The following is a 498184-nucleotide window of genomic DNA, read 5'->3' on the forward strand; positions in this document are numbered from 1 at the left end:
TTCCATCTTAATGTAGGGTTTCCAACAGGATTCTCCAACTTGGATGGGCACTTGGCCTCATCTTTTACCTCCTTTGCTCCATGAGCCATTATATCAAAGTGTAAGATATTGGATACTTTCAGATCAAAACTACCCTTTTTCCTCTCCAATATTCGCTAGTCCCTGGGTTGAGAATTTCTCCTAAGCTTTGGCCTTGCAACTCATCTTCTGACACCTTCTGTATTTTTATTTAAGTATTTATCATTTGACAGACAGAGAGAGAGAAAACAAGCAGGGGGAGCAGCAGAGGGAGAGGGAGAAGCAGGCTCCCAGCTGAGCAGGGAGCCCGATGTGGGGCTGGATCCCAGGACCCTGGGATCATGACCTGAGCCAAAAGCAGATGCTTAACTGACTGAGCCACCCAGGTGTCCCACCTTCTGTATTTTTAGATGTGTATTACAGATACACACACACAAACATGTGATCTTTAAAGATCCATCATCAACGAAGTGATAAAAGGTAGAATATTTTTCAATTTATGAGGAAAAAGCCCTTTACTTAGCATTAAAAATTTTTCAACAGGAAGGTTAATTACAATAGTGTGTTATTCCTAGGAACAGGAAATTTCTGAATTCTTAATGTATTAATGCTAAATATACTTTTTCCTATTGAATTTATCCTTTTTTCATTCTCCAGTGAAATAATTAAAAAAAAACCAGTGTGCTAATAGCACAATGTTAGACCTGGAACTAGTCTGACTCTGAGCTTTTATGCAAGTGACTTCATTCATGTTACAATTCAAATGTCTTTGCTTGTCAAATGGAGGTAATACTAAATTATCCTCACAGCCATTTTAGCTCTAATTTCTCAATGTACAGATACTTCCACACTTCATTTTGAACACTTATAATAGACCTTATTAAACAATAATAGCCCTCTTCCCATTGGCACAATCTTTCCATAATAACAACCCAGAGCCGCTCACTATCAACTGACTGGAGATGGCACAAACCCTATTTGTCATCCCTAACCCTGTATATATAAATGACATCTTTTGAAATATGGTTAAACAACTTTTCTACTGTGTTATATCCTTAGTTGCTTTTCTAATAGTTGTAATAGGCTAAGAATTAGAAAAGATCATTCTCATTTTTCAGGATTATAGAGAATTAAAGTGCAGAATTCAAATTTTTCCTTGAAAAAAAAAAGTGGAAATCATCAGATAAAACAAACAAAAGTATTCTCAGCTCATTGTAAAAGCATTCTATTAAGAATAGGGAAAATAAGTAAAAGACAACTGATAGTGTACTGCAGGTAGAGAATAAAAATTTAATAGTAATATAAAATAAACAAACATATAAAAATCAAGTATTTCGTTTTGGATGTTAGAAATAATTTACATAATAAAGTTAGAATAGTACTGATAGTGCTGCAAGATAAGATTTTACTGTTCAAATTATAGATTATGCCAATCACACTATGAACTCTGGGTTTCAAAAATTATGCTTTTATTACTAAAAGCATCTGGACTTTAGATATCACTAATGAAAGCATGTAATACCTGGCATATTGCAATTGAAGCTGTGTAACCATCATTTTAATGACCATAATGGAAATAAAAGATGCAAACATCTCCTATCTTTGGAATGCTAGTTACCCAAACTGTTACAGTGTCAAAATAAGAACAATCCCTTTTTCTGTATTGCCTTGGAAGCATATACATGAGAGAAAATGGGGGGGGAAAAAAGGGGGCAACTTTATGATATATGCAATGCCAATTTTAAAACTCATAAACTAATTTCTCAATATAATATTCCTGATTCTGGTCCTTAAGAAATAATTAAAGAACTTTTTAAATACCAGGAAATACGATTTTGCCATTTTTCCATAATCAAATTTTTCAATGATCTCTAAGACTGACTTTTACAGCTTGTTCCACTGAGCTAGTTCAAGGAGACACAATTGTTGAAGAAGAATGGAGAATATAAACTTTAAGGCTAAAAATTCCATCTTCAAAATGTAAAGATTGAAATAGAGCCCTTAATAAGGTTATTTAATACCAAATTGAAAACATGTAGACAGAAAAAAAAGGTCATGCTTAATTAAATGAAAAACCATAGGCAAGCTTTTTATAACTTAAGTAATTCTCTCAACTTAAAGACATTTGCTCAAAGTTACCTTACTGCATTGGTAAATCTTTTTCAGAACCATTAAGTCCAGTTCTGGATCAATGTCTCTTATGCCTTGCCTGCATAATTTAATAAAGTATATATCCTGTAGGCGGTTACTATAGAACTCCATGAACAGGGGCGCCTGGGTGGCTCAGTGGGTTAAGCCGCTGCCTTCGGCTCAGGTCATGATCTCAGGGTTCTGGGATCGAGTCCCGCATCAGGCTCTCTGCTGAGCATGGAGCCTGCTTCCCTTCCTCTTTCTCTGCCTGCCTCTCTGCCTACTTGTGATCTCTCTCTGTCAAATAAATAAATAAAATATTTTAAAAAAAAAAAAAAAAAAAAAAAAAAAAAAAAAAAAAAAAAAAAAAAAAAGAACTCCATGAACAAGATAAAATACTAGAATCTTAATTGAAAAATGGCATATTTCTCTTTTTCATGCAATCAGCATGCCAATCTTAAATCTGATATTTGTAGAAAATTGCTACATTTCCCACTGCAGCTTGCTTTGCTGATGAGCCAAATATAAATGCTTTCATACAGTTGAGAATTAAGAAATGGTCTGATGATTATTCATCATTATCTGTAAAAAAGAAAAAACAATTAATTCACTTCATTGCAAATCGAACTGTCTCTACTTAGTAAAAAACTTATTTTTTTATGCTAAAGGAAAAGAGCTTTAATGTAGTTTTAAGTGTAGTTTATATTGAATATCACTTAGTATTATTTACTATCACATACTCAATGTAAAATATTCAAACAGTACAATGAAGAATAAAGTGGGAAATAAAAAGCCTATAAGCCAAAGACAATGTTAATAATTCTATGCAATTAACAAATTTCCAAAATCTAACTTTTTAAATTGTGTATTTCCTCCTTAAAGCACATAATGAATATGGAAGAATAGATAAATAAGTGATAAAGCAAGATTATAAAATGTTAGTGGCAGAATCTAGGTGTTGAGTACATGGGTGATAAATGTGAAATTCTTTGAACTTTTACATATGATGAAAATTTTACAATATGATGAGAAAGAATAAACCATGGATATACTCCATGTCCATTTCAGTGGCTGCATAACATTTTTTAAATAGATAAGGCATATAATTAAATTAACCATTTCTACTTATAAACACATTGGTTGCTTCCAATTTTTCTTTATTAAAAAAAAATAATTGAATAAGCAGACTGCTTGGTTTAATCCTATATAGCAATCACTATCTTCCACACTGGAGCAAAAGTGATCTTTCATTAAAATTCAAGTGTCAACTCAAGTCATTGCACTACCGAAAACTCTCCTCTACATCTCCCCAATAGCTCAGAATAGAACTCATGTTCCTTATGTGGACTGCAAATCCCTTCATGATTTGACCTAAATATTTCTAGTCTTAGCTACTTTCATTACCCATCTTCTCCAACTGTCCCTAGAATATATGCTTTAGTAACATTGACTTGGCTATAGATCCCCTAATATATTTTGCATGTTTCTATGTTTAAGTGAACATACTGATCTTAAGATAAACTCCCATTCATCTTTCAAAACCTAACTCCGATGTCCTCTCCTCTACAAAGAATTACTTTAAATCTTTTATTTCTTCCAATATTGCTGAATCACTACTTGATGGAACACATAATTTATTGCTTCCAATGTTATATCCAATGTTATCACTCTGTACTATAATTTACTTATTTTTTACAATTTCAAAATGTTTCAAATAGAAAGAATATTCATGTACCTAATACTTAGAATTAATAAAAGTGAATTTGGGGTCATATTGATTTGGGATATTAAGAAAACCACATTATGGATTGAAAGAACCCTTTTCCAATCTTATTGTCCTTTCTTCTTGCCCAAGGGTATTATCAATACCCTAAACTGATGTGTCTTTTCTTCTCAAGGTTTTTTACTTTTATTGCATATATGCACACCCAAATAATATTGCCTTTAAACATTATATAAATGGTACTCTACCCTACTTATTCTAGCATCATATTTGTGGGGCTTATCCATACTGACAGATGAAAATTTAGTTCATTTGTTTTAACTACTATAGAGAACTCTATTACGTAAGTAGAGCACAATAGTTTATCTAAAATAAATGTGGAAGGAAGGTCTACAGGTGTGGACTGCCAAGATTGATATTCTATATGAGGACTTGGTGGCCTTTGCCATTCTACTGCCGACCACAGTTATAATCCTTTCCCTTGAGAAGAATTTTTTAAGACTAATGTGAAATAACTTACACATTTTGCTTGTTCTACTTGACTTCTGACTCTGGATAATACTTAGCTATGGACTAAATGGCATTAATTTTACTAATAGCTGTGGTTATAGATGCTTACCAAACCCATATTCTAACAGTATCAGGCAGCTAAAGAGAGGAGGCCATCTTTTGAGGACTCATTATTTTCAGTTACACAGAAATGTATTTTAGATAATATTCTTTTTAACTGATTTCTTAATGACACTGACACCACTTTTGCGTGAACTGGATATAATTTACCTATCCTTTCCCTTCATTAATCTCACCCTCCTCTAAAACAGAATATCAAAGTGTGTAAGTACCATATGCAGATCACATGGTTTAATTATTATCCCTTAATGTGGCCTAAAAGAACGATCTGTAAGACAACTAGATCTAGGGTCTAAGTATTTTCAATAAGAATGACTTTGAAATAGTTATTCTAAACCTAATCACTGTCCAACATTTAACTGTTTTAAGATTAATGATACAAAACAGCAATTTATTCGAACAGTTCCATATTCATTTTACAACCAGTTTAGCGAGATTATATATTAGTATATATAATTTTTACATATGAGTAAGTTGCAATATTTTAGGGGCCTCAGTAAGATATTTAAAAAAAGGTTTCTGGGGCACCTGGGTGGCTCAGTGGGTTAAAGCCCCTGCCTTCGGCTTGGGTCATGATCCCAGGGTCCTGGGATCAAGCCCCGCATCAAGCTCTCTGCTTGGCAGGGAGCCTGCTTCCTCCTCTCTCTCTGCCTGCCTCTTGGCCTACTTGTAATCTCTGCCTGTCAAATAAATAAATAAAATCTTTAAAAAAAAATAAAAGGTTTCTAAGGTAAGCATTTGACTGCTTTGTACTTTTTCTAGGCTAAAGGAAATACTGATAGGCTTTATGATACAGAACTTCAGGATCTTCATTCCCTTTTCATTTGTGTGATATGAATTTGTATGAAATTTTGATATTGCTTCTTTTTCTTTTTTCTTTGATTGAAGACTAACAGACACAGAGTATTATATTAGTATCAAGTGTACAACATTCTGATTTGATATTTATATATACTACAAAATGGTCACCACAAGGTCTAGTTACCGTCTGTCACTGTATAAAGCTGTTACAATATTATTAACTGTATTCCCTATGCTGTATATTATATCCTTTGTCTTCTTTTATAACTGAAGACTGTACCTCTTAATCTCTTCATTTATTCCATCCACCCCCCCCATCATCCCTCCTTGCTGGCAACCACTAGTTTGTTCTCTGTATCTATAAATTAGTTTCTGTTTCTGTTCTGTTTCATTTGTTTTTTTGGTAAAGTAAAAACTTTACTTTAAGTAAAATCATATGACATTTGAATTTCTCTGATTTATTTCATATAGCATAATACCCTCTAGGTCTATACATGTTGTTGCAAATGGCAAGAATTCACTCTTTCTGTTGGCTAAGTAGTATTCCACTGTATATATTTGCCACATCCATATCCATTTATCTATCTATGGACATTTAGGTTACTTCCATATTTTGGCTACTGTAAATATTACTGCAATGAAAATATGAGTACCTATGTCTTTTTGAATTAGTGGGGTTTTATTTTTATTTTTTATTTTTAAGTAATCTCTACACCCAATATGGAGTTTGAACCCATAACCCAGAGATCAATAATCACATGCTCTACCAACTGAGCCAGCCAGCTCCACTGATTTAGTATTTCCATTTTCTTTGGATAAATACCTAGAAATGGAATTGCTGGATTATATGGCAGTTCAATTTTTAATATTTTGAGGAACCTCCATACTGTTTTCCATAATGGCTGTACCAATTTACATTTCCACCAAAAGTTCCCTTTTCTCTACCTGCTTGTCACTTGCTACTTCCTGTCTCTTTCATAATAGCCATTCTGACAGGTTTAAGGTGGTATCTCTTCGTGGTTTTGACTTTCCCTGATGGTGAGTGATGTGGAGCATCTTTACATGTGCCTGTTGGCTCTCTTATGTCTTCTGTGGAAAAGTGGCTATTCAGGTCCTCAGCTTTTTAAAATCAATTGTTTGGGGTTTTTTTAGTATGGTTTTATGAGTTCTTTAAATATTTCAGATGTTAATCCCTTATTGAATATGTCTTTTTAAAAATCTTCTCCCATTCAGGAGGTTGCCTTTTCATTTTGTTGATGAGTTTCCTTTTCTGTGCAAAAGCTTTTTAGTTTGATGTGGTATCCCTTGTATATTTTTGCTTTTCTTGTCCTTGCCAGAGGAGATAGATCCAAAAAACTATTGCTAAGACCAGTGTCAAAGAACTTACTGCCTATGTTTTATTCTCAAAGTTTTATGGCTTCAGATATGATTTTAAGTCTTTAATCCATTTTAAGTATATTTTTATGTATGGTGTAAGAAAATGGTCCAGTCTCATTCCTTTACATGTAGCTCTCCAGTTTTCCCAATACCACTTAGTTAAAAAGACTGTCTTTCCCCTGCAATTTCTTTCTTCCTTTGTTGTAGGTTAATTGAACATATAAGCATATAAGCATGGGTTTATTTCTGGGCTCTCTATTCTGTTCCATTGATAATATGTTTCTGTTTTTGTGCTAGTTTTGATTACTACAGCTCTTCAGGATAGTTTAAAATCAGGGAGTAAAAGAGATACCTCTTTTCTTCTTTCCCAAGACTGCTTTGGCTATTCAAGGTCTTTTGTGATTGTATATAAAGTTTTTGATAGGGATTGCACTGAATCTGTAGTTTCTTTTGGTAATACTGATATTTTAGCCTATTAATTCTTCCAACTGATTTTGAACAATGTCTCTTTCCATTTATTTGTGTCATCTTCAATTTTTTCCATCAATGTCTTATTTTTTTCCAAGTATAGGTCTTTCACCTCCTTGGTTAAATTTATTCCTAGGTATTATACTCATTTTGATGCAATTATAAATGGGATTGTTTTCTTAATTTCTTTCTGAAAGTTTGTTATTAATGCACAGAAATATAACATCTCAATTTCTTTCATAAGTGTTTTATATATAAGTTTTCAGAGTACAGATCTTCTACCTCTTTGGCTAGGTTTATTCCTAGGTATCTTGTATTTTTTTCATGCAATTGTAACTGGGACTGATTCCTTGATTTCTCTCTCTGCTGCTTCATTAGTGGTATATAGAAATGCAACAGATTTCTGTAATTTGATTTTGTATCCTGAGATTTTATTGAATTCATGTTTCAGTTCCAACAATTTTTTGGTGGGACCTTTTGGATTTTTCTATATAGAGTATCATGTCATTTGCAAATAGTGGAAGTTTGACTTCTTGCCAGTTTGGATGTCTTTTGATATCTTTTTGTTGTCTGACTGCTGAGACTAGGACTTCCAGTAATATTACTCAGCCATTAAAAAAAAAAACAAAAACCAAAACTGAAATCTTGGCATTTGCAACAACGTGGATGGAGCTAGAGTATATTATGCTAAGTGAAATAAGTCAGAGAAAGACAAATACCATAAGATTTTACTCATCTGAGGAATTCAAGAAATGAAACAGATGAACATAGTGGGAGAAGAAGAGCCAAACCATAAAACAGACTCTTAACTACAGAGAACAAAGTGAGGGTTGCTGGAGGGGAGGTAGGTGGCTGCATGGATTAAATGGGTGATAAGTATTAAGGAACACATTTGTGATGAGCTCTCCATGTTATATGTAAGTGATGAATCACTAAATTCTACTCCTGAAACTAATATTACACTATACATTCTAACTAGAATTTAAATAAAAACTTGAAACTAAAAGAGAGAAACAACAGATTTCTGTATATTGATTTTGTATTGTGCAACTTTCCTGAATCCATTTATTATTTCTAATAGTTTTGAGGCAGAGGCTTTAAAGTTCTCCCTATATAGTATCCTTTCATCTGGGAAAAGTAAAAATTTTACTTCTTTCCAATTTGGATCCTTTTATTTCCTTTTCTTGTCCAACTGCTGTGGCTAGGACTTCCAATACTATCTTGAATAAAAAAGCTAAAAGTGGGCATCCTTGTTTTGTTCCTCATCTTAGAGAAAAAGCTTTTAACTTTTTCCCACTAAGTATGATGATGCTTACTGTGGGTTTATCATTTACAGCCTTTATTATATTGGGGTACCTTCCCTCTATATCCATTTTCTTGTGAGTTTATATTATAAATGGATACTGAACTTTATCAAATGTTTTTATTGCATCTACTGAGATGATCATGCCTTCTATACTGTGTTTTGTTAATGTGGTGTATCACACTGATTGGCTTGTGAATACTGTACTATCCATCCATCCCCAGAATAAATCCCACTTGATCATGGTGTATGATCCTTTTAATGTATTGTTGAATTACTTTGCTAATATATTGTTAAGGATTCACATCTATGTTCACTAGGGATACTGGCCATAACTTTCTTTCTTTTGGTAGTGTCTTTTTCTGATTTTGGTCTCAGGGTAATGCTGGCCTCATAAAAAGAGCTTGGAAGCATTCTTTTCTCTTCAATAATCTGCAATAGCTTAAGAACGATAGATACTAACTTTTAAAAAATGTTTGGTAGAATTACCTGTGAATCTGTCTGGTCCTGGACTTTTATTTATTGGGAGGTTTTGTTTTGTTTTGTTTTGTTGTTTTTACTCTTCAATTTCATTGCTTGTGACCAGTCTGTTCAAATTTTCTATTTCTTCCCAATTTAGTATTAGAAGACTATTTGTTCTAGGAACCTATCCATTTCTTCTACGTTCTCTATTTGTTGGTGTATAGCTGTTTGCAGTAGTCTTTTATGATCCTTTGTATTTCTATGTTATTAGTTATAATTTCTCTTTCATTTCTGATTTTATTTGGGCCCTATCTCTTTTTTTCTTGATGAATTTTGCTAAAGATTTACCAATTTTATCTTTTCAAATAGCCAACTTTGAGTTTCATTAATCGATTCCACTGTTTGTTTAGTCTCCATTTTATTTCCTCTGTGATCTTTATTATTTCTTTCCTCTACTAACTTTGGGCTTTGGTTCTTTTTCTAATTCCTTGAGTTGTAAGTTTAGACTGTTTATTTAAGCTTTTTATTGTTTCTTAAAATGGGCATGTATTGCTATGACCTTCCTTCTTATAATTGCTTTTGCTGCATCCCATAGATTTTGGAGCATTGTGTTTTCATTTTCATTTGTCTCAAGGTATTTTCTGATTTCCTCTATCATTTGATCCATTGGTTGTTTAGTAGCATGCTGGAGTCTCCACATGTTTGTGTTTTTTTCCAGTTTCCTTCCTGTAGTTGATTTCTAGTTTCATACCATTGTGGTCAGAAAAGATGTTTGATATGAGTTCAGTCTTAAATGTATTGAGACTTTTTTTGTGGTCTAACATAGGATCTATTCTGAAGAATGATTCATGTGCATTTGAAAAGAATGTTCTGTTCTTGGATGGAATGTTCTGTACATATCTATCAAGTCCATCTGGTCTAGTATGTTGTTCAACCGCCAATATTTCCTTATTAATTTCCTGTCTGGATGATCTACCCATTGATTTAAGAGGGGTGTTAAAGCCCCTATATTATTGTATTACTGCCAATTTCTTCTTTTGCATGTTAATATTTGCTTCCTGTATTTATGTGCTACTATGCTAGGTGCATAAATATTTACAAGTGTTACATCATCTTGTTGGACACCTTTAACATTATGTAGGGCCCTTCTTTGTCTCTTCTTATAGTCTTTGTTTCAAAGTCTATTTAATTTCTTAAGTTCTGCTCCTCCAAATTTCTCATCATTTCGTTTGCATGTAATTTTTTCTATCCCTTCACTTTCGGTCTGTGTGTGTCTTAAGATCTGATGTCAGTCTCTGGTAGACAGCATACAGATGGGACTTTTTTTTTTTTTTTAATATACACTTAATCACCTTCTATCTTTTGAGTGAAGCATTTAGTCTACTTACATTTAAAGCAATCATATACAGGTATATATCTGTCATTTTGTTTTCTTGTTGTTTCTGTAGTTTTTCTCTGATCCTTTATCCTCTTGCTCTCTTATGATTTAATAATTTTTCTTAGAGTTAAATTTCATCTCCTTTCCCTTTGTGTGTGTGTGTGTGTGTGTGTGTGTGTGTGTGTGTATTACAGGTTTTTGGTTTGTGTTTACTGTGAAGTTAATATATAACAACTTACATATATGCCACTTTATTTTAAAACTGGTGGTTTTTTTTTTTTTTTTTTTTTTTTTTAGATTTTGATTTATTTATTTGACCGAGAGATCACAAGTAGGCAGAGAGGCAGGCAGAGAGAGAGGAGGAAGCAGGCTCCCCGCTGAGCAGAGAGCCTGATGCAGGGCTCGATCCCAGGACCGTGGGATCATGACCTGAGCTGAAGGCAGAGGATTTAACCCACTGAGCCACCCCAAAACTGGTGGATATTTACTTTTGAATGCATTATAAAAGTACTACATTTTTACTCCCTCCCACATTATGTTTAAGTTTTTGATGTCATACTTTATTTAGTGTATCCCATAAGTAATTATTGTAAATTTATTTGATTTTATTACTTTTGTCTTTAAACCTCATGCTAGCTCTATAAATCATTGATTCACTACCTGTCCTATATGTTTGCCTCTACTGGTATGATATTTTTTCTTTTATATAATTTCCTATTCCCAGTTAAGGCCTACCTTTTCTTTTCTGCTTAAAAAAGACCCTTTGATATTTCCTTGTAAAGCTGATTTAGTAGTGATGAATTCTTATAACTTTTGCTTGTCTGGGAAACCGTGTATCTTCCCTTCAATTCTGAATATTAACCTTGTCTGGGAGAATATTCTTGGTTGTTAGTTTTTTTCCTTTTAGAACTTTGAATATATCATGCAACTTTCTTCTGGCCTGCAGAATTTCTGATGAAAAATCATCTGATAGTCTATGGGGATTCCTTTACATGTAACTGTTTTTCTCTTGCTGCTTTAAAGATTTTCTCTTTATCTTTCATTTTTGACATTTTACTTATTATGTGTCTTAGCGTGGATTTCTTTGGGATCATCTTATTTGGTACTCTCTGTGCTTCCTGGATCTAGATGTGTTTCCTTTCCCCAGGCTAGGGATGTTTTCAGCTAGTCTTCCTTCCTTTCTTTTTTTAAAAGATTTTATTTTTTCATTTGTCAGAGAGAGAGTTTGAGTGCACAAGCAGGGGGAGTGGCTGAGAGAGGGAGAAACAAACTCCCTGCTGAGCAAAGAGCCTGGTGCGGAACTTGAATCCAGGACCCCGAGATCATGACCTGAGCCAAAGGCAGATGTTAACCAACTGAGACACCCAGGCATCTCAGCAATTATTTCTTCAAATAAATTTTCTGACCCTTTCTCTATTATCCTTCTAAGTTCCTGTAATGCAAATGCTTGTTGTTGTTGCATAGGTCTCTTAAACTACCCTAATTTTCTTTTTCTTTCTGCTATTCAGTTTGGATGATTTCTAATATTCCTGTCTTACAGTTCACTGATGTGTTCTGAGTATCATCTAATCTGCTATTTATTCTCTCAAGTTTTTCATTTCTGTGAATGTGTTCTTCCTCTCTGATTGCTTTCTTTTATTTTCTCTTTTTTGAAATTCTTATTGTGTTTAACCATTCTTCCCCTGAGTTCAGTCAGCATTTTTATGACTATTATGCTGTACTCTTTATCAGATAGACTGCTTATCTTCATTTTCTTCAGTTCTTTTTTTCTAAGATTTTTGTCTTATTCTTTAATTGGGACATATTCCTCCATCTCCTATTTTGCCTAACTCTTCTATCTGTTTCTATGTATGAGGTTTCTATGTAAGAGAGACAGCCTCCTACATAGGCATGTATCCTTTTGAAGCCACTCAACTATCCAAAAAACATATCAATTCTACCCTGTGCCTCAGCCAACTGTTCTCAGCTTAAGGAGGAATACCAAATAAAGGTTTTCCAAATATTTGTCAAGCAAAGTTGAATCCCAAGCACATTGCTGATTATTCACAGAAAGCACTATTGAAGCAATACTTACAGGGAACTGCCCGAAGGATAAACAGTCTGAATATGAATATTAACTAGACTGGTATTCTTCTCAGATTAATTTAACTGGAGTCATTATCTGACTTCATGCCATTAAATTATACTATGTCATATTATGAGAAAGAGGCCCATGAAATCCAAATACTGTAAAAATTACTGAAGATAATTTTTAGTTCACTATATAGCATTGTTTTATAAAACAGGATCCAAGACCTCGATAAAATCAGAAATATTAAAGTTCCAGATAATGTTTACATTTTATGTATTAATTTTGAAAACAAAAATAATATTTCAATATTTAAAGGAAAACCATCTGTTTTACAGTAGTAGTTCTCAACTGACAGATATTTTGAAAGACTAAGACTTGAGTTTTTCACTAAGGTCTATGGACTTAGATTCTTGAAGTCTAAAACATATCCTCTTTAAAGGAATCCACAAGTTATTAAAATTTGAGGAATACTATATGATTGTACCCTCTTTTTAAGAATCATGGGGAAATTATTCTTTTGTTTCAATACTAAAAATAGCTAACTTCTGAGTGATATGTTTTGTCTCAAGAATAGTGACTTATATAATTAATTAGGTTTCCTGCTTTGCTAGAAAGATAAGCACCAAATTTATGACCTATTCTCACAAAATGTAGAGACCCTTTGAACATTAACTTTGTATTCTCACCTCATTCTTGGCTTAATAATCATTGCTTATGCTCATTTGCCTGAAATGCTGACTTTCCCAAGCCCTTGTACTCTATATATTTTTAACTGCAACATTAAATTTTTTGACAAGATAGAATATAAATAAACTTTATAAAAATTTATATTGCTAAAATTAAGCAACATTTTAAAAATCTCAAATCCTCAAATCACTTTAGCATACTAATTGTATCTTTAAAGTAATTTTGACAGATATTCTAGAACAGAATTCTTGTTCAAAATATTCAATCAGTTTTCAAATCACTTTAAAAAATTAAGCTCATTACTTCACGGTGAGATACCTAAAAACTCTAAGACCACAAATATATCTTGATTCCCACTTCATTCACTAAGCTTGACTTCAAGAAACTTTAAAACACTGTCCAAAAAAAAAATCCTAAATGTGCCCAGAATAAAGACTCATACAAAAAAAGACTATCAAAAGAACCTGGTATATAAGCTATCAGTGAAATTCCAAAAGTTCCAGGATATTTTGTGTAATGGAGAATCTTTTTTTTTTTTTTTTCCTTTTTATTTTATTTTATTTATTTTTTTTTTTAATTTTTTATTTTTTATAAACATATATTTTTATCCCCAGGGGTACAGGTCTGTGAATAACCAGGTTTACACACTTCACAGCACTCAACAAATCACATACCCTCCCCAATGTCCATAATCCCACGTGTAATGGAGAATCTTAATTAAACTTATATCTCTACTTTAAAGAAACTACTATTTATTTGCATATTAAGTTCTGACATTTTCCCCCCAAAGTGATGTTACAGTTCTTCAACACTTCTTTAAAGGAAAACAGCTCCCTTAAGGATCAACAGATTAGTGGATATGGAAGAACAAATCAGTAATCTAGAGGACAGGGAAATGGAAAGCACCCAAGCTGAATGACAAAAAGAGAAAAAATTTTTTAAAAATGAGGATAGGTTTAGACATCTCTTAGACAACATCAAGCAAACAAACATTTACATTATAGGGGTCCCAGAAGAAGAAGAGGAGGAAGGGGACAGAAAACTTACTTGAGGAAATAATAGCTAAAAATTTCCCTAACGTGGGAAAGGAAACAGACATTCAAGTCCAAGCACAGGGAGTTCCAAGGAGGTCCATACCGAGACACATAATAATTAAAATGTCAGAGGTTAAGGATGAAGAAAGACTTTTAATGGCAGCAAGAGAGAAACAAAAAAAACCTATGAGGAAAACCAATAAAACTCTCAGCTAATTTATCAGTAGAAATTTTGCAAGCCAGAAGAAAGTAGAATATATTCAAGATGCTGAAAGGATAAAACCTAAAACAAAGAATACTCTACCTGGCAAATTATCCTTCACATTTGATGGAAAGATAGAGTTTCCTAGACAAAAAAAGATAAAGGAATTTATTACTACTAAATCAGCCTTATAAGAAATGTTGAAGGGAATTCTTTAAATTGAAAAGAAATAGCTAAAATTAGACATAAGAAAATGATGAAAAGGATGTACAATGTGACAACACATACATTAAATGTGGAGGAGGGAGAAAAAAAGTTTTTAAAGAATGTGTTTGAACTTAAATTACCATCAAATTAATATAGACTGCTGTATACTTAGGATGTTATATATGATCCTCATGGTAACTACAAACTCAAAACCTGTAATAGATACACAAATAAATAAAATAAAAAGTCAAACATAATATTAAAGAAATTCATCAATCACAAAGAAAGATAGCCGAGAAGAAGGGAACAGACATCTACAATAATCACAGAAAACAACAGAATGACAATAAGTACATACATATCAATTACTTTAAACGTAAATGGCTTAAATGGTCCAATCAGAAGATACAGCTTGGTGAGATGGATTAAAAAAAAGAAAAAAAAAAAAAACCACACACCCAACCCATCTATATGCTGCCTACAAAAGAGTCACCTCAGATCTCAAGACACATATAAACTGAAAGTGAAGGGATGGAAAAATATTTACTGAGCAAATGGAAGCAAGGAAAAAAAAAAAGCCATGGCAGCAATGTTTTATATTAGACAAAATAGACTTTAAAACAAAGACTGCAAGGGCTCCTGGGTGGCTCAGTCAGTTAAGTGTCTGCCTTTGGGTCAAGTCATGATCTCAGGGTCCTGGGATTGAGCCCTTTAACAGGCTCTCTGCTCAGCAGGGAGCCTGCTTCTCCTTCTTCTCCCCGCTCATCCTCTCTCTTGTTATCTCTCTCTCTCTCTCCAATTAAAAAAAAAAAAAAAAAAAAAAAAACTTTAAAAAAATAAAAAATAAAATAAAACAAAGACTGCAACAAGAGACAAAAAGCATTACATAATGATAAAGGGGTCAATCCAACAAGAGGATCTAACAATAGTAAACTTCTATGCACCCAAAACTGGAGCACCTTAAATACATAAAGCAAATATTAACGGACATAAAGAAACTGATGGTATTATAATAATAGTAGGGGACATTAACACTCCACTTACATCAATGGCTAGATCATCCAGGCAGGAAATCAAAAGGAAAGAGTATCTTTGAGGGCACATTAAACCAGAAGGACATCATAGATAAACAGAACATTCCATACCAAAACAACAGAATACATATTCTTTTCAAGTGCACATAAAACATTCTCCAGAATAGATCATGCTTGGCCACAAAACTAACCCTTAGTAAATTTAAGAAAAATGAAATCATACCATGGATTTTCTTCTGACCACAACAGTGTGAAACTAGAAATAAATCACAAGATAAAAATGGAAAAAAAAACAAACACATGGAGACTAAACACCATGATACTAAACAACCAATGGGTTAACGAAACAAAGAAGAAACCAAAAAATACATGGAAACAAATGAAAATGAAAGCACAATGCTTCAAAATCTCTGGGACACAGCAAAAGCAGTTCTAAGACGGAAATAAAGTGACAGAGGCCTATGTCAAGAAACAAGAAAAAGCTTAAATAAACAATCTAACCTTACACCTAAAGCAACCAAAAAAAGAACAAAGCCCAAGCTGAGTTAAAGGAAGGAATATAATAAATTCAGAGCAGGAAAAAATAAGACAGAGACTGAAAAAGCAATAGAAAAAAAAAATCAATGAAACCTAGAGCTGGTTCTTTCAAAAGATAAACAAAATTGATAAATCCTTAGCCAGACTCATCAAGAAAAAAGAGAAAGGACCCAAATTAATAAAATCAAATGAGAGAGAAGTAATAACTGACAACACAGAAATACAAAGGATTATAAGAGAATGCTATGAAAAATCACATGCTAACAAATTGGACAACTAGGAGAAAAGGATCTATTCCTAGAAACATACAATCTTCCAAAACTGAGTAAGGAAGAAATAGATAATCTGAACAGATTACTGGTAAATAAATTGAATTTATACTTAAAAAATAAAAGTCCAGGGCTGCCTGAGTGGCTCAGTCCTTAAGCATCTGCCTTTGGCTCAGGTCGTGATCTCATCATCCTGGGATCAAGCCCCGCATCTGGCTCCCTGCTCAGCGGTATGCCTGCTTCACCTTCTCCCACTCCCCCTGCTTGTGTTCCCTCTCTCGCTGTGTCTCTCTCTGTGAAATAAATGAATAAAATCTTAAAAAAAAAAAAAAAAAAAGCCCAGAACCAGCTAGAGTCACAGGCAAATTCTACCAAACATTTAAAGAATTAAATACCTATTCTCTTCAAACTATTCCAAAAACAGAAGAAGAAGGAAAGGTTCCAAATACATCCTGTGAGGCTAGCATTTCCCTCACACCAAAACTAGACAAAGATACCATAAAAAGAAAGAAAACTACAGGCCAATATCCCTAATGAACATGCAAAAATTCCCAGCCAACTGCATTCAACAATACATTCAAAGGATCATCTATCATGATATTCCAAGGATGCAAGGACAGTTCAATATTCACAAAACAATCAATGTGACATACTGCATTAACAAAATAAAGGATAAAAATCACATGATCATCAACAGATGCAGAAAAACCATTTTATAGAATTCAACATCCCTTCATGATAAAAACGCTCCACAAAATAGGTTTAGAAGGAACATACCTCAACACAATAAAGCTCCATAGCTAACATTGTACTCAATGGTGAAAAACTGAGAGCTTTTCCTTTAACATCAGGAACAAGACAAGTAATGCCCACTCTTTCCACTATTACTCAACAGAACAGGAAGTTCTAGCCACAACAATCAGATGATGAAAAGAAATAAGAGGCATCCAAATTGGTAAAAAAGTTAAACTGTCACTATTTGCAGATGATGTGATAGTATACAAAGAAAATCCTGAAGGCTCTACCAAAAAGTACTAAACAAAAAAAATAATTCAGTAAAGTCTCAGGATATAAAATTTATATCCAGAAATTGGTAGCATTTCTATACACTAATAATGGTGTAGAAGAAAGAGAATTGAAGAAAACTATCCCATTTACAACTGTACTAAAAAGAATAAAATACCTAGGAATAAACCAAAGTGGTGAGAGACCTGTTCTCTGAAAACTATAAAACACTGATGAAAGAAACTGAAGATGACACAAACAAATAGAAAGACAGTTCATGTTCATGAAGTAGAAGAATTAATATTGCCAAAATGTATTACCCAAAGCAATCTACAAATTCAATGTAATCCCTGACACAATACCAAGAGTATTTTTCACAAAACTAAAATACTCGTATTTGTATCAACTACAAAAGAACCCAAATAGCCAAAGCAATCTTAAGAAAAACAAAGCTGAAGGTATCATTATTCCAGATTTCAAGATATACTACAAACCTGTAGTAATCAAAAACTGTATGGTACTAGCATCAAAAGAGACCTATAAATCAATGGAAGAAAATAAAGAGCCCAGAAATAAACCTTTAATCATCTGGCCAATTAATCTATGACAATGGAGGCAAGAATATATAATGGAGAAAGACAGTCTCTTCAATAAATGCTGGTGGAAAAATTAGCTACATGTAGAAGAATGAAACTGGACAATGTCCTAACACTATACACAAAAATAAACTAAAGACCCTAATGTGAGACTGGAAACCATAAAAATCCTAGAAGAAAATAGGAATTTCTCTGACATCAGCCAGAGAAACATTCTTCTAGATATATCCCTTCAGGGAAGGGAAACAAAAGCAAAAGCAAACCATTGGGATTCCATCAAAATAGAAAGCTTCTGCACAGTAAAGGACACCATCAACAAAAGAAAAAGGCAACTTATTTAATGGGAGAGGATATTTGCTAATGATATATCTGGTAGGGGGTAAATACCCAAAATATACAAACAACTTATACAACCCCACACCAAAAAAACCAAAAACCCAAATAATGTGATTTAAGAATGGGCAGAGAATATAAATAGACATTTTTCCAAAGACATATAGATAGCTGACAAGCACATGATAAGATGTTCAATATCACTAATCATTGGAGAAATGCAAATCCATAAGTGAGAATGGCTAATATCAAAAAGACAAGAAATAACAAGTACTGGTGAGGATATAGAGAAAAAGGAACCCTCACACACTGCTGGTAAAAAGTAAACTGGCACAGCCATTGTGGAAAACAGTAATGGAAGCTCTTTAAACATTTACACACAATTTCACTACTGGGTATTTACCCAAAAAAAAAATGAAGACACAAATTCGAAAAGATATATGCATCCCTATGTTTATTGCAGCATTAACAATTGCCAAGATATGGAAGCAACCTAAGTGTTCATCAATATACGAATGGATATGATGTTGTATGCGTGTGGAATATACACAGCCATAAAAAAGGGATGAGAGTGGGTCCTTTGTGACAACATAAATGGAACTGGAGGTATTTTGCTAAGTAAACTAAGTCAGACTGAGAAAGAGGAATATCATATTCCACTCATGTGTAGAATCTAAAAATAAATAAAGAGAATAAAGAAACAAAAAGCAGAATCAGACTTACAAATACAGAAAACAAACTAATGGTTGCCAGAGACAAGGTTGAGAGGACAGGCAAAATGGGTGAAGAGGAGTTGGGGATACAGGCTACCAGTTATGTAATTACCAAATCATGGGAGGAAAAGGCAAAGTATAAGGAATATAATTAATGATGTAATAGTATTGTTTGGTGACAGATGGTAGCTATATTTGTGGTGAGCATAGCATAAAGTATAAATTTGTCAAGTCAGTATGCTATACACCTGAAACTAATATAAAATTGTGTGTCAACTTAAGTCAAATAAAAAAATTAAAAAGAAAAGAAAGGAGCTCCTTTAAGTTTCTTTTGCTAGGTTTTATAGCACTACCATACATATGAAAGATTATTCTGTTTTTGCCTATTTGTGATCATCTTAATTATTAAATGGGCTAAAGAAAATCACAATTAATAACATGTGCAGTACTAATTACTGGCGTATATTAAATCCATTACTTGTTGCTAATGACCCCAACATTTTCTTGATAGTTATTTTGTTAAGGTAAGAATACTAATGAAGATGCAGTGGTTTTTGAATCTATAAGGTAAAAGTACTCACTGTACCTGATGATATTCTGGTTTTGACTTAATAATAACTATTAGAGTTTTTAGAAGATTTTTACTTACATTTAACCAACTCAAGAAACATTTTTTTTTTTTTTTTTTTTTTTTTGGCTGAGCTTTATGGTCAATATAAATTAAGTATATAACCTAACTAAGTAAAGTTGCTCCTAAAATAAAAGACATTCTTGAATTTGATTTTAGGAAACCTGATTTTTCATGAGTCAATATATCAAATACTTTTATTGAAAGCCTGGCTCGAAATACCTGAACTGAGTATTAATGCTCCACTTGTATGAACACTAAATCCAGGTATTCACCATCTTGTGCCCAAAAGGCATCTACAGCTTCAAAACAGATCTTATTTGCAATTTCAGTACCCTCCAAGTTATCCAGAATACTACTATGAGACTGAACTTTATAAAATGTCTCCTTCATTCTGTCAGTTCTTTCACTTCACGAATCTTCAATGATTTCCTCTATGTATGTATTTTAAACACTTTACAGATCTAATCACAAAGACTAACTTTCTAATTTAAATTCCAGTTAGGTAACATACATGTAATATTAGTTTCAGGTGCACAATGCAGTGATTCAACATTTCCATACAATGAAGACTATTTTCAATAAGAAGCTTCCAATATTAACTCTAATATACATTAATTTTCACTGTTTTGTGACAAGTTATGGCTCTAGATTTCTTTCCATTTTTTACAATCCAAGCTTCTCTTGTCTAATTCCTACTGCACTGAAAAATATTTTAGAATATGCATTTTATACATAGTTCTACACTTTCATATACTTAGATCTCATCTTCCAAATTCAACATGTAAACAAAGACTACATCTTTTAATGTCCATAGTAATAAAGTACTAGGCTACAAAAGCACTTGATAAGTACTTTCAAAACAATTCATAGTATATTGAAATAGTGATCATCCTTTTATAGCAGTGGAAACGGAAACTTAAACCACTTAATGTCACATTACTAGCTTGTCACAGAGTCAGGACTATACCACTGGTCTGGTACCATGTTTAGTGCTCTTGACTAAATTTAAGGGGAAACACCATTTTTAACTTTAATAATTTTCAGTAAAGTTCTAATATTTTTAAAGTGATTCTATAGGTAAATATTTTCCAAATATAAGATGGTTTACTTCCAAATCATAAATGAATTCCATTTACTGTGAATGGAAGAGATTATATTTGGTATTACTTAGAAGAAATTGTACATATTGCTGAAGCATGTATGTTTAAAAGTTTACTTCTACATCATTGATAAGAAAGTATTCTAATTTCTAGAGCTGTCCAATAAGGAGTCATTAAAAAAAAAACTCATTCAAATGTTACTTATAAATTAAGTAAAATAAGAACTTAAAGGACTTAAGTCAATAAAAATGATAGAATCAGTTAATGTATATGACATGATTAATTTTATAATTGCTCATAAGTATTGGGATATGATTCCAATATAGATTTCACCAAAATGCAGGTGATAAAAAAGCTCAGCAATTTACATTTGTCATCCTGTTTTTTGCACATTTACTTAAGATACAAAGACAGGAAATCTTACCTTCTTGATAGGCTCCATCTGCCATGACTAAATGAAGAATCTTGGCATAAAGATGTTCATGTTCATTTCCTAAAATATCCTGAACTATTGTTGAACAAATCTCAATATTTTCATCTTCATCTTCATGAATAGCCTATACCAAATTTCCAAATATAAATATATGATTATTAACATTCTCTAGAGACTTTATTATTTATAATAAATCCAACGACCTATAAAAATCACTGATATTTTACTAGTAATTCAAAAAGAGCATATTTCAAAATTAATTTTTTTTTTTAAAAGTAGGCTTTACATCCAAGGTGGGGCTTGGACTCATGGCCTTCGAGATCACGAACTGGATGCCCCAAACTTAAAACGTTTTTTAATTGACATTTTACTTACTTTTATTTTCTCATAAACCTCAAAGAATTTTTCAAAGCCTATTTCCTGCTCCAGGTGAAGTCTCAGTTCCTCTAAATGGTTAAAGACACTATCGTATTCACATTCACTAGTAATTTCACCATCACTGTTATCTAAAAAACATAAATTAAAAGAAGATATTTTATGACTAAAAAGAATAAATAAAATCTTTAAAAAATAAAAAAAGAATGAATAAAATAATTCTTACCCTAACAGACTAAAATTCTTTTTGATGAGTGACGTCACTGAAAGACTACTTGTACTTACAATATATAAGGTTTTGTCATTACAATTATTGTCTTTTATGGAGGAAATCAATGTATATACAAATGTCTTAACAATACTGTTACTTTGGGAATCTTTTCTTTTATAGACATAAACAGTAAACCAAATTAAAAACATTCTAACAAAGTAAAAAATGAAAAAAGCATGCCCATATGTTCTGTGCTGCAGCAAACCAACCATAACTGTGTTTAAAAATTTGACATTAAACATGAGCTAAAACATGAAAAAGCATGCAGGAGGCAGATAACTTATGCTACCTATTATAAAACTTCAGTAAAACATTTATAAAGTATTATAAATGCTATATATGTTTTATGTCATGTACATGTTCAAGCACTTTATGTTATCTTTAGTACTAGAAAAATAAGTCAAGAAAGATAAGAAAACAATAAAAATGTTTCAAAAGCATTTCCAAAATTTGATGGGAAAGAAATGGAACAAATGTATATGGGCATTTGTGTGAAAAGAAAAAGAATGAATAAAAGTCAGAGACACAGAAGGATACTTCAGTTTTATTTATATTAGAGAACTTCCTATCAGGTACCAGAAAAATACTCTGATTGAAATATGTGTATACACTGAAAAAAAAAAAGCCCCACGATCATTACTATGTACCTGAGTGCCATGCTTCATTTAGGGCACTTTCACTGCTGGGATTGTCATCCTCATCTGCCAGATCTGTCCCATTTGCAGTCTGCTCTATGTCACTGTTCTTTAAGACTGATTCTTCCTCCTCACTGTATTCTTCACCAGGTTGTTCCCTAAGTAACTGTTCCATAGAGGCCTGAAGCTCTTGTAAATCTGTGTCAGTTTCTTCAAAAACACTGAAATTTTAAAAAGTTAAACTAAACATTACCAAAATGTCACCTTATTTTGAAATTTTACTTCAATATACATGTACTCCTTTCTGCTTAAAAGTACTAATAGTAGATAAAAAGAAATCTGAAAAAACCTACATAGTGGTTTTTAACAAAGTAAATGAAGATTAATACAATTATAAATATAGCACATGACACATTCTAAAATACATAAGCTGGAAGATGAACTTGTTTAAAATGATCCTGATCTGCTAAAAGAGATTAACGGAACTATCAATATTATACATTGCTTAAATTTTGAAAGACTGTTTCAGTATTTTTTTTTTAAAGATTTCATTTATTTATTTGACAGACAGAGATCACAAGTAGGCAGAGAGGCAGGCAGAGAGAGAGGAGGAAGCAGGCTCCCTGTTGAACAGACAACCCGATGCTGCGGGGCTGGATCCCAGGACCCTGGGATCATGACTGGAGCCGAAGGCAGAGGCTTTAACCCACTGGGGCTAGACTAAAGAGATTTTTTTACATGCTTTCTAAAAAAAATACTGAATATTCAAATATTTTTCTTCTATGTAATTTTGAACATTTAGTAAAATCTTCATGTAGATGTATAATAGTAGTATACTATATGAAAGGCTTTCCATATAAACACTCATTAGATATTTGAACTTTCAGAAATGGAAATACTTATGGAATTATATGTTCAGGTGAATAGTATGACCTAGTAAATAAAAGTCATCAGAAATCTTATCTTTCGATGCTTATTCTTGAAAACATTTCTAAAATACATAACAAATGGACTTTACTGAGTAATTAGAATATACTAACCATAATAATCTTCACTGGATTATCTTGTTTCCAAGGCACTGTTTAGGATATTAATTTTACTTTCAAGGGATTACAGATGCTGGAATTAATTAATTTATGTAAATACTACCCTTGATTTATATAGTACTTTAGTTTATTAAGCAGTTTTAGCCTATTACTAAAATTTTATCTACACATAACTCATAATTCATTTTAGAGATACGGACACAGAATTAAAGTGTTTAAATTATTTGCTCAAGGTTATACAGTCAATAAATAGCAAATAAAGATTGAAATCTAGGTCTTCTTATCACTTCTACAATACCCCAAGAATGTACTCATCAACTTTATTTATCTTAATTTGCCTCTTTCTACTAAAGTGGCATGCAAAGGGAAAAGTCTGTAGAATAAGAGTTCATTGAAATTTTAGATAAGTGAAGTCTTCTGAAAGAGATTATGTACGATGTTGAGGATTTCATCCACCAGAAAAGCGATGCTGAATAGAACATAAAAGTTGATTAAAGCCTTCAAGTTTAGATTCCAGTCAAACAAGTATTTACTGAAAACTAATATAGAAATGGTATTATACAAGATCTTAAATAAAACTTCCATTAATGGAAAAGAAAATACTCTTTTAAAGTAGAAATATCTCTATTTAGTATTTATGTGTACAAACTTCTACACTCCGACTTTGTAGCAGGTATAGAAAAGCAAAGCATCTAATTAGAATGAGAGAATATGTCTAATCTTATGGATCACCCTATTAGTAACATTGAACTTTATATTTAATTACATAATATGCACATCTGCTATGTACCATTACAACAATGACAAATAATCTGTTGACAAAATCTTACTATGGCCAACCCAGCAGAATTAGTGCCCAGCACAGATGGTATTAAAGTAAATGGGGCTGCCAAGTCTGCCATTATAAGAAAAGTATAAGACTAACATCTTTTTTAAAAGATCCATTTTAGGGGCGCCTGGGTGGCTCAGTGGGTTAAAGCCTCTGCCTTCAGCTCAGGTCATGATCCCAGGGTCCTGGGATCGAGCCCCACGTCGGGCTCTCTGCTCTGCAGGGAGCCTGCTTCCTCCTCTCTCTCTGCCTGCCTCTCTGCCTACTTGTGATTTCTCTCTCTCTCTGTCAAATAAATAAAATCTTAAAAAAAAAAAAAAAGATCCATTTTAAAATCTGGCCTTGAATTCACATTTTAGAAGATTTTTTTTTTTTTTTTTTTTTTATTTTTTTTTTTTAAAGATTTTATTTATTTATTAATTTGACAGAGAGAAATCACAAGTAGATGGAGAGGCAGCCAGAGAGAGAGAGAGGGAAGCAGGCTCTCTGCCGAGCAGAGAGCCCGATGCGGGACTCGATCCCAGGACTCCGAGATCATGACCCGAGCCGAAGGCAGCGGCCCAACCCACTGAGCCACCCAGGCGCCCACATTTTAGAAGATTTTATTGTAGGACCTTGAGTGAAGTTTGGACACCCCGCCCCCCCCCCAAAAAAAAGAAAGAAAAGAAAAAGAAAAAAATCCCAAGGAAAATTTTGTGGTATGGACTAATTTACTTTAAAAAATAACTCGGTTTTTAAAATTTTAAGTTAATATTAAAAGCTTCTAAACTTCAATTTTAAAATAAAATTCTGCCATCAACTAGTAATTAAAAGAACACAAGCCACAAACAAATTGCTGTGCAGTCAGATAAAAACTGATGACTTTATAAACACCTAGAGGAAAAACTGTACCTAGCACTCTGTCAACCACAAAGGTGCTGATATGTTGTCATGTTCCCCAAGAGGCTCAATAAAAACACATGAAGTGCTGATGACTACCCCTAAGCAGAAGAAAACAAGGATAAAAGGGTAACTTCCTGTAAAATCTGAGGACACTAGCAAAAATATAAAGAACAGTATGAGACATGAAAAAAAGGGTGAAAAAACCTTTAATAGAAACAGTTTGGTTAAAAATTTAAGAAACAAGAGGCACGACTTAAGAAAAACAAACAAACATAATACCAGAAAATAGTGCTAGATACAGTGGCTCTGGCTCAACTATTGCAGGGGGGCAGGAAATCAAGAGACTGACAGTTTTTTTCTATTAAAAGATGTAAAATATAGAAACTTAAGCTCAAAAATATCAGAAAATAAATCATAAAAGTCCCAATATTTTATGCCATATTTTCCTGGTGATCTGGATACACTATACCTTCTCGAACACTTTATTTTCCCCCCATATTGGGTAACATTTGTCTGAGGGGGTGAGAGGGCTTACTTGTCCTGTCCAAGGGGCTATCACTTCCTATAGTTCTCAGAAGGGTTGGTTAAATTTGCCTCGTAGATTCTAAATTCCCCATGAATCATGAAGAAAGGAATTTTGCGAAAGCAATTAAATTACATGCAGAACACACATGTGCCCACACACATGCAAACAAAACAACTAAACTACCTGCTAAGTTCCCACTGTCATGGTTTCGAAATCATATATAGCAGGAGAGAGATGTAGAGGCTTTCTGGTCTTTTCCCTGGGGAACTGTAGAATAGTTCATATCTCACAATTTTCCATTGCAATTCCTGTATCATGTGGTGTTAAACTGTTAAACAGTCATTATTCTGCTAATATTCCTTCATTTAAACAATATTTATTAAACATGTACCATGGACAAGTCAATGTGCTAGATGCTCAGTGCTGAATATGACAGAAAGCACACTCATATTCCCCAAGTGAGGGTCAGTCATTATATTACTTAGAGGCTAATATACATATCAAAACTTGTATGACTGTACTTTAAATATGTTGTAAAAAGATAAAGGAGTGGTGAATTAACAGCTACAGATAATTTTTTAAAATTGTTTAGGTGAGTTACATCTCCAAAGTTCACATAAACTCAGAAATTCTGTTAGTGCTAGTATTTATTAATGACATCATGCTCACATGTCTTCAGAATCAGAAGGTCCTTCTTTAATATGCTCATCTTCAATTTCACCTATTTCAAGATTGTCTTGACATACATCTCCTACAGTGGGAACATCCATCAATGTTCTGAACAATTTTGAGAGATCTGGAAGTGAACATGTCCTCAACATCTAAAAAAGTCAACAGACTTCTTAGTAGGAGTAAGATTATTAGAAAATGAAAATGAAATTAAAAAATTAGAAAGTTAGAGCTAATACTAATTTTTTATCTTATATCATATATTTAGAGTTAGAAGTTTCAGAAGTGACTCATCTAAGATTAGAACTTAATTTTCTTGAATTTTAGCTCTGTAATTTTTCAGTGAGGAAAACTAAACAAGTGAGTTATGCTTAGGTTTCAAAATTCAAGGTATAGGGATTCACTTTATTCACCATTTAAAGGCAAGGAGAGGTGTTTAGTCAGAGTATACCCAGGGAATGGAATTAGAAATCTGTCAGAAATTGGCAGTGCCAGAAACTGCCAATTTGCTCCTTCTCACTCAAGACCCATACTGTCCCTCTTTCCTTGTATCTCTTTCTCTCACTGGCCAATTTTCCCCATATATTTTTCCCAAATCCTGAACTGAGTTTGTCTGAAGATTTGCAAAGCATATCACATATAATTGGTGGCCCTTTGTATCATTCATCCTAGGAGCTGCTGGGTAGCCAACAACAGTTAAATAAAAAAACTTCATATTAGTGAAAAAAAAAAAAAAAAGTCTAACATCACTTCCGTAAACAATGGACTGTAATTGCAGCCTTTCCCAAAAGAGGGTAAGGGTGGAAAGACAGGCACTTTGATGTTTGTATGGAGAATCATTTATAGCAGCAGGTAAAAAGGAACTGACTTGAGAAAAAAAACAATGTACAGTTGAGGTGTCTAAAATTTGAATTTGTTTGGGAAAGACCAGGGATAGAAGAAAGTGCCCCTGTCCACCAACCTATCAGCAATTAGAATGTGATAGATAGGCAGGATGATCAAACAAATGTCTATATACATAAGTCTCAGAATTTGGTTAATAAACCTAAAGGAACCTGTTGAGATTTGAAATGTAACTCCTAAGGCCCTGGTAAGAATCCTATACCAGATTGGAGACTGTGAAGAAAACATAATGTTTAGCATATTAATGAAAATTTATATACTTTGCCAAATTAATTGGTACAATCTGTTTTTGAAAATAAAGGAGGACAGATTTCCAATATTTGAACATAATTTACATATTATAGCACAAGAAAAAGATGGTTATGAACTACAAGATGGGTAGATAGGTTGCTTGTTAAAACACTTAATGATGGTACTGAAAGTATATCTTTTACTGAATCTCCCACTGTCAGCAGAATTTATGCTTGACTTGTTTATTATTTGAATCATGTATATTATAAACCAATAGTGTGCAAAATACGCATATGGTAACAGTTTCTCCAGATAAATGCTAATCAATAAAAATATAGAGCATATATGCATTATACACTTAAATTCAAGAGGACTCTATATAAAAGATGCAACCTTTGTTAGGCTGAGATAAATTTTCATCCTGGCTAAAAAGAAATCTCAATTTTAGTTTATTCATTTCACTAATTATAATAGCTTTCCTAACCTAAGGTAAAATAACACAGTAGAAAGAAATTTCAAGAGGTATGGAATTTGGCAATTTTCCTCTAGGCATGGAAATGGGTATATGCACCCATCAGTCCAACAGCTATCTGTCCTATATTCAAAATGTTTCATGTGCAGTATTCTTTGGTAAGTATTTTAGGTGTTTTTGTTTTGGGTTAAGTTCTACTTTTTCTAAAAATGAAGAGAACCACACGTTGGTAGACAAAGGCTATTTCTGTTATTCCTGATAATGTTTAAAGCAAAAACAATAACAATTTATTGTGGTGTGTGTAACATGTGGATATAAAATATAAGAGAACAATGCCAAAACTATAGACAAGAGGGTGGAAATTCACTGTGAAAAGGTTCTTATGTCATATGTGAAGTGATATGATATTATTTGAAGACTGTAAAAAGCTAAAATTGCATCTTGAGAGCTAAAATTTACAACTAAGTTTTTGAAAATATCTATACTGGCAAATAATAGAGATAAAACAAAATGTTAAAAATACTCAATCCAAAAGAAGGGAGAATAAAAGTAAAATAAGAATAGAAAAAGTGATGAGACAAATAGAAAACAAATAACAAAATGGTAGGTTTAAATTTAATCATACCAATAATATATCGAAAATTACATGAAAAGTAAATGGCCAAAAAAAAAAGTAAATGGCCTAATCACTTTAAATAAAAGAGGTTGTCAGACTGACTAAAAAGCAAGACCTGACAATGTGACAGCTACAAAAAAAAAATCTACTTTACATGAAAGTCAGTGCAATTACAAGTTAATGTTTGTGTGTGTGTGTGTGTGTGTGTGTGTGTGTGTAAAATAATGTAAAATAATGTGTATGTATCCTTAACAAATAATAATCATCAGAAAGCTAGAATGGCTATATTACAACCAGAAAAAATAGATTTTAGAACAGGTGATATGACCAAGAATAAGGAGAGTCATTTCATAATGATAAAGAAAGCAATTATCAAGAAGATATAAAGATTATTAATTTGTATTCAATTGACTAGAAATTTCAATACTCCTTTTCCAGTAACTGATAAGCAGAGAGATAATTAGTAAGACACAGAAGATGAACACTATCAAACAAAAAGTGACCTTTCATAATAATAAACCTATCAATTCATCCAGAAGGTATAGTAATACTAAATTTTTATTCACTCAGTAACAAAGTTTCAAAATACACGGAACAAAATTTGACACAAATGAAAAGATAGATAATTAGTTTTTTCTCAAAAAATAATATAACTAGATAGATAAAAAAGTAGTAAAGATAAAGAAGACTTGAATAGCACTATCAACCAATTTGACTTAATCCTTGACATTTACAGGATATTTTACATGATGGTCACATATTCTCAAATTCTGAAGATCATAAATTTGTTTTCACAGTTCATTATCTTTGAAAACTTGACTGCTATTAGACAAGTGGGAGAATTTAGCAATCTCTACATTTAAAATAAGCATAAGAAAACACTCCAAAAAATAAAACAGATCCAATTTGAAAATTAAATTGAAAATCAAAATGACATATTTAAAAAGGATAAAAGAATTCAGGTAATTCATTCCCATTTAGGCTTACATACATGAAAAATGTTCAACCTCACTGGTAAACATAGAAACACAATTTTTTAAAAAAAATATAATTACTCACTCACTAAATATAAAATTTTTAATTGAATGATAACTGTTGGTGCTTTTTAGAATACAGACTCTTACATACTACTGAGGCATTATAAGCTATTTCTTAAAGGCAAATCAGGCAATATCCAATATAACTTTTGAACTCCACTTACAGAAATTTACTTTATGAAAATAATTGTGGCTATTGTCAAAGATACAGGTGTAGGTGGTTACTATAACAAAAACTGAAAGCTAAAGGCCCAACAATAAAAACAGATTAGTTAAAAAAATTATATATAGCATAGCAGCTTAATGGAATTTGTGATTCTAGATAATATGAGATTATTTGATGATATGACAAAATGCTATTTTGGTAATAATTTATAATATTAACATTTGTAATAATTTTATAGTACATATTAACAGAAAAGCAGGTTATAAAAATATGCATAATATTCTATTTTAACAAAAAGTTTTATATATGTAATACTTACATATATAAAATCTAACAAAATAAGTGATTTTTTTATATTTTAAAATTTTCTATAGAGATAATATTGTAATTTCTTAATAAAAAATTGGTTACATATTTTCAAAAATACCAAGTGAAAAAAGACGTTTGAAAATTTTTTGCCAGAACGTGCATATGAATATCTATTACCCTTTCTATATCAAATTAGGCAAACACATTTCTGTCTCCTTAACATATATTGCTTAAGTTTAGTCTTATATGAAAAACTGAAGTTGGATTGAGTAGTGAGGAAGGGAAATGGTGTAAGAGGGATTTTACTTAAATAAAAGTAGACCCTATAAAAAGAATCCTGAACAAGGAGCCAATGAAATAGTTTTTATCCTAATGGTACTCTCAGTGTACTCAATTTTACTCTCAATGGCAACTTCTTTTCAGAATCCCAGAGAAGATGGAAGTTTTTTCTTTTTGTTTATGTGTGTGTGTAAGAGTTTAAAACTCAGTATTATGGCTTATTAAAGAAAAACAATAAATAAGAAATGTTACTAAAACAGATATTTTCCATTGGAGGTGTATACTTGCCTTTGGGTTGTTTGCATCAAATAGACCAGTTGAAAGTCCAATCAGCAAGGAACTCTGGTTTTTATTTTTTGGTGGTGAATCAGAGCGAGAGCGAAGCGGAAAGGATTCTTCTGGTGAACACAGAACTGACTGAATTTGAGAGACTACGTTCAAGTGTTTTGAAAGAACCACTCTATGGAAAAATGGCTCTGGTTGCACAGGTTTATCTATATCACATTTAGGGTGCTGAGAATCACTTATTTCAGGTCCTGTGATATAAAGGAAAGATTTTGTGATAAGTCTATACAGTACTTAAGCTCTATGTGATACTGAAAAAAGCACAGTATTTAACATGAGGCTTACTTATATCGACTTCACTAAGGTGGTCCACATTCCTTGGGATTTCATCTTCAGAAACTTCATTTTGCTGAGCAGTGATCCTATCTTCCATCCTGCACAGAAGGATACATCAGTAGAAATGCAATTTACTAGAAATAAAAGCACTCCCAAATTAAAAAAAAAAAAGGAGTACAAGTTCACTAGCATGCTGTGGTCCCTCTTCCAAATATTTTCCTCATTTATGTATGTGGATATATATATATTTTTTTCTCTCTCATAAGTACATTGTATTTTTTACCCTGTTAAAACCTTCAATCATAATCCCTAATCAGTCACAAAAACCAGACTCACCGTTTCTTATAACTATGGTTCCCAAAATGTGTTCCCTAGACATTAGGAACACACAGAAACTTGTTCAAAATGCAAATTGCTCAGGGCCTACCCCAGACCTATCAATCGAAGCTTTGGGGGATAAAGTCCAGCAATTTATTTTAATAAATATCAAAGTAATTCTAATCTTTGCTAATATTTGAGAACCACTACTTTAAGCAATCAAAATGCCCCTTAACAGCAGAAAATATAAAACTGTACCATACTAATACTATAAAATATTATGCAGCTGTTAAGAAAATGAAACAGAAATCTATGTGAAATACTGTGGAATGACAGTCTATAAATAAATTAAATGTAAATAAATATATCTAATATATATAAGTAAAATAATATACTTAAGTAAACAAAGTAGAAACATAAATATTTATATATTTATTTAATATATATTACAACTTATTTATAATATAAATAATATATTTTATAAGTAAAAGAAATAAAATAAATTAATAAAATAAATTGATAAATTTATAAATAAAATATTTTATTAAGTAAGCAAAGTAATCTACAGATCGATTTGCATTAAATAATGTTAGGTTTCAAAAAATGGTATGTAGGGGCGCCTGGGTGGCTCAGTGGGTTAAAGCCTCTGCCTTTGGCTTGGGTCATGATCCCAGGGCCCTGGGATCAAGCCCCGCATCGCGCTCTCTGCTCAGCAGGGAGCCTGCTTTGTCCTCTCTCTCTCTGCCTACTTGTGATCTCTGGCTGTCAAATAAATAAATAAAATCTTTTTAAAAAAATAGTATGTAGCACAGTATAAAATATAGAATGATATGCACCAAAAAGTTTTAACACTAAAAGAAAGTGAATTAATTGAGGAAAAAAGGTAAAGAAGAACTGACAGGTTTTATCTCAATAAAGCTGGAATTAAATTCATGTATTATATATATTTTTTTAACAAAAATTTAAAGACTGGAAGAATACAGTCCAAAGGTTTCAAACAAACACAGAAAAAGATGCTCATCATCACTAATCAAATTATTTGCATTTGATTTGAAATGCACATCAAAACCAAGTAAGATATCATCTCATATCTGTTAGAATGCTATCACTAAAAAGACAAGAGGTAAGTGTTGATGAGACTGTGAAAAAAAGGGAATCCTTGGGAGGCCTGGGTGGTTCAGTTGGCTGAGTGTCTGTCTGCCTTTCACTCAGGTCATGATACCAGGGTCCTGGAATGGAGCCCAACATTGGGCTCCTTGCTCAGCAGGGAGTCTGCTTCTCCTTCTCCCTGATACTCTCCCTGCTTGTGCTCTCTCTCTTTCCCAGACAAATAAATAAATCTTAAAAAGAGAGAGAAAAAAAAAAAGAATCCTTATGCATTGCTGGTGAGGATGTAAATGGTGTGGCTACTACAAAAAACAGTACAGTTTCCTCTAGAAATTAAAAATAGAAATACCATACAATCCAGTAATTCCATTACTGGGTATTTATCCAGAGAAAACATTAATTTGAAAAGATCTCTGTATCCCTATGTTTATTACAGCATTATTAACAATAGCCAAGATTTGAAAGCAACCCAAGTGTCCACTGACAGATGAATACACACACACACACACACGGAATATTATATAGCCATAACAAGGAATGAGATCTGGCCATCTGCAACAACACAAGTGGACACAGAGGGTATCATGCTCAGAGAAATAAGTCAAAGAGAGAAATATAAGAACCATGTGATTTCACATATTATATGTGGGATCTAAAAACCAAATGAACAAACAAATGAAGCAAACAAAAGCAGAAACAGAGACATTAATACAGAGAAATAACTGGTAGTTACCAGAAGGAAGGGGGAGTGAGAAGATGGGCATAGGGGTAGGGGTTAGTTAGTAAGAGGTCCGTGGTTTCAGTTATGGAATGAGTAAGTCATGAGGATAAAGGGAACACAGACATAGGGAATATAGTCAAGGGTATTGTAACAGTGTTGTATGGTGATAAATGATAGCTACACTGGTGATAACACAGTATAAAGTACAGAGCTGTCAGAAACTAGTGTAACATTTTGTGTCAACTATATTGCAATAAAAACAACAACAAAAAAACAAACAACAACAGTACCAGTAACTTATCTCTGCAAGTTTGGCTTATAAGCAGTTTTTGTTTTCCTAATTCTTTTTAATGCTTCTCAAATTTAAATAATTTTTTACTTTTTCAGGTTTAAATTTTGAAAATTTTTCTATTTTTGATTTTCAAAGTTTTCATTTCTAATCATACAAGTAACACTTTTCTTCACTGAAAATGTAATGTTCCTTGCTTCCTCAGAAAGTTGAACACAGAATTACCAGATGCTGCAGCAATTCTACTCCCAGCTATACACTCAAAAGAATATGGGTCTGCAAATAAAAGCTTGTACACAAATATTCATACAAACATTTTCAACAGCCAAAAGGTAGAAACAATCCTGGAAATGACCCACTGTCATATGCTGAATGCCCATCAACTCTTAGTTGCCCACCCTGCCATCAGCTTGGTATATATCTTCCCATATTTTTCCTTGAATTTTAGAGAAATTGTGTTATTTTAACATATAGAAATGCCTTTTTATTCAGTACTATCATATTAATCATTTGATAATTGGGGCATATTTCCATACTGATACATGAAGCTACATTTTATTCTTTAAAGTGCTATCTACTGTCCACAGTGCAGTATACAGAAACTTCTTTATTTTTAGCAGCTTCCTTATTAATGATTACACTCTTTCAAATTATTTGTTATGATTCTCCTACAATAAACATTCTTGCATATGCCTCTTTGTGCTCATTGTAAGTAATCTTAGAGTAGATACCAAAAAATAAAAGATGTATTATTACAGGATATATATTATTATTATTTTTAAAAAGATTTTATTTCTTTATTTGACAGAGCAAGAGGGACCACACGCAGGAGGAGTGTGAGAGGGAGAATCAGGAAGGAAGAAGCTCCTCAGCAGGGAGCCCCATGTGGAGCTCATCCCCAGGAGGACCGGGGGATCATGACCTGAGCCAAAGGCAGACACTTAACCACTTGACCTTCTCAGCACCCAGGAGCCCTAGATATGCACATTTTAAAGTAACAAAATCGGCAAATGGATTTCAAAACTGGCTCTCCCAATTCTTATGTGTGCTTGCAATGTATCAACGGGCCCTAGGGCCCAACCTCACACCAGTATTTGATGTTATTATTTGCCTTCCTCCTGGCTTCCTGTTATTTTTGTGAAGAAACTTTCACTAGGAAAACATCTGGACTCTTGGCCCACCTCTTATTTACTCCTCTTCTTTGAGGAAGAACAAGTATCTGACATTCATGCATTCATAGTTCTCCCCTGAGTAAAGTTAGTCAAAGAACTTAGGAATTTGATGTCTTTTTTCTCACTGTATTGTATTTACTAGCCATATATGTGTTTTCCTCCCTTGTAAACAGCTATATTCATATTTTTCCCCATTTTTCTCTTGGGCTTTGATCTTTTATTTCTTAATTTGCCAAGTTCTTTATGAATTGTGGATATTAATTACTAGGGTGCATCCTTTCTATTTGTTGACCTTTACGTCTTTAATAAATCAGATATTGTTTTGTTGAATGGCTTTAGAAATGGAACTTTTATTTTCAAATTGTGTTTAAGTGCTAGATATGCTATGTAGTATAGAGAAACACAATATTTTTAGCTATTTCCTTATTAGTGATTATTTAGACTATTTCAAATTATTTGCTGTAAGCATTTTTTATAACAAGCATTTTGGCATTTTTTGTGTGTACTCATGTCCAAGTCCAGCCCGCTTCCTATTTTTATAGATAAAGTTGTATCAAAACAGTCACACTTATTTGTCTATGTAACACCAATGGCTGCTTCTGCACTACTCAGGCAGAGTTGAGTAGCTGTATCACAAACCAAATAGTCTACCCGACACTGAAATTTTTACTACTTGGCTCTTACAGAAAAGGATTGATGGTCCCTGTTACAGACAATGGCAATGGAAGAAACTTCCAATTATTTTTTATAAAGGAACCATAATGATGACAAAATCCAACAATAATTTCCCACAACCAAAAGGAACTGCAAATGACTCTTGCAAGTATCAATATAAAAATTCTAAAATATGTAATTACCTTAAAATAGTATGTCATGAATAAAAAGAAACTACTTAAGGTATGCAGGATGGTTTATGTTAAGTAATCCATTAATGTAATTAATTATACAGTTGACCCTTGAACAGTGTGGAGGGATGGGGTGCTGGCTGAATCCCTTATGCAGTCAAAAATGTGTGTGTAAATTTTGACTCCCCCAAAACTTAACTACTAATAGACTACTGTTGACCACAGCCTTCATGATAACACAGTTGATAAACATTTATTTTGCATGTTATATGTATTATATGCTGTATTCTTCTTCTTTTTTTTTTTTTTTAGAGATTTTATTCATTTATTTGGCACAGAGAGAGAGAGCCTGACACGGGGCCCAATCCCAGGACCCTGAGATCATGACCTGAGCCAAGGGCAGCAGCTTTAACCCACTAAGCCACCCAGGTGCCCCCGTCTACTGTAGTCTTAAAATCCCGAACTTTTATTTTTGTCCGTATTCCAAGCTACACAGTTCCCCTGCCAGTTTTTTTTTTCCCCAAATTGCCACAAACCTCCAAAAAATTTTCCAATATATTTATTGGAAAAAAAAATCCATGTGTAGAACGAGCTGCCATGCAGCTCAAAACTGTGTCATTCAAAAGTTAGCTATACTAATAAAGAAAGGAAAACATATATATAAGCAGTTCCATAGAGAATAAAAACTATTTGGCAAAATTCATTCCTAACTTAAAAAAAAATCAAAGTATCAATAGAAACTATCTTAGTTAAAAGGTATAGTCATGCCTAATGATGGTTAAGAAGAGAAGCATCTTCACTAAAGTCAAGAACAACACAAAGGTACTCCCTATTTCCAATATTTGACATTGTATAAAAGAAACTAATGAAGGCAATTACAGAGAAAAAAAATCAGTGTTAAAAAAATTGGAAAGACATAAAATCAGCACTGTTTTCATATGATATAATTGTATATCTGAAAAAAGCAAAGGATTCAACTGAAAATCTATCCTGAACAATAGTAGGTATCAATAAGATAGTGCAGTACAAAATCTATATAAAGAAATCTAAGCTTTCATACACACAACCTTCTAGTTATAAGATCTCATGGAAGAGGGACCATTTATAACACCAAACAAAAGAATATTTCTATGAATAGGGCTTACCAATAAAAGTGTAAAGCCTAGATGAAGGAAACTATAAAAATACTCAAAACTTACTCAAAAGAAAGGCCTATCAGGTTCTTCATGGACAGGAAGAAAACATCATGCTGATTTTCCCTATGTTAATCTATGAATTTAATATCTCAATAAAATACCAATTGATTTTTTTCCTGGGGAAGTTAGGCAAAATTTAGTAAATTCTAAATTCAAAGGAAATATTACACAAGCAAAAGTAGCCAAGAAAACTGAAAAAGAACAAAATTAAGAAAATTCAGTATGTATTAAAAGTGGCATTTTTTAATGTATGCAGGAAAGATGAACTTTTTAATAAACACAAGTAGGAAACAGGATAGCCATCTGAAGAAAAACTAAACCCCTACTCCAGAATAAATTCCAAATAGATTAAAGATTTAAATGTAAAAAGTACCCACATTGAAAGTACTAGAAAAAAGATTGAAAAATTCTTTGAGAATCTTAGAAAGAACCAAATATCTCTGAATGATTATTAAAATCCAGGTAAATATGACAATTAAAAAAAAACTTCTGCATGTCAAGTATCTCTAATATTTAAAAAGTTCTTACTAATTTTTAAAATGGATCAAATATATACATACAGAGAACTCACATAAGAAATACACATGAAACTTAAACATTTTGAAAAAAATGTGCTCACTTTACCAATAATAAGAGATGGATAAAGTAAGAACCCAAACCAAGATACTATTTTTTAACCAATCAGAGTGGCAAAAATAAAAAACTTTGACATAAGTTTGGCAGGGCTGGGGGAAATTAGATATTTCATACATTATTTCTGAGAATTTAAATTAGTACAAACCCTGTAAAGAACAGTAACTGAATTACAAATGCAATTTATAAGAATGCAATTGACAAAGGAAGTTAACGTCTATGCATTTAAGCATTTATCCTACAGATATATGTATATACATGCAAAATAATCTTATGTAAAAGGTTGTTATTCATTGAAACATCATTTGAAATATCAATTAATGTAGGATATCAATTAATGTAAAAGACTTGCTGAGTTGTGGTGTATCCATACAGTAGAATACTAAGTAGCCATAAAATAAGAAAAAAAAAAATACAAAAAAATTCCTGGGTTACTGACTAAAAATAAAAAGGTGAAAATACCATATGTGTTATACTAATAACTTCATTTAAAAGGGAAGGAGACGGGGCGCCTGGGTGGCTCAGTGGGTTAAGCCGCTGCCTTCGGCTCAGGTCATGATCTCAGGGTCCTGGGATCGAGTCCCACATCGGGCTCTCTGCTCAGCAGGGCGCCTGCTTCCTCCTCTCTCTCTCTGCCTGCCTCTCCATCTACTTGTGATCTCTGTCTGTCAAATAAATAAATAAAATCTTTTAAAAAAAAAAGGGGAAGGAGACATTTTTGCTTTGTGTACATTAAAAATATCTGGAAGGAGAAGAAAATGGGAATCTGCTGAATGAGGACAGAGTTGGGAAAGACATGTTTTACTCTATATCTTTACATACTTGATTTCTGAACCACATGAATGTAATATCTTTCCAAAAATTAAATTATTTTATAAGGCATTATAATAATAGGATATAGTACACTATTAGGTTATTACAGTATTTTTTAAAAAAGAATTACAAAAAGGGAGGCAGGTTTTGAAATGAAAGGAAAAAGAGGTAACATACTCAGTTTCCTTCGTTTCTTTTATCTCACTAATCCACACATCAATAATCGTGCATGGCAAGCTACCATCTTTATTTGCTCCACCTGGCTCTTGTAGAACTTCTGTTTCTAAGCTATCAGCTTCTGAAAATCAAGAACATAACAATAAACATGTCAGCAAAATCCATCCATAGATATCTGAATAAATATTCTATAAATTATCATTACCTAGTTTTAAGCTAATGTACTATTTATTACAAAAAATTAAATATTTTACCTGTAGATCTTTAATCTTATTAATTCTTTGGTTACTTTCTGAAAGTAAATACTAATGAGAAAGGTTCTGTCTTCATTTGCTGACTTCTCTTCTACCTCTTCAATTCAGATTATCGGTGCTTTGTTTTTTTAAACATTTATTTACTTATGTAATTGAAAGAACATGCATGCATGTTTAAGCATGGGCGGGCAGGAGCAGGAGGAGAGTCTTAAGCAGACTCCCCACTGAGCAAGGCCTGACCTTAAGTCACCCAGATCATGATCTGAGCCACAACCAAGAGTCAGACACCTACCCCACTGCACCATCCAGGTGCCTCACAATGTTCTTGTTTAAGCCACCATCACTCCCTCCTTTTTCCTGGAATCCATACAATCTTTCATTCTCTATTTTTAAAATTTCAAATTAGCTTGTCCTATTTAGAAAGAGAATTGATATTATACCAGTCCTTAAAGTTTTTATGTTACTTAAATAATTTCTTTTATTCACCTGTATAAAGAAAGCACTTGGAAGAAAAAAAATATTTTAGTTATTATTTTTTAAAGACTTTATTTATTTGACAGAGAGAGAGAGATCACAAGTAGGCAGAGAGGCAGACAGAGAGAGAGGTGGAAGCAGGCTCCCTGCTGAGCAGAGAGCCTGAAGCAGGGCTTGATCCCAGAACCCTGAGATCATGACCTGAGCCGATGGCAAAGGTTTATTAACCCACTGAGCCACCCAGGTGCCCTCTTTCAGTTATTTTTTAGTGAATAATTGTTCATTAGCACCTTAAGCCATACCAATATGACTTACTCTACAAACTAGATTTTTTTACTGTATTGCTCTCAAAATCTAAAATATTTACTATCTGGCTCTTTGTTAGGAGATATTTGCTGACTTGTACTAGGCTGTATAGTCTCTACTATACGCCTAACAGGGTTCTGCTTTGTTTTTCTTTAAAGAAAAGGCGTAAGGTACCTATTAACTATAATTCTAATAAGTAAGACTATTTAAATTATCATGGTGTATTAAAGATGGTCACACATACAGCAAGGTCTCTGACATTTCTCTCATGTAGAGGGGGCCTCTACATCCCCTCTCCTCGAATTAGGGCTGGCATTGTGATTGTCTTAACTGAGTACAGTTCAAGATTATGCCAGTTCCAACTCTAGTCTTCAAGAAAATTGGCAGCTTCTACATTAGAATATGGAAGCCTAAACCACCGTGGAAGTTTATTCTGGAACAACCACATGGCAAGTCCTGAGACTAAATAAGGAGTAGGAACCAGCTAAACAGGCTCTATTGAGACACCATGCATGGAATGACATCATTTTGCCCCTTCCAGAATAAGCCCAGTTGACGTGAATATCAATGAGTGGTACTGATGTCTCATGGAGGAGAACCTTCCCAATTCCTAACCCACTAAAATGTGAGATAAAACAAGTTATTTTAAGCCACTAAGTTTTGGGAATAATTTGTTTTGCAGCAATAGATATTGAAACAGAATTTCCTATATGAAAATAGGTGCTGACATAACAAAAGCTTAAAACGTGTGCACTTGTTTTGGGACACAGCAGTCGGAAGAAGTTAAAAGTGCTTCAAGGAGACTGCTGATGAGAGATTAGTAGTGAAAAAAGGAGATTCTTGTTCTACAGTGCCAGAAAATATGGTGCCTGGAATAACAATGATGATAGAAAACATACCTAAGAGACTCAATGATCTAGCTAAGATGCTATCTAAGCAGAATGTTAAAAGTTCCAGCTAGCTTCTTTAGTAGGCTTTGATAAAGTTGGAGAGAGATTAATTGAAGAAAGAACTATATAGTTTATGAGGACAATTTAGAAGAGAAAGTCCAAGTTAATGCCTTCCAGGCAGTTTTCTTAAGGGAAAACATGGCCTTAAAACAAACACTGAACTCAGGACAGATTTTACTGGTCAAAGATGAAGTCAAGGAAGGGAAGGAATGAAGAAATAAAGAAAAAAAGAAGAGTGGTTAAATGTAGTGAATGTCAAAAACATTCATACAAAGCCCACAAAATTAAGAAAATTCAACTTGCAGAAACTCCCATCAGCTTGGATTGCAGAGGAAAGAAAGATGCAGTTTAGAAAGGCCGCAAGGGCACTATCTTTGGTGCAAAGGGAGCAAGCTGACATTGCAATACCTCACTGGCGTTGCAGAATTTCTATGGACCAGTGATTGATATGTGTTCCCTATTTTCCTTGTTTTTGTGAAGAAGTCTCTATTCCTGTTTCACTACTGTATGTTAGATATATAAAAGGCAAGGGACTTATCTTTTTCACTTATAGGTCTTGTGATTAAGAGTAATTTTACTTAAAGAACTGTACCCCCAAAAATTCACCTCTACATAGGCCTGACTTGGATAACAGCTTTAGGCATTCAGCCTTTTTAGTAAGAAGAGGCTTTGCGGTGCTTGGGTGGCTCATCAGTTAAGTGCCCGACTCTTGATTTTGACTCAAGTCATGTGCCCAGCTCCGTGCTGTGTGTGAAGCCTGCTTGGGATTCTCTTTCTCTCTTCCTTTGCCTGGCCCCACGCTCATGCATGGCTCTCTCTCTTTCTCAAGATGAGGCTTTAAGAAGGGGTAAGTGCATTTTACACATGGAAGAAAATGTAAATATTTTTTTATTCAGTGGCAGACTATGGCAGATTACCAATGGCTACAAATTCCTTAACACTCTTAACTTGGATAGGTGGGATCTGTTTTGCCTCCTTTGAATTTAGGCTGGTTTTGACTGCTCTGACCAAGGAAATATGGCAGAAGTGATACTGTGCAAGTTGACACTAGCTTTAAAAGTATAAGTAGCTTTTGCCTAGGATCTGTGAGCCCTGGCCACCATATAAGAAGTCAGTCTACCTTGCTGGAAAGAGTTATGGAAAGGTGTAGAGACTACATGAATAGGGAGAGGGGGCCAGTTGAACACATACTTCAACCTGCATCTGAAAAGACACCAGTGAAATCGTCTTGAACCCATCAGACCAGGTTGCTAGCTGAATATTACCAGTGATCCCAGAGACAAAAGCACATGAATTATAATAGTTACATTAGTCAAGCCTTGACTTAATTCCTAAAACACAAAATCAGGAGATATAATGAAAGTATTGTTTGTTTTAACACTAAATTTTGGGGCGATTTATTATGCAGCATTAAAAAATCCAGACCAGCTCTTAAACATAGAAAAACAATGAACCTAATTTGAGATGAATCACCCAAACATTTACACATATTCTGATGATCTGCTTATAAAGGCCTGTTTATATAGAAGAAATTAAAGTATTATCAAGTTAAATAGAGCTCATTTTGAGTTATTAAAATACCATCCACATTTCCTTCTGGCTTCAATGACGTCTGTGAAGATGCTTCATTAAACTCTGGACTGTTCGTTTCAACAGAAGAATTAACAGTAGCTGATGGATTCATTTCAAGTGAAGTATATTTTACTTTTTCTTCTTCAGTAATTAAAGGTTTGTAACTCTCTCTTTCAGGAGAAGTCTCTGAAACAACAACAAAAAAAAGAATGATCATGCTACATTCTCAAAAATAACTTGAATTTTACCTATAATGGTGTTTCCAGCAAAATTAGAAATTGCATTCTTAAAACAGGCAGTTTCTGAATAAGCTCTGTTATAAGTTGATAAATGATTAAGATATATGACAGCTAAACTTCATTTTATTATTTTTTAAAAATATTTTATTTATTTTTTTGTCAGAGAGAAAGAGAGCACAAGCAGAGGGAACAGCAGGCAGAGGGAGAGGCAGGATCTCCACTGAGCAAGGAACCCAATGCAGGACTTGATTCCAGGACCCTGGGATCATGACCCAAGACGAAGGCAGAGACTGAACTGACTGAGCCATCAAGGCATCCCCTAAATTTCATTTTAACTATACATAATGATATTTAGGATGATTAACATATGATTTACTTTCTTCTCCCTTTTATTGAAACTACCACACATGTGTCATAATATTTTTTTAAATCATTAACTAACTGTTTTGTTTCTGGAATTGCTAGTTATTTCTAATTGCTCAGAAACTTCCCATACTTTTTTTAAAAAAGGATTTATTTATTTTAGAAGGGAGGGAAGGGCAGAGGGAAAGGGAGACTGAGAGAATCTCCAGCAGATTCCCTGCTGAACACAGAGCCCAATCTTATGATCCTGAGATCATGACCTGAGTTGAAATCAAGAGCTGGATGCTCAACCGAGCTACCCAGTTCCCCTAAACTCCCTATACTTTTAACCTATGCCGCGAGAGAATGGATTTACCTCAGAACAATTCATTGCAGTTATCTGTAAGATACATAGGCTATTCCCATTCATTCCTTGAAGACATTACTTTCTAACTCCCAGTCAGGAGATCTGCCCAGCACTAATTCTGTCTTAACTAATTTAGTTGATTGCCAGATCTCCATTAATAATCCTTCCAGTCTCTGGGCCTCTCAATTCCTCTCCAATGATTTTTATCTTCACCCTACCTCAATCACTCCAGTGATCATATATCTTAGAGAGCTTGTCACTAACTAGAGCTCCTCAAAATTTTCAAAGCTAAATATTCCACCTTCTAATTTCTAACATCTTTTTTTCCACTTCTCTCCCTCTACTATCCCAACTTTAAGAAATATGACCCTACCAGAACTTATAATGCCCTGATCCTACTATGTTTTCTCTCCACCATCATCCTCATTAAAATCCATCTAAAGTTCATCATTAAAAATCACTTTTTCGGGATGCCTGGGTGGCTCAGTCAGTTAAGCATTTGCCTTCACCTCAGGTCATGATCTCAGGGTACTGGGACTGAGCCCAGCATTGGGCTCCTTGCTCAGAGGGGAGTCTGCTTCTCCCTCTCCCTGCTGATTCCCCTGCTTGTGTGCTTGCTCTCTTTCTCTGACAAATAAATAAGTAAAATCTTTAAAAAAATCACTTTCTCAGATACATCTTTAACTCACGCTACCCACATGGAGAAATTCTAATACCTTTTAATTCAATTTTCTGTGTATTATATCTGCACACAGGTGGCTGAAATGGTTGGGGAAAGGCAGAGTCTTCCTTACTGATATCAATTTCAAATCATTATCACTGAAGCTAAGTGGGTGCTTTGTGCTGCTTGCAATCCTATCAAAACAGTAGGATACCAGGAACCGTACCTAGTTCAGTAAACTTCCTTAGGAAAACAAGTTGTGTACAGGTATTTTTGAGTTCTATTACCTCTTACTTCTTCCTAATCAATCAAGAACAAAACTATAGTGTTGCTCATGTTTTGAATATCTTCCCTACACCAAGCTTCATCAACAAATTGTGACAGAGGTCCCATCTGTGTTTTTGCTCATTCAGCCTAAGTGTTCAGCTATAAAATCATGTGTATTAAAATCAGGAACAAGGATGCCAGTTAGCACCATTATTAAAGATTGCTTTAGAACAAGTTATGAATGTAGTAAGAAGAAAAAGAACTAATCAGAATAAATACTGGACCAAAAAAAAAAACACTAGTTTTTAATCACTGATGATATAACCCTCACATCTGGAAGATCTAAGATCTCGGGGGGAAAACTATATATTTAAAAAAATACTTCAGTGAGGTATCTGCATATAAAATTTTACAGAGACACATAGAAAGAAAGAATAGCTTTATTTTAACCGGAAATAATAATTTAGAAGGGAAACAGGAAAAATATGTCATCCATTATAAAGACAAAAATACATGCATTGTGTAAGAATCAATTTACCAGTTTTCCATTTTGGCAGAGGACTAGGAGACCTTAGTTTTGTCTGGTCCCAGGAATTCAGCTAGATAGCTATCAAAGCATTCTGAACACCTGTGAACTCAACAGAGATGTAAGGAAAGAATTGCTGCAATTCTACAAATAGAAAAGCAGCCCCTTTCTGCAAGGTGGATGGGAGGTGCGGAGAAGTGAACTTAGGCAATATATGGGAAGTTAAAGCATGGGGGTAGACAGCCTCCGTAAGCTGGCTACTAGGAAGTGATTTATTTTAATTTTGTTATTTAATTTCATGTTTTAAAATTTTATTTACTTATTTGACAGAGAGATAGAAAGCACAAGTAGGCAGAGCAACAGGCAGAGGGACAGGGAAAAGCAGCCTCCCCATCGAGCAGGAAGCACACTGTGGGGCTCCATCTCAGGACTCTGAGATCATGACCTGAGCTGAAGGCGGCCACTTAACTCACTGAGCCACCCGGTACCCCCAGAAAGTGATTTGGCAGCAAAGCTCAAAATCAGAATTTTTAGAAGTCTGTTCTAGTGAGGGACATCCTGACTGAAAAATGCTCAGGTGGTGAAGTGGCCAGAATCTTAGGTGGGACAGTGTGACTTCAGGACCTCCAGGGTCACAGAAAGAACAGGGGTACCTGAGTGCGGAAGGGTTCCCAGGTATCTGAATGGGAAAGCCGGCTGCAATTAGTGAGCCCCAGAATGAGCTTTCAGCTTGGGACTGCCATAAACTACGAACTGCAGGGGCCCAGGAAGCTGCAGAACTATGGTGAGACACGCCCTCCACCCCTGCTTCTACCAGGAGGAGAAGCATGGCTGTGCACTACAGGAGTCTACAGGGATTGGAGACTCAAAATAGGATCCCATGCCTGAGATAGAAATGCTTGGTAATGGGGCACCTGGGTAGCCAGTCTATTAAGCATCTGCCTTAGGCTCAAGTTGGGATCAAGTCCTACATGCGGCTCCTTGCTCAGCAGGGAGTCTGCCTCTCCCTCTGCCTGCCATCCCCCTTCTTGTGCTCTCTCTCTCTGACAAATAAATAAAATATTTAAAAAAAAATTTTTTTTAAAAGAAAGAAATGCACAGTCACAAGCTGGGTGAGCATGCAATATGGATGGAAACCAGGGAGACAAGAGTAATGGACTGCTTTCCCCAAGGGCACACTGAGGAGTTGAGGGCGATAGCTTTGGGCCCTGGGGCTGGAGACTAGGAGGCTGCCATTTTCACTCTCATCTTCTAAAGTTGGGGGGTGGAGAGCCCTCAGGGAACAAAAGCCACATAGAGCAACCAGCACAGCTTACTTGGCCTGGCCCCCTAGCATGGGTGGTGCAACTCTGCCTAGGACAAAGAAACCTGAAAATCAGTACAACAGGCCCCTCCCCCAGAAGATCAGCAAGAACATCCAGCCAAGACCAAATTTACTGATCACATTGAACTGCAAAATTCCAGTGCAGGGTGAAATAATATATAGAAATCATGGTGTTTTTCTCACGATTCCTTCTTATAAGTCTTCCAATTTTAATTTTTTTTCTCTTTTGTTTTCAACCAATTTTCTTATTTTATCAACTCATTTTTTAAATCTTAAAAAACTTCATGTTTACAGTTACATTCTATCCTTTTATTGTATTTAATTTTATTTTTGTGTGTATATATATATATATATTTTCCTTTCTTTACAATTTTGAGAAGCAGTCTCTTCTGACAAACAGATCAAAGCACACCCAAGATATAGTGTATTGCTCTGTTCTGGCTATCTGTTTATATTTGTTCCTTTTTTTTGTCTTTTAATTTTGATTTTTATTGTTACATTCTATCCTTTCAGTGTATTTTATTTTTGTACCTATATAAGTTCCTCTTTCTTTACAATTTTGGGATTTAGTTTTCTAACAAACAGACCAAAATATAAACAGCAGTGTATTACTTTGTTCTGTTCACCTGTCTGATTATATTCTTTCTCTCTTTTTTGGTTATAGGTCTCTTCTGATTTGTTTGGCGTATATTCCTCTGGGGTTGTTGTTGCCATTTTAGTATTTGGTTCATCTATGCACAGAAGGACAAGATGGTAAAACTCACCTCAAAAAGGAAAACAAGAGGCAGTACTGATTGCCGGTGACCTAAATCAGTATAGATGTAAGTAAGATGTCAGAACTAAGGTTCAGAATAATGACTATAAAGATATTAGCTGGGCTTGAAGAAAGCAGAGAAGACACTATAGAATCCCATTCTGGAGGTAGAAAAGAACTAAGATCTAATCAGATCAAAATAAAAGAGGCTATTAATGAGATACAATCAAGAATGGAGTATCTGTTAGGACAAATGAGGCAGAAGAGAGAATTAAGTGATATAGAAGACCAAATGATTGAAAATAAAAAAATTGAGAAAAAAGAGAGATAAAAAACCACTGGATCACGATGGGGAGAATTTGAGAGATAAGTGACACCATAAAGCAAAACAATATTAGAATAACTAGAATCCCAGGAGAAGAGGAAAAATAGAGAAGGGAGCAGAAGGTATATTAGAGCAAATTATAGCAGAAAACTCCCCTAATCTGGGGAAGGAAACAAGCATTCAAGTTCACAAGGCACAGAGAACACTCCTCAAAATCAATAAAAATAGGTCAATGCCTTTATACACAATAGTGAAGCTTGAAAAGCTCAGAAACAAAGAGAAAATGCTGAAAGCAGCTTGGAATCAGAGGCCCATAACCTACAAGGGTAGAAACATTAGATTGGTGGAAGACCTATCCACAGGGACTTGGAAAGTCAGAGAGGATTGGCATGATATATTCACGGTGCTACATGGGAAAAATATGCCGTCAAGAACACTACCCAGCAAGGATGTCTTTCAAAATAGATGAAGATAAAAAGCTTCCAGGACAAACAAAAACTAAAAAAATCTGTAGTCACTAAGCCAGCTCTGCGAGAAATATGAAAAGGGATCCTTTAAGCAAAGAGAGAGCCCAAAAGTAACAGAGACCAGAAAGGAACAGAGACGATATACAGAAACAGTGACTTTATAGGTATTAAAATTCATAGGTACTAAATTATTATCTTTGAATAGTTACTCTGAATGTAAAGGGGCTAAATGTCCCAGTCAAAAAACACAGGATATCATATCAGATAAAAAAAAAAGCAAGAACATCAATATACTGTCTTCAAAAGACTCATTTTAGACCCAAAGACACCTCCAGATAGAGAGTGAGGGGGCAGAAAACTATCATGCTAATGAGCAGCAAAAGAAATCTTTATACCAGAAAAATTAGATTTTAAAGCAAAGACTATAATAAGAGATAAGGAAGGACACGGTATCATAATTAAAGGAAATCCAACAAGAAATTCTAGCAGTTGTAAACATTCATGCCCTAATATTGAAGCAGCCAATTACATAACCGAAGTAATAGCTAAATTAAAGAAACACATTAAATGATACAATAATAGTAAGGGACTTTAACACCCCACTTACTGCAATAGAGAGATCATCTAAGAGGAAGATCAACAAGGAACCAAGGACTTTGAATGACACACTGGACCAGATGTACTTCACAGATATTCCAGACTTCACAGAGCATTCCATCCCAAAGAAACAGAATACACATTCTTCTCGAGTGTATATGGAACATTCTCCAGAATAGATCAGATACTGGGTCACCTAACAGGTCTCAACTGGTACCAAAAGACTGGGATCATTCCCTGCATATTTTCAGACCACATTGATTTGAAACTTGAACTCAATCTCAAGAGAAAATTTGGAAAGAACTCAAATTTATGGATGTTAAAGACCATCCTAGGAATGAATCTGTCTGGCAGGAAATTAAAGAAATTTGAAAAACTCATGGAAATAAATGAAAATGAAAACACAGCTGGTCAAAACCTTTGGGATGCCGCAAAGGCCATCTGAAGAGGAAAGTATATAGCAATACAAGCCTTTCTCAGGAAACAAGAAAGGTCTGAAATACACAACCTAACCACACCTAAAGGACCTGGAGAAAGAATACCAAATGAAGCCTAGACACAGCAAGAGAAGAGAATTAATAAAGATGAGAGCAGAAATAAACAAAATAGAAACCAAAAGACCAGTAGACAGATCAATGAAACTAGGAGCCAGTTATCTGAAAGAATAAGATTGATAACCCCCTGGCCAGATTAGTAAAAAAGAAAAGAGAAATGGCCCCAATAAATAAAATCATGAATGAAAAAGGAGATATCACAACCAACACTGAAAAAATATAATTTATAAGAACATATATTTTTTAAAAATTTTAAAAGGTTTTATTTAGTTAGTTAATATAGTGAAAGAGAGAGATGACAAGTAGGCAGAGAGGCAGGCAGGGAGAGAGGGGGAAGCAGACTCCCCACTGAGCAGAGAGCCTGATGTGGGGCTTGATCCCAGGACCCTGGGATCATGACCTGAGCTGAAGGCAGAGGCAGTGACTTAACCTGAGCCACCAGGTGCCCCAAGAACATTTTTTTTTTTGAAGATTTTATTTATTTGAATATTTGAGAGAGAGAGAGAGAGAGAGAGAGAGAGAGAGTGCACAAGCAGGCAGAGTGGCAGGCAGAGGCAAAGAGAGAAGCAGGCTCGCTGATGAGCAAGGAGCCCGATGTGGGACTCGATCCCAGGATGCTGGGATCATGACCTGAACCGAAGGCAATGCCTTAACCAACTGAGCCACCCAGGCGTCCCTATTATAAGAACATATTATGAGCCAACTACATGCCAACAAACTAGGCAGTGTGGAAGAAATGGATGCATTCCTAGAAATGTATAAACTACCAAGACAGAAACAGAAAGAAATAGAAAACTTGAACAGACTGATCAATAACAAGCAAGGAAACTGAAGCAGTAATAAAAAAAAATCTCCCAACAGACAAGAGTCCAGGGCTGGATGGCTTCCTAGGGGAATTCTACCAAACATTTAAAAAAACATATTTTTCTGAAGCTGTTACAAAAATCAGAAATGGAAGGAAAACCTCCAAACTCTTTCTATGAGGCCAGCCTCACCTTGATCCCAAAACCAAAGACCCCACCAAAAAGGAGAATTACAGACCAGTATCTCTGATGAACATGGATGAAAAACTTGTTACCAAAATACTAGAGAACAGTATCCAACAGCATATTAGAAGCATTGTTCACCATGACCAACTAACATTTATTCCTGGGATACCCCATTCACAAATCAATCAACATGATAGATCACATTTATAAAAGACAAGAACCATATGATCCTCTCCATTGATGCAAAAAAAAAAGCATTTGATAAAATATAGCATCCTTTCTTGACTAAAACTCTTCAAAGTGTATCAATAGAGGGAACATATCTCACTATCATAAAAGCCATATATAAAAAGCCCAGTGATTTATAATTTGTCATTATCAGTGGGGGAAAACTGAGAGCTTTTCCCTTAAAGTCAGGAACACAACAGGGATGCCCACTCTCACCACTATTGTTCAAGATAGACTGGAAGTCCTAGCCTGAGCAATCAGATAATAAAAAGAAATAAAAGGCATCTGAATCAGCAAAGTAAGAAGCCAAACTCTCACTCTTTGCAGAAAACATGATACTCTACATGGAAAACCCAAAAGACTCCAGCTCAAAATTTCTAGAACTCGTATAGTAATTCAGCAAAGTGGCAAGATATAAAAATCAGTGCACAGAAATCACTTGCATTTCTATTCAATAACAATGAGAGAGAAGCAAGAGACATTAAGGAATTGATCCCATTTATAACTCACCAAAAACCTTAGCATACTTTGGAATAAACCTAGCCAAAGAGGTAAAAGATCTCTACTCTGAAAACTACAGAACACTCATGAAAGAAATTGAGGAAGACACAAAGAAATGGAAATGTTCTATGCTCATTGATAAGAAGAACAAATACTGTTAAACTACCTAGAGCAATCTATACATTTAATGCAATTCTTATCAATATACCATCAACTTTTTTCACAGAGCTGGAAAAAAACAATCCTAAAATTTGTATGGAACCAGAGAAGACTTCAAATAGTGAAAGGAATGTTGAAAAAGAAAAGTAAAGCTGGGGACATCACAATGCCACACTTCAAGCTCTACTACAAAGACAATATGAAACTGGCACAAAAAAAGATACATATTCAATGGAACAGAACAGAGAGGCCAGAAATAGATTCTCAACTCTACAGTCAACTAATCTTTGACAATGCAGGAAAGGATATCTAATGAAAAAACGATAGTCCCTTCAACAATGCTGCTGGGAAAATTGGACACCCACATACAGAAGCATGAAACTGGATCACTTTCTTACACCATATACAAAAATGAACTCAACATGGATGAAAGACCGCAATGTGAGACAGGAATCCATCAAAATCCTTGAGGAGAACACAGGCAGCAACCTCTTTGACCTCAGTCAGAGCAACTTCTTCCTAGAAACACTGCCAAAGGCAAGGGGAGCAAGGGAAAAAATGAACTATTGGGACTTCAAAATAAAAAGCTTTTGCACAGTCAAGGAAACAGTCAACAAGAGACAACGAAAGAATAGGAAAAGATATTTGAAAATTTCTTATCAGATAAAGGGCCAGTATCTAAAAATCTACAAAGAAATTATCAAACTCAACACCCAAAGAACGAATAAGCCAATCAAGAAATGGACAGAAGAGATGAACAGATATTTCTCTAAAGGCAACATGCAAATGATCAACAGATAGATGAAAAATGCTCAACATCACTCAGCATTAGGAAAATACAAATCAAAACCACAATGAGATGCCACCTCACACACATCAGAATGGTTTCAATTAGTAAGTTAGGAAATGAGATGTTGGCAATGATGCGGAGAAAGAGGAACCCTCCTACACTACTGGTGGGAATGCAAGATGGTGCAGCCACTCTGGAAAACAGTATTGAAATTCCTCAGAAAGTTGAAAATAGAGTTACCCTACAACCAGCAATCACACTACTAGGTATTTACCACAAAGATGCAAATGTAGTGATCCAAAAGGGCACCTGCACACCAATGTTTATAGCAGCGATATCCACAATAGTCAAACTATGGAAAGAGTTCAGATGTCTGTAGACAGATGAATGTTTAAAGAAGATGTGGTATATATACACAATGGAATATTACTCAGCCATCAAAAAATGAAATCTTTAAAAAAAAAATGAAATCTTGCCACTTGCAACGATATGGATGGAACAGCAGAGTATTATGCTAAGTGAAATAAGTCAATCAGAGAAAGACAATTATTATGAGATCTCACTCACAGGTGGAATTTAAGAAACAATACAGACAGAGCACTAAACGAGAAAAACCTGCAGCCAAGAATACTATATCCAGCTAGGCTATCATTGAAAATAGAAGGAGAGATAAAAAGCTACCAGGACAAACAAAAACTGAAAGAATTTGCAAACACCAAACCAGCTCTACAGGAAATATTGAAAGGGGTCCTCTAAGTAAAGAGAGATCCTAAAAGTAGTAGATCAGAAAGGAACAGAGACAATATACAGTAACAGTCACCTTACAGGGAATACAATGGCACTAAATTCATAACTCTCAACAGTTACCCTGAATGTTAATGGGCTAAATACCCCAATCAAAAGACACAGGGTATCAGAATGGATAAAAAAAACAAAATCCATCTCTATGTTGCCTACAAGAAACTCGTTTTAGACTTGAAGACAACTCCAGATTCAAAGTGAGGGGGTGGAAACAATTTACCATGCTAATGACATCAGAAGAAAGCAGGGGTGGCAATCTTTATATCAGATCAATTAGATTTTAAGCCAAAGACTATAATAAGAGATGAGGAAGGACACTATGTCATACTCAAAGGATCTGTCCAACAAGAAGATCTAACAATTTTAAATATCTATGCCCCTAACGTGGGAGCAGCCAACTATATAAACCAATTAATAACAAAATCAAAGAAACACATCAACAATAATACAATAATAATAGGGGACTTTAACACTCCCCTCACTGAAATGGACAGATCATTCAAGCAAAAGATCAACAAGGAAATAAAGGCCTTAAAAGACACACTGGACCAGATGGACATCCCAGATATATTCAGAACATTTCATCCCAAAGCAACAGAATACACATTGTTCTCTAGTGCACATGGAACATTCTGCAGAATAGATCACATCCTTGGCCCTAAATCAGGTCTCAACCGGTATCAAAAGATTGGGATCATTCCCTGCATATTTTCAGACCACAATGCTCTGAAGCTAGAACTCAATCACAAGAGGAAATCTGAAAAGAACCCAAATACATGGGACTAAACAGCATCCTTTTAAAGAATGAATGGGTCAACCAGGAAATTAAAGAAGAATTGAAAAAATTCATGGAAACAAATGATAATGAAAACACAATGGTTCAAAATCTGTGGGACACAACAGAGGCAGTCCTGAGAGGAAAATATATAGTGGTACAGGCCCCTTTCTCAAGAAACAAAGGTCTCAAGTACACAACCTAAACCTACACCTAAAGGAGCTGGAGAAAGAACAAGAAAGGAAACCCTAAGCCCAGCAGGAGAAGAGAAATCATAAAGATCAGAGCAGAAATCAATGAAATAGAAACCAAAAAAACAGGGTCGCCTGGGTGGCTCAGTGGGTTAAAGCCTCTGCCTTCAGCTCAGGTCATGATCTCCGGGTCCTGGGATCGAGCCCCACATCGTGCTCTCTGCTCAGCAGGGAGCCCGCTTCCTTCTCTCTCTCAAATAAAAGAATAAATAAAATCTAAAAAAAAAAAAAAAAAAAAGAAACCAAAAATACAATAGAACAAATCAACGAAACTAGGAGCTGGTTCTTTGAAAGAATTAATAAGATTGATAAACCCCTGGGCAGACTTATCAAAAAGAAAAGAGAAAGGACCCAAATAAATAAAATCATGAATGAAAGAGGAGAGATCACAACAAACACCAAAGAAATACAAATAATTATAAGAACATACTATGAGCAACTCTACGCCAACAAATTTGACAATCTGGAAGAAATGGATGCATTCCATATAAACTACCACAACTGAAACAGAAAGAAACAGAAAATCTGAACAGACCCATAACCAGTAAGGAGATTGAAACAGTCATTAAAAATCTCCAAACAAACAAAAGCCCAGGGCCAGACGGCTTTCCAGGGGAATTCTACCAAACATTTAAAGAAGAACTAATTCCTATTCTCCTGAAACTGTTCCAAAAAATACCAATGGAAGGAAAACTTCCAAACTCATTTTATGAGGCCAGCATCACCTTGATCCCAAAATCAGACAAGGATCCCATCAAAAAAGAGAACTACAGACGAATATCCTTGATGAACACAGATGCGAAAATTCTCACCAAATACTAGCCAATAGGATTCAACAGTACATTAAAAGAATTATTCACCACAACCAAGTGGGATTTATTCCAGGGCTGCAAGGTTGGTTCAACATCCACAAATCAATCAATGTGATACAACACATTAATAAAAGAAAGAACAAGAACCATATGATACTCTCAATAGATGCTGAAAAAGCATCTGACAAAGTACAGCATCCCTTCCTGATCAAAACTCTTCAAAGTGTAGGGATAGAGGGCACATACCTCAATATTATCAAAGCCATCTATGAAATACCCACTGCAAATATCATTCCCAATGGAGAAAAACTGAAAGGTTTTCCGCTAAGGTCAGGAACATGGCAGGGATGTCCATTATCACCACTGCTATTCAACATAATACTAAAAGTGCTAGCCTCAGCAATCAGACAACAAAGGAAATTAAAGGCATCCAAATTGGCAAAGAAGAAGTCAAACTATCACTTTTCGCAGATGATATGATACTATATGTGGAAAACCCAAAAGACTCCACTCCAAAACTGCTAGAACTTGTACAGGAATTCAGTAAGTGTCAAGATATAAAATCAATGCACAGACATCAGTTGCATTTCTCTACACCAGCAACAAGACAGAAAAAAGAGAAATTAAGGAGTCAATTCCATTTACAATTACACCCCAAACTATAAGATACCTAGGAATAAACCTAACCAAAGAGGCCAAGAATCTATACCCAGAAAACTATAAAGTATTCATGAAAGAAACTGAGGAAGACACAAAGAAATGGAAAAATGTTCCATGCTCCTGGATTGGAAGAATAAATATTGTGAAAATGTCTATGCTACCTAAAGCAATCTACACATTTAATGCAATTCCTATCAAAATACCATCCATTTTTTTTCAAAGAAATTGAACAAATAATCTTGAAATTTATATGGAACTAGAGAAGACCTCGAATAGCCAAAAGAATATTGAAAAAGAAAGCGAAAGTTGGTGGCATCACAATTCCAGATTTCAAGCTCTATTACAAAGCTGTCATCATCAAGACAGCATGGTACTGGCACAAAAACAGACACAAAGATCAATGGAACAGAATAGAGAGCCCAGAAATAGACCCTCAACTCTATGGTCAACTAATCTTCGACAAAGCAGCAAAGAATGTCCAATGGAAAAGAGATAGCCTTTTCAACAAATGGTGTTGGGAGAATTGGACAGCCACATGCATAAAAATGAAATTGGACCATTTCCTTATACCACACATGAAAATAGACTCAAAATGGATGAAGGACCTCAATGTGAGAAAGGAATCCATCACAATCCTTGAGGAGAACACAGGCAGCAACCACTTCGACCTCAGCCGCAGCAACATCTTCTTAGGAACATCACCAAAGGCAAGGGAAGCAAGGGCAAAAATGAATTATTGGTATTTCATCAAGATCATCAGTTAACAAAACCAAAAGACAACTGACAGAATGGGAGAAGATATTTGCAAATGACATATCAGATAAAGGGCTAATTTCCAAAATCTAAGGAACTAAGCAAACTCAACACCAAAGAACAAATAATCCAATCAAGAAATGGGCAGAGGACATGAACAGACATTTCTGCAAAGAAGACATCCAGATGGCCAACAGACACATGAAAAAGTGCTCCAAATCACTCGGCATGAGGGAAATACAAATCAAAACCACAATGAGATATCACCTCACACCAGTCAGAATGGCTAAAATTAACAAGTCAGGAAATGACAGATGCTGGCGAGGATGTGGAGAAAGGGGAACCCTCCTACATTGTTGGTGGGAATGCAAGCTGGTGCAGTCACTCTGGAAAACAGCATGGAGGTTCCTCAAAATGTTGAAAATAGAGCTACCCTATGACCCAGCAACTGCACTACTGGGTATTTACCCTAAAGATACAAACATAGTGATCCGAAGGGGCACTCGCACCCGAATGTTTATAGCAGCAATGTCTACAATAGCCAAACTATGGAAAGAATCTAGATGTCCATCAACAGATGAATGGATAAAGAAGATGTAGTATATATACACAATGGAATACTATGCAGCCATCAAAAGAAATGAAATCTTGCCATTTGCAATGATGTGGATGGAACTAGAGGGTATGATGCTTAGCGAAGTAAGTCAATTGGAGAAAAAAAACTATCATATGATCTCCCTGATATGAGGAAGTGGAGATGCAACATGGGGGGTTAAGGGGGTAGGAGAAGAATCAATGAAACAAGATGGGATTGGGAGGGAGACAAACCATAAGTGACCCGTAAACTCACAGAACAAACTGAGGGTTGCTAGAGGGGAGGGGGGTTCAGAAAGTGGGTGGGGTTATGGACACTGGGGAGGGTATGTGCTGGGGTGAGTGCTGTGAAGTGTGTAAACCTGGCGATTCACAGACCTGTACCCCTGGGGATAAAAATATATGTTTATAAAAATAAATAAGTAAATTTAAAAAAATTGTTATTTCTAAGAAAAAATTATTTTTTCTGATTTTACTTCTCTCAGATTAAATGCCTTTGTAGGGTATCTGTAAAATAATAAAATGACCATTTTGAATGTTTTTAATCCCTAATAAACAGTACTTTAAAAGTTAAAAAAAAAAAGAATACAGAGGATCATAGGGGAAGGAAGGAAAAATAGAACAAGTCGAAATCAGAGAAGGATACAAACCCTAAGAGACATTAATCACAGAAAACAAACTGAGGGGTACTGGGGGAACAGGGTAACTGGGTGGTAGACATTAAGGAGGGCATCTGATGTAAAGAGCACTGGGTATTATATAAGACTAATGAATCACTGAGCTCAAACTAATAGATAATATGTTAATTTACTGAATTCAAATGGAAATAAATAAATAAATGGATGGTTTAAAAAAGGCAACATTTTACAAAAAAGAGCCTTTAAGAACTTAAATGAATAAAACAAAATATTACTGATAAACACAATATAAGATTAGTGCAAAGATAAACAAACTCCTGAATTTAGTAGCATAAAAATTATTCTAAAAATCAATATATAAATTTAATACAATTCTAATCAAAATACCCAGTTATATAAAATGAGCTTAAAATTTGTTTGAAATAATTATCAAACAATAATCCAGAAAATTGTTAGATTTCCAATTAGATTAAATGTCTTACACATGTGTGCATGCCCATTCACACTCACATACACGCATATGTTGTCTATCAACCTGATTTAAAAATTTGGGAAAACTTTTACCCACTAAAGAAAATTGAAAATATATAAACAAAAAGATATACTTGCATGGAAATTTTTTTAAAAATATGCATGACCTAAAAAAAGCATCATAAGTGAATTCGGAGCATGTGGAAAAAGGCTATGATGATATACTTGATAAAAGTAATCTACAACAGATAAAAATTCACATGAAAAATACAGGCAATGCAACATAAAACAGCAAAGAATATAAATAGAATTTATAAAGAAGGAAATCTAAATGGCCAAAAGAATATGACAATGGAATTCACTTACAATCAGAAAATCACAAACGAAATCCTTAACTTATAAGGCATGTAACAATAAAAAAAGTGAAAATGCTGATAAACTTGTTTAAAATCAATCATTGGTATTTGCAACAATAATATAATGAAGAAAAATCATACAATCATCTTAATTGGTTAAGAAAAAGAGTGATACATTTCATTACTCTTCATAAAACAAGACTAGAAAAGAATACCTTATTCTGATAATGGATATTTTCAAAAAAGACTTGAGTTAAGAACATGGCACTTCTATAATCAAGATTCTATTGGAAGACTTAGCATAAGAATCAGAAAACATAAAACTGTTTTAACACAGTATCATGTATTTACAAAATATCAACAGAAACTACAGATACTTTACTAGAATTAATGAATGAACTTAGCATAGCTGCTGAATATAAAGTCAATATACAAAAGTGAATTATATTTCTACTTTTATACATGAGCCACAATTATAAAATAAAATTTCAAGAGATGAACAAAACAGTGGCATCAAAACGTATAAAATTTTTAGAATTAACTAACAAGTTTTTAAAATACTTCTATACAGAAAACTATAACCTGCTGTTGAGAAGAAATAAAAGATCTAGAAAAATGTGAGGATATAAATATTCACGGACTAGAAGAGTGAATATTCAATTTAATCCTAAAGAAGTAAACAACATATTTTGAGAAGCCTACTCTAACATTTATATGGAAATGAAAAGGGGTAAAAACTAGCCAGATCTCTCTTGAATTTGCAAGATGGGAAAACTTGATCTACTGGGTATCAAGACTTAAAAACTTACAGTTAAGAAGTACCATAATAGTAAAAACATAGAAATCAATGGAATAATTTAAGTGTTCTGAAATACATATATAGATAGTCATTTTGCAATAAAAATAGCATAACAGAGCTGTGGGAAAGGACGGTTTTTTAAATAAATGAGGAAGGGTCAACTAGATACCAAATCAGAAAACATAAAATGATTCCTCTTCATGCCATACAGAAACATCTTTATGAGATAAGCTGCAGGTCTAAATTTGAAAATTAAACAATAAAGCTTTTAGAAATTAACAAAAGAAGAAAATTATCATGACCTTAGGATTTTTTTTTAAACAGGATACAAAAAACACTATAAATTAAACTATATAGAAAAGGACTAAATAAATTGGACTGTAATAAAACTGACAACTTCCATTCTTCCCAAAAAATGCCATTTAGTGAAAGGACAAACCAGTGAAAGACGAGATAAATTAACAACACACATTACTAACAAAGGGCTTGTATCTAGAACATACAAAGAACTTCTAGAAACCAAAACAGTAACAATGGAGGAAAGGGCAAAACACCTGAATGACCTCATCATAAAAGAGCATATACATCACAACAAGGAATTTTTGAATATGACACCAAAAGCATAAGAGACAAAATCAAAACTAAATGAGTGGAACTCTATCAAACCAAACCACTTCTGTACAGCAAAGGAAACAATAAACAACATGAAATGGAAGTTTACGGAATGATAGAAAATACTTGCAAACCATATACCTGATAAGGGGTTAATATTCAAAATATATAAGGAATTCATAAAACTTTATTGCAAAAAAGGGCAAATTAATTTTCTATTAATTAATAATACCAATTAAAAATGAGGAAAGGGACTGAAAAGACATTTCTCAAAATAACACATACCAATGGTAAGCAGGTATGTGAAAAGGTGCTCAATATCACTAATCATCAGGGAAAATCCAAGTCAAAACCACAATGAGATAACATCTACTCCTGTTAATACAACTATTATAAAACAGTTAAGACATAACACATTCTGGTAAAAGCATGTAGAAAAAGGGAACCCTTGTATACTATAAGTAGGACTGGAAATTCGTCTTGCCATTATGGAAAACAGTACAGAGGTTCCTAAAAAGTTAAAAATAGAACTACCATATGATCCAGCAACTCCTCTTCTGGGTTTACATCCAAATGAAATGAAATGAGTATCTTGAAGAGATAGTTGTATTCCATGTTCACTACAGCATTATTCATAGTAGCCAAGACATGAAAACAAAGTGTCCATCAGTACATGAGTAAAGAAAATGTGGCATATATATTGGAATATTATCCGCCTTAAGAAATAGGGAAATCCTACCATTTGCGACAGTGTGGTGAACCTGGAGGACATTATCCTCTGCCTCAGTAAAATAAGCCAGACACGGAAAGTCAAACACTGTATGCATCATGTACATGTGGAATCTAAAAAGGCTGAACTCCAAGAAACAGATAGTATAATGGAGGTTGCCAGGGGCTGGTGTGGGGGGGAAATGGGAAGACATTGGTAAAACGTACAAACCTTCAGTTATAACATGAATAAGTTCTACAGATCTATAGCATGGTTAATTATAGTCAATAATCTACAGTATACTTGAAATTTGCTAGGAAATTAAACATTCTCATATACACAAACACACTGTTAAGTATGTGAGCTGAATTGTATGTCAATCAGAATTCAATTAAGGAAGAAAAAAGTAAAAAACCACATGAATATTTATTTTACTTTGGATTTAACTTGTTCAATTCGCATGGCCACCTCCAGCTGCAAAACAGAAGCTGGGAAATGTAGTTTCCCAGTAGACTGCCATGTGCCAACCCAAACCAATGGTGGGCATGCGGAGAGTCTATTACTAAAAAAGAGGAAGGGAAAATTGGATGCTGAAGGACAATAGCAATTTTCTACCACATATGGTCTCTTTCTCACTCTCTCTTACACACCACCCCTCCACACACACACACACACACACCTCACAAATGCCAGTAAAATGTGGGAATATATAAAGAAAAACAAAGCAGTAAGAGATCTAACATTAGGTAGGACAAGTTAAGCGAGAGGCCAGGATGACATCTTTACAGGAGTCCAAAGAAAAAATTTGTCTAATTTGGAGGTCAGAGGGATTCCAAAGAAATGCTTCCAAGATTATACCAATATAATACCTAATGTATTGGGATGCTCCAAGAAGAGATAAACATATCTCGGGGATAATATGCAGCAAACTAGAAACAACTATATGAAAAACAAAGCAAAAAGTAATTACTCACTAAAGAGCAAATGAAATACTATGCAAAAAAGAAAAGTAGTTATGGTACAATATATCTTAGTCATAACAATACCAATACTGTATGTTGATTTAACCAAAAATCTAACTATATTTGAGGATGTTAAGAATGGTATGTGTAGGGGCACCTGGGTGGCCCAGTGGGTTAAAGACTCTGCCTTCGGCTCAGGTCATGATCCCAGCATCCTAGGATCGAGCCCCACATCAGGCTCTCTGCTTGCGGGGAGGCTGCTTCCCCTTCTCTCTCTGCCTGCCTCTGTCTAGCTGTGATCTCTGTCAAATAAATTAAAAAAAAAAAAAAAAAAAGAATGGTATGTGTAGATGTATATGATGAGATCAAGAGGGAAAAGAACAGATGAGAGGCAGCTAAATCCTCATCTTCCAAAATAAGTCCATATGTAATACCTAAAACTGGGGGATTTTTTTTTTTTAATCAAGAAGTAATAGTAGAGGTATTTGCTTTATACTTATGTGGAGAAATAAAAAAAAAAAGAGCTGAAAGTGGGTGACTCTGGGAAGCAGAATATAAGGCAAGGAATGAGGTCTAGGGACTGCTGTTTTTGCTAAAAACAACAACAACAAAAAAACTTTCAGAGCTACTTGGCATTTTAAATTATGTGCACAGATAACTTTATAACAACTAAAATTTAAAATTAAAAAAATTATGTGATTAATGAAAACATATCTGGGTAGAAGTGTTATGGGTAATTTTAATTTCCTAAAGTATGTTTTTTTGGTATTTTCAACATGTTTTACAACACTGAAAATATAATATTATAGTCAAGAAAAAAAAAACAGTTGAAGAAAAGTAGATGGACATTTGTTCCTGGCCATGATAATAAAACTCATACTGGATTAATCTCCCACTAAAAATAAGTAGAAATGATAGACAAAAAATATTGAAAACCTGTATGGAGTCACTGGAGAATAACTGATGTAGGCAAGGACTAATGGACTTCAACTGAGAGATGGTAAACATATGAGATGAGCTCAACTTCATCCCAGCTTTTCTCTGAGGGCATTTTCTAAATATCAGCGCAGGTAAATAGATTATAAGTAGAAAGCAACAGTCTTACCATGTTAGAAGTGACTCAGACTTGAATGACAAAATCATGGAAAAGAATAAGTCACCAATAAGTAACTCTTAAATCTATGCAAAAGTCCTCTAACAAGGATAAAACAACAAAAATTCCCCTCTGGCTCTTAATCTCAAAAACAAACTGAGGGTTGCTGGGGGGAGGGAGAAGGTGGTGGAGTTATGGACATTGGGGAGGGTATGTGCTATGGTGAGTGCTGTTAAGTGTGTAAAACTGGTGATTCACAGACCTGTACCTCTGGGGCTAATTAATACATTAAATGTTTATTAAAAAAAAATAAAAAAATATTTTAAAAAATCCCCTCTGTTTTTGGCTAACTCCTAAACTATGCATGCAAAAAGCAGTACTCCAAGAAATTCAGCAGGTGTAATAGCAGTTAGGAGAATAAAATGCTGAGGAAAGATTTGACTAGTTGGGTGGTATTTGGGAGAGAGACTGGAGATCAAGCCCCATCGTAAGGGCTACATGTTGAAATAAGTTAAAAACTACAAAAACAAGCAAACAGAGCATAACAGAAGTCTAATACAAACCTCAATAGTTTCAAGGTAATCTGCTGGTATTATTTAGTTTTAAGATAACACTATCCGGGGCGCCTGGGTGGCTCAGTGGGTTAAAGCCTCTGCCTTCAGCTCAGGTCATGATCCCAGGGTCCTAGGATCGAGCCCCACATCAGGCTCTCTGCTCAGCGGGGAGCCTGCTTCCCTTCCTCTCTCTGCCTGCTTCTCTGCCTACTTGTGATCTCTGTCCATCGAATAAATAAATAAAACCTTAAAAAAAATTAAAAAAAAAAAGATAACACTATCCAGAGGCTATTAAACTTTTCAACCACAATGTCTGGCATACAATCAAATATTATAAAAAACAAGTACAACAATTATAACCTGTGTCCTGGTTTGTATAATCTATGGGTTAAAAACAGTTTTTACATTTTTTAAGTGCTGTAGAAAAAACTTTTTTTTTTAAGATTTTATTTATTTATCTTAGAGAGAGAGCACGCTCTGGTGAGCACAGGGAGGAGCAGAGGGGAGGATGAGAATCTGAAGCAAACTCTGCACTGAGCACAGAGAGCAAAGCAGGGCTTGATGGCTTGACCCACAAGATCATGACCTGAGCTAAAACCAAGAGTCAGACACTTAACTGACTGAGCCACCCAGGTGTCCCTGTAGAAAAATTTTAAAAGAAGAGGAATATGGATCATATGGACTCATAAATCCTAGAATGCCTAAAATCTCACAATTTACTGACTTCGGTCATAAATCATGGTTTAAAAAAATAGAAAATGACTGAAAAACAAGAAAAACAGAAACAGATAATAATAGAAACATAAACAGATACCTCAGGTATTAAATTTATGACATAGGTACTTTAAAATAATTTTGAACAGTATGTTCAAGAAAAAAGAGGAAGAGATGGGCCAAAGGGATAAATCTATGGGCATTTTCAAGAGAGAAGTGAAATCTATAAAAGAAGATAAATGGACATTCTAGCATAGAAAAATGCAATATCTGATATTATGAACTCACTGGACTCATTTGGAGACCTCAGAAGGTTAGAGACCACAGAAGACAGAGTTAGTGAAATGACAGATCGATACAAATGTAGGCGTACCTTGTTTCACCGCATTTTATAGATAATTGTGTTTTTTTTACAAATGTAAGGTTGACGGCAACCTTGCATTAAGCAAGTCTATTGGTGCCACTTTTCTAACAGCGTTTGCTCACTCTGTGTCTCTGTTGCATTTTGCTAATAGCGGTATTTCACCTTTTCATTATTAAATTTGTTATTTAATAACACATTTGATATGGCCATCTGCGATTAGTGATGATGACTTGCTTAAAGCTCAGATGATCGTTAGTATTTTTTTAGCGATAAGTACTTTTATTTTTATTTTTATTATTTTTTAAAGATTTTATTTATTTATTTGACAGAGAGAAACCACAAGTAGATGGAGAGGCAGGCAGAGAGAGAGAGGGAAGCAGGCTCCCTGCAGAGCAGAGAGCCCGATGCAGGACTCGATCCCAGGACCCTGAGATCATGACCTGAGCCGAAGGCAGCGGCTTAACCCACTGAGCCACCCAGGCGCCCCAGCGATAAGTACTTTTAAATTAAAATGTGTACACTGCCTTCTTAGAATGTTATTATACACCTAACAGACTATAGTGTAATAAATAAAACTTCTCTATGCACTGGGAAACCAAAAAATTCATTTGCTCGCTTTATTGTGATATTTGCTTCACTGCAGTGGTCTGAAACTGAACCCACCATATCTCAGAGGTATGCCTGTATTCATACTGAAGCAAAAATGAAGAAAATATTTAAAAAGCATTAAAGACCAAAACAAACATGATAAATTCAAAAGGTCTAATATATGTGTAAATAGAGTCCAAAGAGAAAAAGAGAAATAACTGGGCAGAATATAGAAAGATCTAATGAATACAATCTTCCTCAAATTGAAAGAAGATATATCAACCTTTAGGTTTAAGAAGCTGAAAAAACAACAGCAGGTTAAAGACAAAGGAAACTACATCTACTCATATCACAGTAAAACTTGAAAAACAAAGAAATACTACTAAAAAAGCTCAGAAAAAACATATTGCTTTCAAAGGAACAAAAATAAGACACATAAATGACATATAATTATGGATGCTGGAAGAAAATGTACAAAGAACAAAATGAAATAAAGCAAAAACAACCCCCTCCTTAAGAAACCCTAACTACTTAGCATTTAGTACACTGAGAATATTACTTAAAGCTGGAAGTGAAATAAAGATCTTTTCAGACAAACAAAAGCTGAGAGGATTTATACAGGGCAGATCTGCACTGCAGGAAATACCAAAGGCAATTTAAAAGAAAAAAATATCAAATGGAAATATGTAATCTCAGGAAGGAATAAAGAACATTGTAAAGAATAAACTGTGGGTAAATGTAAATGAATACTGATTACTGCTTAGCATAATAATGCCTTATGAGCTACATAAGATATATGTTAGTAAAGTATGTACTAAGCAAAAGGATTAGAAGGGATAGTGTAATATTGTTAAAAGGCTCATATGCGGTTTGAGAAGCAATATGAATACTAAATTAAGGTAGATCTGAATGAGCATTACGGTAGAATTAAGCATACAATTTGTAATCTCTACAATCAAAACAAAAGAGTAAATTAAAAATGTATAATTAAAACAAATAGAAGAGAAAAATGAAATGCTTGATCAGTTCAAAGAGGGAAAAAATCGTACAAGAATAAGGAAACAAAGTACAGATGGAATACATAAAAACACATAGCAAGACTGTGCACAGAGTAAAGAGCAAACCATATCAGTAATTATATTAATGCATGAACAAACTAAACACTCAGATGAAAAGACAAAGAAAGTCAGGTTGGATCTGAGATGAGAGAAACATATAAATCTAAGAAATCAGAGAAATTAAAGATACAGAAAAAGTATAACAAGCAAACATTAACAAAAAAATGCTATACCTACATAACATAAGATAAAGTAGACTTTAAAGAAGTAATGTTACTAGAGATAAATTTAATATGTCATAATAATAAAAATGGTCAATACAACAGGAAGATGTACAAAAAGGTTAATGCAACCACTTAAACAATATAATGCAACAACCTAAACAATCAGTACACAATTTAAATTGTCATACAATTTAATAATTTATTTCAAATAGCAAAATACTATAGAATTAAAAGGAGAAAATGAAGGGCACCTGGATGGCTTAGTGGGTCAAAGCCTCTGCCTTTAGCTCGGGTCCCGACCCCAGGGTCCTGGGATCGAGACTCACATCAGGCTCTCTGCTCTGCAGGGAGCCTGTTTCCTCCTCTCTCTCTTTCTCTGCCTACCTCTCTGACTACTTGTGATCTCTGTCTGTCAAATAAATTTAAAAAAAAAAAGGAGAAAATGACACAAATCTATTTGGGAGATCTTAACACTCTTCTCTCAATAATTGATAAAACAACCAGATGAAAATAGTAAAAATACAGACTTGAATATAATGATTAAACAACTTGACACAGAACATACATACACTACCCAATAACTTTCCAAGTACATACGAAACATTTACCAATATAGACTGTAAGTTGGGCAATGAAGCAAGTTTCCAAATTTCAAGATTAAAATCATACACAGTATGATGTTCTGTGACCACAATACAATGAATCTAGAAAGCAGTAACAAAAAGACAACTAGGAAGACTAAAAAATGTTAACAAATTAATTGCCACATACCGGTAAATAATCTAAATATCCACAAGAAATTATAACATAAAGTGAATCCATAACTGAAATCTTCTTACAGAGATAACTCCAAGTCCCTGTGGCTTCATAGTTGAATTCTTCCAAATCAAGGAAAAATTACTAATTTTTTACAAAGTTTTCCAGAAAATAGGAAAAAAAGGAATATTCCCCAGTTTGTTTTATAATGTCAGCAAAATCTTGATACCCAAAGCACATTACAAAAAAATGGAAAATCATAAGTGAACATCTTCCATGAGTTATTTTCTCTGACAGTGGTTGGGAGTGTTACATATTTAGAAGGAAAGAACAGTCAAATGTGAGAAAAAGTTTTACAGCAACATACATCAATCAAATATTTAAAGAGAAAGAAATTCTGAGAAGTTAGCAAAGAATGCTGTTTTTAAAAGATTTTATTTATTTGACAGAGATCACAAGTAGGCAGAGAGGCAGGCAGAGAGAGAGAGGTGGAAGTAGGCTCCCTGCTAAGCAGAGAGCCTGATGTGGGGCTCGATCCCAGGTCCCCGGGATCATGACCTGAGCAAAAGGAAGGGGCCTTAACCCACTGAGCCACCCAGGTGCCCCAAGAATGCTATTTTAAAAAAGTTTCCCTGAATCCCTGCACAAAACAGAAAAAAAAAAAGAAAAAAAAAAAAAACCCAACAGGATAGCAGAATCATATAGCCATGAATAACATCTAAACCAAATCCAGGTGACAAGGTATCCTCACAAACTCCCAATTATGTGTGAATGGGGACAAATCACTAACACCTTCAAACTCATGTAGTAAAAGCATCTGCACAAAAGAGGGAAATAGAAGGGCACCTGACAGAACCTAAATCAGAAGAAACTCCAAAATAGCCAGCAGGTATTCACAAGAAAGCATAATGGGTCAGTTTAAGAAAAGCAGCTGAGGGACGCCTGGGTGGCTCAGTTGGTTAAGCAGCTGCCTTCGGCTCAGGTCATGATCCCAGCGTCCCGGGATCGAGTCCCACATCGGGCTCCTTGCTCAGCAGGGAGCCTGCTTCTCCCTCTGCCTCTGCCTGCCATTCTGTCTGCCTGTGTTCGCTCTCTCCCCCTCTCTCTCTCTGATAAATAAATAAAATCTTAAAAAAAAAAAAAAAAAAAAAAAAAAAAAAAAAAAAAAAAAAAAAAAAAAAAAAAAAAAGCAGCTGAAATGGGAATAGTTTTTATACATTTTAATTTGCAAGTAAATGGAAGGGGTAAATGGAGAAGTCAGAAAGCGTTGGGGAAATGTGGGTCTGAGATTCTCAAAACTAACCAGTTGAAACCCCCTTCTAGAACCAAGCCTCCCACTCAGGAAAAATTACTGGTAGGAGAATCCAAATTGATCTTTGCAGGGATAATAGAAAACAAAGGAAAGAGAAAGTAGGGGAGAGGAGCAGAGACAGAAGAGCTCAGAAACTACAAGGTTATAATTTTAAAATACTTAATGAAAATAAAAGAAAAGGAAGCCCTAAGTGATGAAGTGAGAAAAGCCTCTACTCTCCTAAAAGTTTAGTAAAACTAATTTCACGTGAAAATAAGTAACCGAGGATTATTGTTGACTTCTGTCCAAGTTGTAAGAACAAAACAGAGTAAGAAGTAATGTCCCCAAAGACAGGTGTTCCCTAACTTTGGCACTACTAGATTAGATAATTAATTGTTTTGGAGAACACTTGTTATAGTACACATTGTAGAAGATTTACCAGCTTCTTTGGCCTATACCTACTAGATACCTATAGTACCCCTCCCAGTTGATAACCAAAAATGTTTCCCAAAAATGCCAATTGTCCTCTGTGAGTAGAATCACCCTCAGTTGAGAAGCACTGTCACATATAACTGAAACCCACAAAAACCTAAAACTATAACCTATTTAAATATTTGTTAGTAAAATTAAGAATATGATACATTAGAGAATATAAATTACAATGAGAAAATAATCAGAAATGAGGGAGTTGATAGTTAAAAACCAGAAAAAAATCTTATAAATATCCTATAATAAACACAAGATCATCTACACAAAACATAAAATGTCTTAAGAGCTATAAAAGGTGAACAGGAGAAAAAAATTTAATTAAAAAGTGAGAGGGACTCGGGAGTAGTTTAGTCAGTTAAGTGTCTGCCGTTGGCTCAGGTCATGATCCCAGGGTCCTGGGACTGAGTCCTGCATTGGGTTCCTTGATCAGCGGGGAGCCTGTTCCTCCTTCTGCCTGCCTGTCTCTCTCTTTCTGACAAATAAACTCTTTTTTAAAAAGTGAGAAAAAGGATTTAAGAGAAAGTGAGAGATATTAAAGATGAAAAATATAAAAAATACAAATAGTAGAAGTTCCTGAAAAAGATTTAAAGAACAGAAAACTAGGAAAACTACAATTCAATAACACTTTCCTAAGATTGTGGGGGAAGACTGGAGACCGTGTATTAAAAAGATACACTATGATAAGAAAAACGTAAACTCTAAAAAAAAAAAAATAATGAAGAATTAGGTAAAGAGATATTCCATGTTCGTGGATAGGAAGACACAATACTGTCAAGATGTCAGTCCTTTCCACTCTGATCTACGGATTCAGTGCAATCTCAGTCAAAATCCCAGCAAGTTATTTTGTAGATATCAACAAACTGATTCTAAAAGTTTTTATGAAGAGACAAAAGACCCAGAGAAGCCAACACAATATTGAAGGAGAACACAGTTAAAGGAATGACACTACCCAACTCCAAGACTTAGTATAAAGCTACGGAAATCAAGACAGCATGGTATTTGTTCTTTGTTAAAGAACTAATAGATCAATGAAACAGAACATAGGTCAGAAACAGACCTATATAAATATGGTCAACTGATCTTTAACAAAAAAGCAAAGGCAATTCAATAGTACTGGATATCCCAGCCCCTTTTCCCCAAACACATTATCTAGACACAGACCTTATACCATTCTCAAAAATGAACTCAAAATCGAACAAAGACGTAGATGTAAAACACAAAATTATAACATTAGAGAAGAAAATCCAGATGACCTTGAATTTGGCAATGACTTTTTAGATATACCACCAAAGGCATGATCCACCAAAGACAGAATTAATAAGCTGGACTTCACTAAAATTTAAAATTTCTGCTCTATGAAAGACACTATCAAGAAAATGAGAAGATAAGCCACAGACTAGAAGAAAATATCTGCAAAAGGCAAAGACTTAAAACACTGTTAACCAAAATATACAAAAAACTCTTACAGCTCCACAATTAAAAAAACCTGAACAATCCAATTTAAAAATGGACTAAAGGGGCACCTGGGTGGCTCAGTGGGTTAAAGCCTCTGCCTTCGTCTCAGGTCCCGATCCCAGGGTTTTAGGATCAAGCTCCACATCGGGCTCTCTGCTAAGCGGGGAGCCCCCTTCCTCCTTTCTCTCTCTGTCAAATAATAAGTAAAATCTTTAAAAAAACAAACAAACAAAACAAATTGTGGTATATCTCTACAATGTAATATTATTTAGCATTAAAAATAAATGAAGTATCATATGATGAAAAGACATGGAGAAAAGGTAAAATGTATATTACTAACCAAAGAAGCCAGTCTGAAAAGACTACATATTGTATGATTCCAACCACAACATTCTAGAAAAGGCAAAACTAATGAGATAGTATAAAGATTGGTGGTTGCTAGGAGTTCTAAAGGAGGGAGGAATAAATAGGTAGAACACAGGGATTTTTTAGGGCAGTAAACTGTTTTGTATGATATTATAATAGTGGATATGTATCACTATATATTGTCAAAATCCATGAAAAATATAACATCAAGAGTGTACTTTAATGTCTACCATGGATTTGGGGTGATCATAATGTGTCAATGTTGGTTCACCAATTGTAACCACTTTGGAGAAGGGATACTGATGGCTGGGAGGCTGAGCATACATTAGAGGAAGGGATGTACAATTCTTAGAGGAAGGGATGTCCAATTCTTGATTTGGGCTCTGGTCATGATCTCAGGGTCATGAGACTGAGCCCTGCATTTGGGGTAGTTAGTGCTCAGTGGAAAGGCTGCTTGAGATTCTCTCTCTCCCCATTGCACACTTTCAAATAATAAATACATAAATCTTAAAAAAAAAAAAAAAAGGAAGAAAGTCTCAAGAGATACTGCTTTTAACATGCAAAATCTCTGGTCATATTGTTCACAGGAGCCCTTCTATTACAAAAAGAACTTAAGATAATCAAATTGATGAGAAACTGGCATAAAGACTGGAAGACTAGAGAACCACTGCAGGTCCTTTATGTTCCTCATTAAATCCACAAAACAACCCTTAATAACAGTGTTTCTATTCTACACATGGCGAAGCTGAATGTCAAAGTCAGTGGAACTTGTCCATGGGCAAATGTCACTGGGCAAGTGACTGAACCAGAATTGGACCAGAGCCCATTCTCCTTCCACAGCATGAAGTTGCTCCCACATACATATTAAATAAACCCTTTTTCTCTTTGCATATACGGGGACTGTGTATTCCCTGGAACTTCATTCTCTTCCTTATTTACCCATTGAGCTCTTTTTCTATTTTTGTCCTAGCTCAAATCACTTGTTCTCTCTGTGGCTTTCTCTGATCCAAAGGGCCTTATCATCCTTAACAAAATTATACAGTACTGACAACGTAAAGCCTCCTAATCTGTGGTTCCATACCATTACACATACAACACTTCCAACAGAGATTTTGTCACATATGATTTCTAGGTGATAAGAAACTGTGACTTGTGTTAAAATCCCAGCACAGAGCATATTCTAAGTAAATATAATTAGGGGAAAAATTAAAGAGGACAGATGACAACTCTAAGAAGTCTTTAAGTATCCAAGATAAAGTTAAACATCTCTACTCTACCTCTTAACTTTGTGCATACTTTTATCCCTGACTTTTTCATGCAATATTACCACTTATTTGTTTTCATTTGTATCTGTCCTCTGAGAGCAAGGATGATCATTTTACTCTTTGTAGCTTTACTGCTAACACATGGGAGCAGGAATAGCTAATTAGTGTTCTATAAATATTCGATAAATTGAAGTTTAAAAAAAGTTAAGACAAATCATAAATTACTTCTCAGTTCCAATTCTCTGAAGATGGATTATTTAAAAATGAAGAAGACCTGCCTTCCCACTGCCTAGGTATTATTATATACCAAATTACATACATTAAGCAATAATGGTTTTACATAAAAGAAATCAGTATCTAATGTTTTTAAAGTAATAGTTCTAATGAGGATAAACATATAAAGAACTTTCAGATTACAAAATAATCTCAATTTTTTATCATTATTTTTGAAAATGTTTTAGCCCAGAGGCATCTTTGTCCTGAATAAAGCCTTGGGCATTTTGACAATAGGATCAGACTAAGATATAAGAATATTGTTACTAGTATTTTTGTTTTTGATCAGTGTCTAGCATACAACTGCACAATTTCCAAACACAAGACTGTGAACAATTACGAATACACATATTTTGTGTACTTACCCTTATTTCAAACATGTAATTTTATATACAATTTCTTTTCAAATTGCTTTTTTCTAAAGAAAGTGTTAGAATGATCAAAAAAAAAAAGTAAAAAAAAATAAGTCTACTTTTTACACTTTAATAACACATGTTCAGGTTTATCTCACTGGCATATTGGTACCTGGCTAATTTATTTAAATACACTGTGAATAACCTTACCTCCTATGTTATTTTTTTTTGTCAGTTCCAATGTGAGCATCACTCTAATTCAGAGAATTCTCTATATTCAATATTCTCCATATTTAAATAATCCATCTTCAGAGAACTAGAACTGAGAAGTAATTTATTACTTGTCTTTTTTTAACTTCAATTTACCAACTATTTATGGAACACTAATTAGCTGTTCCTACTACTATGTGTTAAGCAGTAAAGCTATAAAGAGTAAAGAGATCATCCTTGCTCTCAGAGGACAGGTACAAATGAAAACAAATAAGTGGTAATATTGCATGAAAAAGGCAAGGGGGGCGCCTGGGTGGCTCAGTGGGTTAAGCCGCTGCCTTCGGCTCAGGTCATGATCTCAGGGTCCTGGGATCGAGTCCCACATCGGGCTCTCTGCTCAGCAGGGAGCCTGCTTCCCTCTCTCTCTCTCTCTGCCTACTTGTGATCTCTCTCTGTCAAATAAATAAATAAAATTTAAAAGAAAGAAAGAAAGAAAGAAAAAGGCAAGGATAAAAGTATGCACAAAGTTGACAGAGACAGTTAAGAGGAAAAAAAGAGACTGAGAGAACACAGGAGTGACACACTTTCATGTCTAGACACAAATTCTGAAAAAAGAAAAACCATATTCAGCCCCTCATTTGAATAAGGTTTAAAGTCTGAAAACACCTGTTTTATATATGGACAATCTTCATATGCATAGCTGTAATACCAAGACCCATAATACTTATGGAATACAAATGTTTTCCTCCTGCTTCACAATTCAACCTTCCCAGTCTTCAGTTGTCAGTCATAGCTACTACAGATATCTTTATTCAACCTAATTCCAGAATCTACATGCATTGCTCCTGTATCTTTCTTCATGTAAAATGATGTTTTGACTGTTCTGCTTTTCTGTCTCACCCTAAACAGATTTCCATTTCCTTTTAAGATCCCATCCAGGTTATGTCAGGTCAAAATTCAAGACTACAATTTTGAAACAACTCCTCAGAAATACAACTATTTTCCACCTAACTAGAAAATTATTATGACAAAAATGTCATCACTTAAAGTAATCATATCTTAAAAATACAATTTGAAATTTTTTAAAAAGATTTTATTTAATTATTTGACAGAGAGAAAGCACAAGCAGGGAGAATAGAGGGAGAAGCAGGGAGCCTGATGCGGGGCTCCATCCCAGGACCCTGGGATAATGACCTGAGCCAAAGGCAGATGCTTAACTGACTGAGCTACTCAAGTGCCCCTATAATTTAAATTTTAATAACATTACTTCTATTATAGAAAAACAACTTGTTTCTGCTTACCACTTCTAATGGTTGTGTTTTCCAATAGTTCTGTCTGAAGTTGTAGTTCAGCTTCTCCAAGTATCTTTAGAACTGAATCTGTAGGGCTTCTCCCCCATACTTTTCTTGGAGATCCACCAGGATCTAATTTAATAACTTCTCCCACTGTATGTTCTATAATAAAAGACACAAAAACAAATTTCACTGATAGAATATAATACTATCACTGTATTATAAAGCAGATTTAAACATATGCTGCTGATTTTTTTTTTTTTTTGAGATTTGATTTATTTGAGAAAGAGAGACAGAGAGAGCATGAGAGGGGAGAAGGTCAGAGGAAGAAGCAGACTCCCCGCAGAGGGAGCCCGACGTGGGACTTGGTCCTAGACACCAGGATCATGAACTGAGACGAAGGCATTTGCTTAACCAACTGAGCCAACCAGGCGCCCCTATGCTGATGATGTTTTAAAATACTTTCAGGGGCACGTGGTGGCTCAGTTGGTTAAGCATCTCTCTCTCTCTCGTTTTTTTTTTTTTTTTTTTTTTTGGTTGTATATAAGATTTTTTTTTCCCTATTAACATATAATGTATTATTTGTTTCAGGGGTACTGATCTGTGAATCATTCATCAGTCTTACACAATTCACAGTACTCACCACAGCACATACCCTCGCCAATGTCAACCACCTAGCCATCCCAACCTGCCCATCCCCCTTCCCTCCAGCAACCCTCAGTTTGTTTCCCATGATTAAGAGTCTCTTATACTACATGGAGCCCTGGGTGTGGTGCATAAACAATGATTCTTGAAACACTGAAAAAATTTAAAAAATTTTTAAAGAGTCTCTTATAGTTTGTCTCCCTCTCTGGTTTTCATTTTTCCCTCCCTTCCCTTATGATCCTCAGTCTTGTTTCTCAAATTCCTCATATCAGTGAGATCTTATGATAACTGTCTTTCTCTGATTGACTTTTTTCGCTTAGCGTCATAGCCCAATTAGGCTGCATAATATTCCATTGTCTATACCATTGTCTATACACCACATCTTCTTTATCCATTCATCTGTTGATGGACATCTAGGCTCTTTCATAGTTTTGTTATTGTGGACATTGCTGCTATAAACATTGAGGTGCACATGCCCCTTCAGATCACTACATTTGTATCTTTAGGGTAAATACCCCATAAACAATTGCTGGGTCATAGGGTAGGTCTATTTTCATATTTTTGAGGAACCTCTATACTGTTTTCCAGAGTGGCTACACAAGCTTGCATTCCCACCAACAGTATAGGAGGGTTCCCCTTTCTCTGCAACCTCGCCAACACCTCTTGGTTCCTGACTGGTTAATTTTAGCCACTCTGACTGGTGTGAGGTGGTATCTCACTGTGGTTTTGATTTGTATTTTCCTGATGCTGAGTGATGTTGAGCACTTTTTCATGTGTCTGTTGGCCATTTGGGTGTCTTCTTTGCAGAAGTATCTGTTCACATACACTTGTGCCCATTTCTTGATTGGATTATTTGTTCTTTGGGTGTTGAGTTTGGTAAGTTCTTTATGGATTTTGGATACTAGCCCTTTATTTGATATGTCATTTGCAAATATCTTCTCCCATTCTCTCAGTTGCTTTTTGGTTTTGTTGAGTGTTTCCTTTGCTGTACAAAAGGTTTTTATCTTGATAAAAACCCCAGTGGTTCATTTTTGCCATTGCTTCCCTTGCCTTAGGAGATGTTTCTAGGAAGACGTAAGCATCTGACTCTTGATTTTGGCTCAGGTCATGATCTTGAGGTCATGAGACGGAGCCCAGGTCAGGCTTTGCGCCCAGTGGGGAGTTTGCGTCTCTCCCTCTTGCCCTCCCCTTGCTTGCTCTCTCTTTTTCACTCAAATAATCTTTAAAAAATTTTTTTAAAAATAAAAGACTTTCAGAAAATGATAGAATGAATGATGAATGATATTACTAATATTAGTAGTAAAAATATGGACAAATGCCTTCTAAAATACTTATGGGGGGCTCAGTTGGTTAAGCATCTGACTCTGGATTTCAGCTCAGGGCCATGAAATCAAGCCCTTTGTTAGCTCTGGGCTCAGAGACGAGTCTGTTTGGGTTTCTCTCCTTCTCCCTCTGTACCCGCCCTCAAATAAATGAATAAAATCTTTTAAAAATATCGTGGGAGGGCAGAATCAATATGGCAGAGTAGGAAGATCAAGAACCCAAGACTTCTTAAAAAAAAAAAAGATTTTATTTATTTATTTTAGAGAGACAGAGATAGCACAAGGAGGGAGGAGAAGAGAAACAAGCAGACTCCCCTCTGAGCAGGGAGCCCAATGCTGGGCTTGGTACCAGGACCATGACTTCTGAAGGCAGATGCCTAGCTGACTGAGCCACCCAGGCACCCTAAAAACCCAACTCCTGTTGTGGATACACCAGAATATACACCTATATATAGAACATCTACCTCTGAGAATGAAATAAAGACTAGCAGAACAGATCATGTAGAAAAAAAAATATGAAGAAAAAGCCACATTGAGATTATTAGAGAGTGGAGACACAATTTAGTCAGGGCCCACATCCCTGGCACAGTGACCCACAAGTGAGTGATATCACAACTACAGAGGCCCTTCCTGAGGACTGAGGGGTCTGAGCCCCACATGAGGTTCCACAGCCCAGGGGACCTGCATCAGAAAGACAAGAACCTATAACATTTGCTTTGAAGACCAAGGATGCTTGCTTATATTTGGGAGAGCCAGAGAACAGAAGGAAACAGAAACTCTACTCTTAAAGAGCATATGCACAATGTCACTGACTCCAACACAGTGTAGCAGTTTGAAAACTATCTGGGCTACAAGTGAAGGAAATCCACTGACTAACTGTCAGAGGGGCAGGGATCTATTGGAAAAGTTCACCATGGATGCAAGTGCTAATGTGTACAGTTTTTCATATCTCCCTTCTAACTAGCTGACTCAGCATTGGTGGGTGCCATTTATTTATTTATTTGTTTGTTTGTTTTTATTTATTTATTTCTATCTTCCTTCCTTTCTTTTCTTTCCTTCTTTCTTTAAGATAGTTATTATTTAATTCATTCATTCATTTAGAGAGTGCAAGCAGGGGAGGTGCAGAGGGAGAAAGAGTATCCCAAACAGACTCAGCAGACTCAGCCCTGAGTGCACAGCCCAATGTAGGGCTTGACTCTACTACTCAGGATCATAACCTGAGCCAGAAACAAGAGTTGGACACTCAGTCTACTGAGTCACTAAGGTTCCTGTGATAATTGCCATTTCTGACACTCTCCACTTACAGTGCTAGCACCACCAGCTCTATCCTGGCATTCCCCTGTGGATTTGCCCCAAACAACCTATCCACCCAGGCCCAGAGTCCCTTCCCTAACACGCCTTTAAGTTGGTCAGGAGCCCCTCCCAAGCAATTCCTTCTCCAATTACTCCCGAAGGGCACCATCAGGCAGAACCTCAGGCTCACCTCCTAAGTGAGCCCAATCTGGGGAGTCGGTCCTTAATATTAGAACACTTAGAAAGTTGCAGCCAGATCTCACAACAATTCACACTGAGGGCCAGCCCCACTTAGCAGTATACACGCAGCAGTGAAAGACCTCACAGACAGCTGCCTAAACCAGTGAGTCTGCAATAATCTTGACCAAGCTACAACAGAAGGGTACAAGCAGCCCCACCCACCATAAGGAACACTCCTGGGAACCTGGCTCAGGTGACCATGGGAGTTTGTGCTACTAGGCCCCTTCTGCATAAAGCCATTCCTTCAAAATCTGGAGGTATAACTAATCTACCTAACACAGAAACACAGAGAGGCAAAATAAGGAAACAGAGAAATATGTTCCAAATGAAAGAACAAAACAAACCCTTAGAAAAAGAACTAAACGAAATGGAGACAAGCAATCTACCAGATAAAGAATTCAAAGTAATGGTCATAAAGATGTTTACTGAACTCAGAAGAAAAGAACAGGGTGAGAACTTCAACAAAGAGATTGAAAATATAAAAAGAACCAATCAGAGCTAAAGAATACAATAACTGAAATAAAAAGTAAACTAGAGGGGACCTGGGTGGCTCAGTGGGTTAAAGCCTCTGCCTTCAGCTCGGGTCATGATCCCAGGGTCCTGGGATCGAGCCACACATTGGGCTCTCTGCTCTGCAGGGAGCCTGCTTCCTCCTCTCTCTGCCTGCCTCTCTGCCTACTTGTGATCTCTCTCTGTCAAATAAATAAATAAAATCTTTTAAAAAAAATAAATAAAACTAGAGGGAATCAATAGCAGATTAGATGATATAGAAGAAAGGATCAATAATCTGGAAAGCAGTGTAGTGGCAATTACCCAATCAGAACGGCAATAAGAAAAAAGAATTTTTAAAAATGAGAAGTTTGGAGCATCAGTGGGTTAAAGCCTCTGACTTCAGCTCACATTGTAGTCTTGGGGTCCTGCAATCGAGCCCCACATCAGGCTCTCTGCTTGGCGGGGAGCCTGCCTCCCCCTCTCCCTCTCTGCCTGCCTCTCTGCCTATTTGTGATCTCTGTCTGTCAAATAAGTAAATAAAATCTTCAAAAAAAAATTTTTTTTAAATAAGAATAGTTTAAGGGATCCTTGGAACAACATCAAGTGCATTATAGGGTCCCAGAAGGAAAAGAGAGAAAGGAACAGAACACCTATCTGAAGAAATAATCGCTAAAAACTTCCCTAACCCGGCCAACGTAAAATACATCAAAGTCCAGTAAGGAGAGTTCAAACAAAACAAACCCCAAAAAACCTACACCAAAACATATTACAATGCACTGACAATTAAAAACAAAGAGAGAATCTTATAAGCAGCAAGAGAAAAACAACTAATTTCTCAGCAGAAACTGTACAGGTCAGAAGAAAGTGGCATGATATACTCAAAGTCCTGAAAGGAAAACCACTTATAAACAAGAATACTCTCCCTGACAAAGTTATCATTCAGAGCTGAAGGAAGATATAGTTTCCCAGACAAGCAAAAGTTAAAAGGAGTTCATCAATGCCAAACTGGCTCTCCAAAATATGTTGAAAGGATTTCATTAAACAAAAAAGAAAAGACTATAACTAGAAATGAGAAAATTATGAAAGAACAAATTTTACTGGTAAAAGGTAAATGTAAAACAAAGGTCATATGGATCAACCACCCTCATATCTAATGTGAAGTTTAAAAGATAAAAAGCATTTGACAAAGTACAGCATCCCTTCCTGATCAAAACTCTTCAAAGTGTAGGGATAGAGGGCACATACCTCAATATCATCAAAGCCATCTATGAAAAACCCACTGCAAATATCATTCTCAATGGGGAAAAACTGAAAGCTTTTCCACTAAGGTCAGGAACACGGCAGGGATGTCCATTATCACCACTGCTATTCAACATAGTACTAGAGGTCCTAGCCTCAGCAATCAGACAACAAAAGGAAATTAAAGGCATCCAAATCGGCAAAGAAGAAGTCAAATTATCACTCTTCACAGATGATATGATACTATATATGGAAAACCCAAAAGACTCCACTCCAAAACTGCTAGAACTTATACAGGAATTCAGTAAAGTGTCAGGATATAAAATCAATGCACAGAAATCAGTTGCATTTCTCTACACCAACAGCAAGACAGAAGAAAGAGAAATTAAGGAGTCAATTCCATTTACAATTGCACCCAAAACCATAAGATACCTAGGAATAAACCTAACCAAAGAGGCACAGAATCTATACTCAGAAAACTATAAAGTACTCATGAAAGAAATTGAGGAAGACACAAAGAAATGGAAAAATGTTCCATGCTCCTGGATTGGAAGAATAAATATTCTGAAAATGTCTATGCTACCTAAAGCAATCTACACATTTAATGCAATTCCTATCAAAGTACCATCCATCTTTTTCAAAGAAATGTAACAAATAATGCTAAAATTTATATGGAACCAGAAAAGACCTCGAATAGCCAAAGGGATATTGAAAAAGAAAGCCAACGTTGGTGGCATCACAATTCCGGACTTCAAGCTCTATTACAAAGCTGTCATCATCAAGACAGCATGGTACTGGCACAAAACAGACACACAGATCAATGGAACAGAATAGAGAGCCCAGAAATAGACCCTTAACTCTATGGTCAACTAATCTTCGACAAAGCAGGAAAGAATGTCCAATGGAAAAAAGACAGCCTCTTCAATAAATGGTGCTGGGAAAATTGGACAGCCACATGCAGAAAAATGAAATTGGACCATTTCCTTACACCACCCACAAAAATAGACTCAAAATGGATGAAGGACCTCAATGTGCGAAAGGAATCAATCAAAATCCTTGAGTAGAACACAGGCAGCAACCACTTCGACCTCAGCCGCAGCAACATCTTCCTAGGAACAATGTCAAAGGCAAGGGAAGCAAGGGCAAAAATGAACTATTGGGATTTCATCAAGATCAAAAGCTTTTGCACAGCAAAGGAAACAGTTAACAAAATCAAAAGACAACTGACAGAATGGGAGAAGATATTTGCAAACGACATATCAGATAAAGGACTACTGTCCAGAATCTATAAAGAACTTAGCAAACTCAACACCCAAAGAACAAATAATCCAATCAAGAAATGGGCAGAGGACATGAACAGACATTTCTGCAAAGAAGACATCCAGATGGCCAACAGACACATGAAAAAGTGCTCCATATCACTTGGCATCAGGGAAATACAAATCAAAACCACAATGAGATATCACCTCACACCAGTCAGAATGGCTAAAATCAACAAGTCAGGAAATGACAGATGCTGGCGAGGATGCGGAGAAAGGGGAACCCTCCTACACTGTTGGTGGGAATGCAAGCTGGTGCAACCACTCTGGAAAACAGCATGGAGGTTCCTCAAAATGTTGAAAATAGAAATGCCCTATGACCCAGCAATTGCACTACTGGGTATTTACCCTAAAGATACAAACGTAGTGATCCAAAGGGGCACATGCACCCGAATGTTTATAGCAGCAATGTCCACAATAGCCAAACTATGGAAAGAACCTAGATGTCCATCAACAGATGAATGGATCAAGAAGATGTGGTATATATACACAATGGAATACTATGCAGCCATCAAAAGAAATGAAATCTTGCCATTTGCGACAACATGGATGGAACTAGAGTGTATCATGCTTAGTGAAATAAGTCAAGCAGAGAAAGACGACTATCATATGATCTCCCTGATATGAGGAAGTGGTGATGCAACATGGGGGCTTAAGTGGGTAGGAGAAGAATCAATGAAACAAGATGGGATTGGGAGGGAGACAAACCATAAGTGACTCTTAATCTCACAAAACAAACTGAGGGTTGCTGGGAGGAGGGGGTTTGGGAGAAGGGGGTGGGATTATGGACACTGGGGAGGTTATGTGCTTTGGTGAGTGCTGTGAAGTGTGTAAACCTGGTGATTCACAGACCTGTACCCCTGGGGATAAAAATATATGTTTATAAAAAATAAAAAGTTAAAAAAAAAAAGATAAGAATATTACAATCATGTTGTTGGGGAAGGGGATAAAAATGCAGTGCTTTGAGAATGTGCTTGAACCTTCAACTTAAAATAGACTTCTAGATATATAGGATGTTATAACATGAACCTCATGGTACCCATAAACCAAATACCTATACAGAAAAAAATAAAGAGAAAGGAATACAAACATAATACTAAGGGAAGTCACCAAAGCATAAGGGAAAGGAGCGAAAGAAGAAAACAATAACACAGAAGAACTACAAACTACAGAAAACAATAAAGTAAATGGCAATAAGTACATACCTATCAGTAACTATTTTTAATGTAAATAACCTAAACACTTCAAACAAAAGACATAGGATGGTTGAATGGATAAAAAACAAGGTCCATTTATATGCTGCCTACAAGAAATTCACTTAAGACCTAAAGACACACACAGAAAAGTAAAGTGAAGAGATGGAAAAAGATATTCCATGCAAATGAAAAACATAAAGAAAGCCTAGGTGGCAATATTTATAGTAGGAAAAAAACCAAACAGATTTAAAAGAAAGACTGGGGGCACCTGGGTAGCTCAGTGGGTTAAAGCCGATGCCTTCGGCTCAGGTCATGATCTCAGGGTCCTGGGATGGAGTCCAGCACTGGGCTCTCTGCTCAGCAGGGAGCCTGCTTCCCTGTCTCTCTCTGCCTGCCTCTCTGCCTACTTGCATTCTCTCTCTATCAAACGAATAAATAAAATCTTAAAAAAAAAAAAAGAAAGACTGTAACAAGTGACAATGAAGGTATTACATAATGATTATATACATCGAAGAAGAGGATAAACCAGGATGAATCCAAACTAGGAGCACGTAAATACATAAAGCAAATACTAACAAACATAAAGAGAGAAAGTGATAGTAATACAGTAACGGCAGGGGACTTTAATATTCTACTTTCATCAATGAATAGATCATCTAGATAGAAAATCAATAGGGAAACATTGGCCTTAAAAAACATATTAGACCAGGTGGACTTAATAGATATATACAAAACATTCCATCCCAAACCAGCAGAATACATATCCTTCCCAAGGGCGCATGAAACATTCTCCAGGATGGATTATACAAAAGCCACAAAACGAATCTCAATTTAAGAAAACTGAAATCATGGGATGCCTGGGTTGCTCAGGTCATGATCCCAGGTCCTGAAACTGAGCCCTGCATCAGGCTTCCTGCTCAGCAGGAAGCTTGCTTCTTCCTCTCCCTCTGCTTGTATTCCCTCTTTTGCTGTCTCTCTCTCTGTCTGTCAAATAAATAAATAAATCTTTTTTTAAAAAGGAAAGAAAACTGAAATCATATCAAGCAAGCACCTTTTCCAAACACAACAGTATGAAACTAAAAATCAAGCAAAAGAAAGTTGTTTTGTTTCATTTTGTTGAAGCATAAGAAAACTAAAAAACACAAATATGTGAAGGCTAAACAAAAGTATTATATTAATGCATGTTAACTATGCTTCAATAAAAAATAATAAAATATTTATGAATTAGTTTCAAGGAATATAAAAATAGAAAAACTATACTTCTGTAAAATTTTGATTGGAGCAAATTTTTGAAAACTAAGACAAACAATAATTTGGAGTGTACAAAGAGAAGAAATATAAATTAATAATTGTTTCTATAAATTTACTTAAAGAAAATAGGAAAAAAGTTGTAAAATAAATGTCCATACGGTTTAAAGGTAGAGAAGAATATTTCTTAAAAAATTTGTTTTAGTTTAGCTTACATATCATAAGTAGGCAACTGACATTGCCCTTTTTTGGCAATAATAATTCTGGGGAACTTTTAAAATAAAATTTAGCAGAGCAAAAAACGGGAAATTATCTATTGTAATTCGAGTCTTTAGAACCTTTTGGAATAATACACAAAACATCTAAGTACTTAGCAGTATAGACAAGGTGCAATCTCACATATTACAGCACAAATAAGTCATATACAAATTTTTGTGGTGAGGAAAGCGATAGAAGTTTATTAAGTGAAGATACAGAAAAAGCTCTCAAGAGTGAGAGGGAGGGGTGCCTGCGTGGCTCAGTAGGTTAAAGTCTGCCTCCGGCAAGGGTCATGGTCCCAGGGTCCTGGGATCATGCCCCACATTGGGCTCTCTGCTCAGCAGGGAGCCTGCTTCCTCCTCTCCCTCTCTCAGCCTGCCTCTCTGCCTACTTGTGATCTCTATCTGTCAAATAAATACATAAATAAGATCTTAAAAAAAAAAAAAAAAAGAGTGAGAGGGGCCCCAATCAGGCTGCCCTATAAGTCATATAAAATTTTAATGGTAACTAAATACAAAATGTTGATTCAAATCTACATATACTAGTTATTTGAAAGTAAGTATCTGCAAATTAGCAGGTGATATTCAGTTTCATAAAGGAAAAATGATTCCTAGTAGGGAATCAACCTTTAAAAGGATAGTTAAAAAGTAGAAAACCCAGAAACAGACCCATAACTTACAGACATGTGATATTTGACAGAGGTGTCAAAACAATATAGTGGGGAATGGGATGTCTCTTTAACAAATACAACTGGAGAAACTAAATATCCTTATGAAATGATATCAACTTAGTTCCCTTTGATACAGGGAGGGAAAACCAGGTAGAGCCGATGGTCTCTCTGAGTGGAGGTGACAGAAATTGGAAGTCTAGGAGGCAAAAGTGGCTAATGTTAGCAGAACAGAATACGGAAGAGTAGAAAGCTATACAAATAGAACTCAGAGTCTTCTTGGAGTCTTAAGCTAAATACTGATCATCACACACATGGGAAATTACTATAATCTAGGTAACAGACCCAAAGGGAGTAGAGGGAATAATACCTGGAGTTCAAGCAAGGTAGGTCAAAAATAGTCCCTCTTCCCACCAGCCAGAAAAAAAATGTCCTCTGATTCACCAGTCATTAGGTAGATTACTCAGAGAGGTTTTAGATTCAGTGAAAGGGGACAGATTAGCCAGGGGTCCCATCTAATAAAGCCTCTTTTATTTTTTTTTTTTAAGATTTTTTAAGATTTTAAGAGAGAGAGAGACAACAGCATGAGCAGGAGGGGCAGAAAGAGAAAGAGAGAGAATCTCAAGCAGACTACCCACTAAGCATGGAGCCCAACATGAGGCTCGATGCCAGGACCCTGAGATCATGACCTGAGCTGAAACCTAGAGTTGGATGCTTAACCGACTCCACCACCCAACCTAAAAAGCTTAAAAGCAAGACCTAAAAGTGTGAAGCTTTTTAAAAGTAACTGAACTGTGTCCCAAAACAAAAATCAAGAACATTTATAGGAATACAAAAACATATAGCCACCCATTTACATAAAATTCATGGTATGGCTTCCAAAGAATGATCAAGCATGCACAGAAGCAAAAGAATTCAACTTTTAATAAAGAGGGGAAAAGTCAATTAATATTATCCTAAAAATGACAGACTGATTTAATTAGTAGACAAGGCATTTGTAACAGTCATTATAAGTGAATTCTATATGTTCAATAAGCTAGAGAAAGAACTGATGATAATTAGAGAAAAGAAAAACATTAACAAGATACATATAAACTTCTAGAAAAGAAGACAAAAAAAGCTGGAAAAAATAGCAAAAATTTATCCAAATTTGCTGAAAACTACCCACAATTTCAAGAAGCCCAACAAAACCCAAGCAAAAGAAACATGAAGAAAATGTCACCAAGGTGCATCATAATGAAATTTACTAGCTTAGGGGAAAAGTCTAAAATTATCCAGAAGAAATAAGACACATTACATACAGAAGAATAATAAGGATGACAAAAGATTCTTGTCACAATAAATGCAAACTAGAAGACAATGGTACAATATCAATAAAGTTATAAAAGAAAAAAATATTCAGAAAAAATACCTGTGCAAAAGTAAGGCAAAATGAACATTTTTACAGACATACAAAAGCTTAAAGATCTCCTCGCCAGCAGGACTACATTACAAGAAATGGTCAAGAAAGTCCTTCAGGCAGAAGAAAAATGGTACCACATGGAAATGTGATTCACACAAATATCATGAAGACCACTGGAAACAGTAACTACATGGATAGATACAAAAGGCTTTTTCTCTTACTATTTAAAGCTCCTTCAAGGAGAAATGATCATAATGTATTGTGGGGTTTATAGCATAAGTTAGGAAAAAACCCCAAAAGCAATGGCACAATGACTGGAAGGGAATAAATCTTAAGTATACAATTTTAAGGGTCTTATACTACATGTGAAGTGTAATCAATTGCTGGAAGATAGACTGTGTCATAAGTTAAAAGATGTGTGCTATGAACTCTAAACACAAAAATAACAGAACAATAAACTGCAGTTAATAAGCCAATAACAGACAAAATAGAATCATAAAGATAATCCCAAAGAAAGTAAAACAAAAGGGGAAAGGAAACAAAGAATGGATAAGACAAACAAATAATAAACAGCAAAATGACATTTTTAGATCTGACCATATTAACAATCACATTAAATACAAATGGTCTCAACAACCAAGTTAAAGAGTGGATTAAGAAAAACAAACCCAACATATGCTGCCTATAAGAAACCTATTTTAAATATATAGACACAAACAGATTAAAAGGAGGGGGGAGTGGATAAAGATATATCAACTAACACTAAGCAAAAAAAATAAGTAAATAAAATACAAGTGACTATCAGTAACAGAGTAAATTTTAAATAATGTTTTAAAAGGAACAAACTTGATAATCACAATGCAGATGAATCTCAAAAATCATTATGATAAGTTATTAAACAATAACTTTGTGTAATAACAATTACACAAAAAAGTAAAAAATTGTTAGTCTGTTTAAATGAAATTCCAAAACAGAGAAAGTTAATCTAAGATAGAAAAAATTTGGAGAAAAGTCCCCTCTGGGGGACTAGAAGCAGAAACTGACTGGGAAGAGGAATGAAACTTTTTGTTTGGGAAGATGGTGATGTTCTGTATCTTGAAAGGAGTGTGGGTTATGTAGGTGTAGGCATGTGTTAAAACTCAACAAATGGGGGCACTGAGGTGGTTCAGTTAGCTAAGCGTCTGACTCTTGATTTCGGCTTAGGTCCTCATGTCAGGATCAGGAGATCAAGCCCTGTGTCAGGCTCTGTGCTGTCAAGCAACCTGCTTAAGTTTCTCTCTCTCTCCCTCTCTCTCTGCTCTTCCTCACTACTCATGTATGAATGTACTCTCTCTTTAAAAACAAATAAATAAATAACTCAGCAAATGTACTTTTAAAATATCTGTATTTCATTATATGTAAATTTAATATTAAAAAAATAAACTTCTAAACAAATATCGAACTCTATTTAATGATATGTATACTACGAAGTACTTAGAACAAAGTATATCAATATCTGCAATGAACTTTAAACTGCATGAAAAAATAAGATACACTAATTGTTGGATATTAAGGTAGACAGATACGTGATCATATAAAGCACAGTAAAATATTAATCACATACTCTCAATGGAGAGTACATGGTGTGCACTGTGAAATTATTTCAGGTTTGCTATGTTTGAAATTTTTCATAATAAAATGTAGAAAAACAGCCATGAGAAAGGATGAATATCTACCATTTGCACTGACATGGATGGAACTGGAGGGTATTATGCTAAGTGAAATAAGTTAAGCAGAGAAAGACAATTATATGGTTTCACTCATTGGTGGAACATAAGGAATAGGGCAGAGGACCACAGGGGAAGGGAAGGAAAACTGAACGGGTAGAAATCAGAGAGGGAGACAAACCATGAGAGACTCTGGACTCCAGGAGACAAACTGAGGGTTGAGGAGGGGAGGGGGGTGAAGGGATTGGGTAACAGGGTGATTGGTATTAAGGAGGGCACATGTTGGGATGAGCACTGAGTGTTATACACAACTAATGAATCTAATGAATTGAACACCATTTCAAAAACTAATGATGTGGGCTAACTGAACATAATAAAAAAAAAATGTTGCGAATAGTAAATCATGTAGATCATACAATGGACTATTAAATAGCTATAAAGAAGATATAGGAAATTTTTTAATGTAGAGATATGAAAAGATTTCTAAAAGATATTTACATGTAAAATAAATACAACAGATGATACATAACATAAATGCAACATGAAGGTATAAGATATGTGTCTTTATTCAGATACACACACACACAAAGGAGCTCAGAGGGATAAACAATGAACTACCTCAGTGGTTACCTGGTAACAAGGATGGAAATGGAATATAGGTGAAGTGGAGAGAAATTTTATACATTGTTTATACTATGTAAAAACATCACATAAATATATTGCATATTTAGGTTAAACACGATTTTTGAACTCATGAAAGGAAGTATTGTTCATATAACAGTATTAGTCTCATGCTAACTTTCCACATAAAAGTGCTTTTAATAAGGTAATGAGGTGTCTCAAATGTCCTCATCTTATTTGTCTGAGATAGGCCTATCTAATCATTCAAAATTACCAATTCTTGTGTTTCTCATCTGCATATAACCTTTCCTCCTAGTTTTTAAGAAAATATGGCAGGAAAAAAATATGGCAGGAATTTTTTCATCTTATATAAAACTTATTTGCATCTCTCTACCTTTGCCTTTATCCCAACCTGTCACACTGGTGTGAGTTTATTGTCTCAGAGGTGCTGTAAATCATTTACAACCCCATCACCTGAGAGATCTCACAACATCAGTTGTGTTTATCATCATGTTTATGTAATTAATGACCACTTTTATGCATAAAATATGTGCTACATGATAGGGAACACAAAACATGCAGCACAACTCCCATGAGAGAAGACAGAGGATTATCTCATGGGAGATGGCTACTGATTAATAATCAACACAAATATAACACAGATAATGGAATTATCTAACAAAGATTTTTAAAGTTATTATAAAAATTTTCCAGGAAACAATCATGAATGCTCTTTATAGCAATGAAAAACAGTCTGAAAAAAGAAATAGAAGACATTAAAGAAAATTTTAAGAAATTCAAATTTCAATACCCCTAAATAAAATTTTACTGGAAACACAGCCATGCTAATACATTTGCATATTGTCTATTGTTACTTTTACACTATATTAGAGAAATTCCAACAAGAGTTCTTATGGCCTGCGAAACCTAAAATTACTATCTGGTATTCACAGATAACATTTTCTAACCCTTGTTTCAAAGACTGCACTCTGCACTCAGAGTAAATTCATACTGTTTCAGAGAGCCAGTGTATAGTACCCTTCATGATCTGGCCCTGCTTATCTCCTTGAAGGCTTTTTACTTGCCATTCTTTGTCTTAACTTCTGAATTTTAGTCATCCATTCTGAATTATACCAAGTTCCCTGAATTTTACACACTCTCTCACGTTGGTCCTGGTTATTCTATGCCTAAAACACTTGGCTTGGATTTTGGTTTAGTTAACTACTTATTCCTCGGCTAATCCCTTTTTCCAGAAAGCATTTCCTTGGCTTCCCTAAGACTGATACATGTCCTAATACATATTCTTACAGAGGCTATGATAATTTCTAGTATATTCCTTATCAATTACAATTGCCTCTATCTTGTCTCTCATTCAACCAGAACCTAAGCTCCTTAAGGGGAGGGATTATGTCTTAACCATTATTGTATCTTCATTGCTGAGGAATGTGTGGCATTTAATGGGACTAAAAAGAACTGCTGAATAAGTAAATAAAAGAAAAGACACCACAGGTTAGAGTCTTTGAGCTTTTCTCAAATGCAAGAAAGAATTCTATGAAAACAGTCCTTTAAAAATTACTTAAAACTGTATTTAGTTGGTTGACAATCAGACTTGCCCTTTCAGAATGTAAGCTCCAAAAAGCACATGCTTGCATTTATTATTGTATCTCTCTCTGTGGCTTGGACAATGCATGAAAACTGTTGCTCAATAATTATTGCTGAATAAATAAATCATTAAGTGAGATCTTTTCCATACCCCTGGCTACATACCGAAGAGACCTGAGATTCTGTTAAAGTTTGCTACTTTCATTCTCAAACAGATTAAAGTAATACAATTGGTAGAAAGAGTTAAAGTAATATAATTTAAATATTTATCATTAGTTCCCACTCTCATACCACATACTAGTGTAATAAAAAATCCTTGCTATTCTTAAGGCTGGATAGTTTTCTCCACTTTTCTTATACAAAGAAATTTTGCCAGCCTCTCTCAATCCTTCTAAGTGTTCTTTCTTTCCAAGCATCCAGTCTACAAGTTTACATGTGTTCTAGACCATCATAGAATATCAACATTTTATACATACTTTCAGTAGCAGAGAAGGATGTGTCCAGTGTTAACTCATCCAAAGGAATGACAAGTTGACCTCCTGCCTCCCATTTCTTGCGATCAGATGAAACCGATTTTTCTTTTTCATGCTCTTTGGCATCCACATTAACAACTATCTCACACATATCAGAGTGACATTGTTTTTCTTTTTCATCTTCTTGAGCTTTAAGATTTTGATTTAATCTACGTAGTATTTCTCGCTTACTCTGAAACAGTTAAAGTGTTATATTTTAATATCTATACAATTAAGTAAAATGAAAATTTGAAAACTGTACTTACTGAAATAGCATTGTTAGTCTTCTGCATGTCTTCTGAGGTTTCCTGGGTATCAGTTAAACTTCTGTCCTATAAATATAGATAGTTACAGAGTAAGGAATGTTATTTTAAATGTCTACCTTAAAAACTTACATATTTTTATTACTTTTTGTTTTTCATTAGTTGCTCCTTGTCAATTTTTTTTTATCCCTGTAAATTGTTAACATAGCTTCCTTCATTATCAGAAATGAGAAATAGTTACATATAATCAGGTAATAGATTTAATAGAAGGAGGACCAATTCTCAATTATTGATCTTATTTTTAGACTACTGATCACATACATATTTATCTACATCTTCTTCCTTTTTGACATCTTTTTTTTTGGTAATTTGGTAATTTTATTTCAATGGTAGAAATAAAAAGAAAATTAACTGCCCCGTCTTTTTTTTTTTTTTTTAAGTGAGAGACTGTGCTCTCACTTTTTTTTAAGTGTGAGACTCAAGGGAGGGGAAGGGGAAGAAGGGGAGAGAAAATCTTAAGCAGGTTCCACATACAGTGCACAGCCCAATGCAGGGCTTAATCTCACCATCCTGAGATCATGACCTAAGCTGAAATCAAGAGTCAGATGCCTAAGCAACTGATTACTCATATACTCTTTTAATCAAAGCTAGGGAGTTTTGGTGGATAAAGTAAGTCAGGCTAAGCTGTGTTATTTTGAAGCTGCCTTTATGTTTCATGTATATATATTCCTATAAAGCCATACTACCAAACATAATTGAGAATTGGCTTCTCTCCATAAGCAAAGAGAATAATAAAAATAAGTTCTGAGTCCTTTATACCAACAATTATATAAAGTCTGTCTTTTGATTAGTATAATCATACTGATCTAGACCAATGAGAATTTTTAAACACATGAAAAGAAGTAGTTATGAAAGCAAAAGTATCTGAAAGATGCAAAGAAAGAACATTTTTCGAAGTTTTAAATAAGCAGTATTTACCAAGACAACACATAAAGAAAAACCATTTCATTATACAGATTACTTCAAATTTTATAATATTTGAGGAAAATACAAAAGAGTAGAGTAGTCAGTTTTAAAGTAATACATGTAAATGAGACAAAGAGCATTTTACCCAATAAAGTAGTCAGGAATTAGCAGTCGCTACAACCAGAGAGATGAACAGCTAGTTGAGATGTGAGACTGGGTACCAGGAAGGAAAACACACAGTGGTATCTAAAGTTGAAGTGAACAATGCAGCACACGCAAAACTGTTATCAGAAAGAAAAAGAGACTAAACCTACTGGAAGAACAATAGTTTGTATATGAAGTTCTTGAGAGTGACCAAGAAACTTGAATTTTCCTACTCAATCTTATTTTCAAGAAAAACACAAAGGCCATAAAAAAAAAAATTGTTGTATCAGTAACATCAGTGTTGTCTGCAAAAACTTAATGAAACTCAGCAATTAAAAGGCAAAGACAATAAAAAAGAAAAGAGAAAATCAAGTTAATGTGTTATATAATTCAGTAGACTTTTCCTCTCCGTTGTGTTAAATTCTAGGCTGAAATTCCCTATGAAGAGCCCATTTCCTTTAATCTCAGCACAGAGTTTTCTTTTCTTTTTTTTTTTTTTTTTTAAAGATTTTTATTTATTTATTTGACAGAGAGAAAGATCACAAGTAGGCAGAGAGGCAGGCGGAGGGTAGGGGGGGTAGCAGGGGGGGTAGCAGGCTCCCTGCCAAGTGAGAGCCCAATGTGGGGCTCGATCCCAGGACCCTGAGATCATGACCTGAGCTGAAGGCAGAGGCTTAACCCATTGAGCCACCCAGGCGCCCCAAGTATTCACGTTTTAAATGAACACCTGACACATACTTCTAAGTTTAAACTTTTTACTTGCCCCAAATTCTTTGTTTCCGTATTCATATAGCATGATAGTTATTTGTAGAAGGTAAAAGAAAAAATTTATGGATTAAGTGTAATTATATTAAATCTTCCAATATCTGTTGTGCCAAAAATTAAAAAATAAATATAAACATGTCTTGGACTTTATTCCTAAAGTTAATTAATTAAAGTACCAAAGAGACATTATTTAAATAAAAAATGAACATTTGTTTAAAAAAAAAAGGAATCTTTGTTAATTGTGAGAGCTGGGGTATAAAAATGTTTGTTGCATTATATTCTGTACATTTCTATATATATTCTATTTGTTAAATATTCTTTTAAAGTAAAAATGAGAGACAATCAGATAAATCTATTTTTATGTACTAGATGGTCCTATATATAAACCTATGAGCAGTGAGGCTCCAACACTCACAGTAAACCATACAAAAAAATCTTAAGCTATTTTATTTTCCCTAGAAAAATTCAATACATTATGAATTAATGTAACTTCATTAAATTTAATCCTTCTAATAAACTTTCACTTTGAGGAGTTCTAAATTTAAGAAACTTACCAAACCCACTTCTTTCAAAGCTGAAGTCACAGAAATAACAGATCTCATCTGTTGCTTTGATGGAGAACCACCTGTTTCATGTTGTCCCAAAGGTGGAGACATATCAGAATTCTTTACTCCTTTAGCCACCAACTATAATAAAGAATTTAAATACAATTGCAAATGTATAGTTGTATAAAGAGATAAAAATGTAAAAAAGTAAAAATATAAGATCACTGTTTATCCACTCTCTCTAAAAGTACAGCTTTTTTCATTTCTCAATTGTTTTTAAAAAGATTTTATTTATTTATTTGACAGAGAGAGATCACAAGTAGGCAGAGAAGCAGGCAGAGAGAGGGAGAGGAAGGGAAGCAGGCTCCCCGCCTGGGATCATGACCTGAGCTGAAGACAGAGGCTTTAAACCACTGAGCCACCCAGGCGCCCCTCATTTCTCAATTTTTATTGTAAAAAACAATGTGCTAAGTCTGAGGAAAGATCAGAAGAGAAAGAAACATCTCTGGCCTCAGATGTAAAATAATAAATCTCATGTAGTACTACATAACTCCTTTCCATTGCATTAACAGTGTTTAATAAAAATAACCTTTAAAAAAATCCTGACTTGTAAAAGACATTAAATTTTAATTCACTACAACACTTGATGGGAAAAGTATTTTACTTATTAATCTCACACTTCAAAGAGAAATTCTTGTGCAAATTCTAAAAGTTCAGTACAATCTTCTTGAAGTTTGAAGATCACCCGACATAAGAATCCTCATTATAGGAATGTCAACATATTGGAAGAATGGAAGAAATGAAAGGTGCAAGTAACAAGATTTTAACTTCACCAAAAACAGCACTTATTATAAACATATAAGATATAATTCATTTTTATCTTACCATTTAGACTCTAAACAATATGAATGAACTAAGATACTGAACCATCAATAATATAAGGAAATGGCATTCACAGATATGCTCACAGTAACATGGCAGCAAGTCTGCTCACTACTTCATTCTCTCCTTCAAACCAGTAAACAAAAATTTCTACACATTTCAAATGCAACATTTACTGAACATCTTGTATTTATAAGTTAGCAAGACAATTATAATATCTAGTCTTCAGGACTCTCATTTTTTTTTTAAAGATTTTATTCATTTATTTGACAGACAGAGATCACAAGTAGGCAGAGAGGCCAGCAGAGAGAAAGAGGAGGAAGCAGGCTCCCTGCGGAGCAGAGAGCCCGATGTGGGGCTCGATCCCAGGACCCTGAGATCATGACCTGAGCTGAAGGCAGAGGCTTTAACCCACTGAGCCACCCAGGTGCCCCAGGACTCTCATTTTATACTAATATCCATGTTGTTCAAAAGAAGATGGTGGTAACGAACACAATAGTGAAGAACAAAGTTCAAGGATTTCTATGCAACTTCTTCAAGTCTTACTATAAAGCTACAGTAATCAAGGCAGTGTGGCACTGGTGAATAACAGACAAATAAACCAACAGAACAGAATATAGCTCAGAAACAGACTCACACAAATACAGTCAAATGATCTTTATCAAAGGAGCAAAGGCAACTCAATCGAGAAAGAATAATCTTTACAACAAATGGTGATCAAACACCTAGACATCCCAGGCCAAAAAAAGGGGTGGGAGATCTAAACAGAGACTTTACACCTTTCACAAAAATTAACTCAAAATTCATTATAGACCTAAACATAAAATGCAAAACTATAAAAGTCCCAGAAGGTAACAAAGGAGAAAACCCAGATGATTTTGGATTTGGCAAGACTTTTTAGATACAACATCAAAGGTACAATCATGAGGGGCACGTGGGTGGCTCAGTGGGTTAAAGCCTCTGCCTTTAGCTCAGGTCATGATCCCAGGGTCCTGGGATCGAGCCCCTCATCGGGCTCTCTGCTCTGCAGGGAGCCTGCTTCCTCCTCTCTCTCTCTGCCTACTTGTGATCTCTGTCTGTCAAATAAATAAATAAAATATTAAAAAAAAAAAAGGTACAATCATGAAAGACAGAATTAATAAGCTGGACTTCACCAAAATTCAAAACTTTTCCTCTGTGAAAGACACTGGTGAGAGAATAAGACAAGACACAGTCTGGGGGGTGCCTGGGTGGCTCAGTGGGTTAGAGCCTCTGCTTTCAGCTCAGGTCATGATCCCAGGGTCCTGGGATTGAGCCCTGAATCAGGCTCTCTGTTCAGGAGGGAGCCTGCCTCCCCCTCTTTCTCTTCCTGCCTCTCTGCCTACTTGTGATCTCTTTCTCTGTCAAATAAGTAAATAAAATCTTAAAAAAAAAAAAAAAAAAAGACAGTCTGGGAGAAAATGTTTGCAAAACACATAAAGACTTAAAGTACCGTTAACCAATACATACAAAGAGCTCTTAAAACTCAACCATAAAAAAAACAAACCACCCAATTAACAAAACGTACTAAAGAACTGAACAGACACCTTACCAAAGACATATGCGAACAGCAAATAGGCATATGAAAAAATGCTCCACATCATATGTCATTTGAGAACTGCAAATAAAAATAATGTGATACTACCACATCTACTACAATGACTAAAATCCAAACCACTGATGCACCAAATGCTGCTGAGGATGTGGAGCAACCAGAATTCTCATTCATATCTGATGGTAAGTCAAATGGTATAGTGGTTTGGAAAACAATTTGGCAGTTTCTTACAAAGTTACACAAATGTAAACCATGTAACCCAGCAATCACACTCCTTGGTATCTACCCAAAGAAGCTGAAAACTTATGTTCACACAAAAGCCTGTACACAGATATTTATAGCAATTTTATTCACAATTACCAAAATTTAGAAGCAACCAAGATGTCCTTCAGTAACTAAATAGATTTTTTAAAAACTGGTACATACATGGAATATTATTCAGTGCTAAAAAGAAAGGAGCTATCAAGTCATGCAATGTCATAGAGGAATCTTAAATGCATATTACTAAACAAAAGAAGTCAATCTGAAAAGGCTATCTACTGCGTAAGGGCCTGGTTGGCCAGAGGGAGTCATTTTGTGTTTATGCGGTAAACTTAGATTGACCCTATGCAGATTGACCCTGCCCCTCCCAGAGGAACTTACTTGCAAAGCCTAGATACAAGGGCAGGTCAGGCTAGGTGAAGACATCCAATCAGTGGGGCGCACATATATCTACTAGGGTAAATTGAAATTCAATTGGCCACCTGTGTGTTACCTAGCAGTTTTTTTCTGTGTGTGGCAGACCTAGCATGACTGTGCAGTTTTCTCTGTGTATTGCAATCTCATTGGCCACCTGTGTATAGCCCGGCTAAACTACCTCTATAAAATTACCTCTGTGAGGCTGGGAGGGGTCGCCTCTTTGCAAGAGATGGCCCTGACTGGATTCTGGATGCTTGGCACGAAATAAAGCTTTGCTTGACCTTCGCTTTGTATCAGTCTTGCTCCTTTGATTACGGACCCTAACAACTGTATGATTCCAACCATATGACATTCCAGAATAGGCAAAAATGTGGACACAATAAAAAGATCAGTGGGGGCACATGAGTGGCTCAGTTGGTTAACTGTCTAACTTCGGCTCATGTCATGATCTCAGAATCCTGGGATTAAGCCCCAATGTTGGGCTCCATGCTCAGTGAGAGGTCTGTTTCTCACTCCCTCTGCCCCTACCCAGGCTCATGCACGTGTTCTCGCTTTCTCTCTCTTTCAAATAATAAATAAAATCTTTTAAGAAAAAAACAGTAAAAAGATCAGTTGTTGCCAGAGGTTGGCAGAGGAGTGGTAGGAGGAATGAACAGGCAAAGCCCAGAGAATTTTAGGAGAGTGAAAATACTCCATATGATATCATAATGATGGGTACATGTCATCATACATTTGTCCAAGCCTACAGAATGTACAGGGCCAAGAGTGAGCTTTAAAATAAACTACAGATTTTGAAAAATGATATGTAAACATAGGTTCATCAATTGTAACAATGTACAACTCTGGTGAAGGATGCTGATTAATGGGGGAGGCTATATATATGTCGGGGCAGGGGATGTATAAGAAGTCTCTATCTTCCTCTCAATTGTGATGTGAACCAAAAACTACTCTAAAAAAATCCTTTATATATTAAAAAAGACAGAAACACTGCAGAAACATTGCTCTAATCCATAGTTTAGCACTGCTGAAAAAATATACTATTATTTAAGATGTTTTATAACTTAAGAAATCTAAAGCTAACACAAGTATTATCTCCTTAAAAGAGATAAGAGTATTCTGAAACTTTAAGATGGTCTTATTTCATACAGGATATTCAAAAAAGGTACCATAAATTCTAAGAAAATAAAGGCAAGTTCCACTTGGTTCTGAAAAAATAGCAGCATTCTTAGAAAAGTATGTTATTTCTCTAGATTAGATGATTATTTTGAAGGGAACAGATTAATTTGGATGTACAAACTCATCATTTTATTTAAGCCAATAAATACTTCTCTAACCACATATCCTATTTATCCACAGTATAGTCAAGTGAATGTTTAAATTCACTTAAAGAAATGATTTCTATTTTTTTTTTTTTTTTTTTTTTGAGAGAGAGAGAAAGAGTGAGTTTGCATGTGTTCAAGCATAAAGGTAGGGACAGAGAGATAATCTTAATAGAGAGATAATCTTAAGAAGACCACGCCCAGTGTGGAAACTGACACAGGGCTCCATTTTATAACCCTGAGATCATGACCTGAGCTGAAATTAAGAGTTAGTCACTTAACTGACTGAGCCACCCAGGCACCCTGATTTCTGCTATTTCAAAATTCACATCAGATTTATTTATCAAAATAGCAGAAATCAGAAATCTGATGTGATTTTTTGAGAGAAAAATATTCAATATTTGATAAAAATTAACCAACATATTCAAAGATGTTTTAAGTGCCGAGTACAGTGCCATATAATGGACATCCAAATTGAAATGATACATGGCAACTATGTGACATGACAGATGTATTAACTAGACTTACTGTGGTAACCGTTTCAGAATATATACATATATCAAATCATCATGTTATGTACCTTATACTTACACAATATTGTTTGACAACTATATCTCAGTAAAATTAGGGGGAAAAAACTAATATACTGCAGACCAGAACTAACTGCAATAATTTTCTAACAAACAAAAGACAAAAACAAAATGGATCATATAATGCTTTCTTTCTAAGGACTATAAATTATAAGAGAAAGGGAAACATAAATGGATCAGTATGTTACAGAGAAATAAAAGTAGATAGATGTGTGTTAAATAATCTGGAAGAAAAATAAACAAAAAAAGAGAGAGGGAGAGAGAGAGAGAGAGAGAGAGGGAAAAAACTGTATAAAGCCAATAAGAGAGATGATAAGAGTGGCCTTTGCAGGGCAGCCAGTTTGAACAGACATTCATTGTTTAAGGAGGTCATAAAATATAGTTCTAGTGGGACAGTTCTACACTTAAATCACCAAACTCTCATTTACTAGTCCTGTGATTTTTCATGGTTTCTTATCCTCCTTGAACTTCAAACTTTTTCTCTTTAAATTGGGAATGTTACACTCATTATCTCCTTACTGTAGGGATTAAATGTGATAATTTATGTAAAGTGACAGTTGTGTTCCTAATAAACAGTAGTAATTACACTTCAGTAAAGATTTATTTAGTTTCTATTAAATAAGATTATTTGGCTTAAGTACTAAAAGTCTGATTTTAGACCCTGACAAAATAAAAAAAAAACTGGCTTTGTTCAAATGGCTAATAACTGGCATATAGTCTATTATCTAAGACAACCTGACAATCAGACAATCTGAATCAGGCAATCTAATTCAATGTGTAAGACAGAGTTAATGTTACCTTGATAATAATGACCTTCAGCAGCTTTCAATTAATGCTTGTAACAAACATATACTAGTCTCTCCTGTGGGTCAACTAAACTAAACAGATCCTAACACCCGAAATAATAAACACACAGAAAAAGTCAGACATAATAAAATCTAAACCAAAGAACAGACTGCCCTACAAAGTATTCCAATTACTTAATAACAAAACTATGTCAGTTAACAAAAATATAAAGGTAATTCAGAGTAACTACTGAGATGTTGAAACATCATTATAAGCCCAGGTAACACACACCACTACCTGATTAGTACAACAGGAGCTGGGCGTTCTATATAAACATAATGGATATATTATTCATAATCTGAATGTTAAGGCTATTCAATGTTAACCAGATCTTGAGACAGAATAACTTATTTTTAATTTGTCAAAAGAGAAAACACTAGACTGAGTTCTTAATTCAGGAAGTTCATCCAGCGACAGAAAACACAAAAATGAAACTAAGAAAACAAAACCAAGTTTCACAGACGATAAAGACATTAAAGCCTCAAAAAAAATTTTTTTTGGTTAAAATTTATTACCTAGTTACATCTAGTTAAGCACAGTTTTTCAAAATCCAAAGTAGGAAAAAAAATGCAACAAAAATAAAACAATGACTTGAAAGTTTCATTAGGCAAGTTAAAAAAAATAAACTGCTTTAGGGGCTATTTTCCTCAGCCATTTTCTCACTAAGTTCCTAAATTCAAGACTTTTCTACTTACATCACCACAAAAAGTTTTTAATTATCACTGTAAAATTGCTTATATTTTATCTGTCAATTGTATCTGTTTCAATTTCCTGAAAAATTAATCAGCAGTGCCACCAAATGACAAAAGGCAAAATTTCACCAAACAGTGAGTCCAGGTTTATAAACACATGAAACTATCGGTTTACCTATTCTTGAAGCATAAATATAAATACTACTTCACCTCTAAATTCTGAATGACTTAAAGATTTTATGTTGGGAAAATTTTAAATTGGCCTGATTCTATATTTTGAATATAGAGCAATTTCACACATAATTTTATATAACTTAAATAAACTACACAGTTAAATTTTATTAAATTCACATTTAACCTCTTAAAACCTCATCATTGAAGAACTAAAAATACAGAAGTATTTTTTCTGATGAACTGGTAATGCTATAATGTATTTATAAGAATGTCCATGAATAAGAACAAGGTGGCCAGCAGAGTATTTCTCTACCCTGGAAGGAAGCCTTATAGAACTTTATGGCAGATCCAAAGAATAGGACAAAGACAGAAACAAAAATGAAACAGACAAGAAAAGAGATAAATGCAGTGTAAAAGGAATTCTTCATACTCAAAAACAATATCTCACCAAATCAATATATATTTTCCCTGATTGTTTTTAATTTCATTTTAATTATTAAATGAATTGCTACTCTTTTTTAAAAACTATTTATTTATTTATTTATTTGACAGAAAGAGAGAATGAGAGAGGGATCACAAGCAGGGGGAGTACGAGAGGGAGAAGCAGGCTTCCCACTAAGCAGGGACCTGATGGGGCTGGATCCCAGAACCCTGAGATCATGAACCCAAGCTGAAGGCAGACACTTAAATGACTGAGCCACCCAGGAGCCCCTAAATGCATTGCTACTCTTAAAAAGCTTTCTTCCTGGGGTGCCTGGGTGGCTCAGTGGGTTAAGCCTCTGTCTTTGGCTCACGTCATGATCTCAGGGTCCTGGGATGGAGCCCCGCATTGGGCTCTCTGCTCAGCAGGCAGCCTGCTTCCTCCTCTCTCTCTCTCTGCCTGCCTCTCAGCCTACTTGTGTGTCTGTCAAATAAATAAATAAAATCTTTAAAAAAAAAAAAAAAAAGCTTTCTTCCTTACGTTTCACTCAGAATATGAGCATATATGCCAACTGAGAAAAGCAATACTATATTATTTGGGGGAAAAAACTATCACAACACATGAACACCTGAAAATTTTTCATTTTAAAATCCTATGTTGTACTATAATTTTTATACTGAAATATGTCAAAGAGAAAATTCCATAAAATGGGTCTTACATGCCAAAAAATCAGAATAATTAAGGCAATGATTTCTACAATTGTTAGATCAATGATATTTTTGATAATCCATTGAAAGATATGTGGTCCTTAAAGGGATAGTATCCAAGATCTATAAAGAACTTATCAAACTCAACCCCCAAGAAACAAATAATCCAGTCAACAAATGGGCAGAAGACATGAAGAGACACTTCTTCAAAAAAGACATACAAACGGCTAATAGACACATGAAAAAATTTTCAACATTACCAGCCATCAGGGAAATACAAATCAAAACCACATTGAGATACCACCTTATACCAATCAGAATGGCTAAAATTAACAATACAGGAAACAACAAATATTAGTGAGGATGTGGAGAAAGGAGACCCCTCTTACGCTGTTGGTGGGAATGCAAGCTGGTGCAGCCACTTTGGAAAACAGTATGGAGGTTTCTCAAGATGTTAAAAATAGAGCTACCCTATGACTCAGCAATTGCACTACTAGGTATTTACCCCAAAGATGCAGATGTACTGAAAAGAAGGAGCATTGCACCCCAGTGTTCATAGCAGCAATGTCCACAATAGTGAAACTGTAGAAGGAGCCGAGATGTCCTTCAATAGATGAATGGATAAAGTTTTAAGTACTTAAATTATGAAGACTATTTTTCTAAATAACTTATACAGAATAATATTAGAGACCAAGCCTTTCATTTAGGAGATAAGGAAATAAAGGCCCACAAACATTAAGTCAGTTTTCCAAACAGGCAAATTAACTAGCAGAGCTGAGACTAAAGAGCAAGTATTCTGATTCGTAGACTCATTTTTTTTCTCATGACACAAGAATGAATTCAGTAAACCAATGTTTGAGCACTCCTCTATATATAACTCTGAAATGTCATGAGCCATAGAATTCCCAATGAATTTGTGTTACTATTCACCAGATGCCAGGATAAGCATTTTACAAGGTAAATCAGGGTCCTTTGGTTGAAAAAAAAAATAGAAACTAATTCTGGAGGAAAGGAGGGGAGGAAGGGTAAAGAAGAAGAGAGAAAAGAACTGTAAGATTATAAAAGCAAAGGGAAGCCCTCCAAATAGAAGAGTAGCTGCATGGATGAACCTAAGTAGCGAAAACTTATTCTTTGTTTCATCATGTTCTTTTACTGGATTCAATAAACTTCAAATCTTTTGCTATTATGCTCCAGCTTTAAGCCCTGGGAAATGATTCATTTGGTCTACTTTAGATGACATGCCTATCTTTTAGCTAGGAGAAGCCAGAATACCTTGTTTGACAGTCTTACCCAAAAAGCACACAATAATCCCCCCAAATGAAAATGGGTTGCTTGCCTGTTGGACCTGACAAGTCAGGCACACTGCCATGATCTAAAGCTGCCACCATACAAATACTTCTAAAAGAACTTGAGGAAATATAAAGTTGTCCCATACTAGGAACTAGTATTCTCTATCAATAATAAAATCATAAAAGCTTTCATTTGTGCACACTTTAGAACTATCCAAGACAGATACACTATTAACAGAGAAAACGCATACAGAGAAAAAACTTTAAACTGGTTTAAAAGGCTTAGAAAGCAAAGACTTTGGCGGGGGGGGTGGGCGGTGTTCCTGGACTATATTTTAACTATATGGATGCTCTTGAAAATGCATTGGTTGGATGGGTGAGGTCTACCTAGTGCATCCTCTGGAAGGAGAAGCCAAGCTCCAATTGACTATCTGAGGAAACAGAACTGTGCTAATATACAGCTGCCTAGTAATAAAAGTATTATATGAGAATGTATAGTACCTGCTCAGAGCGGAATCAATGTTGGACATAATTTATAAAATGTACTTGTTGACATATAAAACCTAACACACTTCCAGAGGTGCTCCCCTGTTCCTCTCCCTCTGCCTACTCTACCATTACCACAACCACCTGTGAAACTTCTGCTGCTGCTGCTTAGGGAAAGTTAACTAAATGCATCAAAGGAGCAGCAGTGAAATAGGGTTCCTCAGCCTTAGTGGAATCCTGATTCTCTGATGTTCTTGAAAATTTTCATGTCAAAAAAACTTATCTTGCAGACCTCTCTGAAAACACTGTTAATGTCCAGTGACACTTGGAACGGGGAGCATAATTCAAATTGATCTCATGATGTGTCTGCTTAAATGGATGAGATTATGTGGCTGAAAGGGCCTACTTAGCCAGAGGGAGTCATTTTGTGTTTACGCAGTGAACTAAGATTGATCCTGCCCCTCCCAGAGGAACTTACTAGCAAAGCCTAGATACAAAGGCGGATCAGGCCAGGGGAAGACATCCAATCAGTGGGGGTGCATATATCTACTAGGATAAATTGAAATTCAACTGGCCACTCATGTGTAACCTAGCATGACTGCAGTTTTCTCTGTGTATTGCAATCTCATTGGCCACCTATGTATAGCCAGGCTCAACTACTTCTATAATAGTTAGTCTGTGAGGCTGAGAGGGGTTGCCTCTTTGTAAGAGATACCCCCGACTGGTCAGTTTGATTCTTGATGTTTGGCGCGAAATAAAGCTTTGCTTGACTTTTGCTTTGTATCAGTCTCGCTCCTTCGATTACGGACCCTAACACTGGGGGCTCGTCCAGGATCAAACGACGAGCACTGAGCCAGCATTAGAATTTCTGGGAAAAATCTCCGGAGGTGAGATCTCAGGATCCTGTCTGTCTGGTTGTAGAGCTCCAGGGTATAGCCCACCAGGGATAAGCTGGACGCAGCCATGCTCCCCAGGGCTGGAGTGGATGCAGGGATGCCCCATCTCCACTGGTAATCAACAAGGGGTTCAAGTCCCCCTAGGCAGTCGGGGGGTTCCAGTCCCCCTGGGCGGACAGGGGGTTCGAGTCCCCCAAGCAATCAAAAGATCATGAAAGTCCCCACCGGTGGCAGGTTCTGGGTAAGGACCACTGGGCCTGCGGTTGTCTTTGTTTTGTCCTTCTGTTGTCTGTCGTGCTGTTTGTTGTGTTTGCGGGGAACTGAGAAAGTCCCCACCAGCAGCAGACTCTAGACAAGGATCACTGGGCCTGCAGTTGTCTTTGTCTTGTCTTTTTGTTGTCTGTTGTGTTGTTTATTGTGTTTGGAGAAATGAGGCAAGTGGGGAGTAAAGGACCTGTGACACCCCTAAGTCTTGGTCTCCGGCATTTCAAGGATTTTCAAGGTAAAGCCACCCAGTCAGGTGACAAGGTTTACCCGGGAAAACTAAAAACACTCTGCCCACTTTCTCCCCAGGGTGGCCGCCGGAGGGAACATTTGCTTTGGCTCAGATCTACTCTACCCATAGTGAGGTCTTCGGTCTCCATTGAGACCAAATACCATACATCATGGCCTGGCGATGTATGATAGAAGAGCCACCGTCATGGCTCAAGTCTCACCTTCCCCCTGCTAACGAAACCATCTCTTTCCCTCTAAGGCAGGTAAGACTAGCAAAACCAGAACGGAAAGATGAGGGGGAACCAGGGAAGAAGACCATCCTACCTCCGTCGGATGTGGAGGTTGTGGAATTCCGCCCCCCTTATCTGTCCCCTAAACCTGACTCTCGATCCCAAGACGCCCTTAACAGTTCCACCTCATACGCGGTCGGGGTCCACCTATGGGACCACCAAGCAGAAAGACCTCCCTGATCCTTCCCCTTTCCTCTATCCCCCTCTGCCTCCCTTTACCTCGCCAATGCTGCCTCTCCATGAGGTTGTTCTACCAGACAGGAGAGGGTGCCCCCATCTAACCTATATCCCTTTCTCCTCTTCTGACATCTGTAACTGGAAGGCCCAACACAAATCCTTTTCTGTCCACCCTCAGGATTTAATTAGGCTCTTGGAGACTTTCTTACCCACCAGCCCACCTAGGTGGATATTCAACAGCTCCTTATGGCTCTCTTTAACGCGGAAGAGAGGGATCGCATCATTTGACAAACCCATAAGGTGATAAGTGAGAGACTTGGCAGGGACCTCAATCCCCAGCGGATGGAGGACTACTGCCCAAGGGAACCCCCAGACTGGGAGCCAAACTCCAATGAAGGTAAGGAGAGCTTACGCTTCTACTGCCAGACCCTAGGAGGAGGCCTCTGCGCAGCTGAAAGGAGACCCATAAATTTATCTAAAATTAGTATGGTGACTCAAGGTAAAAATGAGTCTCCAGGAACTTTCCTAGAAAGGCTTATTAAAGCCTATAAAATGTATAGCCAGATAGACCCTGAGGCATCTGAAAATCAGAGGGCAGTGAATCTTGCTTTTGCCAGTCAGTCAGCCCCAGATATAGGGAGAAAACTTCAGAAAATTGAAGGATTTGAAGGGAAGAATCTGACTGAGTTAGAGAGAATAGCAGAAAAGGTATTTAACAACAGGGATGCACAGGAGGAAGTTTTTGGCATTACATGAGCAGGGAAGGGATGGTAAATGGAAGGAAAAGCCTAAGCACAGAGAAGACAGGCGGGAAGATTTAGATTAAATCAGTGTGCTTACTTTAAGGAAAAAGGACATTGGGCCAGGGAGTGCCCCAAAAGGAAGACAGCTATACTGGCCTCCAGAGACTGAAGGGGCCATGGTTCGGAGCCCCTCCCTGAACCTCAGGTAAAAATTGAAGTAGAGGGGAAATCAACTGAAACCTACGGGAAAACTATCTGGAGAGGAAGTCTGGGTACAAGGGGCAAATGGCATAAAAAGACATAAATGGACAATTGTGCATATGTTTGTGGCAGCAATAAATGAATACCTTCTTTATGAGCCAGTCTCAAAACCAGAGGAGACAAAGCTGGGGGGAGCCTTCTCCAAACCCTACAGGTCGAGTTTCCCAAAGTCTGGGCAGAAGGGAAACCCCCTGGCTTGGCCAAGGGACAGCCTCCAGTGGTGGTACAATTAAAAGCGATGGCTATGGCTGTTCACGTCTGGCAGTACTCCCTACCGTGAGAAGCAAAGGAAGGGATCAGAAAGCACATTAACCACCTCTGAGGAGATGGGATCCTAGTTCCTTGCATATCTCCATGGAACACACCTTTGCTGCCCATCAAAAAGGATAAGACTGAGGAGTACCGACCCGTTCAGGACTTGCGGGAAGTTAATAAACGGGTTGAAGATATCCACCCAACGGTTCCTAACCCCTGTACCCTACTCTCCCTCCTGGGTCCCCAAAGAACTGTGTATACCATCTTAGATCTCAAGGATGCACTTTTCTGTATATCTTTAGGAAGGGAATCTCAGCCCTTTTTTGCTTTTGAGTAATCCAGCCCACAGGAAGGATTCCAAGGCCAGCTCACCAGGACAAGACTTCCCCAAGGATTCAAGAATTCACCTATTATCTTCGATGAGGCCCTACATGAGGATTTCCGTGAGTACAGAACCTCCAATCTGGGAGTCACTGTGACAGTATGTTGATGACTTCCTAACAGCCACTGGGGACTATGAGTCATGTTTGTGGGGGACAAGAGCTCTCTTACAGACCCTGCAGGAAAAAGGGTATCGGGTGTCAGCAGAGAAAGCACAGGTCTGTCAGAGCCATGCCACTTATCTAGGCTTTGATCTCCACGAGGAAGTGCGTTCACTGCCTGAGTCCAGGAAACAGGTGATCACCCAATACCCCCACCCCACCACATCCCAACAAGTGAGGGAGTTTCTTGGGATGGTGGGCTACTGTAGGCTGTGGATACCACTGTTTGCGGAGATTGCCCGACCTCTCTACGAACTGGCAAAAGGGGGGCTCACTATGATAGACTGGACAGCTGAAGCAGAAGGAACATTTTGGGAATTACAAACAGCCTTACTGAGTGCCCCAGCATTGGCCATCCCAGATGTTACCAAGCCCTTCCACTTGTATGTGGATGAAAAAGCAAAGTGGCCAAAGGAGTTTTGACTTAGACTCTGAGGCCTTGGCAAAGGCCAGTAGCCTATCTTAGCAAGACCCAGTAGCGGCTGGGCTCCCCCCTTGCCTCCGCATAATTGCTGCCAAGGCCCTCCTGGTCAAGGATGCAAGTAAATTGACTTTGGGTCAAAATCTCATCTTGACCACCACCCACGCTATCGAGGGCCTTCTCCAGACTCCACCAGACTGATGGATTATGAACGCCCAAGTGACGGGGTATCAGGCCCTCCTCAACGAACCAAGAGTGACCTTCTAGCCCCCGGCAGTGCTAAATCCAGCCACGCTGCTGCCACGCTGGCTGACCACCCACACGACTGTAGGGAAGTCCTAACCCAAGTCACAGGAGTAAGGTCAGACCTCAGAGACATTCTCCTTCCGTATGCGGAGATGATTCTATTCACAGACGGGAGTAGCTACATGGTCAATGGAAAGAGGTATGCAGGGGCTGCGGTGGTTTCCCCTGAGTAGGAACTGAACAGCAGCCCTGCCACACAGAACATCGGTGCAAAAAGTGGAGCTGATTGCACTCACCAAGGCACTGCAGATGGCCAAAGGTAAAACCGCCAACATCTATACGGACAACAGGTACGCCATTGCTATTCTCCATATACATGGGGCTATTTATAAAGAAAGGGGCCTATTAGCAGCAGAGGGAAAAGGAATTAAAAACAGAGGAGAAATACTGGCTCTCCTCCAGGTGAGGTGGCAGGACACCAAAAGGGGACTGATCTGATTTCAAAAGGAAACCAGTTAGAAGATCAAGGTGCAAAGCAAGCAGCCCAAAAAACAGTTCAAGAGCTGGTTACACTCCCAGCTCCAGCTCTACCAGAAAAACCAAACTATTCAGAAGAAGATTTAAAGTATTTACAAAAATAGGCTAAATTAGACTATGAAGGGGATTTGGCTAAGACTAAAACAGGAAAGTTAATTCTTCCTTGGAGACTAGATAAGAAGTTAGTAGACCAGATACATCAGGGTACTCATTTGGGGACACGCAAACTCAAGGAACTTATAGGCAAGCAGTTCCAGGTTTCTAAATAAGGGCGTATGGTTCAGGATGTAGTTGATAGATGTGCTCAATGCCAGGCAGTTGATGTGGCAGGCATTAGAATGGGAAGAGGGAAAAGATAAAGAGGTAAGGAACCAGGAATTTATTGGGAAATAGATTTTACAGAAATGAAACCCAGAAAATATGGGCACAAGTATATGTTAGTTTTTGTAGATACCTTTTAAGGCTGGGTAGAGGGTTTTTCCGCCAAACATGAGACGGCAGGAGTGGTAGCCAAAAAGCTATTAGAAGAAATAATTCCTAGGTTTGGGCTGCCTCTCATGACAACATGCCTCTCTGCTTGTGACAACTCCCTCTCGTGCCTCTCAGACAACGGCCCTGCATTTGTGAGTTCAGTTTCACAGGCATTGGCCAAGGCTGTGGGCACTAACTGGAAACTACATTGTGCCTAGAGAGAGAATGAACTGAACTCTTAAAAAGACTTTGACAAGGCTAATTCTGGAGACTGGCAGTAGATGGGTGGATCTCGTTCCTTTCGTCCTCCTCAGGGTGCAATGTACACCCTACTTAAACAAGGTGACCCCATTTGAAATAATGTTCGGGAGAACCCCCACCCGCCCCGATCTGCCCTTGGCTACAAAAGGTTGCTCTAGCAGAAATGACTGATCAGTCTGTACTCCCGTCACTGCAGGCATTACAGTCTGTCTTAAAAAGAGCTCATGCAGGGATCCGAACTGCCCACACTGAGACGGAGACGGAGGTGGAACCACATCCTTACCAACCCAGGGACTTGGTTTGGATACACTGCCATCAAGTGGGAAACTTGGAGCCTCGCCGGAAGGGACCGTTTACTGTCATCCTGACCGCCCCCACAGCAGTAAAAGTAGAAGGCATCAGGGCCTGGATTCAGGCAGGTCACGTGAAATGAGCTAAGGACGAGGACACTCCCCCGGAGGTGGAAGCCACAGCCGATGGACCCCACTGACCATGGACTAAAGCTAAGACTCAAAAGACTATGAGTTCATTGTTGCTCCTATTGTTACCTGTTTGTGTAAGAGCTTCTGAGTCACCTCATAAAACAAAAAAAGTATAGGTGGAAAATTAGACGAACGGAATTAGGAAAATGGAAAAGGTTATACAAAGCGGTGAATGGCTAACTCATCAGCCGACTGTGCACTAATGTTACTTTTTGGTCCCTGCATTATAAACGCCCTAAAGTCATTTGTACAAAACAAAATTAGAGTAATAAAAATGTTAGTCTTACATGCTCAATATAACCCCTTACAACAGGAGAACATAGAACTATCTGAAAAGTCAAGGATTTGACTAATCTCCAAAGAAAAGGGGGGAGTGTAAGGGTCTACTTAGCAGAGGGAGTCATTTTGTGTTTATGCAATGAACTTAGATTGACCCTGCCCTTCCCAGGGGAACTTACTTGCAAAGCCTAGATATAAGGGCAGGTCAGGCCATGTGAAGACATCCAATCAGTGGGGGCGCATATATCTACTAGGGTAAATTGAAATTCAATTGGCCACCTGCGTGTACCTTAGCATGACTATGCAGTTTTCTCTGTGTGTTGCAGACCTAGCATGATTGTGCAGTTTTCTCTGTGTATTGCAATCTCATTGGCCACCTGTGTATAGCCAGGCTCAACTACCTTTATAAAAGTTAGTCTGTGAGGCTGGGAAGGGTTGCCTCTTTTATCTAAGAGACGGCCCCGACCAGTCAGTTTGATTCTTGATGCTTGGCGCGAAATAAAGCTTTGCTTGACCTTCACTTTGTATCAGTCTCGCTCCTTTGATTATGCACCCTAACAGTGGCAAGACCAAGGAAAAGAACAATCTGAAGTAGTCAAAGATGGGGAGTAGGTCCACCAGAAGCCTTACAGGCCTATATGGCAGGTCCAAAGAATGAGACAATGATAGAAATAAGATACACAACAAAGAGTGAAGGAACACAGCATATTCAAAATATAGTCTCTGACCTAACCAAAGAATAGATTTTCACAGATATGTTTCCTGAATTGATACTAAGAAATATGCAGATTGGGTACCCCACTATGATAATTTAGATTAAAAATACAGTAAACAGCTCCATTTAGAACTGTAGAACTGTAACTGGAGGATGTCAATGGAAGTGTCAAGCACCAATGAGAATAAGAAGACAAAAAAGGGGCGCCTGTGTGGCTCAGTTGGTTAAGCAACTGTCTTCAGCTCAGGTCGTGATCTTGGAGTCCTGGGACTGAACCCCAAGTTGACTCCCTGCTCAGTGGGGAGTCTACTTCTCCTCCCTTTCCCTCTGTCCCCTCACTCATGCTCAAGTGTTCTTTCTCTCAAATAAATAAATAAAAATCTTTTTTAAAAAAGGAAAAGAAATAAATGAAACAGTCAACTGAATCTATAGATATACTGATACTGAATGATCAAGCATATATTTACACTGAGTCCTGGACAGTGGTCATGATCTTGTTGAATGGGTAGGACAATGGGAAATAAGCTATAAAAAGAAAGCCTTTTTGGGGAACTGTGTTTTCGAAAGCTGTTATACAAGATGTACTTAAGACCACATTTAGAGGTGTTTGTGGGCTACAAACACCTCTAGAGGTGTTTTGCCCTCAAAAAGCAGATTTCAGGAAAGAAACATAATTACACAGCTCCGCTTTGTGTTCCCTGAGCTATATTAACTTGGGCTTTGGAAGCCTAAGATTCTGAATCACTAAAATGAGCAGTTCCTACATGACGGAGAAAAGGAAACATTTCCCATTGATAAATGTGCTACTCCAGTATCCCATGTGCCAATCACAACATGAACCAAGACACAGCCATTCCCTTTTACTCTGGGGAAATCACAAGGTATATACATAGCTGGCACAGACTTGCAGTTGGCTATATAAGCCTGCTGCTGAGAGGCCTATGCATGCATGCATACTAATAGCAGAGGATATGGAGTAGCTGTTCCATCTCTAAGACTAAAGGGTATCACATAATCAAAGCCATGCAGATTGCTATTATCAAAATTGTGGATGCCCCATCTAATTTTGAATAGATCATATTTAAAAAATAAGGCTGATTTATAGTAAGCATAAGTGTATCATATTTAATGGATATATTACTATCCCAATCATCTTCATGTGGTATATGAACTGCTAGAATGCATTATTAAAGACTAAACTAAAAACTGCAAGGGCAGGGACGCCTGGGTGGCTCAGTGGGTTAAGCCGCTGCCTTCGGCTCAGGTCATGATCTCAGGGTCCTGGGATCGAGTCCCGCATCGGGCTCTCTGCTCAGCCAGGAGCCTGCTTCCCTCTCTCTCTGCCTGCCTCTCCGACTGCTTGTGATTTCTCTCTGTCAAATAAATAAATAAAAAAAAAAAAAAAAAAATCTTAAAAAAAAAAAAAAATAAAAAAAAAAAAAAATAAAAACTGCAAGGGCAATTAATGGTCCGTAAAATTTGCAACTGCAATATTATTGCTGAACACAAGGATGATAGCAGCAGGCTTATCATGAAGAAAGCTGATTGAAAAAAAATACACAGGGAGGTTCATACGGATTCATCTTGATATAATCTCTACCCCACTGTGCAAATGAGCACAAGATGAAATGTCCCTGTTTCCTGTGTTGAAGACATAAAACCAAGAGAAAAAAGCAGATTGTTCTTGTTATATATATAGATCGAGAGATCAATCGATATATATATATATATATATATATATATATATATAAAACCACCAAAAGTAGGCTCATACTATTTTCCAGATTAAGGTAATCCTGAAGGGACTTGGGTAATAAAATCATTGGTTCTGACTATAAAGATGAATTAGTTCTACTTCTGAAAAATTTGGTTGTTGAAACTTTCTCTTGAGGAATAGCTGATGAGTTAGCACTGTAATTATCTCATACTCTTGCCCTATTCATGTTACTCCATCTGAAGTAAGGGGGAGGAAAAGGGAATTAAGGAACACTAGGTTTAAAATATTTAAAAAGTATAGCAATCTAAAGATAGGTAAATTTTGGACAATGGGCCAGGAGATAATTACTAGACACTCTTGGGGAAGATGAAATATATTATCACAGTTAGTTTCACATTCAAACTTGTCCATGTTATATCAGGAAAGAAAAAGGGGGAATGAGATGAGATTTCTCTACTGCTAGTCTTTTAAAACTTAGGAGAAAAATGTAACTAACAAGATGAACAAATCAGAACAGCTATTAAATGAAATTACTTTGAACAGAAAACAAAAAGGAATTATCAAACAATCCTTAAATTTACTCTAACTTCTGGAATTGTCTCTTTCATACATTCTCTTATAGCTAAGTGGTTCTTTTTCATCAGGAAGCTGGTAAGAAGAGAATCTCCCTATATGTTACTCAAGCGGTGAATTAAGAAGAGACACACAAGACATGTGATCAAACTCCAAAACACACCGCTGATAAAAACTATTAAATCCTAGAGATACAACTATACTCCTTATCATTTTACCATATATAACAGAAAAATGACAAAAGTATTTCCATTAAAAATAGGAACAAAGGACGCCTGGGTGGCTCAGTCAGTTAAGCCACTGCCCTCAGCTCAGGCCAAGAGCCCAGGGTCCTGGGATCCCAGAGTCCCGCATCGGGCTCCTTGCCCCCCAGAGAGCCTGCTTCTCTCTCTGCCTCTGCCTGCCACTCTGCCTGCTTATGTGTGCGCTCGCTCTCTCTCTCTCTCTCTCTGACAAATAAATAAATAAAATCTTAAAAAAAAAAAAGGGAACAAAATACTATCCCTATTATTGTTTAATGTTGTCCTAGAAGTTCTGGCCAATGTAATAAAAGTAAAACAGTAAGACAAGATACAGCTTAAAGAAAACAAGGGAAATTAGGGTTAGTGCATAAGAATAAAGACTTCGGGTGCCTGCGTGGCTCAATTGGTTGGGCAACTGCCTTTGGCTCAGGTCATGATCCTTGAGTCCCGGGATCAAGTCTCACATGGGGCTCCCAGCTGCATGGGGGGTCTGCTTCTCCATCTGACCTTCCCCCGTCTCATGCTCTCTTTCACTCTCTTTCTCTCAAATAAATAAAGTCTTAAAAAAAAAAAAAAAAAAGAATAAAGACTTCAACACTGGGCAGGCCTAGGTTCAAATCACTATTCTGTACTAACTGGAATTTTGACTTCACCTAATTGTTTTATCCTTCTATCTATTTTATAAAGTTGTAAAGATTAAACAAAGCCCAATATGTGCAGTGGTTATAATGTGCCTACAAAAAGCTATAGGAATTATTGTTATGATATATATCATGACTACTTGCCATTGATATAGCTGTACTCTAAAAATCCAAAAATTAAACACTGTATAAGCTAAAACCCAACAATTTCTCCACATATTAGCAATATTCTGGCAGGGGGAAAAACAACCTTTTAAAACAGAAATAGAATTAGGTAGTGTTTAACAAATAACCTTTACAAGAAATATAACAAGTATGACCTTAAAATGATCAAAATTGTGCAAGAGATATAAAAGAAATAATGAATAAAATGTAGATACTTAACATGCTCCTGAATAAATTAATTTGTGGATTTAAGGTAATACTGACAAAAATTCCAACAGAATTTCTTTTAAAGATTTATTTATTGATTTGAGAGACAGAAAGGGAGAGAGTGAGGGGGGACAAGGAGAGAAAGAGAGAGAAGCAGACTCCCCACTGAGTGAGGAGCCCAAGGAAGGGCTTGAGCTTACGACTCTGGGACCAGGATCTAAGTGGAAATCCAGAGTCAGTCAGATGCTTAAATGAATGAATCACCCAGGTGCCCCCCCAAGAGAATTTAAAAAGAAAAAAAAAAAAAGAGAGAGAGAGAAAGAGACAAAAATTAACCAGGAATGTATCTGGTAAAGAAAAAGAAAGCAAGCAACTAAGGAAAACAAAGAAGAGTAAAAAGGAAATGAGGGGAAAACTCTAACAGAAATTTAAAAATAAGGAGGAAGGACAAGAAGGCAGAAAAGTAGGAGACACTGTTTCAACCAGTCCCTTGAAGTGAGCTAAATATCTACCAGAACACTCTGAACACCCAGGAAATCAGCCTGAGCTGTAAGATTATACACTTCTGGAATTGTACAGTGGCAGAAGACATCAGTGGAGAGGATGCACCTTGCCTGGATGGTGGCTGATATATTCAGCTATACATCCCCCAATGAGCTGTCACCAAAATGAGTAGGAGGAGGAACACCTCACAAAAGACAAAATCAGAGACTGTGCCTTCTCCCACAGGACTGCTGGATATGGACATAAACAGTATGTTGGAAAGGGAATTCATGGTAACAATTATCCAGGCAATGGCAAGGTTGGAGAAAACCATTTGTGACAACAAAGAATCTCTACGGGCAGAAGTGAGAGCCAACCTGACAGAAGTTAAAAATGCTATCAGTGAGATCCAATCTAACCTAAAAACTCTAACAGCTAGGGTAACCGAAGTAGAAGATAGAATTAGTGACCTAGAGGACAAAATGATAGAGAAAAAGGATCAGGAGAAGACCTGGAACAAACAGCTTAGAAGCCATGAAAACAGAATTAGGGAAATAAATAGCACCATGAAACGTTCTGACGTCAGAATTTTGGAGATCCCTGAGGGGGTGGAGAAAGAGAGAAGACTAAAAGATATAGTTGAACAAATTCTGGATGAAAATTTCCCCGACCTGGGGAATGGAACAAATGATCATGTCCTAGAGGCACCAAGATCAACGAATATAGAAAGGCCTCCAGACACTTGATTGCATAATTCATGAATCATAATTTTAGACAAGAGGTCCTAAGGGCAGCTAGAGGGAAGAGATTCCTTACATACAGAGGAAGGTCCATCAGAGTAACATCAAACCTGTCCACAGAAACCTGGCAAGCCAAAAAGGGCTGGAAAGATATATTTAGGGCTCTAAATGAGAAGAACATGCAGCCAAGAATACTTTATCCAACAAGGTTGACATTCAAAATGGATGGAGAGATTAAAAGCTTCCAAGACTGGTGAGGTTAAAAACAGTATGTGACCATCAAGCTGGCTCCACAAGAAATATTAAGGGGCAGGTTCTATAGAAGAAGAAAGAACCCAACAGTGTCATAGAACAAAAATTTATGAGACAGGGGTGCCTGGGTGGCTCAGTGGGTTAAGCCGCTGCCTTCGGCTCAGGTCATGATCTCAGGGTCCTGGGATCAAGTCCCGCATCGGGCTCTCTGCTCAGCAGGGAGCCTGCTTCCCTTCCTCTCTCTCTGCCTACTTGTGATCTCTCTCTGTCAAATAAATAAATAAAATCTTTAAAAAAAAATTTACGAGACAATCTATAGAAATAAGGACTTCACAGACAACATGATGTCTATTAAATCTCAACGTGAATGGACTAAATGCTCCCACAAAACAGCACAGGGTTGCAGATTGGATAAAACGACAGGGCCTGTCCACAGGTTGTCTACAAGAGACCCATTTTGAACTTAAGGATACATCCAGACTGAAAGTGAAGGGAAGGAGAAGCATCTTTCATGCAATAGGCCTCAAAAGAGAGCTGAGGTAGCAATTCTCATATCAGATAAATTAGATGTTAAACTAAACACTGTAATCAGAGATAAAGAAGGACACTACATCATTCTTAAAGAGTCTATCCACCAAGAAGATCTAACAATTGTAAATATTTATGCCCCCAATATGGGAGCAGCCAACTACATAAGCCAACTGTTAATCAAAATAAAGAGTCATATTGATATGAATACGTTAATTGTAGGGATCTTAACAAGCCACTCTCAGTAATAAACAGATCATCCAAGCAGAAAATCAATAAAGAAACAAGAACTTTGAATGACACATTGGACCAGATGGACCTCATAGATATATAAAGAACATTCCACCCTAAAACAACAGAATACTCATTCTTCTTGAGAACTTTCTCCAGAGTAGACCACATATTGGGTCACAAATCAGGGATCAACCAATACCAAAAGATTAAGATTACTCCCTGCATATTCTCAGACAAAAATGCTTTGAAACTGGAACTCAACCACAAGAAAGAGTTTGGAAGGAATTCAAACACTGGGAAGCTAAAGACCAAGCTGCTCAAGAATGTTTGGATCAACCAGGAAATCAAAGAAGAACTTAAACAATTCATGGAAACCAATGAGAATGAAGACACATCAGTCCAAAACCTATGGGATACAGCAAAGGTGGTCCTAAGGGGGTAATACATAGCCATCCAAGCCTCACTCAAAAAAATTGAAAAATCCCGAATATACCAGCTCTCTTTACACCTTAAAGAACTGGAAAACCAAAAACAAATTAAGCCAAACCTATGCACAAGAAGGGAAATAATCAAGATTAGAGCAGAGATCAGTGAGATAGAAACTAGAGATACAGTAGAATATATCAACGAAACTAGAAGCTGGTTCTTTGAAAGAATTAATGAGATCTATAAACCACAGGCCAAATGAATCCAAAAGAAAAGAGAGAGGACCCAAATTAATAAAATTATGAATGAAAGGGGAGAGATCACAACTAACACCAAAGAAACAGAAACAATCATCAGAAATTATTATCAACAGTTATATGCCAATAAGCTAAGCAACCTAGAAGAAATGGATGCATTCCTAGAAACCTATAAACTTACAAGACTGAAACAGGAAGAAATTGACAACCTGCATAGACCATTATCTAGTAAGGAGATTGAAGCAGTGATCAAAAACTTCCCAAAAAACAAGAGCCCAGGACCTGGCAGATTCCCTGGGTAATTCTACAAAATTCAAAGAAGAAATAATACCTATTCTCCTGAAACTGTTTCAAAAAATAGAAACAGAAGGAAAACTTCCAGACTCTTTCCATGAAGCCAGCATACCCTGATCCCCAAACCAGGCAAAGACCCCATCAAAAAGGAGAATTTCAGACCAATATCTGATGAATATGGATGCCAAATTTCTCAACAAGATCCTAGCTAACAGGATCCAACAGTACATTAAGAAAGTACATTAAGAAGATTTTCCACCATGACCAGGTGGGATTTATCCCTGAGATGCAAGGATGGTTCAACATTTGCAAATCAATCAATTTGATAGAACAAATCAATAAGCAAAGAGAGAAGAACCACATGGTCTACTCAACTGATACAGAAAAAGCATTTGACAAGATACAGCATCCGTTCCTCATTAAAACTCTTCACAGTATAGGGATGGAGGGAACATTCCTCAACTTCATAAAATCTATCTATGAGAAACCCACAGCAAATAGTACTCTCAATGGGGAAAGCTGACAACCTTCCCTTTGAGATCAGAAACACAACAAGGATGCCCACTCTAACCACTGTTGTTCAACATAGTACTAGAAGTCCTAGCAACAGCAATTAGACAACAAAAAAACGTATTCAAATTGGCAAAGAAGAAGTCAAACTCTCTCTTCACAGATGACATGATACCCAAAAGACTCTACCCCCAAACTACCAGAACTCATACAGCAATTCAGTAATGTGGCAGGATACAAAATCAGTGCACAGAAATCAGCTGCTTTCTTATACACCAACAATGAAAATATAGAAAGGAAAATTAGAGAATCGATTCCATTTACTATAGCACCAAGAATCATAACCAAAGAGGTAAAGGATCTGTACTCGAGGAACTACAGAACATTCATGAAAGAAATTGAAGACACAAAAAGATGGAAAAACATTCCTGCCCATGGATCAGAAGAATAAACATTGTTAAAATGTTTATTGTTAATGTAAAATTAAATTTTAAAAATTTTAAATATATTCTAAATCTACAATTACGAACACAGTGAGGTGGTGGCAGAACAGATAGAGTATGGAGCAGAAGAGAGCTTGATGCATGTGTACTATAGATTCATTCTCTAGCTTGTATAAGAGTTTAATATATGTATTTATATTACTATTTATGTCAATAATGTATATTAATTCATATTAATTATATAGTATAATGTATAAAGGTAGATTAATATACTATAAATTTAAATATTTTTATAATTATCTTACATAATTATAATATAAATTATAAATCTATATGTTATATATAAAATATATTTATAAATCAGTGGCAGAAGGAAAGCACAGCCATTAAGTGATGCCAGGACTTTGATTAGGAACTTGGCAATAATAAAAACTTATTTTAGAACTTATTCACTTAGAATAAGTAAGTTAGGTTTTCACCCCAAATCAAACCCCAAAATAACTTTCATATTGATCATCCTTAAATGGGAAAGACAGAAAGGGAGAGCCAGGTGAGGATGAGAACGGGAAATGAATGAGAATAAAAAATGGGAAAGAATTACAAAATTATAATGGTGACATATTAGCCAGTAAGAGATACAGGAACATCAACATGATCACAATCAAGAATATGAGCTAAATCTTACATGCTCTTCCCATACTTTCTTTTCTCTCTCATACGCTTCCTTTCTCTTTCGTTCTAATTGTTCTTTTAGTACAGCAGCACGTGCACTTGCTTGGGCCTGAAAATAAAAACAATCAACAAAATTAGTTACCAAAAAGAAGGGCATAGGTTGTTTTTTCATTTTGTTTTGTTTGAGGTCTCTAAAACGATCTACTTATTTTGCCAAAAAAGAAGAGTTCTCGGGGTGGGGGAGAATTTCTTGAGTAAAAATAGAAGCTCACTCTATATCCCTAGCACTAAAACCAGAGCTCAACACACAGCAGCTGCTCAGTAAGTATTTGCTGAATAAAAATAAATACAGGCATATATTTTTTTATTTATTTATTTTTTAAATTAAACTTATTTTTTTTCAGTGTTCCAAAATTCATTATTTATGCACCATACCCACTGCTCCATGCAACTCGTGCCCTCCTTAATACCCACCACCAGGCTCACCGCACCCTCCACCCCCAAAAAACCCTCAGTTTGTCTCTCAGAGTCCACAGTCATTCATGACTTGTCTCCCCCTCCAATTTCGCCCAACTCACTTCTCTCCATCTCTCATTCTAATGGAATATCAAATGTAAAACTTTTAAACTATGGTTATATACAGATATCATTTGTGAGGTGAACATGATAACCACTCACATGGAAACTACAGATATCATTTGTCTTCAGAGAAACAGACAATAATATTTTTCATGTTTAAGGTTACCATTTTTTCTTTTTAAGATTGTGTAATAGTTTCATATTCTTCTGTCATTTTATCAAATTACTCTCCATAAATACAGGATACGAAGAGAGAGGAAGACCCTGTTTTTCAGAAACCAAACAGTGAAGGATAAAGGGAAATGAAAAATTAAGACAGAGAATAACTATGTAAGACTTAATACAATTTTCTTTTACCTTTTTAAGATTTTATTTGTTTATTTGACAGACAGAGATCACAAGTAGACAGAGAGGCAGGCAGAGAGAGAGGAGGAAGCAGGTTTCCTGCTGAGCAGAGAGCCTGATGCGGGGTTCAATTCCAGTACCCTGAGATCATGACCTGAGCTGAAGGCAGAGGCTTAACCCACTGAACCACCCAGGTGCCCCAAGACTTAACACAATTTTCTACCTTAAGTCCCAATCTTCTCCAAGAAAACTGTGTATTTCTAGTTTATACCTTAAATGCTTCAACTTTTTTACGCCGCATGTCAGCCTCCTCACTTCCTTCTTGTCCTTCAGAATAATCAGCTTCTTTCTACAAAGTAAGTACATAAGCAAACCTCTTAGGACAGAGCCTTGAATTCAGTGCAGAGCTCTGTGGAAGATAATACAAATAAACTAACACCTAAAAATATAAAATGGTATATTGTTCAACACTACTAATTTTCTCCCAAGTACTGTAAGTGAATTATCCACAACTACCAACTCTTACAGACAATAAATGGAAAAAAAGACAAAAATAGAATGATATAAAATGGCCATGGGTAGTACTTTAATTTTCCTCTCAAAATTCCTCTGGAAAAATGGTCTTATCAATTTTAAATCCCACAACTAAAATGTATTTTATTCCTATGTATAGTTTTCTGATCTTTGACTCTAACTCCATCAGATTTTTATGTTAATGGCACAGCATTTTTAATTTTTTTTTAAAGATTTTATTCATTTATTTCAGAGTGAGAGAAAGAGAGGAGAGAGAGAGAGAGAGGGCATGTACAAGTTGGAGGTGGGGAGAAGAGAGAGAGGGAGAAGCAGACTCCGCACTGAGCAGGGAGCCTGATGTGGGGCTCTAACCCAGGACTGTGGGATCATGACCTGAGCCGAGGGCAGATGCTTAACCAACTGAGCCACCAGGCGCCCCAGTGGCATAACATTTTTAATCTTAATCTATTATAATGTCATTCAATTACTTTTTTTTTTTTTAAGATTTTATTTATTAATTTGACAGAGAGAAATCACAAGTAGACGGAGAGGCAGCCAGAGAGAGAGAGAGAGAGGGAAGCAGGCTCTCTGCTGAGCAGAGAGCCCGATGCGGGACTCGATCCCAGGACTCTGAGATCATGACCTGAGCCGAAGGCAGCGGCTTAACCCACTGAGCCACCCAGGTGCCCCTGTCATTCAATTACTTTTTTAAAATTATTATTCAACCTGCCTTTTCACCACGAAGTTTGGCTCTAATCTGTTGGCGCTCATTGAAATTCTGCAGTCTTATTTGCCTCAGTCTTGCCAGATAAACCTACAAGGAGAGAAAAAAAACACACAGCAGTTTAATTTAAAGAAAAAACTACCAATATTTTTACTGCTAAAATTTTTTTAATTTAAAGAAAAGTGTTAATCTGAATACAAGAAATAAAAGTTTCAAAATCTGGTTAATGGAAACGTAATATTAGCTTTCAAGTGTTTAATTTAGATCAACTTATTTCTGAAAAGAAACACATAATTATAAATTTTTATTTTTATCAAAAGAAAAGAAATCAACTCAGAATACTGAATATCAGTTATGGGGCAAAATTATGACACAGCATGTCAGTCAAATTATATTAACAGGTCCCTGTAGACTTACAAAATCCTTAAATAATTGTTAAGAATTTAAACCATGCAAGAAAGGAAGGCAATAAACTCAAAAATGTCTATGTGACGGAGGTAGCGGAACATGCGGGAAGCATACCTCTTCCTCTTTGTTTCTTGGCTTCCCTCCTCTTGAAGAGCTGGACCTGCCTCCATACATAGCTGCCAGGTTTTGCAGGATTCCCTGTTCATCATTTAATGTACTAAGTTTAAAGAATGACTAAGGCTACATTAGCATCTTACCTAGGAATATCCAGTTGCCACTTTATTTCATTTGGCAAACACTGATCATTTCTAGTGGATAAACTTAGATAAACCCTGGCATTTTCCTACATCAGTATAACCAATACATTCATTGAGAACAGAAAGAAGCAATTAAACCCCATATATAATTATTCAAATGAGAGACCAGCTATGTTTTTATTAGTCATGTAAGTAATCAGTTTTTTTAAAACTGCTTTGGAGGTTAGCTAAACCCAAATACAAGTTCTGTTCTGTAAAGGGCCGGTCATTTCTACACATTTGTTTACATATTAAATACACAGACACAATATTAAATATTTGAACTCAAACTCTACACTTGGGCATATCCTATTACTATACTGCAAATGATCACATTCAATCATAAACTGGTATCATTTTTAAACACAGCTTATCATAAACATGGAATTATGTCCTTATTAGAAATTATTAATATCCTTCCAAAAAGTTAGGAGATTGTCAAACTATCCATTTTCTCTGCCTTCAGCACACAACTATGCTGTAAGATTTTCTCCTTAAAAAAATCATCGGGGTCTAACTTTCCTATCTAATGTCTTTTTATCAGCTTGTTGAAAGCATACTTCTTTATATTCATGACCTCCATTTTCCTGCTTCCTATTTACATTTTTTCCCCTATTTACTTTCTAAACTAACACAATCTGGTTTCTGATCCCACTGTGAAAATTTTCAAGGTTACCACTGACTTCCTAGTTCAAAATTCAAATGGACACTTTTGAGTAAATTTTTAATTAATATTTCCACTGGAGATGAGTTTGAATCCATACAAGTATTTTTTTCCTCTCATAAAAGCATATGTTCACTGCAGAAAGCTTATAAATCATTCACGATTCGACAACCCAAAGCACCTAAAGTCTAAAGTTAATTTACTTCCAAATTTCTTTTTCCTCATATGTATAAATACATACACATTTTATCTTTACAAAACTGGAATTTTACTATAGTTATTCTGATTTTACCTTAATATTAATCAGCATATCAATTAATTGTAATATTCCAAGTCTCTCCTCACATTCAATATCCTTAAAAACAGTATTATTAACTGACTATATAGTATTCATAATATTCCACCAAATAGTGTTCTATAATTCACACATTAAAAACAAATCTCTCTTCTCTTTCATATTTATAACAGCACTCTCTCCTGGGTTCTTCCAATCAATCCTCACTATTTTCCCCTGGCTTTTCTCTTCCTTGGCTCATCACTAATGTCAATATTTTGTCAAGGTTCATTCTCTGGTCCTCCTTCTCTTCTTATTCCTAGGCTTTAACATATGTTGCTGATTCCCAAATCTCAATCAGCCTTGTAGTCCTTTTTCTTGAATGTCTGTGTATATTCAACTAGCATCTGGACAACTCTACTCACTATGCAGCAAAGCTACTTCAAACAATTTATAAACCTGACTTCATCATCCTTTTTACTATATGATTTTTTTCCTACTTCAGTTATTGATCACAATCTGACACCCAAGGCAGCAAGCTGGGAGTTTTCTTTGCCTCTTTCTCTACCCTGCCAAAAACAAAGGACCATCAAATTACTAAGCCACCTCCTCCTGTCTAACTACCCCTTCAGTTTCTGCCTTAGTTCATACTCTCTTCTCTTGACTTCTGACTTTCCAAGAGTTTCCTAATCTATCATTACATCTCTTAGTCTATTTAACTCCCGTCTATTCTCTACAATGCAGAATAGCCCTTTTAACAGTTTCTTTCACATCAAAGCCCACATAAACCTTCCAATGGTTTCCATTATCTTCATAATATTTGAATATAGATTATTCATATACATTCTATTCCACTGCATGGCAGATAAGGCCATTTGTGATCTAGCTGCATCTATCCTCATCTCTGCCAATGCCTACATTCTAGCCATGATGACTACATGTGGTTTATAGACTATGTCATGATTTCACTCATCTTCTTAAAATGGCTAATTCTACTCATCTTCCAAAATGCAAATCAAACATTTCTCCCATGGAGAAAGCCTTGCTCATACCTCCTCCAGTCAGTTAAGTGTGACATGCCCTACCATTTTTATATATACCATCTGCAGTAGTGCACATCAGTGTATCATAATGGTGGACAGACGGTATTTATGATGGTTAAGAACATGGACTATGAAAAACTCCAAATTCTGTCAGTTCACACATTTGTCAATGTCACCTAACCATTGCTGACCTTCAGCAAAATTACTGAAACTTGCTGTTAAGTTTGGACATAATAATACCACCTACTTTGTGGGTATATCAGAACAAAAAATATTATTATATGAATGTGCTCTGCCTGTCTTTTCTTGGAGCCTGACCAAAGGCTACTGCCCACTCAGTTTCTTCCCCTCTTCAAAGGGGTCTTGGCATTAGCTTATCAGTTCCTTGAGCTTTTAAAATATGAGTTAGAGAGTAGGAAGGTGAAGGAAAACAAGAAATAGGCAAGACTGGGCAAAGATGTGAGGTGAACTATGAAAAGATGATGGAAGTATCTACAGTTACAGAAGAGTGGGTGGAGGAGAACTGAGTATCACTATAGACTGTATATTTCTTTCACGGTATTTGAGAACTTTAAGTAGAAAATCTGAGTTACTTTGAAGCAATTTTTTAAAAAAGATTTTATTTATTTATTTGGCAGACAGATCACAAGTAGGCAAAGAGGCAGTCAGAGAGAGAGGAAGAAGCAGGCTCTCCGAGGAGCAGAGAGCCCATTGCGGGGCTCGATCCCAGGACCCTACGATCATGACCTGAGCCGAAGGCAGAGGCTTTAACCCACTGAGCCACAAGGGGTCCCCGTGAAGTAATTTTTTTTAACATTTCATTTTGAAATATTATAGATTCACAGAAAGGTAAAATGTGCAAGGAGTTTTCATGGACCCTGCATCCATCCTCTCACAAGTTTATCATCTTGCATAACTATAGTATGCTATCACAGCCAGGAAACTGATTCTAGCAATTATACATGACATATAGTGTATCTGTATTAATGCAATTTGTCACACATATAACCTTATGTAACCATCACCATAATCAAGATACTCAATTGTACCATTACTATACACTTCACAGCCATATTCACTACTCCCTACCTAACACTCATCAACTACTTATATGTTCTTCATCTTTACATTTCACAAAATTTACATATTGGAATCAAACAGTACATATCTATTTGAGATGGACTGTTTTTAACTTCATATTATTCCTTGCAGTCCATTCAAGGTATTGGATGCATAAATAAATAGCTTGTTCTGTTTCACTGCTAATATCCCATGGTATGGATATACCATAATTTGCTCATTCATCACTTACAGCAGGACATTGGGCAGTTTCAACTTTTTGGCTATGAAGAGTTAGAAGTTGCTAAGAACATTTGTATACATTTCTGAGTGAAAATACATTTTATTTTCTTTGGGACATAGGTGCAAGAGTAGAATTACCTTTGGTAGATCCATTTTTAGTTTTAAAAGGGACTGTCAAATTATTTTGCATAATGGCTGTGTCACTTTACATTCTTACCAACAATGGATAATTCAGTTTCTTCACATCATCACCAGCATCTAGTTTTTAATCACTTGTTTTTTTTTTTTTTTTTTTTGTTTTGTTTTGTTTAAAGATACTCCAATCCGGGGCACCACTTAATACTTCAAAACAGTTCTGGCTGTTTTAAGACCTTTCCCTTTCCATATACATTTTAGAATAAGTTTGTCTGTATCTATAAAAAATGTTCCTGAGATTTTACCAGGAATTGCACTAAACAAAGGTCAAGTTAGGACAACCTACCATTTTTACTACATTGAGTCTTCCAATTCATGAACATGGTATGGACATGGTATGATTCTTTAAGTATTTAGATCTTCTTTGATTTCATCAACATTTTGTCATTTTAATTGCATAAATACTGCATGTTTTACTAATTTTTTTTTTCATTTTTGGAAATAAAAGGTATTGTATTTTTATATACTTGTTTATTGTCAATGTATGGAAATTCAGTTGATTTTTCTGTGTTGAATCTTGTATCCTGCTAACTATAATGAACTTATTTTTTAGTTCCAGAGAGTTTTCAGAGAGTTCTTGGGATTTTCTAAACAAATAATCATGTCAACTGGAAATAGCAATTATTTCATTACTTCCTTCTTTTCAACTCTGTATGCCTTTTCTCTTTCCTGCCTTACTGCAGTAACTAGAACTAGTAACTAGAACTAGAACTTCCAGTATAATATTGTGATTCCAGTGGTGAGAGCAAACATCCTTCTTTTTTTCCCTACTGTAGAGGGAGAGCATTTAGTCTTCTATGTATACGAAGTTAGATTTAAGGTTTTTGGGTTTTTTGTAGATGCCTATTATGAAGTTGAGGGTGTTTCCCTTTATTTCTAGTTTACTGACAGTTTAAGTCATCAACTTTATCAAAAGATTTTCTGCATCAATTGATTTGATATGATTTTTCTTCTTCAGCCTCCTGATACAGTGGATTACACTGATTTTCTAATATTGAAACATGATTTGCATTTCCAGACTAAATGCTACTTGGTCATGTTAGATTAGAATAACTAAAATTTTATTACAGATTTTTGCACCTGGGTTCATGAGATACATTAGTCTGTACTTTTCTTTTTTGTGCTTTGTCAAGCTTGGGAAGGGTAATACAGGCCTCAGAATGAGTTCGGAAATATTCCTTCTGTTTCTATTTCCTAAGAGACTGTATCATTGTATCAAACTGGTGTTAATTCTTTGACTGTTTGGCAAAATTCTCCAGTGAAACCAGGTAGGGCTGAAGATTTCTTTTCTTTTTTTTTTTTTAATACCTTTTAAATCACAAATTCAATTTTTAAATGTTACAGGGCTGGCATGCCTGGGTGGCTCAGTCGGTTAAGCAGCTGCCTTCGGCTTGGGTCATGATCCCAGTGTCTTGTGATCCAGTCCCACATCGGGCTCCTTGCTCGGCAGGGAGCCTGCTTCTCCCTCTGCCTCTGCCTGCCTGTGCTCACTTTCTCGCTCTCTGACAATAAATAAAATCTAAAAAAAAAAAAACCCCACAAAACCAAAAAAACTAAGTTACAGGGCTACTTAAGTTATCTATTCCAATTTGGTAGTCTGTAGTTTTCAAAGACTTGATCTAGTTCTTTTAAGTTGTTGAATTTATGAGTGTCAAGGTGCTTGTTATTACCCTGTTACTCACTACAAAATCTGTAGTAATATCCCTTGTTTTATTCTTGATATTGGTGATTTATGTCATCTTTGTTTTTATTGTCAATCTAGAGATTATCAATTTCATTCAATTTTTTTCTAAGAACCAGTTTTCTGTTTCATTAAATTTCTTAATAATTTTCCCATTTTCAATTTCATTGATTTCTACTTATAATGATTTCCTCCATTCTGTTTGCTTTGGGTCTATTTTGCTCTTCTTTTTCCAGCATCTTGAGATAGGAATTTAAGACTGATTTGAAGCCTTTCTTCTTTTCCAATATAAGCATCTAGTGTTATAAATTTCCTTCAGAGCAGGGCTCTAGCTGTATCTCACAAATTTTAATATGTTGTGTGTCTATTTTCATTCAGTTCTATGTATTTTTAAGTTTCTTTCTAGATTTCCTATTTGACCCCATCTTAGTTAAAAGTGTTTTAATTTTCAATTGTTTGTACATTTTCCTGTCATCTTTCTAGTATAGATTTCTAGTTTGGTTCCATGATGTTCAAAGATTATACTCTGTGAAATTTTGATTCTTCTGAATTCCTTGAGATTTTATGATCCAGCATATAGTCTGTCTTGGTGATGTCTCTTTGCATGCTAACTTATTTCCACTTGAAAAAAAAAGTATGTTGTGCTATTGTTGGGTTGAATGCTCTACAAGTATAAAATAGAACTTGGTAGCTTGTGATGGTGCTCAGCTATTCTATATCATTGCTAATTTCTGTTTAGCAGTTCTATCAATCACTGAGAAGTAGGGTACTGAAGTCCCAAACTATACTTGTGGATTTGATTTATCCTTTCAGCTCTGTTTCCACTTTATATATTTTGAAACTCCATTGTTGGCATATACCCACTTACGACTGCAGTAACTCCTTACAGGAGTGATTCTATTGTTATTACATAATGTCTTTGTCTCTTTGTCCTTAGCAATTTTATTTGCTCTGCTAACAACAGATTCTTTTAGCTTACTTTGCGTGAGAATGTCTTTATTTCCCCCTTGAAGGACAGTTTAATTAGATAAAGGATTCAGGATTGACAGTTCTTTTCCTTTAGCACTTGAAAAATCCTGTCATTTTCTTCCGTACTCCATGGTTTCAGATGAGGGATCTGATATCATTCAAATTGGTGCTGCTTTATAGGTAATATGTCATTTCTCTCTCAATAAAGAATTGTTTTGTCTTTTACTTTCAGAAATTTAATAATATTGCTTGGGAAAGATTTGTTTATTCTAGTTGGGGATTTGCTCAGCTTCTTCCATCTGTAGGTTTATGTCCCTTGCCAAATATATAAAGTTTTCAGCTATTATTTCTTCAAATAATTTTCTCACTCCCACATTCTTTCTCTTATCCTTTGGGCTCCAATGATACAAATGTTAAATCTCTTCTTATTGTTCCACAGATCCCTAAGACAGAAAAATTTTCTTCTGTCATCTCCACTCTACCACTGAATCTACCCAGTGAATTTAAAATTTTTGTTATTATAGTATTTTCCAATTACATAATTTTCATTTGGTTATATTTTATAACTTCTATTTCTTCACTGAGATTTTCCTTTTTTAATTCATTCAAAAGAGTTTTAATTGCTTGCTAAAGCATTTGTTTGAAGCAGCTTTAAAATCTTTCTCAGATAATTCCATTATGTAATTCATCTTGATAACAGTGGCAGTGCTGTGGCCTTACTCACTCAGGTTGTGATTTTCCTGGTTCCTGGTTATGACAGATTTTTTTTTATTATATCCTGAATATTTTAATTATTTAAAAACTCTTAATAGCTTCAATTTTAGTAGGCAATAGCTCCATTTAGGATTGGCATTTAGGTTCTGGCCTACTTTTGTGGGCTTTATATCTAATGACAGTTTGCTTTCCTGAACCCTTGTAATATTATTCCAATATGCTTCATTGTTCTGGTGTTGATGGTACTCCTGCTCAGTCTCTCCTGGCGCTATCTTATGATAATGAAAGTTGCCTCCCTAAGCCACCTGATATTACTGGAAGATCTCCTGAGAGTAGGTGACAGATGACACTTGTCTGGGTGTATGTTTCTAGGGGGAGGGCACAGAGATACAAAGGCCTTGTGGCTGCTACTCTGTTGGGGATAGATCGAATCACCTGCTAGTGCCCTAGTTGTTGAGTGGAACTGGGACTGTCCAAGGCTTTTTTGCCACTGATGGGTCAAACTGCCCTCCAAGTCACCTGCCCATGCTCTAGTTGTAGAATGAGGTTGGGGCAGCCTGAGGCTTCATTGTTGCCCACAGTTTACAACAGGATCCTACTGTAGCAGATCCTGAGATTCCTCTTTCCCAGTAATGTGGGGAGTGAGAGCAGCCTTTTGGTTTTTTGTTTTAGCTTTTTTTTTTTTTTTTTGTCTATGGTGGATCTGGGAGGCAAGCATGGCCAACACCCAGCCCACAATATATGGGAGATAAAAAGAAACCCCAGGAAACCACATTGCTACTTCTTAAGTCCTGAGGTCTCTAGTTAGCTCCTCTTCTTCTTTCCAGGATACAGAATCCTTACCACCGTTGTAAACTAACTAGTTTCCAGAGTATTTAATTCTATCTAGAAGGGAGGAGCAGACAAAGGAGGGTTTATGCTATTTTACTCTGGAACTGTGCCTAAGTCACTTTTTAGTAGCTAGGGTTTTTGTAATACAGTATACACTATGACAGAACCAGTATCATTAAGGTTCAACAGCTACATGGGACTGCTGTAAAGTCTAAAAGAGACTATTATGGGTTGAACTGTGTTCTTCTGAAATCCGTATGTTGAAGTCCTAACCCCTAGTACCCTAGAATTTGAACTTATTTAGAAATAGATTCTTAATCAAGTTAAAAGGATATCATTAGAGTGGGTTCGAATACAATACAACTGATGTCCTTACAAAAAGGGGAAATTTGAAGCAGGTTCACATACAGGGAGAACACTATGTGAAATGCAGGCAGACATCAGGATAATGATTCTAAAGTCAAGGAATGCTAAAGATTGCAACCACCAGAAGATAGGCACAAATGATTCTATCTTGCAGCCCTCAGAAGGAATCTACCCTACAGACATGTTGATCTTGGACTTTTACCCTCCAGAACTGTGAGATAACAAGTTTCTATTGTTTAAGCCACTTGGTTTATGGTATTTTGTTATAGCATCCCTAGAAAACTAATTTTTAACAGAGATAATGTATATAAAATATTTAACATCATGCCTGGCACACTAAGATTTCAGTAAACAGCCACTGCTGTTGTTTGTTGGTATAACTATTGCTTATCTTACATTCTCTTGCTGGCACAAAACCAATATACTACGGTCAATAAATGTTTGTGTAATATTACATAAATGAATGAAAGAATGAATGAAAAGTGTAACACTTAACTGCACATTTTTAAGGCATTTTTCCATTAGTATAAGTAAATTCCAAATGACTTAATATGAGTTAATAAGAAAGTAAAATTTTCAAAGGAAATAATCCAGCAGATTTTTTAAGTTACTCAACAGAGGAAAACTGATAACCAAGAAAAATTCTTGCACATGTGCACCAAGAAACATGTAAAAGAATGTTCAAAGCAGAACTCAAACCCAACTAAATAAATACCTATTGTCAGGAGAATTAATAATTGTGATAATATGCACACAACAGGATACTGTACAACTACATTCAACTACATGAATGAATTTCAGGAAAAAAATGTTAAATGAAAAAAAAACAAGTCCCAGTCTATATACAGTATAATTTTTATAAGCTCAAAAATAAAACAGGATACGACATTGTGTAGATGTATATACATAAGTGGAGAAAAGCATTTTTAAAAATCCACAGTAGGGGCGCCTGGGTGGCTCAGTGGGTTAAAGCCTCTGCCGTTGGCTCAGGTCATGATCCCAGGGTCCTGGGATCGAGCCCTGCATCGGGCTCTCTGCTCAGAGCCTGCTTCTCTCTCTCTCTGCCTGCCTCTCTGCCTACTTGTGTTCTCTGTCTGTCAAATAAATAAATAAAATCTTAAAAAAAATAAAAAATAAAATAAAATAAAAATCCACAGTAATGATAAATTCAAAATTCAGGATAATGGTCACCTCTGGGAGAAGGCAGAAAAAAAGGTTAGGACAGGATTGCAAACTACAGATCACAGGCTAAATCCAGTCTGCCAACTATTTTTGCATGGTCCATAAGCTAAGAATGGTTTTTCACATTTTTAAATGGTGGGAAAAAATGAAGAGAATATTTCACGACCACATGTGGTTTATAAGAAATTCAAATTTCAGTGTTCATAAATAAAGTCTTATTGGAACTCAGCTACACTCATTCATTTACACAATGTCTATATTTAGTTTTGTGCCATAATTCAGTTTGCAGTTATGACAGAGACCTTATGGCTAATAAAGCCTAAAATATTTACTATCTGGCCCTTTACAGAAAAACATTTGCCAATCCCTAGATTAGAGAGCAGTATATACACCTAACTTATCAGTGCTCTGACCTCCTGAGTATATTGTTTTGCTTCATAATTTACATATATTCATTTCTTTGTACCAAACATGTTATTTTAGAAGGATAAGAGAATACTTTAGAAGGATAAGAGAACTGAAATATTTTTTTAAATAAACAATTTAGTATTAAATAACTAACTTGCTATTATGATACTTTTTAACAAGAATTAGCAAACTGTAATACTCAGGTCACATCTAGATTGCTGCCTGTTTTTGTAAACACAGTTTTTCTAGAACACAGCCACATCCATTGAGACAATATGGACTGCAAAGTCTGAAATATTTACTACTTGCTCCTTTACAGAAAAAGTCTGTCTATACCTGCTCTACAAAATTATGTCTACAAGTTTTACCTAAATGAAAGCAAATACTAATATGAGATTTATAAAGGAGCAAAGAGCATAGTAAAACACCTAAAAGCATAATCTCCAAAGCCACACATCTGGGCTTACATCCTATCTCTACATTCTATGTGATCTTATGCAGAGTACTAAAGACTCTGAGCTGGTTTCAAAAGCTGTAACTTTGGAATAATAATTCCAACCTAAAGAATTATTGTCAGGATTAGACTCTTACTTTTTATTCATACTGTTTAGAAGAAAGCAAACCATTTATCTGGAGTCTTCCTTTTTAGTTTCCCTGACTTTTGAAGATTTCATTTTTCATTTTTTGAAAATTCCAGTGACCCAGAGAACATTTTGAATTCATATGCAAGCATATATAATTACTTTGAAATCCACATTTTCTGTAAAATTTCAATTCAACCTAGAAATTATGTTCCAAATGCTTAAAGCCAGGGACTTCAATTTCATTTTGCCACAGAAACAATGTTATAATTCATTATGATTTCCCAAAGCATTTAATAAAACATACTGAGCAAATAATTTATAGCAGTTTTCCAATTCCAAAGGATTAATTTTTAAGACTCAGAACCTAATCTTACCTATTTAGGTTTATTTATATTGTGATTTGTAAAAGTATTAGAAAACACATATTGCTGCATGTGTCACAACCTCTTTAAACTGCTTCTCTTCATCAGCAAAATGGAGATTCTGTGAGTGGTTATAAGGATAAACCACAGGATAAATGTATATACATTTTCAAACTGTACAAATGATGACTATTAATATTTATCAATAGATAATGCTGCCTTAAATTACTGATTTCAATTTTTTTCTTGAAGAGTCAGAGTTATTACAAATATTCATTATTGTATTATGCTCTAGGTACAGTTATATAAAGATTTAGCTACTTATAATGTTGAACTGAGAAGTAAAGAGAGTCACAGCCCAAATGACTACTATAAAATTAGTTCCCAGGTATTATTCCGTCCCCACTTAACACCAGTTTCTATTCACATTCATCACATCAAGGTCTTTGTTGGTCAATCTCTCCCTGACTGTTGGATGTTATACAAAATGAATGGCAAAAGAAATTGCAAATCTTGCCAAAGATGAAGGATGTCATAAAGATGTTGACAGTGATATTGTAAATTGTTCAAATCAGATGCAAAATCATCTCTACATATGACAGGACAAAGAAAATGAATAAAAGAAAACTGCAAAGAATTATAATGTTGATTCCTCAAAATATTTTATTAAAAAATTAAGAAATGATCTTTAGAAAACTGCCAAAGTCTCAGCCATTTTTAAAAATTGGTTCTCTTTTATATTATATAGAAGTATATGTAAAATCATGAAGTGAAGGGTGCACCATCTTTCATCAATTCTAATATGAATAATTTTTTTTAAAGATTTTATTTATTTTTGACAGAGAGAGATCACAAGGAGGCAGAGAGGCAGGCAGAGAGAGAGGAAGGGAAGCAGGCTCCCTGCTGAGCAGAAAGCCCAACTCGGGACTCGATCCCAGGACCTTGAGATCATGACCTGAGCCGAAGGCAGTGGCCCAACCCACTGAGCCACCCAGGCGCCCGAACAATTTTTTAACATTTTAACATCTCTGAAGTGAGGTACATCTTATAGTCAATGTCATCTTATACTCTTATAATCTCACCAACTGTTGGCCAGATATCAATTATAACATAAATGTTATGCTTGAGTGATATCCAGATTTTGTTAGTTTATCTTTCTTGGTGTCAAAACTGGACAACTGGGGACACCTGGGTGGCTCAGTTGGTTAAGCAGCTGCCTTCAGCTCAGGTCATGATCCCAGCGTCCTGGGATCGAGTCCCACATCGGGCTCCTTGCTCAGCAGGGAGCCTGGCTTCTCCCTCTGCCTCTGCCTGCCATTCTGTCTGCCTGTGCTCGCTCTCTCTCCCTCTCTCTCTTTGACAAATAAATAAAATCTTAAAAAAAAAAAAAACTGGACAATTGTAACCTCTTAAAGTTTTGATATAATAAATTACTTATGGGCTTATTCAAAAGGAAACATGACCCCTGCTAGTCGTTGAAAACTTTCCACTGATTCCTTTTAAGAACAAGAAAATGCTAACAATAAAACGTGCAGACTGGTGTTAACTCCTTGAAAGAAAATGCAAGGGACAAAACTGGAGTACTCTTTTTTTTTTTTCTTAAAGATTTTATTTACTTGAGAGACAGAGAGTGAGTACAAGCAGGGAGAGCAGCAGGCAGAGGGAGAGGGAGAAACAGGCTCCCTGATGAGCAGGGAGCCCATGTGGAGCTCGACCCCAGGACCCTGGGATCATGACCTACGCCGAAGGCAGCCAGCTTAACCAACTAAGCCACCCAGGCACCCCAACACTGGAGTACTCTTCAGAAATTTTGAAATCTCATGGAGCACTGGGTGTTGTGCATAAACAATGAATCTTGGAACACTGCACCAAAAACTGATGATATATCTTATGGTGACTAACATAATACAATTTTTAAAAAAAGGAAAGGAAGTGTTGAAATATCAATGCACTTGGTGCCATAGAGGATAATATTATTTGAGAAAACATGAACATTAATTACCCTAATTTCAAAAAGAAATGGTGGGATGCCTGAGTGGCTCAGTTGGTCAAGTGTCTGCCTTCAGCTCAGGTTATGATCCCAGGGTCCTGGGATGGAGTCCTGCATTGGGCTCCTTGCTCTGCAGGGAGCCTGCTTCTCCCTCTGCCTGCTGCTCCCCCTGCTTGTGGTCTCTCTCTCTCTTTCACAAATGAATAAGTAAAATCTTTAAATCAGTAACTAGAAAGTCAAATTATAAGTGTGAAGTAGATTTAGGAATGAATACTTTTATCAATCTATTTCATTCATATTTTCCTTTTTATGGATTTATAAGAATGATATAATTAAAAAAGATAAATCTAAAAGTTATTTCAGCAAGTATAAAAGTTAAGTCATAAAAAGTATTATATCAGTTAAACTGGCAACACTTTTTTTCTGTTAGTCATATATAAAACAACAATATGCCTTACAATTATATCTTGGATTTGATAAAACACATACAGTATTCATTATATAATTCTATCAGAAAAATTACAATCCTCCCTAAATTAATTACTTTCAAATTAGCGTAGAATTAAATATAACAAAATTATGATGAATATGATAAAATAATTTTTATTTTTATAGAAAAATAAATTTTTATTATATCTCAAGATGGAATAGATAAAACAACAAAAGGCATGTGATTAAACATCGCATAGATGTAAGAGTATTTCTTCACATGCTTCTTCAATGTATTTCAAGGCTCTATGTATTGTTTTGTTTCAAGTTTTTATTTAAATTCTAGTTAGTGAACATATAATACTGGTTTCAGAAGCAGAATTTAGTGATTCTTCATTTACATATAATACTCAAAATAATTTTTAAATTGTATTTTTCAAGGTAAAATCCCAACCAAACCCTTTTTTCACTCTTTACTCCCAATGTGGATCACTATTCTAGTTAGACTTACTTTAGGTGATCTTTTTCCAATTTCAACAATACTGGGCTAAGTAGTCTTCCTACATGACACAAGGTTGAGTGACAGCACATAACACTATGGATGAGTATTCCCACAGATTTCTGATTGTGTTTTCTAGGCAGACTCTTAAGTACTCCTTGAGATGTCTACCATACTCCTCTCCTACTCTCTCCTCCCTAAGCTTCTCTAATTATTGGAGCTGATACTCTTTCTTATGGTGAGAATACAATGTCTAAACTCTGAAGTTCCTATGAAGATAAATGAAGGGCAAAATAATCAGGAAGCTTTTTGTAAGCTTCATAACACACTGTACATTAACAATGGTAATTATTTCTATAGTTAATCATCTTCCCCCTCACAGCAGGAAACCAATTTATTATTTCCCATTGAACCTCCCCCACATCCTCTGCAATAGTCCCCAGGACAACAAGGCAATAGAAAGGTACCATGAACTCTCTCTCCAAGAAGATAAGGGAGATGAGATTTCTGGTAAAAAAAATTTCTTTGATATGGCTGAAATTTAAGAGGTGAAGAAAGTAAGAAAGGAAACTCAAGAGCAGCAGTAAGAAAGCCAAAGGCTGAAAGTTTTCAGCTAAGCTAAAAAGGTTTTAATTTACCCTCTGGGCAATACAGAATCACTAAATAACTTTAAGAAAATGAGCAATGCATTCAGTTTTGCTTTGGAAAGATCACTGTGGTAGCTTAGGTAAAGGATGAATTAGAAAGATCCAAGATTAGGATACCTGGTGGCTCTGTCAATTGCAAGTCTGACTTTGGCTCAGGTCATGATATCAGGGTCTGGGGATCAAGCCCTATATTGGACTCCCTGCTTGGTGGGGAGTCTGCCTGTCCCTCTCTCTCTGCAGCTCCTTCTATTCATGTGCCTCTCTCTTTCTCTCTCTCCCTCTCAAATAAATAAAATCAAGAGAAAAAGAAAGAAAGAGATAAAGAAAGAGGGAGGGAGGGAGGGAAGGAGGAAGGAGAGAAAGGGAGGAGATGGGGGGGGAGGGGAGGGGGAAAGGGGAGGGGAGAGACAACCAAATGAGTCACCCAAGTGCCCCCAGACTACAGAAATTTAAACACTTATTCTATCATTTAGTATCTTGTAAAGCTTGACCCGTTAAATTTTTTATGCCTCCATAGGATATAAAATGGGAATGTAACAGGATCTACCTCCGGGAGCTGTTGTGAGATTAGAATATAAGAATTTAGAACAACTAACATTATAGTAAGTACCCAATAAATGAGATGTTAACAATTGTTAGTAATATAACTATCAAATAGGGTGGAATGCAAGAAATTACTTTTGAATAGAGGAAGTCCTATTCTTCTCTGAGACCAGAGAAAACAAAAATTTGGTGCCATTATAAATATACAAGTTCAGGGGCAGAAAATGTGAGGAAATGTGGGGCTTGTAGGCCCAATTTTCTCTGTGAAATAATGATGAAATAATGATTATCTTCACAGAGAGATAAGGGGAAAATTATTGAAGAAAATTTCCACTGTGGAAAATGAGAGAGGCTACTGACCACAAAGATATAAAAGGATTGCTAGCAGGACTGACAGCATCCCTCTTTTGGAAACTACAACAAATGTCGATTAACCGAGGAATAAATAAACTGTGATATATCCATACAATGGAATATGACTTAATATGGAATAAAAAAGAACAAACTACTGATATACATCAACCTCAAAAAACTATATATTGTATATAATTGATAAATAAATATAAAATCTTTACTTTCTAAAAATTTTTATTTATTTGAGTAACCTCTGCAACCAACCAGTTTATTGGTTGGTTTAGTCAAACTCATGATCCCCAGATCAAGAGTCACATGCTCTTCCCACTGAGCCATCCAGATGCCCCCTACTCGTAAGATTTTTAAAAAGACAAAACCGGGGTGCCTGGGTGGCTCAGTCGGTTGAGTGTCTGCCTTCAGCTCAGGTCATGATCTCCAGGTCCTGGGATCAACTCTCATGTCAGGCTTCCTGCTCAGCAGTGAGTCTGCTTCTCTCTCTCTCTCAATCTCTCTTCCCCCCTGCCCCTCCTCTCCCCACTGCTCATTCTCTCTCTCTCAAATAAATAAATTAAAATCTTTAATTTAAAAAAAAAGACAAAACTATACTGACAGGAAGCACATCAGTGGTTTCTGATAGTTAGCAGACTGACTGCAAAGGAACACCAAACACCCCTCTCAGTTTTAATGAGATATAAATACCACATAACACTGTACTAATTTAAGTTGTACAACATAATGACTTGATATACGTATATATGAAAAAATAATGATCACAAGAAGTTTGTTTAACATGAATCATCATATGTAGTTACAAATTTTGTTTTCTTATTGTGAGATGAAAAAACTTAAGTGATGATGGGATGGTGCTATACCACGATTATGGCAGTGGTTACATGACTACTTTGTCCATACTCATTGTGATATACACGTAAGACTTACAACTTTCATTGTATTTAAATTGCATCTATTAGTAAAACCAATTTTTAAGAAAGTTCTTATTTGAAGACCTGGGTAGAATGTTGTCCTATCAAGCATGCTGATAAAGCCAGTACTAAAAAGGAGCTCCTTCACATACCCTAGTCTACTGTCCCCAGAAATAGTCTCTAAAATTACAGGCAAAGGGGGTGTGATAGGCAGAATTTTAAAAATTCCAAGGCTTCTTGTTACCTTTACTGCTCCACCAGACTTATAAATGCTACATAATTCCCAGCACTTTGTATATGATGGATTTTATCTACGCAATTAGGTGATGTTAAAGGGGATGACGGACATTATAATAGAGACATTATCCACTGGGCCTGACCAATCATAAGAACCATTTATTCATTTGTTTACATATTTATTCATTGACAGGAGATATTTGTGAGCTATTTCTTTTTTCTTTAAACTGAAGTGTAGTTGACATACAATATTATATTAGTTTCAGGTGTACAATATAGTGATTCAGCATCTATTTACATTACAAAATGATCCTATAGTTAAGTCTAGTTACCATCTGTCACTATACATACTTACTACAACATAACTGACTATAAATCCTATGCCATAGTTTACATCCCCATCACTTATTTATTTTGTAACTGTAAGTTTGTACTACTTAATCCCCTTCACCCATTTTGTCCATCCTCTCACTCTTAGCCCCTCTGGCAACCACCAATTCGTTCTCTGTATTTATGAATCTATTTCTTACTTTGATTTTGATTCCATATATAAATGAGGTCATACAGTTTATTAGTTTATTGTCTTTCCCTGACTTATTTCACTTAGCATAACATTTTTTAGGTCTAACTATGTTGTCATGTATGTTAAGATTTCATTCTTTTTCATGGCTGAGTAGTATTCCTGTGTGTGTGTGTGTGTGTGTGTGTGTGTGCGCGCGCGCGCATGCGCGTGTGCACGTTCATGCGTGTGTGTACAATCTCTTCTTTATTCATTCATCTATGAGTGGACACTTATGTGGTTTCCATATCTTGGCTTTTGTAAATAATGCTGCAATAACCACAGAGGTGCATATATCTTTTTGAATTAGTACCTTTGTTTATTTTGGGTAAATAACCAAAAATGGAATTGCTGAGTCCGCTGATATTTCTATTTTTAATTTTCTGAGAACCTTCCATACTATTTTCCACAGTAGCCGTACCACTTTACATTACTACTCACAGCACAAGGGGTCTCTCCATCATGTCCTCATCAACACTTGTTATTTCTTATTTGATACTACCCATTTTGACAGGTATGATGTGATATCACATGAGCTCTTTAAAATCAGAGTTTTTTCCAGCTGGATGTAGAAGTAGCAGTCAGGAACTTGAAGTATGGGAGGGGTCTGATGCACAAGAAATTATCTGTTGTGGACATGAAGGGGGCCACATGGCAAAGACCTGACAGTGGTCTTTTAGAACTGAGACTGACTCCTGGTCAAAAGCTAGTCAGACAATGAAGACCTCAATCCTATTACAGCAAGAAAAAGAACCCTGCCAATACCCTAAGCAGTGAAGATCTTATCCTACTTGAGCATCAGATAAGGACACAGCTGGCTGAACCATGATTTCAGCTTTATGAGACCATGAGCAGAGGATCCAGTTAAAACAGGTCAAATTGCTGACACACAGAAACTATAATAAACTTGTATTGCTTTAAGCCACTAAGTTTATGGTCATTTGTTACACAGCAATAGAAAACTAATACAGAAAGGCAAATTTTAAATAGTATCTCTATCTCATCATAAAAAAGTTCTAATTTCAAACTTAAAATCTGTAGGCCTTCTGTAGGTTTAAAGTGAATATATATTAGGACTCAAAAACAAACAAAAGTCTTGGTAGTTCCAAGTACAGAAGGAATCCAGAGATAAAGAAAAGAACACAAAATCAGTTTTAAGTGAGAAACTTTATTAGCAAAAGCATGTCAGATAGAATACTATCACAGAAGGTATGAGCAACATGAAGCATGCTCTCAGAATTCTTGGAAGCTAAAAACACGAGAAGGTCTAGAAGCAGATAACAGTGGTTGCAGTAAGAGGGTTACCTCTATTGCATTACTCATCTCCACAAGCCAGAAAATAGTCAGTCACCTTCAGATAGGAGTGATCAGAGAGCGCATAGTGGTAAAAGACAGGCTAATCCTCTGAATGACTGGTTATAATGAAGAAGAATGACAGTCTCCTTAGCCCAGAAAATAAATTTGCCTGGCAGATTATCAATACATGTCCCATCCATTCCCTACTCTCACTAAAAACTATGTAGGAGACAGGTCAGTAGCATTCTCCCATCTCACCAGGAGACCAAATAAAGGTAATGAGCAAAAAATAGCTACTCCAAATATGAATATTGTCAAGAACACCAAGAATTTCATGAACGCCAACACTGTGAAACAGAGAACTCAAAAACAGAGAAAACTAATGACAGCAAACTAAAAACAAGATTTTGTAGTAACTGTAGTATTAACAGAGAAATGAGAATATGATTAAGGAGATTTAGGGGAAAACTAATTACAGTTCATGGACATGAAAACACAAGTTTCTAAATGAAAAGAAAAAACTCATTAGGTGGGCTGAAGTATAGAGTAGATAATACTTAAGAATATATTAGTGAGCTAAAAACCAGATCTAGGAATATTTCTAGTAGTAAGAGAAAAAGGGATAAAAAGGATGAGAAAGGGACAAAAGGTGAAACAGAAGTACAGAGAAAAGCACATTTGATGAAAGTTCCAATCTATCCATCTAATAGGAATTCTCTTACGAGAAAAAGGAGAAGCAGTATTTGAAGCAATGGGGCCAAATTAGTTCTAGACTTAAGGCTGTTCTGGATCTGCCCAGCAGATCTTAGAAGCAAACTTTGAAAGACTCAAAAAACTATTTCCTAGTAATTTAACTGCATCCCTGAATAAAGCCCCATCATATTTAAATATGAAAAAATCCAAGATTTTTACACACACACACACACACACACACACACAATGCCTTGGCATCCAGCAAATTACCAGGTATGTGAAGAAGCAGGAAAAGACCCCAATGAGGAGAAAAACCAATTAGAAATGACAAAGATAACAAAATTATTACAGAAGGTCATTAAAACAGCTATTATATTCAAATTCAAGAATGTAGAGAAAAGCATAAACATTATAAAAAGAGAAATGGAAAATATAAAAATGACCCAAATAAACTTTAAGAAATAAAAAATGTTAAGATGAAAAAGTTTTCTGAGATTAAAAGAAACCACAATGTCTGCATGGGATTTATAGATTAAACAAAGCAGAAGACAAGATTAATGAACCTAAAGATACTGAAATAAAAGCTATTTAAAATGAAAGATATAATAAAGAGTGGGAAAAAAATGAACAGACCTTCAATGAGCTGTTGAGAGAGCATCACATGGTCCAGTGGATGGGTACTGAGAGTCTCAGAATCAAAAACAGAGAATGAAAAAATATTTTTGAATAAATAATAAATGTAATTTTTTCAAACTTGATGAAAATTATAAATCCACAGATCCAAGACACTCAATGAATTCCAACAAAATAAACATGAAGAAAACTACACCAGGCTACACTGTAACCAAATTGTGTCCATTGATATGTTCAAAGTCAGTCGAGAAGAAAGACATATTACATATACAGGAGAAAGATAAGAATGACAGTGAACTTGTCAGAAACAGACATGCCAAAAGATAACTGGAGAAACATCTTTAAAGTACTGAAGAAAAAAAATCTCAACATATAATATTACACTCACCAAGAATGTTTCTCAAAAAAGGCAAAATAATTTTTCAGACATACAAATGCTAAACATATTCACCAACTGACCACCACTACAACTTATCATTTAAGCATGAGGACAAAATAAAGAAGATTCCCAACATATCTTGGGAAGTTTCTGTCCAAAAGAATTGCCAGAGAATATTCTCCATCATAAAGAAAAATAAAGTGAGGGCAGAACAGAATGTAATGATGAGGAAAGAAATATATAAATCCTGACAAGTCTAATAATTGTTTTAAAATATTTTAAATTAAAATCTGTAACTAAAATTCCAAATGCTATTAACTTTGGAGATATGGAGTAAGAGAAAACACAGGAGGTTCTCTTGTACCATCTACAGGAAGGATACAAATAGAGATTAATTCCAAGATTAGAAAAACAAATTCAGGTGTTAAAATACAAAGCATAACCATTAAAAAAAACTAAGCAATCTTTCAATGATATTATTTCAAAAAAAATATCCTAAATTGAAATAATTACATTAACTCACAAAGATACCACTTATGAATTTACAGCAGTTATAAATGTAATCAAAACATAGTATCATATTATTGACCTATTTTCTATGTTAGTAGGATTCTTCTCGGAGTGGTGAGCTGATAGAAACAATCATCAATTGTTCTGTAGACAAAAGGTCAAAAGGCACTTTGTGTACCTCTACAAGTCAAACTATTAAGTTTTAACTACTAAAATGATCTAAAAACTGTTAATATTTTCTTGGGTACATGACTTAATTAAGTTAGCTGGCATAATGGGGGTTTTAATATACTTTTGCTTCTAATGTGCACTTGAGAAGATAATACAGTTATACACATTTATCAAACTGTTTCCCAGTTTTCTTTCAAAATTCTTTGCTACTTAAAAGTATTTAAAACCAAAAGCATGTCTGAAAAAAAAATCTAGCAATGTAAAAACTCACTTGTTTTAATACAAATATCTAGGTTGCTAAATCTACTTCTCTTTTTAAAGGAAGAATACAGCTATGAACTTACTCCTAATTAACCAAAACATCCACAGAATTTCGCCTTGGTATAAAGAATATGGCAGAAGACATATGGTTAAGATATATCACAAGTTTATAAAGTTTAGAGTAAATTTTTGTAAAGATTTAGAATTCATTTATACCTACCTTGTTCCAGACCTTCACTTTGAATATTAATATGCTCAAAATCTCAAAAAAAAAAAAAAATCATACCATATGTCCTTCGGCTCGAGCTTTATTTTGCCGTGCTTCCCGCTTTCGCTGTAGGAACTCCTCCACTTGTTTAGCTCTTTCCACAGCTAGCTGCCCCTTTTGCCTGTGTAATTTGGACAAATAGCAAAAGTCAGAAATTCTGAACATTAAGTATTTCAAAAAGTTAAAAATTAGCCTTATTCTAAATGTTTTCTTTGTTGCAGAACAAGAAATAAAACCTTCCCCTGTAATGAAATAGCTATATATTTTATTATCTACTACCTAAATCATAGTCTTCGCTTTTTTTTTTTTAATGATTTATTTACTTGACAGAGAGAGAGGGGGCAGGGAGAGAGGGAATACAAGCAAGGGGAGTGGGAAAAGGAGAAGCAGGCTCCCTGCTGAGCAGGGAGCCCAATGTGGGGCTCAATCCCAGGACCCTGGGATCATGACCTGAGCCGAAGGCAGATGCCCAACTGAGCCACACAGGCACCCCTCTTCACTATTTTAAATAGAAGTAAAATCTATACTACTATTCCAAATCTTACCAAGAAGGTTTCTCTCACATTTACTGACGCTATTCAACTTATAAACACATAAAATTGTTTTGGACTATATTTAATTATAGAAGAATCTCCATAGTGTCCAAGTAGTGAAACTCATTGCAGAACTCTGTACCAAATATATCTAAGAACCTTCTTTAAACAGCACTGAACTAAAATTAAAGCAGTATAGTAGCAATTTCAAAAATGAAATACAAATTCAAAAATGAATAAAATGTTTGTGTGAGTTTTCAAAACACAGTAAAAACCAATGTCTAAATTCCTGGAGTATCATAACTATTAAAAAGTAAAATGTAAAGGTTATATTTCTGTATCTTTCACTCATAATTATAAAAGAATGTAAACATGTTGAGCTTAGACTACAAATGAAAAATACAAGGATGACTAACTGGTTCTGTCAGTTAAGCATCAACTCTTGATTTCAGCTCAGGTCATGTTCTCAGGGTTGTGAAAGCGAGGCCTGAGTTGGGCTCTGCACTAAGTCTGGAGCCTGCTGGGGCACCTGGGTGTCTCAGTGGGTTTAAAGCCTCTGCCTTCAGCTCAGGTCATAATCCCAGGGTCCTGGGATCGAGCCCCACATTGGACTCTCTGCTCTGCAGGGAGCCTGCTTCCTCCTCTCTCTCTCTCTGTCTCCCTCTCTGCCTACTTGTGATCTCTGTCAAATAAATAAATAAAATCTTATAAAAAAAAAAGATTCTCTCTGCCCCCCCACCCCTGCTTGCATGTGCTCCCTCTCTCTAAAATAATTTTTAATTTTTAAAAATTTAAGTTTTAATTTAAAAAATATATATAAACAGCTAGATGCAGCTTTAGGAGGAGTCAAGATGGCGGAGAAGTAGCAAGCTGAGACTGCTTCAGCTAGCCGGAGATCAGCTAGATAGCTTATCTAAAGATTGCAAACACCTGAAAATCCATCGGCAGATCGAAGAGAAGAAGAACAGCAATTCTGGAAACAGAAAAACAACCACTTTCTGAAAGGTAGGACCGGCGGAGAAGTGAATCCAAAGCGACGGGAAGATAGACCCCGGGGGGAGGGGCCGGCTCCCGGCAAGCGGCGGAGCAACCGCGCACAAAATCAGGACTTTTAAAAGTCTGTTCCGCGGAGGGACATCGCTCCAGAGGCTAAACCGGGGCGAAGCCCACGCGGGGTCAGCGTGGCCTCAGGTCCCGCAGGGTCACAGAAGGATCGGGGGTGTCTGAGTGTCGCAGAGCTTGCGGGTATTGGAACGGGAAAGCCGGCTACAGAGACAGAGCCGACAGTAAGCTCGCAGCTCCGTGTTACCTTGAACCGGTCGCAGGCTCGGTGAGCTCGGAGCGCGGCCGGAGGTCAGGCAGACGGGAGTAACTGGGCGCTGTTCTCTGAGGGCGCACTGAGGAGTGGGGCCCTGGGCTCTCGGCTCCTCCGGGCCGGAGACCAGGAGGCCGCCATTTGTATTCCCGTCCTCTGGAACTCTACGGAAAGCGCTCAGGGAACAAAAGCTCCTGAAAGCAAACCCGAGCGGATTACTCACCCCGGCCCCGGGTAAGGGCGGTGTAATTCCGCCTGGGGCAAAGACACTTGAGAATCACTACAACAGGCCCCTCCCCCAGAAGATCAACAAGAAATCCAGCCGAGACCAAGTTCACCTACCAAGGAGTGCGGTTTCAATACCAAGGAGAGCAGCAGAATTCCAGAGGAGGAGAAAGCCAAGCACGGAACTCATGGCTTTTTTCCTGTGATTTTTTTTAGTCTTGCAGTTAATTTAATTTTTTCTTTTTCATTTTTTTTTTTTTTCTCGCCTTCGGGTAAAATTTTTTTTTTTTTTAACTGTTACCTTTTTCTTTTTTAACGATTTTTTACTAGTTTATCTAATATATATATATATTTTTTTACATTTTTCTTAGGTGTTTTCTTTTTTAAAAAAAAATTCTTTTCTTTTTTTTTTTTTTTCTTTTTTCTTTCTTCCTTTTTGAACCTCTTTTTATCCCCTTTCTCCCCACTCACGATTTTGGATCTCTTCTAATTTGGCTAAAGCATATTTTCCTGGGGTTGTTGCCACCCTTTTAGTATTTTACTTGCCCCTTCATTTACTCTTATCTGGACAAAATGACAAGACGTAAAAATTCACCACAAAAAAAAGAACAAGAGGCAGTACCGAAGGCTAGGGACCTAATCAATACAGACATCGGTAATATGTCAGATCTAGAGTTCAGAATGACAATTCTCAAGGTTCTAGCCGGGCTCGAAAAAGGCATGGAAGATATTAGAGAAACCCTCTCGAGAGATATAAAAGCCCTTTCTGGAGAAATAAAAGAACTAAAATCTAACCAAGTTGAAATCAAAAAAGCTATTAATGAGGTGCAATCAAAAATGGAGGCTCTCACTGCTAGGATAAATGAGGCAGAAGAAAGAATTAGTGATATAGAAGACCAAATGACAGAGAATAAAGAAGCTGATCAAAAGAGGGACAAACAGCTACTGGACCATGAGGGGAGAATTCGAGAAATAAGTGACACCATAAGACGAAACAACATTAGAATAATTGGGATTCCAGAAGAAGAAGAAAGTGAGAGGGGAGCAGAAGGTATACTGGAGAGAATTATTGGGGAGAATTTCCCCAATATGGCAAAGGGAACAAGCATCAAAATTCAGGAGGTTCAGAGAATGCCCCTCAAAATAAATAAGAATAGGCCCACACCCCGTCACATAATAGTAAAATTTACAAGTCTCAATGACAAAGAGAAAATCCTGAAAGCAGCCCGGGAAAAGAAGTCTGTAACATACAATGGTAAAAATATTAGATTGGCAGCTGACTTATCCACAGAGACCTGGCAGGCCAGAAAGAGCTGGCATGATATTTTCAGAGCACTAAACGAGAAAAACATGCAGCCAAGAATACTATATCCAGCTAGGCTATCATTGAAAATAGAAGGAGAGATTAAAAGCTTCCAGGACAAACAACAACTGAAAGAATTTGCAAATACCAAACCAGCTCTACAGGAAATATTGAAAGGGGTCCTCTAAGCAAAGAGAGAGCCTACAAGTGGTAGATCAGAAAGGAACAGAGACCATATACAGTAACAGTCACCTTACAGGCAATACAATGGCACTAAATTCATATCTCTCAATAGTTACCCTGAATGTGAATGGGCTAAATGCCCCTGTCAAAAGACACAGGGTATCAGAATGGATAAAAAAACAAAACCCATCTATATGTTGCCTCCAAGAAACACATTTTAAGCCCGAAGACACCTCCAGATTTAAAGTGAGGGGGTGGAAAAGAATTTACCATGCTAATGGACATCAGAAGAAAGCAGGAGTGGCAATCCTTATATCAGATCAATTAGATTTTAAGCCAAAGACTGTAATAAGAGATGAGGAAGGACACTATATCATACTCAAAGGGTCTGTCCAACAAGAAGATTTAACAATTTTAAATATCTATGCCCCCAACGTGGGAGCAGCCAACTATATAAACCAATTAATAACAAAATCAAAGAAACACATAAACAACAATACAATAATAGTAGGGGACTTTAATATTCCCCTCACTGAAATGGACAGGTCATCCAAGCAAAAGATCAGCAAGGAAATAAAGGCCTTAAATGACACACTGGACCAGATGGACATCACAGATATATTCAGAATATTTCATCCCAAAGCAACAGAATACACATTCTTCTCTAGTGCACATGGAACATTCTCCAGAATAGATCACATCCTCGGTCCTAAATCAGGACTCAACCGGTATCAAAAGATTGGGATCATTCCCTGCATATTTTCAGACCACAATGCTCTAAAGCTAGAACTCAACCACAAAAGGAAGTTTGGAAAGAACCCAAATACATGGAGACTAAACAGTATCCTTCTAAAGAATGAATGGGTCAACCGGGAAATTAAAGAAGAATTGAAAAAAATCATGGAAACAAATGATAATGAAAATACAACGGTTCAAAATCTGTGGGACACAACAAAGGCAGTCCTGAGAGGAAAATATATAGCGGTACAAGCCTTTCTCAAGAAACAAGAAAGGTCTCAGGTACACAACCTAACCCTACACCTAAAGGAGCTGGAGAAAGAACAAGAAAGAAACCCTAAGCCCAGCAGGAGAAGAGAAATCATAAAGATCAGAGCAGAAATCAATGAAATAGAAACCAAAAAAACAATAGAACAAATCAACGAAACTAGGAGCTGGTTCTTTGAAAGAATTAATAAAATTGATAAACCCCTGGCCCAACTTATCAAAAAGAAAAGAGAAAGGACCCAAATAAATAAAATCATGAATGAAAGAGGAGAGATCACAACTAACACCAAGGAAATACAAACTATTATAAGAACATACTATGAGCAACTCTACGGCAATAAATTTGACAATCTGGAAGAAATGGATGCATTCCTAGAAACATATAAACTACCACAACTGAACCATGAAGAAATAGAAAGCCTGAACAGACCCATAACCAGTAAGGAGATTGAAACAGTCATTAAAAATCTCCAAACAAACAAAAGCCCAGGGCCAGACGGCTTCCCGGGGGAATTCTACCAAACATTTAAAGAAGAACTAATTCCTATTCTCCTGAAACTGTTCCAAAAAATAGAAATGGAAGGAAAACTTCCAAACTCATTTTATGAGGCCAGCATCACCTTGATCCCAAAACCAGACAAGGATCCCACCAAAAAAGAGAGCTATAGACCGATATCCTTGATGAACACAGATGCGAAAATACTCAACAAAATACTAGCCAATCGGATTCAACAGTACATTAAAAAGATTATTCACCACGACCAAGTGGGATTTATTCCAGGGCTGCAAGGTTGGTTCAACATCCGCAAATCAGTCAATGTGATACAACACATCAATAAAAGTAAGAACAAGAACCATATGATACTCTCAATAGATGCTGAAAAAGCATTTGACAAAGTACAACATCCCTTCCTGATCAAAACTCTTCAAAGTGTAGGGATAGAGGGCACATACCTCAATATCATCAAAGCCATCTATGAAAAACCCACCGCAAATATCATTCTCAATGGAGAAAAACTGAAAGCTTTTCCGCTAAGGTCAGGAACACGGCAGGGATGTCCATTATCACCACTGCTATTCAACATCGTACTAGAGGTCCTAGCCTCAGCAATCAGACAACAAAAGGAAATTAAAGGCATCCAAATCGGCAAAGAAGAAGTCAAATTATCACTCTTCGCAGATGATATGATACTATATGTGGAAAACCCAAAAGACTCCACTCCAAAACTGCTAGAACTTATACAGGAATTCAGTAAAGTGTCAGGATATAAAATCAATGCACAGAAATCAGTTGCATTTCTCTACACCAACAGCAAGACAGAAGAAAGAGATATTAAGGAGTCAATTCCATTTACAATTGCATCCAAAACCATAAGATACCTAGGAATAAACCTAACCAAAGAGACACAGAATCTATACTCAGAAAACTATAAAGTACTCATGAAAGAAATTGAGGAAGACACAAAGAAATGGAAAAATGTTCCATGCTCCTGGATTGGAAGAATAAATATTGTGAAAATGTCTATGCTACCTAAAGCAATCTACACATTTAATGCAATTCCTATCAAAGTACCATCCATCTTTTTCAAAGAAATGGAACAAATAATTCTAAAATTTATATGGAACCAGAAAAGACCTCGAATAGCCAAAGGGATATTGAAAAAGAAAGCCAACGTTGGTGGCATCACAATTCCGGACTTCAAGCTCTATTACAAAGCTGTCATCATCAAGACAGCATGGTACTGGCACAAAAACAGACACATAGATCAATGGAACAGAATAGAGAGCCCAGAAATAGACCCTCAACTCTATGGTCAACTAATCTTCGACAAAGCAGGAAAGAATGTCCAATGGAAAAAAGACAGCCTTTTCAATAAATGGTGCTGGGAAAATTGGACAGCCACATGCAGAAAAATGAAATTGGACCATTTCCTTACACCACACACAAAAATAGACTCAAAATGGATGAAGGACCTCAATGTACGAAAGGAATCCATCAAAATCCTTGAGGAGAACACGGGCAGCAACCTCTTCGACCTCTGCCGCAGCAACATCTTCCTAGGAACAACGCAAAAGGCAAGGGAAGCAAGGGAAAAAATGAACTACTGGGATTTCATCAAGATCAAAAGCTTTTGCACAGCAAAGGAAACAGTTAACAAAATCAAAAGACAACTGACAGAATGGGAGAAGATATTTGCAAACGACATATCAGATAAAGGACTAGTGTCCAGAATCTATAAAGAACTTAGCAAACTCAACACCCAAAGAACAAATAATCCAATCAAGAAATGGGCAGAAGACATGAACAGACATTTCTGCAAAGAAGACATCCAGATGGCGAACAGACACATGAAAAAGTGCTCCATATCACTCGGCATCAGGGAAATACAAATCAAAACCACAATGAGATATCACCTCACACCAGTCAGAATGGCTAAAATCAACAAGTCAGGAAATGACAGATGCTGGCGAGGATGCGGGGAAAGGGGAACCCTCCTACACTGTTGGTGGGAATGCAAGCTGGTGCAGCCACTCTGGAAAACAGCATGGAGGTTCCTCAAAATGTTGAAAATAGAACTGCCCTATGACCCAGCAATTGCACTATTGGGTATTTACCCTAAAGATACAAATGTAGTGATCCAAAGGGACACGTGCACCCGAATGTTTATAGCAGCAATGTCCACAATAGCCAAACTATGGAAAGAACCTAGATGTCCATCAACAGATGAATGGATCAAGAAGATGTGGTATATATACACAATGGAATACTATGCAGCCATCAAAAGAAATGAAATCTTGCCATTTGCAACAACATGGATGGAACTAGAGCGTATCATGCTTAGCGAAATAAGTCAAGCAGAGAAAGACAACTATCATATGATCTCCCTGATATGAGGAAGTGGTGATGCAACATGGAGGCTTAAGTGGGTAGAAGAATAAATGAAACAAGATGGGATTGGGAGGGAGACAAACCATAAGTGACTCTTAATCTCACAAAACAAACTGAGGGTTGCCGGGGGGAGGGGGTTGGGGAGAAGGGGGTGGGATTATGGACATTGGGGAGGGTATGTGATTTGGTGAGTGCTGTGAAGTGTGTAAACCTGGTGATTCACAGACCTGGGGATAAAAATATATGTATATAAAAAATATATGTTTATAAAAAATAAAAAATAAAAAAAATATATATATATATATAAACAACATTTACTGAACATCTAATATATATTGTACCTGTTCTACTGTACCTAATATATATTTTGCCTTTTATATATTATGCCTGTTATATATTTTGAAAGATACAAAAATAAATAAAACGTAGCCCCAATAATCAGAGAACTCATAATATCAACTGCAGTTAATTCTGGAGGTAGTTAAAAAGATGAACAAGTGATTGACTGTGCTTCTACTGATATTTTGGCTACTAAGGCACACAAACTACCTACAGCTTCTCTTTAAGACCATAACTAAGATAATGAATTTAAAAAATTAAAAAATAAAAAATAAAAGACCTTAACTAAGTTATGTTCTGAATAATACATGAAGTAATATCTTTTCTGTCTTCCAATAGTTTTAAACACTTCCTGATTTTCATCACTGGCATCTTCTAGGGTTAGGTAATCTCTATAGCTGGTTAAAAGCCTTTTATTATGACTATCAGGTATATGTAGGTAGTTAACTCTTAATCTAGTTCCACATTACCAAATTCAGGAATGTACTTCACATAACCCACAGAGGTTTGAATAGATTAAGAATAATGAATGAGAATTTGGTTATGCCTCTGTAGTGCACATGTGCTATCCTCTAGTAGTCATATTATGTACCACATAATTATGGGATTAATATCTAGTCTGGATGCAACTTATCTCCCTGGATATATCTAGAAAAGGCTGCGTCCTAGTCAGGTATAGTCCCTTTATATATGGCGTGGCCTGAAGAGGGCCCATAATCTTTAAGAACACTCACACACTCAGACACTGAAGCTGCACTTCTACTGGTTAAGGTTCTTTTGTGGGGTCCTGGAAGTTTACAGCATCACTTACAATTAAATAAAATTGCTGATCCCTTTGCTTTGTATTCTGAATGCATCTCTAACCTTAATAAAAGTAAAACATGTTTCATTTCCCATCCTGATACCACGTCCAATGTTTGTCACTCTAAATCTCCAACTGACACATTAATACAATAGTTGCATGGAATTATTTTAGTAAAACATGGTCATATGTATAATGGTTTTGATTTATAGATTTTCATACCATTCAAATCTATAAAGTATTCCCATTCTATTTATTTATGTGATTTATAGGTTTAGAGTCACTGAAAAATCTTTTCCTAAGCTAGTTTAAATAAGTAGGTTACATAACTCATTGTTTTCAATCACAAACTTAAATCCTGTAGTGATTTTTGCTTAACATTTTTTATTTTCCCCTCCCTTTTATTAAACAAATATTGAGTGTCAACTATTTACCAATATTTTATCTGTCTTTGAAGATGTAAAGATGTATAAACAGAGTTCCAAAAATTCAAGTTTGATTTAATATATACAAAAATGAGAACAATGAACCTTATTAAAAGAATAAAAGGACAAAATCTTTAATTGATTCTATGACACCTGACAACACTTAAAAACCTATAAATATACTGTCTTTATTTCTCACATTTGTTACTACTTTGTATGTACCAAAATAAGAACTCATACTACTCATATTCTTATTCCTCTCTAAAACTATAAAACTGCTAGACTATTAGCACAAACTATCCATGCTACATTCACAGAGAGAAACCAGAAATAGTCAATTTACTCAATGGTCATTTTCTTCATTACACATTAGGAACTCATAGGCACATACTATTTTAGACAAATTAAACATTCTGTCTTCTCCATCTTTTGAGTTCCAAAATTATTCCACTTAAAATCAATAAAACAGTAGTCTAAATTAATAATAAAGTAATGGTAACACAAACACTATACAAACCACAATTATAAAGTAAGAAATTAGGAATTTGGAAAGTAAAATATAGAGACATTAAAATGCATTAAATAGAAGGAATTATCTTTGGTGGGGCAGGGAGAAGTAAGTTCTTCCCTTTCCTTTTCTTATTACAAAGGCATGAATAAGGACCAACATCTGGGTAGGTTACTTCACATCCATGGCTCAAATCTTTTACGTGTAAGGGATATTTAAAAATTTTGAGGGATGATTTTGAGTGATTAAGGGGTAAAAACAACACAAAAGTAAGTAGCAATACACATAGAAGAAATAATCTGAGAAATAAAAAAATGAGTCAGTATGGTTTAAGGTAAAAGAGCTGGAGTGGCACAGAGTTAATGAGATGAGAAAAGAATGTAGGCGGTTTATTCATTAAGCTTCCTCCTCTGTTTAACTGGCATAATGCTGATCTGATGGAATGGAACTGCTATCAACTTTAAACAAATTAAATGATGCACTAGAGAAAAAGACTTGGAAAAGTAAAACACAAGTGTTAAGAGGTAGTCAATAGTTTTATAAAATGGTCTTACATGACTGAGGCTCTAATAATAAAAAACTAACTGAATTTAAGATCATCAGCTACAACAGTGTACCACTCTGATCCAAGATGCTCATGGGGGGAAGGCTATGTAAATGTGGGGACAGGGATAATAGATGGGAAATCTCTGTACATTCTCCCTCAGTTTTGCTGTAAACCTAAAACTGCTCAAAAAAAAGTCTTAAAGAGAAAGCTAATTGAAGCGGTGTGTTAAGAGACATACACGTGAAGTCAGACTGGCCAGAGTTATTGATAATAAGGGAAGAGGAAAAATAGGTAAAGCCATAAGGAGGGGAGCAGGCAAATAGGGATGATCCAAAAATATAAGGAAAAGAGAATCTGAAAGAGTGAGTTGACCATAAATATCAATTTGCTGATTCAATTTGAATTAGGGAAAAGAACTGACCAGCAAAAACAATGACATACATATAACAATAAAACCAGTTGCATTACAGTGTGAGGAAAATGTTCTTTAATGCTAATGGCCACTAAAAAGTACAAGACAAAAGAATCATAATATTTAAATTGGAGGAAACTTTAAGTATTAACTAGTCTAACTTCTTGCTGAATAAAGCATTCCTCTATTCCCATCTGGATTTCCTGACACATGGTCATTCAAATCTCTAGATTAATAGTTTCAGTTTGAGGATATTCATTAAATCCTATGATAGGCTGGCCATTGAACAGCCCTAATACTGGGCTAAAATCAGTTCCTTGACTTCTCCAAGTCATAGTAATTCTACATGGCGGAAATATAAGTAAGTCTAATTTCTCTTTTACATGAAAAGCTATCCAATTTTTTTAGGCTTGCTCCTTTAAGCATGCTTTCTTTAATGGTGGCTAAATTCTCCCAGCTTCTTTAATTTTCCTAATAAATTGTTTTAATCCTCACTAAATTCAATATTGCACAAGTGAAGTGAGTGAACTTTGGAAACAAACTGTCCAATTTCAACTCCTGGTTTTACTAACAGTTATGTGGACTTCAACAAATCATTTGTTTATGCAGTGCCTCAATTTCTTAATCTGTAAAACGGAGAATTATAATACCTGCCCCATGGCATTGGTGACAAATAAATGAGTTAATACTATGGTCAATTGCCATTATTCACGGTAGTTATGTTCTGTAAGGTCACCATGAACAATGAATTAGCCAATCTAAACTACCAGCCATAGGAAAAAATACACAGTTATGTTCCTACTGGCCTCTTGTTACAACATCTTCCACAATGGACTGATATATATAACATTGTTTTATGTATGTTTCTATTTAAAGACACCTTATTTAATGTATACACCCTGAACTCTCAGCCACTAAACTCTATCTCACACTGGAGCAAAGCTTATTTGACACAATATTTTCTCCATGAGGTACATCACAGCATTCCTGCACTTAGAAACATCCGACAGTACTTCAGTGCTGTTTGAGGGCCATTTTAAACAGTGAAATCACCAAGATGATACACAAAAATGCAAACTTTGGTAATAAATACACCACGAAAACTACATTTGTTTGCAAGTGCTGAAACAAGAAAGTATTGCCTTTTCAGATTGGAATATGTGCACTGGACAACCATAATTTTTTTGCTGCTCTGTACAAATCCATGAATGACTGGGGAATACTGGGAATACTGATTCTGGGGTTACATATAAATTTTTTTCTTAACATATAAATTATAGCAAGTAGTCAAATTCATACACACACACTCCACAAATAATGAGAATTGACTATATTTGTAAATTACTTCAAACTCGTATTGGCAGAAAGTGCCCAACTGAATATTAACTCCATTTTTATTACTGTCATCATCATCCTCATAAATCGCTATTCTTAGAAGTACCTAGTTTATCAATATCCTTTTACGTAACCAGTATAGAATATAGGGAAAACTTCATCTCCTCTACTACTTTAATTTCAAACTTTGTATTTTTAAAAAAACTTCTTTAGCTCCTAAGAAGCTACTGGTACTGGCCAGCATGTAATAAAATGGGCACTATCATATACTGTTAGATTGAACATAAATTGGTTCAACTTTCCCAAACAGAAATTCAGTACTATTTAGTTAATAAATACATTTAGTTAAATAAGTTTAATTAATATATTAATACTTCTTTCTAGAATCTTCACCAAGAACATAACTGACCAACTTCTTTAATCTAATAGTTGCCCTTCTAAGATTTTATTATACAGAAATAACAAAAAATAAAATTTGGCAAAAAAAATTTCAAACAAATAAAAAATTACAAACAGGGGCACATGGGTGGCTCAGTGGGTTAAGCCTCTGCCTTCAGCTCAGGTCATGATCTCAGTCCCGCATCTGGCTCTCTGCTTGGCAGGGAGCCTACTTCTTCCTCTCCCTTTGCCTGCCTCTCTGCCTACTTGTGATCTCTCTCTGTCAAATAAATAAATAAAATCTTTTTAAAAAATTACAATTACAGTAGGAGATTGGTTACATAAAATATGATAACTCAGACCCTGGAATCCTACAGAGACATCAAAATTCCCTTGGAAACAATTTAGCATGGGAAAATATTATAGTAAAAATGTTAAATAAAAATAGATTTTAAAAAAAGATATAAATGTGTACATATGATTTTATCTCCACTAACTAAGGAAATAAATGCAAAGAAAATAGACCAAAGTCTTCACAGGAACTATCTCTGTAGAGATAAGTAGTGATTTCCATTCCTGCTAACACCCTCCTTATGCTTCATACTTTTTCTGAAACTAACCTGTATCACTTTGGCAAACAGAAAAACAAGACAGAAAACCCACTGGTGACTTTCCTTCGGGTTTCACCTTTCCATGAACAAAAGGGAGAGAAAAGATATATGAATGTTTGGTTAAGAATCCTATGTGAGGGGCACCTGGATAGCTCAGTTGGTTAAGTATCTGCCTCCTGCTCAGATCATAATCTTGGCATCTTGGCATTGAGTGAGCCCCATGTCGGGCTCCCTGTTCAGTGGGGAGTCTGCTTCTTCCTCTCCCTCTACCCACCCGCTACATGTTCTTCCTCTTTCTCTCATATAAATAAATAAAATCTTTTTAAAAAACCCAACTCAAGAATCCTGTGTGAGGGGTGCCTGGTTGGCTCAGTTGGTTAACTGTCTGCCTTCAGCTCAGGTCATGATCCCAGGGTCCTGGGATATAGCCTACTTCTCCCTCTCCCTTTGCCGCTCCCCTGCTTGTGTTCTCCCTGAAATAAAACAAAATCTTAAAAAAAAAAAAAAAAAAGAATCCTATAGGTATTTATATTCTTATAGCACAATATAATTATACTAGGTTCCAGGCTTTTCTATTTTATATAAATATACATATTATATATATAACAGGGTTTATTTATTTACTTATTTATTTATATACATAGATAAATAAATACCCTTATCTTTTATAACTAGTAATCATTGGTAAGGAAACAATTTTACTGCTGTTTGTATGATATTCTCCTAACCCCATGCTTCATAATCCTCTTTGTCTCATATTTACATATATGCTATAATCCTTTTCCACTGTCATGGATCAACAACTTTTATAACTCCCTCAAACTTAAGCTATTAACTTTGCTCCTCAGTGTTTTGCTTTACTCAAAAACATTTAGTTTTTAAAATATTTAAATATTTATTTAATTATATATTTAATTTATTAAATATATTTAAATAAATATTTAAACATTTTAAATATTTAGTTTTTAAAATATTTTAAAATATTAAAAGGGAACAAGAAGTTCCCTTTTAATATTGTTTCCATTGCTGAGTTCAAGATTGCTTACATATTTCCTATTTTTAAAAATACTGGAAGCTAAGTACCTTGTCATCTCCCTTTCACATAGGATTCTTTTTTTTTTTCTTTATATTATTGACAACTATAGAAAACTTAGTGATAGAATACCACTGGTCCGAGAATGAATACTGGCTAGTCACTACCGCTGTTCTAAGCCTGAATTAGTTGGTCTTATGAAATGCTGTCATAACAGGACACATGCTTCTTTATAGTAGAAATGAGCCTGTTTGAAGAGGCCTTAAGGATGAATTGAGCATTCCTTCCTTGGTTGTTGCTTGGATAGCTAAAGGGGAGCTTTTGGGGCACCCTTCATCTCTCTCACCATTACCTTTGCATTTACTATCATCCTCATAAGTTAATTTTTTTATTTGTACATGTTAATGGGATCAGGTCTCAACAAAAACCTTGTCTTTGTCAACAAGCCACTCCATCTCATTAGGTTTACAGCTTATTTATTCTTTTTTAGTGTGTTGATTTTATAATTTAATGCTGAGCAGTCAAGTTTATTTCTCTTAAGTTCAGATCCTGGTGGAGAATATATTCACATATTCACAATAGGTTAAATTAAGGAAAAAGAAGCAAGTTGGGGGCCCCTGGGTGGCTTAGTTAAGTGGCTGCTTTTGGCTCAGGTCATGATCCCAGGGTCCTGGAATGGAGCCCCGCATCACATCTGGCTGCCTGCTCAGCGAGGAGTCTGCTTCTCCCTCTCCCACCTTCCTTTGCTTTTGTTCCCTCTCTCACTGTCTCTCTCTCTCTCTGTCAAATAAATAAATAAAATCTTAAAAAAAAAAAAAAAAGCAAGTTTAAATCATGTATCAAAGATCTGCTTCTCTCCTGCAAACTCCTTATAAATGCAGAGAAAAACAATAGAAAAGACTGGAACCCTGAATCGGGTTCTCTGCTCAGCAGGGAGCCTGATTCCCCCTCTCTCTGCCTGCCCCTCTGCCTACTTGTGACCTCTCTCTGTCAAATAAATAAAATCTTTAAAAAAATAATAAAATAAAATGTCCACTCCTTTGGAGCTCCTAGGTGGCCCAGTCACTTAAGTGTCTGAGTCTTTTTTAAAATATTTTTTATTTGAGACAAAGACAGAGAAAGAGTGAATGCAGCAGGGAGAGCCAGAGGGAGAGGGAGAATCTGGAGCAGATTCCTTGTTGAGTGCTGATCCCAACACAGGGCTTGATCTCACAACCCTGAGATCATGACCAGAGCCAAAATCAAGAGTCAGATGCTTAACCAACTAAGCCACCCAGGCGCCCCAGCCTCCAACTTCTAGTCAGGTCTCCATCTCAGGGGCCATGAGCTCAAGCGGGCTCCATGCTGAATGTGGAGGCTACTTAAAAAAACAAAAGGGAAAATGTCCATTCTTTTGTCAAAGGATGGAATTAGGGCTGATAACTTCTTTTTTATTGGACTTACCTGGCAAAATTAAAAGCCAGAATTCCTCAAGCAGGTCCTCAATTTTATTTTATAGAGCTAATAAATAACTGTTAACATAAACCAAGGCCAGAATAATGAACAGGCATTAGCCAGGCAAAGTGGGCAGAGGCAAAAGTATGTTACGCAGAGGAAGCAGCAGATGCAAAGGAATAAGATGGGGGAAAAATGTCTTTTATCTCTTCACTCCTAGAAGTATAGAAAGCAGAAGCACCAAGATAAGAAAGAGTAGAGAGGCCTCTATGAGACATTGTAGGCCATTTAGGGGCTATAATTTGATCCATGAGAAAAGGAAGGATGTTTATTTTTTTTTAATGCGTGCTATTTATAAACCTTTTTCAACTATGTATTTTGGGGGGAAGATAATTCTTCAGACTCAAAAGTACATCAAATTTATTCCTGTTAAATTCTATCCAATTCAAGTTCATTGTAGCTATGGTCTACAGAGATTTCTTTGTGTCCTAATCAATCTTACCTTACCTAATCTATTTACTATTTCTTTCCATTTAGTATCTTCTGTATGAAATACGATGACTGCATCCTTTAAATGTTTTTTCTAGGCCCACCTTAAAAAGTAAGATTAGTTTGATGACAGGCCTCTAAAATTTTTTTATTTGGATGACATAAAAATATTAATTAGCATCCTATGAATACAAATAATATACTGCTGAGGTTTATCTACTCTACTAGGTATCTAATTAATTTTTTCATACTGCCTCTAGGCCAACAGAAATACCTAGCAATTTCATTTATTAGTTAGGTCCAAACTGTTTAAGAGTAGTTATCTGTGCTTTGTCCAAAAGATATAGTTGTGCTTTCTTCAAAATTATAAAATATCCAAGGCACTATGATGCTCTAGGTTGCTTCACCATACAGTTTGAGAACTCAACTTCTAGCCTATAACCCTAAAAACAACATACAAAAAAATGTATTTGACATACTCTATTCTGTGTGAATTTATACGTTGTCAGAGTGATTACTGCTTCCTCCTAAGATACTTGCAGACATTGCTTTTAATCTTGCCAGGGATCGAAATGAAGAAAACTGGTCTAGTTTATAGAATATGCTTTTTGAAAATTATATGACATATAATGATCTTTAGTTTTCTGCCAGTTTTTCTATTTTCCATGTCCTCAAATAAAATCAAAATAAATTCAGTGAGTATATACGAAAGTTCATGCAGTTACTGATACCACGTTAAATGTTTAAAGTACCCAATATTTTAAAACTTTATAACCAACTAAAGTAATAACTTTTTAGCTTGTTCACTAGTAATATCTCAAGAAGCTGACAGATCTTCATAAAAGAGTGTTTAAGGGGCACCTGGGTGGCTCAAACATCTGCCTTTGGCTCAGGTCAGGTTCTAGGATCCTGGGATTGAGTTCGACATTATGCTCCCTGCTCAGTGGGGAGCCTACTTCTCGATCTCCTCCCCACTTATGCTCTACCTCTATTGCTACTCTGTCTCTCTCAAATAAATAAAATTTTTTTAAAAATAGAGAGAGAGCGTGTTTAAGGAAAACTCTACAGTCAGATGGACTTGGTTTAAATCTGAGCTCTACCACTTACTAGCTAACTGACCTTTCATAAATTTTAAATCTCTATAAATCCTAATTTGCTCATCTTTATTAAAAGAATAATACCTAATTAAAAGGGTTGCTGTGATGAATAAATCCAACTTGGTATATAATAAGCATTCAAAAATACCTACTATCATTAATAATAAGAACAATAATTTCGGGGCGCCTGGGTGGCTCAGTGGGTTAAGCCGCTGCCTTCGGCTCGGGTCATGATCTCAGAGTCCTGGGATCGAGTCCCGCATACGGCTCTCTGCTCGGCGGAGAGCCTGCTTCCCTCTCTCTCTCTCTGGCTGCCTCTCTGTCTACTTGTGATTTCTCTCTGTCAAATTAATAAATAAAATCTTTAAAAAAAAAAAAAAAAGAACAATAATTTCATGCAAAATAAGAAAATGTATACTATATGTCTGAGTACTGCTAAGCCCACAGAGTTGATATAAATGAAATAAATATGATCATAACCACAAATGATTCAAAAACTGAAAATCAAAATAGTGAAACTACATCTAATGCAAAACAAAGATTGAATGGAAGGTGTGGTATAATGGAAGAGGTAGCCATTTAAGAGAATTTGAAACTCAAAACATATGCAAACATTTCAAGGTTATAATAGAAGTTTGATAAAAAATGGTCCAATGGTCTACATTGGACCATTTTTTATCATTCAATGAAATGTTCAACTAGAAGATGAACAGTGTGAAGAAGCATAACATAACTATCTCTATTTTCTTTATACTATACTTATTTATTTTATATCAATATAAAGCAAAATAAAGCCAAATTAAACACTAGAATATCCATAACACCACAGCATAAAAGCCACACACAAATTTGCTTTCCCATTGCATTAAAAAAAAAAATGCAGGGACGCCTGGGTGGCTCAGTTGGTTAAGCAGCTGCCTTCAGCTCAGGTCATGATCCCAGCATCCTGGGATCGAGTCCCACATCGGGCTCCTTGCTCCGCAGGGAGCCTGCTTCTCCCTCTGACTCTGCCTTCCACTCTATCTGCCTATGCTTGCTCTCGCTCGCTCTCTCTCTGACAAATTAAAAAAAAAAAAAAAAAAAAAATCTTAAAAAAAAAAAATGCATATTGTGAATTGGTAGCCTTCCTTTCTCAAAAAGACTCTACAATTAGCTTAATTAATACTTTAGGCTACTGTATATAATTCATAATGTTAATTTATATTCACCTCATTTATCTAACTCTGCTCACCTACATTTTAATCATCTTTTGTATGTGACAGGGATCATAAAGATTTTTATTACATTTGAAAGTATTCTCCTTAAAATGACATGAAAAAGACAATGTAACTAAATTTTCACAAAATGCTATCTGCTTTTTTTCAAACAGATGTTTTATAGAAAAAAATGGGAATATCTAGGAAAACATGTATGCATACTTAAGAAAAAAGGAACCATGAAAATTAAGACTACTGATTAGTATCATATTAAATTAATTCAGTGAAAGAAAAGGAAATATCTGATGAACAAGGTCATAGTCATCAATCAGAGACACATGTAAGAAAACAAGCCAAAACAACAAAAAGTAGGATTCTAAGAGAGAAAGAAAAAGGCATGCTTTGAAATTTTGCATAAAGTGTGATTCCATTTTAATATATTTTGATTCATTTAAAGCAAGTGGGTGAAATTATTATGATCATATGGTGGTTTGAAGTGATATTATCACATCTTCCTTTAAGTAAGTATATTCAGACTATAACATATAAATAAGCTACAAAAATTAGGCTAAATTGAAGAGCTACACACTTGTCAAATATAATCAAAGACCAAATTTGCATCTGAGAAAATTACTGCATCCAAAGGCAAAAAAAATATTCTTTGTAATCAATAGAGAAAACATATACAAAGCATAGATACTAAGCTATATAGGACATAAGACAAAATTACACACAAGAATGAATTTATGGATCATCACAGCTCAACCTGTTTACATTGGTTAATTTAGACATGATCTTCAATCTTTTCAAAGATGTTCTAAGAGAATCAGCATTTGGGAAGTGGTGAGGACCTATAGCCCCTTAGGAAATCCTGGGATGTATTTCAGGTGAAATTCCTCTGCAGGTAAACATGCAAAATGACTTTTGTTATTTTCTCTGAAGCAAAGCAGAAGCAACTTCTGCAGAACACAGCCATACCTTTCTGGATGTCTTCGGCCATATATTTCTCCTTTCCATTTAGTTTCATTATTTTCTGCTCTTTGTTGCTGCATTTGATCAAAAATAGCATGATAATGTTCATACTGTCCTCGAGAAGAAAAAGATGATGGAGCCACAGCCCCTCCACTGCCAAAAAAGGGAGCCTAGGAATTAAACAAAGAGCTCTCACATATTTATCTCATAAGGCCCAAAAGGCCTGTAGTACCCTCAAAAGAAAGGTTTTCTTTTCAACACATGACTTTTAAAAAGCAATTAGCTAATTTGAACACATTAATAAACAGCCTAAAGCAAAATGTTTTCCTACTATAACCATTAACATTCAAAAAGTAGTATACTTTGTTACTAAGAATAAAGCATAACTTAACAAACAAAAATATAAAAAGATTAAAATTGTAAATATTGAAAAGTCTGGTCTTAAGTTTTGAAACAAGTTTCTCATACACATTTTATGATACCATTTTATTAAGTTTAAACATGTACAGTTTATAAGTAAAAGCAGAGCCTATTTTAGTAACATTTGAAATTATATTTAACAAAAACATTTACATATGGCATTTAATATACCTCAAATCCTGCAACTCCACAAATGGTAAAGACACAGTAAGTACTGAGACTGAGCAACTTTGATAAAAATAGAAAAAAACTTACCAGAAATAAAAATTCCTCAAAAGAAAAAAAAAGGCACTGGAGAAAGATACTGTTCAACCCAGCCTCGAAAGCAAAGTAACAAAGATAGACTGAATGATTAAATATGAGCCAGGGTATTAAAGTAAAAATAAGCAATGTATGTGTAATATTTGGGTGTTGACAGCAGGAGGAGGAAAAGAGTATGCAAACAAATATGAAAAGAAGGCAGACATTGGTCAAAAAGGCTAGAATCTCTAACTGCTATAGATATATAATATGTAATATATAATAATATAATAAAGGACATATAATAAAGGACAACAGAAAGCATTTATAAACTTTCTGAAATGTATAGCAAAGCAAAACAGTTTTTAAGAAGGTGAGTCAAAGGATGCATGATAAGCAGTAATAAGAGAGAGAAAAAGGTAGAGGAACTAATTGGAAGGCTTACTGCCCTGATGCCTACTCACAAGCCTAGAAGTAAAGAAAGGCAATCAATGAAAAAGGGAAGGGAACTGTGGAGTCTCTCTCTGAATAACAAAGAATAAAGGCAGACATAATGCTACAACTACTGAAACATAAGAACTCAACTGTGTGGAAAACTCATAGTTAGAAAACAGATGTCAGACAAGGATAAGAGTTTTAAAAGTAAGTGTGCAATGCTGCACAAGTCAAGGTGAAAGAATTTCACAATCAAGAGGAAATTAATAATCTCAAATGCAGAGGTCAACAACACTAAAAAGAAACTGTTATGACTGAAGTTGAGTGGTATCATTTCAAAACCCATTTTTGTGGGGGAAGTGATAAGAACAGAAGCCAGAATACTGACAAGTAAAAGATCTTCCAAGTGATCACATCTTAAGGAAGAAATCTGGCAAAGAAAAGAGGCAAAGAAAAATACCAGAATCAGGTAAATTTCAGTGTACCCAGTGAGATAAAATCTTGACATAGTAAGCTGCAGACAATATTATAAGAAAGCATGAGTTAAAAAAAAAAAAACTGGAAATGAATACAGATAACTGATTGAAGATGTCTGAGAAGAGATGAAAGCTGTTAGAAACAGGGAAGGTAACTAAATAGGCAGGAAACCCCATTAAAGGAATCCTCACACACATCTTCAAAATGTGCCTCTCAAGGCAAGATTCAGAATCAGACTTGTGATGAAAAGCAGTTGCATCTCTTTTGAGATTGGTTACTCTCTGAATATAGTCTGGTGCTAATATCACCTGACTTGAATCTGAGTCTAATGTTGTAGACTTGAATTGTCTAATGTTTCCCTTTAGCAAAATGAAGGCTGAAAATACTGGAAAGTAATGTTGAAAGTAATGCTGAAAATACTGGACTAGAACACTGAAGCAATATATTTCAAAATATCAAGCAATATGATATTTCAAAAATCACCTTCTTCGCCAATTAGAAGCACAGGTGGATAAGTTTTGACAAATATATAGACTTGTGTAGCTACTACCACAATCAAAAGCATATCCATCACCCCAAAAAGCTGCCTCATTACTCTGCAGTCAACGTTCCCTCATCCCAGCCACTCAACCACTGATCTGCTCTCTGTCATGGATTGGACTGCCTTTTCCATAATTTCATGTATCTGAAATCATACAATATGTACTCTTATGTCTGGCTTCCTTAACTCAGTATGTTTTTGACTGGTCCATGTTGCTGCATGTATTAACAGCTTATTGCTTTTTATTGCTGAGTAGTATTTGAATATATTTTCAAACAACAGGTAAGCTTCTCACATATTATGATCACCGTATGATCCAACTATGTATGCGCAACATTACATAATTTTTAAAAAAACACATTCATAAGAGATACATCAGAAATAAAGCAGTAAGTCCCAGATTTTGCAGATATTAAATAACCAAAGACATTTGATAATTTATACTCTGAATAATGCCTTATTAGAGGTTTATAATAATGGTATTAATTTTGAAATCTTTCCCTTAATGTCTAGTTTCTGTTTTATCTTTAGTTAGGGGATTTCCTTAATTTGATCAACATTATACTGAGGCTCTAGGTCCCTATCAACTGTTGAGAAATCAAACAATCTAAGAGGCTTAGAGAAATCAAACAACCTAAGAGGTTAACTATTTCAAACTCCATGGGAAAGAAGTACAGAAACTAACATAAGAATTTGCTTTCAGTCGATTAAGCGGCTGCCTTCAGCTCAGGTCATGATCCCAGGGTCCTGTAATCGAGCCCCATATCAGGGTCCCTGCTCAGTGGAGAGCCTGCCTTCTCCCTCTCCTCCTCCCTCTGCCACTCTGCCTACTTGTGCTCTCTCTCCCTCTGTCAAATAAATAAATAAAATCTTTAAAAAAATTAAAAGAAAAAAGAATTTGCTTTAAGTCATGAGAAATAGTTTTCTTAATCCTCAATAAAAGCATTATAAAAGTTTATAAAATGAAGCAGAAATCTATTAAGCACATACGATGGAATTCTGTTGAAAAACTGTCCTAATCAGTTACCAAACAACATTGATTAAACTGGACTTCAGGATTAAGTATAGCTTTAGACATCATAGAAGAAAACACATCTTATTGCATAGAGGATATATGCAAAAGGAGAAGAAAAAATAATCAAATTCTCAACACTAACCATGTAACTGATATAAAATGCTTGACAAAATCAAAGGGCCTACATTTTAATTGTTAAGTTTTATTTTATAATCAGTTAAGATATGGAATTAGTTATTTTAGAATGGGCAAAACTTAGTCATTCTTGTCATTCAGGAGGTAGCAAGCTGTACTTCCAAGTACAGTAGATAGTACAGCACAAAAATGCTAAAGTATAATAAAGATAAAAGTATATTACTAAAAACAGTATAATATATTAACACAGAATTAGAAAAAGTGACTTACTGAATTATTAATACGTAATATAAAAAATATGAAAGCCAGCACAGAACACACATATCTACATAAAATGAACTTTTATTCAAATCATAACTTTTGGGGAAAAGAAGTAAAAATGGTAACAAGTCAATCTGACAAATCTATTTAGAACCTAAATACTAATGAGCTTGGGTCAGGAAATGAATTCACAATTTGAAGACATGTGGTGCATAAACAATGAATCCTGGAACACTGAAAAAATAAAATTAAAAAAATAAAGACATGTTGACTAAAAGTTGATTGGATGACATGCATTAAAATTATAATACAGAGGAATAAAAGTATATTCATTTTTTTATTGCTGTGTAACAAATTACCACAAACTTAGTAGCTTAAGACAATACCCATTGTCTCACTGTTTTCTTGGCTCAGCAGTCTGGATGCAGTTAGCCAAGTTTCCTGTTCAGGATCTCACTAGAGAGCAATGAAGGTGTCAGCCAGAACTGCAATTCTCATCTGAGGATCAGGATCCTCTTTCAAGTTCACTAGATATTGTAAGAATTCATTTCCTTGTGGCCATAATTCTAAGGTCACCACCTTCTTGCTAATTGTTAGTCAAAGAGGACTATCTACTCCTAAAGGCTACCTATACTTTCTTGCAACATTTTTTGCTTTTTTAGAGGCCAGCAGAAGCTTGTCTCTCAGACTTTATTCTCCCCTTCCCGTCTGTTATGAGGGAATCTCGTTAAATGTCAACAGTAATCACAGGAGTGACTATCCCATTACCACTTCACCATGTAACAAAATCTAACCAAGAGAACTGTGACACCACCTTACCCATAAGGTTCCACCAAGGGGAGGGAATACAAGGTATCCACACCAGAATCATAACTTTGAGAGACCATCTTAGAATTCAGCCTACTGTAGATACCTAAGGATACTACAAGAGCAAGAGGAAATTTTAGATTCAGACAAACAGAACAAAAAAGAAACAGGGAGTCAAACCTATGAGTCCTTACTAGCCACACTCCAGGCATTGTTTTCGAAATTTTTTTTTCTTTTCTTTTCCTTTTTTTTTAATGAAGAAGTTAAGGCTTAGAAAAGTTAAGTAACTTGCCCAAGGTTATAGAGTCTGGATCTACCCAAAAGGAGTGTCTGAATTAATATATCTAGTTAAATGGTTAGCTAGGTAATCTGCTATCTAGATAAATGTTTGGTTGTGGGATTGACAGTGAAGAGGGAGGGAGGGGTGCTCTCAAGTAAGGAGAAACACTGTGCAAAAAGACAAAGAGATTAGACAGGTTACACACAATAAGAAAACTTCAAAACAAGTATGATCTTTAGTTCAGCCTCACTTGAGCACATAGCCTGTGGTAGGGAATGGATGGAGATGAGCTTAGAGAGATAGGCAGGTACCAGTCTAACAAGAATCTTATGAAAACTTATTCCTTAAGGACAGATGAAGCAATGAAAGAATTTTAGGCAGAAGTGTGAAAAATTTTATTGAAATTTAAAAAAGATTCTTCTAGAAAAATGATATATCATGGCCTTCACACTGAACTTTTTAAACAATTTACCAGATATTAGTTATCAATACAAATTATGTATCAAATACATGTAGGAAAACTAAGAATTTGTAATAGATGAAGAATTCCAGGTAAAAAGTTAATACCTCCCCTCCTCCTAAAGTCAGTTATATACATTTCAAAGAGCAAGGTGAAACTGGAGAAAATAACCACAGCAGTGTAACCATATGGGTATCAAATGCCTACCTTTACTTCACCACTTCCACCAGTACTTAGCACGTTTCTCCATCCTTGTTCCCTGGCCCTATTTATTCTCTCCAACTTTTGGGGAAAAGAAACAAACAAAACAAAATTTCAAGTATTTAATATAAAATACATGAAATATATTTACTTACACAATGGAAATCAGTGTATTCCTTTAGGGAAAAAAAAGTATATGTGTGGGGAGGGGGTAGAATGCACCATGGAAAAATGGATTATCCTCTTACCCTTTCCTTTTCCTGTCTTTTCATCTGCTCGGCCTTCATTAAACTAATCTGTAACAATTTTAAAGACAAACTTCTTAGAACTCTTTAAACTATTATCGTCCACAACTTGGCAAGGAAGAAAAAAGCAAAAAAACTACCTGATCCTTTTGTTTCTTTTCTTTTTCAATAAATTCCAACTTTCGCTTTCTTGCTGCTTCCTTAAATAAAAAAAGAACAGTTTTATCAATAGTAATTCCTACTTTTTCTAGTTTCATAAGGAAAGTTAGTATACTAATGGTAAACATATGCCCAGGGAGATTAGGAAGGGAAAAAAAGGATTAAGTTGAAGGTTAATTTGTTTGAAAGAAATAAGGAGGAAAGGTTTGGAGGTTTTATAAGATTTTGTTTCTTAGAATTGTTTTTGCAAAGCTTTAAAATAAGCAGACAGATGTCTTTATACCTCAAACATTTTCCTCCTTTCTTCTCCGGGATTCACTTTCTTCACTGGAATGTGATGGGCCTGGACAAAAAGTAAAACTACAAATTAGATAAGGATTTTGAGGTACCTATTTAAAAAATTCAAATTTGTGGAAACTTAAAATAAGAAAAAGGTAAAGCCAAATACTGCCATGACTCTGTTTCAAAACATATTATCCCCACAGTAACACAATAATAGGAAGAAACTCTTAACACTTACTTACATCAATGGATAGATAGATCATTCAGACAGAAAATCAACAAGGAAACAGCAGCTTTGAAAATCACATTAGACCAGATATACCTAACAGATACATATACAACACTCCACCCCAAAACCTCAGAATACACATTCTTTTCCAATGCACATGTAACATTCTCCAGAATGTTAGGCCACAAAACAAGGTTCAATAAACTTAAAAAGATTAAAACCATATCATGCATCCTTTCCAACCACAATGGTACGGTTTTAGAAATCAATCACAAGAAAAACTGTGGAAAGAATACAAACACATGGAGCTAAATAACAAGCTACTAAACAATGAATGGATCAACCAAGAATTCAAAGAGAAATAAAAAAAAGAAATACATGTAAACAAATGAAAATGAAAACACAACCATCCAAAATCTTTGGAATAAAGCAAAAGCTGTTCTAAAAGGGAAGTTTAGGGGCGCCTGTGTGGCTCAGAGGATTAAAGCCTCTGCCTTTGACTCAGGTCATGATTCTGGGGTCCTGGGATCGAGCCCCACATCAGGCTCTCTGCTTGGCAGCAAGCCTGCTTCCCTTCCATTCTCTGCCTGCCTCTCTGCCTACTTGTGATCTCTGTCAAATAAATAATAAATAAAATCTTTAAAAAAAATAAAAGGGAAGTTTATAGCAATATAGGCCTACCTCAAGAAACAAGAAAAATCTCAAATACAAAACCTAACCGTATACCTAAAGGAGCTAGAAAAAGAACAAGGTCCAAAGCCAGAAAATAATAAAGATTAGAGCAGGAAACAAACAAACAAAATACAAACATATATATGTATGTTATATATATATATCTCTAAAAATTTCTCTAAAAAGTATATATATACATATTCCTAAAAATAAAAGAATGACTCTAGTGTTTGGTATGGTGTTTCTTAAGCAAAAAGAAACCTCAGATTCAAAGAAACTATGAAAAAGGGTTCTTCTACAATTACTGAGTTCTGTCCTCAGATACAGATGTTAATTTTCAAAGTTCTCTAATATGAAAATAAAATGTCATTTAGAAAGCCCAATATTGAAGAGATAAATTTTTTAAAAAGTAGTTATACAATATATGTTCACTATTAAATAAAATTTAAACAATAGTAAGAAGTTAGTCTACTTCACTCTCTACTTGTAGAGGTAACCACTGTCAGTATTTTCATGAGTAACCTTCCAATACACACTTAAGTATATATATAACTATATACATACAAAGAATTTTAGCTTTTTATGCTTCTTACATAAACGTAATAACAATGTGTTATTAGATGAAAAAATGCTTTTTACTGTTAACAATGCTCCTTGACATTTTCACACTGTAGTAAGCAAATTAACAATGGCAATATTCCATACAATGGATATAATTAATTTATTTTAGCATTCCTCTAGGGATGGATAACTGGGTTGGTTCTACTTTTTCCTACTCCATATGCTTGTAAGGCACTTCCCTATCCACTAATCTTTGTGCCATATGCAAGCTTTCAGAAGGGCAATTTTTCTAGACATGGAAGTACATGTCTAACACAACTTAGATGTTGAGAAAAACTGCCCTCCCAAGAGTATACACCAAATTATACTCCCACCAAAACACTCATTTACTCACAGTCTCACGAATATTGAGTATTATCAATCTATCTTGATTTTCTGCTTTTAAAAAGGTTAACAATAACTCCCAGTATAGAGATACTAACATTTCTCTTTTTATGTACCAATTGTTCATCTAATTGTGGCATTGTTCAATTACAGGAGCTCTTTGCATACTGCAGAAAATAAGATTATTACAGATGTTACAAATATTTTCCCCATTCTATTAGTTGCTGTTTGTTGTATCTTTCACCATACAGAAGTTTATAATTTACATACAGTTAAATCTGCCAATCTTTTCCTTTATGAGATCTGCATATATTGTTTTACTAAGAAGACATTTTAACCTCGATACTATGTTTTGTTTCTGCCACTTAGTTTCATTTTTATATTTGGATCTTTAATTTATATTTAGATTTTTAAACATTTATAGTTAGATTTTTATTTGTAGACCTACCTAAAATAAATTTTTATTCATGATATGAGTTGGGAATCTACATTTTTCTAGGATTTCTAGGAAATTCAATTATCTCATAACAATTTATAAGCTGATACATTTCCCCCCCCACTGGTTTAAAATGCCTCATGTATCATATAATAAATTCACACAAATATTTGGGTCAGTTTCTCAAATTCTCTAATCTATTCCACATAATCATCTCCTCTTTTTTCTTTCTTTTTTTTTTTTTTTTTTTTAACTGGGATACAAAGTCACCTATAGGAAAGTAGATAAAAGATCTACACAGAGGTTAGCAAAAATAAATAACCATATAGCTACAACTCAAGTCAAACCAATACCCAGAATCCCTCCAAGTATCCTTTCACAAATTCTACCTCTACTACAGAGGTAAAGTCCTGACTTTTTAACTACCACCTTGCTTTTCTTTATTGTTTTGCAACTTACATATGCCTTCCTAAACAATATATTTTATTATTTTTCTGATTCTGAATTTCTAATGAATGGAATTATATAATATGTATTCTTTTGTATCTTGTTTCTGTTGCTTAATACTGTTTTGGGGATTTATCTACATTATCGTTTCTATCTACAAGCTGCTTCTTTGAGATCACACAGGTATCTTCAACTGTATCTACACAGAAGAGAAAATATGGTAACATAAAACATCACATTAAGAGAAATGTTTTATTTTGCATTTCCTTTTAAAAATCAGAACTAAACCTATTCATAGAACTCCCTCTGGTGGCATAAGAACAGAATCCTTAAAAAAATAACATTACAGGCACTGAAACAAGTTTCTGACATGCAAATATTTTTATCATATGCTAAATAGTAATACTATGTTATTAGCCTAAATTTTTCCAGTTAAAAAGTGACAAGATAATATTATTAAGTGGTTGTAGTTTTCTTATAAACTTCTCATTTTCAAGCTTTCACCACCTCCATGAACACACTAACTTTACACCTATTTATGGGAGCAATTTCTCCTAGTGAACTACAGGCTGATTTAACAACTTCTACACAACTAAATAAAGAACAAGAGAAACAAAGACATGTTTTGTTTTGTTTTTTTAAAGGGAGGGGGGGGCTCCCATCCCCAATGTTGAGAACTACAGTGCTGAGGGACTGGAAACAAAGTGGTCTGCCCTGGGACACAGAAAATAAGCTGTTTAAAAGAACAATTAGTATATAAAAGATCTGGCCCTAGAACTCCATCAAACAGAGGAGCAACTATAACTCCATCTAGGTACAAGTGGCTGGGAGTACCATGGTTTACACTACCTCCTCCGCCATGAAAGCACAGACCAGATTAAGGTACAAGACACCAAAGCTGGCCTACCCACTTCATCATGCTCTGTGTCCCTAGCCCACAGCAGCCCCAGGAGTTCTGGAGCTTTAAAAGAGAACCAGCATACAAAAGAGCAAGTCTTAAAAATCCACCAAGGGGCAGGGAGAGCTGATAGAACTCTTTCTGGGCCAAGTCAGAAGGGCTAGTGAGTAACACAGTTTACACTCCCCTCTACCTTAGTAAAGGGAGCAGGGTCCTGGTACCCTATCTGGCCTGCCACTTCAATGGGCCCCAGGCCTCTAACCCACACCAGATCCAGCCATCAAGGTAGCCAGAGGGCAGTGCACACAAATCCCCTGGTCAGCACTTACTACAGCTCCACCTTTTGTGCCAAAATGACACAGGCCCAGACCACCATGGCTTTGGACAGTTTATAAGGGTAGCTCTGGTGCATGGTGCTATAGGACCACCCAGGTGATACCTGCTTCAGCTCCAGCTGCCATGCCAGGGTGCCCCAGGTATGAAGGCCCCCAAAACACCCCACCTGTACTGGCCTCAGCTCCAGTCACTTTGTCAGAGCACTCTCTATGCAGAGAGTCCTAGAACACCCCGAAATATATCTAGTTCAGTTTCACCAGACCAATGTGCCCTGTATAGAACCATGGGACCCTCTGTGTTACACAGTGCTTCAGCTCTCCTGACAGGCTGTCCTCTGCATTTAGGGGCCCCAGACACTCCCTCCCAGGCCTGTAACCAGTTTAGTTTTAGCTATCCTGCCAGGGTGCCCACTGCATTGAGAATCCCAGAATCCCTTGCTTGGATCTGTTTCAGTTTCAGCTCCTCCTAGGGCACCCTCTGAACATATAGCAACAGGACCACTCTGGCCACACCATCCCAACAAGGCAACCGGGCACAGAATGCCCTATGACCTCCAGGCCACAACAGTCACAGTTCCACCCAGCCACCACAAGTCATCAAGCACACACAGTCTACATAAGGAACAACCATATTTAGGACCACTCCTCCCAAGTTAAGGAAAAGCAGCTGTTCCACATATACCATAGAGACAAACACAGAAAGGCAAGCAAAATAGGTAGAAAGAAGAGTATGTTCCAAAAGAAGGCCACTCCTTCAGGACTGGGAGAGATACTCTTTCACCCAATACAGAGAAACAAATAGAGAAAGCCAAATGAGGAAACAGATATATGTTCCAAACAAAAGAATAAGACAAAAGTCTCAGAAAAAGACCTAATAATATGAAGATAAGTAACATACCTGATAAATAATTCAAAGTAATGGTCATAAATATCTTCACTGAACTCAGATCAAGAATGGGTGAACACAGAGAAAACTTTGACAAATAGAAAGGAAACACAAGAAAGTACCAAACAAAAGTCAGAGCTGAAGAATACGAAAATTGAACTGAAAAACACACTAGAGGGGTTCAACAGCAGACAAGATGAAGTACAAATACAGATTAGTGAGCTGGAAGATAAAGTCATGAAACTCACCCAGACAGAGCATCAAAAAGAAAAAAAATTTTTAAAAATGAAAATAAGGGACCTCTGGGACAGTATCACATGGAATAATATTTGCATTATATGGGTCCTAGAAGAAGAGAAAAAAAAGAGGTCAGAAAACTTAACTGAAAAAATAATGACTGAAAACTTCCCAAACCTAGGGAAGAAAGTGAAATCCAGGTCCAGGGAGTACAGAGAATTCCAAATAAAATGAACCAAAAGAAAGCTATACCAACACACACTATAATTAAAATATCAAAAGTAAAGAGAGAATTTTTTTAAAACACCAAGAGAAAAGCAAATTGTCACATACAAAAGAAACCCCAGAAAGCTGTCAGATTTCTCAGCAGAAACTTTGCAAGCCAGAATGTAATGTCATAACATAAATAGTGTTAAAAGGGAAAAGCTTACAAAGTAGAAGACTTTACCTGGCAAGATTATCATTCAGATTTAAAGAAAAGATAAAGAGTTTACTGGACAAACAAGATAAAGGACGTTATCACCATTAGACCAGCCTTATAAGAAATATTAAGGGACTTCTTTAAGTTGAAATGGCAATAATTAATAAAAAGAAAACATACAGAAGTAAAAAGCTTGCTGGAAATGGTAAAAACTGGATTAATCACTTATAAAGATACACACAAATTTAAAGAAATAAGTAGTAAAGGGGCGCCTGGGTGGCTCAGTGGGTTAAAGCCTCTGCCTTCGGCTCAGGTCATGATCTCAGGGTCCTGGAATTGAGCCCCGCATCAGGCTCTCTGTTCCGCAGGGAACCTGCTTTCTCCTCTCTCTCTGCCTGCCTCTCTGCCTACTTGTGATCTGTCAAATAAATAAATAAAATCTTAAAAAAAAAAAAAAGTAGTAAAATTAACTAAATCTACAAAAATTAGTTAAGGAATACATAAAACAAAAAGATATAAAGAGTGACATCAAAAATATAACATGTGGAAGGATTGGAAATATAGTGTCTTAAAATATGTTCAAATATAAGTTGCTATCCACCAAACCAGCCCTACAAGAAATAATGAAAGAGGTCCTCTAAGCAAAGAGAGAGTCCAAAAGAAACATAGACCAAAAAGGAACAGAGAAAATATACAGTAATAATCACCTTACAGGAAATACAATAGCACTAAACTCGTATCTTTCATAGTGACTCTGCATGTAAATGGGCTAAATGCCCTAATCAAAAGACACAGGGTATCAGAATGGATAAAAAAGCAAGACCATCAATATACTGTCTGCAAGAGACTCATTTTAGACCCAAAGTCACCTCCAGATAGAGAATGAGGGGGTGGAAAACCATTTATCATGCTAATGGGCAGCAAAAGAAATCCTTATATCAGACAAATTAGATTTTAAAGCAAAGACTGTAATAAAAGATGAGGAAGGACACTATATCACACTTAAAGGGTCTATCCAACAAGATCCAACAATTCTAAATATTTACGCCCCTAACACGGGAACAGCAAATTATACAAGCCAATTAATAAGCAAATCATAGAAACACATCAACAATAACACAGTAATAGTAGGGGACTTTACCACACTCTTCACTGAAATGGACAGATCATCTAATCAAAAGATCAACAGGAAATAAGGGCTTTAAATGACACATTGGACCAAACAGACTACACAGATATATTGAGAACATTCCATCCCAAAGCAAAAAAAATTAAAAATAAAAAAATAAATACACTTTCTTCTCCAATGCATATGGAACATTCTCCAGAATACATCACATCCTGGGTCACAAATCAGGTCTCAACTGGTACCAAAAGATTGGGATCATTCCCTGCATATTTTTAGACCACAATGCTTTGAAACTAGAACTCAACCACAAGAGGAAAGTTGGAAAGAACTCAAATGCATGGAGGCTAAAGAGCATCCTACTAAAGAATGAATGGGTCAAAAAGCAAATTAAAGAAGAACTTTAAAAATTCATGGAAACAGGGATGCCTGGGTGGCTCAGTGGGTTGAAGCCTCTGCCTTACACTCAGGTCATGATCCCAGGGTTCTGGGATCGAGCCCCACATCAGGCTCTCTGCTCAGCGGGAAGCCTGCTTCCTCCTCTCTCTCTGCCTGCTTCTCTGCCTACTTGTGATCTCCGTCTGTCAAATAAATAAAATCTTAAAAAAAAAAAATTCATGGAAACAAATGAAAATGAAAGCATAACTGTTCAAAATTTTTGGGATGCAGCAAAGGCAGTCTGAAAAGGAAGTATATAGCAATAAAAGCCTTCTCAAGAAACAAAATAGTCTGAAATACACAATCTAACCTTAACTCATAAAGGAGCTGAAGGAAGAACAGCAAATAAAGCCTAAACCCAGCAGGAGAAGAGAGATAATAAAGATCAGAGCAGAGATCAATGAAATAAAACCAAAAGAACAGTAGAACAGATCAACAAAACTAGGAGCTGGTTCTTCAAAAGAATTAATAAGATTGATAAACCCCTGGCTAGATTTATCAAAAAGAAAAGAGAAAGGACCCAAATATATAAAATCATGAATGAAAGAGGAGAGATCACAACCAATATGAGCAATTATAAGAACATATAATGAGCAACTATCTGCCAACAAATTAGATAATCTGGATGAAAGGGACGCCCTCTTGGAGGCTTATAAACTGCCAAACCAAAATATGAAGAAATAGAAAACCTGAACAGACCAATAACCAGCAATGAAATTAAAGTAGTAATCAAAAATTTCCCAACAAACAGAGCCCAGGGCCAGATGGCTTCCCAGGAGAATTCTGTCAAACGTTTAAAGAAGAATACCTATTCTTCTGAAACTGTCCCCAAAAAATTAGAAATGAAAGGAAAACTTCCAAACCCATTTTATGAGGTTAACATTACCCTGATCCCAAAACCAAAGGCTCCACCACAAACAGGAAAATTACAGATTGATAACCTTGATGAACATGGATGCAAAGTCATATGGCATTGAGAGACTAGCTAATGAAGGAAAAGTCTGGAGGTCCAGGACTTCTGGTGATTAAAGAAGAGGAACAAAAGATATGATGGAATTGGTACATTAGGCCTAGATAAATGTTATATGGAAGAACTGAAGGAAGGAAGGGAGGAAGGCAGGGAGGGAAAACTCATGTGCCAGTTATCATATTGCCTCTCAGCTGCAAATTCACCCTTCTTCTTTTTAGAAGCCAGCCAATATAAACACTTTTTTGCTTGATAGCATGATGTTAAGCTTTGTCCGCAGATGATGTTGGAGGGACAGTGCAGAAGGCAATGGCTTCTGTTCCTAAGTAGCAGGCTTTCTTTCTTCTTGTTCCTCCTGCATGTGGGACACATAGTAACATTCACCCCTGTGGGCAACTTCCAAGAGTTCTGCTAGTATCCCTGTCAACTCCCCTGTGACCTTGGACAGCAACCCCAAGGCCAGTTTCCCACCACATTCCACTGGAGACCCAACTGGCAGCCCAGCCTACTTGTAAAGAGTTCAGCAACACCTGGCAACTTCCACCAGCACTCCAGCAGATTCAATCCCAGTAGATTCAATGATTCAAAGAATCACCAGGCAGCTTCCCAGTACATTTCACTGGCAGGCTGGGCAGGTTCTCAGGAGCTTCATCAGCTCTACTGTGGACAGTTTCATTTTTGCCAGCCTTAGCCTACGGCACACCTCAGTGAACTCACCATCCAGTAAATTATAACCATACCACACCCAATAAGGTTTGAATCTCAGCATTAAGGGTGGGGTTGTAGCAATCTTCCAAAATCTATTTCTTCTTTGGTACTATGTCTCAGAGCTAGGTGTAGAGGCTGCTTCCTTTGTCTGCTCTTCTTATATTCTCTAAAGGTCTTTATTCCTTAAAGTTAATTCTCTAAACATAGTTACTAATTCTTTAAACTTTCCTTGATCAAATTAGTATGTATTTTTTTCTCCTGACTGGAGGCTGAATTATACAACTTATTTGAAGACTAATTCACGGTAATCATTTGAACTATGTTATGATGGGCTTTAACTTAGATTTCTCTTACAGCAGTGTGTTCAATGTTCATATGTATCTAAATACATGTGTAATGTGTATGCACATATGTATGCATGTGCACATGTAGCCCAAAACAAAACCGGTTTCATATACTAAAGTATGCAGCTATTGACATGAAGAAAAATGTCAGATCCCCACAACTAATACTGTGTGTTCTTGGACATTTCACCTAAATACTATAGGTGTTAATATTTTCATCTGAAATATTATAGACTATATAATAACATTCCTTCCAGTTCTATGTTTTTGTTGAATTTATCTGATTATGAATTCTCAAATACAAAATTTTCCCACATTTTCATCAAGTATATCACATTTACTTGTTTTATACACAAAAACAAATGGCTCTGCTTAGGTTGTTCAAAAGTGATTTCACTGATGACATCACTTTCTTTTTACTGCACCAACTACTTAATTTATCTACTTATGTTTCTTTGTGACTTCTGTAAGTCTTCTTAGTTTTAGAAGACTGGTGAAGCAGAGAATAGCAATGTTCTTTAGTAACTTAACAAAAACAATCCTATGAATATCAAGATAACTCAATTGAACTGCAATAAAAAAAGATCAAACTGAATTTGCTACTAACACACAGTCTGTAATATGATCATACCTGTTTATATTTTGGAAGTGGTTTCTTTTCATGTAATTTTTTATCTCCAAATTTCTTATATGTTAAAGGTACTCCATACTTGGCGGCAGGCTTTGTAATTTTCTGAGCAGACACAACAGAAGCCAAGCTTTGTCCTGAAGCTGGTCTTTTAGCTATAAGAAAAGATATAGAGAGTTTTCTTCCTAGAGTTTTTTATATTAAATCTTTAATTTCAAAATTCTTCAAGACAGCACTTTTTCATTTTCATAATCATTGACAGCATTTGAGACTTTTCATTAAAAACCTTGTTTACTCCTTAGTACATGTCAATCAATGCCTTTAGATGATGACTGTATTTATGAATATACTAAAAATTAGTGAATTTAAGTGTTGACTTTAAGTGGTATAAAACTGTAACTCAATAAAGCTGTTAAAAATATTTTTTAAAGAGGACTACTGTTTTAGAAATTACTTTCAAAATTATCACATAAACTTCAAGAGCAAGTGTTTAACACTAACACCATCATTGTAGCAACTTTAATACTTTCATCATCTATAGTCTAAATGATGTCTATACCTAGACTTAGGGATGAACAAACACTTTAAAATAATCACAGCTCAGGGTCCCATGAAATGGGTACCTTTACACACTATTGGTGGGAACATAAAATGGTCAAACTTTCTAGAGGACAATCTGTATCAAGAACAATGTATACGGATTGCTTTTAAAGAAATAATCAGAGATACATAAAAATTTATATACATATAAGCATAAGCCCTACAGCAATGATGTATCCAATTCTTATTGAGGCCTTGAATTCACAATGATGAATTCAATAAAGACAGTTAAATTGAAGAAATTTAAAGGAAATCTATTATTTGTATCAAAGATATTAACTAGGAACTAGGAAAAGTGGAAGAAAAAAATTTCCCTCTGAGAGTTCAACTGTAAGATCAAATCAGAACACAAATATATAACATCACAACATTGTAACTTGGCTAAATGTATTAAAATGACCAAAGAAATATCATGTATACCAGTACACATACTGGCACACATACTGAAGAAGAAGCTAACGTCACAAAAGTTTTATAAAAATGAAGATTCACTGGGTGTGGTGCATAAACAATGAATCTTAGAACACTGAAAAAAAATAAAATGACAAAAAAAATTAAAATAAAATTAAAAATAAAAATGAATATTCCCAGGTGAAAAAATATTAAATAGTTCCCATTCACTTCCAGAAAGGGAGATTTACTTATCTGCTTTGGGAGGGTTTCTCAGGCTCAGTGATGGGCCACCAGTAGTATAAAGCTTAATATAGGGAGTTGGAGTCTACAAAGTATCTACAGACCCATCAGTAATACAATTCCTATTTCAGCCTCATGCTATTAAACATTTCATTCATCCAACTCCTGTTAGAGCAAAATAACTTTCTAATGCCTATGTAGGCTTATCTACATGGAAAGAATGTGATGACATGGAATATTTCTGGTCTTTGTGACAATGAGGCTTTTAAGATTTGACTTCTCATGAGGTTTGACCACCAGGAGAGACATGCTGATTCAGCTGTGTGTCAGTTTCTTGTGAGTTCTGCTTAAGAGTGAATTGATTTCCGAGGAACTGAGAGTCTCTGCATACTGACAGGATGAATCTAAGGGTCTTTACAAAGAGCTAAATATAGCTGGCCTTCCTAAGAACACGCTGCCATATACCACTTCAGCTTACATGGACTTCCAGCATTACACAGTATTTATTTTTATTAATTTACTCAAACTCAAAATGGAGAACCTGGAAAGCATTGTTTGAAAAACAATATAATCCTCAAATTTTATATAACTTCCACTGATTTTAGAAATCCATTCTGAAATCATTCTATGGAGAACAAATGTAATTTCCTTCTCACACAGATATATGTATATACATACACATAGTATATAACCATATCTACAATCCTACAAATATTCTACTGCTGCTGGCCACATTTTTTTTTTTAAGATTTTATTTATTTATCAGAGAGAGAGGGAGAGAGAGCGAGTACAGGCAGACAGAATGGCAGGCAGAGGCAGAGGGAGAAGCAGGCTCCCTGCCAAGCAAGGAGCCCGATGCGGGACTCGATCCCAGGACGCTGGGATCATGACCTGAGCCGAAGGCAGCTGCTCAACCAACTGAGCCACCCAGGTGTCCCTGCTGGCCACATTTAAAACAAAATTATCCTTGGTAAGGTACCTGACTTTCCATTAATTCACTTTTTAAAAATTTTAGAGTATGAAGTACTTCTTACAGAAAAATATATAAACACTTAACTAAGACATTTTAGAACATTCTACGACAATCTGCTCAGAATATCAGCTAAGCAACTGATAAAGATGGAAGACTTCAAGACAGATTTAATTCAAATAAGGCAGACAAGAAGTTTTGGAAATTTTGTTATTAATTCATCACAAAGTGTTATATACTGTCATATATCAAAAATAATTTAAAGATGCATTTCCTCTGGATTAAATTTATCTACATTTACCCCAACTTACTATATCTCCATGCATCTCTAGTATAATTAGAAAGTATTACTAATTAGTATTAATATATTGACTACTGCAAACAGATGAAAGGACTCATATTAAATTTCATTTACCTGGTACAGGCTGCACTCCAAACTTGGAAAATGTTTTTAGACAAAATTCTTCTGCAATAAGCTGAGATTGAAAAAGGACAAAAAAAAGTTAGAAAAGACATCAAATTTCCAAAATAAAAATTCTACCCATTATTCAGATCACATTTTTCCCTTTCCAGTCACATATATGCTATCGGATAAACTGTACTTATTCAACCTAAGTAATCCCAAATTCCTCATACTAATTCTCTTCCACTCTTACAGATTTATTTTATTACTTTCCTACATAACCCTTCTTCCCATATTAACCTAATGAACCACAAAGGACCCCATAAACTGCCTTCCTGTTCTATGTCTCAGCAATTTAACATAATTACCTCCTTATCTGGAATAGTCTCCATATTTTATATACAGCCAAATCCCTCATTTACCTCAATAATAATCACTCATTAACTTCTCAGTTATTTCAATTTTACTCTGAATCTTCTCAGCCTCTTCAATGAGTTTTCACTTTAAACAATATGTAGTTATAAACATACTACAGGATAAATATTTGAATATTTATATAATTTAGATAATAAAAATTTAGATAATTTAGATAATCCAATAAGTGTCTCTTTTTACTATTAATAAAACACTCCAGGACCTATTCTCCAGCATTCATGAACAAGTTTTGAGAAGCAAAAATCATTAGTATTTCCCACAAGTCATTTTTTTCCCTATTTACTAAATTTTCTTTTCCCCCTCATTAAGTACAAAATATGATGCCAACAAAGATATAACTCAATTTAAGCCTGCTTTTTTCTTACTGGCTGGAGAATGGGAAAACAAGTGAATGTTCTCTTCTTTTTTTTAAGAGAAATGAGGCCTGCTGAAGAGAATATTTACACAGCAGCAGTGGAACAGATGCTCCAATAGTCAAAAAACCATGACTGAGATGGTCTTCTGTCCCATTAAGGATCCCCTAATAGCAGCTTTCAAGTCTCATACTGGCAGAATCAGCATCACCAGGGACATATTAAATGTGGAAATTCTCAGGCTCCCACCTCAGAAACACTAAAATAGAAATGATAGTGATGGGACCCAGCAATGTCCTCCAAGTGATTTTTTAAAAGTATGGTAAAGCTTAAAAACCACTGCACCAAAAGATAAATTAAGTGAAGACCTGGTTCACAGATAGTTCAGAGCAACTGTGTAAATGAATTTTCTCTTCTGAACATTTGCTTTTTTTCCCTTTCTTTTGCATGGAAGACAATGGGTGGTTTATGCACTCCAAACTGCCCCAGACTGGATACTCTCTTTCACTGCTTGAAGGTGAGTCTTTTTGGTGTGAATACAAATATGAACTAAGAGGTGGGGCATGAAGAATCCAAGATTTTTCAATCTCTATGCCATGTTGTCCAATATAGTTGTCACCCATAAGTAGCTATTTGAATTAAAATTTTAAATAAATATAATTTAAAATTCAGCCACTTGGTCATACTTAAGTATTCAACAACTTATGAATACTTAAATATTCAACAACCACATGTGGCTAGTGGCAACAATGCTGGACAATGCAGATATAAAACACATCATTCTTGACGCATTACTGAAAGTACTATTGGACAACACCCATATTGCTAAGGAATCAGAGCTTAACCATGATTTGTCAAGCTTCCTCCAGCATGTGTAAGATTGAGAATTAAGCCATATTAAACCTTGGGTGACAGCAGTTAGAGAAGTAATTTTTTAAAAACTCTACAGAATATTATAGTAATTCATACATTATACAGTTAAGCTTACAAACTGTTTCAAAGTTAAAGCCTTAAAAAATATATTACAAACTTTCTCACAAGAATACTAAGTGATATATAGCAGAAAATAAACAAAGAGATTTTCACAAAAATGAAATCTAAGTGATGTCTAAATATTAACAAGGAGCTATTCATAACTAAACATATACTATCAAATATTCCACTTCTTAATAATCATAATCTGTCCTTTTTTATTTCCATATTATAAATTTTGATAAATCAGGCTTGCACATTTTCCTTCATTGCTGGCTACCTGAATTCCAGTGCTTCAGCCTTGAGACTGTTATGTCCAAACCACTGGTTTTGGGACTGGGGGAACCTCAGCAAGATTCAATGAAGTTATTCTTTCTTTGCCAAAAAACAATAGTATATTGCCTCATAAATGTTCTTGAAATTGTTACTTATAACAAAGGAGTTTTATAAGAAACCTATGTTTCAGAGATTCTTGCTATATCCTATAAAAGTAACCTTCAATCTATACATTTTAATTGGCTTTTTGGTGACTAATGTGTTCTCCTGGTAGTAATAATTAAATCCACACTTCTGTTTTCTGAAAATTATTTGTTCACAGATGTTCTGTTAACCCAGAGAATATATGACACTTCCCTCTTATCCCATGAGCATATAAAAGTAAAAAAAACTATGAAGATACTAATATGTTTATATTTGTATAATAAAATGACACATTGATAATATTTTGTATTGAATGTATTGAGCACTTATTGCATGCTAGACATTAAGAACTTTATGTACATTATCACTTTTTTTTAATTCTCACAACCACTTCATGATGTAAATATATTTATAATCTCATTGTTTATAGGTCATTGAGGCACAGAAACATTTAATAATTTTACAATTAGAGATGGTTACCAGAGGGGAGGTGGGTAGGGGGATAGGTGACATGGGTGAAAGGGATTAAGAGTACACTTATCTTGATGAGCACTACTGTGCAGAATCATTGAATCACTATATTGTACATGTACAACTAATATAACCCTGTATATGTTAACTATACTGGATTAAAAAAATTTTCAATAATAATTTTACAGTTAGAAACCTAAGAAGACAAAGTAGAGAGGTGACTGCCAGAAGCTGTGATAGAAAGGAATGGGGAGTTACTGATTAATGGGAAGGAGTTTGTTTTATAAGATGAGGAGTTGTGAAGATGAATGGTGGTATTAACTGCAGAGCATTGAAAATCTATTTAATACCACTGAATTGGACACTCAAAAATGGTTAGGAAGATGCATTTTAGTTGTGCACATTTTACCACAATAAAAAAAAAAATTGGAAAATAAAACAACAGAAACCCAAGACAAAGGAATGATTCTGTGATATTGTGATTTATCTTAAGAAATACATATCTTGTGTCTAGTTCCTGGCATACAGCTCCTAAAACCCTTAAAGAGAATAAAGGTGTCTTTTATTATTCCTAACAAGCCACTTTCAACCACACCTGAATTTATGTTAATGAGGTGACACCTGGAAGGCCCCTAAGGATGGAAGCTGATTGCCAGGAAAATCTACCATGTGATTAGAGGGTGAAACTTTTAGTCTCACTCCCCTTCCTGAGAGGAAAGGGACTGAGGTTGATTCAAACACTAAAAGCCAATGATTTAGTCAATCATGTCTACATAATAAAGCCTCCATAAAAAGCTGAAGGACAGGATCTGTACAGCTTCTGTGTTGGTAAACATACCAGCAGGGTGAGGCATTCTAACTTCACTGCAACAGAAGCTCCAGCACTCAGCACCCTTGCCCTTCGTATCCCTTCAGCAGGCTGTGGGATCTGATGATCTGTTATCACCATGTAGTCCCAGAATTGAACTAAACTGGACACCCAGCTGTGTTGCAGAAGTGCTTGGTGTGGGAAAGACTACCACACATTCGGTGATTGGAAGGGTGAGAAGTTCAGTATTAAGTGTTAAGAGGAAACACAGGAAGAATGTTTTCCCTCCTACAGATTCACAACTAGGAAACAAATCCAAAGAGGAAGGATATGAGAGCAGAAAGAAAGGTGACTCCAATGTCATCTGAAAAAAGCATTTCATTCTCCCAGAACTATGATGTGCTCTCCTCAAAACATAGGTCATGTCCTAATTAAGCACCAAAACCTTATTAATTTAAAGTAAAAAAAAAAACATACCTGAGGTGAGAGAAACTTTTCAATGCGTTTGGCTATAAAACCTTTCTCCAATATGGAGTTGACTGATGGTCTATCCCTAGGATTTCTTTTAAATAACTGAGAGAGTAAATTGCGGAGATCATAAGAATAATGTAAAGATACAGGTGGAAAAGATCCAGATATTATCTTCAGTACCAGGTTTTTCATATTGCCAGCTTCAAACTAAAATCCAGAAAATAAATTAACATATATGAAACATACATAAATTGAAAATAGGAATAAACACTGAGAAAGTTATTTTCCTATAGAACAGAAATACAGTCCTCTTACAAATATTCTAATCACCATCTGTTCTTTTTTTTTTAGCATATGTTCTTTAGAACAAAGTTAACTTGGTTATTTATAAACACATTTAAGAGAATATTAGTCCTCATAAAAAGTTTAATATTAATTTTTGCTTACTCAAAATACTAAAAGATGGAATAAAGGTATTAAAAGATTTTATAAAAACAATAATAAAGACAAAAACAAACCTGTAGTCTTCATTCAAGACCTGCCTACCTGTGGCCCTGTTGCAGTAAGTGGAACAAGAAATTAACTCTAAAACAGTACTGGGAAAAAACATAATAAATGAAAGTACTGGGGCGCCTAGGTAATTCAGTCAGTAAAGGGTCTGACTCTTGATTTCAGCTCAGGTCATGATCTCATGGGCCATGAGATCGAGTCCTGCATCCAACTCAGGGAGTCTGCTTGAAATTCTCTTCCTCTGCCCCTTGCCCAACTCGTGTGCATATGCCCTTTCTCTCTCTCAAATAAATAAATCTTTAAAAATAATACTAATTACTTTCCTTTAAACACTGATTATTATTATTGGTAAGTGTGTGATGCTCCCAAAAGCCATGTAGTAAGAAACATGGCAAGTACTCCAAAGGGGAATATAAGCCGTATCAGAATAGTATATATTTAAAGAGTAAACACAATATAAATTCTAACTGAAGTTAAAAAACCAACAGCAGTGGGGCAGTTTAAAATCTAAAGATTTAATTTTGAAAGTAAATAAAATTAAGCTTTTGACATCTCTGCTAAAATAGAACAGAACAGTTATGCACTATGTTCTTAACATACCCATCAACAAAACAAAACACGCTATAAATTAGGTATTGGTGATTATATGAAGTATAAAAAAGTTTTGCTAAATCTTGAGTTCTCTCAGACATTTAAAATATGATATTCAGTATACTAAAATTTGAGCACAATTCAGTAGTCTAGAAATAGCTATGTACCTAAGGAGGAATTCTAAATGCAGGATAGATTATTCCTTCACTACAGTGAATTTTCAGTCCCTCAACTGACAAACTTTTCATAAATTAGTTAATTTCATGTGTCTACTTAAGAGTATGTAATTCCAAAATATAGAAGCAATGGTGACAGAATATAGGTGAAAAAATTAAAGAAAACACACTGATTTATACCTAAAATGGCTGTGTGTCGAGAAACTGACCAATTCCTTCAAATATAGATCCGATAAACTACCATTCCATATCACTTTGGCAGTCTATGCTTTTATAAGGTAATACAGTCTTAAAATTAAGAGTATGCAACCATGAAAAACATAACAAAGAAAAAATATCCCCCAAATAATATCAAGCAATAAAAACAGGCTCTAAAACTGTTTGTACAATATAATTAAACTGCAGAAAGGAAAAAAAAAACTTCTTTTATAAATTAATCTAGAAAAAAGTCTGGAAGGAAACAAAGTATTACAAATACTCATTACCAATTGGAAGAATTGCTTTTGATATTCATTCAGTTCTTCACATTTTTATTTATTTTCTTAAGTTTTTGTTAATGAAAATACATTATTGCTTAATGGAGGAAACTTTTTTTTGTGAGAGCGAGCATGCCCATATAGGGTTGAGGGGAGGAATAGAGGGAGGAGCAGAGGGAAAGCAAAAGAGAAAATCTCAACCAGGCTCCATGCCCAGAAAGAAGCCCAACACTGGGCTCTATCTCACTACCCTGAGATCATGACCTGAGCAGAAATCAGGAGTTGGGGATGCTTAACTGACGGGGCCACCCAAGCACCCCCAGGGGATCATTTTTAAAAAGCAAAATTTTGAAATGGAAAGTGATTAAAATTCAACCTATTTAAGAAAAAACTCCCCCTTTGGGGCATATTATGCCCATCTCAACAAAGTCTCAAAAATTAAAAAACAATTTTTTAAAGATTTATTTATTTGAGAAAGAGAGAGACAGAGAGAATGAGTGGGGGGGGAGGGTGTGCGTGCGCGCGCGTGCACACAAGCAGGGGAAGGGGCAGAGGAGAAGCAAAGCAGACTTCCCTGCTGACCCTGGAGCCCAATGCCTAGCTCACTCTCACCCCAGTCACAACCCTGAGATTATGATCTGAGCTGAAATCAAGAGTTAGACACTTAACCAACTAAGCCACCCAGGTGCCCCCAAAATAAATTTTTAATTAAAGGGCATCTGAGTTGATAAAATCCTTTGATGAACAGGTCAAAAAATGTCCTTTAATTTCAATTCCAAACTCAAATACAATTCAATTCCAAATACTTCGGGTGTTTTAAAAGAAATTGCTAAGATGAAACAAAAATCATTAAGCTAAAACACCATATTCACATATAAATAGAACACTAAAAAGATAGCAAGTTTATTTTTGTCATTAGAAATAATTTCCTGGTGGAGGGGTGTGTGAATGGCTCAGTTGGTTAAGCATCTGACTCTTGGTCATGATCTCAGGGTTGTGGGATCAAACCCTAGTCCAGCTCCCCAATCAGCAGGGAATCTGCTGGAGATTCTTTCACTCTATCTCATTCCAAAATAAGTAACTAAATCTTAAAAAAAAAAAAAAAAATTTCCTGGAAAAAAGTATGACATATGTATTGTAATAACAAATATATAACATATGTATATAATATATGCATATATATTAAGGGAAAATCTATCTAAATTCATACTTGAGAAAAAATGAGAAATTTAAAAACTGACAGAGAACTTCTAGTAAAAGAGAGTGACCTGAAAGGTGGCATATGATTAAAAATATACACACACACACTTATTTATTTATTTATACATATATATTTACAGGTACTTTAGAACACAATTTTTAAAATATTTCAGAAACCTCTACTTACCGCATGTTTAAGCGTACACATCTCATACAGGACACACCCCAGAGCCCAAATGTCACTAGAAAAGGGAAAAATGAGAAATTTTCTCTAAGTATCAGAATTTAATTTTTTTCATTTAAAGGAAATAAAAGCACAATGAAAATGTTCTCCAAAAATATCTGTTCCATAAAACATATCCTTTAAAGCTCAAAATCTCAAACAATCAACTTCGCCAATCAGCCTTATGGCAATTGTTTGGGTTTTTTTTTGTTGTTGTTGTTAGAGAGAAAGAACGCAAGAGCACAGGCAGACAAAGGGGTAGGCAGAGGCAGAGGGAGAAGCAGGCTCCCCGCCGAGCAAGGAGCCCGATGTGGGACTCGATCCCAGGACGCTGGGATCATGACCTGAGCCGAAGGCAGCCGCTTAACCAACTGTCACCCAGGCGTCCCAAAACTCAAAATTTCAACCATAACTAGATGATAAGAGTAGCTATCCCAGATTAGAAAGATGCCAGTTGCCTAAGCAATTACTTTATTAATTCCCTCACTTTATTTTTTAACATTTTTAAATTTAAATTCCATTAATTAACATGTAATCTATTATTGGTTTCAGAGATAGAGCTCAGTGATTCATTAGTTGTATATAACACCCACTGCTCATTATATCACATATCCTCTATCACCCATTTACCCCATCCCTTTACTTTACTTCCCCCAGCAACCCTCAGTTTGTTTCCTATGATTTAGAGTCTCTTACGGTCTCCCTCTCTGATTACATCTTGTTATATTTTTTCCTCTCTTCCCCTATGATCCTCTGTTTTGTTTCTCAAATTCCACACATCAGTAAGATCATATGGTAATTATCATTCTCTGACTTATTTTGCATAGCATAATACCCTCTAGTCCCATCCACATTGTTGCAAATGGCAAGTTTTCATTTTTTTGATGGCTGAGTAGTATTCCATTGTGTGCGTGTGTGTGTGTGTGTATGTGTGTGTGTGTATAAGCTCTCCTCAAAACATAGGTCATGTCCTATATATATATATATATATGTCATGTCATATATATATATATATATATATATATATATATATATCACATCTTCTTTATCTATTCATAGGTCAATGGACATCTGGGCTCTTTCCATAGTTTCGCTATTGTGGACATTGCCCAAACAATTAAAGTTTTATTAAAGAAATGTAATATTTAAAAGAACAAAGTCAGTAAATTCCATGAATACAGAATTTTTTTTTAAGATTTTTATTTATTTATTTATTTTAAAAAAGATTTTATTTATTTATTTGACAGACAGAGGTCACAAGTAGGCAGAGAGGCAGGCAGAGAGAGAGGAAGGGAAGCGACACAGGGCCTAATCCCAGGACTCTGGGATCATGACCTGAGGCAAAGGCAAAGGCTTTAACCCACTGAGCCATCCAGGCACCCCAAAGATTTTTATTTATTGACAGACAGAGATCACAAGTAGGCAGAGAGAGGGGGTAAGCAGGCTCCCCGCTGAGTGGAAAGCCCGATGCGGGGCTCAATCCCAGGACCCTGAGATCATGACCTGAGCTGAAGACAGAAACTTAACCCACTGAGCCACCCAGGCACCCCTGGAATTTTTTATTTTATTAAATTTTTAAAATTTATTTTATTTTATTAAATTACTTACAAAACACCATGATTTTAAAAATTATTTTCAAAGCAAAATACTGTTTTAATGATGAAAAAGAACATATTAATTTACAAAAATTAAATCTGAAATAAATCTATGACAGCCTACTAAAATATAAGGTAAATATATTAATTATTTAATATTATTTTAAGGACATATACTATGTTCTTTATAGTTTCTTCCTTTCTTTTATCTTAAATGTATTTTTATAATTTAAAAAATTCTATTTCCATTTTTAAAAAGAAAAAATAAAAGACTTATAGTTCAGAGCTACAGCGATCCTTAGTAGTCAACAAAAACTGCTCCTCAGGGGCACCTGGGTGGCTCAGTGGGTTAAAGCCTCTGCCTTCGGCTCAGGTCATGATCCCGGCGTCCTGGGATCCAGCTCTGCACTGGGCTCTCTCTGCTCAGCAGGAGGCCTGCTTCCCCTTCTCTCCCTGCCTGCCTCCCTGCCTACCTGTGATCTCTGTCTGTCAAATAAATAAATAAAATCTTTTAATTTAAATAAAAATTAAAATTAAAAAACTAAAAAAAAAAAAAAAAACTGCTCATCAAAGTTAAACTTAACAGAAAAGAATAAAATCCAATGTTGAAATCCCAAGGTTATCCTGAACCAAACTCATGAAAAAGCTACAAATATAGACCTTTAACTCCAAAAATCTACTTAATTTCAAGATTCAACTTATAAAAAAATTTAAGTGTAATTAAACTTATTATTACTTGTTAGTTATGTAGTACTTGTACATGTTAATATATGACCTATGTATAAACAAACTCATTAAACTAATGATCCTATTAATAAAATATTTCAAAACATATTTAGAAAAAATATGAATTTTTGAAGTATATTGATGATGCTTATCCATGACATTTTTAAACTATTTTTCCCACAAAATTAATTTTACATGAAATTCTCCAAAGGATGATTAAATCCATTCCTTATTTATTTATCTTTTTAAAGGATTTTACGTGTTTATTTGACAGGAGAAAGCAATCACAAGTAGGCACAGCAGCAGGCAAAGAGAAAGGGAGAAACTGGCTCTCAGCTGAGCAAAGAGCATGGTATGGGGCTTGATCCCAGGACCCTGATATCATGACCTGAGAGGAAGGCAGAGGCTTAACCCACTGACCCACCCAGGCACCCCCATTCCTAATTTAAATACTGATTTTTTTTTCACAATTGACTTACCCATAAGATACAGCAATAGCATTAAAATGAAAAATTAATTTGGTTTAAAGAAAATCCTACTATCCTTAAGAATATCCACTAAAAACACATTCCATGAACTAGACTGATCATTGTAATTTATTTATTTATTTATTTATTTATTTATTTATTTTTAAAGATTTTATTTATTTGTCAGAGAGAGTGAGCGAGAGCGAGCACAGGCAGACAGAGTGGAAGGCAGAGTCAGACGGAGAAGCAGGCTCCCTGCGGAGCAAGGAGCCCGATATGGGACTCGATCCCAGGACGCTGGGATCATGACCTGAGCCGAAGGCAGCTGCTTAACCAACTGAGCCACCCAGGCGTCCCTGATCATTGTAATTTAAAATCATTTAAAAAAAATTGCTGGGAGAGTGCCTGGGTGGCTCAGCAGGTGCGTCAACTATTGGTTTCGGCTCAGGTCATGATCTCTGCTTCCTGGGATGGAGTCCTGAGTTGGAGTTGGGACTCCATGCTCAGCAGGGAGTCTATTTGGGATTCTCTCTGTCCCTCTTCCTTTGCTACTCCCCCTGCTCATACTGTTTCACTCTGTCTCTTAAATAAATTAATTAATAAAAAAAAAAAAAAAAAGCACATTGCTAGGATGATGTTCTCTGCCTCGACTGCTCAGGTTTTAAATACAGCTTCCTTTCCACTCTCAAAAAAAGGAACTATCACTTTCTTCCTTTTAGGTTCTGTGGGTGCTTTCAAATTTAAGACCAATGTTTCTTGGTTAGGATATTTCAATTAGAAAGAGAGAAAATAAAGGGTAAATGGAGTTCGGTGACAGAATTCCTCATCTCACGCACATATTACACAATCAGTTAGCCATAGTACAACTAACGGTTAGGGATTTGGGCTTGGGAGCCAGATGCCTGAAGCTTTCAAGTTGCTTTACCTCTCTCTCTTTATTTGGCTTCCTTATAGGCAAAGGAAGATTAATGAATACCTACAATTCACAAGGCTATTGTGAAGATTAAAGAAGTGAATACATAGAAAGCATTCAAAATAAGGCCTAGCATTTAGTAAGTGTTCAATAACTATTACAATCTAATAGGAAATGACTATTACAAAGACCAAAAAATTATTTCTATTTCCAATTACAACTTATAATAATAAAGTGAAACTTTTGGAGTGCCTGGCTAGCTCAGTCAGAAGATCATGCAACTCTTGATCTTGATCTTGGGGTCATGAATTCAAGTCCAACATAGGGTACAAAGTTTACTTAAATAAATAAACAAATAAATAAAAAATAAAGTGACACTTTCTATATGTCCTTTAATAAGACATGAAATAGCTTCTTTGCAATCCCCCTCACTGTATAGTAAAAAAGAATAGGTGTATATACATACATACATATCTATCTATATCTATATATATATTTATATGCATATTAATGATTTTAGAATACTATTCTGAAGGTTAGTAAATAAAATGTAACAGAAAGATTTAAAGGGAATATATGTAATGAACATCATTTTAAATACCTTTTATTGTTGTAAGGTTTGTTTTCACAAATTTCAGGTGACAAGTAGTAGGGGGTCCCTATACAAGTTCGAGCCAGCTCCACAGTACTAGAACAAAAAGAATTATTAGAAAAACTTAAGATACTAAAGGATATTAAAAATTATCACATACATATAACCATGGACATTATGTCAAAACAAAGTTTAAAATCGATGTTACCTATTAAGTACTCGAGCAATTCCAAAATCTCCGAGTTGTATTGTCCCATCTTTGGTTAAAAATATATTCTGTGAAAAAGATGTAAAAAAAAAAAATCAGAAATACTGTTACATCCAGTTCTGAGCTGACAACTCTTTTCATATAAATGAATCTAGTTAGGGGTGCCTGGGTGGCTTAGTCATTAAGCTTCTGCCTTCAGCTCAAATCATGGTCCCAGGGTCCTGAGATTGAGCCCCGCAACGCGCTCCCTGCTGAGCAGGGAGCCTGCTTGTCCCTCACCCACTCCCCCTACTTATGTTCCCTCTCTCTGTCTCTCTCTGTCAAATAAATAAATAAAAATCTTAAAAAAAAATGAATCTAGTTTTAAAAAATGTAAGAATAGCTGGATATCCACATATAAAAGAATGAATATAGATCCCTATCTCATAACATAGACAAAAACTAATTCAAAATGGATTCTTAAATATAAGAACTAAAACTACAAAACTCCTAGAGGAATACATATGAATATATTTTCATGTCATTGGGCTGGGCAATGGTTTCTTAAATGTGACACGAAAAATACCAGCAAAAAAAGAAAATATAAAGTGGACTTCTCAAAAATAAAAACTTCTGTTCAAAGAAGACCATCAAAAGTGAACAGACATGCGATAACTAGGTGATGGACATTAAGGAGGGTATGTGATATAATGAGCACTGGTATTAAATAAGATTGATGAATCACTGACCTCAACCTCTGAAACCAGTAACATATTACATGTTAAATTAACTGAATTAAAATAAAAATTTAAAAATGATTAATTTTTTTAAAAAAAGTGAATAGACAACCCACAGAACTGGAGAAAATACTTGCAAATTATGTATCTGACAAGGAATTTGTATCCAGAAAAAAAGAACTCTTACAATTCATTAGCAACAAAAGATACACTATTTAAAATATACAAAGTCACATATTATATGATTCCATTTACATAAAATGTCCAGAATAGGCAAATCCATTGAGAAAGAAACTAGATTAGTTGTTTCCAGAGTCTAGGTAGAGAGGAAATGGAGAGTGATTGGTAACAGTACAAGATTTCTTTTTGGAATGATTAAAAAAAAATGTTCTAGAATTAGAGAGTGGTGATGGTTTCACAACTCTGAATATACGAAAAATCATTGAACTGTAAATTTTCAGTGGGTGAATGTCATCATATCTGACATATATCTCAACATAGCTTTAAAAAAATAAACTCAGACCTTCCCCTCCATTAAAAAAAAAAAGCCTGCCTAAAAATTCTAATTACCCTAAATGTAACAAATTAACCTTAAAATTTTCCAAAATTGGAAAAGTGTTCCAATAAAATTTGCAATAAAAAACTAGCCAGTTAATTTGCATACATAAATACTTAACTCCAGTGTTCTACCAAACAGTAAAGGCAAGAGTTTGTGGAACATTAATTAAACTCCATATCATTCACGAGACTTAAATTGACACATGTTCACAGTCCAAGATGACACAAAATGGGGATGAGAGGGACAGAGTAAAATGGAATGAAATGGAATTAGGTAGCAGAGAGGTGGGGAACTGGAAGGATGGGGTATAAAGCTCCCATCACAGTTTCTCCTCTTCTTACTACTCACCCTGAGGCTACCAGGCTATATAAGAAGCTGCAGGAGTAAGAAGGTAAGACAGATACATAGCCTTGACACCAGGAAACAAATCCCCTCTGTGCTACCAGGTCTGGGAGTGAGTGAGCCCTAGTGGGGCATCCACGAAAGAAACCTGTACGCAAAGATGAGTGAGCTGTGGGGACAAAACATTTCTCACAAAGAGTGGCCAAAAAATAAAGTCCAATACGCATGAAGAAACCTGATGCAAAAAAAAAAAAAAAAAAGCTAATAAAATAATCAGCACAAGAACTCACTCTAGACAGAATTGATTTTGTGAAACAATCCAACCATAACTTTAAAGTAAATGTTTAGGAAATTGCAGATAGAGAGGCACCTGGCTAGTTCCATCAACAGACCATGGGATTCCTGGTCTCATAGTGGGTGTAGAGAGCCCCACACTGGGTGTAGAGATTAGTTAAAAATAAAATCTTAGGGCGCCTGGGTGGCTCAGTGGGTTGGGCCGCTGCCTTCGGCTCAGGTCGTGATCTCAGGGTCCTGGGATCGAGTCCCGCATCGGGCTCTCTGCTCGGCAGGGAGTCTGCTTCCTCCTCTCTCTCTCTCTGCCTGCCTCTCTGCCTACTTGTGATCTCTCTCTGTCAAATGAATAAATAAAAAAAATCTTAAAAAAAAAAAAAAATAAATAAATAAAATAAAATAAAATCTTAAAAAAATTTTTTTAAAAAGAAAATTGCAAAGAGATAAAGGAAGTCTACTTAAGAAGAACAAGACATTATGAAACAAAAACCAATCACAGTGGGGCACCTGGATGCTCAGTCGTTCAGTCAGATACTGTTTAGTGTCTGACTCTTGGTTTTGGCTCAGGTCATGATCTCTCAGTCATGAGATCGAGCCCCGAGTCAGGCTCTGTGCTAAATGTGCAGTCTGCTTCAGATTCTCTCTCCCTCTCCCTCCCACTCTCTCTCAAATAAATAAAATCTTAAAAAAAAAAAAAAAAGCCATTAGAGTAAGAACAAATGTATATGAAAAACCATTTAAAAATCCTGGAGAGAAAAAAAGTTTTTTTTTTTTAAAGTAAGTAGATAAGTATCAGTTTACACAAATTTAAAAAGCACTTAGTTAACTGGAAAGTAGGTTGAAAAATTCACCTAGGATGCAACTCAGAGACAGAGATAAAACGTGAAAGAACAAATAAGGTACTTGGAAGGGTTAGATTAAGAAGCTCCAACAGGGGCAGTTAAGCGCTTGCCTTTGGCTCAGGTCATGATCTCAGGGGCCTGGGATCAAGACCCACATCAGGCTGCCTGCTCAGCAGGGAGTCTGCTTCTCCCTCTCTCTCTCCCTCTGCCATCCCCCTGACCCCCCACCCTGCTAGCTTTCTCTCAAATAAATAAAATCTTTAAAAAAAAAAAAAAAAGAAAGAAAGAAAGAAAGAAAGAAAGAAATCATTGGCTTTAAATTCCTAAACAGCAACACTAGAAGCCAAAAAACAAATAAATAATAACTTCAAAATTCTGTAGGAAAACAAATTTCTCACCTAGAAGTTTATATTCAAATTATCATTAAAGCTAGAGAGGTGAATAAGGTCATCTTCAGACATACAATACAACCAGATATAGACCTTCCACATATCTATTTTCTGTTTTTTTCCATCATTATGAGAGTAAATCCACAAAGAGGAGGATATAGGAAAAAGGCAGAAGATCTAACACATGATACATATAAAGAGGATTTCTAGAATTATAATGAAGGGGAAAGAGAGAACAGATAATCTGATGCAGAATGATTTGGGTTCAAAAATTTTAGCCACAAAACAAAGCTGACTCAATGTTCATATCCATGTAGAAGTTATTAGTGACAGAATAAACATACCTGGGACTTTATGTCTCGATGAAGAATTTTTCGATCATGTACATGTTTCAAGGCCAAACATATCTGCACAAACCAGTCCAAAATCTAGGGGGGGAAATCAAATTTGTCATTTCTTCTAAAATTTATATTGTATAGTAAGTAGTCTTTCCTTAACAATGAAAGCACTCATAGAATATTTGGGGTTGAGCAGAACTAAGTCCTTAAAAAACAAATTTAGGTTATAATTTTTAAATTTCACTATAATTAATGTTTTTAACATTAAGGAGATAATCAAGCCAACTGACACATTATGTGCAGGGTATGCACTAACTTTCAAATGTAAGAGACTGCTACTGAGCATCGCTTAGAAATCAGAAAACAGAAATTTCCAGAGAAGACTGAAAAGTAGAAATACTTTATATTTTATGATACTGTGATGGTGAATCACTTTATTTTTAAATACATATTTTTTCTACATAAATAAAAGTCATAAAGGAAAAAAATCAGGCTCAAAATTTGGAAGTCATCACTGATTATTCATCTCTTTCCACACTCACCATATATAAACACTCTCTGAAACTGGCTACTTGAAAGTAAAAGAATTTAATTTCTACCCCATTCCTAACACCAAAAGAATTCTAAGTAAATGGCATTTTTAAACAGGAAAAAATTAGACTATAAAACAATCAAAGAAAACACAGGTTAATTTCCTATAATCTTTTATTGAAGGACTTTTAATCCTTCACAAAACCTCTAAATCACAAGAAAAAAGACTGACAATGTTGCATATATAAAATTTAAAACATCTGCATGGCAGAATACATAATCAAGCATAATTAATTATTTAAGAAAATAATTAAAATAAATAAAACAATAACTAGAACAATAGTAACTTGAGAAAAATAAAATAATACACAAGATTGGCCAGAATGTGAGGAAGTAAGTCTTTGCATACCTTGTTTGTGAAAAAGTTAATCATAGTCATTTGGCAAAGTATGTAAAAATTTTAAATTCATATACCATTTGAAAGAGCAACTGGAATTTCAAATTTGTCTTACAGATACAACATCACAAATACAAAAAGGATGTGTTAAAGGATATTCATCCCAGCAATGTTCAGCAGAGCAAAACATGTATAAACATATGAAGAGGCCTAGTTAAATACACTGTGACATCACTGTACTAGAAATACCAAGAAGCCACAGAAAATAATTAAGTACTTCCATGTATACTGTTAAGTGAAAAAAAGAAAGTTCTAGAATGGGTATGCATAGCATACTCCTAGCATTTTTAAAAGAAATCTTTGTGTATTTTACATACCTAAGCTCCATATAATTATATATGAGGTATGGTGTTTCTAAGAATGAAAGAAGAAATAAAGGAAGCACAGAAAAATAGCTACCAATTAACAGTGTTTACACCTCAGAGGACTTTCATTAGATAAAATGAAAGCAACAAACTAATTTTTACTCTTTGCAGTATTTTTTAAAAAGAATAATCCATTTAAAAAATAACTTTTAATTAATTTTCTTTAAAAACAAACTAATCTCCCAGTGCAAATATATGTATATATACTTACTGAGGGCTACACAATTTTTAAGTTTCTTTCTATATTCACATCAGGCACTATAAGCAGAGAATTGAAATACTGTTCTGACTTTGAGTTCACATGGTGGTTGAAATATATTTATAAATAAATATATCTATAATAAAATGCTCAAGTTTTATAACAGTGATACATACATTAAGAGGGCAATTAGTTCAACAAGGCTTAGGAAAAAGTACCAAAAGATAAAAGAAATAAGCTCAGTGGAGTCTTATTTTTATATGGTCTACCTGTACAACTAGAACACATTTTAGAAACCATGCATGTCTCTTTTACAGATAGGGTTTTTCACTACCATATTTCCCATACCTATATTCCTTTATAATTTGACAAAAATGTATTCAGCACCAATGATATGCCAACAGCTGTAGGAACTGGCAAAAAGGTAATAAAAGAGCTCACAGACCAAATTTATTCTGTAAAGGGCCAGAAAGTAAATCTTTCGGGCTTTGCAGGCCATATTGTCTCTGTTTCAACTCAACTTTGCCACTGTAGGATAAAAGCAGCTATAGATTACTATATGCAAACAAACAAAACTGTGGTTTTAATAAAACTTTGCTTACAAACAGACAGTGGTACGAGGTTGGCCCTTGTTTGTTGGCCCCTATCAAAGACTACTGAGGGAGGGGAGTAAACCCAAAGTAGTAATAAAGAAGCACAAAGAAGGACAGCCAATTCAGCCTAGAGGTGATAAAATAAAACTGGACAAAGAGATGATTCCACAGCTAAATTTTGATGGGGAGGTATACACAAAGCTGAGAAGGACACATATCAGTATAAAGGCAACATTTCCATTACCTATGTCTATCCAGTCAAGACTCTTTTTAGGGTTTGATTACTTACAGTTGAGGTTGAATAAGAGGAAAGGCCCTCAAATTGTAATGTGCTTCTAAGCTCCCCTTTTTACTTCCTTGTACATATTAATTCATATTAATATTTGTAAAATACTGCTAGGATAATGGCACTTTTTGCTCAAAAGGCTTTCAAATTCTTTTTTTTTTTTTTTAAGATTTTATTTATTTATTTGACAGAGAGAAATCACAAGTAGACGGAGAGGCAGGCAGAGAGAGAGAGAGGGAAGCAGGCTCCCCGCTGAGCAGAGAGCCCAATGCGGGTCTCGATCCCAGGACCCCGAGATCACGACCCGAGCCGAAGGCAGTGGCCCAACCCACTGAGCCACCCAGGCGCCCCCAAGGCTTTCAAATTCTTGTTACAAAATGTAATCCAGCCAATCAAACACTATATATGGTCACTATATAATGACCATAAACTTGTCTGAATTACAATTTTATGTATATAGCATTATTTTTACTACTATAGATTATGTTAGATCACTAAAACAATACTACATACCACCTTCTCTAATTCAAAACTCAAGTTTCTTTGTGTAATGAGATATTAAAATTTTACTAAAGTATGCTAAGTTCTGACAAATTTTTTACTAAAAAAAGTTTGAAAAACTTACAGTGCTAAATATATTAACAGAAAAGTAAAACATGGCTTTCTATTAGAACAGTAAATTGATTTTAGAATAAGAACTTACTCTTTACCTTTCTGCATAATGTGCCCAGAAAGCAGATATTCCAAGCCTACCAGAATAATCTTCTCTGATTTGTGCTGACTTTATCATTTGATTTTTTTTTTTTGAACAAATGTTCCTCATCTATGAAAAAGCTAAGGATCCTTATAATTGCACTGCCTTTATGTATCTTGTTTTCAATTTTTAAATTTTTAAAAAAATTTTATTTATTTATTTGACTGAGAAAGACACAACGAGAGAGGGAACATAAGCAGGGGGAATGGGAGAGGGAGAAGCAGACTCCCTGCTGAGCAGGGAGCCTGAGGTGAGGCTCAATCCCAGGACCCTGGGATCATGACCTGAGCCAAAGGCAGATGCTTGATGACTGAACCCCAAATTTTTTAAATTGTAGTAAAACACAAATAATACAAAATCCATCATCTTAACCATTTTTGAGTATATACTTCAGTGGTATTAGGTACATTCATACCGTGGTACAACCATCACCACCCATCCAACTCCAGAACTCTTTTCATCTTGCAAAGATGAAACTCTATAACCATTAAATAATAACCTTAATAATAAATAATAACCCATTCCTTTCTCCCCCTAGTCCCCAGAAAACACTATTCTACCTTCTGGCTCTACAATTTTGGGTACTCTAAGTGCCTCATAAAGTGGAATCATATGGTACTCATTTTTTTGTACCTGGGTTATTTGACTTAGCATAATGCAGGTTTATCCATGTTATAGTGTATTTCTAAATTTCTTTCCTTTTTAAGGCTGACTGATAAGGAGGTACTTCTATCATTTTGTTATTGGTCTTTTATATGCCTCATAGCTATTCTGTCCCTCATTTACATTAGTTTTCTTTTGTGCTTAGGTTTCTATAGTGAAACATTTAAATTCATCTCTCATTCCCTACGTACATATTCTATATCTATTTTCTTTGTAGTCACCATTGGGGATTATATTTAACATCCTAAGGTCACAATACTCTAATCTGGATTTGTACGAGCTTAACTTCAGTAACATACAAAATCTCTACTCCTTAACATCTCTCTGTCCTACTCCTTTCAGTTGCCAATGTAAGAGAATTACATCTTCATACAATTATAATTTTGTTCATGTGTCCAAAAACATAAACTGGTGATGTTTAAAAGTGCATTGCTTTCTTAAATTTTATAAAAAAAACAAAATGTGGAATTATAAACCAATTACAGTAATACCAGGTTTTAGACTAATAATTGTATTTTTTAAAATGTGTTTGTCTTTAAATCTGTAGAAAACAAAAATGGGCACTAGAAATCATTATTACATTATCAGCTTTTGTAATTACCCATATATTTACCTTTACTGAGATCTTCATTTCTACATATGACTTCAAGTCCCTGTCTATTGTTCTTTTACTTCCATCTGTAAGGCTCCCTATTAACATTTTCTTCAGTGCAGGTCTAGAAGTCACAAATAACCTCAGCTTTTGTTTACCTGAGAATGCCCCTCATTTTTGAAGGGTGATATTGCCAAATACAGGATTCTCGATTCACAGTTTTTTCTTTTAGCACTTGAAAATATCAGCCCAGTGCTTTCTGGCCTCCAAAGGTTCTAGTGAGAAATCTCCTGAAAATTTTGGTGAGGGTCCTCTCACATGTGATGACTCACTTTATTATGCTGCTTTTAAGATTCTTTGTCTTTGACCTTCAACAGTTTGAATCTAATGTGTCTGGCACAGATCTCATTCAGTTCATCCTATTTGGGAGTTTGCTGAGCTTCTTGGATGTTTACATTCATGTCTTTCATCAAATTCAGGGAGTTTTCAGCTATTAGTTCTTCAAATATTTGCTCTGTCCCTTTCTCTATGTTTTTTCTGGGACTCCTACAAAGCATAAGTTGGTCAACTTGATGATGTCCCACAGGTCCCTTAAGCTCTGTTCATGTTTCTTCAATCTTTTTTTTTTTTTTTTTCTGTTCCTCAGACCCAATAATTTCCATTGTCCAAGATTCAAGTTCACTCTTTCTCCTTCCCATTCAAATCTGTTTCTAAATCACTCTAATGATTTTTCATTTCAGTTATTGTATTTTCAGCTCCAGAATTGTTTTGGTTTTTTAAATCTTTATTGATATTTTCAATGTGTTTATACATTGTTTTCTTGATTTTCTCCATTTAGTACTTTAGTACTTTGAGCAGCTGAAAGTTGCTTTAAAGTCTTTGTCTAGTAGATCCACCATCAGGTCCTTTTCAGACAGTTTCTGCTGATTATTTCCCTTTCAATGGGCCATACTTTCCTGTTTCTTCATATGCCTTGTGATTTTTGTTGAAAAGCAGACACTTGAATCTAATAATGTGGTGATGCTAGAAATCAGATTCTTCTTGATCCCCAGGGCTTCTTGTCTTATTTTTGCTAATTATTGTATGGTGTCTCCATGCCAAGGTTCAGCTTGAGGCTTAAAGGCAAACTTAAATTTTCAGGTCTTTTCCAAGCCTTCATCTTTCTCCGGGTATACATGGTGACTTTCTAATTTCACTTGTGTATGTGGCTGCTTTCAAATACCTTCGTTTTTAATGTCTGTCTCCACAAAGAGAAAAAGAGAAAAGAAGGGGAATAAAGAGGGCAGTGGCCCTTTAAATCCCCTGGAAATCACATCAGCAAGAAGGGTGGGTCTTACAACAATGGGGGAAGGTACAACAACAATGGCTGCCCACATCCTTGTTTGTACCTCCAAGATAAAAAATGACAACATTCAGAACACAGATCCCTGACATTTGGAGGACATGGACCTTTTTGCCCACCCTGGTTCCCACAAGGTGCATTCAAATTCCTTCTGGAAAGCCTGCAGGGCTGATTGCCTGGGTCCTGGGAGGTAGGGAATGGGTAGGAGCCACCGTTACCTAGCTAAGAGCTGAAATTGACTGAAAATAACCACAATTTATTATTCAGGCTTTCACTTAGAAATTATACGCTTGCAATAGACTCCAGAGATACAAAATAGTTTCATCGGGTAGATTCTACCACAATTCTGTAATTGTGTTGGTAGGAGAGAGAGTCCTGCTTCCTATTCTACCACCTTCCCAGATTCCTCTCCAACTATATTTATTTTAAAATATTTTGTCACTTTGATTAAACAGGTAACCAAATATTATTTTTAAGGTATATACAGTATTAATAGAAAATATATTAATATATTAATTAGCTCAAAACTGTTAAGACTAGCATGGTAAGACTTGGCTAATCAACAAAAAAGTTCAGCCTCTCAGGTTAAGTTTATGTAGGAAATTACTATTAATATAAATATTGCAGAAAATGCATGCTTTATGGGAAGGTTTTAGACATACGTCAATGGTTTTGCTACCTATATTTACCCTTAAGCAAAATATTCACCTTTATCAAATGTCCCACAGAAAACTTCTATTTTATTATTACTATAAGAAATTAACCACAGACTTTGCCTCATTATCAAACAGGCTTTTGCTTCTACTGACCAGAGGCTCGTGGAAAGGACCGTACTAAGAACACTGAACTACTGATACTTCAAAAAATAGACTCTTAAGTACAGGCTTCAATGGACTGAGTCAAGATTTCTAGACTTTTTTATAGTCCACAAGCTGACATACATGATGAAAAAAAGTGCCTCAACACCCGGACAGTTAAGAATTACTAGAACTGAGGGCTGCCTGGGTGGCTCAGTGGGATGGGCCTCTGCCTTTGGCTCAGGTCATGATCTCAGGGTCCTGGGATCAAGTCCCGCATCGGGCTCTCTGCTAGGCAGGGAGCCTGCTCCTTCCTCTCTCTCTCTACTTGTGATCTCTCTCTGTCAAATAAATAAAATCTTTAAAAAAATAAAAATAAAAATAAAGAATTACTAGAACTGAATCAACTGAATTAAAGGAAATTAAATTATGGGTACTTATTTGGAATATGATTGGTATTATTCTTTTTTAAAAATTTTATTTATTTACTTGAGAGAGAGAAAGGAGGGGGGCAGAGAGGCAGAAGGAGAAACAGACTCCCTTTTGAGCAGGGAACCTGTTGTAGGACTCAGTCCCAGTGACCTAAGCCAAGGTGCCCCAATACCTAATAGGTATTTGTCTTAATGTCCTATTTTATATCTTATATTTATTTTATATTTAATAAACACATGAAGTCTATTTTTGTTCTTAAGAACCATCTCTAGCCTTCAACTCAGCAGATTATGCTTTTGTAAATTGAATTATCACATATTATTTGATTATCTGATTCTCACTGACCCACTCAGAAATCAGAAACAGTTTTACTTTTCAGGACAATATTGTAATTTTCATCAGTTCAATAAAAATCTATACTCCTTGGGGCACCCGGGTGGCACAGTCAATTTATGGGGTCATGATTTCGAGCCCCCCACCAGGCTCACTTCCTCTCCCTTTGACCCTCCCCCAACACACGTATATGCATGTGTACACACACTCTCTCCCACTCTCAAATAAGTAAAATAAATCAAAAAGAAAAAAGATTTTTTTTTAAAGTAAAAAAAAAATTATACTTTTTCCCAATAATAACTAATCAATTATGCAACAAAGCCATACCTTAATTAAAAATTATTTTCATTCAGTTATGACAAGCCCACACTAATAAATATATATGGAACCAATTCCTTTATCACACTGCCCTAGTACCTAACTTAGAAGGTCTTGGCAAAGTCATTTCCTAATAGCCAAAAACCATGGATGAACTGGAAACCTTCAGGAATAAAGAAAATCACCCAAATCTATAGGTACCACAGGTGAAATCCGCTGGAGAATGTATTGGCCTTAGGACAAAAAAGAAAACAATAATTTGTATATTTTTAAAAAATCTAATTCAAGGTCTTATGAAAACATCTGGACAGAAATCAATTTTGCAGCCTTAGGAGAGCCCGATACTGCAGGTCTCTAGATTATCAGAAAAAACTCAAGGTACTTATATGCTTCATTAATACTCCCACTGAACCTAAATATTAGGGAAAACCCATACTTTTTCCTTTGGGAAGAGTATACATTTGGAAATTATATATGATCAAAAGAAAGTAGACTACCAGGAAATGTATCCAGAACTTAGAAATAAGGTAAAAATAGTGGGAAATCGTTTAAATATTTATGTGGGCAAAGGCCATCCAAGGATTATTTAGTTCATTTCATTGCTTACTACTGATTAAAAGGCACAGATTTTAAGTTGCTTCCTAACTATAACTTAATTTCCTAACTTCCAACTATAGAGCTTTGTCCAACAAAGATGCAAACAAGGAAGTATCACTGAAGAGAACAACTTGAGTAGTTGGAGAATCATCTTGTTTCAGAGGTCTTGCTCTTCCCACTTCTATTCTAGAAATGGACAAAACCCATCTCAGACTCATGCTACCTGGCAGTCTAAAACAAAAAATAGCCTCTGGCCTTCACATTTTTGTGCTGGAAAGAAGTAGGATGTAGTAGTAGTAGGATGTTTCTCTTTAAATAATTCCCATTTCAAATAAGCTAAAATACAAAGGAAACAGTCAACAAAACAAAGAGGCAACCTACAGAACGGGAGAAGTTATTCGCAATTGACATTACAGACAAATGGCTGATATCCAAGATCTATAAAGAACTCCTCAAACTCAACACTCAAACAACAGATAATCACATCAAACAATGGGCATAAGACATGAACAGACACTTCTCCAAAGAAAACATACAAATGGCTAACAGACACATGAAAAAAATGTTCATCATCATTAGCCATCAGGGAGATTAAAATAAAACCACAATGAGATACCACTGTATACCAGTTAGAATGGCCAAAATTAATAAGAAAGGAAACAATAAGTGCTGGAGAGGATGTGGAGAAAAGGGGAACCCTCTTACACTGTAGGTAGGAATGCAAGTTGGTGCAGCCACTTTGGAAAACAGTGTGGAGATTCCTTAAAAAATTAAAAAGAAAAAAAGGAAAAAGAAATTAAAATAGTGCTACCCCATGACCCTGCAATTGCACTACTGGGTATTTACCACAAAGATACAGATGTAGTAAAAAGAAGGGCCATCTGTACCCCAATGTTCATAGCAGCAATGGCCACAACTGTCAAACTGTAGAAAGAGCCAAGATGCCCTTCAACAGACAAATGGATAAAGAAGATATGGTCCATATACACAATGGAATATTATGCCTCCATCAGAAAGGATGAATACCTAAAAAATAAAAAAAAATTAAAAATAGTAAAATAATAAAATAAAAAGAAAGAAAGAAAGGATGAATACCCAACTTTGGTATCAACATGGACGGGACTGGAGGAGATTATGCTGAGTGAAATAAGTCAAGCAGAGTCAATTATCATATGGTTTCACTTACTTGTGGAGCATAAGGAATAACATGGAGGATATTGGGAGGAGGAGAGGAAAAGGGAGTTGGGGGAAATCGGAGGGGGAGATGAACCATGAGAGACTGTGGACTCTGAGAAACAAACTGAGGGTTTTGGAAGGGAGGTGGGTAAGGGTTGAGTGAGCCTGGTGGTGGGTATTAAGGAGAGCACATATTGCATGGAGCACTGGGTGTGATACATAAACAATGAATCTTGGAACACTGAAAAAATAAAGTTAAAAAAAAAAAAAAGCTAAAATAAATAATGTTATCTGTGTTAACAAATCATCTTTCTGAAGGGTAGAAAAAATATTATTAACTTAAAAGAAAGACTTGCCAAATTCTCATTGTTTATTATGGAATAATCTCAGAGATGGACAAAAATATATAGAATAGAATAGATCTCCATACTAATTTCTAGGATAACAAGATACATATAGGGGCACCTGGGTGGCTCAATTGGTTAAGTTTCTGCCTTTGGCTCAGGTCATGATCCTGGAGTCCTGGGATCAAGCCCCACATCGGGCTCCCTGCTCAGCGGGAAGTCTGCTTCTTCCTCTCCCTCTGCTGCTCCCCCTGAGCTCCTTCTATTTCCTCTCTCTCACTCACTTTCTGTCAAATAAATAAAATCTTAACAAAAAAACCCACAAGATACATATATATTCATACATATACATCATTATGTACCAAAAACATTTATCCAACTGCAGAACCAAATGCACAGACTATCAATGTACTTTACAGAGAATGTTATGAAATCTAATAGTAAGCATTTTTTTAAAGTCCACTAAAACACAAAGAATAAATGTAAGCACAAGCAATGGAAGGTATTAGATAAAATTCTAATAAAAAACAGCACTCTGTACACTAGCATAGATTATTTGACTTCACCACAATAGTGAAGTTGGCTATGTGGTATGAGCATCCCTATTAAAGAATGAGAAAATAGTCTCAAAATAGTTAAAAGTCATTTGGTAACATAACTATTACCAAGTTGAAAAGCAGAAAAATGATTCAAACACAAGTTCTGAAGTTCTGTGCTCTGTCTAGTAGGCTTAGTTGTGGAAACAGGATAAGTAAAGTGAAAAGTATGACATTACCCTATTTAATAGTACTTAACTAAAATAGAACTCAAGATTTCAGAACCTTACCATATTATCAAGTTACTGGCAAGAAGCTAAAAGTCTCCATCAACACAGTATTATCAAATGATTAGTTGTGCCAATTAATTTATGGACACAGCTTTCCTAAGTATCCAAAGAGGACATCAGTGAAAATTGTAATCTCTGCTCCACAGTAAATTACAACCTTGTTGGGGAAACAATTATAATGTGAAATTATTCAGCATACATTAAGGGTGCATGATGCAGTAAATTAAGTGTAGACTTGGATGAATATCAATGGAGCATTATACAGCAGAAGCAACAAATGCACAGAAAGCAAAACAAATGATCAGAAACTGTACTAAGGGGAGAAATAAAACTGAGTAAGATGTAAAACAACAGTTGCGCATTTAAAAATACAAGACAGTGGGGCGCTTGGGTGGCTCAGTGGGTTAAGCCGCTGCCTTCAGCTCAGGTCATGATCTCAGCCTGGGATCGATTCCTACATCAGGCTCTCTGCTCAGCAGGGAGCCTGTTTCCTCCTCTCTCTCTCTGCCTGCCTCTCTGCCTACTTGTGATCTCTCTCTGTCAAATAAATAAATAAAATCTTAAAAAAAAAAAAAAAAAAAAACAAGACAGTGACAGCCATTTTGGAAAAATACGTAGATATTAATTAAAGATTAAAATAGCAGCCTATGGATGGGAATGAAATGAAAATAGAATATGAACAAATAAAAAAGCACAGGCCTTGCTACAAAGGGATATAATGTAGCTATTAAAACTAATAAAACTGATCTACACAGAGGAACATGTAACAATAATCAAGATAATTTTTTAAATGAAAGCTGCATTTTTTTCCATATTATAAATAACATTTTCGTTACTTTCTAAATTATTTTGAGAATAGCTGATACACAGTGTTACATTAGTTTCAGATGTACAACATAGTGATTTAGCAAGTTTGTACATTATGCTATGTTCACACTTGTAGCTACCATATGTCTCCGTACACTGCTGTTACAATATCACAGACTATATTCCTTATGCTGTGCCTTTTATTTCGATGACATATTCATCCTAAAATGGAAGCCTGTATCCCTCATGCATCTACACCCATTTTGCCCTACCCCTCCTTCTCGCTCCCCCCTCATAACCATCAGTTTGTTCTATTTATAGGTTGGGATAATCAAGATAATTTTTAAGTGACAAAAGTAAGACAGAGTACACTATGTATAATATCCCCTTTCTGAATATGTGTGCCTTGATGTATATATTTCCATGTACAAGTATGAAGAAGAAAGCCTAGAAGAATGTACCAAACTAAAAACAGTGGTAATCTTCAGAGACAGAACAGTAGGCAAAGAATTATTTCCATTTCTGAACCTTTTAATAATTGTACAATTTAAGTTTGTAAACAAATATTAAATAGATTTTGGAGTTAGACAGAAGTAGGTTCAAACACTGACTATATGATTTGGGCCAAGCTACTTAACCTCTGTTAGACTTCTTACTTATTAAATAAAGAAAACTACACTAATTCATGGGGGATTATAAAATTTAAGAGAAACAAATACAACACTCTTAGTACAATGTTTCCCCCATTTCCTTATGTAAAAACACACAAGTTAAGAATGGGTGATAATGAGAAATGCAATAGAAATTTAGAGAAGGAAAAGATCACAGAAGATTAGAGTGGTTAAGGAAAATCAAAGAAAAGGCTGGGACTTGAGCTGAGCTGTAAAAAAAGAAAAAAGAAAAAAAGGTAGAATATTAGTAAGAGAGTTGGCAGGGAAGCGTTACTAAAATAAAAGAAATAATAGAATAACTACACAGGAAGAAGAATGAGATATATGAGCATGTGTTCCCAACACAAATAGTGCCTAACAAAATGAATGCTCAATAAATATTTGTTAAATAAATGAAAAGGGGTACACATTAAGTAATACTAGGAAAAAAAATAAGACTGCCTCAGTAGGATAAGGTCATATTTTAAAGATCCTTGAGGTCAAAACAGAGATTAGATTTAATGCAGTTGTCAATGCAAGGCTTCCAGAGCTGGAATTACCTAGGAAAGCCACATTTTAGGAAAATGTGGTCTATTAGCAGAAAGCCAGACAGAATACAGAATACTTAACTAGTTATAATGAATAATTAGGTTATATACATAAATATAAGTGTTTATTCATACACAAAGGATATAACATACATTTAAATATTATAATATTACTATAGACAGGAAGTGAGACAGAGAAATGACTAAGGTAGGAGCTAATTAGAACAGGAATATGACTGAGGTATTAGAATATGATATCAAACTGTCCTAGTAATTAAATTAAGAATTTTATAGTTACAAGTAAACACATATATAAATTTTGAATTGCTTCTGAATAATAAGGATTAAGAATCAATCTCCTACATGCTAACTCACCTGATCCTCTTGAAACAAAATGCCTTTCTGAGCATTAATTCGTTTAAACAGATCGCCCCCTTCACAGTAATCCATCACTATGTAGAGAGAGCCATTTTCTACAAAATATAAACAAGACATTTCATTTTTTTTAAATCTTTTTAAGTTTTTTGTGTGTGTTCTAAGATTCATTCTTTATGCATCACACCCAGTGCTCCATGTCCTCCTCAATACCCACCACCAGGCTCACCCAACCCTTACCCATCTCCCCTCCAAAACCCTTAGTTTCTCAGAGTCCACAGTCTCTCATGGTTCGTCCCCCACTCCAATTTGCCCCAACTCCCATCTCTTCTCCTTCTCCCAATGTCCTCCATGTTATTTATACTCCACAAGTGAAACCATATGATAATGTAAGTCAAAAGCACAGCTAAATTAAAGGTACTTAAGGGTTTACTAAAACATAGTGATTAATTATGTTCCACTAAAAACAGAACCACCTTCAAAAGAATTAGACTACAAAATTAAGGTATACTGCTTATACAGATTGTATGATAACCTGGTTTAACAAGAAGCTCTATCATCAATGATTTTCTACTAAGAATACAGCATCTTATTGAATAGCATATCCACAATGATCTAAACATCTCTGGAATACAGACAAAATGCAGATAAATATACTTGGTTTCATTTAATAGATTTCCTTAAACATCATCTATAAAAAATGTTTTTCTACCAATTTATCAAAGATGGGTTATAATTTGGTTTTCAATTTACCATTACTTTTCAGCTTTGTTTCATCCACTTAATCAATTACTTACTAAACAAATAACAGATATTGCAATGAACTCTAGGGATTCAACGGTGAATAAGAATGTACAACTGCTGGAGCTTTATTTGATTTTACTTCTATTTTTAAAAATTAGATATAATCTGTGAGCAACATGAAAATAGGGCAATACTTTATTTCCCTTTATGTCTCAGTCCACAGAAAGAAAGGTTTCTATCACTCTTCCCCTGGGTAGACAGGACTAGAAGAACCCTTCTCATCCCTCCCTCCACCTTTATTCTTAGATTAACACTATGCTTATTCTGCACAAATTAGGGAGTAGCTGATATAACTTCTAACATTACTAAACCACTACTTACCAGTGAGACTACTCCAACTCAAAGAACAGTTTTCACTTCCCTTACTTCTCTGTGCTTCTAGCCTAATTCCATCAGTACTTGTACCCTGCACCCTGTGTAGTGTTTCTGTTACCCATAGTTCTTATACCTCCTTTTTTATAAACTGCTCCTAATGTGCCATGGACTGGGAATCTATATGACTGACTAATTAAGATTCTGTATAATTTGTGGGCACTTCTACGGAAGATGGTGGAGTAAGAGGATCCTGGCCTCACCTCCTCTCATGGATAAAATCATATAACAATCACATCAATGTAAATAAACCAGAAAACGACTGGAAGACTGGGACTCTCCACAGCTAAATGTAGGGAAGAGGCCAGATGGAAGAGCATAGGAAGGGTAGAGATGTGGTCAGGAGCTAAACAGGTCCATGGGATTGTCTTCAGGAGGAAAGAAGGGAGAGACACCCATGGTGTGGAGAGAAGAAGGAAACAGACACTAAGCCCAGGCACCCCAGGTACTGCAGGCACCCCAGGCACAGGGAACCTGCGAGAGAAGATGAATGCCCACATTTGGCTGTAAAAACCATTATGTGGGGCATAATTTCATGAGTTCTTATAATCAGCAGGGCTTAACATCTAGAACATTAAAAATCAGCATGCTCAGCTTTAGGAAAGTGAAAGAGCAACAGGAAACTGTCCCCACTCTTAGAGACAACACAACAAATGGCCCAGCAGAGATGCAGCACTAAGAAAAATGCCCGGGATATAAGGGAGGGGGAGTAATTTACTAATCTGCATGTGCAGGAGGGGCAGGGATGTAGGGAGACTTCTACAGGAGCAGAAGAACTGGTAGGCTCCATAAAACTCCCCCATCCCCCAGCCTAGATACATGGACACCTTCGAGAACTAGTGCAGTGCCAACACTCTCCACCTAGCTTGCTAACATCACATCCTGCAGGTACAGTCCCTCCAGCCAGGTCCTTCTTCCACGTTTCCTCCAACAGCAGACCCACACAAACTTTGCTAACACCCTACACCCTGTACCCACATTTTCCTACAGACCTGACCCTTTCAATATGCCCCTGGCCAGAGCCTATCCAAAACAGTGCCACAAGCCTGGCAGGCTGAAATCAGCCCCAACAGGGGCTATCAGCCCTCCAAAGTGACTCAGGTCTGAGAGACAGGGAAAGATAACCACACACCAGACCAACTGTGCCCCAAGCATGGGCTGGAGGCAGACGCCTGGCCTGAATGCAGGCCCCACCCGCCAATGAAAGTTTCTGAGGGGAAAAACAAACGGGAAAGTGCATTGCATTTTCGAGTGCATTGCATTTTCATGCTACTGCACCTCTAGTTAATTCCTGTTCTAACTCAACTCAAACCCAAGGCAACCCCAGACCAGCCTACCAACAACACAGGGACCAAACAATGCCTACAACAGGTAAAGTGAACCAGTGCAGACAAGCTAATTAAAAACAACCGCAGCTCAGCCACAACAGTGCCGTATACGTATCACACACAGGAGACACCCTGAAACGCCAGGTTCTGATGAAGAGAGGTCATTGCACTGCATGGCACTATAGGATCTCTTCTTCATAAGGCCACTACTTTCAAGAGCCAAAATGTAGGAAGAATTTCCTAACGTTACAGAAACAGACACGGAGTGTTAGAAAATATGAAGACAGAGGAATACATCCCAAGTGTATTAAATAGGACAAAAACTGCCATATTATAAGAGACCCAAACAAACAGAGATAAATAATATGCCTGACAGAGAATTTAAAGTAATGATCGTAAAAATATTCACTGGACTTGAGAAAAGAGTGAAGGACCTCAGTGAGACTCTTAATACAGAGATAGAAATAAAAAAGAATGAATCAGAGATAAAGAAATCAGTAACTTAAATTGAAAATTATAGTAGAGGGGCGCCTGGGTGGCTCAGTGGGTTAAGCCGCTGCCTTCGGCTCAGGTCATGATCTCAGGGTCCTGGGATCGAGTCCCACATCGGGCTCTCTGCTCAGCGGGGAGCCCGCTTCCCTCTCTCTCTCTCTGCCTGCCTCTCCGTCTACTTGTGATTTCTCTCTGTCAAATAAATAAAATCTTTAAAAAAAAAAAGAAAAGAAAATTATAGTAGATATGGTGGATCAGTCATCTGAGCCTCCAGCGCTTGGTTTCAGCTGAGGTCATGATCTCATGGATGGTGAGATTGAGCCCCATGTCAGGCTCTGTGCTCAGTGGGGAGTCTGCTTGAAGATTCCCTCCCTCTGCCCTTCCCAACTCATGCTCACACGTAAATACATACAAATATACATACATACATACATCTATCTTTGGAAAAAATAAAAATAAAAATACACTAGATGTAATAAATAGCAGACTAAAGAAAGTAGAGGAATGGATCAGCAACCAGGAGTAATAGAAAGCAATCAAATAGGAGAGAGAAAAAAAAATAAAAGATGGACTTGGGAACTCAGGGACACCATCAAGGATAATTAATAAATCACATTATAAGGATCCTAGATAGAGAAGAGAAAAGGGGGCAGAAAATGTATTTGAAGATAAAATATCTACAAATTTCCCTAACCTGGCAAAGGAAACAGAAGTCCAGATTCAGTGGATATAAAGAGCCCCCAACAAGGTCAATGTAAGAAGGTCTACACCAAGACACATGGTTCGAATGGCAAAAAGTGGTGATAACGAGAGAAGCTGCAAAACAGCAAGAGATGGGGCTCCTTGGGTGGCTCAGTTGGTTGAGTGCCTGACTCTTGGTTTCAACTCAGGTTGTGATCTTACAGGTGAGATACAACCCTCCCTCAGATAAAATAAAATCTTTAAAAATCTTTTAAATCTTAAAAAAAAAAAACCTCCTACTAGAGTATTTGTTGACATACATTAAAAGCTTTTTATTTTAAATACTAAAATTTTGGTGATGGAAGAGAAAAGAAACTGAAAGAGATCTGAGGAGAAAGATAAAGGAATCTAAGCTCATGGGAAGAAGATAGTTAACACTGTACTCCTGTACACGTAAACGTGCATAAATGATAATTTCACTACCATCATAAAATACAGTACACCTTATGACATAATGTGTTAATTTATCAATATTTTTTTAAAGCATGTTCTACTTTAGTATGTACCCAGTTAATCTGGGAATGAGTATACTTCTGCTCTAAATCAGACTGTATTAGAGCAGTCATTTGAACTATCTACTACTTTCAATCTAAATTATTGTTAAGAGTCACCATACTGGGGCACCTTGGGTGGCTCAGTTGGTTGGGTGACTGCCTTCGGCTCAGGTCATGAACCTGGAATCCTGGGATCGAGTCCCACATCAGGCTCTCTGCTAGACAGGGAGTCTGCTTCTCCCGCTGACCTCTCTCCTCGCATGCTATCTTTCTCTCTCTTTCTCTCAAGTAATAAATAAATAAAATCTTAAAAAAAAAAAAAGAGTCACCATTCTGTCTGGAGTGCTTAATTGTGATTATCAAGAGAAAATTGTGTTGCTGCAACACAATCAAGTCAAGGAGGACTATTACTGGAACTCCATGGATTCACTGAGGTTCCTCTTTTACTCGCTTGCAAAATAGCCATAATTAATGAAAAACTGCAACAAATATAGTACTCACAAAGACTCAGATCCTCCAGTGATAAAGGTTTGTGTTATTCCACTAGGTAAAACAGAACACACTCAGCCAAGATGTTGCAGAGGGCAAAGGAGAACAAGGAATTTGTTGTAGAAGGAGAAAAAACATGATTATAAACTTGGGACTCATAAGTAGCTAGAAACTCAGGACCCGAAGAAGCTATTCTTTGTTTCCTTTTTCCTTCTCACCACCACTGCCTTAAATAAACTGTTAATGTTGTCAAATTAAATATATATACATATATATACACACATACATATACACACACAGTATAAAAATACACATAGTATATATACACATATGGTACATAAATATACACATACAGTATATATATACGTATACTATACACATGTATTTATACACACATATACTATATATGTATACGTACATGCATATACTACATATATGTATACATACATATGTTTTTTACTTTTTTAAAGATTTTATTTATTTGACAGAGAGAGAGATCACAAGTAGGCAGAGAGGCAGGCAGAGAGAAAGGGGAAAGCAGGCTCCTCGCTCCGATGCAGGGCTCGATCCCAGAGACCATGACCCGAGCTGAAGGCAGAGGCTTTACCCACTGAGCCACCCAGATGCCCCAACATACTTTGTTTTGTAATGTGTAGGGATTTATGATAATGGGCATGAATTCAAAGGACTTCAACCAACCATCTTGACCTGTCTTTAGAGAAGCTTTGTTCTATCTTAGTTCCTACATTACCAAATATAATAGTATATATTTCCAAAACAACATATAACATTTTAAGCTATGACATTTTTAAGAACCTGAGGCCACTTTCAATATACCTCACTACTATGATAATGAGGTAAATAAGAGAACACAAATAAGAAGGATCCCTTTCTAAAAATCAGAACATGGGACGCCTGGGTGGCTCAGTTGGTTAAGCAGCTGCCTTCGGCTCAGGTCATGATCCCAGCGTCCTGGGATCGAGTCCCACATCGGGCTCCTTGCTCCACAGGGAGTCTGCTTCTCCCTCTGACTCTTCCTTCCACTCTGTCTACCTGTGCTCGCTCTCACTCACTCTCTCTCTGACAAATAAATAAATAAAATCTTTAAAAAAAAATAAAAAAATAAAAATAAAAATAAAAATCAGAACATTTTCTTAGTGGCAGTAGTGGTAGCACTTTAAAAGAAGTTTAATTTAAAATGATATAAATTACTGTCCTTGCTTTGTACAAATTTTTACACTTAACCACATGGCTTCTTTTTAAGCAATCAGAGTAACAGTGAGTCAATATAAAATTACACATGGACAGTATGGTGTAGTGTTGGGTAGAAGCTAGACCTGAGCAGTGGAAGGAATGCCCCAAGGCAGAGTCCCAGTTCTTTTTTTTTTCTTTTTTTTTTAAGATTTTATTTATTTATTTGACAGAGATCACAAGTAGGCAGAGGCAGGCAGAGAGAGAGAGGAGGAAGCAGGCTCCCTGCAGAGCAGAGAGCCTGATGTGGAGCTTGATACCAGGACCCTGGGATCATGACCTGAGCAGAAGGCAAAGGCTCTAACCCATTGAGCCACCCAGGTGCCCCCAGAGTCCCAATTCTTGAAGGGGCATTCCCTTCCAGCCCTTAGCTGTGCAATCGATAAGGGTTGGAGGCAAGGACAGTGATAAATAAGCTATACATTAAAAGCCTGGGGCACAATATCTGATCTTGTGGCTTCCAAGACCTGGGGCTAACAAACTAAAGAGCCATAGGCGCAAACCAAGCACTCTCCTCAGCCACATCTGCCCCAGTGTAACCTTAGCCCTAGACTCATAATGCATTTGAATTGTGGGTACAGCCCCACCAGATGGAGAAAGGATGCCCAGACCTTTCTGTACAAACCTTGTAAGGCTAAAAACTCTCCCTCCCAATTCATGGGAGGAGTCTCCCAAATGACTAAAAACAGATCCACAGGGCACGTGGGTGGCTCAGTTGGTTGGGCAACTGCCTTCAGCTCAGGTTATGAACCCGGAGTTCTGGGACCTAGTCCTGCATCGGGGCTCCCAGCTCAGCAGGGATTCTGCTTCTCCCTCTGACCTTCTACCCTCTCATACTCTGTCTTACTTGCTCTCTCTCAAATAAATAAAATCTTTAAAAAATTAAATAAAATAAAAACAGACCCACAATACATCACAGTTCTTTCCAGCCCATAGAGATGCAACAAATATCTAATAACAAAAAAATGTCCCCACTCTCCCATGTTGACGGTGTACATTCACTTTTTTTTTTTTTACGATTTTATTTATTTGACAGAGAAAGAGGGAAAGAGTGAGCAAGCAAGAATGAGCACAAGCAGAAGAAGCAGCAGAGGGAGAGGGAGAAGCAGACTTCCCACCGAGTAGGAAGCCTAATGCGGGACTCAGTCCCAAGACCCTGAGATCATGACCCAAGCAGAAGGCAGATGCTTAACCGACTGAGCGACCCATACACCCCTGTACATTCACTTTAATAAACTGCTTTTTGTTTGCTACTCTCCTTCTGGCTGTCTTTATTAGAGCACAGATAACCACATAAATCTTCTCATGGGCAATACAAGAACTGAGACCTCCATTCATACAGACTGCCCACCAGTAAATTTGTATTACCCTAGAATCAAGTTGATAAGAATATGCATATATACTGAGGCAAAAACAATGTACTTTTCTTCCTGAAAATACTTTATAAGTAAAATATCCGAAAGTTGTCATATGGCTTAGTTCCTTTGAACTCTCTTGCAAAATTTATCTGACCTTCAAATGATTCTCTATACTGGACAATATTTGGATGCTTCATGTTTGCCAATACTGCAACTTCTCTCCTTGATTCTTCCCTTTCTTTATTGGACATCTTAAATGGGAGAGAAAAAGAAAATATTAAATTAGACCATCAGTAAACCATCTAAATGTCCATCAATAAGAGAGTGGTTAAAAAACAATATAAAGCATAGTCAAAACAACAAAATAGGGCGCCTGGGTGGCTCAGTGGGTTAAGCCGCTGCCTTCGGCTCAGGTCATGATCTCAAGGTCCTGGGATGGAGTCCCACGTCGGGCTCTCTGCTCAGCGGGGAGCCTGCTTCCTTCTCTCTCTCTCTCTCTCTCTCTCTCTCTCTGCCTACTTGTGATCTCTCTGTCAAATAAATGAATAAAATCTTAAAAAAATAAATAAACAAAATAAAGCAGAAAAGAAAAGTTGAAACCACAAGTAAAAACATTTTAAGATGTTCAAATCAGATTAAGTTACAGAACAGTAAGTATATATTTTTTTAATATTTTATTTATTTATTTGACAGACAGAGATCACAAGTAGGCAGAGAGGCAGGCAGAGAGAGGGAAGAGGAAGCAGGCTCCCTGCTGAGCAGAGAGCCCGATGCTGCGGAGCTCCATCCCAGAATCCTGGGATCATGACCTGAGCCAAAGGCAGAGGCTTAACCCACTGAGCCACCCAGGCGCCCCAGTAAGTGTATTTTTTAAAACACTTAAATACATAAACATAAGCTCACAGCATAGAAAAAAACTGCAAGGATATACAGACTATTCTAAAATTAGTGGTTCTCTCTGGGATTATGGTAGCCTTTCACTTTATGTTATACCATGCCATATATTTTTTTTTTAATTCTCTAACAATGAACCCATTGAAATCAGAGTATTCATTGAATTAACCAAACAAAAAATATACTTACTCTTGAGATGTTAATTTCCTTGATAACATATTGCTTGCCATCTTCTGTAGATTTAACAAGAATGGCTTTTCCAAATGAACCTTCTCCAATCTTCTGTAGTCTAGCATACTTCTCCATGATTCTTTTTCTAAGGCATCTTAACAGATATACTAGACATTTAAAAAAGTTAACAGTTAACATATCTTCCATAACCATTAATAATATTTAATTCAATTGTAATTCCTTAGTGATTTGCTTACTTAAAAACCAGATATTTAAAATCTTTACTCAAAGTTAAATTAACTTTATCTGAGTTTTACTCATGTGACATAGTTATAACTAAAAAGAGAAAAACAATGACATTTCAATTTTATAAAAATGATTTGGAAAGTCGAATACTAAATTTACTTAATGTATATGGAGAAACAGACAAACTTTTCCCTATGTGAATTATTTGGCAGCATTACTTTATTATCTCCAATGTGTGTCTGAAAGTTATTTAACTAATCCTCTTATTAGACATTAAAATTGTTTACACTGTTTGCTATTACAGAAGAACTTTAGATAAAATTTCGGTACATACATTGTTATGTACCCTATTATAAGGATATAAGGATATCCCTAGGATAAATTACTCGTCCAAAGAATATGCACATGTTAAAATTCTGGTCACTATTTGTTGCTGTTGTTACTTCTACATTTGACAGAAAAATGGTGCCTCATTTTTAATTTCTTTTGCTTATCAGTTAATTTGAAAAATTCCTCCACATATATTGAACATTTGTAATCTCTTTTGAACTGTTCATTCATGTTCTTTCTTCATTTTCTATTTGAATAGTCTTTTTAGTAATTTCTAAAATTCCCCTCTTCAATGAGTATGTTAGCCCTCCTCTGTCAAAAATATTTTTTCTTTCTATACTATCTGCCTTTCAATTGTATTTAAATATAAAAATTTATTGGACTTTATATTTGTTATAAAATGTTATTAGTCTTTATATTTATCCTTTTGGTATCATAATTAGATCCTTACCAGACTAAGATATTGACAAAGGACATTAGCAACTTTAGCAATAGTTAATTTCAGGAGAGTGATCTGTGGGGACAAAGTCAGAGTCTAAAAGCTAGTTAGTGAAAGCTTAAAAAAGTCAAAGGGAAGGGGCGCCTGGGTGGCTCAGTGGTTAGGCCGCTGCCTTCGGCTCAGGTCATGATCTCAGGGTCCTGGGATCGAGTCCCGCATCGGGCTCTCTGCTCAGCAGGGAGCCTGCTTCCTCCTCTCTCTCTCTCTGCCTGCCTCTCTGCCTACTTGTGATTTCTCTCTGTCAAATAAATAAATAAATAAATCTTTAAAAAAAAAAAAAAAAAAAGTCAAAGGGAAGGAGGAGGGAAAGAGAATGATATGGTCACAAGACAATCATGAGCATTACCTATTGGCAAGACTACTCTTATTGTGGAGATACCTGAATTCACTATATCAATTTAAAACTAATGAATATTTAATTTACCTAACTTGCCCTCTTCTATTTCCATTTACATCAAGCAGCTTTCTATGTATGATTCCCTTCTAGGAGAAAATGGGCTTGTTACAAAGGCCATAATAAAATTTCTGTGACAGTTTATATATTTCTCATTGTAAATTAACAAATCCATGTTCTCATTTTATCCATCAATACTAAATTTGCTTAATTTTACTCTGCCTCTAAAATATGATCCAATCTCCTTAAATGACAAAATTTATATTCAGGGCTTATAAAACCAAAGTCCAGAACCCAGCCTCTGATAAAATCAATTGGATAACTATACCTTAGGAAATTTTGTAGGAAAGAACCTTCTTCTACCTTAGAAAACATTATAACCATATTGCATTTAAAATAGGACAAGACTTTTGGCAACTTGGAGAGAAATAAGAAATTAATGATTACAATAGCAATACAGCACCATCAGTGAGTTAAAGTCATTCCAAACATATATACTCTCCTCTCAAGTCCACGCTTGGTCAGCTGGCATAATATAATGATTACCTGGGCACCAGCCAGAATTTTATGATTTCTCCAGGACATGAGTATATTACATTACCATGCTATTTAGAAAAAAAAAATCAAGATAAATTCATCTTAGAAAACTGAATTTCATAAGTCAAATTACATTAAATAATAACCATATTTCATTATTCTGTGACTGCTGCCAAAAAAAAGAAACAAAATTTGTCAGCTTGGCTCTGCCTCAAAATTTAGTTGCCAATTCCTTTCCAGGGACCACACTAACGAAATGGAAGCTCCAAGAGTCCCTAGCTAGTATTGTACAGTACTGCCTATCACTTTACTGATCATTGTGTTTCTGACAACTCAGTATAGGAGATCTACTACCCCTGGTAGTGAAGAAGGATGACTCTAATTGCCATCAAATGATTCAAAGCAGAAAGTTTTCTGAATAAAAACTATGCTGTAAATGAGTTTCAGAGAAACTCACAACTCCTCCTTGCCTGCAGAATCCACATGAGACTACTGTGGTAACTGGAGGGAAATGAAGGGGGAAACATGAGGAGATAGAGTGCTTTCAGTGTCTTACAACATATTTAACCAAGCTATTTATTTCCTAGTCATGAGACTTCCCAGCTGAATTACAATCCTAAAAGATTTTTCAAACTGAATGAGAAACGTACTATAGGTTTATGCATCCACAATCATCATAACGTATAACTGAAGGAACACAGTAATCCTGTCCCAATTTCATATTTGTAATAAACTGAAAATAGGAGTGTTTGTCCTTTCTATGCTTCAGTTTCCAGCATCAAATGAAAATTATATACAAACTTGACAGTATTCTTAAGGTCTCCAACTATTTTATCAACTTTATATTTATAATATTAAAGACATTTCAAAGCATAAAACCAAAGACATTTTTGACATTTGAACTTTCCAAAGAGTTATGTGATAAAACAAGCAAAGCAATGGATTTGGAAGAGAAAAGATTTATGACCAAAAAGCAAACCACTTGACCTCTGCACCTTGTTGGTTCCTTCACCTGAAAACACTAACAATTTAAACATAGTGCTATCTTAAGGGCCCTACGAACTCTAATAATCTATGATGCAAAGAGATGAAAATAAAAGAGTTGAGTAGATCAGAAAATAGGAAACTTCAACATTGTTTAAAATTGTACCATTAGCCACAAAAAGTAGGAATGACAGATATGGCCAAAGCCTTTCCTTCAGAGAAATCAAAAGAAGACACAAGAGTAATATTTTTTAAAGATTTTATTTATTTATTTGACAGAGAGAGATCACAAGTACTTGGTGGGGGGGGCAGGGTCCCCGCTGAGCAGATAGCCCAATGCGGGGCTCAATCCCAGGACTCTGGGATCATGATCTGAGCCAAAGACAGAGGCTTAACCCACTGAGCCACCCAGGTGCCCCAACACAAGAATAATTTCTTCAGCCTGTATCTTTAAAAAGTAAAAAAATAAAGTGCAATTTAGAATTAAACATATTAAACTGAACCTCTCTTTCTACCTCTACTTCTTACCTAAACCAAATACAACTTGAAAGAGATCAAAAAGGCAAAAATGGAAAGTAAGCAATACAACAAATTTCTGGAAGCTAACAAACATAAGAATAAGCAGCAACTGACTCGGGAGACTAGAGAAAGCTGCATTGTAACCCAGCAGTGGCAAATAAGTCAATTTCCACTATAGACTAGCTCAATAATTAGAATAAGGTGCTCTGAGAGTAAGGATATCAGAACTAAAATAGAATTGGCTGAAAGACTATGTAATAAGCAGTTAGACAGTTTGCCTCCTCCACCCCTCAGTCAGGTGACCATACCTTTCTTGTGTTGGCAAAAGACTAGAGATGTCTCTAGACTGGTGATACCAACACAGTTGAGAACGGTACCATATCTGATATGGGCGATTAAGTGAAGGCTGACATCATAAATGGTTCTAATCATGATGCTGTAGCTCATTATCAGACCATCCCACTTCCCAAAACAATCAAAAACTCTGAGTAAAATGAATAATTGACCAACAGGAATTGAGGGGCTATAATCCTTGAGAGGTAGGAAAACATTAGTCAGTTTCACATCCATCCCAGCCTTCTCCCTGAAGACATTTTCCAAATTGCGGCAAAGCATGATGGAACTTAAGTAGAAAGCAGCAATCTTACTGAGCTAAGGAGAGAGAAGTTAGAGTTTAAGGCTGCCAAAGTCCTAGAGAAAGGAAAAAGAACAGGAGAAGCCCCAAATTCTCCATATAAATTTTTCTCCTGTCAGTTAGCCCATTCCTAAATTGTGCATACAAAGGGCAAGTCTAAACAGACTAGTCCTAGGAGAGCCTAACACCATTCCTTGACAGGATCAAGGAAGGTAATCTACTGATACTCCCATCAACCTTCCAGAATAAAACATAAAAATTTTTTGGAAGATACATATTCCAGAGCCTCTATGACTTTATTTACAACATCCAGTAAAAAGTTATGAGGTGTGTAGAAGAAGAAGAAAAACCAAATAGCCCAAGACCAAAAGAAACAATAGAAATAGAATTCAAATAATTCAAATGCGGATTTTAAATAACCATAAGAAATATGTTCAAGAAAATAAGAAGATGAACAAAAGTGATTTTTCTTAAAGATGGAGAACTTCAACAAAGAACTGACATTTATTTTTGAAAATTTAATGAACATTCTAGAACTGAAATACAAGATATATGAAATTAAGAAGGCACTGCAAGGGTTTTATAGCACTCAGGATACAGTAGAAGTCAGGACTATTAATCTGGAAAATGAACCAACAGAAAATATTCAAGAAAGAACAAAAACACGCCAAAAAAAAAAAAAAAGGTGGAAAGATCTAATATCAAAAAGATTTTAATTCTTAGTCTCTACATTTATTCTGACCTATCAAAAACACAATCTTTGTGGGTGACAGTGATAAGACAAGCTGATTTGAAGTTAGTATGAGAAAAAAAGAGTAAATACTGAAAAAAGAAGAAAAAGACTAATGAAGGCTTTTCTATTCAATATCAAAACACAATATAATGCTACAATAATTATGAAATTGACAAGCAAATAATTGAACGTCCAGAAACATATAAAAACATTTTTGGGGGGACACCTGGGTGGCTCAATCAGTTAAGATTTTGATTCTTTATTTTGGCTCAGGTCATGATCTCAGGGTCATGAGATTAAGCCCTGCATCTGGCTCCATGCTGGTTGTGAAGGCTGCTCTCTGCAACTCCTCCCCTGCCTTTCTCTCCTTCTCTTTCAAAACAAACAAAAACAAAACATCATATTTTTAACTTGGTGGATGACCAAAATTGGTGGGGAAAAGTTAGATTCTTGAAATAAACAGTATTTAGACAACTAGGTAGTAATATGGAAGAGAAAAACTTAAACCCATTTTCTTCACTTTACATCAATATAAATTCTAGATAATAAACTACTTAAATGTAAAGGAAAAAAAACAAAAATAGCAATAAAACATGGGAGGATGACTTGTATAATCTTAGAGTAGAGCAGCTTAGTATGACACAAACCCAAAATGCCTTAAGGTATTAATACAATTACATAAAAAACATGTATACAAGGGGTGCCTGGGTGGCTCAGTCAGTTAAGTGTCCAAATCTTGATCTTGGCTCCGGTCTCAATCCCAGGGTCATAAATTCAAGTCCCACGTTGGGCGTGGAGCCCACTTAAAAAAGAAAAAAATATGGGGCACCTCGGTGGCTCAGTTGTTGAGAGTCTGCCTTCGGCTCAGAAAATGACCCCAGGGTCCTGGGATCGAGCCCCACATCGGGCTCCCTGCTCGGTGGGAAACCTGCTTCTCCCTCTCCCACTTCCCCTGCTTGTGTTCCCTCTTGCTCGCTGTGTCTCTCTCTGTCGAATAAATAAAATATTTTTAAAACATCATGATGGGTTCCTGGGTGGCTCAGTGGGTTAAGCCTCTTGCTTCAGCTCAGGTCATGATCTCCTGGGATAGAGCCCCACATCAGGCTTTCTGCGCAGCGGGGAGCCTGCTTCCCCACCTCTCTCTCTGCCTGCCTCTCTGCCTACTTGTGATCTCTGTCAAATAAATAAATAATCTTTTAAAAAATGTATAAGAAAAGCTAGTATAAGTCAAAATTCAAATGACAGAAAAATGATATATATGCATATTAGTTCATATCACCAAGGGCTCATTTTTCTAATAAATAAAACATTCTCATATTCATAGAACCAAAAAGCTAATCTAACAGAAAAATAAAGGATTGAAGTTACAAGTTAACAACAAAAAGGAATGTAATTAATGTTAAAATTTGCAAAAGTATCCAATCTCTTATAAAGAGAAATATAATTTCTCTTATAAAGAGAAATATAATTTCTCTTTATAAGAAATCCTGTACTTTATAAGTACAGGATAAATTTTGTTATGTGTATTTTACCTTGATTAAAAAAAAGTACAAGTGATGCATTTTTCATCCATCAGAATGGCAAAATTCATAAAGTTTGTTACTATACTATGTTAGAAGGGAATATAAGGAAGCAGAATATGATGAGAATACAAACTGATACAAATACCAGGGAAAATAAAATTCCATAATATCTACCAAAATTATCAGTGTTCACTATGATCCAGCAATTCCATTCTTAGGACTCAACCTTATAAATATTTCCAAATGCGTGAAAATGATACATTTACAAAGTTTTCCTCTGCAGTACTGTCTGAAATGGTAAAATGTAAATATCCATAAAAAAATCAAAAGGAAGAAACATTTATATTGATATGAATTAATTTCTAAGTACCAGAATTATAAACATGGCATACTATCATTTGTGTATTAAAAGGAAATATATATGGGGGCGCCTGGGTGGCACAGTGGGTTGAGCCTCTGCCTTCGGCTCATGTCGTGGTCTCGGGGTCCTAGAATCAAGCCCCGAGTCAGGCTCTCTGCTCGGTGGGGAGACTGCTTACTCCTCTCTCTGCCTGCCTCTCTGCCTACTTGTGATCTTTCTTTCTCTGTCAAATAAATAAATTTTTTTTTTAAAAAACCACTTTAGGGACGCCTGCGTGGCTCAGTTGGTTAAGCAGCTGCCTTCGGCTCAGGTCATGATCCCAGTGTCCTGGGATCGAGTCCCACATCGGGCTCCTTGCTTGGCAGGGAGCCTGCTTCTCCCTCTGCCTCTGCCTCTGCCTGCCTCTCTGTCTGCCTATGCTCGCTCGCTCTCTCTCCCTCTATCCCCGACAAATAAATAAAATCTTTAAAAAAAAATTTTTAAAAACAAAAAAAAAAAACTACTTTAAAAGGAAATATATATAGGTTTATGCTTACACTTATTTACTTACACATGTGAGTATATGCAAATATATAAAATCTCTACATGTGTACAGACTCACCTAATTGCTTGTATACGTAACACCTCTGAAGGGATAAACCATAAACTGGTACACTATTGGCTGCCTTCAGGGAAGAGAACTGAGTAATTAAGAGGAAGATTTTTTAAATCTTTTGTGCCTTCTGAATTTTAAGCCATATGAATATATTATTTATTCAAAACAGTAAAATTTAAAAAATAATAAATGCTGACAAAAAGAAGAAGAATGCTAGCTAAATCAATTTCTCCAGTTAAAATCTTTCAACAGTTCCCCATTTTCAAACTTCTAACACTGGCATTCAAAGTTTTCCTATACAGCATACTTCTTTTCAACTATGTCAACTATGCTCCACAAAACTATCTTGGCCTCTAGTCAAATTAGACAACTTTCCTTGCATTTAACTAAAAAAATTTTAAGCTACAATAAGCAATGTTTGATATAATAAAATTTCTGTACCAAATATGAAAAATGCCAGAGAATATGAGCAAAAACTATATCCCCTTCAATCTAGAACTTTAAGTTTCTTCAGTTGTTTTAGCTATTTGATGAACAAATTTTCCTGAAGGGAAACACTAGTAGAGGAACATCAACAGATTTCAAGAAGTCCCTATGGTACTGCCTGCAGCTACAATCCATATACATGGTTTTCCAAACATTAAGTAACGTCTGGATGGTGGGAGGGGGACAATTTACCATCTCAGTGAGTCAAGTCCCTGACTTATTATCCAAAAAAGCAGAAAGCAAAAATGGGATTCCTATTAGACTTTCTTCAAAACATTTGTTTTTCTTCTCCGTAAGCCTATACAGACAACAATTAACGGCTTCCCTAATGGAAATTACCAATGTCTAAATAATTTATATTCATGAAATGGTGTCATGACCACAATTTAGATTTGAAGGGAGAGATTAGAGAAAATGTACTTGGAATACAATGCCAATGTATTAAAATGACCTCAAAAGAACTGTGGCCAAGTTCCATAACCCTCACTAAACTGTTAATGCTGATTCCTACTGTGCAAAAACCTGTTTTCCCAAAGAGGAGGCTCCTTACCTTTCACCTAGAACAAAGAGCAATCTTAAATGAAATAGATCTGTGGATTCTCTAATAACAAACAAATCTAAACTAGAAACAAAGGACTACTTCTCTCCGTATTTGGCTCCCCTCCATCATCTCTACAATACTGCTGCATCATAATAAAAAGCTATTACTTGCATATATTGGATATTACTTTTAATCCTTCAAATACTTCTGATGTTACCATGGCAATAAAAAAATTTCTGCTTCTCGGAGGTGGAGCTTACATTAGAGAATAAAAATTAGGCCTGTATAAAAAAGTTATGATGAACTCTTAAAGTAGTACAACTTTTACTGTCTTCATAGGGAAATTGCTTCAAATAATATAAACTGAAATATAAGATTATAAGCTAACCAGTTAACTGCTACCCATTTTTAATTAAGATGTATATGTAAGTTAAAGAGACAACATAAATGCAAAGTAAATTACTGCTTCTGCATACCAAGATTTCTGTTATTTTAATTCCTTTATCATTTAATATCCTTTAACTAACGTCCAAGCACTGCTTTGTAATACATATTGTTCTTTAGAGAATTAACATTTTAGTGAGGCGGAGGTATTATTTTCTGTCTACTTAAAGTATCCCTGCAAGCTCTACATAAACAAATCTAAGCAAGGTCTCCTCATTTCCAATATGATTTTACTCTTTTGCATATCATTGCTTCCCGCAAGTTAACTCACCTCAACGACACAGAGCGTTAGTCGGAACACGCATCCGTCTAGGTGTAGCAGCCTTCCTACAGCAGTTAATGAGGCGGGGGCACCATCCAGGATTTTGAAAATGACATCCTGAAAGAGAAACCAAGTCTATCTAACCTGCAGCTCCTCACAGTCCAGTTTAAGGAGGGCAGTGAGACTCCCACTCTAGATACCAGAGTTTCGCTGACCCCTCAGGCTTGACTCCTTCCCGCCTCCGGCAACGCCCAGTGAGACAGCCCCACACTACTCCGGGCGAACAAATTGGTTTCTGAGCCCCTTGGAAACAGCGGGCGGTGGCAGGGGGAGTGCCCGGGTTACCGCCCCTGCAACTTCACAGAGGTGGTTACTAGTGACCTCGGCGGGATGGGGGTGGGGAGATAGCATTTGGGACTGGGAGGCTACCTGCCTGCCACGTCCTTCTGCCTCCCAACGCCGGTACTGGACTCGGGGCTACGCGGAGAACTGCTTACGACTCGGAGCTGACGACTCTGCACCGTAGCGCCCCAAAACCCTACAGCGAATGCAGAGGAAGGGGGAGCGGCCGGCGCGTCACTGGCGCTGACGTGTGACGTCAGCGTGCGGAAGTCGGCACGCAATGGGAGAGGCGGGGAAGGAGTGGCGCGGAGGGGCGGGGCCAAGGCACAGCAGGTGGGAGATGATGCGAAAGAAGGGAAAAATGAACAGGAAGGAAAGGAGTTAAGGCAGAGATGAGGGTTAGAGCTGTTTTGAATAAAGCATTTTATAAATTTGTCCCACGTACATAGAGAAAGGGATTTTTTTTTTTAACATGAAGTCTGTTACTTAGGAATACCGCATTTTAAAAAGTAATTTTGCTTTAAAAAGCGAGCCTTTTTCTAGTACATTTTGGATGATTAAAGCAAGAAACTATTTTTAAGTATTGAAAAAATTTTAAAAGACTATAATGTGATTTTCACACACATTTACATCCAATGTGTGTATAAATTACTTGCCAGTATATTGAAAGATGGTCTAATTTCATGGCACGACTTTAAAAGATAGGAACAGATTTTCCTGTATAAGGGATTAGGTCTGTTGTCCTGAATAACCCCAGGACTAAACTGCCTTACCTAGAGTACCCCTGAGGTACAGGAGAATCCAAATTTGAAGCTGAAAGAAGATGATGGCTTGTCTACTACATAAGTTACACTCCAGGTTATACCTGTTGTATATGTGATGTATGCAGCCTGCTGGAGTGTCCACAGATTTTGCCAGAAACCTCAGAGGTCAAAGATTCAGATCATTGCTTCAACAAAATCTGCTTCCTTCTCTCTCATCCTCTCTCCAACACACCAACACCCAAGACCTCTCTGAGTTTTTCCAGGTTTCGGTTTAGCCATGCTTTTATAAGAAACCCTTAAGGGCGCCTGGGTGGCTCAGTGGGTTAAGCCGCTGCCTTCGGCTCAGGTCATGATCTCAGGGTCCTGGGATCGAGTCCCACATCGGGCTCTCTGCTCAGCAGGGAGCCTGTTTCCCTCTCTCTCTCTCTGCCTGCCTCTCCATCTACTTGTGATTTCTCTCTGTCAAATAAATAAATAAAATCTTTAAAAAAAAAAAAAAAAAAAAAAAAAAGAAACCCTTAAAAAGAAAAAAAAAAAAAGAAGAAGAAGAAAGAAAGAAAGAAAAAAGAAAAGGGGAAAAAAGGAAAAGAAAAGAAAGTACTTTATTACTAGCATGGAAATTGAAAGTTTTTGGTTTCTTTGCCAGAAGATGGCACTGCAAGTCATCTAACCTGGCAAATTGGAGAAAAATCTGCTTTGGTTTATCTCCTCTTCAATCTTCACCCATGCAAAAGACTTGTTTTCCTCATTTTCCCATTTCTAGGCTAACCTCCTGTGACCCCTCCAACCCCCAGTTAGTAGGAATTTTGGTGTCACAATGCACAATAACTCTAGCTCTACCCACATACCGTTGCACAGCAAAGCAACATAGGAATGTTGCAAATTGCCAATCCAAGTCAATTCTCTTTAGCTGCTTTCATGAAGAATGGCTAGTCAGATACCTCCTTAGATCATTTTTCAGGCTCCTGTCATAGACTGTTGGTGGGACTATGAACTGCAACAGTCTTTGTAGAAGGTATGCTAGCAATATGCATATCCTTTTGACTTGTTTTGCCAATTCTGTAACATACAACATGACACTCCCAGAGTGGTAGAATTGTCGGCAAAAGGGAATGGCCAATACAACCTCCATTCTCAGGTGATCTCCACCATTTGTTTCTCTGTATCTTCCACAGTAGCAGCAAGACTAGTGAACAAACGGTTCTAGACCTGGTTAGAATAGATGAATTCTTACCACTGTGAGTTATTCTTTTTTTCCCTTCCTTGAAGGCTTTAAGATTTTGTTGGCTGCTTAGTAGGAAGGGAGGAAAACTAATTTGAGTATTGATAGAGTTTTTGTTATTAATACTTCACCTTAGTTCTAATCAAAAGAAACTGTAATATACCATGCAAGAACCTGATGTTATTCACATAACTTGTTTTGCTATGCCTCCAAATATTTCTTATATATTGAGGGCTTACTAATTTTTGTTTGGGCTAATTTCTTTTTCCAATTTTATTAAGATCTCATTGACATACAGCACTCTGTAAGTTTAAGATGTACAGTTTAATGATTTAACTTACATATATTATGAAATGGTTATCACAATAAGTTTAGTTAATATCCATGATCTCATATAAAGAAGAAAGAGAAAAATTGTTTTTCTCTTATAATGAGAACCTCTAGAATTTTTTGCCCTAACAACTTTCAAATATACTATACAACAGTCTTAACTATTTAGTCATGTTGTACATTACATTTCCAGTACTTAATTATCTTATAACTGAAAGTTTGTAGCTTTTGACACCTTTATCAAATCCTCCCACCCACCTTACCCTACTGAGGACTTTTAAAAATGCATACTAAGATCTGTGGTCAAAAGATAAATTAAGCAATGTATAGTAGGCAGAAAAATAGCCGCCCAATTATGTCCCCGCCCCCAGTCCCTGGAATCTGTGAATATATTAGGTTACATGGGAAGTGGCGAGATGGAATTAAAGTTACTAATCAGCTGGCCTGATTAGTAAGAGGGAGACGAGCCTCGATTATCCAGGTGGACCCAATGTTATCACAAGAGTCCTTAAAAATGAAAGAGGAAGGCAAGAGAGAATCAGGAGGAAATGTGACTATGGAAAAAGTTCAGAATGATAGGATATGAGAAGGACTCAACTCCAGTGTTGCTGGCTTTGAAGATTGAGGAGGTAGCTTGTAGAAGCTGCAAAAGACACAGAAATGGATTCTCCCCTAGAACCTCTAGAAGGAGGCTGACACCTTTATTTTACCCAGTAAGATTTGAGTTGAACTTCTAATCTACAGAACTCTAAGATAATAAATGTGTGTCAATTCAAGCTACGAAATTTGTGGGAATTTGTTGCAATAGCATATTAATGCAAACTCCTATTTTCTTAAGGCTCCAGGAGCAACGTATATCTGGCTGACTGGTAAATTCTTTTTATTGTGTAGGAGAAGCCCACAGCTGGATCTGTAAAAACACCTTATTGAGAGTTACCTCAGCCCGATGAAGCTCCTTCTTAGCCACCTTCCCTAAAGTAAAGGATCTGGTAAGAACCCCAATCAAACAGGATCCCTTCTCTAACACTTGCTGAGAAGGAATGAGATCAAGCTAAAGTATTCACATTGGGACAAATAAAGAAAATGTTCAAGGGCATTGGTTATAGTCCTTACCATGTAAAACACCCAAGTCTGTTGAAGAGGAGATTTATCACCACCAGATTCTTCTAACAAAAATACCAAAGGAATTATAGAGAGGGTTCTTCCCCCGATGGAATCTATTGTTGTATCACCAAACTATCATGTAGCACATTGTTTAGATAGATTGCCCCGTGTCTAAAGTACTGGTTCTGACTGAATGCAGCTTATTAACTGGGAATAATTAGGAATTTGCATGTTTAGGCCTAAACTTGGAATAATTAAAACACTTTCTGAGAGTGAAGCCCAAGCAAGAGTATTTTTTGAAGCTCCCTGGGTGATTCTGAGGCAAAATGAAGGTTGAGAACTGCTGGCAAGATGGTTGTATGTTAGAAATCATGGATTTAAAAATAAACACAATCCTGTAATGTAAAGAAATAAGGTAGTGCACAGAATAAACAATATTACAGAGAACTAAATATGCAAGTCAACTCATTCTTGCCTGCTTCCAAGAGATCCTTAGGATAATCCCCCATGTAGGAACTAAAACACTATCATGAAAGGATTTAGGACTGATTAATAAAAGGATCATAGAAAGTAGCTATGATTAATAGCTTGTGACTATTATCTCCTATCTCCAGAATCTCTGTGCTCCTTCCCCAAAATAGGCTACATATTTGCAGTGAGAGAAGAAGATATCTAATGTCTGTAAATCCTTGTAAAATGTGTTCAGTGGTGTTCCAAGTAAAATAATATTGTGCTTGGATACTACCATGGTTCAATGAATGTTACCTTGTTAAAAGTAATGAAAGAGTCATACGAAGTTTGATTATATTGTGAGTGCCCCCACCATCACCATGAGCACAAGACCAACTCTAGCCCAGAACTGTACTGTTTGAGAATATTGGATTCCACCCTGGAAAAAAAAGAAATAGGATGGGCAAAACTCACGAGTTAAGCAAAGATAAAGTTACTAATCTGTGACATATGGTGGATAAAGTCAGCAGGGCATATACTTGTGGATATAGGTAGAAAAGGCTAGGAAAGACCAAGAGGTGCCCAATATTAATGAAGCACTAATCATATGAGAGCATCTAATGTTCATTGAGCACTATATTTTCATGATACATTCAATGTTACATGAGACACTCAACATTCATGGGTCTTAATTCTGCCCTCCAGTGGTGACGCTCACACTGTGTCCCACAGGACCTGCTCCAAAAGTGCAAAACCTTCTCACCAGGTTAATTGGCAAGCTACGGATGTGCCCAGGCACTCTTATCCCTGCATCTCTTTAGTAGAGCCAGAGTGTCATTGGCTTAGGCATCTTCCATCTCTGAACTTTTGCTCAAACATCAACTCTCATCCTAATGACCTCACCATCAACAGGAAGGCTAATATGCCAAAAAGAGACAGGACATATGAGCACTGCATAACCACATGTTTCAAATCATAGGTCTTTTTCTCCACTTGTACCCTATCTTAAGTATGTTAATTTTCTTTACCCCCTTGCTTCTCATGGTATGTTAGCCTTTCTGTGACCTCTGGGATTGCTTATCTGGTAGTATATTGGGGAGATATCATTGTATTAATGTGATTTACCACACGACACCAAGCACGTAATATTTGGATATTTCTGGATATTTCTGTGTTATAATGAACTTTTAAACAGTGGACCTCTTTTGCTCGATATCCTATAATTTTTAACTCTGCACTCAAAAAATACCAGTGTAGACTTTGCTGGCAACAAGGGGGAGAATCCCTAATTTTGGCAGGTCCTAAGATATGTCCTTAGAAGAATTTTTAATCTTTGGGTTTTCCATGCAAACCTGATTAGCAATTTTTGGAATATTCATTATAATAGAGTACAGTTTATTTTAATTGCAAGAAGCTAAATTTCTTGATCCTACAAAGATCATTTGAGAGGCCCGCTGATTACTGTGTATGTTGGGTGACAAGACCTCATTGTTCCAGGACTAGATAATGAGAATTTTTGGAGTGTTTTGCCGATGTAAGTGGCATAGCCTGAGATTCACACTTATGGAAATACGTGTGAACTCCTAGCTATAAACTTATACAAGACCTAGTGACAGGGAAGAGCAAAGGGGGGGGGGTTGGTACAAAGTTACATTGGTTGGTGCCAGCACTGAATCAGGAAGTGAATACAGTGATTTTAGTCTGTGACATTGTCAGCAGGTAGAAATGGATAAATGAACAAATAAAGCTAGTGCTTAAGCCTCTTAAGGTATAAAACCGTTTCAGGTGAGGGTAATACAAAGGGGACTTCCTTTTCCCAAAACAAAAACAAAACAAAACAAAACCCAAACCAACTATTGGATCAGGGAAGAAAGGAGCACTCTTTCATCACTTTTGATAGGTGGCTGTGCATTTGAGAACAGTGATTCCTATCTTCCTTTATTCTTTTTTTTTTTTTTTTTTTAAGATTTTATTTATTTATTTGAGAGACAGAGATCACAAGTAGGCAGAGAGGCAGGCAGAGAGAGAGGAGGAAGCAGACTCAGAGAGCCTGATGCGGGGCTCAATCCCGGGCCCCTGGGATCATGACCTGAGCCGAAGGCAGAGGCTTTAACCCACTGAGCCACCCAGGCGCCCCCTTTATTCTTTTTTAACTGGAATGCTCGCAACTGTTATACTCTACCAGTTCCACCATTGTATTTTGGGAATGTTGGAACGAGATAACTTGGCTCTTTAGTTTTACAGGTCTGCCAATGAAGAATTAATAGATTACAACCAGGAGCCTCATCTTCATCTGATTTGGAAGAGATTTTGGAGTTTGAGCTGATGATATTTAGATTAAGATGAGGTTTTGTACTTCAAGCTAATGCTGTATGGGATGAGACCAATCGGAACCTTGGAAAAGGGTGAACAAAATTTTTTACCTGTAAATCTTCAGGGCCTTGAGGGTGGATTGTGGTAGGCAGAATTCTGAGATGGCCTCAAGCTTCTCATGCTCTGATGTACACACCTGGTGTAATTGCCCCTCCACAGTGTGGGCTCAACTGTGAATATAGGGATTTCACTTTCATTATAAGTTTATTAGTCAATTGACTTAAAATTAATAAAAAATTAGATTATGATGAGTGTGCTTGGCCTAATTAGGTGACCCCCTAGAAAGAAGTGAGAGAGATTCAAGAGAAATTCTCCTGCTGGCTTTGAAGATGGAGTAAAGCTGCCATGTGGTAAGAGGGCCATGGGGTTAGGAATCGAGGATGGTCTCTAGGAGCTAAAAGCAATCCTGGTCAATAACTAGTAAGAAAGCAGGGACCACAGTCCTGCAACCACAAATAAATTGCCCCAGGACCCTAATTACACCCATTTTCTGTTATATGCAGCTAACAAAAAGGAGTTGAAGAATCTAGAATGTTGATATTAATGTTTATTGAGTTCTGTGTGCCTTGAAGATCCAAGATATATATGTAAGTCAGATATTCATTACTTTTATACTGGAGGGTCCATGAAGTACACATAGTCAAAAGCACTTGTAATACACAGTTTAATAAAAATTTGGTAGGGAAGGAAAGTACACAGTCCTCTTGCACATCCCCCTGTAAAACACTTGATGGCAAACTCTTTTCCAACAATTTTTTTTGAAGATTTTATTTATTTGTCAGAGGGAGAGAGCACAAGCAGAGGGGGCAAGCAGAGCAGGCAGAGGGAGCTTGATGTGGGACTTAATCCCAGGACCCTAGGATGATGACCTGAGCTAAAGGCAGATACTTAACTGAGCCACCCAGGCATCCCTCTTCTCTAACAATTTACTCCAGTCCTTCTCTGGGGCAACCTGGCTCTTTTTTTTTTTCCCTTTCCCCTCTCAAAAGTTGAACAAAGTTCTCTTATTTCATGCCAAGTAGCTTCATGAGCTTCCTTGAATTCTGGGAACCAGCTGATACACATCTAGGGTCTTCTACCCCAAACAATTATCAAAATATCTGGCCAAGCTAAGGCAGGAATCTCTCAACAGGGCTTCTGGTGAATCAAGTTTCCTCCACATTTTTTTTTAAAAGATTTTATTTATTTATCAGAGAGAGAGGGGGAGAGATCAAGCACAGGCAGACAGAATGGCAGGCAGAGGCAGAGGGAGAAGCAGGCTCCCTGCTGAGCAAGGAGCCCGATGTGGGACTCGATCCCAGGACGCTGGGATCATGACCTGAGCTGAAGGCAGCTGCTTAACCAACTGAGCCACCCAGGCGTCCCAAGTTTCCTCCACATTTTTATATGTATCTTTGTAAATGCCTAGAAAGTTGCTAGGAAACTACCCCAAACATACTTCATAATATTATTTTGTGGATAGTGAAACTAAGGTTGGTCAGGGTTGTTTTTTTTTTTTTTTTTTTTAAGATTATTTATTTATTTATTTGACACAGAGAGAGATCACAAGTAGGCAGAGAGGCAGGGAAAGAGTGAAGGGGAAGCAGGCTCCCTGCTGAGCACAGAGCCCGATTCGGGGCTTGATTCCAGGACCCTGAGATCATGACCTGAGCCAAAGGCAGAGGCTTAACCCACTGAGCCACCCAGGCGCCCCCTTGGTTGGTCAAGTTTTGCAGGGCATCAATTTTCAATTTGAATTTTCTGTATTGTTTCAAAATGTTTAAAGTTATTGTGTTAGCTTCCTAATACAAATACAATTATAATACAATTAGCTGCTGTAACGAAGTAACACAAACTGAGGAGCTTAAAACAACAAAAATTTATTTTCTCAGTGCAGGAGTCTAGAAGTCTGAAAATTAAGGTGTCAATAAGGTTACACTCTCTTTAAGGTCTCCAGGGAAGAATGCTTGTTTCTTCCAGCTTCTGGTAGCCCCGATTTTTCTTTAACTTTTGACAGCCTAACTCCACTCTGCTCCCATCTTCACATAGCCATCTTTTTGTTTTTGTCTCTTCTTCTTATAGGGCCACTAATTATACTGAATTAGCTCACCCTAATGACCTTACTTTGATCACATCTGTAAAGAACATATTTCCAAATGAAGTCATATTTATGGTGGGGGAGGATATTTGAGGGGACACAGTCAGCCTACAATATTTATTAAAAAAAAATTTAATGGCAATATTCTATCAAACAATGTCCTTGGTCTCTTTAAAACATCAGTATCATGAAAAATTGGGGGAGGAACTTTGAAGATTAAAAGAGAGTTAAGAAACATACACAAGGGGCGCCTGGGTGGCTCAGTGGGTTAAAGCCTCTGCCTTAGGCTCAGGTCCTGATCCCAGGGTCCTAGGATCAAGCCCCGCATCAGGCTCTCTGCTCAGCAAGGAGCCTGCTTCCCTTCCTCTCTCTCTGCCTGCTCTCTGCCTACTTGTGATCTCTGTCAAATAAAGAAATAAAAATCTTAAAAAAAAAATACACAAAATGCCTTGCTTGAAATCTGATTGAATCCTGGTCTGGGGGGAAAAAAAAAAGCTGTAAGGATTTGTTTTAACAACTGTCAAAATTTAAGTATGGACTGGTACTAGGTATCAGGGAATTATTGCTAATTTTCCTAGTTGTGATAATGTTATTGTTCTTGTGCTGGGGAAGTTGTTATTCTTAGGAGATGCATGTTGAAGTACCTAAGGGTAAAGTATAATGACTGCATCCTACTTTCCTCACGCTTCAGAGGGAAAAAATCACAATATAGAGGAAACAAATATAGCAGAATTTTAAAAATATGACTGGTCCTGTCATGCCCATGTCATATTCAGCTATTTTAACTTGAATTTAAGCATCACATAAATTTTCAGCATTTATCATACACCTTAGAGAAACGAAAAAAAACATCGCATATGGGTATGCAATGTACTATTCTTTGAAGTTTTCTGGTCGTTTGGATATTTTTTATTTTTTAAAAATTATTTTATTGGGGCATCTGGGTGCCTCAGTAATTAAGCTTCTGCCTTCAGCTCAGGTCATGGTCCCAGGGTCCTGGGATCCAATCCTGCATCAGACTCCCTGCTCCACGGGAAGCCTGCTTCTCCCTCTTCCACTGTTTGTGTTCTCTCTCCCGTTGTCTCTCTCTGTCAAATAAATAAAATCTTTAAAAAAATGATTTTATTTATTGACTTGAAAGAAGGCAAGAGAGCATAGAGAGGAAGAAGCCAACTCCCCACTGAGCAGAGAGAGCCCTACATGGGGCTCAAGGGAGTCTGGATCCCAGGACCCTGAGATCATGACCTGAGCAGAAGCCAGAAAATGGACTGAGCCACAGAGGTGCCCCGTGGATATTTTCATAACAACTTTGCGGGGAAAAACTATTACAAACGAAAACTTTCCAACCATCCCCAGTTACCATGTATAAAACACGAACTCTTTAGCGTAACTGCTGATTTCCGCATCATGACCTCAGTTCATTATCCCCAGAGTACATTTTGCATATTATATTGAAGCAAGGATAACACATAACTAACTTTAGATTTCTTCCTCCCTTGCCAGAGGTTTCTATACTGTTTGCCCCTCCCCGCCGCCCCCCTACCCGCGCGTCAACTTTTTTCAAATTCCAGTTCAGATGTCAACTCCTCCGTAAAGATTTCTTCCCACATTGCTCTTTCAAGAAGAGTGCTCCTTTTCTTGAACAGTTATTCATTATTGCACCGGAATATAAACCCCTTGAGCCCGGGGGCCGGGTTTACCGAATTGGGGCTGGCACACGTTAATTTAATAAACGTTTGCTGAAAGTAAATAAATTCAGTTCGGCCGTGTGGAATCCTCAAATTCCGTGTTTCCCCCCAAACCCTTAATTTCCAAGCATGATGCTTGAAACTGCGTAATAGCTAAAACTGGGTTATCCGTTTTCTCTGTATGTAACTTTGGCACAGAACCCTCAACGACATATGAGGCGCGGGGCGCCCCGCTGCATTCCCTGCTCGCGATTGGAAGCACAGACATCATCCGGTGCTGAAGGCCATTTCTCTCAATCTGTTTCGAAGCAGAGCTCGCGGACCGCCGCTTCAGCCTTCCGCTTTCGGGGCCGACGCTTGCCGGGACTTCACACGCTGCTCCGAGGCTCCGGCCGGCGTGGAATCGGACCCCCCCCCCCCCCCGAGGACGCCGGGGACAGCGCGTGCCTGCGGCCTTCCGACAATGTTCCCCCCAAGGCGGCCGCCTCGTGTCCTTTCGCGAAGTCACCAGAGGGGCAAAGAGCCCAGCGTGAATGACGTGAGCTAATCGCCAGGGAAAGGTTTCACCCCCAGCGCGGTCGCTCAGGGCTGGCCAGCTCGCTTGGCCCCTCCTCCTGGCGGGGGCACTGGCCCGCCCACCGTTTCCACATTGCCCAATAGGCGCGGATGCGGCTCCAACCGCGGCCGGTGGGGGAGGTGTTCGGCGGCCAGACGCTGAGCGGCCGTTCACGTCAACGTGGTGACGTCACGCGTAGACGCACCTGTCGGGCTCCCTGGTGCTGCTGTTTCTCTTCCCCTTCCGTGGCTCGGGGCCGGTCTGGTCCGGAACCCACAGCCCCTTTTTCACAGTCCCAGTCCGCCCGCGGCCGGGATTTGGCCTGCGTTAGGAGGGAAGAGGGTGTGGTGGGTTGAAAGGCATTCTACTTCATTTCCGAGTTGGAGCGTCGATTCAGGTTTAGTCTTTTAAGAGGGAAGTGAGGTTGGAGATTTTTATTTTTAATTTTGGGTGGAAGCAGTTGACTTTAGGGCCCTCCAAAGCAAGCGGATTTAACTTAATGATTCTCCAGTGTTTGAAGGAGGACAAAAAAGGTCCCACCTGGCAAAATTTCTGTAACCTCTTCAGTAGAAAACCCAAGGTATCTTTTATATTGCAGTAGTTTTTGTTGTGTCGAGCTTTCTTCAGGTGGAGCTCCCAGGGTAGCTAGGTTTTTAGCTTTGAAACAGATGCAGAATCCAAAGGCAGCGCAAAAAACAGCCACCGATTTTGCTATGCCTCTGAGCTGCAAGGTGAGTTGCATTGTATGAGTGAAGATTCGTTAGCTGTTATGTTCACAGATTTTGGGTCAGCTGATGCCAGGGCTCTCGTCTTGGTTGTCTTATAACAGATACCTACATGATGTCAAACCTACACGGATTAGGTATATACCCTCGGACGTTCTTTTAAGATTCCGCCTACTTCCTTTAGGAACTGTCGAAGGACCTTTTAATAGAGTGCAAGTAGGTCCCAGGAGAAGATAAATATTGAACTCAGAGAGTGGGTTTTACCTTTGCTAAATTGCCCAAATATAATACTGTTTTTCTATCTTTAGTCTAAATTTATGTGTTCTATCAAGACATAATTTGTGTATATGTGTAACATTTGTGTTTTGATCTTGAACTTTGATTAGAAACTATCTTAGAATCTCAAATAATTTCCCCATATAATAGGCTTTATTTGTATAGTATTTAAAAGTGGAACACAGGAAGTTAATTACTTATTATACATATGTATAAGATTTCTGAAATTTCTTTTTCTTTTGGAGGGAAAAAAACCCCTTATTTATAAGAATTGAATCAACCATTTTCTTTCCTTTTTTTTTCTTTTTGATAATTCAGAAGTTCACTATATAAACTTTTTTGATCCATGCAATTAAGTTAATGCAGCATCATTGTGGCTTGTGTCATTGATTGTTGGATCTTTCCAGAAATGCTTTGCTTTTCATCTCTGAACAGTTTAATTTAATTTACAAGATTCTTTTTTTGACGAGGTCGGTATGGAAATAGTTTAACTTATGTCAATTTTATGTGCCTTTGTGAGTCACTAGAAAATACTATCTGTGTAGCCCAAGAGTACCTGTAAGAGTGCTAATGTATATATTGTTGATTTTCATCTTAAAAGGTGCTGGTGATTGTTGCTGCATAGTGTGGCTTAAAAACCAGGTGTGTGACTTACAGATACTTTCTCAAATTGAGTATGCTTTTATGACCTCTGGTTGATAGGAACAGCCACTATTTGCAGAATCCATGCCAACACCCTCCCACACCCTACCTCCCACACTCTTCAAAGACTGATTCTTTGCTTGGAAAATGTGTCAAATGATTTTAAGAGGTCAGTAGAACTATATAGTACTTATATTTTGGAAATTGTGTCTTAAGCATGTGTTTCCAATCACATAGTTCATTAAGAATGTAAAAATCCAACTTGGTAATGGGTATATACAGTTCAGTGGAAAAGATTTGCTGAGATTATGGTTTTATGTTAATAAATTGGCTATTTTCCAGGTTGTATTGGTGGTAGGCTTTCCATTTCCTGTTGTGTAACATGTTGGTAATAATTTTCAGACCACTCAGGGAGCCAGATTTGATCTCTGTGGTGGGTCAGATATCAAAGCAGTATCCTGTGGCATTTGGGCACTCTCACTGCTTTGTAGAACTTTCATCGGAGTTTTTAGTGAAACTTATCAGCAGTGATGTAACACATATAAATGTTAATATTTATTAAGTGATTTCTGTGGTTTTGGATCATTTGTGGTTTTTTTGTGGATTATCTCAATTATCACGCCAACCCCAGGAAACTGGTATTTTGTTTTCCTGTTGTACAGATGTGGAAACTGAGGCACAGAGGATTTAATTAACTTGCCCAAGTTCTTAGTAAGTGTCACAACCGGTAGTATGATTTCAGAGCTCTTGCTCTCAATAGCTGCAGTATATTTCATGTAACACTAGTCAAAATTTTAGAGGAAAAGTTAGGATGAGAGATACGGTACCGTCGGTTCATTTATTTTTCAATTATAAAAATAATTTAAAATTACAGAAACTGGAAAATATTTGAAACCTTTATTCTACTCTAATAAAGTTTTTTTGTGTGTTTTCTCATACTCACACTCATATGTGTATGTAGACATTGTGGCTATGATTTGTGTTGATTTTTAAGGATGAAATTTTCTTCACAAGTATAAATTGTAGGATCAACCCATGTGGGGAAACTGCCCATTTGCATTGCTAAATACAGAGATTTGATCTGCGTCTTTGACTGGAACCAGTTAAATAAATATATTCTTTGCCCTTTTGAGAAGTGGTTGAACAGTTTGTCTTGTACAATCATGAAAATTACTTAGTTTTCAAAGAGTAAGTCTTCCACATCATCTTTTTGTTGGATTATTGTTTGCCTTTCATTTTTTTTATAGTCTAAGCTTATATTTTTAAAATTTTTTTGTTTTTCTTTTTGTTTTTACTTCTAAAGTTATCTAGTATTTTTAACTTTTGAATGGCTCCAAAATTTCTTATGAATCTAAGAAACTTTCTTTAGAGAAAACATCTGCTTCTTTTAGAGGGTTATTCATTTAATACTTTTTTTGAAGAAAAACATAAGCACAACAATTTGGACATGGAACTAACTTAATAGTAGAGACAAAATATCAATTTATTACTGCTTTTGGGAGAAATCAGTTTCATTATTGTTATATCTTGTATGTGGTGACAATTTGTATCAGAATAAATACTTTATTACTATTGCAATGTTCTGACCTAAGTTTTGTGATGTTGTATGGAGTAGAGGGGTCATTCTTTGGTAAAGTAAATTTGAGAAACTTTTCATAAATTTTGGTCACGCAGTTAGTGTTTACCACAGATTTTCTCAAGAGCCTTTCCTTGCTGTTAGCCATTACAGTTCTAGAATGGGGTCTGCTCTGTTAACCAAACTTACTTGACTGTGAAATCTTTTACTGGACTTGTATTCTGTGCACATCTCATCTTCAGATAATTTTGTTGGCTTCTTGGCTCCATAGCTTGATTCATGCCAGTAGTTTTGCTTCAGTTAACTTCTCCCATGTCTGCCCCATAAAATCCCACTTATCTTTTAAGGTCAAACTCAAGTGTGACCTTGAGTCAAGTGACTCCAAAGAATGCTTCTCACCACCAGTCACACTGGGATGAGAGCTATTTCTTTTCGAGCTCTTAAAACACTACTGCTGTCTTCTGTTACATCTCTCTTGTATTGCTTTTTATTGTATGGCTATACATTACCTTCTGGGAAAGTATTACAGCATCCCTTTTGAGGACTGTATGTAATGCAGTTTATGTTGAACTTGACTTGAAAGCTGTAGGACCTATGCAATCATGATGCCACTAATCAATAAAAATTGTGTTTAGGGGCACCTGCTGGCTCTGTCTGGAGAGCATTGCTTCATTTTGATTGTTGACCATTACTTAGCAATAGTTAGAATATGTATATGAGATGCTTAAAGTATTAACATGAAAATGCTCCTTACACACAAGTGGTTAGATCAGTCAGCATTTTATTTCTCTGCCATCATTGCTTGTGAAACTTGTCTGTCTCTCTAGTTACTAATATTTGGGATTTTCTTTCCTTTTTTCACTGAGATTGTGCCTTTTTTCCTGTTTAGCTTACCAGTCAGCCAGAGAGCTGACTGATAACGGCTTAGAAACTTAGCCATGGTCCTTAGCCCTACCTAGTCTCCCTTACAAGAGAGGCAAAACTTTATTGGGAGCTATGGAAAATTGGTGTACCTATTTACCTATGTACTGTGTGAGTCCCTTAGCCACAGATTTACAGAGTCTTCCTATTTCTGCTCCCACCCTCCGGTTCTGGTGGGGTTCTACTTAGTGTCTGGAATTTGGGTTCTAGATTTTTGAACTAAATGAAGGTAACTATTCCCTTCATTGTAGTCTGGCCCAGCAGAACTGAAGTCAAAATGTGTAATCCTATAGTTGGAAAGAACACTCCTGTCTTGAGTCCCATAAGATGTAGGAGACTAAAATTTGTTTCTTCCAGCTGTTTTAAATCAGTCAAGTCAGAAACCTCGCAGATATCTTGGGTTTTTTCTTCACTGTTCCTCACAATTTATTAGTTAACCTTGCCCTCTTAACTATTTCTCAGAATTTTTTTGACTCCATATTGTGATGTCTTACGTTATTTATGCCTTCAGTATCTCATGTTTAGGATTGTTCAAGGTTCTACTGGAATTAGAGTCACCTGACTTCCAGTGTCTTGCTCTTCTGTCTTCTATACTGGGGCTACTGATGGCTTGCTAAAATTCAGTTGGTCATGTGGTTTGTCTTAAAAACTCTTAATGGTTTCTCATGTGTATAAATGAGTAAATAAGTTCCTTTGCACAATGTATGAGCTCTTCCCTTTCTGATCTGGCCTGTGTCCACCTCTCCAGCTACTCTCTTGTTCCTTACCTCTTATTTAAGCCACCCAAGCAGGTTTTGTTACTATGCTGCTGTGTTTTCACATGTACTTTTTTTCCCTGTTTGTACTAACTTTTCACCTTATAGTTAGCCCAGTTCACTCATCCTAATCCTTCAATACTAAGCTTAAACATTCCTTTATTAAATGTTCATAGACTTTTCCAGGTAGCATACTTATGCCTTTTTAGTGTTGTCCACATACCTTGTATATTCCTCTCCTTTGATATTTGTCATACCATACTGTAGTTATTTATATATCTTTTACCTTCACTACTTTGGGAATAGGGACCAAATTTTACTCATTACCCCAGTACCTGGCTTTGTGCCTGGTACGTGATAGGTACTGAGTAAATGGTTTTCGGATAAATTAATAATCTGACAGCTAATTTTGGCTGTGAGGGAGATGATGATCCTACAAGCTGAGAGAGGGAGTGTAGGAGGACAAGCAAGTTTGGGGCAAATATTTATTCAGCTTCAGTTTTGTTGAGTTAGAGTTTACATATAGCATCCAAGTAGAGATGCGCTATTTGTTTGTTACCAGTTTTTATTTATTAATCGTATAAATTTTAACTGCTCCAGCAAGATTTTGTAGATATAGATAAGATTATAAAATTTATATGGAAAGGCAAACTAGAACAGCTAAAGCAATTCTGAAAAATAAGAATAAAGTGTGACAAATTAATCTGTCCAGTTTCTAGGCTTATTTCAGAGCTAGAGTAATTGAGTCTGTGGTATTGTTGTAGGTATAGACACATAGATCAGTGGAACAGAACATAAAACTGTGAAATAGACATACACAAATATGCCCAACTAATTTTTGACAAAGGCAAAAAATAATCAGTGAGAGAACTTTTTTTAAAAAAAAAGATTTTATTTATTTATTTGACAGAGATCACAGGTAGGCAGGGAGGCAGGCAGAGAAAGGGGGAAGCAGGTTCCCTGCTGAGCAGAGAGCCGGATGCGGGGCTCGATCCCAGGACCCTGGGATCATGACCTGAGCAGAAGGCAGAGGCTTCACCCACTGAGCCACCCAGGTGCCCTGAGAAAGAACTTTTTTCAGCAAATGCTGTTGGAACAATTGGATATCCAAATTTAAAAAAAAAAAAAAAAAAAAGGACTTCAACCTATGCCTTAACACCATATATAAAAACTCATGCCAAATGGATCATGGGTGACAGACAGATCACAAGTAGGCAGAGAGGCAGGCAGAGGGGGAGGGGGAAGCAGGCTCCCTGCTGAGTAGAGAGCCTGATTGCAGGGCTTGATCCCAGGACCCTGAGATCATGACCTGAGTTGAAGGCAGAGGCTTAACCCACGGAGCCACCCAGGCGCCCCTAGGTTTTCTAGATAACACCAAAAGTATAATCCATAAAGGAAAAATTGACAAATTGAACTTCATCAAAGTTAAATCTTTTTGCTCTGTGATAGACCCTATCAAAAAGAAGAAAGTCAAGGGCACTTGGCTGGATATATATTTTAAAGTATAAAACTTAACAGTAAAAAAAGCTATCCAATTAGAAAATGGGCAAAATATATGAATAATCAATTCACTGAAGAGGTTAGACAGATAGCAAATAAGCACATAAAAAGATGTTCAACGTGATTAGCCATTAGGGAAATGCAAACTAAAACTACAGTGAACTATCACTACATACCTATCAGAATGGCTAAAATAAAAAGTGGTGATGGGATGCCTGGGTGGCTGAGTTGTTAAGCATTTGCCTTTGGCTTATGTCATGAATTGTGCCTGGGAGTCGGAGTCCTTGCTGAGTGGGGAGTCTGCTTCTCCCTCACCATTTGTCTCCCCCACTCCCACCTCGTGCTCCCTGTCACACATGTGTTCTCTGTCTCTTAATAAAATTTTTAAAGGAAATGGTGACAGTGGGAAGTGCTGGTAAGGATGTGAAGAATCCAGATCACCCATATATTTATTGTTGGTGGGAATGTAAAACTGGTAGTTCCTTAAAAAACTAAACAGTTCCTTAAAAAGCTAAACATGCAATTACCATATGACCCAGTTTTTGCACACTCTGACTTTTGTCTCAGAGAAATGAAGAGTTAAGTTCACACAAAAACCTGTGCATGGATATTTATAGCAGCTTGACTTGTAATACCCAAAACCCAGAAAAGAGCCAGATACTCTTCAGTGGGTGAATGGTTAAACTATGGTATAGCCATACTGTGGAATATTACTCAGCAATAAAAAGGGAAGAACGGTTGCTACATATATAACAACATAGGTGAATCTCCAGAGAATTATGGTGAGTGCAAATAGCTAACCCAAAAGTAATATACTGTATGGCTACATTTATATGACATACTTGAAATGGCAAAATTCTAGGAACAGAAAATAGATTATGGGTTGCCAGGGGTTAAGGAGAGAGGTGGTGGTAGGGTTGGAAGAAAGTAGGTGTGGCTATGAAAGGGTGACATGAGGGATGCTGTGGTGATGGACATATCTTGAGTGTACTATCAGTGTCAGTATTTAGATTGTTATACTGTTCTGTAGTTTTTCCAGTGGTGGAAATTGAGTAAAGGGTATACAGGATATCCTTGTATGATTTATTACAACTGCATGTGAAATCACAATTACTTCAAAAAGTTTGATAAAATAACATGGAACACCTAATATATGCCAGGTGCTGTGCTAATGACCATCAAATATACAATGCTGAACAAAAATTGACACCTTGCCAGACCTTATGATATATATTGTAATTGGGAAGACGCTAATTAAATAGTCACATAAATAAGTATAACATTACAACTATAGTAGGTGATACAAAGGAGAGATCTAAGAACTAACAATGAGGGGCGCCTGGGTGGCTCAGTGGGTTAAGCCGCTGCCTTTGGCTCAGGTCATGATCATCCCGGGGTCCTGGGATCGAGTCCCACATGGGGCTCTCTGCTCAGCGGGGGCCCTGCTTCCCTCTCTCTCTCTCTGCCTGCCTCTCTGTCTACTTGTGATCTCTGTCTGTCAAATAAACAAATAAAATCTTAAAAAAAAAAAAAAAAAAGAACTAACAATGAAAATTTGACCTACTCAGGGAAAATTTGCCCAAGTAGTAAGTAGGTCAGGGAGGCTTTCCTTACTAGTTCCGTGACTTTGGGTAAATTATTTAAACTCTGTGCATCAGTTTCCTCATCTTTTAAATGAGTATAATAATAGTACCTAAGCTTTAGGATTGTGATTGTATTTAATCCATATTAAATTTACTCATATAAACTGAGTAAATTTGTGTCATGTTTAGGATGGTGTCATACATATAGTGAACTCTGTTTAAGAGTTTGTTAAATAAAGATACAGTTTATATGAGATCTAAAGAATGCATAGGAAGGTTGGTTGGATGGCGAGGAGAGGGTTTGTTCCAAGTTAAGAGAGCTGTAAAACAGGAAACAGCCTGGTAGGACTGAGACGAAGATCGGTGAGTCCAGAGTACTGCAAGAAGTACTCACTTCAAAATGAAGCTATAGAACTAGGCAGAGGCCAGGCTGCATAGGGTCTTGCCTGCTGTGTTTAAGAGTTTGATAAGGTTGGTGAGAAGTGATTAGGACTTTAATCCGTGGAGTGGGGAGAGATTACTGATCAGACTTGCTTTTAGAAAAGACAATGCTGGCTGCAATATGGAGATCAGATTAGAGGGGGTCAGGATCATTGTATGTTGTGATCATTTAGGAATTTACTGCAGTAGACCAGGCTTTATCCCTGGAGATTTTCATAGGTTATTTCTAATCTTTATAACTGCAAGAATACATTTGTAGGCTACTCTGTGTCTATTATGCTTTGAAATGATTTCAAATACATTTTTTGGCAATTAAAGAGGAAAAGATGATTTTGTAGTATTTTCAGTATTTTTTTTAAGATTTTATTTATTTGACAGAGAGAGAGATCACAAGTAGGCAGGGAGGCAGGCAGAGAGAGAGAGAGGAAGAAGCAGGCTCCCTGCTGAGCAGAGAGCCTGATGTGGGGCTCAGTCCCAGGACCCTGGGATCATGACCTGAGCTGAAGGTAGAGGCTTACCCCACTGGGCCACCCAGGTGCCCCTTCAATATTTTTTTTTTTAAGATTTTATTTATATATTTGAGAGAGAGAGAGCATGAGAGGGGAGGGTCAGAGGGCGAAGCAGACTCCCCGTTGAGCAGGGACACCCCCCCAATGCAGAACTCGATCCCAGGACCCTGAAATCAAGACGTGAGCAGTTGCTTAACCCACTGAGCCACCCAGGCGCTCTTCAGTATTTTTATTTTTATTTTTTTTTTTTTTTTTTTTTTTTTTAAAGATTTTATTTATTTATTTGACAGAGAGAAATCACAAGTAGACGGAGAGGCAGGCAGAGAGAGAGAGAGAGGGAAGCAGGCTCCCTGCCGAGCAGAGAGCCCGATGCGGGACTCGATCCCAGGAGCCTGAGATCATGACCTGAGCCGAAGGCAGCGGCTTAACCCACTGAGCCACCCAGGCGCCCCTCTTCAGTATTTTTAATATGCATAATTTCAGCTGCAGTATTATGGTTTAAATCAATTTCTGTGAGCAAGCCTGGGAATTGAGTTTAGAACTTTAAAAGAATTATTACTGGTATCTAGAGTTCTTCTGTGCATTTCCTTTATGCTCCCATAGAATTTTGGATATCATGTAGCAGTGCTGTTCAGTACAAGTATTTGTGCTGCACATGTGAGCCACATGTAATTTCATTTTTTAAGCTGTATTAAAAAGGTAAAGAGAAAACTAATTTTAAGTCATGTAACTCAAAATATCTGAATTATTATTTCAACATGGAATCAACATAAAAATTATTAGCAGAATATTTGACATTCTTTTTTTGCATTAAGCCTTAGAAATCTGGTAGGCATTTTATATTTGAGCACATCTCAGTTTGGACTAGCCATGTTCCAAGGCTACTGACAGTGATTGGTGTACAGCTCTGTGGGTTCCTTGGTTTGTGAGAATAGTTTTTTGTTTTTTTTTAAATTATCAAATTTGTAGAAATAACCCATCAAGCCCCGAGTTTAATAGACTTTTGGAACAGAGTTGGTTGCTCTTATTATAAAGGTGTGGGGGATAGATATCTCAGAGATATTCGTGAAATTAAGTTTTTTTTTTTTTTTCCCCAGAGGGGAGAGAGTGAGAGGGGGTTTCGGGGGTGTCGAGGGGCAGGCAGAGAATTTTAAGTAGGCTCCTTGCCCAACTCAGTCTCACAACCCTGCAGTCATGACTTGAACCGGAATAGGCGCCCCATGCTTCACCCACTGAGCTACCCAAGCACCCCGAAATTAAGTTTTAAAAACATTTTCAAAGAATTAAGTTGCCAGTTATCACTAATGGTTTTTGAGGCACTTTTAAGAATAAATGGAAGAGATATCTTGGAACTTGCTGTTTGAGGTCCCAGTACATAGACATTTGTAATTATTTTAGAGAGATTTTTTAGTGATGAAAAAATTGTAGCCTCCAACTAATGTTTATTGATGTGTGTTATCACATGTCTTAAAGCCCTTCTAGTCTGATCATGAGGTAAAGAAGTGAAGAATGGAATCCTTGTATTTTTTCCAAAATCTTAGCATATGTTGCTTTGATACATCAAAATTAAAAGGATTCTTGGAATTATTCATGCTTATTTTTTTTTTAAAGATTTTATTTATATGACACAGAGAGAGAGAACACAAACAATGGGAGTGGCAGTCAGAGGGAGAGGGAGAAGCAGCCTCGATGCGGGGTTTGATTCCAGGACCCTGGGATCAGGACTTGAGCCAAAGGTAGATGCTTGCTGACTGAGCCATCCAGGTGCCCCTATTCATGCTTATTTTTTAAAAGGCTTTTGGGTATTTACTCAAGAGCCACAATATTTAATTTGATTGCCTCTATGGACACTGCAAAGTTCTTAGCATGAGCAGTTGTTTTTATACTATTCTGTTTTAACATTTACCTTAAACATAAAACTCTTGCTTTAATTATGTTCTGACAAATATCGGTAAGTTATAATAGGCTGCCTTTGGTAGAGGTAACCCTAAAACATTAATGATGCAGTAATGCAAAGCAGCTAAGTTTTTCTTTGTAATCTATGTGCTGGTTTTTGGTTATTCTCCCATGACCAGATTAATATTGTTGTAGAGAGCATTTGTTTATTGAAAATTGAATACATTTCTCTTTTTTACGTTATTGACTGAGTAACAATTGGATGTTTTGACATTTGCTATTTGTATATTATGTGCCAGATGCTGTGAATAGAAACATGCTCTTGAGGAGTATTCAAAACTTCACCTTCTCTAACGTAGTCTTTAAGTTAAGAAATTTATAATAATAAATCTGTTAAAAATAGTTTTGGGCAATATTTTATTTTTCTAAAAAGAAGTCTAAAATCTTTACAAATAATTTTTAATTGTTGTAGCTCTTTGAGGTTATTTTTCCCTGTGCAGAAGGATGGTTTACTAAGGACAAGAGATTGTCTTAAAACACTTCAAAACCTCAGTGTAGAATTCAGCACTAGAATTGGAGTATGTTTAGTGCCATTACCTTTTATTTTCATAGATAGTTATTATGACATATTCTTGTTTTACAAGGCTTACTGGTTTGACTGCTTTTCTGACTGTATCTTTCAAGTCCCACACATGAACCTTTCAAGGCTATTGCTAATATCTTGAACTCTTTAGATGTTGAGCAGATAAGGTGTATTTAAAAAAATCAAACTATTCAGGAGTCATATTGTTTTTAGAGAGTAAGAACAATGAAAACAAACATTTTTGGTATTATTGCTTTGAAAAAATGAAAATTATTGCTTATTATCATATTTTCTATGGCTGATACTTGACAATGGACTCTGAAGATTTAAATTTTATAATAATGAAAGGAGAATGAAATTAATACTAAAAAAAATTTACAGCATTTTAAAATTAGTACTTCCATCTGGCAAAATACTCAAAAGGGACAAGAGAGTCTCCCTTTTGGACCTGGTACTTCAGTCATTTTGTTCCTTTCTCCTGTAGGCAACTTCCTTGGAAATCACTCCAGAGATAGTCTGTATGTACACAAACAGTTATACACTATATTTCTTCCTCTCCTCTCCCCGACTCCCCTGCCTTTTTTGGATAAGAAACCCTCACATATACTGTAGTATATCTTAAACACTTCTTTATACTTAAAAAAAAAAAAAAGATTTATTATTAGAAAGAGAGAGCATGCATGTGCATGCTCGAGGTCATGCGGGGGGGCGGGCATAGGGAGAGGGAGAAAGAATCCCAAGAAGACTTGCCTGCTGTGTGTGGAGCCCAATACCTGCTCAGTCTCATGATCCATGAGATCATGACCTTAGCCAAAATCATGAGTTGAACACTTAGTTGACTGAACCTCCCAGGTATCCCACTTCTTTGTACTTTTACATTTTTAAAAATATTTATTTAAAGATTTTATTTATTTGAGACAGAGAGCAGGGAGAGAGGCAGAGGAAAAGGTGGATGGGCAGAGGGAGACTACTAGCTGAGTTGGGAGCCTGATGCAGGGCTTGATCCCCAGACCCTGAGATCATGACCTGAGCTGAAGGCAGATGCTTAACGAACTGAGCCACCCAGGTGCCCCTTCTCTGTACTTTTTTAACTAAACATTTGATCTTGCAGATTGTTTTATGCCACTTCCCAGAGAAATCCATTCCTTTTTGTAGCTGCATAGTGAGAATGGAATTATTAAATCATCCCAAAAGACATAGAGTTAGCTGTTAGTTGTTGTTACAGTGAATGACCTTAATATTTTTTTAAATATAGAAATCAGAAGTTTCTTTTTGTCCTGTTAAGCTAGGTGGTTTTCATTAGATATTGGGAAAATGTTAAAACCATTTTTTTCCTCTTTTTTCAGATAATCATACAGCTAAATGGAGTCTGAGCAGCTGTTCCATAGAGGATACTATAGAAACAGCTACAACAGTATAACAAGTGCAAGTAGTGATGAGGAGCTTTTAGATGGAGCAGGTGTTATTATGGACTTTCAGACTTCTGAAGATGACAATTTGTTAGATGGTGACACAGCAGTTGGTAAGTTTGGCATTACAGCTTTTAATATTTGTGGCAATTAATGTCTAATAAATTATACATTGTTGCAGTTGATTTTTTGCGTACCTTTTTATTTTTTAATTGAGTTGATTCATATAACATAAACAACCATTTTAAGGTGTTCAGTTCAGTGGCATTTAGCACATTCATGTTGTGCAACTACCACTTTTATCTAGTTCCAAAACATTTTCATTAACTCAAAAGAAAACCTTATAAAAAAATAAAAGAGAGAGAGAGAGAGAGAGAGAGAGAGAAAGAAAACCTTGTATATGGGTAAGCTTAAAAATTTAAGTGTAACATAGTATGGAGATGTATACAACTGTAATTGGGATCCTCAGAGAAATAGAACCTAATAGCATATACATAGAGATATCCAGAAAGAGATTTCTTTTTTTTTTTTTTAAAGATTTTATTTATTTATTTGACAGAGAGATCACAAGTAGATTGAGAGGCAGGCAGAGAGAGAGAGGAGGAAGCAGGCTGCCTGCTGAGCAAAGAGCCTGATGTGGGACTCGATCCCAGGACCCTGAGATCATGACCTGAGCCGAAGGCAGCGGCTTAACCCACTGAGCCACCCAGGTGCCCCCAGAAAGAGATTTCTGATGAAAGATTGCCTCACCTGATTGTAGAGGCTGAAGCCTACAATCTGTCATCTGTGAATTGGAAGCCCAGGAAAGCTGGTGATATAGTTTTAGTCTAAACCCAGGGACCTGAGAACCAACGTAGCCAGTGGTGTAAGTTTCAAAGCTGCAGATCTAGAAGTACTGATGTCTGAAGGCAGAAGATAGATGTTTCATCCAGCAAAGAGCTGTTTAACCTTTTCTTTCCCTTTTGTTCTATTGAGATCCTCAACTGATTGGATGATGCTTACTTGCCATTGGTTAGGTCACCTTTTTTAAGTCTACTGAGTCAAATACTAATGGAAAGACCCTCACAAACATACCTATAAATAATGTTTTACCAGTTATCTGGGCATCCCTTTGCTCAGTGAAGTTGACATATAAAATTAGCCATCATAACAATCAGCAGATCTTATGTGTAGAAATTATACAAAGTGAACATATGGTCATTATTATCCCTCAATCGAAAAATAAAACATTACCTGTTCCTTCAGAATTCTCCCTTGTTTCCCTTCCAATTTCAAAAGTGACTATTATTTTGACTTCTATTGGTATTTAAACGTTATATAAATGGAATTATACTATTTATACTCTATTGTGTCTGGTTCATTTATGTTTTGAGATTCATCTATGCTGCTGAGTATAGCAGTAATTATTTTCATTGCCATGTAGTATCTCATTGTGTAAATATGCTGCTGTTTTTCTATTCTATTCATCATATATTGTTGGCAGATATTTAGTTTTTTTTTTTCTTTCAGATTTTGGTCACTAATAATGCTGTTATTATGAATTTTCACGTACCTGTATTTTAGCACACATAATATTATTCAAATCTGGGGGGTTTATACCGTGGAATGGAATTCTTAGGTGATAGGGAATGTGGATCTCAGTAGTACTAGCTCCTGTCAAAGATAGTTTCAAAGTAGTTACAGCATGTTCATTATACCAGGTGTGTGTGTGAGTTCTAGTTCCTCCCCATCTTCACTAATACTTGGTATTTTCAGTTTTAAAAATTTTGGCTATTCTAGTGTGGGTGCAGTATTCTCACATTTCGGGTTTATTTTACATTTGTCTGAAGACTTAGGAGTTTAAATACCTCTTTTGCATGTTTACTGGATTTTTAGATTGCCTCTTTAGTCTTATTGCCTATTTTATGAGTTCTTTATGTATTCTGATTAAGAGTCCTTTATCAGATACATGTATTGCAGATGTCTTTTCTTGCTCTGGCATGCCTTTTCACTTTCTTAATGTAATCTTTTGATGAAGATGCCATCAATTCTAATAAAATCCAGTTCATCTTTTCCTTTATTTTTGTCTTTTTGTGTTCTGTTTAAGATCTCTTTCCATAGCTCAAGGTCATGAAGGAATTAGCTGATTTTCTTCAGGAAGTTTTATTTTTTGTGCCTTTCACATTTAGATTTATCATCTACCTTGCCACTAATTTTTTATGTGATATAAGTTAAAGGTTTAGATTCATTTTTTTCCTATATGGATAACTAGTTTATCCAGCACTATTTATTGAAAAGACCTTCCATTCTCCTGTGTACTGCGGTGACATCTTTATCATCTATCAAGTGGATATATTTCTGTAGATTTGTTTCTGGACTTTCTACTCTGTTATATTGAAATATTTTTATTTCTTTATGCCAGCATATATATTAAGTTTTGTTTTTCACTTTGGTCTTTTATTGTCCTGCAGACCATGTAATGTAGTCCATTTACATTTAATGTAATCACCGATATAGTTGAGTTCAAATCTGTTGTTTTTGTTTCCTGTTTGTCATGGCCCTTCTTTTTCTCTATTTCTGTTCTTCTCAGTACTTTGTTAGTTACACACTGTCTTGTATTTTGTTTGGTGCATTACTCTAGAAATTATAACATGCACTCTTGACTTTTTAGTTCTATAAAATTAGTACTTTTACCACTCTATGTAGAATGCAAGGACCTTAGGATATTTTACTTCATTTTATCCCCCCTCCCACTTTTTGTGCTATTGTTGTTGTCTATTTTAATTTTGCATATATTTTATATTTCACAAGACATTATTGTTTCATGTCAGTGACTGTTTATTTATTCAAGATTTTATTTGAGAGAGAGAGAGAGAGAGAGACCACGTGCACACAAGCAGCGTGAGGGACAGAGGGAGAGGGAGAAACAGACTCCCCACTGAGCAGGGAGTACTGTAGGGCCTCATCCCAGGACCTTGGGATGGTAACCTGAGCCAAACAAAGGCAGATGCTGTATGGACTGAGGCACCCAGGCACCCTGTTAGTGTCTATTTAGATTTAGTCTTTACTTTTTCTGTTGCTCTTGATTCTGTATTGCATTTTCATGTTTCGGTCTGGATTAATTATCTTTCTGCCTGAACAACTCTCATTAGGATTTCCTTTCATTACTATTAACAGTAAGTTCAGTCAGTGTTTGTAAAAGTTTTTGTTTCCCCTTTATTTTTGTAGGATATATTTGCAGTTATATATTTCCAGATTTATAGTTCTTTTCTGATTTTATTTATTTGACACACAGAGAGAGCATATGAAATAGGAAGTGGCAGCAGCAGGCAGAGGTAAAAGTAGGCTCCTGGTGAGTAGGAAGCCCACTGTGGGGCTTGATCCCAGTACCCGGGATCATGACCTGAGCTGAAGGCAGATGGTTAACCAACTGACCATCTAGGCATCCCCGTAGTCATTTTCTTTCTTTTTTTTAAATTTTTAAATAATTTTATTTATTTGAGAGAGTGAGAGAGCTTGCGTGCATGCAAGAGAGAGAGAGCAGGAGCATGAGAAGGGGGAGGGACAGAGGAAGAGGAAGAAACAGACTTCCTGCTAAGTAAGGACTCTGGGATCATGACCTAAGCCAAAGGCAGATGTTCAACGGGCTGAGCCACTGAGGATTCCCTTATAGTCATTTTCTTTGAACACTGTAAAGATAAATTCTTGTGTCATTTGCCTTCCATTATTTCTGTTAAGAAGTCAGGTATCGGTCTAATTTTTTCCCTTTTTGCTGCGTTTAAGAATTTTTTCTTTGTTTTGGGTTTGGTTTTGAGAAACTTAACCAGGGCTGCCTAAGTGTGGTTTTCTTTGTATTTATCTGGTCTGGGGTTATTAGAGCCTCTTGAATTGTGACTTGATTTTTATTTTTCCTTTTTTTTTTTTTTTTTTTTTTAATCTTTGGATAATTTTGACCAGTGAATCCTCAAGTCTTGTTTCTGCCATTCTTTCTGCCATCTCCTTTTAGGACTCCAGTTACATGTGTTAGATCTTTTCTCTGAGATCCTTGTGTTTCTTAGGCACCCCTCTTAGGCACTTTGTTTTTGTTTTTTTAATCTTTTTTTTTCCTTTTCATTTGGATATTTTAACTCATTTGGGTAAATACCAAGGAATGTAATAGCTGGATCATATGGTAAGAGTATGTTTAGTTTTATAAGAAACTGCAAAATAGTCTTTTAAAGTGGTTGTACCATTTGCATTCCCACCAACAGTGAATGAGAAAGTTCCTATTGCTCCATGTACCTGTCACATTTGGTATTGTCAGTAGTTTGGATTTTAGTTGTTACAATAGGTATGTAGTGGTATCTCATTGTTTTCTATCAAGTTTTGAATTTCAGTTATTTTTCAGCCATCACATTTCGATTTGATTAATTTCCTATAAATTGCTATACTCTGGTAGAAATTCTCTGCTTTTTTTTTGTTGTTGTTGTTTTGTTTTGTTTTTAAACATATTGATTGTTTAAAGTCCATACCTGAATATTCTACATGGACCTCTGGGTCTTTATGTGTTGCCTATTTTTATCTCTTGTTTTTCCAGTCTTTTGACCTAGACTTCAGGTATGCTTTTAAATTTTTCATTGAATGCTGGATATTGTATACAAAATATTAAAGATGCTCCGGATGATGATACCTTCACCTTTAGTGTGTTTAATTTTTTTCTTGGTAGACAGGTTGTGTAGAAGCAAATTACAATGATCCCATTAAAGATCAAGAGAATTTGCCTTATGGTTTCAGACTTTCTAGATGGTCTATATTTTGACTTACTTTATTTTTAGGGCATAGCCCTTGAGGATTTTAGTAGAAAGCTATGTGTTTACTAAGACTCCTTCTCTTTGTTGGGTGCTGAAATTTAGTTTTTATCTCCTTACATTTTGAGACTACTGACAGCTTTCCTTATCAGTTTAGTCTCTTAACCACTTTTTGCTTAGTTTCTTGGCCTCTTGCTCATGAAATTTAGGAACCATAAATATTTTTAGGGGGAAAAGTATCATAGAATGAGTTGTTCTATCTCATTTCTCCAGGATATTGGACCATTCAAGTCCACATTGGTGATTCTGAACTTCAGATCCTGTCTCCTTGACCCCGTAAGACTGCCAAAAGCTCCCCACTTTCACTTTCTGCTAGGGTTCTCAGTCTCTATACTTACAAATCAGGAAAAGGCTCAAGGGCAAAAAGTTGCTGAGACTGTTGTTTACCTGCTCCATTTTTTTCTTCAGAATCTTGCCACTTTAAGTTCTTAGTGTCTTGTATGTTCCCTGGCAGTTCTGGATATTTTTTGTTAAAAAAAAAAATACAGAAAGAAAATGCAGTATTTTGCTCTTATTAGTCATTTGCTGTCTTCATTACTAATGTGTTTTTTCCTAATTTTAGTTATAAAGTTATAAACCAGATAAACACTTATATCCATAATTTGGAAAATCAGATGATATTTAATAGTGTACCCATTTTTCTGTGTTTGAGTAGCTTCTTGGCTCTTTATATACAGATACAGAATTAACTCTTTATATACAGATACAGAATTAACTCAAGGAAGTAAAAGCCCCTAGGAGGACATAAGTGTTTCCGTCTTTCCACGCTGCCATCAACTATTGATGATGTCTTTATTTGTGGTTTTCAATAGGAGAGAGTACCAATTAGGAAGGAGTGGGCAAGGGTATAAAAAAGGATTTTTTGTTGCTCTTTTTCTTACCAGAGAAGATACTTTTCCTAGAACTGTATCAGTAGATTTCTTATATCACTGACTAGAATTGGATCACATGCCCATACCTAGACTGATGACTGACAAAGAGGAGTGGGGTTACTGACTGGTTAGAACAATCATAATTTGTTCCTTGGAATTAGGCACAGCACCAGCCAAACAAAGTTAAAATTCTGTTAGCAAGGAAGAAATTGGAGTACTGTAGAGTAAGTAGCCATTTGTGTTTTCCATACAGATTCGGTTCTTGAAGGTTAGTTAGTTTAGTTGAAGTACAAGATGTGGAACAGCAGTTGACAGTTAACTATGTAAGTGTTAAATTGGGTGGTACAGATTTTAAATGTTATACTTCAAAGAAAAAGGATATTATTTTGATAACCCTTTAGAATTGCAAAGACTGTTCTAGAAGGGGAGCTAATACATGAAGTCCCAGCAGTAGGAAAATGTATTATGTTGTGAGACGGTGAATGTTCTTTTGTAAGGTAGTGATATCCTTTCTTTCAGCATAGCTGATAGGGTTCTGTTAACAGCGATTGGAAGGGGAACATCCTAGAAGAAACGGTCTCAGATCTACCCTTATGGACTAGGGCAGATGCAGATGTCAGAGGGAAGAGTTTGTTTCTGTGTCTGCTTAATGTCTGGGCAGCATTTAAGTGGATAGTTGGACAAGCAGTCGGGTATTAAATATTCTTTCATGACTCTGTATTTTTTTAGTATACCAGAAAAATAAGGAGTTGATCACTGGAAAGTACTGATAGTGTTTTGGCATATGTGTTGAATGAAGATCTGTTATGTTTAGTGGCTTTTAAGTTGTAGACCTGTATTTACATCCTGGCTCTGCCAGTTACTACCTCTGCAAGTCACTTAGCCTCTCTATGCCTTGTTTTTTTTTTTTTCCGTACTCTTTAAATGATTGCTCTGAGAATTAAGTGTGTGTTGAGACTTTATTATGTGAATAATATATGTAGAATCTTTAGCACAGTAACTAATTAATGGTAGGGACTCTAGCTGTTTCTATTTTCTTCTATGTTCCTTTCCTGTTGGATATATTGGACTCTATCTTCTGGCAGATGTAAAATATTTTCACAAAGGATACCTATCCTCCCCTTTTTTTACGAGGCCTTCTAGTGGCTTCTATTCAGTCTTAGGTTTTGTTAGGCTCTTCAGTTTCCTAAAGAAAACTGGCTGAAATAAACAAATAACTATTATAACTCCAAAAGATAATTCTAAAATCACTGCTATGTAATGTGTAGCAAACCTTCAGCAAAAAATAAATAAATAAATAGATAGATAGGTAAAAATAAATTAAAAACAAATACACGCACACACTGGTGACTTCTGAAACCTTCTATAGAATCCATTTATACAAAATACTCTAAAATATATCTGTGAATCTTGCCAGAATATCATAAATGTACTGTATACTAATGCCTCCAGAAGCAGTGTAGCCCAGCAGTCATCTTGATTTTAGACTTCTGACTTCCAGAACTGCAAGAGAATAAATTTGTATTGTTTTAAACCACAAAGTTTGTGTTAATTTGTTACATTAGCAGTAGGAAACTGATCATATATATCATTTAAATAATAATACATGTATTATTATGAAAAGTTTCAGCTTTATCAGTCCCCTGAAAAGGATGTTGGGGGTCTTCAGGGGTCTGTAGAACACACTTGGCCCCACGTTGAAGGTTCTCTTTCAAGATAAGCCAGCCACAGAATACACATTGGGTAACCGAATAGAGTGACTTGTATTGTAGGCCGTAAGAGTGGAAAGGCTTATTATATTTAAAGGGCAAAATCTTTATAATGTGTTATCATTTCTCTTAAAATATTATATATATATATATATATATATGTGTACACACAACTTTGGAGAGAAATACACCAAAATAATGATTTTTCTCTTGGTGTTGGAATTTGGCTGCTTTTAATCTTCTTCATGCCTTGCAGTGTTTTCCAAATTGTCACTAGCTTGGCTACACATCTATAAAACTGAGCTGAAACTTTTAAGTCATTTTAAGGTGTATTTTCAACATAGGAGGATAGAATATATTTCTTTTTTTTTTAAATTTTATTTATTTATTTGGCAGAGAGAAATCACAAGTAGATGAAGAGGCAGGCAGAGAGAGAGAGAGAGAGAGAAGCAGGCTCCCTGCTGAGCAGAGAGCCTGATGCGGGACTTGATCCCAGGACCCTGAGCTCATGACCTGAGCTGAAGGCAGCGGCTTAACCCACTGAGCCACCCAGGCGCCCCTAGAATATATTTCTTTAATAGTTTGTTGACTTGCTTGATAACTTTTAAATATTTAATCACATGGCAAATGAGTCTTCCTTTGTACTCTTGGTGTGGGCCTTGTCAGTGTTAGGGTTTGGGCATATGCCAGGCTGTTGTATCTCCAGGTCTTTGAACATGTTTCCTTTGCCCATATACCAATTATTGCTTGTACTTTGCTTCTCATGTTAGACCTCACTTCCTCTGGAAAGCCTTACCAAACTTTCCAGGTTTGTGCTAGGGGCCCTTCCTATCTAGTTAATTGTATTGCTTTTACTGTGTTTGCTTTCTTGACTTTCCTTACTTGCCTTTTTCTTTATAGCCTGCCCTCCTCCTAGATTAAGCTGTACTCTCTTTCAGTATAATTATCCCAGTAAATCTTGTTGGCTTGTATGTTGTTTATTTTTCTGCCTACGTGGTTTTAGAGCTGATCCATTATGTATTGATTACATATTTTAACTCCTGATGAGCAATCTTATTTTCCTTATTTCTAGACTTTGTGAGGACAGGATATTAGTATATCACAGGCAGCCACATATGCTGTTTATTTTATCCTCCCTTCTTATTTATTTATTTATTTATTTATTTATTTATTTAAATTTTTTATAAACATATAATGTATTTTTATCCCCAGGGGTACAGGTCTGTGAACCGCCATTATCCTCCCTTCTTAAAATGCATGATATATTGGTGTGCACACAGCAGAAGCACATTGAAAGGTTGCTGTTTTATAAAAAAAATATATTTTACCATAATTGCCAATCATCTTTTAGGATTTTTAGGAGTATTTTTTCCTTTTTATTTGTTGAACTAATATGGCTATATAGAGAAAAGTTTTGATTTAACTGGGCACCTAAGAAGCCTAGGATATTCAGTGGAGTAGCAGGAACTATGAGTATACCCATATTGTTACAGCTGTATTGCTAAGGGTCCCACCATGGTGATGGTGCTGTCTGAGAGGAAGAATGCGAAGGATGGAAGATATTGGCTCTATCAATATCAATATCTGGCTCCCTGACATTACTCATTGTCATCACTTCTATTTCTCAGTTTTCTTATCTGAAAAATAAATGCAAAATATCTATTCTACCGGGCGCCTGGGTGGCTCAGTGGGTTAGGCTGCTGCCTTTGGCTCGGGTCATGATCTCAGGGTCCTGGGATCGAGTCCCGCATCGGGCTCTCTGCTCAGCAGGGAGCCTGCTTCCTTCTCTCTCTCTCTCTCTCTCTCTGCCTGCCTCTCAGTGTACTTGTGATTTCTCTCTGTCAAATAAATAAAATCTTTAAAAAAAAAAAAAATCTATTCTACCCACCCAATTCCACTCAGTTTTTGGAAACAAAAGAATATAATAAAGGGTGGAAGTGTTGTTATTATGTTTGAGGGTCATTTGTGGCAATTTTGGCTTGGGTACTCAAAAGTTTAAACTTATTTACTCTTGTGCAGCTTTTTTTTTTTTTTAAACTTTTTAAAAAAGATTTTATTATTTATTTGACAGAGAGAGATCACAAGTAGGCAGAGAGGCAGGCAGAGAGAGAGAGGAGGAAGCAGGCTCCCCGCTGAGCAGAGAGCCCTATGCGGGACTCGATCCCAGGCCCCTGAGATCATGACCTGAGCCGAAGGCAGCGGCTTAACCCACTGAGCCACCCAGACGCCCACACTTGTGCAGCTTTGAGGTTACATGTTGACCTTCAGATAGATTATCCTGGGTTCACAAAAATCTTAAATGGTTAACTCCAGGACTTAATAATGGATTGCCCTGGAGAGTTGCTGATTCTAGAACTGAGCAAGGAATATACAAGATGAGCCCAGATTGTGTGTAGTACCAGAAGTAAGGAAGTGTCAAAACAAAACAGAACAAAAAAACAAACACAAAAGGGTGAGGGATTGTCCAAGGAACACAGGAATTAACCTGAAAGAGCTCCAAATAGCCAAAACTGGAAAAATTGGAGCAACCAAATAAATAGTGCACAATTAGATTATAACCAAAGTATAAATTAAATATAAATGAGCATGTATATATGATGTAAGTGATAGACATTGATATAAATGATTGAATGAATAAATAAATGGAGGAAAAGAGACAGGTCTCCCTTGTAGAAGAATTCCAAATAATTTATGTAAATATTCCTTCCTCATGGAGGAGGAGCTTACTTCCTATCTCCTTTCCCTTAAGGGTGTGGTAGACTTAGTGACTTACTTCCAAAGAATAAAGTAGGAAAAGAAGGAGAAAATAGTAACTTTGCAGTGGAGAAGCATGGCAAACACTACTGTAACCAAGTAAGGGAGGTTAATATCACCTGTGATATCCTGTGGATATTACATACTCCTATGATGTGACAGGATGGGCAGTTTACCTTTGTGATAATTCTTTTCAAAGACCCATAATTCCACTCTAACCCCCAAGAGAAACAATAGACAAATCTCCACTGGGGGGGACATTTTGCAGGATACTTCACCAGTCAAGGTCATGAAAAATCAGGAAAGACTGAGAAGTTGTTGTAGGCCAGAGGAGTTTAGGGAGACATGTTAAAATACATTGTGGTATCTTGGGTTGAAACCTGGAATAGGAAGAGGACATGAGTATAAAAACTGGTAAAAAAGATAAGGTCTGGAGTTTACTTAATAGTTATGTACCATTGCCAGTTTCTTAGTTTAGACAAATGTACTATGAGAATAAAAGATATTAACAGTTAAAGAAACTGAGTGAGAGGTATTTGGGACCTCTTTGTACTGTCTTTGCAACTTTCTGCAGATCTAAAATTAGTTCATAATAAAGTTTATTTTAAAAAATGAGTTGGGGGGCGCCTGGGTGGCTCAGTGGGTTAAGCCGCTGCCTTTGGCTCAGGTCATGATCTCAGGGTCCTGGGATCGAGTCCCGCATAGGGCTCTCTGCTAAGCAGGGAGCCTGCTTCCTCCTCTCTCTCTCTGCCTGTCTCTCTGCCTACTTGTGATCTCTCTCTGTCAAATAAATAAATAAAATCTTTAAAAAAAAAAAATGAGTTGGGAAGAGTTAGCTTTTTATTTTATTTTTAAAAAAGATATTATTTATTTATTTTAGAGAGAGAGAGAGAGAGCATGAGAGGGGAGAGGGTCAGAGGAAGAAGCAGACTCCCCACCAAGCAGGGAGCCAGATATGGGCCTTGATCCTGGGACTCTAGGATCATGACCTGAGCCAAAGGCAGTCATTTAACTAACTGAGCCACCCAGGTGCCCCTAACTTCTTAAATAATAAAAGCAAAAATATGTTTATTGTAGGAAACATGAATGATAAAAATACAAGTTAGTAAATGAAAGTTTTTCATAATCCTGCTATACATTGATAACTGATAATTCTGGTATTTTACTCAAGACTCAGTTCTATGCATATTCCGTTCTGTAAATAATTATTAGGCTCCTTTTGGGCCAGACACCATGCTAGGTGGTTGGTGATTGAATTGTTGCTAAGGTAAAAAGCCTGAATGCTGCTAAGATAGAGTTGGTTGCTTTCTGTGAATAAGAATAATGAAGCTCTTTGTTAGCAATTGCAGGTAGAAAACATTAATAAAGTAATCCAGGAGTAATTTTTTTAGTAAATATAGTGTCCTTGCATGTGGCTTTATAGGCAAAAAAAAATTACTTAGTATAAAGTTGTGGTAGAACTCCAGAAATCCCAGAAATGTATTTTGATGATCTGACTTTGCTCAGAGTTTTAAAGGTTACATTTGTGTATGTTGTCTTTAGTAGATGACAGGTTCATTTTAGTCTTACTGTTTTATCTGACATGTACAGATAACATTGATGGCATTGTTCTAATAATGAGGCACTTGGCTCCAAATCTAAATTTGTTGGGGCACCTGGGTGATTTAGTAGGCATCCAACTCTTAATTTCAGCTCAGCTCATGTTCTTAGGGTTCTGAGATTGAGCCCCATGTCAGGCTCAGTGTGGAGCCTGTTCTCTCTCTGCTCCCCAGTCCCCCAGGATAAATAGATAAATAAAATCTTTAAAAAATTTTGAATTTGGCAACATTAAACTATTAAGCCTTTAAAAAGCATGAGATGGTTATATCATGAATCTTCTTGGTAAAGGGGTTTTTAGAAATTCTTGTAAGATAATAAAATACTACCACTACCATTTATTGGCTCTCTGTTGGGAAAAGGTCTTAACTCTTTCAAATGGTCTACTCAGAATTATTTTTAGAAATAAATAATTCTAAGGTTCATGTGATTCTTATTCTAAGCAGTGTCATGTTCTTGATAAATTTGACACTCTTTATATTCTGTTGCCAATTGTCTTGTAAACATTTTCTGCACCTGCATCTCCAGGTCACTTCAGTCAGAGCAACCTATTTCACCTACCTAATACGTGTGGAGTGAGGGACTTCCCTAATTTGTGTGTTTGTGTAAGAGCATGGTAATGCATTTAGGGAAAAATAACCCATACTAAGTTTATGAAGTGCTGTCATTGAAGATGTTACTAATGAACAAAGGAAAAGAACTTGGTATTATAAAGTGACACTTTGATAAAAATAGCCTAAAATACCAGTGGAAAGGCAGTCAAAGCCAGTCAGATACTATCATCATAAAGGTCACTGGAGGGACATCTGGGTGGCTCAGTCAGTTAAGTGTCTGACTCTTGGTTTCAGCTCATGTCATGATGCTAGGGTTGCAGGATCAAGCCCAGCATTGGGCTCTGCGCTAAGTGGGAGTCTGCTTGAGATTCTGTCCCTCTGCCCATTCCCCCCATACATGCACATATCTGCATTCTTTCTCTGTAAATAAATCTTTTTAAAAAGTCACTGGAAAGAAGTGAGCCTAGTTTTTATTGAAATATATAGAACCTGATGATTTATACCTAAAATATTAACTGCAATTATTACCATTGCTCTACAAAAAATCAAATTATTTATTTATTTATTATTATTATTTTTAAAGATTTTATTTATTTATTTGATAGAGAGACAGTGAGAGAGGAAACACAAGCAGGGGGAGTGGGAGAGGGAGAAGCAGGCTTCCCGCCAATCAGGCAGCCTGATGCAGGGCTCGATACCAGGACTGTGGGATCATTATCTGAGCCGAAGGCAGACGCTTAACAACTGAGCCACCCAGGTGCCCCTAAATTATTTTTTTAAAAGCCCATAGAAAGTTAACTGAAATTGAGTCAAGGAATAATTTTTGTGTGTGTACTCTACCTCTCTTACCATAATGTCATGAAGTAATAAATTAACGTTTCTTTTTTAAAAATATTTTATTTATTTATTTGACAGAGATCACAAGTAGGCAGAGAGGCAGGCAGAGAGAGAGAGGGAAGCAGGCTCCCTGCTGAGCGGAGAGCCCGATGCGGGGCTCGATCCCAGGACCCTGGGACCACGACCTGAGCTGAAGGCAGAGGCTTTACCCACTGAGCCACCCAGGTGCCCCTAAATTATTTTTTTAAAAGCCCACAGAAAGTTAACTGAAATTGAGTCAAGGAATAATTTTGTGTGTGTACTCTACCTCTCTTACCATAATGTCATGAAGTAATAAATTAATGTTTCTCCTGTGCATGTAGAACATTACCTCTGAACTGTTCTTGGAAGAATTAAGAAAATAGCTGGTTAAATCATGTTTCGTGTTGTGATTCCAGTTAAGAATTCTATTTGAGAAAGCTTTCAGGAGTTTTGAGCTAAGCCTGTAACATCATATACTGAAGTAAATATATAAAATCATGTGGAGTTTTTGGATCTGTTTAAATAGTCATTTAGGGGACGTTCCTTGGAAGAAGCTGGGCTTATAACAAATAAAAGTCAATGTAGATACTTACAAACTTGTTTTCTGTAACTGATTGAAACTGTAAATAAGATTAGACTAGAGTGTTGGGGTAGAGAAGCAAGAAATAAAAATAAATCCATATTAGATGTTAATAGAATTAAAGATAGGATAAGTTTCTATCTCACAAACTGAGGATTTTGGAGGGGAGGTGGGTGAGGGTTGGATGAACCCGGTGGTGAGTATTAAGGAGGGCACATATTGCATGGAGCACTGGGTGTGATATGTAAACTATCCATCTTGGAACACTGAAAAAATAGAGTAGAGTCTAAAAAAAAAAGTTAGAAAAAAAACTTTTTGAATTGTGAAATGTAACATATACCAGAAAAATGCATAAAGCATAATTATCCAGCTTAATGAGTTATAACAAAGCAGGGACTTTTGCATTATAACCAGGTTAAGGAAATAAAGCACTGGGGCTCCTGGGTGGCTCAGTTGACTGAGCATCCGACTCAGTTTCAGGTCAGGTCATGATCTCATGGACCATGAGATCCATTCTACCTCTGGCTCAGTGGGGAGTCTGATTCTCTCCTGCTGTCCCTCCTCCCCCTCATGGGCATGTGTGCGCACACATGCCTTCTCTCTCTCTCTCGCTCTAAAATGAATGAATGAATGAATCTTTAAAAAAGAAAAGAAGAGGGGTGCTTGGGTGGCTCAGTTGTTAAGCATCTGCCTTCGGCTAGGTTCATGATCCCAGGGTCCCTCTCCCACTCCCCCTGCTTGTATTCCCACTCTCGCTGTCTCTTTCTGTCAAGTAAGTAAACAAAATCTTAAAAAGAAAAGAAAAGAAAGCGTTACCATACTTCAGAAGCCTCCTGCATGTACCTTAACAATCTCAACCCTTTTCCTTTCCCTAGAGGTAAATACCATTTTCTCTTTGTCTAGTCACCTTTTTTTGCTTTACTTTATGGCGTGGTGATGTAAGTATACATCCTTAAAACTATAATTTAGCATTGCCTGTTTTGGAAAATTACAGATTATTAAATAAAAGGAATTATATGGTATGTATTTCTTGCTTGTGTTTATGCAGTGTGATTTTCAAGAATCTTTTTAATTTTCTTTATTTTTTATTTTTTTATTAGTAGCTTTATTTTTTAAAAAATTTTAAAGATTTTATTTATTTATTTGGTAGAGATCACAAGTAGGCAGAGAGGCAGGCAGAGAGAGAGAGATTGGAGGAAGCAGGCTCCCCACTGAGCAGAGAGCCAGATGTGGGGCTCAATCCCAGAACCCTGGGATCATGACCCGAGCCGAAGGCAGAGGCTTTAACCCACTGAGCCACCCAGGCACCCCCTCAAGAATCTTTTATATTGCAGGCAGTAGGTGCTTGTTGCCATGTTGCTCTAGACTACATTATTCTTTTTTATGAATACCATACCTGTTTCTTTTTTAATATTGATGAATCTTTGAATTATCAGCAGTTTTTGGTGGTTACAAACATTGCTACTTTGATTATTTTGCATTTGCTCTGGTGTATATGTGTGTAAATTCATTTGGAGTGAATTTATTGTAGCATAGGTTATGTTTTCCATAGTGGTATTCGCATTTACACTTGGGTGAGCTATGTATGAAAGCTTCCTTTGCTCCACATTCACCAACCTCTTAATTTTGTCACACTTTTAATTTTGTCCATCTGTTGGCTAAATAATAGATTCAGATTGTGGTTTTCATTTACATTTCCTTGGTCACCAAGGAGGGTGAGCATTTTTTCATGCTCGTTGGCTATTAAAAAAAAATTTTTTTTGAAGTACCTATTTAAGTCATTTGCCCATTTTTCTGTTGATGTATCTGAGATATTTGTGAAAATTCTTTATTTTCTATATACAAGTTTTTTGTTGGTCATATTGTTATAAATATTTTCTGTTCTATGGGTCTTGTTTCATTTTCTGTTGTCCATTTGGACTGCTTTAACAAAAATACTATAGACTGGTTGGCCTAAACAACAAGCATGGCTTTCGGTTTTATTTTTATGTGTTGCTCACAGTTTATTTCTACAGTTTTGGAGGCTGGGATGTCCAAGACACTGGCAGACTGGTTGTCTGGTGAGGAGGTGTTGCTTCTGGTTCATAGTCTGCAGTCTTTTTGCTGTGTCCTTGAGGTAACTCTCTGGAGTCTCTTTGTAAGGGCACTAATCCCATTCCTGACCACCCTCATGACCACTTCCCAAAGTTCCCACCTCTAAATACCATCACATGGGGGATTAACTTTCAACATAAAAATTTGGTGGGATATAAACTGTCTGTAGCATTCTCCTAATGGACGAATTATGAACAAATATTCTTACTTGTAACGTGGTCCTCTGTATTAATCTTTTGCTTTATGGCTATTGCTGAGATCATGAATATATGAATATATTTTGCTATATTATTTTGTAAGAGCTGTATTTGCCTTTTACTGTAGAACTATATTTACCTTTAGGTCTATAATTACCTGAGTGGTGTGTGTATAAGTGTGTGTATGTGTGTGTATGTGTATGTATGTATGTGTAGGTGAATGGATTAGGTGTATTTAGCTTTTTCCCGTATGGATAGCCTGTTGTCCTAATGCTAAATACTAAGAAAATCATTTTTTTCTTCATTCTTCTATAGTGCAACCTCTGCTATACACCAAGACTCATATATAGGAGGATCTATTTCTTGACTCTTTATTGTGTGTGATTGGTTTATTTATTTATTTTAGCTGTATGCCAGAAGCATTCTGTTTATAATGTTTCTGTGATTAAAACACTCTCAGTATCTGGTAAAGCAAGTCCTCTCCCTTTAAGACTGTCTTGATTATTCTTGGGCCTTTTTATTTCTATGTAAATTTGAGTGTAATTTGTCATAAAAAAGCCTGCTGGGTTTTTAACTAGGGTCCAAGGATGGAAGAGCACCTGGCTCCAGGGTTCCCAAATAGACCACGTTTGGCCACTCACTGCTGACAAAATTGGAAGGCAGTGAGACAGGTGACGGTGGAACAACAAAGGAGTTTATTTCTGTGAGGCCAGTGCCAGGAAGATAGTGGACTAACGTTTCAAAGACTGTCTCCAAAGTGCAGAAAGTATTTCAAGGTTTATGTAAGGGGAATGTGGGACAAAGGTTGATGGGTACATGCAACGTTGGCTGTAAAGGTCAGTCAGGTTGATCATTGTCTTCGTGTAAAAAATGTGGGGTCTTACTGGTGTCAGGGTAGTTTTCGTTCCCATTACAGGATGCTTTTGCGCATTGGGTCTTCTGCCTCAGCTGGAAAGAAGAACTTCATCAGTTAGAAAGTGCACACTAAGGTCAGAACAGAGGTAAAGTCTTCTTTCAGGTTTTTGATTGGCATTTAATTGAGTCTCGAGTTCACTTTGAATCTAATTTTTGAAAATGGTATTCTCCTCTACATATTGAGTCCTTTTTTTTTTTTTTTAAGATTTTATTTATTTATTTGGCAGACAAAGATCTCAAGCAGACAGAGAGGCAGGCAGAGAGAGAAGGAAGCAGGCTCCCTGCCGAGCAGAGAGCCCGACATGGGGCTCGATCCCAGGACCCTGGGATCATGACCTGAGCCGAAGGCAGAGGCTTTAACCCACTGAGCCTCCCAAGCGCCCTTACTTGAGTCTTTTTGAATATCTTCCAATAAAGTTTTAGTCCTTCCTAGTGACCTTTGTCTTCATTATTTGTTGCACTCATTCCTAGGTAATTTTTGTAATGCTGTTGGCATTTAATGCTATTTTTAGTTTTAAATTTAAAATCCTATCTGCTGGCATATTTTTGAAATACAGCTTCTGAATATTGATTTTTTAAAAATTCATCAACCTTGGGGTGCCTGGGTGGTTCAGTGGGTTAAAGCCTCTGCCTTTGGCTCAGGTCATGATCCCAAGTCCTGGGATCCAGCCCCGCATCCGGCTCTCTGCTCAGCAGGGAGTCGGCTTCCCACCTCACTCTCTCTGCCTGCCTCTCTGCCTACTTGTGATCTCTGTCAAATAAATAAATAAAATATTTAACAACAACAACAAAAAATTCATCAACCTTGCATAACTGTAATTAAAATGACCTATTTGTGATGTCTCTTAAGAATATAGTCGTGTTGGGGCGCCTGGGTGGCTCAGTGGGTTAAGCCGCTGTCTTTCGCTCAGGTCATGATCTCAGGGTTCTGGGATCGAGCCCCTCATCGGGCTCTCTGAGCAGAGAGCCTGCTTCCCTCTCTCTCCCTCTCTCTGCCTGCCTCTCTGCCTACTTGTGATCTCTGTCAAATAAATAAATAAAATAATAAAAAATATATATATAATCGTGTCATTGGCAAATAGTGACCACTTTGTTTCTTCCTGGTCTTTATAGTTTTCCCTACCCTTTCCCCCTTGTTTAACTGCACTGGGTAGATCCTCTAGTAAACAGTTGAATGTAAATGGTGATTGCTGGAGTCTTTTGTCTTGTTCTGATCCTGAGGTTTCACCATTAAGTATTCACCTTGAAATTTAAGTGTGATGTTAATGAATTTTTGTGTTATCGTTTATTAAATAGGTTTACATCCATTCCTAGTTGATTTAAGAATGAATGGTTTTTGCATTTATCATTTCCTTCCATTTTTGAGGTGATTATTTGATGTATATTTTTGTTTCTGTTAATAAACTGTTGATTTTTCAGATGCTTAAACCAACTTGCATTCCATGTAAAAACTCAGTTTGATCATTGATGTAGTAGTGTATTGTTTTAGGTTTTTCTCTTGTATATAAACTGCTGGGTTTGGTTTACTTTTGTTTAGGACTTTTACATCTGTTTATAACAGATTGCTGGTAGCTTTCCTTTGTCATTTTGTTCTCATTTTAGTATCAAGGTTATATTTCCCTCATGAAGTGAGTTGTAGATGATGCCTTCTTTTTCTAGACTCTGGAGTGGTTTATGAAATGTTGGCATTATTATTTATTCCTACATTTTGGTAGAATTTGCCAAAGAAACTCCAGGCTTAGAATTTTCTTTGTAGGAAGGGTTTCTTTCTTTTTTTTTTTTTTAAATATTGATTTGATTGGTTGATTGATTTGACCGACAGAGATCACAAGTAGGCAGAGAGGCAGGCAGAAAGAGTGGGAGTGAAGCAGGCTCCCTGCTGAGCAGAGAGCTCCATTCTGGGCTGATCTAATGACCCTGAGATCATGACCTGGGCTGAAGGCAGAGGCTTAACCCACTGAGCCACCCAGGCACCCCTGTAGGAAGGTTTTAAATTATAGTTCAACTTCTTTAATAGTTATAGCATTGTTCTGATTTTCTGTTTCTTTCTAGATTGGTTTGATAAATTGTATTTTTTTTTAAATTTACCTTTTTACTTAAAAATTTTATTAATATAGTCTTTTGAATGCCTGCAGTTTCCTTAGTCTTGTCTTCTTTTTCTTTCTGATAGTGGTTATTTGTGCTCTCATTGTCTTCTCCTTCCCTCTTTTTCCTCTTCTTATCTTCTTTCCCATTCACCTTTTTAAAAAAATGATTTATTCATTTATTTATTTGACAGGCAGAGATCTCAAGGAGGCCAGGAGGCAGCCAGAGAGAGAGAGAGACAGAGAGAAAGAGAGAGAGAGAGAGAGAGAGAGAGAGAGGAAGGGAAGCAGGCTCACCTCATAGCAGAGAGCCTGATGCGGGGCTCAATCCCAGGACCCCAGGATCATGACCTGAGCTGAAGGCAGAGGCTTTAACTCACTGAGCCACCCAGGTGCCCCTCCCATTCACCTTTTAATCAGTGTCACTGTACATTTATCAATCGGTCTTTCCAGTGGACTAGCGTCCCTCTTTTTAAAAAAATTTGTTTTCTGCTTCATTAATATCTGATCATATTTTCTACATTTTGGGGGGTTTATTTTGCTGTATTTTTTTTCCCCTGATTGAAGTGAAAGGTTAGCTTCTTAATTTTAAGCTTTTCAGGTGAATACATTTAAAGCTGCGACTGTCCCTCCCAATTCTGTTTTTTTATATTCAGTGTCATGTGTCTTCATCATTATTATTGAAAAATAATTTCTAACTTCCATAATGATACCCGTTTTGATGTACAGATATCCAAACGTGAGGAATTTGTGTCAAGTAGATTTAAAATAATTAAAAATAGTTTAAAAATAATTTCCAAAATATGAGGAATTTCTGGTTGTTTCAGGTTGACTTAGAACATTATTGTATTGTTGCCAAAGAATATACATTGTGTAATAGTAATATGTTGAAATTTTTTGAGACTTGCACCGTGGCCGGGAGAAAAGCCTTTGTTTTTTTTTTTTTTTTTTTTTTGGTCAGTGTTCCACCTGTGCTATAGAAGAGTATGTGATGTGTGATGTGAAGCTTTTGGTTAATGTTTTTCTCTATGTCCATCATGTTAAGTTTGTTACTCTCCTGTTGAAATCTCTAGTTTTCCTACTGGTTTTTCTCTCTGTTTGTTTCTGTCAGGTGATAGCAATATATTAAAAATTTTCACTGTGTTTATAGACATCTACTGCCACTTCTTGTCATTCTGTAAATTTTTGCTTATACTTTGATTTCATGTTATTAGGTCATCTCTTTCTGGTGAATTGAACCACCTTTTACTTTGAAGTGATTTTTTTTATTTCCAATTATACTGTTTTCTTTAAAATGCCCTTTGATATCAATATGGGTCCCCAGTTTCCTTCGAATTAAGGATTGCATGATCTTTGTAAAATCCTTTTTCCTCTCAACATTTCTGCATTGATATGTTTTAGCTGATATTCTCATAATTACATAATTACCCTGGCTTTTAAAAATCCAGTGAGATAGTGTTTATCTTTTAAATGGAATATTTTGGGGCGCCTGGGTAGCCCAGTGGGTTAAGCCTCTGCCTTCAGCTCAGGTCATGATCTCAGTCAAGGTCCTGGGATGGAGCTCGGTGTCCGTGTCCGGCTCTCTGCTCAGCAGGGAGCCTGCTTCCCCTCCTCTCTCTGCCTGCCTCTCTGCCTATTTGTGATCTCTCTCTCTGTCAAATAAATAAATAAAAATCTTGAAAAAATTAAAAAAAATGCTTTAAATGGAATATTTTAGTGTATTTACATTAATATAAATATTGTTAAATTTGCATTTCAGTACTTCTAAAACTTAGAACTCTTAAAGTTGTATTTTACTCAGTCTTTGTATCAGTTTATGTATATGCATGAGGATATTTGACAAATTTCTTTTTTATAAGATTTACTTATTTTAGAGGGAGAGAGAGAAAATGTGAGTGGGGGAGGGGGAGATGGAAAGAGAATATCAAGCAGACTCTGTGCTGACTTTGGAGCCCGACATGGGACTTGATCCCCAGGACACTGAGGTCAGGATCTAAGCTGAAACCAAGAGTTGGATTCTTTTTTTTTTTTTTTTTTAAAGATTTTATTTATTTGACAGAGAGAGATCACAAGTAGGCAGAGAGGCAGGAGAGAGGAAGGGAAGCAGGCTCCCTGCCGAGCAGAGAGCCCGAAGCGGGACTCGATCCCAGGACTCTGAGATCATGACCTGAGCCGAAGGCAGCGGCTTAACCCACTGAGCCACCCAGGTGCCCCCAAGAGTTGGATTCTTAATCGACTCTGTTCCCCAGGTAGCCCTTGACAAATTTCTTGCAAAGGAATTGCTTAGACATTAAAAATATTGGCCATTTTAGTCCTCTCTCTTTTTTTTTTTTTCGTATTTTTTGTTTCTGATTTTTTTTTTTTAAAGATTTATTTATTTATTTACTTGAGAGAGAGACAGGGAGAGAGAACATGAGCGAGGAGAAGGTCAGAGGGAGAAGCAGACTCTCCATGGAGCTGGGAGCCTGATACAGGACTCAATCCCAGGATTCCGGGATCATGACCTGAGCCAAAGGCAGTCGTCCAACCAACTGAGCCACCCAGGCATCCCTGTTTCTGATTTTTAAAAACGATTATTTGGTATTTATGAAAGAAACTTTTATTCATGTTTTTAATCTTAAGATAGATTATTTGGGCAACCAGACAGCCATGTTGAGAACTAAAACATTTTATGTTTGTGAGATATGAATATTGCAAAAGCATTCTGTGTTCTTTTCAATTTATTTTCTGGCTTGTCATTTCTGAAGAATTTCCATGTTCTTTCTTTTCTGCAGTAACTTAGCAGCTAACTGTGTAGCTTGAATTGATTTTCTTGAAAGCTTTGCTACCTCTTTTTTCTCTGGTGCTTTTGCTCAGGGAGGAGAATTGACAACACAAGTTAAAGTTTAATGTCATATAGTGTGTCAAATACAAATGTAAAGCAGCTATACTTAATGGAATGTAAACTACAGTTAATCTGATACTTCTAGTAGTAATATATTCAGTTTGAGGAGTAAAGGATGTAATTTTTTGTTAATGTTTATCTCATAAAAGTGATTTTATTTATAAACATTTCTTTTAAAAAGTATCTTCTATACAAAGGCACAGGGAAGAGATTATGTATCTTTTTGCTCTCAACACTAAAATAATTATCAGTTTATGGCTAATTTTGTTTTATCTCTACTTTCTATTATTTTGAAATACATCTGAGGCATCATATCGTTTTATTTTATTTTATTTTAATATTTTATATATTATTTATTTGATAGAGAGAGAGAAATCACAAGCAGGCAGAGAGGCAAGCAGAGGGAGAGGGAGAAGAGGCTCCCGGTTGAGCAGAGGGCCCGACTAGTGGCCCGATCCCAGGAACCTTAGATCTTGACCCCGAGCCGAAGGCAGAGGCTTAACCAGCTGATCCACCCAGGCGCCTCTGAAGCATCATATCATTTTAGATATATAGATGTTATACTGATAGAGTCTCACATTATTCAAACTTTAGTCAGGCTCATCTGGATTCTTTTCCGAACTGGGTCTCAACTTTGGTCTGTTTTTATGTTGCTTCATTTTGGCAATTATCTTGGCCAAGTTGGTTTAGCCAGAATTCTGTACTCTTAATACCCTTGGGTTAGCCCTCACCATCCTCCCAGTGATGTCCTATCACCCTGGGCTCTCTTCAGCAAGAATTCTGTTCCATCTGTTTATCCAGAATCCCCGTTACTCCCAAGTGTTTCCTCTTAGTAATTTTTCATCCACTGAACACCCCAAGCCCCTTCTCCTTGGCTATAAATTCCCACTGTTTCTTGTTGTATTGGAAATTGAGCCATATTCTGTTATTGAAATCTCTTTTCCCCTTTTGCAGTAGTCATAAATAAAATCTGTTTTTACTCTTTTTAGCTCTTGTACAGTTACATATTTCATTATGTATCTCTAAAACATAAGAATTCTTTTAAAGGCTATTATCAAATCGCTTCTTGGTCTTTTGGCTAAGATCAAGTGTAAAGGCAGTTATCACATCTAAAATATATGATTGCTTAAAATCACGTATCTTGTTTATTTTTTTCTCCAATTGTTTCATAAAAAATTGTTCTTTGAGATTGATATAACTTTAGGATCTTTTGTTTTGCTTAGTTTTAATTTCTCTAGGTTTCTTCCCTTTTTTTTTCTTACTGTGTATTTGTTGAAGAAATTATCATTTGTTTCCAAGTTTGGGTTTTCCTGATTATGTACCTGAGCAGTCATTTAATATGTTTCTCTGTTTCCTGTACTTCCTGTAAACTGGTAGTTAGATCTAAGGGTAAAAAACATTTTTTCTCTAAAGATTTTATTTTTATTTGAGAGAACATGAGAGAGGGAGACAGCACAGAGGGAGAGGGAGAAGCAGACTCTCACCGCTGAGCACAGAGGCCCACATGGGGCTCAAGGCAGGCTCAGATCCCAGGACCCTGAGACCATGACTTGAGTCAAAGGCAGACACTTAACCGACTGAGCCATCCAGGTGCCCCCATTTTTTTTTTTCTTTTGTACTTTTAATGTTGTAGATTCTTGGATCATGTGTATAGAAGGGACTTAAAGATTGAACATTGTAATATTGTAGTTATATTTGTATGGTTAGAATACCATAGTCCTCTATTTTACCTCCCTGATTTACACATCTCAGAGAGGTTGTGGTTTATCTGGAATCCCACAACAAGTTGAGGTTAGAATGGAGGGTGCATTTGGAAGTAGAAATATCTTCCCCTTCTGAATTTTTTTTTTTTTAAGATTTTTATTTATTTATTTGACAGATCACAAGTAGGCAGAGAGGCAGGCAAGCAGAGAGAGAGGAGGAAGCAGGCTCCCCACCAAGCAGAGAGCCCAATGCGGGGTTCGATCCCAGGACCCTGGGATCATGACCTGAGCTGCCCTTCTGAATTTTTAAGTCCTTTTTTATGTTGCTGCTTTAATGTTTTTGTTCTTCAGATATTCCATTCAGAATATTATCCCGCTACAAATCCCCTAGCTGTGCCTATGAATTCTTAAATTTGTCTTTTGTTCTCTTTCCACTTGATCTCCACGCTGACTATAGTTCAGTTTGTTAATCTGATAATACCTAATCTGTGTCAAAGTCCTCTTTTGCCACACCTTCAAATCTACCCTGTCCTTTTCTAAAGCCCTTTAGCCCTGAGTAATAATCCTTTGCTTTAAGAAAAAATACAGCCATGGACCATAGGCATGAGAGATTTGTTTACTTTTTTTTTTTTTTTTAAGATTTTATTTATTTGGGGTGCCTGGGTGGCTCAGTCATTTGGGCATCTGCCTTAGGCTCCGGTTGTGATCCTGGGATCAAGCCCCGCATCAGGCTCCCTGCTCAGTGGGAGGCCTGCTTCTCACTCTCCCACTCTCCCTGCTTATGTTCCCTCTCTCATTGTGTTTCTCTCTGCCAAATAAATAAAATCTTTAAAAAAGAAATAAAGATTTTATTTATTTATTAGAGAGAGAGAGCACAATCAAGGGGAGTGGCAGGCAGAGGGAGAGGGAGAAGTAGGCTCCTTTCCGAGCAGGGTAAGCCTGTCATGGGACTCGATTCTGAGACTCTGAGATCGTGACCTGAGCCGGAGGCAGTGGCTTAAAGCTGAGCCACCCCGACACCCTACTTTTTTTTTTTTTTTAAAGATTTTATTTAATTTTTTTTGGAGAGAGAGCACAAGCAGGGGGAGTGGCAGGCAGAGCAGGCAGGGGGAGTGGCAGGCTCCCCGCTGAGCAAGGAGCCCCATGTGGGACTCAATCCTAGGATCTTGAGCTGAACAGAAGGCAGCGGATTAACCAACTGAGCCACACATGTGTCCCAAGATTTGTTTACTTTTGAAAATTTTTTTTAACTTTTAGATTTATTATTACAAAAGTAGCATAATTATTAAAAATTTCAATAGTAATATATTTGCTTAAAAATTAAAACAGTGTGGAACCACATAAAGTAAAAACCAAATGTACCATGATCCTCCTCACTTCTACCTCTTTCCTTCCTCAGTGATAAGGATTATTAAGAGTTTGGTGTGCCTCATTCTAGATTTTATACAAATATAATTTATATATTATATATTCTCATACACATGTACAAAAGTTTTGTTCTTTAAAAATAATTCAAAATTTTGTGCTTATGTTCAAAGTTACTTATGTAACATGGTTAGTATATTTTATAGGGAAGGTATTCTTCCTCCTATAGTTAATGCTAGCTAGCTTTAATTTTCATTTTTCCTTTACGACTGAGTTGTAAATCAGGAAAAACAAGTTAAGAGGGGAAATACCAGGAAAATTTACAGAGAGATTTTCATTTTACATAAAGATGTGGAGCAATGAATGCTATATGGCATATATTTTTTAGAAGTCTTATAACAGTAGAATTTATATACCAAAGGACCAGAAAGGAAGACATTTATATTTAATTTAGTGAAGTTAGCTCATTGTCAAAATTTTATGTATAAAAAAAAAATCAAAATTTGGAAAATACAGAAAACAGGAAAAAAAAAACCCATCCATAGTCTTATAGTAAATTTCAATAGCCAAAATCAGAATTAGATAGAATATTCCTATTATAATATTTTATCTAGCCTATATTTCTTTCCTAGAATCCTTTTTCGTAAATCTCAGGTGACACTTTATATGAAGGGCTAGCTTTCTCTGAGGTTCAAACTTTTTGAAGTCTAAAACTTTATTTAACCTAATTTTTAAAAGAATCCCAAATAACAAATAGAATTACTCTCTTTTTACTGCCACGTGAGTGCTTTATTTCCTTCCCCTCCCCAGTTCTCACACAAATGCTTTGGCATGGAGTGGACCTTAAAGTTTGGCTCATTCAGTACTTAGGGAAACAAATTTTACAGAGACTCGTAGTCCTATGGAATTGCTTCTAACCAGTAACACATCTTAATTTAGTGGCACTGCAGCAACATAGCTATTTCGGGAGAATCTAGCCTAGAGGAATCACCTCAGAGGAACTGTAAAAATGTGAATTCAAATGAACATCAGCTTTTTTTTTTTCCTCCCCAGAATGATGGATTGAAGCAAAAAGTTACTTTCATTTCTGAATTTCATAAAAATTTAAGAGTCAGTTGGAGTATACTTTGAGACATATTTTACTCAAAGTCTTTTCTTGAAGCACAAAATCTTTGTGAGGTAGGAAAAGTAGGAAAATAGAAGAGAAAAAACTCTTACCCAGTAAATCATTTTGCATAGTTTCACAAATAATAGCTAAGTTATGGGTATATTGTTAAGTTTTCTTCTAAAAAACAAGCATGTCTTTCCTTAAAGGAAGGAAACAAGGGGCTGCTAGAGAGGATTAGGGAGATAAAACACTATTCAACTGTTAAATTACTAAAGTTTTTTAATCCACAGAAGTCTGTAGTACATTTCAGAATTAAGATTAAACCTAAAAAAAAAAAAAAAAGAATAGACTTTTAAAAACCAAGTCTCGAAGCTTTTGGTATGTATGTAAAATTTAGCACATTTTTATTATAAAAACATACAACCTTAACAGTATGTCCCTCCCATTTTTTTTTTTTTTTTACATCAGAAATGAAAAGGGGCATTGTCTATATCCAGTATTTCCTTTTCACATCTCTGTATTAAATACTTTGTGTCCCTTATATTTATCTTAAAATGGAAAATAAAGAATGTTTTTATTGTTTTGCTGTAGTTGCCATTGATGTTATAGAAGCTGTATTAAAATTCTCAAACCAGTTTTGTCTGTTTTACTTGGAGCTTAGTCATCATCATACGTAGCAGGACCTGATTAAGAAGGCTGTTCCGCCTCTAAGCCTTGCTAGATTGTAGCCACTAGCAACCAGGCTGCAATAATTTCCCTTTGATGACATCATCCACTGTGGAAGAACCCAGTTGCTTCAGCGAGTCGAACTACATACAGTTCTAACCCTCATCAAATATGGCATCTCCCTTGCCGGCTGCAGCAGGGGTGGAAGAAATGCCAGTGTTTTTTTGAGCTAGCGAGCTTTTCTTTTCTTTTTCTTCTTCTTTTTAAAAATTCTAATCATGGATGCTTCTTCCGATCCCTATTTGCCTTATGACGGGGGAGGAGACTGTATTCCCTTGAGGGAATTACATAAAAGAGGTAATACCATCCCCTTGCTGTGAATCCTCTGTTGGTATGTTTTGCATGTGGCTGGGCGGTTCTCTAGTTTAAACAGGTCCTGGATTGTCCTTTAAATATTGCAGTATGTTGTTTAGTTGCCCTGGAATGTTAGTAAGGGGCAAATGGAGTTTTCTGAATGGCTCTGTAGTCGTCCCTGATTGTTTTCTCTGTGCAGATTAGTACTGCTTCAGATCACATCGGACTCAGACTCGGACTCTGACTCCATCTTCTATGTGAAAATCCTCTTTCTGTTTAACTGCGAAAATGAATTAATCCGCTTTTATAGGTAACTAGAGTCATGTTAGCACCTAAAAAGTAATGTTTTTCTTCCTTGGAAAACTTACGTATTTCCTTTAATTTACACAGAGAAATCATGTGTCTGTGCACCTGTGTGTTTCAGCCAGTTACCATGTAGCCACCACCAAGTAAATTTATAGTAAAAGCTCTGCCCTCATTTTAAAACACTTTACAGTGGCAATACAGATGGACAATTTTATATTAATATTTTTCATTTAATATGTATTTCAGCTGATTAACATTAATTACATTGTTTCCTACAGGTATTTCATAAAAATTGATGATTAAAAACAATAAGGGTGATTTTTACACACCAGAATAAATAATAGTAGTTTGTAAAAGCCGGAAAAGCACCCAGCATTCATGTAAATCTTTCGGAAGGTGCTGCCTGGGTGTTCGTATAACTGATTTGTGTTAATAAAATTGCCCTTTTAAAATTTTTCTTAAACTAATCTAAAAATAGACTGGTTGGTAGTTGTTCTAGAAAAAAAATTGAACCTTAAGGAAAATCTCTTATCTTGATGATTTCATTTATGAGCCACGTTAATTTGAATTACTGCATGATAGTATAAACTCATTTTATGGTTTAACCCATATTTATTTAACTCATTATTTATGAAGCAAAAAAGGAAGTCATGATTTTCCTGAACATATTTAGCCTGCTATTTAAAATATAGTTTGTACTCTGATAATACCTTTTTTTTCCTTTTTAGTATTAAGTTCCATTAGCATTAGAAAATGTTAATGTATTCAGCAAGTATTTATTGATTACATTGTGTCTGCTAGGTACTATTTTAGGCTCTGAACAGTTGTAACATTGAATATCCTGTAGTATTCTGTTAGTGAAAGCTTACTTTTCAGATTTTGAGGAAAAATTATATGAAGATCATGTTAACATATAGTGTACGTCTCCTGCAGAGTTGCTGTTGATAAAATTTCTCTAAGTATGTATTACACTTTTAAACATTTGGGAAATATCTAAAAGCTTAGAGAAGAAAATATATTTCTCATAATCTTACCACGTAGAGGTTTTTTTGTTTTGTTTTTTAATTTTTCACTTCTTTATATGTTCATAAACTCCTCTTTTTTCTAGGTTTTCATCATTCCTTTTCTGGTAAGGATTTCTTTAAACAGGAAGCAATGTGAATGAATGGTAATAGTTCAAATGTCACAGTATTTGCTAATCAGTAATTAAACTGTAAAACAAGACAAACTGTGTTTTCTCCTCAGCTATTACAACTGTTTGTTGATGGTGATAAACCAGAAAGCCTGGGCTTGGGAAATTTTAATTCTCAGTGTTAAGCTTGACATTCTTTGAACTTACTATGGACTCACCTCTATATGAGATATGCAAATAATAAGAAATAAGCCAAAATTTATGTGAGCATGAGGCGTGGTTATTGATGTGATTATTACTAAAACATAAGCTTTTTGTTTCTCTTGTATTTTCATAAATAGTCTTTTAGGAATCTTGCTTAAGGTCTAAATTAGGCATGTTCTTAGCAGCCCAAATAGGTTCCTTATTCCTTGATGAGACTTACTATAATATAAGCCAATTTTTTTGAAGTTAACATTGTGTCTTTGTAGCGCAGATCAGTCAGTTATTAGGCTCACTTGACTGTACTGTGGTATCCTGATATCTACAGATAAGAGGTTATTTGTTTTCCATAATTTGTGACCTACTGTAGCCATGGGTCAACACAAAGGAACTGGAGATGTAGAAACAAGCAGCTGGCATAAATCAAGAAAACTGAATCACCTTGCTTAGGAGGACAAAATTATAATGACTAGAAATAGGCTGATGGAGAATGAAGAGGCAGCTAATCAAAATGTAAAATTATAAAGGATATCAATAAAGTAAACATGAATCTGTTACTGAATCTCTCAGTGCTAGAGTTAGGGACTACCTTTGTGGAGTAAATAAAATTCAGTTCTAATTTTCAAGGTGAGGTGGTAGATGATGAAGCTTCCTACTTAAGTTTCTGTCTGATAATATATAGACTGGAAATTAAGTAAATTAAACATAGAATTAATTAAATGTTATTGGTAGATTAGAAATTCATATGGCATCTTAAAAATAGCCATTTTTGAGATAAATTTCCTATACAGAAACTATGACGTTTTCTCATGCAATGTCTTTTCCATTTTAATAAGGAAAAAAATTTAAAAATTTGTTGATTTGGATTATTAATTTTAATACTTGGACTTTTTCTTAATTTGTTCATGAAGTCTAAGTAATTTGGAGAGTTGAATTCTTTTCTTCTACCAGGCCTTTTTTTGGGATTTCTTTTGGACTTTGAGCCTCCTTTTACTCCATCTTTAAAAATTATTTGAATATTAAATGTTTCGTTCAAGTATTTATTGAGTTCTGTTAGGTGCTATGGAGAATGCTGGTGGTAGTAACTGTAATATTAATAATAGCTAATACTTAGTTTGGAATTTACTGTTTGCCAGATATTTTTGTAAGAGCTTTAGGTATATTCATTCATGTGTACAAATCATTTAATTCCTCTCATAGTCTTGTGACTTAGATACTGTTAGAATCCCCATTTTCCTGTTGATAAAACTGAGGTAAAGAAATCATAAAGAGTAGTCAGGGTTCAATCCAAATGATATGGTTTATCCTCCAATTGTGGGGAAATACTTCTTCTTACTAGGTATATCCCTGTAATTCTTGACATTTGAAGCTTGGCAGGGGCATAAGAAAGCTTCCCAAGTTTAAAAACAAAAAAAGCCAAAGCCCATGGAAATTAATCAATTTCTGGGGAATGGTATAGAGTGCATGGTCTGTGGGATTTTAGGGGAGGAAGATATCAGTCTTCTTTTGACAAGTGCGATCTATCATAGTAGTCCCAAGTGCTTAAGTACACAAGGGAATTTGATAGGACATTCCTGGTAGAAAGGATAGAATGAATAAATGCTCTGATGGGAGTAAATTCGTAGTTATGTTGTTTCCTGATTAGTTTTTATCAGCAGGTCAGTTAAGGGAGGCAGTATAGGTAGGCAGAAAAGTGCTGGATTCTAGAGGAGATTGAATGCCAGACAGATGATGGTCTTAAAGCACAAAACGTGGGGACTTCCTATTGAAATAAATGTTTGGAGTCTTAATTTTCTCCCTGAAGTCATTTCGTGATATTCATTAGCTCAGAAATGTATTTGAGTAAAGCTATTATAATAGGTGAGTTTTTCATTTTTATTTCCTCCAAAATATCATTAGTTAGCATTTTCTGGCACATTATTTTGGAAATCCAGGTGTTAGGTGATATTTTTACTGCCAAAGGGTCATTCTCTAGGCTCTTTGTAAAATGATTTTAGGATCCAGGTCCTTACTGTACTTCCATTACCTCTTTTAGCCAACTAGAAAATTAATTCTCTTCTTATAAATTTATTCATCTAAGTATCTGTAAAATTAAAAGAACAAATATTCTTTATTTGATGTCAGAAACTCTTTGTAGTCTAAAACAATAGTGTAAAAAACAAAGCCTGTATTTAAATTTATTTTGCTCATGGTATCTGGATTTAAAACCTTCAATAAAATCTGGTTCATATTACATTACTATCTCTAGCTCTATTTTCTAAAAATAACTGACATTTTACTATGATTAATTTTATATCTCACTGCTTGTTAAGTCAGAAATGCTTTGTGTATCAAGATTTCAAAATGTGAGCAGATCTCCTGCCATGCAGAGTAATTTTGTAATTTTGGCTATTTTTCTGGCATTAAGGTCTCTGCTTTGTGTCTACACAAAGCCACAGGAGACTGGTGGCTTAAGTTATATTTTAAAGTTTGGTTTTGTTTTTAAATAAACATATGTTTAATTTGTAATTTTTTGGAGTCCATTACAACCTTAATTAAATAAAAAAGATTTTGTTTCTATCCTTTATTTCCCTTGCCACTTAAGAAAGCCAATTTTATGTCTTTTATTCATGTAATACACAGATTATCTTACATTCAGCGATAATAAATGAACATGGAATTTGTTTCCAATTATACAGGTGTCTTACTACCCACTTTATCATCTCTGCCTTAGGATGTAGGCTTTTTAGTTTGGGGTGGCAATGGAACAGAGAAGAAAACAGTGAATTGAGTAATGGACTCAGCATTGCTACTGACTGGTGTGTATCTTTGGTGAACTTCTTCGGAATTTGGTTTTAATGACCAAGACTTTACAACTTAAGTCCTAGTTAAATATGAGTGTGGGTGGCAGAACAAGTTTCAGGAGCATATACTTTATTCATTTATCCAGTGGACATTTGATTGACAACCTACTATGCACTTAGCACTGTACTTGCCGTTAACCTTTTTAATCTTTCATTTGGGAGTCTGCTAACATTCTGGAAATTCCACTATCAACTTACATTTACTTTCTCCTCCCTCAAGAGGATGACCATTTCTTATCACTAAGGTCACAGAGGCAAGAAAAAAAAAACACAACGGGGACTAGACTTCCTGTTCTTAATATACGGAAGAAACTGGGTACTCAGAATATGTAAAATTTTGGATTTCTGCCTGTCTTTCTTCATAATTAAAAAAAAGTGTATATATTGTGTGAATGATAGGACAGTAGTCTGCATTATGACTTTTTTTTAAAGATTTTTATTTATTTATTTGACAGAGAGAGACACACGAGAGAGGGAATAAAAGCAGAAGGAGTGGGAGAGGGAGAAACAGGCTTCCCGCTGAGCAGGGAGCCTGATGTGGGGCTCGATGCCGGGCTTGATGGGGGGCTCAATCCCAGGACCCTGGGATCATGACCTGAGCCGAAGGCAGACACTTAAATGACTGAGCCACCCAGGCACCCCTGCATTATGACTTTAAATGCCAGGGATCACATCTCCCCCATCTTTTGAGATGGACACTAGACATAATAAGTTCTAGTCTTAGTGAATAAATGTATATGTACTTTTTCATCCCAGCCTCTTATTTGGCTGTTCCCCTTGGAGAAAAGACTTAGGCTACTGAACACATGTGACTATGAAATTCACTAAAAAACTTAGTTTAAGGTATAGCAGGTACTTTTTTTTCAGTTCAGTTTAACAAATATTTAATAAATATAGAGTTTTCTGTGGAAAAGCAGATTATTTTATTAATGTCTATTTTTTAGTTCAGTGTTTGTTAAGTTGCAGATTTTAACATGTTGGTCATGAAATCAACTGGGTTGTGACTAGTATCAAAAAAAGAGAAAGGACATAGTAAAATATGACTTATTTGCCAAAATAAGTATCCTAAGCATTGGTTTTACTTAGGTACATATCTGTATACTTTTCTCATGTCAGTGAGAAATGTTTCTTGCTATGGGCCACAATCACAAAAGTTTGAAAAACAGTTTCTAAGTATACACCTGGAGGGGCAGTTAGCTCTCCCTGGGATAAGGTAGGCTTCTTATGGCCCACGGAATGACCTGACAACGAGAGTGGGGTGTGTTATTTTCATTAGACCCCTGTTAAAACACAGGGACATGAGTGCTGGTAACAAAGCAGTGCCCATGACTATTGTTGAAACAGTTTTTCAGTGTAGCATTTTAAATAATATAGGACAAGTGCTCTGGAACCAAAGGCAAAGAAGGATGATAACGGTGAAGGGTAGGATTGCATTAATCGTCTAAAAGCTAAGTGCACGTGCACAAGTGTTTGGGAGAAGACACTTCTTAAGAGTTCTTAACTTACTAGGGGAGAAGAGTGTCCACATATCATATAAGTATATACAGGCAGACAAACTAACTATGAAATTACTTTTTAGTCAGTATTCCGTAGTGCTAAGAAATGCCTTTGGAATGAAATTGCTTGAATGTGAATCTCTGTTAACTACTTTGTAGATATATAACCTTAACTCTCTGTGTTTTGTTTTTCTGATTTATGAAATGGAGTAATTCTTATTTCATGGGTTTGTTGTGAAAATTAAATAAGCTAATATATGTAAAGTGCCAAGAACAATATCCGGTGGGCCAAGTGCCAAGAACAGTGTAGATATTGTTTTATTGTTGTTAGATACCAGATAACTGTGTCTGGCTTCTAGGTATGAAAGATTTTTTTAAAATTCTGATGTAGTCTAGTGTTATCTGTTACCTCTTTTGTCACTTGTGCTTTGGTGTTATTTTTGCAAAACCACTGCCTAACCCAAGGTCATAAGCATTTACTCTGTTTTAAGAGTTTTATAGTTTTAGTTAGCCCTTAAGTTTATATCTATGATTCATTTTGAGTTAATTTTATGGTAGTATGAGGTACAGGTCTAGCTTTTTTCTTTTGCATGTGGATAGCCAGTTGTACCAGCATTATTTATTGAAAAGACCAACTTGTTTTTTTTGTTTGTTTAGATTACTCATACCAGTAAGTGAATTTTTGTTTACATAGGTATGTATGAATTTTTTGTACATAACTTTATAGAAGCATTTTTCATAATAGCCAAAAAGGAGGAAACAATCTAAATGTCCATCAGTGGATGAATGGATAAATAAAATGCAGAATATTCATAAGTATAATATTCACTCATAACAAGTAATAAAGTACTGATACATGCTGCAACATGCATGAACCTTGAAAACATTATGGTAAATAAAAGAACCCCAATACATAAAACTATGATTCCATTTATATAAAATGGCAAATAGGCAAATCCATATAGGCAGAAAGTAGGTTAGTAGTTGTTAGGGAATGTGGGTGGTAGAAGAGATAAAAAGTTTTGCATCTGGGGAAAAAATAAACAAGACAAAGTTCTCTTATCAATAAATTTATTTTTGCGGGACACCTTGGTGGCTCAGCTGTTTTAGGTTTAGGTCATGATCCCAGAGTCCTGGGATCAAGTCCTGCATTGGGCTTCCTGCTCAGCTGGGAGTTTATTTCTCCCTCTCCCTCTTCCTGCTTCTTTCCCTGCTTGTGCAGAAGAAATGAAATCTTCAAAAAATAAAAATAAAAAAGAAGAAATATACAGGAGAAATAAAATCTTCAAAAAAATTTTAAAAAATAGTTTTATTTTTGCAAGAAAACTGCAACTCAGTTAACAGCTCATTGATTGGATAATTTTTCCTGCCTACTGAGCTGTTTTAGTGTTGGTGATACTTGAACTATGGAAATATTGTTGATAATATTTGAATTGCAAAATATCCATTTCATAGAAAGATTGGTTATTGACCATAGATTTTAGAAACGTGTTTCTATGTCCATACAAGCTGGCCGTAATTAGTTAAATTATTTACTGAAAAATCTATAGGATTTTAGATTAGTATACAATTGTAGAATAGCTCATTGTTCAAATTTGTAAGACATTTTCCTCCCCCTTCTTTGTCATTTTGTCAGTCTTCTGGGTTAAAAATAATGCCATATGAATAATATAATGCAGCCTGGTAAAGTTTTGAATACCAGAATATTTGAGTAGAAACAGTAACTCGTGTTTGTTGATTTCCTGTTTATCAGACTTAGTATTAGATATTTTACATGATTTATTTCCAGTTTACACATCGTACTCTAAAAGTGGGTGAAAAAACCCAGTCACCACCAAGAGGTTAGTAAGTAACTTGTGCAGGGTATAGTTACATAGCTAATAGGTGGCAGAGCTGGAATATGACTTTGCTCCAAGGGAATTTCTCTACTAGGTCACTCTGCAAAGAAGGCAGTCTTTTTTCTAATCTCCCTATCATTCCTCCAGCCATTACGTAGTAGAAGGGTATTCATTGGCATCTGGTAGTCAGACCTCCAGAAACGTTTTTCAATTTTTTTCTTAAATTCAGAAACTGTTACTTTAATTTTTTTTTTTTAAGATTTTTATTTATTTATTTGACAGACAGATCACAAGTAGGCAGAGAGGCAGGCAGAGAGAGAGAGGGAAGCAGACTCTCTGCTGAGCAGAGAGCCCGATGTGGGGCTCGATCCCAGGACCCTGAGATCATGACCTGAGCCGAAGGCAGCGGCTTAACCCACTGAGCCACCCAGGCGCCCCCGAGAAACTGTTACTTTAATTAATTAATTTATTTATTTGGGGGTGGAGGGGGACTAGTACCTTAGATTGATTGTACTTTCTTATAATCCAAGTAGCAGCAGCTGTCCTATCCTTTGGAAGTGAAATCATTGAAATTAATAGACCCCCAGTGTCTTTGTATCACAGTGCTCAAGACTTACATTTCCAAGAGATAGTTTTATCAGTCTGCCTTGGATCATGTGCCTTTTTCTTAGCTGGGGAGGGGAGGACACCTTGATTGATGCTCTCACCAAGACTGTATGAAATAAGGGATAGAGAGTTCCTAAAAAAATTGGGTTCTGTTACAGAAAGAAAAGGAAGGGGTTTCTAGGTGGGTAGAAACAATAAGGGACCATTATACAAAGAAAAATCCTAATCTGAGGACAGCTCCTGGTTAATGTGGTTATTTTAAGCTTGGAGATATATCTGGTTATTGATACTCAATATCTGGGCACGTTTGAGAAAAAATGTTAAGAACAAGAAAAAAGTTAAAAATTTAAAAATTGGGAAAGAGAGTGACTAATTAGGCTCACATATGTTCATTGCATATACTGTTTGTAAAGCAAACTAACCTGGAGGTTTAACTTACAGTATGTCACAGCAGTTAATCTGAAGTACATTGAAAATGATGTGCATATGCACTTAATGATATGAGATAGTTTTTAGAAAGTATGCACAGTAATGAAGAGCTTGTAAATAAGTGTGGCTAGTATATCATCTATATTTTTTTGTTATAGGAAAATGTTAAAGACTGAAGCCAGTTGCCAGTTTAACTATTGTAACTTCTGTTTACTCAGTTCCTCTCCTTGCCTCTCCAGCAAACCTCATGTAGTCATGTAAGGATTGGTTCTTCATCTGTTCTTTTTTTCAATCCATGTCTTACTGCAGAAACTCAAACCTTTTCTTACTTAAAGCCTTTGAAACCTGGAAACCTGTCACTTAAACTCAAAGATATGGCTTTTAAAATTTTGCCTTTCTATTGATTTTAAAAGCCTAAATTTGAAACTCAGAAGCCAAAGTAATGACTCTTGTTTTCTGTGCTCTGTTGTGTATTTCTTTTCCTTCGGCAATAATTGCCTCAATAACTGGTAGAAGAAAAATGTGTGGAGAGGACAAGGAAGTAGTGTTGGGTAAGGAACCTTGGTCAGTATTTTCAAAAGGTATTCTGGTACACCTCTACCGCTCTCTTCACAGATAAGTAAATGCAAGCTGTATGCGCCTTGAGAAATGGGAAAGCCAAGCTAACTCATGTCATTTTGTGTTAATAGAGTACAACTATAAGGACAGCATTTACTGAGGACAAAGAAAGGCATACTCAGGGAAGTATGGCCTGACCACCTTTATTTCATCCCATAAACCTCTTTGTCTTATAGATTTCCCTTTCAGATATCAGCTTTAGGAAATTCGTATAATAATTTTTTAATTAACCAACCCCTGAAGTATTATTTTAGGAAAGAGAGAGATCTAGTTTATGCACATACTCATGTATGTATGTATTTAAATTTGTGCTTGTGGCATTACCTACAAGATACATGCTTCATTCATGCATAAGATGAAGTTGCGAGGTGAAGCTGGATAACTTGTACTGCATTTTATTAACACACATAAATAATTTGTATTTATCTCATTTTAATATATGTAAGTTAAACTTCAGACGAATCTAGGTTGCAGTGAACTATATACAAAGAAATGATACATTAGGAATATTTTTAAAATATTGTAATTGTTAGGACACATTATACCTTTAAAATTACTCCAGATGTGGGGTATGTAGGCACTTCTATGATTCTCTCAAAAATGAATGTTCCCTACCCAGTTTAGGATAGAAAGTTTTTCCTTTTCTCCTTCTTCATATTACTCAGATTTCCATGTTTGGCAGAACAAACTATAAAAGAAATATATGAAATGTCAAACATACTGAAATAAAAGTTTGAATTTTTTAAAATAGCCAGCTGATCTTGAATTTTATATACCACTCCTTTTATAATAATAGATTTTATTAATTAATTTTTCTAATATTGCTAAATTAAGTTTTCTATAAATGTCATTGAGTATGACATCGAGTATGATATTAATTCTTTGGTAGAATTTCTTTTTAAGTTTTCAAATACACAGTTAAAAGACAATATGGAATAAAAGATCATACAGAAAAGCGCATATATGAAAAGTTATACTCATCCTGTACAATATCTTATTTGTTATTATTATAATAGTATTGACTCTATTCCCTATGCTGTATTTTCGTTCTCCATGACTTATTTTATAAATGGTGGTTTGTTTCTCTTAATCCCTTCACTATTTTATCCACCCCCCACCCCCTTCTCCTTTGGCAGTGACCAGTTTTGTATATTTTGAGTCTGTTTCAGTTTTTTGTTTGCTTTGGGATTTAGATTCTACATATAAGTGAAATCATATGTTATTTCTTTTTCTTTTCTCTTATCTTTTCTTTCCCTCCTTCTTTCTTCCTTTCCATTTCTTTCCTTTTTCCTTTCTCCCTTTCTTTCCTTTCCTTATTTCGGATAGTGTAATACCTTCTAGGTCCATCCATGTTGTTGGAGATGATAATATCTCATTCTTTTTCATAATAGATGAATAATATTCCATTATGTATAGATACTAAAATTCCTTTATCCATTCACCTATCTATGGACACTTAGGTTACTTCCATATCTTAGCTGTTATATGTAATGCTGCAGTAAACATAAAGGTGCATTTATTTTTTCTGATTAGTATTTTCATTTTCTTTAGGTAAATACCCAGAATTGAAATTATTGGGTCATATAGTTTTTTTTTATGTTTTTGAGGATCCTTCATAATGTTTTCCATAGTGGCTCTACCAGTTGCATTCCAACAGTGCATGAAGGTTCCCTTTTTTCCACATCTTCACCACATTTGTTACTAAATTTTATCTCCTTGATACTAGTCATCTGACAGGTATGAGGTTATACCTCACTATGGTTTTGATTTGTGTTTCCCTGATGATGAGTGATATTGAGTTTCCTTCCCCAGTGTCCATAACCCAACCACCCTCTCCCTACTTCCCCTCCCCTCGGCAACCCTCAGTTTGTTTTGTGAGATTAAGGGTCTCTTATGGTTTGTCTCCCTCCTGATCCCATCTTGTTTCATTTATTCCTTTCCTACTCCCCAAACCCCCCACATTGCTTCTCAACTTCTCATATCAGGGACATCATTTGATAATTGTCTTTCTCTGATTGACTTATTTTGCTCAGCATAATACCCTCTAGTTCCATCCATGTCGTTGCAAATGGCAAGATTTCATTTTTTTTAAAATCTCTGCCTGTGTTTTAATTGGATTTTTTGGGGGGTGTTCTTTATATAATTTGGATATTAATGCCTTATGAGATATACCATTTGCAAATATCTTCTCCCATTCAGTAAGTTGCCTTTTCATTTTGTTGGTGGTTTCCTTCATAGTGCAAAAGCTTTTCAGTTTGCTGTAGTTCTTGTTGTTCACTTTTTGTTTCATTTCTCTTGTTTGTGGAGGCAGATCTCAGAAAATATTGCTAAGGCTGATGTCCAAGAGTTCACTGCCTATGGGTTTTTGTGTTTGTTTCTTTTTTCTTGTTTTAAGAGCGTTATGGTTCCTGGTCTCACATTTAGATCCTTAATCCATTTTGAGTTTATTTTTGTGTATGATGTATGAAAGAGGTCCAGTTTCATTGTTTTGCATGTAGCTTTCCAGTTTCCCCGTTTGTTGGGAGACTGTTCTTTCCCCATCAGGTTTTCTTGCCTCCTTTGTTGTAGATTATTTGATCATATAAGTGTGGGTTTGTTTTTGGGCTCTCTATTCTATTCCATCGATCTCTGTGTCATTTTTTTGTGCCAGTATGTTACTATTTTAATTACTATACCTTTGTAGAACATTTAAAATCTGGGATTATGATACCTCCAGCTTTGTTTTTTTCTTAAGATGGCTTTGACTGTCTGTGGTCTTTTGTGGTTCCATGCAAACTTTAGGATTATTTGTTCTACTTCTGTGAAAAATATTATTGTTATTTTTAGTAGGGATTGCTTTTGAAAGTGTAGATTGCTTTGGATAGTATGGACAATTTGACAGTATTAAGTCTTCCAATCCATGAGCATGGTATATCTTTCCATATATTTGTGTTATCTTTAGTTTCTTTCTTCAGCATCTTTTGGTTTTCAGAATACCGGTGTTTCACTTCCTTGGTTAAATTTATTCCTAGGTGTGTGTTTGTTTGTTTGTTTTTTAGATGCCATTGTGAATAGGATTGCTTTCTTAATTTTTTTCTGCTAGTTTTTTATTAGTGTATAGAAATGCAACAGATTTCTCTGTATTGATTATTTATCCTGCAACTTTACTGAATTCATTTATTCTAATAGTTTCTTGATGGTGTCTTTAGGGGTTTCTGTATATGGTATTATATCACCTACAAATAACAACAGTTTTACATCTTCCTTACTGATCTGAATGCCTTTGGTCTTCCAGTACTTGTTGAATAAAAATAGTGAGAGTGCTCTTGTCTCTGATCTTAGTGGAAAAGCTTTTGGCTTTTTACCATTAAGTATAATGTTAGCTGTAGTTTTGTCCTATCTAGTCTTCATTATATTGTAGTATGTTCCCTCTGTACCCACTCTGTTGAGAGCTTTTATCATAAACAAATGTTGGATTTTGTCAAATGCTTTTTCTGCATCTGTCGCGTCTATTGAGATGCTCGTGTGATTTTTATCCATTTTGTTAATGTACAAAACATTGATTTGTGGATTTTTTTTTAAAGATTTTATTTATTTATTTGACAGAGATCACAAGTAGGTGGAGAAGCAGGCAGAGAGAGAGAAGAGGAAGCAGGCTCCCCGCTGAGCAGAGAGCCTGATGTGGCGCTTGATCCCAGGACCCTGGGATCATGACCTGAGCCGAAGGTGGAGGCTTTAACCCACTGAGCCACCCAGGGGCCCTAGAATATGCTTTTTTTAAACACCATTGCTCTGTATGTAGAAGCAAATAGGGATAAAGGGACAGACCGACCTACAAACAGTCTGTTGGGGACAAAAGCTGTTCTGGCTAAATCCCATGCTAACATGTCCTGTAGCAGTCCCAGAAGTTGTAAGGGACAAAACCTAAAAGCCCCAAAGCACAAAATATTGGTTCATAGGGTCCTCTGGTTTAAAAAGTTTGAATCCTTAATTTCTGGTTTTCAGATATTTTGAATTGCTTCATTGTTTTGTAAGTTAGATGTCAGAGTAGTTTCTGCTGAGTAACTTTTAGAAAATCATTAAAGACAAGACCCATAGTTAATGTAAATATTGTTAATTGTATTGCTCTATCTTTTGTTACCTCATGAAAATGAGTATCTACTTTTTTACTTCTGCTTTATGTCTTGGAGTAATATATGCTTCATTTGTTTATCATCTTTGTGGTGCAACAACTTGACAATTCTTATTGTGGGGCTGCTGATGTATTGTGTGGATATATGTTAAGTGGTATAGAAATTTTGCTTTTTATATTTTGAATAGAAGAGCAATTAAGATCAGCAGTCCATGTTTCTTTAACTCTACCCAAATAAAGGCAACATGGGGTGGGGGGAGTTGGAAGTTTTCAAAATATATCATAGTAGACTTTTAAAAAACATTTTTTTAAAATTTCAGTCTTAGAGATGTTGAAAAATAGTGAAAAGAATCCTTTATACCTTTCACCCAGATTTCTGAAATGTTAACATTTTACCACATTTGTTTATTTTCTCTTACTCTTTTTCTCACTGTTCTATGTGCTATTTGCTATGTAACACATACCGTTTTGTGTGTGTATGTGTGTATGTATAATACATCACATAATGTGTTTGTGTGTGTAAATACTTAAGTGTGTATTTCCTTATGAATGAATATTCCCTAATAAATAGCCACAGTACAGTTTTCAAAATCAGAAGATTGATATTGATATGTGCCATTATCTGATTTAGAGACTGTTCACAAATTTTCCAGTTACTTTACTCTGTGCTTTAATGTAAACAAAAAAAAAACCCTTTTTTTCCTTGTCCACATTCTAATAATCTAGAAGCAAGTTACGTTTAGTTGTCATGTCATTTCTCCTTTAATCTAGAACAGTTCCTCAGTCATTCTTTGTCTTTCATGACTGACATTTTTTGAAGAATGTAAGCCATTTATTTTATAGAATTTTCCTCAACTAGTGTTTGTTTTTCCTTTTAAGATTCAGTTTATGCATTTTTGGCCAGAAGTGATGTCATCGTATCAGAAGACCATTGAAGCTTTTGATACATCCTTCCAAAAACACATTTTAAATTACCAATTTTATTATTGTATAGAAAACAGAGTCCGAGATTCTCAAATTTGTCCAGACATTATAAATACTCATTATGTTCATTCTCCAGTAGTTTTTTCCTTAAGAAAATTTGTGGCCTTTCAGCCAGCTTTTACCGAGTGGAAATTGCTGAATAAAATCAGGATAGAGAGAGGAAGAAAGAGCTAGTGTAAAAACGCATAAGGTTGTTTTATGTAAATCAACATGGGCTGTTGCAGGGATTGAGCTTTTAAACCCTCAGCCAAGAATGATACATTATTCATTCCTGGAGTACATCTGCCAGAACACTGAGATCAATATACTATTCTTCTTTCAGTAGTTTTATACTTTCCAAGGCAAATATTTCCAAGGCAAATATATCAGATAGGAAGGGAAGGGAGAACCCTGTTCTACCTGGTAGAAGTAAATAGACATTAAGTTTGTTTATAATATTCAGTATTATATTGAGTCAGGGACAATGTTTTTATTACCTTTGTATCTCTTATACTATCTAGAAGAGTGCCATTAAGTACAAAATTCCTAATAAATGTCTTCAGTTGAGTTTAGTTTGTGCTGTAGAGACTTTAGATCAGTGGTTGGGCCAAATGTTGCTCTTCACCTGTTTTGTAAAGTATTACTAAAACACAGCCATACCCACTTATTATATATTATCTGTGATTTCTTTTGTGCTACTGTGGCAGAGTTGTGTTGTTGTGACTATGTGGCCTCCAAAGTATTTACTTCTGGCTCTTTTTTGACCCTTCTTTTGGATTATGAGCACTTTGGCATTAATTTGTTTTTGTTTTCCTTCTAGAGCACACAGTGAGATGTTTTACCACACTGTGTATAACTTAGGGATTTATGCAAGTGTAACTGCAAAAAAATTTTTTTTGGAAGTGGACTTTGCTGGGTTTGAGAGCATCTGTGTATTAAAATTTTGGTAGCTTTGACTTTCCAGAGGGGTTATACCAGTTTATACTTAAACTAATAATTTTGTGGCAAGCGTTCTTTCCCCATAACTTTGCTAACTCAGTGCGTAGTCACTTGTTTAATCTTTACCAGTCTGATAGAGGAAAATGATATTGTAGGTTTGATTTGTATTTCTCTTTTTTTGTGTTGGATTGAACTTTTTAAATTTAAGAGCCATTTGTGTTGGATTGAGCTTTTAAAATTTAAGTCTTTTTTGTGTCCTTCCTGGTATTAAGTCTCTTAAAAGTATATAGTGAACATGTGTCAAAGATTTATTTACTACTAGTAAGGAAACTAGCTTGATGACAAAGATGACTTAGAAGAGAATGTGTGAGTTGATGAAGTATCAGTGAGAAATTTTCTTACAGGGCAAAAACAAAAACCCTAATACTAGAACTCTTAAGTATTATCTTTTCTACTAAATGAAATTGAATTACATTTTTGCTGGATGAAAACAATAATTTTCAATTTATCAGTCTTCTCTAAGTTATTATCTAACTTTACAGAGTCAATGTCCTAATCCATAGAAAATAATAAATCAAAGTCTTCTGCCTCAGAGCAAAAGATGACTACTAGGCAGGCTTATTTTTGATACTGTAGTATACATTTGTAAGGACATGCTGTGGTCTTTAGCCTTATTTCAAAGTTTTGGATGACTTTTCTTGATGTTTTCCTTCCTCTGTTTTACTACATTTCAAGTGATACTATTTCTTTATGAATTACTAATAAACTATTAAGAAGGTTACATAGTTCACCATTGTCTCTCATAAAACATACTGTTCTTTTTTTGCTTTGTAGGAACTCATTATACAATGACAAATGGAGGCAGCATTAACAGTTCTACACACTTGCTGGATCTTTTGGATGAACCAATTCCAGGTGTTGGTACATATGATGATTTCCATACTATTGACTGGGTGCGAGAGAAATGTAAAGACAGAGAAAGGCATAGACGGGTAAGTGTTTTCAGTAATTTATAGTGTAGTGTATAACCAGATAATTTAATAATAGATTTTTGCCAGTGATCTCAGGCTACCAAAATATATATCATGCATTAAAGTACATTTAAGTAAATTTCTACATTTTATGAGTAATACATGTTTTTTTTCCTCTCTCTATGTAATTTTTAAAAAAAGTTTGTTTATACCTCTGGAAAGGACTTGAGGTAGCTTAAAATAAAAAAAGTAAACTAGTTCAAAAAAGGAAGGTCCAGGAAAACACAGCATGTGAGTTGGGGAGGAAGATTGAGGTATAGAGTCAGCACGATTTTTGTCTTTGAGCAGCACAGCAGCTACAGTAAGGGAGGAAAGTTGTTATGTAATTCCCATTATTACAAAAGAAGAAGCATATTGGAGAGATAGCTTCGTGGGATTTTACTGTTTTCTTTTATATCCTTTCTCAGTTTTATTTATCTGTTTTTAAAGTGGTTTTTTTTTTTTGTTTGTTTTTTTAAATTTAGTTTTGAGAGAGAGAGAGAGAACATGAGCAGGGGTGGGAAGGGAGAGGGAGAAGCAGGCTCACCAATGAGCAGGGAACCTGATGCGAACTCAGTCCCAGGACCCTAGGATCATGAGCTGAACTGAAGGCAGATGCTTAATTGACTCAACCACCCAGGCACCCTCCTTTCTCAGTTTTAAATGCTGGGATTTCTCAGATTGAGTCCTGTAAAGGGCATATTCAAGTTTTGTAATGAATCACTAATTTAAAAATAAGAATTACTTACATTGTAATATATTTCCAGTGGTTTTTATAGCAAATGTATATTTCAGATATATCTTGGGATAAAAAGAGTTGAGCTAAAATTTCTTCAGAAATCAGCTATTCCATTTGTAACATCAAAAAAAGAAATAGATAAATTTCTGCTAAATTAAAAAAAATAAAAAATTTAAAGGTTTATCTGTATTTTATCCATTAAATAAAAAACGTTAAAAGAAGAATGGCTTAAAAGTGCCACTTGTGAGTTGTGACTTACTGATGTAATCCAAAAATAAATTAAAAGAAAAAAACTCTCTTTGAAAAATAAAATTCCAAATTCCAAAAGACTTGTTATAACTTTGAGGTCTGAAATTTACTTATAAATGAAAATAACTGCTTGTAAAATTAGTTAAAACCTTTCATGTTAATGTATACATGTATACATTAGATACATAAATTAGAATTAGACTAACCCCTGAGATTCATCAGTCAGTATTTACCTTTTTGAAGATACAATCCAGTGGTGATTTTCAAAGTTTTCCAAGTTTTTTATCTTAGAACACATTTTTGTTTTATTTTATCATCTGAGAATACTTATGTTTTAGATTTATTTTTTTAATTTAAATTCAGTTAATTGACATAGTGATTATAAGTTTCAGAGGTAGAGTTCAGTGATTCATCAGTTGTATGTACACAGTGCTCATTACATCACGTGCCCTTTTTAATGCCCATCACCCTGTTACCTGATACCCCGACCCTCCTCCCCTTCAGCAACCCTGTTAGTTTCCTATGGTTAAGAGTCTCTTATGGTTTGTCTCCCTCTCTGATTACATCTTGTTTTATTTTTCCCTCCCTTCCTCTTTGCTACTCTGTTTTGTTTCTTAAATTCCATATATGAGTGAAATCATATTATACCTGTTTTTCTGTGATTTATTTTGCTTAGCATAATACCCTCTATTTCCATCCATGTTGTTGCAAATGACAAAATTTCATTTTTTTTGATGGTTGAGTAGTATTCCATTGCATATATATACTGTATTCTTTTTATCCATTCATCAGGAACACTATTAAACTCAAAACTCTAAACAGTTATTGAGGATGCCTAGGGAATTTAGTTTATGTGGTTATATTAATTGATATTTACCATATTAGATACAGAAGCTGAGAAATTAAAAAACATTGATTTATTTAAAAGTAACAAAACCCCATTACACATTAATATCAAAACATAGTTTTATAAAAGCAAAAGAAAACGTATTTTTATGAAAAATAACTGTGTTTCCCAAAATAAAAAAAATATTTAGTGACTGATTCCCAGTACTTAAAGACTTTTCTAAAGCGATCAGGATTGATACTAACAAGTATGATTTTTTTTAATATTGTATAATGAAAAGTGTCATTCTTATAAGGATCCTTATAAATAAGGAATCTGTCATCATTGCAGTGATATATGTTACATTTTTAAAAATCTCATTATTGTTGGTTTAATGAAAGACTGCTAGATTTTAAAATCTGCTTCTGCCTTCAGTGTGTTGTGGTATGTTATTTGGGTTGAAATATATGAAGAAAATCCAACCTCATATAGATGGGTAGTTGGAAAATCTAGGAATTTTTTTTTTTTTTTAGATTTTTTTAAATTGTCAGACAGAGGGAGAGAGAGCGAGTGAGCACAGGTAGACAGAGGCAGGCAGAGGCAGAGGGAGAAGCAGGCTCCCTACCGAGCAAGGAGCCCTATGTGGGACTCGATCCCAGGACCCTGGGATCATGACCTGAGCCGAAGGCAGAGGCTTAACCCACTGAGCCACCCAGGCGTCCCAAATCTAGGAATATTTTAATAACCTTTTTATATCATTGTAGATATTCTTTGATTCTATACCAAACTGACAGGTGGTAGTTTCTTTTTTTTTTTTTTTTTTTTTTTTTTTTATTTTATTTTATTTTTTTTTTTTAATTTTTTATTTTTTATAAACATATATTTTTTATATACATATATTTTTATCCCCAGGTCTGTGAATCACCAGGTTTACACACTTCACAGCACTCACCAAATCACATACCCTCCCCAATGTCAGTTTCTTAAAGATTAGTTGCCAGTGGGTAATCTGAAACTCTACCAATGAACTTTTTATCTTTTGTTACAGTAAAATCATTTCACCTTCAACTCTAATGAATAATTTTGTAACATCATGCAGTAATCATTTGGAAAATATTCAGTTTTATGCAGTTCTTTCAGCTATTGACACTTTTCATTAGATGATATTAAAAAAACAGCATTTGTTAATATCAACACTGATCTCTTTATAAAAGTCTTTAAGTATTGGGAATCTGTCATCCTTACAGTGATAGATACAAGTTTTCCAAAATTGTTTTTACTTCAAAGCTCAAATTCTATCACTAGAAATAAATACATATTTATTTCACTTGAAATGATAGACTTCTTTGGTTTGTTTTTTGGAGGATGCCTGTAAGATTCCCAAGTCTGAAAAACCATAGTTTGGTGTCTCTTTCTTTCGAGTAAAAATGGCATATCGTGTGCAGGTATCAGCTTTATTTTGTAAATCACATAAATACTTTTCCTCAAGGCATAACCTCACACTAAAGTATGCATCAAAAGGCTTTATATATACCTAAGTCATCGCACCTAATATAAACAAGACTCAATGACTGAGGCATAATAACTTTTACTACTACATCAAAGTCATTCGTAAGTGAAACTGGCGTTTACTTACTTTGTTTTTTTACTGAGATACGTGGCAGTGAAGAGTAGGATGACTATACCAGTATGTTTGGATGCTGTTGCCTTGATTTGTGCTTGGGAGCAGCCGTTTTGCGTTTGCTTTTGCATTATCAGTGAAAATGTAAACACAGTGAAATAGGCACATCGTGTTTTAATATTACAATGCAAATAGTTTTTATCTTGAAGACCTGTTTGAGAAGGTCTTAGGAACCCTCAGAGTGTATGTGACCACATTGTAAGAACCAGTGTTTTAATCCCATATGCCTATTGCAGGCGCACTGTAACTCCTGCATCTTGTATGAGTGTTAGATAAATCAGTTGCAGTGAGAACTGTATACATTTACAACTCATTAACATACTCTGGTTGGAGTTTAAATGTGTTTCAAAGTGAGGTAGTATGAAAGTGTCTGTAAGACATCATGTTCATAAAATTCTAAAGCAAATTAAAACTAAAAGATACCATGATATACTTTTTCTCTTTGATTTTGAAGGTAGTCCATAGGTCTTGAAACATTTAAAATAATATGAAGTAGTCAGTGTTTTAGCTGGTCTTATTAAAGGTCTTTTTCTAGATAGGTCAAATACCATTTTCTGTACTTTGATCTATGCATAAAAATTTTTTTTTTAAACCTGGGGAATTCTTTTTTTTTTTTTTTTAAGATTTTATTTATTTGTCAGAGAGAGGGAGAGAGAGTGAGCACAGGCAGACAGAATGGCAGGCAGAGGCAGAGGGAGAAGCAGGCTCTCCGCCGAGCAAGGAGCCTGATGTGGGAGACTCTATCCGAGGATGCTGGGATCATGACCTGAGCCGAAGGCAGCTGCTTAACCAACTGAGCCACCCAGGCGTCCCAAAACCTGGGAAATTCTATATATTGGTGTTCTTATTGCTGTTTTTTATTTAATTTATTTATTTTAAAGATTTAATTTATTTATTTGACAGAGCACAAGCAGGGGGAGTGGCAGGCAGAGGGAAAAACAGGTTCCCTGCTGAGCAGGAAGACTGACAACAGGACTCCATTGCAGGATCCTGAGATCATGACCTGAGCCAAAGACAGACACTTAACTGACTGAGCCACCCAGGCACCCCTTTACTGTTTTTTAAAACATTACATTAAAAGAAAACTTTATATGTCAGTGTGTATGAGTACATAATTCTTTTTTCCCCCAAACTTCTTATTAGACTTAATACCCCTCCTACCTCCAGTTTTGAGGTAAATCAACATTCTATCATACTATTTCGGTATTTTGCAAAATGTCGGTAATCTAATTGTCATTCCTTCTTTATTTATTAGCATGAAAATTTCTGTAAAGAGAACCTTCAATTATTTGGGTTCTGTAAAGTTCAGATTATACAGAAAAGGGGAAGTTTGAAGTTAGATGGTTCCCTAGTATCCTCAAAGTTGACCAGTGAGAGTTCGGTTTGCTTGTTTGACTTCTGTTTCTGTATCTTCATGCACTCATAGATTGGAACATATTTGATATATTTTAATCATCCCCATTATTATCTTTTCTGATGCCTGTGTTATTCCATTTTTGACTAGAAGAGACCTGGATTGGTGCCTGTGTCCTTTGACTCATCCTTAGTAGACTCTGGCGTATTCTAGGAAAACAAGATGATCCTTGCTCATCTTATACATTTCCTGCACCATATCTGGAGTCAGCCACTTCTCCAAGGAGCCCTGGTTCCTTGGAAGTAAGATGATTTATAGGCAATGTGGGCACTAGACGTACTTCTTGCCTCTGGGTTGGCCATTGTTTTCTGGCCTCATAAGTTTATGGGAACTTTCTAATTTAAATTCAGTACTAAAGGGCTTTTATTTAGTCTCTAGTTCTTAAATCTGTACCATCTTTCAGTCATGCCAAAAATCTCAACATCACATGTATAATCATATGATATACTTCACAATACACGCACAACAGTTTCAGATTATTTACCAATGCTATCCCCATTGATGTGCTTACTGAAAAGTTTTAGTGTTTTCTTTCTTTTCTTTTCCCAATAGTTTTTGTTCTCAGCATTTATCCCATTAAGTCACACATACAAACTACTTCGTTTTAAACTCTCGTTTCTGTTCTAACCTGTTGCCAGCCTCTTAAAATGATGATTTACTTTTTTTTTTTTCTTTTTTTTTTTTTTTTATAAACATATATTTTTATCCCCAGGGGTACAGGTCTGTGAATCACCAGGTTTACACACTTCATAGCACTCACCAAATCACATACCCTCCCCAATGTCCATAATCCCACCCCCTTCTCCCAAACCCCCTCCCCCCGGCAACCCTCAGTTTGTTTTGTGAGATTAAGAGTCACTTATGGTTTGTCTCCCTCCCAATCCCATCTTGATTTACTTTTAAAACTATATGGTTTATCCCTTTATTTTAAAAAAAAAGTCCGTATATTTATATGCTTATTTTTTCTTAGAAGGATGGTAGTGTACTGTACACAGTTCTATCCACCTTTGCTTTTCTCCCCTCATAACACTGGATCTCTTTCTTTTTTAGTGAGTGCAGAATTTTTTTTTGCATATACTGCAGTTTACTTAACCAGTGCAGTATTGATGAACGTTTAGATAATCACCAAATTTTTAACTCATGTTATATGAAACATTACAGTTACTGAGATAAAGCAACATGGGATTTAATGATTATTTTTGAAAGAAATGAACCTACCTTCAGAGTCTAAAGGATGCTTAGTATCTGTGATTAGTTGCTTATAGTATAGAAGGTATAAAATTGCCTTATTCATCCCAGAACTTAAGTGAGCCTTTTAAGTGAGGAAATAGACCAGATTTTTGAATTCCAGCTGTAGCTGTACTGTGAGATGATTTGAGCACTGAAGTCCTAGACTGAGAATATGGGCTTTTGTTTATTTATTTATTTATATTTTTTCAAGATTTTATTTATTTATTTGATGGAGAGAAAGTGCACAGGCAAGGGGAGAAGGAGAAACAGACCACCCAAGGAGCAGGGAGCCAATGTGGAGCTCTATTCTACGACCCTGGGATCATGACCCAAGCCTGAAGCAGATGCTTATCTGACTGAGCCAACCAGGCAGCCCAAGGATATGGCTTTTTAAACAACCTTAATAGAATGGAAGAGGTTTGGGCTAGTTAGGGATAGGTTTAAAAGTACTTTCTTACTAAGAGAAGAAAAGTTGCCTTCCTGTGTTTTAGTCTAGTGAGATCTGGAAATCAAATCTATTCCTATCCTGCTAATCACACTTCCTTCACTGTATTCAGTAGAGGACACCTTTGCCTTACACAGTGATAGAAGAGAGCCTCTGGATCCTACGAATGGGATTAGAGTTCTGCATACCTGCGTATTTACAGGCCTATAAATTTTGGCAGGCCCTTTAGTCACATGATGATTCTATACTGTACTTATGGGCATAATACTGTTATTAACTTTTGTTTTAGAGAACATTATAATCCACTTAATTGCTAGAACCAGAAAGTGGTTAGGAAATGACAAACATTTCAAGCCATAATGTCTTAATTTCTGTTGATATAAAAGTTATGTATCAGCTAAATTTGATTCAGTTTAAAACAGTGTAGGCCAGACTCTGTGTGGTTTATGGACGCCTTGCTCTTAGATCCTGAGGTTTTTGTTAAAAATGCAGATCTCTGGATAGATGTTTATCATCTGGTTTACAGGTGTAACAACTGTCTGACGTAGTGATTCTGCCCCAAACTCCCCTTTTCCATGATTTAGTTTATAGATTACTATCTCGTGTATAGTAACTGAAAAATAAATTGTTAGATTCTAGAATTGTAGCTTCTGTTCATAGTTTGAAAAATGAAGCATAAACATTTCTAATTTCAGATCAACAGCAAAAAGAAAGAATCAGCATGGGAAATGACAAAAAGTTTATATGATGCATGGTCAGGATGGCTAGTAGTAACACTAACAGGATTGGCATCAGGTAAAGAAAAATTTTCATGTAATCCTTTTTTGGTTAACAGAAAAATGAATCGTTCTCCCCTCCTTCCCACAATGTTTTTTTCAGGTCCTGTTGCATTTTTAAAGGTATTTATTTTGTTTCAAGAAATCTTCTTAAATATAAGACTGCTAGAAGGCAGGATGCTTTAGAGTCTAGTCTTGGCTCTGTCACTTTGTTTATGCAGTTTGGTTGATCTTTCTGGGTTTCAGTTTCTGTGCCTGTAAAATAGGTAGTTTGGTCCAGATAATAAGGTATCTTAATATTAACATCATAATAAGTAGCTATTTATTTTTTGAGTGCTTCCTATGTGCCATGCACTGCCTTGAAGTCTTTACAAGTATGTAAACTGCATGGCAGTCCTGTGGTATAAGTACCACTGTCACCACCATTTTACAGATGAGGTGCCTGGAGCACAGAGTTTGGTAACGTAACTGAGGTTGTATGGCTAATAAGTGACCCAGCAAGATTTACGTTTAGGCAGTTCAGCTCAAGAGTCTGCATTTTAACTACCATGCTGTCGGGAGCCCACAAAGTGCCTGTGTGTGAGATTTTGAGAAGTAGGAGTTGAAGATCTGAAAGCAAACATTAAGGACTCTTTTAATGACTTTCAGTTTCCACCGTCGAAGATTACGTCTACAAGAACGTGAGGAAAATTAAAATTTATGTGGAGTCTAGAGGGAAGTACTGATACCTCTAATTGACATGCACAAGAATTTTGTGACCACTGTGTATGTGACCTTTTGATCTTTTTATATGATGAGAAGGTCTTAGATTTGTCCACAAAGTTGTATATTTTTTGTATTTTGTCATTAAAATGATCTTCGTACTTTTAATTTTTTGTTATTTAAGGGAAAAAACAGTCTGTCACAGTGATTCATTAGTGCTATAAGTTTCACTAATTATTTCTAATGAACATTAAATTTTAATGATATTGAGATAGTTTGTAAATTTATTAAATTTCATATTGAAACATAATAGTAAAATCTCAGACTTTAATAACCTGATTTGTGAACCTCCTGCTAGCTGTCTTTTAAAGATGTTTTAGTATCTTTTAAAAACCTTTATTATAAATCACAATTAATTTAAATAATGTAACTAGTTTTAATTTCAAACAAAGAATAGCCATTTTATATTAAAAAGTGGCTGTCTATACTTTTTTAGAAGTAATATAAAATTATTTATACTTAAGACTTAAAAATCTTAAATTTATATAATATTTAAATTAATATAATATTCCCTTTATGTATAGGGAATCCTCAGCTTTCTTTGAACCTCTTAACTTGGTAGTTCTTAACACTATAAAAATGGATTTAACTTTTTTTTTTAAACTACCTTCAACATGTTTTTACAGGGGCATTGGCTGGATTAATAGACATTGCTGCTGATTGGATGACTGATCTCAAGGAGGGCATTTGCCTTAGCGCACTGTGGTACAACCATGAACAGTGTTGTTGGGGATCTAATGAAACAACATTTGAAGAGAGGGATAAATGCCCACAGTGGAAAACATGGGCAGAATTAATCATAGGTCAAGCAGAAGTAAGTCTTGCTGGGTTTGAAATGAATTAAGAATTGAGATAGCTAAATGAGTCTTCAGTTCACTTAATTATAGAATTAATCACATATTAGATGATTGCAACTGCATTAAAAGTAAAATGTAATAGGATAGATTGGAAAATAGGAGAACTCATTGCAGCGAGTAAATTGTAAAGTTTCAAGAAGCTCTTATTAGTTAACTACATAGTCACATTCAAGTCTTTCAATTATAACATTAAATATATCTTATTGTAGAAAAGAAGTGCAGTAGGATCTGTATAATCACAGAAAGCCAGTATGAAATTATTAAAACTGCTAGACATACCATGATTGTTGAGAAGTATAAATTATCAAAAAGTTTAGTAAAATAAGCCTTGTAACTGGAGACATCTTAAAGAAATACATAGATTTTTTTTTTTGTAGCATATTTAAATGATTACTGTTCTTGATGTTCTGTAATGAAGTACATTGTAAAAGTTAGAATATTGTATAATACATATAGTTACCTGGTCATAAGGATGTTTTAAAAATTTTGTTCTAGCTGAATTTTTGAGCCAAAAAGAATAGATTTGCTGATAACATGGCCAGTATGCTGTTTCTCATTTGATCTTCAGAACTGCAGGAGAATGCAATCACAGTGCAAATGCAATTTTATCTTTGGCTATTTCCAAGATGTGGTTTGTGGGTAGGCAGAAGTTAAAGTAGAGCTGATTTTCGGCAATAAGATTTTAGGTATCAAAAAAAATCTAGGAAAACATTAAACAGATTAAGCCTCTTTGTATATATAAATGTTTTTTGATTCTTCTTAAATATTTTGTTCATATAAAGCTTTAACTATTGTGGAAGTAAACCAGGAAACTTTTATGAGTTTCACACAAGTTTCTTATGTGGAAAGCACTTGCATTCGGGGTGCACTGTACATTAAATTCATACTATTAAATGATTTGCCTCTTAGGGTCCTGGCTCTTACATCATGAATTACATAATGTACATCTTTTGGGCCTTGAGTTTTGCCTTTCTTGCCGTTTCCCTGGTAAAAGTATTTGCTCCATATGCCTGTGGCTCTGGAATCCCAGAGGTAAGCCAAGCAATATTTTAGTATCATTAAACATTTAATAATTGTTATGATGTTAATCTTTTGCCTTTGGGGGGGGAAGTAGTTGTTTTTCTGAGGAAATTGTAATATGAGAAAGAAAATTTTAAAATTAAAAAAAAAATTTTAAAATTGATTATCATAAGAACTTCTTCTCCATCATCATTTCATTAACTGTGGAGATTGATTTTTTTTTTCCTCTACCACTAATTTAACATATGACTAAACAAATATCAGAACACTAAGTTATAAAGCTGGAAAAGTATTATGTGGCCTAAAATTCTTTGATGGATTAATTGATGTTTTGCTGCTATGAACCTGATTTGAATATATTCACTCTTTTTATGACTATATTTTAATTAAATAAGTTAATAATTCTTGAATTTGGCAGATAATCTTTATAATCATTTAATACTTTAAATAAACATTTGACAACAGTGAGGCAATAGTACAAACTTTTGGGTTTTATTTTTTATCAACAGTAATTTAAAGAAATATTCAGGCTTGAATGGTGTAATTTAAAGAGTACACTTAGGATTGAATGGTGTGATGGAAATTCACATCTTTCCCCTTTTAATTTTTCTGTCTTAAGTAAGTTATTAGCTTTTTCTAATGAATTCCTTTTTGAAACTTAATTTTAGTGATTTAAAAATTTTTGTTAATTAAGAATGTCTTTAAAGGCAGTATCATCATGCAGCATTTAGCTGTTGTCACTTGCCCTTCTTAATATATAGGAAAATATTACACATAATAACGGCACTTTGAGAAGACAAAATATCCTAAGTTCTGACACAGCATGTTTGAATGTATCTAACTATTTCTACAAGAGAAGTATTCAAATTTACCTTTTCCTTGTTATGTAATTACAATCCTTGTATTAAGGTCTGTATTCCCTTTAACATGGCCTTATATCCTAGTTTTGTTCATAAGCTAGGGTTGCCTTCAATCCTTGCTTGAGGAGAGAATTAGAATCTAGATTTATCTAGATTAGATCTAGATTTATTAGATCTAGATTTATTATTTGTAGCATAATAGTTAAAGCTTTTGAAAAATTTTGAATTGTTCCATGGTCCACTAGAAAATTTTGCAAGGTAGTTTTGTAAGTAAAACAAGAGAGTAACTTAAATTACTTTAATTTTCCTGTTTCTTAAAGGAAATTAAGCAGTTTTAATCTTTTCTTTGTAGATCAAAACTATTTTAAGTGGATTCATTATCAGAGGTTACTTGGGAAAATGGACTTTAATGATTAAAACCATCACATTAGTATTGGCTGTGGCATCAGGTTTGAGTTTAGGAAAAGAAGGTCCTCTGGTACATGTTGCCTGTTGCTGTGGAAATATTTTTTCCTACCTCTTTCCAAAGTATAGCACAAATGAAGCTAAAAAAAGGGAGGTAAGTGTCTTTTGTGGCTTATTTGATAGATAAATATCTATTACATAGACTTACATCAGTGAAAATTTTCTAGGGTAAAGATCATGTTTTTAACTTTTTACTTTTTTAATAAATTCTGTATTCACATTCAAATGTGAAAATTGCTTGCTTCTTTCCCCCTTTTTGAGTATCTCTAATGTCTTTCTAGAACCCATTCCCAGTGCTGCTCAGTTACTCTGATATTTTAGAGAAGTTTTGATAGACTACCTGAGGTCCATTGGTTTCCGTTGAATTTCAAAGCTTTTTTCATTTGTTTTTGCTTTGCTTTCCACCTTTCTTCCTCTAAAGTTTTTCCCAAGTGTAACATTATTTTTCCCCTGATTTCTCACCGTCAGTATTTTTCCAGGGTTGGGAAGTCTTAACAGTTGTGTTTTCCTCTGGAGGAAGTATCTAATGCCCCCGAGAGAGGTGTGTCATCTGCAGAGAGCTATCTGCCACCATGAAGATGTTCTGAGGGCCTTTAAGACCTCTTGAGGTTTAAATCGGAGATTCACACTAAAGGGAATATAGGAATTCCTCTTTATTCAGCTGCTTACGAGCATTTATTTCCTTTACCTTTTTTTTTTTTTTAAGGCCAGCCCAAGTATTTTTAGGAAGGCTTTAAGCTTTAAGTATTATAGAGTTCCCTAATGTTTGTACATTTCTGTGGATATTTTCTAGAAGAAAAATGGGCTCCTGAGACCTTTTGTATTAGCTCTACACTTCGGGAGCCCAATCTCTTCTTTTTTTCCCAATCTAATCTGTAGGCCAAGGTGATACAGAGCACTTTAGGTTTTTAAGATATATTTTTATATCATTAAATACCGAGAACTCAGAGGTCTCTGACCCTCGCGCAGGACCTTTCATCCTGTTGTTTTAATAATTTAACAAAAAAGTAGAATATTTTTATCAAAGTATTTGATTCTTCAGTTGAAATGAGTACTCCTTCATTTTAGTGTTAGTACTAAAACACTGTTCATGCATTGGCAGTAGTCTGAAAGGGGAACACTTCAGACCATCATAGTTCCATCTCTGAATGATAATGTGATTCTACTACTATGCTCTAACAGAAATCGCTAACATTATTGATTACTTATTATGTATCTGGCTCTGTGACAATCCCTTGCATTTTAAAATTTAAATACACAATAATCCTATTAACTTGGCACTATTATCCCCATTTATAGATGGGAAATTAGGGCATAAAATGCTAACTTGTCAAAGATTATGTAACAGAGTGTCAAGAGTACGGATAAAAATTTATTTTTTTCTGACTCCAAAGTCTGTATTCCTTACAACTACTACTGTTTCTTCTGTGACTGTGGATATGTGTGTATGTTAAAAGCCACACAAAACATAACCTCAAACTACATTGTAACATAGCAGATTAGGGCTAAAATGGAGATACAGCATTTGTCTCTCCAGTGCATTTCCTTTACTTGCTATTGTACCTTGACATTTTGGGGGTAAGATTTTTCTTTTTATTTACTCATCTTAAGTGCAGAATGTAATTTTATTAGAAAATTCCATAGAAATTACATTCACTTAAATTTTAAGATGTACACTGTGATGATTAGTAATGTTTATGACATTAACTTTGTTCACCTTAGTATATAAATGGCTAGAGTTCACTTATTAGTAGGAAACATGAAGGCCTCATATTTTGGCTTTCTTCCTATGTTCACTTCCTGACATTTTTAATTAAATAATTTCTTAATACTTATAGAACATTAAAACTTGTGTGCGTTACGGGTACTGGTTAGCTTGATTGTAAACTTCTGTTACATTAAATGCACAGTCAGAGAATTCAGTTAAGTGTGTTGTCTACAATCCTTTAGTGGGAAAAAACAAAACACTTAATTTACTGTCCTCCCCCAAATAAGCAGAGTCTGTATTCTTTAAGTCAGGTACAATTTACTTATTTTTTTAAAAATATTTATTTATTTAAGAAAGAGAGAGAGAGCAAGAGAGCAGGGATGGAGGGAGAGGGAGAGAGAAACCCAAGCAGGACCCTTGCTGAGAGCAGAGCCCAACTTGGGGACCCTCTCACAACCCTGAGATCAGACCTGAGCCAAAACTGAGAGTTGGATGCTTAACCAACTGCACCACCCAGGCACCCTATCCAGGTACAATTTAATTAAAATGAGTATTTGCTTATTTTTAATTTGCCAGAAGCAGCCTAAAAATGGAGATCATGGTCTTAGTTACATATAATTTAATTTCGATTATTTTTAGTTTCTTTTTCATAAATGTAAAATTGACCATTTGGTAAAATGGTTTGGTACCCTTGTATATTTACTGGAATGAAATAGTGAAAGGAACAAAGATTCTTAGAAAAGTAATTACAATGTAAGTGTCCAGTGAATTTTTATGTGTAGTTGGCACTAGTAGTTCTCTAGTAGCACTCAGTAGTTCACACTGCTAAGAAGTGGACAATGTCCTAGTGATGGACTGGGGAATTGGGGAGAAGATCTCTAAAAGCTTTTGTGGATATTTTTGTCTTCTTTAACTAGGGGGAAGCCATTGTTTGCGCTTTAGAATGAGGCTTTCCCTGTTGGCAGCAGTGGTGTTTTCAGAGGATTTAGAGTAGTGAAAATAAGGTAACTCAGTAGGTTTTAAGTTCTCTCCATATTTTACTACGATTTAGAAAACAGTAATTATTAGGGGTGCCTGGCTGGCTCAGTCAGTAGAGCATGTGACTCTTGATCTCAGAGATCTTGAGTTCAGGCTCCACATTGGGGAGTAATTATTAATGATGTAAAGCAGTAATTATTAATGATGAAGAAGTTAGCTCTAAAATATGAAAAAATTATATATCCTGTTTAAAAATAAACTTCTTGGGGCACCCGGGTGGCTCAGTGGGATAAGGCCTCTGTCTTTGGCTCGGGTCATGATCCCAGGGTCCTGAGATCGAGCCCCACATCGGGCTCTCTGCTCAGCGGGGAGCCTGCTTCCTCTTCTCTCTCTCTCTCTGCCTGCCTCTCTGCCTACTTGTGATCTCTGTCTGTCAAATAAATAAAGAAAATCTTTAAAAATAAATAAATAAAAATAAACTTCTCTCCCCCTAAACCCCAGTTACTGTTCTCTCCACTGGTCTTCCCAAACATCTTGAGAATTATCTGTATTCATTGCCTTTTCTTCTTTGCATCCTGTTTACATTAGTGTATCTCACACAAATGTTTTTTTAACTGAATATTGAATATGTGAGTGTCCTTTCAATTAAAGCAAAAGAGGAAAAAATATCTTTTTAGAGGATATAAATATTTGCCTCTGCTTGGGGAGAAAAGGGGTAGACATGTGAGTTAACTTCAGAAGAGGTGTTTCAAAAATTCAAGCAGCATGAGGAACTTTCATTTGGTATATTTGAATTTCTAAGAATATATGAAATAAGCCAAATCCTCTTTTTAGGTGCTATCAGCTGCCTCAGCTGCAGGGGTTTCTGTAGCTTTTGGTGCACCAATTGGAGGAGTTCTTTTTAGCCTGGAAGAGGTAGGTAAAGAAAACAACAACTATAACATTGTGTATAATTACCATTAAAATACATATTTTGGTACACTTTTCAGTTTTATAGCTAGTGTAATAGATATAGACTGTTTTTTGAAATTTTCAGGTTTAACCTCATAAAGTTATTTTTCGCTTATTCTTACCTACAGAGTAATACATTACATGTGTCCTTTACCTTGAGAAAAGCCTTAAAAATGTTATTCATGTATAAATATTAAGTGATTATTTAAAGTTTAACTTTGTTGACATACTTAAAAGTAAGCAGAAATGGATTTGGCTTAGTTAAATGGATTTAACCACTGTTTGTTAAATTATCACCCATGTTTTTATTTTAAAAGTTTTAATTAATTCCTAAATTGTGAGATTGTCTTGTATGCTTATTTCTGGGGTAGTTATTCATGTTTAAGAAGATGATTTTAGTCACATCAGTGGCATATTTTTTGTTTTCTCTGGTGCTTAAGACTTTTTTATATGTTTACACAAAAATGATTAGGAATGGTTTAAAATTTACTTTTCCAGTTTGTGTTCTTTTCTTCTTTTTTCTTTAATATAGAAGAAACAAATACTTCTTTATGAGCTAATAGGAGTTGGTGGTGGTACATTTATTCTTAACTACATGATTGAATTGGAGGTGAAACTCATTTTGAAAATAAAACAATGCTAGGTATTTGAAATAATTATTACAGACATTTTTGATCAGTTGATATTGGGAACTTGTAATGATGTGATAGCCAAAGTTAATAAAACATCGATTTTTTTTTCTTACCACAGTAAAATGTATTATCTGTAAATTCTAGTTAAATAGCAAAAATTTAGACTATGATATTAAAGTTATATCAGAAACATCTTATAAAATTATACTATTTTTCTCCCCCCTCCTTTTTTTTAGGTTAGCTATTACTTTCCTCTTAAAACTTTATGGAGATCATTTTTTGCTGCTTTAGTGGCTGCATTTGTTTTGAGATCCATCAATCCATTTGGTAACAGCCGTCTGGTCCTTTTTTATGTGGAGTACCACACACCGTGGTACCTTTTTGAACTGTTCCCTTTTATTCTCCTCGGGGTATTTGGAGGGCTTTGGGGAGCCTTTTTCATTAGGGCAAATATTGCCTGGTGTCGTCGACGCAAATCCACCAGATTCGGAAAGTATCCTGTTCTTGAAGTTATTGTTGTTGCTGCCATTACTGCGGTGATAGCCTTCCCTAATCCATATACCAGGCTCAACACAAGTGAGCTGATCAAAGAGCTTTTTACAGACTGCGGTCCTCTGGAATCCTCTTCTCTTTGTGACTACCGAAATGACATGAATGCCAGTAAAATTGTCGATGATATTCCTGATCGTCCAGCAGGCCTGGGAGTATATTCAGCTATCTGGCAGTTATGCTTAGCACTCATATTTAAAATTATCATGACAGTATTCACTTTTGGTATCAAGGTAAGTGCTAATGTGAGGTGCTATTTAAGTAATTTTGACATGTTTAAGAATTGTATGGGAAATGAGCAGTGCAATGCTTATATAAAAGTGGTTATTTCATAAGTGTAGGCTGAAAAAGTTCTTTTGTGTTTCATTTTAAGTAATGAATAAAAGAATTCTTTTGGATATATTGTTGAACATGGTTATCTGTTACTGTGTAACAAATTACCCTCAAGCCCAGCAATTTAAGATAACTCTTTATTTTGCTCTTGCTATTGAGTCAGTAATTTGAGAAGGACTCAACTGGGCATGCTTTTTTTTTGGTCTGTCATATATGTCATCAGGCATGGCTAAGGCTGGTCATCTACCACCTGAGCTGAGAAGAGTCAGATAACTGGGTCTGGAACATACGGGCTCCTGAACATCTCTTTCTCTCTGACTCTCTCTCTGTCTTTCTCTCTGGTTTTTCTAGCGTGGTGCCTTTCAGGCATTTAGATTTCTTACATGGTAGCTCAGTGTCCCAAGAGAATTGTTTTTTTAACCTGGCCAGGGAAGTCATGCACCATGCCTCATGTTACTTTCTGTTTGTCTGGGAAGTCACAGAGGCCTGCCTCTTAATGGGAGCAGTGCCAGGGAATTCATGATCATGTTTTAAAAGCACTTAAATTAATTTCCTTTTGCTACTATAATAAACTGCCACAAACTTAGTGGCTTAAAAATCACACATACTCATTACAGTTTTGGAGATCAGAAGTCCAAAATTGGTTTCATCGGGCTAAAATCAGGGTGTTCATAGGGATATATGGAGATTGTAGGGGAGAGTTCGTTTCTTGCCTTTTCCAGCCTTCTAGAGACTGCCCATATTCCTTGGCTCATGGCCCCCTTCTCCTATCTTCAAAGCCAGCAATGGGTAGTTAAGTCTTTTTTTTACCTCATTATCCTCACACTAACTCTTCTAAATCATTCTTCCACATTTAAAATAACCTTTGTAATTACTTTGAGCCCACCCAGGTAATCTAGGATAATCTCCTGTTTTAAAGTCAGCTGATTAACAACCTTAATTTTTACCTGCAACCTTAATTCCTCCTTACTGTATAACATAAGGAATTCATAGTAATCGGGATATAGAAACTTCGAGGAGCTGTTACTCCACCTGTCATGCTATAGGGTATTCACTTGAAAGGACACTGCAGACTCTGTTAAATTACTAGCATGTGAATACCATGTCTTTTTCCATCAAAGATTTAAAGGAACTAGGTCCAGTGCCCTGGCACATTACTTCATTTGAATGTGCAAAAGTGAGAATAACATTGATTAATTGGTGATTTGCCAATAAATGTAATTTTCTTATATGAAATTTAAGTGCTGCATATGAAGAGCAAATGTCAGCTAATCATTTTTTAAATAATATTCACTAGTGATAATATTATTTCACAGATGTAACTTGTGTGGAATAACACCTTAATTCCAACAAAATCATGACAGTTTTTGAAATATGGTCTCTTTCTTTTCTGTTGTTCTCTATTTAGTCCATTGGGTATGAGTGTTTAATAGAAAAAATCTTGAAGTTAAAAGTTTTTTTCATAGTGGATCAAGTTAAAGCAACTATTGAACCTCCTGTTTCTGTGTAAGCTGATTTTCTGTAAATCCCAACTTTCTCATCTTCAGTTGAGCTACAGGATGCTGGAGACAATTGGCAAGTCTTTGTTAAGTCTCGCATTGCACGGTTCTCTGACTGATGAATCCTGACTGGCAGTAGAATAAAACACATTTTGATCTCTTCTATTTATTTGGATGACCTTTTAATGATCCTGGTCCATGTTCAATGTGCCATCATTTTGTGCTCACCTTATTTCCTATCCAGCACATTTTAGAGCTATTAGTATTTTAATCTTTAAATGATCTTGCTTAAGATGTTTACTATTCCTATTTTCTTCATTAAATTTAATTGATCAATAAACATTTTTCTCCTTATATGTATCACTAAAAAATATTTGAAGGACCTGGTAAGATTGTCTGCCGCACACTGTACCACTTAAGAGGAATCGCATCTAATATTTTTATCATTTGATAGACAACAGATATGTAGGAAGGATGTAATTGTGGAGTAAAGGACAGTACTTCTCATTGAATTGATTTTAGTTTTTGAAAACTGCTTCATATTGTCCTTTTTTTCCCTTCCCTGTTTCAGCATAGACTACTAAAAATTTTGTTAGGGACTGGCATTAAGGAACCTTTGAGCTAAAGGATAAATAACCTTTGGTTATTTTCTCTTTGGGTTGGAGAATGTTATGTGGTACTTTATAACTGAATTAATGAAATTGTTAAGGTACCAGTAGAACAGTATTTTGCTTTAGTTTTATTTGTACTCGGATTTTGCTATATAAATAAATTGTGAAAAGAATCAGAAGTGTTAGAAACAGGCCCATAGAATGTAGGTTCTGAGCATCCAAGTAGAGACTGTGTGCCCAGTTAAGCACTGTGTTTCTGTTACAGGTGCCATCAGGCTTGTTCATTCCCAGCATGGCCATCGGAGCGATTGCCGGAAGGATCGTGGGGATTGCAGTGGAACAGCTTGCTTATTATCACCATGACTGGTTTATCTTTAAGGAGTGGTGTGAGGTTGGAGCTGATTGCATTACACCTGGCCTTTATGCCATGGTTGGTGCTGCTGCATGCTTAGGTAATTTAACTGTGTCTGTGGATGGATGTGTGTGAATCTGAGAGAGAAAAGAGCAAGAGTGAGAACACGTTTATGCTTAGCTGGTGAGGTTGGTGAGGGTGGTACAGGACAGAGGAAGAGAATGTTGAAACTAAAATGAAACAGTACTACTATTATATGGTGTTTATATAGTACTAGTTTTCATTTTGCCTGTCTCTAAACATTTGTTAATGCAAACATTTAATGGTGGTTAGCATCTTTTAAATATTGTGTGATATTGTGTGATATTAATATTGTGACAGAAAACGTCTCAGTACAACATAAGCTTAATTTGAATCTTGTCCAAGGAGAGTTTTTTCTTTTACTGTCGAGGATCTTGGCTTGCCTATGATGACCGTAGCATGATTCCTGAGATTAGCATTCTAGCAAAGTGTTAGAGTAGCTCTGGCTCTGCAGTGACTTAGAGTTGGCTGTAGAGAAGATTTCAGCCCTCCTCCATTTAAGGTGCATTTATAGCAAAATGAAGAAAGGTAACTGTTGTTTTAATGAAAAAAATATATATCTGCATTAAATACTTAAGAGTCTGTGTATTCTCTTGGATGTAAAAAATAGTTATTTTTTTATATTTAAAATGTCAGCTGAATTTTGGTTTTGATATTTAATAATAGTTGGTATTTTGACTTATTTTTGTTCAGTGAATCAAAATTATATAATTACTGATCTTCAAAAGTATAGTATCAAGTCCAAGTGAGGGAAAGAATCATTTTAATCAAAGTAGCAATTATTTAGTAGTTATCCACTTTCTTTCTCTTCAGCACTTTCTCTTCAACAGTGCTAGGTGCAGGGAGTGATACAAAAAGAAGTATAAAACATGGGCCCAACCTCAAGTACAGTCAAGTTGGGGAGACAAGATCAAAACTGAGAAAACAATACTGAGCAATTTAATGATTATATAATGAGTATTACATAATGAGTCTATGAAAATTATAGGAGTCTAGAGAAAAAGAGAGCTGATGTAGTTCAGGTAGAGTAGAACATGAGCTGTACTTAAAATTGGTAGCATTTAGGAAGACTGGGTGGCTCAATCTTTAAGTACCTGCCTTTAGCTCAGGTCATGATCCTAGAGTCCTGGGATGGAGCCCTGCATCAGGGTCCTTGCTCAGCAAGAAGCCTGCTTCTCCCTCTCCCTCTCCCCCTGCTTGTGTTCCCTCTCTTTCTGTGTTTCTCTCTGTTAAATAAATAAAAAAAAAATTTAAAAAAAAAAAAAGAAAGAAAAAAGATGAATAGCATTTAAAGAAGAGGACTTCCTCTTCTGATGGTCCTGTGGGTTAAAATGATAGTACCTATGGAAGGTGGCAATTTATAAATGTTAATAAAAATGGGAAGGGGGAGTTTCAAAAAAACATAAAGAAGAGGACTTTTTTTGAGGAATATCATCATCTGAAGGCAAAGGAATTGGGATAGGGATAAATTTAGTATTCATGGAGCTTTGAAGATACTGACAATATTGAAGTAGAGTGTGTTTTGGATACTTTTGGGAAATGAAGTTGGGTTAGTGAGAAGGAACCAGATTATGAAGAGGCAGTGATTTGTGTCGAGATCATTTTATATTTGGAATTGGTCAGATCGTGGAAGAATTGTGGCTTTGGGATTTGTAGCTTGACGACTTTGGGAGTGTTCCTTTGCTTTGATTTGTTATTTTCTTATCTTTAAAACAGAAATAATAACTTTTTATCTCCTACTGTTTTGAGGATTAAATGAGATCAAATGCATGTAAAGCTGTTACCACAGTGCCAGGTTAAAATAAGTCGCTTAGTTTAAAAAAAAAAACAAAACTTTATGAACTGACTAGGGACATGCCTGGCATAGTGTAGATAAGTAATATATATAGGTTCTTTCTCCCTTCTATTTTTAGGTTAGAAAACCAAAAGGAAGAGTTTAAGCTTAATACAGTATGAACTGGTGATTCCTGGTAGGTTTTTGAGCAAAGGAGCAACATGGCGAAAGTAGTACTTAGGAAAGATTAACCTGGGAACATGATTTATAAAGTGTATTGAAGGTAATGGGGCCTGCAGTCAAGAAGGTAAGATAAATTAATATTAAAATTAAGGAACAAAGTTCTTGTTGTTTTTCTTTTTAAGATTTTATTTATTTATTTGACAGACAGAGATCACAAGTAGGCAGAGAGGCAGGCAGAGAGAGGAAGGGAAGCAGGTTCCCTGCTGAACAGAGAGCCCGATGCGGGGCTCAATCCCAGAACCCTGGGATCATGACCTGAGCCGAAAGCAGAGGCTTAACCCACTGAGCCACCCAGGTGCCCCAGAATTAAGGAACAAAGTCTTGAGAGTCTGGACTAGTTTGGTAATAGTGACAGTATTAAGAAAGGGACCCATAGATATTTTGCAAAGCAAATCAAATAGGAGTGGATGAGGGTCTAGCTGTTGGGTTAAAGTAAAGAGATGGATCTGAAATGACTGTCTAGGTTGCCAAGAATGTAGTGCTGGTGCTAGAGTCAGGTAAGTTGGAATGGGTAGCTCTTTGGGGGAAGAAGAGGATTTTGGTTTTAAGTGTGTGGTGTTTTTTGTGACAGTGGGTCATCCACAGTCTTTTTACGGTTGGAAAACAAGCAAACAATAAAATATGGTCTGCAGAGTTGGAGACATGGGACAAATGCAACAGTAAGTGGAGACATGTGGATTATGAGGCATCAGCATACAGATGGTAGTTCATCTATCTACTTGGGTAGATGATTTGGGTAAACAGATAGATGAGTTTTCTAAGGGAGGGGATATTACCCTGTTAACAGAAATCACAAGGCATTGAAATATTTTACTCATTTTGAAAAGATACAGAATAGAGATGTGTATTAAGTTAATATTCTACCCACATATGAACTTAATTTGTAAATTGGCAGCTGTGACATAAAAGGTAGCTCTTACATGCTTCACCAAATTCTAATAATCAGCTTTCATAAGAGTGAAACTATGTCCTTGCTATAGCAATAAACCAGAATGACAAGCTTGCTTTAGTTGGTAGGCTGTGTACTGTGAAGTAAACAGGTTTTGAAATGTTATTTTAATAGTCTTTTATGTTAACTAAAGAAAATCATTGTTTCTCTAGATATTATTAAAATAGTGATAATTGTCCTAAGAGAGGAGTAGCAGTTTTGGTTTTTTTTTTGTAAGATTTTATTTATTTATTTGACAGAGATCCCAAGTAGGCAGAGAGGCAGGTAGAGAGAGAGGGGGGCAAGCAGGCTCCTCGCTGAGCAGAGAGCACGATGCAGGGCTCGATGTGGGGCTCGATGCGGGGCTTGATGTGGGGCTTGATGCAGGGCTTGATGCAGGGCTCGATCCCAGGACCCTGAGACCTGATCTGAACCAAAGAAAGAGGCTTTAACCCACTGAGCCACCCAGGTGCCCCGAGGAGTAGCAGTTTTTGATGATAATCCTTTTCACTAAGTTTTATTTACAATTCATGTTCAAATGCCTAGTACAAAAATTCCATTAACCTGTCCCTGTTCTCCTTGACCAGTGGTGCTTATATATTTATTTATTTTTTTTCCAGGTGGTGTGACAAGGATGACTGTATCCCTGGTGGTTATTGTTTTTGAGCTTACCGGAGGCTTGGAATACATTGTTCCCCTTATGGCTGCTGTTATGACCAGTAAATGGGTTGGCGATGCTTTTGGTAGGGAAGGCATTTATGAAGCGCATATCCGGTTAAATGGATACCCTTTCTTGGATGCAAAAGAAGAATTCACTCATACCACCCTGGCTGCTGATGTCATGAGACCTCGAAGGAATGATCCTCCCTTAGCCGTCTTGACACAGGACAATATGACAGTGGATGATATAGAAAACATGATTAATGAAACCAGCTACAATGGCTTTCCTGTCATAATGTCAAAAGAATCTCAAAGATTAGTGGGATTTGCCCTCAGACGAGACCTGACAATTGCAATAGGTACCCTTTTTAAAAAATACACACACATAAATCTATCTATATCTGTATCTGTTGGAATCTACATATATTTAGATATATATAGACATATAATAGATTTCTCAAGAAAAGGAAAGCAGTAATATTTAATAGGTTGGGTTTGTGGAGGTGAGAGGTGTATTTTATTTATGTCCCTGAAAGTCTTAACATTCATTAGGAAAGGAATTATGCATCTAAATTGTTTCCCCACTAAGTACAGTTTTTTTGGGTCAGTTTATATTTATTGGAATAGATAGACATTCTCGATGAATGAGGTGAAAATAAAATTTAAAATAGTATGATATGTCAGTACAGTTCTTTTTAAAGAAATCTTTTCATTTATTAAAGATTTTATTTATTTGAGATAGAGTGTGCTAGAAAGAGCATGAGGGGCATTCAGAGGGAGAGAGAGAAGAAGGCTCCCTGCTTAGCAGGGAGCCCGGTGTGGGGCTCGATTCCAGGACCCTGGGATCGTGAACTGAGCCGAAGGCAGACACTTAACTGACTGAGCAACCCAGGCTCCCCACTAAATGTAGTTTTATCTTTTGATATGGCATTGCTGACTTCAGATTGAAGTCAGATTCTTTCTTTTTCCGCTGATACAAACCTTGTGAAGTTAATATTGTTCATAATAGCGTATAAGATAAGGCCTTAGCAAGGCCTTATCCCGCTAAATACATTCTTATATTTAGTATTAGCTTATTTAAATGCAAGTTATTGAAAAATCTCATCTTCATAGTTTGTTTCATATTAGATTCACAGGTTTTCCTTTTCCAGCTTTTGGATTTAGGTTTATAATATTAACATAAAATATCTGCTTGAAAGTGAAAAAAAATTGAAATTTTATTTTGGTCAAGTGCTGTTGAAAATTAATATATAAGTTGTATTGTATTTTGAGCTGATATTCCTGCAAATATAGATGAAAGGCATTAGCCATATTATATTATTTCTTGGAGATAAATTAAACTTTTATGAGGAGGAAACAAGTTGTGTTCCTCCAAGATTTATTTTTCTCCTCATCTTACAGTCCTGAAGTATTGATGAGGAGGCTAATAAGGCCTTTTCTATACAACCTGATTCCTTTCCCACTCTTCCCCCAAATCCCAAAGGTGATAAAGGACATTTTCATCAAGCTGTGGTTTTCATACTCCCGAGTTTTCAGTGGAGGACCTTGAGCCAAAAATGTTAAGCATTTGGTCCTGTGATCACATCCTCTACAACTTATCTCTATAGCCATTTGCAAAAGGATTGTAAAATAATTTAATTCTTGTGCCATTGGAAGAGGGAAGACTTAGGGGAGTATTTCTTAAATGAGAATGGAAATGCTCTTGTTATAAGAGCTATCAAGGGGCGCCTGGGTGGCTCAGTGGGTTAAAACCTCTGCCTTCGGCTCTGGTTATGATCCCAGGGTCCTGGGATTGAGCCCTGCATCGGGCTCTCTGCTCAGCAGGGAGCCTGCTTCCCTTTCTCTCTCTCTCTCTGCCTGCCTCTCTGCCTACTTGTGTTCTCTGTCAAATAAATAAAAAATCTTAAAAAAAAAAAAAAGAGTATCAAATAAAACAAAAGGGCCTACAGAGAATGTCCTATTTAAGGAAAAGGCTATAGCTTTGGAAGAGTTTTTTAAAGACTAGCAATCCTGTCATTTGAAGTTTTGCTGTAGGTAGTAGAATAGTTGCCGAGAGTGGGCAATATGTATGGCTAGACTTGGCTCTTGTGTTTTAGTGTTTTAGCTTCTAAGCTGTTACTGTGGCCAAACTCACAGAGAAGAATTTCATTGTGTAGATTCATATTCTTTAGGTTTTAATGGTAGCCAGCCAAGGAAAAGAAAAAGGTCAGAATTTTTGAATTTACTTAGAAATTTAAAGGAAAACACGGGTTTTTAAAGAAGAAAAAAATGTTAAAAGTTAAGAATTACTCATAATCCTGTTGTGATTGTATGGATATATTTTTCAGTTTTATTACTATCTTGAAACAGAATATTGTGATAGCAGATAATGTCAGTTTAAGGGGAGTAGGTATACTTTAGACATGTGAAATAACCAGTCATGTCATCAGAAATGTTTCACATATGACGACTTTTAGAACACACCTTAAATATTTACCTACATATATTTTTATAAGGTTTACATTTTTCCATGAGAGAATAGGCCTGTACATGAGGTTTTGTATATATGTGTAATATATAAATTATGTAATTATATGTGTTTATATAAAATATTTTATGAAAGACAAAAAAATGCTTGAGTAACAGGTAAACTGTATACCATATCCAGGGATGGGAAAACTCCAGATTTTAAAAGTACAGTTTTCCCATAATTTATAAACTCTGCATTTGTATGTCATTTCATTATTTAAAAATTTTAGATTACTTACAGATGGTGCATTTACATAGTTCAAATCAAGAAGATTAAAATTATACAGTGACATGGGGTTCCTGGGTGGCTCAGTGGGTTAAAGCCTCTGCCTTCAGCTCAGGTCATGGTCCCAGGGTCCTGGGATCGAGCCCCTCATCAGGCGCTCTGCTCAGCGGGGAGCCTGCTTCCTCCTCTCTCTCTCTCTCTCTGCCTGCCTCTCTGCCTACTTGAGATCTCTGTCAAATAAATAAATAAAATCTTTAAAAAAAATTAATACAGTGACAAATGTCTCTCACCTATGACCTCATAGTTACCAGTTTAACTCTCTGTAGGCAGCCATCTCTGGTTTCTTATGTATTCTGTAGATACTGTTCTATACTTCTATAATTAAGTATATATGGTTTTTTTCTTTTTAAACAAATTGTCATGCTATCTAATATGTGGTGTTGTGTACTTTGTTGTTGTTTTTTTTTTTTTCAAGATTTTGTTTATTTATTTGACAGACATAGATCACAAGTAGGCAGAGAGACCGGCAGAGAGAGAGGAGGAAGCAGACTCCCTGCTGAGCAGAGAGCCCGATGTGGGTCTCAATCCCAGGACCCCGAGATCACGACCTGAGCCGAAGGCAGAGGCTTTAACCCACTAAGCCACCCAGGCGCCCCTGTTTTTTGTTTTTTTCACTAGACAATGTTTTCTTGGACATCTTCCTAGTGAATTTCTTCATTCTCTTCTTTTAAAGCTACACAATATTCCATTAAGTAGGCATACCATTGGGATACCTAATGATTTCTAAAATCAGTTCCTCACTGATGGACATTCAAGATGTTTCCAATTTTCTGCTGTTATAAAGATAGCTCCCTTTTATATTTGATTATCTCACATATTCAATATTCTGCCTATGTGCAAATGTACAAAAATTACTGTAAGTGGAATTGTTGGATCAGAGAGTAGGTGCATTTGTAATGTTGTAAGATATTTTCACATCACACCAGTAGATTATACCCTGTACTCCCACCAGCAGTGAGTGATAGTTTACTATGTTAAAGTTCAGTTCAAATGGAGAGACGTTTTTCCTGCATTTTTATGTCAAGATTAAGAGTGAGGCTGAATGTTTTATAGATTTGTTTAAAATGAAGCATATTTAACAAAATGTGAATTGAATTGTCTTTCCTATTTTCCGACTTAAGGTATAAAAAGTACACTTGTTCATTCTATTTATGTAATACCCATAAGTTTTACAGGGGACTCTTAGTATATGAAAATTCAAATATCATTTACATATTGAACACAATAGGAAGGTACATGGCACAGTGACGGGCTGCTCCCCTATTTATACTTTTCTCCTATCCCCTCAAGATTCTTTTTTCCGAATACAGCTTTAGTTTGCATACTGAGGAGAGCTAATTTGTTAAAGGTTCCCCTTTCCATAGCAACATTTAGAAACCTTAAAATGAGTTTGTAAAATAATATGCATTGCCAGTAAGTGGACTTGTCTTTTGTTTATCTCTTTGTAGTAGCTAAAGTAAACTTTATACTGCTTGGTTAGTTGAAACACCATTTTACAGATTTAGAGATTTTTTTGCTTTCTAAGATTACTACAAGTGTTGAAAGACTTCTAGATCCATGCGGAATGCTTTTGTAGTCTGTCACTACCAGGTTTTACATAGTCAAAAATGAAGGGGACAGCCTGTGTGTCTTTGTTGATAAGTTGTGAGAAGTTAAGCCCTTGAGAGTGTATTAACATGAACAAGAATAATAAAACATAGAACTTTAGGGGGAGAAAGGTGATCACGTTCAGACATTTTATGTTTAACATTATGTTAGAAAAGAACCATTTCCATTCCCCTGGAAGTGTAACTCTATTTTGCATGCATACTTTAAAAAAAAAAAATGACTGAATCGTATCAGAAAATGAAAACTATTATATTTTCTGCTTTAAAAGCCTTTGAATAAATGGCATTATTTTTTATCAAACAAAGCAAAGCAATCCTAGCAGATGTCCTGGGCACTTTGTAAGTACTCAATAAATGATGCCTGTTAAAATAGTTACTGTATTCATATAGAGGACAAATTTAAGTCAGGATGTGTGTTCACTAGCCTTGTCCCTTGTATATCAAAGGAAGATTACAATACGCAAATAAATAAGGTTAATAACTTTTTCTAAAATTTTCTGAAACTTCTATCATTAAATGTTTATTTAAATAATCTCAGCATATTTTCATTGATGGTATAATATTTATTTTAAAGTAAGTTTGGGGCGCCTGGGTGGCTCAGTGGGTTAAGCCGCTGCCTTCGGCTCAGGTCATGATCTCAGGGTCCTGGGATCGAGTCCCGCATCGGGCTCTCTGCTCAGCAGGGAGCCTGCTTCCTCCTCTCTCTCTCTGCCTACTTGTAATCTCTCTCTGTCAAATAAATAAATAAAATCTTTAAAAAAAAAAAAATAAAGTAAGTTTGATGAGTAGGGCTGGTTTTAACTCAGCATCTGTCCTGCTAACAGTATTTATACTCCACCATTCATAGGTCATTAGCCAGATGCTTCTGTGAGTTAAGAAAACTTAAGGAACATCTTTTTTTTTTTTTTTTTTTTTAAGATTTTATTTATTTGACAGTCAGAGATCACAAGTAGGTAGAGAGGCAGGCAGAGAGAGAGGTGGGGAAGCAGGCTCCCTGTTGAGCAGAGAGCCCGATGCGGGGCCCAATCCCAGGACCCTGGGATCATGACCTGAGCCGAAGGCAGAGGCTTTAACCCACTGAGCCACCCAGCAGTATCCCAAGGAACATCTTAAAAGAATCATTTATATCACTTGCCAGTAGGCTTTCTTCTTTTCTATGCCTTTATCATGCTTTTGAAGTGTTTTAGTAAGTAGTAATTAGAACTTCACTTAGTGTCTTCCTACCTGAATGTTCCAGCACAAGTTAAATAAGGCTTTAAGGCTTTAGAGGTCAGGAGGAGCAAAAAGAACCGCAGTGTTTGTTTATAAGCTGCATATGTTTATCTGCTCAGTCTAGGACTGATGCTTATTATTTTGGCTTAAATATTTTTGTAACAAAATTCATGTTTAAAGTATGTACAATATAGGAAAAGCAGATTTGTGAACACAGTTTTGAATACATCCAAACTCAAAATACAAACATAGAGCTATTTATTTTTATATTCTCTCCATTTCATGGGTTTCCCTTCTCGTCTTGTGGTCTCTGTTCTGCAGTTTTTTGCCTTTTTACCATTTACCACTCCTTGTCTTACCACTGTCAAAGGTCGGAGTGGAAGTTGGCAGCAAACAGAAGCACTTGAAGCAGAGCACACCGAGAGGGGAACTTAACAGAGACTTTACAGACAAAACTTGAAAAATAAGTCTGTGTCCATCATGTGCATAGTGGTAGTTTCAACCCACCTATTAATGCTCATGATTCACTTAGAAAATTGCACTTTAACATTAGAGAAAGAACTAGCTAATTCACAGGGGTGGAGTATATACAGCATAGTCAAATCAGGAACGAAACTGTCTGGTCCCACCTTTTAGGATAAGTGACAATAGCCTGGACAGCTGTCACTTAATGATGGATTCCTGTAACAAACCATGCTCTAATTTGTGCAGGTTTTCAAAAACCACATTTCATTCCTGCTTCCTTGTCCTTCAGAGTTAGGAAATAGCTTCAGCCCCAGAAAAGAAAATTGATAGATCATAAATATTTTACTTGCATGAAGATGATCTGTTCTTGGTGTATTCTTTTTTTTTTTTTTTTAAAGATTTTATTTATTTGACAGACAGAGGTCACAAGTAGGCAGAGTCAGACAGAGGGGGCGGGGGGAAGCAGGCTCCCCACCAAGCAGGGAGCCCGATGTGGGGCTTGATCCCAGGACCCTGAGATCAAGGCCCAAGCTGAAGACAGAGGCTTAACCGCTGAGCCACCCAGGCGCTTCTGTTCTTGGTGTATTCTAGTCCTGTCCAATATAAGAAATTACTGTATCAGTTTTCACTTGATTCTTTTCTTGGTTAAGAAGGTAGGAAAAAAATGAAGGGACCAGAAGTCATGGGATACATTTGTTTATTTTTTCAAGTCTCTAAGCAGATTCCCCTTAACACAAATTAACATTGGGTCTTCTCTCTGTCTCTTCAGAAAGTGCCAGGAAGAAACAAGAAGGCATTGTGGGCAGTTCCCGCGTGTGTTTTGCACAGCACACCCCGTCTCTTCCAGCGGAAAGCCCTCGGCCCCTGAAGCTTCGGAGCATCCTTGACATGAGCCCTTTCACCGTGACAGATCACACCCCGATGGAGATTGTGGTGGATATTTTCCGGAAGCTGGGCCTGAGGCAGTGCCTTGTAACTCACAATGGGTAAGTCTGGTGAAAGAAATCAGTTTGCCTCACAGAATTTTTGACACTTTTTAGTGGAATTCATATTCAGTTCTTAGAGGAGAGTTTAAGTCATTTTCCAAGTGGGAAAATCTGTCTTTTTAGTGTGGTTATACATACAGGATCAGTATTGATCAGACTGGCACTTACCAAGAATAAAAAATCGTCAACTGGCAGATCTTTGCCAAAATGTAAAGTAGCGTTTGTCAGGAACACTTCAGAGGTGGCAAAGAGGAAGAGTGGACCTAATCTCTGTGGAGCAGAGAAAAAACCCCATGTTTCCATTTTGTATGTATTTCATTCTTTGAATTTAACATTCTAGTTCAATAATAACTTCCTAGATATTTTTGCCATTTACTATTTCAGCCATTATTTTTTTTTTACCATGTATAATTAAATGAAATTTGTAAGTTAGCTAAAATCCTCCTTTAGCAAGTGCTTTTTGTTTCCCCTTTTCTACCTTTTCCATCCACAAATCTTTCATGTAAACTCCTTATGACAAAACTCATATATTTAAAATTTATACATTTGTTTATTTATTTTTCTGTCCTTCACACATGGATACCAGTGTTTCTCTAGGATAGGACTGTAGAAATGTTTTGTTTGGCAGATGTCCCAGGGACAAAGTGGAGATGTGGTACACAGTATGCCTCAACAGCTGTACTCCTGCTTCATTGCTTCTGCTCTCCTCTGTCTCTGTCCCTGCCCCTGGGATCCGATTCCCCACCCATTCTCTCTCTGTTCCCCTTCATGTCCTTTATACTGCTGTTTCTCATTGAAATACTTAAGAACATTGTTTTATCTGAAGGCTAAGACAGAAAGGCTGAAAATGAGAATCAAAGGGTATTCTTGATGGTGCATAAATTAAATGGTTTAGCCCTGCCCTGCCTGAAGCTGGTTGAAATACTAAGCACTTGGAGAATCACAGCAGGTTTTTTTAAAAAAAAGCATTTCGTTCAAGACATTTGAGTGATGAAACACATGACCCCTGTCTAAAGAAAGGAGGAAAAAAGAAAAAAAAAAGGGAAGGAAATTTGTTTATTGAGTACCTTCTTCAGGTTTCTCAGTTAACTTTGTAGTACCTTTGCAGAGTAGGTGTTAGCATCCCTACTTGACAGGTGTAATAATTGAAACTCGGAGGGGGTTAATAACATGCCTAGTCATGTGGTTACTAAGTCATCGATCTGCGAATCAAGTGTCTTTCCAGTTTTAGAGCCCAATCTCTTGCTACTGTTTTTACACTGTTACTGACTTATAGAATATATCTGCTTTTTTTTGATTCCTTAAACTTCTACCATTTTCTTGAACAATATGTTGTGCCATATTGGGTTAAGAATAGAAATATAGAGAATTAGATCCATGTTTAGTGTTTTCACTGTGCTAACCAATTAGAATAACTCTAAATGTGAAATAAATTATTAAAGGTATAAAATCCTTAATGAAAGCCAGGAAGTTTGGAATTATTAAATATCACAGATACTAATTGGTAAAGAGATACATGTAATAAAAAAAAAAACCTATTTTCTTTTAATGTTGTTTAAGTAGAAAAATAATAGTTTCCAAACTTCATTGTTTGAAAACTTAGTACATGTTAAATGGAGTAACTTTTTATGAACTTATGTGGGTTTTAGGGCCCTTTTAATTATAAATGGCTCAGTTAGAAGCTAAACTGAGTTGTTATAATTTTTACTTGCTTTGAATTACTCTCTGTGCCTGGCATGGTTTGCCCTTTTGTGTGCTAACAAATATAAATGTCACTCTAGTTATGATTACCTCTGATCACAAACCTGTATGGGTCAATTACTGTATTTCACTTTGCTGACAAATTTCCAGATTTTCAACAGCACAGACATCAGAAAGGAAAATATTTTTTAGAAAGTGTAAAAATAACAAAATGTGGGAGAAGAGGAGGATAGCTGATTAAAATCTTACCTCATACTGCCTGTTTATAAGAAAGCTTGTGGTGGGGGGTAGCTTTTTCTAAAGGAATATGTTTAATTGCCTTGATTATTAAATTTTTCTTATTTCTATCCTTCAAGGAAAATGCATTGGTATATATAGTAAGAAAAGAGATCATTTGTGATGGTAGCTCTTGGGTCTTTATTTTCTTGGAAGTATGTAAGGAAGTAAAGTGTTTTTATTCTTTCTTGAAGTTAAATGACTTGGAGATTAGAAAAGAAGCCATTTCTAATAGGTTTTAGTGGAGAGTGTGAAATTCTGGATAGCTGTCAGCATCTTCTAGTTCATAGTGGGTCCTTAGAGGTGGAAAATAACTATTTGGGAGAAGAGACACAAGTCCAGACTGTAAGGTGCAAGGAGAAAATGAGAATGAGGAGATGAGGGAGAAAGTGTGTCTGTAAATTTTAAAGATGTCAGTTGTAGATTTCCCATGTTTTATATTTTAATTAGCAGAATTTCTCAAAATCTTTTTAGTCCTTTTTTAAAAAAAAGATTTTATATATTAATTTGTCAGAGAGCACAGAAGCAGGGGGAGCAGCAGAGGGAGAGGGAGAAGCAAATTGCCCACTGAGCAGGGAGCCTGTTGCGGGGCTGGATCCCAGGAACCTGAGATGATGACCTGAGCAGAAGTCAGATGTTTAACCTTAGCCACCCAGGTGTCCCAAAATCTTTTTATCAGGAGTTTTATAGGCATTACTCAAAAAGAGTTTTGTGATCATGTAAGTTTGGAAAGTATTGGATTAAATACAGTTGAGGTTTTTCTGTTGTGGAATGTGTCAAAACTTATAAAATGTTGATACTATTTGAGTCACAGGGCCGATAAGAAACATAGCTTTCCAAACTTGTTTGAACGTGCAGCCTTTAATTTTATTTTTATTTTTAATTTTTTTTATTATTAATTTTATATTTTTTATAAACATATATTTTTATCCCCAGGGGTACAGGTCTGTGAATCACCAGGTTTACACACTTCACAGCACTCACCAAAGCACATACCCTCCCCAATGTTCATAATCCCACCCCCTTCTCCCAAACCCCCTCCCCCCAGCAACCCTCAGTTTGTTTTGTGAGATTAAGAGTCACTTATGGTTTCACTCCCTCCCAATCCCATCTTGTTTCATTGATTCTTCTCCTACCCACTTAAGCCCCCATGTTGCATCACCACTTCCTCATATCAGGGAGATCATATGATAGTTGTCTTTCTCCGCTTGACTTATTTCACTAAGCATGATACGCTCTAGTTCCATCCATGTTGTCGCAAATGGCAAGATTTCATTTATTTTGATGGCTGCATAGTATTCCATTGTGTATATATACCACATCTTCTTGATCCATTCATCTGTTGATGGACATCTAGGTTCTTTCCATAGTTTGGCTATTGTGGACATTGCTGCTATAAACATTCGGGTGCACGTGCCCCTTTGGATCACTACGTTTGTATCTTTAGGGTAAATACCCAATAGTGCAATTGCTGGGTCATAGGGCAGTTCTATTTTCAACATTTTGAGGAACCTCCATGCTGTTTTCCAGAGTGCCTGCACCAGCTTGCATTCCCACCAACAGTGTAGAAGGGTTCCCCTTTCTCCGCATCCTCGCCAGCATCTGTCATTTCCTGACTTGTTGATTTTAGCCATTCTGACTGGTGTGAGGTGATATCTCATTGTGGTTTTGATTTGTATTTCCCTGATGCCGAGTGATATGGAGCACTTTTTCGTGTGTCTGTTGGCCATCTGGATGTCTTCTTTGCAGAAATGTCTGTTCATGTCCTCTGCCCATTTCTTGATTGGATTATTTGTTCTTTGGGTGTTGAGTTTGCTAAGTTCTTTATAGATTCTGGACACTAGTCCTTTATCTGATATGTCGTTTGCAAATATCTTCTCCCATTCTGTCAGTTGTCTTTTGATTTTGTTAACTGTTTCCTTTGCTGTGCAAAAGCTTTTGATCTTGATGAAATTCCAATAGTTCATTTTTGCCCTTGCTTCCCTTGCCTTTTGTGTTGTTCCTAGGAAGATGTTGCTGCGGCAGAGGTCGAAGAGGTTGCTGCCTGTGTTCATCTCAAGGATTTTGATGGATTCCTTTCACACATTGAGGTCCTTCATCCATTTTGAGTCTATTTTTGTGTGTGGTGTAAGGAAATGGTCCAATTTCATTTTTCTGCATGTGGCTGTCCAATTTTCCCAGCACGATTTATTGAAGAGGCTGTCTTTTTTCCATTGGACATTCTTTCCTGCTTTGTTGAAGATTAGTTGACTGTAGAGTTGAGGGTCTATTTCTGGGCTCTCTATTCTGTTCCATTGATCTATGTGTCTGTTTTTGTGCCAGTACCATGCTGTCTTGATGATGACAGCTTTGTAATAGAGCTTAAAGTCCGGAATTGTGATGCCACCAACGTTGGCTTTCTTTTTCAATATCCCTTTGGCTATTCGAGGTCTTTTCTGGTTCCATATAAATTTTAGCATTATTTGTTCCATTTCTTTGAAAAAGATGGATGTTACTTTGATAGGAATTGCATTAAATGTGTAGATTGCTTTAGGTAGCATAGACATTTTCACAATATTTATTCTTCCAATCCAGGAGCATGGAACATTTTTCTATTTCTTTGTGTCTTCCTCAATTTCTTTCATGAGTACTTTATAGTTTTCTGAGTATAGATTCTGTGTCTCTTTGGTTAGGTTTATTCCTAGGTATCTTATGGTTTTGGGTGCAATTGTAAATGGGATTGACTCCTTAATTTCTCTTTCTTCTGTCTTGCTGTTGGTGTAGAGAAATGCAACTGATTTCTGTGCATTGATTTTATATCCTGACACTTTACTGAATTCCTGTATAAGTTCTAGCAGTTTTGGAGTGGAGTCTTTTGGGTTTTCCACATATAGTATCATATCATCTGCGAAGAGTGATAATTTGACTTCTTCTTTGCCGATTTGGATGCCTTTCATTTCCTTTTGTTGTCTGATTGCTGAGGCTAGGACCTCTAGTGCTATGTTGAATAGCAGTGGTGATAATGGACATCCCTGCTGTGTTCCTGACCTTAGCGGAAAAGCTTTCAGTTTTTCTCCATTGAGAATGATATTTGCGGTGGGTTTTTCATAGATGGCTTTTATGATATTGAGGTACGTGCCCTCTATCCCTACACTTTGAAGAGTTTTGATCAGGAAGGGATGCTGTACTTTGTCAAATGCTTTTTCAGCATCTATTGAGAGTATCATATGGTTCTTGTTCTTTCTTTTATTGATGTGTTGTATCACATTGACTGATTTGCGGATGTTGAACCAACCTTGCAGCCCTGGAATAAATCCCACTTGGTCGTGGTGAATAATCTTTTTAATGTACTGTTGAATCCTATTGGCTAGTATTTTGTTAGTATTTTCACATCTGTGTTCATCAAGGATATTGGTCTATAGCTCTCTTTTTTGGTGGGATCCTTGTCTGGTTTTAGGATCAAGGTGATGCTGGCCTCATAAAATGAGTTTGGAAGTTTTCCTTCCATTTCTATTTTTTGGAACAGTTTCAGGAGAATAGGAATTAGTTCTTCTTTAAATGTTTGGTAGAATTCCCCCGGGAAGCCGTCTGGCCCTGGGCTTTTGTTTGTTTGGAGATTTTTAATGACTGTTTCAATCTCCTTACTGGTTATGGGTCTGTTCAGGCTTTCTATTTCTTCCTGGCTCAGTTGTGGTAGTTTATATGTTTCTAGGAATGCATCCATTTCTTCCAGATTGTCAAATTTATTGCCATAGAGTTGCTCATAGTATGTTCTTATAATAGTTTGTATTTCTTTGGTGTTAGTTGTGATCTCTCCTCTTTCATTCATGATTTTATTTATTTGGGTCCTTTCTCTTTTCTTTTTGATAAGTCGGGTCAGGGGTTTATCAATTTTATTAATACTTTCAAAGAACCAGCTCCTAGTTTCGTTGATTTGTTCTATTGTTTTTTTGGTTTCTATTTCATTGATTTCCGCTCCGATCTTTATGATTTCTCTTCTCCTGCTGGGCTTAGGGTTTCTTTCTTGTTCTTTCTCCAGCTCCTTTAGGTGTAGGGTTAGGTTGTGTACCTGAGACCTTTCTTGTTTCTTGAGAAAGGCTTGTACCGCTATATATTTTCCTCTCAGGACTGCCTTTGTTGTGTCCCACAGATTTTGAACCGTTGTATTTTCATTATCATTTGTTTCCATGATTTTTTTCAATTCTTCTTTAATTTCCCGGTTGACCCATTCATTCTTTAGGAGGATGCTGTTTAGTCTCCATGTATTTGGGTTCTTTCCAAATTTCCTTTTGTGGTTGAGTTCTTGCTTTAGAGCATTGTGGTCTGAAAATATGCAGGGAATGATCCCAATCTTTTGATACCGGTTGAGTCCTGATTTAGGACCGAGGATGTGATCTATTCTGGAGAATGTTCCATGTGCACTAGAGAAGAATGTGTATTCTGTTGCTTTGGGATGAAATGTTCTGAATATATCTGGGATGTCCATCTGGTCCAGTGTGTCGTTTAAGGCCTTTATTTCCTTGCTGATCTTTTGCTTGGATGATCTGTCCATTTCAGTGAGGGGAGTGTTAAAGTCCCCTACTATTATTGTATTATTGTTGATGTGTTTCTTTGATTTTGTTATTAATTGGTTTATATAGTTGGCTGCTCCCACGTTGGGGGCATAGATATTTAAAATTGTTAGATCTTCTTGTTGGACAGACCCTTTGAGTATGATATAGTGTCCTTCCTCATCTCTTATTATAGTCTTTGGCTTAAAATCTAATTGATCTGATATAAGGATTGCCACTCCTGCTTTCTTCTGATGTCCATTAGCATGGTACATACTTTTACACCCCCTCACTTTAAATCTGGAGGTGTCTTCGGGCTTAAAATGAGTTTCTTGGAGGCAACATATAGATGGGTTTTGTTTTTTTATCCATTCTGATACCCTGTGTCTTTTGACAGGGGCATTTAGCCCATTAACATTCAGGGTAACTATTGAGAGATATGAATTTAGTGCCATTGTATTGCCTGTAAGGTGACTGTTACTGTATATGGTCTCTGTTCCTTTCTGATCTACTACCTGTAGGCTCTCTCTTTGCTTAGAGGACCCCTTTCAATATTTCCTGTAGAGCTGGTTTGGTGTTTGTAAATTCTTTCAGTTTTTGTTTGTCCTGGAAGCTTTTAATCTCTCCTTCTATTTTCAATGATAGCCTAGCTGGATATAGTATTCTTGGCTGCATGTTTTTCTCGTTTAGTGCTCTGAAAATATCATGCCAGCTCTTTCTGGCCTGCCAGGTCTCTGTGGATAAGTCAGCTGCCAATGTAATATTTTTACCATTGTATGTTACAGACTTCTTTTCCCGGGCTGCTTTCAGGATTTTCTCTTTGTCACTGAGACTTGTAAATTTTACTATTAGTTGACGGGGTGTGGGCCTATTCTTATTGATTGTGAGGGGCATTCTCTGAACCTCCTGAATTTTGATGCTCGTTCCCTTTGCCATATTGGGGAAATTCTCTCCAGTATACCTTCTGCTCCCCTCTCTCTTTCTTCTTCTTCTGGAATCCCAATTATTCTAATGTTGTTTCGTCTTATGGTGTCACTTATCTCTCGAATTCTCCCCTCGTGGTCCAGTAGCTGTTTGTCCCTCTTTTGCTCAGCTTCTTTATTCTCTGTCATTTGGTCTTCTATATCACTAATTCTTTCTTCTGCCTCATTTATCCTAGCAGTGAGAGCCTCCATTTTTGATTGCACCTCATTAATAGCTTTTTTGATTTCACCTTGGTTAGATTTTAGTTCTTTTATTTCTCCAGAAAGGCCTTTTATATCTCTCGAGAGGGTTTCTCTAATATCTTCCATGCCTTTTTCGAGCCCAGCTAGAACCTTGAGAATTGTGATTCTGAACTGTACATCTGACATATTACCAATGTCTGTATTGATTAGGTCCCTAGCCTTCGGTACTGCCTCTTGTTCTTTTTTTTGTGTTGAATTTTTCCGTCTTGTCATTTTGTCCAGATAAGAGTATATGAAAGGGCAAGTAAAATACTAAAAGGGTGGCAACAAGCCCAGGAAAATATGCTTTAACCAAATTAGAAGAGATCCCAAATCGTGAGGGGGGAGAAAGGGGATAAAAAGAGGTTCAAAAAGGAAGAAAGAACAAAAAAGAAAAAAGAAAAAAAAAGAAAAAAGAAAAAAAAAGAAAAGAATTAAAAAAAAAGAAACCACCTAAGAAAAATGTAAAAAAGAAAAAATATATATATTAGATAAACTAGTAAAAAATCGTTAAAAAAGAAAAAAGGTAACAGTTAAAAAAAAAATTTACCCGAAGGCGAGAAAAAAAAACAAAAAATGAAAAAGAACAAAATTAAATTAACTGCAAGACTAAAAAATATCACAGGGAAAAAGCCATGAGTTCCGTGCTTGGGCTTTCTCCTCCTCTGGAATTCTGCTGCTCTCCTTGGTATTGAAACCCTCCTTGGTAGGTGACCTTGGTCTCGGCTGGATTTCTTGTTGATCTTCTGGGGGAGGGGCCTGTTGTAGTGATTCTCAAGTGTCTTTGCCCCAGGTGGAATTACACCGCCCTTACCCGGGGCCGGGGTGAGTAATCCGCTCGGGTTTGCTTTCAGGAGCTTTTGTTCCCTGAGCGCTTTCCGTAGAGTTCCAGAGGACGGGAATACAAATGGCGGCTTCCTGGTCTCTGGCCTGGAGGAGCCGAGAGCCCAGGGCCCCACTCCTCAGTGCGCCCTCAGAGAACAGCGCCCAGTCACTCCCCTTTGCCTGACCTCTGGCCGCGCTCGGGGCTCACCAAGCCTGCGACCGGTTCAAGGTAACACCGAGCTGTGAGCTTACTGTCGGCTCTGTCTCTGTACCCGGCTTTCCCGTTCCAATACCCGCAAGCTCTGCGACACTCAGACACCCCCGATCCTTCTGTGACCCTGCGGGACCTGAGGCCACGCTGACCCCGCTGGGCTTCCTCCCGGTTTAGCCTCTGGAGCGATGTCCCTCAGCGGAACAGACTTTTAAAAGTCCTGATTTTGTGCTCTGTTGCTCCGCCGCTTGCCGGGAGCCGGCCCCTCCCCCCGGGGTCTATCTTCCCGTCGCTTTGGATTCATTTCTCCGCCGGTCCTGCCTTTCAGAACGTGGTTGTTTTTCTGTTTCCAGAATTGCTGTTCTTCTTCTCTTCGATCTCCGATGGATTTTCAGGTGTTTGCAATCTTTAGATAAGCTATCTAGCTGATCTCTGGCTAGCTGAAGTAGTCTCAGCCTGCTACTTCTCCGCCATCTTGACTCCTCGCCCCCCCTTTTTAATTTTTTTTTGATGGAGGAAAGAGCACAGAAGAATTCTTGGGACTGGTGTTTTCGGAACATATTTTGGAAACATGGCTCTGTTAACTCTTAAATCATTGCTTGTTAGCTGCCCAAGGAAACAGCAAATTATTCTTTATATAAGTTACATTTTGCATTGATTTTCTTTGTATTTCCTGCAATTAATAAAGCACTGAACTTGGCCTTCTTTTTCTCAAATCACTTTTCTCCATAGGAAGTACATTATTTCCTCCTTTTTATAGGATCATTACTTTGTAATATAGAGATTACTATATAAATATCCAAATTTGCCACTTGGTTCTTAATCAATCTGTAACTCTCCTCATTGTGTACCTTGTGATTTGGCAGAGCTTACTAATATACTAACTGATGTAATCATTGTATATATAATTGAAAAGAAAAGAATGAGTAAGAATTAAACTGGAATTATTTGTTAAGGTTTTTTACATTTCCTGATTCCCAACTATAAACTAAAGTGAGTTGATGGTTTTTTATTGTTTCTGTTGCACTGAAAAGATCATTCATTGAGTGATTAAGTACTTAGTTTATGTATGCATTTTTTCTTTCATAAGTGCATTTTCTGAGCCTTTTTGGAGGGAGAACTTGTTCGTATCCTCTGACAACTTTTCAATTTATTTTGTTCTTAAGGATCAGTACATTATTTTAAATAATGAGAAAACATTAGCAGAGAACCCGTTTCTACCTTTCCCAATGCGTGCCCTCCCTGCTTTCCTACCCCCACACCCAGGCATCATCCTTAATAACTGTTTTATAACTGACGTATCTGTAGGCCTTGACTACTCTTTAAGTGAAATCCTCTGGTGACATTCTTTAAGAAGTCATAATATTCAAAGGCAGTTGAATAGTAAAGTTGACTTAACTAGATCACCAAGGAAATGTCCAATACCCTGATGGGCATTCTTGATGGCCTTCCAGAATTGAAGATTAAGGCTTTTTAAAGCCTTTGACTTTCATTATTTTTGTTGCTATATATTGTAGTTGAATTCTTCCATTATAAAACCAGTAACCAGGATTTTGTTCTAATAAATCTGATTATTTTCAAGTATCCTTGTGAGAATTTATGTCCCTCATTTTGCTTGATATTATAATAGTGATAGATTAAGTGAGAAGTAATCATTTAGAAAAAAATGCATAATGTAAAAGTCATTTTGACCTCTACTCATAAATATATCTTATTAGCTTACTTTAAGGAGTAGCTTTCAGTAGGTCCTAAAAACTAGGGGATGTGTGTATTGGTTGGCATTATTTATTTAAGTGCACATTGCCTTTCATTTTAATCCCAAGTAGTTGTAAAACCCATGGGATTTTTTTTTTTTTAAAGATTTTATTATTCACTTGACAGATCACAAGTAGGCAGAGAGGCAGGCAGAGAGAGAGGAGGAAGCAGGCTCCCCACTGAGCAGAGAGCCTGATGTGGGGCTCGATCCCAGGACCCTGGGATCATGACCTGAGCCGAAGGCAGAGGCTTAACCCACTGAGCCACCCAGGCACCCCAACCCATGGGATTTCTTAAGTCTCCTCATAGGCAATTGAGGCTAAGCTTTTTTCTACCTTTACACTGCTGAGGTAGATCCAAATAATAGTGGCAGCATTGGGACATTTTAGAAATTAGAAAAATACTTTCCCCTAATGAAGGAACACTGAAAATGAAGCTAAGTTTTAGAAATTTATAGCTGTGTATTGATATTGTTTCTTTTGTACTTTTCTTTATAGTCATATTCATTGTGAACTTTTATGATTTTGATTTTTAATTTAAAAAGAAAACAACTCACCAATATTTAGAAATAGTATCATGTCTCTTATGAAACTCTGTAAAAGTTATGCAAATAGGACCTAGGATTTCAAATCATTTTTGTTTTTAGTTTTTTAAAGTTCATTAAAAGCATTCTTATGGTTCATGTTTTTATTTTTTTCTCATTCTTTATCATTATGATTGGAACCTCTTTTAATTTAATTTCTCACACAGTTATTAGCATAACATGATCTGTTTCAGGATTGTCTTGGGGATCATCACAAAGAAGAACATATTAGAGCATCTCGAGCAACTAAAGCAGCACGTCGAACCCTTGGTGATTAGATATATCAGATCTCCTCATTAGACACCTTAGAAGTCAGGAAGCATGAAACTTGTGAACTGTTCAGTTCTGTCTGTCCCAGATTATCTGCTGAATAAAAAGATCCTACATGCTGCCAATTACATTTATATCTCATAAACTATGTCTGCAAGATTAATTTAGATATTTGTAAGATTCTGTTCACAGGAAGTTAGCAGAAGTTAATGTCTCTCATCAAAATCATTGGTTGCAATTTAAGAACTGTAAACAATTTGTTAGTTAAATGAGTAAATATTATTGGACGTTCTTAAAGTAAATACAAGTTTGTCTACCTTAGCAGATACACTGATCTCAGAAGGTGCTTGACTGGTTAAAAATGTCTGCGCCCGCCCCCCAAAAAACCCTCCTCCTTTTTTATGTTTCCTAATCTTGTGGTAGTCTTGTGGTAAATCTAAGCTCACAAATGATTTTAACTGAGCTTAGCAGTGTTAGAATTGCCGAATGTTAAACAGATTTTTTTATGGGCACACTAACTAGTGTGTAATGTTGTATATATTTGTGATCATAACACTGGTTCCTTTTCTGCTACACCTTGCATACCTTCACAGTCAAGAATGTGTGTCCTGCTGTTTCATTAGTGAACTGTACCTAGATTATATGTGTGCCCCTTTTGTATGATGTTTCCAGAATGCTGTGAGCAGCTTTTGGGGTCAGATGCATTTGTTTTAACTGGCTTTATGTCCTAGTGGTTTCATGACTAAAGACAAATTTTGAATTACCTTACCTTATAACCTAAAAATTGTCTGGCTTTAGCAATTAATGCCTGAAATTATTTTGCCCTGCAATTGTCATACCTATATAAAACCCGTCCCAGTTTGCTTAAGTACACAACTGATTATGTATTCCTGTTGTATGCTAATATTTCACAAGTGTTTCATGCATCCTTTTTTAAAAAACTACTAACCAGAATAATAAGTAGCTTCTCATTCATTCTGCTTTCTGCTTCACCTATAATAATCTTTTAGGATTGCTTCTTGATTTTTCACCTTTTACTGTAAGCATTAACAACCAAGACTTTCATAAAAGCACTGTATTTACCTTTTTTGGCCAAAATCAAAAGAGGAAAACATTGATGAGTGTACTAGAAACTTGGGTTGTTTTCTAGATTTATTCTTGGGGCTCTGAAGTTTCGGATTGGAGTTCTTTGTTGACTATCTCAATTGTATGTGCTTTCATGAAGATTCTGCATACAACTGGGCAATTCTTAAGTTATTTTTTTGAAGTTGGTTACGTTTGGTTTAAAAAAAAAAAGGAATATTGAGAAGATTTGGTCAGACATATTATTGCTTTCTTGGTATCATGGCAATGAATTTTCCTTCTCAAATGGGATCAGTATCATTTCTTGTTCACACATCCTCCCATTTTTTTTTTTTTTTTTTACTTTTTTTGTTGGCATACATGAATCAAAGTACCTCTATTTCAATGAGGCATGCAGTCCTAAAGAGTCTTGGTGGAAAGGACATTGTACTGTTAGTGACCATGATACTTTCATATCAAAGGATGGTTGCTGGATAATTTAATATCTTTACCAGTAAAATACTCTTTGAAAATATAAAATCACAGTGCTTGCTTTGCTCTCTTCCTGTCAACAAAACGGGTTTAGCTATAGAGTTAGCTTTTCTTTTCTTTTCCCTTTTATTTTAATAGCAATCTTCTGTTTATTGCTTTCAGGCGCCTCCTTGGCATTATAACAAAAAAAGATATCCTCCGTCATATGGCCCAGACGGCAAACCAAGACCCCGCTTCAATAATGTTCAACTGAATCCTATAGATGAAGAGAGAGAGGAAACAGAAGAGGAAGTTCATTTGTTGAATAGCACAACTCTTTAACCTGAGGGAGTCGTCTACTTTTTTTTGTCCTTTAAAAAAAGAAAGAAAGAAATCTAAAAGCCGGGCTTTTGCCACACAGTTTGCAAACACTGCTGGTGGAATGGAGGAATTGTTTGGGGAGGGAAAGGAGCGACAAGGAAGTGAGTGAGATATTTTCCTCGTCTAACCAAGAGCAGCACCAAATCATCTCCTATTCTGCACTGGATGCATTCAGCTGAGGATGTGCCCGGGACCGCGGGCTGGAGCGTTGGCAGAGGGGGCACTGCATTCTTGGAGCACCCGGAGCACCTGGCCTGTTACTCCGATGTCGCACAGACGCATTCGCATCCCTGTTTCTGGAGGGATTACTTTGAATTGAGCCATCGATAAGACTGCAAGGTCTTGCCCTTTTGTATCAAAACTGTTCTGTTTAATTCATGAATTATATAGTTAAGCATTATCTTTCTACATTCCAGAAGAGCTTTCCTTTCTCTCTCTCCCTCTCTCTTTTTTCTTTCTCTCTTGAGCTGTGACAAAGCCTCTTTAAATTGGTGTGCCCTTTTGAAACAGTCCTTTCTCATATTGAGATGTACTGTGATTTTACTGAAGTTTCATCACAAGAAGGGAGTGTTTCTTGTGCCATTAACCATGTAGTTTGTACCATCACCAAATGCTTGGAGCAGTCACATGCACCACAACAAAGGCAAATCAAACAGGTAAAATCTTGAATGAACCGTGAACAAAATCTCTCAGCTTGTGTGCATTGTGGTTCAGAATCAACAACACTGAACGTGACTTGTAAGGATAAAGAGTTTTCTTTTTGTTTTTTTTCTCTCAGACTTTATGGATAATGTGACTTGGTCTTATGCAAATTTTCTATTCTAAAACTACTATAATACACAAGTACTGTTCAGCATAAGGAAACAAAATGCTGCTGCTTTGACAGTAAAGAGAAGGAAGTATTCTGTTTAGCTGTATCTGGTATTAATTGCATGTTTAAACACTGGAATTTTTTTTCTTGAAATTAGATCAGTCATTTTTTTTTCTTTCTTCAAGATATTTTATTGCTGACACTGAAGAAGAAATGTAATTCATAACTTGCACTAAATGTATATTTCTTTTCTTAAAAATTTACCATTCTTATTTATATTTTTATGGATTAAAATTTATAAAATACAGATCAGTTAATATCGCGCTTAAATAATTTTACCTTTTTAATGTGATTTTTATAGACTAATTCAGACTTACAAATATGGAGATATGAACAAAGTTTACACTGGGAACAAGGGTTTAAAAAGAGGTTGTGGTTATTTGTCTATGATCCAATGTGTACATAAACCTTTTTCTGATCTTTCACTGCCATCCTCTGGATTATGTCTTCAGACCTGTACATTTTGATTCATTAACTAGAAACTTAAAACACGAGAAATCACTTTGCAGATTAAAACCAAAAGTTAAATAATGTTAACTTAAAGAAAAAATCAAACAACTGAAAACATCAGTTGCAAAGGTAGCAGTTAAAATATTAATCTGAACATAACCTTTGAATCTTGGGGTATATCACATCCGTAAGTGTTAATGTTTTGAGTATCCACAGTGTACATTTTTGCAGGATGAGTTGAAAATGTACTGGGGTGTGTTTGGAATTTTTGTTTTTGGAAATGTCTGTCTGAACCATGGTCTGAATTCACTATCAGCAAAAGCAGTTTACTTGAAGGACTGGCCTAAATAATCTGGGCTTATGCATTCTTGGTAATGAATGAATTACCAATTTGGTAATAAATGAGTTTTGCAGACAGACATTTTCTGAAACGTAACCAGCAATGAGCCGTTTTTACATTTTGGAAGTGACTCTTCACTTCCTAGTTCTTAAAAATAATATATCTGTAAGATCTTGAAGCTTTATTAGATCATGAAGCCATATTAGAATGACAGTTGAAAGTTGAACAACATTTTAGGAATTTTGTGAAACATTTCTCATTTTGCTATCTGCCTAAAATCAGTATTTTGTCTGAGTTTACTTCCCCCACCCCTTTGGCAGACTTCAAGCTTTCTTAATTACCCCTTCAAAGTTCATTTGGCCATCTGGAGTGAAATCTTTTCTAAATGATACTTCTATATATCTTATCTTCATCTTGTCCTGAGTGTCTCTGCAGTGTGAACTCCTCAGCCTTGGCTACTGAATGGCTTGTTTGTCTTGAGTCTTCAAAGAAGAAACCAGCTTCTTTGCAGATAGCTTTGTAACATTAAACGTCACATGGATTTAATTTTCCATGTTTCCTTTTGATTTCATGTCCTTGTCCCATTGCTCATCCTGCTTCACAGACTGACATTTCAGGGTGGATATTCAAGGTAGATATTAATTTTCTTCCTGGTATGTTTCTATCCCTTGATGTGTCTTACTGCTAAAATACAGGAAGAGTGTTGTATTTCTAATGCATTCGGTGGTTTTCTTCAGTAATACTACCTGTTCCACTTTTCTTTTTGATATGTTGAGGTGTGTCTACTTTTCAACCAAATGATGAAATAGTGGAGACCATGAAATATATGTGCCTGGCTAATTGGCAAACTAATTGACCAAAATAATAAGTGGAGCGCCTTATTGGAGTACCCTTTTTGAGAAGGTATGATGAGAATGGGCAAGGGTGTCAGCATCTCTTATTAATAATTGTTTTCAGTTTTGGTTCATGAAGAATGCTTAGTTTGTTAATCTGTGATGTTGCCTAGAGCTGTATTTATCTGTTTTTATTTATACTAGTGTAGTAAAGCTGCATATCATTACAGTAAAAATGATTACTGTGATGAGTTAATCAGAAAATCTATTAAAATCTGTATGACAATGTGTGGTTTGGCCTTTAATTATATCTGTAATATCCTCCCACTTCTGCTGCTGCTCTATGCAGTGTAGGCCACTATGCCTGGCACATGCAGCCTCAAAGAGGTGACAAATAGAATGCTTCTCTCAGGTTACAAAGACAGGCAAGGGGGTGACAAAAGGAATAGATGCTGAATCAAACAGCAGGATATAAACACTACCATCAATAGTAGAGAGTCTCTGCTTGTCAGTGCAATCTCCAGGTTTACAGAAAGATTTCACACCAGTTTACTTTCAAAAAAGAAATATTATGCTGTTGGCATGAATTTAAAACATGTAAATGATTTACATGATTTTTTAAAAAAGATTTATTTATTTTAGAGAGTGGGAGGGGCAGAGGGAGAGGGAAAGAGAATCTCAAGCAGACTCTGCATTGAGTGTGGAGTCTAACCTGGGGCTCAGTCTCATGACCCTGAGATTACAACCTACGCCGAAACACAGACGCTTAACCAATTGTGCCACCCAGGCACTCCTACATGTTTCTTAAAAGATCACTTTGTAGGGGCACCTGGATGTCTCAGTGGGTTAAAGCCTCTGCCTTTGGCTCAGGTCATGATCCTAGGGTCCTGGGATTGAGCCCCGCATAGGGTGCTCTGCGCAGCAGGGAGCCTGCTTCTCCTTTTCTTTCTGCCTGCCTCTCTGCCTATTTGTGATCTCTGTCTCTCAAATAAATAAAATCTTTAAAAAAAAAATTCCATTGTACATTTGCTAATAGAACTGCCTAAAAGAAGGTGGTAACATTTGAATTCTTAAAAGATTTCAGTAGTCTAATACTAAATTCATTAAAGTAAAGCTATTTGGACTGAAAAGTTAAAGCTATTGGACTAAAAAGTCTGGAATAGTTTTTTTTTTTAATCATTCATTTCATTTGATCATTCACTGAGCTTTTATTGAATACTTACTGTGTGATAGGTACTGTGCTGTGTTCCTGAAGCTTACATTCTAGCAGGGACAGACATACATGGTATGTCAGATGATGATACATATCACAAATTAGTTAGTTCAGCAGATTTTTTTTTTCTTATTCCTGTGTGCCACACAGTTCTAGGCATACATAAGTCAGGAAATAATTCCCATTCTAATGGAGAGAAATCAGTAATGGGGATTTTTATAGAGGGTGATGAAAAAGGGCCTCAGCATTAAGGTGACATTTGAGCAGAATCTTAAAAAAAGTAAGGGAATGATAGTTATCTGTGAGGAGAATGTTCTGAGAAGAGGAAGTAGTATGTGCAAACATCCTGAGGTAGGATATACCTGACAGAAGGAATACCAAATAGGTCACTGTGGCTGGAGTGGGGAGTAGGGTGTAAGAGGAAGAAAGAAGTTAGGAATATAGTCGTTTGACTTTTATTCTGAATAAAATGGGAAGCCAGTGGGGCAGAAAAGTGACATGATCTGACTTAACGTGGTGTCTGGCTGCTTTGTTGGGGATACACTATAATGAGGAAGGGGTGGAAGGAGGGAGACGCAATTAGAAGGCTCTCGGAATAACCAAGGTAAAATATGATAGAGGCTCGAACCTGCCTGGGGCTGGTGGAGGTCGTTCAAGTGGTTGGACTCTATAGATGTTTTGGAGGTTGCATAGACGGGATTTGCTAATGGATCAAATGTGGAGTGGTACAAGAGGAGTAAAGGAGGTTTCCAATGGCCACTGACTGAATTGGGAATGACTTCAGGAGGACTAGATTTGAGGTTGTTTACAGAGGAATTTTGGTTTTAGACATTAAATTTGAAATGACTTTTTGGCTTCAAAGTGGGGCGGTCAATTAGGCAATCGAATATACAGAGACTCAGGTTCAGGAGGAAGGTCCAGCCCAAGAGACCATCTGGGAGGTATCATCCTGAGCCAGGAGGGGATCACCATGGGATTAAGTGGTAAGAGAAGCCAGGAACATTGACATACATGTATACTTAGATTTGAGGTGATGAGGGGCCGGCAAAGAGGGAACCACCAGTGAGGTAGGGGGAATACTGGTGCTTTAAGAGAAAGGTGGTCCCCTAAGGTAAATGAATAAGTTTCAAGGAGGATCAACTTTTCGGGTGTTGCTGATCCAGTGAAGTAAATGGGGGCTGAAAATTGCCTAGTGGGAGATAATGGATAATTTTAACCAAGGCTGGTTCAGCGAGATTGGGCAAAAGTCTGATTGGAGTGTGTTTGACAGAGATTGATTAAAGGAACTGAAGGCAGCAATTTTTTATTTTTTATTTTTAGGATTTTATTTATTTGAGAGCATGAGCAGGTGTGGGCAAAGGGCGGAAGAGAGAGGGAGAGGCAGACTTCCTGCTGAGCGGGGAGACCTGTCATGAACCCTAGGATCATGACCTAAGCCAAAGACAGATGCTTAAGCAACTGAGTCACCCAGGCATCCCCAAAAGGCAGCTATTTCAGCTCTTGCTGAGTTTTCTGAAAACTCAATGTGTGAAAGACAGTGTTTTGTTTTAGGATGTAGGATATTACAGCTTTTGTTATTGGTAGGAATATTTGAGAGGGAAAATTGAAGAGAGGGGAGAGGTCTTTGAGTAGGAAAGGGGATGGCATCTTGGGGGCACAGTGGGACATTAAGCAAGTCATACCAATGTGGAAGAGGCAGAGAATATTGGGTAGTTGGTAGTGTGGGGTGAGATCTTGTGAAGTTACTTTGCTCGTTTTTTCCTAGTGAAATAAACTGAGGGCTGGGAGGTATTGTTGCATGTTTGAGGAAAGATGTGGAAGTAGTAGGATGAATGGGCAGTAGTATGACAACCTGAGGTTAAAACAAGACCAGATGTCATGGTTATTATTTTTCTCCCCAGCCACCTGATACCAAGCAGAAGCAGGAGTAGGCAGCTTTTTATCAGGCTTAAGGTTCTAACGTAAGTACAACTAATGGAGAGAGGGGCAGTGGAGTAGATGCCAGGGAGTGATTATAAGGATGGAGAGTGGAATATAAGGTTGGGTGAAGAGGGAAGCTAGAATGCCGAGTGAGTGAAGAATAGTGAAAAGGGCTGTTAGATCAGTGAACTGGTGTAGGCTATGGTGGGGACTAGAGGAGAGGAAAAGATGGGTGATGATATTTTGGACAGTAGGATGCTTAAAGCAGATTAGGTTTGCATTATTGTGCTGACAGGGGTCTAGGGTGTGACTTTGGAGTTGATGGCTAATGAGGGGGACCGTCTAGATCAGGGGTCAGCAAATTTTCTTCTGTGGCGTGCCAGATAGTAAATCTTTTAGGCTTGGGGGCCATAATACTGCCAACTGCTCTGCCAAGCTATAGGCACACATAATACGCAAACGAATGGGTGTGGCTGCGCCTCCATAAAGTTTTAATCTCCAAAAACAAGGAGGAGTGGGCCAGATTTGGCCCTCAGCCCTAGTTTGTTCACCCTGGTCTAGATATTGAAAAAAACTGTGAGGTTTAAGGTATCAGAAGGATCATCTGTGTAGATAGTATCTGTCACTGTGGCGAAGTAGTTTGTAGCACTCTCTTAGGATTAAGTTTTATAGCTTTCATTTTTTTCTTGGGTGTATCTTTCTAGGTGAGTGTTTGAGAGGTCATTCAGAAACTGTTATCAAGCTCCAGGAATGAGCTCAGCTAAATTTGAGTAGTGATTCTGTTAAATTCTTACTGGGTTAAGGTACTTCACTTGTGAGTGTAGGCCCCTAGAAGGTGTTCTGTGAACAGAAGTAGATAGGCGGCGTGTGGAAATGACTAGAGCCATTGGATGGCCACATTCTAGGTAGATAAAAATATTCAGCAAACTGGTTTTTAGCAGACTGTGCTTCAGTGAGGGAAAAAAGAGAAGTTTGGTATTACCTAAGGATCTTCCTCTTTAATGAAAAATTTCAGTAGTTGGAACCTGTTTGAAACCTGTTTGCAGCCCTCTGACACAAATTGGGAGTTTGAGATTGGAAATCCACAACTACAGTATCAAGATTATAAGAGCCATATTGGCACTGGTATCCAATTCAGTCTTGGCTGTTACATGATGCCTAGCTTTCTGAAAATACACATTCATCTTAGGTTTGTACAAGGGTGGATGAAAAACTGGTCTATTTTTTTTGTCCCCCTTCACTTCACTTTGTTCCTTGGTAAGAAATCCTATTACAATCCATATTACTGATCACAAGAAGGCGTATTTTTAAAAAAGCTACAAACTATATTTGAAATTACTGGATCAAGGAATGGCAGAATTAAATGGCTAACATTTCTAGCCAAGCAGATTGGTTTCGTATAAGATTTCTGAACTTATTTGAATAGTCAGTATTTAAAAGATCTATATTAACTATTTCTGAATACTGCCCCCAGTATTAAGTACCTCAGAAACTAAGGAAGTCTGAGGAAAAAAGCTCAGGAGCTTCTAAAATGTTCAATTAGTTAAGACCCAATATGATTTGGTCAGCTTTTCTAATCAAAGTATGTGTGAGCTAATGTTCCTGTCATCTTACAGCTTCATTCAGATGGGGCTAGGACCGGCAGCTGCTTATGCACTCAAATGTGGCAGTTCCTTAAAACCACTCGAGACCTCACATCAGAACTATGAAAGTTCTGGTAATGAAAGGGAAGGTACAAGGGTGTTTTCAGTGTAGTTTGGCTACACTATTATATAAAACATCTCTCTTGAAGAAAGCATCTTAATGTCCTACAAAGGCAGCCTGGACCATGGGAAGGAGAACAGATACTAGGTAGAGGCTGTAGTAGCAGAGGGGATTTTTAACTTCAGAAGACATTCTGTTGTCTGAGAAGTCAAGAATTCTTACTTCAAGAGCATCTCAGTGGTTTCCCAAATCTTGCAAGTGCGATTTTATCTGGCACTTACTGAGCAGCGTGGAATAGGGTCATTTTGTTGAAAAACAAAACAAAACAAAACAAAAACATACTCAAAGATTTATGTTACTGAGAGGGACATATACTGATAAAATACGTGTTCTTTAAAAATTTGCAGCTTAACTGGGGAGATGAGACAAGCTGTTCATATTAAAAATCCTGGCTGGAAGTGTTTGCTCATAGACTGCTCATACTTTAATGTCAAAATAGGAAGTTACCTCAAACTATCTTAAGGAGACAGCTAACAGGGTAAGTGACTCTGGAGACTGACAATTAAATAAAAGTTCTTTGGTTAAGTCAAGTCAATCTTCTGCCAAAAAACCCTTACAAGATGACCCAAGGGCTTTTTTTTTTTACCTTGAACTTCTTACAAAGGGGGAAAAGCTTCAGCCCAATCCGCAGAGTTGGCTATTTTATATTTCATGGTTTGTGCTCTTATTCTTAAGGCAAAGGACATTTTGTCAGGCTTGAGGAGGGTATGAATCTGTAAAACACAGCTGTAATCACAAATCTCTACTATAAATCCAATGATATAATTTGCAGTAGTAAACTTTAAATTAATAGTATACTGGTTAGTATACTATACTGTGTATCAATATTCTGTACTACATAGATTAGTAAATACTCTGAGTCAAAGAACTGTTTTAAAGAATACACCTAATAGGTACCCGGACCACATATCCGGGTATCAGTATCCCCGGATACTGTATAACAGTATCCCCTTGGAGATACTGTTAAAATGCAGCTTTGGTACCTCTGGGGTCAGGCACTTACCAAGTTTACTTCCCCTTATCCCCTCCCCACCGCCCATAAATCCAGGCCTAAAGCTATAGCCATTATTAATTCAAGTCTGAGGAGTAAATTTTTAGTTGTCTATATGTTCAGTATTGAAAACAGGACTCCCTGATGAGAGGTCTGGTATCCACAGGCAGTAGACTGTGACTTCCTGTGACACGTAAGAGGAGGACTTCGGTTGTTTTTCAGATGTGATTAGGGCATCACCATTTAGATCACTGACTGCCATTGATCTGCACATGAAAGAAAAGGGCTAAAAGAGCTTTATAGAAGTTTTTAGTAAATATTTCCATCAATTTATTTTCTGTATTCCTTAAAAACAAACAAAAATCACAAGTTTAATACTAACGCTTTAAAATATATACTGAAAGAAAGCCAACTCATTCATGCTGAAAGTTGGTCTATGTTTTCTTTACTTCTGTTTGCCAAATGATCTTCAATAATTTCTGCAAAGAGATTCCTCTTCAACAGATTATATGCAAGAGGTAAAAGCTGGCCAGCAACTTTATGAAAATACTGAAAAATAAAAGAATATAACATTAAGTAGAGATATAGCAGATGCCCCAGTAAGTAGCAAAAAATACACTGAAAAAGCTCTTGTTTAACAAAGCATACTCTCCAAATCATTTTAACTACTTTCTAAATTGGTTAGGAACAGTGAATTCACACAGACACCTAGCACTCTGTTCAAAAGGCAGTCCTATAGTTCTAAAAGACTAATGGTACATCTTGAAGAAAAGTCAGAAGAAAACTAAGTTAAAATTTTAAGCTTTCTTAATCCCTTAGATAAGGATCATCATCCTTTTTACTTTCCCCGAACTATGTGCTCAAATGCTTTTCCTTCTCTAGTGCTATCCCTACCGGGTAAGACTTTAATCATTATTTTCCTTGGTGTTTACTCTACGAAGCACTATGCTGAATCTGAGTTTTCAAATAATATTCCCCTTTATCTTCAAATTCTCTCTCCTCGACCCCACCCTGTAACCCTGCTCCATTGCTTAAGTCACTGCCTTGGGTTTATCAAGTGACTCAGACTACTGCTATTTTATTTATATATTTATACACACACACACACACACACAACATATATAAACACTATAAACCTCGCAATGCTTCTGTTGATGGCATTTAGCACTTATTAGATGCTCAGTACAGTGCTAAACCTTTTCATATGTTGTTTAGTACTCAAACCAATCATTTTTAAGTAAGTTGATGTTCACATATTTTGGCAAACCCAGCATTATTCTGATTGGTCAATGACTGTTATTCTGGCTGTTAAACATTTTGATTATATTTACTGATAGCCATATCTAAGGTAGGCAGAGAAACACACTGATTCGGTTTGGAGCAGAGTTCTCAAAACAGACTCTCCTGCCCAGTGGCATCAGCCTGACCTGGTTAACGGGTCAGAAATCCAAATTCATAAAACTCACCCCAGAACTCGATCAAAACTGGGAGGGTGGGCAGTGTTGGGGTAAGTACACCAATCTGTGTTTGATCAGCCCTCCACACGGCTGTGCTACATGCTGGAGTTAGCCACTGGTTTCGTCTTGGTGCCCACACTAGTCTCAAGAGGAGCAGTTTTACCAACACCCAGGAGCATGTCAAATATAGTCTCAGGCCTCACCCCAGATGCACTGAAACAGTCTGCATTTTAACATTATCTCCAGGAGATCTGTATGCACTTTACAGTTTGGGAATTACTGATTTAGACACTAACTCCGGAACCAGACTGCCTGCAAACTTGAGCAAGACGGTTTACCTCTTTATGGCTGGTAGGTGACATCATAGGTTAAATGAGAAAGGAGTGTGTGTCTGTGTGTGTGTGCACGTGTGCAGACATTTTATAGCTAAGAGAGACAGGTACAATGGTGTTCCTGAGCTATAAAATGCCAAACCACACAGCTACTAAGTGGGGAAGATGGGACTTAAAACCAAACAGTTTAGCTCCAGAAACATGCTACAGACACTACATCTCGAGGCAACTACAGCGAATAAGCACTGATTTAACTGTTAGGTAGATCTTTCCTATTTAATAAGCAAAGGTCATGACCAAAAAACAAAACAAAACAAAAAACCCCAAATCCTATGTTTTAAGTAATTTCATTGAAAGCCTATTTTAAGATACAGTGGCCCCCCACCTTATTCACAAGGGATAAGTTTCAGGACCCCCAGTAGATGCCTAAAACCACAAACAGTATCCTCTGTATGCTATGTTTTCCTATATGATAAAGTTTAACTTCTAAATTAGGCACAATAAGAGATTAACAAGTAATAAGATAGCTTCAGTACAGTCTTAGTGTTCTACATGAATGTGGTGGTTTTCCAAATACTGTCCAACCTTTCTGAGGATGATATGACCTGACAAAATGTGTACATAGTAGGATGAAGTGAGGTGAATGACGTAGGCACTGTCCTACAGTGTTAGGCTACTACTGCCCTCCTGACAGTATCTCAGAAGGAGGATCTGCTTCTGGCCCATGGCTGATAACAGGTAACTAAAACCATAGGAAGGGAAGTCATGGTTAAGGCAGGTCAGAGGCTAGGGACTATTGTAGTATTTATTTTTCATCTAGGAATTCAAGCATAGAACAAATAACTCCACCACAACAGAAGACCAAACAGAGCCCTATGACAGGTATGTGTACACAGCCACACACATAACTAACTAAAGGACATATAGCTGTATAATATGTCTAATAAGTAAATTCACTTTAATGGAAACCTGAAGGCAAATAATCTTGGTTATTCACCTCTGGCAGAATATAAGATTAATTTCAAATAAACATCTTCAGACAGATGCTTACCAAAAAGTTCCTTTTGGGAAAAAAAAATTCATTTGAACACACAAGATGACTTTATATCCTGCCCATGCTAGTGGGGACATAAATGTGCATGCTGTAGTATGCCTGTATGTGGAGTGTGGTAGAGAAGAGAGATTCAGTGACGGTTGGGAAGTAAGAGTTTTTTTTTTTTTTTTACTCACGTGTGAGCCATAACAAAAGAGATCCATTCCCAGCTCAAGCCCCATACCATAATCACATTCATCATTAGCAAACTGCACAAAAGTCATCATTTCCTGAATGGGAGCAAAAGCTTTTAGTCTGTCCTCATCACTTGGTGCCTCAACAATTGTCTTGCAAATTCTCTTGAGGTTGGCTGTAAGAAACCAAGGATACAAAAAGATGATCCACACCCATCAACAAAGATAAAAAGATACTAAGCTGGATTTTTCTTCAACAATTTCTACTAGTACAACAAATGCCACCTTGGGTGGCACTACTAAATGACAACTTTATAATTTAAGAAAAATGGCTTAACAAAAAAGATTTATATATTAGCGAAGTGTGACTATTTTACTATGGATCTAGTTGCAATCATGATTATACATAAACTTTTGAAGATTTTTAGTAGGCTAGTCTGCAGATCAGCAAACTGTGGCCAAACCTGACCCACCCTCTGTTTTTAACTGCCCTCACACTAAAAATGTCTTTCCATTTTAACCAGTTGGAAAAAAGAAACTATGGTAACAGAGACCATATATATGTAGGCCACCTCTGGGCTAGACCATATTAAAAGCTGGATTTAAAAAAGAGAACAAAACCAAAACAGGCCATAAGGTTTATTATTTATTGTCCTGTCCTACCTGTCCTACTAAAAACATACGTATACAGAAAAAGACAATATAAGAAATAAGAAGTCATTGCTGAATTAAACCTTTACTGAAGTGTGGGCACAGCAAAAGAGTAATTTGAGGTAAGAACACAGAAAAAACTTCTAAACTCTAAATTTAAAAAGTCAGTGGTTTAACATTTTTGTTTTGGCTTTCAACACTTTTTTCCCCACTACTTTCTGGATATTGGTGTGCATCAGATCTCAGGATGTGTATGAAGGTACTTAACATTAATCAGACTTCATCATACCTCCTTTTTGACCAATACTTTCCTCAGGATAAACCAATAATTTTTAAAAAATGGATATTATTCAAACCAACCAACAAAAATGTATTTTTTTTTTTTTTTAAAGATTTTATTTATTTATTTGACAGAGAGAAATCACAAGTAGATGGAGAGGCAGGCAGATAGAGAGAGAGGGAAGCAGACTCTCTGCTGAGCAGAGAGCCCGATGCGGGACTCGATCCCAGGACTCCGAGATCATGACCCGAGCCGAAGGCAGCAGCTTAACCCACTGAGCCACCCAGGCGCCCAAAAATGTATTTTTTTTTAAAGCTTTTTATTTATTTGACAGATCACAAGTAGGCAGAGAGGCAGGCACAGAGAGGGGGAAGCAGGCTCACCTCCTAGCAGAAAGTCTGATGAGGGGCCCGATCCCAGGACCCTGGGATTATGACCTGAGCCAAAGGCAAAGGCTTTAACCCACTGAGCCACCCAGGCGCCCCGAAAAATGCACTTCTAAACCAAGTGGCTGCTATCTTGGGGGGAGGTGAAGATTCATTAAAATATTAACAAGTTATACCTAAGAATGATACATAATTTTAAGTTTTATGTATAAGGCACAATACTCTATTGATACTAACTACAGTTACGTAAGATGATCAAGAGTGGTAAAGAAATACCAGGGCTTTTAAGCTCCGAATTTGAATATATTTGATTCGGCTGTGACAACCACAAATAATACAAACTCTATGTGAAGTCACAAAACATTACTTTGTTCGTTTTCTCACCTTTGGTAGATAAGTATAACACTGAACAAATTAACACGAATCACCTATGTTCCTGACTCTAAATAGTTGTGACACATTTATTGGTTTGAAACTTTTTAAAAGACTCTATACAAACTTCATAAGCTTCCTTTCCTTTTCTTTAGAAAAAAATCAGTGCCAATCATTTCAAGGAAACATATCTGGCCTCCATCAAAACCTTAAGGATAGAAAATGGGTTCCTTCCTGACCCCAAAGAAGATGTAACTAATCTATTGAGACTCTTAGAATCTTTCTCACCACAGTGCTCCAGGCAGCCCCTACAACTCACTTAGAGCTGGCATGGAATTAAAGACCTACTTGTCTTCTGTTAGCAAGTAATTTAAAGTTTATCACTTTCTGATGTCTTCTACTTTCACTCCAGGCAAATCATATATGGACTACAAAAGAATAAGCAAGTTACAATTGCTAAGCTATACTAAACAGAGAAGAAAATATTCAGCTCACCAACAGTATGAGGGAAAAAATCTGTTCTTCCACCAATAAAAAATTCCACAAAAATTCATGTAACAGAAGCCCAAACTTAATATCTAAATGAGACCTTAAATTAACCACTCAAAAATGCTACCTTAAATGTTACTATTCAAAACAATGATTTAGAAGTTTCAACACTTGGTTCTTATTTTATCCTTCTACTACCAACAACTGGAAGACTTAAGCTAAGCCATAATGATTGTGCCAAAGTTAAAGTTGGGCAACTAGCTAAGCTATTATTCTTTGGTTAGTGGTAAGCACACTAGTCAGAAAGACCTAAATTTAAGATCTAGTTTCCACCTGAAAATGGGAATAAGACCTACTTTAAAGAGTGGGGTGAGGATTATTGTGTGTGTGTGTGTGTGTGTGTGTGTGTGTGTGTATAATTTGATAAAAATCTATTATGACATAAATTTCTCAGTAAAAGGCATCTTATTTGCAAGGTTAGAATGTTACGTTTAAGCAGTTTCAAAGGGAAAACTGGTTACGAACAAACTACATTGTGATTTGCTGAACACTGCTGCACATTAATAAACTGCCAATCAACTGTAGTTCCTGGCAAACAACACTAGGCAAAAGCAAGATGATACCAGGTCCTTAACTTTATGGCTTGCTGCCTTCTCAAACAAAAATAATTAAACCACAGAAGGATCTAATGTCTAGAATGTTAGCAAAAAGTAGAGATAAATTGTGATTTTGGATATAAAAATACAGAACCAAAACCAGGGTAGGGTAATAAGGTTTACTCCAGGGTATTGCAATTTAATACCTACTACCCCTGAAGTTTTAGTGACTCTTAGATCCACTACAAAGGTTCTCAGACTTTCCCAAATAAGACAGTAATTCTGCTTTATAAAGCTCTGAGTGCACCAGCACACAGGTAGGCAGAAGGTTGGAGTATAAGCAGAAAGACTGAACAGAAAATAGCAAGAGCCTATACTCACTCCTTCCCCATTAGAGACTGATTTATCTCTGACTTCAGAAAGGAGATATAGGACAGATTTGCCTGTCCAAAGAAAATGTAGGCTTCCTATATAATTAAGGTTTTTTTCTTCTGTAGCTATATTAAATATATGAAACTAATTTTAAGATATTTAATTCAACCCATCATATCCGAATAGTAGCACTTCAACATATGATCAATATTAAAAATTTTAAGTGTCAGTTTTTAAAGTTCAATGAATTAAAATGGCAAATTCAGCTCAATTGCACTAGCCACATATGAAGCACTCTGTAGCCATGTGTGGCTACTGGCTACCATATTGTATAGCTCAGTCATATTTTCCCCATGGAATTCCTCTAAAGAGGTAGGGGTACAGCAAAAATAATTACACATGAATAGCTGTGATTTAAGACACCAATCTCGGCTGGAGACTGCACAACAAAGTTTGAGAACAGCTGCTTTAGAAAACTGGTTAAAAATACAGATCTCTAGGTCCCAACCCCAGAGACTATCAATCAAAGCTGACTAGTTCTGTTCTGAAAAAATGGATAGCCAATATTACATGTTTGGGCAGGACTACTTGGTTCTTGAGCAAGTGCTTTTATTTCCTCCTAAATTTTATCCTCCTTGGAAAAGGATAATATATAAGGGAATGCCAAAAGGGATGTTCAAAGAAAGAAGGAAATGGAGGAGAGGGGAAAGTGTTGAGAATTGATTTTCCTCCCTTTTTTCAAAATATCAGTAATTAGATTTATATATACAGTCCATTTTCAGAGTTTTTGTTACTTATAAACGAAGCAGTTCAGGATCTTGGGCTTCTGAAAGCTAAAGAATCTTACACACAGATGAAAAACTTTTCACAAAGGACTATAAAACCACACACTATTTCAGTAATTATTTAGTAAATTGACTATAATGTCAAATGTCTGAAACAGTTCAAAAAAAGTAACCCAGGCAATAGGCTAAAATTCTTTAAACTCTTAAAATTAACCACCGTATTTTGAGCCCTATTAGGTAAACACTGTGCTAAAACCTTACATACTCTTTACACTCCAAACATCCCTATATATGAATAGTATTCACCATTATTAACCATTTTAGAGATGAAAAAGACAAAGTTTAGTGGGGTTAAGTAATTTGCTTATGGTTACACAGCTATAAACCTAGTTTTAATTCAGGCCCGACTGACCCTAAAACTTGAGTTTGCTCTTTATCCATAATACTAATTGTCCCACAAAAAGCATACTTACGTTCTTCTCAGTACAAGGAAAACCTTACCACACACATATGCATTAAGAAATACATTACCATCTGTTTCAGGGAGCTCTCTGTACCCAACATCATTTTTATCTACTGGGACAACCAAGCCTGCACCATGAAAGGTCTTTGTCACGACCTAAATAAAAAACATAAAACCATTGGTAAACAGACAAAATAGACATGGCACATCGATATAAACAATGACAAACTCTCAACACGTCTGTCAAAATGTAACCTTTAATGACATTCATTTTGGAGTCCACCGCTGAAGTTTATTATTATTCCTTCAAAATCAGCAAAAGTTAAGCACATGAAGAAATGGGTTTTACTAACTGCACTCAGAAGACTGCACCCTGATTTGGGAGGAAAGAATGCCAATGCATCCTATTATAAGAGGCAAGCCAGTATGTAAGTTTCTGTTAGGTCACTATACTTTCTGTATTTTCTGGGTAGGAAGCATAAGGAACTAAACCTAAAAGATCAAGGAATAGTTTCTGTTAGCAGGAAAATGTAGTGAAACAGAATTCCTCTTGTGCATCTCGCCAACTTTAGGGCCCCCATTTTTACCTAAAAAATTCAGGCTTGTTTTTGCAAACTTCCCCAAAATAGGGCAGTTTTCAGTTTTGTGCTGCCCTTTACAGAAGCAAAATAACATAACCAGTGATCTTTTAGAAAGTGGTAATCTTCAAAGACAAGAACAGGCCCAACCACAACGACCACCATAACCCTCCAGTCTACATTCTTTTCATGCACAAGTGGTATTATTATTTGGTCCTTCCTTAACAAAACAACTACTTTGAATATTACACTTACTTGTGCAGCCAGTGAAAACTGCCAAGACAGAAGGACCCAAGCCCCAAAGTCTTCTCACCTAAGTCTCTAGATCTTAAAATCTATTTCACTCAGATGCCCCAATCTTTTGCTTCTTTCATTCTTTCTTAAGTAAAAGAAGGGACAGATTATTCAAAATAAGTTCTCAGACAACAACTTGCCATTTGCAAAAAAAAAAAAAAAAAAAAAAAGGTCACTGTTGTATCTTACTCTTTATACCAAAATAATTTGCAGTTGGATGTCAGGATTAAATATAAAAATAAAACCAATGAAACTTCTAGAAGGCAAACACTTTTAATAATTTTAAAGTGGAGAAGGAAAAGACAGACCTGACTACATAAAATTTGATCAAAAATCAAGAGCAAAAGATACTGATAAAAATATCTGTAATATATACAATAATAAAAATTAAGATTAATGTCTTTAAACTATAGAAGAGTCTTACAAGGAAAAAACATCCAACTTAAAACATAAGTAAGAAAAGGTAAATTCTAACCCTGACAGAAAAATGGCCAAACCTCAGGCAGTTCACCAAAAAAATACAAACGGCCAGTAGATAAGTGAAAAATATTTAATGTCCTTTATAATCAAAGAAATACTAAGTAAAACAATGACATATCATTTTATATCTATGCAAATGGAAAAGAGCAAAAGGGACTGCTAATACCTAACAATGGCAAGGGTATGGGGAGAACAGGCACTGGTACATTGCTTCTACACTGGGAACATACACTAGCTTCACTCATACAGGGGAGTTCTGCAAACGAAGAAAATAAACTCCACAAAATGAAAAACCAGCAAAGAAAAACTGTTGTTTTTCTTTAAATCTAAATCTTGAAATCACTCTGGACCTGGCAATACTACATCTGGTAATTTCTTCCAAGGAGATAATCAAGTAAGTGTGCAAAGAAAGGTATAGAAGGTTATACATGGCAGGATTTGTCTTTATTTGTGAAAAGTTTAAAGCAACCTAAGCTATGAACATCAGCACACTGCTCTGCAGCCATTCTGAAATTTATGAGGTGGGTCTTTAATTTAGCAATACAAAATGATAATCATAATCACAAGCATAAAAAAGCAGGTCATAAAACAGTATTGATAATGACAGAAAAAGCAAACATCTATATAGTTACTGGCCTATCTTCTCTTCCACTCAGGCTGACACACAACAAAACCATGGGAGGTATATATTTTCATATTTTTTACAGATGACTAACTGCACTAATTTTCCATAAAGAGGTAGCAATTATTAGCAAAGTACCAAAATCCTAATTTTATTATGAAAAGGGTTACAAATTCACCTTGTGCAAGGGTGGGCAATATTCTAAAGCACCAAAGGATGGAACAATGGAAGGATGTACCTTCATTTTATAGCAATATTAAACCAGTTTTTATTTTTAAAAATGAAATCTAGGTATAAAAAAAGGTAAAGTAGCTTTTGGCCAATCAGTAAGATGGAGTGGAAAAAAAGCTAAATATCAAAGTTGTAAATTTAGGTGTCAGGTCACTTATGATTTTAAGCAAGGAACAAAGTCTCTGTAAACCTTGATTTACTGATTATGACACAGGATAATTCCTCCTTTGTTTGCGGACTTGTTGTAGAGATTGAATGAGGTAACTCATACGGGTTTGGCATTCCAAAGAACCACAAGGTATCATCAGTATAAAAACAATTGTTTCTCATGTATTATATAGTGCACTATTACACTAGAATGGATATACTACTATCCTACATAAGAACAAAGTCACTAATTCACATATATGAATGGAACTGAATTTTTCAGAACTAGAAAAATATGAATTAAATGAATATCTGACAATATAAGAACAAACATCCTTTTTAATGGAAAAGGAAGAAAAAGCAAAATCAGCAATTAATTGTCTTTGGGAGGATAAGATCATGGTTGTCTTTTAAGTTCTTTTTTTCTCCCTTTATGTTCCTACCAGTTAATTTTGTGGACAGAAAAAATATATACTTAAAAAAACAACAACAACAAACGCACGGGGAAGGGAGCCAGGACAAATATACCTATGAAATTTAAACTCCAATGTCATCTTATAATTATGGGGAAGGATTAAGGAAATCTCATCTGAAATAAATTATAATTGATGGTAAAAAATAAGGTTCTGATGAAAGAATTTTCTATCAGTTATTTTGTCTACATAAGTACAGGTTTTAGTCAAGGTAAGTTAGGAATACATAAGTATAAGGCAAGAAATGCTCATTAGGTGGGAGAGGCTCCCTATGGAAACTAGGAAGGTAAATGGCCACGTAACATCTTTAAGTAATTTAAAAATGTCCCACTGCAGTGGCTTTCGTTCAAATGCAGTTTTAGAAATTATTTCTGGCCTCTAAGATTAAAGGAACACTTGCCGAGACTGCAGTTTAGTGACTATGACTTATGTGACTATCATGCCTGCTGCTGAAGTAGGATTTTCAATAACCAAATTCACTAAACTACTTAGTTACCAGTGTTAGTTTATCCAGGAATAACCAGTACTTAATTTGGCCTAGAACTTTCAGATAAACCTGTCACAGCAGATAATGGTGTGAAACTGGAGTGCCCTCATTCCCCCGTGAGAAATCTCCTTCCTCACCAGAGGTTATAAGAACAAAATCCTATAGAATTCTCATTTACCCCAAAGCAGAATTCTTCTATGTTTTCTGTTAACTTCTTCTCAAAAATTTAAGTGAAAAACCAAAAGGATCCAAGACCCAGAAGTCTTTCCTGTTTACAAAACTCTCCACTCACAATGCAAGTGTTAGGAGAGATGCAAAAGGAAATGGTAATAGAATCAATATGGGAAAAGGAGACAGGACTGCTTAGACACACATTTGCTGCAGAAAATGAGCAAATCTCAACACATATTGTCCTCCGAAAGGAAACTACCTTTGAAGCCCTTAACTGAACCACTCTAAGGCATACCTTCACAAAACTACTCTCCCAAAACACCTTGAGCGAAATCAATGATCCTTAGCTATTAAAGAAGAAATGCAGGTAAATACTATGCACAAAGCTGCTTTCACTCAGTTCTATGAGATGTGTAACTGGTCAAACAAGATGAAGAGAAAGGGAAGTCCTGGCATGAGCTAGCAACCAGAGCAGAACCATCTGCTCGTGCCTCGGTCTGTCTAACAACTGATGATAGTCACCCAAGCCGTACCCCGGTGCCACCCTTCTAGCAATCCAGGGGACGGACAGCCCTGGAGCGAGCCCCCGAGGGGTGACATCTAGTTCTCCTCGGGATGGGGGCAGAAGGAAGGATAAGGTGTACGTGGGAAGGAATCAAGAGAGAAAAACATCCTACTGAGTAGCAAAACAGTCTGAGACTAACAGATTTAAACCGTACTTTCTTATCTCTCTGTTTCATCTTCATGGTTCTCTGTTCCAGTGAGTACCCAAGTTCTCTGGCTGCTTCTGTGAGTTTTTCATCTATGTTTTTCAAGAGACTAGTTTTCTTTTTATCTGTTACTTCCTTAAGCTTTTTCATCAGAAATAATCTGAAAAAGAAGTAAAAGCCCTCATTATTATGTAGGCTCCTGTACTAAGGACACAGGACACTAAGGGAGTATATTATAGACATCAAATTCCATGCAAGAGAAAGACTGCAGAATAATTACCAGCAGTTGTCTCAGAACCCTTAACAGACTTCTTCAAACAAGAGAAAAGCAATTATCAATAAAAAAAAAAACTACCAGTCACAGAAACAGCAAACATGATTCAAGTCTGCATTCTGTAATGTCTTCAATTAAGACATAAAAGGTATTTTAAAAGCTGAGATTCAAACCAATTTTAAATCATATCACTGGACATTAACATATGGCATACTGCTTTGGAGAAGTGTGGCATAACAGAGAAAAATAGTATGCAGATAACAAAAAGGGGTTTAAAAGAGCCAGAGGATACTTAAAATACTTAAGATCAGCAGATTTTTTTCAAATGTTATCTACAAATTTGTGTTAAGATAAATTTAGAAACTGTAAAGGGAAATCGAAGCTATTTTAAAAGCTTATACATAAGCACAATCCAAAATAATTTTATTTATTTAATTTTTTAGACAGAGCGAGCAGGGGCAGAGGGAGAGGATGAGGAGGGGCAGAGGGAGAAAGAGAATCGTGAACAGGTTTCATGCCCAATGCAGAGGTTGTCACGGGGCTCATCTTATGACACTGAGATCATGACCCAACCGTAATCAAGACTTGGATGCTTAACCAACTGAGGCACCCCTGAAATAATTTTCAAGTACGTGAATAGTACAATACATTAATGTCAGTTACAGAAATAACTTCTTGTTTTATTACAAGCAGGTTAATAAGACTTTTCCAGCAGAGCAGAAGGTCAAGTGTAAAATGGAGAGTTAGAAGCAGCACTCCATTGGACACAGACCTAATCCCCTTCCTCTATATCCACTTCTATACTCCCAGGAGGAAACTTGCCTCTATTCACTACTAGCATTTGATAGTTTGCTATAGGGTGGGCACTGTAATGAGATTAAACATTTAGAGTGGGTGCTACTCGAATCCTCATTTTACAAATAAGGGAACTGAGGCACACAGGATAATCATCTTATGCAATTCATAGACTTAGTATGAGTAGATTAAAATACACAGAAGCCAAGACCACCAAAATCATTGTCTTCATTACATAAATCATTACAAAATCATTGTCTACAGTACATATATTACACCTAACGTTACCTTCAATCTTGACCAGCTACATATCAAGAGAATGTATTTACATTAACCATAAAAAGCAAACTAATCATGTCAGGCCTAGGTGAATCAATCTTTATAGTCTTCCTCACCCTGTCTGGGTGCATCTAGGCAGACTTTCAAGTACTCTGTGCCACTTGTTTTCATATTTCCATGCACATACTATTCCCTTACCTAGAACACCCTTCTTTCCATTCTTTGTAGTAAGTTCTTATACATTTGTCAAGGTCTAGGTAAAACATTCTCTCTATGAAGACTTCCCACTATTTAAAGCACTTAGTGGCTGTCTTCCTGTAATTATTGCATTATTATGACTATTTCTGTATCAGTTTATTAAGCTTTGCTCTCTTGGCTTCAAGCCTAATCTCCAATACTCCTCTGCTTTGTGATGCTTAAAGTTGAAATATGCAAGCTGAAACAACCACCATGACCATTTTATACTCTGTTACATTAAATCTGCTGGGATATACTTTGAAACTTGAATGAATCCTTCAGTGGTCATTTGGAAATTACTGGCTCAGTAAGTTATGCAGATCTTAGAAATACTGAAATTTTTCATTTTATCAAATTTTTTCCATAGATATTGAAGATGATGCAAACAAATGGAAAGACAGCCCATGCTCATGGATTGGAAGAATACTGTTAAAATGTCCATACTACCCAAAGCAATCTACAGATTTAATGCAATCCCTATCTAAATACCAAGAGCATTTTTCACAGAACTAGAACAATCCTAAAATACAGAAGCACAAATGACCACAGATAGCCAAAGGAGACTTGAAAAAGAAAAAGAAAGCTGGAGGTTATGACACTTCCAGATTTTAATTTATACTAAACTAGTAATCAAAATAGTATGGTACTGCCATAAGAATAGACACAGATCAGTGGAACAGAATAGAAAGTCCAGAAATAGACCCAAAAATGTATGGTCAATTAGATCTTCAACAAAGAAGGCAAGAATATGCAGTGGGAAAAAGTCCTTCAACAAATGGTGCTGGGAAAACTGAATAGCTATATGCAAAGAATGAAGCTAATGGGACCACTTCCTTATATCAAACAGAAAAATAAACTCAGAATGGCTTATGGACCTATATGTGAGACCTCAAACCATAAAATTCCTAGAAAAGAGCACAGGTAATAACTTTCCTGACATCGGCTATAACAAGAGCTTTCCAAAAAAGTCTCCTGAGGCAAGGGGGAGAAAAGCAAAAATGAACTACTGGGACTACATCAAAATGAAAAGCTTCAGCACAGGAAACAACCAACAAAACTAAAAGACAACTTATTGAATGAGACAAGATATTTGCAAATGATCTATCTAATAAAGGGTTGGTACCTAAAATAGAACTTCTACAACTCAACATCCAAATCACAAATAATCCAATTAAAAAATAAGCAGAAGACATGAACAGACCTTTCTCAAAAGACGACACACAGATGGTCAACAGACAAATGAAAAGATGCTCAGCATCATTCATCAAGGAAATGCAAATCAAAATCTACGAGGGGTACCTGCCTGGCTCAGTCAGAAGGGCATGTGACTCTTGATCTGGAGTTGTGAGTTTGAGCCCCATCCTGGGTAGAGAGATTACATACATACATACATACCTACAATGAGATACCACCTCATACCAATCAGAATGGCTAAAATCAACAACACAAGAAACAACAAGTGTTGGTGGGGATGTGGATAAACAGGAACCTTCATGCACTATTTGGGAGAATGCACACTGGTGCAGCCACTATGGAAAGCAGCGTGAAGCGTCCTCAAAAAACTAAAAACAGGGGCGCCTCGGTGGCTCAATGGGTTAAGCCTCTGCCTTCGGCTCAGGTCATGATCTCAGGGTCCTGGGATCAAGCCCCACATCAGACTCTCTGCTCAGCAGGGAGCCTGTATCCCCACCACCCTCTGCCTGCCTCTCTGCCTACTTGTGATCTGTCAAATAAATAAATAAAATCTTTAAAATAAATGACCAGGGGCGCCTGGGTGGCTTAGTGGGTTAAAGCCTCTGCCTTTGGCTCAGGTCATGATCTCAGGGTCTTGGGATCAAGCCCCACATTGGGTTCTCTGCTCAGTGGGGAGCCTGCTTCCTCCTCTCTCTCTCTCTGCCTGCTTCTCTGCTTACTTGTGATCTCTCTGTCAAATAAATAAAAATCTTTAAAAAAAAAAATGACCAATAGACACATGAAAATATGCTCCATATCACTCAGCATCAGGGAAATACAAATCAAAACCACAATGAGATACCATCTCACAGCAGTCAGAATGGTTAAAATTAACAAGTCAGGAAACGATGAGAATGAGGGGAGAAAAGGAACCCTCCTATACTGCTGGTGGGAATGCAAGCTGGTGCAGCCACTCTGGAACAGTATGGAGGTTCCTCAAAAAGTTGAAAATAGAACTAACCTATGACTCAGCAATTGCACTACTGGGTATTTACCTCAAAGATGCAAATGTAGTGAAAACAAAGGGGCACCTGCACCCCAATGTTTATAGCAACAATGTCCGCAATAGCCAAACTACAGAAAGAACCCAGATGTCTATCGATAGATGAATGGATAAAGAAGATGTGGTGTACACACACATATACACATGTACATACAAACAATGGAATAGTATGTGGCCATCAAAAAATGAAATCTTGCCATTTCCAATGAGATAGATGGAACTAGAGGCTCAAAAAAAAAAAAAAAGATTTTATTAATTTATTTGAGAGGGAGAAAGAGATAGTGAGAGAGAGGGGGGAGAGAAAGTGCACACAAGCAGGGGGAGGGAGAAGCAGACTCCCTGCTGAGCAGGAAGCCCAACATGGGGCTTGATCCCAGGACTCTGGGATCATGACCTAAGCCAAAAGCAGACACTTTTTTTTTTTTTTTTAAGAGAGAGACAGTGAGAAAGAGCATGAGCGAGGAGAAGGTCTGAGGGAGAAGCAGACTCCCCATGGAGCTGGGCGCCTGATGCGGGACTCCATCCCGGGACTCCGGGATCATGACCTGAGCCGAAGGCAGTCGTCCAACCGAGCCACCCAGGTGTCCCATCCAAAGGCAGACACTTAACTGACTGGACCACCCAGGCGCCCCTGGAACCAGAGGGTATTATGCTAAGAAAATAAGTCAATCAGAGAAAGACAATTATCACATAATCTCACTAATGTGTAATTTAAGAAACAAAAGAGAGGATCATAGGGAAAGAGAGGAAAAAATGAAATAAGATGAAACCAGAGTGGGAGATGAACCACAAGAGACTCTTAATTATGGCAAACAAACTGAGAGCTGCTGGAGGGGAGGGGGACGGAGGGATGGGGAAACTGGGTGATGGACATTAAGGAGGGCCTGTGATGTAATGAGAACTGGATGTTCTGTAAGACTGATGAATCACTGACCTCTACCTCTGAAACCAATAATACATTATATGTTAATTTAAAAAATTATGAGTGCATATTATTAATAACTTTATTATAATCAATGGAATTTTATAAAACAAAAATAATCAAGAAAATGAAGTTTTACAAAAAGTATTTAGGGGCACCTGGGTGGCTCAGTGCGTTAAGCCTCTGTCTTTGGCTCCGGTCACAATCCCGGGGTCCTGGGATCGAGCCCCACATCAGGCTCTCTGCTCAGCAGGGAGCCTGCTTCCCCCACCCTACTCATGATTTCTCTCTCTGTCAAATAAATAAATAAAATCTTTAAAAAAAAGTACTCAGAACTTATGTTTGAAAAATCATTTTCTACAGTAATAAATTCATATTACCGAAGACAGCAAGGTAGGGTAGCAGAAAATGTGGGGGCAGCAGGCAAAAGGAAAAAAGATTATTTAACAAGTTGACCCATGTACTGGCCCCATTTATTCTTTTACTATGTACCAAATGTTTTACATTGTATTTGGGTTTGCACAAGGTAAGCATTCAATAAATGAATGTTTACTCATTTCAAATGTTCACTTAAACTTAATTAAAACTATAGAAGTATAATTTTGGGCTACATTTATTTATTTATTTATTTATTAAGATTTTAGTTATTTATTTGACAGACAGAGATCACAAGTAGGCAGAGAGGCAGGCAGAGAGAGAGGAAGGGAAGCAGGATCCCTGATGAGCAGAGAGCCTGACTCAGGGCTCGATCCCAGGAACCTGGGATCATGACCTGAGCCAAAGGCAGAGGCTCAACCCACCGAGCCACCTAGGTGCCCTGGGCTACATTTAGATATACTCATAAGATGTATTTTAAAAAGATATTCCTGAGTCCTACTCTAGATGTACTGAAGTGGCATCTCTAGAAGTAAGACCTGCAGAGCTCAAGGTAAAGTACTTTTAACCAGTAACTCATGAGGTTCTGATATATAGGTCTGAAACCATTAACTAAATAGCAGTTATCAAAGAATGGTCTGGGGACCCTGAAACCTTGCAGGAGATCTGTGAGGTCAAAACTATTGCTACAATTATTTTAGAGGGAAAATAATGTGAAGAGAAAAAATTATTCTTAATTTTGTGATCCAAAGGTAAGTATTTTATAGATTGTATGAAAATGGAATCACCCCATGTTACTCTTTTTTTGACCTCTTCACATAATGTATTAAACATCTTTCCAAATCAACAAATCAATAACCTGGTATTATAGTGTCCTGATATTCCATATTTATTTACCTAATTTTCCCTATTGCTGGATAGAGGTGTTTTCTCCAGTTTTTTTTATATACATATATATTATATACACATATCTGTATACCTGTCCAAAATTTTTTACATAAATAGCTAGGGGCGCCTGGGTGGCTCAGTTGATTAAGCCATTAACTCTTGATTTTGGCTCAGGTCATGATCTCAGGGTTGTGGGATCAGGCCCCGAATCAGGATCCGTGCTCAGCATGGAGTCTGCTTGTCCTCTCCCTCTGCTCCTCCCTGACTTGTGCTCTCTCTCCCTCCCTCTCTCAAATAAGTAAACAAACAAACAAAATCTTAAAAAAGAGAGAGAGAAACAGCTAGCTAGAAATGGAATTGCTAACTGAAGGGTATAAATGTTTACTGAGCTCAGTACCTGGCAATGTTAATTATTTGTCAAAAAATCTTTTTTTTTTTTTTTAAGATTTTGTTTATTTATCTGACACAGAGAGAGCACAAGCAGGGGAAGCAGCAGCAGAGGGAGAGGAAGAAGTAGGCTCCCCATGGAGCAGGGGGCCTGACTCGGGGCTCTATCCCAGGACCCCGAGATCATGACCTGAGGCTAAGGCAGATGGTTAACTGAGTCCAGGCACTCCTTTCTTTGACCATTATTAAATTTTGCACAAAGAGAACTAGTTTCTCTGGGCATAAAAGTAAATTGTTTATTACAAGTGGTTTTCCTTAAAAAGACAAATGGTCTTCCTTACAAAGGGTCCTTCCTTAAAAAGATCTTCCTTATTCAGGTTGATACAAAAATATGCTAAGTGCTCTGATTAGTTCACTTAAGTAAACAAAGAAATAACATTAGGTACTCAAATACTTCCTGGTCTTCACCTAAATTATAAGTTAATCACCAATTTTTTTTTTCTTTCTGCTAAAAAAGTGAAACAAAACAGAACAAAAACCCAGAACAGTCTTAGATTATGTTAGACAACCACTCTATCTTTCTTTTTTAAAAAGATTTTTAGTAAGACTAACAGACTAATGAAAAATTAGGCATTTTTCCATATCTAAGTATTTGTAGAGTGAATAAATTATTTATGGAGCATCTATGAAAGGGCAGGTGCATGGGGAAAAGTCTCTCTGCCCTCAAAGAACTTGTATGTTAGTTAATGCAAGAGACAGAAATTATGCAAGTAAACAACTATAGTTTCTAATAAAGAGACCACCAATTTAAACTGAATAAATCTAAATAGCCTAAAAGAATATATAAATAAGAAGAAACATTTTATAAAAAACTCAGAGGCATCAGGAGATAAAAAACAACTTTTTTTGGACATCTACCAAACAACTCCTCTTTTAGATACATCAGTAGGTATGTAGCAGTCTAGACGGAGCACTGGCTTAGTTTAAATTCTATTCACTGCAAATTTGCACCATTAAGTCATAGAGAATACAAGACTTTTAAAAATAGGGGATTAGGGGTGCCTGGTGACTCAGTCGCTAAGCCTCTGCCTTCAGCTCAGGTCACGATGCCAGGGTCCTGGGATCAAGCCCCACGCCAGGCTGCCTGCTCCATGGGAAGCCTACTTCTCCCTCTCCCACTTCCCCCTGCTTGTGTTCCCTCTCTCACTGTGTCTCTGTCAAATAAATAAATAAAAATTTTTAAAATAAATAAATAGGGAATTAAAAGAGGTCACAGAAAACATGATCTACTAATGTTTACATTGACAAAGATGGCTTTCTTCATTTTATTTCAATGTGAATTGCCCAGCTGCAGGGAGATGGCTTCAAATCACGTCTATGGCTAGTAGAGTGTGAACCAGCTCACAAGGCTCCATTCTGAATCCCTTTCACATTAGAGCTGCTCCATCTCCCAGACTACTCTTTAGCTCAAGCTCCACGTGGGACTTAGCTTTTCTCAAACAGAAACAACTCCCTGGAAACTGAAAGGCAGGAAGAAGTACTAGGTGGAGAGGGTGTCTGTTTCTACCAGTGAGTCCAGTTAGAGGCCTCTGATGCTCTATTTAACAGGTGCAGCTGCGATGTCAGTGCCTGATCCTTAGCTTCCATCATGGCTGAGACACAGAGGCAGGGCATCCCTTTTACTACCACAGGTTAAGTCAAAGACGATGTGGTCCTAGGGCCACTGATGAGCGGATCCTGATTGCCCCAGCTTCTTGATGATGGCAGAGTGAGCCAGTGCTGCCACACAACTGGCACTCCCTGAGACTCATCTCCATTGGCCCTTCCAAGAATTTCAGGAGCACCTGACTTTTTTTTTGAAATTCTCAGATGGTCAACATATAGTGTTATGTTAGTTTCAGGTGCACAATATATTGAGTGATTCAACAATTTATAAGCACCTGCTTTCACCGTATTAAATCTTGGTCAGAACTGTACACAATGGGTTCTTATAATAGACTCTTAATGATGGTATTTAAAATGTCTAAAATATCTTTTGGTTTTGCTATGGGACTAATGAAGTCAAGATTAAGTAATATTTTCCCTAAATAAAATAATTAGTTATAAAAGAGGTTTTTTTTTGGTGAAAAGTAGCAGAAGTGTGGATAAGAATACTGCAAGTCATGGAAATGATCTTTAGAAATGTAAAATTTTAGTTACCTCAATGTCCCTCAGTGGACTGATATAGTAGTACAAAAACTGCAAACAAATATTATAAATAGGAGGGAGATTGAAATATTTTCTTACTTGACTGCGGCAAACACATTATCTCCATTTTGAACAATAGTGCAGTTTTTCTTTGCTTCATTTGTACCAACATATACAGGAAGTTCATCAGGAGAATCCCTGTTTGAGCAAAAGAGATTAAAAATTTAGCTGCCCATGATTTATCAGGCAAGTAGAATTTCAGGCCTATAGACAACAATTTATGTATGCAGGTTTTTAAGAAACTGGAACAAATTTGCCAGGTTCCTAGGAGACTTAGAGTTTAAGTTTCTTAGGAATATCTACAACAAATCTTACTTATAGAAGAGATCCTAAAATTAAAATTCTTAGTCCTAGTTACCTATATACCTAAATACAAAGAAAGGGGTAATAAGGCCTGTCAAAAGGAGGGAAAATTATACGCAATCCTCTCTACCCGTTTTATAGTCTATGAAAAAAAAGGTGGGAAAAACAAAAAGAAACAGGATTGTAAAATGTGAGAGGTGAAAGGATAAAATTTACACACACGCGCGACACCGAATCCTTTTATTTTACAATCAAGGAAACACTGGAGAGACAAAAGGACTCAGCCAAGGTCCTAGTAAGTTAATGGCAAAGCAAAAAGCAGAATTCATATAACTCAATCCTCAGCCCTGTGTGCATTCTGTAGTACCACAATCCTTTTCTTTTTTTTTTTAAGATTTCATTTATTTGAGAGAGGGAGAGAACATGAGAGGGGAGAAGGTCAGAGAGTAGTAGACTCCCAGCTGAGCAGGGAGCCCAATGTGGGGCTTGATTCCGGGACTCTGGAATCATGACCTACACCAAAGACAGTTGCTTAACCAACTGAGTCACCCAGGCACCCCACGATCCTTTTCAATAGGCATGTTTCTTCTACTTCATCTATTACCCTACAGTTAATCTTTAAATAACAGCATCTCTACTGGTATAAGTGGACAAGGTATTTTATCTCTCAAGCTACTTCTACTTCTTAACATTCCAAGCACTTGCATGTATATCCATCTAATCCTTTTTTTTTTTTCTTTTTGGTGAGAGAGAGCGAGCAGAAGCAAGGGGAGCGGCAGGGAGAAGGAGAAGCAGACTCTCTGCTGAGCAGGGAGTCCAATGCGGGACTTGATCCATCCTGGGATCATGATCTGACCCGAAGGCTGATGTTTAACCAACTGAGCCAGGCAGGCAACCCCCATTTAATCTTCATATTCCTACTAGGTAGATATAATTATTATCCTCATTTTTACAAGAGGAAACTGAGTCACAGAAAATCACAATGACTAAAGGTGACTGGCACATAGTCTTTCAGATAATAGAACCAGTCTGACTCCAAAGCACATTCTTAATTCTTATGGCCCCTAGAAGCATATGGCTAATTTAAGTCATGGCAATTCTCTAAATTATCTTCCTTGGGCTAAAAGAGTGCTCCTAAACCCAAAAAGTAAAGAAAATTTATAACCACAAAGGTATCAGCAGTGAGGTTAAACCTAAAGAGTTCACTCATCCTAGGGTAGGTTAGAATGGCAGTATCAAGAACACCAGAAGCCTATGTATCCACCAATCAGAGGGAAATATGTTCTCCATCTTGGGTGAGTCCAGCGAATGCCTATTTATACTCATTAGAAGGCCCTGTAGCTGCATTTTAGAGAAGAAAAGATTCTTTACCTGAAATACCCCATGTGGAATTGAGTTTTATTATCTCCAATAACGATGGTCTGGAACTCAGGAGGATCATAGTAAAATCTCCAGTGAAGGTTAAAATTCAGGCTTGATGATTTTTTCTTCATTTTATGTTTTCCGGCAAGGATATCATAAGGACCCACTAATCGAAGTCCAAGGCTTGTGGAAAGTGAATCTATAAATTTAAGTTTATGTAGACAATAACTTTCTGAAGGCAGATAGGAAATCATGTCTTTTATTTGTAAACTACATCTAAGCAATTTTCTTAAAAACAAAAAACACAAAACTTCCAAGCTTCAGTTACATTTGAAGACATTAGTTATAAATACTCAATGAAAAATCAGAGGAATGAAAATGTGGCACTTACACTTAAGATTTTCTCTTAAATTTACCACTGATTACATTTCAAACATACTGCTGTTTCTTATTTTGGCCAAAGCAAAAACGGTTTTGTATTCTCATGGGCATTTTAGAGCTTAGAACACTTACCTTATCTCATTACTATGTTGTTGTTAGCCTCAAATATTTGTAGCACACCCATATTAGGGGAGAGACAAGATAGACAGTAAGTGAATGTGCACTAAGGAGGGTAAACAGTTAATGTATTTAATGAAAACATTTCCATTCCCTTCCCTCTACCTCAGCTAACTGTCACTCTCAATTCCTTTGTCTCTGGCTAACCCTAACCCTAGATGATTCCATCTTCTTTCTCCCTCCACAGATCACAAAGGGAGATTGCTAAATAAAACTAGAATTATGGAATGTAAACTTCAAACATATGTGTTCAAAATATGCTTTTACAGCATCAGGTGGGTCCTTGTTGCTTCTTCAAGAGAGAATAAGCACTCCAGGCAGGACCTGGATATGTAAGAAGATAGGGATGGAGAGAGGAAGAAAATTCTGACGAGGCAACATGAATAAAAGCCTAAAAACAGCTTATTTAAAAGGGGGAAAAATAGTTCAGCTTAGCTGGAGCTTAAGATAGCATACACTAATTTTCAAAGCAACAAAAACACTAAAATCACCCATCTCGTTAGCCTATAGAGATAATGAGGTTATTAGTCTGGTATACAATAACAATGTTTTCCTGCCTGTATGACTATATATAGAGTTATTTCAAAGGAAACCATGCTGTTTTGTGGTGTTTTTATTGTTTTCCATTCTTTCTGCACTCAAATTTTCTGATTATTTTTCCATGCTATTAAATATTTTGTCATAATTTTTAATGGCTGCACAATAGTCCACTGACAGACATTTACTGCTTGTTATTTTTTTACTCTTCTAAACAGTGCTTCAGTGAATATCTTTACTAATATATGACTTTTTGGTTTGTTTTTTGTTTTAAGTAGGCTCCACACCCAGTGTGGGGCCAACAGGGGGCCTGGGAACTGATGACCCTGAGACCAAGACCTGAGCCAAAATCAAAAGCTGGATGCTTAACCAACTGAGCCACCCCAGCACCCCTTTGCTAATACATGTTTGTGCAGTCATGAATATTTTTAGACAAGTTGCTGCACGGTTTAAGTGTTCTGCTATATGCCAAAATTCACCGTTATCTACTAATCCACATTTCCATCAGTAGCATATGGAAGTACTTCTCTCCCATCTGTGAAAACATGTAAAAAGTAATTTTGTCACAACCATTATCAATTCTTTGTGCATCCTTTCAGAGATAGCATAAGGACACATAAGGTACATAAGAATATGTGTGTCCTTGACTTTTTAAAAAATACAAATGGTAGCACTCTATACACATTTTTTTTCTCACTTGAAATATTTTAGGCACCATACCTTATCATTACCTAAAATCCACCTTGCTCTTTTAAAACTATGAATATCCACTGATAGATGTGTTAATGATGGGCTTTAGACCATTTCCCATTTTAGTTTCAATAAATATCACTAAACATGATTTTTAGTTCACCTAATCCTGAAGTTCCTAGAACTAGAACTGCTAAGTCATACTAAAATTCCTGCAACGTATCAAAGCACTTGTTTTCTTTCAAACCCTCATCAAAGTGCACTGTGGAATTATTTACCTTTGCCAGTGTAACAGGAGATAGTCACATATTATCACAGCATTATTTTATATCTCTCTTAGAAACATGTTTGAGAAAGTTCCTTTTCTGTGAACTTAGATCCTTGGTGCAGTTTCCTACTGTCTTTTCCACTGGTAGAAGCAGGAGAATGATTCTGGAGCAACTCACCAGCTGGGTTTTCAGGATCAAGTTCTTCACAGAACTTCCAGAAGTGATAGAAGTCTTCAGGTAGAGAAAGCTTATAATGATTTTCTATTTCTTTCCGAAGGTCACTGGAGACCTCAGCTTCACAGGATTTACTTTTCTTCACATCAACTGTTTTTTCACACTGAAAATCAGCATACAAAACTTTGTTTCTCCAAAAGTAACAATATTGCTCATTTTTGTTCACCCAGCTCTGAAAAACATGTTTTCCTTTCAACTCTACAAATGGTATTTCTGAACAGAATTTAGGGATTCTTTTGGGCAAAGGAAAACAGTATAATATATAGCGATCAAGAAGGATGCACACAGCAAGTCTTTAAATATATTTTTCTAAGATAATGGAAACAGAAAAGAAAAAATATTAAAGAAAAAGTAAAGGGCAGGAAGAATAAGAAATAGGAAGGTTTTGCCTTCTTTGGGTAAATTGGTCATTATGCTTTTTGTTTAAATAGATTCAATGATCACACCAGAAGCCAATTGTCAGAAATAACTGGATAATAGTGGATTTACCAGCTAAAACTATTATTTCAGAAAAAGCCTTTTAATGTCAGAACATATAAAACTCAATCTCTAATATCTCTGCAATATGTTCATTGCATAAGTACACTAGGCTTTATAATGCCTATTTGATAAATGTCTGTAAAGATAAAATGCTGATGGGCGTGTGGGTGGCTCAGTCAGTTAAACAACTGCCTTTGGCTTGGGTCATGATCCCATCCTAGAATGGAGTCCTAAATGGGGCTCCCTGCTCAGCAGGGGGATCTGCTTCTTCCTTTCCCTCTGCTCCTTCTCCCTATCCCTCTTGCTCTAAAAGAAATAAATAAATAAAACCTTAAAAAAAAAAAAGGATAAAATTCTGAGTTAGAGGTTACATATCTTTAGTTTTGTAAGTAGCAAAGTTCCTCTTTCTAGGAACCTAGATCCTTTCTTTTTGGACTAAATTCCTTTCTTTTTATTCTTCCTTTCCACCTCTATTAGTGCTTCTCAACAGGAGTGATTTTGCCTTCCAGGGGCACATGTGGTAATGTCAGAACTTTTTAGCTCTTACAGATTTAGTAGGAAAGGGGGCTGACATTTAGTAGAGGCCAGGGACACTGCTAAGCATTCTGCAATGCACAGGGTTAGCTCCCTGAACAAACACTTAAATGGGCCCAAAATGTCCAGTGTGACGCTGAAAAATTTTTAGATATTTCTCATTCATATTTATATTCTTCCATTCTCCCAGTAAGCTCAAGTTTACTGATGCTACTTTATGTATCAAAGTCTACACAATATACTTATGATTTAGATGACATACAAGAATGTTCTTGATAGCTCTCTTTCTAAGAGCAGAAAAGAGAACAAATGAAAATGCCTACTGACAAGAGGATAAAAAGTTACAGGATTTCAAACAATGGGATATTCCTCTTAGTGAAAAGGAAAACAGCCACACACAACAATACAGATCAGTCTTAATATAATGTTGAATGAAGGAAAAAAGTCCTTGGAGTTTATATGCAGCACAATAGCCTTCTTAAATTCAAAAACAAAAAATAAATACTGTTTGTGATAAGGCTATAAAAAGAAGGCAAGGGAAAACATGAGGATGGTAGCTACATAAATGGAGGTGACAGAAAGTTAGGCAAAAAAGATAGTGAGCAACACTTGTAGAGCTAGTGTCAGGGTTTCAGTTCTGGGGTAGGGCAATGGGTTCACAGGTGTTTCTTATATTATTAAATAAGGTGAAAGAGGACCATGCATTGACAAATAACAGTTTATTGTGCCAAGGATTTTAATGTGTCTGAGGTCATAAAAAAATTAAACAAAAAGGCTGTTGAAATATGGATCCAAAAATGCATGCTGATAATAATTAATAGTAAAAATGGTAAGTAATGGGACGCCTGGGTGGCTCAGTTGGTTAAGCAGCTGCCTTCGGCTCAGGTCATGATCCCAGCGTCCTGGGATCGAGTCCCACATCGGGCTCCTTGTTCAGCAGGGAGCCTGCTTCTCCCTCTGCCTCTGCCTGCCATTCTGTCTGCCTGTGCTCACTCTCTCCCCCTCTCTCTCTCTGATAAATAAAAAAAAAAAAAAAAAAAAAAAAAAATGGTAAGTAATAAACAATACTAAATAATACTTATTATGCACTTACCATGTGCCAGGTCACTGTTCTAAGCACTTTCTGTGAATTAACTCATAACCCTCTTAAGAGTTAGATACTATTATCCACATTTTACAATGAGAAAACTTAAGTAACTTTCCTAAGTCCCTAACCCATAAGTGGAGCAGTAAAACCCAGGTGGGCTGGCTCCAAAGCACAGATTTATCCACTTTATGCTGCTTCTCCAGTTACATACAGAACAGCAGGAACGTATCAAATGCTGACCTATTCTCCTTTGTTTTTACAGCAGTCTTTGGTTAGGCTTTCAAAGACTCGTTCAAACCTAAGATGTTAGAAAGAAAAGCCTTATACTACCTTGCTGAAAGGCAGTTTTTCCTAATGGTTAGGCTGCCTGGGTTGACTCTTGACCTTCCTGCTTTCCAGCTGTCACCTTAGGGAAGTTACTTAACCTGTGCCTTATTTTCTCATCTACAAAAAGGGCATGTAGTACCTGTATCACAGGGTTGTTAGGAAGAATAAGTAGTTTGTAAAAATACACAGAACAGTCGTAGCACATAATATTTAAGCACTAGCTATTACTGTTAGCTGTGGTCTCTATAGACTCATTTTCATCTCTGATATTTTATTTCTAATACTATCACTCAGTCAAAGCAGTTTATACCACCTTCAATTGGAAATAAAGATTTTTTTCAGCTTTGTCTTAACTCACACATGATTTCAGCATCCTCAAATCCCCAGTAACTAGAATTTAGGGCACCTGTCCCCTTCAGAGGCTACACTCATCCTTCAGTCTTTATCTAGAAAGCATGACCTAATATAAGCAATGCCCAGAACTAAGGTCCTCTAGCAGATAATTAAGCTAACACTGTCCTGCTCTACCAGTTTAGAATACAGAGTAATTCTGAAAACTGTCCTTATCACAAGGACACTTTTCTCCTGCCTACCTCTCCTAAGAGTACAGCAGTATTTGCAGAACTTCTGAAATCGTATAAAAGTATGAGAATGTGCAAATACTTTATGCCCCCCATCATTGCCTTTACGATCAGGGCCCTCTTTCCCATCTCTGAGTGCAGGCCCAACTCCGCTGTACCCAAACATCCTCTACATTTATTTCCATTTCTTATCCCTTCTCTTTTCTTCCTTCAAGGGTCATGTGCAACTTGAATTGCCCTTAAAAGATTTCCTTAGCAACCCCCTGGGACTTAGATCCTACTTCAGTGTTTCCACAGCACTTTTGCAACAACAGCGTTACAATGCCAAACAAAACATTCGCAGTAAAATATTATTTACTGTGCCCAGCTTCCGCAGGCTGGGGGCTGTACATGGGGCAGTGGCGGCACCAAGCATCTAGAAACCGCGGCGCCCGGCACAGTGCCTGGCGTACAACCGGTTTCTAATCAATTTGTTGCTGGTTGAACCAATAAACCATTGGTTGTCATAATCGGCTTCCCCAGGAACCCCACCAGAAGGAGGGCAGAAAATGAAAATTTCAAAGTTCTTTGCTCCAAACCCTAGCATAGCAGAAAACAGCGCCCTGCGCAGACCGCCGTTCCTGCACACACAGCAGCGACTCAGTGACTACTGGATAAGTGCACCGTGCTGTCCCTTGCTGCCTTATCACCCAAACGGCCTTGAGGATCCCACACATCCTCTGTTAGCGGTACCTGCTGCCCCTCCCCGCCGGGCCTGCGTTTCCCGCCACCGCCGGCCATTCTGTAGCTGCAGCGCCAGCAGAATCCCGCGTCCCGCCGTTGCTTCCGATAGCCGCCGACTGCTTCCGGTTCAAGAAACTCCCGTCTGGAATCCTGCGCAGCGGCGGCCGTGCAAGTAGAACGGAAAGGCTCCGCCCGAGCCCGGCCCCCCAGGGTGGAGGAGGGGCCGGCAGAAGCTCCGCCCACTCGCGCGGGGGGCGTGAGGGCACTGCTGCAGGCGCGCATTCTGGCTGTCCCCAGGCGCAGGCTACGGTCTCGCCGGCCAACGCCAGGGATGCTCCGGAGACCCCAGAGTCCCGAATTTGGATCCGTTAAGATGGTCCGGCCTTCCTTCTCAGGTGTTTAATAGTGGCAAGGCTGGACGTCCGGTAGTGCCCTCACCCAAAACTCTCCTTTTCCCTTATTTGTATATATTTAAAAGATTAATCGTTGTGTTCCTCTTTTCTATCTCTCTCCCTCCTCCACTATATTGTTATTAACGGACACTAATTCATCCTTAATTATCTCTCAGAAGGAAATCAGATTCTCTCATTGTTTTTTGGGGAGTCATGTTACAGTTTGGGAGTCATGTTACAGTTTTCCACACCAGAACCATCAACATCAGCATTCTGAGGAGAGCTTGCTAAAAATTCGGAATCTTGGGGCCCTATTCAGACTTACTGAATCAGAATCCGCATTTTAAGCAAGATCTATATGCACATCAGAGTTCCAGAGGCAGAGCATTCAAATGAGCTTCTGGGGTCTCCTTCGCTAACATCCTGGAAGGTCCTCTGCTTCATTCCTGAGATCCTCTATTTCCCGAATCTGTATCTTCCCTTTTCTTGATTTTATGCGGTCATTTTGTAGAAGATACCTTCCAAGAGCTTCTTGAGCAATATTACAGGCCGGTGTCTTCTTTTTTCCCCTTTTCATTAGAACTTGCATGTCTGTAACTGTCTTTATTCTGACTTAATATAGAATTCTCCTTTGAAAATAATTTTTTTAAAAGATTTTCTTTATTTATTTCACAGGGAGAGAGAGATCACAAGTAGGCAGAGAGGCAGGCAAAGAGAGAGAGGGGGCAGCAGGCTCCCTGCTGAGCAGAGAGCCCGATGCGGGGCTTGATCCCAGGACCCTGAGATCACGACCTGAGCCGAAGGCAGAGGATTAACCCACTGAGCCACCCTGAAAATATTTTTAATATTTTAAAATTTAATATTTTTATAAAATATTTAATATTTTATAAATATTTAATATAAATATTTAATATTTTAAATTATAATTATGATTTATATCTTTATAATTATAAATTATAATTATAAATTATAATTATAAATTATAAAGATATAAATTATAAATTATAAATATTTAATATAGATATTTAGTATTTTAAAATTTTTAATCAGAATGTTAGAGGTTTTGCTTTACAGTATTTTAGCTTTCAGTATTGCCACTAAGAAATCCTACCTCATGATTCCAGTTCTTTATGGGTGACTGACATTTCCTTCCTTCCTTCCTCCTTCCCTTCCTTCTTTCCTTCCTTTCTCTATTTCTCTCTCTCTCTCTTTCTCCCTCACTTCCTCCCTTCCTTCTGTTTTTAAACAACACAGATTTACTATCTTACCATGCTGGAGGCCAGAATACAAAATCAGTATCAACCAGGCTAAAGCCAAAAAATAGGGAGACATTTACCTACTTCATCCTTGGGTGACTAATTTCTCTGTGTGTAACCTGTTTCTGTTTTGTTTTGTCTCAAGAAGTTTTAGGTTTTTCCTCTTTATTCCCAGCATTCTCAGACACAATCATGTATCTTGGTTGTGGGTCTTTTCTCATTTTTTACTGAGCTGGTGGTATTTGGTTGGCTGTTTTTCATCTTGAAACCGTGTTGTTTAGTTCTGGAAGTTTTTCTGGTGTTGTTTATTTAATAATTTTCTCTTTTCTATTTTATGTTCTTCAGTTCTGGAGCTTTGGCTGATACTATTTAGTTGCTAATTTCCTCTTTTTTTCCCTTCCCTCACTGTACCTCTTCTTTTTCGGAAATTTGTTGTTCAGATGTTTGATCTTGAATGATGCTTTTCTCATTTGTCTGTTCTGTTTTGTATCTCTTTTGTCTTGTTCCACTTTACTGGATGATTTTCTCAATTTAATTAGACAGATATTATATCAAAAATTTTTTTAATTATATAGGCATGCCTTGGAGATACTGTGGGCTTGGTTCCAGACCATGGCAGTAAAGCAAATATGGCCATAAAATGAGTCAAGTGAGTTTTTTTATTTTCCAGTTTATATAAAGTTATGGTTATAGTATACTGTAGTGTAACAAATATGCAATAGCATTATGTAAAAAAATATACATCCCTTAATTTAAAGATAATTTATTACTAAAAAATGCTAATTTTCATCTGAAATTTGAGCAGAATCTTTTTGTTGGTGGAGGGTGTTTCCTTTAAGTTGATGGCTGCTGATCAAGGTGGTAGTTACTCAAGGTTCAGACAGCTGTGGCAATTTCTTAAAATAAGAAAACAATGAAGTTTGCCACATCAGTTCATAACTGGGTGAACTGGGGAGGCCCGTGAGTCCTCAGGTCTCCAACCAACCCATGCCCAGGATGTTGCTGGAGGCTCCTGGTCTCGTCGCAAGAAAAGAATTCAAGGATGGACCCGGCACGCTGGTTGAGTGGTGCATGTGAAGAGTTTACATATTATTAAAGAGAGTACACTCTCAAGATGTGAGGGGGGCAAGCTCAGGGCTGTTCCCCCACCTCTTGGGTTTTGGTCTCTATACTTCATTGACAGTTGTTAACTAGGGGGTGGAATATTTATTATTTGAGGAGGGGATTTTTGGGAGGGAGTAGAGTTTTATACCTTTTCTCCCTTACTTGGTCAGTATGACTGACATTTTTCCCCCTCTATTCCCTTATTTCCCTCCTTTCCCTCCCTTTTTGAAGCAACCCAGATTTATTATCTTACAATTTTCGAGGCCAGAGTTTTTGTTTTGTTTCAGGGATTTTTAGGTTTTTCTCTTTTGGATCTGAGAAAGTGGATGCAATGGTAAAAGCTAGTTTATTCAATACTGCTGCCAGATTTCACAGGGTGGTTTTGTGATGTGCACATCTCCCCCAAGGGGCTAGCACCAAGGGCTCCTATTATTCCAGCCTATATAAGGCCTATTGCCCTTCAGATTCCAGTGTGGGGTTGGGTAGAATTATATATTGAGACTCCTGGGGAAACCACATACCCCAGGGTGTAGCTACTCTGATGTTTGAGGTTATCAGTGCAAAAAAATCTTCGAGCCATATGGGTTGGGTGCAGATTGGTTGCTGTAGGGGATGCCTGGGTGGCTCAGTCGGTGTAGAGTCTGATTATGGCTCTTGGGTCATGATATCAGGATCCTGGGGTCAGACTCCGTGCTTGGCAGGGAGCTTGCTTTGCCTCTCCCTTTGACCCAAGCCCCGCTTGTGCTCTCTCTGTCTCTCTCTCACATAAATAAATAAAACCTTTTAAAAAAAAAGAAAAAGAAGAAGAAGAAGATTGGCTCCTATAGGTTATGAGAAGGAGATAATTGAAAAGGGCACATAAAATTATGGGATAACTCACTGTTTTCAGTTTCTGGAACTGCTGGGCCCACCAGGAAGAGTTATTGTGTGTGCAGTTGGCATGTAGATGTCCTCCTTTTATTCTGGGGGAATTTATGAGCATAGTTGAGGGTAAAATTAGAGTGATCATAGGTGTACAGTGCAATTATATTATATTATGTATGTTATATTATTATATATTATATCCAAAACATGGATATAATATTGGGGTTTTTTGTGGACAGATGGATCTGGCATAAGCCCAGTGGGTGACATCACAATCTGCATTCTTTCTCTCCCTTTTTAAAATAAAGGTTTTATTTATTTGTGTCAGAGAGAGAGCGCGCACACGATTGGGGGAGTGGCAGGCAGAGGAAGAAGCAGGCTCCCTGCTGAGCAAGGAGCCCTACATGGGACTCGATCTCAGGACCTTGGGATCACTATTTTTATTTTCTAAACAAGCATACCACGTTTTGCACTTAGCTCATTGAACTGAGACATTGGAAAATTGTTTGACAGTCCAAGAATTTTGAGTTACTCCCATAGTAAAATGAGGAAGCGCATTACTTGGAAGCTGACCCATCTTTTGGATTTGTCTTTGGTGTTATTTGGCAGCACTTACTCAGAAATTAAGTATAAATTAATTCCTGAGATGTCTCAGGCGGTGGGAGTGGATTAAGTTCACACATGTCCGATTTGGGCCAACAAGCATACCATCTAGGGGAGAGGAACTAGGTCCAGTATAATTTTTTTGGAGGACAGTTATACTGAGAGAATAAGTGAGATAAAACAAGGGTAAGAAGGGTCTTTTTGAGGATGTAAATGACAGATTCAAACAGAGAAAGGTTTTCCCCCTGAGAGATTATGTTGGAAATACTTATGAGATAGTTTTCTCTTTACCCCTATGGACTTGTACAAGTTAGAGCAGTGATAAGAACAAGTAAAGGTGTCCATAGAGGACAGGAGGTTTTTATGTGCCTCAGATGGGGGCATTTGTGTGAAGTCTATGTTTCAGTCCTCTTCAGGGTGTATGCCTCACCTTTGGATGGACTGGAGGAGTGGAGGTGGTCTAACCCTTCCCCCAGAGATGTTCTGGTAACATGGATCCTGGTGACTTCCTTCATAACCCGTGACAGGTCAATTCCTAAAAGACTGTATCAGCTAAGGAGGTTAATGGGTCTCTTCCCAAATGAGAGGAGTCGTGTGTTCCCTTGATAATTTTCCACTGGGATCCATGGGGAAGTGTCACCTTTTGGTCCTGTGTTCATCATCTCTCAGAATTTAGTTGGTAGACATTGTACTGAGCCCAGTTTATTTTCCTTTCTGTATATTGGGGCCTTTGTTGGAAGATTGGCCCATACTGGGAGGGCTTACAAGGCTGCATTTTTAGCCACATTGCCTGCTCAGTTATTTCCTGTAATAATATCAGTCTTTCCCTTCTGATGGCCTCTGCATTGGATTACAACCACTTCTGTGGGTTCTGGTACTGCTTGTAAGAGATCGAGGATCTCTTGATGATGTTGTATGGGGAAAGTTTTGACGGTGAAAACCCCTTTTCCAAATGGCAGTATGAGCATGAAGAACAAGAAAGACATACTTAGAGTTAGTGTAGCTCTTTTGTCCTTCCCTAGTTTTAAGGCTCTTAGTTAAGGCCATGAGCTCAGCCTTTGTGCCTCTGTATGGGGGAAGACCTTCTGCTTCTGTGACCTGGTGAAGGTCTACCATGGTATGGCTGGCCCCTTTAATCCTTCTTTATAAAACTGCTGACATCAATAAACCATATATTGTCTGAGTTATCAAAGGTTGGTCTTTTAAATCTGGCTTATTAGAATAGACCTGTTCTGTGGTTTCCATACAAGCATGAGTAAGTTTTCATCTCCTTCAGTTGGTAAGTAGCCAGGTTAGGAATTTGACATAGTTTAAGGATCACCTCTGGAGTAGTGTCTGGTATTTAGTAAGGTGCCCTCCCGTTAGCCAGTGTGTTCTTTAATCTCTAGGTCTCCCTGTACCTGGTGTGGAGTCTGTACTTCCAGGGAGTGACCGAAGGTTAATTTTGTGACTTCGTCCACCAGCAGCACATCAGCAGCAGCTGCCCTCAGACATCCCAGCCATCTGGTTGCCACTATGTTCAGTTGTTAAGAAAAATAAGCCACTCGCTGTAGGGCTGGCTCTAAGTTTTGAGTAAGTACCCAGTGTGAAGGGCTTTAAGTTTAGGAATTCTCAGCACAGGGGCTCTTGAGAGGAGGCTCCTTTCTCCCCCACCCCCAGACTCTAGTTTTTTTGAAAAGCCACTTGTGTTTTCTTGTTCATTTAAGCGGGTCAGAATCTGGCCCCTTTAAAACATCATACAGGGCCTTAGCTATCAGTCCAAACCCTGCAATCCAGATTTGGCAAAAGCCTGGCAACCCTAGAGACATTCTAAGCAGCTTGTTTTGTTTGTGGTGGACCCACGTGCAGTAAAACTTCTTGGCACTTCAAGGAAAGCATCCGCTTTCCCAGGGTCAGATCATGTCCCAAGTACGTTACTTCCTGTTTGGAAACTGGGTCTTTGTTAGGGCATCTTTATGCCCTTGTTCTCCCAGAAGTTGAGAACTCAGATAGTGTTTTTGTCTGATTCGTCCTTACAGGGGCTACAGATGGGTAAATCCTCTGCATATTGTGAGAGTCTTGGTGGTTAAAGTGAGCTCTGAGTGCTCTGAGAAGAGCTTTGCCTGGTAGGTGGAAACTCCCTAAAACTCTGTTGGGGGACTGTCCAGGTGTACTGCCGAGTTACATTGATAGATAGATCAGTCTATTTAAAGGCAGACAAATACTGAGATTTTGGATGTAAGGGTATGCAAAAGAAAACATCCTTAAAATCCTGGACTGGGAACCAAGTAGTGCCTTTAAGTACCTGGGTTAAGGGGCGCCTGGGTGGCTCAGTGGGTTAAAGCCTCTGCCTTCAGCTTGGGTCATGGTCTCAGGGTCCTGGGATCGAGTCCACATCAGGCTCTCTGCTCAGCAGGGAGCCTGCTTCCTCCTCCCTCTCTCTCTGCCTGCCTCTCTGCCTACTTGTGATCTCTATCTGTCACATAAAATAAATAAAATCTTAAAAAAAAAAAAAAAGTACCTGGGTTAAGACAATGTAGAGTGTAGAGATTAGGCCCCGTGGGGTAGAGAGGAATGGCAGCCTTGTTTATAGCCCAGAGGTCCTGGACTGTCCAATATTCCCCATTTGGTTTTAAAACTGGTAGGATGGGAGAATTGCAGGGAGACTGGCATGAGTCTAGCAGGCCACATTTGGGGAACTTGTCTAGTAGGGGCTGAAGGACTCACTGGATTTCAGGTTTAATGGGATACTGGTGTTTGTAGAGATAAGTATTTTAGTCCCATAAGGTAATTTTTGCAGGTATTGCAAATATTGTTTTTTTGGAATTCCTTTGTCCCACACCTGGAGATTAACTTGGTCCCAGATTTGGGGGAACATATTATCAGGAGGATCTTACTTGAGTGGTAGTAGGGGAGGGTGCAAGCTAGCAGGGAAGAAGCCCCTTCCAGGTTAGATCAAATGACTGAGTCAGGCTCCTGAGGTCCTTAGTAAATTTGCTGAGATCCTCAGAAAACTGCCTAAGTGCTCAGGGTGCCGCCTGAGATCTGACATTGAAAAGGAACAGTTACTCTTATGTCTCCTGAGGCCTACCCTCCACTTCCTGTAGGGGGCAGGGGAGCTCTTTCTCTTGGCCTGACTCTGTTAAAGGAAGACAGTTGGTGGGAGGTGGGGCTGGGGGGGAGAATTCCTTTGGCTGGAGTCCACAGCTTTAGGGTGTTGCTCTAGGTTTTGCCTTGTTCCCTGAAGGCCCAAATGGACCTTCCCTACTGTGCATGTTTATATTTTTTAGGGTCATCCCTGAGGGCTGTAAAGACCTAGATCTAAAGGATCTCTGCTCAGTTTTCTAGTCTCTTAAAGAAGAGATCAAGTTGCAATATAGGGTTACAATTAAGACTACTATTTTCTGGCCCTACTTGCCCATCCTCTAGCTTATATTGAGGCCAAACAATTTACCTTCTTTACAAAAGAAGGTAAATGTTTTTAGGCTTTTTAGGATTTTTTTTTTTTTTAAAGATTTTATTTATTTGACAGAGATCCCAAGTGGGCAGCGAGGCAGGCAAAAACAGAGAGAGGGGAAATCAGGTTCCCTGCTGAGCAGAAAGCCAGATGCAGGACTTGATCCCAGGACCCTAGGATCATGACCTGAGCTGAAGGCAGAGGCTTTAACCCACTGAGCCACCCAGGCATCCCTTTTTAGGCTTTTTAATGAGAGTTGATCCCAGTGTCTGAAAGTGCATCCGAGGGGGGAAGTCTTTGGGGTGGAGGTAGAATTTCTCATTGTCTTCAGGGAGAGAATTGACTCCTGTAACCAAAAAAGGAGCAACTAAATAAGGGTTTACATTGTTAGAAACCCAGAGTCCTATTTTCCTGCAGAGAGTTAGCTCCCTCCTTCTAGGGAACCTGATAAGGATCTCAGGTAGGTACTCTCCCGGAGAGTTCTGATGGTGAGTGAAACTTGGGCATCCCCAACCTGCAGTACCTTTGTCTCTGTCATCACAGCTGTGACCACCATATTTTGTGATGACCCTGCTGGCCTTGGTGTCCTAGAACACGATGCTTCATCCTGGTGTCTGCAGTGTTGGAAGCGGAAGCCTTCCTGAAGACCCCAATTATAGATGATGCCTGATAATTAGCTCTGATGCCTTGGCGTGAATCCTTCAGGAATGGGCATCATCATGACTCTAAGATCTCTGAATATCCCATTATCTTTGTTCTGATAGGCCTCTCAGCAGTTGGTGACAAACAATGGCTACCAGGGCGAGGTCCCTTTGATTGTTTAAATATTTCTTGTCTGACCCATGGGTATCTGTTGGTCTCTCCCACTTTGCTATCAGTTCCCGTGAAACCAACCTCTTTTTTTCCAATTCTCTTTGTATCCTTGAATTGTTTGGGTTGAGTCCTATTTAATTAAGTGATGAATAAGGCAGACCCATAGGGAGAATCTCAATAGTTGGAGTCTTTTGCTAGGGAGTAAAATGGTTATAGTCTGTTTTATGGTAGCTTGCACACATACAAAAGTCCGAGTTGGTAATCTTGCAGGACCTTTGCAATAGATGGCGAGACATCTCAGGTCCTGGTGCCCCTTTTCCAACAAAGGAAATTGCTGAAATGGGAATGAGAAAAAGTGGCTAAAGCTAGGCTGGAGTGGGGTAAGGGGGCATTAGATCTGAGTGTCCCACACCTAAGAAACAGATTTTGCAGAGATAGACACAGCTTGGGAATATCAGACAGTGCTGTTGGGAAAATGGCGCTGATAGGCTTGCCTGATGCAGGGTTGCCACAAACTTTGATTTGTTAAACAAAAAACAAAAAACCTGCAATATCTGCAAAGTGCAATAAAGCAGAGGGCAATAAAATGAGGTATGACTGTAATTTCTAAGTGCTCTTTTTATTTTCTGTTCTTTTTATAGCATCATGTTCTTTTTTTAAAAAATGGATATAGCGCCTCTAATGTCTGAGACATAAATTATAAGTTTTTAAAAAATGTTTTCTACATACTCCTGCATTGGTGTTGATTCTTTTCTGTCTTTTTTGGCTGTTTGTTTATTTTATATTTTTTAAAGATTTTATTTATCTGTTAGAGAGACAGAGAGAGCATTGAGTGGGTAGGGGATCAGAGCGGGAAGCAGGCTCCCTGCTGAGGGAATCGATCCCGGGACCCTGAGACCATGACCCGGGCTGAAGGCAGACATGTAACCGACTGAGACACCCAGGTACCCCTGGTTGTGTGTTTATATTTAGCCTCTGTCCTTCATACTAGTGTGTTTCTCGATTGTGGGGTGATCCTTGCTGTCAATTCATATATAAAAGCCATACTCTAAAAAGGTGCTTTCAGGACAAGAGCAGGGTTTAACAACTGCTGAGCACATTCTAAGATGATGGGGCAAGGGCCCACCTGTTTTCTTCCAGGGAGTAACCTAGTTACTTGCTTTGGGAATCTACTGGTTTTCTTGGAGCACAATGGGGAAAGGAGCCTGGAAATTGTAATAATTTCAGTATATACACCTTCACCAAACCCACTATTCCATTATGGTATCTTTACCTTAAGCTGTGGCTGGTGTCCCTGAATCCATGGTCCTCCGGGTGTGATATTTCCAAAAAAAGAAATGATTCCGCAGGTTCCAGGTCGGGAGTAAGTGATTAAAGAATGTTCCCCTGACCTTGTCTGGTGTGGTGGGGAATCCTTCAATCCAACTGCCTCCAGGACTTTTAACCTTTTCTTTTCAGCTCACACCATCTGGGATATTTAGTGCTTTCAGTTCCTAAGCATTTGTGAGCTTTTGCAATGTCAATTAGGTTGCTTCCAGGCGTTGCCTCTGAAAACACTTGGGTATCAGTTTCCTCTGGGCTGTGTGAGTGTTCACTAGTCTATATGTTTAGCTCTGTATTAATCTGCTAGGACTGTCATAATAAATTACCACAAACTGAGTCGTTTAAAACAATGGATATTTATTCTCTCACAGTTTTGGATGCTAGAAATTCTGAAGGCAGAAGGTTGGTTCCTTCTAGGGGCTCTGAGGGCTCCATGACTCTCAGCTTCTGGTGGCTGCTTACAGTACCTGGCATTCCTTGGTTTGTGTATGCATCACCCCCGTCTCTGCCTCCATGAGCACATGGTGTTCTCCCTATACCCAAATTTCCCTCTTTTTATGAGGACGCTTGTTGTTACGTTAGAGTCCACTCTGATCCAATATGACCTCATTTTATCTTGATCATATCTGCACAGACCCTATTTCCAAATAAGGTCACCTTCACTGTATCTCAACACATGTCAGTCAGTTTCTAAAATTCTATGCATTTTTCTGTTGTTTCCTTTCCAGCTTTCTTTGTTCTTATGGGTCTATATTCCCTATTCATTTATTTTCTCCTGTTTTTGTTTTAGTGAGGCTTTTATAGAAAGAGGAGGAAAGTGGATATTTTCGATATGCTGTGTTAACGGAGGGTTTATTATTGCTATTTTTAGTTAAATTGTACCAGATTGGCAAGTAAGACCTATAAAACTCCACTTAGTATGCATACTTTCAAGTTCACAACTAAAACTTTGCTTTGAATAATAGTTCAGATAATTTTGTAATGATTTTTGATAGAATGTAAATGAAATTTCTATTTTACCTCCACATTTAATGTTTAATGTCTTTCATTCGGTTTGCACATTTATTCCATAATAATGTTATGGAGCTGATAGATTTTACGAAATTTGGTGTACTTCTTCAGAGTATCAGTGTCCACCACCCTGAAACAAAGAAATTATTGATAAGTGTTTTCATTTATTATTGCTTTATTTATATAGGCACAGATATAGCAATTTTTGACAGAATTTGGTGAACTTTAGCACATCAGTATTGTTATATAATGATATGGTATTTACCATGCAGTAGTACTGTTCTCTGTGCTTTACATATATTGACTTATTTAATCTTCTTATCAATCCTTAGGGAAATTACTATTTTTATCCCCATTTTACAGATAAGGCAGCTAAGACTCAGGTCAAATGGGTTGTTCAAGGTCATATGGCAGGTTAGGAGATAGCATTCGAACCCAAATAGTTTGACAGTCCAGAATGCTGTCAACACTGTGTAATATTGCCTCTTTGCAATCAGTGTGATTTACCGAGCTATGTAGTTGCACTGAATAAAGTCTATAGTCCAGAGAAGCACTTGCATTTTTAAATCCTGTTTGAATTAATGTAGGAAATTTATATCTGAAGGATGTATCTTTTTGGCTATATACTCTGAACATCCCCTTAATCAGGAGGGCAGAGTGTTAGGTCCCTTGTTTTCCAAATGGTTAGTAAAAGAGGAAATAAGGAGATGCAACAATTATTTCCAGCTGCCTTCTTCAAATTGGTTGGCATGTTTGTCACTCCTTTGGAGAAAATAACTTATTTTCTTGCCTCCTAGGGTGTTGGAGAAGGTCACTGAAAGGACGTGACCTCTATTTGATTCTTGAACTGGACCTGGGCAATCTGAGGCTCCTCATCCCTTCTTCTGTCCCTGGCATGTGCATTATCCTTGCCTTCCCACATTAGAAGCTGAACCAAAGACAGAGCCTTAAGATAGTAATGTGTTATTGAGACCATATGGACATATATGTGACTAAGCCCATTTAAGGCCTCTGTATAAATTTCAGGATTCTGGAAGGCAGTTGAAAAGGTCTACTTGTCTCGTAGCCACCCAAGACAAGCCTCATGTGCAAGTTCCCTTGTTTATTAAACCTGCAGCCTACAAATTTGGAGTGGTTGTGGTGCTTTCCAACTGGATGGGGACCGGGGGCATGGGTGGTGGAAGAATTCACCCAAGGCAGAATAAAGAGAATTCACATGGGTGGTGGAAGAATTCACCCAAGGCAGAATAAAGCGGAAGTTTATTTAATAGCCGTAAGGGAGCTGTGGGTGGGACAGCAAAAGAGATTGCCACAAGGTAGTGGTGAGGGGCTATAGTTATAGGGTGGAGGGAGGAAGTATTGGAACCTGTGGAATTTTCCTTTTTTGGTAATCTTATAAGTAGCTGATTGGTTAATTAGGGCCTATGGCTATTTTCCAAATAGGTCGCTTAATGAGCCTGTTTGAGTTCAGTTTGGTGGTCACTGTAGACGCTTTTGCCGTGGTCAAGTTCTTATTGCTCAAGCCTGTTGCCTCTATGGTGGTCTGCCTCTTATTATTATTTTAAATAAAAATGTATTTGTGAGACAAAACAGTTTCCCTCAAATTAAGCTACAATAGGGACGCCTGGGTGGCTCAGTTGGTTGGGCAGCTGCCTTTGGCTCAGGTCATGGTCCCAGCGTCCTGGGATCGAGTCCCATGTTGGGTTCCTTGCTCAGCAGGGAGCCTGCTTCTCCCTCTGCCTCTGCCTGCCATTCTGTCTGCCTGCGCTCGCTCTCTCTCCTTCTCTCTCTCTGATAAATAAATAAAATCTTTAAAAAAAAAATTAAGCTACAATATGTCTATAGGTTTGAATAAGACTGCTGACCTTGCCAAGAGAGAAAATTATATTTATTTGGGTTGTTGTTCTTTTTGTGCCAAATTGGTGATGATGTGGTTATCACCAACAGACTTTAAAATAGATGTTTTTGTTGGTGTTGGTACTGGTGGGCTTCTATAGAAAAATCCTCTATATGAAAACGGAAGTGTTTGGTGTGAAAGACCCCCCCCCCCAGTCTTTAAATAATTAACTGCTCTTTTGTTGTGTAAGAGTACCCCTCCTCCCCTTGCAGTGAAAAGACCCTTCCCCCAGGGTTGAATTCAATGTAACTGCTCTTTTGCCTTTCTGTAACAGCTTGGCTACTAAGGCATGACACTTAACTCCTGTTTAAACAAGATACCCTCTCCTAATAGCAGGGGCATGGTCATGTAGGCAAGGGGGCTGCATGGTCACATAGGTCACGTAGACAGGATGCCTTTCTGCTGAGTAATAAGGTCAAGCTTCCCCTCTTTGTTTCCCCTTCCCGCCTTTCTCTTCGCTCGAGGGGGTCTTCCAGGGCCAATCCACTAACACCAAGTATGCCTTTTTCAAAAGTTCAAACTGTCCACCAATCAGTTGCGCCCCACCCAAAACTTGTTTGTACCTGTTTATAAAAACCCGGCACCACCACAGCCGGGTGTGCTCAGCTAGCAGGAGCTGCTGACCACCCGCAGGCGCGCGCTGACCACCCGCAGGCGCCTGCGTAACAATAAAGAACCTCTTGCTGATTGCATCCAGTGGCAGTGTTGGATTCTTGGGTAAGGGGATCCGCGGGTCTTTCAGGTGATTGCTAGAACCTTTGATTTTCCGGCAAAGAATTATAATATGATATTTTAAGATACATCTTTTTAATTAGAAATGTAAAAGAAGGTGAAGGAGCAGGAGGCTGGCTGAGGACAAAGCAAAGGCTGGCGCCTTGTACCCCCCCCTTCACCCACTCCCCTCCGTATGTGTAACATTCCTCAGGCACCCCTGACTGCCATAAAACGATAAATAGTTAACTTGCAGAGATCACAGTCCTGCAAGGTAGGAGTTTCCCTTGGTTTGCAAATGTCCTTGAGATTACAACAAAGAAGTTACCTTATCGATAGCCCTAATGTCACCCTCCCCTCCATAAAAAACCGAAGGAGGCGGAGGTAGAAGGAAAAGTAAATAAAGTTAAATTTCTTCTAAACCTAATCCTCACTAACAAGGATGCTTGATAGCAGGAATGTAACATTCCACCAGGAGACTCCCAATTGTCTTTACTTGATAAGTAACCAGGCCTTCAATATCCTGGTAGTGCTTTTTTTTCCCGCATGCGTGGGCTAACTGGCCAGTTCTGCTTCTGTAAGATTGCTTTGTCTGCTTTCACGCGGGTTCCCCTGACTCAATCCACTGATGCCAAGTATGCCTGTTCAAACTATCAATCAATAAGCTCAGCCCTACCCGAAACTTGTTTGTACCTGTCTATAAAAAACCCTGCACCAACCCAGCTCTGGACCTCTCGGCGTTACAACCCTTGCTGATTGGCTTTGACTCACATCTCTGGTGGTCTTTTAAGGTGGGGGTAATATTCAATTGGCATTTCAAAGGTACATGGACATGGCTCTGTAGAATTCTAAAGAATGAGAATTCAGGTACGAGCTATGAGAACTATAGCGTGACAAGTAAAATAAATGTTAAGATGGCATAGTGTAAGGTTCTAAAGCCAAATAAAATGCTAAAAAAGGATTCTAACTATAATACAGATTGAGAAAACACACACACACTGTAGCGATAGTAGTGATGAATACATAACTCTTTTAGAGCTTAAAGTTGCTGGATATACTACTATTTAGGTTGTAGGCTTGTAGAGTTGCTTCAAATTAAAGACAAGACAGGATGCTACTTAGGCATTCCAGGTCTTGGGATACAGCCATACTTGGCACTAAAGCAGAATTTAAGGCATGATAGCCACATAAAGTGGCCCATATGTAGAATTTCATCCTTAGGCAAGTCAATTCGTAAGGCTTTGAATGGTGGAAACCATTCATCCTGGCAATCAAGAATGAGATGAATCCTTGTGACTAAGGTCATTACCCACCCCCAGAGAATAACATTAGCTTTGAGAAGGCTCAGACCCCATAGGACATTTAGATACCCAGCCTATCCTATCAAAAGGACTTCTTTTGGGAACTGTTGATCATTGGGAACCAATTAGGGAGATCCAGGTGACTTCCAAATTGCCAGATTAAAAGGCAGTAGAAGCATCAGGCATTCGGTAGTTGCTACATACATCAAGCATCCGGTAGTTGCTACACTGACGGGCTGCAGATGAGCTGTCTCATTAACCTTTGACACCACATGCTTATCCTCTCTGTAACCACTTGACCATGGCAAACTACCCCACTAATCAGTAACGAAACTCTGGTCTGCTCACCCATGCTTAATCCAGATCAGTAGCCCTGGGAATATGTAGCCCTTAGTCAGCCCTAGGTGGATGATCCAGATACATCTTAAAACTTCAAAGCATCCCAAATCTTCACATTTACTCTGGGTATAAAGTCCAGCTGATTCACCAGTCCAATTTTTTCTTTTTTTTTTAAAGATTTTATTTATGTATTTGACAGACAGGATCACAAGTAGGCAGAGAGGGGTGGGGAAGCAGGCTCCCTGCTGAGCAGAGAGCCCGATGCAGGCTCCATCCCAGGACCCTGGGATCATGACCTGAGAAGAAGGCAGAGGCTTTAACCGACTGAGCCACACAGGCGCCCCTCAGTCAAATTTTTTCTACCACAATTTCTTGGAATCTAGTTCGTAGCACAAACTGGCATTTGATATTTGCTCAATAAATATTAATTGAGTGGCTGATCTGCATTAGTGAATAGCAATCACCATCATTAAATAGCTACTCCTCCTTCTTTCCATCTTTTAGTCATTTATTCATTTGAAACATTTATTAAGTATCAATTATGTATCAGAACTATGTTGGGCACTGGACCAATGGAGATGATGCCTTGCTCCAGAAGTTCATAGTCTATTGAAGAGTGCTGTAGACATCATGCAGTCAAGCATTCCTGTTATTCATATAAGAGGTATAAACATTATGTAAGGCATTATCATACTTCAGTCTTCCGGTCACACTGCTCCAGACCAATCTCCTTAAAAGAAGTGCTCTAATCATTTTATTCTTTGAATATCACAGAGTTGATCAGATCTAACATAGTCAATGATACAATAACAAAGGGCATTGTTGGGAAGAGAAAGATCAGTTGATACAAGTTTACTAGTTGATGTTACAGTGGCCAAGATCAGGAATGGGGAAAACAGCTAAGAAACAGGAATGGAGGGGCGCCTGAGTGACTCAGTCAGTTAAGCGTCTGCTTTTGGCTCTGGTCATGACCTCAGAGTTCTGGGATCGAGCCCTGCATTGGGCATCCTGCACAGTGGAGAGCCTACTTCTCCCTTTTCCTCTGCTGCTCCCCCTACTTGTTCTCTCTCTCTGTCTGTCTCTGTCTCTCTCTGTGTCAAATAAATAAATAAAATATTTTTAAAAAGAAGAAAGAAACAGGAATGGAGCAGTTACTAGAAGGATCCAATCACATTCTGCCAACAATATTTGTCTTGTATAAGGCTCTTCTCCTTACCCTCCTGTTAATTTTCTTCTGAATATAAAGTTATACATTAATTTTAGAGACTCTAAGTAGTATGAAAAAATAAAAAGATAACTAATTATGATATCCTACCACCTAGGAGCAAACTCAACAAATGTTTAGTATAGTCAGTGTTTTCTATGTTTCTTATATTTTTTACATAACTTACATTTTTTACATTTTGACGTTTCTTATATTTTTACATAACATAAGATATACTGTACATACAATTCTTTAACTTGCTTTAAAAAATTAAGCTTTTTGGATGCCTGGGTGACACAGTTGGTTAAGCATCTGCTTTCGGCTCAGGTCATAATCTCAGGGTCCTGGGATCTAGTCCTGCATCAGGCTCCCTGCCCAACGGGAAGTCTGCTTCTCCCTCTGCCTCTTCCTCTGCTCTCTCACAAAAATAAATTTTTTTTTTTTAAATTAAGCTTTCTAACAAACACTGTTAAAATGATTCATAAAAATTTCAATGGCTACACATATGTGCCATTGGACAAAGTTTGATAATGTTACTATTCCCTTAGGTGTATGTTTTCACTATTTTTCCTCATTTTTCATTACAATAAATAAGTCTATGTCAACATCTTAATACACATAAAACTTTAAAAATATCTTGGAATATTATCTTAATATAGATTCTTTGAATTATCTCTGTATATGAAGACAGGAAAAACTTAGTGCTGTTGCACATTGCCAAATTGCTTTCCCAAAAAAGCGGTTTGAAATTGGAACAAAACATGTTTTATCAGTTAGAAGCAGTATTTGAGAGTGCTCTTTTGAAAATAGCATTGGGTATTCTCATTAAAAATAATTTTTGCGGGCGCCTGGGTGGCTCAGTGGATTAAGCCGCTGCCTTCGGCTCAGGTCATGATCTCAGGGTCCTGGGATCGAGTCCCGCATCGGGCTCTCTGCTCAGTGGGGAGCCTGCTTCCTCCTCTCTCTGTCTGCCTCTCTGCCTACTTGTGATCTCTCTCTGTCAAATAAATAAATAAAATCTTAAAAAAAAAAAAAAAATAATAATAATAATTTTTGCTGATAGTTCTGTATTTCTTTTGATGTTGACCAGAGTTAGCTAGATAGTCACCAATACTGGGTGCCCGCCTTTCCCTTCCATTAATCTGTCAGAGGTAGGAGGCACAAGTCCAGCCAGGGACTTGCTTTCTCAGCCCACCCAGCACCTGGATGTGGCCAGATGTTCACTATTGCTGATGGAATGTGAATAGAAGAGATGTCTGTCACGTCCAGGTCAGGTTTTCTCAAGAAGCATGTGTGCCTTCTCCATTTTTTCTTCCTCCTTTGCTAGCGGGATAAAGAGGGCTCTAAAGCCCCAGGGGAGAAACAAAGTCACATTGTAGAAGAAACCTGTTTCTCCCATTCACCACATGGAGGAAAACCATCCGATAGGGACAACTGAATTGATTGGACTGCTCCATAAGCAAGAAATAAACTTTTATTATATTGACCCACTGAAATGTTGGCATTAATTTGTTATGGTAGCTAGCATTGTCCTCTCCAAATAGGTATCTACATAAGAGATTATCAGATATATAAATCACCACGCTCTCCTTTTTGATTTTTTAACTGCAGAAGCCATATATATGTCATAATGAACATTCATAATGTTTTACTTAAAAATTAAGAATAGAATTGATGTCTAATACCTATCACATTTTTGTCTACCCATCTATCCAGCTGGCCAATCATTTAGCAAATATTCATTGTGGGGTCACTTCTGTGTGAGACACTGTGAATTGGTCTTTGTAAGTTTCTCAACGTATCCACATGATCCCAAGAATGATTTAGACACTGTATACCACCCTACCTGGAATCAGTGGCAGTTCACCCCAAGTAGACTTACCAGGAGCTCTTTCTTCAGGAGGGAAGTGAGCTTTCATAAATATTCAGTTTATGCACTTTTATACAGGTTACATTGGAGTTGGAGAGGGTAGCTGTTGTCCATGAGGGCAGTTTATGAGAAGAGAGTTCTATAGACAGGAATGAACCTGTAATACCAGTAATACACTGGTTATCAGAGTGGTACTTGGAAGCTTTGAGACAAGAGAGCTAAGAAAACATCATAGAAAGTTAGCCAAGACTGAGCTGTGTGAAAAATGAGGTGAGAAGTAGGTCATTGCAGGTGTGCTACTGATGTAAGAGTAGATCTTCAAATACTCATCAACAGGCAAGGTATAAGAAGCCTTCTTTGGTCCTCAACAAGGGAGCACCAGTAAATATGTCAAGTTTAGAACATTTTTTTTTTCTGTGATTACTTTCTGGTTTTGAGTTTTATCTTAATAAACTGAGGCCTGCTGTCTTAGTCGTTTTAGGTTGTTATAACAAAATTTTGCCCTTGCCCCCTTCTCCCTAACCAACCCCACCAATTTATGTCCTTCTCACATGTCATCAACTCCAAAAATCTAAATCCAAAGTCTCATCTAAATATCATCTAAATCAGATATTGGTGACACTCAAGATATGATTCATCCTGATGCAACTTCCTCTCTAGCTTTGAACCTGTGAAATCAGACATATTATGTGCTTCCAAAATACAATTACAGGCCAGGAACAGAATAAACATTCACATTCCAAAAAAAAAAAAAAAAAAGAAATAGGAAAGAAAGGGCTTGAGTTAAGTCTGAACTGAAACAAGGAAATTGTTATACTTTAAGGTTTGAGAATAAGTTTTGACTCGATATTCTGTCCATTAGGCTCTTTGGGGTAGAGGTCCTGCCTTTCAGAAACATTGGAGTGGGGATTTCACCTTTGCTGCGTGGAGTTTGGGTCCCCAAAGTTCTGGGTGACCCTGCACCCATGGGTTTGCTGGATACAGCTTATGTTGTGGCTCCCATCAGTTGACTCTCCTAATGGGAATTGGACAGTAGTCACTCTACTATCGGTCTGGGGTAATGAAGGTAGTATCATCTTCGTGGTTCTGCAGGGCATTGCCCTAGTTGGGGCTCTCTATGGTGGCCCCACTCCCATTGGGGTACTCTGCCTGGATTCTGAGGCTCTTGGAAGCATCCTTAGAAATCTAGGAGCAGACAGCCATGACCCCACAGCTTTGCTGGGTACAGCATATGCTTCACCAGGGCCTGCTAGAGCCCAGCCTGGGGTGGCAAAGGAATGGAATGTTGCAGTGGGGGAAGCAGAACCTATGATTTAAGATGGCCTCTCCTTTGAAATTGTTCTGCCCCCTTGCACTCTGGGCCTGTCCAGGAAGGGCAGCTCTGATGATCTCTATACCTTTGAATCCATTTTCCATTGTTTTCGAAATTGGGCTTATACTCTCAGAATAACAAAAGATAACAGAAAAAAACAGATAACAGAGGAACAGAAAAATAAATGTTAGGTCTTTGACCCTGGGTCCTAAATGGGTTCCTAAAACACTTGTAAATTCCTAAGTGATAAGATCACCAGAAGCATCTTTTGTTCTAATGAGATAATTCTAGGTGGGCCCCTGGATATGACCTGGTCACTAGAACAACTAAGCTGTGACGAGAAGCTTAGAACTTTCAGCCCTACCCTCATCTTCCAAAGAGGAGGAGAGAGCTGGAAATGGACTTAATAACTGATCATGCCTAGTGTTAAAAGAACAGAAATTCAACGCAGTAAATTTGAAGCCCGAATTGAAGTGCTAATTGGCTTTATTAAGTGACTCATGAACCAGGGTAGAATCCTTTCTAGCAAGTAGAGAGAAACTCTGAGGAGTTGAGCAGAACAGGAAGGTTTTTATAGGAAGGAGGGTGGGGCAAGAAAGTTATTAAAAGAAAAGAAAGGGTTGTCCAGGCAGGGCCATTTTCCCTTAGGGGTAAGGGCAGGGTGTCTTATGCAGATTACTTTATCTTCCTTTGCTGGGGGTGGGAAGGGGATAGACAGGACCCGGGTGGCAGATTACTTTGTTGGTGCTTATCAGAAAAATCCTGACTAACCAGTTAAGATTTAGGTTTCTGGGGGAGGTTGAAACTGCAGGTAGATTAGGTACTGAGCTCTGGTTTGGTGACTTGGCCTAACTGATGCCATTTTGGATCTGTGATTTTTTTCTTTTTGACATTATGTAAGGAGAACTCCACAAAATTCTAATAGTAGGGGATTCTGAGAGCTTCCAGGTTGGTGAGCACGCACTTACACACTGGGAGGGTGACACATCCCAGCTCCACAGGGACAGAAGCTTCTGCACTCAGGACCCTCCCAGACTCAACCGATGCATCTTTTTATCTGACTGTTCATCTGTATCTTTTATCATACCCTTTAATAAACTGGTAGATGGTAAATAAGTGTTTCCCTGAGTTCTGTGAGATGTTCTGTCAGATTTATTGAACCTAAGGAGGGGATTATGGGAATATCAGATTTATAGCTGGTTGGTCAGAAGCAAGGGTGACAATGGGGACTTGCGATTGGCATCTAAGGTGGGGTGGGAACAGTCTTGTGGGCATGAGTCTTTCATCTGTGGAATTGGGTGCTATTTCCAGGTAGTTTCAGAATTGAGTTAAATTGTAGGACACCCAGCTGGTGTCTGGAGAACTGCGTGGTAGAGGAAATCCCCCATATACCTGGTGTCAGTGTTGTGAGTGTGGTAGTAGTGTTAGGAGTAAGGGAGACACAAAGGAGGGAACCCTATAGGTGTTTTCCGATAGGGCTTGTGTTTAGATGGCTGACTCTTCTCCCCGTTGTCTTGAAGAATAGCTCCTGGCTTTGGTTGAGATAGCTGATCCATATTAATCTCCTTATCAAATTTGGCCAGACCTTATGTGTTTTTCCAATATAGATGGGCTGATAATTTTCTAAATCTTTAAGTCCTGCTTTGCTTTTAATTCATAATTTCATCTTTAAGTTATTTCTTGCTCACATTTTACAATGAAGCTGTCATGAGGAATCAGGCCATTCCTTTTATACTTTGTTTAGATACTTCCTTAGCCAAATACCCAGTTTTATCACTTGCAAGTTCTACTTTTTACAAAATACATGAGCACAATACAGCCAAGTCCTTTGCCACTTTAAAAACAAGGATGGCCTTTGCTGCACTATCTAATATGTTCCTCATTTCCATCTGTGATCTCATCAGAATGGCTTTTCTTGTCCATATTTTTACCAATATTTTTTGCACGGTTATGTAGATACTCTCTTAGAAGACTGTGGCTTTCTTTATAGTTCTTTTCTTTTCTTTCTGGGCTCTTAACCAGAATCACTCTTAATGGTCTGTTCGTGGCAGTACAGGCTTTTTCTAGGACACTCCTCAAAATTCATCCAGCTTCTACCCATTTCTCAGTTCCAAAGCTGCTTCCTCAGTGTGTGTGTGTGTGTGTGTGTGTGTGTGTGTGTGTTTGTCAAGCAGCCTTCCACTCTTGTTGCCAATTTCCGTCTTAATCCATTTCAGCTGCTATAATAAAAAACCACAGAGCGGATGGCTTATAAACAACATAAATTAATTTCTGGAGGCTGGGAAGTCCAAAATCATTGATTGATTTGAAGCCTGGTGAGAATCCGCTTCTTCACTGATAACCATCTCTCATAATAATCTCACATGGGAGAAGAGGCAAGGGAGTTTTCTTAGGCCTCTTTTATAAGGGTGCTCATTCCTAATCACCTTCCAAAGATCCCACCGCTAATACCACCATCACGCTACATGGTAGGTTTTCAACATGTGAATTTTATGGGGACACCAACATTCAATCTATAGCATCTGCCAGATAAATTATTTCTGGATAAACAGAAAATTCTGTTCTTAATCAACTTTTGAGAAATTTGAGTCATGGAAATAGGTGGTTTTCCTTTTTTAACACATCTATATTTTCTCAATGCCTCAATAATTCCTAAATTCCAGACCTTGCTTTGGTAAACTAAGCCACAAAATTGATGAAAATGACTTAAGATGTTGTCTGCAAAAATAAAGAGGTAAACTCTGTTCCTTCTATCCTTAGGTTTTATTTTCTCTTTCTAAGGAAATATATATTTGTTATTGAGCTGTTTATTCCTAGGGCTCTTAGACTCAAAGCACATTGTCATGGCTATAGCTACAAGGAAACTGCTTCTTTATATGCTTTTCTGCTTAGATCAGGGAAAATTTGTTGGATTAAATTAGCCACAGGAGGGCTCTATTGCAGTTTCTGGGGGGAAACAATCTGCAGCTTTATCTTCCTGGCACATAATTGTATTTCTGCAGTTTTGGATGGGTCAGACCTATTTATAAAGGTGAAGAACCAGGGTACGTAGCCCAGGTACATTTAGAATGTTCACTAAAAAATTCCAGGGGAATTTCTGGAAAATGAGGGTATATTTCCATGGAAAATAGCATAAAAATGAGACTTGAAATGATAAGCTCTGATTTATTTATTTTATTTTCATCTTGGGCATTTAAAATTCACAGCAACAATTCATATTAAGCATATGCAATTTATAGATATCTAATGCATGAAAAATACTTGCAGTTATGCATTATCCACCATTTTTCTTCCTGTCAACCCAACAGACTTTTATTATAATCCAGTCTGACAGGCCAGATGCTGCATGTCTCTATTTTCATCTATAACAGTGCTTCCTAACATGTGTCTACAGGATGATAATAGCTATTTCAAGAAGAAGAGTATGAGAACTTCCAGGTGAAACAAAATTGAATGTAATTCCTTACTACAGAACTTCCCAGAACCTCTGAATCACCGAGAGAGAGGCATTTCATGTGTATTTCCTGCTTTTCTTTAGGGACTAAAACCAAGGATTCAAAGTTATTATATCCAAAAAAAAAAAAAAAAAAAAAAAAAAAAAAAAAAAAAGAAAGAAAGAAAGAAAGAAAAAAGAAAAAAGAAAAAAGTCATGAAAAGAGAACCCCAAATCTGAGGCCATACCTAGAGAAATGGTGAAAACCACATGGGAAATATAAAGTGTTCTATGCCTGATGTTTCTGAGATTTCCTTCTGTACCTCATTCACAGGAAAAGACACAGCAACCCCTCTAGGAGTTTCAATATAGGGCCAGACCCAACAACAATCTGGACATTCCAAGATTTGAAGTTATTTTTTTTTTTAAGATTTTATTTATTTATTTGACAGAGAGAGCAAGTGAGACAGCTCAAGCAGGGAGAGCAGCAGAGGGAGCAGCATAGGGAGAGGGAGAAGCAGACTCCCCGCTGAGCAGAGAATCCAAAGTGGGGCTTGATCCCAGGACCCCAAGATCATGACCCGAGCCAAAGGCAGATAGTTAACCAACTAAGCCACCTAGGTGTCCCCCAAGTTTTGAAGTTCTAACTCATTCTCCTGCAGCTGTTAATGGCTGCACTTTACCATTTCACTTGCTTCTTTTTATTTGGGGGGGGGGAAGTAGTACCTAGGGGGTCTAGTAAAAGCAAAATCTCAGTGATGTATCAGACTATGTTTGAGGATTGAAAGTACATGAGCAGAGATATTAGGTCTAAGGGGAGAAATGGTCATGGTCATGTAGGAGAGATGAAGGAGCAGCACAATGAATTGTTGTATTTTGAAGAAAATCACTAGATCTTGCAAGGATATCATTCTGTAAATCACTAAACATAACAATAGATAATATACTCTTAGAAAAAAATAAAAGGATGTTTTTGTGGCTAAATGGTGCTTTATATCACACTTCCTAAGAATTCATGGAAAATCATAATCCATTGTCTTTCCCTGAGCACGTAAGCCAATTTTTCTTAGTTTTGACGGATCTATCCTCTAGGTACCCCACAATTTGGTTCCTAGTATGGTTTTATAAACCATTCTTTCCCTTCTCTTGCATGTCTCCCTGGTCACACTCTCACCCTCTGAACACACAGAATTAAACCAAAGTGGCTGGCCATACTGAAGCCTTTTGATTGACTTTTTAAAATTATCCACGTTGTGGAAGAGAAGAGCAATGAGGAGGAGCTACTCAGATGTCTGAATAGAGGACTGTGCAAATAGAAACCCTCCTTCTATGGGGCACGTGGATGACTTAGTCAGTTGAGTGTTGGACTCAGTTTTAGCTCAGATCATGATCTCAGCGTTGTGGGATCAAGCCCTCTGATGGGCTCTGTGCTTGGTGGGGAGTCTGCTTGGGTTTCTCTCCCTCCCTCTACCTTTGCTCTACCCCCTGCTCTCTGTGTCTCTCTCAAAAAGAAAATAAAAAGAAACCTCCTTATATAGGAGTCGTCAGATCAAATCCTGCTGCCATAATAAAGGAATTAGTAAAATAAACATAGGCTTGAACTCAAGACAAACTTGTCATGTGGTTAGCACTAGGGAGGTGGGAGAACACAAAGGGGACAAGTAGCTGCCAGACATGCTCTTCTGTTAGAGCTGCTTCTTATAGAGTACTCAGATTTGGAGGTAACTGAGTCCACTACTCCATCTAATACTTCTGTTGTCTTCTAGGATCTCCTACTGAGAGTATACCCTCCTGTCAGAATGGGATGTCATATTAACCCATACTTTGACCATCATTTACCCTTTGTAACTTTGTTCCCTTATCTATGTTATTCTCCACCTCCACCTCCCGTTTTGGAAAGTTCTCCTCAAGGTTCTGAAGTAGACAATGTTGATTTGAATCCCTGATCTTCATTTCCCAGCTGTGTGAACTTGGACAAATTACTTGAAATTACTAGGCTTTAGTTTTCTCATATGTAACTGCAGAAAATAATAGTACCTATTTTGTAAGGTTGTTGTAGGGTTTAATTAGTAATATGTGTATAAAACACCATATTGAGCTATTATCATTATATGAACTTCAAGTTTCAAATTCACATTCCACTTCCTCCTAACGTCTTCTCTGATAATCCATGTTGGAAAAGATAGTTTCCTTTGCTAATTTCCAGTAGCATTTACTGTTCTCATGACCATAGGGTCATGGTATACACAACCTTGTGGTCTATTTATTTGTGTACATGTTTTCTCATCTGAACTAGACAGAAAATTTCTGAATGGCAGGAAGTATGTCTTATGTAATATCTTTAGCACCATGCTCTGCAAATAGCAGACATCCCATGAATTATAATTAAACCAAAAAGCCAAACAGATATCTTAATGAATTGTTTGAGTGAATCATGATTTAGGTGGTCAAAAACCAGTTTTGCAGCCCTTCATCCATCACTTGCATGGAAGCATAAAAGTGTTGGAGGAGTTGAAAGGATCTTTAGAGAATTCAGCTTCTGGGGACCCAGAGACACCCAAGTAAGTGGGTGCTCAGGTGTGGTAGTGGGAGGCCAGAAAGGAGAGAGAAGCACAAGCCCTACTTTCCATGGCAGGCCTTAGCCAAGATGCAAGATCTTAACTTTTAATGAAGATTGAAATTTTAACTTATTACACCAGCATGGATATATTCATCACTAAATTAAGAATAATTTTTAATGACTCGACATTGCTGGAACACCTTTTGTAATTTGAAAGTGACTATAAGAGTTTTTATCCAAATGTAAGGAGAAGAGCTCTCCCCAAAGAGTAGATTCGAATGATCAAGTGGGAAAACAAAGTTGTTTTCTAATTTCATACCAGGAGTCCCACTACTAATGTAGTGGTTTCAAGGGGTGGCCTTCGTGTCAAGCGTGCTTTGTAGAACAGCAGCTAGAGGTAGAAGTGTTTGCAAGGAAGGGAATAAAAGCCATCAGAGGGAAGCAGAGGTAATGAAAGGATGACCTGCTCCTTGCAGGAAGAGAGAAATGCTGCTGCGTGACCATCGACTGAATTCCGCCCAATGGCCTTGATTGCTGCAGAGGATATGGGATAGTTACACAGATCTTTATCTTTTACTTTTCTCTCTCTACTCAACAGTAAGGGATAGGTCTTTCTCATCTCCTCCTGCAGCCACTACCCTGAGACGTTGCCCAGCCCTTTCTTCTTGGGCCCTACAGCACAAGCCAGGAGCAAGCACTTCAATTTACTAGAATCTCAGGAAAGTTTTGATTCTCCCAAATCTTGATTAGATTGTGTGTGTGTTTTTAAAGATTTTATTTATTTATTTGACAGAGATCACAAGTAGGCAGAGAGGCAGGCAGAAAGAGGAAGGGAAGCAGGTTCCCTGCTGAGCAGAGAGCCCGATGTGGGGCTTCATCCCAGGACTCTGGGATCATGACCTGAGCCGAAAGCAGAGGCTTAACCCACTGAGCCACCCAGGCGCCCCGATTAGATTGTTTTTAAAAAGATGGTACCATTGCAATGTAATTTTCAGTTGCCATGGTATTCTGTGCAAACACAGGCTCTTTTATTCTGTGGGATGCTTTCAGAAAAGTCCTCACACCCTGTCTGTCACAGAATGAATTGCTATTAAAACCAGTTTATTTACAGGTTACACCTCTAGATGGCAAGCCCTTGAGATTTTATCATTTATATTAGCTGCACCTGAGATCCATTTGAGACTCACAAATTATCACATGTGAAATTGTAAACTCTGACTTAACTGTTTATTGGGATGGGCTTGGGGAGGAAAAGATATGTTTTGGGGAACTAGGTAGGCAAAGATAGGAACTAGGTAAAGTTGTTTCCTTTAATGCCTAGGGATTTGAGTTCTGATTACAGAAACAAGGTTTGATTGTAGCATCACAGTAACCAGTGGTTTAGTGGCCAAAGGTAGAAACTAAGTTGAGGTTATGTATTTTGTTATCCCTCTAACTTCCTTTTTATTTGTGCCTTATTGTTGCCTCTCTGTTACCCCACTGCCTCCTATTATTTCCCACTTTAGAGCCTTGATAGAGTTTGTAATTTCTGGGTAGTGGCCCCTATTCCAAATTTTTCTGTCCTTCTCTGGTAACTTAGCAATGCCAGAAGAGCAGCTAGGAAATAGCAGCTCAGGCTATTAATGTCAGTGGCCAAATGCATGATACGTGGGGCTTGAGAGAACTGTTTTTGAATTGCAATGGGAAAAATAAACTTTGGAAAATAATAGTGCGGCATGGGTCTCAGCTTGAGCCAGCACCTAAGGATTTTATTCTCACTGGGGATTTGGCTGGAGGAGAGTGCTATCTGTAGTGAGGGAAAGATAGGAATGCCAAGGACAGCTTGTTGTTCGTCAGGCAGTAGCATTTCAGAGCACAGATTCTACAGACAGAAGGCCTGGGGTCAGGTACCAGTTCTAGCACTTAGTGGCTGGTGACAATCTTAAACAAGGAGCTTGATCTCCTATACTTTATTTGTAGAATGGGGATGTTAGTTGAAAGTGCCTCACAGGAGTGTTTTGAGGTAAGCTGTGTAAACAACTTCAAGCAGTGCATGACACTTACGTGCTTTGGAAGCGCCAGCTAATATTCTGTTTCTTCCGCCCTCTTCAGTAGACACCTCTCTGAGCCAGGTGAGGAGACGGGCTGCAGGAGGGACTCTGTGAGACCCAGGGACACTGTCAGCGCTGTGCTTATTCCCACTTCAAAAAGTGAACCTCAGGGAGGGAAGAAGAACTCTCTGCCTTGAGGAACACAACATGATTTTTGGTGCAGTGATAGCCCTAGGCTTTAGAACCCCCAGGATTTCCTCTTTCTGGGAATGTCATCGTCGGGAGCCAGTAGAGCTTTCACAGAGGGACCAGCATCAATGCTGCTTCTGGGAAGGCAGCTTGGGCTAGTGAGGGCTGCTATTTGTGCACACAGAAGCCATGCTGTAGGGCTCTCAGAGATACTTAAGGGAACTTTCCAGGCAGCTGAAGTCCTGGATTATTAAGGTAAGGATACAAAGCAGTTTAACCTGAACTATAGCTAGATGTGACCCATCAGTATGCAAAAGCTGGCAAGGTCTTGGAAAACTCAGATTACACTATAAAAGAAATGAAATTCACTTACGCTCAGCAAGCGTCTCTTGGAGACTTCTTCCTTTCTTGCTATCGTACTCATTTTTTTTTTTAAGTGATTAAAACTTGTCTCCTTTCTGTTTTAGATTTATTTATTTATTTTAAAGAGAGAGTGCAAGCAAAGGGAGGGGAAGAGGGAGAGAGAGAATCTCAAGGAGACTCTCCACTGACTGGGGAGCCCAGTATGGGGCTCAGTCTCATGATATATGTGATCATGACTTGAGCCAAAATCAAGAATCAAATGCTCAACCAACTGAGCCACCCAGGCACCTCCTCCCCCCACTTTTTAATGGTTCATGGGAAATGTCATATGAAAATAGCATTGTTTTTTTTCTATCAAATGTGATCTCTTGCTATCTTACCTTTACTTGTTTCCCAGACCACAGGGTTGTTCTCTAACTGTCTGGGTTTTTAATATATTATTGGTTCCATCTGTGGGAACCAGAAGCCAAGCTAAGAGGATATTTTAAAACTGCCTTCACTCAGGTTTAGGATTCTTTCTTGTGGATGCTGCCTCAAATCTACCATCCTTGCCCTCCATATTTAATATTACTCAATTAATAAAGTCATTGAAAATGACTTTATTTTCAAATATTGTTAGCAAAGCCGAGATAACATAGGAGCAATGATTGATGCCTCTGTGCTTGCTGGTGATGTAGTTTCACCAGGTTTCATCTCAATGCTGGGTAAACATGAAGATGGTCTAAGCATGAACATTTGTGTGCTTCTGTCATGTGTTCCTTGTTGAATGAATGATCTGGCTGTTGGTGGTTGAGGATTGATCTCCACCTTTGCTATCCCAGTCAGGGAAGATCTGTGATCCGTATCTTAGAATTTAGCACTTAATTGCTCTCTAAACAATTGCTTCTTATACTCTAGTGTTGTCTTGGAGGCAATGGTCCTTTTACATATCATAATTATTTTTGCGGTATTTAGCAGAGTCTAGAACATAATAAAGGCTTAATAAATATTTAATTGCTTCTGTAAAAAAAAATAGTGCAGTGAAGAAAAAGTACAGTGAAGCAAACATTTTCTTCTTTCAGTTCACACAGCATTTATAGTATTCTTGCTCCTATGTTATGTCCACTGTAAGAAGGGATTAGTTCTCTCTACTTCTCTTACAGAATTCTCCACACCTTCCTTTGGTGTGTGGTTGATAACAGACTTTTTACACACTAGGGAATACAATGCCTTCATGTTAATAACACTGAAACAAGGAGTGAGGACTTATAGGAAAATTCATTGTAAGAAAGAAATCTTTTCATTGTTAAACTCGGCTCTGTTGTGAATCCGCAGTGATGGTGGAAATACACAGAATGCAATGGCAGTCCACTGGTCTGAATAGCATCACACTAACGCATAAAATGAACATGTGGTAGAACAGAATGCAGAAATGAGAAACAAGCCTTTACAGATGGATCCTTATTAATTTATACGATAAGTGTATCTCATTTTGTCCTCATTTTATTGGAGCAAACTTTTGCTAACCATGCAAACATTAGACATTTACTTCTGTAATTTCCCTTGTGTATTTTTACATACATTACATTTTGAAAATGCAATTGAGAATTGGATTTTTGCTCACAATAGCTCTCTTTTTACTGCTTTGACACAGAAATTATTGTTAATAGACTTCTCTATGAGGATTAGGTCTTTCTTTCCAAATGTTGAATACAGTGATAAATTAAATGAGCAGGCGATGCAGTTCCTTAAACACAAAAGCTATTCATCCCTCTTCCTCCTTGGCTCCCCTGCAAGAGCTCCTTCTCAATCCTTTTCCTTCTTTTTTCTTTGGAATTTTGCCACTTCTGCATAGGAGATCTAGGCTTAAAGGGCAGGAATATCTCTTATCTCAACTCCCCTCTGGTGGTGTGTGTTAGTTTGTTTGGGCTGCCACAACAAAATGCCACAGACTGAGTGGCTTAAACAACAGAAATGTATTTTCTCACAGTTCTGGAGGCTGGAAGGCCACGATCAGGTGTCCACATGGTTAGTTTCTCCTGAGGCCTCCCTCCTTGGCTTGCACGTGGCTGCCTTTGCACTAATTCCTTACATGGTTGTCCTTCTGCCTGTGTTTTCTGTGTCCTGATCTTCTCTTTTCACAAGGACACTAGTTATTTTGGATTAGGGCCAACCATAATGACCTCACTTTAACTGAATCACTGCTTTAAATAAGGCACAAACTCCAAATACAGTCACATCCTGAGGTACAGGGGCTTCAACATTTAAATTTTTCGGGGACACAGTCAGCCCATAACAAGGTGTTATTTGAAAATGTAGATCCTGCCTAATCTTATTCTATTTAGAATAAAGATGCATAAGCTCCATGCATTATTTTTAAATATTAAAATTAGATGCCATCTTTCAAATACATAGAAATGATTTCTTTCTTTTCTCTTAAGTGATTAAACTAGTAGTTTTTGATGAAGACAGGACCATTCCTGGTAGCACTTTAGAAATTTTGGGGAAGTTTTGGCTGTCACGATGATTGGAGGGTGCCACTAAGTAAGGCAGAGCATCCAATTATTTTTGTAGCAGCTACATACCAAACTAAAATTACAACTTGCTTTCTTTTGTCTATATTTTACAATTGTAAAATAAATTAGAATGATATTTTATAATTTATGTTACAATTAAGACATTATATGTATTTTTTTTAGTTTGTAGGTAAGTGACCTATGAATTTTATATCAGAATCATAATGGTGGCATAACAAAATATTTGTTTTAAAAAAGAGGTGTTGAGCTGGTTGGGGTTGAGACTCTGAACTAGTTGTTAAGTTTCTTAAGGGCAGGGATATCTCTTACTCATTTTTCTTTCCCAAACTCTAAACCATCTATGGTATATAGGAGGTATTCAATATATAGTTGTTAATAACTAAGTGAATGCTTTACTCAGATATTATTATATTTTTACCACTATGGAAATATTGACAAAGGAGACATTTTAATAGTTGTGTATCACAATTCATATGTTTTCACTGATTTCTGTATCCTTTCGTTAATTTACTATTCATTAATAAATGAGAATAAAAATCACATGAAATTGACTGGTCATAGAGATGTAGGAGGTGAGACAGAAAATTTCATGTCTTGGTGGCCAGAGGAAGAGAGAATTTCAGGAGGGAGGGCAGTATCTCAAGACTAAATCCCTTGTTTTTGTAGAAATAAATTTATAGACTGAGAATTGCCTTGGTTTGTAATTAAATGAACTTGATTCTGAATGCATCCCTAAATGGAACTTTCTATAATTCCAATCCTTCAAATTCTCTGAAGTAAAGAAAGATGAAAGATGATTAGGAGTTAGGCTTAAGAATCTCCCATCCCTCCCTCAACAAACAAATAAATAAAAATACCAGTTTAGTAATTCCAATGTTGCAGTAATCCCAGTTCCATGGGAAGCCTCTGAATTCAGCAGGTAGAAAATTGATCAGGGAGTACTCTCAAGCTGTAGATGAGAAGGAAAGGTAGCAGGACTGTGCCAAGGAAGAAGTTGAACTGTAATGGAATCTTGGTGAAGGTCTCAGTTGACCCCATGGGGAGCACTGAAACCAAAGCCTTCTTGAATTTTTCTAAATTTCAGGTAGGAGTTGGACTTTTATCTGCCACCTTGACCAATTCCTGGGTACAGGCCGCTGCAGGAAGAGAGCATGACCTTGAGTGAGCTGGCTTTTCTCAGCTGAGAATGATCTGCAGAGAGGGACTCAAAGGAGAGCCCTGAGCCGCCAGGCATTCCCAGCAGCTGAGGGCAGGGGAGTTGCAGTGCAGAGGGGCATTAGGCAGGCTCCTCACTGTGTCCATTTCACCTCAGATCTGCTTTCCTGGGATTCTGCTTAAAACCAGCAAGTGCACAAGAGATTCACGCTTACAATGTTCAATGTTATAAGTAAAAGAGGGTTTTGATATGGATAGTTCTCTGGTTTCTGAAATCTTTCTATCTTCTAACTTTGAGGATTTATAGTCTTGGTTTGTTTTCTTTCTTTTTTTCTTTCTTCTTCTTCTTTTTTTTTTTTCCTTTTCTTGAAGACCAGTGTGAAGAATGAGACAAATGTACCCAAATCCAAAAAAGGTCAACTTAATACCTCATCTAAAGCAGATGGAAGAATATTTCTTTCCTGTCCTAATAAACATAATTTTTCTCTTTTATATAATTGAGGTGGTAAAGATTTCTGCTTCAGTGTGGGACCTGTCAGAACAGTAAAACAATTTTGCTTAAACACTTGTCCTCCCATCTGCCTTTGAGATGAATTACCAAACTAAGCCACCAAAACTCGTGCTCAACTCTTTGTTCTCTTCATATTTTCTTTCCTGTTTCAACTGGAAATTTTTTCCCCCCTACTTCTTGTCAGCTACTTCTATGGGAAATTCTCAGATAATGTCCTAAGATGATCTCCCACATTCAAATACGTTTCTTCAGCTGAAAGATTTAGGCTACTTAGTCGAACTAATTCTAGCTCTCAGATAATTTAAAAGGCTGGCATTTGTTTTCCTGACTAGAAGCTTTCTGCTTTGGGGCCAGAAAAATCTATTTTGATTTCAATACCAGCAACTGAAAAATTTGTGATACAATGGGGCTAAAATAAGCAGGAAATTCGAAGTAATATTTCTCATGGTTTCATTTGGCATAGAGGGTCTTTTATCATATGCTGACACTAAGCGTTTCCATCTTTACAGAAAAACTTACAAATTCTCTTTTTTTCACTTCCCTTAATCTGTAGACCAGAATGTACAGATTATATTACATTAAAAGTAATGCTAAAAAAAGGTATGTCCCATTTGTGTCCTGCTGAGGGCTTAAGCAGTTTCACGAATATCCAGAGTGTTAAACAGAAATGTCTTCATTGGTTGGTTGTCTCTTACTAGTCAAACCTTAGGCTTTGATTTTTCCATGTTGGTTTCTCTTAGTGGGACTTTGGAAGACAGACAACCTTTGGGTTGTAAGACGACACAAGATAGGTCCCCATAGAGAGGAAGCGGTGGAAGCTGCAGGCAGGTTTTCTTCTGTTTGGCTGTTCGTCTGGTTCTTCAAGTCAGCATAATTTGTGAGATGCATCTAGATTTTGCATAGAGGTATAGATCATTCACTGTCTTTTCCGTGTCAGGGGTCATCTTTAAACCTTCCTTACCCCAAATCTTATTTCATCACTAAATCCTGTTTATGTAATCTTCCAATATATTCCTAAAATCTTGCTCCCTCCTGCTATCTCCTTAGACGCCACCCAGGCTCCAGCCAGCAGTACTTGCTTGACAGCTGCTCTTGTATTTTGAGGAATATCCTCACTCTCACCCTTGCTTTCCTCTAATCCTGTATATACATGCAGCCAGCGGAACCCCAAAACCCCAAATAAATAAAGCAGATTGTAGTGTGTTAGTCACGAACTTGAAATATTTCATGGATTCCCAGTGCATAGCCCAGTGAGGATACTGCTTAAAACCCACACATAGTCTGCAGTCCCTCCTGCGTGACTGGCTTCTGCCTAACACTGCCCCTCTACTCTCTCCTGCCACTTTTTCCAGCCCCGTTCGTTATGTGCTTTCCAGTTCCTAGAGAGTCAGGCACCTTCCTGTTCTTGAGTTTGGCATATGCTTCTTCTTTTTTTTTTTTAATGTATGTTATTTTTTCTACTTGAGATAGTTTCCCACCCTCCCTTAATGTGGCAAATTCCTACTCAGTCATCTCTCAGAGAGCCGCCTTCCCTGATGTACCTGCTTCCATTAAGTCTCCCTGTTATTTTCAGACAGTAACTGCTGCCTCTGACATATTACAGTGTGATTGCTTAATGCTTCTCTTCCCATTAGGCTGTGGGCATTACGGGGGCATGTCTGTTCTGTTTCCTGTGGTGTCTGTTAGTGCACAGTGCCTGGTACATAATGACAGCTCCCAGCTATTTTGGGAATGAACAGCTGGTTAATACGAAGTTTTAGGGACTATGACAAAGTTAACAGAAAACTAATTCAGGGGGACTTCTCATTTACACTTTTTGATCTGAAGCTTTTCAGCTGAAAATAGGTAAATTTGGTATCAGGATTTCTGAGCACCTTGCAACTCAACTAGTCAGTGTAGGTAACCATTCACTTAATGAGCTGCACTGGCCAAAGGCCAACCTTTCATTTTGGAGAAATACAACCCTTAGGTTAGAGGCAGCATGTGCACTGAGCCAGAGTTCCAGTTTGAAATTTTTTTTTAAAAAGATTATTTATTTATTTATTTGACAGAGAGAAATCACAAGTAGATGGAGAGGCAGGCAGAGAGAGAGGGAAGCAGGCTCTCTGCTGAGCAGAGAGCCCGATGCGGGACTCGATCAAGGACTCTGAGATCATGACCTGAGCCGAAGGCAGCGGCTCAACCCACTGAGCCACCCAGGCACCCCTCCAGTTTGAAATTTTAAAGCTGGCTACATCCTCATAAATCACATCCGAAGACAACAACATCCATCCCAGCCCCGTTTATGCGCTCCTCCTCATACATAATTTATTAAGTGAATGTGTAGAGAATAAAATGACAGGTAAGTTGACCAAACTCTGGATTGGCAATGGCTTTTTAGGCCACAAGAGGGAGCTCTTTAAACTCTTGTTAAACAAACAATTGGAAGAAGAAATTTGGCAATCATGAGGTTGGCCAGATGGACACCTATTTATATGATATTGACTCTGGAATTCCAGTTAGTTTTAAGCTACAAAAATTTCAATTCTTTTCATCTGCAATGTAATTTGCATTTTAAGTAGTGTTGTTAAAGGCAGAGAATTGTTTTTGCTTTTAAAATCTAATTTTAAGTCTAATTTAACTAGTGTGAAAAAGTAGCAGTATTCAGCTAAGCGAAAAAGAAATGAACGTAACTTTCAAAATCAATCTTATTTTTAAATACTTAATAAACAGCCTTAGGAAGGAAATACCTTCTTCTTTAAAAAAAAAAGAAAATCATAGTTTCTTTTGGTAATTAGTCTAGAGAATTTAAATGTGTAAATATCTATGCAAATTAGGTTTTTAAAAGAAATGTACAAATTGTGGCTTGAGAACTTATTTCTTAACAATGAAAGTCCAATTATAGACATGTTTATATATAACGGATTTAGTTATACAGTAACTACACCTGCTAATACTCCTGGTCACCCTGAGAATGCAATGAACTGTTAAAGGGGCATGACCCGTGAGCAGAAGTAGCTTCTAGTGAGAAGCTAGTGAGAGGTGTATCATTTAGTGTCAAATGACTGTAGTATTTTTTTAAAACAATTTTGTTAAAAATATTATTTATTTATTTGACAGGTAGAGATTACAAGTAGGCAGAGAGGCAGAGAGAGAGAGAGAGAGAGAGAGAGGAGGAAGCAGGCTCCCTCAGAGAGCCCAATGCGGGGCTCGATCCCAGGACCTTGAGATCATATCCTGAGCAAAAGGCAGAGGCTTTAACCCACTGAGCCACCCAGGTGCCCCCAAATGACTGTAGTATTAACAGTACTAGTAATATTCACTGGGTGTTTAATATAGGTTACCAGGCACCGTGATAAGCCCTTATATAGGCTAGCTCATTAATTCCTCACAACCCTGTGTGGCAGCCATTATTACTGTTTTTATTTTAGAGATGAGAAGACTTGAGGCTGAGAGAAAGTGACATATAAGATCGAAAAGCTATTGCGGGGGGCAGGGCATCATCTGAATCCCTTTCCAGGGTTAGTTTCCCTAAGTGAATGCTACTCAGTTGGCAAATCTGACTGTGGGTCAAGTCATTGGTCTTCTGGGTAAAATGCTTCTCTCCCTATAATGAGTTAAACCTGTACATTATTATCCTTACCTTGAACACTAGGATTCTGCTAAGATTCTCTTCCTCCTCTGAAATGTTTTGTCCTAAGAGGGGAGAGGGAAACTTTTATAGTTGTATATAGGGCAGCTATACTTGGGATGATTGTCAGCAAATAGGAAATGTGATAAAGATGCTGGTTTTCCAGCATGAAGTTTCCTCAAAAAGTTGAAAATAGAGCTACCCTATGACCCAGCAATTGCATTACTGGGTATTTACCCTAAAGATACAAACGTAGTGATCCGAAGGGGCACGTGCACCTGAATGTTTATAGCAGCAATGTCCACAATAGCCAAACTATGGAAAGAACCAAGATGTCCATCAACAGATAAATGGATCAAGAAGATGTGGTATATATACACAATGGAATACTATTCATCCATCAAAAAAATGAAATCTTGCCATTTGCGACGACGTGGATGAAACTAGAGGGTATCATGCTTAGCAAAATAAGTCAATCGGAGAAAGACAACTATCATATGATCTCCCTGATATGAGGAAGTGGAGATGTAACGTCGGGGGTTTGGGGGGTAGGAAAGAATAAATGAAACAAGATGGGATTGGGAGGGAGACAAACCATAAGTGACTCTTAATCTCACAAAACAAACTGAGGGTTGCTGGGGGGGAGGGGGGTTGGGAGAAGGTGGGTGGTGTTATGGACACTGGGGAGGGTATGTGCTATGGTGAGTGCTGTGAAGTGTATAAACCTGGCAATTCACAGACCTGTACTCCTGGGGATAAAAATACATTATATGTTTATAAAAAATATATAAAAAATTTAATTAAAAAAATAAAGAGTTGAATTCAGAAAAAAAAAAAAAAAAGATGCTGGTTTTCTGCTGATTCACCCATGTGATGTCAAGCCGTGCAGAAACACCAACAGACTTAAAGCTGAATCATGAAGAACACACACCATATAATGCCAAAAGAGAAAATATCCAAAGTGTTCTAAGCAGATGACTGTAAAAAAAAAAAAGTCCTATGTTTTACTGTAGGGATCTAGAGTCTTAGTGTGTCTTAAGTAAATAATAAAACATGTGCTATCAGTAGAAATCTAAATATCATCTTCTCGGCTCAAGGTGGGGCTATGACCCATCAATTACAGGAAGAATAGGAAGGTCTGAATCCTCTTGCTAATGATTGTCTATTGTCTCTCTGCATATTCTCTTTACCTCTACCCTCAACCCTATTTGTAACCCTGCTTGTAAATCTAACGGCTCTTTAAACACTTAGAAAGCATGCTGATTTTTCTTGTAAGAGTATTTATGAAAAAATGGAATTATTGAATATAAAAATAAATGACTCATTCTTGTCCTTTAATTTTTTGTAATGTATTCTTAGGTCTCTATTTAAATTTTTCTTATGAACCAGGCACAGAATTTGAATGAGTTTTTAAGAAGGACTGAACACTGCAGTGTCTTACTCTATATTTTTTGTTGTCAGTGTAGGCTCAAGCCTGCTTCCTTTTTAATTTCAATGGTTGACCAAAGCTGGCACCAGGACTGAGACTGGGACATAATTTAAACCTTAGAAACATGTGTTCAGTGTGGTAGCAGATGTGAGAGAGATCTCTGGTAATAAGCTGAGGTTCACATCTTAGGCATCCCTTCCCACAGGGTTGCCAGTTTAATACAGGTATTCAATTAAATTTGAAATTTTGATAAACAATCACTATTTTTTTTAGTGTATATCCCAAATACTACATAGAAGATAGCTTTATCTAAAATTATTCATTATTTACCTGGAATCCATATTTAATTGGGTGTTTTACAATTTTATTTGCTAAATCTGGCAGTTCTACTTTTCCTCTCCCTGCCTTACTGGTCAGTGAAGTGTAGTGGTTCAGTGTACAGATCCTGGAACCAGACTGCTGGGATGACTTGCTAGCTGTGTGATCATCAACAAATTTCTTAGCTTCTCTGTGCTTAGCTTTTCTCACCTGTAAATTGCATATAAGAATAGAACCCCCCTCACTTCAGTTCTGTCTTCAAAACTAAATGAATTACTGCATTAAAAATACTTAATAAGCAAGCTATTATTATTATTATCATTATCATTATTACTTTTAGAGATGTTTCTTATCTCTAAAATCAGGGATAATAGTAATTCCTCATAGTATTGTGGTAGTTACTATGAGAACTGAACTAGACAATATATTGAAAACACTTGGCACAGACCACAACTTCCTTTACCAAAATAGTTAAACTTCTCTCTTTTTAAAAATTAACATATAACGTATTTTTTTTTCTGGGGTATAGGTCTGTGAATCACTGGTCTTACACAATTCACAGCACTCACCATAGCATATACCCTCCCCAAAGTCCATAACCCAGCCACCCCATCTCTCTCAACCTTCTCCCCTCCAGCAACCTTCAGTTTGTTTCCTGAGATTAAGAGTCTTTTAGGGTTTGTCTCCCTCCCCAGTCCCATCTTGTTTCATTTTTTTCCCTCCCTTCCCCCATGACTCCCTGCCTTGCCTCTCTAATTCCTCATATCAGAAAGATCATATGATAATTGTCTTTCTCTGATCAACTTATTTTACTTAGCATAACACCCCCTAGTTCTATCCACATTGTTGCAAATGGCAAGATTTCAGGTTTTTTGTTGACTGCATAGTATTCCATTGTATATATGTACCATATCTTCTTTATCCATTCATCTGTTGATGGATGTCTAGGTTCTTTCCATAGTTTGGCTGTTTTCCATGATTTCCATTGCTGCTATAAACATTTGGGTGCACGTGCCCCTTTGGATCACTACATTTGTATCTTTAGGATAAATACCCAATAGTGCGATTGCTGGGTCATATGGTAGCTCTATTTTCAACTTTTTGAGGAACCTCCATACTATTTTCTAGAGTGGCTGCACCAGCTTGCATTCCCACCAACAGTGTAGGAGGGTTCCCCTTTCTCCGCATCCTCACCAACATCTGTTGTTTCCTGACTTGTTAATTTTAGCCATTCTAACTGCTGTGAGGTGGTATTTTACTGTTGTTTTGATTTGTATTTCCCTGATGCCGAGTGATGTTTCTGATGGCCATTTGGATGTCTTCTTTGCAGAAATGTCTGTTCTTGTCTTCTGCCCATTTCTTGGTTGGATTATTTGTTCTTTGGGTGTTGAGTTTCATAAATTCTTTATAGATTTTGGATACTAGCCCTTTATCTGATATGTTGTTTGCAAATGTCATCTCCCATTCTGTCAGTTGTCTTTTGGTTTTGTTGACTGTTTCCTTTGCTGTGCAAAAGCTTTGATCATGATGCAGTCCCCCAATAGTTCATTTTTTGCCCTTGCTTCCCTTGCCTTTGGCAGTGTTTCTAGGAAGAAGTTGCTGTGGCTGAGGTCAAAGAGATTGCTGCCTGTGTTCTCCTTAAGGATTTGGATGGATTCCTGTCTCACATTGAGGTCTTTCATCCATTTTGAGTCTCTTTTTTGTTTGTGATGTAAGGAAATGATCCAGTTTCATTCTTCTGCATGTGGCTCTCCAATTTTCCCAACATCATTTGTTGAAGAGACTGTCTTTTTTCCACTGGACATTCTTTCCTGCTTTGTCGAAGATGAGTTGATCATTAGAGTTGAGGGTCCATTTCTGGGCTCTCTATTCTGTTTCATTGATCTATGTATCTGTTTTTTTTGCCAGTACCATACTGTCTTGATGATGACAGCTTTGTAATAGAGCTTGAAATCTGGAATTGTGATGCCACCAACTTTGGCTTTCTTTTTTAATATTCTGCTGGCTATTCGGGGTCTTTTCTGGTTCCATATAAATTTTAGGATTATTGTTACATTTCTTTGAAAAAAAATTGATGGTATTTTGATAGGGATTGCATTAAATGTGTAGTGTGCTTTGGATAGCATAGACATTTTCACAATATTTATTCTTTTAATCCATGAGCATGGGATGTTTTTCCATTTCTTTGTGTCTTCCTTAATTTCTTTCATGAGTACTTTATAGTTTTCTGAGTACAAATCCTTTATCTCCTTGGTTAGGTTTATTCCTAGGTATCTTATGGTTTTGTGTGCAATTGTAAATGGAATCAACTCCTTAATTTCTCTCTGTCTTGTTGGTGTATACAAATGCAACTGATTTCTGTGCATTGATTTTATATGCTGACACTTTACTGAATTGGTGTATGGGTTCTAGCAGTTTTGGAGTGTAGTCTTTTGGGTTTTCCATATAAAGTATCATATCATCTGCAAAGAGTAAGAGTTTGACTTCTTTGCCGATTCAGATGCATTTTATTTCTTTTTGTTGTCTGATTGCTGAGGCTAGGACTTCTAGTACTATGTTGAATAGCAGTGGTGATAGTGGACATCACTACCATGTTCCTGACCTTAGGGGAAAAGCGCTCAGTTTTTCCCCATTGAGAATGATATTTGCTGTGGGTTTTTCATACATGCTCTCAGGAGGTTTTGTTCCTTGAATGGTTTCTGTATAGGTTTGGAGGAGGAGAATGAAGATGGTAGCCTCCCAATCTCCAGCCGCAAGAGCCAAGAGCTCAGGGTCCCACTCTTAGTTCATCCTCAGAGAAAAGCAGTCAATCACTCCCATCCTGCAGCTGCACTCCGTGTTCACCCCACCTGGGATTGAGCATTTCTATCTCTATTGCCTGGCCCCTTTGGAGTCTCCAAAACCAGCAGATTCCTGCAGTATACTCCTGCACTGCTCCTCCCAGTGGAGGAAGGTGAGTCTCCCTGGATCTGCCACTTGGGGTGGGGTCCCTGCTTGAAGAGCAATGGTCAGACCGTGCCTTGGATCACGGTTTAAGGTACCCCGAACTGAGAGCCCACTCCTCAGCTCTGTCTCTGCAGCCAACTTCCCGTCTCTGATACCTGGGAGCTCTGCCACACTCAGACACTCCTGGTCCTTTTGTGACCCTGCAGGTCCCGAGACCACACTGTCCTGCAAAGGCTCAACCCCCTACTTAGCCTCTGGAGTGACGTCCCTCAGTGGAGCAGACTTCTAAATTTCTGATTTTGTACTCCGCTGCTCTACTGGTTGCTAGAAGTTGGCCCCTCCCCCCTTGGGCTATCTTCTCGTGTATGGCCACGGATTCACTTCTCTGCACGTTCTACCATCCAGAAAGTGGTCGCTTTTCTGTTCCTAGAATTGCTGCTGTTCTTCTCTTCTATCTCCTGCTGAGTTTGTAAGTGTTCAGAATGGGTTGATAACTATCTAGCTGACCTCATGGGACCTGATAATATTCAGGTCTCATACTCCTCTGCCATCTTGCTCCTCCCTTAGTTAAAGTTCTCTTATGAAGGTTTCTATGTCATCAGAACTCTTTCTTTCAGTCCTGTAGATGACTGAAGATATAGCATTTTGTCCTGTAACTACAAAGGATGGGTCTTTGAAAGGTCCCCAAAAGGAGGGGACAGGGATATTTAGCAGATAGCTTTCTTCTTAACGCCTTAATCATGTACACTTTTGGTTGAGCTTATAAATTTATTCAAAGATTCTCAGCCTGGGGAGAGTAAGTGAGTTGGCCAAGGTGAAGCCTCAGTGTATATCAAAATATAGAGCCTACTCCTTGGATAGGTGGGGCCTGGGAGCTTGTGAAGTATGGAGATAAGGAGCCTTTTGTAATCTGTGACCATTTGAGTGCCCTCCCACTGCTCTTTAGAAGGCTAGAAGCTCTCTCTCACAGGTGATGGCAGGGAAGGAATGAGAAGCTCCCTCACTGGAGCAGGAGCGTGGCAGCAGGCTAAACAGCCCCCCAGAGGTACCTGCAGGAGTTAATGAATCTTCCCAAGAGTCTCATTCATCCCTGGGGAAAGATTTAAGTACTAGAGAGAATAGTTATTCATGTAGAGCCCCGGATATGTCAGAGGGACTGTTGAATATAAATTCAAGGTCGAATAATTTTTATTGTCTATTAACAGCTGAAATATTGAAGGTTTGTGAACACTGAAATCTGGAGCTACTGAGAACTATGTGTCTGCAATATTGATGAGGCTTTCATGCTGTCATCAGTTTTCTTACTTGGAAATCATTAAAAATAGGACAAAAAGAAAGAGTACTTTTCTTTCCATCCTATTATTTACACTAAAGATTGCTCTGTGGGGCCATCAGAATAGAGTGCTACTATTCTCGTTCAAGCAAAGGCTAGAGAAGAGAAAAGAAAGCTCAGAGCCTACTCTTTGAGCTTAGCTTTCTCTAGAGAGGAAGATGGGATGAAGACCAAAGCCAGATGTGAAAGTCTGTCTGCCCTTAGACATGTAAGAGTGCCCCAGGGTTAGAACCCAAAGATATCAGAACTTGAGTGAGGCAGAGCTCTACTAATCTAATACCGCCTTAGAGTGGCTTAAAGGCTTCAAGGTGTGGAAACCCAAGCCCAGGGCAGTCTGGAGCCATCCACAAGGTCATATATCCAGTTAATGGTAGAACTGGAGTTAGAACCTTGTTCTGTTCTCTCTCGGGCAGTTGTTGATATTGTGACTGTTGCCTTCCTCCACAAATGCCAAGCTGATATTTGCTGAGCATTTTAAACCCTGCTAGAGAAGAGGAGATGGAGGAAGGATACAGCACCCTTGCAGGACTGAATGTACCTTTAGGAAATAGGGAAATGGCCGAGATTGTACTTCAAATGCAAAATATTTTAAGAGTCAGGTTCATTTTTGCATCCAGTTTATCTCTTCTATGAAATATACATGTGTGGGTGATGGGCATAGTAGGGGGCGGTTGGGACAGGGGGAGTGTCAGTGGACACCATGCAAGAGAATATACTGTTACCAGAAGGAAAGGGGGGACAGAATTAAAGAGGGCACTTGTAATGGGCATCAGGTATTTTATGGGTAGTGCTGAATCACTACATTGTACCCTGAAACTACTATTTTTTTTAAATCTTTTTTTTTTTTTTAAAGATTTTATTTATTTATTTGTCAGAGAGAGACACGGAGAGTGAGCGAGCACAGGCAGAGAGAATGGCAGGCAAAGGCAGAGGGAGAAGCAGGCTCCCTGCTGAGCAAGGAACCCGATGTGGGACTCGATCCCAGGACGTTGGGATCATGACCTGAGCCGAAGGCAGCTGCTTAACCAACTGAGCCACCCAGGCGTCCCTGAAACTACTATTATACTATATGTTAACCCACTAGAATTTAAATAAAAACTTCAAAAAAAAGGAGCTTAAGTTGTTATTCCTGCCTATACAGTCTTTATGAACTGCTTGAGGGAGGCAGAACATCACACATGGAACCATGAGAGGGTGATGACTCGCTGTGTTATAGGCAACCAACTCCTAAGTGATGTTTTAGAAGCAAAAGTGTAGCGCATTTATCTGATCCTTAGGTAAACTAGCTTCTGTGAGCCATTCCAGTGAAGAGAGCTGTTTTGTCTCAGTAAGATGGCATGTGTGACTTATAAGGGGGCTGGGAGTCTTAAATATATAGGACTCCTATTTAACAGAAAATAAAACAGCAATAGACTACAGATTTTTACAAGTTTAAAAGTTTTGTTTGTAAAATGCTTTCATTTGATTATATCAAGAATATGCTGTAAAATAGCTTCCCAGTGGCATTAGAGTCACGAGTACCATTTTTTTTTTTTGGTCTTTTTTTTTTTTTTTTTTTTTTAAGTTATCTACTCTTTTCTCTCTTGTGTCTTCTAAGGCTGAGTATTTGTTTCTTTTTTTTTTTTTTAAGATTTTATTTATTTATTTATTTGACACAGAGAGAGATCACAAGTAGGCAGAGAGGTAGGCAGAGAGAAAGGGGTAAGCAGGTTCCCCACCAAGTAGAGTCCGATGCAGGGCTTGATTACAGAACCCTGAGACCATGACCTGAGCTGAAGGCAGAGGCTTTAACCCACTGAGCCACCCAGGCACCCCTTAGCATCCTTTTTTTTTTTTTTTTTTTTTTAAATTTATAGATGTACTTTATTTTTCCTAATCTGGTATTGAGACTTAATGAAACTAAGAGAACAATTAGCAAGGGTCAGTTTTTTGAAAAAAACTCCATTCGCTGCATTTAACCACATTGGTGATGGCAGAATTAGGGAACAAAATTAAAACCAAAAATTTCCTAAAGTTATATTTATGTCGAATTTTTTTTTTTAAATTTTTTTTTAATTTTTTATAAACATATATTTTTATCCCCAGGGGAACAGGTCTGTGAATCACCAGGTTTACACACTTCACAGCACTCACCAAATCACATGCCCTCCCCAATGTCCATAATCCCAACCCCTTCTCCCAAACCCCCTCCCCCCGGCAACCCTCAGTTTGTTTTGTGAGATTAAGAGTCACTTATGGTTTGTCTCCCTCCCAATCCCATCTTGTTTCATTTATTCTTCTTCTACCCACTTAAGCCTCCATGTTGTATCACCACTTCCTCATATCAGGGAGATCATATGATAGTTGTCTTTCTCTGCTTGACTTATTTCGCTAAGCATGATACGCTCTAGTTCCATCCATGTTGTTGCAAATGGCAAGATTTCATTTCTTTTGATGGCTGCATAGTATTCCATTGTGTATATATACCACATCTTCTTGATCCATTCATCTGTTGATGGACATCTAGGTTCTTTCCATAGTTTGGCTATTGTGGACATTGCTGCTATAAACATTCGGGTGCACGTGCCCCTTTGGATCACTACATTTGTATCTTTAGGGTAAATACCCAATAGTGCAATTGCTGGGTCATAGGGCAGTTCTATTTTCAACATTTTGAGGAACCTCCATGCTGTTTTCCAGAGTGGCTGCACCAGCTTGCATTCCCACCAACAGTGTAGGAGGGTTCCCCTTTCCCCGCATCCTCGCCAGCATCTGTCATTTCCTGACTTGTTGATTTTAGCCATTCTGACTGGTGTGAGGTGATATCTCATTGTGGTTTTGATTTGTATTTCCCTGATGCCGAGTGATATGGAGCACTTTTTCATGTGTCTGTTCGCCATCTGGATGTCTTCTTTGCAGAAATGTCTGTTCATGTCCTCTGCCCATTTCTTGATTGGATTATTTGTTCTTTGGGTGTTGAGTTTGCTAAGTTCTTTATAGATTCTGGACACTAGTCCTTTATCTGATATGTCGTTTGCAAATATCTTCTCCCATTCTGTCAGTTGTCTTTTGATTTTGTTAACTGTTTCCTTTGCTGTGCAAAAGCTTTTGATCTTGATGAAATCCCAGTAGTTCATTTTTGCCCTTGCTTCCCTTGCCTTTTGCGTTGTTCCTAGGAAGATGTTGCTGCGGCAGAGGTCGAAGAGGTTGCTGCCCGTGTTCTCCTCAAGGATTTTGATGGATTCCTTTCGTACATTGAGGTCCTTCATCCATTTTGAGTCTATTTTTGTGTGTGGTGTAAGGAAATGGTCCAATTTCATTTTTCTGCATGTGGCTTTCCAATTTTCCCAGCACCATTTATTGAAAAGGCTGTCTTTTTTCCATTGGACATTCTTTCCTGCTTTGTCGAAGATTAGTTGACCATAGATTTGAGGGTCTATTTCTGGGCTCTCTATTCTGTTCCATTGATCTATGTGTCTGTTTTTGTGCCAGTACCATGCTGTCTTGATGATGACAGCTTTGTAATAGAGCTTGAAGTCCGGAATTGTGATGCCACCAACGTTGGCTTTCTTTTTCAATATCCCTTTGGCTATTCGAGGTCTTTTCTGGTTCCATATAAATTTTAGCATTATTTGTTCCATTTCTTTGAAAAAGATGGATGTTACTTTGATAGGAATTGCATTAAATGTGTAGATTGCTTTAGGTAGCATAGACATTTTCACAATATTTATTCTTCCAATCCAGGAGCATGGAATATTTTTCCATTTCTTTGTGTCTTCCTCAATTTCTTTCATGAGTACTTTATAGTTTTCTGAGTATAGATTCTGTGTCTCTTTGGTTAGGTTTATTCCTAGGTATCTTATGGTTTTGGGTGCAATTGTAAATGGGATTGACTCCTTAATATCTCTTTCTTCTGTCTTGCTGTTGGTGTAGAGAAATGCAACTGATTTCTGTGCATTGATTTTATATCCTGACACTTTACTGAATTCCTGTATAAGTTCTAGCAGTTTTGGAGTGGAGTCTTTTGGGTTTTCCACATATAGTATCATATCATCTGCGAAGAGTGATAATTTGACTTCTTCTTTGCCGATTTGGATGCCTTTCATTTCCTTTTGTTGTCTGATTGCTGAGGCTAGGACCTCTAGTACGATGTTGAATAGCAGTGGTGATAATGGACATCCCTGCCGTGTTCCTGACCTTAGCGGAAAAGCTTTCAGTTTTTCTCCATTGAGAATGATATTTGCGGTGGGTTTTTCATAGATGGCTTTGATGATATTGAGGTATGTGCCCTCTATCCCTACACTTTGAAGAGTTTTGATCAGGAAGGGATGTTGTACTTTGTCAAATGCTTTTTCAGCATCTATTGAGAGTATCATATGGTTCTTGTTCTTTCTTTTATTGATGTGTTGTATCACATTGACTGATTTGCGGATGTTGAACCAACCTTGCAGCCCTGGAATAAATCCCACTTGGTCGTGGTGAATAATCTTTTTAATGTACTGTTGAATCCTATTGGCTAGTATTTTGTTAGTATTTTCGCATCTGTGTTCATCAAGGATATCGGTCTATAGCTCTCTTTTTTGGTGGGATCCTTGTCTGGTTTTGGGATCAAGGTGATGCTGGCTTCATAAAATGAGTTTGGAAGTTTTCCTTCCATTTCTATTTTTTGGAACAGTTTCAGGAGAATAGGAATTAGTTCTTCTTTAAATGTTTGGTAGAATTCCCCCGGGAAGCCGTCTGGCCCTGGGCTTTTGTTTGTTTGGAGATTTTTAATGACTGTTTCAATCTCCTTACTGGTTATGGGTCTGTTCAGGCTTTCTATTTCTTCCTGGTTCAGTTGTGGTAGTTTATATGTTTCTAGGAATGCATCCATTTCTTCCAGATTGTCAAATTTATTGCCATAGAGTTGCTCATAGTATGTTCTTATAATAGTTTGTATTTCTTTGGTGTTAGTTGTGATCTCTCCTCTTTCATTCATGATTTTATTTATTTGGGTCCTTTCTCTTTTCTTTTTGATAAGTCGGGCCAGGGGTTTATCAATTTTATTAATTCTTTCAAAGAACCAGCTCCTAGTTTCGTTGATTTGTTCTATTATTTTTTTGGTTTCTATTTCATTGATTTCTGCTCTGATCTTTATGATTTCTCTTCTCCTGCTGGGCTTAGGGTTTCTTTCTTGTTCTTTCTCCAGCTCCTTTAGGTGTAGGGTTAGGTTGTGTACCTGAGACCTTTCTTGTTTCTTGAGAAAGGCTTGTACCGCTATATATTTTCCTCTCAGGACTGCCTTTGTTGTGTCCCACAGATTTTGAACCGTTGTATTTTCATTATCATTTGTTTCCATGATTTTTTTCAATTCTTCTTTAATTTCCCGGTTGACCCATTCATTCTTTAGAAGGATACTGTTTAGTCTCCATGTATTTGGGTTCTTTCCAAACTTCCTTTTGTGGTTGAGTTCTAGCTTTAGAGCATTGTGGTCTGAAAATATGCAGGGAATGATCCCAATCTTTTGATACCGGTTGAGTCCTGATTTAGGACCGAGGATGTGATCTATTCTGGAGAATGTTCCATGTGCACTAGAGAAGAATGTGTATTCTGTTGCTTTGGGATGAAATGCTCTGAATATATCTGTGATGTCCATCTGGTCCAGTGTGTCGTTTAAGGCCTTTATTTCCTTGCTGATCTTTTGCTTGGATGACCTGTCTATTTCAGTGAGGGGAGTGTTAAAGTCCCCTACTATTATTGTATTATTGTTGATGTGTTTCTTTGATTTTGTTATTAATTGGTTTATATAGTTGGCTGCTCCCACATTAGGGGCATAGATATTTAAAATTGTTAAATCTTCTTGTTGGACAGACCCTTTGAGTATGATATAGTGTCCTTCCTCATCTCTTATTATAGTCTTTGGCTTAAAATCTAATTGATCTGATATAAGGATTGCCACTCCTGCTTTCTTCTGATGTCCATTAGCATGGTAAATTCTTTTCCACCCCCTCACTTTAAATCTGGAGGTGTCTTCGGGCTTAAAATGTGTTTCTTGGAGGCAACATATAGATGGGTTTTGTTTTTTTATCCATTCTGATACCCTGTGTCTTTTGACAGGGGCATTTAGCCCATTCACATTCAGGGTAACTATTGAGAGATATGAATTTAGTGCCATTGTATTGCCTGTAAGGTGACTGTTACTGTATATGGTCTCTGTTCCTTTCTGACCTACCACTTGTAGGCTCTCTCTTTGCTTAGAGGACCCCTTTCAATATTTCCTGTAGAGCTGGTTTGGTATTTGCAAATTCTTTCAGTTGTTGTTTGTCCTGGAAGCTTTTAATCTCTCCTTCTATTTTCAATGATAGCCTAGCTGGATATAGTATTCTTGGCTGCATGTTTTTCTCGTTTAGTGCTCTGAAAATATCATGCCAGCTCTTTCTGGCCTGCCAGGTCTCTGTGGATAAGTCAGCTGCCAATCTAATATTTTTACCATTGTATGTTACAGACTTCTTTTCCCGGGCTGCTTTCAGGATTTTCTCTTGGTCATTGAGACTTGTAAATTTTACTATTAGGTGACGGGGTGTGGGCCTATTCTTATTGATTTTGAGGGGCGTTCTCTGAACCTCCTGAATTTTGATGCTCGTTCCCTTTGCCATATTGGGGAAATTCTCCCCAATAATTCTCTCCAGTATACCTTCTGCTCCCCTCTCATTTTCTTCTTCTTCTGGAATCCCAATTATTCTAATGTTGTTTCGTCTTATGGTGTCACTTATCTCTCGAATTCTCCCCTCGTGGTCCAGTAGCTGTTTGTCCCTCTTTTGCTCAGCTTCTTTATTCTCTGTCATTTGGTCTTCTATATCACTAATTCTTTCTTCTGCCTCATTTATCCTAGCAGTTAGAGCCTCCATTTTTGATTGCACCTCATTAATAGCTTTTTTGATTTCACCTTGGTTAGATTTTAGTTCTTTTATTTCTCCAGAAAGGGCTTTTATATCTCTCGAGAGGGTTTCTCTAATATCTTCCATGCCTTTTTCGAGCCCGGCTAGAACCTTGAGAATTGTCATTCTGAACTCTAGATCTGACATATTACCGATGTCTGTATTGATTAGGTCCCTAGCCTTCGGTACTGCCTCTTGTTCTTTTTTTTGTGTTGAATTTTTATGTCTTGTCATTTTGTCCAGATAAGTGTAAATGAAGGGGCAAGTAAAATACTAAAAGGGTGGCAACAACCCCAGGAAAATATGCTTTAACCAAATTAGAAGAGATCCAAAATCGTGAGTGGGGAGAAAGGGGATAAAAAGAGGTTCAAAAAGGAAGAAAGAAAAAAAAAAAAAACAAAAAGAAAAGAAAAAAAAAAAGAAAAGAAAAGAATTTTTAAAAAAAGAAAACACCTAAGAAAAATGTAAAAAAGAAAAAATATATATATTAGATAAACTAGTAAAAAATCGTTAAAAAAGAAAAAGGTAACAGTTAAAAAAAAAAAAATTTTACCCGAAGGCGAAAAAAAAAAAAAATGAAAAAGAAAAAATTAAATTAACTGCAAGACTAAAAAAAATCACAGGAAAAAAGCCATGAGTTCCGTGTTTGGCTTTCTCCTCCTCTGGAATTCTGCTGCTCTCCTTGGTATTGAAACCTCACTCCTTGGTAGGTGAACTTGGTCTCGGCTGGATTTCTTGTTGATCTTCTGGGGGAGGGGCCTGGTGTAATGATTCTCAAGTGTCTTTGCCCCAGGCGGAATTACACCGCCCTTACCCGGGGCCGGGGTGAGTAATCCGCTCGGGTTTGCTTTCAGGAGCTTTTGTTCCCTGAGCGCTTTCCGTAGAGTTCCAGAGGACGGGAATACAAATGGCGGCCTCCTGGTCTCCGGCCCGGAGGAGCCGAGAGCCCAGGGCCCCACTCCTCAGTGCGCCCTCAGAGAACAGCGCCCAGTTACTCCCGTCTGCCTGACCTCCGGCCGCGCTCCGAGCTCACCGAGCCTGCGACCGGTTCAAGGTAACACGGAGCTGCGAGCTTACTGTCGGCTCTGTCTCTGTAGCCGGCTTTCCCGTTCCAATACCCGCAAGCTCTGCGACACTCAGACACCCCCGATCCTTCTATGACCCTGCGGGACCTGAGGCCACGCTGACCCCGCGTGGGCTTCGCCCCGGTTTAGCCTCTGGAGCGATGTCCCTCAGCGGAACAGACTTTTAAAAGTCCTGATTTTGTGCACGGTTGCTCCGCTGCTTGCCGGGAGCCGGCCCCTCCCCCCGGGGTCTATCTTCCCGTCGCTTTGGATTCACTTCTCCGCCGGTCCTACCTTTCAGAAAGTGGTTGTTTTTCTGTTTCCAGAATTGCTGTTCTTCTTCTCTTCGATCTGCCGATGGATTTTCAGGTGTTTGCAATCTTTAGATAAGCTATCTAGCTGATCTCCGGCTAGCTGAAGCAGTCTCAGCTTGCTACTTCTCCGCCATCTTGACTCCTCCCTGAGTATTTGTTTCTAATAGGATCCTTTAGTGTCACTTTAATGATAGTTGAAGATACTGTGTTTGTATGTTTTACAAAGATGAGAAAGTCAAACCTTTCCCTGATGGCACACAATGTAGCAGGGGAAGGGGAGAACAGAGAGGAAGGAAGAAGCAGGGGTAAGACAGGTACATAGATTCCTCTGCCTCATGGGAGGGTGTAAATAATGCCATAAGAAAAGTATCCAAACATGCTACATGAGCTGGAAATTAAATTCACTTTGGGGCAACCTTGAGGAAAGAGAGGAATTGGGAAAGACAACATGCATGTTGAAAGTGGCATTTGAATTGGTCCTTGGAGAAAGAGTATGCACTGTGTTGCAAAGTGAGAAGTGGATCCGGGACAAATGAATAGCCTGGTCTGGCTGGGAAGCGGGGTATTTTGAAGGAGTTGGTGGAGATAAGATTGAAAACACGCTCTGAGAGTACTTTGGTTGAGGAGGAGTTTGGACTTAAGTTGATAGGCAATAGCAAAGCCTTGAAAAATCCCTGAGCAAAGAGGAGTGATATGCAGGGAAATATCTACCATTCCTTTTTCACGTGTTACTTTTATTAGAGGTGAACAAATGACAAACAAACTTTGTTTACTCACTTGAAGAATGACTAATTTGTTTTACAGAACTAACTATACCATATCTCTTATACTTTCTACATGTTTGTAACTTTATATATAAATATTGTTCATATCAGTGGCGTGAAGGCTATAAAGTAGTACTTAGGGAATCATTGAAAGAAAATGTTCAAGGTAGGTGAATCTCAAAGGGATTGTGCTAAATGAAAGAATTCAGATACAAAAGATTATATACTGCATGAATCTGGTTACAGGAATCTCTGCATCTGTTATAGCTCATAGAACTGAACACCAAAAATTTTACTGTATTTAAATGTAAAACATAAATAAACAAGAAAAAGAAGGTTCAGTTATGTTTAGACAGTTTTCTAGAAATAATATTTTTGTTGTCCAGTTTTTCAAGAACTGGTCATTTGTAGTACACAGGGCAAGTTCTATATATATGAATTTAATTAGTATATAAATAATTACATAGTAATATGTAATTGATTCTATATTAATACATATTTAATGAATGAGAATGTTAATTATCTAACTATGGCTAAAAGAAAAAACTTGCTACTTGTTCTCAGATACTCAGGATCTTTATTAGAGATCACATTGGGCCTGTTGTATTAAATAGATAACTCTCATGAATAGCATATTAATTGTTTTTATGGTGATTATTCTTGAACTCTTGCTTTTTAATATTTTTAACACATTCTTCTTCCAACCTTGTTTATGTTAGAAATTTGTTTAATAAACTTTTTGATTATAATCATATTAAATATAAGCCTTAAAGAGCTTGACTTAATGGTATTCAAAGAAGTGAAGTTTGTTTTTGAAGTCTGGTTGTTGTAAGTACTTTTCTATCAGTAGGGAATCTCAATGATAGTTGACCATGTTTTCAAGGTATAATGACTATAGCATATAATCCAAATCAAAGGTTCAAGCCTCATTATCAATGTGGCAGGGTGGAAAGTAAAGGGCTTTGTTGTTTATTATAGACCAAGATAAAAAGAAGAACTGTCCTATTATAGATTAGAAGTTCCAAAATGATTTCACTCTGTTTCCTTTGAAGATTCTTTCTAGTTACTCTAACTCACTATGTGTTTTTGACTAAAATAGTGGTTGATGACTTCTTTAAAATAACACACTGCCTTTTGACTTAAACCTGTATTTACTTTGTAGAATAATAGGTTTCAGAATCCAATTGCTGTGCTCTTCAACTCCACCATGATTACAGTTTGCATGTTAATAGGGATGGCGCTCCCAACCAGAGAGGTGCCCCCAACCAAATCTAACTTTTTTGAGAGGCAAAAGGTTGTAGCCACAAACCACAGAAGTCCCATGGCATGGGATGGAATGAGCAGTTTGGATGTCCGTAGACGTTTTTAGTTTTGTTCTCATGAATGACTGCCACTGACTATAAAGGGCAAATATATATTGTTAGATTTATTTTAAAATTAGTAAAATTAGGTTGTCGAGATTTTAAGCTCCTTACAGTATTCCAGGGCACTGCCTTCATCAGACATAATTTAAGCATCTTGACTTGTAAGCTTGATTTCTACATCGTAGGTTCTATTTCTCCCCCATTGTCACTGGCAACACCCTGCCTGTGCCTTCATTGTATTCTGAGTGCTCCCTGTTCATTGCTTCAATTACACAGCAGCAGAACTCACTGAAAAAGCATGTGTATTTAAAACTCTCCAATGGATTCTTAATTTTTTCCAGATAAAATCCAAAATCTTCAACAGGACTCAGAAGGCTGGAATGATCTAGCCCTTGGCTACTCTAGCTACTCTAGCAGCTACCTTCTTACTGCTTTAATTCTTCCCCATAGTTCTTTCTTCTTTAGAGCCTTGGCACAGCTTACCTCCACCTGGAATGCTTTTTCTAGACTTCTCTTGAAGATATCAAGGATATCTTCATATCCTTTATTGAGTGTCCCTTTCTAGAGGCAACTTCCCTGAACACCCAGGCTGAGTCACTTTGCCTTGTTATTAGTATCTTTTCTTTCTCCTTATTAGCATCTGCCAAAATTGTAATTGAGCAATTACTTATGAAATTATTTGTTGATCGTGTTCCATGATAGAATTAGCCCCACACTTCTAGGGAACATTTTTGTCTTCTGTGTACTGGTATTTCTCCAGAGCCCAGTCAAGTGCCTCGTCCATAATGTTTGTGCAATGAATATTTGTTGAGCAAATAAATGAAAAACAAGAAAACTGTATCTGTAAGTATAATTAAATTTTTTTTTAGTTTGTGCTGTTGAATGAGTCAAATGGTGAAATGAGAAGTGGCACAAGTTGACTCCAGCCTGTGCGTCCTCTGGGTCTCAAACATAACTGTATACACATAACCTGGGGAACTTGATAAACATGTAGTTTCTTAGACTTCACCTTCAGAAACACTGATTTCTATATTTGGTGCCATGGCCGAAATCTTCGTGTGTAATGAGCATCATGGGTGATTTTGATACAGGTATTTGAGAACTGCTCTTTGAGAAGCAAGGCTGTGAGGTAATGATTTTCACCCAAAACCAGTGCAAGGGTTTGGATATGGTGATAAAATTCAGTGTAGCCACCTTGGAAACAGGTTTTCAACCTTACAGAAAATTTAAAAATAAACCTCTTGTAATTGAGGAGTAATCGAGGAGTAGTGGAGGTAATGGAAAGTTATTCATTAGAAAATTGGGTTAGAATGCTGTATCTAAGTAATAAACCAAAGGGCCTGGTGCTATTCAAATTAGTAAACCAATGAGTGTCAATATCTATAATAGAATATATGAATCAGTTATGATTATAAAATACTAATCTTTCCAAATTAATCCCTTACTGAAAACCCAAGTCTTTTCCTCCCTTTCCCTGAAACAGCATGGGCAGCAGATACCCAGTTCTCCTTGGCAACTATCAGCCCAGAGTCTCCACTCTCATCTCTGGCACATATACCAGTGTGTTTTGGGCAGGGTGGGGATTGTTTTATATGTGTTCTAGTATCAGCACCCATTTCCATACCGGGTGATGATGATTTAAGTGTCAATGGAAAGAGAAAAAGATGCAGAGGCAAAAGATTGTGATTTTCACTTTTTATTTAAGGTTGTTCCGCTTAGGGCCAAACACAGTGCTGATTGCCTCTTGTGGGCTTTTGCTTTAAGGGAATAACGGAAGGGGAGGAATATGAACAGCACAAAAAAAGGGAACATGCTGCTTCTTATGGGTCTGTTTTTTCATTGCATGTTTTGTTAGAAGTCCCATAAATACATATTCTGTCATGTGTTTTCAAGGACTTGTAATGTTGTAACTATCTTGGCAAATTACTATCCTATTTAAATTAAGCATCCTTAAAGAGATCAATTCACTGTCTCCAAACCAAATTCCATGTAGCTATCATTGCCTAAGAGATTTCATGAGAGCTCCCAGGTTTGTCAGTGCTTAGTACTAATGATCTGATCTCAGGACTTGGCATCCAATTGATATTGCATAGCCTGCTGGTTGCAGGTTGTGTTAGAAGAACAAAGAAGACATTAAATGTTGTGTTTGAAAGGTCACTGTGAATATCTCTGTTCTACAATGCATTTGTATTCAAGGCTTTGGGTCCTGAGATAACACCTTTGCTTAGAAAACCATTGTTTCTTTTTGGATTTCTATGTCAATGCCTCTCTAAAAGAGTAATATGTGTGTGTGTGTGGAGGGGGCGTGCAGTTTGTGTGTGAGAAAAGGTAGTGAAAATAGCTTTTATATTTCATTAAGTGTTTTCAATACCATGATCTCTTTCATTTAGTTGGAGGCCTGCCTCTGAAATCAAGGTGTCATTGAACATGATCAGTCATCATAATTAGTTAAATTTATCCATAATAATCTTTCAGTTAGCAGCTATTTTCAATATCACTGACTGTTTAAAGTCATTGGAGGGGGGACACCTGGGTGGCTCAGTCAGTTAAGTGTCTGTCTTTGGCTCAGGTCATGATCTCAGGGTCCTGTGATGGAGCCCCAACAGACTCTCTGCTCAGTGAGGAATCTGCTTGAGATTTTCTCCCTCTGCCCCTCCCGGCACTTGCACACGTGTGCAAACACATGCACTCTCTCTCTCAAATAAATAAATAAATAAATAAGTAAATAAAGTCGTTTAAAAAAGTAATTGGAGGCACAATCTGGCAGGATGTGGTGTTCAACTAGGAAAGACACAACCCTAGGAAGATAAATTTTGCCTGTACTTTTCCATCCAAACTAACCTCTTTAATCTCTGGGGGGCGTGGCCACCCTACAGGAATCCTGAGTCCTTTCCATTTGACAGAGTTCAAAAGCTGGGGCCGTGGTAGTGGTGGTGGGAATAAGCAAACAAGAACTAATCTTACACATATGTGGATTCTTTTACCAGCAAACAGGCCTCTTGCAGGGGGTGGGGAGGGTGGGAATTAGAACCTATTTCATAAACTTGGGTTTCTGAGAAAAAAAGATCTCAGGCTTGCTTGTATTAGTTTTGCTAATGAGGAGCTATCCAGGGTGCTAGACTCTTCCATCTGCCCTTGCTGACCATTTAGATCTGACCCTCTGTAGCTGTTTTGCTGCTCTGTTTGCCCTGAACTTGCCTTTTCATCAGAGAGGAGCCAACACCTACTGCCAAACCAAGTTCTGTCCTGCCTGACCTGGTCTGACCTATGCCTGACCTGACCTTGTCTAACCTCTGCCTTACCTGCCCTCTACTTGTTATGTTATAGCTGTGTCACTGTTTGCTGTGACAAATGCCCTTGTCATGCCCTAAGTCAGTGGTTCCCAAACTTGTCTGTACATCAGCATCATGAGTAACATGAATCAGAATCTCTGGGAATGCGTTCGGAGAATTTGAGGATCACTATGCTAGATTAATTTCTTGGTTCTCTTACCATTTTTCTTTTCAAACATGGGTCTAATTCCTCTTATTTTTTTCTCTCACTGAATGGCAAATATGTTGTAGTATCTAAGTTTTTTCGGAGGGATTGGAGAGAAGTATAATAAAAAACCCATATCCTATAGAAGATAGTATGGAAGACCCTCAAGAGGTTAACGATAGAACTACCAAATACCACTTCTGGGTATTTTTCCAAAATAATTGAAGTCAGGATCTTAAAAAGAAATTAGCACTTCCCTGTTCACTGCAGTACTATTTGTCAATAGCCAAGATATGGAGGGCAACTGGGTGGCTCAGTCATTAAGCATCTGCCTTCAGCTCAGGTCATGATCCTGAGGTCCTGGGATTGAGCCCTGCATTGGGCTCCCTGTGGGAAGCCTGCTTCTTCCTCTCCCGCTCTCCCTGCTTGTGTACCCTCTCTCACTGTCTCTCAGTCTCTCTCTGTCAAATAAATAAATAAAATCTTTAAAAAAATAGATATGGAAACAACCTAAAAATCCATCAAAGGATGAGTGAATAAAGAAAATTTGGTATATATACATACAATTCAATATTATTTGGCCTTTAAAAAAGGGAAATTCTGATATGTGCTGTACCATGAGTGAAACTTGAGGACATTATGTTATATGAAATAAGCCAGTTACAAAAAGACAAATACTTTACAGTTCCACTTATATGAGCTATCTAATGTAGTCAGACTTAAAGAAATAGGAATCAGAATGAGTGATTGTCAGGGCATAGTGGCAAGGAGAAATGGGGAATTGTTTAATAGCTATTGAATTTCAGTTTTGCAAGATGAAAATGTTTTAGAGAACTATTACACAAAAATGTGAATATAGTTAAGACAACTGGACACTTAAACGTTAAGATGGTAAATTGTATATTTTTTGCTATATTTAAAAAATTTTAAAAATTAAAAGAACCCACCATACTCTGAGAAATATTATATTCTGGGATAATTTAACTCAAGATAGAAATGAATAAAATGATTAGTAAGTAGATCCATATATTTACTAGGTTCTAGTTATCTTAGATTTCACAAGACTGCTACATTTTATTTCCCATTCTTGCCAGCAGAATATAAGTTAACACATATACTAGTAGTATCTCTGAGTGTGGCTGCTTTATAGGAAAGGGTATTCTAGAAATGGTTATCTATAACTTGTGACAGACCTTAGGGAATACTAGGGAATGCTTTCTCTGGGTCACATTTTTTAAAAAGATCTTATTTATTCATTTGAGAGAGAGATCACAAACAGGGAGAGAGGCAGAGGGAGAGGAAGAAGCAGAATCCCTACCAAGCAGGGAACCCAACATGGGGCTTGATTCCAAGACCTGGAGATTGTGACCTGAGCTGAAGACAGACACCTAACCATGAGAGCCACCCAGGCACTCCTCTGGGTCACATTTTGAATTAAATTCATTTAAATGTTGTTGATACTATTTGGTTCCATTGAAATATATTTAATTCCCAGCTAACTCCTGGAAACTTATAGAGTTGAAAGAGCTTTTAGTAGCAGAAAGTAAAGTTCATTGGGTCACTATTGACCACTAGCACTTAACATGTAGGTGAATTTGATGGGAAAAACTATTTTGCAATAATTGCTTTAGATACAGATCTAAATTTCCCTTTGTGGTGTCTGGGGAAGTTCACATATTCTTGACTAGATTTGACCCCCTCCCCACTAAGCCTACCTTACAAATTCATATGAATGTTTAGTTTGATGTTGCAATTGCTCAGAGTTGTTGGATAAATAGCACTGGGGATATAACCTGAGTGATATCATCTCTAAGATGAAGAGAAAACAAAGTTCTTTGAACATTTATTCAAAGAACTTGGGACAGTGTCAGGCTGCTGTTGAAATATAATCAGAGAATGCTTGTGGTAGAGGAACTAGCTTGTGGGAATATAAACATTCTAGACTCAAGTGGAACAGGATTGTTGACCACTGGCTGTCAAATCAAGAGAAGGTGCATCCAATTTCTTATTAACATAACCTATTGCCCATACAGAGCTATGTACATCCTTGATAAAGTGAGACAACTCTTACTGCTCCTTATTTTAGGCCCATTCAAACCCTGCATGTCTGATTCCAAGACTTTTGATTTCTACATTTCTTTCCTCATTTCCAAGCTTGGCAGTATCTTCCAACTGCTTGGCATGTATCTATGGATATCTGGACATCTGTTTCTGTCAGGGAAAGAGAGGACTGATTAACTATTACCATTCTCCTAGGGAAAGTTGTTCTAACTTGAGTTAAAGTGTTCCCATTAAATGTACTTATAGACATAACTTGGAAAAACTGCATGATAAAATCCAGGATAGCTCTGGGAAAAATTTATTTTTATCTCAAACTTAGATGTCAGCATCACCAAGTATTTTATCATTAGCCAGCTATGACCCCCATCCTCCGCCCTCTTAGGATGTATATTTAAGGGATGAGAAGTTATTATTTTCTATTCACATCAAAACCTTTCGGGCGCCTGGGTGGCTCAGTGGGTTAAGCCGCTGCCTTCGGCTCAGGTCATGATCTCAGGGTCCTGGGATCGAGTCCCGCATCAGGCTCTCTGCTCAGCAGGGAGCCTGCTTCCTTCTCTCTCTCTCTGCCTGCCTCTCAGTGTACTTGTAATTTCTCTCTGTCAAATAAATAAATAAATAATCTAAAAAAAATGTTTAAAAAAAAACAAAACAAAACAGAACAAAAAAAACCTTTCAATTTGTGACCTAGACTGAGACTAATAGACTATAAAAGAATGGGATGAGATGAGGGACTTTGAACACTTGTGCCTTTTTTGTTTACCAAGTATTTCTGGTAAATCTTTCTTGGGCATTTTAGTTCTCTTTTCTGTTGATTGTTGATTATCTAAAATTTGCTCCATATTGGGGCAAACATAGGGGTGTTTCCCTTCTAGATCTGGATTTAATAAGATGAATGAACAACTGAAAGGCTTGCAAACAGGGTGGTAGACCACATGCAAAATAATGTAGTCTACCATCCTTCTTGCAAGAGGTTCCCAGAATCTTAGTAAAGTCTCTATTACTTACAAAGACTTGAGAGTAGTTTTAAAAATATTGTCTTCTGAAATATTCTCTCATTATAAAAACATTCATGCTCTTACATGCAGAAAATTTGGGAAATACTTAAAAGTATTAAGTGCAAAGAAGTAAATAAAAATAAGTCATATTTTCTTATAATAATAGGTGCTATTTATAACATGTATTTCTATATGTCAATATTAAATACTTCACATTATTACAACATTGTTTAAATACTTTACAATCATAATCTTTTTTATATTTATAATAATACTAAGAATTAATGTTATTATCCCAGGTTTACAGATAAGGAAACTGAAATTTAGAAACTAAGTGATTTGCCTAAGATGGAGAAGTGGCAGAATAAAGATTTTAAACCTACATTGGTTTGGCTCCTAAATTCAGATTTTTAACCATAAGCCTACTTTTTCATTTAGTATTACATGTGAGCATTTCCCCATGTCTTAAAATATTTCTTTTAAAAGATTTTATTTATTTGCCAGAGAGAGAGAGAGAGAGAGAGCAAGCGAGTACACACAAGCAGGCAGAGAGGCAGGCAGAGGCAACGAGAGAAGTAGGTTCCCTGCCCAGCAAGGAGCCTGATGTGGGACTCGATCCCAGGACCCTGGGATCATGACCTGAGCTGAAGGCAGCGGCTTAACCATCTGAGCCACCCAGGCATCCCTTAAAATATTTCTTTTAAAGTGTAACTCTCTAATGACTGCATATTATTCTACATGTGGACATGCCACAATTTGCTTAATCTGTATTGCTCTTTTGAATTTATTTGTTCCCTATTCCATTTGTTTCTCTTTTTGTTTATGTTACACACATTGGCATAATAAATAACAATGGTTGTACATTTTTATCTCCATCCTCTTTTATTATTTGCTTAGAATAAATTCCTAGACATGTGCTAATTGGAACAAAGAATATTGATGTTACTATAGCTGTAAATAGTACCTACTTTCTTTCAAAAATTATATCAATTTATATGAAGAGTTCACTGTAAACTTGACTAAACTGAAGATTGTTATTATTTCTAACAATTTGTTCTCTTTTTTCAACATTAAAAAAAATCATTTATTTATTTGAGAGAGAGAGAGGGAGAGCATGAGAAGTGTCACAGAGGGAGAGGCAGAAGGAGAAGGAATCTCAAGCAGACTCCAGGCTAAGCCTGTAACCCTATGTGGGGCTCAATCCCACAACCCTGAGATCGTGACCTGAACTGAAACTAAGAGTCAGATGCATAACTGCCTGAGCCACCCAGACACCCCTCTAGTAATTTTCAAGTGAAAAATCATATTTTTCTTTGATTCAGTCATCTTTGATTATTAGAGAGTTTTGGTTGTTTTGATCCAAGCCTTTAGGTAAAGCTAGGCTCTTTGCCTTTGTGCATCTGACTTGGTTCTTTCTTGGCTTTCCCTCTGTCCAGGGTCCTGCAGAACTCTCCCCTTATCAATAGAGTAGTTCACCTGGATTTCCACACAGCCGCCCCTCTTGGAAGGTTCTCTTCCACTCTTTTCCCATAGCTCTACTTTTGCTTTTCATTGACATCAGTCTTTGCAAGATTACACCCTTTAGTATATTAAAAATCTTCCCTTCAACCAATAGATTTTTACTGCATACTTATTATGTGCCATATGCTGTTCTAGGCTGGGGGAAAACAGCAAACAAACAAACAAAAAATCTCTTCTTTATGGGGCTCACATTTTAGTGGAGAGAGGGGGAAGGCAATAAAAAATTAACATATAGTACTTTAGATGGTGACAGATGCTATGAGAAAAAGAAAGCTGTGAGGGGATGATAGGAAAGTTAGCATAGAGGGCTCCCATTGTTACCCACAGCAATCAAGGAAGTCTTTCCTGAGAAGATAATGCTTCAGTAAAAACTTCAGTCTTCCTTTATGTTTTGAGGGAGCAAATTGTGTAGTGGTCTGGGCAGAGAATCTTCTAGGCTGAGGGAACACCAAGCGCAAAGGCCTTGAGGCAAAAATGTTCTAGTGTGCTCAAGCAACAGTAAGTCAGACAGCACTTACACTAGAAAGCCATGTTTTGGGAAGATTTGTCTAGGTGTAGGGTGCAGGACAGATTAAAAAAGAGGGAAAAGAGAAATTTCCAGTGGGCACCAATATCCGTTCTCTTTGTATTCTGGGGCACACAGATAAATTTCATTTCCCTGACTCCTTTGAAGTTTGGTGCAGCCATGTGGCTAAGTTCAGGCCAATAGAATGCAAGTACAAATGGTATGAGTTATTTCCAGGCCTGGTCTGCAGAGACAATCATGTGCACTCCTCTCTTTCTCTCTCTCTTCCTTTCTGCAGCAACTGTGGAGATGGTACATTGATGATAAGCAGAGCTACAAGATTAAGGAATTGTGAGTCCCTGGTACTCCACATGGAAGGCCACCTTTAGAACACTTTCCTGAGACAGTTGGTGTGTGATAGAAAAAGAAACTTTTTTTTCTTTTTATTAATGGTCATCATGCTGTACATTATATTCCTGGACTTATATATTTTATGGACTGAAAGTTTATACCTTTTGACCCCCTTCACCCATTTTTTCCACTCCATACTCTCCACTTCAGGCAACCACTAGTCTGTTCTCTGTAGCTATGAGGGTTTTTTGTTTGTTTGTTTGTTTTTTTACTTTTTGTTTGTTTGTTTTAAGATCATATGGTACTTATCTTTATCGGATTTATTTCATTTAGCATAATGCTCTCAAGTTCCATCCAAATCATCTCAAATGGCAAGATATCCTTTTTTAAATGACTGAATAATATTTCATTGTATATGTATACACTGTATTTTCTTTATTCATTCATCCACTAATGAACACTTAGTCTACTTCCACGTCTTGGAGCTGCAATGAACTTGGGGTACATATATCTTTTTGAATTATTGTTTTCATTTCCTTCAGATAAATTCCCAGAATTAGAATTGCTGGATCATATGGTATTTCTATTTTTAATTTTTTGAGGAACCTCCATACAATTTTCCATAATGGCTACACTAGTGTACATTCTCATCAGTAGTGCACAAAGATTCTCCATATCTTTGTCAACACTTATTTCTTCTTGTTTTATTTGGTAATAGCTGTTCTGACAGCTGTGAGCTTATATCACATTGTCATTTTGATTTACATTTCCCTGATGACTAATGATGTTGAGCACCTTTTCATGTACCTGTTGGTCATTTGTTTGTCTTAGGAAAAAGAAGATACTCTGCCCATTTTTTTAATTGGATTTTTTTTTTACTGTTGCATTTATGAGTTCTTTATATATTTTGGATATTAGCTCCTTATCAGATTCATGATTTGCAAATATTTTATTGCTAGGTAGGTTGCCTTTTCATTCTGATGATGGTTTCCTTTCCTGTGAAAAAGCTTTTTAGCTTGATGTAGTGCCGCTTGTTTGTTTTTGCTTTTGTAGACTGTGCTTTTTTTTTTTTCCCCCAAATCCAAGAAATCATTACCAAGATCAATGTCAAAATTTACCCCTTACTTCTTGCAGGAGTTTATGGTCAGGTCTTTTGAGTTAATTGTTGTGGATAGTGTAAGGTAGTGCATGGTTTCTTTCTTTTGCTTGTGTATGTTTGATTTTTACAACACCATTTATTGCAGAATCTATTCTTTCCCCATTGAATATTATTGGCTTCTTAGTTGTAAATTAATTGACCATAAGATGTAGGTTTATTTCTTCACTCTCATTTCTGTTGCATTGATCTATGTAACTGTTTTTAATGCCAGTACCACACTCTTTTGAACACTGTAGCTTTGTAATATAGTTTGAAATCAGGGAACATGATGCCTCCATTTTTGCTTTTTGGGATCTTTTGTGGTTTCCTACAATTGCTAGGATTATTTGTTCTACTTCTATGAAAAATGCCATTGAAATTTTGATAGGGATTGCATTGAATCTGTAGATTATTTTGCAGTATGGATATTTTATTTATTTTTTACTTTTACATTTTTATTTATTTTTATTTTTATTTTTATTTTTATTTTTTTTTTCAAGATTTTATTTATTTATTTGTCAGAGAGAGAGTGAGCGAGAGCGAGCACAGGCAGACAGAGTGGAAGGCAGAGTCAGAGGGAGAAGCAGGCTCCCTGCGGAGCAAGGAGCCCGATGTGGGACTCGATCCCAGGACGCTGGGATCATGACCTGAGCTGAAGGCAGCTGCCCAACCAACTGAGCCACCCAGGCGTCCCTATTTATTTTTATTTTTTAAAAGATTTTATTTATTTATGAGAGACAGAGAGAGAAAACAAACAGTGGGGAGGTGCAGAGGGAAAGAGAGAGGGAGAAGCAGGCTCCTTGCTAAGTGGGGATCCTGATGTGGAGCTCAATCCCAGGACTCTGAAATCATGACCTGAGCTGAAGACAGACACTTAATTGACTGAGCCACCCAGGTGCCCCATGGATATTTTAACAATACTAATTCTTCCAGTCCATGAGCAGGAGCTAGCTTTTTTTTTGTTGTTTTTACATTACTGTGTCTTCTTTGATTTCTTTTATTAATGTTTTATAGTTTCTAGTATATAGGCCTTTCACTTCCTTGGTTAAATTTGTTCCTAAGCATTTTATTCTTTTTAATGTAATTGTAACTTTTCTTAATTTCTCTTTCTGTTAGTTTGTTATTACTGTAAAGAGATGCAACAGATTTTTGTGTATTGGTTTTGTATCCTGCAGTTTTACTAGATTTATTAGTTCTAACAATTTTTTGGTGGAGTGTTTAGGACTTTCTGGATATAATATCATGTCATCTGCAAATAGTGACAGCTTTATTTCTTCCTTTCCAATCTGGATGCCCTTTATTTCTGTTTCTTGCCTAATTGCTCTGGCTAAGATTTCTGATACTATGTTGAATAAAAGTGGCCAGAGTGAGCATCCTTGTCTTGTTCTTGATCTTAGAGAAAAAGCTTTCAGTTTTTCACCATTAAGTATGATGTTAGCTGTGGGCTTGTCATAGATGGCCTTTATGATGTTAAAGCACATTCCCTCTGTATCTCTTTATTGATAATTCTTATGACAAATGGATGTTGTTTTGTCAAATGCATTTTCTGCATCTATTGAGATGATTATCTGATTTTTATCTTTTATTTTGTTAATGTGGTGTATCACATTGATTGATTTGTGGGTGTTAAAACATTCTTGCATATCTGGTATAAATCCCACTTTTCATGGTGTGTTATCCTTTTAATGTAGTGTTGGATTTGGTTCGCTAATATTTTGTTGAACATTTTTGCACCTATGTTCGTTAAGGATATTGGCTTGTAATTTTCTTTTCCTGTGGTGTCCTTGTCTGGTTTTGGTATCAGGTGATGTTGGCTGAAAAATAAACTTCTGTTGAGTTAAACCTATGATAATTTTTTTACTAACAATATTCACAAATAGTATAGGAAATGACAGGCAAGATAATTATTCCTCTTTCTTTGAAGAAACACAAAAACTGAAAGGAGATGGTAAGATAAAATCATTTTATTTTATTTATTTTTTTAAAAGATTTTGTTTATTTATTTGTCACAGAGATAGAGAGAGTACAGGCAGGCAGAGTGGCAGGCAGAGGCAGAGGGAGAAGCAGGCTTCCCATGGAGCAAGGAGCCCGATGTGGGACTCGATCCCAGGATGCTGGGATCATGACCTGAGCCGAAGGCAGATGCTTAACCGACTAAGCCACCCAGGCATCCCTATAAAATCATTTTAAAATAAATAAGAAAGAGTAGAGAAAAAACAAAGTAGGAAAATAAGATGGATTAAATGTAGTATCCAGAGGGTTAGGTATTTGGGGCAGATGGATTTGTGGTGGTAAGAATGGAAAAGAAAGAAATGGAGTGAATTCATGGTTATTCATAAGAAAGAATGGAAGAATGAGTGGCATCTTATATAAGTAAGTCAAAGATGACACCATAGTTCTAGGTTGGAATTTGAAAGGGTGTTGGTAGCAGCAGTTTTAGTGGGATACATGCAGTAAAATAGATGTTTTTAGCTTATAGTATGCTCAGACTGCTTCCACTGAGCTAACCAAGTTCTCTTTTTGGTTAAATCTACTTAAGCTATTGGACACTATTTAAAGTCTTTGGACAAAATTTACATGCTGTCTCTATCTTAATTCTCTTTTGATACCATTCCTTTCTGTTTTGTTTTTTAATATGCCTCTGCTCAGCATCCTTCAAAGATTCTTCTTTCTCTAACTCTCATTTAACTGTGGGTGTTTCCCCAGATTTGGACTTCAGTCCATTTTTTATTATTCCATCCCACAGGGGATTGGCATTTTTTTTCCTTTGTAAAGGGCCAGATGGTAAATATTTTAGACTTTGTAGGCCATATGGTCTCTGTTGCAATAACTCAACTTTGCTGTTACAGTGTGAAAGCAGCCATCAACACTATGTAAACAAATGGGCCTGGCTATATTCTTATAAAACTTTATTCACAAAACAGGGAGTGGGCCAGATTTGATCCAAGAACCTAAGTTTGATGACCCCAAATTTATACTGTCCTCTTGGTATGATATCAATTCCCATGACTTTAAATACCATCCATGTGATAATGGCTCCCGTATTATATTTTGTTAGCACAAATTTATTTCCTAAGCCTTAGAATACTATGAGCTACATCTTACTAGATACTTGAATCTGGAAACTCTTATTTTCAGTTTGGAACATGTACCTGTCTCATACTCTTCAATGAAACAATGTATGTATTTTTTTCCTGAATTCAGAATCACAATGAATCACTCTCTCACCAGCTAGTCTAAATAGAGACCTGTGAATTATCCATCATTTCTTCTCAATCTAATTCAACAACATCCTCTTTGAACTTAACACAGCTATTCATTCTTTTTTTTTATAAGATTTATATTTTATTTATTTATTTATTTAATTTTTTAATTTTTATTTTTTAAAAACATATAATATATTTTTATCCCTAGGGGTACAGGTCTGTGAATCGCCAGGTTTACACATTTCACAGCACTCACCAAAGCACATGCCCTCCCCAATGTCCATAACCCCACCCTCTTCTCCCAACACCCCTCCCCCCAGCACAGCTATTCATTCTTGCTCCTTGAAACCTATTCTTCAATCTGTTGTCAGAGTTCTCTTTCTAGCATGTAATATGATTGAGTTTCTTCTATATTATTAATTTTCAATAAAGCCTCAGAGTAAACTTCAAATTCCTTAGCATGGCATTCAAGGCCCTTCACCATCCAGCTCCTGCTTACTTTTGTAGTCTCACTTCAAGTTGTCATCTTGCAGCCCAGACTACAGCTATAGTGAAATGTGGGCAGATCTCAGATCTCTCAACTATACCTTGTGCTGTCACATGTAGGCCTTTGCACATGCTGCCCTCTGTTCCAGGAATACCTTCCTCCATACATCGTTACCCCTCTCTAATTTGCCTCTACCCACTCCCATTCCCATTCTCATCAAGATCCAGCCTTGTGTTATCTTTTGGAATATTTCCATTTCCTCTCCTGCTAGGGGTTTTACCTATATGTTCTCATCAAGACCCGTGGATATGTCACCTATACAACTCCTAATAGACAGCACTAAATACATGGTCTGTTCATTTTTCTGTGCTCCATGTTAGACTGAAATTCCTCAAGAATGAGTATGGTGGAGGTGCGTGGGTGGCTCAGTGGGTTAAGCCTCTGCCTTCGGCTCAGGTCATGATCCCAGGGTCCAGGGATCGAGTCCCACATCAGGCTCTCTGCTAATGGGGGGAGCCTGCTTCCGCCTCTCTCTCTGCCTGCTGCTCTACCTACTTGTGATCTATATCTCTCTGTCAAATAGATGAGATAGAATCTTAAAAAAAAAAAAAAAAGAATGAGTATGGTGTACCCAGCACATAACAGTTCTTTAATAATTGTTAGTACAGTAAGTGAAAATGTCAATGATGCATGCAAGTTATACAAAGATAGGTAGAATCCTGCCTTGATTTCAAGTTTTTTATAATGCAGTAGTGAAGTGAAGGGCAATATCAAAAAGATGAATTCTAGTATACATAGTTGTTCAGAGTTTGATAAAAATATTCTTTGCCTATTATAAAATCCTTTACCTATTAATTCTCAAAGTGTATTGAACATACATTCTAAGTTTCCTTTTGATTTTAATAGACCTTCAAGAAAATGCTATAGTTGTTGTAAGTCTAATTTATTTTATTATACCTCAAAATAACATTATGCTTTTTCATGAATGCATCTGAATATGGAGAAAGAGGTGAGAAGTCCTAGCAACTGGCCAGGAGACCTGATAGCAAAATCTAAATATAGCTATATTAAAAGACAAATACAATATATTTAACAGATAATAAACTGACTGACTTGAAAAGAGAAAGCTAAGAGAAATAAACTTTCAGCTATGTCTTACTTTTTCTCAACTCATATGACATTATAAAATTATTTAAATGTGAATGTCAAAAACACTGAGGCATTGCAATTATAATTAAATTATATACTGTATTATTATTGGATCAAGAAATGTCTTTAATGTCAAATGACAAATGGCAAGCACTGTAGCTTTCAGATATGAAGTGCATTTTATAAATCAGGAATTATTAGAAATTCTTTGAGGAGGTTAGTAAATCTAATAAAACCTGGGGATCTTGAGCTAATTCTCTCATCTCTATATACATTCTCTCAAGAAAGCTCATGGTTTTAAAACTCATTAATACACTAACAATTCGTATACTAATACTTCTTGGCCTAAATTCTTCACTGAACTCTAGACATGGATACCCAACTGCCTACTTAACATGTCCACTTGTGTAAATAAGAGGCATTTGAAACTTAATAGATCCTATACAAAACCTCTGATTTTTCCCCACTCTACCCCCTTTCGGAAGATGGCACCATTTTGATCCAGTTACTCTGGCTCCAAATCAAGGAGGGGATCCTCTCTTCTCTCATTCTCAACAGCCAACCCATCATCAGGTTCTGTTAGTTTTGTCTTCAAAAGATATTTCATATCTGCATACCAGCAACTCCTGCTTAGAATTTTGCAACAATCTAATACCTACTCTCATGTTTTTTCACTCTTGCCCCTATAATTCATTCTCTATATAACAGAGTAATCTTTTTTTTAACCGAAATATAGTTGGCACAAAATGTTTTATTAGTTTCAGGTATACAACATAGTTATTCAGTATGTTTTATGTTATGCTATATTAGCCACAAGTGTAGCTACCATGTTTCACCATACAACACTGTTATAATACTATTGACTATATTCCCTATAGTACCTTTAATCCCTGTGACTTATTCATTCCATAACTGGAAGCCTATACCTCCCACTCCCCTTCACTGATTTTGTTCATCTCCCTATCACCTTTCCCTCTGGAAACCATAAATTTATTCAGAGTAATCTTTTTTTTTTTAACCTTAGTATTTAGCTTTATTTAATGTTCTAATTTTTTAAATTTAAATTCCAGTTAGTTGGGGTGCCTGGGTGGCTCAGTGGGCTAAAGCCTCTGCCTTCGGGTCAGGTCGTGGTCCCAGGGTCCTGGGATCGAGCCCCACATCAGGCTCTCTGCACAGTGGGGAGCCTGCTCACCCCCACCCCCACCTGCCTCTCTGCCTACTTGTGATCTCTGTCTGTCAAGTAAATAAATTTAAAAATCTTTTAAAAATTAATTAATTAATAATTAATTCCAATTAGTTAACATACAGCATAATATTAGTTTCAGGAGTGGAATTTAATGATTCATTACTTCCATATAACACCCAGTGCTCATCACAACAAGTGCCCTCCCTAATACCATCACCCATTTAACCCTTTTCCCCACCCATCTCCCCTCTAGAAACCCTCAGTTTGTGCTCTGTGGTGAAGAGTATTTTTTATGGTTTGCTGGTTTCTCTTTTTTGCCCCTATGTTCATCTGTTTTATTTCCTAAATTCCACAGGTGAGTGAAATAATATGGTATTTATCTTTCTCTGGTTGACTTATTTTGCTTGGCATTATACACTCTAGCTCTACCCATGTCATTGCAAATGGCAAGATTTCATTCTTTTTGATGACTGAGTAATATTCCATTATATAATATATATATATATATATATACATATTATTGAAACTATATATAAATATAAACAAATATATATATTTGTTGAAGAATAGTTGACCACAGAATAATCTTTTAAAAATATAAATCGGATCATGTCCCTCCCTCTTGTACTTAGAACTCTCCAATGGCTTCTGATTACAAACTCCTTACCATGGCCTGTGAGACCTTACATTAACTGGCCCTTATCCACCTCTCTGACTACATCTCCTTCCTTTCTCCCCTGCCCTTTTCCACCACAATTGCTGCCACATGAATCACACCAAACCATCCATCTCCAGGGCTTTTGTATTTAAATGTGGTTTTCTTTCCTCCACATCTTCAAATTTTTTACTACATCTTATTCTTTAATAACTCATGAGAATGAAATGATTGCCACCCTCTCAGAAAGGTCTTTCCTGACCTACCTACGGAATTTCAATCATATTATCTCTTTTTGTTTTCTTCAAGTACTTACCACTAATTGAAATTATTATGTTTATTTGTTTCCTAGTTCAGTACCTAACAATCACCACTAAATTTAATCTCCAAAGGATAAAATCTTTGCCTGTTATTTACCTTTTTATACCCAGTGCCCGCAGTAGCACCTGCTCATGGTAGACTCTCATTAAAATTACTTGTTCAATGAATGACTGAATGAATGAGTGAATGAATAAATGAATGATGTGACTATCCTATGCATGATCTTTGCAGCAGGGCCTGACTTTTTATACAAATGTATAGGATAATATATGCCATGGGTACCTCTATGGGAGAAGCAATTTAGGTAGGATGGGGAAGACAGGCTCTCTAGATGACAGACTGGAGTTCTGAAACTTGGTTCAATATATCTATATCTATATCTATCTATCTATCTATCTATCTATTTATACTATTGCTCAAAATAATGATTAATTCCTTAATTCTTTAAGGGAGAATTTTTAGCATGAAACGGAGTCCTTAACAGCTCTATTTAATTAATATTAATTGGTATTAACAAGGCATATTTACAGAACCCACATTAAAAAAAATTTTAGCTCCTCTTAAGGAGTTTTAACCCTGGGGAATAAGAACCAACAAGCTTGTTATTCAAGAAGTTCCTGAAGTTTGTGATGAACAAATAGTCAAGGAGAAAGGCATGGGGGACCCTTTCAAAGTATTCTTCAGTCCCTCAAATGTCAGTCAATAAATGGAATCCTCCAAATGAAGGTCATTTTCACTTAGAAGCCTTTTACACATTTGCAATATCTTTTTCTCCCTTTTCTCCCAGAGGAGCTAATGAGATGTATTTCTCTAGCAGTAGCTTTCAGGGTTTTTGTTGTTTGTTTGTTTGTTTGTTTGTTTGCATTTGATAGGTTGAATCACAAAATTAAAATCACAAAATAAGCGGTAAGGGATCTTGATGTCATTTAGTTCGAACTCTCTTGTGCCTCTTTCTCATGGATACGAAATTATACTGTCAATTTTTAAAAAAGATTTTATTTATTTATTTGACAGAGATCACAAGTAGGTAGAGAGGAAGGCAGAGAGCAAGCAGGCTCCCTGCTGAACAGAGAGCCCAATGCAGGGTTCGATCCCAGGACCCTGGGCTCATGACCTGAGCTGAAGGCAGAGGCTTTAACCCACTGAGCCACCTAGGTACCCCTATACTGTCAATTTTTAATACCATTTTCAAGTCTTAAAAGCAAAGAATTATACTTTGCATAATTAAATGCCATGCCCACCAACATTGTAGAGTGTGAGCTCCTTGAGGGCGGGGACTATCTCATTTATTTTATATGCTCAGTATCTGGCATGGTTTTCACAATAAAAGAAAGAATCATTCCTAATATAGTAACTTTGGTAATTAGACAAGCTTGTCAATCCTTAATTATTTACAATAAAATAAATGGATAAAGTCCTAGATAACTAAAATAACAGGCAGTTGCATATGGTTCTATCAGGTTTGGGGAATAAGTGAGAGGCTAATATAAATATACACTTTTTCAAAGAACTTCATGTTTTTATACTATGTTACTAACTTTGTATTTCTGTTGGTGACTCCTGCTTAATTGTGCAGTAAGAATATTCCTAAGTTTCCTCAGATAATCTACAAAGCAAAAATCAATTTTATAACAAATGTTTGACTGAAAATAGAAATCAGACTGTAAGATAATTGTTATCATATAATTCATTTCATCTTCTGAAGAATTCAGTTTGGAAGGTATTTTTGTATCTCCTTATTCTATACCTGCAGACCTCCATTATATATAATCTATATAATCTATGATATGGTTATATACCAGCATATTATTTGTGATGAAACTAATGGTACAGAGAGGTTTAAGAACTCACACAAAGTCACACAGCTAGCTACTTGACAAAGCCTAAACTCAAAAACTAATTCTGACTCTCTTCACTAAACTCCAGTGGTTCTGCCAAGTCAGAGAGCTGAAAGGGATTTGAAGATGACTTAGTCGTATGACTTCATGATACTGATGAGGATCCTGAGGCTAGAGAGAGTGACACAGCTCTCAGTCACACATGGCTGGTTAGTGGTAGAATTGGAGCCAGAGTTGGCAGTCTCCTAACCATGAAGCCTTAATGACTCATGAAATTGGATGGGACCAGAACTAAGGAAATGGGAATGCAAGGCCCAGAAATAATGTGGGAAACGATGTGAGAAGATAGCCCATACTTTATTTATTAGCAGTATGAGCAACAAAGGAGTTGCTGTCAGATTTGCATTTTATTTTATTTTTTAGATTTGCATTTTAGAAATATCTCTCTGGCATAGCATAAAGGATGGATTGAAAGGAACAAACAAGTGAGAAATGATAGGACATGTCCTAAGATGGTAATATGGGGGCAAGGGTAAAAGGGATGGACTAATGAGATATTTTAATATATTCTTTCAATGAGTGGAGAGTAGAATTGGTGACCTAGGGCAGATTTGGGATTAAAAATCAGATTTTCCGGGGTGCCTTTGTGGCTCAGTTGTTAACCATCTGCCTTCTGCTCAGGTGATGATCCCTGGGTCCTGGGATTGAGCCCTGCCTCAGGCTCCCTGCTCAGGGAGAAGCCTGCTTCTTCCTCTCCCACTCCCCCTGCTTGTGTTCCCTCTCTCACTCTCTCTTGTCAAATATATATATATATATATATATATAATATATTATAATATAATATATTAATTAATTATATTAATGTAATACAATATTATATATATATATATATATTTTTTTTTTTTTACAAAAATTGTATTTTCCTAGCCTCTGAGTAGCGGCATTTTCAGTGGCACTTTTTACACATTACTGCTGTGTGTTCTTTTATTTTGTCTTCTCAGATGGGCTGGAAGCTCCATCCGTCTTGCTCACAATTATAGCTTTTGTGTTTAACACAATGCTCAACACACAGTAAGTATTTAAAGACTATTCAGTGAATTAAGACTGAAATAGTCATTTCAGTCTTTTGAGATGTTTCAGGAATGAGGTAGTATCTTAATGGATATTTAACTGTTTAATGTCAAAGCTTTATCCTTCAATTTGATAGTACCTAAACATATGTTATTCAAATTCAGTGTCATAAACAGTACAGTGACTGTAAGTTGTCTTTTCTAGATGATTCTTATATATTCAGTTGTTGGCTTACTTTAATTTTCTTGGATTGTTAGATTCTTGAGAGTAGCAAACTGCTATATTTGTCAGATAATCAAGATAATGCCACTCACTACACAAAGACTATTGCCAACCTCCCGGTTAAGAATGGGGTGTTATGGGCACCTGGGTGGCTCAGTGGGTTAAGCCTCTGCCTTCGGCTTGGGTCATAGGATCAAGCCCAGCATCGGGCTCTCTGTTCAGCAGGGAGCCTGCTTCCCTCCCTCTCTCTGCCTGCCTCTCTGCCTACTTGTGATCTCTCTCTGTCAAATAAATAAATAAAATCTAAAAAAAAAAAAAAAAGAAAAAGAATGAGGTGTCATATAATTCCATTGGTCATGAAAGATGTAAAGAAATGTTTTTGCAGCCTGCAGACTTAAACCTTATTTTTAGAATAATAAGGAACAGAGAGTTAAAATCTTTAGGTTTCATAGAAAGCTATCAGCAATTCTGGGCAATTTAAAAGAAGTATAGAGGAATAAATCATCCTTATTCTCAGATACAATATTAATAGGTTCTTATCTGGAGTATATTTTTTGCTAGTATGAAATCTGTCCTCTGAAAACAGATCAAATGATGCTGGCAAGAATAATTTACCAGATGAAAATAAGGGAAAGAGCAAGAAATATTGATCAAAGAGAGAGTGTTACAAATAAAAGGTTTTTTTCTTGAATAATAATAATAAAAAGATGGCATTTGAACTGAGCAACTAGCTGATAATTTGGACTACTAGCAAGCGTCTTATTTTCTAATGCATTAGATACCTAAATTGATTTTGGGAAAACATTGTTGTCATTTGCACATTTATTATAATTTAATTGTTCTTTATTTATTTATTTATTTATTTTTTTATTAAAGATTTTATTTATTTATTTGAGAGAGAGACAGTGAGAGAGAACATGAGCGAGGAGAAGGTCAGAGGGAGAAGCAGACTCCCCATGGAGCTGGGAGCCCGATGTGGGACTCGATCCCGGGACTCCAGGATCATGACCTGATCCGAAGGCAGTCGTCCAACCAACTGAGCCACCCAGGTGCCCCTAATTGTTCTTTATTATATGCTCAAAAGTATTTTAGAAATTTCAGCTATTATAGAAAATTTATTTTATCTCTTTGATTCAAGGCAAGAAAAGGTGTATTTTATTTTTTGAAACATTACAGAAAGAGAGCAGTAAAAGTAATATAAACACTATAATGAATCAGAAGAATGGAAGTAAGTATAGGATTAGGAGATCTACCTTATGTCCCTAACATTATGTAGACTGACTGCATCTGTACCATCTCGGAGTGAAGGGTTCCAACGCTATGTTTAAAGACTTAAAAGGGAAAAGTTTGCCCTGTTTCTGCAATGTTTTCAGTTTAAATAAAACTGAAGGGATTATAGGAGCCAGTTAGAGATTGCATGGCTAAAGTATAGGGTAGCCTCAGGCTTAACATGGTACCCTCTGTCTTAGTCCATTTGAGCTGCTATAACAGTGTCATACGCTGGGTGGCTTATAAACAACAGAAACTTATTTCTCACAGTTTTGGAGGCTGGGAAGTTCAAGATCACAGCACCAGTAGATTTGGTGTCTGGTGAGAGCTCCCTGTGTTCTAACAGGGGCAGGGAGTTTTCTGGGGCCTCTTTTATAAGAGCACTAATCTCATTCATGAGGGGGCTCTGCTTCATGACCCAGTCACCTCCCAAAGGTTCCACTGCAAAATACTGTTACAATGGGAGTTAAGTTTCAGCATATGAATTTTGAGGGGATTCAAACATTCAGTCTGTGGCATTCCTGTAAGGAAGAAGGACATGTGTGAATCTGCCTGTGTGAGTGTATGTGTGTTTGAGAATGTGTGTGTGTGTGTGTGTGTGTGTTTAACTCAGACCAATGCTCCTGTCCAGGAACATGGATAATTGAGAGCTGACTATATTATGATTAATAGCATTATATCACAGAGTTACCATTAACAAAGGCTGAATCATCACAAGACTTGGAAATCCCTGAAGTGAATAAAATTAAAACTACCCATCTGGGTGAAGATGCATGAATATCTTTTATAGGCAGAATAGTTGGCTATCACTATGGGCTTGATACCATTCTGTGCAATGAATGTGTAGTTTCCCATTCAGTGCATACAAGAACCCGAATGAAGTTGGTATCACCTGCCTATTGCAGATTAAGGGGGGCGGGAACTGAGGGAAAGAGAAGTTAAATCACTTTCCTGAGACACACTATTTGTTAAAAGTCAAGCCAGGGTTGGACCAGGATGGGCTGGCATTATTAGAGTTTTAAGATTCTGAAACACGGTTATTTTCAATCTCTCAGGAACTCTTTGATGAATTAAATCAAAGATAATTTGTGAAGCAATGGTGTGAAGAGCACCAAAAAGGTGTTATGATAATTTGGTTAAGTGTCTTAAGATCCAACAATAACTCCTGAAGCTAGCTAGAGGGTTGCTTCACTGACTTTGAGCATTCATAGAATTAATGGCACATGAAGAAGACATCAGGCGTGAGGAAGCTTAAGGAGTTTATTTAAATAGAAGCGTGGAACCAATTTTAGTGTTTTTATTGGTAGTGAGATATAATATGTTTTAATATTACATGAGCATGGTAGGAGAATAAGACTTCACTAAAACAGCTATTTATACTTCTGTTCTTAGTTTAGAAAATGTATTTTATAACATGCAAGATTTAGTTGACTTTGCTAACTTAGCTGTGAAGCTTTCAATATGATCACCCTATCATTTATGTTGTATCTCACATATGGAAGGTATTCTTCTAATTTTTAGTTTTGAAAAACATATTTCATCCATCATTTTAGATAGTCTGGCATTTTTTTTCTCTCTTCTGTTCTTAAACCTTAAGATTTTTGAGATTGGTCTTGCACAAAGGTAATTCATGACTTAAAAGTATCGTCTGAATAATTAGCATCACAGTTGTGAAGTAATATCCAAACTGGAACTTTGCATTTACCCAGCCTTCCAGGTCTCCACAACTGTAGCTGAGCCCTACAACTCCATCCTCCCTACCCACACCCACACCACACTGTAGCTCTCTGGCTGTGCTTTCATGGTAGACAATGTGACCATCTATGACATCTATTATAGAAACCTTGATATCGACCACCCAATCTACACTAACCTGAATAGGATGATAGGTCAAATTATGTCTTCCATCACTGCTTCCCTAAGATTTGGAAGAGCCCTGAATGTTGATCTGACAGAACTCCTGACCAATGTCATACCTTATCCCTGTATCCACTTCCCTCTAGCCACATATGCCACTGTCATCTCTGCTGAGAAAGCCTACCATGAACAACGTTCTGTAGCAGAGATCACCAATGCATGCTTTGAGCCAGTCAACCAGATGGTGAAATGTGACCCTGGCCATGGTAAATACATGGCTTACTGCCTGTTGTACCATGTTTACATGGTTCCTAAATATGTCAGTGCTGCCACTGCCACCATCAAGACCAAGCATACCATCCAGTTTATGGACTGGTGCTCCACTGGCTTCAAGGTTGGCATTAAATGCCAGCCTCCCAGTGTGGTATGTGGTGGAGATCTGCCAAAGTACAGTGAGCTGTGTGCATGCTGACCACCACCTGAGCGATTTTGGGGGCCTGGACTCACCTGGACCACAAGTTTGGCCTGATGCATGTCATGCATGCCTCTGTTCACTGATACATGCATGAGGGTATGGAGGAGAGTTTTTTTTTGAGGCCTCTGAGGACATGGCTGCCTTTGAGAAGGCTTATGAGGAGGTCGGTGTGGATTCTGTTAGAGGAGAGAGGAGGAAGAAGGAGAGCAGTACGAAAGTTAACATGTCACAAAGATGCTGCTTTTACAGGGAAGCTTATTCTGTGTTAAACATTGAAAAGTTGTGTTCTGACTGGCTAATTTGTATGTAGCAATATATACTCTCACATACATTTACTGACCTATGCTTTAAATACAATGCTTTGTTATAGACCTAAGCTGTCCATTTCTCTGATGAGTTTGAACAAAGTACTCCCTGTCATAATAAGAAAAAAATAGATCCCCTACTTACAAGCTATATTGTTTTCTGACATCTAAAGCCATTTGAAAAAGTATGAACATCTCTTACAGACAGTGAAAAGGGTTTTCAATCAGTCCACAACATATTTTGATTACTATTTACTCCATGTTTTAAGTATGATTTAATATTTCTAACTATTAACAATACTAATAGTATATCAGCCAATAGTTTATTGGTCGTTTATATTTCTGTTGAAGGATTCTTACTTTCCTGATACTTCCTTCTATGCGGAGGAAGCTTCACTCATTTGTGTCTTTCCAGGGAAGATGATTTAATCTGCTTGGTGAGTTTGGAAGGAGAAAGTGAGCACATATAACTCAGCTCCTTCCTCTCCCCCCTCCTTAGGGGAGAACTGCCCACAGGGAGCCAAAATTCTCCTCAGCTTTTCCATGTCAGGACAGGCTTGAGGTGATGTATTGTCTGTAATTGGACTTGTGAGTGTCTCATTGTAGGGTATGGTATTTAGGAAGTCTGTCTGCTTGCAGATGTAATCTATGTCCATTGACCTAAGCTTTATCAGTAAAACATAGAATATTTTGGCTCTCCATCTCTGACTTTTTTGTATTATTTCTCAACTGGTTCAGAACTCAGGGTAGAAGAGAAGTCTCAGTTATCAGACCACCTCACAGACCCAAACCCAAACATCTCTGTATCAGTGGGCTAAGTCTTAGGACATTAACAAGAAGTGCAGTTAGTGAGAACAAACTATTGTGTGAGGATGGAGGTTTCTTGCTTCAAAGGTGCCTTTAGCATTGGTGAGTCTGTAGCAACTACCAAACAGGTCTCTAAAACTTGTGGCAGTTTTGTCCACCGTCAAGAGGCCACTTATACAGCTGATCGTGTTTCTCTAGATGCAGAGGTGCTGTACCAGGGTTTAAGCTGAGGCATGGGCCTTTGGCAGATATGTGGGGATCTTAGAGGCAGACAGACTGCTGAGGGTACAGGTTTTATTCTTAGCAGGCAAGGCACAGGCAAGCATTTGATTACTGAAGAGTCTTCCCCCTCTGGCTTTTAGCTGCTAGGGCGATATTCACCATTTGAAAACTGCAGTGCAACTTTCAATAGTGAGATTCTACTTTTTTTTTTTTTTTTTTTAAGATTTTTTCTTTTCTTTCCTTTTTTTTCTCTTCTTTTCTTTTCTTTTTTTTTTGACAGAGATCACAAGTAGGCAGAAAGAGAGGGGGAAGCAGGCTCCCCACCGAGCAGAGAGCCTGATGCAGGGCTCGATTTCAGGACCCTGGGATCATGACCTGAGCCAAGGCAGAGGCTTTAACCCACTGAGCCACCCGGGGGGGGCCTAAGATTCTACCTTTAGCTAACATGTTAGCTAAAGGTAGATCTAGGTAGGCAGTGTGGATCAGCTGCCCTAATTTCTGTTGTTTTCTTGTGTTTTTCTTTTTTAAAAGATTTTATTTATTTATTTGGCAAAGAGAGACACAGTGAGAGAAAGAACACAAACAGGCGGAGTGGGAAAGGGAGAAGCGGGCTTCCCACTGAGCTGTGAGCCCAATGCGGGGCTTGATCCCAGGATCCTGGGATAATGTCCTAAGCCGAAGACAGACACTTAACCATCTGAGCCACCCAGGTGCCCCTTTTGTGTTGTTTTGATGGACTTCACAATGAAGAGAGGAAATGACTGATCCTGAATTCATGATGTTTGTTCACAGCAAAGGAAGCCAGGCACAAATGAGTATATACTGTCTGATTCTATTGATAGGATGTTCAAAAGCTGGGCATAACTGATTTACGATGACAGACACCAGAATACCTGATTTCTTTAGGGTGTTATTAACTGAATAAGAACTCGAAGGAGACTTCTGGGGTGTTGAAAATGTTCAATACTTTGATCTAAGTATTTGTTACTCAGTTACATACGTAGATAAGAATTGATTAAAGCATGTACTTAAAAGTTGTGTACTTTATTATATCTCAGTTTTTAAAATTGCATAGACATATTTGATCTATCCATTGTATAGATGCATATGGAGGACTTTTCAGTGAAAACTTAGCAGCGTGTTCATAGTGTAAAATATTTGCCTTTTTTTGATCCCTTAATTCCTATAGGATATACAGCCTATTGGGGGAAAGATCTTGTCATTTTCTATAATGTCTTACCATTTCCGAGTTTATTTTTAAATTTTAACTTATTTATATTTGATGCATTCTTGGTACCTTCTAGCTGCTCTGGAGACTCAACCGGTGTAAGTGGTTTAAGAGACTCATCAACTATAGGGTGCTCACCCTACTGTATTCCTGAGTGCTTACCACACAGCTAGGTCAATCCAAGCTTGGTGCTTTAGGTATCCCATCTACTAGTAGGATGAATCCTCTGCCCCTGGGTTTATTTCTGTACCAAATATAAAATATATATGCTATATTAAAAATTTTTGCTCACAGATAAAAATCTAAACCAGAGGTTGGCAAACTTTTTCTTTATAGCATCAGACAGTCAATGTTTTATGCTTTGTAGACCATATGATCTTAACTCTCCATGAAAGCAGTCAAAGACAATACATAAATAAAGGGATGTGGCTGTGTTCCAATAAAACTTTATTTACAAAATCAGGTGGTGGGCTAGATTTGACCCATGGGCCAGAATTGGTGGACCAGCACCTGGTCCTCCTGAAAAATTGCAATAGTATTGAAAAATTGACAGGGAAGAGATCATTCCATCTTTTTTTTGTTTTGTTTTTGCAAATAAGGAGACCGAGGCTTGGTGAATTGCATGAACTTCCTAGGTTATTCATGGAGTGATTTCCAACTACAGCTCAGATGAAGAATTATATTCAGGCCACTGACATTTTGTAGTTGTGTTTTAAGGCCCATAGAGTGAGGGTGTCAGGTAGTGCTTAGCGTTCACTTATTTATATTCAATAAATATTTTCTTATTTGAGCAATTTTGTGTAACTTCGATCTTGAAGCATCTTCCTAGTCAGGCTTCTTCATGAGGTTATAGTCAGACAATAGGAAATTTGTGGATAAAGAGAAAATCAGAAATCAAAGCTTAGATTCTGATCTTTTCTAAGCTAGCTGTGTAATTCTAAGCCACTTAACTTCTTGGGATGAAGCTTCATGTAGGACTCATTCCTAGGTATCTAAAAAGAGGCCTCCAAAGAAGGCAACAATCCTAACGTAATTTTAATAGAACCAAATGGTGCACAGATGAAGGAGACAATTTAGAAAAACATTTCAGATCAAACCATATCACTATCTTTACCTTGTTAATTAAGATGTCCATGTGACTATAACCACACTAAGTGATGTGAAAGTCCCTTTCACTCACATCCCATCTTTCTGAAGCCAATAACAGGCTGAAGAGTGTTTTCAGATCAAGAGATAAGATTAGTCCTTGTTATATACTCTCCTATCAAAGGATGCAAATACATATTTCCTTCCCCTTGGTGGTTCTGAGCTCTACCCAAGAATTACTAGGCACTCATTTTTTTCTATACATATATAAAAGAACTGACCGGCAGTTGTTTGAATCGTTTCTTTATTGCCCTTATTTAGATTTTATTAACTACTCCAGAATTCACAAAAAATCTGTGACACACCATGCTGACCCCAGGGGCTGCATGTGAATAGTTCGTTGTTACTACTTCCTTCTTGGGATGCCTCTGAAATTTCAGAGGATGTAAAAGGTATAAGAAGTACTCAGGAAAAAGGAAGGAGAAAATGATGTTTTGTTGTGTAAATTACTGCTCCTTCCCTTGCTGCAAAAAATATATTAAGGGAAAAGTATTTGTTATTACGCTGTCCTTCGTTTTAAGAGAAATGCAGCACCATCTTTCTTTTTTTTGAAGGAGAAGAAGAAGCTTGGCCAGTTTGAATATCACAGAGTCACTGGGAACCTCCATGGGGAAGTGAGACATAGGAAAGGAAAGTAGGGTGGCAAAGGAATGGTGAAAATCTTCTTCTTTCTTCATGAGTTCATTTAGGGTCTCATAACTTTCACTTAGGGCCAGCTGTGCAAGACACCAATATTCCTCATTTGCATATTCTAAGGGCATCTTGCTGGAAACACTACCTTTGTTCTCCTCCAAACTATTCCCCATCTGAGGACTCCTCCTCATGTATGAGTCTGATCATGTCCCTCGGCTACTTTAAAATCTTTCAAGGGGCACATGGGTGGCTCAGTCGGTTAAACATCGGACTCTTGATCTCAGCTCAGGTCTTGATCTCAGGGTCCTGAGTTCAAGCTGGGCATGGAACCTACTTTAAAAAAAAAAAAAGAAGGAAAGAAAAGAAAAATACTTCAAGTGTTTCTCATTGTCTAGTGGAAAAGGTATACACTCCTTAGCTTGGCACATAGTCCTTTGATGATCTGGCTCTTTTCAACTTTCGTTATGTTCTATTCCCACGTGCATCTTGAACTACAGCCATTCCAAGTAGTTTCTAGCTCTACATACCAAACTAGTTCCAGCTTCCTTGCCTTTGCCCATGCTGTGACTTCTCCTAGTATACCATTTCTCTATGCATCTCCCTAAATAAGCAACCACTCTAGCTCAGACATCACCACCTTTGGGAAAGCTTTTTGACTTTCTTCGCCAGAGATAGGAATTTTCTCTTCACTGTGATAGCGTGTTTGAAAAAGGATACATTTTCCTATCCCACTAGAGTTAGTGCCCCCTTAGCAAGGTCTGTTCACTTTTGTATCCTTAATGATTGACATAATGTAGAATTTAATAAATGTGTGTTAGAATGCATGAGTGACTATTTTATACAGGAGAAGATAATTCTAATATACTGCTTCATAATATTAATATTACAAACAAGGTTTTTATTTTCATTTTTTCCCTGATTTTTAGTTTCACTCTAAAAGCTTATTTTTTATTGAAGCACAATTGACATGTAACATATAATTCTTTAGATTAGTCAGTATTTGTATATATTGTGAAATGTTTACAGTAAGTCTACTTAATATTTATCATCATACATGTTACAAAATTTTTTTTCTTGTTAAGAGAACTTTTTTAATATCTGCTTTCTTAGCAACTTTCAAATATGGAAACAGTATTATTAACTGTCACCATGCTGCACATTACATCCCATGACTTACTTATTTTATAGCTGGAAGTTTGTACCTTTGGTTCCCTTCACCAATTTTGGCCTCCCATGTCCACATCTGGCAACCACCAGTCTGTTCTCTGTATATAAATAGGAGTTTTTAGAGTGTAGAGAGTATGTCTCATTCATTTTTGTATTTCTTATACTAACATAGAGCCTGGTGGTAACACTTAATACATATTTGGTGGGTGAATGGAGGAGTGAGTAGTTAAATGGATGATGTGGTATAATGATCCAGTGGATGCCCAATGCTCAACCTCCATTTATCAGTGTATATGACAAGAGGAAACCTGGAAGCTGTTGGCAGTGCCAAAGACTCAGAGCTCCTCTCTCTTTGAGATGAATGTCTGAGATGACAAAGGGAATCAGAGCTATTGCTCAGAAGCTAGCCTGGGGTTAGATAGTAAAACATGTACTCATGAAGTCCTTAGTTCATTTGTTTATTTATTTAACAAGTGTTTATGGAACCATGAATTCTAATCTAAAGCTTATTAGGCCAGATGTGTATCAGAATTCAGATTTTTTCAGATTTTAAAAAAAAGATTTTATTTATTTAATTGACAGAGAGAGAGAGAGAGATCACAAGTAGGCAGAGCAGCAGGCAGAGAGAGAGGGGGAAGCAGGCTCCCCACCAAGCAGAGAGCCTGATGCGGGGCTCAGTCCCAGGACTCTGAGACCATGACCTAGCCAAAGACAGAGGCTTAACCCACTGAGCCACCTAGGTGCCCCCTTTTCAGATTTTAGAATAGTAATGTACAATATAGCATGTAAAATGGGGTCTAGGGCAGCACTGTGTAATAAAACCCATTAATAGTTCTGCAGAAAAGTGTGTTTACATTTACATTTACATTTACATTTACATTGTGGGATAAATGGAAACTGTAACCAGGCTTATGTCAGTTCAGGTCAGGGTTTGACTTCAAATGAGTTCAGGCCAGATCAGCTTTTGTTGCCAACTGTGTTATGAAACACTTTCCATTTTCAGAGCTTTTTGGGTTTTAGAATTGTGGATGAGGGGTTGTAGAAATGTGACAATGTTCCTCTGAAAAAAAAATTCCTTTAGAAGAAATTTAGAGAAGTATCCTACAAATGTATACTCTATCAGTGATTCCCAATATGGTTTATCAAATAAAAGTTATCTCAAGGAATATTATTAAAATCCAAAGAAACAATGAATTTAAATGTACTTTTTATTAAAAGCTAAGCCTTGATATCCCATGTGTTATTCTTAACCAGGAGCAAAGTAGATCTAATTAGTAGGATAGAGGGTTTCTAACAGAGCAGCTGTTTCTTGTGATCTTTACTATGGGAAAAAAAATCGGTGAAGGACAGGGCAAGGGGACAGCAGTAAAGGGAAAAAAGGAAGTAGCTCCAATTAGAGACTATACTCTTCTGGGGTCTGGTAATTAAATTTGCACTGTACCTATGAATGCTCCACAATTATTGCCTTTTCCTGTCATTTAACACTGGACATTCCTTTATCTATGCTGGGTCCATTCCTTCACAGAAAAACAAAAGAAAAAAAACCACACACACACATAAAACACACACACACACATACACACACACACAAAGTTGATACAAGGAACTACACTGTGTATATGACAGAAATAATATCTTCTCAAAAAATGTAAGCCTCACTGTCCCTGTCCTGGTGGTGTTGTGTCATACTACTAGGTGAAACCCTCATTAAAAGCTATTATGAGGGGCGCTTGGGTGGCTCAGTGGGTTAGGGCCTCTGCCTTCCGCTCAGGTCATGATGGGATGGAGCCCCGCCTTCCGCTCAGGTCATGATGGGATGGAGCCCCGCATTGGGCTCTCTGCTCAGCAGGGGGCCTGCTTCCTCCTCTCTCTCTCTCTCTCTGCCTGCCTCTCTGCCTACTTGTAATCTCTGTTTGTCAAATAAAATAAATAAAATCTTAAAAAAAAAAAAAAAGCTATTATGAAAAATACTTAACATCTCCTTCAATTGTCCTGGTTCCTAAAACTTTTTTTTTGAGAGAGTGAGGGAAAGAGCGGGAAGGGACAGGGAGAGGGAGAGGAAAAGAAAGAATCTTAAGCACGCTCCATGCCCAGCAGGGAGCCCAATGCCTGAGCCAAACCAAGAGTCAGACACTTTAACCAGCTGAGACACTGAGGTCCCCCTGGTTCCTAAAACTCTTTAAACTGTTCATTCCTAGTCTCCAACTCTTTTGGCTTTTGTGGGGAAATGAAGATTCTGTAGTTGAGCTACTTTTTTGAGGAGCTTTTTCAGACTTTACCAAGGCATCCTGTTAAAAGTTTCACAGAAGAGAGCTTGAGATACATGTAAATCTTACATCCTTACATGGGTTGGGATTATGTGACAGTCTAAAGGTCAGAGTTCCCTGGGTCTCAGCAGTCTCTCCCTCCCATTTCCTTTTGTCCTTGTTTTCTCTGTCCCTGGTGATCCCACCCTGCCTTGCCTGCCTCGACCTGCTCGCTCCATCGCATCAACCTCATGCTCTTTCTGCATTTAGTCTCTGCTTAGATCAATAATGGTTCATTAACTGAGACCTTCAGGGTTGGCCTGGAGAATATCTTTAGTCTTTTACCAGAACAATATTTTCCTCCTTGCACCATCTGCATGGAGTTGTCAGTCTCTCTTCTGAGAGTGTTCTCATAAGACCAGACACAGCTGATTCTCTATGTTCATGTTTATGTTCATATGGAGTTAACCATGACAAGGGGAAGAGAAGGACCTTTTGCCACCATACTTACACTTAGAAGGGGCAACAGGAAAGAGAGATCTCCATCTTTGTCTGAGTATTCAGACAGATTGGAATGGCAACTTATAATTTATAACCCCCCATCCCCACTCCTGCCCTTGGGCTTGGGCTTCAACCTCTTAATTTGCTATGATGGTCCTGAGACTACTTTTAGGAGGAAAGAAAGGATCATCTGTGTTCAGAGTGCTAAGGCATGTATATTAGGGAACTTTTGAAGTTAAGCATGATCTCCAATTAAGGGATGAAGGACTTTGCCCTCATATATGGATTTCAGGGGTCAAAATAGGTGGATGACCTATTTTCACAGGGTTGGGTGATTTTGATAGAACTAAAGACATTCATCTATCTGTGAGGCTGGCCCTTGGGAACCAATCTCTGTGGGGTCCCAGCAAGGGCCCATAGTAGAAAGTGTCACTGCACTGGAAACAAGCTCATACTCTCTTTCTAGAACGTGTCAGTTATTATTGAGCACATATTAAAATCTGAGCACCACAACTCCCAGGCCTCTTATAAGCAGAGACTTTAGAGAAAGGCCCTTCGGGACTAATGAGAGCAGCAGTCATTTATTGAGCCTGTACAATGCCAAGTATTGAGCTAAGCAGCTCACATGGATTCTTTAATCTCTTGCTCACAATGCTTCTGTGAGAGGGGGACTATTATTATCACTCATTGGACTTATGGTGCCACTGAGGTCTAGAGGAGTTCCGTAGCTCTTACAAGGTCACATGGCTGCCCAGTGGGGGACAGCAGGGCTGTCCACAGAGGCCTAGGCTCCACCCTATAGTGTGTGTGGTGAAGGAGAGCTCTGAATCACAGCCTTTCACCTGATTGTGCTAGTTGAAGAGGGCAGGGGGTGCCTGAAAGAGAAGAGGACTTTGGTCTTTTGACACATTGAGCTGGGAGAACAGCCTCTATGTTCTTTGTCTGGGTAAACAACTCTTTAACAAAAATGCACAGATCAGTGAAAGCAAAAATTTTAAGTAACCCTGCAGAGTGAAGAGAGCAACAAAGGGAATGGATGATCTTTCTTTAGGTTTTGTTGATCACTGTAGGCTGAGTTACATGTTTTCTAGACAAAACAGAAAGCTGGGGCTAGGTTGGGGCCCGAAGTCACCTAAACTCTGACATTGTTTTCTTTCCACAACTTAACAATTTTGAGAATGTAAATAGTTGAACAAGAAAAGCAGGATCCAGGTCCAAGTGGGATAGGAAGGAGCAAGTGAAGGAAGTGGAGCAGAGGTGAGAGATGAGGTCCTCCCAGGAAGGAGTCTGTGGGCTCTTGACCCTCCTTATGAGTACAGACAATTAGGCCTTTTCTGTTTTATATAAAGTGCTATAATACTGGAAGTTCAGTTGTCTCTTTCAGTTAAAATTTCGGTTCCTGACACATGAAACAACAGATGTTGGCAAGGTTGTGGAGAAAGGGAAACCCTCTTACACTGTTGCTGGGAATGCAGCTGGTACAGCCATTCTGTAAAACAGTATGGAGGTTTCTCAAGATGTTAAAAATAGAGCTACCTTATGACCCAGCAATTGTACTACTGGGTATTTACACCAAAGATGCAGATATAGTGAAAAGAAGGGCACCTTCACCCTAGTGTTCATGGCAGCAATGTCCACAATAGCCAAACTGTGGAAGGAGCCAAAAATGAGAATGATCCCCAAGTTAATTATCTACAAAGAAGAAATCCTTAGGAAGTTTTTTTTCCCTTAGGTGTTCACTGCTAATTCTTAGTCTTTTTCTCACTTCTCATGTGCTCTGCAATCTTGGCAGAACCAAAACAAGTTTCTTTCCCCTGACTGCTCACAAATTGCAATACAATTTGTGTCTCTTTGATGTTATAGAGTATGTTGTATCCTCTCCCATAGGTACCAGGAGATTCTGTTTTCTCAGATTTCACTTTATCTCTTCTATAACATCCAGGAGAAAAATGAAACCACAGCAGAGTGTTCTCATTGATCAATCCTTTTAATGTCTTCTCTTTTGCTTCTTGGCAGTGTGACCTCTTATCTTGACTCTGTGACCTTTATGGTTTAGATCATCATTGTCCTAACCAAAGTATCACAGTGCTTTGGATATTGAAAGGCACCTCATTTGTTTCCATTCTAGTTGGAAGAAATACTAGCCACATAGTGCCCTTTCATCTTAATAAGCAGCAAACAAACAGAGCCTGGAATGTTGCCGTCATCACCCATTGCTTACTTCCTACCTTATAATACTGGGGTTATAAATTCTGTACAATACAGTTGAGACATCCTGTAAACCACAGTAATTACCATAGAATGAGCCCTTCCTCTACCACTGGAGTGGTAAAGAGCTACACCCCAAATAGATTGGTTTTAAGTCTGTATTAGCCCTTCAAGGTCATGTTGAATAAGTAATCCACACAAAGAATGACAAGCCTTAGCCATTACATCATTTTAGGATGCAAACAAGTGGCTTGTGTGGATGTGAGTGGGAACAATTACCATCACCATATGTGGTAACATACCTTAAGCTGAAGGGAGGCAGGGGAGCTGGTTCTGCCACCCACCCTGTGACCAGATACTAGTAGATTTATTCTCAAGCATCATCCTCAAAAGAGCCTTGAGAAGAAAAAAGTAAGGCCATGCATCGATTGAGTCTTTGAATTTTCCCTGTGCTGAGTCCATTGCCTCCTATTTTATAGTAGTTACTTATAAAGGAAAGTCTGTTTTTTAAAGTAAGTGTAGGAAATGAGTATATCTTGTTTTAAATACAGATGCCCTATTTGTAGACTACCTTGTTGTTCTGGTGTAGGAAGGACAGCTTTGCCCCATGAAGCCTGCCAGGTAGAGCCTTATTTATGGCCTATAGTCAGGACTGAAAGATCACACTTAGGATTTTGACCTGGACTCAGACTGAGTCAGTTACTATGTGCTTTACAAAGAATAAGCCATTTACTATCATGCATATGTCTTCGGCCCTGTACAGAAAAAATTCAATGCCTTTGTTCTTACAGAAGGTATATTATTTCCATTACATGTCATTGCATCCGTCACTGTGAAATAGGTATTATCCCCAGTTTTACAGATGAAGAAATGGAAACTGAGAGTCTATAACCCATCCAGTTTCACATGACTGATCAGTGGCTGGACCAGGATTTGAATATAGATCGGTTCGACAGGGAAGCCCATGCTCTTTTCTCTGGAAAATGTCATCTGTGTGAAGTTCAGGGAAAAGAGTGAATTAATAAAGTATTGTCTCCATCATCAAAGAAGCTTATACTCTTGTTGGTGAAATAAGATGTATAAATAAGTTATAAAGAGAAGAGATTAAGTAAGTTTAATTGCATATAAAAATGTCAGTCAACTGGTTTAGACTTATCTACTGCACTTGGCAAACTACCCTGTCCTGCCACACATTATGGTTTATATTCCAGAGCAGAGAACTAGCAGACTACAGCCTGGGGCCAAATCTAGTCATGCTCATTTGTTTACATACCATCCATGGTTGCTTTCCTGTTACAGTGGCAGAGGTGAGTAATTGCAACCAAGGTTGTATGGCTCATAAAGCTGAAAATATTTACTATCTGGTGCTTTATAGGGAAAGTTTACCAATCTCTGGTGTAAAGTATAAAAATGAACAAACAGCAGTAATGAACACATAACGAATGAAGATAGCAGAACAAGCCATCTGCTTTCACAAATGTCTTTAGTTTACTCCTTTATAGGAAGAATTAAATGAGTTACTTAGTTCTTACAAAAGCTATATTATTTCTATTACCTATTATCAAAATGATCGATAAATATGTACTTTAAGACTCTGGCAAAATTACATAAGTTTTAGATTGATTTATTAATTGGATCAGTTCATTTCTTGGTAATTCAAGTAGTAAGTTTTGTTGAAAAACTAAAACCAAAATGAACAGGAGAAACTTCAGCATGCCTCACTCTTAACAAGTCTAATTTTGATGAAACCAATAACCAAATGCAAAATGAAGCAGGATATTAACCCTAATAGCTGGAGTTCACATCTGTTTACTTTACATATGGGAAAATATTTTACATATAGATTGCATTCTCTTGGCTCTTTATCAACTACATCCTTAATTACCCAAAGACTTTACATTCTTTAGCCTGATGACTGGTTTTCAAATTTCGTGTAATGACTAGCCAGAGTGGAAAACAGGAAATAAGGCAACAGTGTGACACATAGGAAGTGGCTCAGGGAGCCTGGAGTTCTAATCTTGGCTATGCAGCTCACTGACTAAACCAGACATTTAATCTTTCTCTGCCCTCATTTCCTAAAACCTGCATTTGAAGACACACAGCTTGTGTGTGTGGGAGTAGGGCCTCCAAACTTTATTCCTACCTACCTTCTGTCTGAAAACCTTTTGTACCTTTCCATATTCTTGGGATCTTTGACAGTCAAATGAACCCAGTTGAGTTGTTAATTTCAGTGTCCCTTCAGAGATTTTTCTAAAAGCCTGTTGGCTTCTTCCTGGCTAAAGATGAGGTATTTTAGGAGATTGGTTGGGCTGAACCAGGAAAGAGGGAGGCCATGGTATGTTAAGAACTAAACTTTTGACCTTGTGAAAGACTGTTGTTCCCTGTAAGCCTGATTAGAGAAAAGAAATGGGAAGGTCACCTTCACTCTGATCTATAGAACTTCCAAATTCTCCATTCCCAGAAGTGTCTGCTCCATTTCAAATGACCAATCAGCTTGGCTTGAGTGTCTCCAAATCACCCACTATGGCCTAGTCCAACTTCTACCACAGATAAGTGGTCAACCTGAGACCACTGGCCTTTACCTGTAAGATGCCTGCTCCAGTGAGTTTAGAAGCTTAATTCCCTGGAGTCTATGGATACCTAGCTTGAGAACCCCCTTCTTAAGTGCTATCATCACTGTTCTTTCTCTCTAGTGTTGAGCTGGATTCTCAGCTTTCCTTTTGGGGTTGTTTCCTTAACCCCCAACAGTGTTTCTAGTTTTGATTTTTCCTTAGGCACAAGGGTAAACTGGCCTCATTTGTCTAGTCCTATGGTCTGGTGGGTTTTCAGTTCTCTCTCAGGACAGTTCTTCACTTGGCAGGGAGAACTTAGTGTATTTCTATAAAGGATTATTTGGGAGTTACTAGTTTAATGTTTTTCAGATTTTTGTATCATAGACTTTATTGGCCTCTTATATCCTCTGTTGCTGAGGAAGGTATATAAAATTTCTATGAGTCATGGATTTATCAACTTCTCTTTGTAATTCCGTGAATTTTTGCTTTGAAAAAAGTTGAAGCTACAACTTAGAGGCACACAGGTTTAGATTGTTATATCTCCTGGTGCAATTTTCCTTCTTATTAATCTTTCCTTTCCTACAAATTTTTTTGGGGGGTCCAAAAGCCTATGGTGTTTAACACTTGCCTGGTATATCTATTTTTTTCCCCTTAGCTTTAATTCACTTTATTTTGCTGGTGTAAAAACATGGGCTTGGTCACAGAAGAATTCTGAGTTCTCCACAATGACACTAAGTGTGGATCTTTAAGATGATCAGGAAACTCCTGATCAGAAGATAATCTTGCAGAGGTCAGAGTTAGAGATGGCATTAAAGATAGCTTTCCCAAGTTACCCAGGGTGACAGCAAAATACCATTGATCAGCAGCAGCCAGCTGGATGGAGGAACAGAAACATTGCCACTATGGAAAGATGGGATCAGATGCACAAGCATGGAGTCAGAGTGCCCAGCTACCTTGCAAGGAGAGAATAGGGTTTGCTGATTTGTTTCTCCAGTAGTCTTCCCTCAGATAATGGATGCATTGCCTAGAGGATGACAACATGAATGGCACTTACTACTTCCTTGGAGAATTTGACATGTAGATCAATGAGTCATTATGGTTCTCAATGACCCCTTTTATTGTCTCTGAAAGATGGCCATCTTTAATATCTCATTCTCAAGAAATGGCCCCAAAAGGAAGTCAACAAAGAAAAAGAAAGAGATCTCCAGGAACTTCATCGTGTCTTTGACCAGATGGTCCAGTTTGGTGTCCAAGACCACTTCCTGTTTCTATCCTTGTCCTCTCTGCCTGTCCTAAGCACCAGTATCATCTGCAGTCTTTAACCCTTGGTGATAACTTGGAGAAGCCATAGTGTACGTGTACATTTTCCATTAATTTATTTTCACCTTTCTGTATCATATGTTTTCAATGTGTTTCTTTTAGCTCATAGCTGATTAGAAAAAAACTGATAAAAGAAGCATCCTACTCTGAGCTATCAAACTTATACATTCATATTTATCATGATTATTAATGCATATGATTTTATTTGTTCTACCTCCTGTGTGTCTTCATTTCACCATTCCCTTTTTTTGGCTCTTTTTTATTTTTCCTTATTGCTTCTTCTCCCTATTACAGTTTTGATATTATACATTTTATTGCTATTTTTGTGGTAACCTTTACAATTTTAACATGCATGATTGACTTAACAAAGACCAAAGTGATATTTCTACCTTCCTTGAAAACTTATGTTTTCATTCTACTTTCCCCACTCCGTTTTTAATAGTTTTTTCCTCAATATTTTAGTTCTACCTCATTTGTAACCCTCCCCTAAATGTTGTTTTTTGTTTGTTTATTTATTTATTTTTAAGAATATACTTAGTACATTTACTTATGTTTGGCAGTGATGTGGCTCACTTTTCCTCCAGCTTATTCCTTCCTTTGTGGTCCAATTTTTGTCATCTTTCCTTTCTTTCCATAAAGATCTACAAATGATAATTTTTTCCAACTTTGTTTTTCTGAAAATGTTTATTATTGCACTGTAATTCTTCAATGAGAGCTTAGCTGGATCTAGAATTTTAGCACTTTGAAGATATAATGAATGTTGTTATTGGAAACTAAATATCATAGCTTTGCAGATAATCTTTTATTCATTGTTTTTGTTACTTTGAAGGTTTTCTCTATAATGTACTGCAGCTTCACTATTTTTTCTAAGTGTGGTTTACTTTTATTTATCCTGTTCTGTGCTCAGAAAGCCCTTTAAATTGGAGGATATATCTTTCCTTAATCCTGAGTCCTTTTCTTCTGAAACTCAAAGGTAAAAAGATCTCTCTCCCTGTCTGTCTTTATATATCTATATTTATAACTATATCTAATCTATATCTATAGCTTTCAATTTTACAGTCTACAATTATTATTTTCATACTTTTTATAATTTCTGACTGATTATAGTGTTTTTTCAAATCTATCCAAGCTGCTTAAATGATTATATTTTTACAAATCAAGCACTAAATAAATGTTAGCTATTATTATCCTTCCTTTAATAGCTTCTAACATAATGATTTTATAGTCTGTCAGATTGTTCTAATATCTTGGGTTCTTGAAGGTGTTCAATATTCTTGTGGCCTCATCTGCTGACTCCCTCATAGGGTATATTGCTTCTTTGCGAAGTTTCTAATTCTTTAATATTTGACTTATTTGTAGCTGTTTGTTTTTAAAATGGGAAATTCATGCTTTTTTGCATCCATTTCTGTTGGTTTTGCTCAGGTTACCACTGTTATGAGGTAAATTTTTACATTAATTTCTTAACTGTTGAATCTAAATGTGCCCATGGTACAAACTTGTAGTTTTTTGCAGAATACTTTTTGTATTTTTTTTTGCATTTTTGTGTGTGTATGTGTTGTTTAACCAAATTAAAGATTTTATGGGCTTTGGAGTCCTTTACTCTCTATGTCTGCATGGTAAATTTTTAGTTTGCTGTCAGCTGTTCAATATTTGGCCTTTCCTTAGAATACAAACAAACAAAACTCAAAAATTTTGAAAATGTAAGGAAAAAATTCCTTATTTTATTTATCTTGAGGATGGCAATGAATTCGCCAAGGAGCTATCAGAGAAAACAAAACAAAACAAAACACAAACTGACTGCTTTAAGGCTGATATATATAATAGAGACTTTCTTGTAGGAGATATTTAGCTAAACCTTACATTCACTAACAGTGAAAATAAGAGTCAAAATTTTATTTTATATGTATTTGGAGCTTTGAGGTAGTAAGAATAATCTAAAATTATAGGTTTGCTGAAAATAACTGGCATTGGGATTTATTTAGAATTTTTTTTTATTACTGTCAATAATTTGGTGGATGTTTCTTAACCTTTCTTAGGGACAGAAAAGTGCACTTACATGCAAAGATTTCTATAAATATTCAGGGAGTTTATGGACCTCTTGGGGCCTACAGAAAGACGTAAGATTAAGACTCTTTGAAGCATATGGTATTTGGGCTACAGTTAAAATAAATTAATCATATTCAAGCACCCTTCTTAGAATTTCTGAAGGGCTTCCATTCAGGGCATCCATCTTCTCCACCCAGTTTCCCAACAGCTTCATAAATTTTTTTAAAATGTGTGAAGTCTTAAAAAGTCCTCTTTATTTCAAATAAAGGTCAGGTTAGAGGATATGGATAATAGGGAACCAAGTGTCTTTCCTAACTGAACATGAAGATTAGCCTGATTTACCCACCTAGACCCTGGAAGTCTGGACAGGGCTGATGTCTCTGTCTGGAGAAGTACTAAGTACCAAGTATTTAGGGAATATACTAAGGCAGGAAAGTACTAATAAATAGTAAGGCAGGAAAGATCAGAAGACTAGTCTCTGTCTGAGAGAAGGAATGGAGTGGAACTCAGCTATAGAGCAGATATATTTTTCCAAATTTACCAATGACAGAGAAAATAAATGTGAGAGAAAGGCTTGGGAAAAATCGCTCCAGGTGGAGACCACGAGATAACAAAATATTTCCCCTCAGCAGTGGTGCTATGGATGATAGGTGCTAACTTGTATATAAAAGGGACTAAATAGATTTGCTATGGAAAATCTTCAATGGGAGTGATTTATACCCCCCGGTTGCCTCCCTAAAATTAATGGTGCTGGCAATGCAGCTCCTCATCCCAAGAAGAATGTATGGAGGCTGATTATGAAGGACTTATCCCTGGTACCACTTTGTTTCCCTGGCAACACAGTCTACTTCCACAGCTCAGAACACAGATTTCCCAGGTCCCTTGTCCTTATGAGAAGAAATTACGTGCAATTTACTGAAATACCTTGAAGTGATACTTTTCTTTATTCCCAAGGTTACATTTTTAAGTAGTGTACAGTAGTATTCCAGGGACTAATAAAAATAACAGAAAGGTCAAACTGTCTCTCTTAATATATTACCCTTTTAGTTGGATGCTAAATAAGGTGAATCCATTGCTTTCTAAAATTTATTAATTTAAAAGTTTAGTCTTAGGCACTTTCCTGAAGTCTTATTTTTTTTCCTCATAACTTTTGGCTTATACCCCTTGTAAGTCACAAATCTGTGACCGCTTTGAACTACTTCTTATGGCCCCCTTGCCTTAAGTCTTTCATAAACTTCAGTCCCTTTCCTCTCTTAGATTTTCTCTCATCTTTCTCATTTAGTGACATAACCTCATTATGTTCCTAAAGGCCTGTAAAAGATGTTATGTACCTATTACGAATCCTTTAACATAGAGTGTAGCTGCTGTGGTTCTGAAGTCTTTGGCTCTAATTTTACTTGAACTGGGATTAGTATTTTTGGGGCCAAAACAGCTCAGCTGCCTCTGTAAGGAGTCAGTGGTTACAAATGAGGATCACAGAGCACAACCGTTGAGTCACTCCATCAATATCCCTTCCTCTCATGCTTAGTAGTAAACACTGTGTTGTTAGTATTTTAATACCTGTTCACAGGGAAACTTAAATGGCTTTTCTTGAATTCCAAACCCCTTTTGATTTCATTTCTTTTTTTTTTAATAAGTGAACATTTTTATTGTAAACTTTTATGAAAACTCCTTAATTGCATTTTTTATAATATTCTAAATTTTTAATTTTTTTTATAAACATATATATATATATTTTAAAGATTTTATTTATTTATTTGACAGAGAGAAATCACAAGTAGACGGAGAGGCAGGCAGAGAGAGAGAGACAGGGAAGCAGGCTCCCTGCTGAGCAGAGAGCCCGATGCGGGACTCGATCCCAGGACCCTGAGATCATGACCTCAGCCGAAGGCAGCGGCTTAACCCACTGAGCCACCCAGGCGCCCTATAAACATATATTTTTATCCCCAGGGGTACAGGTCTGTGAATCATCAGGTTTACACACTTCACAGCACTCACCAAAGCACATACCCTCCCCAATGTCCATAACCCCATCCCCCCTTCTCCCAACCCCCCTCCCCCCAGCAACCCTCAGTTTGTTTTGTGAGATTATGATTTCATTTCTGATGGAGCTCTAATTTTTCTCAGACTTCTAGCCTTCTCCTTAAAGCAACATAGGAAGTTGTAGGGGGGAAATGTTAGGTGTATATTTTGAGATATTATTACTCAATAGTTTTCAGTTAAATCTCAACCTTATTTTACAAATGAGGTAACTTGAGACTTAAAAAAAGTAGAGGAGGCTGGACTTGAACCTCGAAATATCCAACACCAAAGCCAGTTTTTTGCACCGCTCTATGATGCCCTCTTATTTTTTTTTATTTAATTTTATTTTTTCAGTGTTCCAAGATTCATTGTTTATGCACCACACCCAGTGCTCCGTGCAATACATGTCCTCCTTAGTACCCACCACTAGGCTCACCTAACCCTCCACTCCCCTCCCCTCCAAAACCCTCAGTTTGTTTCTCAGAGTCCACAGTCTCTCATGGTTTGTCTCCCCTTCTGATTTCTCCCAATTCACTTCCCTTTCCTTCTCCTAATATCCTCTGTGTTATTCCTTATGCTCCACAAGTAAGTAAAACCATATGATAATTGACTCTCTCTGCTTGACTTACTTCACTTAGCATAATTTCTTCCAGTCCCGTCCATGTTGATACAAAAGTGGGGTATTCATCCTTTCTGATGGAGGCATAATATTCCATTGTATATATGGACCATATCTTCTTTATCCATTTATCTGTTGAAGGGCGTCTTGGCTCTTTCCACAGTTTGGTGAATGTGGCCACTGCTGCTATGAACATTAGGGTACAGATGGCCCTTCTTTTCACTATATCTGTATCTTTGGGGTAAATACCCAGTAGTGATGCCCTCTTATTTTAATCTTTTAGAATTTTTCGAGGTTGTGTCTCTGTTTATCTTAACATCATGTCAGTCAAGATAGGTTGTAAGAGTTATACTACATAATACCCATACTTTTATCTGAATAAACTATGTAGGAGATATTTTCCAACTAATTTCAAGTCTGTTCAACTCATCTCACAAAGCCTTGTTTACTGACTTTCAGAATCTGGAGAGGAGGGACAAGTTTTGGTTTCTATTTTGCCAAAAGGACAGATTGATATTTATTTGTTTTGTATAATCCTACTTGGGCAGTTACAACATAAAAATGTAGTTTTATATATAACCACTGACTAAAATATTGGTTCATTTCATCCTACAGTCCTGTATTAATTTAAAAAATGTGTCTATTAAATGATTTACTATACATTCTTAATGTAAAGAATTAAGACAAGAGGAGACATTTGGAGTAAAATACAAAAGTCTCCATTTATCATCAATGAATTAGGTTTTACACCTATTTCTACATGTAACCACTGAAAGCAGTAAAGTATTTACTGTTCCAGTCCTTTCTATATTCTTGCTTAGGTGTTTATGTACAAATACCCACATATATATTGAATTTATTTATTCATTGTTTAAGGTGAGGTTAGGTTATGCTTATTGTTTTGGATTTGAATTTTTTCACTTAATAATATATCTTGAAGGTATTAACATGTCAATTCAGATGAATCTACCTCATTCTTCTTAATAACAACATAGTGTCCCACTCCTTATTAACACCAGAATTTCCCAAGGTGTGTTTCATGGTCAAAAGAAAGGAAAAAAAAAAGGGGGGGGGGAGGGAATACAAGATTAAATGCAGCTAACTAGAGTTCTTTACCATAAGCTAACAGAACCTTCAGTATGGAATGTGTTTTGTTAATCTCCAAGAGGACTTATTTAGGATGGAGTATTTACCAAACTTAGTTTGCTACTTTATTTGATTTCAAACTTCTTCAGGGTAGATTTGCCTGTCATGGATGATGCAAATCTAGGAGGTTATGCTAATACTTAAGATGCCAGATCTTAGCTGACTGGACCCTAAGGGTGCAGTCAATAGGATACAGTTTAACAGGAATAAAAATGTTGTACACTGGTTTCAAATATCAGCTGTATAAGTATAAAATAAGGATTAATGATTTTTAGAAAAAGGAAAAGTCTTTATAATTGTTTGTGAATGTTCAGTATAAGCTATCAAGTTGATTTGGTTGCTTAGGAAGCTAATGAAAATTTCAGGTACATAACTAGAATTATGGTGTTCAGATCAGCCAAGGTAATTATTTTACTATACTTCTGTTGATCCAGCTTTGGTCCTTCAGCTTCTCATAGGGAAAGCTCTACCTCTTAGCACCAAGAGCCAATAAGACACTCTTGCCCTTAACTCTGACTCATCCTTGGAGAGGGAAAGAGTGGGGTAGAAAGAACAGATAGGAACCTGCAGATAACTTAGAAACCCAAAGCAATACTGGATATAGACATTTTAGTTTAAAAGGGTTTTCTCTTACAAATTATTTCTTCATTTGAAGAAATGAACTTTGGCCAGAGCTAGGTTTTGACCTTACTTTCTTTGATAGCAAGTCTAGGTTTTTACAACTATACTACCATCATGTTTGTATATGTGTATTTTTAAACACTCCTTTCTGATTACCAAATGTGTCCCAATTCTGTGTCTGAGTCTTTGCACTCCCCAGAATACTCCAGGTAACAATTATGTCCATTCCAGTAGAGCTAATCTGATTTCTGATTACTCACTTCCTCCACATACTCTTCTTCTTCCTTTCTTTTATGTAATGATGAGCTGATTACTGACAACTGGATTCAAATCTACTTTTCTAATTTATTTTTCCACTCCAAGCTGGTCTCAGCTCTTTGGCTTTCTGACCAGGATTTGCTGCTGTCCATTGTCCCAGAACTTGCTTTCAGAAATCATCCCCATTATTTACAAAAAAAAAAAAAAAAAAAAAAAAAAAAAAAAAAAAAAATCACTCAATTACTTATTTGAGGTGGCTAAAGGCCTATTTTTCTGTGTTCTGCTACCTAGGAGTAGTCAGCATTAAATTTCTGAAGTGGTCTTTGATGGTATCGGCTTAATCATTCACAGTGTACATAGAAAATATGACACTAAAAATTAAATACCTAAGTTATTAAGAGTAAATTTAAAAACATTCTATTGCTAGTAGAAAAAACCCGTTTCTCTACAAGAAATTGCTGTTACAAAATGATTATTAAAATGTTGGTACAATCCCAAGATTGCTTTTTTAAATCAGGTTAATGGGAAATATACAAATTTATGGTTCATAAAATTCTCAAACAAAATATAACTTCTGAAAGCATATTAAAAAAATCTTTCTTTTGTTCTCCTGGATCAACCACTTATGTTTTTTAAGACAAAGTTCACAATATATATTCTAAACTGACATACTGGTTCTCCAATTGTACAAAGCACATTATCTAACATATCACCTAGAAAAATTGTTAATATGTTGAACTTTTGTGTGTAAACTTCATGGAACCAAATTTAAACCTCAGAAACATATAGATATTTTTGAGAAATATTCAATTATATTGAAAAAAAAGTTGGAAGATCATGATATGGATATTGTTTCATGAGAACAGATTGAAAACTGGCTTCTTCCTTCTTTCACAAACTATCCATATAGCTCCAGGACTTGTGACCAGCATTGACATTACTGATTGCACCATATCTACCCAATCATCTTGGTTATCTTACATAAAATCTCTCAGTCAAATAATGTAAGCCCATAATTCATTGTTAAATGTAATTATGCTGGGTAACTGTGGGGGAAGCAAGAAGCTTAAAGTAATGACCTAGAGTATGGGCAACTTCAATCTAGTTGAAGAGATAAGATCATGCCTGGCAACAAAGTTGGAACTCATTACATAATTGTTGATCAAACCAGAGAATTTTTCCCTTTCCTTCAGTGTGGTGTAGACATTAAATGAGAAGGAAAAGAAGGTTTGTGTAGGAGATAAGTTTTGAGCACAGCTTTGAAGAATGGAGAGGGTAGCAACAGCTAGAGAAGATTCTGGAAGTCCTAACAAGGAAGTGAGAATGTCCAGAAGAAAGGAAAAGAAAGAAAGAGTCATTAAATATTTGCAATATTCTGGACTCTGTTTATTGTCTCATTTAATCCTCATAGCAGTCTACGAAGTGGATAATGTTTTGCCCATTTTTTTTAAAAGAGGATACTGGGGTGCAGATTCCAATTCTAATGTCTGTGCTTTTCCACAGCACATTGCCTCTGTAAAACCCTTGAAGGTGAGACAGCACTCTCACATTAACCATGTCCTTACTTGAAAAATGATAAGATAAAGTACAAGGAATTCAAATATATCTTCAAAATGAAATAGCCATTTGGGTCATTGTCAGTTCATCCTATTTGCTAATTTGCTATTTTCATCTATATAAATTGTTTTCATATTTAATAAATGTCATTGAGTTTGGCCCTTTGTTAACTTGACTTATGAAGTCTTGGTTTCCTCATGGCAATTATTTCCAAATTTATGAATGAACAATCTGGTCAATGTGGACGTGTGCCTAAGTAATTACAAAACTGTGGTTTTTGACCTCTGCTGGAAACCCTTACCTTCCTATGACTTGGCATATTCCCTCTTCCTGAAAAGAGGGATTTCACCATTGCTCAAATCAGCTATGGCATTAATGAAAGTACAGAATAGCTTTAAGTAATTAGTTAGGACCATAAATTTTTATTTACCTCACATATGTAACTCTTAATTAGCTCTAGTATATAGAGATGGATGCCACAGAAATTTACAGAATATAGGCAGACTTCACTGAGAGACTAGATTTCCTCATGTCCCTTCTTTACTGTCTTAATCTTAACCCCTTTTGTTTTGTTTCAAGCTTACTTAGTGACTCCTTTTGTGGGAACCAAAGGCCTCTAATGGGACTTCAGGTTATACTCTGCTCTAAATTTCTTTTCCCTTAATGACCTCTCTTTGAGACCTTCAAAATTTCATCTTCATTGTTACTAGGAGCAGCATTCTGCATTAGTCCATGATTATTTGTTTACCTTCAGAGTTCATAAACTTCTAGCTACATTTTTAAAAATCACTATAATGCTGTGGCATAAAAATCTTTGTTTTCAAAGAATTATTTGAAAGGACATTTTTAAAGAACAATAAAAATAATTGATTTTATTGCAAATTTTGTTGTTGTTGACAGTTTATTACTTAAAAAAATTGTGGATTGAATAGAAAAAGCAAAAAATGACCCTGCAATCAGGTGAATATTCTTTCATAATTTTTTTAAATTTAAATTTACTTTTTCAGTGTTCCAAGATTCATTGTTTATGCACCACACCCAGTGCTACATGTAATATGTGCCCTCCTTAATACCCACCACCAGGCTTACCCAACCCTCCAGCACCCCTCCCCGCAAACCTTTAGTTTGTTTCTCAGAGTCCATAGTCTCTCATGGTTCCTCTCCCCCTCCGATTTCCTGCAACTCACTTCTCCTCTTCTTCTCCCAGTGTCCTCCATGTTATTCCTTATGCTCCACAAGTAAATGAAATCACAAGATAATTGACTCTCTCTGCTTGACTTATTTCACTCAGTGTAATCTCCTCCAGTCCCTTCCATGTTGATATAAAAGTTGGGTATTCATCCTTTCTGGTGGAGGCATAATATTCCATTGTATATTTGGGCCATATCTTCTTTATCCATTCATCTGTTGAAGGGCATCTTGGCTTTTCCCACAGTTTGGTGACTGTGGCCATTGCTGCTATGAACATGGGGTACAATGGCCCTTCTTTTCACTACATCTGTATCTTTGGGGTAAATACCCAGTAGTGCAATTGCAGGGTCAAAGGTAACTCTGTTTTTAATTTCTAAAGAATCTCCACATACAAATAACAAAAATGTACACATTTTCTTTAATTTGCATGCACCTCTCAGTAAGCCATCATGGACATGTTTCTGTAGCAATACATAATGATTTATTTTATGCATTTGAATGCAGCATAATATTTCATTGTATGTGTTGTGATTTAATCCTATTGACAGAAAAGTTGGTTGTTTCTAAGTTTTCATTTTTTTAAAAAAAGATGTCATAAATATTATTTTGTATTCATATATTTCATCTATCTCTTTATCCTTATCCTTTGGATAAATTCCCAGAAATTGAAGTTATGGATTAAAATGTATGCAAATTAACATTTTGGTAGTGCTAACTTGCTCTCTAGGAATTTCCTGCCAATTTATATTCTAACAAACATTATGTGAGTGTATCTATTTCCAAACAATCTTTAGCACTTGACATTAAATTTTGACATCAAATTTTGTCAAAATCATTGGCAAAAATTGATATCTCAGGTTTTTATTTTCATTTATATTTGACTACTACTGATGTCAGGCATATTTCTTTCAACTGAAGTCCATTTATATTTCTTTTATGAATTATATATCTGCATTTCCCCCCACTGGTTTAACAGAGGTGTTGATCTTTTTCTTATTTATTTCTAATACAACTTTTTAAATTATTGCCATTTTTATTGCAAGTATTTTCTCTATATTGTCATTTTCCAACCATTGTTATTAAAATATGGCAATTTTTACATTTAAATTCTAATGTATTTGTAACTTATTTGTTTGCAATACCAAAATCTAATCTTATTTTCTCCCCAAGTGATTGAATTTCCCAGCACCATTTATTGAATATTTTATTATAGCAGATTAATTGCAATTGGCTCACTCCTCCCTGTATCTAAGCCCTTTGGTAGTGCCCTCCTCTGCTGACTTTGTGCTTAGACATATGACTTGTTTTGGCCAATGAGACAATGGTAAACATAATGCAGGCAGAGACTTGAAAAATGCTTGTGTATTGAGGTTTAAATGTTTGTTGTTCTCAGAACTCTGATCTTATATAAAACAGCCGAGTTTAGCTTACTGGATGGTAAGAGACATGTGGCCTGGTCTCCACTGTTACTCTCAGTAAAACAGAAGATATATAAATGAGACCATCCAAAACCATTCATCTCCAGCTGGCCCATCAGCTAACCATAGACCCAAGAGCCCGCTCAGTCAACATCAGCCAAGCCTGGCTAGACCTAAAGAACCACCCAGTTTACTCCAGCACAAACTGCCAAACCACCAAATTGTGAATTAAGTAAATGGTTCTTATTTTAATCTATTCCATTTTTGGGTGGCTTGTTTCTCAGTAAAAGGTAAACGATAATTGGTACAACCATCTTTTCCATGCTGATTTGAGTATCACACTTTTTGTTCACTAAATTCCTATTTGCATATATGTTTATTTCTGGGCTCCTATTCTGTTTCCTTGATCTCTCTTTCTCTGGTAACTTCATACTTTAAAAATTATTGTAGTTATATCGCATGTTTTGTTATTTGGTAGACTCATTTCTCTCCCACCACTGTGATTATTCTTTTTTATTTAGAGGAAACATGTCAAATTCTCCAAAAAATGTCTTGTTAGAATTTTATTTTTAATTGCATTTTGGGGGAATATTTTGAATTTCAGTGAAGTTTGTTAAGTCTCTTATCTACATTATCTACTTTTATGTTCTTTAGCAATATTTAACATTTCTCTTTATAAAAGCCCCACACAAATTCTTGTTAACATTTATTACCTATTTTATCAATCAGGGTTCAACCAGAGTAGTAGAACCAGTACGGGATATATATTGAAAGATGTGTTGCAAAAATTGGGTTTATACAACTGTGAAGCCTAGCTAGTCCAGTCCAAATCTGTCAGGCCATCAAGAAGGGCAGGCTGGAACTCTGGAGTCTAGGCTGAAATGGCTATCCACAGTTGGAGTGTCTTCTTCTGGGAAGACTCAGTTCTGCTTTTAAGGCCTTAAATGGATAGAAAGAGGCCCACTCAGGTTATATAAAATAATCTCCTTTACTTAAAAATCAACTGAATATGGACTTTTAGTCATGCTTACAAATGACTCCAAAGTAATACCTAGGTTAGTGTTTGATTCAATACTAGGAATATTAATGTAGTCTAGTTGACACATAAAAAAACACCATGATGTTTATATTTTGTGTTTTCTTATTTTGGGTTTTTCCTTATATTTTCTGTTCATTTTCAACAGAAAATAAGTGATTTAAAAATATTTTTCTTGTACCTTGTACCTATATTATTTTGTTTTAAATTTATTTTTTGCTTTTGAACAAAAATAATATTTTCACTTGCAATATTTTTGTTTTTACAATCTTTTCTTGCTTTATTTTATTGGTCAGAATTTTGAGAAAAAGCTTGAAGAATAAAATAAAAAGACTTCTGCTTCTATGGACCTTGAAGGTATTATACTAAGTGGAATAATCAGGCAGAGAAAGACAAATAACTGTATGATCTCACTTATATGTAGAGTCTAAAAGAAAAACAGAGCCAAACTCTGTATCAAGAGATCAGATTTGTGATTATCAGAGGTAGGGGCTGTGGGCTGGGGGAACTGGATGAAGGTAGTCAAAGGTACAAACTTCCAGTTATAAGTTTTGGTGATGCAATGTACAACATGATGACTATACTTAACATTGCCATATGGTATAATTGAAAGCAGATCTGAGAGTTCTCAGCACAAGGAAAAGAATACTTCTTTCTTTCTTTTGTTTGTTTTTTGTATATATATGAGATGATGGATGTTAACTAAACTTCTTGGAATAATTTCATAATATGTGTAAGTCAAGCCATTATGATGTTCACCTAAACTTAAGCACATGTTTTTGACTTACAAGGCTCTGATCTATGATTTTTCTGCTTTGCCATGGTGCAAAAGCAATATATGTTTAGTAGAAACTGTACTTCAAGTTTAGAACTTTGATCTTTTCCCTGGGCTAGCAATGTGTAGTATGATATAATGATGCTGGACAGTGGCAGCGAGCCACAGCTCCCAGTCAGCTGGGGTCACAAGGGTAAATACCTACTATACTCACAACCATTCTGTTTTCACTTTAAGTGCAGAATCTAATATATTACATGAGATGTTCAACACTTTATTATAAAATAGGCTTCATGTCAGATGATTTTGTCTAACTGTAGGCTGATGTATGTGTTCTGAGCTACAAAGATAGGCTAGGTTAAGCTATGATGTTCAGTAGGTTAGAGGTATATTACATGCATTTTGATTTACGGTTGTTTTCAATTTACAAAGGGTTTGTTGGGATGTAACCCCATCATAAGCTGAGAAAGGTCTGTATACATCAGTAATACTGGGGGAAAAGAAGAAAAATGACTAGTGACTGCTGTTCCTAATAGAATGAACCAAAAGACAGTATTATTAATTGTATTTGAATCCTTAAGGTCAACCAAAAGCTCTGACCATAGAATAATGAAGGAAAAAAAAAAAAAAGACTTCTGCTTCTAGGAGTCTCAGACTATGTCATTTAGATCAATCCTTTTTTGGAAGCCAAATAATAAAATTTGTGTAAAATATAAAGAACATCTAAAAACCTTCAAACAGCTAAGAAGATGGTAAGGTATTAAGAGGAAGAGAACCCAGAATTTGAGCCAAGTGTTTGGGTCTACTTTTGCCCAGAGGGTGTTTCCTGATCAGAAAGAGACAGCTGTGTTTTCAGGGGATAAGGTTGTAATCCAGGACCTACTGGGGGTAGAAACCTGGTAACTCATTCTTCTGTTGGGGCTGGCTTCTCGAACATTGGCTTGTTGGCGTAAAAATAATCAGAACCTAGTCCTTGCACAGATTTCGACTCAGATTCAGCATTCTTACTGGCCAGCAAAATTCCAAGCCCTTACTTGGGTTGAAGTGACCCAGACTGCTAGTGCCCCAGGTACTTGGAACAAGCAATGCTTTAAAAATTCTCTTTGGAGGAAGTGTACGTTATTTTAGTCTCAAATTATTCATATCAATACTTTTTAAAGTAAAACAACTAGGAGGAGACCCACAAGTGATAAGAGTCTATGAGCAAGAGGTAATAACCAACACAGAAACAAATTTACAAAGATGCCAGATAATGCAATTATCCAGCATGGGGTGATAAACTCCTTGTTTTTTTCATGCTTTGAAAGAATATTAATTTTGTGTCTCTCTATTAATTATAGCATTTCTTCCTGGTTTCCTATAAATGCCACTCACAAAGATAGACTAATTCCTCTCCTTAATTTATTGAGATTCTAGAAAATCAGTAATATATATTAAATCATAAAATCTTTTTCCAGTATACATGGTTTGACTTTTATCAAAAAATTTGTGGATTTTCTATCATTAAACCATTATTACATTTCTAAAATAAATCCTAATTGATATTAATGTGCTTTAAAATACATTCTTCTGATTTTATTTGTTAATATTCTTATATTTATATTTGTAAGTGAGACTTGTACCTGCCATTCATTCATTCATTCATTCATTCATTCATTTATGATTTTATTTATTTATTTGACAGAGAGAACACAAGCAGGGGGAGCAGAAGGCAGAGGGAGAAGGAGAAGCATACTCCCCATGGAGCAGGGAGCCAGATGCAGAGCTTACTCCCAGGAACCTGGGATCATGACCTGAGCCAAAGGCAGATCCTTGACCAACTGAGCCACCCAGGCATCCCTGGTATGTGCCTTTAAAAAAATTTTTTTTAGCTATCTGTCACATTTTGGTAGAGATCATAAAAGAAATTGAAAAACTTTCCAAAATATTTTTATGGTGTGCATTTGTGGTTTGGATGGTCATAATTATTAAGGATTATCTATTTTATTATCTTTTTAATTTTAGATTCTGTTCTTTTTGGTTTATAACTGTAGGTGATTTTGAACATCTTTGCAATAGTATTTATTTTGTTATAAATTGATTACATTCTTAATATTTTTGGTTAGTCTATTGATAATACTCATAAATTTTTGGAGTATTCTATATACTAAGGATACTAACACCTTCCCATTATAAGTATTACAAATATTTCCTACAATTTTAAAATTTTAGTTTGATTTATTGCATTTTTTTCTATAGAAATTTATAGTTTTAAATCAATTTTTTCAATGAATTCTATCTCTTCTGTATTTTATGTTTTGCTTAGGAAGCTCTCATTCTAAGATTATTTCTTTTTCATATTTCAAGTTTTTACTTAAATTCTAGTTAACATATAGTATCATATTGGTTTTAGGAGTGGAATTTAGTGATTCAAACTCAGTGCTCATCACAAGATCCCTCCTCAATATCCATCACCCATTACCATTCCTCCCACCAACCTCCTCTCCAGAAGCCCTCAATTTGTTCTCTAATAGTTAAGACTCTCTTTTATGTTTTGCCTCTCTCTTTTCCCGGCATGTTTATCTGTTTCATTTCTTAAGTTCCAAATGAGTGAAATCATATAGTATTTGTCTTTCTCTGACTGACTTACTTTGCTTAGCCTAATATACTCTAGCTCCATCCAGGTTGTTCCAAATGGCAAGATTTTATTCTTTTTTTTTTTTTTAAAGAATTTATTTATTTATTTGACAGACAGAGACCACAAGTAGACAGAGAGGCAGACAGAGAGGAAGGGAAGCAGGCTCCCCGCTGAGCAGAGAGCCCCACATGGGGCTCGATCCCAGGACCCTGGGATCATGACCCGAGCCGAAGGCAGAGGCTTTAACCCACTGAGCCACCCAGGCGCCCCGATTTTATTCTTTTTTAATGGCTGAGTAATATTACATTATATTATGTATATTACATGTATTATATTAAATTGTATAAGTGTATATATATATACAGACCACATTACATTATACATTATACAATGTTTATATATACACCCCACAACTACTTTATCCATTCATAAATTGACGGACTTTTGAGATTTTTCCATATTTTGGCTATTGTTGATAATGTTGCTATATACATTGCTCCTTTGAATCATATTTTGTACCCTTTTGGTCAATACCTAGTACTGAAATTGCTGGGTTATAGGTTATTCTATTTTTGATTTTTGAGGAGCCTGTTTTCCAGAGTGGCTGCACCAGTTTACATTCCCACCAACAGCGTAAGAGGGTTACCCTTTCTCTGCATCCTCACCAACATCTGTTGTTTACTGTGTTATTAATTTTAGCCATTCTGACAACTCTGAGGTGGTATCTCACTGTAGTTTTGATTTGTATTTCCCTGTTGTTGAGTGATGTTGAGCATCTTTTCATGTACCTATTTGCCACCTAGGGGATGTCTCCTTTGGAAAAGTGTCTATTCATGTCTTCTGCCCATTTCTTAATTGGATGAGTTTGATAAGTTCTTTTTTTTGGGGGGGGGGTGATGAGTTTGATAAGTTCTTTATAGATTTTGGATGCTAACCCTTTATCAGATATGTCATTTGCAAATATCTTCTCCCATTCCATAGGTTGCCTTTTAGTTTTGTTGACTGTTTCCTTCACTGTGCAGTAACTTTTTGTCTTGATGAAATCTCAATAATTCATTTTTGCTTTTGTTTCCCTTGCCTTTGGAGACATGTCCAGTAAGAAGTTGCTCTGGCCAAGGACAAAGTCCTTGGTTTGTCCTAGGACATCTTCTAGGTTGTCCTAGAGGATTTTGATGGTTTCCTGTCTCACATTTAGGTCCTTCATCCATTTGAATTTATCTTTGTGTATGGTGCAAGAAAGTGGTCCAGTTTCATTCTTCTGCATGTTGCTGTCCAGTTTTCCCAACACCATTTGTTGAAGAGACCGTCTTTTTTCTTTTTTCTTTTTTTAAGATTTTATTTATTTATTTGACAGAGATCAAAAGTAGGCAGAGAGGCAGGTAGAGGGTGGAGGGGAAGCAGACGGCCTGCCAAGCAGAGAGCCCAATCCCAGGACCCTGAGACCATGACCTAAGCCAAAGGCAGAGACTCAACCCACTGAGCCACCCGAGCACCCCAGAGACTGTTTTTTTTCTATTGGATATTCTTTCCTGCGTTGTTAAAGATTGGTTGACTGTAGAGTTGAGGGTCCATTTCTAAGTTCTCTATTCTATTCCACTGATCTATGTGTCTGTTTTTGTGCCAGTACCATACTATCTTGATGATTACAGCTTTGTAATACAGCTTGAAGTCTGGAATTGTGATTTTTCCATCTTTGGTTTTCTTTTTCAACACTACTTTGGCTATTTGGGGTCTTTTCTGGTTCCATACAAATTTTAAGATTGTTTGTTCCAGTTCTATTAAAAATGCGATGGTACATTGAATATGTAGTTTGCCTTGGGTAGCATAGCCATTTTATTTTATTTTATTTATTTTTAAGATTTCATTTATTTATTTGTCAGAGAGAGGGAGAGCGAGAAAGCCAGCACAGGCAGGCAGAGGCAGAGGGAGAAGCAGGCTCCCCGCTGAGCAAGGAGCCCGATGTGGGACTCGATCCCAGGACACTGGGATCATGACCTGAGCCAAAGGCAGCTGCTTTACCAACTAAGCCACCCAGGCATCCCAGCATATCCATTTTAATATTTGTTCTTCCAATCTATGAGCATGGAATGTTTTTCCATTTCTTTGTGTCTTCCTCAATTTCTTTCATAAGTGTTCTTATAGTTTTCAGAGTACAGATCTTTCCCTCTTTGGTTAAGTTTATTCCTAGGTATCTTATGGTTTTTGGTGCAATTTTAAATGGGATTGAGTCCTTGATTTCTCTTTTTTGCTGCTTCGTTATTGGTGTATAGAAATGCAACAGATTTCTGTACCTTGATTTTTTTTTTACTAAATTCATGTATCAGTTCTAGTAATTGGTGGAGTCTTTCAGGTTTTCTACAAAGAGTATCATGTATTCTGCAAATTGTGAAAGTTTCACTTCTCTCTTGCTGATTTGGATGTCTTTTATTTCTTTTTATTGTCTGATTGCTGAGGCCAGGACTTCTAGTAGTACATTAAACAACATTGGTTCCCCTGTCTTGCTCCTAACCTCAGGGAAGAACTCTCAGTTTTTCATTTAGGATGATTTTCTCTGTGGGTCTTCCTCTATGGCCTTTATGATGCTGAGGTATGTTCCCGCTATCCCTACTTTGTTGAGGGTTTTTATCAAGAATGGATGCTGTACTTTTTCAAATACTTTTTCTGCATCTATTAAGAGGATCATATGGTTCTTATCCTTTCTTTTGTTAATGTGGTATATCATGTTGATTGATATTGAACCACTCCTGCTGCCCAGGAATAAATTCCATTTGATTGTGGTGAATAATTCTTTATTTCATTTCTTTTTTTTTTTTCAGTGTTCCAAGATTGACTGTTTATGCACTATACCCTGTGCTCCATGCAATACATGCCCTCCTTCTTTTAATATAGTGTTGGATTTGATTTGCTAGTATTTTGTTGAGAATTTTTGCATCTATATTAATCAGGGATATTGGCCTATAATTTTTCTTTTTAGTGGGCTCTTTGTCTGGTTTTGGAATCAAGGTAATGCTGGTCTCATAGAATGAGTTTGGAAGTTTTCCTTCCTCTTCTAAGCTTTGGAATAGTTTGAGAAGAATAGGTATTAACTTTCCTTTAAATGTTTGGTAGAATTCGCCTATGAAGCCATCTGGGCCTGGACTTTTTTTTTTTTTTTAAAGATTTATTTATTTATTTATTTGACAGACAGAGATCACAAGTAGGCAGAGAAGCAGGCAGAGAGAGAAGAGAGAGGAGGAAGCAGGCTCCCTGCCGAGCAGGAAAGCCCGATGTGGGGCTTGATCCCAGGACCCTGGGATCATGACCTGAGCCGAAAGCAGAGGCTTTAACCCACTGAGCCACCCAGGCGCCCCTGGGCCTGGACTTTTGTTGGGAGATTTTTTATTACTGATTCAATTTCTTTGCTGGTTATGGGTCTGTTCAAATTTTCAATTTTTCCTGTTTCAATTTTGGTATTTTATATGTTTCTAGGAATTTATCCATTTCTTCCAGATCGCCCAATTTATTGGCATGTAATTTTTTATAATATTCTCTTATAATTTTTTTTATTCTGGGGTGTTGACTGTGATCTCTTCTTTCTCATTCATGATTTTATTTATTTGGAGCCTATTGCTTTTCTTTTCAATAAATCTGGCTAGGAGTTTATCAATTTTATTAATTTAAAAAAAACTAGTTCCTAGTTTCATTGATCTATTCTACTGGGATTTTTTTGTTTGTTTGTTTCTATATCATTTATTTCTCCTCTAATTTTTATTATTTCCCTTCTTCTGCTGGCTTTAGGCTTTAGTTGCTGATCCTTCACTAGTTCCTTTAGGTGTAAAGTTAGGTCATGTATTTTAGATTTTTCTTGCTTCTTGGGATAAGCCTGTATTGTTATATGCTTCCCTCTTATGACTACTTTTGCTACATCCCAAAGGTTTTAGATCATTGTGTTCTCACTTTCATTGCCTTCCATATATATATATTTTTAATTTCTTCTTTAAGTTCCTGGTTAACCCATTCATTCTTGAGTAGGACATTCTTTAACCTCCATGTATTTGTAGTCTTCCCAAATTTTTTCTTGTGGTTGACTTCAAGTTTCCTAGTGTTGTGGCCTGAAAATACAGTGTGATCTGTCTTTTTGTACTTGTTGATGCCTGATTTGTGACCAGTATGTGATTTATTCTGGTGAATGTTCCATGTGCACTTGGAAAGGATGTGTATTTTGCTGTTTTAGGATGAAATGTTCTGAATATATCTGTTAAGTCCATCTGGTCCATCCATGTTGATCTTCTGCTTACATGATCTATCCATTGCTATAAATGGGATGTCGAAGTCCCCTACTATTATTGTGCTATTATCAATGAGTTTCTTTATATTTGTTATAAATTGGTTTATATATTTATGTGCTCCCAAGTTGAGGACATAAATATTTATAATTGTTAGATCTTATTGGATAGATGCCTTTATTATGATATACTGCCCTTCTTCATCTCCTGTTACAGTCTTTGGTTTAAAATCTAATATGTCATGTAAGTATGGCTACTGCAGCTATCTTTTGATGTCTGTTAGCATGATGAATGGTTCGACATGCCCTCACTTTCAATCTGGAAGTGTCTTTAGGTCTAAAATGAGTCTCTTGTAAGCAACATGTAGATTGCTCTTTTTTTTTTTTTAATCCTTTCTGTAACCTATGTCTTTTGATTGGAGAATTGAGTCTATTTACTTTCAGAATAATTATTGATAGATATGAATATAATGCCATCTTATTACCTGTTAAGTCATTGTTTCTGAAGATTTTCTCTGTTCCTTTCTAGTCTTTGTCACTTTTGGTCTTTCTTTTCCATTTAAACAGTTCACTTTGGTATTTCTTGCAGGGTTGGTTTAGTGTTCATGAACTCCATAATATTTTGTTTGTCTGGGAAACACTATCTCTCCTATTCTGAACAACAGCCTTGCTGGATAGAATATTCTTGGATGCATATTTTCCCCATTCAGCATGTTGAATATATCAGGACACTCCCTTCTGATCTGTCAAGCTTCTTTGGAGAAGTCTGTTGTTAACTTCATTGGTCTTCTTTATAAGTTAGGTATTTTCTTTTCTTTGTAAATTAGGTATTTATTTTCCTGATTTCAGGATTTCCCCCTTATCTCTATATTTTGCAGATTTGACTATAGATATATCTTGGTGTTGGCCTGCTTTTGGTGCTTTTGATGGAAGTTCTCTGTGCCTCCTGGACTTGGATGTCTGTTTCCTTCCCCAGATTAGGGAAGTCTTTGGGTATACTTTTCTTAAATAAACCTTCTGCCCCATATCCCTCTCTTTTTCTTCTGGGACTCCTATGATATGAATGCTATTGTGCTTTATGGAGTTGTTGATTTCCCTAAGTCCACATCTGCTATCTAATAATTTTCTTTCTTTCTTCTCTTCAGCATTATTATTTTCCATGATTTTATCTTCTATATCACTTATTCATTCCCCTGATTCTTCTATCCTTGTGGCCATTACATCCAGTTGGTTTCACACCTTCATTATAGCATTTTTTTAAAATTTTTAAATTTTTTTTAAAGATTTTATTTATTTATTTGATGGAGAGAAATTACAAGTACACTGAGTAGCAGGCAGAGAGAGAGAGAGAGAAGGAAGCAGGCTCCCTGCTGAGCAGAGAGCCCGATGCGGGACTCGATCCCAGGACCCTGAGATCATGACCCGAGCCGAAGGCAGCAGCTTAACCCACTGAGCCACCCAGGCGCCCAGCATTTTTTATTTTGATCTGACTAGTTTTTAGGTCTTTTATCTCTGTGCTAAGGGGCTCCCTGGTGCTTTCTATGCTTTTCTAAAGCCCTGCTAGTACCTAATGATTATTTTTTTAAATTCTGGATCAGGCATTTACTTAGATATCTGTTTCAGGTAGATCCCTGGCCATGATCTTTTCTTGTTCTTTCTTTTGGGATGAATTCCTCTGTCTTGACATTTTGGTAGGTCTCTGTCTTCTTTGTGTTAGAAAAGCCTGTTATGTTTCCTGCTCCTGAGAGTAATGGTTTTATTAAGAAGATATCATATACTGCCCAGAGCCTGGTGCTTCAGGAAGTATTTCTGGTATATGCTGTGTGCACTCTGCTACTGTGTTTTGGTTGCTTTTTTCCCTCAGGTCAGTCCTTTCTTTGCAGAGTTTCTTCTTGCCTACCATGGGGAGTGTTTGGACCTTGTCCAGTGTGTGGGGGAATTTTAAATAGTTGTGCTCTGGTTTGCTTGTTAAAATAGGCCTAATCCTATTTCCACTAGAGCTGAAGCATTGCAGCACTCCATCTTCATTAGACTTGGTATGAGCAAGGGAGTTTGTGCTGGTCTCCTGGGGGAGAGGCCCACTCCTGCTCTGACTCTCAGGCATACTCACCCTAGTACAGAAGCACTTGCAGGGCACAGAGGGGTATGACTTGGTGCTCAAGCCTCCTGTGTGGGATGCCTTGTTGTTCACTGAAGTCTGACCATGCTGATGGGTGGCAGTAAGAATAGCATCAGCCAGCTCTTTCCCCCAGATAGGGGAGTTCATGCCTGCCACTGTCCAGGAAGCTCTCACAGAAGAGTGAACAACCTCCCTTCATGTGTACCAGGTATCCTTCAGATCCCTGCCTTCACCCTGCCTGTGTCTGGACCATCTGCCCAACCAGCAGTGCAACACACCTGTGTTTTATTTCAGGCATGTAGCTGGTTTTTGAGACTCCAGATTTTGGGGACCTGGCACAGGTTGATCCTGGTTGATCCTGGTTGATCCTCTGGAGGAGGGTCTCCCTATGCTGGGGGCGGTTCTGTTTTGTCACAGAGGGTCTTCATACAAACGTGTGCTGTTGGAATTTATAGTAAAGCATAGCAAAAAGCCAGTGTCTAGGTTAACGACCCTCAGCATATGTATCTATGCTAAGAAACTGGGCAGTGCAACGGCGCCCACTAGCTCTCCCAAGTGCACTCCAAGAGGGGGAACTGTCTCTCCCAACATGGCCCAGGGCATTCTCAGAGCACACTTTCCACTCCCAGACCCCTTCCTCCTCCACAGGAGCATCTTCACACCTGTGGGGCTCCACATTGGCTATAGGATGGAATTCTAAAACTTTGGTCTTTGAGCTCTGTTGCTTGAAAAAGCTCAAGATAATCAACCCAGGGGCGCCTGGGTGGCTCAGTGAGTTAAAGCCTCTGCCTTTGGCTCAGGTCATGATGCTGGGGTCCTGGGATCGAGCCCCGCATTGGGCTTTCTGCTCAGCAGGGAGCTTGCTTTCCCCCCTCTCTCTCTGCTTGCCTCTCTGCCTGCTTGTGATCTCTCTGTCAGATAAAAAAAAAAAAAAAAAAAAAAAAAAAAAAAGATAATCAGCCCGCTCATTTTCCTAATCAGTGGTTTTGGGGTAGTGTTTTTCTCATGCAATCCCTTATGCACTACTTTCTCTTTCTCTCTCCTCTCTCCATGATCAGGGCTCCTTCCCCTGTGAGCACCCAAGGATTCTTTTCTCCCTCAAATCATGTCTCTGATTTCTACCTTTGGAGGAAGGAAGGTACCGTCTACCTTCCACAGTGTGGCCATTTTTTTTTTACCTCTAGTTGTGCAGTTTGTTCTCTCAGTCCTCAGATTAATTTCTTGGGTGTTCAGATTGATTTGATATTTATCTAGCTGTGTTCAAGGGTAGGAAAGTATAGGGTCCGTACTACTCCACCATCTTAACTCCCTCCCTACCCTAAGATTATTTTTTTAATTGCTGTATTTTTCTCTTTTGTCATTTCATTTTTTAATGTTTAAACTGAAGGTCTGATTATAACTTATTTTGAAGTAAAGGGTGAGGAAATAATCCAATTATTTCCCTGAGATGGCTATAATAAATTGTAAAACAGGATTTAATGGATCTTTTATCTCAACTGATTTGAAATACTGCTTTTTACTCCCATTTTTATTTTGATCTATATATTGACTTTCTGCTCTGTTCTATTGATCCATCTCGTCATTGCCAGTATCAAACACTTTTAATTTCTCTAGATTTATAATATATTTGAATATATTTTCTACTCACTTATGATCCTGACTTTATTATTGTGTTTATTTCTACTTCATTTCATTATGATTTTATAAACTATTTTTCTTCCATAATTACTGTGATTATCTTTGTGGCTTAAAACATAGTACATTTTTATAAATATTCTATAAGTAGTTGGAAAAAAGCACGTTTGCTGATGACAATTTTCATATATAACTTTGAGGTCAAAAATGATAATTGGAGGGGCGCCTGGGTGGCTCAGTGGGTTAAGCCTCTGCCTTCGGCTCAGGTCATGATTTCAGTGTCCAGGTCTCTGCTCAGCAGGGAGCCTGCTTCCCCCGAGCCCCCTTCTCTCTGCCTGCCTCTCTGGCTACTTGTGATCTCTCTCTCTCTGTGTCAAATAAATAAATAAAATCTTTTAAAAAAATGATAATTGGATTATTCCTCTCTTCTGTATTCTTATTTGTATCTTTTTTTTTTTTTTTCCTGAAAACTCATTCAAATTCTTGAGAGAGGTATGTTAAAATCTCCAAATATTGTAGCGGATATATCACATTTCATCATTCTTCTAGCTTTTCAATTTAAAGCAATGTCACTTGGTACAAAAACGTTTGTGATTGTTATGCTACTTTGGTGGATTGTAATTCTTATTAATAACTGTTCTTTCAATCCAGTTAATTTTTTTTCTTGAAATCACTTCTGTTTTCTTTCTCCTTGCATTAGTTTGGTTAGATTCTAACATTCCCTTATGTTAATGGATTTATCTCATTTGACGTAGGTGTCTCTTATAGACATTTAGCTAGACTTTGTAGCTTCTATTATATAGGCCTTTAACTCATTTGTTTTGACTGCTGATATGATTGGTCTTGTTTCTGCCATCATATTTTAGGCTTTTTGTTTTGTGTTTTTAATGCTTTCTTGATTTTTTCCCTCGACTCTTCCTGGATTTATCATACTTTCTTTCTGTATTAGTAGACTTTATGTTTTTAGAGCATTCTTAGGTTGAAAGGAAAATTAAGCAGAAAGCACAGAGAGCTCCTATCTACCCTTTTTCCTCTACCTCTCCACTCCCCAAAGTTTCCCCAATTTTAATATCTTATACAAGTCTAGTACATTTGTTATAATTCATGAGTGAATATTAATACATTATTATTAATTAAAGCCCATAGTTTACATTAGAGTTCACTCTGCTGTATAGTTCTATAGGTTTTGGCCGATGCATGATGTCATATATTTTTCATTATAGTACCCTACAGAATGGTTTTGTTGACCTAAAGATTTTTTTAGATTTTTTTAAAGATTTATTTTTTCCTCCACTAAAAAGTTAAGGCTATGTATCTTTAGAATAATTTCAGGTTTACAGTGAAATTGAAGGGGAGTACAGAGATTTTCCATATATACCCTGCTCCCACACATGTATAGCCTTCCCTTTTTATTATACTTTGTTTATTCCTCTTCCCCCTCTCTAGATGTCTGGAAATTATATATCCTGAATCTGTTCTACTAGTGGATATCTCAACATTTTAGTAATCATCTTGTAACTATGTTTCTCAAGCAAAATAAAAATTTAAACTATCTCTGAAACCTCCCCCATAACTGTAAAGATGAAAAGGCAAACATTCCTTATTTATTTCTTCTTTTTCTTTTTTTTTTCTAATGCCTAGGTTTAGTTGAAATAATCTGTATTTTTCATTCCAGTTTGAAATTAAAATGTTTAAACATGGTCTTTTGTAGTTAAGAATCTTTCCTTAACATTTGCTTTAAATATTACAAGTACTTTATCACTTATTTCAACAATAAGTTTTACTGGGTTCATGGCTCACTGCTTTTTCTTTTATACCACATTTTTCTATATATTGAGGTTTTTATTCTGAGTCACTATTATTTCACCAGACTACTTCTTTGAGTAACTTTTTTTTAGTAAAGGCGGTATTAAAGAGAAGCTTTCTGGGTCTTCCTGTGCTGAAACTGACTTTCCTTTGTCACAGAGGAGTGATCCTTTTACCCCACTATCTCTTTGTGTCAGCCCCAGTATCTTTCCTATGAGATACCTGTCTGTTCTGAAACTTATAAGATTTTCTGTTTATCCTTTGAATTCACATTTTTCACCAGATTATAAGTAGGTATGTATTTTCTTCCATCAGAATTTCCTTTAATATGCCAAGCTCATCCCTGCTTTAGAGGCTTTACACCAGCTTTTCCTTCCTGTTGGAGTAATCTTCAGCAAAGCTGCCTCCCTCCCATCAATTAGGCTTCAGTTCAAACCCCTCAAATCCTTCACTGCTGACCATATCGAAAATATCTCCTAATCATAGTCATTCTTGGTCATGTTTATTGTTCTGTTTTATTTTCTTCATAGTGTTTGTCATGGTCTGATATTCCTGTATTTATTTATATGGGCTAATTGCCCCTGCCTCCACCAACCAGAATATAAACTCCATGAAAGCAGAGACCTTTCTTATTTTATTTACTGTGTATCTTTGGTTGTTTCCATAATAGTACTTCACACAGAGGAGGTACTGGATGAATGACAGAAAAATTTGAAATAGCAGAAACTGATTTTCCTTTTTCTAGGATTTTCCAAAAGATTTTCCATGAAATCAATCCTCTTTCTTTGGTTTAATTTTCCAACCTCCTAAAGCTGCCATCATTGTTCTTGTCTACTTCAAGGCTTTTGGTGAGAAGTAAAGTGTGAATGTGCATCCATACACACACACACGCACGCACACTCACTCACTTATTTGCAAGAGGGCAAATATGTGCACACAGAATGAAGTTAAAGAAATTTTAGTATAGGGGAGAACTGAATTATTCAGTTGTTCATAAAGTTCACAAAATCTCTGGAGTATATAGTAGAATTCCTGTCCTCTGTTTCACATTATTTAAATTATCTGAGATATGACCCAGTTCTTATTTCTGTTTACTGCCTAATAACAGCCAAAGAGTATTGAATGATACTTTTGTTGTGTCTTACAACTATGATTCAACAGATACTAGACTATATTGTGAGCTAATCTGTTTGTTAGGGATTTAGTTTAATATGATTTGGTTTGACCAACATAATTAGACTTTGGCAATGGAAGTTACTCTCAGAAATCTAATATTAGGGGTGCCTAGTTGGCTCAGTGGGTTAAGCCTCTGCCTTCAGCTCAGGTCATGATCTCAGGGTCCTGGGATCGAGGCCCGCGTCGGGCTCTCTGCTCGGCAGGGAGCCTGCTTCCTCCTCTCTCTCTCTCTGCTTGCCTCTCTGCCTACTTGTGATTTCTCTCTGTCAAAAAAATAAATAAAATCTTTTAAAAAAATCTAATATTAATATTAAAGCCATTTTTTTCAACTATTATTTCTGGAACAAGTGGTTATGATTAGAAATTTGGATTCCTCTCACTAGTGTTTTTGGTTTACCACATCATTATCTTGTTTAAATTGAAATTGAGTTGAGGGGGACCTCTGCCTTCATCTTGGGTCATGATCTTGGGGTTCTGGGATCGAGCCCTGCATCGGGCTCTCTGCTTAGCAGGGAGCCTGCATCCCTCTCTCTCTGCCTGCCTCTCTGCCTACTGGGGATCTCTCCATCAAATAATAAATAAATAAATAAAAAGAAATTGAGTTGAAATTATAAGTTGTTTTAAGTAATGTTTTACAATGAAAAATTTCTATTGGTAAATAGTATGTGTGCTCTAAATATGTTGAATGTATAAGTATAAATAAATACTAAAAAGGTTTCAAACAAATGATTAGTTATTCTTCCTTTTTGTCATTAAATCTTTCTGGGATGTTTAGGGATCCCACTGAAGAAGTAGAAGGAAGAAAGGTGAGAAGGATGGGAAGGGGGGAAAATGCTTGTGCTTGGATAAATATGAACAATGACTCGATGTTGAATTTCTGTAAAATGCTCATGATTTGTTGTTACTCTGTAAAACCAGTTTGTGGTAGAGATTGCTGAGGAGGAAATGTAATAGCTACATCAAAGCTAGTAATTGTGAGTGCTCTTCACCAGTGTTACCAGTTCTCTGTCTGCCAGGCATGTGGTAGAATCAAATTTCCTGGTGCCCTTGTAATTGTGTGAACTTTGAGACTACTTGTGGACACTGAGTTCAAAGCAGAAATGACAATGACAAATGTCATGGTTAAGTCAGAGCATTTCATTAGTGAAGTGAGACCTTCGGGAATTTCCTTTTCTTCTGGCATCATTACTAGCAGGGGTCCTGATAGTTGCTATTCTATTAGCCTGGGTCCTGGAGTGATAGAGTTCTCAGCTGAGTAGCACGAATCATTGATTATGTATTAACCATGTATTGTGAAATAGAAATAAATCTTTCTTTTTTAAAACCCTGTGCACTGGGGTAGTTTGTTAGTGCAGCATATTCTGGCCCATCTGACCAATACACAGAACTCAAATAACCTCTCTAATGGGAAACTTTACTTAATCTCTTCCTTTAAATTCTATTTCTGAGCCCGACTCTTTTGCTCCCAGTTCTCTGCTCTGTTGGCCCTCCAACAAATAGCTGATGGGCATAAATAAAACACATATAACTTCCTTACAACTTTAGTAATTGAGGCATGTACTCTCTTCATCTTCCATTCCTATCATTTCTTCACTCATAAAACAAAATATTGAGCATTTGCTATGAGCCAGTTTTAACCACCAGGATAAATGGCGAACAAAAAAGTTGTAGTAATTATATTCTATTTGGAATGATAAAAATTAATCAAATAACTATACAAATAAATGTAAAGTTACAACAATGATAAGTGCTGTGAAGAAAAGATATACTCATTATCGATCATCTGTCTATTGATAATGGTGAAAGCAAATGAGGTAAAATGTTCATAAATAGATCATGTCATTATTATTATTTTTTTAAAAGAATTTATTTATTTATTTGACAGAGAGAGAGAGGAAACACAAGCAGGGAGAGTGGGAAAGGGAGAAGCAGGCGCCTCGGTGAGTAGGCAGCCTGATGCGGGGCTTGATCCCGGACCCTGGGATCATGACCTGAGCTGAAGGCAGACACTTAATGACTGAGCCACCCAGGCGCCCCAGATCATGTCATTATATAGGGATGATGGTATACAGAAAATTTTGTACTATTTCTACAACTTTTCTATAAATATGAAATTCTGTTAAAATTAAAAAGGCTTTTTCAGGGCACTAACTGGAGTGGTAGGATGTACTTTTGTGGCCACAGTCATCTGGGTTGGTAATCTCAGATTAGTATTTGATTCAAATGCTTGACCAAATTATACTATTTAGAATTACAGTCCCTCTTTCTGTATCTGTGCTAATCATTGTCCCTGAAAAACCCTGTAGCAAACACATGGCAATAAAATAAAAGAAAATCCATTCTAAATTGTACTTTCTCTTAAAACAAAATCTTTCCTTTAAAAAAAAAGTGATATATATATACTAAATACAGAAAACCAGAAAATATACCAGACCAATTAGAGTGACTAATTGGTCACTGAGAATTAGTATTAAATTTTGGCAAATTTCCTATTGTATATTTTTGGTTACATGTTGCTGTATTAACTATTTGTTGTGTGTAGCAAATTACCCTGAAACTTAGCTGCTTAAAACAATAAACACTATCTCACAAGCATCTTAGCTGAATGGTTTTGGGTCAAAGTCTCTTATGAGATTGTATAGTCTGTGTCAGCTGGGGTTGTAGTCATTTACAGGCTGGAGAACCCACTGGCTCCCAACCACATTCATGTGGTTATTGGCAAAGAGGCTTTAGTTTCTCGCCAGGTAGGCCTCTCCATAGAGCTGCTGACAGGCATGGAAGCTGGCCTCCCACAGTGAGTTCTGAGAAAGAGATAGATAGAGAGCAAGACAGAAGCTGTAGTCTTCTATAACCTAATCTGGAGACTGACATCATTTCTGTTGTATTCTCTGGTCATACAGACTAAACCTAGTACACTGTGGGATACAACTGTGCAAGGGTGTGAATACCAGAAGGTAGGAAACAGTGATGGGCTATCTTGGAGACTTGTACCATACAACATTCTATCACAGGCATGTTTCCACATTATAGAATATTTCCTATGGTATTCTTCTAATGGAAAATAATATTTAGTAAATCTTCTAATGGAAAATAATATTTAGAAAATCTGGGATGCCAATGGGTCTCAAGACTTCTAGGACAGCTTGGGGTTCTCCAACAGAAAAGAAGGGGATTTAGGCCCAGTTTATGTCTTTCAGTGGAAGCATTTTGGGGCAGAATACATAGATAAGGATTCAGATTATTCAGGTCAAGGAGTAGACCAACTGCAAAAGGTCATTGACACAATCAAACCAACCCCAACGACAGAAGAATCATCCTGAGTGGCTGGAATCCAAAAGATATTCCTCTGACGGCCCTCCCTCTGTGCCATGCCCTCTGCCAGTTTTGCGTGGTGAATGGTGAACTGTCCTGCCAGCTGTACCAGAGGTCAGGGGACATGGGCCTGGGCGTGCCCTTCAACATCGCCAGCTATGCCCTGCTCACCTACATGATTGCACACATCACAGGACTAAAGCCAGGTGACTTCGTACATACTTTGGGAGATGCACATATTTACCTGAATCACATTGAACTGCTGAAAATGCAGCTTCAGCAAGAACCAAGGCCTTTCCCGAAGCTCAAAATCCTTCGAAAAGTTGAGACAATGGATGACTTCAAGGCTGAAGACTTTCAGATTGAGGGGTACAGTCCTCAACTGACTATTGAAATGGAAATGGCTGTTTAAAGTGCTTTTAAAGGAGGTATTTGAAGGCTATCCAGTCTGTAGGGTTTGAACTGAGTACCCGGGTGAAAGCTCATTTGCCCTGGAGGAAGAGGGAACTAGGTCAAAAATCTCTTGGTGACCAGCAGTTATTAACTTGTAAGAATATTGCCACTGACAAACATAACCTTGCCAGATCTCTTAGCAACAAAATGCCTTGAATTTGGTTAACTCACTGAGGACATGTGAAAATGCCGAGATGGGGACTAAGAGGAGAATAAAAACTGGAATACTCTTAAAACATGTACATGCATTTCAACCCCCCATTTTTATGAAGGTCCATGAATTTCAGGAATTTACACATCAGCTCTTCCCCCAAATCTGAGCAAGCTGAATAACACCAGCATTCATTAATAATGTACAGTTGTGGTTATGAACATTTGAAGTTATTTGCTTTATGTATTGCTATAATAAAGATATGTTCTGCATTCAAAAAGAATAATAATAATAACACTTAATGGGCGCCTGAGTGGCTCGGTCATTAGGTATTTGCCTTTGGCTCAGGTCCCAAGGTCCTGGGATCAAGCCCCGCATTGGGCTTCTTGCTCCATGGGAAGCCTGCTTCTCCCTCTCCCACTCCCCCTGCTTATTTCCCTCTTTCACTGTGTCTCTCTTTGCAAATAAATAAATAAAATATTAAAAATAATAATAATAATAATAATAATAATAATAATAATAGTTGTGTCATGTTGCTGTGGACCTTCAAACTCATGTATAAAGGAACATTATAAAGTTAAGAGCTTATTTTTTTAAAAAAAATTACACCAGAATTTATTCATCTATCCACATCAGTGCTGTCCTTTGAAATGCTCACTTGGGTACCTTTGAACTTATTTCAGTGGTGTTGAGCCGTTGTCACAAACATGCTTGGGATTCTTTTGAAATTACAATTGGAATCTTGCAGCATATTACTTTTAATAAGCTTAACGGTGATATGAGGCGGTTATGTTAACAAGTAGAACATATGTTGAATTTATTCTTGTTCTTCTGCTGTTCAGTTGCAATACTGAACCAGATGTATTAGTTAAAAAATGTGTTTTTGACACTTAACTGCAGTTTAACAAGATGATACTTCTTTGCAAAATAAGTCACTGTATGAATGAATTATATATGGGAAAAATATTGTTGATTCAAAGATTTCAGCTATGTGGGCTCTGTATGTGCCCTACCCCCTGACCTTAACCTTCCTGTACAGCCATTTGCCCAGTAAGTATCCTGAACATTTTTTTTCCTTAAGTGTAGTTCTTGGAATAAGTGCTATATTTATAGTATTTATATTTATATGAATTTACATCTGCCAAAGTATAATATTGTATTTATGTTAGCCATCAGTTTTGTTGGCAAAAGGAAATCATGGATTATTAAAGCAACTTTAGAGCAGAATCAAGTCTTACTTGACTGTTTACATATGGTATCTGGCACATAGTAGGTCTTTAATACATGCCGTTGACTTAATGACACATTGAAATTCTGGTACCATAGAAAATGACACTTAAGCTAATGATACTTACCTGGCAGTCTAAATCTTAAAAGCAATCATACTGATACTTGGTGCCACTGTTTCCCTTTTTTCCAATCCTATGTTGTGACATCATAGAATTTCTTCCCTTTTTTTAGTCTTATGGTAACATTATTTGGGCTCAAATAGATAACATGCTGAAAAATATGGACATTTCCCCATCTTCAGACTTCCCAAATAAAAAACAATCACCACCAAAACAAACGAAATACCCTAATTAATTTAGAGTTTTGTAAAAGCTGGAATCATATTCTAACTTTCCTTGAAGTTGTGTAGGTTTAGTTGTGCCTTTCCCACCCTAAAAACTGGTGCAGTTATTGATTTTCTCTAAGACATCCAGAAAGATGCATGTGTGTACTGTATATGTAATCATAGTCTTTTCAAACAACTACTCAGGGGATAGGATGAGGCAGTGGGGAAATAAGCAAATTGCTACCATTCTTCCAGAAAGCCAACGTTATATTAGCAGTTCTATTTTGGAGGAGGAAAATAATCCAATTTCAAGGCTGGCATAGGTATTAGGCTCATCAGTCACTCAGTTCCTTACATGGGTGGCAGAAAATTCTGCAATTTCATGCCAAGCCCTTCAACAAAGACACAGCATGGCTTTTTGCTTTGCTTAGGTTCTTCCTATTTTAATGTGAAAATGTATTCTCCTAAAAAGAATTACCAGCAGCTTCCCAATATTAAAGCATTGAGGCCAGACCATTAGAAATAAAAACAGTACAAATCCTAATGAAAGGTATAGAAATTCCCTGTTGGAGTTCTATAATGAAAGAAGTCACTGGTGCCCAGAAAGAGTCCGAGTATTACGCATTTAATGAGGCTCTGGTGAAACTGTGGGGAAGTAGCCATTCCCTCAGTGTAAACGAGCAGTTTTGTCAACATCATCCTCAATCACTGGCTATCCCTCTCTCTTTCTTTTAAAATTTAACTTTGCACTTACAGAAAATTTCACAGAGTAGAATAAGAACTCCTATGTACCTTTTACCCAAATCTATCAAATTGTTTATATGCTCCCCTACTTCCTTGCTAGATCATTCTCTCTCCCTCTGTCTCCCTGTCTCTGTCTCTCTCACACACACAGACACACACACATACACCTTTTGGGAAATGATATGAGAGTAAGTTTGAGAAATCATTCCCTTTAACGTGAAATACTTTAGTGTTGTGTTTCCTTTAAGTAAGAAAAGGATGTTCTTTTCTGTAATCAGTACAATTATCAAAATCAGAAAAATTAACAATGAATTATACTTACCTAATCTACGAATCTTACTTAAATTTTGTCAGTTTTCTGACTAATGTCCTTTAGAGTTTTCTGACCTAGGATCCAATTTGGAAGGCATATTACATGTAGTTTTCATGTCTCATTTATCTCCTTCAATGCAGAACTCTTTTTTTGTCATTCTTCATCTTTCACGATTCTAAATTTTTTGAAGAACATTTTACAGAATGCTCGTCAAGTTGGATTTTTGTGATCATATTTAGGTTATGATTTTTGGTGGGGATATCAGAGATGTGATGTAATGCTGTGCTTCCTTTGTGCAGCACGTCAGGAGGCACATGATGTTGGGTTGTTCTAATATTGACTAGTCTTTTGAAATCCTATCTTTTATTCTGTGATGTGAGGCAAAATAACTTCTGAGACCCTTGGACTCACAAGTTGAAGATGGTCCCGTACTAGTTATTGTCTAGTTGTCTCTATCCTACATCCATTCTTTCTCCTTTATTGCTCTGCCCCATACCCTGGAAACTAATTCCTGGGGACTGCATCTCCTGGGCTCCTCTGCTTCTGGTTCTGAACAGATTCAACTAATGGGGAATGTCAACAGGAGATCAAAGTATGGGGTCAAGGAATTTATTACCCTAGAACCTTCACTGCTTTGCTATAGCTGCATATCTTTGGCAGTAGCTTACACCCGTCCATGACCACAACTCCTGCTCTCCTCCAGCTCCTCTTGCCCTCTCAGCCCAGTAGTGGTAGTGGCTTCCTGCTGGTACTAATCTGTAGGTGCTTCAACATGCCTTGTTGATTCTCTTAACTTCCTGTACCTCTAAAAGTAGTCCTTTTAGAGGTAGAAGAAGATTCTTCATTTTTTAAGATTTGAGTTGAATTCTGTTTTCTGCTGGTTGATGCAAATATTCCTAATAGAACAATCTACCATTTTCCCAAACATTTAATTAGAAAAAGGAAATGTTTAGATGAGAAATAGTTAAATGTTTTAGCTTCATATATCCCAAGTTGATAACAATTAAATTAAAATTTAGTCCAAAGTATTATGTCCTATAATTATTCATTTGACTGTATAAACCTTAAGTATTTAGATTTACATGGCATCTTTCTTCCAAAGAGTTAGAAGCTAGTAATCAAAGACAGATAAAATAATTCTAAGTGGCAGAGCTAGTAATCAAAAACAGGTAAAATAATTCCAAGTGGCAGAGCAAGTGCCAGTCTTAGAATTAAACATAAATAAATCAATATAGATATTGCATTTTGCAATTCAAGGTGCTTAAAATATGCATTATCCCATTCCTTCTTCACTGTAAGATGAGTGCTGTTAACCTTGTTACCATTTAGGGATGCCTGAGTGGTTTAGTTAGTTGAGCATCTGCCTTCAGCTCATTCATGATGTCAGGGTCCTGGGGATAGAGTCCAACATCCAGCTCCTCGTTTGGCGGGGAATCTGTTTCTCCCTCTCCCTCTGCTGCTCCCCCTGCTTGTGCTTGCACTCTCTCTCTCTCTCTCTGACAAATAAATAAAATAAAATAAAAATACCAAACATTGTCACTAATTTACAGTTGTCCAGCTCTGAGTTATTCCTCCTCATCAAGAGATCAGAATCTGTCTCCCATGCTCTTTGTTAGGTCCTTTTGTTTCTCTAGGCTCCTTCACTGTCCTCCAGGGTACTTTCTTCTCTTTCTAACACCTTTCACTTTGTTATAGTCTTTTAATTTGGGTCTCTTTCCTTTCTGATGTGTTAACTGATAATTTAAGGTAATAGCTGATAGTAATTTAAGAAGTCACCTATCCTGGGTGGGGGAGCTCTACGTTCAGAGTTTTCTATTCAAAGAAAGGCAGCTTAAATGGTGCAATCACATTTGATAATTTGGTCTCACATTCTGGACTAAGAAAATCTTATATGCCACCTATTTATAAGGAAAGCCTGGGCATGGCCATCAGAAATACAGAGAATATGGCATAGACCTTTCATGAGGTAAAGAAGATGAAGAGGAAATGCTTTGGGTTTGCTTCTTTCTTTTTTCCTGCAGGCCTGTTTGCTTTTTGTGAGGATGTAAGGGATTTGGAGAGGTGGTCTCTTGAGGCAGTTGTGTGATAGTCTTGGTCTTAGCATCCTATACACCTTTATCTTCTTTTTTTTTTTTAAAAGGAAGAGAGATTTTTTTTTTTAAGAATTTATTTATTTATTTGACAGACAGAGATCACAAGTAGGCAGAGAGGCAGGCGGGGGTGGGGGGGTAGCAGCCCCCCCCCCCCCCGCTGAGCAGAGAGCCCCAGTGTGGGGCTCCATCCCAGGACTCTGGGATCATGACCCAAGCTGAAGGCAGAGGCCCAACCCACTGAGCCACCCAGGTGCCCCATGGCTTTATCTTCTTAACAGAACAACGGGAAAGTTGACAAATGGATGGCTCCCATCATTAGAACATAAAAGAAGAGAACCATTACTCTACTTACTGTTTCTAAAGAGTGATAAAAAAGTGAAAACCTGGAAAGCCACCTCCAAAATACTGCTGGGATCTGGCTCTCCCACAAAACTGTCATAAGGAAGATAGATTTGGGTTTTGTAAAGCATGTGTTTTATAATATGTAGTTGTCCTCTTGGTTACAACAGGTAATTTCTCCTAGGTTAGTAGCATAATGTTAAGTCATTAGGTTTAGTCATTGATTTATTCACGGAATGGACAGAGAAAAGAATACGAGATATTAGGTTTTCTTTTCTTCCTTATTTGTTAGGAATAGCAGCCACAGGTCTTAGGAATAATGATGGAAATTCTCTCCTGTCTTTGCAGACCCAAGCAAACAAAGGCAGTGAGGAGATTATCTGTGTCCCTAGCTTCTAAGAACCTTAAACTGTGAGTTGCTCCTGGACATTGCATGAGGGAAATAGCCATTTCTATGGAAGGAAAGCAGGTCATAACAAAAGGGTGATCTAGGTTGTGTCTGAGAAGAGTGGGGGAAGACTGATTATCAATGAGCACACTTACTGGACAACTCCTTCTACTCCTAGCCTGGACCCAATCACAAGATTTGAAATCGATACCTTCCAGAAGATCTGAGCCATATTGTCTCAGCACTTATATGAAGACCAAACTTTTGAGAAGTATCTCTTTTCACACCTAGGAGAATGAGGTTTTTTTCTTTCACCCAACAGTGGTTAAGGCATAAACAACTTCCCATAGGGGTTTGTAGATAGGATCAATAGTTTTTTTCTTTTCCCATTACTTGATAAGAAGGTAAGTTTCTACAACAATTTTATTTCTTACTGCTGAAATCTTAGTATATGTTGCTTTTATCCTTCATTCTTCAGCATCATGACTGAACACTCATTCTTTTGACATTGGTCAGTCCAGCCTCAGTTCCAACCCCAGGCAGTCTGTATTCCCAGTGTTTCTACATCTTATATTCAGCAGTGACCCAGAAACTGCTGTATTCCAAACTCAGCCTGTGCAAAGTTTTAGTCCTTCCTTTCCATGTTGAAGTTAAAATTTTAAAAAACAGTAAATGGAAAGTAAGGAAAGATTAATTTAATATAAACCAAACAGAGGCGATACTGCTCATAGCTTTGCCATCTGGGGTTTTGGTAAATTAGATTTAGATTATCTTTTACAAACTGTAGTTCACCTTCAAAGAGACCAAATGCTATTTCTTGTCAGTTTTCTTAATTACCTGTCAAGCATAATTCCTCCTCTCTCAGCCTAGAACTGATTATAGTGAGAGAGGCATAAGCCACAGCTGATCCTGCCATCATTTACTAGCAAAACAAAGTGGTTAAAATCAATGTGTTGCTGCCATCAGCCAAATTTTAGAATAATATATTTAAGGGGCAACTCTTTTCTCCTTCAGAAAACTATATTGCTTTAGAGGTTCCTTATTGCCTAGTTTCCAGATCCATCACCCCCCCCCCTCGTTAAAAAATCCTTTACAAATGAAAAAAATTCCACCTATCTGAATCCAAGTACTGGTGAGTCATGGAGCCCAGAGAAGCACAATAGTCCATTATTAGGGTGAGAAGGTGTAGGTGTTAAACAGGATCACAAAGAACCCCTGTCCTCACTTTCAGCCAGCCTACATATCCTGGCTGTGAATCTCCATGCCACATTCAGGGTTCTTGGAATGGTGCTCATTTTAGTCTTATGATTCAGAGTTTATGCATATTCATTTAAAAGCTATAGGAATAGATGGTATACAAAAGCAGAAACCAAGATCTGAAGGAGCAAACATCTCCAGTTAAGGTGGGAGAGAGGAGAGAAGAAGAAATAATATTATCTTGAGATTTTCCTCTTACTCCTTTGTGGGTAGAGTGACATAAACTTCTGGTTCCATTTATCTCTCACTTTGAGGAGTATCTGTGATTTTTCACTGGGGCAGTGATAGTACTGGTTTGGAATATCTCCCTATATTGAATTATGCCAAGTCCTTGACAAGTTATGAATCATTCTGTCTTGTGTGCTTCCATTCACCTACCCTTGAAAGAGAGGAGTAAAGAAGAATAATATGTAGGCAATAAAAATTGGGTACACACACATGAACCTTGATGCTGTGACTTCTGATGGAATCAGACAAATCTTTTCTTGACCCTCCCCACTCATCTTGCTTGTGCCCACCTCTTACCTCACTGGGAATGGCCTTTGAGCCATTCCCGTATGCAAATGCTGTTGACCCTTCCAAGTTCAGCTTAGGTCTCTATCATCCACAATGCCTCCAACCAACACTCCTGGGCTCTTTTGAATCATTATTATACAGATTCCGTATGTATTTCATGTTTTTGTCTTCCATCTAGAATGTAAGCAGTCATTGGTAAATGTCTTTTATAGTCACACAGCAGTAAAGACAGAGGACATTTTGGATTCCTTAATAAATACTGATAGAAAGCGTGAGTTGTAGAGAACAATTAGGGCTAGGAGTTTACTGCCAGAAAAATGGGGAGAAATAAGAAGGGATAGAAGGAGTGGAAAACTCAACCTAAAGTCGCCCAGCTGACCATTTGCTTATGAAATGCCTTCACCTGTTCTTGGAGAGAGTGGAATGTATATTTGTTTTCCATATCCAACAGCTGAAAGATAAAAATGTCCCAGTTTAAATCTCTTTCTCAGGCATCAATCCAGTCAAATCAGTATTTTTGGATTGCTTTCCTCTTGGGCTTAGTTCTCCAGGGAGTAGGCTGGGAGACACTTGTGCTCTTGAGCCCAGGGAACCCCAGTGGGAGAAGCACTGAGAAGACAGTGTTAATGTCAGCATGGAAAAAGTGATTCTCCACAACTACCCATCTGAAGGTGGGTCAGAAGGTCCCTACTTCACCACCTCCACCTCAACTCCTTCCAGGGATTTTAGTGACTGTGAGGTTTTCCTTGACAATGTTTTATTTCTGAAAGGATGAAAGAAAGAAACATTGCGGGTCAATGTCCAGAAAACATCCTGTCACTCTAGAGGAACGATGGTCTGAGCATTGTCCTTTGCCCTGGAAGGTGTAGCTATGACTGTGATTCAGAACTGATCTTGCTTCATGATGAAAAAAAAATATCAAGGCACAAAATCTTGGGATAATGACCATGAGCAAAAGCTATGACCATGAGAAGCTAAAGGGGAATTTTAGTTCTGATGAAAAAAAAGTCTTGTGATAAAAATAAGCAGTTATGAAATATAAGATATATTTATATAGATGTGGACATACATATATAATATATACACATTAT

General features: G+C 36.8%; 3 protein-coding genes, 1 long non-coding RNA gene and 2 pseudogenes across 13 annotated transcripts; 4 read left to right on the plus strand and 2 right to left on the minus strand.

Moving 5' to 3' along the window:
- Positions 1-2527: 2527 nt before the first annotated feature.
- NEK1 (NIMA related kinase 1) lies at positions 2528-223308 on the minus strand. 6 transcript variants are annotated; one of them, XM_059175038.1, is made up of 35 exons: positions 223147-223308; positions 222727-222834; positions 213648-213796; positions 212719-212815; positions 205236-205333; positions 192257-192340; positions 188774-188841; positions 188575-188661; positions 184237-184291; positions 181103-181303; positions 177179-177239; positions 174564-174715; positions 164845-164904; positions 164543-164602; positions 164406-164453; positions 164164-164238; positions 158892-159055; positions 139872-139974; positions 118705-118788; positions 118189-118272; positions 117217-117294; positions 116035-116130; positions 90919-91050; positions 88493-88558; positions 88191-88419; positions 72474-72626; positions 41846-42022; positions 38281-38401; positions 31019-31107; positions 30677-30924; positions 26376-26527; positions 22436-22644; positions 21518-21648; positions 21134-21266; positions 2528-2730 (listed from the first exon to the last, which is right to left on the minus strand). In XM_059175038.1, the coding sequence occupies exons 3-35, from the start codon at positions 213762-213764 to the stop codon at positions 2717-2719; spliced, it is 3726 nt and encodes a 1241-aa protein (XP_059031021.1). In that variant the 5' UTR covers positions 213765-213796; positions 222727-222834; positions 223147-223308; the 3' UTR covers positions 2528-2716. The 6 variants fall into 6 exon arrangements, with proteins under 6 accessions (XP_059031021.1, XP_059031007.1, XP_059031012.1 ...); XM_059175024.1 differs by lacking the exon at positions 2528-2730 and adding an exon at positions 14328-14428; XM_059175029.1 differs by lacking the exon at positions 2528-2730 and adding an exon at positions 14328-14428 and having other exon boundaries at positions 117217-117290; positions 118185-118272.
- A 10514-nt stretch (positions 223309-233822) lies between these two features.
- CLCN3 (chloride voltage-gated channel 3) lies at positions 233823-335788 on the plus strand. Of its 4 annotated transcripts, XM_059175071.1 has the most exons (14): positions 233823-234354; positions 246377-246552; positions 289875-290032; positions 297330-297429; positions 298799-298986; positions 299939-300061; positions 301262-301468; positions 304895-304975; positions 305880-306425; positions 308901-309087; positions 312634-313032; positions 319521-319737; positions 331017-331092; positions 332809-335788. In XM_059175071.1, the coding sequence occupies exons 2-14, from the start codon at positions 246393-246395 to the stop codon at positions 332965-332967; spliced, it is 2601 nt and encodes an 866-aa protein (XP_059031054.1). In that variant the 5' UTR covers positions 233823-234354; positions 246377-246392; the 3' UTR covers positions 332968-335788. The 4 variants fall into 4 exon arrangements, with proteins under 4 accessions (XP_059031054.1, XP_059031068.1, XP_059031059.1 ...); XM_059175085.1 differs by lacking the exon at positions 331017-331092 and having other exon boundaries at positions 233824-234354; XM_059175076.1 differs by lacking the exons at positions 233823-234354; positions 246377-246552 and adding an exon at positions 273322-273561.
- Positions 335789-341680: 5892 nt separating this feature from the next.
- Positions 341681-369480, minus strand: LOC131832290 (histone PARylation factor 1). Of its 2 annotated transcripts, XM_059175107.1 has the most exons (8): positions 369326-369480; positions 365528-365687; positions 363306-363495; positions 361671-361769; positions 353001-353151; positions 348867-348954; positions 344408-344580; positions 341681-341937 (listed from the first exon to the last, which is right to left on the minus strand). In XM_059175107.1, exons 1-8 carry the CDS (start codon positions 369371-369373, stop codon positions 341806-341808), a joined length of 1041 nt encoding a protein of 346 aa, XP_059031090.1. In that variant the 5' UTR covers positions 369374-369480; the 3' UTR covers positions 341681-341805. The 2 variants fall into 2 exon arrangements, with proteins under 2 accessions (XP_059031090.1, XP_059031100.1); XM_059175117.1 differs by lacking the exon at positions 361671-361769.
- On the plus strand, positions 369476-381229 carry LOC131832297 (uncharacterized). The gene is made up of 3 exons (XR_009353977.1): positions 369476-369711; positions 371540-371613; positions 380916-381229. It is a non-coding gene; the product is annotated as an uncharacterized LOC131832297 (long non-coding RNA).
- Positions 381230-444686: 63457 nt separating this feature from the next.
- Positions 444687-445553, plus strand: LOC131825732 (tubulin alpha-1 chain-like; annotated as a pseudogene).
- Positions 445554-446508: 955 nt separating this feature from the next.
- LOC131825839 (thymidylate synthase-like) lies at positions 446509-490335 on the plus strand (annotated as a pseudogene).
- Positions 490336-498184: the final 7849 nt, after the last annotated feature.

The sequence above is a fragment of the Mustela lutreola genome, chromosome 1 (genome assembly GCF_030435805.1).
Source record: "Mustela lutreola isolate mMusLut2 chromosome 1, mMusLut2.pri, whole genome shotgun sequence".
NCBI lineage: Eukaryota > Metazoa > Chordata > Mammalia > Carnivora > Mustelidae > Mustela > Mustela lutreola.

What these genes read in the sequence shown, in the direction of transcription:
- LOC131832290 (XM_059175107.1), bottom strand. Translation starts at nt 369,373, where the DNA reads ATGGCCGGCGGTGGCGGGAAACGCAGGCCCGGCGGGGAGGGGCAGCAG. An exon ending in CCGGCGGGGAGGGGCAGCAG is followed by an intron (nt 365,688 to 369,325) that starts GTACCGCTAACA and finishes GCTGATTTTCAG; the next exon opens with TGTGAAAAAACAGTTGATGT. An exon ending in TGAAACAGAGAGATAAGAAA is followed by an intron (nt 348,955 to 353,000) that starts GTACGGTTTAAA and finishes TTTTTTATTTAG; the next exon opens with GTCGTGACAAAGACCTTTCA.
- CLCN3 (XM_059175071.1), top strand. Translation starts at nt 246,393, where the DNA reads ATGGAGTCTGAGCAGCTGTTCCATAGAGGATACTATAGAAACAGCTAC. An exon ending in ACAGAGAAAGGCATAGACGG is followed by an intron (nt 290,033 to 297,329) that starts GTAAGTGTTTTC and finishes TTCTAATTTCAG; the next exon opens with ATCAACAGCAAAAAGAAAGA. An exon ending in GTGGCTCTGGAATCCCAGAG is followed by an intron (nt 300,062 to 301,261) that starts GTAAGCCAAGCA and finishes TTTTCTTTGTAG; the next exon opens with ATCAAAACTATTTTAAGTGG.
- NEK1 (XM_059175024.1), bottom strand. Translation starts at nt 213,764, where the DNA reads ATGGAGAAGTATGCTAGACTACAGAAGATTGGAGAAGGTTCATTTGGA. An exon ending in GTGGAAGTGGTGAAGTAAAG is followed by an intron (nt 159,056 to 164,163) that starts GTAGGCATTTGA and finishes TTTAATTCCTAG; the next exon opens with GCTCCCTTTTTTGGCAGTGG. An exon ending in CCTTCTGATTCTGAAGACAT is followed by an intron (nt 22,645 to 26,375) that starts GTGAGCATGATG and finishes TTAAAATTTCAG; the next exon opens with TGTTTTTGAAGAAACTGACA.